The 576,716-nt window shown below is 43.4% G+C and overlaps 8 protein-coding genes and 3 long non-coding RNA genes across 17 annotated transcripts; 5 read left to right on the top strand and 6 right to left on the bottom strand.

Moving 5' to 3' along the window:
• Positions 1-43,148: 43,148 nt before the first annotated feature.
• Positions 43,149-88,804, bottom strand: AMPD1 (adenosine monophosphate deaminase 1). Its single transcript, XM_060231180.1, has 15 exons — positions 88,648-88,804; positions 81,670-81,844; positions 71,875-72,040; positions 70,564-70,729; positions 66,789-67,008; positions 66,196-66,325; positions 63,663-63,857; positions 59,504-59,635; positions 59,226-59,389; positions 58,720-58,846; positions 58,060-58,223; positions 53,269-53,389; positions 45,810-45,983; positions 45,580-45,690; positions 43,149-44,220 (listed from the first exon to the last, which is right to left on the bottom strand). Exons 1-15 carry the CDS (start codon positions 88,667-88,669, stop codon positions 44,062-44,064), a joined length of 2,226 nt encoding a protein of 741 aa, XP_060087163.1. The 5' UTR covers positions 88,670-88,804; the 3' UTR covers positions 43,149-44,061.
• Positions 88,805-119,773: 30,969 nt separating this feature from the next.
• CSDE1 (cold shock domain containing E1) lies at positions 119,774-154,251 on the bottom strand. Its single transcript, XM_060231179.1, has 22 exons — positions 154,118-154,251; positions 149,660-150,045; positions 148,881-149,040; positions 146,725-146,874; positions 144,860-145,058; positions 144,000-144,109; positions 143,557-143,649; positions 143,049-143,146; positions 142,543-142,624; positions 142,143-142,271; positions 141,890-142,015; positions 141,426-141,638; positions 139,304-139,444; positions 139,063-139,221; positions 137,099-137,206; positions 136,373-136,548; positions 134,452-134,564; positions 128,913-129,032; positions 128,542-128,720; positions 126,462-126,625; positions 123,679-123,811; positions 119,774-121,041 (listed from the first exon to the last, which is right to left on the bottom strand). The coding sequence occupies exons 3-22, from the start codon at positions 149,004-149,006 to the stop codon at positions 120,994-120,996; spliced, it is 2,667 nt and encodes an 888-aa protein (XP_060087162.1). The 5' UTR covers positions 149,007-149,040; positions 149,660-150,045; positions 154,118-154,251; the 3' UTR covers positions 119,774-120,993.
• Positions 154,252-163,629: 9,378 nt separating this feature from the next.
• Positions 163,630-173,865, bottom strand: SIKE1 (suppressor of IKBKE 1). Of its 2 annotated transcripts, none has more exons than XM_060231177.1 (6): positions 173,471-173,865; positions 172,929-173,097; positions 172,719-172,824; positions 169,556-169,698; positions 166,890-167,003; positions 163,630-165,936 (listed from the first exon to the last, which is right to left on the bottom strand). In XM_060231177.1, exons 1-6 carry the CDS (start codon positions 173,674-173,676, stop codon positions 165,817-165,819), a joined length of 858 nt encoding a protein of 285 aa, XP_060087160.1. In that variant the 5' UTR covers positions 173,677-173,865; the 3' UTR covers positions 163,630-165,816. The 2 variants fall into 2 exon arrangements, with proteins under 2 accessions (XP_060087160.1, XP_060087161.1); XM_060231178.1 differs by having other exon boundaries at positions 173,347-173,505.
• Positions 173,866-176,489: 2,624 nt separating this feature from the next.
• On the top strand, positions 176,490-189,516 carry LOC132566292 (uncharacterized). Its single transcript, XR_009555053.1, has 4 exons — positions 176,490-176,604; positions 186,748-186,799; positions 187,090-187,205; positions 189,239-189,516. It is a non-coding gene; the product is annotated as an uncharacterized LOC132566292 (long non-coding RNA).
• A 38,444-nt stretch (positions 189,517-227,960) lies between these two features.
• Positions 227,961-253,698, top strand: LOC132566291 (bile acid receptor-like). Of its 3 annotated transcripts, none has more exons than XM_060231176.1 (11): positions 227,961-228,240; positions 238,871-238,996; positions 242,157-242,519; positions 243,858-243,998; positions 244,548-244,675; positions 244,759-244,863; positions 245,466-245,565; positions 248,080-248,208; positions 248,465-248,572; positions 250,274-250,387; positions 251,931-253,698. In XM_060231176.1, exons 2-11 carry the CDS (start codon positions 238,906-238,908, stop codon positions 252,167-252,169), a joined length of 1,518 nt encoding a protein of 505 aa, XP_060087159.1. In that variant the 5' UTR covers positions 227,961-228,240; positions 238,871-238,905; the 3' UTR covers positions 252,170-253,698. The 3 variants fall into 3 exon arrangements, with proteins under 3 accessions (XP_060087159.1, XP_060087157.1, XP_060087158.1); XM_060231174.1 differs by lacking the exon at positions 227,961-228,240 and adding an exon at positions 230,424-230,482 and having other exon boundaries at positions 248,465-248,590; XM_060231175.1 differs by lacking the exon at positions 227,961-228,240 and adding an exon at positions 237,919-237,932 and having other exon boundaries at positions 248,465-248,590.
• Positions 253,699-255,065: 1,367 nt separating this feature from the next.
• On the top strand, positions 255,066-394,207 carry SYCP1 (synaptonemal complex protein 1). Its single transcript, XM_060232988.1, has 28 exons — positions 255,066-255,431; positions 281,881-282,004; positions 282,989-283,067; positions 283,464-283,510; positions 287,324-287,488; positions 287,749-287,816; positions 291,529-291,602; positions 298,970-299,028; positions 307,336-307,405; positions 308,586-308,659; positions 320,248-320,356; positions 320,742-320,836; positions 320,974-321,158; positions 334,925-334,992; positions 337,210-337,271; positions 340,926-341,042; positions 344,965-345,069; positions 345,668-345,771; positions 352,668-352,785; positions 353,094-353,164; positions 353,730-353,811; positions 354,532-354,594; positions 357,832-357,894; positions 371,974-372,090; positions 374,615-374,725; positions 383,166-383,258; positions 386,279-386,353; positions 393,866-394,207. Exons 2-28 carry the CDS (start codon positions 281,891-281,893, stop codon positions 394,205-394,207), a joined length of 2,730 nt encoding a protein of 909 aa, XP_060088971.1. The 5' UTR covers positions 255,066-255,431; positions 281,881-281,890.
• Positions 394,208-402,595: 8,388 nt separating this feature from the next.
• LOC132566290 (uncharacterized) lies at positions 402,596-408,580 on the top strand. Its single transcript, XR_009555052.1, has 3 exons — positions 402,596-402,766; positions 406,314-406,457; positions 408,376-408,580. It is a non-coding gene; the product is annotated as an uncharacterized LOC132566290 (long non-coding RNA).
• A 99-nt stretch (positions 408,581-408,679) lies between these two features.
• LOC132566289 (uncharacterized) lies at positions 408,680-420,219 on the bottom strand. Its single transcript, XR_009555051.1, has 2 exons — positions 420,030-420,219; positions 408,680-409,613 (listed from the first exon to the last, which is right to left on the bottom strand). It is a non-coding gene; the product is annotated as an uncharacterized LOC132566289 (long non-coding RNA).
• Positions 420,220-421,243: 1,024 nt separating this feature from the next.
• On the top strand, positions 421,244-470,111 carry TSHB (thyroid stimulating hormone subunit beta). Of its 3 annotated transcripts, none has more exons than XM_060231171.1 (3): positions 421,244-421,423; positions 468,181-468,349; positions 469,628-470,111. In XM_060231171.1, exons 1-3 carry the CDS (start codon positions 421,266-421,268, stop codon positions 469,868-469,870), a joined length of 570 nt encoding a protein of 189 aa, XP_060087154.1. In that variant the 5' UTR covers positions 421,244-421,265; the 3' UTR covers positions 469,871-470,111. The 3 variants fall into 3 exon arrangements, with proteins under 3 accessions (XP_060087154.1, XP_060087156.1, XP_060087155.1); XM_060231173.1 differs by lacking the exon at positions 421,244-421,423 and adding an exon at positions 462,119-462,176; XM_060231172.1 differs by lacking the exon at positions 421,244-421,423 and adding an exon at positions 465,989-466,242.
• Positions 470,112-472,521: 2,410 nt separating this feature from the next.
• On the bottom strand, positions 472,522-487,356 carry LOC132566286 (mitochondrial glutamate carrier 1-like). 2 transcript variants are annotated; one of them, XM_060231168.1, is made up of 10 exons: positions 487,276-487,356; positions 481,378-481,498; positions 480,525-480,650; positions 478,624-478,679; positions 477,650-477,740; positions 476,748-476,866; positions 476,018-476,219; positions 475,778-475,932; positions 475,430-475,505; positions 472,522-473,775 (listed from the first exon to the last, which is right to left on the bottom strand). In XM_060231168.1, the coding sequence occupies exons 2-10, from the start codon at positions 481,395-481,397 to the stop codon at positions 473,616-473,618; spliced, it is 1,005 nt and encodes a 334-aa protein (XP_060087151.1). In that variant the 5' UTR covers positions 481,398-481,498; positions 487,276-487,356; the 3' UTR covers positions 472,522-473,615. The 2 variants fall into 2 exon arrangements, with proteins under 2 accessions (XP_060087151.1, XP_060087150.1); XM_060231167.1 differs by lacking the exon at positions 487,276-487,356 and having other exon boundaries at positions 481,378-481,713.
• Positions 487,357-501,311: 13,955 nt separating this feature from the next.
• Positions 501,312-576,493, bottom strand: TSPAN2 (tetraspanin 2). Its single transcript, XM_060233251.1, has 8 exons — positions 576,342-576,493; positions 541,308-541,410; positions 516,885-516,982; positions 512,039-512,113; positions 508,986-509,084; positions 506,562-506,633; positions 504,780-504,863; positions 501,312-501,666 (listed from the first exon to the last, which is right to left on the bottom strand). The coding sequence occupies exons 1-8, from the start codon at positions 576,408-576,410 to the stop codon at positions 501,601-501,603; spliced, it is 666 nt and encodes a 221-aa protein (XP_060089234.1). The 5' UTR covers positions 576,411-576,493; the 3' UTR covers positions 501,312-501,600.
• Between the last annotated feature and the right edge of the window lie 223 nt (positions 576,494-576,716).

The raw sequence follows: 576,716 nt of genomic DNA, 5'->3' as shown, positions 1-576,716 counted from the left end.
GGCCTTTTCTTATACCTGTTTGTGCCTTTCCTAACTTGTGGTATATATTTTATCTGAGCTTTAGGATTGTAGTTTTAAATAGCCTCCAAGCTTCCCCAAGGGTTTTGACTATATTTACCTTTCCTTTCAGTTTCCTCTTCACATGCCTCCTCATCTCAGAGAATTTACCCACTGCACATCTCCCTCTATCCTTTCAGAGTTACTCAGCATCACCTTACACCACTAAAGATATAAAAATTGCTGGCTAGTTCACATACTCAGCAAAACCATGTGGTCTTCCTGGGAATGTACTGTTGCATAGCACACATATGGGATGTCATATGAATGAGTGCTCCCCTTCATAAACTGCACATCAAATACTAGTAGACCACAGATAGGACAGACCATATGAAATAATACAGCAAACAAAGAACTCTGTTATGCCTTTCGCTTTACAAACATAAGAAGAACATATAAAGAGCTCTGCTGGATCAGACCAGAGGTCTATTGAGTGCAATATCCCATTGCACTGGCCAATCAATTGCTCTGGAGGGCCCAAAACAGAGCACAGAGGCCATCGCCTTCCCCACATTACCTCCTGGTGCTTGTATTCATAGGTTTACTACTTCCAATTGTGCAGGTTCCCTTTAGTCACTATGGCAAATAGCCACTGATGGTCTTATCCTCTGTTAACCTGTCTAATCTGGGCAGGAAGGCAGCATGGTATAGTCCGATCTCATTAAATCTCAGAAGCTAAGCCTCTCTGACCAGTTTCCTTTTCAGAATATATTTTAAAAAATGCTTACTGGTGTTCTTGATGCTTTTAGCAATGTTCCTCAAATTCTCTTTTTGTTTGTATAATTATTAACTTTCATCTCTTTTGCTAGAGTTTGTACTCCCTTCTGTTCAGTTAACTGAGGCAGGTCTTTCACTTTTTAAAAAGAAAACACTTTGCCTTTTATGGCTTCCTCAATTTGGGTTATTAACCATGCAAGCATTCTTTTAGACTTGTCAGTACCTTTCCTAACTTGAGGGATGCATTCTATCTGGACTTCAACTAGTGTGGTTTTAAACAGCTTCCAAGCATCTTGAGTTTTCTTTTCAGCTTCCTTCTGACCAGTCACCTCATTTTTCTAAAGATCCCTGTTTAGAAATCAGATGTTACTCTTTTAGACTTAGGGGTAACTTTCCACTGAAATGCCTTCCATGTAGCCTCTTTGTCCCCGTCCCCTCATGTCCTCCTCTTCCACCTTCTCCTCTTCTATCCTTTCCCAATGGCACCTGCTTCCTGCTCCAGAGGGGAGAACTGTCTCCCAAGATGCCACAGTGGACAATCCCCACTACCTTTCTGCTATACTTGCATCATCACTGCCAGAGGCTGGACCCAGTGAGAAGACGTGAGGGCATATTCAAGACAAAAAAGAAACTGAAAGCAAGACCTACATATCCTAAAATAACCTACAATTGGGTCCTTTGCAGATATAAGCAAATGTATTTTCTGAAGCAGAATTAAAACACACAACATAGAATAAAGCTGGAAAATGAGAATGCAGTAGAGAACAATACAGTGACATCTCTTTGCACTCAATGCACGAGAACTTACACTAGCCTTAAAGGAGCAATGAGCAGTCTTTCCCATTCCAGCTGGTGCTGAGAAATCTTTGGGGCCCAGAACAAAAACAAATGGCAGCAGGATGAAATGAAAAGTCACAAGCAGGCAATCTCAAATACTGGAACTCTTTGGGTCCTGCTATGAGACAGCCAGACTTCACTGCTAAGGCAGTGAACTCTGCATCAGGAGAAGCATCCAGCCTGGCACCATTCCATGCTGACAACAGGAAAAGGCAGTACATGCACTCATAGACAGCAGTAGCACTGACAAAGAAAGCTTCCCCAACACACAGCTTCAAGTGGCTACTCCTGTGTGCAGAACAATGGCACCATTCATAGAGCACAGCAGTCTCAAGACCTTCTGCTGCCTGTCCCAATTAATATATCTCAACAGTGGACCAACTAGATCAAGCCCCTGAGACAAGCAACGGCTCTGCACGAAGCTAGTTCAGCTCCTACAGGTACTCACACATAACACTGTTAATGGCACCCAACAAGAGCAATCAGACGACAAACTATTTTTATAAAATGAAATGAGACACCCTTTACTACTATAGTATCAAAGCAAGGCCAGATGAGAACTCTGTGACTCATAAACAACAATTCTCTAACGCACGTCGCAATTTCAAGGCTGATACAACTTGAGATTCAAAGGAAATGGGCCCCAATCAAAAAAAAAATTATCATTCCATTTCTATCCTGTCTTGGAATTCTAAGTATTGCATGTACATTTCCAAGAGTCTTCAACCCAGACACTGACCAAACACAAACCAGTTTAGCTTCAGCAAGTTTGTCGTATTCAGGAATGCACAGTGTTGAGTTTGCAAGAAACGCAGCTGGAAAGGGGTTTCTTTACAACTGAATGACTCTCCTAGAACAAACTTGATCTTCTACCAAAATGTTTTCCTTTGATTGACAGATGAACAATGGGGTCAGTGATTTTGCCCCAAGCCAGCAAAAGCTAAAGATCATCAAAATTTACACACTTGGGAAATCACACACAGCACTGAAAAGACATGTAAGCCTCCCACAGCCACTGTCACCACCCAATGGCCACCTACTCACATCAATTTAAGTCTGACACCTGAAAACTATAATTTGTGCTCCAAATTCTTCATTAGGGTAAAGACAGATATAAAATATCTGTTGGGGAATAAGGCACCCAGCCTCTCCACAAACCAGCTGTGCACAGCTACAGCCAAACAAATTGAGGGGGAAATAGAACACCATCAGACACTCTCCTGAGTAAGGTATACAGCTTTATGAGTGCTCATTCATCAGCACTGTCATGCCCTGATTTCAATCCTTCTCCTAGTTCATAGCACACTGGGCATGGATAAGATAGGCAATCAACATGGGACTGCTTCCCAAACAGGGAGTAAAGTCTTTCACAAATGACTCAGCATCTTAATACTATACCTTCAGTTTCACAGATGACACATACAATAATTAATTTCTGTAAAAAAAGAGCCGCTAGGACTAATGCAGGCCTGGAAGTCCTATCATCTGCCCTGGAAACCCAGCTCCGTAGTGGTAATTTTGTAGAATCAAGAGTTCACGTTTCCTTCCCTCTGATTGCACACAGTCAGCCACTTCAAATATTCCTTTGAAAGGCAAGATACATATTATGCAGATAGGTGGATGGGTTACAATATGTAGGGAGACAGGCTGAGGGAAAGGAGCTCTCCACATGTCTACAAGCAGTTTTGTCATATCTTCCAGGACCCAGCTTTGACTAACTTTGTAGCATAAATTAGGTCCTAGATAAGCAGTTTTAGCATTTTGCCGTAGATCACCTATCACATCTTACTCTTGGAAGTCCCACTCCTCCCCACGCACAATCATCTTCTTCCCTTGGCACTTAGAAGAAGCAGAAGATGATGTGATATTGGATTTATATCCCGCCCTCCACTTAGAGGCTGCGATCACACATGCTAAATAATGCAGTTTCAATCCACTTTCAGTGCACTTTCCAACTGGATTTTATTGTGTGAACTGGCAAAAGCCAGTTTGAAAGTGCATTGAAAATGGATTGAAACTGCATTATTTAGCATGTGTGATTGAAGCCTGAATCTGAGTCTCAGATCAGCTCATAATCTCCTTTATCTTCCTTCACCACAACCCTGTGAGGTAAAGTGGGGCTGAGAGAGCTCTCACAGAAGCTGCACTTTCAAGGACAACTCTGCCAAAGCTATGGCTGATCCAAGGCCATCCCAGCAGCTGCAAGTGGAGTGGGAAATCAAACCCAGTTCTCTCCAGAGTCTGCACAGTTAACCACTACACCAAACTGGCTCTAGCAGTAATAGGGGGAAAGCTTCCAGCATATCTTCAGATATGAACATCACACATAGGCTTAATAGAGCTAACTCCACCCTAGAATAAACACTCTACGAAAACTGCACACAATACACATGACGAGCGCCACCTTGGACATTTTTTTTTGCACTTACTCTAGCAGCTTTTTAAAAGACAGCATCTTTGCATTTCACTGAAGCAAAAATCTGCTATGAGAAGGATGCTTCTGCTTGAAGCTGCCTTATGTCGATTCAGACCAATGACAATCCATCCAGATCAGTACTGAGACTGGCAGCAGCTCTTCAATGTCTCAGTCAGAGACCTTTTGTATCTCTCACTAAAGGATTCTTTTAACTGGAGATGACAGAGGGACAAACTGGAAATTACAGCCTCCACAGGTCAGACACTTAACACCATTTTTAGAGCTGAACACAGGCATTTAACAAGAGCCGCTGTGGCTGTTTCGCCCCTTGAAAAGGCATAGGGAGAGGAAACAAGATCAGACCCAACAAGTTAAGCTCTAAAATGGTGTCAGAGTACACAGGTTGGGACCATGGACACCCTAACATCTAATTTGGCCCAGAAACTGAGCCTGGGACCTTCTGCAAGCAAAGTAGATGTTCTGCCTCTGTGTCACAGCCCCTCCCTGATTCAACCAACCCCAAAAAGCTCCCTTGCTGCTTTCTCAGTCCAAACTTCTCCCCTGGTCTTTAGCATGTTATTCTTGAAACCTGATATTATTAAGACACTGTCAGATTCTCTTCTATCTCTTAAAAATAATCCAGTGAACTAGCTGGCTGTTCCTCTTGTTTGAGGAGGCACAACCCTACACTGGGTGTTTATTAAGCTTCCACACCCAATGGAAAGACTAGAACATGTTAGTGTTTTAACTTGCATGGGCTTGCAGACCAGGTGGCTGTGACTACTATCAAGACAACTGACATACCTCTGTCAAAATCTACTTTTCATTTCTGTTAAGGTCTTAGCAGAGAGTTGGCTCTAGGCTGTTGGCATAATCTTTATTTTTTAAGAAGTGCTGCTCTTATGACATGCGGTCACACACACTGACAGACAGCCTCTGCAAAAGAATGTAATTCAGGCTCTCCCAAAACACCATCTGAAATGTCCACAATAGGGCACACCAAACAACAACATTATGAAGGTTCTTTGGTGCTACTGAAAAGTCGGTTAGCTTCCAAAGACCACCAGTCAGAACAACAACTTTTATTCAGAAAGCAGCATGGCATATCCAGACTGAGCTGCAGCTGAATCAGAGTAGTAACTGTTTAGGCTCATGCAGCATTTAAGGTTAACGAAATGAGGAAGACAAGTGTCAGCATTCTGACTCTTTCCTAGCAAACACAGAGCTCTTCTCACCATACACTTCTTAGAGTTGCTTGAGGGGGGAGGGGGGAGCCCCAGCCATAATGACACAGTTCCTTCAACTAAGCTGAGAAACAACTCATCCAGTTTCAGAACAAGTGGGTGTGTAAAAAGGAGAGTGTCAATTATGACCTTCCAAGCGAAGATTGTGCTGGCAGCAAGCTCCGCTAATCCAGAATTGGCTTCTCCAGTCACAGAAAAAAAGAATGCAAATTAATCCAAGGTGTCCAAAAAAACACTCCACATCCACAATTTTATTCAGATGAATTTTTGCCAAGTATACCCCTCCCTTCATCCCATTGCTCGGTCAGATAGCAATGAGCATTCCAATTCTGTATAGTTAGCAATAAGTAGCTCTTGTTCAGATTTTCTTGTAGTCTTTGTTTTAGTCTCATGTGCATTTTTAAATATGCAATTTTCAATATATCTTGTCTCCTGGAAAACTACAAAAGAATTTCATCAGCCTGTCTTCCAGGTATTTTCATCTTTGGTGTTATAGCATTATCTCTAATCAAGAAAATTTTGCCATCAGAGAATACACCCATAATTTCAGAACACAGCAGCTATAGGGAATTCGCTGAATGAATAGGACAGTTTTGATTAGTCCTCCTCTTTTGGAAATTTGATCTGGCAGAGAAAGCACACCTACACATTCCTTTTTACCCACCCTTCCCAATCTATATTTATTTTTCATTCATTCCTGGTTAAGAACAGAAGAACATAAGAGAAGCCATGTTGGATCAGGCCAATGCCCCATCCAGTCCAACACTCTGTGTCACACAGAGGCCAAAAAATTTATACACACACTGTGGCTAATAGCCACTGATGTTCCTCTGTTCCATATTTTTATCTAACCCCCTCATGAAGCTGTCTATGCTTGTAGCTGCCACCACCTCCTGTGGCAGTGAATTCCACATGTTAATCACCCTTTGGGTGAAGAAGTACTTCCTTTTATCAGTTTTAACCTGACTGCTCAGCAATTTTATTGAATGTCCATGAGTTCTTGTATTGTGAGAAAGGGAAAAAAGTACTTCTTTCTCTACTTTCTCCATCCCATGGTTATATTCTCACCAATGTTCCCTCTAAGCTGCAGAGTCTTTTGAGCAAAAATTCTACTTTGTGAGCTACTGGCATGAAAGTTGTGCGCTACTGCATAAATTAGTGTGTTCTGGGCTCATCCTTCCTGAGCTAAGACAAAAATGTGTGAGCTGGAGGCTAAAAATCTGTGAGCTAGCTCACGCTAACTCAGCTTAGAGGGAACACTGATTTTCACCCAATTTTATGAATGCTTCCTGAAAGCAAGCAGGTCAACAATTTAGTCCACATTCACAAAGCTGAGACTGAGGCATTTGCCCAAGAACGTCCCTACACAGAAAGACTTACACTATGGTCAGGCAGCCTAAATTTCAGCCCACCCACACAATTATATGAATGGGGGTTGCTATGCTCAATACTCCCAAGACATACACAAGTAAACATTATTTATTTGATTGCATCTTGCCTCTCCAGCAGCAAAGCTAACAGAATCAACACTGCAGGAAGCCATTATAAGCCCAACTTTCTCTCAAGGCAGCTTAATTGCACTATTTTCTGATTTTGTAAAGTATAAAACATTGCATAAACAAAGCAAGAATTAGATTACACATATCAGAAGACAGTGCAGTTAAAAAAAGACATACAGTAAACGATGCAATAAACTACAATAATTTGCTCCTTGACTGAGGAGCCTGTTTTAGTGGCAATCCCACCTGAAGTTTTGGATGACCTTTCGGCCCCAGAGTTAGCCACTTCTTGGCCACCCAGGATCAGGCCCCAAGCTGACAAAAAAAAACCCCACCCAAGCTCCCCGTCTCAACATCCAAGATCACTGAAGGTGACAGGTCTGTGAGAAAGAGGCTCTGCATAAGAGCAGTGCCTCATGTGCAGCCTGTGTTCACGCCAAGGAGTAAGACTGCTGCCCCTGCAGGATTAGAGTCCAATGAATATTTTGCAAGATGAGACAACATATGGGAATGGTGGATGAGCTGCTTCTCTCTACAGCCATCTATTTAAGCCTTCCTCTTGGATGAGAATCTTTGCTGGTCCAAATGCTTTGACTAGGACCACAGGACTTATGAATTCCACTGCTTTCCACAGTCTCTGTTCATCTTCTGTATCATTATCCAAGTCTTTCTCAGGGGCCAGCCCTACTGTGGAGGACACAGTTCTCCTGTCATCCCAGATGCTGCCTGGTTCCTGGTCATAAGGAGCCTTTTTCTGCTTGCCCTAGCACAGAAAAGAAGCAGAACTGATAGCAAACGAGGGCTGCTTTGGGCCCTTTCTTCTGCTGCAAGCAGGTGGTGTTACTGGCAACAGCAGTCAGGAGCGGCAAACATGGAACATGTCAAATATAATTTTCTGGCGAGCTGCAAAAAACAGCACTTTTTCAGGGGGTGATTGCCTCCCATTGTTGGATTCTGAGCAGCAGTAACGACAAAGGTCTGCATCGACAAAGAAAAACATTCCCATTGGGCATATCTGGAGAGGGATCTGCAACACCCTTTCATCTCAGAAAGAGAGCACCTAACATTTTTGCTCAAGTCAGGGCAGCTGAGAAGGGGTTGTACCACATGACAGGCAGTTTTAACATATTTCCAGCACTGAGAGCCAGAACACATTTTAAGCATTTTCCATGAAAGATTCCCAACAGGGTTCAATTTCCTGAAGACATGAGTTCCAAAACAAGCATGCTGCCAGTATTACTGAATATTGCTGATCTCCCCCTTGTTGAGGTCGAGCCCACCCAATAAAAGGAATCCTGCATGTGCATTAACCTCCCTTGCCACTGTCCTGCTATCACAGTGGACTAGAAGAACAAAGGCACTCGCACACGTACACATAATCTCATATGACCAGCTGCAATTGCAGAAGCCAGCAGAACACACACAGATTAATTCCTTGTGACCACATCAGTTTTCCAAGTCCCCCTTTCCATTGGAATCTTGATTTGCTATTGCTCGACAGAGAGAAGTCTGCCTCCTCCCATCTGAGGGCTTCTTTACAGAAAACAGAATGAAAGAGGCTGTTCTGTGCCAAACAGTCCCCCCAACACACTTCAGAACTTCACATGGCTGTAAGCCCTCATTCTGCCCTGCCCGCCTTGAATGTTGCCTATCCCCACAATGTGTTTGCACCTGTTGTATTCTTCAGCATCACAAACAAGTGGTCTGAGGCCTCACTTTTGGGAAATCCTATTCTAGGGGAGACTAATAACATAACTTGTCTTAAAAAGGAGCACAACTGGATCAGGTCAGGGGCCATCTAGTTCAGTATCCTGCTCCATCCAGCAGCCAACCAGCTGCCCTGAAGGGCAAGCAGGGAACAGAGGCTGATACCCTCCTTCCTCAGCTGCTCCTGCTTCCCAACACAGGAATTCAAAGGTTTGCTGCCTCTGGCTACGGAGGCTCTCTTCAGTCAACATGGCTAGTAGCCACTGATGGATCTCTCCTCCATGACATACATCTAAAAGCTACCTATGCTCAGGGCCATCACCACCTCCCCTTGCAGTGAATTCCAGTGTAATTACTTATTGAGTAAATAAGTGTTTCCATGGAGTGTAGGGCCTGGATAGGTGCCTGCAACTTAAGACTGAAAGCCTCTTTTTGATGCCCAGTTATCTGGGAGGAAGGGGGGCTTTTACAGTTACAGAAGGATGGTTCCTTTAGAAGTGCATAGGGGGAAATGTGTGGATAAACGATTAGTTTCTTGGTTTCTCTCCTGCTGTGGTTAGGGATATGACAGGGTAGTCAGCTCTGAGTTGGGAAATTCCTGGAGATTTGAGGGTGGGGCAAGATTTGGGAAGGAACCTCTGCAGGGCATAATACCATAGAGTTCACACTTCAAAGCAGCCGTTTCCTCTAGCAGAATGAATCCCAGGGAGAGGCTTTCACATCACTAGCTTCTTTTAATTGGAGTGGCAGAGGACTGAATCTTGGACTTTCTGCATGCAAGCAGATGTTCTACTGCTGAGCCATGAGATGTTTAGAGGCGCAAGACAAACATTTTGGAAATGCTTCTTTCTCCCTCCTAAACCTCAACATTTTCTCCAAAGTGAAACAAAGAAAGGATAATGTAGGGCAGTGGCCCCCAACCTTTTTGGCACCAGGGACCGGTTTTGTGGAAGACTATTTTTCCACGGACTGGTGGAGGTGGGGGTGCTAGGTTTTTTGCTGCCCCCATGCCCACACCCCATCCCTGACCCCCACCAGGGGTCTTTAAATGAGGAGTAGGTGAAGGTCTCTGCCTCACTCCACGGTTCGGTCGCTAACAGGCCACGGACTGGTATTGGTCCACGGCCCAGGGGTTGGGGACCCCTGATGTAGGGTATACAAACAATATCAGATCAGAGTAGTTTTTTTCACTCTTCTCTATCAGACAAGAGACTTGCGTGTTCTAATTAGCCACAGGCAGAAATGCAATTAACTGCTAGCTTTCAAGTTCTCATAGGGATAGTGATTTTTTTCACTTCCATGATTTTTTGATATCTGTTTCTACCTACCAACACCTAATCTAATCTGCAACACATCTTGCATTACTGATTCACACATTCTTAAGAACACAGGTCCCCATTTTCTGTAACAGTCACAGGAACTGTGCATTCTCAATTCGTACTTGAGTGGTGCCCAACTTGGAATACAACTGTGGAGAAAAGAAGAAGAATTGCAGATTTATACCCCGCCCTTCTCCCTGAATTAGAGACTCAGAGCGGCTTACAATCTCCCATATCTTCTCCCCCCCCTGGGGTGGGGGGTGCAATTTGGCCCTGTAAGGAAACCTATGGGTATACTTGTGGGTTTCTCCAAAAGTGCAAAGAGTACCCACCCATGAATTGGCCCTAAAGCTCTGTGAAGTGCAAACTCCCCCATAATGCTTCTCAAACTTCTTCCCCCCCCCCCACTTTGCCAACTGGGGTGGGATTTAAACAAAGAATCCAGTCTGTTGAAGAGTTCTGGAGAACTCAAAAATTTTCTCACTGCTTGTGATGTTTCAGCAGCCCTGATTTTAAAAAGTGTTACAAAACTGTTGTTTTTCAAATCCCAGTGGATTAATGTTCACAAATATCCTTGAGGCCTTGGGTAGCCATTCCTACACAGTGAAAGCACAGGGACAAGGTGTGAAATGCTTCAACAACCTATCCTTCATAGCCAGGCCATTAGCCCTAGGACAGGCAGTTTCACATTAACATGCAGAATTTGCCAGCAAAACAGTGGGAGAGCGAATGCCCAAAATGTCTCCTGAAGATCAAAGTTTATCTTCACTTGAGAAGTATCTTGAGGAAATGGATATGCTTCAGATTTTCCTCACCAGATAAATTATGGTCCTTCACCACCACCATCCCCTTTATCTTTCTTCCCACAGGATTTTGCTCTCACATGGAAACAGTTAAGTGTTAGCTATGAACCAAGTTGAACTTAGATACAACTGGCAAGAATACCAAAAGTAGCCATAGATAGTCTCTACGATCACAACGATAGCTGTCTACAGGATTTGTCTACATACCACTCAGTTTACAGTTAGGTGTTTCCAATCAATTGTGTACCCAAGAATTGCTGACATGAAGGGAAAACATACCACAGTTCATGGTCACCACAGGTACCGTGCTGACTGTACATGTGCACCACTCTTTCACACAAAACATCATTCCCAATTATGATGCCTCCAAAGAAAGCAGAATGTTTGCATGAAGAGAAGTACATTCTGAGCTGGTTCCAGGCTCTATCATTCAAAGACAACAGACAGAAACGGAACTTTTACTTTTCCCACTTCACTTCCTGTCGCCAGCAACCTCAGCTAGCTCCTCAATTGTTTATGGTTGTTCAGAGAAGAGTATAGCAACCAGGAGGTGTTCACTAATAATTCTCTCATCACCACAGCTTGGTAAGCCTTCCAGGTTTCTTCCTTAAGAAATATCAGCCAAAAACATACAGGAAATGCAGATTCTAGATGTCAGAATCTTCCAAGACACTCTGCAAGTGGTGAGGAAGTAGAGTGAAAGAATAATGAGCTGTATTGTCCTCCCAAGTTCCAGAAGGCTCCACTCTCAGGAAACCCACTGATTCTTCCTAATGTTATTTGGCTATAAGTGTTTCCAAGTAAGGACTGGGGCTTTCTCAGGCCAAGAGCCAGATATCAACCTTGCCTGTATAAGTCCCAAACTTTGTTCAAGTTCCATACCGCCTGTCTGCTATTTTCTTACCTTCTCATTCCAGTCCCCATCTCTTGGCCTTCTCTTTTAAGACCCTGTCCTGAAACTGACTCTGCCACACTGAACTGACCCTTCAATTGATCTGTCCATTCCACCTCTTGTATCAGTATGCCCAGCTGTGACACCAGGAAATATCTCGTGCACTTTAAATCCAGGTATTCAGCAGTGAGTGAAAGGCACAAGTGCTAAATTTGACTATTTTACACAACACCAGAAAATATTTAGAGAGATTTTCTTGTGACATAAAACAGCCTAATTTGGAGTATGGCATGAAAGACAAGGAGGAACTGAAAGCTGCTGCTGCTGATACTGCACACCCTTGAATACTTGCATGCCAGCCCACAGCAGGGTAGAAGAGCGGATAGCAACAGGAGAGCACACTGATGGTTCTAGTGATGCCATCTTTCAGATCCCATTCTATTTTCTTTAAACAAATTAAGAAACAAAACTAATTAGAAGAGGCAGCTACAACATGGCCAATGTTTTCTGGCAAAATCACAGGCATGCTGGGGAACTCTGTCGGTCAAGACACACAGACACAATTGTTTGTTATCTGAGCTCTGAATGGAGAGAAAGGCCAGCTAATCTCCCCCTCTCCATGGCTGAGAGACCAACTGATAGGACCCTGACACTTCCCTTCAGACAGTAAGCTCTGCTATGTACTGCAAAATTCAGTTTTACCAGAATGACTCATATGTACAGGGACACTGCTCCCCTCCTCTGTCTGTCTGGCCAGAGATTTCAGAGTCCCACTCCAACAAAACACAGCAAGCAAAAATGTTTTGTCAGCAGTTAAAATTACAGTTCCAACTTCCTTCATCTCCTACATGAAACAGAAGGCATCTCCATTTGTGTGTATACGTGTAATCTTTTATTTTAACACCAACCTGCTTACTTAGGACTCACAATGATCTCCCTTACAGGCACTAATCAGGTCCACACCAGTTTACTTTCTGAAATGGGACAGTACTGGATAGTAGAATCACAGAGTTGAAAGGGGCCATCCAGGCCATGTAGTCCAACTCCCTGTTCAATGCAGGATCAGCCTACAGCATCCCTGACAAGTGTTCATCTAGTTGCCGCTTAAAAACTGCCAGTAAAGGGGAGCTCACCTCCGCCCTAGGTAGCTAATTCCACCATTGACCAACCAGCACTGTAAAAAAAGTTTTTCCTAATATCCAGCTGGTACCTTCTCACCCTTAATATAAACCCATTACTACAATTCCTCTCCTCTGCTGCCAACAAGAACAGTACCCTGCCCTCCTCTGACAGCCCTTCAAATACTTAAAGAGAGCAATCATGTGTCCCCTCAACCTCCTCTTCTCCATACTGAATATTCCCAAGTCCCTCAGCCTTTCCTCATAGGGCTTGGTTTCCAACACTCCTATGTCAGTCTCACAACACTGACTGGGCTATGGGAAGGTAACATGTAATATTCTCACACAGGAACTGTGACATGTGAAATCTTATTGGCCTTTAAGGTACTACAGGACTCAAATCTTGCTCTTCTACTGCAGACCAACCCAAACTATGGCTACCCACCGAAACTATGTAATATCCAAATCCCCACATTGATCTACAGTGCAATCCTAAACCGAGTTATACTCTTCTACACCCTTTGAAGTCAACGGGCTTAGAAGGATGTAACTCCACTTAAAAGTGCACTGCTACACAGGTAAATTAAATTGGATTCCTGCACATTATAGGCACCTGACAATCAATGTCAGGGGGAGGGGCCAGTGGTTCAGTGGCAGAGTATCTGCTTACCATGCAGAAGGTCCAGGTTCAATCCCTGGCATCTCCAGTTGAAAGGACAAGGTAGTAGGTGATGTGAAAGACCTCTGCCCAAGACCCTGGAGAGCTGCTGCCAGTATGAGTAGACAATATTGATTTTGATGGACCCAATGGTCTGATTCATTATAAGGCAGCTTCACATATTGACTGTATTCTCCAAAGACTCAGCAGTCCACTTTCCTTGCCTAAGTCAACCCTGGTTGCTTCTTCAAGGAACAAACATTCCACTTCTTCAGTATGAAAGCCTCATTCCAGCTGGGACAACTCAAAAAGCCCTGCTCAGCAGAATGTTTGCTGCTCATGCAGTCACACAAAAGGGTGAAATCAAATGCCAAAGATGACTGGCTGTGGATGAATCAGGGCGAAGAAACTCTATGTCGCAGTTGACTCCAGCAGTGCTTGCTCAACACTGTCAGTCCAGGCAAGGACATTGATATTGGATTCATATCCCGCCCTCCACTCCGAAGAGTCTCAGAGCGGCTCACAATCTCCTTTACCTTCCTCCCCCATGTCACGGCTGGGGCCGGGTCAGGCAAAGTCCAGAGGCAGTCCGAGGTCTGTAGCCAGTAAGCAGGAGGGTCCGAGGCGCCAAATCCGAATCACTGTAGAAGTATCGCAGGTCTGAGGTCCAGAAGCCGAGGTCAGGGAGTCCAGAAGTCCAAAGCCAAAGTCAGGGAGTCAGGAACCAAAGTCAAGCCGGAGTGGATGCTAGAATGTCAGGGAGATGACTAGTTGCTTCCACAAAGCTTCCTCCCAAAGCCCACAGCTATATAGCCCTCTGCTGGCTGTTGCCCGTTTGGGCTAATTGCTGGCTCAGGGAGGCAGCCAGGATCCTGTTACCACTCAAGCATCCTTGCTCTTAGAAGGGCCAGAATCCTCTCAGAACTCAGGGCTCAGGGAGCGTCTTGCTTGTGAGCGTGCCGCCCTCCTCCGATCCCTGAGGTCCTGCCGGAGGCGGTCACGCACACGAGCCACCCGAGAGGGCGAGGCAGGGGGGCTGGGATCTTCTCCAGCAGGAGGCAGGGGCACTGGTGCAGGTGGCAGGGGCACAGTTTCCTCATCAGACTCAACTTCCTCTGAAGGGTCCCCAGCACCCATGACACTATCCCCCCCCCCAGGGCCCCCCTCCGTCGAGGGACCTGGAAGGTCGGGGTGGTCGTTGTGGAACTGGTGCACCAAGTCCGGGGCATGAAGATTGTCCTCGGGCTCCCAAGACCGGTCTTCTGGGCCGTATCCCTCCCAGTCCACCAGGTACTGGAGGCCTCCACGATGGTACCGGGAGTCCAGGATCTGGCCATCTGTCTGTGGGTGGTAGGCCGAGGACAGGTGCACTCGAGTACCCAGGCTGGAATGGAGGGCTTGCCAGAACCGAGAGGAGAACTGAGGGCCCCGATCGGAGATCAGATGGGCTGGGAGTCCATGCAGACGAAAGATGTGTTGCAGGTAAAGCTGGGCCGTCTCCTGAGCTGTGGGGAGTTTCGGGCACGGAACAAAGTGGGCCATCTTGGTAAATAGGTCGACGACCACCCAGATACAAGTCTGACCCTTGGAGCGTGGAAGTTCCGTGATGAAGTCCATCGAGATGGTATCCCAGGGTCCTGAAGATGTGGGCAAGGGCTGCAGCAACCCTGAGGGTTTGGCTGGGATGTCTTTGGCCCGTCGGCAGACGTCACAGGAGCCGACATAGCGGGCAACATCAGCGCGAACTCGTGGCCACCAGAATTCCCTTGTCAGCAAGTGGGTGGTCTTATGCTGTCCAAAGTGCCCGGCGGGTAACGAGTCGTGGGTCAGGCGTAGCACTTCTGCCCGCAAGGGCCCGGGCGGCACATAGAGGCGTTCGCGGTGTAGCAAGAGGCCGCCTCGAGTCGTGAACTCCCCTGTTGGGTCATCTTGGAGAGCCTGGAGGTGTTGCTGGACCCAGGGATCATTGGCCTGGCTAGCCCGAATGTCCTCCACGAGTGCTGGTGAAGTGGAGGTGGCTGCAAATACTGAGGGCGGCAGGATTGGAGCAGCGGGCGCGGTCTCAGTTGAGGCAGGGGCGTATTCCGGTTTCCGGGAGAGCGCGTCTGCTTTCCGGTTCTGGGTATGGGGGATGTAGGAGATCCGGAAGTCGAAGCGAGAGAAGAATAGGGACCACCGGATCTGGCGCTGGTTGAGACGGCGGGTGGTCTGGAGGTGTTCCAAGTTCCGGTGATCGGTGAGCACTTGAACAGGGTGGCGAGCCCCTTCGAGGTAATGTCGCCAAACCTCAAACGCCACCTTGATCGTGAGCAACTCCCTCTCCCAGATGGTATAGTTCCTCTCTGCAGCAGTGAGCTGCCGCGAGTAATAGGCGCAGGGCTGTAGTGGCTGGGACGGCTCCTCGCGCTGGGACAGCACTGCTCCCAGGGCCACGTTGGAGGCATCAGCTTCCACCGTAAAGGGAAGCTGGGGGTCGGGGTATCTCAGGAGTGGCCCGGTGGCAAAGCGAGTCTTCAGGGTGGAGAAGGCGTTATTGGCCTCTGGGGACCAGTGGAAGGGTTCTTTGGGGCGGAGTAGTTGAGTCAGGGGTGTGGTCAGGGATGCGTAGGCCGGGATGAATTGCCGATAGTAGTTGGCAAAACCGAGGAACCGCTGCAGGTCTTTGCGATTCTGAGGAGCCTGCCAGGTCAGGACCGCTTCTACTTTTTTCGGGTCCATGAGGATCCCCTGCGGTGACACGATGTGCCCAAGGAACTCGACGGAGCGCAGGTCGAAGTCGCACTTCTCCAGCTTGGCGTAGAGACCATGGGCTCGTAGGCGCTGCAGGACCTGGCGGACGTGCTCGGCGTGCTGGGCAGGATTGCGGGAGTAAATTAGGATGTCATCCAGGTATATGATCGCGAAGCGGTCGAGCAGGTCCCGGAATATGTCATTCATGAACCTCTGGAAGACAGCGGGGGCATTGGTCAGTCCGAAGGGCATTACCAGGTGCTCGTACTGCCCGTATCGGGTCCCAAACGTGGTCTTCCATTCGTCTCCGGGCCGTATGCGCACCAAATTGTACGCTCCACGGAGGTCCAGCTTGGTGTAGATTTGGGCCCCCTTTAGGCGATCCAAGAGTTCAGGGATCAGTGGTAGAGGGTACCGGTCGCGGATGGTGATCTTGTTCAGGGCCCGGTAGTCATTGCACAGCCGGAGCTCCCCACTTTTCTTCTTCACGAAGAGCACTGGAGCAGATAGGGGAGAGGTTGAGGGTCGGATGAATCCGCGTTTCAGGTTCTTGTCCAGGAAGTCTCGCAGAGCTGCCAACTCCGGCTCCGACATTGGGTACAGACGCCCCACCGGGAGTGGTGCCCCAGGTACCAAATCAATGGCACAGTCGTAGGGCCGGTGAGGGGGAAGCTGATCAGCTCCTGTCTCTTCAAAGACATCAGCAAAGTCCACATACTTCTGAGGGAGCTGAGGACCACCACTCGGGATGCCAGCTGCTAGAGTGGTGGGAGGAGTCAGATGGGGGCATGGGTCTCGGAAGCGTAGTTCCTGCTGGGCCCAGTCCACGATGGGGTTGTGCAGCTTCAGCCAGGAAAGGCCTAGAATCAGCGGGAAGCGAGGCATGCGGGCGACATCAAACCGCAGCTGTTCTTGATGCTGCTGGACGTGGAAGGTGATGGGACAGGTCTCCTGGGTGACGGGGCCAGAACGGAGGAGGCGCCCGTCAATAGCCTCCACCAGCGACGGAATCCCTTTTGTCTGCACAGGGATCTGGTGCTGCTTCACAAAGGCGGCATCTATAAAACAGTGGGCCGCTCCCGAGTCCAGCATGGCATACACGAACAGCCAGCGTTCGTCAGGCAGACGGAGTTTGACTGGTAGCAGGAATGGCCCTGGGGTATCAGCCCGCTGTTCGGAGGACCCAGCTAGTCGCCCCAGGCTGGGGGGTCCACTTACGCCTGGGGCTGCCCTTTTGGCGGCGGTGGCAGCGAAGGTCCAGGTATCCGATGCTTAGCAGGGCAGCCAGAGGCATAGTGGCCTGCCGTGCCGCAGTAGAGGCACAGATTCTGCGTGCGGCGTCTGGTCTTTTCCTCTGGGGTCAGGCGGGGTCGAGCAGCTCCAAGCTGCATAGGCTCATCCTTGGTGCTGGTACTAGCTGGGGACGGGCGAGGAGCCAGGTAGCACGGCGCAGGGAGCTGGCGCCCTCTGGTCTTGGCTTGGCGGCGACTTTCCAGGCGGCCATCGATGCGGAGGCAGAGGGTGATAAGTTCTTGGAGCGTGGGTGGCTGCTCCACCCTGGCCAGTTCATCCAGGACCTCCTCTGCCAACCCCTCAGTAAACTGGTCCATCTGGGCAGCCTCATTCCACGCCAAGTCCTGGGTCAGGAGCTTGAATTCAGTGGCATATTGAGCCACCGAGGAGTTGCCTTGTTTCAGTGCCCTGATCTTCCGGTTGGCTGTGGCTGCTTGGACTGGGTTTGAGAAAGCAGCAGACAGGTGGGCCTCAAACCCCTGGTAATCAGTCAGTAGGGGAGAGGACGCGACCAGTAAGGGTGTGGCCCATTTGGCCGCCTGCCCCTTTAACAGACTGATGACGAAACACACCTTGGTTTTGTCATTGAGGAAGTCCCGTGCTCTCAGTTCAAAGTACAGCCGACACTGTGCTAGGAAGGCAGGAAATTCTTCCACGGCACCCCCAAATCTGTCAGGTGGGGGAACTGGGCACTTGGCTGGAGCACTGGCCGCAGGTTGTTGCTGCAAGTGCACTACTGCCTGTGTTAGCTGCTGTACCTGGGCTTGGAGCGCAGCCAGTAGTTCTGTGGTTTCACTTGCTTCAGCATCCATCCTGTGGAGTGGGTGTTTGTCGGTGGAAGCAATCTCCTTTCCCTTCCTCCCTACAACAGACACCCTGTGAGGTAGATTAAGATATTGGATTTATATCCCGCCCTCCACTCCAAAGTGTCTCAGAGCGGCTCACAATCTCCTTTCCCTTCCTCCCCCACAACAGACACCCTGTGAGGTGGGTGGGGCTGGAGAGGGCTCTCACAGCAGCTGCCCTTTCAAGGACAACCTCTTCCAGAGCTCTGGCTGACCCAAGGCCATGCTAGCAGGTGCAAGTGAAGGAGTGGGGAATCAAACCCGGTTCTCCCAGATAAAAGTCCACGCACTTAACCACTAGATGGCTAGATGGCCATCTGGCAGCAATGCTGATTGTCACGGCTGGGGCCGGGTCAGGCAAAGTCCAGAGGCAGTCCGAGGTCTGTAGCCAGTAAGCAGGAGGGTCCGAGGCGCCAAATCCGAATCACTGTAGAAGTATCGCAGGTCTGAGGTCCAGAAGCCGAGGTCAGGGAGTCCAGAAGTCCAAAGCCAAAGTCAGGGAGTCAGGAACCAAAGTCAAGCCGGAGTGGATGCTAGAATGTCAGGGAGATGACTAGTTGCTTCCACAAAGCTTCCTCCCAAAGCCCACAGCTATATAGCCCTCTGCTGGCTGTTGCCCGTTTGGGCTAATTGCTGGCTCAGGGAGGCAGCCAGGATCCTGTTACCACTCAAGCATCCTTGCTCTTAGAAGGGCCAGAATCCTCTCAGAACTCAGGGCTCAGGGAGCGTCTTGCTTGTGAGCGTGCCGCCCTCCTCCGATCCCTGAGGTCCTGCCGGAGGCGGTCACGCACACGAGCCACCCGAGAGGGCGAGGCAGGGGGGCTGGGATCTTCTCCAGCAGGAGGCAGGGGCACTGGTGCAGGTGGCAGGGGCACAGTTTCCTCATCAGACTCAACTTCCTCTGAAGGGTCCCCAGCACCCATGACACCCCACAACAGACACCCTGTGAGGTGGGTGGGGCTGGAGAGGGCTCTCACAGCAGCTGCCCTTTCAAGGACAACCTCTGCCAGAGCTATGGCTGACCCAAGGCCATGCTAGCCAGTGCAAGTGGAGGAGTGGGGAATCAAACCTGGTTCTTCCAGATAAGAGTCCGCACATTTAACCACTACACCAAACTGGCTCTCCTGAACCAAACAACATGAACCAAACAACAACACTTCCAAGCTGCAGGTAGCATAAATTGCTAAATGAATGAAGGACTTGCATCACAGTTGTAGTGAAATGATCATAGGGATCACTCACACTCAATTAGAGTACAGTAGCCCAGCCTGGAATGCAACAAATGGAGAAAGCACTACGAAGTCTCATCAGCCAGGAGGACTGGACTGGAGCAGCCAAAGGAACAGAACTATTTGGGTACTGATCAAGTTATCTCACAGCAGGTTCCCATCAGAAATGCAAGGAAGCATGTGCCCATCCTGACATTCATAAGAGTGAATGAAACCCACTGGCAAATTTCAGGCACAGACATTTAGAAAAGCCTTCTGATGTGTCAGTGCCCCATCTCAATGCTAATTACGTACACAAATAGCTCCCTGCCCATAATATATGTTTGTGGAGCTGGGCATGGTTTAAGAACTAGAACTCATAAAACTAAGACTCAGTTGGATCCCCACTATTTATATAGGAATCTTTTTTTTTTCCTCAGAGCAAGGAAAGTGAAATCTGACAATGCAGATGAGAGTCCAGCCAGGCTGCTGTTACCCTCAAGTTTCCACATGTGTTCAGCTGTTCAGAACTATGACATTCATCTTGCTTCTGCTCTCTTCTCTCAAAAAAAGGCAGGAACTTTTTTCTAATGAGAAATGAAATTTTGCATGAGGGGTATATGTACAAAATATTAAGCTATTTCAAGTTAAAGTTGGTGTAATCTCTGGGGTTGCTTCCATAGTGAACTTTCACTCTGTATTCCCGCCCCCCACCAAATGCAGTCATTTTAAAGTAGGCATCCGCACATCATCATGCAAGCACTCACTTTTTGGGTTTTCCCAGGCTCTACTCTGCAACTTGCTGTGGCATGACCTTCCCTGGAAGATTATACCCAAAGCAGATTTGACAAAAATGTGGACAGATCCCCACACCTCCCTGCTCCCAGTCTGTGCCTGCCATTTCACTCCTTCCATCACTGGTGGGCTTTTCACCAGTTTTTTTTTTTAACTCTGCCTTTCTCCCCAATGGGGACCCACGGCAGCTTACATCATTCTCCTTGCCTCCATGTTATCTTCATAGCAACCCTGCGAAGTAGATTAGACTATGAGGGTGTGACTGGCCTGAGATCAACCAGCAGGTCCATCACATGAATGGGGATTTGAACTTGGCCATAATAGCCCAGACTGATTTCATCAGAGTTTGGAAGCTAAACAGGGTAGGTACTTGGACAGGAGACTACCTCGTGTCTTGAAAACCCCATGAGTGGAACTTTGACGTCAACATGAGTCGATTGCAACTCACAGCACACTTTACTTTAGATAAATCACTGGAGTGTCCTAACACTATAGTGATGAGCCTTCCACCATTTATTTTAAAAAAGCAAAAAACCACTGGGAGCGGCGGGGCATGAGGGGAAAGCATGGAGGAAATCCCTGTAGAGAAACTCTGTTATATTAGCAACAGCAATGAAAGCAAAACACAGAATCACCCCTCATACAGGAGCAACCTAGGGTTCTCTATACTAAGGGAAGTATCTTCATTCAAGAATAATTTTGAAGGGCTTGAATCCCACAGATCTGTTTCACTAGCAGTGGTGCTCACTAGTGGCGATGCTCTTCTCCAGCACAAGCAGTTTTCTGCTGTTTTTTCCCCTTCCTTTGGTTATTAAAGTATCCAGACTGTGGTCTATACTGATGTGTACACCTTATTACTATTTATGTGATTCCTCTGTCTCTTAGTATGTAATGTAAATATTTATGCTATGTTTCAGTTATTTCTGGTAATTCCAGACTTCTGCAATCCCAATGCATTGATTAGTGAACAGCCCTTTTTGTTGACTGTACTGACTCATCATGTGTAAACCGCCTTGAGTCCCTGTGAGAAAGATGGACTATAAACAATGTTTTTTTAAAAAAAATAAGTATCTGCCTCTTATTTTTTATGCTAGATAAGTATTCACTAGGAGAGTACATGCTGTGTGTCTGTTCTCCTTCCTATTTAAACATCTCTGCTAGCAAATATTGGGATAAAGCTCCAAATGTGCACTGACTTCTGGTCTGCAAATACCTTACCTTCTCCTTTATTTTCAACAAATAAATTTGCTTCATTAAAACAAGTTCTGCCAATAATTAAATGGATATGCATAGTTACTGAACAATACCAACTACCAGACTGAAAAGCACATTATACCTGTTTTGCAACAACTGTCTAAACTGCCATTTGGTTGCAAGGTACAATTTAGAATAATCCAGAGCATTGTCCATTGCTTGGGACCACAGAGATTGCCTCTTTCCCTGTGCACATTCATAGGAATAAAGATCAACTAGCTCACTGTTCCATTTCAGAACTATCTTTAACCCTCCCCCACCCCAGAGTTATGTGCTTTCTCTTTATTATGCACACATTATACTAGAGAATGAACATATGAAGCTGCCTTATACTGAATCAGACCCTGGGTCCATCAAAGTCAGTATTGTCCACTCAGACTGGCAGCGGCTCTCCAGGGTCTCAAGCTGAGGTTTTTTATGCCTACTTGCCTGGACCCTTTTTAGTTGGAGATGCCGGGGATTAAACCTGGGACCTTCTGCTTACCAAGCAGATGCTCTACCACTGAGCCACCATCCCTCCCCAATCAAGAATGTATCTTGATTACAAAACCAAAACAGATATAGACATATTTACAGCATTGGAGTAAAACTCAATATCATATAGACTGTGTAACATCTACAGATTCTCAATGAAGATGTGATCTACTTGCCCCACTAGATACACCCATCGAAGATCTGGGATTTCCCCCACAAGTGGAGGCCATACCATACAGGAAAATTGTCTTCCTGCTCCTAGTGATTCCTTCAGCAGAATTGTCACTGTGGTGGATTCCTTCTTCTACTGACTGTCTTGAGTTGTTTCCTCTTTCGCAATGACAAAAAGCACAATAAGCAATGCAAAGCATCACTGTTAAGTTATAAACATCTCCAGGAGCTGCCCTTCCTGACCAACCCACCTTTTGCTTTAGGCTGTGAAATACAAGAGGGAGGGAGTTCTTCCATTGAAAGAACTCCCTTCATGACCCCAGACACAATGAATAACAAGAAAACCAGAGTCAAAATGGAAGTTACATGCACACATGTATAATGGTTTTAATTTTTTATTATTTTTGTTTTTAAAATGTATGTTATTTAAAAAATCAAGAGCAATCAAGAAAGTAGATGCCTTGGGAAGATGGGATGCTTAATCCTTGCCCCACCAACCACTTTTTACCCCACACTGCTGCAGCATTTCCTCCCATGCTATTCAAAAAATATATCTGTCCTGCTAAACATCTGTTGTTCATCTAAGAAAAAGCAATAATGTACCCAATGCTGCTTGATCACATAGTACTTTATCACTGGTACATCTCACTCAGCATAACCTGCTGATTGCTAATGTGCTGCTGTTTTTCTGACCTGAAATGGCCCCTGGGAGTCTCAGGGAAAACAGTAGGGGGAAAGGGTGGCTCAAGTACCTTCTCCAGACCCAATCCAAATCAGGCCCTCGCCCACCTGGGAACATCCTTCTAAGTCTGTTGACTTCAATTGACTTAGAACTGTGTGATTCCACTTAGAACTATGTTGCAAGTTTCCAACATGGAACTCCAAGCACACCTCTCACCCAGATTACTTGTGGGGGCCACGTACCTGCCACATGGGCTTTGTAATGTGTAAACCAGCCCTAAGGAGTGTCCAACTGGAGATGCCAGAGATTGAGTTTGGGACTTTCTGCATGTAAAGCACATGCTCTACCACTGTGTGCCTCACTCTCACACATTCCTTGTTTAAAGGAGTTCATTAGATAATGGAAGTGAAGTAGTAACAGCTTAGAATGCAGTAATACCTCTTCTCCTATTCAAACAAATACACAAGGTCAAAAACTGGACTTTCAGTGCTCTTCCAAGAGGAATTTAAAACAGGTTTTCAACCTTGTTGAACCTGAGGGCGCTTTGAGAAAATGGCTACCTTGGTAATCAGTCTAATCACAAAACACTGGAAGCCTCTATAAAATGTTTGGAAGTTCCAAACCAAGCATGCTCCTGTGATAGAGGCAGGTATTTCCAAATGAGTGCTGCCTCCATGAATACAAGTGATGCCCCATGGACTCTTCAGAAGCACCTTGGGCTCCTATGGAGGTGGGGGGAGGAGTCAGCACTGGCTTTTGGCTTTGGGAAAAAAGCAGGTGTGCACCAGGAAACACTTTGGCGCCACCATGGTGCCCATGGGCATCTCATTAGGGATCACTGATTTAAAGTAAGAGATTCTAATCCACAGTATTGATCCGCTTCCAGGTTAATTTGCCCAAAGCAAAAGATATTGCAAAAAAAAGGGGGAGGGTTAAAAACATCTGCCCATTTTGACTAGTTGTCAGCACTCTGTGTATGGGAAAGCAGGAGACTTGAAGAGTTCACTCATCTGTGTCAACCAGCCTTGAAAATGTATCCAAACAAAACAAATAAAATTTTCAATAACATTCCAACTTTTCATTATGTTAGAACCACCAAAAATGCCACAAGCTCAATGACTGCTCGTTTTCATACGTGGTTTTCCAGAGGGAATAAAAGTTTTAGCTTTATCTAAAAATATCATTCACTGTTGGTAAATAGTCATCCCTTAAGAAACACCCTGTTTCACTCATCCTCAGAAAAGGTGTGGGTGCAGGAAGAATGATTCATCAAGGGCATCGCATTGGACTGGAGCTGGTTTCGGCTCCAGTCCTGCTATTCCTTTCCCAGAAACCATCACCTGTTAGTTCCCCTTTCTGCAATTTGGTTTTAATTTTTGCTTGCGTAATGTAGCCAAAGATGCAATAGATTCAACATATAGAATGGTCCTGGTCATAATTATTATTGCTGAAAATACCAGTGAGTCTGATTTTTTTTTTTAAAGTAACGATGATGAAACCAGAATGTATATATCATGGTTACTTTTCCCTGATGTCCAGCCCTTTCCTTAGAACAAGCACAATGTGAAGCATTTGTCCCATGGAAATCAATGAAACATAAGCACTGAAACTGCGCACTTTCAATTTTATTGATTTCAAAAAGGCATAAGCATTTAACTCTCTAAGACTGCATCCAACACTGTTATTGCAGGAGTCCTGTTCTCTCTCTCTGGATAGTTAATTCCTCCACATTGTCAAACAACTGTCCTTTAGAAAATATTCTAAAATTCCCAGAGGTACTGCAAAAATCCCAAAGGTACTGCAAAAAATACACTTAATCTGTTCAATATACTCTGATGAAGAATTAGGCATGCCTGTGGCAGAAGGCAGAATACTTTGATGTTGAATTCTATCTGTCCCATACTGCTCTTTTCATTTCTTGCAACTGCTTAGAAATGGGAAAAGTCATTTATTACTATTTTGTAATCAAGACAAGAAAATGCAGCGAGGGTTGATACCTTTTTATTCCTGACAAAAAGCTCTATGATTTCTACAGCATCAAAACAGATTTGGATTACCAGTCTTGAGGTGAGGCCTGGAGTTGTCCAGGAACTGCAATTTATCTCCAGTGCAGAGATCAATTCCACCAGGGAAAATGGCAAGTTTGGAGGGTGGACTGTATGGCATCACATTCCCAATGGGCTGCCAGCTGTATGTTGAGAAATACCTGGAGATTTTGGGGGTGGAGCCTGAGGAAGGTGAGGTTTAGGGCATAATGCCATAGAGTCCAACTTCCAAAGTGGTCATCTTCTCCAGAAGAACTGATCTCTGTCACCTGCAAATCAGTTATAAAAGCAGGAGATCTCCAGCCACCACCTGGAGACTTGAGAGAACCGACAGTGCCATTCTGAGTAACTGACTAATGAGTGGTGTTGAAAATTACCAGAGCACTGGTCCAAGGTTTAATCTTTACCAGACCATGGCTAGCCAGCCGCATAAAGAGAACTGTTGCCTTGTGAGAAATGATATACACACATAATAAAGTGAATTGAGCTGTGGTTCCAGAAAAATTAGCTTTAGTCGGATGAAGAGACTCACCATCAAAACACATGTATTTTTACCGGAAACATGTTACATTTTGCATTTTCTGGATAAAAAACTCTGGCACCATTGTAATTAATTGTGTGCAAATTATTATTCTCGTGTCAGTGGACTTTGTATTTACATGTCTGTATGAAAGTTTGTACAGCTCGCCGAGCCGTTGTTTGTACGTTTGCAAAGAAGGAACTATATACAGATTTACTTCATGATTGTGAGTAATAATTATGTCATAAGGCCTATGATATTTCCAAAGAATAGTAATTAGCGGTATAACTTAATTCTTCAAACACGGTTTTCTCTTAGTCTTCTACCTTCTATATTTTCTTCCCCCTCTTTTTTACTACCACCTGGAGACTGGCATTCCTACCCTCCCACAAATCTCCAGGAATTCCCCAAGACATATTTGGCAACCTTAAAACAGACAAAAAATCCAGATATACAACTTTTCCCAATAGGAAAAGGCAGAACTGGGGAACAAAGCCAATGTAAAATTCTGCCAATTTGCAGAAATCTTGACATAAGTAAAGACAGCAGCCAGAAATAAATAGTCCACCCACTTTTCCAGTGGGTAGAGAGCAAGTGTTCATACAGAAAACTTTGCTGCCTCTAAGCACGGACCCACTTTCATCTCCCTCTTTCTCAAACCCTCCCCTCATGTGTCTCTTCACTCCATTCACTGCACCCACTGAATCTGGGTTAGAATACCATTGAAAGTAGAGCTCCTGCCATTTTTACTATTATGTAGAAAAAGGAATTTCAGCAGATACTTTTTGACATGTCCCCCGTTGGAGAAAAATGTTAAAGGTGCCACAAAAATAAAAACAGACAGGTACGGCACAGAAGGGGGCAGAGTTTAAGTTCCTTCACTCACACCCTTCATGTTTGTTGAAAAACATACAACTGCCCCACCCCCACTTTATACGTGCAAAATAATGTAACTGTCTACACAATGAGGGTGCATGTTCCTAACTGAACTCTGACATGCTGAAATCCCTTGGCTGATGCGTACACTGAAAGGTACATCCCCGGAAGTGCATTTCATATTAAAGCCAGTGGAAACATTAAACAAACTGAATAATTAAAACTAACAGTTTCAACAACAAATTTAACAAAACCGAATCAATTTTAAAGTTAACCAAAAATGACTCCAGAAATATTTTGGTGTATTCATGAGTTGCTACATTGCAAATAAGAGTGTCCTTGAGAGAGTTCTGATTTCCACTTCCTTCAGTCCTCACAGAGAAGTCCTGAGTTTCCCATCCCCAGTCATGACAGGAGTACAACATAAATCCTTAAGATGAGGGTTCCTGATCTTAAGTAGGATATCAGCAACTCTGAATTTTCTAGGAGGGAGTACTGCATGTCTGGCTTTCTTGGGAGTGGAAAACAGCTTTCCTGCTCTATAAAGTAGTTCGCTGGCTCAGAGGCAGAACTGCAAGCCTAACCTTTGCCTGACTGGAGCCACAGCTGGAAGGACACCTGCCCACAGCTGCCATGGAAAGAGTAAAAGAAACTTGTGTCCTCCACTGGCTCATGCATGGAATTCCAACATTTCCTCAGCCTGAGGACAAAGCCAGGCGCTCTGTGCTAAAATGCCACATGTCTCACAGGTAACCATGGAGCCACAATTGTGAGACCGTCAACACTGTTTCACAGCAGTGGAAGAGGCTAGACATTCCTAACATGCAGAGAGCTGACTTCCAACTGCTCCATAGTCTACCACAATAAGGAATTTGCAAACATGCCTAGTTTTTTGTTTTCCCCTTGCCAATAGGCCAAGGCAGAATGAGGTTAAGGCTCTGGCACAGAGCCTGGAGATTGACAGCCGATATCAAACAGCAGAAAGGAAGAGCATTGTTGAGGATATGTTGTGTATCTACATAGATATAGACTTCAAGGGCTGGGCTCCCCAGGAGAACACAAAAAGATGGCTTAAGATATTGGGAAACCATTTCACACAAGGCACACTGCTCGCTTTCTGAGCACCAGATATTACTACTACCTACGATCATCTTCTAAGCCTTTTTCACATATTCAGCGTGAAAAGAATGAAAGTATGAGGGGGATCATGGTGGCAAATTCCATTCATGTCACGTGTGCATTCATTGGAACATACATGTGCATTCATTGGAACATACATGTGCATTCATTGGAACACATAACTATCACTCACTCTACATGGTCTGGAATCCTGTTTTTCCCCCAGAGTTATCAATCATGCCATGAGATCCATACATGGATATATATGTGTGCATGTAGGCTTTATACATACATTCCAAGCGTGAAGGTCACAGGCAGAGCTTGCTGCTGTGATCCTACCCCTCCTTGTCACAGTCAGTCCACTCTCACTGGATGTCTGAAAAGATCTTGTTAGCCTAGCAGAGATGAGACCATCGCTCAGTGTACACACTTTATATGCAGATAGCCCCAGGCTCAATCCCTGGCATCAATAGTTAAACAGATTTCAGGTTATGTTGGGGGGGGAGTGGGGGAAGAGATCTCTACCTTAGATCCTGGAGGTCCACAGCCAAAGACAGCACTGGGCTAAATGGACAAATGGTCTGATAAAATAATTGTATAGGTTGAAGACAAGGTGCAAGAAAATGTTAAGACTGGCTGCAAAGAACCACACTTATTCAAATAACATTTTCCATTTTGTAATTCAGGTATTTTTTTGAACAAACATGTAGTCTTTTTTATTGCTATAACAATTGATACTACTTTGCAGCATGATCCAAATCTTTTTGCTATGAAGCTTATATGCCTTTTGCTCTACAGAATTATATTTCCTAAGAGATAACAATGATAGACAAGTGTAATGGATTTTTGTATACCTTTCACTGTGAACATGCAAGGACACTAAGCAAGATCCCTACTTGAGGGCATGCAATTCTATGCAGTTATTTGCGCACAAATCCCAATTAATTCAGTAGTACTTATTCACAGCCTGATCAAGCAATAAGGATCCATTTCCAGCAACAAGGGATAGCTGTTAGTGGGCAGAACAGCTATCTTTCCATGAGACAGAAAGTAAATGTACATGTTGTTTGGTGGACAAAGTATAAGTGGACTATCCTATTTTTAAATCTGAAAGATATCATGCACTGGTTCACCCTAAAAGCATCTGTGAATGCTCATATTAGAGTGAATGTGTCTCAAACAAGACGACAGCTGCATTAGCCAGAAAAGCAAAAGTGATCCTGTCCAGTTTTAGTCATTGATCAGCCTAACAGATGTGGTAGCATGCATCACCATGCAACCAGGAGCAAATTCCAAAAGAAATGCGATCTGCAAAACAGCGTTCTCAAGATCAAACTAGAAAGGAAAAATGGTTGAGAGGAGGAAGATCAACACAATCCAGCATAGTGGAATGTCGGACTAAACTCTGGGAGACTAGGTTCAAATCTCCACTTTGCCATGGAAGCTTGACCTTGGGCCAATGAGTGACAGTAACCTATCACACAGGCTGGTGTGAAAATAAAATGGAGAAAGGGAGAATGTTGTAAGCTGCATTTAGTCCCCACTGGGGAGAAAAATGGAATAATAAATGAAATAAATATTGGCTCTGTATTCAAAGGGTTTCTGAAGGATCCAATAGCAGGTATGTACATATTCTAATCCCACAAATGGGCAACAGGTTGGTATAGAAGGAGCCTACATTTCTAGGAAAGTCCTATGAGGAAAGGTTGAAGGAGCTGGGTATGTTTAGCCTAGAGAGGAGACAACTGAGAGGTGATATGATCAAGTACCTGAACGGGTGTCATATAGAAAATGGTGCAGTATTGTTTTCTTTTGCCCCAGAAAGTCAGACCAAAACCAATGGGCTGAAATTAAATCAGAAGAGTTTCTGGCTAAACATTAGGAAGAACTTTCTGACAGTTAAAGCAGTTCCACAGTGGAACAGGCTTCTTCATGAGGTGATGGGCTCTCCTTCTTTGGAGGTTTTTAAGCAGATCCGAGATGGCCATCTGACAGTAATGCTGAGTAATTGAAGTTGTGGGAAATAATGGGAAAGGGCTTAAGAGCTCAAGCCAGTGATGGAAAGGAGACCACATCTGCTGAAAAAGGATTTTATTTAGGTGCTCAGATTCACTCCCAGGTGCTGCAAACCTCTGCCTCCTTTGTTCATAACAAAAGGAGAAACTTCATCCACTCAACTGGAAAACACTACACAGACATGGAGGTGTAATCAGATGGCTGTTCACACACATTTTGGAGAGTAAACAGCCTTGCTGGCCCAGTGTCCTCCTCAGATGACAGAAATAAGCCCTCCTGTGGGAGAGACAAAACCTGCTACACAGGCATCACCCACAGCAGAAACACAATATTGCTAAAGCTGCTATCAAGCAGTGATGATGAAGAATGTTCCATGGGCTGTTTCACGAGCATGTACAGACAGGAAACCAATCTGGGGCTTTGGTAGAAGTGCTGGACCCAGGAGAATCACATAGAATCTTGACTCTTATACAGTCACTGCATAACCTTGCACAAATAGCACACCTTGCACAAGTCACATGTCAGCCCCTGTATATGGATATAACAACGATATTGACCCATCTCTCAATAGGAGATAAAAGTTGCAGCCTGAGCCCATGAACGTTTACCAGGAATTAAGTCCTGTTGCTCTTTGGGACTTACACTCAAGTAAACATACATGGGTCTAAATGGTAAATACAGCAGTCTAAATGGTAAATAAGCATACATGGGTCAAATGCTAACACAAATTATATCTGTGATATTTGTTATAATATTACCTCATCCACAGTAGAAGAGAGAGAATAGTCAACAGGTCAAGGGAATTGGGGTGGGAGGAAAAACATTTGACAATCCAAGTGAACAAAATGGGAGAGGCTCCAATTTTTTCAAATTTCTTAAAATTGCCAAATGGGTATATTGCCAGGTTCTTCACTAGAGAAAAGGGGAGGAGGGGTCTCACTTGACCATCAAAAATGCCATGCTTGAGTTTATGGAATGCATGGACAAAAGCCATGAAGGACAGAGGTTGTAATAAGGAAGGGAAATGGCAAGATAGAGTGAAAAAACTGGCTGGATCCAACCAATTATATCTGCAATGTTTTTAAAAGGTTTAACAACTTTTCTCACAAAAAAGGTACTAGTGACAGGGAAACCAGTAATGATACATAGGTTATTTGAGGATTTCTCAAAACACAGCAAACTTTTCTGTCCTCCGCATCCTCAAACTAAGAGGTACTATGGCTTTCACTGGTCTTTCCTTACCTTCCTTCATGAGATTTAAGACAGCAGTCCAGAGCACAGGGTCACAGCTATCCCCATCAGCTCACAGAAGAACTTGACAAGTCAATAAAAGTCTCATCCTTTTTTACCCCAGCCAGGCTTTTGTGGCATTGTAAAAATATCCTTATCCAACATTTTCCCTTTGTTTCTCTGTTAGGAAAAGTACCATTGTCATTCTCTCCTAAATATAATAAAAGGTCACAGGACACCCTTACTCCATTTCCTGGTTTTACTGTGAAACTGCTTCAAAACATAGAGGGGAGGAAAAATCTACAGTTTAGACACTTTGACTCTCCTCCAACCAAAATCTTTTCCAGACAGTAAAGTGTACACAGTGCTGTCCTCATATTTGCTCAAAAGGCTGCCACCCACACCCTTCTAGGGTGACATGTATTCCCCATGGATCACAAGCAATTGTGTAGTGAGAATATTTCGGAGAATCTGAGCATCACTAGATTCATGTCATCATTTGTTCATTAGATCCTACAGAAAGTTAACCTTGCTCAGTCTCCAATCTTAAAATGATGAGATGGTGGTATTATTATTTATAATAAAAGTAATAATGATAATAGATTGTATATTGCTTTCCAAAGTAGCTAGATCCCTCCTGAGTTGATCTGCGAATGTATGCAATTTTGGTTTCAGCAATCTCTGAAATCGGAACAGCATGAAGCAACAAAAAAGAAACCAGCAAATGGTGTGAATGATTACCCATTCACTTGACACTTTGTGAACAAACAGCTGCCTGCATTTCTGGTTTGGGATTACAGAATACAACCTGAAGTACCGGCAGTGGCCCTGAACTAATTAGATACCTTTTCCACCACAGACACTAAACTGAGCTGACAGCAAGCATCACTTGTCAAATGTGTTAATGGATGTAGGTCTAACATATTCCCCAACCATGTACAAACTTCAAGATTCAAATAAAAAACACAAATGGATACAATCTACAAAATCAGCAGATGACCACGGATGACAGCCATGACACACTACAGAAGAATATCATGTCTTCCTGCATAAAACAAAAGGACTTTCCCCACATGTTTGAATTATTTCTAATTTTCTTTGGAGTCAATCCACAAGCACTGGGATTGTTTGGGCAGGGTTCTTCTGCCTCTTGGAGGCCCAGCTGAGCAATATCTCCAATCTGAACTGTTCCAAGTGATGGGAATCATCAGTAGCAGTCTTGCTGTTTAAAAGCATGCACCAACGTTGCACGGATTATTTAGAAGCATGCAATTAAATTGGTTTATAAAGTACCTATCAAATGCCTGACAACAGATTATCTAGCCATACCAGCCCTGGAAGTCACATTCTTTGAGTCTGAAATATCGTGGTTAGGGATGGACACTCTGCACATGCCCAGGCACTCTTTGTATTATTATTCCACCTGCTCCACAGCTAACCTCTAGTATTTTAATAGGGAATAAACCCCGAATTCTGTGCAACTTTTGCCAAAAAATAGCAGACGCATAAACCCCTCCGTTCTTTGGCTGGACTACCAGAAGGCACAATTTATCCGCGGAAAGCGTATCTTCGCAGGCCTGGATGTCACCAGAGCCTGCGCAGCCCCTCGGCCCAAAACTGACCCTGAACTCGATCCGTTCTCCACCAGAAGATAACACGAGAGAGCCCCCCCCCCCCCAAGCAAACCCTGCCCGAATGAAGAACGAAGAAGTCCCGCCGCATCGCTCGCTCACCAGCTTCCGCGGCTGCGGTGCTCCCCCTCCGAAACCCCACTTCTGGCTCCGTCTGCTTGCTCACGACTTCAGAAGGTTTTCGTCAGGCAAGAACGGACCCGCTCTCCACAGTTGACACATTTTGAGCCCAGCCCCATTGGCTAGCGCCTCCGTCGCTCCTTCGCGAAGCCCCGCCCCCGCCTCGCCCACTCTTTCCCCCTGTGGTACACGTGGGCGCTGGTCCCAGTGAGCCAGCAAGCGGGAGGCGCCGATCCTTCCCGGGTTCCCTCTGGCGGCTCGGGCCACAGTGTCGCCCCGGTGCTTGGCCTGGCTTTGTGCTCCACCAGGCTATCCCCACCCTGGGAATCTCCGGCGGAGACAGATGGATCAAGAAGGCAGGCTGTCCCAGTCATAGAAGAGGCTCCAGGCTTCTTCCCACATGACTGTCCTAACTCGCTTTCACGCCGGCGGCTCTGCCCTCCCCCATCTCAATCGTACGGGCGATTTGGAAGTTAATGGCAGGCGTTTCCTGGAGCCTCCTCGCACAGTAATATAGGTATATGAAACGCCATTCCAACCGGCCACACACACACACCCGGTATAATAATATGATTCAGGGCAAGTATATACCAGGAGGAGGGAGTCTTCTAGAGGCGCACATGTTGAAGGATACAGGCCTTGTTCAGTCATGCAGGAATCGCATCTGGCTTCTCCACAGGGCTTACAGCCAAAATGCCTGAACTGACTCAGTTGAGAATCATTACATTAGAAAAGCAATATATAGCAGAAGTTCTGTTTGGTGTTTTATGTGTGAATGGGCTATCATATTCCAAGGAGACTGGACACACATAGTGAGGGCATAACTGCAGCAAGCAATCTCTTCGCTTAAGTCCTTTTCAGACATTATAACCACTTGTACTAGGAGCCCATCAGCAGGAGTACGCGCTACTAAAAGTGCTTCATATTCACTTGATAGTGTATAGGCAGCCAGTGGGGTAAAGTGGCTGGAGTGTCAGCATCTCAAGAGACCCAGGTTTGAATGCCTTCTTGGTTGTGGAAGCTCACTGGGTAACCTTGGGCCAGTCACACTCTCAACTTAAGCTATTTCATGGGGTTGTTGTGAGAATAAAAGGGAAGAGAGGAAAACCCTATAAGCTGCTGTGGGATCCCCCTTGGGAAGAAAGGCTGGGTATAAATCAAGTAAATAAATAAATACCATTTTGTCTGAATAGGGCAATACACAAATTTCCAGTGTGATACAGCTTCAACATACACACACTGTATCAAAGAGTGGGGGGTTGGGGTGCATTGAAGCTAGAGCATGCAAAATCTGTGTGGAAGCTTGCTGGCTAACCTTGGGCCAGTCACACACTTTCAGCTTAACTACCTCACAAGGTTGTTCTGAGAATAAAATTAAGAAGTGGCTCCTTTGGGTCCCCACAGGGGAGAAAGGTGGGATATAAATAAATAATAAAATTGAATAATAAAATTCAAGCAAAATGGCAACCACAGATTTCAGGAGCATCACTGATAGCACAGGCTCCCGTTCATATTTTCCCAGGACACATGGTTGTAGCATCTGGAAAGGAATTTACTACAGTCACATGAAGGTCCAGCACATGTGGAATGCAATCTTCCTGCAATCAGGAACCCTGCTTTTTCAAGGATCCTGATAGTGAACACATGCAAATCAGGAGTGGAGCTAAGTAGCACAATGTGTCTTCCATTTCTGGCACATGTTTTCAGTCTTCCCAGCTTGATGCCTGCAAAGGACTATGGTATAAGTCATCACCAGATGATGATGTGGTCATAATATGATAAAGTAAGTATAGCCCACTGGTGGGAATTTCCTATTATACTGTTCTCAGCATGTAACTAGTGCCAACATATCTATCCCTTTTATTGTAGTTTTCATAACTAGTCAATTTTCTGAAGGCCCAAAATCATTTGAATGGGTTCACATTTTACACACTTATTATAATATGAAAATATCGCTGCAGACAAAAACTCAAAATACCATCTCCCTTTTAAATTGCTTTTTAAAAAGTGTTAAGTGGTACATCCTGAGAAGAAGAGCTGAAATTTGCAGATACTGAGCCATGGCTCCTTATAGCATGATCCCATTCACAGTAAAAACGGCTGCAGTTCCTAGGACACATAGGAAAAGGTGGATTTTGCATTTGTTGCCAAAGCTGGGATTGTCTAAGTAACTGACAGGAACAGCCTGGAATCTCATTCCCCACACCCACAGGTGACGCACCCTGTAGGCTCACCCACTGCAAACTCATCCTCAGATGCTGAAATGGCACAGTTCCCATCTACAAATATCAGGCAATGATTTATGTACTAGGAATTGAATGCCCCACACTTGTGTTCAATAGAGGAGGACTTCACTGGAACTGGCAAAGATTTTCATGTTCATAGTCTTAACACTAAAGTGTTAAGAGTCCACCAGGGAACAGAGAAAGAGGGCATAATGTTAGCATTGTGGCTAAGTCAGCAAATGGTAAATCCAATTAGAAGCAAATGGCTCCAAGCCATTGTTATATGTAGAAGTTGTAAGAAGGGACTGGTTGTTTAGAGCAAGGGTGTGAGATGTCACAGTATGCCACAAAACATATGACTACCTAGTAAGACTACTAATTCTTGAGGATAACAGCTCTCAAAGTTGTTTTGTAAAACCACAATTTGCAAAGGCCTGCCTGTTGGCAACAACAGTCTTAGGGGAGGCTCACTGGTCCCAGCCTGTCTAAATCTGAAGAATAACTTTGGTGTGGTACATTTGAAATACACTATTTATTGAGCCGTTAGTTTCTATGAGCAGCACCTGCCATAATTTCCATAAGCACTACCAAAAGAGGAGAGGGGGAAATCACAAAATCCATCTGCTAACCAAAATCAGCCCAAGCCCTGATTAGTTTTTTAGACTTACTTAAAATAAAAGCCCAAGCCATAAAAGCCAGTCAAGTCTTTCAGGGTTCCACTACATTGGGTCATCTCTGGATCTGCTCTTTCTAAACCGGTTCTAGTTTGTTTTGAACTGATTATGACAGTGGTGTGCTTATTTGTCTACATGTAGATAGTACAACATGATTGAGAGTGTGCCAGGAATTTGGCATAATGATTTTCAGCACTTGTGCCAACAGGACAACCTGCATGTTTTGCTTTCTTGGATTACATCTTCCATGGATTTTAAAGCAGGAGGTATAACTTGTCACCTCTTAAGCTGAAAGCAACCCACCAGTCCTATGTGTTGACACACAAAGGTCTTGAAAAAACTCATGTTTTTTCTGCCTAGTGAGAACCAGTTTGGTGTAGTGGTTAAGAGCAGTAGACTCTAATCTGGAGAACCAGGTTTGATTTCCTACTTCTCCACATGCAGCCAGCTGGGTGACCTTAGAGTCAATCACCGTTCTCTCAAGAGCAATTTTTTCAGAGCTCTCTCAGCCCCACCTACCTCACAGGGTGTCTACTGTGAAGAGAGGAAGGGGACTGTAAACTTAACTGAGACTCCAAATGAAGGGTGGGGTATAAATCCAACTCTTCTTCTACTGCAAAAATAAGGCGATACTGAGCTCTGGGCATACCATATATTAGGCTAAGTGGGCCACCAGCTGTGCAGTCCTCTGTTAAAGTATGCTATGGGTCCATTGGACCCAATTCTGAACCCATTGTCTTTGATCTAATGAAACTGAGGTCGTTTTCGCACTTACCTTATTCCGGAGCGACGTCCCTCTTCACCGCGCAGTGTCTGCACGGATTTCGCACTACTTGCTCCGCAGAACCCGGAAGTCCCGCGGCTTTTGTGTCGCAAATGTAAACCGCCAAAAACCAGTTTATATTTGCGACACAAAAGCCGCGGGACTTCCGGGTTCTGCGGAGCAAGTAGTGCGAAATCCGCGCAGATGCTGCGCGGTGAAGAGGGACATCGCTCCGGAATAAGGTAAGTGCGAAAACGACCTGAACCTTCTTTTGGCTTGTAAACACATAGAGAAGCCTGAACAGGTTGATTTAATTACAATGTGAAGAAGAAAAGGTGCTGGATGAATTCACAGTGGATCTCCCAAAGAAGTATGAAGGAGGAGATCAGTCTTTTGTGTTGCTTACTGGAGAATGGAAACATGGTGCACCTATATTGAGAAGCTGCAGAAACAGCCGAGCAGCTGAGCATTCCTGTTTGCTTATTTGATCATATTTATATCCCATCCTCCCCAAATGGTAAATATGGTAGGTCTCATGTTAGCAGGATCTACTTATTTGAAAGATGAACTGAGTAAATCAGAAATGTTTGATCTGCAAATACCACATAAAATACAATGCCTTCCATGCCATGAAATCCCAGGAAGGAGATGAATTCCTGATGCTGTATCTGGTGAGGAAAAATAAGCATCAATCTATTGGTGAAAGGCCAGAGTGGATCCCAGAAAGACTGAAGGATGTTAACCTGTTAACACTTTTGTGATTACCAGCATGGCCCCAGATATGGACATGAATATTAAGTTCTTGAGACCCCATTTCAGCAGAGAACAGTTGATGGTTATGAGTGCATGTGTGGAGAAAGGGGAGGAGGAATGGTTATCACTCATGAAGGATAGGCCAAACACTCCTGAAGTTAAAAATAAATAATAATAGTAATAATAATAATAATAGATTTTATTTCTACCCCTCCCTCCCCGCCTAGGCGGCTCAGGGCGGCTCACAACAATTCATACATTAACATAAATGATAAAACATTAAATTTAACAATTAAAATTAAACATATAAAAACCAGTTAGTTAAGTTAAAATACATAATTTAGTTATATTATATAAATATCTGGCAGCAATAAAACTGTTCTGGTGCTGGTTCTGCCAGTTAAGGTAATATATAATAAGGTAATATATGAGGTAATAATAGAGAGGTGAAATGACCTATCATTCCAACCAGAGGGCAAGTGGGGGCAGGTGAAGTGTGTATCTGAGAAACCTAAAGATCTGTTTTTAGATAGCCCAGGGCAAAAAGAGCACACTAGTCACTATAGAGATATTATTGGTCAGCCCAATCTGGTTTATACCCCTCCCTATCAGGTAACAGGAATCCACCTAAACAAAAGACGAATTCCTAGAAAGTCACAATTGGCAATGAAGGAGTAGTAGTGCCTAGCCATGGTAGACCTTTATTAAACTAAAGCCATACCTAGTGGAGAGGAAATTCATCTTTCTTTCTTTCTCTTCTTTCTTTTGAAAATTTTCTAATTTTTATTGTCACAGCCATTGTGTTTTTCAGAGCCCCTCCCCACTCCAGCATTTGCTAGTGGCTTTCCAAACTGGTTGAAGTGTAAGCAAGCATAGAATCTCCTGCATAAATAATAGCAACAGCGTCAGTAGGTGGCAATATGTAACTGCAGTCATTGTGGCTGCTTCCTTCGCTCAGATTCTCATCAGGAAACAATAGGCATATATGCAATCTTTACAAGTGGCAATGTACACCTTTGGTGTAATATCTTTTCCTGGGAGAAAAGAATATAAATGTTTAAAAAAAATCTTCTCCAAACCAGTTTTCCTTTTAAACCAAGTTGTTTTTATCATGATTTCCAGTGATGATGCACTTATTTATTTACTTCAATTATACTCCACCTTTCTCCCCAATGGACAGGGCTGGATCTGGGGGGTTGGGGCAGAGGGGGGTGCTTGCCCTGAGTGCCACCGGAGGGGGAGGGGTGCCAAATTGGGTATGGAGTCCATTATATTCTATGGGCCCATAAGCTTTTTGATGATGTTTTCCTAGCTATGCATAGGGTCCTATTTCACATTGATCATGAATCCTCTTCCCCTTTGTTTACAAATATGGTGGAAGTATATGTCCATTATTTTGTTTGAGCTGATTAATGCTATTGCATTATGCCAAACAGAATACCTAATGGTAAAAACACAAATGGTACCAATTCTCAACAGCAGCGTGGTGCCAGTTTCAAAAACAGCAACCATGGAAAGCAGTTTGGAGGTTGATAATCAAAACTGTGCTTTCAACACACATATCATCATGAGCACATGGCACAATAGTAGCGCAAAGATCTCCCACACACCACAGGGCCTGTACATCTATTCTGTACAATGATAATAAATACATTTTCTATGGAGGCCACCACTTTCATGACTCTTGGTTTAAAATTTCCACTGAATTTCACTTTAAACTTCCTATTAGAAGAGATACTTCTTAGTTAAAAGACAAACTTCCTATTATGAGAACAGTGAATATAAGCACAGGCATCTGAGGCAACAGGTGATACTTGGCCTGCCTGTGGTGTTGACAGCTCAGAGGGAAAGCAGCAGCTGCCTGAACAATAAGATGACCTAATAGTCTAGCCAGAGCTGGGGCATGGGCCTTTCAACTGTGCAATACAAGCACATTTTCACTGCAGGTTACATGCTTCAAAATGGGATAGTCAGGGCTTTTTTTGAGCAGGAACATACAGGAATGCAGTTCCGGCTGGCTTGGTGTCAGGGGGTGTGGCCTAATAGGCAAATGAGTTCCTGCTGGCGTTTTTTCTACAAAACAAGCCCTGGGGATAGTAAATCCACAACTAAAGAGATATTGTATTAGAATCACCTTCTACTTCTGCAAGAAAAGATCTAGCTCTGTTGTGGAGATGGAACGTTTGTGTTATCTCTCTATAGTGTGACCACTGTGACTCTTCTAGTGAGTACAACATACAGGAAGAGGAAAAGAAAATTCAAAACTCACCTCTCAAATCAGGGGTTGTAGAACAAGAAGAGGAATGGAAAGGCTTTATATCAAATTAAATAAATCACCAAATGCTGCCATCTGTCCTGGGTCAGTGCCTAACTCCACTGGTCTGGTGGCTAACGGAGAATAAACTGACAGTGAATCCTGATAAGAGGAAGGCAGTACTGGTTGGCAAGGCACTGCAGGGAGTTTTACTCTCCACGTTGGATGGGAGTTCAGCTTTCTCTGACCAATATAGTAAAATGGATTTGTATCAGACCCAGACCAATTAGCAGAGAACAGTGAGTGGCATAAGGCCTGCAGCTTTTCCCCTCAACTTAGAGACTTATCTGACCCCACCAATCCATTTAACAGTAATCTAGAGGATTCACTATTATAACAGACTTTAGGTGGGGCTCTTTTTGGAGACTATTCAAACTAAAATTAGTACAAAATGCAACAGATCACTTGTCAGAGGCTGGCAAAAGTGATCAGATGATGGCTGTTTTTATAACCTGCATCCCACACACCTCAGGGACCACCTCTCCCTGTAGAAGCCTGTGAAGCAGCTGTACAGGCAGCACAGCAGTGCCAACTACTGGTTCCAACCCTTGTGAGCATAGGAACAATGAATGCCCTTCACAGGCTTTTTGGGTAGCAAAGTTGTGGAACAGTCTTCCAGAGGACATTATTAGAAGATGTACCATTTCGGGTAAGATGCAAGACTGAACTTTATAGAAAAGTTTTGGGCTTACAGAATGAGTGGGTTTTAACAATTTGGCTTTAAAAATTGTTATTACTCCTATAATGTATTGATTGTTCTTTGTCCCAGTTTCCTGGGAGAAAGGTAAGTTTATACATGGTTAAATCAATGAAAAGCTGGCCAGCATACACATTATCCACAAGAGGCAGTCACTGTGCAGTTCACAGGTTTTCCTGCAATATGTTTTGTGGCACATGCTTTAAAAAATCTTTTGACTTTCTTGAAACAGATACAATTTTTAACAAAGCTAAAAATTAGCAAGTATGCCAATATTCAGATCCCACCTCAACTCAAATGCAGCAATACACATGTTTCACTTTGTCAGTGACATGCAATAGACTATTATCAGACTCATTGTTTGAATCTGAAGGCATCATGTGATCTGTTTCATCAGCCTCTGACAACAAGTGGAAGAACTTCCTGACCATTAGAGCGGTTCCTCAGTGGAACAGGCTGCCTCAGGAGGTGATGGGCTCTCCTTCTTGGAGGTTTTTAAACAGAGGCAAGATGGCCATCTGACAGCAATGAAGATCCTGTTAATTTAGGGGGAGGTATTTGTGAGTTTCCTGCATTGTGCAGGGGGTTGGACTAGATGACCCTGGAGGTACCTTCCAACTCTATGATTCTATGCCCTCAATAAATCATCCTGAAACTCACAATTGTTTTAATATTTGATTTAAAATGTAGTTACCTGGATTTTGTGAGATGCAAGCAGAAGTGAGCACATTGTACCTCTAAACCACATGTAACTCCACTGATTATTTGTTTCTTTCCTGGCACAATTCAGGGTGGTGGTTCTGATCTTTGATACCAGAAATGGTTGAATTCCAAAGTGCCCAAAGGAACATAAACTCCCCCCCAATTGGATCTGCTGATGAGGTTTTGTCTTGGATTAGCCTCTATTAGGAGAAAAAAAAAAGCATATTCCATACTCCAGGGATGGGGACAAAGGGTGATGTTGGGCAAGCAGACCTCCCTGCGACACTCACTTATATGTGGAGTGCCACAGGGAGCTATTCTCTCGCCCATATTATTCAACATCTATATGTGTCCCCTTGCCCAGATTGCCCAAGGTTTTGGACTGGGTTGTCACCAGTATGCTGATGACACCCAGCTCTATCTGTTGATGGATGGCAGACCGTCTTCTGCCCCTGAACATCTGTCCAAGGCATTAGAGGCCATAGCGGGATGGTTGCAGCAGAGTCAACTGAAGTTAAATCCAACTAAGACAGAGGTCCTGTGCCTGAATCGAGGGGGGGCGGGGGTTGTGTACCCAGCTCCCAACCTTGGATGGCACTGTTTTAGTGCCAACCCAACAGGTGAAGAGTCCAGGAGTGATCCTGGATGCCTCACTTTCTATGGAAGCCCAGGTCACGCGGCTGCCGGGTCTGCCTTCTTTCATCTACAGCAGATCAGGCAGCACCATATCTTTTCCCCCAAGACCTGGCTTCGGTGACCCATGCAATGGTCACTTCCAGACTAGATTGCTGTAACTCGCTGTACACTGGCTTGCCCTTGAAGCTGATCCAGAAACTGCAGCGAGTGCAGAATGCTACTGTTTGCCTGCTGATTGCATCACCTGTATGGGTGAGCATGCGGCGAGAGTACCGGATTCGCTTCAAGGCATTAATTTTGACTTTCAGAGCCTTACATGGCCTGGGACCAACATACCTGCAGGACCGTCTCTTTCCATATATGTCCTGGAGGTCGCTTCATTCGGCCTCAAGATTTTCTGACCGTCCTTGGCCCTCTACCAGGGCCAAGTCTTTCTCAGTCTAAGTCTTACCTCTACCAGGGCCAGGTCTTTCTCAGTCCTGGCCCCAACCTGGTGGAATCAGCTCCCTATGGAGATCCAGGCCTTACCTTGCTTGCTAGCCTTTCATAGGGCCTGTAAAACGGAGCTGTTCTACCAGGTGTTTGGGTGAGGTGGCAGGCATCTGTTCACTAGATCGATTGGCCTACCCTACTGTACTATCTTTCTGCGCTGTTTGGCTGCATCGTATTGTTATGCCATCTGGTCCTGCTGAACTATTCTATTGGAGTGAATATTGTAATTGGCTTTTACTGTTATGCTGTTTTATTGTTATGTTGATTTTATTGCGATTTTATTATTCATGTTGTGCTCCACTCTGAGCCCCTATGGGGAACGGGTGGAATATAAACAGACGACAACAACAACAATGCATTTATGACAGCCCCTACCACCACCAATGCTACAGAACTTTCCCCGTTGCAGGGTTCAAAGGGTTCCCTCTATTGATTTTGACAGCAGGTCAAGACTGCACTTTTGACTTTTACAGCTTCAGGCTGGGTACGTTTGAACCCTTTGTTGCAAATGTGGCAGGGAGGGGGGGTTAGATGATTTGATGATGTTTTCATATTTATGATTTTAATTGCTTTAAACTATGATGAAAGCACTGCTTTATAGCAGTGCTATAAATTGCTGTAAATACAGAAATAAAGACAAAAGCATCAATACAGAAGGCAGATAAGAACTAGTGGAGTACACACATGTACAGTTGCCATTCAAAATAAGGCAGCAGACAGCAGTGCTATAAGTATAAAGTACAATTGTAAGTATAAAGGAGATTTTCCTTTGGGCACCATACCAAACATTTGGCTATGTTTGCCCTAAAAATTTATTAATTTTTGAGTGGCTCTTGATTGTGTTTTACAGCTATGTGCAGTCTATTGACGCACCAGAAAAGAATTCTGTGGCATTTTGCAGTCACCTGCCATTTGGAAACACATTTATATCTTTCTGTGCTTTTTGCCTTGTGAGTATATATCAAGGCGGTTTTGGCTATGATCATGTATTCCTGTCTGCATAGAATATTTTAGTTGTTGTTATTATTTTCTGCAGTGGTTGAGACATATTGGTATGGAGCACCCTTTGCTGGAAGAGGATTTGAAGTAGGAGTAACCAAGTTGACTTCCTGTTCATCGGGACTCTGTTGATGGAATTGTGAAACTTTTGGGAATTATTGTTTAGACTCCAATTGATTGTTTTTGTATGATTTTGTATTGTTTGTTCTAATACAGTCATAGTTACTTGGTTACTATAACTTTAGTTGTGCTGTATTTATCCTATTAGTGACCCCTCTCCTTTTACCATCTCCAGGTGGTGGCTAGACATCTCCTGGATATCCACCTGGCCTCCAGGTTATAGAGATCAGTTCCCCTGGAGAAAATCATTGCTTTGGAAGGTAGATTGTATGGCATTACACCTTACTGAGGTCCCTCCCCTCCTGAAACCCTACCCTCTCCAGGCTTCACCCCCAAAATCTCCAGGTATTTCCCAACCCAGAGCTGGTAACTCTGTCATGACTTGTTGGGTTTCCTACTACAATCCACATAATTCAGTCGTTTGTATGAGGTCTTTCTTTTATACCAAGTACAAAAGTTCTGTTATAGTTGCCCATTATGTGGTTTTATTTCAGAGGGTGGGGTGTTGTTACAAAACTGACTATAGCCATAGAATCCAAGATGTGGCTTTGAGGCAAATATTAAATTTTGGAGGCATTTTTAAACTTCTGCACTATTGAAATGACCCACATTTTGACATCCACTTAGTCAAATCATGTTACATTACACTGGAAACAGAACAATGCAGTAGTAAGAACAGCACTTAGGAGATGGGGCAAGGTTTATTCAACAAGTGACTTCTGCCAGTTGAAGGGATTTCTGACAGTGGAGGGCAACTTCCTTCCCTCCCCCTCCTGCTGCAGCCCAAAATGACTCCTGGCTTCTGCACCTGAGGAGGTAGGAGCCCCCGGGAACTGCAAGACAGTGGAGCCTGAGGTCTGCAGTAGAAGCAGTGAAAATCACCCTCCCTTCTAGTATTGGAAATCCTTGAGTCTAGTAGATCCAAGACTCGATCTTCCCGTTGAAGATGGTCTTGATAATGTGCTTCTGGGGACTTCTGTGGAACAACTGGGACAATGTGTTGCTATGAAGAGGCAATGTGAATTACTGTGACAAATATATTCTCCAATTTATAAAAGCCACAACACGCATTCACAGCAAGGCTGGGAAGACAAGAATAGAGCTCCCAGGCTGTTTTACATATGGACTTATCTGTTAGACTTGCAGCAAGATGTGTAGTGAGAACTGCTCCCCTCCCCAGGATGTTGGACACACTTCTGTTGGCACAATAGAAAAGCACAGGAGAGCCCAGTAAACACAGCACACAGTTTAGATTCCTTATCAGTGTAATCTGAAGCAGCAGCCCTGAGGTTAAGCCCCCACCCCTTAAACTGCCTGGTGTTTAATGGAGTCACTGACTTCTCTTCTTCAGGTCTGCTCTGTGGTGTGGCAAGGATCAGGCAGTACAGCAGACATAGCACTGAAAGGAAACTATTCCACCATTTTCAGCCCCTCAGCTATAAGGTCAAGCTCATAGCACCACGTCTCATAGCGGTAGGCCATACGGATCTGAGCCACATTGGTCTTGCGGATGTCATTTCCTTGAGGCCCCTCTTCCAAATAATTCTTCCCCAGGACATGGAGTTTTTCCTGTAAGAGTGAAGTAAAATGATAGCTACGGTAATCCTCTTAGACCCATTTGCAAAGATCTGGGCTCCAGTCATTTCTAGCCCATCTTCCCGCTGGAGATCCGGGCCCTGCAGGACTTATCTAATTTTCACATTGCCTGTAAGATGGAGCTCTTCCGCCAGGCTTTTAATTGATCCAGCAGGTGTCCCCTGAAGTCATCACTCCCCCCAGCACCTTACCATCTAGGTGCTTATGTTATGCTGAACACTACCAGCCTATATGTGCTTTATGACTTGTTGCCAATGATGTGGATCATGGTTTGTGTTAATTCTGTAATTATGATATTATTTAGTTTGGATGTAGTTTGTTTAATGTTTTTGTAAGGTTTTTTAATGTTGTAAGCCGCCCAGAGCCGGCTTGCTGGATAGGGCAGGGTATAAATTGAAAAATTTAATTAAATCTTCACAAGCCAGTCCTCCTATTCTCTACTTCCCTTTTATCAACCCCCCAGTTGTTTAATACAAGGAATATCCTATTGCTCTATTTCCTTCCCTTGCTCAGGGCCAAACTACATAATACTTTTTTTTGTGAGTGGAGTCCAGGGAACTCAGACCCATTAGGGTTGCCAATCCCCATTTGGGGGCAGGGGATCCCTCAGTTTGGAGGCCCTGCCTCCACTTCAGGGTTATCAGAAAGCTGGAGGGGGCAGGGAAATGTCTGCTGGGCACTCCATTATACCCTATGGAAGCCAATTCCCATAGGGTATAATGGAGAATTGATCCATGGGTCTCTGAGGTTCAGCAGGAGGTAGAAGCACCATATTTTCTGCATAGCATCTAGTGCCTCTCCTCAAAACACCCCTCCTCCAAGTTCCAAAAAGATTGGACCAGGGGATCCAATTTTATGAGTCCCAAAAGAAGGTGCTCCTATCCTTCATTATTTCCAAATGGAAGAAGGGCATTTAAAAGGCATGCAGTCCCTTTAAATGTGATGGCCAGAACTCCCTTTGGACTTCAGTTGTGCTTGTCACACCCTTGCTCCTGACTTCACCCCCAAAGTCCCCAGGTATTGCTTGAGTTAGAACTGGCAATCCTAGACCCCACTCATACAACAGGTGAAGGGAATGTCATTAAAAAAATCAGTGGCAGCACAATTCAGTTCTGAACTGTGGAGTGGGAGGAGGAGGCACTCCTGCCTTCTCCCAGCAGTATCATCCTGAGACGAAAGGCCCTGACCAGGAGACTGAATTATTTGCATAACTTTGGAACGTGGGCCCAACTCTCTGAAAAGTATCACTTCGTTTGGCCCTCAATCTTCCTTCAGCCACTGCACTAGGAAAAGAGTCAGTAGCTCTCTGAAATTTCCATATGAATTCTATACCTCATGAGACAGGCCACACTGCAGGACACTATTGCGTGCAATCTCACACATGTCACATGTGCTGAGCTTGAAGACTTGGGCAGCAATGGCATATTCTTCCATAAGAGGCTCCTGGGAAGCAGAGAGAGAGAGAAGGAAACATGTGCAATATACTGTAAAAGCTAAAAACCTCTCCCTTATGCCAGCTCTGAGAGCCATCACATACAGTAGTTGAGGACCCAGCTTCCCACCTTGGTGTAGTGGAACTGCATAGGGTCATCTGTAGACAAGGATACCATCAGACCTTTCTGGTGGAAATCAAGAAGTGGGTTCTTGGCATATTCTAGGAAGAGACTGTTGTTGCTGAGTGGAGACATGGCTATGGGGATCTGGGCTAGGAAGTAGAGATATTGAAGTACAGGACTCTGTGAAGAGAAACGCAAGAGCTTAGGGCAATGTAGACAAAATCTTTTTCATCCTGCTAGTGGGAGTAACAGTCTGTAGTCTATAGTGCAAGGGGAACAAAACAGTTTACGTAGCCCTCTTTTTAATTCCTTTCTTCTAGTGACCTTCACCACTAGCACCAAACAGATGTCTTTTTTTCTCCTCTGGTCTGCCTCCACCCAACAGTCTTTCCTACCAGGTAAGATGGCCTTTAGACATGGGGTGGAAAGCAAAGGTTCAGATACAAGCATACTTGTGCAACAAAGGCAAATTTTTACTGAAAAATCTAAAATGATTAATAACTTATGCTATCTTTAAAAAATAACAGCTAACACAAAAATACTAACAGCACTTGAGTTAACAACAATGGAAAACTCATTCTGCTAACTTAACCATTCTCCATCCTGTAGTAGGTTCTAGAACAAATTAATTTCTTTAGCTCAACCAGATTCCTTAGCCAGGTCAGCTTCTTCCTTCTTGCAGCAGCATCTAGACAACAGTGACCTGGTAGACCTTAAGTACTTGGAAAAGACTTTTGACAAGGTACCTCACCAAAGACTCCTGAGTAAATTTAGCAGTCATGGGATAAGAGGACAGGTTCTCTTATGGATTAAAAAGTGTTAAATGATGGGAAGCAAAGAGTATGAATCAATGGACAGTTCTCACTATGGAGAGAAGTCAGCAGTGGGGTCCCACTAGGATAGGTATTGGGGGGTACTATATAATTTATACATCAGTGATCTGGAACTAGGGTAGCGGCCAAGTTTGCAGATGACACGAAATTATTCAGGATAGTGAAAACCAAGGCTGACTGTGAAGAGCTCCAAGAGGTCCTCCACAAACTGGGTGAGTGGCAAATGTTCAGTGTTAGAAAGTATAAGGTAATGCGCACTGACACAATAAATCCCATCTTCAAATATAGACTAATGAGGTGTGAATTTGCTGAGACTGACAGGGGAAAAAAGATCTTTGGATCATAGTGGATAGCTCGATGAAAGTGTCAGACCAATGTGCTGCAGAGGTCAAAAAGGCAAACTGTATGTTAGGATTTGTTAGGAAAGGGACTGAGAATACAATGGCTGACATTGTAATGCCTCTGTATAGATCTGTGGTGCGGCCTCATTTGGAATACAATGTACAGTTCTGGTCATTGTATCTCAAAAAGGACATTGCAGAGCTGGAAAAAGCAAAGAGGGCAATCAAGACAATTAGGGGGCTGCAGAACCTTCCCTATGAGGAAAGGCTGAAGAGTCTGGGACTTTTGTTTAGAAAAGAGACGACTAAGGAGTACAAATAGAAGTTTATAAGATTATGCACCGGGTGGAAACAGTTGACAAAGATAACTTTTTCTCTCTTTCAAAATACTAGAACTTGAAGGCAGTAGGTTCAGGATGGAAAAAAGAAAATGCTGCTTTACACAAAGAGTGATTAAAATGTAGAATTCACTGCCAGATCACTGTAGTGATGGCCACAGGAATAAACAGCTTTAAAAGGGGATTAGATAGATTCATGGAGAATAAGTCTATCAGAGGCATGGTGACTGAAGGGAACTCCACCTTCAGAGGCACTAATCCTTTGAATCCCAGAGCCAGGAGGGAACATCAGGGGAAAGGCTGCGTCTCTATGTGCCCTGTTGTTGGCCATCCAGAGGAACTGATTGGCCACTGTGTGAGACAAGATGCTGGACTCGATGGACCATTAATTTGATCCAGCAAGCCTCTTCTTATGTTCCCTCCAAATTAGGCTTCCCAAACCCCCGCCCCGGGCGGGGGGCCCCCCGATTTGGAGCTTCCTCCCCTGCTCGCCAAAAATCCGGAAGCGGGGGGGAAATGGCAGCCCTTCCCTTCCCACCCAGCCCCGATGGCAGCAGCTTCAACTCACCCCTTCCCTTCCCACCCAGCCCCGATGGCAGCAGCTTCAACTCGCCCCTTCCCTTCCCTCCCAGCCCCGATAGCAGCAGCTTCAACTCGCCCTTCCCTTCCGTCCCAGCCCCCATGGCAGCAGCTTCAACTCGCCCTTCCCTTCCCACCCAGCCCCGATGGCAGCAACTTCAAATCGCCCCTTCCCTTCCGTCCCAGCCTCCATGGCAGCAGCTTCAACTCGCCCCTTCCCTTCCCACCCAGCCCCGATGGCAGCAGCTTCAACTCGCCCCTTCCCTTCCCACCCAGCCCCGATGGCAGCAGCTTCAACTCGCCCCTTCCCTTCCGTCCCAGCCCCCATGGCAGTAGCTTCAACTCGCCCCTTCCCTTCCCACCCAGCCCCGATGGCAGCAGCTTCAACTCGCCCCTTCCCACCCAGCCCCGATGGCAGCAGCTTCAACTTGCCACTTCCCTTCCAACCCAGCCCCCATGGCAGCAGCTTCAACTCACCCATTCCCTTCCCTTCCCACCCAGCCTCAATGGCAGCAGCTTCAACTCGCCCCTTCCCACCCAGACCCAATGGCAGCAGCTTCAATTCGCCCCTTCCCTTCCCACCCAGCCCCAATGGCAGCAGCTTCAACTCGCCCCTTCCCTTCCCACCCAGCCCCAATGGCAGCAGCTTCAATTCACCCCTTCCCTTCCCACCCAGCCCCAATGGCAGCAGCTTCAATTCGCCCCTTCCCTTCCATCCCAGCCCCCATGGCAGCAGCTTCAACTCACCCCTTCTCTTCCCACCCAGCCCCGATGGCAGCAGCTTCAACTCGCCCCTTCCCCTCCCACCCAGCCCCAATGGCAGCAGCTTCAATTCGCCCCTTCCCTTCCATCCCAGCCCCCATGGCAGCAGCTTCAACTCACCCCTTCTCTTCCCACCCAGCCCCGATGGCAGCAGCTTCAACTCGCCCCTTCCCCTCCCACCCAGCCCCAATGGCAGCAGCTTCAACTCGCCCCTTTCCTTCCATCCCAGCCCCCATGGCAGCAGCTTCAACTCGCCCCTTTCCTTTCCATCCCAGCCCCCATGGCAGCAGCTTCAATTTGCCCCTTCCCACCCAGCCCCCATGGCAGCAGCTTCAACTCACCCATTCTCTTCCCACCCAGCCCCGATGGCAGCAGCTTCAACTCGCCCCTTCCCCTCCCACCCAGCCCCAATGGCAGCAGCTTCAACTCGCCCCTTCCCTTCCATCCCAGCCCCCATGGCAGCAGCTTCAACTCGCCCCTTCCCTTCCCACCCAGCCCCCATGGCAGCAGCTTCAACTCGCCCCTTCCCCTCCCACCCAGCCCCAATGGCAGCAGCTTCAACTCGCCCCTTTCCTTCCATCCCAGCCCCCATGGCAGCAGCTTCAACTCGCCCCTTTCCTTTCCATCCCAGCCCCCATGGCAGCAGCTTCAATTTGCCCCTTCCCACCCAGCCCCGATGGCAGCAGCTTCAATTCGCTCCTTCCCTTCCCACCCAGACCCAATGGCAGCAGCTTCAACTCGCCCCTTCCCTTCCATCCCAGCCCCCATGGCAGCAGCTTCAACTCGCCCCTTCCCTTCCATCCCAGCCCCCATGGCAGCAGCTTCAACTCGCCCCTTCCCTTCCATCCCAGCCCCCATGGCAGCAGCTTCAACTCGCCCCTTCCCTTCCCACCCAGCCCCAATGGCAGCAGCTTCAGCTCGCCCCTTCCCTTCCCTTCCCACCCAGCCCCGATGGCAGCAGCTGCAACTCGCCCCTTCCCTTCCATCCCAGCCCCCATGGCAGCAGCTTCAACTCGCCCCTTCCCTTCCCACCCAGCCCGGATGGCAGCAGCTTCAGCTCGCCCCTTCCCTTCCCTTCCCACCCAGCCCCGATGGCAGCAGCTGCAACTCACCCCTTCCCTTCCATCCCAGCCCCAATGGCAGCAGCTTCAACTCGCCCCTTTCCCTCCCACCCAGACCCGATGGCAGCAAGTTCAACTCGCCCCTTCCCTTCTCACCCAGCCCCGATGGCAGCAGCTTCAACTCGCCCCTTCCCTTCCCACCCAGCCCCGATGGCAGCAGCTTCAGCTCGCCCCTTCCCTTCCCTTCCAACCCAGCCCCGATGGCAGCAGCTGCAACTCGCCCCTTCCCTTCCATCCCAGCCCCCATGGCAGCAGCTTCAACTCACCCCTTTGCTTCCCACCCAGCCCCAATGGCAGCAGCTTCAACTCGCCCCACTCGCCCCTTCCCTTCCCACCCAGCCCCAATGGCAGCAGCTGCAACTCGCCCCTTCCCTTCCATCCCAGCCCTCATGGCAGCAGCTTCAACTTGCCCCTTCGCTTCCCACCCAGCCCCAATGGCAGCAGCTTCAGCTCGCCCCTTCCCTTCCCTTCCCACCCAGCCCCGATGGCAGCAGCTGCAACTCGCCCCTTCCCTTCCATCCCAGCCCCCATGGCAGCAGCTTCAACTCGCCCCTTCCCTTCCCACCCAGCCCGGATGGCAGCAGCTTCAGCTCGCCCCTTCCCTTCCCTTCCCACCCAGCCCCGATGGCAGCAGCTGGAACTCACCCCTTCCCTTCCATCCCAGCCCCAATGGCAGCAGCTTCAACTCGCCCCTTTCCCTCCCACCCAGACCCGATGGCAGCAAGTTCAACTCGCCCCTTCCCTTCTCACCCAGCCCCGATGGCAGCAGTTTCAACTCGCCCCTTCCCTTCCGTCCCAGCCCCCATGGCAGCAGCTGCAACTCACCCCTTCCCTTCCCACCCAGCCCCGATGGCAGCAGCTTCAACTCGCCCCTTCCCTTCCGTCCCAGCCCCCATGGCAGCAGCTTCAGCTCACCCCTTCCCTTCCCACCCAGCCCCGATGGCAGCAGCTTCAACTCGCCCCTTCCCTTCCGTCCCAGCCCCCATGGCAGCAGCTTCAGCTCACCCCTTCCTTTCCCACCCAGCCCTGATGGCAGCAGCTTCAACTCGCCTCTTCTCTTCCCTTCCCACCCAGCCCGATGGCAGCAGCTTCTCCTCGCCCCTTTTTTTCGCCTCCCACTCTGCCCCATCGCAGCAGCTTCTCTTTGCCCCTTCCCTTCCCCTTAGGCTTCCCAATCCCCAGGTCCCAGCAGGGGATTCCTGGGCTTTACAGGCTTTCCCCAGCCAGCTGGCCGGCTAGATCTTGGGCAGGACCTGCAAACAGGTACAGTTTTAAAATGTGTGTGTGCCTTTAAATTGGAGCAGGAAGTGTTTCATAGGGAAGGGTTAGCAACAGCAGACCGCGTGAGAGTGCAGCCTCTCTGTTTGTTTTCTTTCCTTTCGACAAGTGAGTGCGTGTGTGTGTAAAAAGCAACGTAGCCCCTGTACTTTCCAAACCTGGTTGTGGAGGCACCAGAGACTCCTGCTTTGTTCTACTGCTTCAGACCAGCACGGCTGCACCAGAAACAGTTAAGCATGTGTGTGAGTGAGAGAGAGAAAATGGGGGGGAGGGGAGGAAACTCTATTATTTCCTATGGAGAGTTATTCTCATAGGAAATAATGGAAAATTGATCCACGGGTATCCGGGGCTCTGGGGAGGGGCTGTTTTTTGAGGTTAAGGCACCAGATTTGCAGCATAGCATCCAGTACCTCTCCCCAAAATACCCCCCAAGTTTCAAAAAGATTGGACCAGGGGGTCCAATTCTATGAGCCCGAAAAGAAGGTGCCCCTATCTTTCATTATTTCCTATGGAAGGAAGGGATTTAAAAGATGTATGGTCCCTTTAAATGTGATGGCCAGAACTCCCTTGTTCAATTACGCTTGTTACACCCTTGCTCCTGGCTCCGCCCCAATGTCTCCTGGCTCCACCCCAAAGTCCCCAGATATTTCTTGAATTGGACTTGGCAACCCTACTCCAAATACTGACTAATCATTAAAAGCAACTCTAAGTTTCAGTTTACAAAGAATGCACTGTTAGTTTCATTTCTTCGGACCTTAAGAAGACCCTTTTTAAAACTTTTTTTTTACTGGAAGTGACATCACCCCCCACTCCCCTTATTTCTACATTATAATTCTTTGCCTAAAACAGACCAAAATAATTCTTCTCCAACCCAAGGCAATCATTTTAAACATTAAATATAACAATAACAAAATGGAGAAAACTCTTACACTCCTCCACAGTGGTCTCCCACCTAGGCTTCCCAATTCCCAGGTCCCAGCGGGGGATCTCCTGTTTTTACAGGCTTCCCCCCACTGCCAGCCAGCTGGCCAGCAGGAGAAGCTCAGCCTCCACAGCCACCATGTACCTGTAGATGTCCAACAGGTTTAGAAACCTGCAAACATGTCCTGTTTCAAAATGTGTGCCTTTAAAATTTGAGCAGGAAGTACTTCATGGGGAAGGGCCAGCAGCAGAGCTTTGTCAAAGCACAGCCCCTCAGTTTGTTTTGCTTTCATTTCAGAGTGGGTGGGTGTGAGCGTGTGTGTGTGAAAGAGAGAGCAGCATAGCTCCTGTACTTTTCAGACCTCATTGTGGAAACACCAGAGCCAGTTGTGTGTGTGTGAGTGAGAGTGAGAGAGAGAGAGAAGTCTTTGTGGAGCCAGTAAGAGGGTGTATGTCTCTGTGCTTGTTTTGCATTGTTTTCAGAGTCTTTGTATAGGAATCTGTTTATGGGATAGAGGAAAACTCCCCCTCTCTCTCTTTTTATTTGCCAGTGTTAGCCTGAAGAACAGCAGTTCCTGTGAGTAAAGCCCCAGTGAAATGTGAGCTTGCAAATTCTGTGCATTTTGGCTGCTTTTTGTGTGTTTACACTTTCATTTACTAGAATTGCAGTGACTGGGAGATGAGGAAATGATGCCTATTCAGGTGAACTGCACTGCTGTATTTTTATGTATTTTGGGAATGGGAAAGTCTAGCTCCGACCCCAAAGTCTCCTGACTCCACCTCCAAAGTCCCCAGATATTTTCTGAATTAGACTTGGCAACCCTACTCCCACCTTCTTTCTAAATGGGAGTTGAATCTCTGTTGTCATGTTCAAGTCAGCTCCCATATTTGTTTGCAGTCTTCATTAGTTTATTTTTACTCAGCACCACCAGCAAGCATCAAGCTCTGGCTTTGTAGTAATGCCCCCCAAGCATGGCAAGATCTTAGTACCGATGGGTCTCTTCTGGAAAATGATGCATCCAGGTATGATGGGTCCCAAGGCTTTCTGCCATCTTTTGGAATATAAACAAATGTTCATAGAATGCACTGGCCGGATCAATGTTATAGAATTCCAGAGATGAGTCAGTGTGTGACTCTTCATTTCTTGAGGAGTCACTAAACATTTCCATATGAGGACCTGTGCCTGATATCACAGTGTGATATGAATAGAAACCATGCAAGGATAAGAGACAAGATCTTCATATCTCATAAAGAACCAGAGGGGAGTGTTTTCCCCTCCAGGCTCAACTCACCTTCTTCAAGTTCAGGCCATGGGAGATATTATCTGCAGTCATGAAGGCAGCCAGCAGGTGGGTGATAGCACCAGCTTCTCCACAATGAGGACGGAAGAGGAAGGTGTTCATGCCACGCTCCCTGAAGATAAAAAAAGGCAGCCTTTATGCAGATCACCAGTCACTGGATGCATTTATGTAATCTAGGGAAGGAGCAATCACGTGTTGCGGTTTCTTCTCTGGAAGAAGCCAAGAGACTAGTGTACATTCTGAGTACATTCACAAGGGATTAACAAACAGAAGGGAGCCCTTATGTCACTTTTCTGCTTTGTATTGGTAAAACCTTATTGAGACTGTGTTGTCTCCTGATTTTCCTGTGTTTTAAGAAAAAAGAAATATATATCAGGAATTCCAAAGTGCAGAAACCACAGAAACTGAGAAGTTAAATAAAATGTTTCCAGGAGATGCATGTCACTAAACCCCAACAGCCATTTTTACAATAACAACATTTGGGTAGATACAATTTAGAATGAGGAAGTGGGGGGAAGGCATGAAGTCACTGTTGCTTTTCCACCCCAAGGAGAGCCAGTAGAGCATCAGGAACAGTTAAGTACACTCTCCACCCACCAGTTCACCACTCTAAAGTGTGCCCTTCAAATGCTGCTTTTTATTTCCTTTTAGAAAGCAGCCCTCAGGTTACAGCTGCATCCACCAGGTAGAGGAAAGTGCCATCAAGTTGCTGCCAACTTATGGTGACCCCACAGGGTTTTCAAGGCAAGAAAGTAACAGAGGTGGTTTGTCATGGCCTGTCTCTGTGTAGCAACCTTGGCCCAACCTTGCTTGGCTTCTATGATCTAATGAGATTGGTCTAGCCATCCAGGTCAGGCCATCCATCTTCTTAAAAAAGAGGCACATGTATGATTTTATTATGGTGGGGGGAACCTGATTGTTCTTTTTAAGTATTTGAAGGGCTGTCACTTAGATGAGGGCAGGGGGCTGTTCCTGTTGGCAACGGAGGAGAGGACTCACAATAAAGGGTTTACATTAACGCTGAGAAGGTACTGGCTGGATACTAGGGAAAACTTTTTTACAGTGAGAGTTGCTCAATGGTGGAATCAGCTATCTAGGGAGATGATGAGCTCCCCCTCACTGGCAGTCTTTAAACAGCAGCTTAATGCTACTCAGATCAAAGATTTGCTCAATTTGTTAATTTTACTATTCTGTCATTGGATCTTATATTTGTACCATTTTACATTCTAAACCACTGCCTACCAGATAATTTTACTATTCTGTCACTGGATCTTAAATCTGTACCATTTTACATTCTGAGCCATTGCCTACCAGCTATGTGCGGCTCTGCTCACTGTGCCGGATTCCTCGTCTGATGAAGTGTGCTTAGAGCACACGAAAGCTTACATTCTGAATAAAACTAAGTTGGTCTTAAAGGTGCTATTGACTCCTATTTGGTTCTACTTTAGACCAACACGGACCTACTTGGATCTATCTCCTTAGAACTGGAGACTAAAATATGTAAATATCTGAGGGAGATAACCTCAGCAGGGCTTCTGTTCTAAGCCAGAGTAGTGCAGTGTTTAAAGCACTGAATTAGGATCTAGGAGACCCAGGTCTGAATATCTCCTTTACCATGGAAGCCTGTTGGATGACTTTCAGCAACTCTCTTGGCCCAATCTAACTCACAGGTCAAGATGGGTAGCCATAGCACCTTAAAGACTAACAAAATTTGTGGCAGGGCATAAGCCTTCATGAGTCACTCTTCACTTCTTCAGATACAGCTAGAATGTGAGTCCATCTGTCCTTATGTCCTTGGAGAGTGGAGTGAATTCAGATGCCAAATAATATTAGCAGGCACATTATCAGTTGCAAATCAGCAGTCTCTCTTTCTAATCTCCCTTAGAAATTCATTTGTAAAAGAACTGCTACTCTTGAGTCAATAACTGAATGTCCTGGATGGTTAAAATGTTCCCCCATTTGGTTTTTGAATGTTGCGGTTTCTGATGTCAGGCTTATGTCTATTAATTCTTTGTTGAATGTAGGGACTGGCCTGTTTGTCCAGTGCAAAGGGTAAAAGAGCATTGCTGACACATGATGGCATAAATTACATTAGAGGATGAGCGTGAGTAGGGACCTGAGATGGTATGGCTGATGCTGCTGAGTCCAGTGATGGCATTGCTAGGGTCTATATGAGAACAAAGGTGGCATTTTATTTGCTGCAGGTCTTGTTACCAGAGTCCAGTTACTGTTAAATAGTTATAATTGCATGTGAGAAATTGTTTTAGGTTGGCAGGCTATCTATAAGGAAGAAAAGGTCAGGTCCCAGTCCCTGTGTGAGGGAAGTGTCACTATTCAGAGTGAGTTGTTGTAGGTCATTAATAATGCATGAAGATAAAACAGAAGAGGAGAGGATGGTGTTGTAAACTGCTTTGGGACATGACTGGAGACAAAAATGGGCTATTACAGTATCTAAATAAATTATCATCTGAATTAATATACCAATTCTGTCTTATATTACAGCCTGGATTACAGACTAGATTCTGGGCACTTGGATCATCCAATTCAAAGTGATTTATGTATCTAGCAGGGCCTGGAATTGTGCTGATTACGGTGGGACTAATAAAGAGGAGGGACTCACTTCTGGGATCCGTCATCTTGGCTTCAGAGTTGTCTGCAGATGCTCTTTGCAGCAATTCTGAATCTGGTTGTTGGAGGGGTATCACCGAAGTGATACCCCAAAGGGGGGACTTGTAGAGCCTTCTCTTCAGCATGGGAATTCTAGGGGGGGAGGGGCCAAAGGCAACGGCTCCCGAGACCTGTCGTGCATCCTGAAGCTCCACAGCTATGAACGCTGATGTCAGCAATGAAAGAGGAATTCCCGATTGCTTCAGCTTTCTTTTTCTCCAGTATATCCTTTAAAGCAACATTTCTCCACATCTAAAGCGACAACTCTGCCTAACAAGTAGGTGTTTTTTTCTCTAACCCTATCCCCCCGATGGGCCACTTAACATACCATCAATAGACTAGCTCAAGGATTACTTCGAAAGGCCTTGGAACGTGATGAGCAGCCCTAATTATTCAAACTGGCTTGAATATAAACAATAAAATTGACCCGGACTTTAATTGGACATATATTACAAAGATCATCAAGGATCCGCAATATGATCTGAATACAAAAGGGAAATACAGAAAGTTCTGTCTCCTTTATCTGTCGGTAGCTGAAAGAATGTCTCTTAACAACTTTTGTTAAAGTTGCTGTGGAACAAGAATTAACAAGAGAGAAGCAAAAAATAATCTGATTTAAGAGACTGAGTTTATGCACAATCTGAGTTTTAAAATGGCATCATTTAATGAAATGGCACATGGAAAAGATATCAGTGCAAATTTCAGATCTCTAAAGGAGGATTTTATTTCACTCACACAGCTTCTTAAAGATTACTTCATGTTTACAGCTAACCACTTGAGTGAAGAGGATTTAACAGCTAATGAAAGGGCAAATCTACAGGAGCCCTGCATTAAAAAGAGTGAATCGGTGGCAGTGAAACAGAAGGAAAAACTGTGATTATGTGAAACAAACAAAGGGAAAAGAAAATGGCCCCATCTGACGCATTTTTAATTCTTCACTGGATGCTGACCATTAAAAATATCAACTGGAGAAGGGGAAATGGCGAAGAACTCTTTCCTTGGTGGTTGAGGAGGTGGGCCATGTCGAGAAGAGGAAAACTGCACTTCAGTAATCGAATCTGGATTTGGAAAGCCATCTGCAAAAAGGATTTTGGAGCTTTTTTCCTGCTTTGGTGAATGGCTGAACAAGGAACTCTGACTAAGAAATATAAGATGACACTAGAAGATAAGCTATGGACAAATGGGCTGCCTCGGATATAACTTGGATGTAGAAACTAAAGGAACTTAAAAGTTTTTAACTCTAGGGAAGCAGGACTTTGGAATTTGGGTCTTTTTAATGTTCTCTGTCTCTTTCTTCTCTCCCCGGTGAATAGGTAAATATTGTAAGTCTGCCTATTTAGAGAGATTGTTGTTAATGGGGTGAAAATAGGATTAATGGTGGAAAGCTAGATAACATAATGGCTGCAGAATTTGAACAACTTGGTAATTTGGTAGACTTGCTTTAACATGCCTGTAGGAGAAATGTTTTAGATAGAGACTGATAAAGTAATTGACTGCATTTGAGGTACTTTATGCAATCTGCTATGAATAAAGAAATACATGTGCTTTCTATGATAGGGTTTTGGCTAAATTAATAATCTAATTTGTGCTTGTTATAGCTGTAAGTTAATTTGGTAAAATTTGAGGATGAGACAGTCTGATTTGTGTTTAAGAATTGTTTAGTTGTACAATGCTTTACTAGTTTACTAAAAGAATTATTCTTTTTTTTCTTGTCCTAGTAAAAGAAGAAAGGCAGTTAACATTTAATGGAGATTTTTATATTTGTAGGTAGAAAGATTAGAGTATTATATTGAGAGGTGGAATTATAACTGATACATTTGTACTGGTTTCTGTTTTCTGTTTTTCCCATTCTGTATGTCCCTTTTTCTCTTTTTCCCCTTTCTTTTATGTATACTCTGCAATGCTTCTGTCTTGTAGTAGTTTAAATCAATAAAACTTTTTAAAAATCATAAAGAGGAGGGACTGATAGAGATTAGTTTTGGAAAAGCTGGGGTTAGTAAATAGCAGAACTAGCATCTAGAAAAATTCTTCCCACCACCAACCAAGGGGTAGTGTGAGACGAGTATCACAGTCTTTCTCCAAAAACAACCCCACTTTCCAAGACTTGGGACTCACCGTCGGAGATGATTGAGCACCAGAATGTTGGCATACATGTAGTATAGATAATATGTGTAGGATGGATTCTTCTCATAGTTCCATTCCTCTGGTTTGGGACTCTTGGTGGAGAACATGTGTCCACTGTGCTTGGATTCATCATCCACACTATCAAAGCCAGTAATCTGCAAATTATACAACTGGTTCTAAGGGACAGTCCAAAACAAATTCAAAATATATTCCTCTCCCTCCCTTAACACAACTATCTCCACTTACTTAAAAAACTATACCCACTCCCATTTCTCTGGAATATGCCTCTACACGATTATCAATAATCGTGTAGAGGCATATTCCAGAGAAATGGGAGCTGAGATGTCCACTTTTGTCTAAAGGATTTCCTTGTTGGGACAGAGGGTTAGAATCCAATATGATATTAGGTTTTTAAAATAGTTCTTGTGTACCATCTGGTACAAGGAAGTCTTAGTGACAGGGCATTAGATGAGATGGGGCATTTACCTCCTTTAATTGATGATATTGTGCCTGAGACTTACTTAGCATCTGACTGAGTTCCTGACACAACAGATGTGTTTCCTTCAATACAAACACTTGGCTATTTCTGACATGAGGGCTGGACCTAAGCTACCACTCTCCCTCTTTGGCAAAGGGACTGGCAGAACTCACATGGCGCAGAAACACATTCAGCTCCTTGTTGTTCTGTGGGTTAATTGTTGCCTCAAACACTGGCACAAAGATGTTCTCCAACATCTTCCCAAAGTGTGGCAAGAAGTTCTTAGACCTGAACACATCACTGGGGGAAAGACAGAAACATTCCAGAACAGTTAGACACAGGAAGAAAAAGTAAGCATGTTGCAACTCGAGATAGCAATGAATGAAGTCAAGCTTTGGTTTCTGCTCTGGACAGCCATTAATCCAGTCAATGGGCCAGAGGAAGTCGCATTTCAGATTGATATCCATTGCCCCAAAGAATGGAAAGTAGGCCATCGAGAGCCAAGGTTTCTGCATAGCTCTCTCCCTTGTTCTGCCCTGTTTTGTGATCACATTAGAGATACAATCTAGAAGTTGGTTTTTTAATATATGTGATCTACAGACTCCATCAATATTCAGCTAAGTTGGTATTTCTGAAGTGCTACTTTGAAGTGTCCCCATTCTTTCTCCACAGTACGTACTAGATTCTGGGCACCTGGATCATCCATTTCATATTGGGAGAATAGACACGGTGTTGATTGAACCAGTTGGCTAATTTGGGCCACTCTTCTGGTGAACGCCCATAGATGGAGAGTCGTGGCTCTGCATATTGGTACTTGGCATCCTCCAGGTCAGAGCCAACCTCCTGGGAAGCAGAGGGAAAAGGAATAACTTGCGCCTGATGTGCTTCCAGGAACTGGCCTTACCCTCAAATCACTGGCCATACAGACACAAATGCTCGCATACCATATTGGCTAACCTTGATGATTGTGGCAAAGTATTCACCATTGATGGCGTTTTCAGATTTGAGGTAGAGATCACGCAGCTCACTTGCACCCACTGGATTATACTTGGCATTGAACTTGTCAAAACGTTGGAAAGTCTGGCGACCCTGTAACATAAATGAGGTGCATATAACACATTCATTTATTATAATAATAATAATACTTTTTATTTATATCCCGCCCTCCCCGCCGAAGCAGGCTAAGGGCAGCTCACAACATATTAATTCAATATAATACAATAAAATTATATAATTCAATAAATACTACATTATAAATCAACATTCCAATTAAAATTAACATTTATGGTGCTAAATTTCAGGTTTTTAATAAATTGATGGTGGAATACAACAGCAGCGAATCTATCATTAACTCAGCATTCAGTGAAGGCCATTTTAAAAAGAGTAGTCTTGCAGGCCCTGCGGAATTGCTCAAGACTCTGCAGGGCCCGCACTTCATCCGAAAGTTGATTCCACAGGTGTGGAGCTGCGATAGAGAAGGCCCGTTCCCTTGTGTTCTTCAATTTGGCCTCCCTCGGCCCAAGGATGTTCAGCTGGTTCTTTCCCACTGACCTCAGTGCTCTCTGGGGTTCGTATGGGGAGAGACGGTCCCTCAGGTAGGCAGGCCCTCGACCATATAGGGCTTTAAAGGTAATAACCAGCACTTTGTACCGAACCCGGTATGCAACCAGAAGCCAGTGCAGCCCGCGCAGCCCCAGCTGTATGTGCTCCCACTTCGGGAGCCCTAACAATAGCCTAGCCGCTGCGTTCTGCACCAGCTGCAGCTTCCGGGTTCGGCACAAAGACATCCCCATGTAGAGGGCATTACAGTAATCCAGTCGCTCGAGGAAGGGGGCCAACTGCCTCGCCTGTCTAAGATGAAAAAACGCGGACTTGGCAGTGGCCACTATCTGGGCCTCCATTGACAATGAAGGCTCCAGTAGGACCCCCAAACTCTTGACCCAGTGCACTGCTTTCAGTGACACACTGTCAAAAACTGGGAGAGGCATTTCTCCTCCCAGAGTGCCACGACCCAAGCAAAGGACCTCCATCTTCATTGGATTCAGCTTCAACCCACTCAGCCTGAGCCAACCTGCCACAGCTTGCTGTGCCAGGTCCAGGTTTTTTGGGATGCAGTGAAGCCAGCCGTCCATTAGTAGATAGAGCTGGGTGTCATCCGCATATTGATGACACCCCAGCCCATACCTCCGGGCAATCTGGACAAGGGGGCGCATGTAGATGTTAAATAACATCAGAGAGAGAACTGCTCCCTGCGGCACCCCACAATCTAGAGAGTGCCTCTGGGACAGCTCTCCCCCAATTGCCACCCTTTGTCCCCGTCCATCAAGGAAGGAGGAAAGCCACTGTAAGGCCAACCCCCTAGCCGCAAAATAGTCCTTCTTTGTGGCTTTGACTGCCATCTCATAAGACCTCATAAACGTTCTTTAGGATGTTCTCGTTGCTTCATCATGAGTATGCCGCCACTGCCTTTCCAGTCGTCTGAGCCCTTGTTTCAGCTGCTGTAGCTCCACAGTATACCATGGAGACAGCCTCACACGAGGGCGCAGAGGATGTCAGGGTGCGATCTCGTTGATGGCCCTGAATAGCCGGCCATACCAAGCCTCAACCAGGTCATTAAGGGAATTGCCAGGGGGCCAGGGATCCCGCAGGGCCATTTGGAACTGCTCAGGGTCCATCAGACTCCGCGGGCGAGCCAAAATAGGCTCTCCGCCCATACAGGGTTGGGGCGGCGCCTTCACACTGGCCTTGAGGGCAAGGTGATCCGACCATGGCACCGCATCTGCGGCAATATCGTCCACCAAAATCCCAGATGCAAAGATCAAATCTAACATGTGACCAGCCTGGTGTGTGGGAGTTGTAACCAATTGGGAGAGTCCCAGTGTCGCCATGGAAGACACTAGGCCCATCGCCAGATTGGAGGCTGTGTCATCGGTGTGGACATTGAAATCACCCAGGACCATCACCCCTGGGTATTCCAACGCCCAGCCTGCCACGGCCTCCATCAGGGATGGTAAGGCACTGGCCGGTGCGTTAGGCGGATGGTACACCAGCCAGATCGCCAACCCCTCCACAACGTCCCACGCCAGTCCAGCACATTCAATACCATTGATCGTTGGGGCCGGGAGAGCCTGGAAGGAGTAATACTCCCATATGAATAGCACCATCCCCCCCCCACCGCCTGCTAGTCCGTGATTGGTGAAAGACTGAGTAACCCGGGGGAGTCATCTGGGAGAGAGCCACCGTCTCCCCATCTTGCACCCAGGTCTCGGTCATGCAAGCCAGGTCCATATCCTGCTTGAGCAGGAACTCCCTAAGTCAAGTCAAGTCAAGTTTATTTTTATATCCCGCCCTCCCCCGCCAAAGGCAGGCTCAGGGCGGCTCACAGACATGGAAACCATGATTTAAGTAAAATACAATGTAAACAAAATTTAAAAATACAATTCAATTACATAAATTAATTAAAATAGATAAAAACAGGTGATATAAGGTGCTATAGTCACAATCATACATAGGATGGCTAGATCCGCCTAAGGATCGAGGTCTTATTATTTATGGACCTGGCATTACATAACACCAATGGCGGAGGCGGGCTATTCCTCTTAGCCCCACTACCTGTCACCGTCGGGATGGGACACAGACTGGAAGGAGGCCGAGCACTGTTTCGTCTCCATCTCCTTCCTTTATAATTCTGTCTGCTCCCACCGTCATACCTTCCCCTCCCCAGGAGCACTGGAATCCCCAGGTCGGACATCCACACCTGCGTCCGGTGTGGCCGTCGCTAATACCAAGACGACCTCACCCCCCACCTATATTATCTTAAAACTTAAAACCCCCCACTGCCCACTTCAAAAGCCCCAATTGTCCGGCACACTCCTAATTTAATCAATAGTTAATTTAATTAAAAAGACCCGCCCTAAAACTCCCCTCTAATTGATTAGCCAAAAAATAGTTAATTTCTTCAATAACATATTAATAAATAACCCCCCTCAATTTCAATCCCCAACAATTAATATGCTAAATATATATATATATTATATTGCTGGCCACTAAATGGATTAGAATTGTTATTAGTTATTTATATATGCAGTTATATATGCAGTGCTAAGCGATTAAATAGTATCTAATTAAATAATTAATAACAATTCTAATCCATTTAGTGGCCAGCAATATAAAACAATTATCTCAGTGGAGAGTGGAGTGGAAGTCAAAGTTACCAGTAGGGAGGTAGATATTAAGTGCTCTTCTGAAAGTGCCAGTGCTCATAGGTGTTCATAAAGTTCATAAAGTGCAGGCACAGTTTATATAGATGTGGCTTTGTTATCTGGGGCCTGATGGACCTCAACAGCTCAGGTGATCGGGGGGGGGGGGAATGAGACATCCCCCGTGTCCCCCCTCCCAGATGATTTTCAAGACAGAAGACATCTAAGAGTTGGACCTGCTGCAGAAGTGGGCCACCTATAGATAAGATAAGGGCTTCTATGTACTATAGGTGGCCCAGATATGCAGGAAAATATACAGCTGGATCCAGTACAATATTTCCGCATGTGTAAGGTCTTCCCCCTGGCTGCAGAGGATAACTTTGTAATCTCCCTATCCTGTGGTAGCCCAAATTACCCCCCCACACACACACACAAATCCTGCTCCCGGGTGTCTCTTCTCACCCTTTTAAAAACAATCTAATGAGGCCTGAAAATGCTCCATAAGGAATATTTAGTTAAAGGGGAAAGGAAGGGGAGGGAAATTAGTCTTAAAAGCATCTGAGATTTAATGGAAAGTGTGAATGGGGCAGATTTTGGGAGATGAGGTAGGGTTTTCCAGTTGTTCCTCCTTCTTGCAAATCCTTGTAGGTTCCCTGTTCATAATATAAAATAGCAAAAGAATTAAAAACAGACACATAGAAACAAACACAAATCAACTTCAGTCAGAAGTATCATCAATGTGCAGTTGAGAGACAATCTTATGTGTCATAAAAAAATTCTGGATTCTTTTTTTTTAAATGTAAACATGATAGACACCAAGTGACTGGGTGCAGGGAAAGTGCAAAGAACACTTGCTGGACCAGCATTTGACAGAACCACACCCAGGGGCAAAGTGGATAAGGCAAAGCGGGACTCACTGCATGTACGTCAAGCGAGTCCACAGTCAGGTCATACGGGTGAAGATTCAACTGCTCAAAGATCTGCTTGAGTGTTAGCATCTTGTCCTTGGACTTGTACACCACCCTTTCAGAATCAATCCGATATGACTTCTTAATGAATCGTAGCAAGTGCTTCTGGTTCATGCAAGCTGCAGCATGGATGTGTGTGTCCACCTGTCAGAGAAGACAAATGTCAACCCAGAATCTGTCCAAATATTTCCATGTACTACATGCTCCAGAACTATCACAGCAATTACAAGAGACACTGATCAGAGAGGTCTCAGTAATCCCATTTAGTAAACTGTGTGATCAGACTATGCAATTGTACACAGTTACTACCATCTAAGCCAGGGGTGTCAAACATGCAGCCTGCAGGCCAAACCGGTTTCTGGAGGGCCTCAATCAGACCTGCGGGGCTCTCTTCTCCTCCCCCCTCCTGTCCTCTCCCTGAGAAGCTCCGCTGCTGCCAACGATGTTCCCAACTCCTTCTACCTTCTCTTTGTAGAGGCTAAAGCAGGAGCAAAGTGGCAAAGAAAAAGTGGAATGGATTTCCCACTATGGTCCATTGGCAGAGCAGACCAGAATGAGAAATCAACTCCACGTTTTCCTTGCAACTTTGTTTCAATAGAGAGATTTAACTTCCCAGCGTTCCTATGGTCAGCTGAAGCTTCCTGGAGTTGTGTGCTTGCAAATCAAGTGTCCATGCTCTGAGTCAGCTTTGTCTCTTCTCAGTGGAGAACTAGTGCCTAGTGAGTACTCTAACTTGGGAACCCACAGCCAAAGGGGGATATTACACAGGAGAGCCATTGCTAATCCAAGTAGACGGAGGCAGGGGGAGCTTGCAATGCCTTGCCATTTCATGTTTTCCCAGGCTGAGAGCATTTTTTTAGTTTTCTGCTGTGTAATCCTTGTGCTCTTCTTTGATGTTTTATTTTTAAAATTGCATTGTAATACTCATTATTCCCCTACCTTTCCATTTTAAACAAATTATTGCAAGAGTTTTAAGCATGTTTGTATTTTAAGTTAAAATAATATATTTAATTGTGTTTGCCTGTGTCCTTTATAAAGTCTATATTTCCTCTATCTGCCATTACATTTTAGGACATGCATGTCTCAGCCGCACAAAGTCCCATTTCTGTCAGATCCAGCCCTCTTAACAAATGATCTAAGCCTATTGAAATCAATGGACAATCTACAGTAACTCTGCATACAATTGCACTGCTACTTATTTTCACTAAGCGAATTTTATTTAGATGTACTTGACATATTCTGCTTTTTCTTTTAAAAGATCAAAAGTATCTGGAATTTTTTGAAGGATGGAAGAAGGCACAGTGTACAGCAGGCACTGAGAGAAACAACATAGATTTTTAAAAAGTAGGTTTCAGGAGGACTGGGTTATGATAGAGATGGTAGACACTGATATATCCCTGGATCAGTGACAGGAGTATATAAACATTCACAGGATGGTCTCAGATCGTTGTGGGCAGCTGACACTGAATGTCCAGTGTAGCTTCGGTAGGAAAATTAGCTCTCCTGCATGTGCAAAGTCCCAGATTTAATTCCAAGCTTCTCCAGTTTTAAAGACTCTACTCTGTTCTAATTGGCAGAAGCTCTCCAGAGTCTCTAGTAGGGTTGCCAATCCCCAGGTGGGGGCAGGGGATCCCCCAGTTTGGAGGCCCTCCCGCCGCTTCAGGGTCGTCATAAAGCAGGGGGAGGGGAGGGAAATGTCTGCTGGAAACTCTGTTATTCCCTATGGAGATTTATTCCCATAGAAAATCATGGAGAATTGATCCACGGGTATCTGGGGCTCTGGGGGGGGGCTGTTTTTTGGGGTAGAGGCACCAAATTTTCAGCATAGCAGCTAGTGCCTCTCTCCAAAATACCTCCCAAGTTTCAAAAAGATTGGACCAGGGGGTCCAATTCTATGAGCCCCAAAAGAAGGTGCCCCTATCCTTCATTATTTCCTATGGAAGGAAGGCATTGAAAAGGTGATGGCCCTTTCAATGTGATGTCCACAACTCCCTTTGGAGTTCAATGATGCTTGTCACAGCCTTGATCTCGGCTCCACCCGTAATGTCTCCTGGCTCCACCCCCAAAGTCCCCAGATATTTCTTAAATTGGACTTGGCAACCCTAGTCTCTAGAGGTCTTTCATATCAGTTGATTCTTTTAACTCTATCTCTGCCTCCATGTATCTCTTCTCTATTGTATTTCTCTAACTGACATTGCAAGCTTCTCAGTGCAGGGCATGTAGTATGTGAAATATCATGCACATTTATGATACTATTACAAAAGCAGTATTATATAGTCATAAAGTAAATTTTCTAAAAAGAAAGAAAGAAGACGACAGCTTTCTTATGGATGAGCCTCAAAACTCAGAAGGCCTATAATTTGAAGAAAGCTCTTGTTCTGATTCATACATTCTTCTCTCCTTTCACCATCAATATGCTGCATCATGGGGCATTATTATATCTTCTACCCTAACAAGACAACTCTTTACACAGATTCCCTACCTTACGACAGTTATAGAAGTCCCGATGAGGATTACTCTTCAGCTCCTTCAGCTCTTCCATCTCATTCAACATCTCATGCACTTTGAATTTGGAGGAGAGGAACTTGAGGCGACGGTGAGTGTAGGTTTTACTGTAAGAATAAAAGGAAACAGAAGAACCACATGCAGGTCTTCCACAAGATAAACTACAGAGGACAGGTTCACTGAGGCTCAGCAATACAAACAGTGTTTGCCAGAACCACCAACCCTCTTGTTTCCTGTGCCAGCTAGAGTTACCCCAGCTACTGAAGACCACATTCCAGGGTGACCAGAACAATCCACTGTGGCAGGGATCAGTATATTGCTCTTAGGACTGCTCAGTTCTTATTTCTTTTCTACTGATATACCACCAGCAGAATGTAGAGACCATCATGGGCAGCAGATCCTGGGTGTCACTAAAAGGTTGCAAATTGATAGCTATGCTATTTACATTTTTTTTCCATCATGGGCAGAATGCCTTGTAGAGTTCCTTCCTCAGGCACTATACTATCTTGGGCTGGTCCTGTTTTTGTGTGGAAAGGTGATACTATAGAAAGGTCTCTCAAGGACACTTACACAGGCCCCTGAGCTATCAGGGCCAGCAGAAAGTTCATATCATCAATGAAGACCTCCAGGTTAGGGTATGGCAGGTCCTTTGGCTCACCCCGGGCAGCCGCTGCTTTGTCAGCATAGACACACACCACACCGTCCTTCATCTGCACATGGTAGCCCAGATTTTCAAGGAGATTGTCAGACCGGAAAGGATCCTCACCATCCTTCACAGTTGGAGTAAACACTGAATCAAGAGAAGAGCATAATAATGATGGGCAGGGCTTTTTTTGTAGAAAAAGCCCAGCAGGAACTCATTTTCATATTAGGCCACACCCCTTGACATCACCATTGTTTAGCATAGGGCTTTTTAAAGAAACAGCCCAGCAGGAGCTTATGTGCATATTAAGCCACACCCCCTGATGCCAAGCCAGCCAGAACTGCATTCCTGTGCGTTCCTGCTCAAAAAAAGCCCTGGTGATGGGCAGGAAAGAGGTTTGTCAGGAAAGTTAAAATGGCCCTGGAATGGCCCCTGTAGCACTTCCAGCCAGTACTATAGGGACCATTGTCAACCATGGGTGTTGTTTTATCAGCTGCCTGCTCCTGCATCATACCCGTCATTGGCTATGTCTGAACCAAGCGGCACCTACAGACCTCATAGAACTCAACTCCCCTTGTTACATGCTGCTAGCAGACCGTCAGGGCAGTGGCCCACTGGGAATTAATACTGTAAGTGAAATGGCCAGTTCACCCCAGTGGGAAAAGAGATGGCTTATGTGCTATATCTACTTCACTGATATTCTGAATCAGTGAGAAAACCAGCTGACTACTGAGATTGGCTTAAATCCCCAAAGTTTAATGGCATTATTGTACCTTTCCTGCAACAAGGAATGTTTGTAAAGACTTTTGCCTTTGTTCCTGTCAATTTTGCTTTGCCTTATTCCCATCCCTTTTTAAATCTAACTTTCCTTTTTCCTTTTTCCCCTTTTATAATAAACTTTCTTTTAATGGAGATGTTTAAATTCATTTGTTTCATTACAGTATATTTATCTTAATCTCCTCCTCATGTACTAGACTGCATGGATGCGAAAAAGTTTTCTATAAGGTATTCTCCAGGGTTTACACCTTGTTGTTTCTATATTGGACTAGTACTGTGCTAGAAAGCATTCTTCTTAGCAGGTCAGTCTAGATGTTCTCTAGGGATCCCTGAGTGGTGGCAGCCGTTACCAAGTTCTTTCCAGGAACCTTTAGTCTAAGGGAGTTTCCCAGTAAGGAAAGGCACCTTTCCCCCCTTCCCTCTGTTACATTGACCAATATCTAATGTGGATATGCTTTACACAAATCATTTTTTACTTTTGTTTTGTGTATATGGTGAACTATTTCCTTACAAAATATTACAGAATATTTCTAGTTTGCACAGCAATTTGAAAATTCCATCTTGTTCACATACAATTTTCAAATCCACTATGCTATGGAAATCCAGAATATATAGAGGAAATTATTATTATTATTATTATTATTATTATTATTATTATTATTATTATTATTATTATTATTATTATTATTTCCTTCAATTATAAACTGCCTTTCTTGCTGAGACTCAGGGTAGATATTAAACAAAGATGTAAGGACTCTGCTGTAGCCCAAGAAGATGGATGCCTAGAGTTCTCATATGTTGTACCATATCCTCCTTTGATTTATAAGCCTCTTGTCAATCTGTATATAAATAGAACTGACAGCTGGTGGCAGTTGAGTTTGGAAGGTTATGGTCTGATTCAGATTATGGGCAAGATTGAATTTATGTGATAAAAGCATGACCACTCACATGTAGATCAAGTTGCACTCGTAACATATGGAAATTCAGGCATGTGAATTTAGCCTGAATTTCAGGACTGCTTGCCTCTCAAGTTCTGACTCCCTCCCTCCCACAAAGTACTGTATTTAACATCAAAAGATCAAATAAAGGCATCAGCAACGACAGAGTTGAACCTCTATGGCTCTATTTGGCAAGATCATTAGTGTAAGCCTGGTTCTCCAAGGAAGTTGTAGGAAGCTTCTCTCCCTATTGCAGACTTAAGTTTTATTCTGAGTATAAGCTTTTATGTGCATGCACACTTCTTCAGATACACTGAAAGAGAAATTACTAACCAACCCAGACAACGCATTCACTGGACCTAACAATAGCAACCATCTCAGGCTTATTCACATGCTCATATTCTAACATTGTATATGTCATTAAATGCCAACAATGCCCTTCCATTATCTACACAGGGCAAAAAGGGCAAACCCTACATCAAAGGATAAATGAAGAATCACAAAACTGAGAAGAACACTTCAGCAATCCATGATATTCAATGGGAGCCCCACAAAGTAACTGTTTTATTGCAAAAAACCCTCAGAAACAGACTAAAATAGGAGATTGCTGAGTTACAAGTTATTTCTACACTCAACAAACTCGATTTGGGGCTATATCAACAGAAGTATGGTGTCCAGATCATGCAAAATGATGTTATCGCCACCTTCTGCTCTGGTTAGACCTTACCTAGAGTATTGTGTTCCATTTTGGGCACCACAATGTAAGAAGAATATAGAAAAGCTGGAGCATGTCTAGAGGAGGGCAAGGAAGATGGTGATAGGTCTGGAGACCAAGTCCTATGAGGAAAGTTTGAAGGAGCTCAGTATGTTTAGCCTGGAGAAGAGACAACTGAGAGGTGATATGATCACCATCTTCAAGTACTTGAAGGACTGTCATATAGAAGATGGGGCAGAGTTATTTTCTGTTGCCCCAGAAGGTTGGACCAGAACCAACGGTTGAAATTAAATCAAAAGAGTTTTCAACTAAACAGTCAGAGTGGTTCCTCAGTGGGACAGGCTTCCTTGGAAAGTGGTGAGCTCTCCTCCTTTAGAGGTTTTTAAACAGAGGTTAGAAAACCAGACAGTGGTGCTGATTCTGTGAACTAAGATTAGGAGAGGGAGGGTAGGAAGGGTTGCATCAGTGTTTTGTTCTGGTGGGCCTTTCTTACATGCCCAAGGAAATGCTGATCACCACTTTGGGGTCAGGAAGCAATTTTCTCCAGACCAGTTTGGCCAAGGATCCTGGAGGTTTTTGTTTTGCCATCTGTGGGCATGGAACAAGATAACTGGGGGTGAGGGAGGACGTACTTGTGAATTCCCTACATTGTGCAGGGGGTTGGATTAGAAGACCATGGAGGTCCCTTTCAACTCTATGATTCAGGACAATGGAACCCCTAGAGCTTAACAGAGACATTGTTTTCTTAACTTTACTACACATGCTAACATATAGTTATCTCATCTGTTTGTAATCACTCTGTATGCTAATTTGCTGCTATTCACAGGTCTTACCAATGGCTTTCTTCCAGTCCTAGCAGTATATACTGTTCAGTTACTTATGCATCTTGATTCTAATTGGCCCTTCCTGGCAATATCCTCCTCACGCCCTATCTATATATAAAGGTTGGTGACTTCTGTTTCAATTTATCTGAAGAAGTGTGCATACACATTAAAGCTTATAACCAGAATACAACTTTGTTGTCTTAAAGGTGCCACTGGACTCAAACTTTGTTCTGCTGCTTCAGACCAATACAGCTACCCACCTGAATCTAGTGCAGACTCCACTGTTTTCTGTCTCCTCAGCACCCCATGCTTGTACAAAGAAGCCACTGAATGTCCAGATAGTGCATCCACTTTCCCAGACATTTGCAGGTTTCCTGCTCCGCAAGGTTACACACTCAGAAGCAGGATTGCTTAGCCACCAGGGCCATTTACAACTGCTTAGATTTACCTGGCCATAGATCATCATTGGGCTTCCACACTTCATTCTCAATATTGCGCATGAACTGGGAGGGAGTCCTGGGGAAACGCTGGAACGATTTCTGCATGTACTTCTCCCGGATACACAGGGCACGATACAAACCTCTGCAAACCAGCTCAAAGTCCTCCACTGTCACCTGAAAGATACATTCATTAAAATTGATAGGTCTATAGAGAATATAAAACAATTGAGCATGCAAAAACCATGTGTGATAAAAATGGCAGCAATTATGCTAGTCTAGCGTAACCTACACTTGCAATTTCACACTGAAGGGGGGGGGGGGGATAACAGCAGTGATGAAGTTGGAGCCCCAAGGAAGTAATATTGTTCCATAAGTGAGCAAATACCAACATATATTTTAACAGTCACCTCTCTCAAGAATTGTCTAAGGCTTGCAATGAAAAGTGATCAGGGGCTGTCTGTGGGCATGAAGCTATTTTAAGCACCAGGATGGGCTCCACTTCTATGTCATTGATATCCCTTGACCCAGCAAATCCATCTCAGGGTTTGATTTATTTCTCCTGAGTTCAGGTTAGGCCAATCAAAGAACAGTTAACCATCCCAGTTAAGAGTGCGAAGAACCATTGGGACTTTTTGAAAAAAAAACCCTCACACACACACACACATTCCATGGTTTGGCTGTATTCCTTGAGGCTAGAACTATAGGAGGATTTCAAGGGATGGCAATTCATCAAGGGCTTTTCTGTGTGACAATGTTTGTTGCACAGTAAATGCATCTTTCCTTCAATTTCATTACATGATGCGGGCAGCATACCTTCACTCAAGATAACACTTTTCCTGCAAAGAAGAAGGGATATAGCCCATGTTCAAGCTTTCTAACAACAGTATTTTATACCTGGGGCAAAACTACAGTATTCTTTCCTCAGGCAGTGCAGCTGTGTCAACATCTGTGGATGGCTGCATGAGTATCATAGGCATTTATTAGGGGGAAAAGTCTTGGGAACCTTAAAGACTAACAACATTTGTTCCAGCATAAGCTTTTGTGAGTCACATTTGTTCATCATGTTTCTTGCTCCCTTCAACAAATGCATCTCTTACATTTTAAGTGAGCTCCAACTGATGAATTTTTATGCCATGAATCTTGTTAGTCTTCAGGATGCCACTGGACACCCATTTTATGTTGGTGCTAAAGAGCAGCATGGCTGTCCATCTGGAATTACCATGAAGTAATTTAGTATCTGAGTGATCTAGTGAGGAGGAAGTTATGAGAGAATTTATTCAGTCCTGTCAGGAGATGGCTTGGATCCTCTAGCTACTGACCCCTGCTGCATAGTCCCCTGTGATCTGCACACGCTGGAATTTGGGCACAGCTTGATACTGAGCTGAGGTAGAGATGACTTCATCAATGGTGGACAGTTTGGTTGAAGACTTTCCTGCAATTGGAAGAACCAAGGCAATGGTCTTCAGCCGCAAGAGTCTCTTCTTCCTATTATGAATGAAGAACAAAAACGAAAGGAAAGCAACAGGCTTAGAATCAGTTTTGTGCTATTCAAGTTACTAGAAAAGGAGGACAGCAGTTATTGTCCCTATACATTCTTTGCTTTAACATTGCTTTAGATTTTGAAAATCTGTGCAGAGAGTATTGTTGCTATCTCCAGGATGGGAAATTCTTGATGATTTGGAGGTAGAATCTTGAAAGGGTGGAGTTTGGGAAGGGGAAGGACCTCAGTGGGGTAAAATTGCATAGAGTCCACTCTCAAAAGCTGCCATTTTCTCTAGGTAAACTGATCACTGTAGTCTGGAGATCCACTGTAATTCCTGGAGATCTCAACCCCCCACACCCCTCACCCCTGGTAGAGTGGCAAAGCTAGCTGAGATCTGATTTAAGATTTAAACTGGGTATTTGAATACTGGATTCCTTCATCTTTCTCTACTGGGATTAACCAATGCAAGAACAGACTGAAAGCTTCATGGTGGATTACCAAATCTAACTCAGATAATATCTGGGGACTTTGAGGGGTGGGACTGGGAAACTTTGGGGGTGGAGCCATGAGTCTTTCCCTAAAATAAATGAATTAAAACACAGCAGTGCAGTTCCCCTAAATACAGTCTTTATTTCCTCACTAGGGTTGCCAAGTCCAATTTAAGAAATATCTGGGGACTTTGGGGGTGGAGCCAAGATCAAGGCTGTGACAAGCATAATTGAACTCCAAAGGGAGTTCTGGCCATCACATTTAAAGGGACGGCGCACCTTTTCAATGCCTTCCTTCTATAGGAAATAATGAAGGATAGGGGCACCTTCTTTTGGGGCTCATAGAATTGTACCCCCTGGTCCAATCGTTTTGAAACTTGGGGGATATTTTGGGGAGAGGCAGTAGATGCTATACTGAAAATTTGGTGCTTCTACCTCAAAAAACAGCCCCCCCCCAGAGCCCTAGATACCCGCGGATCAATTCTCCACTATTTTCTATGGGAATAAATCTCCATAGGGAATAACAGAGTTCCCAGCAGACATTTCCCTCCCCTCCCCCCGCTTTCTGATGACCCTGAAGCAGGGGGAGGGTCTCCAAACCGGGGGATCCCCTGCCCCCACCTGGGGATTGGCAACCCTATTCCTCACCCAAGCAGCTACAAATAATCTCTCTCTCTCTCTCTCTCTCTCTCACACACACACACACACACACACAAAGAAGCAAAATGAAAACAGTTTATAATTCCACACTCATGTGGTATCCTGCATGTGGTCTCATTGGGGCAGTTTACTCACGATTTGCTGGTTTTCCAATAACACAGGGAAACCAAGTTTACCCTTTACTATGCAAACAACTTCTGAAAAGCTTGTACGGCAAAGGTCTGGGCTGCTTTCACAGCTACTGGAAGCAGTCATGTTGTTCTGCCTGCTAACCCCACTCCCATTCAGCCTTAAAGACACAGACACACCATCCAAAAAGAAAGCCTTTGCAGTTTTCTTCTAGCATTCTATCAATTCAAACAATTTTTATTGGTAACATTTGGCAATATATTCAATTTCTTATAACATTAATAATTACTTTTTCTCTATCCCATATATTACTTTCTACCTACCCCTCCCCCCATTACTTGACCCCCGCCGGTGTACTCTATTCAAACCATCATTATAAAAGGTACCCCTAATTAATAAGAACCCCAGTTCATATCCTCCTCCCACTTTTAATTAATTATCAAAAATTGTCCAATATCCCTTTATTTTCCATTCTTTTTCTACGTATCTTCTAAACTTCTTCCACTCCATCTTGAATACTTCTAAATCATAGTCTCTTAAAGGTCTTGTTAACTTATCCATTTCACTCCATGTTAACTTATCCATTTCACTTTAACAATCCAATCCCATTTCTCTGGTATTTTTCTTGCTTCCACAACTGTGTATACAATGTCCTAGCAGCTGAAAGCAAGTACCAGATTAAAGTTCTGTCTTCTTTTGGAAATTTTTCCATTTGTAATCCCAACAGAAAAGTCTCTGCAACTTTATTGAATTCATATCCCAAAGTCTTAGAGATCTCTTGCTGAATCATCTGCCAAAACATTTTAGCTCTTTCACAAGTCCACCACATATGGTAGAAAGAACCTTCATGTTTTTTACATTTCCAACATCTGTCTGGCATTTGCCAATTTTTTAGGAGTCATATACCATCTATACATCATCTTAAAACAGTTTTCTTTAATACTTTGACATGTTGAAAGTTTCATAGAGTTCTTCCACAAATATTCCCAAGTTTCCATCTGTATTTCTTTATTTACATTAATTGCCCATTTAATCATTTGAGATTTCACTACTTCATCTTCTGTAGACCATTGTAAAAGTAATTTATATACTTTTGAAATTAATTTATCATTGTCTCCAAGCAGAACTTTTCCCATTTCTGTTTGCTCTTTCCTTATTCCTTCAGTTTTAATATCATTCTCCACCAAGCTCTTTATTTGTTGCATTTGAAACCAATCATATTTATGATTCAACTCTTCAGCAGTTTTCAGTTCTATTTTGCCACTTTGTATTTTTAATAATTGACTATATGACAACCACTTTTCTTCACCTATCTCGGCTGTTATTTTTATTACTTCAGCTGGTATTATCCATAACAGTCTTCTCTCATCTCCATACTTCTTATATTTCATCCACGTATTCAGCAAATTATTTCTTATATAATGGTGAGAGAAAAAACCGTCCATCTTCTTTTTTCCATAGTACAAATACGCATGCCAGCCAAATTTATTTCCGTGACCTTCCAGCACTAAGAGCTTTTTGTTTAACAGCGTTATCCATTCTTTTATCCACACCAAACAAACTGTTTCCTGATATAATTTTAAATTCGGTAATTGAAATTGAAATCTTTTGCATCTGTCAAAATTTTCATTTTAATTCTTGGTTTCTTCCCAGCCCATACAAATTCCAAAATTTTCCTTCTCCATTTATCAAATTGTTTACTATCCTTCACAATAGGAATAGTTTGAAACAAATACATTATTCTTGGTAGAATATTCATTTTAATTGCAGCTATTCTACCCAACAATGACAAATTAAGCTTGTTCCATTTTAGCATGTCTTCATCCATTTAAGCCATAACTTCTCATAATTATTTTTAAACAGATCAATATTCTTCATTGTTATCTCCACCCCCAGATATTTTACCTTGGAGGTGACTTCACAACCCGTTAGTCTCTAAAGTTCTTGTTGCTTGTTTATTTCCATATTTTTACACAGAATTTTTTATTTTTCTCTATTAATACAAAGTCCCACCAACTCCCCATATTCTTGTATTTTAGCTAACAGCAAAGGAGTAATTTGTATGGGGTTTTAATTTATAAACATTATATCATCCGCAAAAGCTCTGTATTTGTAAGTAAATCCTTTTACTCTTCATCCTTCTATATCTTTTTCTTCTTGGACCTGCATCAATAATATTTCAAGAGTCATTATAAACAACAATGGTGAAAGTGGACAACCTTGTCTAGTACCTTTACTAATCTTTGTATCTTCTGTAAGATCTGCATTTATACATAACCTTGCACTTTGTTCAGAATATATTGCTTTTATCATTCTTATAAAATTTTCTCCCAGCTCCATGTTTTCCATTACTGCAAACATAAAGTCCCCGTTTAAATTGTCAAATGCTTTCTCTGCATCTGTAAAGAATAATGCTACTTTTTCTGGATGTCTTTCATAATATTCTACAATATTTACAACAGTTCTAATATTGTCTCTTATTTGCCTCTTGGGAAGAAACCCTGCTTGATCTTCCTTTATAAAATTTATCAAATACTGTTTAAGCCATTCTGCCAAGATTCTTGTATATATTTTGTAATCATTATTTAATAGCGAAATTGGTCTATAATTTTTTACATTTGTGACATCTCTATCTTCCTTAGGTATCAACGAAATAACAGCTTCCTTCCATGTATTTGGTATTTTCCCTTTTATTCTTATCATATTCATCAACTTCTGCAATTTTGGTGTTAACTCATCTTTAAAAGTTTTAAAATATATAGCTGTATATCCATTTTCTAGGTATGTCACTATTTCTTTATTCTGTAGCAAATCTTCATTTAATCTCCATCTTCTTAACTTCTTGGACAATTTTGTAATCCACATTATTGGGTTATGGTCAGCCCCAATTTTAGGTAAAATCTCTATTTTTCTTGTTATAAGACCTAAATATTTAGTTCCCCACAACATGTCAATTCTAGAAAAAGTTTTATGTCTTGCTGAAAAAAAAAGTATAATCCTGAACTTCAGGGTTAAATTTCCTCCATATATCTTCTAGATTTTCTTGTTTAACCAATTCAAAAAAAGACTTTGGCAGTTTTCCTTCTTTACTGTTGGTTTTTTTCCCCTCCAGATCTGTCCAACGAGTTCTTAACTGTTCCATTAAAATCTCCCATTATCAAAACTTGGTCACAGGTCAGTTCATCAAGCTGTTGTATAATGTCTTTTTAAAAAGCATCCTTTGTATCATTAGGCGCATACAGTCCCAATAACAATGTTTTCTTTCCATTTAATATTGTTTCTACTGCTACAAATCTCCCATCTTTATCTTTAAACACTAATTTTGGCTCCAATTCTTGTTTAATATAAAAAATCACTCCCCTTTTCTTCTGTTCAGCCAATGAAAAAAATTCTAGTCCCAACTGTTTATTCCATAAAAAATTATAATCCTTTTGTTTAATATGCACTTCTTGTAAACAAATTATATTACAGTTTTGTTTCTTAATCCAATGAAATGTTGCCCTTCTTTTTTGTGGTGAATTTAGTCCATTTACATTCCAAGACAATAATTTGTAATCCATCATGATGCAAATTCTTTATTTTCTTCATAAAATCTACACATTTCCTGTTCATTTGTAATTGTGATTCTTTTCCCCTGAAGTTCGAAGCTCAGACCTTCAGGTATCATCCATCTAAATCTTATTTCATTATCTCATAATTTTTCTGTCAATTTTTTATATGTTCTTCTATCATTTATCACTTGCCTTGGCAGCTCCTTCATGATTCTTACTCTACTGCCTCCCACTATCAATGTCTTTTCAAAGTTTTTATTCATGATCCTTCCCACCATTTCCTTTGTTATAAATCTTATAACAACATCTCTTGGTAGGTTATTTTTCTTTGCATAAAGTGAGTTCATTCTATACATATAGTCATACATGTTTTTAGTCTCTTCAGGATTTTCCTCTAAAAATTCTGCAATTATTTTTATTATATATTCTTTTAGATCACCATCTTCCTTTTCAGGTACTCCTCTCAGACGTATCTGAGTCTCCATCAATTTGCAGTCATGGATTGTCACTTTTACTTGCATTTTCAAAAAGGTGGAATCATATAGTTTCATTCTGCCTTCTATCTCCTGCACTTTCTTAGATGTTTCCTCTGTTTCCTTTCTGAGATCCTCCATATAGATGTTGTTTACCTTGACTTCCAGAAAGCTTTTGATAAAGTTCCTCATCAAAGGCTCCTTAGAAAGCTTGAGAGTCATGGAGTAAAAGGACAGGTCCTCTTGTGGATCAAAAACTGGCTGAGTAATAGGAAGCAGAGAGTGAGTATAAATGGGCAGTCTTCGCAGTGGAGGACGGTAAGCAGTGGGGTGCCGCAGGGCTCGGTACTGGGTCCCATCCTCTTTAACTTGTTCATAAATGATTTAGAGTTGGGAGTGAGCAGTGAAGTGGCCAAATTTGCGGATGACACTAAATTGTTCAGGGTGGTGAGAACCAGAGAGGATTGTGAGGAACTCCAAAGGGATCTGTTGAGGCTGGGTGAGTGGGCGTCAACGTGGCAGATGCGGTTCAATGTGGCCAAGTGCAAAGTAATGCACATTGGGGCCAAGAATCCCAGCTACAAATACAAGTTGATGGGGTGTGAACTGGCAGAGACAGACCAAGAGAGAGATCTTGGGGTCATGGTAGATAATTCACTGAAAATGTCAAGACAGTGTGCGTTTGCAATAAAAAAGGCCAACGCCATGCTGGGAATTATTAGGAAGGGAATTGAAAACAAATCAGCCAGTATCATAATGCCTCTGTATAAATCGATGGTGCGGTCTCATTTGGAGTACTGTGTGCAGTTCTGGTCGCCGCACCTCAAAAAGGATATTATAGCATTGGAGAAAGTTCAGAAAAGGGCAACTAAAATGATTAAAGGGCTGGAACACCTTCCCTATGAAGAAAGGTTGAAACGCTTAGGGCTCTTTAGCTTGGAGAAACGTCGACTGAGGGGTGACATGATAGAAGTTTACAAGATAATGCATGGGATGGAGAAAGTAGAGAAAGAAGTACTTTTCTCCCTTTCTCACAATACAAGAACTCGTGGGCATTCGATGAAATTGCTGAGCAGACAGGTTAAAACGGATAAAAGGAAGTACTTCTTCACCCAAAGGGTGATTAACATGTGGAATTCACTGCCACAGGAGGTGGTGGCGTCCAGAAGCATAGCCACCTTCAAGAAGGGGTTAGATAAAAATATGGAGCAGAGGTCCATCAGTGGCTATTAGCCACAGTGTGTGTGTGTGTGTGTGTGTGTGTGTGTATATATATATATATATATATATATATATATATATATATATATATATATATATATATATATATTTGGCCGCTGTGTGACACAGAATGTTGGACTGGATGGGCCATTGGCCTGATCTAACATGGCTTCTCTTATGTTCTTATGTTCTTATATCTTTTTTAATCTCTTCAATAATTTCTTTTTTCAACTCATTTTTCATCTCTTTCATACCTCTCATCATTCTGGCCTCCATTGCTTCTAATTGGTCCTGCATTTTTTCTAATGAAGTAACCCTTGTACGGGGTTGCTTGAGCTCTGACATTTTAAAAAATAGTGAAAATTTGGACCTCACCAATTTCAAATTCAACTATCAAATTCAAAAAAATAGGACTTGCCTTTTATAACAAGCCTAATATCGCCATCCTCCAAGTTCCCAAAGTCAAGATATTTATTTTTTTAAGTTTTTAAATGTTTCAAAATGGCAGTCGTGACTTTTTGCTGCTCCTTACAATTTTTTTCCCTTTTAAAAACTTCTAAGGTCCACACAAATAATATGTCCAATAGTACTTATCTTCTTGTCCTCTTCTCAGTTAATTCCAACAATTTTTAATGTCCCGAACACTTTACAAAACTTATTTTAATTTTGACCTCCAAGCAATGGCCGCCACAATTTCTCAATGGTACTGTATTCCTAGAGTAGGTTTTCCATCCATTACTTCCTGCTTTACTTGCCACAAAGTCTCATTCACACTGGTAAGGAGATCTCATGATCCTTGACGTACTTCCTGTATTGCTTAAATATGCTGCAGGTCTGTGACAATGGTGCTCTTTTTCAAAACCGCAAGTAGACCAAACAATAAATTCCTTTCCACTTTTTAGCACTGTCTTTTATATTTACAAAGTCCAAATTTCACCTCTTCCTCCCTTCTTCTTCCGAGCTTTCTAGATATTCATTTCCCACCTTTTAAGTTTACTCCATTAAACTGTAAATAGTCCCAGAGTGAAAGATAGTAATCTGTACCTTCTCTTCCAATTATCCAAGTTCCCACCGGTCTTGCGTAGCTTTAGAGGTTTAACAATGTCCAAGAAGGTTAGAATTCTGTCGAACTTATGTCAAATAAACGACTTTGAAAACTTCTGAAGATGATGAAAATGCAACTCTTCCCGGAGACCCCTCAAAGCCTCAAAGGAGCCCCCCCCCCCCGGGTCTCCCTTTTAGCCAAGGTAAATTTCCTCAAATTTTCCTGTGCATATCTTGGACAAATCTCTGACTGAGAAATGTAGGCAGTAGGCATTAATTTGCCTTCCATTAATTTGCCTTCCATTACCTGCTCCCGTTATGAGAAGCAGCTCAGCTCGACATTTTCCTCCCCCGGAAGTCAAGTTTTCTTCTAGCATTCTAAAAGGGAAAGGCACATAGTAGCTGTGAGGGCTGAGCTTCCCCCTGCCGGCCAGCTGTCTGGGAGCAGGAAGGAGCCTGGGAAAGTGGGAGAACCCCGCTGAGACCTGGGATTGGCAAACCTATGGCTTAATCATATTGCACATTTCTCCATATTGCTGCACTATAAGATACTGTGGATTGCTTGGTGGCCCGTCACTTCCACATTGTGAACCATCTTGATTCACCAGAAAGCACATCTGAAACACGACCAAGCAAGACAATCAGCCTGGGTTCTCTCTGACAGTGTGTTGTCTATTTTGTGAACATTCAAGTCAGAAAGGCTTTAGAGGAGTTCAGTGTAGATATAGGGCCCTCCTTCAAGCAGCAGACTTCAACATTAACTTAAACAAAGGTATGGATATGAGAATGGTCTGTGATGCAAGTAAAGCTTTCATTAGAGGTTATTTGATACAGCATAATTCTGAGCTGAAGAAGAAGAGACAAAAAAAATACAAAATATTCTATGGGAGATTAAAATAAAAGGATGAATCTTAAAATTATATGGGGAATTCAAATATCTCTCAAAAATAAGAATGTTACACAATATTTATCTGTGAAGACAGATCCAGGTGGGAAGCTGTGTTGGTCTGAAGCAACAGAATAAAGTTAGAGTCCAGTAGTACCTTTAAGCACTTTAAAGTAGCACTTTAAAAATGTTGTTGGTCTTAAAGATACTACTGGACTCTAACTTTAACAGTTATCTTAGCAATAAGAGAAATGGAAACAAAATTGAATTTCGTAAAACAAACAATTTTTTCATTTGTAAATAACCCAGGGAGATGCCTGGCTTAAAGTATAAAGAAAGAAAGAGAAAAGAAAATGATATTGAAATTAGAAGCAGATATTGTTTATATGGACAATATGGCTATTTAAAAAGCATTTCATAAATATTATTGATTTTTTTTTTGTAGAGAAAGCATTTGATAAATAGAACTGGACTTTTATGTTTTAGATTATATGCATTTTGGAGATAATTTTGTAAAATGGGTGAAGTCAATTTACACTACACAGTCAGCAAAAAAAATGTTAATAGAGGATTAACTAAACCATGAGAGATCCAGAGAGGAACAAAACAAGGCTGCCCATTTTCCTGTCTCCTGTCTATTTTAGTTCTTGAAATTTTGAACTGATTTATAAAAGAGGATAAGACTGGATGTGCAAAGATTTTAAAATGAGACTTATAAATTAAGGCTTTGTGGCTGACTTGGTGCTAGCTCTGGAAGATCTGTTAAAGGGAGTTGATTTTTTTGATGCTCAAATTAAAAGAATTGGGTGCATTAGCGGGTTTTTAAATTAATAAACAGAAAGCAACTATGTTAGTAAAATATGAAAGTACAAGTACAACTTGATGAATAAAACGGGCATTAAGGTTGAAAAGAAGGTAAAATACTTGGGAATCACATTAGCAAATATGAACTGTATCTTATTTTATAATCTTTATCATTCTTTTATGTTTCTTTTGTATTATTTTTTATTTTGTTTTATATTTTGCCCCAACAGACTTGACAAAATGCCTTCGGTTGCACCTCTGGTTTGGGTCTTGAGGTGAGTATTCTCTGGCTCTACATCTGGCTCTAATTGTGCCTGTCATGGTCCTGGTCATTCAGCCCCAATTTCCCATGCTTTCCTCCAACTTCATTTTTACCGTTTGTCAGAGTCACTTGTGGTATCCTGCATGATCAGATGCTCCTGCATCTCATGGTGAGAGATGGGGCAGACATCTTCCACATCAAAGGGCGAGATTTCATGTCGACCGCCTTCATCCTTCACCTCTGAAGCAAAGACTTTCTCAGCAAATGAGCGCATGGCATCATCAGTTTCTGTTGGGAGAAGTCATTAGACAGTTTGGTGCCATTATGGAAAAAGAATGGGATTGTTTCACACTATTCCTCTCCTCTTTGAGAGCATACAGGGGACCTTTTCAGGCATTTTCTGGTGCCATGACACGTGTATTTTCACCCTCAGGAGAGGAGTGGGTAGAATAGTGTTTAACTGACTGGTACACATGTACCAGTGGTGGGACACATTCTCTCTATCTCAATCACCATATCCACTCGCAAATGTGATGTGCAATCTCCTGCTGACCCTACCTGCCACAGATTATCCATCTGCCAATTTTTGGCATGCTTGGTGTTCCCCTTAATCCCCCAATTTCCCTGCCTACCAGCAAGTGTTTTTGAAGTGCAGCATCTTGCCAACCCTACCCAAGAGGTTATCCATTGAGTTTCTACAATTTTTTATGTCTTTAAAATGTAAATAATGGGTATAATAACAGAATGCCTATAAACATATAAATGTCTTTCTAAAAAAAGTGTGGGGTTTTTTTGTTTGTTTCTGTTATGGTGGAACCCAAGTGTTTTGATGATTGGTAACGTGTAAAATATGAGATTGAGAACCACTAGGCTCAGTGTATCTTTTGATCATACATGTGAACCCAGTGTAAGAAACTTAATGCCTAAAAATGGCTAGGGTTCTCATGTTCTTTGATACCACAGGGACCTGAAGAGCTTCCAAATGTGTGACAGTTGCCATGGAACAGGGCCGGATCTAGGCAGGGGCAAAGAAAGGCACCGCCAGAAAGGAGGCCTGAAATTGGCTATGGAGTCCATTCTATTCTATGGGCCCATAAGATAGAATGGGCCCACAAAGGGCCCATTTTTTAATTTTACCCCTCCTCAAAAAATATGTAGGTCCAGTCCTGCCATGGAAATGGAAATAATCCTGCACCACAGTTCTGGGTGTGACCTGAGGGTTACAGGAAGCCAGGTCACAGATATAGGGAGCTGTCTTTTCCCAAGTTGTTCCATCAATCAGTCTCCCTCAGTGAAATTTACCCTGATTAGCAGGTCTCCCCAAGATTTTAGGTAAGGCTTTTTTATCAACACTTTTACCCTAGATTTATTTAACTGGAGATCCCAGGGACTAAAACTAGGAAAACAAGGAGAGATTGGGAACAAATAACAAACAATGAATGCAGAGATTCAAGACAGGATGGAAAAGATCAACAAGCTTCTCTTTGTCTCCACTTGACTGTTCTAGATTCTGAATAGCTGGAGCTTGTCTTTCTCCACATCCAAACATATCTGTAACACTGAGCAGGATGACACGGCAAAGAGAGTACAAGCAGAAGCAAAATGAAGGCAGATGGGATTGGCTTTTCACACCCAAAGCATTCATGACATCATCAAAGTATAGGCTACCAAGAAGGCCTATTCTCTGGCCAAGCCATTGAAATGTCTGCTTGGGGAACCACAATGAGGAAGATACTGATGGAGCTTGGCAAACTCCTACCCATCAGAAGTATGGGAAGTGACAGACCTCATCTCGAGCTTACACCAGTGTTGCTGCAGGGACCTGTCTTGGGCCTGGACTGTGAAGGTTGTACCTTTTGGGGGTGTTCCTACCTACCAAGGACTATGAAATGGCAGTAAACAGTCAGCTTCATAACAGATGGGATTTCCAAGCTCATGAGAACCCATGTGATTAAGAAAGAAGAGTCTTACCTGTAAGGAGTTTCCTCAAGGACACTATGAACCCTTTCTCTAGAGGTCAGAGTCTGGGAGTAGCCTATTATCTTTATCCACAACAGAAAACCACCTCATTTATGATGGGAAAACTATACAGAAAAGTGCAAGGGTCACAACTGGTTTTGACCAGAGTCCTCAGCTGTGGGCAATCATAGAGCCAGACCTCCGAACAGCAGACTTCTGACCTTCTCAATGGACTGATGCTGCCACATGATGATTTCTTGTTGTAGTTAGCAATTATATAATGTGCACATACCCTTGTAGAGGTGGAAACACTTCACATAAAGACAACTATACAAGACTAAAGGTTACTCTAGTATGGACCCTTTAATTAATGGTATTTGTTAAAATTCAGCCAACTCAACTTGCACCAACACAACTGCCTGCAAAAGGTTCTTATGGATTTACAGCCCAATCATATTCATGCTTACGCCAAAGTAAATCACACTTAATTAAGTGGGATTTATTCTGAAGTAAGTAGGCATGGAATACAACTGCAATGTAATTGAAAAGGCTGTCAATAAAAAAGAGAGAAGCTTCTCTGTCTCTTTTATTGGCAGCATTTTCAACTGCATTGCAGCTGTATTCTATGCCTACTTACTTCAGTGACCAACCAGCCAAGCATTTGCTGTCTGGGAATAGCTGCTGTGTGCAAGTGCTGCTTTTATGGTAGATATGGAAAAAACAGAAATACAATACAGTTCAGCAGACAATATGCAAGTTGAATAAACAGGATGCACACAGGATGTCATGGCAACGGGATGGGAATGCTTAAGGCCATGCTAGTGACAGATGCATACAACACTACTTTCCAGACAGACAGTGCACATGGAAAGTAAACCAGGAATAGTAAGCTAGGAGATGGGAAATAAGGGGAAGGAATCTGGACATTCTGCTCTGAGTTCCTAGTGCCTGCTTAGAGATGCTATATCTGTGTTTTCCAAGCAGCCACTTGTTCAGCTCAGTTCCATCCTGGCAGCAAATTCTTCAAGGACAGAGGCTGCTAGGCAAAGAAGTCCATGCTCAGCCAGATAGCCCATAAAGACAGTCATTTCTCAGCAGTGCAACCTGCCAATTCCCAGTCCCCAAGCATAGTGATCCACCAAGAGCAGGATAAATAGACAAGACTAGAGTCAGGTTCACAGCCTCATGTCAGGGTGAGCACACCATCAGGAAACTTCAGCCATCGTTCACCCTTTTCTTCCTGTTTCCCAAGCGGGTAGGTGCTGGTTGGGTCCACCTTATAGGAACAGGTTTTTCCAGCTAGTTCTTGAGTAAAACAAGGGACAGAGGAAATTGGACTGCATTGTTTGCACAGAAGTATTGCACCTTAATAAAGGACATGGAAGTAACCAGTCCAGTTCTGAAAAGCTCAAAACATGCAATCAGAGGCCAGGAAGCAGTACAGGGCTCTGCATTATTGTTTGATTAAAGCTCTGATGGGTAAACTAGACAAGATTGATTGAGTGGCAGACGGAAATGATACCTACTGGTTGGAGTTATAAGGGAAAGTGAGAGATGGCAGGTATTTTGAAGGAATAAAGATGATGACCTAGTCCCATGCCCCTTCTGAGCAGGTAGAAAACTTCAAGAGCTTTACTGTTTTTGCTCAAAGGGTGATTTTAGGGTCATTTCATGTCACATTCTTGGATCAATCCTGTACATGAAAACTGGAGCAATTTGTGGACATCACTGAGCAAATATAAGCCACAATAGCTATTTGTTGGTTCTATGATGGTAGTAGTAAAAATATTAAAGGGTTCACATAGAGCTTCAATCTATTACTGTTTGGAATTTCACAAGAAGGTCTCTGAAAGATGGGTAAAACTTCTCTCAGTGGTGAACCAAAAATCACAAGGACCCCTTCCCTCTGCCATGCTCCATGCAAGCTCATCCCTGGATGAGTCTCTAGGTTTTGGCAATTACTGCTGAGAAATGGACAGTCCTTGAGTTGCCATGATCTGTCGGATGTTGCCATTGATCATCTGCTTGACAGGGCAGCAGAAGGCATAAAGAAGGCCTAATAATACTCACGTTTCTCCTCCACTGCTTGAGATTAAAATGAAATAAAAATGTGATCAGATCTCCATGTTTAATCACATGATAAAGGTTTTACCTGTTGTCCATATTTATTCAGCGAAAAGAACAGTTATATTTTCCAAGGGATTACGGAATTCTTGTCTACACACATTGTATACCACAACTTTTGTACATCTTTAGAACAAAAAATGCCACCAATTAAATAAACAGTTGAAGGAGCTTGCTCAAGTTTCCTCATTGCTGTGGTCAGTTCTTGGATTGCAGTCCTTCCAATCCTACTTGCAAGTTCTAGGGGCTTTAAAGCAGTACCTGTGATTTACATCATTTCAAACCCTTTTGGTAAATTCATTTGGGTTCACACCCTCAAACTCCATGCATTCAGAGATGCTATTTGTAGAGAATTTGGAATATGCATATGCTCCTATTTTCATGATTCAAGATCTTCCATTTTCCTAGATATCAGAATACATGTGTGCATTGGTTATATATCCATAAATGTGGACAGTGTGCAAATTGTAATTTTAAACACACGAGTTAGTGGTGAAGCCAGCAGGAGTGACCCCAGTCATCATCACCCCAATGAACATATAAAAGGGGCCAGGCATTGGGAACACACACTTGGAGATCAGATACAGCATCATCTCAGGTCAGCATCCTGAGGCAGCTACTGAGATTAGCATCTTGAGAGGACCAGCTGCTGCCTTTAAGGAGCAGGCTGAGTTCCAGCTTCCACTCTCTCTGAGTGGTGGTGAGGACTCACCCCTTCTCCTTGGTGCTATAACACCACTAGCATTAACCTTTGTCTTCCAGTTTGCCACTATCCACCACTCATTTGCCCAACCAAGCAAGGGGGAGAGGATTGATAGTGGCTAGGGCCAACATCCATTTTTCAGTTTTATTTCCCTCTGTGGAGCCAAAGTACCAATCACTGCCAGTTGACTCGTGGCAGAAAGACAGTAGCCACTGCAGCTATCATGTCCAGCAGAAAGCCTCATAATGAGGACTATTCAAAACCTGAAGGCTGTCATGATGTGTTTCCAGACAGACACAAACCCCAATATCTCAGTTTCTAGAAATTAAGCGCCAGTAAAGCATGCTTACTCAGTATGAGAATATGATGTTGAAGGGTGCTAAGCCCTAATCTCTGCCCATGGAGTGCTTGTTTAGGAGTGCAAATTTCTGGTGCAACTCATGAGCAGAAAGTCTCCTTACTCCTGAATATTGAACTGGGTGGCGTTTGATGTTTGCTTTCAAGATTTTCTAGGCAAGATTACCAAAACGGAAACTTCTCCTGGTTTAACAATGGAGCCCCTCTCTCCATGGGTGCTATATATTTTTCAAAAGAGATCTGGTTGGACTACATTAGCAAAGTGGCACAGTGCTATCCTTACAGTGACACTGGTCCGGATACACACTATAACATACCATGGCTTAGTGTGCCAGCCTCCAGGTGGGACTTGAAGCTCTCCCATAATTACATATTACAGAAATCAGTTCTGCTGGAAAAAATGACTGCTTGGAGAGTAGACCGTATGACATTATATCCTGCTGAGGTTCTTCCTCTCCTTTTTAAACAGATTCCTGGACCTCCAACTTTGAATGATTTAAAGGCTATTCCTAATTTTTGTCACACTGTGGGTGACCCAAAAGTTTTGTTTGTATGTTGCCTATTAATCACACAGACTATATGAACTTTTAAAGCTAAGTACTCCATGTTTGCTCATTATAACTGCAAGATTGAATCAGTACTTCTATAGCTACTAAACAAAGTTCCAATTGCGCTTTCAGTTCTGTGATGACAATGTTGTTGTGTATCTAATGCCAGGATTCAGCTGCTTTCTTGATGCAAGGAAGGAAAGCATGGTCTCAAGAAAGGCTTGCAGTGCCATCTTAAACTCATTGACTTCAATGGGCTTAGAAGGATGTAACTCTGGCTAGGAGGGCCCTGTCATGAGGCAACATTTCTATTCTACAGTTAGTAATTGTCCTGTTCAAAAGCATATACAAGTACAAATCATGACATAGCTGTATAACTATCTTGTTCCAAAGAAGTTATTGCATGCTTAGCATTTTCTCAGAAAAAAATCAGCAGTCTTTATTGGGAGATGGCAAAAATGTCATGTGGCATCATGATTACTATAGAAATTCTTGGCCACTAGTTGCAACTATTTTTTATTATTATATACAATTTACAGGTCTTTTGTATACAAATATTAGGGGGGACCTGGTTGAACCATTTCCTTATAATTTAACTAAGCACCTTTATTAAAATACTGTACAAAGAATATATATATATTTTTAGAACATAATGTTTTAATAGCATTGTCCTCTTCAGGAAATTTTATTGTATGAATGGGGGGAAAGTGATAATTACTGTGATTGTTAAACTGGGATCACTTTCATACAGGACATTTATATCTGTAATAGAATATTTATATCTGTAATAGAATATGTTATTCTACTGCAAAAAAAATCTAATTTTTTAATCATTCTGTTCCAGGCTCTTTTGGACTATATTGCCATTTCTGCACAAGATAATTCTGGAAAGCACACTAGTGAGGACACATGCTTGTGGATAAAAAGGGGCTATATTTAAGTCTCACTTTGGAATTATTTTTGAGCACGTCTGAACAACATACAGGCTCTTTGAATCAAGGGCCGATTCAAATGATATTCAGTCAAACCTTTTACAATCAATGGAAACCATATGTCTGAGCATGCCTGTGTTTTTATTATTACCACTGGTTTTGTGGCTGGACTCTGCAAAATTGGAATTGCAGTCTTGCCCAAATAACTTCATATCTGCAGTATACTGGCCACTCCCATGACATTTCAATCCAGATTACTCATTTTGCACAGCTAATGGCCATTCCAGACCTTTACTTGAGTTCCCACTCTTTCCATTTTCTTCTCAAACACATTTTTAAAAAAGGAGTTTCCTTCTGAATGAATTCTTTAAGTTGGGCAATTAGCAGCTGCCTCATTATACAGGAAGGCAGCAGTAGCTACCTGTGCTAATTGATCTACTTTCATTTCAGGATGGGAATTAGACCTACCTGGGACTTTCACCTGCGGCATTTTTCCTACCAGTTCAGTGGAGTCCTGAGGAACTGAGTGTAGGCAGGCAAATGGAAGAACAGAGCTGCACTACTAACCAACACTCATTTTACTGTTTATCACTCTGCTCTTGTAACCCAACTCTTCTTCTCTAAAAGGAGTGGAGAAAGAAGCAACAGACTATTTAAAGCCACAGCCAGGGAAAGTCTCAGTTGCAACAAGTGAAGCTGTATCTTGGGGTTAACTATTAGTTCTGGGATGCATGAACAGTAATAGAGAATCCTGGGGTGACACAGATGGTTGCATATTGCCAGGATCATTGCCAGAAAACAGGGATTTGAATTAGCATTAATTGGCAGAGTTTTTTAAGCCTTGGAGATCAGATTCACACAGGGTTCCCCCCCCCCCCACTGAATGGTTATCTAGAGTTGCACAGGAGTACCCTGGATCCATTCTACAGGTGTCTTGGCTGCATCTTTTCTAACTGAGTTCTTGTTATCTCAAACTGTGTTATGTCTCAGGTCAGTAGATACAATGCTCCCTGGCAGTAAGGCTGCACCTACAGGGCATTGGGTGTTCATTTACAACTGGATTCTCCCTGTGTTGATAAGAATGTCCAGGAAATTAATGATTGCTCCAGTGCAATATCCAAACCGGAAAAGTACTGTATAAGCGCTGGAAATTAATTTAGACAAAAGTCACTAATTCTATATACTATATATTTTAAAATATAGTTAACAGAAAATGATTCCACAATGCCTGAAAATATACAAATATAAATATTTGAAATTCATCAAAGTGCATTCAATCAATATCCAAGAAGCAATATTCAGAATTCAAATTCATCAAGTTCAGAAGTAATATCCAGAATTCCAATTCATATCCGAGAGATTACAGCAGCTCTGGAGGAGGGGCAGGGAGCTACCTTTAATTGCTTGGAGAGTGACTGGAAATTCTGAGTGCCTTCTGCACACCTCTGAACAGATTAAGCATATCAGTCCTGGGATTTGTGCCAAAATAAAATAATGCAGAGGGCAACTCAGCTGCTTCATGAAATGTCAGGATTGTTTGGAGTGTTTTGATATCCCCAGCCATGTTAATGTATATGTAAGTTTTGCTATCTGTTGTCTAGAAACCCCTCCCCCCCAATAATTATTGGGAGTGCTATGACTGCTTTCTGTGAAGACAATTTTTCATGAGAAGACAATGTTCATTGTATGATGTCCTGTATTTCAAACCAAGCTTGGAAATCAGTTGTAATAGTAATTGCATAGAACAAGATACAAAGGATCCCTGTTCCAAAGAGCCTACAGTGAAACCAGATCTTCAGAGCAAGACAAAACATAGCCCACCAGCCACATAGCATGGCCTGCAGTTGTTCAACGAATCCCTTGTTTTTACAGTCCCAAGACAAGTCCCAGCACATCTATAAATATCAGGTCTGCGGCATTGGGCTTGATAGGTCATAAATTATGCCAATCTAGACTTAGTGTAAATGCAAAGGGAGGAGGAGGAGGAGGAGTTTCTGATCCTTTAACCAAAACTTTGAGTCAGCCCTCTGTAGAGCTAGGAGCTTGGTGGTTTAGCTTGGAAAAATCCCTTTTTCAAAAGCTAGCAAGCAGAGACATTGCCTCATCTCTGCCTATAAAAATCGCCTTTGCTTCTAATCTTTCTATCCTGAATGCCAAGAGCATCAAATTTGCATCTGAAACCAAGAGTGACCTTCAGGCTGCACACACCATCTCAATTCTCTTTCAAGCTCCTGAGCCATTTAAAAAAAAATTAAAAGAACAAATTCACCACCTTAAGCTTCATGAGTATGATCAACAGGAAAGAATCTTGCACAAAGCATGTTGCTATGAGGTAATGAACACTTTTGCTGTGTTGGCTCTCTTCCAGTGATTGAAACCCATTTAAACCATATTTCCCCACTTTGGATGGAGTTACTTTCCATACATACACTTGTACACTTGTATTTGTTAAGATGTATATCTTCCTGCAGCCTCAGCACAAGAACATTTATTTATTTAAATTTATAGTCTGCCCTTTCTCAAATGGGCTCTGGGTGGGTAACAGCAGTCAACAATACAAGGTTAAAATCAGATACATATAATAAAACAATATAAATCTAAAAGCAATATAACAATCTAAAAACATCTCCAGTTGGTGGTATCAGTTGGCCGTGCTATGTGGCTGGTGGGCTGTGTTTTGGCTTCCTTTGAAGACCTGGTTTCACTGTAGGCTCTTTGAAACAGGGATCCCTTGTGTCTTTATGTCTTAACCCAACTGTTCATTTGCATAGGTCCTCTCAAGACACCATGAACTTTGACCTATGAAGAAATTAAGGCTGAAGCTGCTGGCAGCACATGGAGGCAAGACTTAGCCACCTCCACTTGGACCAGGGCTGTTCACACAATGTGCCCATTCTCTGGTGAAAACAAGAAGACAGCTGGGAACATCTTGAACTCCCAATGCTTCTAGTGTGAAGGACTTCCAAGTTGTAGTCTGAGAGCGCCAGCAAGGACCCTTCCAACTCTTTGATTCTGTTCTGTGATTCTTTACAGTGTACAGACAAAAGAATTTGCCAAGGATCAGCGTGTGCACACGAAGCCACATATTGAAATGGTTACACAACACTCCTTGCATAGCATCTTCATGAATACATTTTTACCCCCACCACAGTCAGAATGCATGAGAGAAGAATTTACCAATGTTATGGACATTAAGTTCACCAAATAAAAGGAGTTATTTCACAAAACTTCATCATATATCTTTCTATATAAACCTGAAAAATGTGAAACCTGAAAACAAAATACCCATAGGGAGTTAAAAAAAAACACAATAAAAGGAGTGCCCATTGTTTTAAGAAACTGAAGCCCTTTGTGGCCATTTCTAGGCAACTGCAGCATTCTAGCCTTGGTTTCTGTCAATAAAAGACTGGAGGCAGGGCCCTTTCTAGGGCTGTTTTGGCCTTTGAGGGAAGACTCATTGGGGTCAGGTCTGGCAGCAACTGCTGTGTGATTTAATACAACCTGACCTGCATCATGGCTCACCTAGGCCTGGGTGCTTGCTACTGTTCAATAGTTCCCACCCTATGGAAGTCAGTGTGGTGTAGAAATAGGGCTGCCAAGCCCCAGGTCCGGATTCTCCCGCCCGGGAGGTTCCCAACCCACTGGCCCACATTGGGTCGGTGGGGGGAACCTCCCTCAACATCGCTGGCATGATAATGTCACCCGGAAGTGACATCATTAAAATGGTGGTGCCCATGCGGGGCCGCTCTAGACATTTCCGGGAAAACTCTATGGTTTTCCTGGACGCTCTAGCCATGTGGGAGGTAAAAACCTCTATGGTACCTATGTACAAACAGGGCTGCGTTTCCACACAACATATTGCTGGGAACTTATTTCCCAAATATTCAGATCAGGAATATGGTGTAGGGGGGAAAGGGAATGAAACAGCCCCCACACATCTGCCATTTTCTTGACCTGAAACATCTCTCAAGATACTATTTGAGCACTCTTTGGGAGCTTAGAGTATACTGATGGAATTCAAATCAAGGTCCCACATGTTCAGAAATTGAGTTCTCAGCAGCATGATGTATGGCTATTGCTAAGAGAGTACAGTTGAAAGTAGGGTTGCCAATTTCCTGATGGGGCATGGAGATCTCCAGGAATTACAACAAATCACCGGACAACAGAGATTAGTTACCCTGGAGGAAACAGCAGTTTGGAGGATGGATTTTATGGTGTTATATCCCACTGATACCAATTAAGGTGCTTAAGGTATTTAGATTGTGCATGTTCCAAGCGCTCGGTCTGAGCGTCAAGGAACGCCACCCATTGATGACTGACTCTTTGTAAACTGTACTTGACCAGTGGAAAAACTGTAAACTGGTGTTTATTAAGGCATGCTGTTCTTAAAGGAGTGAGTGATATATGTAAATTGCTGTATACATTATGTTTTGTTATTATGATTTGCAGTTCATCAGTCTCTGTAGTACGCATGTGCCTGACGAAGCGTTTGAGAAACAGATACCTACCAGTGTACTTATGCGCTGGTACATCCAAAGCTGGACTCGGGATTTCTTGTGGAAACAACGTACACTTCACTTGGACAAGTTGATGGACTTTTGTACATCTTCATTGAGCTTTTGAAACATTGGAAGCTGAGGCTCCATATACGGTGCTCAATTGAAGGTGGTCAGTGAGTCGGTACATGTGAATAAATTTCAAGTTTTGTAATAATTACATCAAGTGTCAACAAGTGTTTGTAACATTGTGCAGCTCTTTTTGTGGGTTGTTTGCCTTAGGGTTTTTTTGGGGTACCATTTGTGTACAACATCCCTTTATTGTACCATTTGACATGTAATGAACAGCATTTAATATTAAATATTTGATAGATGACATGCAATAGTCATCTACCTGGTTGTCCAGATTTTTTCCTGATGCCCTTTGATCGGTATGAAATATTGTTTTGATAGATGGTATCTTATGACGTCTGCATATTTAAAGCCTGTCCAAATCAAAAGATACCAACAAAGCCCAGAACAGTGACATATGCAAAGACATGGGGGGCAGGCTCTTCCAAAAGCAGACAGATCTTAACCTATCAATTTTCAGGGAAAGGAAAAAAACAATATCAGGAATTTGAGAAACACTGGAATACCTCATCAATTCAAAGCAATATTAATACTTCCTTCCTGAAAATAGCCCCTGCTATGCAATTGTCACACATCCAAGGCATGCTCTGCTGCACCTCCTAGAAACAGCTGCCCTTGTCTAATTTACACTGGTGTATGGGCATATCAAATAACTCAAGAGATCAAATTTCTTCTGCATGACCTTCCAAGTTAACTAGCCAGTTAGAGCATTTAGAGAGAAATAAACACCACTGCTGGGTTCAGACCATGTACATAATAGACACACCTACAGAAGCTTTAATGGAAAGAGGTAGGACATTTGCCAGCACCCTCTGGGGCAACAATAAGACATTCGCATTCTAGAACATGAAGTGTATGCAATCTTTAGTATACTTCAGCAGGCAGGCAGTCCTTTGATGACATGTCCATCTTTATTGGCGATGACCAGCAGTCCAAGTACATGAAGCGCCATGCAACCAGAGTGGAAGAAGGCCTCTTCGCATACCCACATACAAAACAGGAGGAAGTCTGATGAGCTGTGGTGTTTTGCTTTTAGGGGGCTTGAAATTAACTTGCTACACAGCAAGCGCATAACACAATGGTGATAGGGGAGGGGGAAAAACAGGAGTGCTAGAGTAATACTGAGGTTAATTGCTGTTTTCCTAACTGAAGGAAACACATAGACTAGGATCCTGTAACTCTGGCATCCTCCTTTTTATTAGCTGCCACAGAATTATGTGCCATCACCATTGCAGCCTGACTGATTTGGAACCGAAACAGACCATTTTGCAATCTGTTTGTAAATGCAAGTTTTACTTTTTGACACCAGACAAAGTGGTTAGTTTCTGCATCATATGCATTCCAATAGATAACTCTAAAAAGACTAGCTGAAAAGACAATGGGCTTTTACACTCAAAAAAACAAACAAACAACATGTGCATAAAAATTACATTTAAATACCCCAGTCCTCACATTCTTTAGCCACTCCCAATCCATATGCTGAAGCTTTTCTTCACAAGCCATTCAACTTCATATGAAACCACTGAATTAGATCTGATGGAATACAAGTACCAGTAGTTTGCTTTACACTTGATAGTGTTTAACAAATGAGAGCACTATATTCTTGTCTTCTGGTCAGCTAAGCCTCTTGTAGCAGTGCAGACAATGTGTTAAGAGCAGTCAGTACATAAGGCACTTGCAACTATATTACTTGTACAGTCTTATAAGTAGTATCAATTCAGAAATCTCCCCAAATGAAGGTAAAGAGAAAAGATTCATTATCCAATCACAGCTTGAGTTACAGGTTGCAAGCCTTATTATACCCCATTATAAAAGGAAATAAAAAGTCAGCAGTTTCCCCATGCCTGGGGTTCCCAACATGGTGCCCATGGGCACCATGGCATCCACAGACAATCTTTCTGGTGACCTCCAGGTGGGGCTTTTACCCAGCAAACCTTCTGATTGGCTGTCTAGATTTTTAAAAAAAACTTGCTGCCCCCACAGCACAAAGATCTTCACTGTATGACTGAAGGTAAGCTGTGCATATGCAAGAAAGGCACGTGAGTTGATCCAGTTTATAGCATGTCACTTGCATATGTTCCTTATTATTGCTTATGCAAGAAAATATGTTTAAACGGCATCTTATTAGGAGCTTCCCCTTAAATACTGACAAGTTACTATTAGAGCTATGTAAAGCCTCACTCCCAACATTATGTGGTTGGCTCTGTCTTTTGGGGCAGCCATTCTGGGGTAGTGCCCACCACCTTGTGCCAAAATTCCAAAGGTGCCCAGAAGCTTGATAATGTTGGGGACACCTGCCCTAAGGGACTTCAACCCAGGAAATCTATAGAATTCGGCATTTTTTTTTTTTAGGGCTGCCTTCTGCATCAAGAACTAGTCCCAAAGACTAATGCCTGTGCCTTAGAATATTGCAGTACAAGGATCCTGAGAGAATACAGGGGTTACTGATGAATTATTTCCTAAGTACACAAGAGGCATCCTTTGGATATTATGCTCAGGCACATATTGCCCTGTGAGGTACAGCCATTCTAGCAACCACCACACCCAACTGAATGCCAGATTTCAATGGCAGGAAAAAATCTCTCACCATAAGATTTCTCCTCCTGTGTTCTGCGGACTGCACAAGGCCAAGCATGGATAGGCAAGTCCATAGCCAAGTCTTCTGAGATCATGTTTACTGTGCTGCAACATATAGGGTCTTTGAAGATTTGGTTTCATCCATACAAGAGCTATGAAAAGAAAGGTTTAACTCATGCTCAGAAGCATCTTCTGTTCAAGCCAGACACTGGCTGTGACACCGGCTAATATTTTCATATGGGCTTCTCAAATGCGTTAGCACTTGCTAACATGCAGAAACCACAGCCAAACATGACACTTAATCTTCATCTTCCTGAAGACACAACCTTTGAAAACAGCAAATGCTAGCTAGGGAAGATGCCTTATGACTGCAGGTGTTTTTTAAGTCCAGCATTTTAACGTGGTGCTACCAGAATTCCCCAGCGGCACTCATGCAGCCATTCAAGGCACAGGAGAACCTGAATATCATGCCTTTTCTCACCAATGCCTCTGCTGGGTTTGTCTGCCATGCAACTGTTTGAGACACAATATCCGCAAGGGCTGGAGGGAACAACAAAACACTATTGCCCCTTGTCACACAGTCTGGAAATAATACATAAGCAGGAGCTTTATCCAGTTCACACAATTTTATTGCTGAGAAACATCCACCTCTCAATAGCACCCCTTCCCACAAGTGCCTTAAGGCCTGGGCTTGAAGGGTAAGGGTTTAAGTCAGGGGTCCCTACCAAGGGTGTTTAGAAAGTGTGCAAGACCAGTAAGGCTTCTGATTGGCCATACACATTTTTTAAAATGTTGTTTCGGCACTAGCTGCCACCATAATGCAAGAATCTTTATAACATGATTGAATATAAGCTGGGGCAACCATTTTGTTGCTGGCTGCTCCTCCTACAGCAGTCATTTTATGGCAGACATTTTATGACTGCACCCACCATACTGTTTTAGAATTCCAAAGGCGCACTAAAAGGTTGGAGAACCCTGGTTTAAGCCATATGCAAGACATATGCACAAACTGCCATAAAACATTTCTTCATGTACCACAGTTTGGAAGCTGACTTTTAGGCACATATTTGTTAGAAATGATACATCACTGCCATATTGGGCAGCAGCAAAGCTATTTTTAGGAAACACTTGTCCAACAACATTTGAGGTTTATAATTACACAGTTGTTTGCTTCTAAGTCTTCAGCATGTGCAGTAAACTGACCATGTAACAGAATCATCAGGGAAACATTTAATATCTAGAACTTGCACTGCAATCAAACCCCTGACTTTGTGCATATCCATCCTGCGATCAGAGCAACCTGAAGCAACAATCTCCACAGGGAAGAGATGCAAGCTCAACAAAGCTTTAATGGTACCTCACATCATCACAACATAGCATTTTTGTTGAAAAAGCCCTCAGGAACTCATTTGCATATTTGGTCACACCCCATGATGTCACCAGAAGTGACATCACCCATTCAGTAGGTTACTTTCTGCATATTGACACAGAACAGCTGCATATTGACACAGAACATCAGCTGCATTTTATGGATATGTGTTCTCATACAACCCAATGCTTTGCCCCCCCCCAAACATAGCCAGAGAGAGAGACCCACATGTGGCAGAGCAGGCAGCAGCAAGCCCAGCTTCACCCGGGAGGGGGCTCATGGGTGGCTCCATGCTTCTCACTCTCTTCGCAAGCCCATTGGTGGCTGGAGGCGGCACAGAGAACAGAGCGCATGGACTGGGAGTGCAGGGCTGCCTTTCCTCTGCCTGAGACATTTTTTTAAGCCAGAGTCATGGCCAAGTCAGCCAGAACTGCAATCCTGTGCGTTCCTGCTCAAAAAAAGCCCTGCAACATAGTATTTTTAAACACTCCATTGCAAGTTGAATGATGAAAGAGTGGTATCCAGACATGATAAATTCATTCTCAGATCTTATATATTTCAGACAAATACTGATTATCTATTCAGTTCCCAATGCAGGAAAGGCTATAGTTCTTGTACACAGAATGTTGGCCTCGTGGTACATTGGCTAGTGAAACATCCAGCTCCTAGTTTTGAATGTGCAACAAATAGCAAGTTAATTTCTTGCTCCAAACAGCATTAAGGTGAGCATTGACCATTAAATAGATTTCTTCCTTATTCTGCCCAAGCTCTTTTGAGTTACTGCACAGCAGTGACCTGGAAATGGCTCTCAGAGGCCATTAGCATTATCCAAATGTTCCTTAACTACATTAACAAACAATTGTTAGAGAGGCCATTCTGGCTAAAGTGTCAACTAATGATGAAAAAACTAATTAGTGTGCACAAAGCTAAGACAACTCACTTCTCGATACATGGTCCACATACAGACATGACTGGCACTGGAGTAGGTTCTCTCTCATTTTTTTAGCTATATAAAAGCAAAGAATAGAAGGCCAGAGTAGGCACAATAAGTAGATGTGGTGTAGAAACCATTTTATGTAACTCAATGCTGGACATGTTATTTCTCTCTTTGAAAATGGTGCATAAGAAGAGAAGAGTTACATGCAGCATCACCAACAACATCGTGTTAAGTAATGGCTTTTCAGAACACAGTCTGATCACAAGTCTCTCTATGGAACAAAGGAAAACTGGAGTGAAAGAGAAAGATTACTTTTCATAGCTACCCAAGGGGAAAAAAGAGTGGGGGGGCTACTATCTTACAGAGAAGACTTTCTTTGCTCACTCAGCCGAGCAGAAGTATATGGTCGGAGACATTCTCTTCAGATGATGACAAAAAAATTAATACTGGGCAACAGGTACCAGTATACTGGCCAAACTTCATCACAGAATACAACATAGGGAAATTAAGGTTCAACCTTCAGAGCTGTGTTTTCACCAGGCAGCTGAAATAAAATGTGTATATTGTTAGCTTTGTTCTACATGATTATATCATCAGGAGGAAGAAATATTTCCTAATAACTCAACATAAGAAGGAAAACTAAACAAGTATGTATTATTTCATTCATACCCTGCCTTTTTCACCAATGGGGACCCAATGTGGTATCAACTGCCAGCCATAGAGAGTCAATGGACTGCTTCAACAGGCCAAACACATTTTGGTATCCCCATTAACCTGGACTAGCCCAATCTCATAAAATCTTGGAAGCTAAGCAGAGTCAGCCTTGATTAGTACATTGATGGAAGACCACCAAGGAAGTCCAAGGTTACTGTATAGATTCAGGCAATAACAAACCATCTCTGTTTGTCCCTTTGATATCCATCTCATGATCTTCAGTTAATCTGTAGCACTGCAAAATGTCACCCATCAAACACTATGGTGGGGGTCCTCGTAAACCATTGCCAAGCTCTTGCAAAGATTTACCTCTAACTTTGCAGGTGAACAGCCACAATCCCTCCTAACAAGGCATTCCCCATGCAAACATCATCTACTGAAGTCTCCTACCTTCCTTTTCTATACTGCAAAATCCTACCACTCTTATCTCAGCCAGATTCAGCATTTGCTTTAGTCTGCCTAGAGAATGGATGTCAAACTCATTTGTTAGAAGGGCCAGATCTGACATAAATGGGACTTTGTGGGGCTGAGTCATGCATGTCCTAAAATGTAATGCCAGAGAGAGGAGATGTACACTTTATAAAGGACACAGGCAAACACAATTAAATATATTATTTTTTAACTTAATATACAGGCATGCTTAAAACCCTTGAAAAATTTTGTTTAAAATGGAAAGGTAGGGGAATAGTGGCATTTTGCAAAGCAATTTTAAAAATAAAACATTAAGGAAAAGCACAAGGATCACACAGCAGAAAATTAAAAAAAAATAAAATGCTCTCTGTTTGGGAAAACATTATATGGCAAGGCAAGGCACTGCAAGCCCCCCCCCCCCCCAACTCAGATTAGCAATGGCTCTTCAGGTAATATCCCCCTTTGGCTGTGGGTTCCCAAGTTAGAATACTCACTAGGCACTAGTTCTCACTCCGTTCGAGAAGAGACAAAGCTAACTCAAAGCAGCTGAAGGAGAGCCCCTGAATAATTAATACCCCCAATAATAATAATATTTGTCATATTGAATAAAAATATGCTTTGTCTTCAAACAAAGGGGTCTGTTGTAAAACTGCCGTTAGAAACTGACTTTACCGCCCAATGGGTGTGAGCTCCAGCTATAAGATTAGATAAGAGAACAGCCTCCTACAGGCAACTTGCTGTATATAGATAAGTAAGGAAACTTCGTCATGGAAATTTGCTAGAAGGAGTTCTGTGAAGGCAGAACCTTTGAAATCAGATAAGCCTGTGTGCCAGCCTGCTTGTTTTCTGTGTGAATAAAACGGTCTGTATGTAGAATGATTTTAACTCAGTCATTTTGGGGGCCCATGCCCAACTGGATTCTGTTTATGGTACCATAAAATAAACCTCGCTTCAAACCAGTAAGTTGAACTTGGGGCACCGAGCACGTCTTCTAGTTCAATTCTGGATTCTTTCAGTCCACTCAGTCTGGAGGAAGTCGACAGGACCCTTGCAGCTGTACGCACTACGACCTGTAGGTTAGATCCGTGCCCGTCTTGGCTTATAAAGGCTAGCCAAACGTGGCTACGTGAACCACTACAGGACATCATCAATAGGTCCCTGATTGAAGGGATCTTTCCCACACCTCTTAAAGAGGCAGTGGTCCGTCCCCTCTTAAAAAAACCATCAGCAGACCCGGCCACATTGGCGAACTATCGGCCGGTGTCAAACCTTCCCTTCCTGGGTAAGGTCATAGAGCGGGCGGTGGCGACTCAGCTGCAGGGATTCCTGGAGGACACTTCCGCACTGGATCCATTCCAGTCCGGCTTTCGGCCAGGTCACGGGACGGAGACAGTTCTGGTCGCCCTCATGGATGATCTTATGCGACATCTGGATCAGGGCAGTTCTGCAGTGCTGCTGTTACTAGATCTGTCAGCCGCTTTTGACACGGTTGACCACCAGCTACTGACTGACCGCCTCACCGATGTGGGGATACAGGGATCTGCCTTGCAGTGGCTGACTTCCTTTCTCCAAGATCGGGGACAAAGGGTGGTGATAGGGGAGGAAGCATCCCAGAGGCACCCCCTTAGTTGCGGAGTGCCGCAGGGAGCGGTCCTATCCCCGATGTTATTTAATATCTATATGCGCCCCCTTGCCCAGATAGTCAGGAGGTATGGACTGGGTTGCCATCAATATGCGGATGACACCCAGCTCTACCTAATGATGGGTGGCCAGTCTGACTGTACCCCGGAAAATCTAGACCTGGCATTACAAGCCGTGGCCTCCTGGCTCAGACTGAGTCGGCTGAAATTGAATCCGACGAAGACGGAGGTTCTCTACCTGGGTCGGGGCGGTCCGGGGAGAGAGATCCAGCTGCCGGCCCTTGACGGGGTGCCACTAATACCGGTCCCCAAGGTCAAGAGCTTAGGCGTGCTCCTCGAGTCCTCCCTTACAATGGAGGCTCAGGTGGCAGCCACTGTTAGATCTGCCTTTTTCCATCTTCGGCAAGCACGGCAGCTGGCCCCTTACCTGGACCGCAGCGACCTAGCGACAGTAATCCATGCTACGGTCACCTCAAGAATAGATCAGTGTAATGCTGTCTACATGGGGCTACCCCTGACGCTAACCCGGAGACTACAACTAGTGCAGAACGCTGCGGCACGGCTGTTAATGGGGCTACCACGACGGGAGCACATTCGGCCAGTGCTGAGAGAGCTACACTGGTTGCCTGTTGTGTTCCGAGTTCGCTTCAAGGTGTTGGTACTAACCTTTAAAGCCCTTTATGGTCAGGGACCTGCCTATCTACGGGACCGCCTTTCCCCACATATCCCCCAGAGAGCACTGCGATCAGGGACAAAAAATCTGCTGTCTGCCCCTGGCCCAAAAGAAGCCAGGCTATCCGCAACAAGATCTAGGGCCTTCTCGGTGGCAGCACCAGAACTCTGGAACACCCTCCCAGAAGCTATAAGGGCCCTGCGGGATTTGTCGGCGTTCCGCAGGGCCTGTAAGGCCGAACTGTTTAGGCAGGCTTTTCTGGTTGACTGAAAATGGGCTGCCACTGGACATCCTACAGAAGCTGGCGGTCATAGTCAGACCCCAATACCACCAGACTAGACTGAGATAGCGTACTAGTTTTTAACTTGATAAATGTTTTATGGTTTTATATGTTTTATGGAACTGACTGTTTTTATGATACTGTAAGCCGCCCTGAGTCCGCTTGCGGAGAGGGCGGGATATAAATGTAAAGTAATAAATAAATAAATAAGTCTGTGCAGAGCTCATTATTTCTCTGCTTCATTTTGGTGCATTGGCCACAAAATGAACGGGGTTAGGATATTTCCTTCCCCTTGGCTGGTTGTATAGCTGTCCACCTTCCACCCTCATGGTGGGAAGAATGGACTAGGCACCACAGTCACATTTTTGATCGAGTCCAGCTCTCTCCACCCCAGTGGGAGAAGGTGTCCGATTTGCCAACCAAGACCTGGTTGAACCGATGTGTCCAGGGAATCAGAAGATCTTCAGGATTGTGAGTATGAAATGTCTGGGAATTCTGATTACCTCTCCTTAGGAGAGAAGGGTCTGATCACCCGTTAAGCTCTGTCTATAGGCTCCGCTTTGGAGCTGAAGCACAGAAGCGAGGATCTGGAAGGATTTCTGTAGTGTGTGTGAAGGAGAGGAGACAAAGTCTCTAAGCGAGAGAGATTTTCTCTTCTGCAGTTCCCAGTAGGGCGACCTTGCTGGGTCATGAGAAAGAGGGAGTGAAAACCCCCCAGGGCTCCCTGGCTGCCAGACCCCTTATTGGCAGCTCCTGTTTTCCCTAGAAGTGTCTTGTCTAAACGTCTGGTGCCATGGGGAACTTAAAAGCCAAAATTCTGGGGAATGTCAGAGAATGGTAGTTCCACATGGGCAGGCAAAGCTCCTTTGTCCCTAAACCTCCCCTATAAGAAAAATCTAACTTTTAAATTTGAACGTCTCTCAGAGTAGAAAAACCTGGCTTTGTAAGGAAACAAAGACCTCCCTCCCCTTAACAAAATAGAGAAACAGAAAAGAAATGATTTGGACTAAAATTAAATGAGGCCAGTTCTCAAGGGGGAGGCCTGGAGATCTCCTGGAATCACAGCACAAAGTTCCAAGCTGAAGACTCAGTTTTCTCTGCAGGGTAATGGAAGTTTGGTGTGAGTGAGAGCTCAGAGCCTGGTTCCCTTGGGATCTCATCTTTCTTTAGACTTCCATTCTAGATCTCTAGCAATCTGTCCTGCCTGGATATGGCAGCCCCATTCAGGAAATAAAACTAACTGCAGAGAATGTGGCCTTGCCCAAAAGATCAGGTCTCTGTTAGTGTGACAAAGTCTGCCACCTGTCTGGCTGAGTTGGGTCAGCTGACTTGCCAACTGATAGTCCAACACAGGTCCAAAGTCTGCTATTTCCCCCAGAAACACCAGGAAGGTGTTTGATCGAGTCTGGCTCTCTCCGCCCTGGTGAGAGAAGGTGCCCGGTTTGCCAACCAAGATCCCACGCCTGGTTGAACTGTGCCTGGTTGCCACCAGACTGGATAAATACTTTAGCACAGAGGCCCCAGTCAAGCCTCTGCCTATTAGGAATACTCTATAGAAAACCAAGCCACACCACTGCAGCAAGGGGTTCCCCAAGTCAGTTTTCACAAATTGGTAGTAGGCACTTCCAAAGGCTAGTGGGTAAGTTTAGCTCGGATTATGGTGGCCCTGAAAGCAAATAACCACAAAAATAAACTTAAAGAACGTTTATTTTACAAAATAGGCATGAAAGCATTGGTTTTAGTAAGTAATATTTTTTTTTGAGAATGCAGTGTCCTAAGACATTAAGAAGGAAAGAAAATTTTCACCTCAAGTCTCTCCTCTTAAAGCACAAGCAACCAGGTGTCTTTAGAGAAAGAGAGCAGTCTTCTTTTATAAATCAGATCTATAACTAGCCAGGGAAGAAGAAATTTGATCATTTGAAAATCTTAACTATGTGACTAAGTTGATGGAAAACTCCAAGTATCACCTTTTTCACATACAAATAAGGAAACACCCAGAGCTTGAATTCTCCTCACATTATCAGAAAGAAAATCTTGTCTCTGATCCAAAGCTAATCCAATCTCCTTAAGAGAAGTAAATTGCGAACATCTTTGCAAAGAGCTAAAGTTTTCTCTTTTGCAAGGAACTTCTGTCCTAGCATCTTTCACTGGATTTCGGCTAAGAAAACTTTTGCAGACCCTCTTTAGCTGTTTTAGGAAAGAAAAGACACTTAGCCAAATTTAGTCTTAATTGTAGAAATAAGTGTAAAATCTGAGCCCCCCACCAGGCAGATATCTCATCACCTTCCCCATCTTGTGTTTAAAAGTTGCTTAATCTGAAAAAAAAACCACCTGTATCCTGGAAAATTTATCAAGATCAGATAAGAGAATATTGGGATTAACTGCCCAGCAAGGTTTATTATCTTCTCTTTCTATCTTTTGTTAAACCAATTTTCTCTCTCCCAGCCTTAGAAAGAGAAGGATATTTTATATATATGCCCCATGGTTTCTACGAGGGGAAGGCACATCTGTACCCTTCCTTGGGTAAAACTATCCTCTCACTGTGCATTTTCTCTCTTAAGTCTTTGTTTTAAAATACTTTGTTTTACCAGTGACCCAGTTATTCTCAGTGTCGTGTTTCCCATAGAAATACCTTTTCTAGATTTGTTGGTAATTCACTAGGCAGAATTCCTGAAAAATCTTGGTCTTCATTAAAAATCTGGACTTTAATAATGTTCTGCATTCCTCAAATGTATATCTTCATTTGCTCTCTTAATGTCATTTATAGTTATGTTCCATCTATGAACTATGCATATCAATCTTCCTATTTAGCTATTTGGTGAACCTCTTACCTGTGGAAAGAGGCATCTATACGCTTACCTATCTTATTTTATGCCTCCATCTATAGTATCTTGTTAGAACTTGACCTTTTCTGAGTGTTTTGTTCAGAAAATCCTTTCTATGTTTCATGTTCTTACCATGGTAGGACTCCAATTCTGCTTGATTTTGTGTTTCAATCCAGTCTCCAGTCCTGGCCAGGCTTGCTACTGGATAATACATTTCCATTTGCTTGTTTTAAGTTTCTGCCTCTCCGTTATTTCAACCTTCTTTGTCAAGGTGTATTAACCAGAATTTGCTTTCCAGGATTGTTTTGTTATATATAAAGGAAATCTGGACCTGCAATTCAAGTTTAGTGCATGCTCATCATTATATAGTAGTTTTAAGAATTGCTGGTATGTCTGCTAAGAATTGTTTGTTTAAGGATTAACTATTATTTGCTTTTAGGATTTTGTTGTTAAAGTTTGTTGAAACCCACTCTCACACCTATGTGAGACCCATAGAACAAATTTTGGATGAGGTGGCACAGAGGAAAATGGGGTTCAGTGGGACTTGAACACCCCACTGATTTCCAATGGTTTAAATTTTCTGATCCAGTTCTCTAATTGTTTTGGGTCTGATCCCTTGCATACATGTATGTTAAAGCTGGCATTGTTCTATTGAGGCCTCCGTTTTGTTTTGTTTGTTTTTGAAGTTTTTCTTATTTTTGACAATTTCATATATTCCAAAGCTATAGCAAAAGTTTTTTGTGACCATTTTCATAATCCAGGGGTAACCACAACTCTGGTAATCTCTTCTTGGAGCTCCAATTTTGTGCACAATTTCATGTTTTCTTTTTTGAAGATTCATATCTGTTGCAACAAAGTAAAAAGCCTCTCATGAACCTCTAGGTATATGCTTTCTATATAGAAGTGTACTAGCCTGAATCATGAGAAGTGATGCATAGGTTTATATTGTGGATTTGTGTTCTTCATAATGTATGGTGTATGAAATCTGCCCTTTAACATTGGAAGGGTAGAGACCTTGTCAAACTGAATCTCCATGTGAAGAGGAGGAAGTCTCCAGTCCAAAGCAAGGGTGGTAATTCAGTAAATGTGTGCAACCCTATCTCAACAGGGTTGGATTTAAGTTATGGCAATCTGTGGACAGCCAAGGAAAGCTTTAAAGGGGAAAAGCACCTACTATTGTTGTTTTGTTTGTTTCTCCAAGTATGTTCTCCAGGCTCTTCCATATCTACCCAGAGGTCCTGAAATTTGCCTGGCCATGCCTCATTAGGCCTCCCTCAGAACCCCATCCAAACTGAGTTGTGGAGAAAACTCATTTCCAGGGAAATTCCTCTGCCTAGCAAAAGGCTAGTTGCCCCAGCTAATCACAACAGCAGCCCCATTGCCACTTCCAAGTTGTGTTTTCCAGAAAACGAATTCCTTTTGGCTGCAATAAAAAGAGATTTCCATGTGAAAATATTGTCATGCTTAGAGCACGCAAACCCTCCATGAACTCAAGAAAGAAGACCTTTTGTTAGATTTTGGGAGGAGGGGAACAAGGAAATGGTTTTTCTGTTGTAAATAATGTGGCCAAATGTGAACTGCCCGCAACTGGCAATGTTTCCAAGTATGTCTGAATGTGTGCATCTTATGTTTTCTTTTTTTCAGATTCATATCTGTTGCAACAAAGTAAAAAGCCTCTCATGAACCTCTAGGTGCATGCTACAGCAAGGTGTTTGCCATAAAGGCACAAGAGTTGATCCAGTTTATAGCATGTCACTTGCATATGTTCCTTATTATTGCTTATGCGTTTTAGAAACTGAGATGAGTTCTTGTATTCTTGCATCATAGTTAGCAATGTTTTATTGATAAAGAAATAAGTTCCCTAGGATCCTTCCAAGATATATGTTCACAAATTTAAACTGGACATATGTAATTATTCAATGCCTATACCATGAATGGATTTCCCTGTTCAAGTGACTAATTATCTCAAAAATGAAATGTCTCTCTAGCCTCCTCTTTCCTCTACCTCCTCCTCAAAATCGTTCCAAATTTCAGTGATAATTAGTCTTCAGTACCAAGACACATAGTCCCCTTTTTCCTGATTGGATTGAGTTTTTTAAAATTTTAACGCATGTATAGCCTATTTTTTGGTAGCTGACATTCCTAAGCCCTTCCCCTTTGTTCCAATTGTGTCTGAACCCTGGTTGTTTGAAGTCTGATCGGCAGCACATCATGAAATGCGGCACACACCCTCCAAGGGTTGGGTAGTGCCAAAGGGGGGGAATTGATACCAGAGTGCTGCCGAATAAAGCAAGTAGCCTTAAAAGACATGGGGGGCCCTCTTAAGCTAGCCTGTGTGCCCAGAAAGGCCCCATGATGGAGACCAGGAAAACTCCATATTGGAAGGCTGGGCTGCATAGTCAAGGCATGCCTCTGAGTGATCTCCCCCCACCGCACACACACAGATAGAAAAATACTGGGATGTGCCAGTGTGAATGGATAATCCCATCACTGTCTCTTCTCCTCCCGTGACCCATCACGTGAAATCAGATAAGCCTGTGTGCCGCCTTGCTTGTTTTCTATGTGAATAAAATGGTCTGTATGTAGAATGATTTTAACTCAGTCATTTTGGGGGCCCATGCCCAACTGGGTTCTGCTTATGGTCCCATAAAGTAAACCTTGCTTCAAACCAGTAAGTCTGTGCGGACCTCGTTATTTCTCTGCTTCACATCCACACTTGATTTGCAACAACTCAACTCCAGGAAGCTTCAGCTGGTCATAGGAATGCTGGGAAGTTAAACCTCTCAATTGAAACAAAGTTACAAGGAAAACGTGGAGTGGATTTCCCATTCCAGTCTGATCTGCCTATAGGCCTGATTGGTAATCCATTCCACATTTTCATTGCACCTTCACTTCTGCTTTAGCCTCTGCTGGGATCGTTGGAGCAAAGCAACTCCAAGCTTTGAAGGGTGAAGACAGGAGGGGGGAGAAAAGAGCCCAGCGGGCCTGATTGAAGCCTTCCAGGGGCCGGTTTGACCTGCGGGCCGCACTTTTGACATCCCTGGCATAGAGTTTCCAGACTATCCACAGCTTCTTATACCTATTTTGCAAGACTTGTAATCTTAGGAATGAAGCCCGAAGAAAATGCTCCTTTAAAAAAAAAAAGAGAAGAGATTTTAAACCGTACTAGACAAAAGTTAGCAATGAAATGAGTCTTATCCTACCTGATTACATCACAAGGCATGACAGCCCCATGCAGCCTTGACTCCCATCTTCCCTGTTGCTCAATCTTTTTATCTGATACTGGAATGTTTCCCTTACCAGTGTGTAAAAGGCACCTTCAACACCCTAGGTAAGAGAGATACTAAGGTCAGAGGCTCTCCTGGATTCTTCACACATCCTTCTTATCTAATATTATGAAATGCTTTACTTTTCCCCACTGATAACAAAAATAATCCCACACTGTGTATGAATTTATCAAATATAATAATTTATAAATTATTCAGAACATGATTTTTAAAATTGTGCAATCAATACAAGCTAAATATATGTGTCTATGAAGTCATTTACACCCTGTCCAAACAATAAACAATGTCCAAAATATGAAAAGCCATTTATTTATTTATTTTGATTTCGATCCTGTCCTCTCCACAAGTGGACTCTTATGATGGTGTTGTTCATTTAACACATCTGTAAGTGTGTCCTGCAAAGCTCAATATATCTTCTGCAATATGATTCTACAGCTGTTCTGCTATATGATTCTATAGCTGTTCTTTATTGGATAGAGTGGAAATGACTTGATACATTTAAATTTAGCTTGTATTGATTGCAACATTTTTGAATGTTTTGAACAATTTACAATTATATTATTTGATAAACTCACACACAGTGTGGAATTATTTTTGTTACCAGTTTGTGCTTTCCATCGTGATACCATTTTTTGTTGTGTTGTGGTATTAATTTCCCCCACCACACAGAAAATTGATTCATGAGAAATATAGACATGGAAGTACTCTCATCATAGTGAAAAAGACAACTCAGCAGCTGTGGCGAAAGCTTGACAACACTTTTGTCCTGTTGGCAAAATTTCCATAAAGCCACATAACAAAGTAAAAAAAGGGCTTACACCATTTTTATCAACAGCATATTTCCTCTCTTCAAAAACCAACCACTACAGTTTATCATTACTACAGCTAGGCACTGATACTTCCCTCTAGTACTATGGTATACTGCCCCATGCAAACATGTGAGAAATTTCAATATTACCTGGAGGAATCTCCAAGCAGAAAAACCTTCCCTTTTACCCTCCTTAATTTGAACCGGCTTCAAGTACAGAGGGGACTTCATCCTATGTAGAACATTAAACTTAACCTGCATAGCCTTGGCTAGCCTGGCCTTATCAGATCTCAGAAGCTAAGCAGGGATAGCCTTAGCCAATAACTAGATGGGAGACCATTAAGCAATATCATGGTGGCAGAGCCAAGGAAATGGAAAACCACCTTTGAATGTCTCTTGCCTTGAAAACCCTATGGGGTCCCCATATGGGGTCACCTCGAGACTAGACTACTGCAATGCCCTCTACATGGGGCTGCCCTTATACCGAACACGGAAACTCCAGGTAGTCCAGAACGCAGCAGCCAGGCTGCTAATGGGACTACCACAGTGGGAACATGCACGGCCTGGGCTGCGGGATCTGCATTGGCTACCTGTTGTGTACCGTGTTCACTATAAAGTGCTGGTTATCACCTTTAAAGCCCTATATGGCCGAGGACCTGCCTACCTAAGGGACCTGGCTAATCTGATGTGTAGCTATTTAGCCATCTTGTGGATATTACAACTTACAGTAGTTTTATAGCACCTATTTTTATCTATTTTATTCATTTTAAATTATTATGTAATTAACTATATCTAATAATTGTTATTTATATTGTTTTATCTAATTCATGGAATTTCCATGTCTGTGAGCCACCCTGAGCCCGCCTCTGGCGGGGGAGGGCGGGATATACAAATAAATTTATTATTATTATTATTATTATTATTATTATTAGTCAACTGTGACTTGAAGGCAAAAAGAAAAACTTTAAAATCAGCAACCCTCTCTGTCACCTGCAGCGATATAACCCTCAAATCCTTTGCTACATAAATGTATATGGTACATTTACATCTTAAATTTTAACAAATGTTTAAGGTGCAAGCCCCTGTAGCATTAGAAAAGTCAGATAAAAGGTTAAAAGATCCATTAATTTGCCAGTTTTTGGACCACTTCTTTAAAACTTGTTAGTAAAATCTAGTGCGGTACATTTATGGTACATTTACATCTTAAATTTTAACAAATGTTTAAGGTGTAAGTCCCTGTAGCATTAGAAAAGTCAGATAAAAGGTTAAAAGAGCCATTAATTTGCCAGTTTTTGGATCACTTCTTTAAAACTTGTTAGTAAAATCTAGTGTTACAGCAACTTAATTTCTAACATTTGTAGCACACTCTATCTACCTCTTGTGTGACAGAGACAAACAAACACAGAAAAATGGTTCACTGAGGAGGACAGTGTCTGCAGGTGCTCACCTCAATGGTTGGATCATATTCACCCACAAAATGATTTCAGATAAGTTGGATGGTCAGGGCACTTTGTTTAACACCACCAGCTCCCACCACCGCAAGTTTGTACTTGGCCACTGCCTTCCTCGGTGACCTGATATTAACACAGATTGGCAGAAACAACAGTCACAAGATTACCAGAGGAAGTACTCTCTAAATAATCTCTAAAGACAATACATAAAAGCCCTGTTCGCATATTACGGTGTACACATGTACATCCTGCCTGTATGTGCATATGTCTGCTTGTAAGAAAGAGCCAGCATGCCTTCACTTCACTAATGAAACCAGGGGCGAGTACCTGTATCACATGTTCAGTTGTACATATGTAGAATGTAACAAACAATTACTCCACACTTACACAAAGATCAAGCCTACACTGCGCATAAACAGCAATGTGTATTCATTGTAACTTGTGACCTTCGAGCTGTGATACTAAGAAGAGATGAAAACACCTCAATAGCTTCATCCTATGTGAATCTGCAAGCTATAAATTAAGCAAAGCAAAAATACATGCCACTGAGGAGGGCAGTGTCTGCAGGTGCTCACTTCAATGGGTGGATCATATTCATCCACAAAGTGATTTTGTGAACCAGCAAATTCATAGATGGTCCAGAATTTGGACTCCACCTCAGTACTTGCTTGACAGTGCAGACGAAGCTACTAAATGTTTGGCTTGAGGAAACTTAGGTTCAAATCTTTGCCATTATGCTTACCTTGGCAAGTCATTTCCCTTCATCTAAATTAACTCATAGGAATGTTGCGAGAATAATATGAGAGTTAAACTATCCAAATTTCTTATAAAGATAACAGACAAAGCAGCTCACAAGTTAACTTTGTTGATCTGAAAGGTGTCACTGGACTCAAACCTTGTCCAGTAGATCAGGGTTACTACAACATTTGTCTTCAAAATATTGATGTTACAAGAAGAACTAGAGGGACAGGTCTGAGAAAACAGTGCTTACCTACTGTGCTGTTTTACTAGGTAGACCCAGGCCTCGGATTCAGTGGGAGCTCACAGGAGCACAGCGCCTGAATTTTTCTGAGAGTTCCTCCTCCTCTTTCTGAGAATTCCACCTCCTTGTCCATTGAATAGTAAGTGCAGCTGCATAACTATCCCTGGATGAGCTCCACCACCTATTTTTCCACAAAACTACCCCTGGGTAGACCATAAAAAGTTAAAACATTCAAGGCATTTTAAAACAATTTCATAATCAAGATTCGAGGCAGGTAACAAAAACAAGCAAACAAGCGAGATAATGCCCTTAACGAGTTACACTCCCCCCCCCCCTTTTAAAGTTATAAAAAGGAAGCAAGCCTACATCGGATATTCCTGCCATCAAAGACACCTACCTTGGCACAAACGTCAGAATAAGCCCTCACGCCACCAACCTGAAAGAAAGAGATCTGCTTTGGATTGGCAGCAAGCGTGAAGAGCAGTGCCAGTCTGTCAGAGCTGCGAGGAGTCCACCGCGGGGGAGCAAATCCCGCCCAGGGCACAGCGGGCGGGGTTGGCGACCTAACGGCAGCTGCCCCAGTTACTGCGTCGCCGTCCATTGCCAGACGATGGAGAGACAAAAAAAGAGAAGCGCCGCGGCTTCAGTTGCCCAAGAAAAGAGCACCACATCCAGATTCCAGCCCTCTTAGCTTTCAGCACCCAGCACTAGGATCACTCTCTCATCTTCACGGCTCCGCCACTTGAACCCGGCTCCCGAAACCTGCCCTTCGAGCCCGCAGTACTTTAACATCAACTCACAGCGCCGGAAGTAGCTGAAAAGGCGCCGGGGGGGGGGGCGGAGTACGTAAAACCAGGGCTTGTGGAATTTCCCCCTCTGTTGATCTCCCAGAAAAATCTGTTTAAAAAAAAAATCTCCCGAATCCTTGATGCTTAACTTTGTAACTTTGTCGTGTGTAGGATCAATAGGCGCTCCTGTCACTTATTTTATGATAGGAGACAGATTTATTTCATAGGTCACTTGGTTCATCTTGCCCGCTATTGTCCAATCCACTCTAATCACCTGGCTCCAGTCGTCTTCCAGGCGATTGTTTTATTTTCGAAAATCTTACACAATTCCACCCCCAGCCCCGCGTAGCCCTGCTATTGAATATTATTGTTAAAACGGGAAACACTGAAGTATAGAAACAGTGATTTCTACCCCAGGCACGTGCTTTTACATCAATGAGCTGTGTCTCATATGTTGCACTTTGTTCAGAAATGGGTCAATTTATGATTGAGACGAAGGCGTGGATTATAACTTTCAGATTTTGTCTCAGAATTTACTTTAGAGCTGAACATGGTAGCCTACTTACTTATTTAAAGAGTGCTCCCTATAATACAGTATGGTCAATTGAAATTGTGCCTGAAATCAAACAGATAGGGATTCCAGTAGATGATTTATTTTTGTCAGATGAATTGCATTGTTTTAGATTTATCAAACAGACTTTTAGATCTAGAATACCACAAATTTTGTCCTGTCCAGTGTTATACATGCTCTCCTGATTCATTAGGTCTTGACATTTAGTCTAGAAATATGTCCCATTGTCTATATGACCTGGAGACTCTCTCAGCATAGGGCTTTTATGCTGGCTAAAATGAATGCATTCCCTTCCGTTTTCCATGGGAGATACCAACACATTCCTTTTCATGAGACTTTGTCCCTTCAGGGTGAACCTTCTTGAATCAATCCGGCATATAATTTTTGATTGTCAGTTCTATGAAAGCCTACATAGGAATCTGTTTGAAAATTTTTCCCATGAAATGTAACAAGGTAATTAACTATTGGTTCCTATTGAATGACTTGGTAGTGGAAATCACTAGAGAAGCTGCAAACTTTTAAGAGAATATTCTGAAGATTAAATCCAATTATGTTGTTATAAAATTGATAGTTTTTATTTTAATCACATGTATTTAACTTTCGTATATGATCCTAGTCTTATCTATCTTAAATGTTATTCTAAGTGTTGTTTTTTTTAAACTATGCCAATAAAGGTGCTGTCTGTCTGTGGAAACATTACAGCCATGTTCTTGTAAAGGCTGGAGGCAACCTTATTAGCCCAAGAGGGCAATTAAACACAAGTGGCATAATTTTTATGACAGATTACAATGGAATAAGAATGACCAAGCTCTCACTTCTGACAGTTTGGTTGGGTGATTTTTTTTTAAATTCCTTATAAGAACATAAGATCAGACCAGTGGTCCATCTAGTCCAGTGTACTGGCTCAGTAGCCAACCAGTTCCTTTGGAGATTCAACAACAGAGACAGAGGCCTTCCTGATGCTGTTTCTTGACACTAGATTGACTGCTAGAATGTGGAGGTTGCCTTCAGTTGGCATAGCTACTACTAGCCATTGCTAGACCTATCTTCCATGAACCTATCTAATCCCCTTTTAAAGCTGTCCATGCCTGTAGCCATCACAACATCCTCAGGCAACAAATTCTGTATTTTAATCACTCTGTGTAAAGTAGTATTTCCTTTTGTATATTCTGAATCTACAGCCCTTCAGCTTCATTGGATGCCATTGTGTTCTAATATTTTGGGAGGGGGAAAAGACTTATCTTTGCCAACTCTCTTCATCCCATGCATAATTTTATAAATCTCTATCATGTCCCCCTTTTGTTGTCTCTTTTCTAAGACTCTTCAGCCTTTCCTCATAGAGGTGTTCCAACCCTCTCATCATCTTGGTTGGCTGCTTCTGTACTTTTCCTAGCTCTGCAATGTTCAGTGACCAGAATTGTACAGTCATGACTTCACTCCATGTATGTAATGCTGCCACCAGGAATTTAATCCCAAACTTTAACATTTCCCACTGAATTGTGCTCAAGCTCTAAGACTTCTTTGTTGGACTATGTGGCCCTGAGGATGAGACTCATATTTTAAATCACAGGACTCCAGGTTAATATAAAACAAAACTTTATTTGTACAATAAATGTATTGGTTTTAAGATGTTTATAGCTTAATTCTTCAGTGAATAATTTCTGACTGAGGTGTCACTCTTCACATATTCCTCACAAACCCTTTCTCTTCCTAATTCAACTTTCTGACAGCGTCTGTCTCTCACATTCCTATAATATTCTTCAATATTAGATTTTGGCTTTCTTATCTAGCCCCTAATATGTCTTCTAAAGTGATGGTGTCGAACTCATTTGTTATGACAGCCAGATCTGACATTAGACTATGTGTGTCATAAAATGTAATACCAGGTACATATAAACTTTAAAATGGACACAAACACAATTAAGGATTTTTTTAAACTTAAAATATGCTTAAAAGATTTAGCACTCTTGCAATATTTTGTTTAACATTTCCTGATAATTGACACCTCTTGCTCTGAATTATTGCATCAAAATCTGGAAACAATTTCTGTGTTGTAGAAATCTTTAGTATGCTGTTCAGGTGTGTGTCTGTAAGCTGCAAACCTTCTTTTGATTTATTGATATTCATTACAGAAATCTCATGGTCAATGCTTTGAGCCTAAGACCCAGAGGAAAACATGAAATGGCTGGGCATTGTATATAAATTGCTTCATGTGCTGGTCAGTCAATGGAGATAATAGAGGCTTTGATCTGTAGCTCTTGTACGATTGAGCAAGCCTGACAAAGCAAGCTGTGATGCAGAAGGAAGCAAGAAAGAAGGAAGCAGATGACAGTGAGTTGTTTGGGGGCCTGATATAGCTCCCAGGGCCACATGTTTGACACCCCTGCTCTAAAGTATTCTACTTTTCTTCTCTAAAATCTTAATGCCTTTCATAGCACTAGTATGGTATTCTAATCAGAAGACTGCTTCTCAGACTTTATAGACTGCTGCCTGATCACAACTGACTGCTAACTGCTGTCACTCTGCTGAAAGTTAACTGCTGACTGACTTTTCTCTTCACACTTCTTAGCTCTGCCCACACTTTCAGTCACCAACCAATCACTTCACTCATATGACCGCCCTGCACCACTTAAGGCGACTTATGGCAACCCCAGCCCCTCCTGCCGACTTTATTTCTTCCTTCTGGTTTTACCTCACGACTATTGAGAAAAGGGGGTGGGTATAATAAGGATTTCTAGTCTCTTTGGGGTTCTCTTTTATTTTCAGATAGACGGATAAGTATGTATGTAGGGGACCACTGATGATTTGCTACTGATTCCAAATACTCAGGCACCAGAGAACTTAACAGTTAACCACAGATTTTTATTTACACACAGTCTTCATCTGGGGGGAACGGGATGTATTTACATAGGCTATTTTGTATCTTGGATGAATAACAGTTGCTAAAAAGTTCAGGCTTTACAATACAGAGGTTCACTGAGGTATCTCAAGGTCCACAGCTCTTATATCCTTCACTCTCCAAACTCTAATTAGGTTGGCCTCTTGGACTTTATGTGTCTGGTCTCTTGAGTCAACTGGTGTGTCTGCTCCCAGCCCTCCTGACTCCCTCAGACCCACATCTCTCCCTCAGCAACCTTGTTAGTTCCTAAGAGTAGTGTAAATATTTCTGTGACCACTCAGGTTTTTCACTGTGACACTTGATTGTCACTCTCAGCCACCTGGCTGTCTCCACAGAGCTAACAGCAAGCTTCACTTCACCAGAAGTCTCTTCGCAGCTCTCTGTATCAGCTCTCTCTTCAGCTCTCCTGCTGACCATATACTGCTCACTTCAACTGTCTTCCTCTGACAGTTGACTCTCCAGCCGTTATCTGTCACTCACTCATCCTGAGAGTTCCGAACACTCCGGGCCCCCACCCTCAGATCCCATAACTCAGACTCCCTGGGCGTTTTCGCACTGACCTTCAAGTGGTGCGACCACCCTCCTCACGCCGGCGGATCTGCAGGGATTTCGCACCAGAAGCGCCGGCGCACCCAAAAGAGCCGGCGACTTCCGTCGCGAAACCAGCTCAAACGGAAACCGCCAAGAAGCAGGAAAACGTTTGAGCTGGTTTCGCGACGGAAGTCGCCGGCTCTTTTGGGTGCGCCGGCGCTTCTGGTGCGAAATCCCTGCAGATCCGCCGGCGTGAGGAGGGTGGTCGCACCACTTGAAGGTCAGTGCGAAAATGCCCCCTGAGTCCTTAGCTTTTCTATTAACCCTTCCAATTCCGTCACAACTCACTCTCCCCTTTCTCTACTGCAACTTACCAATAATTAAAGGAACACACATATATAAATTCAAATCATTACATACAGAGTGTTCCAAATGATGGAGCACCATAGATCTGTATGTTGTTGTTGTTCAGTCGCACAGTCAAGTCCGACTCTTTGCGACCCCATGGACAAAGTCACGCCAGGCCCTCCCATCTTCCACCATCCTCTGAAGTCTGCTCAAATTCATTTGTTACATCAGTAACACTGTCCAGCCATATATAGGGACATTAAAATATCCATTTTATTCTCAATCCCTTTCCTAATAATCCCTAACACAGAATTTGCCTTTTGCACTGCTGCAGCACACTAATTTGGCACTTCCATTGTGTATCTGCTAGGACCCCAACATCATTTCTTCTTTTGATTTCAGCAAGTTCAGACCACATTAGCCTATACTTGAAGTTGGGATTTTTTGTCTCATCACTTTATGCCTACACTAAACTTTGGCACATTGTTGCCCACTCACCCATTTTGTGGAGATCTTCCTGGAGCTCTTGTCAGCCTTGGTTTTCACCATCCTGAATAATTTTGTGTCATCTGCAAACTTGGCCACTACACCCCTAGTTCCAAATCATTTCTAAACAAATAGTACCAACCCTAATACCAGTCCTCGTGGAACCCCACTGCTTACTTCCCTCACTGGCAAGAACCATCCATTTAAACCCACTCTTTAAATGACCTACTGTCTGTCATTTAAACAATTTTTCATCCATAAGAGAACTTGTCCTCTTATCCCTCTTATCTAGCGATATGACTGCTAAGTGTATTCAGTAGTCTTTGATGAGGTACCTTGTCAAAAGGCTTTTGAAAGTCCAAGTATATGTCTACTGGGTCACAGTTGTCTGTTCACTTTGTCAAAGAACTCCAAAGGTTGGCGAGGTAGGACTTCCCTTTTCAGAAGGCATGCTGGTTTTCCCCTCAACAGGCTTTGTTCCCCTACTTGCTTAACAATTCTTTATTAGTTTCTTGTAATTTGCTTGGGGCAGACAGTAGGCTGACTGGCCTGTAATTTCCTGTTTCTCCTTCTGGCTCTTTTAAAAATTGGTGTAACATTTGCTACTTTTCAGTGTTCTGGTACAGAGACTGAATTTAGTGACAGGCTACATGTACGGGTTAAATGATTTGGAGTTGGGAGTAAGCAGTGAAGTGGCCAAGTTTGCAGATGACACTAAATTGTTCAGGGTGGTGAGAACCAGAGAGGATTGTAAGGCACTCCAAAGCGATCTGTTGAGGCTGGGTGAGTGGGCGTCAACGTGGCAGATGAGGTTCAATGTGGCCAAGTGCAAAGTAATGCACATTGGGGCCAAGAATCCCAGCTACAAATACAAGTTGATGGGGTGTGAACAGGCAGACACTGATTGAGAGAGATCTTGGGGTCATGGTAGATAACTCACTGAAAATGTCAAGACAGTGTGCGATTGCAATAAAAAAGGCCAACACCATGCTGGGTATTATTAGGAAGGGAACTGAAAACAAATCAGCCAGTATCATAATGCCCCTGTATAAATCGATGGTGCGGTCTCATTTGGAATACTGTGTACAATTCTGGTCACCGCACCTCAAAAAAGGATATTATAGCATTGGAAAAGTCCAGAAAAGGGCAACTAGAATGATTAAAGGGTTGGAACACTTTCCCTATGAAGAAAGGTTAAAACATTTGGGGCTCTTTAGCTTGCAGAAACGTCGACTGCGGGGTGACATGATAGAGGTTTACAAGATTATGCATGGGATGGAGAGGGTAGAGAGAGAAGTACTTTTCTCCCTTTCTCACAATATAAGAATTCGTGAGCATTCAATGAAATTGCTGAGCAGTCAGGTTAAAACGGATAAAAGGAAGTACTTCTTCACCCAAAGGGTGATTAATAGGTGGAATTCACTGCCACAGGAGGTGGTGGCGGCTACAAGCATAGCCAGCTTCAAGAGGGGATTGGATAAAAATATGAAGCAGAGGTCCATCAGTGGCTATTAGCCACAGTGTGTGTGTGTGTATATAGGCCACTGTGTGACACAGTATTGGACTGGATGGGCCATTGGCCTGATCCAACATGGCTTCTCTTATGTTCTTAACTGTCTCACATTCGGGCTCCCTTTGAACTTTCAAGTGTATTCCATCAGGATCTGGAGACGTAACAGTTTTTCATTTCCCCAATGTATAGAATATATATTAAAAAGGTAGTCCCCTGTGCAAGCACCAGTTGTTTCCAACTCTGGGGTGACGTTTTCATGAGACTTTTTACGGGGTGATTTGCCATTGCCTTCCCCAGTCATCTACACTTTCCCCCTAGCAAGCTGGGTACTCATTTTACTGACCTCGGAAGGATGGAAGGCTGAGTCAACCTGGAGCCGGCTACCTGCACCCAGCTTCCGCTGGGATCGAACTCAGGTTGTGAGCAGAAGGCTCCGACTGCAGTACTGCAGGTTTACCACTCTGCACCACGGGGCTCTTAGAATTCATACATACACACACACACACACACATATAATGAATAGAGCACACAAAAGCTTATGCTCTAAATAAAACTAAGTTGGTCTTAAAGGTGCAATTGACTCCTATTTTGTTCTGCTACTTCAGACTAACATGGCTGCCTACTTGGATCTATTTCATTTCCCCAGTAAGTCTATAAATTCATCTCGTGCAACCTCAATTTGACTCCTTCAGACTCCCTTCCTGGAAACAGTGGATACATGCTCCATACTTTCTGCAGTGAACACAGAACCAGAAAAGTCACAAGCTTCTCTGCAATCTCCCCATCTTCTTTTAGCAATCCTTTTATTTATTCCTTGGTGATCCAAAGGTCCAACAGCTTCTCTTGTTGATTTTCTGCTCCAGATTTATTTTAAAAAGTTTATTGTCTATCTTGATGCTTTTAGCAACTTACTGCTCAAAATCTTTTTGCATGCACAATTACTGACTTAAATTTATTTTGCCAGTCTGTGGTCCCTTCAGTTCACTGGGCAAGCCTTCCACATTCTCCTGCTCTGTTCCTATCAAGAGCTACCTCTCTGTGTTATTTATGCCTAACTAGGTTAACAACAGTACAATCTAGAAAGCTATATATGCATGCAGAGGGGACAACTCCACATCCAGCAAGTGGCTTTGAAAGTTTCAAATGCTACTTGCACGGCTGGAAAATGGTTTGCTTTGATATGCAGGAAGCTTCAAAAACATTGTCAGGGTACATACAGTGGCCTGTATCGAACTATGCCATTCCAAAAACATAAGCGCACCTGTTCTGATATTTGCTGATTTTACTCCCTATGCAACTTTGATGGATCCCAGAGTGCAAAATTTCATGGGGCACAGCATATATCACTATGGCAAACCTTAATTAAAACAAGTGCACTTGTTTTCTAAACTGCACAGTTGCGATTGTAGTCCAAGTCTTTAAGGACAGTCAAATTAGCAACTCATGGATCTGATCAGACCCTCACATCTTACCAGCTCCCAAGGACTGAAGCAAATTTTAAATGAAAGTTTGGTATAAGTTTTGTTTGTAAGAAACGTCAATGAGTCTAATTGCATCCCTTTAAACATTGTCTCTTTCTTTCTTGGGAGCACCACTGCTATTCTACTTCTTGAGTTGAAGAAGGAAGAATGTTCCTCAGCACACACACCCAACTTTGAACTCCATACCATTTGTCATGTGCCCCCTTTTACTGCTGCCAATTACTTTTTGTTACATTTATTTGAGGGTGATCTTGACAGCATGGTGAAATCTGGCCCTAAGATCAGTGGCTGGGGAACAGACTGGTTTTTGAGAATAGTGAAAGTGGCTCATCGTCCTCAATGAAGATATTTGTAGAGTAGGAGTTGTTTAATAAAGAGTTACAAGATCAAGGCAATTTTTCAAAATCAGTAAAACTTTATTCTATTTCCATTCTTTGCCATTAACAGAAAAATTGGAGAAAGCAATGTTTGTTTTACAAAGATAATGCATCTCCCAGAGAAGAAAAACCCTAAATTGAGAATAGAGGTAACATGGGAAAAAAACACAGTACTGTCCTCTATTCAAAGAAAATAACTCCTGATCTTTTGGGTTAAAGTAATACTTAGACCAATCATTCAGTTTGCTTGCTTGATAAAGTGTGGCTGGGGGGAGGGGAGGGGGGAGAAAGGGCCTGGAGGGAGAAAAAAAGCACACAGACATCAACTATTTCACCTTGATGAAAGTCTCAATACAGCTATGGAAAGCCTAAGTATTCTTTTACAGTACACTGGGTGCTGGCTGCAAAAAAAAAAAGTATTCACTTCAGGCACAACTTTTTAAATTTTTTAATCAGTAAAATAAACTGGGTTCAGAAGCTGCAGTGTTCTAAGCAGCAGCAAATTTGTGCATTGTTTTAAATATTAAGTTACCACACTGATGGCACACCTCATCCTTATGAAATTCTGCACTACACATGCTAAATGCAGATAACAAAAACTATGTCTACTCTGGAAGATACTTTCAGTGAGATCTAGAAGAACTTTGCTTGCTATATGGACTCAAGTTTAAGTGAGACATAAAAAAACATTTTAACATTTGGCCATCAACTTAAGGAACTTGTTTGAGAGCTCATACAGGATTTTATATAAAGAGTTACTATATTCATCCTCATATGGTCCTCAAAACTGGAGAAGAATGAACAGGAAATTATCCTCCCCTATCTTGGAGAGAGTAAAGCAACTGAGACCTAAGGCATAAGACCTTGGCAGAAGTAAATTAAGGAAAAAATAATATTTCTTTCCAGTGCAGAATTTCATAAGGTCTACCAGAGTAGAACTTTCTATAATGTTTACTTAAAGAGGCAAAGTAGAGTTGCAGTTACCAGTTGCGTTAAATGCACCATTCAAAAAGCTTCTAAAATGTGATACTATAAGGCGCCACCTTAGGTTCTCCAGGATGCAACTGTGCATATTTTAAAACTGTTTCATAAATTTATTTTTAAACATAACATGAGGAAGGTGTTAAAACTGGTGTAATAGCTCCTTCCTATTTGGAAGGGATGAATACAGGGATATTCAATACCCTTCACCAAGACCCCACCACTTGCTCATATGAAGTTATTTGCTTTGTGACCAGTTAGTCGATAACACCAGCTTGACGAATCTTTCTCTCTGCAACAAATCCCTGTAAATTGAAAACAATTTTGTGAGTGTAAATTGGAACCAGCAATCACAAATGAGACTTCAAAGCTGAGATATGGATGCAGAACTACAATACTATTTTGCTGCTGGATATATGTTATGAGAAACCAAAAAAACCAAAGGCACTCCACCGTATCACTGAATGCTGCAACATGCAACCTGATTCTATTCCTTCCAAGCACAGACTCCCCTACTATCTATACCCTCCCTTTGGCTCCTTCCTTATTGTGCCTAAACAGCATCTCACCTATTCTACAAAAATCCCTTCCTTTACCAATTTTTAGCAAAAGTCTGGCAAGTTACTTTTCCGCCTTCAAACCTCCAAAAGCACAGACTTTTCTCCTATCATACTAATCATCTCTTTCAACTCCTTGATGTGGTCCAACAGTGCATTGTCCACCTTCATTTCACTGAAACTGCCCCAATAAAAATCACAGAATTGTGCTGCCAAATCTAAAATCTTATGGTTTCCACCCTGAGCTTCCTATTGGCCTTGAGACAGATAGTTGATTACCATCTCTAGCTCATCATCTATCTAATCCACCAGTACCCAATATACAGTTGGCAGAAAGCCACATTCACTATTACCATAAGTCCAAAAAAGTCATATTTATTTCTGTTGCCCCAGCATAAGACCTGCACTTCAGGATGCTTGCAGCTTATCTATTTCTACAGCACTAGCTGTTTCAAGGGGGGAACCAGTTGCCAACCACAAACCCCAGCAGGCAACTATCTTGCCCACTTTCCTGAAATGGCTTAATCCAGTCTTTTATTTCTGTCTTTAATTCTCATATTGATGCCTATGACTTTACTCCTTGCTCTACCAGTCAGCTGCCTCAAGGTTTCTTCCTCTCAAACATAATTCTGCCCAATCCCTTCAATTGGCCCCTATGTGTGAAGCTCCCTGCTTTAAACCCATATTATATGAATTATCCTTTACAATCCATCTCTGATTTAACTTGTTAATCCCCATTTTGGTCTATAACCAGGTTTGTTTCCCTACATTAGTTTACATTCATCTCCTCCTGTCTCACCCTTTTCTCTAATGTTTTTTTTATTAGGTGACATTTTTACCTTTTTTATTTCCTAAACGGGGGAGGGGGTCACCTTTCACTAAGGTACACAGATCCACTGGGATAAGAGGTGATTCACTCTGCATGAAGGGAGTGCTTTGGACAAAGTGTGTCAACTCCTGCACTAGCACAGAAGAGTGGCAATGAACATGATGCTGGGTGTGCAAGTGGACTCACTGTGAAGTTTTAGAAACCACAGCTCCTTGCCTGGCAAACAGTAAGAAGTGGTAGAACAATGGGGAATGATTTGCTCCTCTACTGACCCATGTCTCTAGCTCAGAATAGTACTCCACATCAGCTTCTTCCCCTGTGCTTCAGACCAGAGTTGCCTAGTGGATTAGCTCTTTTTTTCCCTCAGAAGAGATAAACTCAAACTGGTGGGTTACAGCAATTTAACACATTAGCTATGGCTGTTAAGAGTTTGTGACGTTTCAGTAGGGAAGTATACAGCTAGTAGTTACTTTTAAATGACCTACTGGATTGGAGATGCAGCATCTTCTATTGAAGTGTGACTTCCTAGCCTACAGGAAGCATTTTGAAACAGGGCAGTGGTGGGAGGGGGGGGACACGAGTGCATTCCGAAAGAGAGTTACACTCTTTTAAGCTCATATATTTAGAAGGGTGTTTAGTGCCATTTATGATTACACTGACAGATGATCATTTACCTGAGTCTGCCTAACAGCAACAGAGGGTGTGTGTATTAAAAAGCCACTCTCTTGCCTCCTTGTGAACAGTTAGTGCAACGAGGTACAAAAGTGAAAGGAATTATTTTCTTCTGTAGTCTATATTATAGAGATTATGTGTGTGTGTGCACGTGTACACGCCAGCCAAGTCACAGCTGCTTTATAACAACCGAAGAGGGTTTTCAAAACATTCAGAGATGTTTGCCATTGGCTGCTTACATGTCACAGCCCTAATATTCCTTGGAGTCTTCCATGCAAATATTAACCAGGGCTGACACAGCTTGGCTTCTGAGATCTGATGAGTTCAGGCTAGTCTGGGTTATCCAGGCCAGGGTATATTACAGGGATAACTATATAATTAAAAGCTTTCATGGTGCTACCTTTATTATGAGGAGGTAATTTTAAATTCAGTGTAATCTGCTTTTATGTGTAACCTTTTTAAGGCGGTCATCTTGCATTCAGGGTTGTCTCTTGAGCAAACATGATATTCATTTTAGATTTCAACTCCCTGGTTTATAGCAAAGCTCATAAAAATCCCGTATAGCAGATAATTGTGTTGTACAAATAACCAAGCCTTTCACCATGTTTCCAGTTTATCTTTTTGCCTATTTCATCTTTTAAAATCTATGCATATATTCACTTTTTTAAGAAGGCAAGTGCCTCTGAAGAAATACAAACTTGTACAGTATATGAAAATCTTTCTCTCAGATCCTGTTTTTGGTGGTCAGTTAGCTAAGTCTAAAAGATTTCTCAACAAGCAGAAGACTTCTGATTATGTGTGCCACACAATCTAAACTTGTGATGTTTTATAAAAATGTCACTCAAATGACATGTCACCAACTGGGCACAGCTCTTGTAACATACCTTTGAATTATCCGGTCCCCTTGGCTGACGAAGAACAGTTAGACGAGGAGCACTGGCATCATCCAAATTAATGCTCTTTAAACGATTAACAAGTCTATCAGGACGTGGAGCTGCTACAGCCTTAGCGCCTTCACTGTTAACAAAAACTTATCAGATTACTGGGAGAACCAGTAAACACATATAACTCAAATAACATTCAAACACAAAAGAATTTCCTATGAAAGAAGAATTTATCGTGGCACTTTAACACCATCCAACATGACACAAGTGAATAAATTTGAGTTTTAAGGTGCCATAGCACAGGATATATTTAAATCCTACTATGATAAGGGTACTAACAAGTCAAACAAGGACAGGATAGACTATGCAGATTACAAAGTTGCTATGCAGACGAGAAAGTGGTCTAATAACTCTTAATATCTAAAAGGTTTATTTCAGAGCACTGTTCATCCCCCATCCTTAAGTTTAGTGAGACGTTTACTAATACCCACATCAGATTTCAATTTAAATGCATTTCTGTCAGTAACCTTGCTGATTTCACAACAAGAGGAAACATAACAAGTGACAGCAACTGAAATTTAAGTCCTGTAAGCAAAGTTTAAACATTAATTCCAAAGAGAAGGGAATACTTAGCAATTTTTAATTTCTTTCCAAAATATAGTAAATACTCTCCATTAAGCAAGAGTATTCAGACAATTTGTTTCTCAAATATTTTGTAAAAATGGGACAGGAGAATAGAGCTGGGTATGGGGGCGATTCCCTGGTATGCAAGAAGTGCTGACTTTGAAATTTGAAAAGAGTTCAACATCTTTCCGTAACGCACAATAGGATGTGCAAATGGAGGTCAAGTATTCCAAGGAACACACAAAAGTAGCATGGCACTTCGCAAGGAGAAGGAATCTAGCTAGTAAGGAAAAGTTTGGTACGCTGAACAGAACACAAGCTATTTTCTGTGATACTTCAATGTATATATTCAAAATGAGTATTACGTTACTTGAAATTATTACAGAAGGTTAGAGAACAACTTGTATAGAATCTATGAGTTAAATGGGTGGGCCTGCAATAAGGCCCTTTTTAGAACATTTGGGGAAAGAGACACAATTTAAAAAGCAACAGCTGAAATGCAGCCGTTTGGGATATGTCAGCAGTATGCTACCTAAACATAAAGAGTTAAGCCTAGGGAATTAGTGAAAGCTTGTACTAGTGTTGGACAAGAGAAGGATACAAGTAATCTAAATGGTTCTAATGTGTGTATCATATTAGCCTCCAAATCAGTGCACTTACTCAGATTGCTACAACAGTTTAGAATACTCAAACCAGTATTGATATTAAAAAATTCAAACATTTTAGCCAATAGTGAAAAAGAAGCAAGATATATATTGAGCACAAGTCTTGATTTCTTATGCACAAAATGGAAGTAATGGGAAAGAAAAGGATGCAAGATTGTATACACACACAGAGTATAATGTGGTGAAAAGTTCCCCCTACTTTTTTAAAAAAAAGCAAAGTAATACAATGCAACCTATTTCATATTGAAAATGACTGAATTAGTATGGTGTGCTTGAAAATCTGTACATTGAAATATTTTTCACTATAGTCAGTGAACTTCAGAGTGTGCTTAGAGTACCTGTATAAAAATTTAACCACAAAAAAATGTTAAGGGGAAGTTAAAAAAATAAAAAAAAAGTTTTTGGGAGAAAGACCACAGACAATGGGATCCTTCATGCATGCAGAAACATTTCTACTTGCTAAATGTGGATGTCACCATCTCCCTGTGCCACTAGCTCCCTAATATAAGGTACAAAATCCTGTAACTAGGTGCAGAAAGTTATTCCATCTGGAAGTGTTCCCACTTACAAAACACTTTGAATCAGAGCCACTTTGCCAAGGCTGATGCTAGTCTGCAGAACTGATTTACACACAACATCCAACTACTTCGTCGTTAAAGAGGATGTTGCCTTCAACAATCTACGACACTGGATCTACTCTTCATCTTCAACCGCAACATTTGGAGAACAGGATATAAACGACTGTGGTGCTACCTTTATATCACAGCAGTATATACCCGTGTCAGTTTCAGGTATGGCATTAGAAGTCACATCCGTATACCAGTTAAAAGTGTGCAAATGGATACTGCCAAATGGTAAGATGTCCGGTATTTCTGGTTCAACAATATTTGATATTGTGAAATGTATTCCCAATATTTCCCAGTTCTGATATCTGACTCCAAATAAATATCAAAATATCTGGAATTGGCAGATGGGCCCTTTAAACTTTGAAGCACTGCTGTCTGAATGGATGATAGGAAACTTTAAAGGACACAGACTAGCTGGGGCGTACCCCTCTGCTCATGCTGCCTGCAAGCTCTTCAAAAAAATTTCTGATACATTTTTCTCTACGTACAACTTTCCAGTTCAGTATCAGTACTCCCTATATTTAGTGAAAACAGTAATCATGCCCTTCCCAGCATGAGATTATAGCAGTTTTTGAAGTCTACATTTCTATTACCAACACCCCTACAGATACACTACCCTCATCAGTGAGTGCCACAACTGGAGGGAGGGAGGAAGGACGCTAGCTCTGTGAAAGAGTTCCCATGCCCAGTACAAAAAGCAGTTTAGCCAAACTAATTGTGACAGTTTTTCACAACCATGGTTTCTGAGGCCTTGTGTCAGATTCCAGTTTAGGCTGCACAAAATTAGATTGCAAGTTGCTTCTGCAGTAGATTTACTTTTTATTCCCCCATGGGAAAGAACACAATGAAAGTAATAACAATTTCTTACCTAACACGCCACACATTACAGGCACTGCATTTTCCTGTGCGTTGATTGAGGATGACTGAAAACTCAACTTCATCACCAGCCTGCAGTTCCACACCATCCTGAACTTCTTTCACATGAAAAAAGAGCTTTTTGCTGTCACCTACTTCATAGTTTATGAAACCAAACTGGAAGAACAATGGGAAATGCTTTATCTAGTTAAGATGCATGTTTTAAGGCATTAAACCACCCTGAGCCTGCCTGGGAAAGGGCGGAATATAAATTAACCAAATAAATAAATAATAAATAAAAGGTTATCACAGATAAGGCTGAAAGGAACTGCTTAAGAGTACACAATTTAGAACTCTAAAATTTCTTATTGGTAGAATACAGTTTGTAGCCCTCACAATTCTGGAAACACATTAGTTATATGTTGTACAGGAACTCAAAAAAAATTAGAATAGGGATTCTAGGGGTAATAACAGAGAGGCAGTTTGGGGCAGTTGGGAGGTGTCCCGAACTGGGCCGGCTCAAAAAGATCATCCTGGAGCTTCCACATGTTCCTCAGCGGAGGCGCCTCAGAAGCCAGACAGCTCTTCTTCCCCCAACAAGTTAAGCGCTCCCAAGTTTTTAAGGGGCAATAAAGGCAGAATTGGCTTGGCACTTTCACACAATCAAATCACCTTGCATCTGCCCTGCTGCCTCCAGACACTGACAGGGCAACTGGCTGTCAACTCAGAAATTTGCTACCTCTTTGGAAATGGTAGCTTTTTGAGCCGGCCTGCAAAGGTTGGAAGACAGGGTGAGTTTGGGATGGGCAGCAGATGTTTGTGTGTGGATTTTTTGGGTTGATTTCAGAGCCACATTTTTCATCTCATGCTGCATATTTTTCTTTTCCTACTACCTTCAAGTTTCCTAGCATTACTGTATGTTTTCTAATGATAAAACCAAGTACTATAACCTCAGTTTAGTAATTTTAGCTTCTAGGGAGAATTTGGGTTGAATTTCATCTAGAATCCACTTATTTTTCTTTTTGGTGGTCTAAAGCATCCATGCCCTGACCTAGCTAGCCTAATCTCAGAAGCAAAGCAGGGTCAGCTCTGGTCAATATTTGGATGGGAGACCACCAAGAAATACCAGGCTTGCTACACAGGGGAAGGCAATGGCAAACCACCTCTGGACATCTCACCTTGAAAACCCTCTGGAGTTGCCATAAGTCAGCTGTGACTTAATGGCAAAAAAAAAAGTTTCTTCCCAACTTTTCTTCATTGTCCAACTTTTATATCCATACACAGTAATGGAGAATATCACAGTATGAATTATCCTGATCTTTCAGTGACACATCCTTAAACTTCAGGATCTTTGAACTTTCATGGCTGATCTTCCAAATCTCAATCTCCTGATTTTTTCATTGCAGTCTCTTTTGGCTAGTAACTGAGCCAAGGAACAGAAAATCTTTAACAATTTTCTCTGACAATTTTAAAGTTGCGTAATTCACCAGTAGTTACTACAATGCTACATAATGTTATATTCCATTTATGGAACTTACAGTTGCAAAACTTACACAGTGCCAGGGAGAAAAGCTGTTGCCAGCCAGAGTTGACAGTGCTAAGCTAGATGGAAACTAATTCTGACTATATCAGCTTCATATCTACACTGAATGCAGCCTTAAGGCAGAAACAGTGAGGTCTGTATTGAGAGGGGGACTCATGCATGTGACTCTAAGATAGTGGACTCGGTGAACAGACTAGAAGAGTCTCTAATAACACTTTCCAGAATTAAATGAAAAGCTTTTTTTCTACTGCCAGCTCCAATATACTCTGACTTGCAGACTACCTGGTCATTGAAAGAGACTGGTGGCAGTAAAAATCCTAAAACTAAACCTCCATCAATATTTGCTCTCCTTTCTTTTTTATTCTACATTCAGGAACACTGTCCTAGGGCCTAATCTTACCCTGGAAAAAATGCTTTCTCACACAACTCTGAACCTGTTCTTTTGAAAATTCTGTATTCTCTTTGAGTTCTTTCAGGAATGAAGTTTGAATTACACCAGCACAGCATTAACGCTGTAAATGTGACATGTCTTAAGAAGCTAAGTACTGACCTGATCTTTCACACATTCCACTGTAGCTCTGCGGAAAGGTGTGATGTTACAAGCCATTGTTTGTCCATTCTGACCAAGGACACAAAGCTGGAACTTTACAGTCTCTCCTTTTTGCAGACAGTCACTTTTGTTTGCCATACCAACAATTCCAAAGGGATAGACATCACCTTTCATTTCCCCTAGAGAAGGGAGAAATGTGTTGTAATTAAGAGTTCAAAATTAACAGCTTTTGTATAAATTTCGTACTTTCTGCCCCAAGAAGGCAGAAAAGCAAGATATAAATGCAAGGCTCATTTCAGTCAACATTTCTAGGTAGGAAAGTCAGTACAGTATGGACCAATATAGTACTGGAACAACTAAGCATCACTCACCTTCTTCCATGACTTCAATCATTCCCTGGTATTCAGTCTGAGTGGGATCTACACTCCTGAGAGGGCGAATTACTTTACCCATGTAAACAGTTGGATCAGCTTCATCTGTGATGCCATTCACTACAAAATCAAGTAACACACATTATAAACTTTCATGAGGATTATAATTACACTAACAGGTCAAATCCCAAAGAACCAGACAGATCAAGCAAGTGATCTACCCCCTCAGAACACATATTTCTACTGTCCATTCAAATGTTACTAAAATGGCTCGTTTACTGTACAGAAATAACATAATTCCTTCAACATGTTAAGAAATTGTGGTTAAGGTTTTGATAAAGTAATTATTCACTTTGGAAATCTATGTATTCCAACTGATTCCCAACTGCAAAACTACCTCAGATTCCCTAAAATGAAATGTAATGCTGGATCATTTATCTTTTACCATCTTTTAGTTGATTTAAATTGCATAGCTGTTTTAAGATGTTTACCTGTTTTTAATGTTTTAACTTTGCTGTTACCTGCACCCTGAACCCACTTACAGGGAGGGCGGGATAGAAATGAAAATAATTATAAATGTTGGAGAACTATCTGATCCAGCAATCTATACACATATATCCCATCAATGGAAATCAATGCCTAAAAATGTGAAATTTCTACCTATTAATAATAAAGATTTTAAATGGAAAAAGATACAAGGGCAGTATTAATGAGACCATAAAAAACAGACCAATGTGTAGTAAAGAAACTGGCTATCTGCCCACATAACATTTTTATTCTGCCAGGCAACAACTGTGTTGGATGCAACATTTGCACAGGATTCAGAAGTTATCATCCCACAGAAGGATTGTGAGGATCAGGCTGCTGCACATTGGATTTCACATACATACATCCTGTGAAATATCAAACGTATAGGTTGCCAGAGGTAAGACATGCAAGCCTGATGAGCAGGCATAGTTCTGCCACTGATATCCAGAAAGACACCCCTGTACTGATTCCCAAGCCATGCACCCCTGGAATGTGATATTGCAATGTAACCCTAGAATATTAATATGACACAGCAATGCCCATTTGAATTGGAATGTCTTTCTTGTGCATAAGGGAGAAAAATCCAGTTCCTTCTAGGCCCCAGGCAGGCTGGAATGATGTCAAGTCTGGTTCACAGGCTGGACAGACATGGTGGCCAATGCTGAAAGCTTAAGAAGCATCCATCTTTCTGCTCCTGGAAATGAAGAATTCCAGGCCCAGAGAGGGACTAGTGGGCAGAGCTGTAAAAGTTCCTTCACTTCCTTTGGCAACCTTTTAAGTCCTGTTATCAAACATAAAAAATAAGGGTTACCAGGAACCCTGCAACACAAATAAATGGCATATACACACACACACACACACACACACATGTATGTATGTATGTATGTATATATGTTCTGTTATTCTTCAGGGCAAGACAGCAGAAACGCAAAGGCTAAAGGTTAAGTGGCCAACTTGTTGTGAATGTGTGGTATACCTGTAAACTGGTCTCACATTTCTGACAGGGAACAAAGTTTCTATTTTTCTTTAATTACTGCTAAGGCTATCAAAGTCAACCAGTTTCCTGAACACTTGATGGATGCCTATCCATGTCTGACAATAAGGGAGAAATCTATCACTTTTGGGGAGCTTCAAAGGAATCAGTTTGGAAAAACAGGGCCATAAAACATCATTTGGGCAGTGTAATTAAAATTCCTCCATTGGGGTATGGATCTATGACACAATGATCTCTGATTGGATATTCCACATATGACTCTGATTTTCCACTGGTGTGACACTCTGCTTCCTCACTGGGTAACTGAATCACTTGATGTGACGTAATTTACCCTAGAAAACAGGCAATTCCACCTGTCAAGATTAGAGTGGGGGGGGGGAAGAGGGAATTCCTCCATCCTCTCCTCCCTCCATCCCTTCCTACCCTCAACCCCCCCCTTCTTCTCAAGAGAAAGCTCCCTCCAGAGGCCTTGTGTTTCCTCTGACTGAGCCTACCCTGCAAGATCTAGGTATTGTATAACCTCCTCACCCACCGTCCATACTTATTCAGCTAACCACTGTATTCCTCTTGTATGCTTGAAATTGTTTGATTGAGATGTAACTATATGAAAGCCTATACCTATAATAAAATCCATTATTAACCACAGGATTTTCAGTGGTCTATCTCCATAAACATAGACAGAGATCCCGGCTCACCTCACCTCTCGTAGACTCACCATTTTGAGCTAAGAAATATTAATATTCCCCAATGAAAAGTTAGTTGAGGTGTAACACCACCCCGATACACATAGATTCCACACAGCTATAGAGTCTGCCTAATACTACAGAATATTGTTCTAAACCAGGGATGTGGAACCTTTTTTCTGCCAAGGGCAATTTGGATATTTATAACATCATTCGCAGGCCATACAAAATTATCAACTTAAAAAACTGCTCCACTGAGGGAGAACAATTCAGGCTGGCAAAATGAATGCAAATAATTGTTTTTTCTATTTGAAATCATGTGGAGATAGCCTAATTTGGCACACGCACACACGGCCTGCTGCCCTAGGCCAATGCCCAGGTCCAGGGCTTTTTTGTAGAAAAAGCCCAGCAGGAACCCGAGGAGGCTGCTGCACAATGCAGCTGGGCTCCACAATCCTTGCCAGCCAGCCAGGCCCCAGAGAGGCTGCCACATGGCTCGGCTCAGCCCAGCAATCTCCGAGGGCCAGATGAAGTGATCTCGAAGACCGTAAATGGCCCCCGGGATGGACATTCCCCACCCCTGTTCTAAACAATGTGAAAGTCCACTGTCATAGTGGAGAAGAGTCTAATTTCCCAATAATTGTACTATAAGATAAATAATTTATATTCCACCCTCTGCCATAATGGGCTCAGGGCGGATTCCAACATGTCAAACAAAACCAACGGCTACACAACAACAATCAATAAATAGACAGTTAAACAATTGAACAATTAGGACATATTAAGTAGTCAAAACAGTTAAGCCGGTAGAGTAACTATCACTATGTCCAGATAAATATAAGTGCTTGCCTTTTTTGCAGTTGCTTGCATACCACCAAATGTTGAGAATTTAAGCATTAAGAAGAGTTCAAGTAAAACACACATTTTGACTGAAGAGCTACTTGCAAGCTGGGTCATATTTATTTCTTCTTTCTTAGGTCACCATACTAGCAATATACAGAACAATGGTCTGTACACTGGTAACTAAAAACTTTCAGAAGACTGAGATCTCAAAGTACAGGAGCTGAAAGCAGATTTTCTACATTTCCCTTCTTTTGACCCATGAAAACTCAGTGCTTAGCTGGGGAAACCATGCAGACTAATAAAGAAATCTATGCAGGACTGAGGGAAGAGGCAAATCCAGATGAAATTACTCCTTCCCAACTTAACCCCATCACCGTCCTTTCAAATGAAGTAGAAAGGATGATTTCATTCATCTCTCCCTCCTCACTGCAATCCATGACAATGTGTGGCTTTTTTTTTTTAACTGGGGTCCATACAACATCAATTCAGAGTGCCCAGACTGTCCAAGAACATTCTACTGAAGTTGGTCAGAGGCCTTATTCCTCAATAATGGGTAAAATTCCTGAATTAAAATTGCTGCAATATCTGGTAACATCTGTTCAGCACAGCTGCCAATATTTTAACAGTATCTTAAACTAAAGTCCCTAACCCAAAGATGCCATGACTTAGTGATATTACAGGTATGAAGTCAGATTTTGCTGATCCATTAACATGTTTAGTATTTGAGGTATTAAGCTGGGTCAGTGACAACCAACACAGCAGCTATCTTCACAACAGAACACAACAGAACTCAAATCCAGCACCATCATACACAATAACATCAGATTTGAGAATCCTGTCAGGATGACAGGAACAGCAGGGAAGGAGTTGTGCAGTTGTTTGTTGGTGCCCATGGTCCCTTCAAAATTTAACTGGCCTTTATTTTCCTGGGAAGATTTAGACACCCAAGTCAGGAGGGAAGGTCTACCCCTATAGAAGAGTAGCCCTATAAAATTTAAAGGGACTTAGACACCAATGCACAGTTTGAAAGATGAAGGGCCTTTCCTTTCTCTCATCCCCCTTTTCAGTTCTGTATGGGGTTTGGGAAAAGCACATAAATGTTTTTATTAAGCACTGAGTATTTTTTTGATATTTCTAGAATGTCTGTCAAGAACAACGATACTTCAGATTTTTAATGATAGAGAAGCATGCCCTTCAACATAACTAAAATGATAGTTTAAGCATATACCTGTAGATTTTAAAATTTAAAAAAGTTGCCTTACTGAGTTACACCACCACCTGTGACCTCAGTAGATGTCCTGAGGCAAGACACCATTGCTGAGCCTCCCAACAGCCTATTCAACAGGTTCATAGCAAACACAGAATGTGTATCATGCACTTTGAGCATACTGCTACCAAAGACTACAGAGAAGTATGATTCTGTGTCTTCAATTTAAACTGTTTGGTACCTTGAAATTCTTCCTATATAATAAATTTATCAGCAGTTTTCTGAATTTCATGTACTTTGGGCTAAAACCAAAGAACTGTAAGCCTAGCTCTGCTCACATAAAAGCAGGATCAACTGTGCAAGTATTGCTACAATCACATTTTTAAATATAGCGCTGCACACAGATAAATTATAGATGCATCTTTCTTAGCGCTCCCTCCTTTCTACAGCACCCTTCATTTGCCAAAAGCTGCTTAAAGATTAGTGGAACCTGCGGAATGGAACACTGAGACATTTGGAGAAAAGAAGGAATGAGAGTTACTTTTGTCCCTTGTTTAAAGGGTATGGATTTAATACATGATATTTTAAATTAAGATGTCACATTAAATACACATCTGTCTGCTATGGCAATGCTAACAGAATTTTACTCCCCTTCAGAAGCATTTTTCCTTGATGTAACATTAAATACTTTTCCTATTCAACCTGCTATTCATAATCCAAATAAATACATCTGTGTTATGTGTAAAAAGATCTGCATCTGTAACATTCTATTTAAGCTACCAAGAGTTACACCATCCTCTTTTGAAGCACACACTCACATACAAACCAAACATGTACTCTTTGGGGCAAAACCTATTCTTGTGCACCTTTTCTTCCCAGCTTACTAGGAACAAAAATGGCCAAACTGGCCATTCTTTTTCACAGTTGTCTAATCCTAAGTATGCACGTCTCATGCATAACAATTTTAGTACTGTAAAGGCAAAATCAAATATGCTGCCACAGCCACCACTTTTATTTATACTGCAACTAAAGCAACAGTATTCATACAATGTGCTGAAATATTTCATTTGAACCTATTTGGAGATGATCCTCTAACACTATCTCAAAAGGTACTTCTACTCTTTTCCTGGAAGTTATAATTTCCTTTCAGATGAATTATTTCGGATAAGGAATTATCACTTTAATAGTACATTATATAGTTTATGCCACAAGCAAGCATCCATTCAATTGTAATCATTACTACATTCCCTGAAGAACACTTCCTGGCTTAAAAAAAAGCTTTACCTGTATGTGTCTTGTTCACTTTCTCAGCACTGACTTTGTTTCCTTTGCCTTTTGATAAACTGTATTCAACCATATCTCCAAGTTCCAGGCTATCGATATCACCACAGAATTCACTGCACACAGATAACAAAAATCTTCAGGATACATGAATGTGACCAAGAATGATTCCTTTCAGCAACAGAGGAGCCATTAAAACATTTACACTTCAACAGGTGAATTGCCAATATAAATAGAATAATCTTGACAATCTTTTTTCAAGGCTTCACATTAGAATGGAGTGCAGAAGCCCACTGTAAGCAACCAGCTTCATTTCATGATTTACTAAACCAGTTTAATTATCATATGAAACAGCCCCAGATCCACAATGCCCTACAAATGTATTTTCTGCCTTCTCCTATGTTTAATGGCTTACAGGAACAGACCATTTGTATTAACTATTTGCACAAATTAACTCCAGTCAGTGCTGATGTTTAAAGAACTGCATGTTTGAAGAAAAATAGCTAGAAGTGCCATATTTAATTCACCAGAGATCTTTGTCTAGAAGATGTATTGTGCATTTGTCACTATTAAGGTGTACACTGCATCGATATTGTTGCATACAACATTGCTATGTCGACTACAAAGTGCTTTCACATGCAAATGCACCCAAAAGTAACTTCCACTATTAACATCAGAAGTCTGCACAATACCATTGTATCTAGTTCTGACCTGGGTCCTTGAATGCAGATTTAAAAATGTACACAATTGACCACAGACAGAGGAGATTTCTTTCTACCCTACTGGAGGGTAGCCCTAGCTTTACAGATTTTTTTTTTGAAATCTTAAAAAAAAAAACATAATAGATGCAGCAACTATAGCTTTAGGAGATGAATGCCCACTGAGATCTTGAAGACTCTGTTCTGAGGTCTCACTATTTTAGATCACAATATTGCCAAGCTTTCCAAGCCTAAGTTTCTGTCAGTCAAAATGGAAGGGTGGAGCCATGAATGAAAAAGGGAATTAAATTAGTGGGAAAAGCAGAAAAGGATTATGAAGGGGAAAGAAAATTGAAGACTTAAGTGGGTAGGACAAAGGAAAATTTGTTGGTGGATAGAAGAGAGAAAGAGGGAAGCAGGGAAAAGGGAAACCTATGGGAGTGTTGAAACAAAAGAGAAAATAGTGTGGGGAAGCAGACATGGAAAACAAGATGAGCTCCACCAACTCTAATTCTAAATAAATGTTTTATAAGAAAAGGCTCAAGTTCTGTCTTGTTAAGGCTTAATAGCAGCCTTATGTCAGAAAAGTCATATCAGACTGCATTGAGACAGAAACTTATTCTACTTATTTCCCATCCAATCAATCTGTTCCACAGCGGAAAACAGCAAGCAGCATTGCATGCAGATAAAGATGCTAGGACACTAACTCAACACTAATATTAGAAACAGGACCCCTCTAAAATGCACACAGAAAAATACCATTAGATTAGAACAAAGCAAGAGCTTTCTCTTTTATCAAGCTGTGATGATGGGCAGCTGGAGAATCTCCTACTCTCACAAATACCATGGGAATTCAATGAAGATTCTCTAATAGAGAGAAATAAACTAACAAGATAGGAAGGCTCTACTCTTCTCATACTATCTAATCCACCCCATGGAATTCTGTATCCTGGATATTCCACACAAGGGGGGAAGAGTCATGCCACACAGCTCTGAGTCCACATTTTAACCAGAGTACTGAGGCTCTGTGTGATGACTGCTTCACATCATACATAGAGCAGCTTGTCCATATAGATCTCCTTCCAATGTAAAGAAGATCTTCAAAATATTGCCAGCAGTCACTTGGATTCCAGTAACTAGCAATGTTAAGTAAGCGGAAGCTGTTTCAACTGACCTCTTTATTGGTGGTACAGTGTTCAGAGCAGCTATTAAATGCAGTCACTTGCCTGTAATGGAAGAAGATCTCCTTATCGTGATTGGCTGTTTCAATAAATCCAAAGTTATCCTTTAGGGTTGCCACATATCCCAAAAGCCTTTTTGAACTGTAGTTCCTACCAAGCATTCTGACAGAGGTGGCTGTCTGTAACCCAGTTCTCTTAACTTCACAGACAGTGAACTCAACCTGCATGGAAGAACACATTATAGAGACTGAACATGAAATCTTTTAGCAGTGTTAGATGCAGCTTCGGAAGTAGTTTAACTATATTCTTTACTCAATGAAGTTACCACAACTTTTGCCAGTACTGAACCACTTCTGAATGCCCCATTTTATTTGTCACCCTACTCCCAATATCTCCAAAACTTCTTATACTGTTAATGTTCTACCTATACGTTCTGCTGAAACACACAGAAGACAATAAGGTAGAGCAGGGGTGGCCAACAGTAGCTCTCCAGATGTTTTTTGCCTACAACTCTCATCAGCCCCAGCCAGTATGGCCAATGGCTGGGGCTGATGGGAGTTGTAGGGAAAAAACATCTGGAGAGCTACCGTTGGCCACCCCTGAAGTAGAGACATAGTGAGCCTGCTTGCAGGAAGGGTGAAATACAAAGCAAAATAAATGCTCATTAATTTAGTAGAGATCTCATTTTTCTATTAAGCAGGTCCAGTGCTTACTATGAGCACACTTCTAACAAGCTACAATATGCTAGATACTATGAACAGTTATATTTGCCTTATCTCCTATCTGCGGAGAAGTAGATCCTTCCACATCCTTGGCCTGATAGGGAATGGTCAACTTCACACCACAGTCATCATAAGCAATTATTCCCTCTTCAGCTTCCTAAAAGAAACACAAAAAGTGAAGCTAATCAACATCCAACTGATCTTGGTTTGGTGAATATAATTGTGGTGTAGTTAGGACTGCAAATATAGCTTATTAGAAATTAATCTAGCTTTGTCAGTTTGTGGATACCACCTGTTTACACATGATGTATCATATACCTTCAGAGTCCCTGCAAAAGTTGGACATATTGTACTTTTCCAGTTTTTGATAATACAGGAAGTATGAAGTTGAATCAACTCCTTGCAACTCATTTTCCATTTCTCAGTATAATTACCTAACATCCTAAAAACAGTGACATTGCTAGCATTATAACTTTTAATTAATCCTAATTAAAAGATTTCAAGAAAGCAGTTTTCTGCAATATGCATTTTCTTATTTCAAGTGTCTAACAAAAGTATCTTTGTAAAATACAACTGAAATAAAATGTTTCCACATTAATTTTTTTTAAAGAGAAACTTGCCTTACAAGTGTTCAGTTTTATAAGCCAGAAATCTACCCTGTATTAATACCCAAGAATCCACCAAGCCCTGTAACCCAGGGATGAAAACCCCCAAAGGCATTTTACATGCTTTGCTAGCTTTTGAAATTCCATTATCATGCAGGAAAAGAGTAGGAGACTCTTGACCAGTCTTTCCTTAATGCTTCAGGGCAACTTCTAAACAAGGGTTCCGCAGTAAGGGCTTTGCTAATTTTGTGTAAAAGCTATAAAGATACACCACCAACACTTGACATACTGCATAAGACATCTATTTGTGTAAATCCAGTATTTTCAGGTGCTCCCGTCTGAAGGAAATACTGACAAAGAATGTTCCTAGGCCTATCCCAGGAATTACAGCTTTTACACAGCCGCACTGTGCAACAGCCTCCCCAGGGCCAGCCAGGGATCGCAGGGCCCATAAGTAGACTCCTTTCAGTCTGATGAATGCATGCGGCCTGGCACTCTATTTAAGATACTTGGGCTTCACCCTTCTATCAATGTATTTCCATGACAGCTTCTCATGCAACCAGAAAGAGCATTCTTTAAAAGCTACCATGGACAAAGTCACTCAAGCCTCATTCACAGATGTTTCAGTTTATGTTCACACACGGGACATCTGAACTTTAGGGCTTTAAATTTAAACGGTGCATGATCATGCATCCAGCTGCCAAAGTATTGAAGAGAAAAAGCAAGGTACAGTAGTTAAGAGCAGTAACTTCTAATCTGGGAACTAGGTTTGATCCCCCACTCCTCCACATGAAGCCTGGTGGGTGACCTTAGGCCAGGCAATATTCTCTCAGAACTCTGTCCAATCTACCTTACAAGGTGCCAACTGTGGGGAGAGGAAGGGAAGGAGATTGTAAGCCACTTTGAGACTTCTTAAGGTAGAGAAAAGCAGGGTATAAAACCCTACTTTTCTTCTTCTTCAACAAACACCTGTGTGTGCTCTAGAAAACCTTGCCTGAGGTGGAACTATATGAATTAGCCATCAGGCACCACAGTTCTTTCTTGCTGAAAAGTATGAAAATACTGACACTATAGTTAAGATGCAACAGACTACCTACAATTTGCCTTTTGGGGAAATCTAACTATTCTAACCCTGGCAAGTCAATGCCTACAAAATGCAAATCCAAATACGTCATGTGCTGGACCTCTTCCTCAGACAAGCAACGTATTTAAAGCATTTATACATTGCCTTTCCTCCCAAAAGGAGTCCCCCCAAAGTGGCAAATAAGACATTAAAACATTAGCAGCATTTAAAATATTTACAAAGAATAAAAACTTCCAAACACAGACAACTAGAGTTGGTTGCCTGATGCTTCAAGAAAACTACTATTTACCCTATGGAGAGAAAAGGCCTCAATTCAGTTATTACCTTCTCTTTGCCTTTGTTTGGACTAGTGGATTTGGCAGAAGTGGCCTCCTTCTCTATAGTGCCCACAAAACGATGATCTGACTGGGTATGAAATGAAACAGTACCCTTCGGAAGTTTTTTAATTCTGATAGCATGATTTCTTTGAGCAGACAACATATCCTGGAAGAGAAAGGCCAAGAAAATGTTAACTGAAGCAACAAAAATGGTGTCCAAACTCTGGAAAAATGAAAGTTTTGCTTACAGGAACCACTGTGAACTCTACTTCATCTGAAATGTGGAGCTGATTGCCATCTAGAATTTCACTGAAGTGAAAGAACATGCGAGCATCTCTGTCAACACATTTAATGAAACCAAAGCCATCTCTCATTGCTGCAATCACACCCTGTAGACATAAAACATGGGTTATTTCAGCAAGTGAATTTAGAAAGTCTTCACATATACACAGAGTAATTACTGCTAGCTGCCATGAAAGTCTATTTCCATTCAAAAGCCAATTTTGTAGATTCTCAGAATTTATTCCTACAACATCCAAGGAACTAAGAGGCTTAGTCATCTCCTGGTACAGTGAATCAATGCCTCAACACAACAACATTCTCCAGATTAGGTTAAGTTACCATCCCCATATTCAACTGCAGGAAAAAGCAACTGGCTTTCCTAATCTTGAAGGACCAGTTCCTTAATAACAACAGAAAGGGAAACCAAGCTTCTTTAAAAAATAGAGGTGAGGAGAATTAGCAGAACCAGAAGCAGACCAAGGCAAAGTACAATGTTAGATTAGCTCATGCAAATAAAACTACAAAAAAAATCACAGACCCAGTCAATTTGAACTGTTTCTGAAATACAGGGAAAGTTCAAACAGTTTGATATATCTATTTTATTTAAAACATCAGCCCTCTTTCTTCTCTATGACGCTCAAGGCAGCTTACAACATAAATAAAAATATATAAAATCTTGTGTGGTAGATTTTTGAGGATTTCTCATCAGAAGAGATATTGTTCATGTAGAGCCAGGGTTGCCGAGTTTTTACCACGTATCTTGTTATATTGTAGCATTTACACTGAGTAGGAGTTCTAGAATTAGTTCCCTCAAATTTCAGGGTTATCCAAATGAGTGGTTGGTCTTATACCTTTTAACTGATTAGAATAATTACATTACCAATTAAGGTGCTAGGTATTTCCTAGCTGCTATGAGGATCCATGGACTGGTGGTAAATGATCAATGAATAATTTTATCTCTATTTTATTTCAATTTTTGATAATTTATCAGTGTGCTTTCTGATGTGTATATTTGTGCAGTATCTTAGACTATTTATTATATATAACAAATGCCTTATGAAAATTATGTGATGATTATAAAAACCACAGAAACCAACATTTTGTCACCACAATTCAGGACTGCTAGTAAACTTAACCCATGTGATCCTAAATAAAACCATCTTTAACTGCCTCCTAAAGATCAAAAGTGAAGGGACCAGGTCACCTCCATGGGGCTACCACTGAAAAGGCTCCCTCTCAAGCATCTTTGGTTGATGGGACATCAGGAGTGTCTCTCCCTGTGATCTTTATTCCTGGGCAGGAATATACTGGAGAAGACTGTCCTTCAGACACCCCAGTCCCAAGCCATATAGGGCTTTAAAGGCCAAAGACCTTGAATGGGTTGGGAACAGATCAGTAGCCAATGTAATTGTTGTAATAATACAACAGTTAAAAGGTGGAAGTCCTCAGAGAGAGTTCAAACAGCTTCTTCAGCTCAGTTAACATATATTTTATATGTCCTGGCTTCAGTTTTAAATATACAAAGATACAATTTGGATTTGGGGGAGATGTAACATATGTATCAGAATAGATATCCACAGATCTTTACAGATCAGATGCATCATACACTCCTCCTGTGTCACAATATCAGTACTGGAATTCTTCCCAGTGATAAAATCTCCATATATGGAGAAAGGACATGGAAACCATATTCTCTCTCAGTTACTAAGAATGCTACAAATTTCCAGAATGCTCTTACTAGAAATCATCTGCTAAGAAGTTGCCTTTAATAAATACAGTAATCTGGTACTTGAGATGTTCATCATGCAATTGCATTATACAAATAAGGCCAATTTCTTTAAGCATCAACTCACTACATCTCTTGCTGAAGATGCATCACTGCTTCATGTGAGTACAATTCTTTCCAACACCAAGGGAACTACAGTGTGCTGAACATTCAAAATAATTCCCTCTGCCTGTCACTACAGGAATCTGACACCCCAGGCTTAGCAGCAATCCAAGCAATGCAAAAACCATGTGACTATTTAATACCACACATAGAAGTCATATTCCACTCCCATCTCTCTACAGAGAATACTTAATGCTTACCATTTCTCTAGCCTCATTAGTAAACTGGAAAGTATTGGGAAGAACTTCAATATTAGTGGCTCGTTCCAACTTGTCACGCCGATCTGTTGAAATGTTGAATCTAACATGGTCACCTTCTAACAGTGTCACCTTTGATTTTGTATCTTTATCTCCAAAGGGAAGTTCTTTAGGAATCACAAAGTCAACTTTTATACGCCCAGGCAGTGGGTCATTCTGATCACATGATTAAAAAAAAAAGTTGAAATTAGAGTAGGAAGAGCACCGAAGAATTACACTGCTGCAGAGGATTGCCCCCATGATGGAAAAGGAGGCAGAGCAAATGGAAGCAGAGCTTAGAATTCAATCCATTATCTTTCTCATATGAATTGTTTCTCTGAATTCTTCCCTTTACTCAGTACCATAATGTTAACAGTCAAGCTACACTAGGTGTAAAAAGCTGAAAATTTAATGAGCTGTGCTATTACCTGATTTTTGTTGGGTACTTTTGGAATTACTTTGGTTACTGTGCCCTCAAAGTGTTCAATGCTGATATCTTCAAAAATAACAGTTCCTTGAGGCAAAAGTCTTACTTCAGTTGCAACTTCTTTACCCTGCAAGGAAAGTCAAATAGTCAGCTATAGAGAAACAGGGAGTCTCAGACAAAAATCTAGTAATTCATTTAAGGCTGCTTCCAAAGCTATTAACTTAGAATTTAGATCTTAAGGAATCTGGCCTTACATTTCTGTCTCTGATTGTGAACTCCACATCATCACCAGGCTGTAAGGCTTCTAGGTCACCTTTAAATTCGCTATAGTGAAAGAAAATTTCCTTTACAACATCTCCTCTTTCAATGAATCCAAAGGCTTCCTAAGAGGAGGACACAAATATTTAGTAAGACATTTTCTTGACAGCCCACCTAACAGATCCTAGCTAGCACAAAGAGTAAAACCTCAATATTTAAAGAAGTTCAACAGCTTAAATCATTATGACTGGTAGGTGGAACATTGTCACCCAGAATAAATACACACATACTCTTTTTACAGACTTTGTGCTCCTTTCCTTCTAAACCAATAAAAGGGTAATCATTAGGGGACCCTGTTACTTCAGACTTAAGTGAAAGTTGCAAAGTGTTAGTTACCTTCATGGCACAAACTACTCCTTGACACCGAGCTTGTTTCTTTTTCAAAAGCATAATGTTACGAGCACTTACAGCACCAGTACTGAAAGGGGGAGGAAAAAAAGACAAACTGACTCTACAAGAAACATTTCTCTCAATACCTTTTGCTACAGACAACATTTCTTAAAGGGTATGTATTTGATATATACAAATGTCCTCCCGTTAAGTGGGATATTAAATAACAGAAATGTCAGCATATATACAATGACAGTGTTAAGATTTTTTTTTTTAAATCCCAAGTAACGAACTAAAAGGAGATCACAAACATCCATTTTGAAGGAAAATACAAATGGGTAATGAACTTTAATAACAATTCCAAACTGCAGCACCTTTAGCAAGAGTACTATGATTGAGAGGACAGTAAATGCTGAATAGCCAGGTCCACTTTAAAGTAGCAACATTAGTTTCTGGAAAATTTTAGTACTTAAGACAACATTAAATTATTACATAATAAAGAATCAACTTACTGTTTATTTGTATCAATAATAAAGTTTATTTTATCTCCAGTTTCCAACTGAACATTTCCTTCAACATCTTCTGGGGTATAAGTTAAGTAGAACACTTCCTGTGAAATAAAATTTGGTTTAGGGTTAATCTTTTGACAGACCAAGGAAGAATATAGCTTATTTTAACTTATGGGGTTTAGAATTCAGGAAAGCAATGGGCATTTGTAGTATTGTGCACATTTTAAGAAACTAAAAAAAATCAGATCACACTAGTGAATGTTTACTTTTCTACTTCAATATTTTAATTAATTTAGCTCTAGTCTGAAGTTCTGAAAATATTTCAGAATTATATACTCAAGACACATCAGACTTCTAATGAGCTTCTGTTTAAGGAATACAAGATTAACAAAATTACATTTAAACTTTTCAACAATCAGTACAATTTTAGCTACCTACTCTAACAAGTATTTTAGTGCAAGTTACATTGGAGGATCAATCAAAAAGTTTTAAGTAAATACATAAGTTTTACCCCATTACGTTCGTAGCATACACTCCCTGTTGGACTCTGACCCGGGGCAGCTGGAGACTTACTCTCTAAGTTGTGAGGAACAGCACACACAACCTACCAGTCAAAAAAAAATCCATTGCTAATTATTTCCAGAGGCAGCATCACAGACTGTTAGATATCTTCTATTAGACACTCAGGGATGCATTTTACAGGTAACCCACAATAGTACGCCATGCTGCAAAGGTTACATCTTACAGAACTTATGTGAACTGTAAGAGTTATTCTTGGTTAAAATCCCAATTTTATGTACTGCCAAAACAAGAAAAAATTAAATTTGATTTGAGAAAAATGTGTATGTAACTAAGGAGAGGCATGCTACACTCAACTCTGCCCTTGTCTGTTTGACCACAGCAGATATAAATGTCATGCATGGAAGAAAAAAAATAAACAACACATCCACTAACTTGTCCATTTATTCGCTCTTCAGGTAATGTTTCTGTTTTTATCTTCACCAGTTTAATAGCAATGGGTTTTCCAGTTCGCCGATCAGAAGAGACTTCAAATTCAACATCATCTGGAAAACAATTGAAGTCACAATATGATTTTTACAGTTTTCAGTTACATATAAACAGAACAGACATTGACATACAAACACAGCTCTTTTCCTTTTCTTAAGCAGCACTCCTGATGACCAAGACAAGCAGCCAAGTTTCAAAAGTGCTTGTAAGGTGTCATGAAAACATGCATATAAGCATACTACAACCATTCTAAAAGGGTTCTTTGGATCTTAACTTTGATAATGCATCAAGACAAATAACTGCTTGAAATAAGCTCCCCTGTCTGTAAATTTAGGTCTGTAAATTTAGGGGATTTCATAGCTGCTTTGGCTTCTTCTATACAGCATTTATATCCTACCATTTCTACCAATAGGGGACTTTTTCCACACTGACCTCTGGTAAGGAACACACACATGTTGTAGGCATTAGAACACACCTGCAGGCTCCTGCAGCTGCACACTGTCTACCATTACCGATCTTCTGTTATAAAGCTGTCCACCATTAATGACCTTTCAAGGAAGCTTGTCTGCTATAATCTCATATCAAAGAGGAATCTCAACAAACACCCACGGAACATAGCTTGAAACTAATTTTCTAATATATCCAACACAATAGGGCAGCACCTCAGCAGCAGCATTATAACAAAACAACAGTTTATTGACTAAATGTGTATGTCTTTATAGCAGAAAGAGGTCTTATGCTTTGTGATGCAATTTATGATAGTTCACAGTTATGAACTCTGAGAATTCTACCAGTCACTTAATTACCTCCTACTTTAAGCTCCTGTAGGTTACCATTATACTGTGAACAGTGGAAGAACAGTCTTGCTTGCCGTTCTGAACACTGAATGAATCCATAGGAGGTCAGCAGTTTTTCAATTACCCCAGTTTCACGCAGTCCTGCAGAAGTACCATTGGGGTACCCGTTGTGTCCATTGTTATGGAGAAGGTTTGGATCAAAGCTCATCTGAAATAAAACAAAACTTGTTATCTCTTTCAAAAGCAATCCCAATTCCTTTGCTTAATATAATATAGGACAAGTTCTGAGTAAATGCCAATGTTTAAAGGCTATCAGACAAGAAAGACGGCTTCTAACCAGTCCTGAGACAGTTTATGAGACATCTGCCAATAGCTGCAGAACTCAGCTTTAACAAACTACACACAGGTAATTCAGCTTACTGTATACATGCTATGAAATTAATATTGCACTCAAAACCAGACTTTATACAGTCTGCCTTTGCCAACAAAAGTCATCAAAAAAGCAAAGCTAAAACATTATGAACAAACTTAATCTCAAAATATCTTCCATAATTGGTTTAGTTCCTACACTACACTCAAAAATTTGCAAAACACTGGAGCCACCAGCACTTGTCATACTCATTCAGCTTAAATGTTCCTTCAGTATCTGCAAAGAGATCTGTTAAACTCCACAAAATGGAGAGGAAACATTAGAGATTAAGGGCCATAATGTTAATCAGTATTCCATAGCTTCTCTTCACACAGGTAAAAGAAAGCAGTCTTCAAGTCTTTAATCATATGGGACTTCTACAACAACTTGGCTAAGAAATCAAATCCAGTATGGTTATTGTTAGGGCACCTCTTCTAATGTGTCTTCTAGAACACCATGCAAGTTCAAAACAAGGCAGTGCCAAAACCATGCATTCTGAGACTACATTATACACATGCCACAGTTTCCTGTGTATCTGTTTAAGAAAAACAATTTTTGGCAACTGTGAACAACCACAGGGGTACAAAATCCCAAACAATAAGATACTTTAAAAACAGGCAAGTTTTATGACTGAACAGATCATTTACTAAACTGCACTGAAATTTAATAATAAAAGCAATTTATGTCATCAGTCACAAAAAGTTTTTGACCTACCATACTAGAACATTGTTGCATATGAACTTCACAAGCAGATTTTGAAGACAAAAACTGCAATTTAAAACATCCTACCTTAGGAGTAAGTCCAAATGAACTTAACAAGATAAGTAAGCATGTATAAGTATGGACTAGCAAAGTCATTAGAAGCTTTTTATCAACTGCGACTCATACAAAGGTGATAATACTGCATTTAGAAAACTAGGAACCTTATCTCCTAGGAAAATCACTTCCCCCTGTCATAAAAACCCCTAAAAGTCACCCAAAATAAATATTTTACAAAAGTGGCAAAATTAGAGATGCAACAATCCCTCTGTAGAGGATGCCTACAAGTTTTAATATGGCTTGTCACAAATCATGTCATATTGTGAGTGCATCAAGTCAAGCTTTGCTCTTAGATCTGTGCAATCATTTTTTTCCAAATTAATTTATTTTTGCTTTTTTATACCTATAAGAAGTCAAAATAAATTCAACCTACATTTTATGAGGCATAACATGAAATTACAATCCCCACCCACAAGACACCACATACAAACACTGCGAGACATTAAGTTTCTGAAACAGATACAGGAATGCACAATCTGAGAATCCAGCAAAATTTCCAGCTGGTTCAGGTGGCATTTTATCAGTTTAACCTGTTGAGGAGATTTAATACCAGTGATATTAGAAGTCAGAACAAAAGCACAGAAGAGTTAACAGCTAAGATCACCATGCTGTGATGACATGTCTGTTAACTGTCAACCTGACTTACAGATCTTTGATAAAGGGGGGTCCTCTTCTGTTTTTTAGACCCAGATGAAGTAGAAGATGAAGAGAAAGGTAAAGGATGAGAAGGAAGGGGAGCTGCAGGAGGGGGGAGAGGATCTGATGACACAGTATAATGGTTCTCCATCTCATACAGCTGTGATAACATAGTACACAGTATAACTAGTCAATAGTTAGCACATCTTTAAAATACATCCAAGTAACTATCAAATTCCATGTCTCAACAGACTTAGCTGGAAGTCAAAGGTAGTCAATCCAAATCTCACATTTCATACGATTACAGCATCAATTATATGAGAATGCTCTTATTTCTAGGTCAGTAATTCCTCTCCAACCATGTTTTAGGTAGTTCACACTACCAGGACCCTGAACAGCTACACAAGAGTAAGTATAAAGGAGAGGTGTCACTGGAGATAAATACACACAGTAGACAAAGCCAATGGTTGTCGTGTTATTCACGTTCTTGCACTACAACAAGAACATGCCCAAATAAGACGGTACTATATTTCTCTCCTTTCCAACTTTAAAGGGAGAACAGGACCCTTAAGTCTTAATAAGAACCAGAAAAACTGCTTCTTGTTACACAGCTTGTTGTTTGCAGCTGAGGCTTTGAGTAAAGAGACTCAAGGATTTATGCCCATAGCATATTCATCAAACCCTCTAGAAAGCACATTCATATACTGAGGTTTTGTGAGCTGGATTTTAAGGTAACTAGCCTATCTTTCACAATACTTCAAGGCTTTGAAAGATTGCCAGTACTACTTTCTCCTTCCCATTACTTGGAGGAAACAACATACCACTTGAATTTAACGCATGATCAGTTCAAAATTTGGTCCTTAATTCAATTTAGCATAACTTCAGCAGCAGCAAAAGTTTAGCAAAGGCACCAGCTCTACCACAGCTTTATTAAATATATTATGCAAACACTATTGCACATAGTGGAACTCAACAGAAAAATGCTGCAGACTGACTATTTAAAGTGTAAGTTCTATTGAATGTACCATGTTACTGTTATATCCACAGTCAGTTGCTAGTTAACGGTTGTCCCATGCCAAATCCATATTGCAGGGGGCGAAATCCTGTTAATGGGTAATTTTCAGTTCTTTTAAGGCAACGAGAAGATTTTAAAGTCTTATACCCTGGGATGTTCCTTATTCTAAACACATGACACTGCCTTATACAGAGTCTATTAGTTCATTTACCAAGTGTTTATTTGCACTGGCAGTGGCTTTCGATGGGTTGAAGATAAAGTCTTGGCACCTAGCATCTTTAATTGGATAAACTGGGAACTAAACCTGGAAACCGATACATGTAGAGTACATGTTCTACAAGAAAAGATGGCTCCATCCCATACTCAACTATTTTCAAACACAATTTTGAGAAACTTGACTCAAGTTTCAGATAGTCATGGCCATTTGTTATTTATTCAGAAAGGGCTTCAGAAAACTTTCATCACCTACCCAAATATGAGAACAGATATACTATTAGAAATGACAAAATGATATCATTTTAGCCTATTAAAAATAGCTAATTGAATAGTTATTTCCTAAACTTACTATGTCATTTCTCCGCTAATTTAGCATAGTGGTGGTACAGTCTCAATTAACTATTTCCCAACTAAAGGCGGAGGTTACACGCGCACACATACAGGCTGCTGGCAGAGATGTGGCTTGCCTCTTTTAAAACAGGAGATTTTCTTAAATACTCTCAAAGGCAGACTACTCAAATTTTGAGAGTATGGACCCTCTAATGTTTTCCACAGAAGTGACAGAATTTCAAAATTCTGTATTTATTGGGTTTTATTTTTAAGAACAGCTGGAGAGGTAACCAATTGCCCTGGTATAAGAACTAGGCCTGGTACAATGACCAATGAAGAGAATGATTGGGAATGAGGGGAAAGAGTGTGAAATGACTTTCAAACTGAAACTATCAAAATTAGAGAGTTTTAGTCTGCTCACCGCACTCTGGTAAGGTTACAAGATGCCTCATTATGATAAGAGGCCCCCAAATGAGCAGATATTTCTGATAGAAGTTGGCAAACTGGCCACATATTTCTTGCTCAAAGGAGGTTGTTGCATCATACCATCTGAGCTAGCTTGGCTTTACCCTTAAGAATATTGCTAGTATGGCAAAAGAACTTACTGATTGGCCATAAGGTGATAAATTCAGTCCGACTGGAGATGCATTGCCCAGGTTGGCACTAACGTATGCAGTAGGGGGAGAAGACGGCATGGAAAATTCAACAAATTCTTTCCAGGTGCTTGCCATATTTTTACGCCTGTTTCAACTTAATTTTATAATGCTGCATATAACAAAATCAAACAAGACAACCTTGTCAATGTAAATCTGCCACTTATCCAGCGTCATAAAAAAGCTGCCATTCTGGCAGCCTCCTAACATTTTAGACAAGTAGGGATTGATGTGCTAGTTAAGGAAGCATTTATTAGCTTTATTTACTTCAGAGGGGTTCTAAAATTGGTAAAGAAGCTGGCTGCTAACTGAACCCATGGTTACTATCAATTCTGCAATCCTTGTGATAGCAGATAATTTGTATTTAACCTACCAGCTTATGAAATGGAGACTCACTGACGGATACCAGTAATTGAGAAAAGGATATGAAGAAAGTTTGAGACCAGATTTACAGCATCAGAGTAAACTGACTTTGAAAGCAAGAAACTGGAAAATAGTAGCAGAAAGTTTTGAAGAGCAGCTACAAGACTGCATTCTGTTAGCTCAACAAATATAACCAACAGTAATGCTGAAATACTGGAATAGTTTAAGAGGAGTACCATAGCCATATGTTAGATCTACTTTGACATTTTGGCCAACAGTAGTAGTACATATTTAACAAAATAATTTACTGTTGTATCAAACAGTACCACCAATGACTATTTGTTATTAAACAGAGTACATTCACCAACCTCGCAGTGATATTCTAATATTGCACTTTCAGTAGTATTCGCCGATTCTTCGTTTCAGCACACGTTTCAAAGTTTGAAGATTGCTATTGTTAAAAAAAGAGATAGCAAGAGAAAAGTGATCTATCAAGCTAATAAGGAATAACTGGTACTGGGCAGTTTCAGCACAGCACTGAAAAAAACAAAGACTACTAGCAGCGTTGGGACGTGCTCTTTTGAAGCTGTTGAGTAGGCACAAACTTCTTGTTTCAGATCAAGTGTTGTGTCTTCAGTGTAAAGTTTGCTCTTCTTTGGTCTTGTTTTGTTGTTACGATGTGGTATGTTCCTTTCCTGATCTGAACTTGAAGCAGCAGTTTCAGGTGGTAAATTCTGTTCTGTTACACTTCATACTGGAGAAAGAGACAAACAAGGTAAGTTTAATACGCCACAGGGTTAAAGATGTACTATGGATATTTGACAGAAGAGATCCTCATCCCAATTCTGAGCAGAAGGGCTCCCAATAGGCTCTATTAATGCTTCAAAATGTATTTCTAGCTGTTCAACTATTATACACCAGTTAGAAGAAGTATATTTCAGTCAGTGAATAAATATCAGTGCTTCATCTCAACGGCAGAAAATTTAGTTATTACACTAAGTATAAGATCTAGCTAATTTATCAAAACCAGCAGTGACAGTTAATGGCCAGGGCTTTACCTCCATATCAAATGGTTCATGAACATGCTCCAAGTATAATACTCAAAAGCATGTTTATTCTGTCTCAAAAGGAATTTCCTCTCAATGATGCTTTTCTGAAAAGCAGTTGACTTCAACATTTTGATACTGAGAAGTCATAATTCAGCTTGTCTAAAATGCAGCAGCCAGGGGCAGAATACAAGTACAGTGTCACCCCAGTACTGAAAGATCTGCACTGGTTGCCCATTTGTTTCCAGGAACAACTCAGTGCTTGTTCTTACCTTTAATGCCTTAAATGGCTTGTGGCCATGGTTCTTGAAGGACACCCTCCTCCCACATTGTTCAGCACACCAGTTAAGACCTGTCTCACAAACTCTGTTCTCTGTAGCCTCAACTTCAAAGCTGAGGCAGATGGCAACCAGAAACAGGGCTTTTTCCAGTAGTGGCACTTCACTTGGGGAATGCCCCTTCCTTTGAGGCTTGTCTGGTGCCCATGTTGCTTTCTTTTAAGCACCAGGTCAAAACATTTAATTAAGGGTTGATTTTTTAAGATTATTTTAGAGTGAGAACTGTTCTTGGGAGAGGCACAATAAAAATGTTCCAAAGAAATAAATAAATGACACTGCATAATACGAATAATCAGTATAATTATGCAGGATACACAAGGGAACAAACTAGTCACAATTGGCTTCTCCATACCAATCCCTACAATTTGCAGGCCAAAACCAAATATCACCACTCATATGTTTAAGAACTGAAACATACAAGTCTTTTTATTTTCATCCATTTTCCAACCTGAAACTGTAGGACAGAGCACAAGTGAAATTCATGATTTACATGTAATTTTTAATGTGATTTTTTCCTTAGATCCTATGCACTTCAAGACACTGTATATTCTAAAGTTAAAGGGGGATAGATTAGGGTTTTCAATAGCATCAAGCTTATCTCTTTTTTCACTTTCTCATTAAGGGTTGCATACACTTTTTTGATGCAAACAAGGTTGGAATGTAATAAAGTACAGAGAGGAGTTCTCTCAGCATCCAATCCTCAGTGGATATATAGTACAGTATGGATTGTGTTAAGCAACAGTCAAGTTATAAGGAAAGGAGGACACATTAGGGCTGTGATATGGAAGAAGGACTGATCAGGAGAGCAAGCTAGGGAAAAGGAATGAATGAGGTTTGAAGGACAACTGTTATACTACTGTACTCTCCCTAAACTCACACCTCTTCAGAAATCCTGTTTTGGGCTAGGTAAAAGAGGTCCTGTTTTGGGCTAAGGTAAAAGGGCACAGTGGAAAGAGTTTCTTTATATTACTGGCAAAAGAAACCTGCACAAAAAAGTAATTTAATAATACTCAAAAGATTTAGTTAAACCCCCCCTGAGACTACCCAACTTGACTTCTAGCCAATAAAATTTAGAGAAAATGACTATTCAAATATTTATGTAATATTTATATTTATGTTTATCCAGCAGCATGATAAAAGATTTGTGTTTTAAATACATTTATTCTGTGTTCATAAACACCTTTGCTTAAAATGAATATACCCGAACCATGTCATTTTTCAACAGAAAGTTCCTGCCCTAGTGAATCCAACAGGGGCTAACAGCCCAGTCCTATGCATGTTTACTTCTTTTGATTTACTTTATACCCCACCATTTTTCCTAATGGAGACCCCAAACAGCTTATATCATTCTCCTCTGTTTTATCCCCACAATAACCCTCTGAGGTTAGACTGGACATATGTGATTAGCCCAAGATCACCCAGTAAACTTCATGGCAAATTAGGGGTTCAAACGTGGGCTTCCCAGATCTTAGTCCAACACTCTAACCACTACATAGGCGGTGTAATAGTCAATGTTCAATATTCCTAAGAAAACATGTATAGGATTGCAGCCCTAAATCAGCTGAAAACTAAATGTTTTATATATCTGATTGTGGAAAGACACCACTAGCAGAAGTCCTAGCCTGAACTTCAATGAAATCAGTTTGAACGTCTGTGCTTTTAAAATTCCTTACTTTTCAGCTCAGCTGCTATAAATACTCCTCCCAATGGTAAACACCCAGTGCAGCTGCCAAACCTTTAATGCAGAAGTATCTGCTATAGCACATGAGTTCATAAAGGATTATCTCAAGTCAACAACAGTAAGGAGAAAGTTAACAGCTGTCTTATTTTTTCCTATTTTCTTCTCAACACATAAGTAATTTTCTTCTCTGTATGTCTAAACTGATTTAATATACAGAAGCCATATCATGGCACTGTAACTTGAGCAAGATTTTTGCCTACTGTTCCAGAGAGAACTCTACACAAAAATTTAAGGAATGCACTTCCACATCTGCTATTTGGTAACACATAAACAATACTCTGAATTATATGAATCTACATGCAACCCCAAAAACAATAGCCATAAATACCACACTATGGAAGTGAAAATGTTATCAAAATACTTAAAATTTGGTTCGAAAAATACAGTATCAGCATCCTTAAAATTGTTTGAAAAATATAGTATCAGCATCCTTAGAAAGCCAGTGAGTACAGAATCTTTTTTTAGTCAAAACAAGCCAGAACCAAATAAAACTTATAACAACACAGATAACAGAGCTTTATTTTTATAACTATTTGAGCTCTAGATTGTACCTAGACATCGTCATCTGTCATAGGGGAAAAGTGCTTTACTAAAACAGGCTGCTTAAATTGTCGAAACATGATTTTTAAACCACAGCATTGGCACTGCAATTTAAAGGTATGATTAAAATGTTAAACTTCCAGATCCCAGTAAATGATTATGACAGACAATGTAAAGTCAGCTATCAGAGTCGTGCCAGAGAATAAACTGTATTATCCTTTTCATAAGCACGTAAGAGAAAAGAAACATGGCTGGCTGTCCCACCCCATACCGCAACATCAGACTCAAGACAGCAGACACAGCACATGGTCCCTAAGCTGCAAGATGGTGGTTCTTGCTACTGAGGGGCTATAAGTCTAGGGGTCCGCATCTGTATAGCAAAGGATGCGGAAATCCAGCTCCAAGCCCTAAAGCTGACAGAAGCAAAGATTTCCAGCACTGGGCGTCCCCAACTGCCGGTTACGCCAACAGGGAGTTATCACCCTACGGCGCCTGAGGCGTGTCCACTACTTGCCCCCCTCCCCAGACTGAAACCGGGGGGGGGGGGGCGTAAGAGAAAAAGGAAAATGGCGGCTGCTCCCCCTCACACAAAGGAAGACTGACCTACTCTTCCCCTCCCCACACCCTCACACTGCATGCTGGGAGAGGTAGTTACATCACTGCTTTTGCTCCACGCCGTACGAGCCATCAAGACTCCATCCCCCAGAAGGCCCAGGGGCCCAACATCTTCTGGGCAGCACATTGGGAACTGTAGTGTTTTCCGTCTTCGCCACCATCAAAAGCACCGCACCCCTACACTCAATCCCCCGGCGGCCCCTGCGAAAATGCAATTTACCTAGTGCATATCGGGAAAGGTAGTGCTGTCGGGATTTAGGCCCACCAGCGTTCTCTCCACACTGACTAAGGCAACCGAGAGGAAAATAACGGGAAACCTGACATAACCTACAGGCCCCGGCAACGTTCTCTCTCTTTTTTATGCCCGTCCGTCAAAAGAGCGGAGACCAGGCGGGTGGGGGAGGGGTCCTACCCGCACAAGACCGTTGGCCACCAGGACACTGCCAGGAGACATCTCAAGCCACTACAGCCCCATTATCTATCGCACTCGGAGCTGCGCGGGGCTGACATGGGAGGCTCCGGTCTTCCCTCAGGGATCTCACTTACCCCAACAGCTCAGCGCCCCCGCTCCAGCGCCGCCATGAGCAGCACGGCACAGCACGTAGGAATAAATCCCGGCTTCTCGCGAGATTTGCGGGCAGAGGGGGGGGTGTGGTGGATTCACGCGTGCGCAGAGAAGTCACACCACGAGGCTGCATCTCGGGCAATAAGAACGTAAGGCGGTTCGGCTGGGTATGGGTGTTTCGCGCATGCGTGGCTTTCCTTGTTCTGCAAGGCGCCTCAGTCTTTTGAGTGTCGCCTCGTTTCTTGGATGTAAAACTCCCACATAATCTAGTCTAGTATGGCTATCTTTTTTTTTGCAAGGCTCATGTACCTTTTAATTAGCAGCACAACAAGCGGGAGGTTATTCAACAGGGAAACTATCCATATTTATATCTTCACCTGTTGAGTAGCTGCCACACATCCTGCACTTAAAGGACTGGAGCCTGTGGAAAGGAAACATCATCTCATCTAATTAATTTTCATCCTCCTGTTACCTCTTAAAGAGGTAAATATTAATTTAATTCCCTCTACATACAAAGACTTCTCTTGCAAGTACACCCCCCTATTTTCCCAGGCTGGGAACTCTTGATGGGGTGCAAAAAGCTGTACTGAAAGCCACTTGCTGTTGGCTGCTTAGAATTCATTCTCTTATGTTGATGTCTGATATGTGAATGACAATCAACCTCAGTCCACCTTTTATTTCAAAATACGGAGCATATGAGAATGGCTAAATATTTGGGGTGGGGGAGAATGGTATAACAAGTGTCTGTTTGGGTGTTGGAAAATCCTGGGGCTCAGGTCTCTTACCTAAGACCCCAGCCCCTTTACCAGGTTCAATTTGGCATGATGGAGGTTGGCCAGAGAGGAATCCCTTCAATGAGGGGGAAAGATAACAGACAAGTGCTCTCAGCTGGAGCTCTTTAGTGTGTCTTCAGAGCAGATATAAGAAACCTTAAGGCATATCAAGAAAACTACTCACTTAAGTAAAAGCTGTATACACATAAAATGGGAATATATTCTCATCTAGAGACAAAGACCTTAACATGGGGTTGCCGTGTAGCCCTGAATAAAAGCTAACATGGGCAATATATACCTTTTACACTATCAATCAAGAAAGTGATGAACTCGTCAAGACCCAAATCCACATGCATTGAATGAACTTTGTTCCAAGTTAGTTTATGACCTGTTAGATCAAGAAGCTCCAGACAGCTTTTCACCCAGCCTGGCAATCATCAGTACGTTTGAATGTGGGTCTCAGCAATCCTAGTCCAACAGCTACTCCACTATTTCCTTAGTAAGGAAATTATTTATCATCACTGCATTATAAAGGCAATAATGATGACTTAGCCTGCAGTATTCTTGTAAGAATTTCTGAAATAATGTAACTACACTTGTATTATCATTTCCCTCCTCTGCCCTTCAGACAGTACACCTGAAGTACCCATATCTCTTGGAAAGTAAGCTATGTTTCTAGGCAAAAGAGCACAGGCAAAGCAATGCCTATGAATAGCTAGGCTGCAAAGCCTTGTGGGAAGATGAACCAAAGAGAGAAATAAGAGGGCATTACAGAATGAACCAGAGACAACACAGCCCCAGTCTCAATTTCCATAAAATTCTCCCACACTGGGATAATTGAGCCCATAGTAATACTCATCACAATGGTGATGGTTCTCTACATCTGGCGAAGTAACAGGACCGTTTGGTGAGAGAATCAATACACAAAACCATGCTTGGGCCTTAGTTTTCATTGTGCTGCCAAAAGATGCTATCTCTTCCCCCTAGCTGTTAAAGTTGCCCCTTTGGAGCCAGCTTCTATTTCTTAAAGCAACTGCTACAAAATACATTGCATGGATATAATGCTGAGCTAATAGCCAGAAAGACTCTGCTTCAGATCTTACCTTAGCCATGAGTTCACTAGATAGGCAAAGGTAAGCCACTATTCTTTTATTTATTAGATGGATATGCTTGCTTTCTTCTGAGGAGCTCAGTACAGAAAATATGGTTACCTCCTCTGATTACTCCACAACTCTGTGAGGTGGGTTGGGTTGAGAGAGAGAGTAACTGGCCCAAAATCATCCAATGAGCATAACGGCTGAGGAAGAATTTGAATGTGGGTCTCAGCAGTCCTATTCCAACAGCTACTCCACTATTTCCTTACTCAGTAAGGAAATTATTATTTATTATTACTTCACTATAGAGACAATAATGATGACTTACCCAGCAGTATTCTCGTAAGAGTTTCTGAAATAATATAACTACACTTGTATTATCATTTCCCTCCTCTGCCCACAAACAGTAAAACTGAAGTAACAAAAGGACACAGAGGCCAGTTTACCCTGTTCAAGAAGTCCATCTGCATAGAGAACACATCTGGAGCAAACTTCATTCATGCATGCATGCCCTAGGCCCTAAAGGGCTATTGAGAATGTGTGCAATCACTGCATATTTAAAGAGCTCCACTAGCTACCCAACTATTTCAGAGCACAATTCAAAATGCCTTTAAAACATTATATGGCATGGAAACAGGAGAGCTGAAAACTGTTTGCCCTAGGGCTTCAAGAAGATACCTCAAAACTACAACTAATTTCTGGACTACAGAGATCCATTCCCCTGGAGAAAATGGGTGCTTTGGAAAGTTATCTCTATGATATTCTAACTCACTGAGGTTCTCCCTTCCCCAAAAAACTCCAGGAATTTCTAAGTCCAGAGTTGGCAACCCTAGTTTGCCCTCTAAAAACTGGCTATGGTCTTTGGAGGCCTTCTTGAGTATGCACTCCTTTGAAAGTGTCTATTTGGGATATGTGTTTCATCTGTGGGACGTCCCATGCCTTGTGCTTACTTTATTGTGGTTGTGTGCGTGTGAAGTTTTGTCAAGATGCAGCCAACATGGTAACCCTAGCAAGGGGCTTTCAAAGCAAGTGAAAAGCAGAAGTAGTTTGCCAGTGCCTTCCTCTGCAATCTTTCCTGGAGGTTTCCTATCCAAATATTAATCAGGGCTGACGCTACATAGCCTCCCAGAGCTCATGAGGTCAGGCTGTACCATGCCACCTGCCCTCCCTATGATTTAGTACCAGGTGAAAACTGGTTTATGCAGATTTTTGGTTGCACATAGGGTTGTTTTTCCCACTGATTTATGGGTTAGATCAGGGCACAAGTATTTCCATGGGCACAACTTTTTCTGCTTACAGAGTAGAATCCTGTTCCTGGATGTGAGGGGACTCAGGGAACAGCGTTTCAAGGGGGTATTTAGGACTTCAGGGCATTTAGGAGAGGTGGGAAAATAACACTCTATGAGGGGAAGTGCTTGTGCCCACAAAAATGCCAAATCTGGATCCAAGCCAATGTGTGATTTAGAGAAGTGTTTCTCACTCTGTGGCTCACGAAGAACCGCATTTATAAATACCTTAGAAGGGAGACCTTCTAAGTCAAACTTATGACAAAATGCAGTGTACAGGCTTTCAAGTTCAGCAGAACTCTTCTCTGTGTTAAAAGTTCCCTTTGAGTTGAACTTTAGTATTGCAGGAAACGGCAATGAGAACCTCTGTCCACAATTTGCAAGATTTTCTTTTGCAAGCTAGTATTCAGCAGTGATATACCCAGTTGCATTTGTTGATTCAGCCTCATGCACAGAATCTCTACATCTTCATTACCTTGATATAACCATCATAGACCAGTTGTGTCTGCTTTGAAAATAAAACTGTTTCATATTGATTATAAAATTGTCTCAATTTCTATAGAGCTCCCTTTACTTCCATTTCTAGAATGAATCTCACAGCTCAGGAAGGTTTGTAGCTTACTTGTTCTGTTCCTCAGGAGTTGTCTGTTTCAAAGTGGGAACCACATGCCAACCAGGTGCCACCAGGGAATAGCCTTGTTCACTCACCTGGAACATAGGGGAGGTGGCCCATTTTATTTTATTTTTATTTATTTACTTACCTTATATCCCACCCTCTCCGTGAGTAGACTCAGGGTGGCTAACAATCAAATAGCATCTAAAAACAATACAATTCTAAAATTACTAAAATGATTAAAATACAATCACAATGGTGCTACTTAGAAATAATGGCGAATTTCAACACATTTCTCAGCAGGCAATTCAATTTCAGAATTCTTTCAAATTAGATCTTTACAGTTTCATTGTCACCATCAGTGGTCCTTAAGATGTAACACAGTTTACAATAGGTGGTGTTACTCAGTTCTTGGAGGATGTGGCAGCTCATTCCCATCTCAAGATGCTGTAGGCCAATTGAAATAGTTCTGCCTTATAGGCCCTGTAGAATTGAGAGAGGTCCTTCAGGGCCCTTATAGCCTCTGGCAGGCTGCTCCATAGTGCCTGTGCTGCCACCGAGAAGGCCCTGGCGGAACTCAGCCTGGCCTCCCTTGGTCTGGGGATAGAGAAAAGATTTTGACCTATTGAATGCAGTGCTCTCTGGGGAACTTGTGGAGAAAGGCAGTCCCATAGACAGACAGTTCCACAACCATATAGGGCTTTAAAGGTCAACATCACCTTGAAATGGATTCAGAATGCAATAGGCAGCCAGTGCAGTGCTTTTAGCACAGGTTGAATGTGCTCCTGTCGAGGGAGCCTGATTAACAACCTTGCTGCAGCATTCTGCACCAGGTGCAGCTTCTGGATGTGAGTCAAGGGTAGCCCCACGTAGAAGGCATTACAGTAATCTATCAGCGAGGTGACTGTAGCATGGATCACCATTGCTAAGTTACCACGCTCCAGGTAAGAGACCAACTGTCGTATCCCGCTGAAGGTGAAAAAAGGCAGATTTGGCAGTGGCTGCTACCTGAGTCTCCATAGTTAGAGAGGATTCCAGAAGCACTCCCAGGCTCTTGACTTTTAGTGCTGGTATCCAGTGGCGTCCTGTCAAAAGCCAGCAAGGGGATCTCCCTTCCCGGGCTGCTGTGACTTAGAGAGAACCTCTATCTTCATCATATTCAACTTCAGTCAACTCAGCCTGTGCTTAGAACAGGCACAGGTAGCATGTCAAAGAGCAGGACTTTTTTTTGAGCAGGAATGCAGTTCCGGCTGGCTTGGTGCCAGGAGGTGTGGCCTAATATGCAAATAGGTTCCTGTGCAAAACAATGGTGACATCAGGGGTGTGTGGCCTAATATGCAAATGAGTTCCTGCCTAAGCCACTGAATGGGTATCACTGACCTAGGGCTTTAGGCTGGAAGCATTCTTTCCACTTTAATACCCACTTGATACTTTCCTATCAACTTCCGGGATCCATCATCTTGGCTTCAGAGTTGCCTGCAGATTTTCTCCCTGCGGCAACTCTGTGTCTGGTCGTTGGAGGGGTGTCACAGAAGTGATGCCCCCATAGGAAAGGCCTGGAGGGCTTTCTCTTCGGCATGGGAACTTCACGGGGGGGGGGGGAGGGGGTCAGCAGCAACTGCTCTCTGTGCTCGTCGTGTGTCCTGAAGCTCCGCGGCTATGAAAGCTGCTATATCAGCAAAAAAAAAGAACTCCCGATCACTTTTATGCTTTCACTTTCTCCAGTACATCTTTAAAGCAACATTTCTCCACTTCTAAAGCGACGACTCTACTTAACAAGTAGGTGTTTTTCCTAACTTTACCCCCCCCCCCCCCGATGGGTCATTCTACATATCAACAAAAGATTAGCTCAAGGATTACTTCAAAAGGCCTCGAAACGTCATGAGCAGTCTTAATTATTTAAACTGGATTGAATATAATTATTAAAATTGATCAAGACTTTAATTGGGTATATATTACAGAGATTACCAAGAATTTGCAATACAATCTGAACACAGAGGAGATATACAGAAAAGAGCTCTGTCTCTATTACCTGACTGTAACTGAAAGAATGCCTCTTAAAATTTCAGTTGAAGCTGTTGTAGAACGGGGACTAACAGGAGAGAAGCGAAAATACAATCTGATCTAAGAGACTGAGTTTTGAATGCACAATCTGAGTCTTAATATGGCACCCTTTAATGAAATGGCACATGGAAAAGATATTTGTGCAAATCTCAGATCTTTGAAGGAAGATTTTATCTCATTTACACAGCTTCTTAGAGATTATTTTATGCTCACAGCTAATGATTTGAGCGAAGAAGATCCAACAGCTAATGAAATGGTAAATCTACAGGGGTCCAGCATTAAAGAGAGTGAATTGGTGGCAGTGAAAGCAGAAGGGGAAACTGTAACTATGCGAAACAAACAAAGGGAAAATAAGATGGTCTCTTCTGACGCACTTTCAAAATTACACCAGAAGTTAAGCTGTAACAAAATCAAGTGGAGAAGGGAAAATGGCGGTAAATTCTTTCTTCTGTGGTTGAGGAGGCAGGCCATATTGAGAAGAGAAAAACTGCACTTCAATCAACAAATTTGGATTTGGAAGGCTATTCGAAAAAAGGATTTTGGATTTTTTGCTTCTGCTTTGGTGAATGGCTGAACAAGGAACTCTGACCAAGAAGTGTAAAGTGACACCAAAAGATAAACTGCGGACAAATGGGCTGCCTTGGATACAATTTGGATGCAGAAGCTAAAGGAACTTAAAAGTCTTCAATCTTTGGGAAGAACGACTCTGGAATCTGGGGGGTGGTGGTGGTTTCTCTCTCTTTTTTTTTCTTCTCCTGGTGAATAAGTAAACATGTAACTATTAATAATGAACAGATGTTAAACTTTAAAAGAAACAGAGATCTTGAAAAAGTGATATTAATGAGTCTAATTAACATAACTCTCTATATAGTACATGTACCGGCAGTTTGTCTATTTAGTGAGACTGCTTCTAATTATGTGAAAATAGGATCAAGGGTGAAAAGGTAGATAGCATAACTGCTGCAGAATTTGATAGACTTGATAACTTGTAAGACTTGCTTTTAATACGTTAGCAGGACAAATGGTTTAGACAGAGATAGACAAAGTACTCAGTTGTATTTGATGTATCTTATGTAATTTGCTATGAACAAGGAAAGGATTTTCATGTGCTTCTTTCAATAAGGATTTTGCTAAATTAACAACTTAATTTGTGCTTGCTATAGGTGTAAATTAAATTAGAAACTTGATGTTGAGACAGTCTTATAAGAATTTTTTTTTTTTTACTAACTGGCTATATTCAATTTGTGTTTAAGAAGAATTGTTTAGCTGTATATTGCTTTACTAGTTTATTAAAAGAATTATTTTTTTTATCCTGGTAAAAGAAAGGAAGGTAACATTTAAGGAGATTTTTATACTTGTAGGTAGAAAGATTTGAGTATTATATTGGGAGGTGGAGTTATAACTGATATATTTGTACTGGTTTCTGTTTCTGTTTTCCCCGCTCTGTAAACACCCCTTTTCCCTCTTTTTATGTATCCTCTGCAATGCTTCTTTTTTGTAGTTTAAATCAATAAAACTTTTTAAAAATCGATACTTTCCTACCATATGCCACTGCGAGTCACATATGCAAAGTGCTGAGAAGTCGCAGATGACTTAAAGCAACCCCATATGGGTTGCAAGGCAAGTGAGCAAGCAGAGGTGCTTTGCCACTGCCTCCTTCTGCAGTTTCCTTTCCAAATACCAACTATGCTTAGCTTCTGAGATTGGGCTATACCATTCCACATCCTTCAAGAGGGACCTACATATATATTAGGATGGAATAGTGTGGGAATATCTGTAAATACAGAAGGCATGGGTTCTTCACTTCCTCAAGTGGGCTTCAAGTAGCCACCCAGCACTTCAGGATACACAAGCTGTGATCGAGTTAATTATCGACAAAAAAGTCACAACATGACATAATGTAGAAGACTGTTTTTGGAGTCATGGTGAACAGCAGGATAAAAATCCCCAATATAAACAAGGCAAGTTAGACAGGTCTAGCTTGCTACATTGTATTTAGTTGCAACCTCATTGTAACAGCTTATTTCCATGTATCAAAGAAACAAATCTGTGTGAATATAAACGGTGGCTAACTTAATTGAATTTAATATTGCACATATACAATCCTTTGTGACAGTTTTGAATGATATTGCAATGCCTCACCCATTGTTCCTAATGCAAGCCCATTTCTGGTGCCAGTGGGAAATTTCTGAGCAGGCTGGGGTACCAGGGAAATGCTACTGATTGTGACAATAAGGGCTATGCTAACACACAGCGCTTTATCTGGATTGCATTCTTAGTGGTGCAGTGACTGGCAGACAGAGCACTTTTCTTCAATAAGCAATGGCTTCGATGCTGATCAGATTTCCCAGCTTTTGTCCCATGCCCCCCACACTGTAGCTCCTTGTACTGCCTTCAAAAGCCACTTGAAGCTCCACAAAATTTTAGGGTGTTTTTGTTGGAAGGAGGGACAGAAGAGCCAACACCATAAGAAGAAGAAGAAATTGGATTTATATCCCGCCCTCCACTCCGAAGAGTCTCAGAGTGGCTCACAATCTCCTTTACCTTCCTCCCCCACAACAAACACCCTGTGAGGTGGGTGGGGCTGGAGAGGGCTCTCACAGCAGCTGCCCTTTCAAGGACAACCTCTGCCAGAGCTATGGCTGACCCAAGGCCATGCTAGCAGGTGCAAGTGGAGGAGTGGGGAATCAAACCCGGTTCTCCCAGATAAGATTCCGCACACTTAACCACTACACCAAACTGGCTCTTCCAGAAAGATGTAGCAAAGTTGCCTTGAATGAGTAGAAGCAACTCTGCTCTACTTTGGATCCAATCCATTACAACTATAATTGTAAAGTAGTCCTGGGCAATTTTGTACTATTAACTGAATTACTGTTTTCTAAATTACAAGAGCTAGCTACACTATTCCAGGAGAGGCCTAATAATTACAACATATGGTTCAGCTACAGGCAGCACACTTCTGAAGAATGCAGACAAACTTGATGGATGGGAAAAAGGAAGCAACAGATTGTTTACAAGAGAAGTCCTCTGAGAAAAGAATGAAGAGAGAGAAACCATTTTGTATGTTAACTTTCTGAAAGAAACTTAAGAAATTTCCTTAGTGGCTCCCAGAAATAAATACTTTGGATCTGCCAAGATATTAGAAGGTTGCTATGAAAAGTTATGTCCATTTAGTTTCTCCAAGACAGTCTACCACCAAGTACTTGGAATGCTAGTCATGTTTGAAAATTAGAACATAAAGGTTAATTGTAGCACAGGAGAAAGATGTTCTACATTTGTTATGGCTGAAACCCATTTTCATGTCTGAGAAAGGTTCCAAAGTTTCCAGACATGCAACATGCTTTGCATTGACTAGAGTCTAAATTAAATTATGGACAGTGAAGCTGTGTAAATTACACCCTGTTTACTCTGCAGGGGATATTATATCTGCTTGATCTTTATATGGCAGAGAACAGGGCTCTCCCTGTGGGGGCTCACACTTTCTGAGACTCCTCTGCCTTGAGAAGTCTGCTTAGAAGCCTTGCTGTACAACTTCCACTGGTAGATGAAGGCATTTTCCTATCAAAAGGGAACAGTCTTTTTAAGCATTAGCTATACTATTTTCAAGATGGCTTTGCATGTATTATAACAGAAAAGCTAATAAATATAAACTAAAAGGCTTGCTTTTGTTTGTAGTAGTTTAATGCATGGCAAAAAAAAATCTCTTGAGCCTTTTTGGCAACAATGACCAGGTATAATAAAATGTAGTTTTACCAAATTAAACAAAGTCATAAATGGAATTATTAATGTCCAGATAACATTGTTTTACTGGCAGCCATTCACAGTGAACAACTTCTTCTATGGAAAGTACAGTATTTCTTTTAAGTTTGACTTCCAGATGAATCACAGGCAAATACACAGAACTACACCTGGTAGTATCAAAGTAGGTCATTAGTTATCTACTCAGAGCTGATGATGTGTCCAGAAATTATCCCTAGAATAGAAGGCCACAACTTGTGATATTGCCTCAAAACATTTATTTCAAGAAAATAATAAGTCTATATCCATATTTAGTAACCTGAGAGGTAACATTTCAAATGTATTGATCAGAGGGCAGGCAGGGCACACAGCACATCAACACTTCAACAAGTCACTTATCTGCATGATAATATCTTATTGGGATTTACAACATAACCCATTACATATTTGGAGGCTGAGCACACGCTGCTGCTCCTTACAAGAGCGTGCTTGATTCTCAAGGTGGCACTGATGGCATATATTTAAGGCTTAACACTGCAAAGGGATGGTCAGCAGCCAAGTCTGTCCTATGGAAGGGGCTACTTTTGCATAGAGTACAGAAGCAGTAGCTCGGTCAGTTTCATCCTTGGTAGCATATGCAAAAACTGAGTCTGAGAATTCTAAGACCTCAAATGATGAATGTGAAGAATGAGCTCAACTGTCCTTCACACCATATTCATGGGGAAAGAATATAACAAGGGGTGGGGGTGTGGCTATTTTATCTTTGTGCCTCAAGCTCAAATCAACATCGACAGCTGTAAGAGCCACAGACAACATGTGCAAAGCTCACAGATCTTAGTCTGAAACTTTACTGGCAGCGAAGCAGGGAATTAAAACATCCCTGTTCCTAGCAGGGATCTGGGAACAGAAGAGTGTTTCTTTATGCTTTACAACACAGTAGCAACAGGCAATATATTGTACAAGCTGAGAGTGTGCAAGGAGAGCACAGACAGATAAATGATCACACAGGCTAGACACTGTGAGATCTGGCTTTCTGTCTTTATGCTCTTAAGCTCAACAATGAGAACAATCATAAGATCTTCCAAGCACGAGGATGTGTGAATCTGCATGTGAGCAGCTGGAAGCAAAAAACAAAACCACTCCCAGTCCAAAAACAGTACCCACCATACTATGGGAAGCTACAAAAAAAGGCAGGACTTTGCTGGTTACCCTGCAATCAATTTGCAATTTGCTTAACATTTGCCATCAAATCTGTCTTGAGGAATGTCTTCCTTAAAATATTTATGATAAAAGACAGGGCATTACGCCCCATCAAGGGCGCACAGCTTGAAATTCCCATGCAGCACTCATCTGAATCCTCAAAACTCACAGGAAACAAAACCAGCTGTTTCACAATGTTGTTCAGAACGGTGGTAGTTTGGCATTAGTTTCTCACAAAGGATAACTTTTGAAACACTTAGTCTGGATTTCCCAAGGATACTGCTTTTAGCAGAATATTTATATTTCTAGTCATTTCACAAGTAATTTTAATAATATGTGGTTGTATATACATTGCACATGATCCTATCTCATGAGGCTGCCAGAAGGACTCTCATGTCCCATGGCAAACCTGTTCTGTGCCTGAAGGGGAAAGGCTTATTGCCGATGCATTTCAGAGAATATTTTTACAGAATTGTATGCTATTCTCTATATTGATCAATGTTGTCATGCAACTGCTTTAGGAAGGTGTATTTAAACTAAATTCATCATAAGCATCTTTACTTGGAAGGAACACTAGCTGAAATCAGTAAATCTGTCTCATGTTATAAGATTATTTTACTGCTATGTTGAAGTAAAACCATTTAATTCCATTTGCACAGGAAAAGCCAAAGTTGATCCAAATGCTTAGGTGAGTTTTCTAAAAACCACCAGGGAAGGGAATGTAGATGCTCACTTTGTAACTATGCTGGCCAAATCTTGGCCAGCAGAGGGCATGACTTCCAAATCAGTGCATGGAGGACACAAGTCTATAATATAACAACAGCTGGAATGATAGACAAGAGAAAATGATCAAGAAATAAAGGAGCACCTTGGAAAAACAGTACACACTTCCCTGCAAACCAGTTTCTGAGATCAAGTATTCAAATGCAGTTGTTTTGTGGGTTGAGATGCATCATCAGGCAGCTCTTCTCGCCTCACCTCAATAGATTCTCTACTGATTGACAACAACTCACGCAATTCCTTGTTTTCCAGCTGCAAAGCCAAAGAGAACAATTTAAGATACACTGATGAAGACAGTGGGAAAATGTCATGTGAGGAGCAGAAGTTAAAGCCTCTTCCCTCCCCCACACCATGGTCCAAATCAGTCTTTTGAATCATTCAAAATTTGGCTGCTTCAACAAATTGTGATAAGAATGACCCACATAGATTTTCAGACTGATGGGTGGAAAGTGGGGGAAACAACCTCCTGCTTTAGGAAGTCTTTGATTAAATCATCCATCTGTTGAAGCATTCAAAATTTGGCTGCTTTAACAAATTGGAGGGGAAAAAATCTAAATCCTTGGGATAGTCCTTCCTTCATTCTCTAATGCAAGCAAACTGATGCATGGCCACAGTGGCGTGACATTTGTAGACCAGATTTCACACCATCATATCTCTCGTTACAGACGCAGGGAAAGCAGTACCTCCCTAGGTAAGTCTTGTGTTGGGAAAATGGCATGTGAGGAGCAGAAGTTAAAGCCTCTTCCCTCCCTCACACCATGGTCCAAATCAGGACACAACACGCTTGGGAACTTAGTCCTGAGCAGCTGTGCCTGTGAGATGATAAGAGCTGGGTCAGGGAAAGCCAGACTCTGATTCATAGCAAACATCTTATCTAGTTTGGCCCCTAGTGTTCTGTGATTCTAGCTTCCTAACAACATTTTTTTTCTAATTTACTGTATTACTATGCCTATGATTTCAGCAGGAGAGTCCTAACTATGAAATGCTATAGAAATAGAGCAGCTTGACTATACTTAACGCACTACACTGCTGATTTGATACTGCAAGGGCCACAGCCATCTTTAATTGGGGGGGGGGAGGGATTCATCAGCTTTTAACAGAGCAGTGGTCACCCCAGAAGAATAAAGCTTCCACAGACTCTGACAAATACAAGCACACATTTCTTATTCTTCTGCACCACACTTTAAATCTTCCCAGTCTCTCACCTCCAACTGTGCCAGCTTTTCTTGTACAGTATAGTACTGGTCGTTATCTGCTTCTACAGCTTTCCTCATCACATCTCCCATTTCGTAGATTCTGTCTATATGAGTCACAATTTCCTGTGGGCAGTTTTTAGGACAAGTTATTTTTCCAACAGGCAGCATGAAAGAAGACAAAAACAAGGCATGCCAGATTTCTTTGCTAATCAAATTTCTGCTTTTCTCAACAAAGGAAACATAGCTAGGCATCAGAAAGACTTTTAACCTATTTTAATAATAATAATAATAAAATTTTATTTATACCCCGCCCTCCCCGCCAAGGCAGGCTCAGGGCGGCTTACAGGTATGTATTTTTAGGTTTTTATGTATTTTACTGTATAATTATTAACGTATTTAAATTGATCTCTGTTAGCTTTTTTTCTGTTGTAAGCTGCCCTGAGCCCACCTCGGTGGGGAGGGCGGGATATAAATCGAATAAAATAAATAAAATAAATAAAGCCATTGAACAATAAAACAGTTATACAATTCAATAAAATTACAATTTACCATTAAATTTTACATAATCTAAAACAATCTAAAAACAGTCTAAGATAATCTCTACACGCTGTTATCTCAGTTATTAGTATTAGTGATGGCGTGATGTTTATTTCAAGCTCCATCTTGAAAGGCTAGCCGGAAGAGGACGGTTTTACACCCCCTACGGAATTGGCTAAGGTCCCGTAGGGCCTGCACCTCTTCCGGCAGCTGGTTCCACCATTGGGGTGCTTTTATAGAGAAGGCCTGTTCTCTAGTTATTTTTAGTTTGGCCTCCTTTGGCCCAGGTACTTCCAGGAGATTTTATGAGCTGGATCATAGTGCTCTCTGGGGAACATATGGAGAGAGGCGGTCCCTAAGGTAAACAGGTCCATGGCCATATAGGGCTTTAAAGGTAATAACCAGCACCTTGTAACAAACTCGGTAAACAATTGGCAGCCAATGCAGCTCCCGCAGCCTCGCCTGCACACGTTCCCACCGGGGTAGGCCCAATAGCAGTCTGGCTGCTGCATTCTGCACTAGCTGCAGTTTCCGAGTTCGGAACAGGGGCAGCCCCATGTAGAGGGCATTACAGTAGTCTAGCCTTGAGGTGACCGTTGCATGGATCACTGTTGCCAGGTCACTGCGCTCCAGGAAGGGAGCCAACTGCCTCGCTCGCCTAAGATGAAAAAAGGCGGATTTGGCAGTGGCTGCTACCTGGGCCTCCATAGTCAAGGAAGACTCCAGTAGCACTCCCAAGCTCCTGACCCTGCGCACTGGTACCAGTGACGCACCGTCAAAAGTAGGAAGGGAGATCCCTCCCTCTGGAGCACCGCGCCCTAGGCAAAGGACCTCTGTCTTCGCTGGGTTCAATTTCAGCCCACTCGACCTGATTCAATCTGCCACGGCTTGCAGCGCCCGGTCCAGATTTATAGGAACATCGGCAGCCCAGCCGCCCATCAATAGATAGAGCTGGGTGTCATCAGCGTACTGGTGGCAACCCAGCCCATACCTTCGGGCAATCTGGGCAAGGGGGCGCATGTAGATGTTAAATAACATCGGGGAGAGAACTGCTCCCTGAGGCACCCCACAATTAAGTAGGTGCCTCCAGGACAGCTCCCCCCCAATTGCCACCCTTTGTCCCCGACCCTCCAGGAAAGAGGAAAGCGATTGCAAGGCTAACCCCTGAATCCCTGCGTCGGCGAGGCGGCAGGTCAGCAGCCGGTGGTCGACCATATCGAACGCAGCCGAAAGGTCTAACAACAGCAATACCGCCACACCGCCTCGGTCCAGGTGTCGCCAGAGATCATCCATGAGGGCGACCAGAGCCGTCTCCGTCCCATGGCCCGGGCGGAAGCCGGACTGGAATGGATCGAGAGTGGAACACTAAGAAAGCCTAAGAAATGAAGATTTCAGTCATAGTACAGCTATGTAAATGGTTAGCAAGGGGACAAAAATTGGCAAGTAGATATCTCTTTACAAAATGGAAAATTATTAGCCAAGCAGCAGTAGCTCCAAGATATGAGACACTGATTCATAAGAATTAAAACTAAGCATTCACCACTGGTGTGTGATATGCCATGATAGATAAAAATAAATCTTTTAAAACTACTAGCTTATGATCTCAAGACTTATCAGCCATGATAGCATATCCATCTAGTCTTGACTTTTAAAATATCATGTAGACTTACAGTCTCCAGGTTGCAATCTGACAGAACAAGTCAGAGTGCACTAAATGCCTTAAGGAGAAGGGAACAAATCACTTGGATCTTTATATGTGTTTTCATGAACAGTACAACAGTGAATTTATAGTAATTGTTGCATGTCTCAGGGAGTTTTATAAAGCTGAAGTCACCAATAACTACAACATGGCCCACAGGTGATAACCACTTCATTTGCCTAATGAAGAATTTTGGCTGAGTTGTAATGCTTTATTCTAGAAAGGGAAGACACTACAGAGCTAAGGGCAGTATTAGAAAGGTGTTTCAGAAAGGAGACTCTTTAGGGAAATATAAAAGAGGCAAGCAGCAGATTCACAGGAATTGAACAAAACAACCCAAACAGCTTATTTACGAATACTCTTTATTCCTATTCTCAAGAATACTCTTTATTCATATCCCCCCCCCAACTCCAGAGAAGATAATGTAATAATTCCTTACAGCAGACTGAGTTTGATGCACTTTCAAAACTGGTTGAGCATCGGTATCTTTTCTTTTCATCATCAGCTGTAGCATGTGTTTTCTATATTTGCTCATAATAAGTTCCAGAGCATCCTGGTGTTCTTCCAAGGAAACCCACAGTTCTAAAAAAAAAAAAAATTAAAAAAATGGCAAGCACAAATTCCATGGAGTAACTACAAAGACAGATATAAAAAAAATTTAGGTAAGAATAATTTACTTCATTATGAGAACTATAAGACTCTTGTTTGTTGCTGCTTTAAGACTAACATGGCTACTCTTCTGGAATTTGATATGTACATACATAAGTGCCATCAAGTCACAACCAACTTATGACAACCTTTGTTATCCTGCCTATATGCCCTGGTCATACACGTGCTTTGTGGAGGGCATAGCCAGGCTGCACTGCAGCATGAGCAACCCTCAATAACACTGGGCACTTGTGACACTGGTACATTCTGGAAACCCTGTGCCAGGCCGGGCACACAAAATGGAGTGTGGCAGCACTTTGGTCAACCTGCCTCAGATCCAACCACGCTGTGACCCCAAGGCTCAGCACATACAAACCTTTAGCAATGCATATAAATATGCCTCTCCTTTGTCTCTGGCTAAGGTATGGTCCTCAGGCTCAGGAGCAAGCAGTCACCTAGCTAATCTAATCATTTTTACAGCCTCCAGGAAATACATAGACTAAGGCTTCCTGCCTCTGAATATGGAGGTTCCCCTCAGTCACCATGACTAGTGACCACTGATAGACTTATCTTCTATGAATGTATATACCCCCCTTTTAAAGATGTTTATTCCTGTGGTCATCACTACATCCTCTGGCAGAAAATTCCATGTTTTAATCACTCTCTGTGTAAAGCAGTATTTCCTTCTGTCCATCCAGATCCTACTGCCAATCAGCTTCATTGGATGCCCTTGAGTTCTAGTGTTTTGAAAGAAGGAGACAAAGTTCCTTGCCAACTCTCTCCACCCCATGCATAGTTTTATAACCCTCTATCATGTACCCCCTTAGTCATATCTTTTCTAACTGAAAAGTCCCAGACTCTTCAGCCTTTTCTCATAGAGAAGGTGCTTCAATCCACTAATCATCTTGATTGCCCTCCTCTGTACGTTTTCCAGCTCTATAATGTCATTTTTGAGATACAGTGACCAGAATTGTGTACTGTATTCCAAATGAGGCCACACAATAGATCTATTTATTTATTTCCTTAAATTTCTATCCCGCCCTCTCCGCAAGTGAACTCAGGGTGGCTAACAGGCATTTATATTTACAATTTAAAATCAATAAAATACAGTTACAATTAAAACCATTCCGTGGTGCTTCAACATAGGCGGGTTCTTCTTTCCTGATGGTGATCATATGATATCGTAGCTCTATAATGACGTTGGGTGGCAGTCCTCTATACAGGGGCATTACAGTATCAGCCCTTTTCCTAACAAATCCTAACATAGAGTTTGCCTTTTTCACCACTGCAGCACACTGGGTTGACACTTTCATTGAGCTATCAACTGCAACCCCAAGATCTTTTCCCCTCCCAGTCTTAGCAAGTTCAGAACCCATCAGCCTACAATTAAAGTTGGGATTTTTTTCTGTCCCAGTGTGCATCACCTTGAACTTCATTTCCACATTGTCACTTACTCACCCAGTTTGGTTTTCACCATCCTGATTCATTTTGTGTCATCTGCAACCTTGGCCACTACACTACTCATTCCTCATCCCAGATCATTTCCGGATAAATTAAATCATACCAGCCCCAATATTGACCTTGTGAGACTCTACTGCTTACTTCCCTCCATTGTTAGAACAGTGTATTGATTCCTACTCTTTGCTTCCTGTCATTTAACTCATTTTTAACACAGAAGATAGCTTGTCCTGTTATCCCATGACTGCTAATTGTACTCAGAAGTCTTTGGTGAGATACCTTGTCAAAAGCCTTTTGAAAGTCAAAGTATATAATGTCTACCGATTCACTGTTGTCTACCTGCTTGTTCACTTTCTCAAAGAACTCCAAAAGACTGGTGAGGCAGGACTTCCCTTTGCTGAAGCCATGCTGATTTTCCTCAGCAGGCTTTGTTCCTCTATGTGTCTAAGAATTTTATATCTGAGTACCGTGTCTATTAATTTGCCTGGACAGATATTAAATATAAATTCAACAGGTTCTGATGTGTAAATATGGAACAATACAGTCTACACTGGAAATATAATTATTATCACACCAAAGTGTGTACAAACATACATTTAGTGACAAAGACTTAGCAATATTTAAGCATACAATAATACTCCCAGAATAGCAGCTGGTTACAAAATGCGATCACGGAAGCAGTCTAAGGGTGGAAAAAGTCCACACAAGAGCCAGTTTGTTGTAGTGGTTAAGTGTGTGGACTCTTATCAAGGAGAACCAGGTTTGATTCCCTACTCCTCCACTTGCAGCTGCTAGAATGGCCTTGGGTCAGCCATAGCTCTCGCAGGAGTTGTCCTTGAAAGGGCAGCTGCTGTGAGAGCTCTCTCAACCACATCTACCTCACAGGGTGTCTGTTGTGTGGGGGAGGGGAGGTAAAGGAGATTGTGACCGCTCTGAGACTCTGAGATTCAGAATATAGGGTGGGATATAAATCCAATATCATCTTATTCTTATGGGGCAAAGCCTGCTTCCTGTACACATCTCTATGCTGTCACCTTCCGTGCTGCTACCAAGGAATCCAAGAATTCCACTGGAGAAAGTCTTTGCAAAACTTCAACAAAGATCCTTGACTGTGGTACAATCCTCATATGTCATTATGCTGAACTGGCATGGAATGACTGAGCTAACAGATGTGGGCAACTTCCTCTCCTCTTCTGGGGTCCATTCCCAGCAAGTTGGGGTGACAGCTGAGAAAGTTCAAGGTGGGCTGGGACAAATCTCACATGGCCATATGAGACACCATAACTGGTATTAACAGGTAAGAAGGGTTCAAGAGGCATACAGGCGAAATAGTCCCGTAAAAGGAGCTGGACTTGCAAACCTCGGCAAAACTCACCAGGAAACATTTCTAGGGCTGGGCTGCATGCAAGTATTTCCTGTCTAGAGGGAGATACTCTCAGCTGTAACAAACAAGTCACCTGACAGCTCACAATTGTATTGTTAGCAAAATTCCTCACCTCTGTTTTCCTGTTGCAGGTCTCGGATCTGTGTGTTCTCCTGAGATAGCAGGATGTGAGGTTTGTATTTTGAAGTGTCCTTCAGCTCAGCTGCATCTTCTTGGTACTTGTAAAGCAAAGAACTCTTCATAATTCCAAAGAATTAGGGCATGCATAACTTCCCCCTCTACATATACAACCGATTTCTGCCAATGCCAGATCTGCACTTACCTTGTGAGAAAGAGCTGTACCAGCCTCTTTCATGGCTACCACTTGCTTGTGCAAAACAGTGGACTGGTCAATGAGAGACTCAGCAGCATTGTCATGGTCCTTCAACCTTTCTAGCAGTGTTCTTGCATCAGTCAGAATCTTCTCTATAGTACAGGCCATTATCAGAGAACTGAAATATGGGAGAAAAAAAATGGGTCAAAACTCCAGGGGTGCCAAGGGAGAAAGATGGAAAACTGAACCCATAAAATATGCTAGCTGGATATCATTAACAAGCTGGGCCAAAAATACGTTTAGCAAGGAAGCATTAAGAGAGAGGGTATGAACATACACAAGTTCCCCACTCGTGACCCCACTAGCCAGGCCCAAGCTTTGCTCAGAAGCCCTTCTTCGACTTGCTAAAAACGTGAAGTCCACTAACCCGACAGAGAGAAGGGCCTTGACCGGCCACAGGAGGGCAGCACCATCCCACCCCGGCGGGCACTCTATATAGAGGAGGTGGGGAAGAGGACAAACAAGTCCATTCCCAGCCCCACAGAGCTCACCTCCGCTGCTGTGCACCGGCCCTCGCCTCCGTCTTTCCTCCTTCTGAGTGCGGCGCCCAGAAGCTACACCGGGAGGCAGCAGGGGCACCCGTCGCAGCTTCCGCTGTGAGGTCTCCACGGAACTTCAGTAACGTTTCCGGTTCACGGTTGCCTTCGGTGTGTGGGGCGCGAGACGGTGGAAATGCTGCTGATAAAGGAGGATTCATGACAAAATCACCCGCCGCAACACGCAAAAGCTCCTTTTCATTGTAGAAATTCCACAGGCACCGCTTGTCATGGAGACGCAGCGGTGGATGAGGACGCCTCTTCTATATATTATACTGCAAAAAAGAGAAAAAAAAAGCTACGGCTCTTTCCCCTGTCAAATCGCTACACAACCTGACAATCGCACCCTCAGTTCTCCTGACGCGACGCAGCCTTAAAGCCTGATTTAAGGGGACCCGTCCACTGAGAGTATCTTCAACGGGATCTTTTTCATTTTCTGGCAAAATACTGTTTTTGCTCGTTCTTCTAAACTGCCTGTTGTTCAGCCTCTCTTTATCCCTGTTAATTACATGCCAGAACAATGCGTGAGATACACTCTGCCAGTTTGGTTAGGTCAGGGGACCAGGGTAGTCAAACTTTCTTTACATATGAGCCACATAGAATAAGTGTCAGATGTTTGAGAGCCACAAGACATGAACGTCAGATGTGTGAGAGCCAGAATGAAGGCAGGCAAATAGATGGGGAGGGAGAGGTGGAAGAAAGCAACTTGAAATGCATTCTTCAAGCCGCTGGCTGGCTTGGGAAAGTGATTTAAAGAGAGAAATGCCTTCTCCAAGCTGGCCGACAGGGCAGTGGGGGCTTCAAGGGCCACACAGTATGTGTGAAAGAACCATATGTGGCTCCCAAGCCACAGTTTGACCACTCCTGGGTAGGTCATGGAGGAGTGGAAAGAAGCAGACTGGAGCACAGAGTTTCCCCAACCTTTACTCAGCCTTTGAAGCACAATCAGACTGAATGCCACACTGCTAACTCAACTGCCTTTTTATTTTGAAAAACTTTCTAAAAAACTCAGCGACCAACAAGAAACATGCTTATGTTGCTAGTGAGCAAAAGAATCTACCATGCATTGTTGATTGTCATATGCTACCACACTTTTGCCTCAGGTATGAAGAATGTTACTGGGACCTGGAAGTAAAGTATCAGTGGAACTCTTACCTTTATATCTCTTTGCTAAGCATGGTACTGGAGACGCACAGTTCACATTGAGCATCCTTAACGGAGAATGAAGGCAGCTGCCTGCCCACCTGTTCTTGGTCAAGCGGCACTGGGAGTTGTGTTTACACCCACCCCACCCCCCTCTTTAAATCTGTTATGTGCGATTCTCAATAGACCACCAGATAGTTGCTCTGGGACCCTTTCATATTGGGAAAATGGTGCAGGCTAGAAGGGTAGGGAGACTCATGAAATCTCCTGAGGTGGATATGGTGCTGCTTGGTCAGACTATGCACAGTAATCATTCAGTGTATTTTGTATAAGAGAAAACTAGATTCAGTGTGGTGTCGTGATTGGAGAGAGAATCAGGTTCAGCTTCCTGCGTGGCTACGGCAGTGACCTTGGACTAGTTTAATAATCTACTTTACAGAGTTGTGAGGATAAAATGGAGGCTGGGAGTACTATATGTTACCTTGAGCACGTTAGAGAAAGAGGCATTTTAAAATCTGTTACAGCAACAATATATAAGCTATGTATGCTAGGAGCAATTCTAAACAATTCTACTCTAAAGTAAGTTCCATTATATGCAAGACGGGCAACCATGTCAACCTGTCTGTAGCAGCAGAAAAAGAGCAAGAATCCAGTAGTGCCTTAAAGACTAGCAAAATTCGTGGTAGGGTATGAGCTTTTGTGAGTCATTGCTCAGTGAAAGCTCATACCCTGCCACAAATCTTGTTAGTCTTTAAGGTGCTATTGGAATCTTGCTCTTTTGTACCATTTTATTCATTGGGGTGTACTCTGAAGAAAGTGTTGATCAAATTCTAACCTTTGTCCACAAAAATGCATGCTCTCACATGAAGTACAATGAGATGATAGGAGGGACTGTACTACCTCAGACCATTTCCATACATCCTGTCATTACTGAAGACAGAACGTTTTTCTCAAGGCTTGTTGGCAACCCTAATTATTTAACACAAATGGACCAGTTGGCGTGCATTCCTTTACGTCTGCTCTGTTCTTTCACCCTCGCTGGACAACTGTGACTTATAACCTGCTAAAAATTATGTAATATAGAACTGCCTTGGAATAAAGGGATAGCAGACCACATGTATATTTACTTGACTGCAAATCTCCCTGAGGACAATAGAGCTTTCTCTTCATTGTACCATAAAACCCATGGAAGTCTCTGGCTTGAGCTGAACTGAAGAAGAGATCATCTTCCACCAAACACTGTCAGAATAACACTATATATCTCCCATCCAATATGCTTCCTTATTTTGTGGATTTCTAAATACAGTCATCTGAGTGTGGCTCTTTCACGGGAGCGCCATGATGAGCGCAATGATGTAAGGAATGTTTCTTATAAACCATTATTATCCCAACAATAAACAAGAAATTATAAACGAATCTCACTCTGCACTAGTGCTGTCATCTTTTGCAGCAGCCTCTGAGGAAATTCTGTGGCAAATATCCTGCTGAAAGATAGCTCTGACAGTTTTCCAGTTCAGTGAGATTGTGTACAAATAGTTCATGTTTTGTGAATGACTTTCTGTGACCAAAAAATGCATTTTCTAAACAATTGGATGTTTCTCAGAAAACTTGGGAGAATCTATTTTTCCTGTACAAAGGTCAAAGAAATACATTGCAGACACTGTTGCTTTAATTTTATAAAGTGTCATTTTTCTGGTGGTCATTCTCACACTTTTTGTTTAAAGAAGTCCTGTTGGCTTGACCAGGCAGCATCCTGGCACAGCTCGGAACAGGGAATCCCACAGGTAGCCACTTAACAGTAGCACTTAAATTCCATATGCCACTTAACAGTAGCACAGGTGCAGGAGATAAGGCAAGAACAGTAAGTAGGGGCAATAATTAGGATTCTTCTGTACATAAAGGCTGGTGAGTTAAGCTGATTGCAAGTATGAAGGCAGAGTCTTACTGTGAGTTCAACCTTTATTTTATGTTTTTTTCTAAGATTTTCTTTTCTGCATCTCAAGTAGTTGTCATAGCTCTGCCCATGACAGGTATCATCCTATCATGGCTTATTAAAATGCAGGTCTGAACTGGATTTTAACAAACCACTTACATGCTGCCTTATATACCAGGCTGGCCCATCTAACATACTACTGAGTATTGTAATGAGTAGTGGCTTTCCAGGATTCATGGGAAGTGCCCAGAGTTGAGCCTGAGGCTTGCCACCAGTGTTCCCTCTAAGCTGAGTTAGTGTGAGTTAGCTCACAGTTTTTTAGCCTGTGGCTCATACATTTTTGTCTTAGCTCAGGGAAAATGGTCCCAGAGCAAACTAATTTACACTGAAGCTTACAACTTTAATGCCAGTAGCTCACAAAGTAAAATTTTTGCTCACAAGACTCCACAACTTGGAGTATTGCTTGCCACGTAGCCATTTATAAACAAAATAGCCCCTATATAAATTAGAATAGATTGGCATCATCACTGTTTGGTGATTTTTGTGTGTATATCCTAAGAAAGTCTTGAGTTGGAGCCCAGGAATTATTTAAAGGTTAGGTATCTTAGAAATAAATGACCCATGTCATCTTTCTTGTAGTCTTCAATGAGCACTGATGTCTGCCTCCTAGGACATATTTATGCAAGAAATGGGCCTTATCCAGGGATAGCTTAAAAGACACACAGGGGAAGAGGAATGAGAATAAAGTAAACAGTGGTGGCAGCTGCTACTGAAACAATGTTATTTAATTTTGCACAGCCAATCAGATCTCCAATAGCCACTCAGAAACCCTGTTAGGCAAGAGCCCCACCAGACCCCACTCACTTTCTAACTACTCTTTGTGGCCACCATGGTGCTCACAGACACTCCACTGGGGACTCCCAAGCAACAATGGTGTACTCTTCCGAACTATTATTTCCCTCCACCCCCCAAAAGATCAAATTTATTCCAATACTAATTCATGAAGTTAATAGGATTATGTCTGGTTTCCTATGCCTACTGCATTGTAAATGTCTGGACTGTTGAACTAGTGTATTTGCATGGCACATGTACTCCTATCCTTGACCTGACAGGCCCTGGTTATCTATTTAAACACCACCTTAAAAAGTGTTTAATGAATTCCAGGCTGAGATTCGTCAATATGTCATCTTATCTGTTTTTCTTATTTGTCCCTTTTCATAGTAAATACCCCCTACTCAAGTTTTTTTTTAAAAAAGCAGACATTCTGTTATGCTGACTGGATTCTTTGTTACTTATTTGCTAAGAGAAGGCCCTGTTAGTGATATTTGGTGTCCTTGATGTCTGATTTGACTTTGTTCAATGAGATTTTCAGTTTGGTCTAATTAGTGAAGCTCGTTGCCATTTAAAAATCATTCAGTCTCTGCCAAAAATCACCATTTGAGTTTTTGATCCCTCAACAGTTGTTTGTATTTATATTTTATTTGTAAAAGGAAATACAGAAAGTACAGACAATTTGGAATATGTTAATAAGTTAACAAAGACAGTGTATCTCCTGAAGTTTCACATCAATTTGACACATTTTCAAATACCAGAAACACTTACCTTTCACCGAGCAGTCAGTTGTCTCTCATTTGTTGTTAATGGTCAGTTCATAAGCATTATCTTTGTGACTATATATATTTGAAAATAAAGTTACTGATTTAAAATTTTTAACCATATGTATGCTATATTTGTCATAACCATCCCCACAAGTTCAACATATCTTACTCTTTCTTTGTCCATTAATAACTATTTAACTGCAGTTATAACAAAGTTTGAGTCCAATGGCACCTTTAAGACCAAAAAAGTTTAATTTTGGGGTCATACAAAAGCTTATACCTTGAATAAAATTTTGTTAGTCTTAAAGGTGCCACTGGATTCAAATTTTGTTCTTTTGCTTCAGTCCAGCACCCACTTATATCTGACTGCAGTTAAACACTTAAAGAAAACTTTTTATCTTGGGTGATGGTTCTAATGTTGATTTCCAGTAATGCTTAATCTTATCATAGATACATACATCTGGTATGCTCTTGGAAAAGTCACAGTGCCAACAATTATTGAACTACTTGTTCATATGCATAATCCTATTGACATACAACAACTTCTACAGCTTCATAAACATTCTTTCCAAGACTGACTGAAATAGAGCATTTAGATGACTGGTTATCATGTGTAACTGTCCCTATTTAACAGAGACAGTCCCAATTTTCTGATATCTTTCCCTGGCAAGCCACCTTCTCTATTTTGGAGTTTGGGAGATGGCTTCTTATAATTGTCCCACCTTCCTTTAAATGTGCAGGATGAACTAGAGGGAAGACATCTCCTGTCTGTTTCACTTGGCTAGTCCCATCTTCCATACTTTCACAATGACAGCCAAAGTGCTGGGGGAACAGGAAGAACCACTGGGGATGTGACCAGCCCTGATCTTGCTCCTCCTCTGTGTCCAGGACCTTGCTTGCAATGGAGATTCTACCTCCCCCCATGACCTTGATCCAAACCAAATCACATAACAAATAAATCACTTGACTTGCTGTTAACATTAATCCATAGTAATAAAATAATCATCAGCCTGTCTGTCCATCTGTTTGTTTGGTTTTTTTAAAAACCATTTATTTATTTATTTATTTATTTATTTATTTATTTATTTATTTATTTATTTATTTATTTATTATCTCATCTTTCTCCCTAGTGTGGATAGATTGCAAGCTCTGGGTTGAGAAATACCTGGAGATTTTGGGGGTGAAGCCTGGGGAGGGTGGGTTTTGAGGAGTAGAGGAACCTAAGCAGCATATAATGCCATAGAATCCACCCTCCAAATCAGCCATTTTCTCCAGGGGAAATAATTTTGGTTATCTGGAGATCAATTGTAAATAGGAGATCTCTAGGTGTTCTCTTATTACATGCTGAAAGGCCCTCCAGCTTTGCCCCCCCCCCCCAAATTTTACACACACACCCATTCCCTTCTGCCAGTGGCCCTGTGGGGAATATGATTTTAGTGTTGGCTTCATCTCCTCCCCACTCCCAATTTTCTGTCTGAGCAGAAGGTGCTGCTGGACTCTTAATTCACCTAGATGATGCAAAAATGCTTATGCATGAAAACAAAGACATCCTGCAGCAAACAGCCTTTCATTTTGTGTGCTGCAGGAACTGTTATATTTTAAACATACTGTAACATACTGTTGCACACCTACAGCTTTTTCATATATATGAGTTAAATCACAAGCCCTAATTGCTGCTGGTTTCCTTCAGTGTTCTATATATAAACACAGTCCTCTGAATTTATTTTATTTATTTATTTATATCTAGACTTATACCCCGCCCTTCCCACCGAAGTGGCTCAGGGCGGCTCACAACATTTCAATTCACACAATTCAACTTAAAACATTTACATAATAAGTTAAAACCATAATTATGAATGTTGAAGTTCCCCTCAGTCACCATGAATCTATTTAATTCCCCTTTAAAGCTGTTTATTCCTGTGACCATCACTACATCATCTGCATTTTAATCACTCTGTATTTCCTTTTGTCTGTCCTGAATCTACTGTCCATCAACTTCATTGGATGCTCTTAAGTTCTAGTATTTTGGGAGACGGAGGAAAAGTTCTCTTTGTTAACTCTCTCCACTCCATGCATAATTTCATAAGCTTCTATCATGTCCCCCCTTAGTCATCACTTTTAAACTGAAAAGTATGAGGCTCTTCAGCCTTTCCTCATAGAAAAAGTCCTCTAACCCCCCTAATTATCTTGGTTGCCCTCCTCTGCACTTTTCCCAACTCTGAGATAAGGATGATGAATTTGCCATGGAAAATCACAACAAACTGACATTTTATGAGTGTTTTAATAAAACATACCAAAAAGTGTGCTAACGATTACAATGCAGTTTTGAAATCCTGGCTGTTCAAATTGTGACACTTTCACTAGCTAAGGTGCCCATTGGTTATGGCAATTGGGTGATATTTGGCTATTGTGCAACTGCATTTCCAGGAGTTCTAGGGCAGCAGTTTTTCTGTTTAAAATGTAAGCTGTTTTGGAAAAGGACTTTGTTCTGTTGAACTCCTACACTAAAAAAAAAAAATTCAAGGAAGCCGCTTAAATGCTGCCAGTTTAAAAGTAGCTTAGAACAAAGAAAAATGCTATCAGACTGTTCAGAGTTAAACCACAGACCCATATCTCTGCTGGTTTCCTTCAGTGTTCTACCAAAAGGGTGTTGGCTACATTATTAGAATAGGCTATTATTAAACTCCAGGATCTCTGCAAAGAATTATTGTCCTGTTTGCACAAGTGATGCTGAAAACAGTTTTTGGTTGTTCATTTTCTTTCTCTATAAATTGAACATAAATGCTACCCAAACTACTATGAATATCTGTATTTTACATTTTAAAACAATATTCATATAACCCCCTCCAAATTTTTAAAAATAAACATTCTGACAGACTGATTATTTGCATGTTTTTTCAGGAGAAAATTCTAGCCAGTTCAAAAGGACTCAACTCCCAAATATAACCTTTACATAGTATTACATTGTTTGTTTGTTAGCTAGCTAGCTAGCTATTTATTTATTTATTTATTTATTTATTTATTTATTTATTTATTTATTTATTACTTTACATTTATATCCCGCCCTCTCCGCAAGCGGACTCAGGGCGGCTCACAACATCATAAAAACAATCAATTCAATAAAACATATAAAACCATAATTTACTTATCAATTTAAAACTATTAGCGCTGTCTCAGTCCAATCTAGGCGGTATTGACTTCTGCCTATGCTCGCCAGCATTCTGTGGGATGTCCGGTGGCAGCCCATTTTCAATCAACCACAAAAGCCTGTTTAAACAGTTCGGTCTTACAGGCCCTGCGGAACGCCGACAAATCCCGCAGGGCCCTTATAGCTTCTGGGAGGGTGTTCCAGAGTTCTGGTGCTGCCACCGAGAAAGCCCTAGATCTTGTTATGCATAGCTTGGCTTCTTTTGGGCCAGGGGCAGACAGCAGATTTTTTGTCCCTGATCGCAGTGCTCTCTGGGGGATATATGGGGAAAGGCGGTCCCGTAGATAGGCAGGTCCCTGACCATATAGGGCTTTAAAGGTTAATACCAACACCTTGAAGCGAACTCGGAACACAACAGGCAACCAGTGCAGCTCTCTCAGCACTGGCTGAATGTGCTCCTGTCATGGTAGCCCCATTAACAGCCGCGCCGCAGCGTTCTGCACTAGTTGTAGTCTCCGGGTTAGCGTCAGGGGTAGCCCATGTAGAGAGCATTACAGTGATCTATTCTTGAGGTGACCGTAGCATGGATTACCGTCGCTAAGTCGTTGCGCTCCAGGTAAGGGGCCAGCTGCCGCACTTGCCAAAGATGGAAAAAGGCAGCTCTAACAGTGGCTGCCATCTGAGCCTCCATTGTAAGGGAGGACTCAAGGAGCACGCCTAAGCTCTTGACCTTGGGGACCAGTATCAGTGGCACCCCGTCAAGGGCCGGCAGCTGGATCTCTCTCCCTGGACCGCCCCGACCCAGGTAAAGAACCTCCGCCTTCGTCGGATTCAACTTCAGCTGACTCAGTCTGAGCCAAGAGGCCACGGCTTGTAATGCCAGGTCTAGATTTTCCAGGGTACAGTCAGACTGGCCACCCATCAATAGGTAGAGCTGGGTGTCATCCGCATATTGATGGCAACCCAGTCCATACCTCCTGACAATCTGGGCAAGGGGGCGCATATAGATATTAAGTAGCATCGGGGATAGGACCGCTCCCTGCGGCACCCCACAACTAAGAGAGTGCCTCTGGGATGCTTCCTTCCCTATCACCACCCTTTGTCCCCGATCTTGGAGAAAGGAAATCAGCCACTGCAAGGCAGATCCCTGAATCCCCACTTCGGTAAGGTGGCTAGTCAGAAGCTGATGGTCAACCATATCAAAAGCGGCTGACAGGTCTAATAACAACAGCACTGCAGAGCCGCCCTGATCCAGATGTCGCATAAGATCGTCCATGAGAGCGACCAGAACTGTCTCCATCCCGTGACCTGGCCGGAAGCCGGAATGGAATGGATCCAGTGCGGAAGTGTCCTCCAGAAATCCCTGCAGCTGAGTCGCCACCGCCCGCTCTATGACCTTACCCAGAAAGGGAAGGTTTGACACTCATATGGCTTATGCCACTATTAAATCCCTGAGACTAAGCAAGTGGCAGATGTGTGTAGTGAAATCCTGATGCCTTTCCCCCTATCTTTTTATTTTGTTTTGGTGGTAGGAAGGATCTTCAGCCTATTCCTGAACCACTGTTTCTCCATTATTGGTTCCCCACCTAAGCATTTTTCCTCTGAAACTTGGACATGCATTTTAATCTTACAAGTTGAGGGTTTTTTTAAACTGCTGGAAGGGAATAATGACATGGAGTCCACCCTGCAAAGCAGCCATTTTATCTAGGGGAAGTTTTCTCTTGCCATCAGGAGAGCAGTTGTAATTCTGAGTAAACTCCAGCCTTCACCTGGAGATTGGCAACAATGATTCCCCAGGAGGAAATGGCTTGTTTGGAGAGTGGAGTCCATGACATTGTACCTGAGATCCCACCCATCCTCAAACATCACCCTTTCCAGTTTCCACACCCCAAATCTCCAGGAATTTTCCAACCTGGAGTTGGCAATCTTATCTCCTTCCCAGCCAACCATCAACCTTCTTTCATCTGCCCCCTGACTTCAGCTTTCCATCTCCTCCCCTCTCCCTGAAGCATCTATCTAGGAAAAGGACAGTTTTTCTCCACAGTGGGGATCAAAGCAGTTTACATCATTCTCCTCTCTCCTTTTGGTCTACTCAACAACCCTGTGAGCAGGGCTCACTTTGTAGCAGGAGCTCCTTTGCATATTAGGCCACACACCCTGATGTAGCCAATCCTTCAAAAGCTTACAGTAGGCCCTGTAAGAATAGCCATATGCAAAGGAGTTCCTGCTACAAAGTGAGCCCTGCCTGTGAGGTAGGTTAGACTGCAAGTCTGTGACTGGTTCAAAAATCACCCAATCAGTTTCCACAGCAAGAACCTGGGTCTGGTAGATCCTGCTCTGAAGCGTTAACTGCTATGCCACTCTTGCTGTTATTGGTGTGTGGGGGGGTGCTGCTGCTGCTGAATAGTAGCAAGCAGCCAGACCTAGTTAAGTCATACCAGTCAGGTGGCATCAATCCACCCAGGGTGTGCTGGCAGGACTAGGGTAGCCAACCTCCAGATGGAGGCTGAAGAACTGGGATTATAACTGAACTCCAGACAACAGATCTCTCTCCTCTTGCAGAAGGGTGGAGGGTGGACTCTGTTTAGCTGAGTCCTCTCCCCTCCCCAAACTCTGACTCTCTTAGACTCCACCACAAAATATCCAGGAATTTCTCACCAACCTAGAGCTGGCAACCCTAGCCAAGACTGGTCCAATGAGTTCTCCCTCAAAGGCCAAAATAGGCCTGGAAAGGGCCTCCCCATGCCTTTTACTGACAGAACCAAGCTTGGAATGCTATGGTTGCCTAGCAACAGCCACTGAGGGAAAATGGAGGACCTGGTGGGACAGGCTAATAGGACTTGAAGACAGCTTCCCCAGTGGTCCATTCCTTGTCTGTCCTGGGGCTGGAGGGTGGGGTTGCTGTCCATCGAGATTGGGTGACGCGCAGCTGCTGAGCTGGGAGGGTAGGTGAGTCATTGCCAATACAGCTTGCCATATGTGTGTGTGTACATAAACGTCTATAAATATAATTTCAGCGTTGAGAATTCAAACCATATTAGGATTCCAGAGAATTGCTTTGTTTTAGCTAAATTGCAGAGAATAAAACTTTCCAACCCTAATCTTGCAACCATTATAAGTGGTTGAATTCTAATAAGGACATCCTTGTATCAGGAACTGCTCCTTCAGCTTTTTAACTCCCAATCTATTGCACATGCATGCTGTTAGTTTTCTTTAAAAAGAAACCACATAGGGTTTGGAAAATGATGTAATAATAATAATAATAAATTTTTATTTATACCCTCCCCTCCCCGCCGAAGCAGGCTCAGAAGTAATAGTTCAGAGAATCAGTACTAGGAAAAAAAGAATGGCTAGTTTCTGAATGGTGATGCTTTCTCTACATCAGTAACCACTGTGGTAAGAAGTCAGATTTAACTTTAATATGTATCTCGATTACCTAATGTTGTTGTAATTGGTCATTGAGGGTATTTCTGGTCACAATATTTCTGGATGACATACTACAGTAAATTATTAATGATTCACATGTTAAAAAAAGTCATTGTTACTTTGTGGTGAATCTGTTTCTCCAAGATACTCGGAAAGCAGGATCTCCTGTGCATGCAAAAATTCACAGCATTTCAAGTTTAAAGGATCAGGTAGCGGGTGATATAAAAGACCTCTCTCTGAGAATCACTGCATGTCAGAGTAGACAATACTGAGTAGACAATACTGATTCAGTATAAGGCAATTTCATGTGTTCAGTTAATTGTAAAGCATCTGTTAGTTATATAGCATCATCATAAAACTGTAAAGCATTGTAAAGTTAATTGGCAAGCATCAGTTAGTTGGCAAGCATCTCAGGGCTTTTTTTTTTTTTAGCAGGAACGCAGGTTCCGTCTGGCTTGGTGTCAGGGAGTGTGACCTATTATGCAATTGAATTCCTGCTGGGCTTTTCCTGCAAAAAGTCCTGTGTGAAACAATGGTGATGTCAGGGGGTGTTGCCTAGTATGCAAATGTGTTCCTGCTGAGCTTTTTCCAGAAAAAAGTCCTGAGGAAGACATTCAGAAACCTTGCAGTCCCTTTGAGGATGGAGAAGGATACTTTCCAATCAATCACAATCATAGTCTCCTGGAATATTTGTTTTTCCTTGACAGAGTAAAATTGATGTTGATTTTATAATGAAAAAAGGAAATTATCTAGGTTAACTGTACTGTGTGGCCATGTGAGAGTGTCTGAGTACCACTTATTGCTTCCTAGACCTTGCTGCACAAGTTTTCTGGCCAAAATCATTAGTAATTCCTCTTGGCTTAAACCATGTAAAGGCTTAAATCTTTGTTAAGTATATTCAGTTCATTACCAGCCCACATCTTTCTACTCAACATGTAACAGTCCCCCCCTCCCACACTTTGGGGGAAGGCATTAGTTAGTTTGTTCCTATCTGTACTTCTCCTGCTGGGACAGCTCCATGCTTTATTTGACAAAATGCAGCCATGTGGCTAAAAGAGTTATTAAAAGCATTAAAGCATTAACCTCTCATAACCCCATTTTTCACTTTGTACACATCCATAAGTGTTTAATCGAACTAGAGTTAAACACAAAAAACTTGGAGAAGAAACTTTATACATTCCCTTCAGTTTATACAAAACCAGCATGATAAGAAGCCAAAAGAAGTAGAGGGAAGACAACGCCATGCAGAAAACACTCATCATTTCATTCACCTTCTATACAGCTATTATCATATTTAAAAGCCTGGTTTCTAGAGTAATTTCACATGGGTCAGGCTCCTTTCTGTAATAAATGATTCCCACCTCTCCTTCTTTGAAACTGCTAGAGAAAGCATGACTTAAATTAGAAAGAAGACCCTGGAGAATGAAAGAATGAATATTAGTGTCACACAAGGCAATCCTAATAAGAGTTACATTTAGAAGAATGTAAGTCAGTTAAGGATTGCCCTGTAATTGTCTTTTAAGGTGAAAGTTGCATGGTGGGATAAATACATGGTTGTTATTCAGTTATTTCAGGGGAACATACATTTGTTGTGCATTAGTTACATTTTGCTGGCATTTGGTTATTTAGAAATGTCAGTGTCCATCCCATACCATCACAAAGCACACATTTAGTAGTAGTAAAATACATTTACTATGGTTGCAAAGCAATTAAAGAATATTTAGTCTACAGTCTGTATTTAACCCACTAACAAATGAATTAAATTCAAATAATTATGCACAGTACCAGAACCTCACTTTTTTGAGTTTTAGTATAAGACAAATTAACAGAAAAATGAACAAAAGCCACCTCTGATGTAAGAAGGAAGACCAATAATACTTCATATTTGTATAATAATACTCTAAAATTTCAAAGCACTTCACAAGTATATACCTGAGAATACCCAAAACTTTTACTATAACTGTACTTTATTATCTTTTTTTAGAAAACAATGAAGAACAGAAGGTCAAGCAAACTGCTGAGGTGTCCAGGGTGAGGTAAGATTGCAATAGGACAAACTGTGTTCCTTTGAAACAGCAACCACAGTGACATTACATTTTCCAGCACTGCTAAAGGTTTCTCTCCAGCATGTTCCTGAAGAAGTTTATAAGTTTTCCAGGTGTGACCGCTGAAATTACATTGTGCAGGCTTGCTTGAAAAATCAAGACATTCTGTGGGGATATGGAAAAAGAAGGATTATTTAAATGTATGGAAACTAATTATCAAGTTTTGATGGTTTAAAAATTATCAAGTTTGGATGTCTTGCTAAATTGGTTTGTCTTTTTAGAACTCTCCCAATACAATTGATGCCCATCAATATTTGTTACATTTATATCCTACCTTCCTTCAAGAAGTTTTGAGGAGTGTTTATAATTCTCCCTTCTTTCATTACCACCCTGTCAGGTAGGCCATCTCAAAGTTGTGGCAAATCAGAATAGACCAGGGGTGGCCAAACTTGCTTAATGTAAGAGCCACATAGAATAAATGTAAGATATTTGGAAGGAAGGAAGGAAGGAAGGAAGGAAGGAAGGAAGGAAGGAAGGAAGGAAGGAAGGAAGGAAGGAAGGAAGGAAGGAAGGAAGGAAGATGGGGAGGGAGGGGAGGTGGAAAGCAAGCAACTTTAACTTTAAAAGCCTGACTTGGCTTGGAGAAGTGATTTAAAGAGAAAAATGCCTTCTCCAAACCAGCTGATGGGGCAGTGGACGGGGGGCTTCAAGAATCACACAATATGTATAAAAGAGTCACATGTGGCTCCCAAGCCAAGTTTGGCCACCCCTGGAATAGACAATACTGACTTTGATAGACCAATAGACCAATAGTCTGATTCTGCGTAAGATAGCTTCATGTTTTCATATGCATGTTGACTATACCACTCAATTTATTAAGATGCAAACTGTTATGCTATTTGGAATGCTAAAGCAGTGAAAGTAAAGTGAAGTGTTTTATAGGTTAACTGCCAGAATGTAAGTATTTCTATGCCTAATATTATTTTTATGCTTTGCATCTGTTTGCATTGATAGATTAGTTTCAAACTGCAGGAGGAGAAATCTGGAAACACTTGCCAGAAAGGTTTTTAAACTGAATAGCTAAAATAAGAAGACCTATACAGATTAAGAATGATGATTGTCCCCCCTGCAATATTAAAATCATGGGATAAAATACAGAATAAATTTGAGCATTCTGTTATCTCCAGTGACTTTTGTTCTGTGTCATTTTAATAATACCAAAGCAGTAAGCATTGAGAGAAACAAATAAAAAGGCCAGCAAGCCACCCGCCACCCAAAATCACATAAGAAGTGGAGAAAGGATGGCGTGGGCTTCTACAGGGATTAATGAGGGCTGCTGGGGGCATGGCAAAGCCCCTGGTGGCTGACTGGCTGCCCATGCCTAATCCAGGGATTGTTATGCAGCTACACCTACTATTCAATGGACAAGGTAGGTGGGAAGGAAGAGGGGGAGCTGTCAGAAAGGTTCAGGAGCTGTACTCCTGTGAGCTCCTGCTGAATCTGAGGCCTGGTTACTCTCTAGAGTATTAACTGCTGAGATCAAGGGGTGATTGAACAGGAAGCTGCTTGTCTAGTCCTGAAACTAGGGTTGCCAGGTCCAATTCAAGAAATAGCTGGGGACTTTGGGGGTGGAGCCAGGAGACATTGGGGGTGGAGCCAGGAGCAAGGTTGTGACAAGCATAATTGAACTCTGAAGGGAGTTCTGGCCATCACACTTAAAGGGACTGGACACCTTTTAAATGCCTTCCCTCCTTTGGAAATAATGAAGGAAAGGGGCACCTTCTTTTGGGGCTCATAGAATTGGGAGCCTCAGAAACAAAAATGTTTACGTGAGATTTATGTTCCAAAATGCGAGTGCAGACCGCACATCTTGTGCTTCCGCATTATATTTTTAAACAAGGACATAAATGTACACACAGAAAATTTTGTTTCTGAGGCTCCCCTTGTTGAACATTTTTGACAATTTACACATCACCCTAATGATTTGAGATTTTTTGTTCTAGAAAAGTTTCATGCTTGGTTTCATGGAAAAGTAGACATGAACAAATGGCTGTTAAAGCAGGAAATGTGTTGGGTTTTTAAATTCAATTCTTTGATGCCCAATGGGTTAAATAGTGACTGGGACTTTTCATGCTTTTTGTAAAATAATTTTCTAATTGTAATGTTATAGTATACTATGTATTAGGAGTGCCACTGTAGATTTTTTGTCTATCATTTTAAGAAAAGTTGTAATGGATAACACCTGTTGTTTATAAGTGCATTCTGGTCGATCACTTTATGCTGTTGTCTGTCTGTAGAATGTTGGAGTGTTGGTCTACCGTATGAATTATTTCAATTTGTTTTGAAGGTATGTATAATGATTATGGCTTGTATCATGAAATTTTGGTATTTATAATGTTGCTAGTGAGTTTTAACTTTCTATTCATGCAGCTCGTTGAAGCCTCATGTGAAACAGGGCATTATGCGCATCCCTGTTGCGATCTTGTGCCTTGCTGCTTCCAACCTCTACACTGGCTAAAAGAAGATTTGGAGCATTGGACTCTACTTTCACGGCTCACCTTACCACTTCCCGAGATCTCAGTTTTAAAGAATAGACTGTCAACTATAAGTATATGAATTGTTTGTTCAGATGTGGTTTACTTTTGCACTTTATATAACATTGTATTTTCTTACAAATGAATTGCAACATAAAATATTGAATTTCTTTATTGGAGGCTGGCTTGACGTGAATGCCTTTGGGCTTTTCCCCTGCCCCAATTGGGGATTGGCAACCCTAACATATAGTCATAATTCTAGCACAAATTGTTAGGTTCTAAATGTTGTTTCATGTTATCATCAAATATGAAAGAATGAAATCAAACATGGAACTATCACATATCAAACACAGAAATTAAATATCAAATATTCCCACCACATAATCAGCAAATATTTTAAAAATTGCAGAAGAAGCAGATTTTAAGATGGATTTGTGGAAACGATTTTGGAGCTCTACTTTGCTCCACATTGCTGCTTTTCTTTATTTATTTATCATTTAACGTCTGCCCTGTCCTACCCTGCAAGCAGGCCCAGGGCAGGTTACGACAAATAATGAACATATAATCCAGCTTCTAGTACATCAACCCAAGCAATAAACAACAATAAAACATCAATTAATACCAGTGATACAATTATAACAATTGACGACATCAACAGTTATAGAATATTGGATTGCTTCCATATAGGTTCCCCACATATGTGCGGGTGGATGACAATTAGTGCTGATGGACAGACAAGGGCAAAATAGATTGCACATAGAAAGCAAACAAGCTGTGCAGGGATAGGGAGGCCAAAACAATTTTATCTCCACTGCCTCAACCAAGCCTCAGTCTCCATTTTGGTGGAATATCTCCATTAAGCAAAAGTCCCAAAGGGACAGGATCTTAGGGGGAGTGTTCCACCAGGCCAGCACCAGAGCCTTTTTTGGTTGAGACTAGGCCGACATCCTTGGGGCTAAGGGCCACCAGCAGATCTTGGTCCGTTGACCACAATGCTCTTCTGGGGACATACCAGGAGAGACATCCTGAAGGTATGCTGGTCCCAGACCACAAAGGGCCTTAAATGTCAAAACCAAAAATCTTGAACTTGATCTGATATTCAACTGGAAGCCAGTGCAGCTGATGGAACACTGGATATATGTGTGCTTTTAATGGTGTTTCTGACAGAATACAAACTGCTGCATTCTGGACCATGTGAAGTTTCCAGATCAGACTCAAAGGTAATCCTGATTAGAGTGAGTTGCAGTAGTTCAGCCTGGAGGTGGTCATTGCATGGGTCACTGTAGCTCTGCTGGGAGGGAGAGATAGGGAGCCAGCTGCCTGATCTGATGAAAATGGAAGAATCCCAATCTGGCAACATATGTGACTTAGGCTCCCATAGATATCCTAAGGGGAGGGAGGGAAAGAGGTCTTTGAGCAGTGAAGGAAGCAAGCAAGCTACATGTTACACTCATCTTGGGCAGTGTGTGGATCCATCACAAGACTTTCAATCAGATGTGTGCTATAAATTTCCTACAAGGAATTAATGCATGGAGCAGGTGAAGACCACAGTGCATTGGAAGAAGGTACTTCCCACACTGTTTTCCTGACTTGGAACATTTACTCCATTGGGGGTTTCCATGTATACTAATGGGTTTCTTATACAGATCAAATAGTGACCTTGGACCATCTGAAGCCAGAAAATGGTGCAAGGGAGAGAGTTTAAGTCCCAATTTGAATCAGGCTCCTGTGTACCTGGGAACTGAGTTAAACATGCACATCTGATTGAAAATCCTGATGGCAGAGCTGGACCTGGTCATAACCCAATAACTGTATAAAATGTAGTTAGCCTCCAGTTGGACATGGATAGCAGTGTTCTGTTACTGTCATACAGAATTTCTAAGGAAGTTGGTTGCAGAATCTTGCCTCCTTCAAATTATGTCAGAAACTAATGGCTGACCAACATGGTGTCTTTTCCCCCTAGCCAATTACTCACTAGTGAAATGAAAAACCTCAAAAGAGGTGTATTCATCCACTGTAAGTGCTGGGTCCCTTCCTGCGGCTGCATACACAAGCTTTATTAATATGTTTAGAGGGACATGGGTTCATTGCTAATGGAAAATAAAAGGTAAATACTGTTTCTCATTAATCAGAAGCCATACCTTTGCTTATTTGTGAAGATTATGTTTTGTTGAGGTAGCAAACGTTACTCAGTGACCCTAAGAAGGCAGCTCCATTGTTCAAGTTAAGTAGCTACTTTTGATAAATCTGCCAGAACTTCTTATGACACCACACTGTTAGTCTAATATTCCTTGTACTGTTCAAACAAACTTCTACAAGATAGATTCCAGGCTGGACGGAAAGGGTAGGGGAAACATTATCTTTGATAGATGAGTTAATTAAATATCCAGCGTGTTAAGCCTACTGACAGCGCCACTCTTTTTCTGAAAAATGCTAACACACTATGCCACAATAACTATTTTGCAGCACTCAGTTTTTGAAAGTGAGTGTGAAACTGAAGATTCTTTTCAGCTACTTGAAGAAAAAAGGCCCCAGTTGGTGATTTAAAAAGCTTTATGATTTATAATTTAGCACTTGCTTTTCAAAAAATCCAGACATTGACTGTCCACAGATGGGCAAATACAGGGATAAATCCAGGTCTCTGATAATTATGCTCAAGAGGTTCAACGCACATTCTAGTTGCTGGTTGCAAACAAGGACTTTTTGTATTTAATCTGAATGTGTCCTTTTGCATAATTATATTGCTTTCTTGAATTATGAGCGAGATGGAGTTCCTTAAATAAAAGGACTCATATTAGTTTGCAAAGATAAAAGGCTCCATGTGTGACTTTGTTTCTGGATAGCGCACACTAACCAGATGAGCTCTGCTGCACTATGTACCCTGAACACTCTACTAACTAGATATTCCAATGGTTCCAACGTTAGGAGTCAAATCATTGTGACTGTTGTGCGATTTATTGTAACAAAGTTTGGTCATGACCATCTCATAAAGTATTAACAAGACTTTTTGTGAAAGCAGGAGATACACCATCTCTCTTCCTGATACCTCTGCAGTTAGTGGTCAAGTAACAGGCCGGCAATGAAAAATGAACCACAGATTTCCTGGTGAAATCTAATAGGTGTTGAGCCTGATGATGTGTTTATACCCATCACAGGATGGTGTGAATTGCTGTTGCTACTGACTTTCCTGAGCACAAGAGATGATATTAAGACAGGTTGAGACTAGGGATGGGCATGAACCTGGAAAATAGTGGTTCATGTTATTTTGTGGTTTCTTTGATTGCCCAAACTGATGGCTCATGTTGGTTCATGGTTCATTTGATTTCCTGAACTGGTTCATGTTCTGTTTGGTTTGTTTGGTTCAGGAGGTGATAGAACTCACAGGGAGTCTTCAGCAGGTTCTCCTCCACCAACTCTCCATGTTTGGCAAAGATTGGATTTGGGATGTCCGAGTTATAGCCCCCCAAAGCAGGTGCCCCCAGGAAAGCTCAGCTCTTCAGGTTTGGTCCCTGAAACCACAGCAAGGAACACCTTTCCAGCCAGGAGATGTGTTAAAAAAATTGTCCCACTGTGTGGGAAGGAAAAGGAGTCCCTCAAAGCCTCCCCTAAATCAGCCACACAGCAAACAACAACTGAACTAACTCTTCTTTCTTCATGCTGCAAAGTGAAAGCAGCTGAGTCAGGATGTAGTATTATACTGGTATATAATCTGCTGCCATAAAGCAGAATGGGAGCACCATGGTTGGTTTCCAGAACTGTCATTCAAGCTATGGGTGTTTCTCCACAAGTCCACTCCCAGTGAAGACTAGGAATCGATTGAATTGGTGTCAGGTTGTCTGGAGAACGAACAACAAAAACAAAACAAATGAACCACTATGGAAAAATATTATTAATTTTTTGGTTCAGGAATGATGTGACCAAATGAACCGATTCCAAATGAACCACAGACTGGACCAGTTCATGCTTGCAGCATGGTTCATTTCTCAGTTCATGCCCATCTCTAGTTGGGACTATAAAGCCTTCCTCCAAAGAGTTTTCCCCACTACTTCATTCAAACAAGGCATATGAAAATTGAATATGGATGTACGGTTATAAACCACTAGTTTATTTCTCTGTTCAGGCTGCTTGTCAGATTTCTCTGAAATAAAACAGAAGACTGTAGTTATGTAGTACATAGCCAGCTCTCTGAAGAAGATTGGTCAACCCTTTGAGTTAGCCAGGAACCTCTTGTTCTCTCTCATAGCTGTCTCCTTCCATTATATAACTGAGTAACAGTTTTCTCCCCCTGAAATCTGTGCAAATCCAATGGTGCTGTTCAATTTTCATGGTAGAGGCCCAATAACAAGACTTGAGTACTTAGAGATTACTTGGCAGTCAAATGGAAATAGATGTTTTATCAAGAAGCTAAAAAAACTAGTAGGCTATTGTGCTTAAAGATCAAGGATTAGGCATCACTGAAGTCAGTTTTTAAATATTGTTTGCAAAGTAACTAGAAGAAGGAAAGCCTTCAGAGAAATGACCGGACAATGTGAAAGGGAAAGTGTATACAACACAGCAGCAGCAGCAGTTTAAGTAAATTAATTCTGACTTTAATTTGAAATTGTTGTGATGCACTTTGCATGCATTATTAATATATTCCTCATTAAGTGATTATGGATGCAAGAAAGCCAATGCCAGTTAGAATTGAGAATCCCACCTCTGATAGACCAGTGGTCAGATTCAGTAAAAGACAGTTTCATGCCTTGAATATACTGAATATGTTTATCCCAGCATAACCATAACCAGCCATAACCAGCCCCTTCACAACTAGGACTGAAATTAGGGATACTGGGTTGGAGCACTAATGTCATCCAAATGCCATTCAAATTTGCCTACTTCAGAAGCTGAAGTATGTGCTCCTGTCAATATTCTATCACTCCCAGAACATATTTAGCTCTTATTAGGGCATAAGACTGTAAAGTAGGATGTAGAATGGTGCTGCAAATGCTTTGGGGAAGGATGGTCATTAATTAGTGCTTTAATGGCTAAAAAGCTGTTACCCACCCACCCCCACCCCCAAATAGACCTGCATTAAGCTTACTCTCCCCAGAATGTGGAGGGACCTTGCAACCAGTAAGGTAGTAAAACCAGGCCTCCCATCTCACAATGGTTTGTCAAAAGCAAGCTATCTGGAGCCAGCACAGACTCCATCATTGAACACAGATCCAGGGGAAGATGAACCAAAAGGAACTGCTAAGAGCAAACACGCACACAGGATCTCATAACTGCTGCAATCCACAGAGACAGCCAGCCTTGTTTTCCTACTAATCCATAACCCCATTTTCCCTGACTCTGGCAAAATGTACTGTCTTATTTGAAGTAATTTCAGAAGTCTAGTACCTCTCTCCATTCAGCAATGATCCACTGACACATAGAAACACAAACATTGGCAAATTTACGGACCTTGGAAGTTCCTGCCATGCATCCTACACATGCACAATTTTTAATCTGGCTACTCATTACACCTTGGGCTAGCCCACCCCTAGCCCTCCAATGCATATTTAAACTGGCACTCCGCACCCCAGCTTTGTACATCTCTTGAGGCGCCTAGAAAAGTGTACTCTCAGACGCTGTCTGAGCTTTTGACATGAACTACTGCTCAGCCATGTCTCCTCCCCTTCCTCCACATGGATTCCAGACTTCAGGAACAGGTGAATATTCCCCTAATTGCAAACCAACCCCTTTCTTGTCACTATAGATCATCCTTTATTTTTTAGTTTTGTAAGTCTGATTCTCTGAGATGAGATGAGGAGGCATGTGAGGAGGAAACTGAAAGGAAAGGTAAATGCGATCAAAACCCTTGGGGGAGCTTGGAGGCTATTTAAAACTACGATCATAGAAGGTCAGATAAAATATATACCACAAGTCAGGAAAAGTACAACTAGGTATAGAAAAAGACCTGCATGATTAACAAACAAAGTAATAGAAGCTATAAAAGGTAAGAAGGATTCCTTTAAGCAGTGGAAAGCTAGTCCAAGTGAGGTTAATAAAAGGGAACACAGGCTGTGGCAAATCAAATGCAAGACTGTGATCAGGCAGGCAAAAAGGGACTATGAGGAGCATATTGCAAAAAACATAAAGACCAACAATAAACATTTCTTCAAATACATTAGAAGCAGGAAACCAGTCAGGGAAGCAGTAAGGCCCTTGGATGACCAAGAGGTAAAAGGATTACTGAAGGACGATAGGGAAATGGCTGAGAAGCTGAATGCATTTTTTGCCTCCATCTTCACTGTGGAAGATGAGAAGTGTATGCCCACTCCAGAACTACTGATTTTGGGAGGAGTGTTGAAAGACCTGAATCAGATTGAGGTGCCAAGACAGGAGATCCTACAACTGATAGACAATTTAAAAACTGATAAGTCACCAGACCTGGATGGCATACATCCAAGAGTTCTGAAAGAACTCAAAGGTGAACTTGTGGATCTCCTGACAAAAATATGTAATCTTTCATTAAAATCTGCTTCCGTTCCCCCCATCTTTGAAAAGGGTTCCAGAGGAGATCTGGGAAATTACAGACCAGTCAGTCTGACTTCAATAGCAGAAAAGTTAGTGGAGACAGTTATTAAAGCGAGAATTAGTAGGCACACTGATGAACAAAATTTGTTGAGGAAGACTCAGCATGGATTCTGTAAGGGAAGATCTTGTCTCACTAACCTGTTAGAGTTCTTTGAGGGGGTGAACAAACATACGGACAAAGGGGACCTAATAGATGTTGTTTATCTTGACTTCCAGACAGGGCCAGTCCTAGACTATCTGGTGCCCTAGGCAAGGCTAACTTCTGGCACTCTTTCTGCACTGATAGCATCACCGAGAAACACAGGGAGTGCCCAGTTTGGCACCCCCAGAAGACTGGCACCCTAGGCAATTGCCTAGTTTGTCTAGTGGCAGGGCCGGCCCTGCTTGCAGAAAGCTTTTGATAAAGTTCCTCATCAAAGGCTCCTAAGTAAGTTCAAGAGTCATGCGGTAAAAGGACAAGCCCTCTTGTGGATCAAAAACTGGCTAATTAATAGGAAACAGTGAGTATAAATGGGCAATTTTCTCAGTGGACGGTGGTAAGCAGTGGGGTGCCACAGGGCTCAGTACTGGGTCCAATGCTTTTTAACTTGTTCATTAATGATTTGAAGTTGGGAGTAAGCAATGAAGTAGCTACGTTTGCGGATGACACTGAATTGTTCAGGGTGGTGAGAACCAGGGAGGATTGTGAGGCACTCCAAAGAGATCTGTTGAGGCTGGGTGAATGGGTGTCAACATGGCAAATGAAGTTCAATGTGGCAAAGTGCAAGGTAATGCACATTGGGGCCAAAAACCCTAAATATAAATACAAGTTGATGGGGTGTGAACTGGAGCAGATTGACCAAGAGAGAGATCTTGGGGTCGTGGTAGATAACTCACTGAAAATGTTGAGACAGTGTGCGACTGCAATAAGAAAGGCCAGAGCTGTGCTGGGAATTATTAGGAAGGGAACTGAAAACCAATCAGACGGTATCATAATGCCCCTGTATAAATTGATGGTGAGGCCTCATTTGGAGTACTGTGTACAGTTCTGGCCACCACACCTCAAAAAAGATATAGCATTGGAAAAAATGCAGAAAAGGGCAACTAGAATGATTAAAGGGTTGGAACATTTTCCTTATAAAGAAAGGTTAAAACGCTTGGGGCTCTTTAGCTTGGAGAAACGTTGACATGGTAGATGTTTACAAGATTATGCATGGGACAGAGAAAGTAGAGAAATAAGTACTTTTCTCTCTTTCTCACAATACAAGAACTCAAGTGGGAAGAGGCAACCCCAAAGTTGTATAAGTCTCACTTCAGTTTTTTGCCTAATGTTTTGCCTATCTGTCACTGAGGACAATAAAGAGGGAAGGAAGAAAGGAAGGGTCCTGTTTGATAAGATTATGGGAAAGCTGAATGAATTTGGTTAGGAAAGGGTTAACTGATTCAGTGCTGGCCATCTTGTGGTTTTCCTTTCCCTACTTATATACAGGCAAAAAACTGGTGGCATGTTTTCCATATATCTGGACAATGAAAAAGGTCTAGAGATGTTTTTAAAAATGCTGAGCATTTAGCTAGGGTCATGGCATATTTTTGAGGGGGCATTGTCCCCATATGCATTTTGTATTTATGAGCCTGTATAAGGGGGGGGGGGATCTAAAGTTTATTTTTTGTGTAGTCTTATTGGAGCGTGACGCTTTGGGGTACACCAAGATTTCTTACATTTCATAATTTACTACTAGACCACCAAGCGCAAGTTTGCAGCTCAAGAGCTTGCTTCAGAGTTGAACATATGAAGCTGCCTTATACTGAATTAGACCCTTGGTCCATCAAAGTCAGTATTGTCTTCCCAGACTGGCAGCGGCTCTCCAGGGTCTCAAGCTGAGGTTTTTCACACCTATTTGCCTGGACCCTTTTTTGGAGATGCCAGGGATTGAACCTGGGACCTTCTGTTTCCCAAGCAGATGCTCTACCACTGAGCCACCGTCCCTCCCCAACCTGCGCAGGGAAACCCTATTGGATTTCGAATCCAAATGTTCTAGAAGTTCTAGAAGTTTCCCCAATAAGCAGCCATATGCCATGTGTGATTAAAAAAAATTGTTGACAGCTAGATTACAACTGCGATCCTACTCATGCTTACTTGGGAGTAAGCTCCCATGCATTAGGTCTTACTTCAGAGAAAAAATGTGCAGGACTGGAGTGTAAAGCTGGCTGCTCTGCTTCCAAGGGATCTGTTGAGGCTGGGTGAGTGGGCGTCAACGTGGCAGATGCGGTTCAATGTGGCCAAGTGCAAAGTAATGCACATTGGGGCCAAGAATCCCAGCTACAAATACAAGTTGATGGGGTGTGAACTGGCAGAGACTGACCAAGAGAGAGATCTTGGGGTCGTGGTAGATAACTCACTGAAAATGTCAAGACAGTGTGCATCTGCAATAAAAAAGGCCAACGCCATGCTGGGAATTATTAGGAAGGGGATTGAAAACAAATCAGCCAGTATCATAATGCCCCTGTATAAATCGATGGTGCGGTCTCATTTGGAGTACTGTGTGCAGTTCTGGTCGCCGCACCTCAAAAAGGATATTATAGCAATGGAGAAAGTCCAGAGAAGGGCAACTAGAATGATTAAAGGGCTGGAGCACTTTCCCTATGAAGAAAGGTTGAAACGTTTGGGACTCTTTAGCTTGGAGAAACGTCGACTGCGGGGTGACATGATAGAGGTTTACAAGATAATGCATGGGATGGAGAAAGTAGAGAAAGAAGTACTTTTCTCCCTTTCTCACAATACAAGAACTCGTGGGCATTCGATGAAATTGCTGAGCAGAAAGGTTAAAACGGATAAAAGGAAGTACTTCTTCACCCAAAGGGTGATTAACATGTGGAATTCACTGCCACAGGAGGTGGTGGCGGCCACAAGTATAGCCACCTTCAAGAGGGGTTTAGATAAAAATATGGAGCACAGGTCCATCAGTGGCTATTAGCCACAGTGTATGTGTGTATATAAAATTTTTTGCCACTGTGTGACACAGAGTGTTGGACTTGATGGGCCGTTGGCCTGATCCAACATGGCTTCTCTTATGTTCTTATGTTCTTAAGTCTACAGAACTGTTGCTGCATTTTGTCCCTGGGCTTTCTCAGTGTCTTGGCACAGTGAGGTTTTGGTCTCAAGCTGGACTCAAGAGGCATTGTAAGCATGTATACTTGGAAGGAAATCTCTCTGAATTCAATGGATACTCCCTGTAAGCATACTCAGGAATGCAGCCTTAGTCACTGCACAACAGTTAGAATCAATACTGCATTGCCTCAACTTGTACTTCATACCACATCTATTAGATTAGGATGTTAAGAGGGAGTCTTCTAAGGAAATGTGCCTATTTGGGGTTTCATTCTTGCTTTCAGAAAGTGATTTATAGATGAGCTGAAATCTGGGTCTTTTGCATGGGGGGTAGTGGGAGAAAAGAGGACAGCCCAAGACTTCCTCTTCTAAATGACAGATCACAGATGGATTCTAGGAGGGCTAGCCAAGACCAACAGATTACTACATGATTTAAATTTTATCTTTAACAAAAAGCAACAACAACAAAAGTGACCACCAGCAATCAGAGTCCCAGTAGCTATGAAAGGGCTGAGATTTTGCCCTGGGTTTAAATGTTTGACAAGAGCATTATAAATAAGCAGGAGAGGTGGTTTATGTTGCATTAATGAGGCTGATAGTGGTTAATTACCAAAGTGGCGTAAACAATCCACTACCAGATCAGGCAGGCAGGGTCAGTTATGCAGAGAAGATCCAGCTGGAGGAAACAGGATTTTCATTAACTGTTTGAATACCGAATTTAGCAGACAAAGGCAGCAATCCGATACACAGTTGCCTGGAAGTAAATCCACTAAATAAAGTAGTCTTTACAGGTGACTACTACCTAGAATTACAGTGATGAAAGTCTCTTACCCATGAAAGAGTTTAGTGACTTTGGTCTTCTGTTTATTAATTATAAGACAGGAATTAAAGAACAGTCCCCCAGTCTAGTACATAATGTGTGATGAGTTCAGACTCCAGGGGAATGGGTTTTTTTCATGCAGATTATGTCCCCATCACCTCCAGTTAGTGGATCTCAGATAAAGGAGTCAAAGAAAGACCCTTTTTTTCCTGACTGAAGAGCTGCTGCCAATCAGAGAAGGCAGCACTTAGCTCAATGAACCATGTTGTTGTTTGCCTTTTCTTAAATGTTCTCTCTGCAGCAGTGCTCCCAAAGAACAGAGACAAAACAATAGAAGGAAAAGCTTCATATATAGAGGCCTATAATCTCTGAGGTCTACTGAAAATGAGTTAGATCCTATGGCTTCTTTCCACTAAGTCTTCTTCTGACAGAGAGAGGCTTCCTCCAGCTTCTTCTGATGGAGAAAGGCATCCTGTGCTGGAAAAAGTCTTTATTGAGGGAAGTCTCTCCCTATTAGGGGAAGACTTAGTGGAAAGAAGCCATAGGATCCAACTCATTTTCAGTAGGCCTCAGAGATTATAGGAGAAGGAGATTGGTTTTATACCCCACTCTTCACTTGGAGTCTCAGAGCGATTTACAATCTCCTTTCCCTTCACCTTCCCACAACAGGTAAGTGGGGTAGGTGGGGCTGAGAGAGCTCTCCAAGAGCTGCTGTTGAGCAGAACAGCTCTGAGAGAGTTATGATTGACCATTCTAGCAGCTGCATGTGGAAGAGCGGGGAATCAAACCTGGTTCTCCCAATAAGTCCATGCACTTAATCACCACACCAAACAGGGTTTCCACTGGATGAAGTCTTATATAGTCTTCTCCACTGGGAGGAAGACTTATCAGAAGAGAATCATAAGATCTAGCATAGTATATTTCACATGCTGTGTTGGTTTTTTTATTGACTTAAGGGATTTCCAGTAATTTTCTCAGTATATTTCATTATCTTCATTTTAAGTTGTACTTGTACAGAAGAAAGCAATGGCAAACCACCTCTGCTTGTCACTTGCCTTTAAACTCTATGGAGTCTCCAGGAAGCTGTAACTTGATTTTGCTTTACACAAACACACACACATCTGTCCATTCATCTATCCATCCAAGAGTTCAGAGTGATGTACACAGATCTCCCTCATGTATATTTTATTCATATTCTTATTCAATTCAGGGCTCTTTTTTTAGCAGGAGCTCCTCTGCATATTAGACCATGCCCCCCTGATGTAACCAATACTCCAAGATCTTAGAGGGCTCTTAGTACAGGGCCTACTGTAAGCTCCAGGAGGGTTGGCTACATCCGGGGGGCATGGTCTAATATGCAGAGGAGTTCCTGCTAGAAAAAGAGCTCTGTTTAAATTAATTATCAAAAGCAAATCTCAACAGCTAAATCTGGTCTTTCATACAAGAGTAGTGATAAAAGATGGCAAGAATAGGCAGGTACTGATTATGGAGTACTTTTAACTTTGTCACCAAGAAAATATTTCTACTTTTGCAGCAAGCTCCTGGGAAAATGTTAAAGAAATTTTAAAAATCATTTTCATTGTGGCACTGGAAAAATATGGACTTGAAATGCAAGGGTTTATAACTACAGCAGACATTTGCAGATTAGTGTGCAAAAAAGTCCAGGAAAGTACTGAAGATGTTGACTTCCCCACCCCGCAAGACTAGATTCACAAAGGCTCAGACTTCAGAATACTAGAGCAGTGTTTACAACCTGCAGTCATTTGAAGAAAAATAGGTGGTGGAGCTCATCCAGGGATTGTTATGCAGCTGCAATACTATTCAACGGACAAGGAGGTGGAACTCTCAGAAAGGTTCAGGAGCTGTGCTCCTGTGAGCTCCTACTGAATCTGAGGCCTGGTTACAACAGTGTCATTCTTAATAGACTGTGGGGTCATTTCGGATTATTTCAATAATAACAGGTTGCTAGCAATGATATCCTTTCCAGAACCAATTTAGAATTATCGCATACTATGGGATAACCTGCAGCATTAGCAGTTAGAATACTCGACTAGGATCTCGGAGTCTCAGCCCAGGTTCAGGCCTCCTTTCTGCCATGCAAGTTCACTGGGTGACATGGGCCAGTCACTTTTTCTCTGACTAACACACCTCATAGGGCTCTTGTTATGAGGAACAAATGGATGACAGGAATATAGTTTTGTATATTCATAGCTGGGGGAGCCTGGAAAGCAAGCTGGACAATCTGGTGAAGACCATGACTGGAGTAGAGGAAATGGCAGAACAGACAGCAGGAACAGCACCAGCAATCAGGGAATGGGGTAAAATTACCAGGAGTGGGTAGGGAAGAAACCAGAAATAAATTCAATATGCCTACATTACTCAGAAGTGATACGCACATCAAGGATGACACTCCGGTTTGTGGGCAAAACTTGTATGGTAGAATTAGCTTCTAACAATAGAGTTTTGCCCAAAAGCCAGAGCATCGCCCTCGAATGTCACCAATGTGCCAATGTCACTTCTAAGTGACACAGACATGTCATGTTTATTTCCAGCTTCTTGTCTCGGGGTGTGTGTGTGCGTGTGTAATTCCCTCTCAGTGGCCAACAACAGAGAGAAGTGCCTGAAACCAGAAGACCCCCACTCCCACCTGGCTGCTTTTCTGAATATGGGTGGCCACAATGGCCAGATTCTCCTCTGCACAGTGGGGCATAATTCTAATGCCCAGTTTAACAGACTCTGCCCAAGAACTCATTGATACCTTAACTGTCCCCAATGTGGCTGACCATGAGGAGGCAAAGATAGTCATCCTAAACTTGCTGAATATCACAAATGACATATACCAACAGCAGCTGAGAAAAGTTTTGGTGGGAGGAGTGTCACAAGGTGCAGGCAGGCAGGCATCCAAAGCCAGTCCAAGATCAAAGTCCAGGAAGTCAATCAGGAGCCAAGTCACCAATGCAGAATCACAAACCAGAATCAGAAGTCAATGTCCAAAAGCCAAAAGGTCAGGGTGCCAAGGAAATCAAGCAGGTCAGGATCAGGAAGACAGCGGGGGCGTTAGTCAGGCCGAAGGGCATCACGAGATTGTCAGTGGTTCATGTGCAGAGTGCAAAAACAGGGAACTGCCAACAGGCCGACGTGAGGAAAGAATTTGAGCCTCACACCAGCACCTAGTGTAAAATAGTGTTACAACTATATACAAACAACTTGGTGCGGTGAATAACATATACTATACTGAGAGACAAAGTGCTTCGCCAGGAACTCACTCTCACCAGAGAGAAATATTGTCTGGCACTGCAGTCCATATATACAATGGTCAGCCAATCATGGCAGTCCACACAAATGCTGACTCCAGCAGGTGCTTTCCCCAGATACTGTCCAGCTTCAACCGGCCTTCTTCCAAGGTTGCTCTGACCTGAGCTGTCAGAAGCTGTCACTGTAGATGCACCTGCTGCTCCATGCTGCATCCATGCTGTGGACTGAGGACTCATACACTAACAGAGATACTTGTACTGGCCATAGCAGGTCCCGAAAGCCGTCTTCCATTCGTCTCCTGTGTGGATCCGCACCAAGTTGTATGCGCCCCGGAGGTCCAACTTGGTATAGACCTGGGCCCCCTTAAGGCGATCCAGTAGTTCTGGGATCAGTGGCAAAGGGGAGTGGTCCCAGACGGTGATTTGTTCAGGGCCCAGTAGTCATTGCAGGGCCGGAGCTCGCTGCCTTTCTTCTTGACAAAGAGAACGGGGCAGACAGTGGGGACATGGATGGCCAGATGAAATACCGTTCCAGGTTTTTGGTGAGGAAGTCCCGCAGGGCTGCTAGCTCCGGTTCGGACATGGAGTAGAGTCTCCCCATAGGCAGGGGTGCTCCTGGTACCAAATTGATGGCACAGTGATAAGGCTGGTGCGAGGGGAGCTGGTCGTCCCCCTTTTCCTCAAAGACATTGGCAAAGTCTGTGTAGGCTGGGGGAAGTAGAGGACCAGCAGCTGGGGCAGCGGCAGCCAGGGTGGCCAACTGTGTCTGATGAGGACAAGGGTCCTTGAAGCTCAGCTTTTCCTGTGCCCAGTCCACGAGGGGGTTGTGCTTTACGAGCCAGGAGAGTCCCAGAATGAGGGGAAAGTGGGGCATGTGAGCAACATCGAAATTACTTGCTCGTGATGGTGTTGGATCTGGAGCGTGACCGGGTGGGTCTCCTGGGTCACCAGACCGGAGTGGAGGAGGCGCCCGTTGATGGCTTCGACCAGGGTCGAGGTGTCTTTGTCCTGCACCGAGATCTGGTGTTGCTTCACAAAGGCCACGTCGACGAAGCAGCGGGTGGCCCCGGAGTCGACCATAACATAGACGAACAACCAGCGCCCGTCCGGCAAGCCGAGTGTGACCGGTACAAGGAACAAGCCCTGGCCGGTAACAGGATTCATGGGACCCGGCTAGGTGCCCCAAGTCGGGGGGTCCACTCAGACTTGGGGCCGGTCTTTTACTGGCGGTGGCGGCATGGTACTGGGCTAGGTGCACTTGGTGGGGCAGCCGGAGGAGAAGTGCCCCGCCCCTCCACAGTACAGGCAGAGATTCTGTGAGTGGTGCCGTGCTTTTTTCTCGGGGGTGAGCCACGGCCCTGCAGCCCCGAGTTGCATGGGCTCGGGGTCATCAGTCCTGGGACTGGTGTGCATCGGGGTTGTCACCATTGCTAGGCAGCAGGGCAGCTGAGAGGGACGGGTGCTGCTTCACACTTGGCAGCGGTTTTCCAGGCGGCCATCGATGTGGAGGCACAGCATGATTAGGCCTGGCAGTGTGGCTGATCGGTCTACTTATGCCAGCTCATCAAGGACTTCGTCAGCCAGCCCCTCCGTATACTGGTCCAGGAGGGCAGTCTCATTCCAGGCTAGGTCTTGGGCCAGAAGCTTGAACTCGGTGGAATACTGGGAAACTGAGTCCCTACCCTGCTTCAAGGTCCGGATCTTCCAATTGGTGGTGGCTGCTTGCTGTGGGTTAGCAAAGGCTACTGCCATATGATCCAGAAAGCCCTAGCAGTCAGTCAGCAGGGGCGATGGGGCTAGAAGCAAGGGGATAGCCCATTTAGCTGCCTGCCCCTTTAAGAGGCTGACAATGAAGCATACCCTGGTCTTGTTGTTGGGGAAGTCTCTGGCATGTAATTCCATAAACAGTTTGCACTGTGCCAAAAATGCAGGAAACTCCTCCACCTTCCTAGTGAACTTCTCTGGGAGAAGCACCAGGCACTTGGGTGGGGCAGCGACAGTAGCTTGCTGCTGCTGTTGCAGGTGAGCCACCATTTCATTGAGGTGCTGTACCTGAGTGAGCAAGGCTGCTAGCTACCCAGAGCCTCCACTTGCCTTCTCATCCATCTTGTGGAGTGAGTGTGTGGTGGAAGCAATCTGTCACATTCTCAGGGTGCAGGCAGGCAGGAGTTCAAAGCCAGTCCAAGGTCAAAGTCCAGGAAGTCAAGTAGGAGCCAAGTCACCAATGCAGAATCACAAACTGAAATCAGAAGTCCATGTCCAAAAGCCAAAAGGTCAGGGTGCCAAGGAAATCAAGCAGGTCAGGATCAGGAAGGAGTGTGGATGCAAGCCAGAGAATAGACTTGTTGTTTCCACAAGGTTACCAGGTCCTGGGTGGGAGCTATATGGGAGTCTCAATCAGCCTGCTCCTCTAGAAGATATATGGAGGAAATTTAACCCTGAAGTTCGGGACTATACTCTTTTTCAGCAAGACATAATTTTTTTTCTAGATTTGACATGTGGGGAACTAAAGATTTAGGTCTTATAACAAGGAAAATAGATTTTACCTAAAATTAGGGCTGACCATAACCCAATAATGTGGATTACAAAATTGTCCAAGAAGTTGAGAAGATGATTAAATGAAGATTTGCTACAGAATAAAAAAACAGTGACATACCTAGAAAATGAAACTAAAGCTTTTTTCCAAATGAATGATAAAGAGGATATAGACTTTCAGATTGTCTGGGATGCTTATAAAGCAGTAAAGAGAGGAATGTTGATTACTTTGAATAATAAGGACAAGAGAGTAAAAGAGAAACAGTTGTTGGATATTCAAAATGAAATAAAGAAAAAAGAAGGGGAGCTGAGAAAAAGGCCAGGAAAAAAGAAAAGTATAAGGGAAATTACAATATTACAAACTCAAATGAGACATTTGTTAAATAAAGAAGTGGAATGGAGTTTGAAAAGATTGCAGCAGAAAACCTTTAAGGGAGCAAATAAACCGGGAAAGTATTTGGCTTGGCAATTGAAAAAAAAGAGGGAAAATAAAATTATTAATAAAATTGTGGTAGATGGAAGAGAAGTGGTTACCCAAGAGGGAATAAAAAGAGAATTTTTAAGCACTATGCCAAATTATTTAAAGGTGTTAAAATAAAGAAAGAGAAAATGGATGAATATCTACAAAAGATAAAAATAGAGCCCTTAAGTGAATATATGTGAAAAGTTTTGAATGATCCAATTGAAAAAAAGGAGTTGAAGCAGCAATTAATGCAATGAAAAATGGAAAAGCACCTGGGCCAGATGGATATACAGCTAAATATTTAAAAACTTTAAAGATGAGTTAACACCGAAATCGCAGAAGTTGATGAACATGATAAGAACAAAAGGGAAAATACCAAACACATGGAAGGAAGCTGTTGTTTCGTTGATACCTAAGGAAGATAGAGTTGTCAAGAATGTAAAAAAATATAAACCAATTTCGCTATTAAATAATGACTATAAAATATATACAAGAATCTTGGCAGAATGCTTAAACAACATTTGATAAATTTTATAAAGGAAGATCAAGCGGGGTTTCTTCCCAAAAGGCAAATAAGAGACAATATCAGAACTGTTGTAAATATTGTACTATTATGTTGTAATATTATGAAAGTCATCCAGAAAAGGAAGTAGCATTATTCTTTGCGGATGCAGAGAAAGCATTTGACAGTTTAAGTTGGGACTTTATGTTTGCAGTAATGAAGAAAATGGAGCTGGGAGAAAGCTTTATAAGAATGATAAAGCAATATACACTGAACAACATGCAAGGCTATGTATAAATGCAGATCTTACAGAAGATATGATTATCAGCAAAGGTACAAGACAAGGTTGTCCACTTTCCCCATTGTTGTTTATAATGACTCTTGAAATATTACTGATGCAGATTCAAGAAGAAAAAGAAATAGAAGGATTAAAAATAAAAGGATTTACTTACAAATACAGAGCATTTGCAGATGATATAATGTTTATAAATGAAAACCCCATACAAGTCACACCTTTGTTGTTAGACAAAATACAAGAATATGGGGAGTTGGCGGGACTTTGTATTAATAGAGAAAAATCAAAACTTCTATGCAAAAATATGCAAATAAATAAGCAACAAGAATTGCAGAGACTAACGGGCTGTGAAGTCACCTCCAAGGTAAAATATTTAGGTGTGGAGATAACAATGAAGAATATTGATTTGTTTAAAAATAATTATGAGAAGCTATGGCGTAAAATGGATGAAGATATGTTAAAATGGAATAAACTTAATTTGTCACTGCTGGATAGAATAGCTACAATTAAAATGAATATTCTACCAAGAATAATGTATTTGTTTCAAACTATTCCCATTGTGAAAGATAGTAAACAATCTGATAAATGGCGAAGGAAAATTTCAGAATTTGTGTGGGTTTGGGAAGAAACCAAGGATTAAAATGAAAATTTTGACAGATGCAAAAGAGAGAGGTGGATTTCAACTACCGAATTTAAAATTATATCAGGAAGCAGTTTGTTTAGTGTGGATAAAAGAATGGATAACACTGTTAAAAAACTCTTAGTGCTGGAAGGTCACAGAAATAAATTTGGCTGGCATGCGTATTTGTATTATGGGAAAAAGAAGATGGACGTTTTTTTCTCTCACCATTATATAAGATATAATTTGCTAAATACATGGATGAAATATAAGAAATATGGAGATGAGAGAAGACCGTTATAAAAAGTGCCAGCTGAAGTAATAAAAATAACAGCTGAGATAGGTGAAGAAAAGTGGTTGTCATATAATCAATTATTAAAAATACAAAGTGGCAAAATAGAATTGAAAACTGCTGAAGAGTTGAATAATAAATATGATGGGTTCCAAATGCAACAAATAAAGAGCTTGGTGGATAACGATATCAAAACTGAAGGAATAAGAAAAGAACAAACAGAAATGGAAAAAGTTCTGCTTGGAGATAATGAAAAATTAATTTCAAAAATATATAAATTACTTTTGAAATGGTCTATGGAGGATGAAGTAGTGAAATCTCAAATGATTAAATGGGCAATTAATGTAAATAAAGAAATACAGATGGAAACTTGGGAATACTTGTGGAAGAATTCTATGAAGCTCTCGACGTGTCATGGTATTTTAAAATGATGTATAGGTGTTATATGACTCCTAAAAAATTGGCAAAGATGAACAATAAGATGTCAGACAGATGTTGGAAATGTAAAAAACATGAAGGTTCTTTCTACCATATGTAGTGGACTTGTGAAAGAGCAAAAAAGTATTGGCGGATGATTCAGCAAGAAATTTCTAAGATCTTGGGATATGAATTTAAGAAAGCTGCAGAGACTTTTCTATTGGGATTACAAATGGAGAAATTTCCAAAAGAAGATAGAACTGTAATTTGGTACTTGCTTTCAGCTGCTAAGACATTATATGCGCAGTTGTGGAAGCAAGAAAAATTACAAGAGAAATGGGATTGGATTATAAAAGTTATGACATGGAGTGAAATGGACAAATTAACAAGAATATTAAGAGACTATGATTTAGAAGTTTTTAAGACAGAGTGGAAAAAGTTTAGAAGATATGTAAAAAAAGAGTGGAAAATAAAAGGACATTGGACAATTTTTGATAATGATTAAGTTTTAAAAAGAAGAGGAATATAATTTTTTGTAATAATAGTTAAGGGTACCTCTAAATATTTGCATTTTAAGTAAATAACACCGGCGGTGGTCAAGTAACGGGGGGAGGGGGGAGTAGAAAGTAATATATGGGGTAGATAAAAGAAGTTTTTTAAAGATGTAAGAAATAGATTTATTACCATATGTTACCAATAAAATTGTTTTAACCAGCAAGCAGGAGCAAGGTGGAGCTTAACTTTCAGTCCTGGGTGCTGAAAGTGCCCCGTTGTTTCTTCTTGCTGAGGGGTCAGAGATTTCTTCCAGCCCCTAAGCAAGCAGAAGCAACAGGGAGCTAAAGTTTCAGTCCTGGACTCCAAAAGTGCCCTGTTGTTTCTGCTTGCTGAGGGGTCAAAGAATTCTTCCGGCCCCTAAGCAAGCAGAAGCAATGGTGTATGACGACGGCAGAATGGAGAAGGATGTAGCAGAGGCACTGGAGGTTGGTTAGGGGCCCCAAGTCAGAGGGCCCTGCCTAGCAGTCAGGGGGCTGTGCCCCCACAGGCCCCCTCGTAGCTACAGGCCTGAGCCTGGGAAAGCGGGAGAACCCCCGCTGGGACCTGGGGATTGGCAAGCCTAGACCCAAAGGATCCCTCTACTATGACTTTGAACAACAAGGCCACATCCAGCATGAGTGCCCCCACAAGGACTCCCTCTTGCCAGAAGGACCCTACTCTGAGCAATAGTGGATGGGAAGGTAGTCCAGGCCCTGGTAGACATAGGGAGTAGCAAGGCAGTCCTGAGAGAACCCTAGTGCAAGGAGGTCATAGGAACAGTGCAGCTATGGTGTGCCTATGGGAATGTTAAAGCTTATTCCACCCAGTCAGCAAACATGGAAGTTTAGGGACAGCAATGGCAGAAAGAGGTACTGATGGTGTATCCTGAAGTATCCTTGGGAGTGGGGGAGAGATTGACTTGCCCTGCAGGCCCTGTTGCAGGAACTTTTGTCCTTGCTTCTGGCTATCAACCTGGCTGATACTAACAGGGAGTGTAGGGCTCCCCTGGGAGTTCAGGCGAGTTCAGGTAGAGGATGCCACACTGCTAGCATCCATGAACAAACAACACAAGGGACCAGACCCAATTAGCAGAAGCTCTATTACAAGAAGAAGACTAATCTGTTCTACCAGGTTATGCCTGAAGGGGAGGGAAGGGGAAGACAAGGACAAATGCTAGTCCCTGTGGTATATCAGCAAAAACTATCAGCTACCGGCCACTTGGCAGTGGAGAATGCATGGGAGTGGATCAGCCAACTCTTCTGTTGGCCTGGCATCTGTGTGCAGGTAATGTGACAATGCACTTCCTTCTCCAAGTGCTAGCAAGGAATAACGGAATGGCCTTGTTAAAGGCCAATTGCCAGCAACCTGAATGAAGTGGTGGGATGGATTGGAGATGAACCAATGCTTAGCAACAGCCTGGTGCATTTCCCACTGCTTCAGGTCGTCCAAAGCCTTCCACCCTACATATAAGTCTTCAATGGGGAGAAAAGTATGGTAGAAATAGTTAGAATAAATACATAGGCAGTAAAATAGAAGTAATGCCTGAAATTGGACATTAAAAACTACTGGAATAAAACCAAATGAGACCATACTTTAAAATAAGAACATAAGAACATAAGAGAAGCCATGTTAGATCAGGCCAATGGCCCATCCAGTCCAACACTCTGTGTCACACAGTGGCAAAAATTTTTATACACACACACACACACACACACACACACTGTGGCTAATAGCCACTGATGGACCTCTGCTCTATATTTTTATCTAAACCCCTTTTGAAACTGGCTATGCTTGTGGCCGCCACCACCTCCTGTGGCAGTGAATTCCACATGTTAATCACCCTTTGGGTGAAGAAGTACTTCCTTTTATCCGTTTTAACCTGTCTGCTCAGCAATTTCATCGAATGCCCACGAGTTCTTGTATTGTGAGAAAGGGAGAAAAGTACTTCTTTCTCTACTTTCTCCATTCCATGCATTATCTTGTAAACCTCTATCATGTCACCCCGCAGTCAATGTTTCTCCAAGCTAAAGAGTCCCAAGCGTTTCAACCTTTCTTCATAGGGAAAGTGTTCCAGCCCTTTAATCATTCTAGTTGCCCTTCTCTGGACTTTCTCCAATGCTATAATATCCTTTTTGAGGTGCGGCGACCAGAACTGCACACAGTACTCCAAATGAGACCGCACCATCGATTTATACAGGGGCATTATGATACTGGCTGATTTGTTTTCAATTCCCTTCCTAATAATACCCAGCATGGCGTTGGCCTTTTTTATTGCAAACGCACACTGTCTTGACATTTTCAGTGAGTTATCTACCACGACGCCAAGATCTCTCTCTCGGTCAGTCTCTGCCTGTTCACACCCCATCAACTTGTATTTGTAGCTGGGATTCTTGGCCCCAATGTGCATTACTTTGCACTTGGCCACATTGAACCGCATCTGCCACGTTGACGCCCACTCACCCAGCCTCAACAGATCCCTTTGGAGTTCTTCACAATCCTCTCTGGTTCTTACCACCCTGAACAATTTAGTGTCATCCACAAACTTGGCCACTTCACTGCTCACTCCCAACTCTAAATCATTTATGAACAAGTTAAAGAGCATGGGACCCAGTACCGAGCCCTGCGGCACCCCACTGCTTACCGTCCTCCACTGCGAAGACTGCCCATTTATACTCACTCTCTGCTTCCTATTACTCAGCCAGTTTTTGATCCACAAGAGGACCTGTCCTTTTACTCCATGACTCTCAAGCTTTCTAAGGAGTCATTGATGAGGAACTTTATCAAAAGCTTTCTGAAGTCAAGGTAAACAACATCTATCGGGTCTCCTTTGTCCACATGTTTGTTCACCCCCTCAAAGAAATGTAACAGGTTAGTGAGGCAAGATCTTCCCTTACAGAACCCATGCTGAGTCTTCCTCAATAACCCGTGTCCATCAATGTGCCTACTCATTCTGCCCTTGATAATGCTTTCCACCACCTTTCCCGGTATTGAAGTCAGACTGACTGGCCTGTAATTTCCCGGATCTCCTCTGGAACCCTTTTTAAAAATGGAGGTGACATTTGCTACCTTCCAGTCCTCAGGAACAAGGCAGATTTCAATGAAGGATTACAGATTTTTGTTAGAAGATCCACAAGTTCAACTTTGAGTTCTTTCAGAACTCTCAGATGTATGCCAACCGGACCCGGTGACTTATTAGTTTTTAATTCATCCATTAGTTGTAGGACCTCCTCTTTTGTCACCTCAATCTGACTCAGGTCTTTCAACACCCCTTCCAAAATTAGTGGTTCTAGGTGGGCAAAAAGTTCTCTTCTTCCACAGTGAAGACGGAGGCAAACCATTCATTCAGCTTCTCAGCCATTTCCCTATCCTCCTTCAGTAATCCTTTTACCCCATGGTCATCCAAGGGCCCCACTGCCTCTCTGGCTGGTTTTCTACTTCTAATATATTTGAAGAAATTTTTATTGTTGGTCTTTATGTTTTTTGCAATATGCTCCTCATAGTCCCTTTTTGCCTGCCTGATCACAGTCTTGCATTTGATTTGCCACAGCCTGTGTTCCCTTTTACTAATCTCACTTGGACTGGTTTTCCACCGCTTAAAGGAGTCCTTCTTACCTTTTACAGCTTCCATTACTTTGTTTGTTAACCGTGCAGGCCTTTTCTTATGCCTGTTTGTGCCTTTCCTAACTTGTGGTATGTATTTTATCTGAGCTTCTAGATTATAGGTTTAAATAGTCTCCAAGCTTCCCCAAGGATTTGACCGTATTTACCTTTCCATTCAGTTTCCTCCTCACATGCTTCCTCATCTCAGTGAATTTACCCCTTTTAAAGTTAAATGTGGTTGTGGCGGTCTTTTTGGGCAACTCCCTATTTATACAAACGGTGAAATCAATAACATTATGGTCACTGCTCCCAAGCGGCACAATCACTTTTACATCTCTCACCAAGTCTTGTGCATTACTTAGGACCAAATCCAGAATCGCCCCACCCCTGGTGGGTTCTGAGACCATCTGCTCCATAGCACAGTCATTGAGAGCATCAAGAAACTAAATCTCTTTCTCTTGACCAGAACACATATTGACCCAATCAATCTGCGGGTAGTTAAAATCACCTATTATGACACAGTTTTTACGTTTAGCCGCTATCTTTAAGCCTTCCATCATATTATAATCATCCTCTCTCTTTTGATTTGGTGGGCGATAACAAACTCCCATAGTTAAATTTCCTTTTGGGCCCTCTATTTCAACCCAAAGCATTTCTAAAAGGGAATCTAATTCTCTGATCTCAGTCTTACTGGACCGTATATCCTCTCTGACATACAGAGCCACCCCACCTCCAACCCTTCCCTCCCTATCCTTCCAATATAACTTATATCTAGGAGTCACCGTGTCCCACTGATTCTCCTCATTCCACCAAGTTTCTGAAATTCCCACAATGTCTATGTTTTCTCCCAACACTAAACATTCCAATTCACAAATTTTACTTCGAACACATCTAGCATTACCATACAAACATCTATAATTTCCCAGGCAAGCTAGGCCCGCCACCTTCCTCCTGCTGCCTCGAGACTCTGGCAGACAGTCCATACTGTTTGTCACCATCACAGTGGACAACTCTGATCCATTACCCAGTAGAAAAATAGCAGCCAATCCTTCATCTCTTTGAGACGAGTCCTCCCGAACCAGAGACATTTCATCTCCTGTCGGCTTTCCCCCAAGATTTAGTTTAAAAACTGCTCTGCCACCTTTTTGATTTTAAGCGCCAGCAGCCTGGTTCCATCCAGGGACAAGTGGAGACCGTCTCTTTTGTACAGCTCCCGCTTGTTCCAGAAAGCATCCCAGTGCCTTACAAACTTAAACCCTTCCTACTTACACCATCGCCTCATCCACACATTGAGACTTTTAATTTGTGCCTGTCTCTCCTGCCCTGCACATGGAACAGGTAGCAATTCTAAGAAGGCTACCTGGGAGGTCCTGGCCTTAAGTCTCCCACCTAGCAGCCTAAATTTTTCCTCCAGGACCTCACGACTGCATTTCCCCACATCATTGGTGCCAACATGCACCACGACCACAGGCTTTTCCGCAGCACTGTCTATCAGCCTATCTACTACACGCGTAATGTCCGCTACCTTCGTACCAGGCAGGCAAGTCACCATATGGTCAGTACGCGGTTTCACCACCCAGCTGTCTACTTGCCTAAGGATCGAATCACCAACTACCAAAATCCCCCCTCTCCCCCTGCCCAGGGATGGTTCCCTGGCGCGAAAGGATTTCCGCTCACCAGCTGTATAGTGGGAGTTACATAATCTTTTCACAGTATTATGAACCCTTAAAGTGACATATACTGTCACCAACCGAAGAAGAGATCCCTTCTGAGGGCACATTCCCCTTATCCTCAGCACAGTGCCCTGTTCCCTCTCGACCCTCACGCTCTCTGGTAGCAACAGGGCTGCTACGTTCAAAGCGGGGCTCATCTAATACGCCCCTGAGAGTCTTCCCCAAGTGCCTAACTGACCATCTCTGCTTCTCCAGGGCAGTCACCTCGGCCTCAAGGGTATGAACTCGTTCCCTGAGGACCAGGAGCTGCTTGCATCGAGCACACACCCAAGACTTCTGTCCTTTGGGCAGATAGTCATACATGTGACACTCAGTGCAAAACACTGAAAAGCCCCCAACCCCATGCTGGCATTCTATCTTCATTATATATATATATATATATATATATATAAAATATACAGTCCTTTTTAAATGCTGTTTGTTTATGTGGCTCCCCTTCTGGAGGGTCAACTTACCTTATTGGGAGAACAAGGAAATCAGGGATCTGGGTTCCTGGTCCTTAGGGAGCCCCTAGGCGAAGAGCCCTTTAGCTCTCGCCCTTTGGCTCCTTAGGCAAGGTGCCTTAGGCAAGGTGCAGCTTAAAATGGCGCCTTAGGCAAGGTGCAGCTTAAAATGCAAAGAGGGTGGAGCAGAGGCATTCCTAAGCAATCAGCAGCAATCACTCTCAATCTCTTTCACCTTTAGCCCACTCAACCAAACAAAGAGCAAACAAAGACCAAACAAAGAGCAGTTCCCCAGCTATCACAACTCAGAATTTTAGGCAGCCCCACAAACCTCAGAATGAAGTCTTTCAAAACTCAGAAATTCTCAGCAACTTCTCCAGCTGTCTCAGCTATCAGAGCTGCTCTGCTCTGTTCTGTTCTGCTCCTCTCAGACCTCTGTGAGATTGATGAACAATAGCTACAAATGCAGCTCTGTTTTGTTGCACTGTTCCAGAATCCCACTAATCTTCTGGTTCTTTTGTAGTTTAATTGAGCATCAACCTGAATTGAAGAGTAGATCAAAAATCTATTCCCCCCCCCCCAAACAAGCCATTTGTCTCCCTATATTTAGGAAAGTGGAATGAATCTGACCTGAGTGGGACTCTGGAACAGTGCAACAAAACAGAGCTGCATTTGTAGCTATTGTTCATCTATGTGTTCTGTGCAGACACACATTGGGACTGAGCCGGCACAGGCCAACCATGAACAGATTTTCTTCCAACTAAAAAGCTATCTGAGGGGCCACCCCTCCAGATCCAACACAAACAGCGTTTCCCACCCAAATAATCATGTTCCAGAGGCAGGCACCTCCTTTCTCTCAGGTCACCGCAAGCAAACACACTTCTAAACATATGTGAGAGCTCACAGTGGGGCAGGAATGAGGGAATGTGTGTCTGCACAGAAGACACCAATGAACAATAGTTATAGGTAAGCACAATTCTGTTTTCATCTTCCATCTTCAGTGCAGCCCCATATTGGGACATTAGCAAGCTACTCATCAAAGGAGGCAAGTGAAGCACTCACCGGAAAAGCGACTGGAGAACTCCTTTGCCCATGTCTCCATCCTTTTTAGCTTACAGGTTTAACACATAATGCTTGACAAATGCATCTTCTGCCAGTCATGTTGCAGCTTTGCAGATGTTCACCAGTGCAACGTTTCTATGGGAAGCAGTTGATGAACCTTGTGTCCCTGTGGAATGTGCCTTTATCTCTAACAAGTATGGTTATCCAGATGCCTCACAGGAGGAACAGAGAGAGCGACTGAGAAGAAGCAGCCTTCCTCTTCTTTGGGCCCTAGTAACAAATGAACAAGGCCTTATCCACCCGTAATGGTTTTGTTCTCTCAGTGCAGTACAATACAGCCCTTCTGACGTTCAGAGTATGGAGAGCTTTTTCCCTTTAGAAACTGTGGATGGAAAGAATACCAGCAACAGTATCTCCTGTGCCAGGTGAAATTTAAAAACCACCAAGAAATTCCAAACTGGGGCAAAGTACCACCTTTCATTGAAAACCTTCAGGAACGCTCAGATCTGCTAACTCACTCATTCTCCTGGCTGAGGTAACTGCTACCAGGAAAGCTACTTTTCTGGAAAGCAAGGTCAAGGGCAGAAAGCTAAAGGATCAAAGGAGGGCTTTATCAATTGAGCCAGTACCAGAGAGAAAGACCACTGTGGGACAATGTGAGGAGCAGGGGGAAACACATTAAGCAGAACCTTGTTCCACATACTGTTCTTGTTGATAAGTTGGTATAATGTGGTTTGGATCCTGTTACTGTTAGGTGGATCTGTAACTGGTTGACAGATTGCACTTAGAGTGCTTATTGGAGAGGAGCAATGAGTGCCTCAAGGAACAGTCCTGGGACCTGTTTTGTTCAATATCTTTATAAATTATTTGGATGAAGGAATAGAGCCCCTAGGGCTGCCAAGTTCCCAGGCTGGGTGGTCGTTCTCCCGCCCTGGAGGTTCCCAACTCACATTGGGTTAGTGTGGGGACCCTCCCCCAACATTGCCAGCATGATGACATCACTCGCAAGTGACGCCATTGTACTGGTGACATTGCATGCCGGCTGCTCTAGGAGCTTCTGGGAAACTCTATGGTTTTCCCGGATGCTCTAGCCATTTGGGAGGGAAAACTCTATGGTACCAATATGGGCTGGTGGGCTGGGAACTTCCCTGCCCAGACTGGGAACTTGGCAGCCCTAGGGGAGGGGCTCCAAAGTTACATATGTATATGCAAGATGAAAAATGAATGGCTATGAAGTTGGCAACCCTTAGATCTAATTCTCCAGAGGAGTAGATTTTATGCCCGAGGTGTTGCACTGATAGCCTTCTTTGTCAAAGGGGGGAGGAATCTGAGCCTGCTCTTTGCCTAGAGGGCAACACTTATGCTACCAAAGGGTTAGCTGGGGGGTGTTGAAAATGGAACTCACATTGTTCTTCTCTAACACTATTTAAGTTTTCCAACTTTTTTGCCGAGGCAGGGCCTGAAGTGGTTTGGCTCTTATATTATTAGCAATGTCCAATAGTCCCTAGAGCATGGGGAAAGCTATCAGACCTATGTTAGAGTTGTAAAGGAGTCTGAGTATTGGATTTGAGGGCTTTGGATTCAACTAGAGATAATCCAGCTCCAATGCCTTGACTGTCTTGATTAGCTATTCAGAGTACAATCTCAAGACCTCTATTGGTGATATGGGTTATTGACCACAAACAGCACCATCCAAGAATGGCATAAAAGACTATTCAGAATCTACATCAGAACCTTAAGCCAGACCTTCCTCCAAATCTGATGGAGGCTTTTTGCTCAGCACCATGGGCCTGAAGACATGCTTTGATTCTGATGGTGCAGGATGCTGCTCGGAGCTGATGATGATAGGCACAGGCATAAATGGATAACATGTCTGTTGATCCTACTGATCCCACAGAGACAGGTACATGGTGGGTAGGGGAACCAGGGGCCTTGGGCCAGACCCCAGGGAAAGCAGATGGCAGGCATAGCTCTTTGCTATGCTGAAAGAACTGGTGCGTTCTATGGGTGAGGCACCAATGAACATGGAAGAACGGGTACTTCAAAAACCTCATACTCTGTAGACTACAGGAATATCATGCTCTCAGTGATGGAGAAGGCATACAAGGTCAAACCTCTTGGTCAGAGACAAAGCTGCCAAGGAGAAGGCAACATTCAGTGCTGAGGGGTAGGTGAATGGTGTTGATAGAATGTGCTTCATTGTTTTCTTTGTCTTCTTAGACAGTGGTTCTGATGCTGCCCTTGGAGCTGAAGCTACCCTATGAGGTTCCTTAGTGGTTCTGATGTCTGAACAAAGGCACAGACAATACAGACAATGTATGGGTCCACTTTTCCAGCTGAACTGGGTGCTTTTTGGGCTGGTGTTCTGGAGCTCCTAGAGCTTTCACCAATGATGTGGCTTTCAGCTGAGCAGCCATTTCATGATGGGCCTTTGGGATAAATTGGTGGCAGAACTCACAAACTGCAATGTTGTGACCTTCCCCCAAACAACAACAACAACAACAATTTTTATTTGTATCCCGCCCTCCCCGCCGGAGCAGGCTCAGGGCGGCTAACAGCATAATTTCATACATTGGTCATACAATATTAAATAAAACTACATTGACAGTTTAATTAAAATTAAAATTCTGATTAAAATTCTAAAATTAATAAAATATGCTAGTGCTATGATTACGTTTACATTTACGATGGCGAGTTCTTTAACAGTTTCCCTCTTAATCAGTGAAGGCCAATCGGAAGAGGGTAGTCTTGCAGGCCCTGCGGAACTGTTCAAGGTCCCGCAGGGCCCGCGTTTCCTCTGGAAGTTGGTTCCATAGGCGTGGAGCCATAGTAGAGAAAGCTCGGTTGCGGGTGCTTTGCAACTTCACCTCTTTCGGCCCGGGAATGTTCAGCAGGTTTTTCCCGGCTGACCTCAGTGCTCTCTGGGGTTCATATGGGGCGAGACGGTCCCTAAGGTAGGCAGGTCCTCGGCCATATAGGGCTTTAAAGGTAGTAACCAGCACTTTGTAACGAATCCGGTATACAACTGGCAGCCAGTGCAGTTCGCACAGCCCAGGCTGTATGTGACCCCACATTGGGAGCCCCAACAGCAATCTAGCCGCCGCGTTCTGCACTAGTTGCAGCTTCCGGATTCAGTACAGAGGCAGCCCCATGTAGAGGGCATTACAGTAGTCTAGTCTCGAGGTGACCGTTGCATGAATCACCGTTGCCAGATCTTGGTGCTCTAGGAAGGGGGCCAGCTGCTTTGCCCGCCTCAGTGGGGCTCATCTCTGAGAATGATGAGTCTGCGTATAGGAGGGAAGTTCATCATCAGCTGTCCCTCTGAGTAAAGTAAATAATCTTATTTTTAATGTAAATAAGACGAAGGAAATTATAGTGGATTATAGGAAGAGTAGTCTGGACATTCAGCCGTTGTTTATTGATGGTGTTATGGTAGAACAGGTGACAGAATGGAAGTTTTTGGGAATTACTATGAAACAGGATCTAACATGGGGTGCAAATACTTTAGCTCTAGAGAAAAAGGCCCAGCAACGATTATACTATTTAAGACTCTTAAGATCACAACAACTGTCAGGGAGTCTGCTGGTTGCCTTTTATCGTAGTTCCATTGAGAGCATTTTATCTTATTGCCTCTGCGTGTGGTTTGGGAGCTGCACGGAAGCAGAGAGAAGGGTGCTCCATAGAGTGATGGTAAGAGCACAGAAGATTTGTGGATGTTCTCTCCCCTCATTGGTGGATCTGTATAATAGGGGATGTAAAAGGAAGATACAAAGGATCTTAAGGGACCCTTCACATCCGGGCCACTTGCTATTTGAGATCTTACCGTCAGGTAGGCGATATAGAGTGTTGAAGGCTAAGACAAACAGATTCAAGGGCAGCTTCTATCCAAGTGCCGTGGTTAGGCTAAATGCAGGGTTATGAATGGTTATTTGTTTTTAGATGCATTTAAATGGTCTATGTATATGTCCTTTTGGGGGGGGTGTTGATGTGTTGGTATGTTTGTGGAAGAGCACCTCATTTCGTTGCTCTCATTTTCTTTTTTGAGAACAATGACAATAAATTTATCTATCTATCTATCTATCTATCTATCTATCTATCTATCTATCTATCTATCTATCTATCTATCTATCTATCTATCTATCTATCTAAAAAGGCTGACTTGGCAGTGGCTGCAATCTGGGCCTCCATTGATAGTGAAGGCTCCAGTAAAACTCCCAGGCTCCTGACCCGGCACGCCGCTTTCAGCGGCGCCCCGTCGAAGACCGGGAGAGGTATTTCTCCTCCCCGGGTGCCCCGGTCTAGGCAAAGGACTTCTGTCTTCGCTGGATTCAGTTTCAGCCCACTCTGCCTTAACCAAGTTGCCATAGCCTGCAGAGCCTGGTCTAAGTTCTCTGGGACTCAGTCAGGCCGGCCGTCCATTAGTAGATAGAGCTGGGTGTCATCCGCATATTGGTGGCACCCAAGCCCATATCTCCTGGCAATCTGAGTAAGGGGGGGGCATGTAGATATTAAATAACACCGGTGAAAGAACTGCTCCCTGAGGCACTCCACAATCCAGTGTGCGTCTCTGGGACAGCTCACCTCCGATTGCCACCCTTTGTCCCCGATCTTCAAGGAAGGAGGAAAGCCATTGTAGGGCTGACCCCCTAACCCCCACATCGGCGAGGCGGCGGGTCAGTAGCGATGGTCGACCGTATCAAATGCAGCCAACAGGTCTAACAACATCAGCACCACCACACCACCCCGATCCAGATGCCGTTGGTGATCATCCACCAGGGCGACCAGTACTGTCTCCGTCCCATGGCCCGGGCGAAAGCCAGACTGGCAAGGGTCTAGGATGGAAGTGTCACCCAGAAAGCCCTGTAACTGCAACGCCACTGCCCTCTCTATAATTTTACCTAAGAACGGTAAATTAGAGACCGGTCGGTAATTTGCCAATTCGGCTGGGTCTGCTGTACTTTTTTTCAGGAGGGGGCGGACCAAGGCCTCTTTGAGAAGCGTTGGGAAATGCCCCTCCAAGAGGGATCTATTTATGATGTCCCGTAAAGGACATCTGAGCTCCCTCGGGCAAGATTTAATTAGCCAGGAGGGGCATGGGTCCAAATCACAAGTTGTAGGGTGCGCAGAAGAGAGGATTCCGTCAACTTCCTCCAGGCTGAGTGGGTCGAAATGATCCAGAATTAAACTGGAAGACAGGCACGGAGCCTCCAGTTCATGTACTGTATCCAACGTGATGGGCAGGTCCTGGCGGAGCAACGTGATTTTGTCTGCAAAAAATTTCGAAAAAGCCTTGCAGCCTATTTCTAATTCTCTAACATTTGGTCTGCCCTGAGGCAGTGTGGTTAAATGCCCAATTATTTTAAACAATTGTGCCGGGCGTGAATTTGCAGATGCAATCTTGGCCGCAAAGTAGTTTTTCTTCATGGCCTTGACTGCCATCTCATAAGACCTCATAAACGTTCTATAGGATGTTCTCGTCGCTTCGTCACGAGTGCGCCGCCACTACCTCTCTAGTCGTCAGAGTTCTTGTTTCAGTCGGCGTAGCTCCAAGGTATACCAAGGAGCCAGCCTCGAACAAGGGCGCAGAGGACATCGAGGTGCGATCTCGTTGATTACCCCGGATAGCCGATCTTGCCAGGCATCAACCAGGGAATCGCCAGGGGGCCAAGGATCCCGAAGAGCCATTTGGAACCGTTCCGGGTCCATCAGGCTCCGCGGGTGAGCCAAAATAGGCTCTCCGCCCTTACAGGGTTGTGGTAGCGTCTCCATACAAGCCTTGAGGGCTAAGTGATCTGATCATGGTATTGCCTCAGTTGCGATTTCGTTCACTTGAATCCCGGTCGCAAAGATCAGATCTAATGTGTGTCCCGCCTGGTGCGTGCGGGTCGTAACAAATTGAGAGAGTCCCAGTGTCGCCATGGAAGACACTAGATCCATCGCCCGAGTGGAAGCCGCGTCATCGGCATGGACATTGAAGTCTCCCAGGACCACAAGCCCTGGGTACTCCAACGCCCAGCCCGACACTGCCTCCATCAGGGATGGTAAGGCGCTGGCTGGTGCGTTAGGTGGATGGTACACCAGCCAGATCGCCAACCTCTCTCCGACATCCCACGCAAGGCCGACACACTCAATACCATCGATCGTTGGGGCCGGGAGAGCCCGGAAGGAGTAACCCTCCCGTATGAATAGCGCCACCCCTCCCCCCCGCCCGCTAATCCGCGATTGGTGAAAGACCGAGTAACCTGGGGGGGGGTCATCTGGGAGAGCGCCATCGTCTCCCCCTCTTGAACCCAGGTCTCGGTCAGGCAAGCCAGGTCAGCGTCCTGCCAGAGCAGGAAGTCCCTAATGGTCTCGATCTTATTATTTATAGACCTGGCGTTGCATAACACCAATGTCGGATGTGGGCAACTTCTCTTGGTCCCACTACTTGTCACCGTTGGGATGGGAAGTAGACTGGAAGGGGGCCGAGCACTGTTTTGTCTCGGCCTCCTTCCCTTACATCTCCGTCTATTCTCACCGTCATACCTTCCCCTCCCCAGGAGTACTGGAATCCCCTGGCCGGACATCCACACCTAGTCTCCAATAGTTGTAATAGGATGGCCATATTCACCTAACTAATTTATATAGGTACACAGCGTGGGTCCCTGGCCCACCCTCATCCTCGATTCCCGATTATCTAGTTCACCATAATTTAATCGATATCTTCCTATGCTTGATTAGTAGGTAATTTCTTACTTAGCATTGTAATAAAATCCAATTTCTATCTAAAGTTAAATTTAAGGTGCTAACGTAAATAGATAATTAATTAATTAGTTAATTCTATATGCATTTAAATACATAAATACATAGTGAAAAGATCCAATTACTAATCAATTTATAAGTTAATTCATTAATAACAATCAAACAGAACAGACAAGATATGTGCTTGTTGTTTTGAGTCATCTTAGTCCCACTCTCTCTATACTTTCTAAAGAGCCATAATCTCTCTGATGAAAATCCTAAAACACCCTTGAGATGGTAGTAAAGAAAGGACTAAGGGAAGAGTGCTCTCTCCACCTCTGCCACATGCCAGTTTACACAGGAAACACTGGTGCAAGATGGAGGTGAGGGGGGAGCACTTTAAATGTTCTATAAAGGTCTGCGTTTTTAATCTTTGTAGCTGACCTGTGCTTGTACCATATGGGACTGCTCAGAGGCCATGAAGATAAATAAAAATTACTAAGATTGTTTGTGTGTGTGTGTGTTAAGTTCTATCAAGGCCCTTCCAAACTTATGGTAGCCCTATGAATTAATGCCCTCCAAAACATCCAATCCATTTGGTGGATTGACTTAATCAAGGAAGCCAAAGACCTCAGTTTGCAAAATCTGAGTTTTGGATGTTTAATTTGATTTGATTTATATATATAAATCAAATTAAACATATAAATCGAATCGAATTAAACATCCAAAACTCAGGTTTTGCAAACTGAGGTCTCTGGCTTCCTTGATTAAGTCAATCCATCTCATGTTGGGTCTTTTTCTTTTCCTGCAGCCTTCAACTTTTCCTAGTGTTATTATCTTTTCCAGTGATTCTTGTCTTCCCATAATGTAGCCAAAATACTATAGCCCCCATTTAGCCATGTTAGGTTCTAGGGAGAGTTCAGGCTTGAATTGGTCTAGAAACCACTCATTTGTCTTTTTGATGGTCTGCGGTCTCTGTAAAACTGTTACTCAACACCACATTTCAAATGAATCAACTTTGTTCTAGTCAACTTTCTCCATTGCCCAACTTTCACACATACACAGTAATGGAGAATACTATGGCATGAATTAACTTGATCTTGGTTGCCAGTGACACATCTTTACACTTAAGAATCTTTTTTAGCTCCTTCATGACTGCCCTTCCCAGTTTCAGTCTTTTCTGATTTCTTGGTTGCCATCTCACTTTTAGTTGATAATGGAGCCAAGGAATAAGAAATTTTAACAATTTCAATTTCTTCATTGTCAATCTTGATTTAAACAACTTAGTCTGATGTTAGTCTATAATGACCAGTAGTCATTACTTTTGTCTTCTTGATGTTCAGCTGTAACCCTGCTTTGGCACTTTCTGCTTTAACTTAATCAGATGATGTTTCAGGTCTTCACTATTTTCTGCTAGTAATGTGGTGTCATCTGCATATCTCAAATTGTTAATGTTTTCACTTCACTTTCATCTTAATCTAATCCAGTTTTCCAGGTGGTATGTTCTGCATATAGATTAAAGAGATTTTTATTTATTTATTATTAGTTTTATATCCCACCCTCCCCACCAGGGCAGGCTCAGGGTGGCTCACAACCTATAAAATCACAATAACAATATAGCTAACAATTACATTTAAACAGGTTCAGGTCAGCCATTAATTAAAACAATCGTTAAAACAATTTGGTGCTAATATCAGGATATCCTTTCACTTCAGTTGGATGATGATACTGTATTAGCATGTTAGAATCAATTAAAGGCGAGCTGGAAAAGTATAGTCTTGCAGGCCCTGCATAATTGGGCAAGTTCTCGCAAGGCTCCGGCCTCCTCCAGCAGTAGATTCCACCAATGGCGGCGGCGACTGAAAAGGCTCTTTCTTTAGTAGATTTTAGTCTAGCCTACCTCGACTCAGGAATCGTTAATAGATTTTGCATACTGGATCTAAGTACCCTCTGGGGAACTTGCGAGAAGAGACAGTCCCTAAGGTAGACAGGTCCTTGGCCATATGGGGCTTTAAAGGTCATAGCCAGCACTTTGTAGTGAATCCGATATACTATTGGCAGCCAGTGCAGTTCCCACAGCCCCGGCTGAATGTGCTCCCACCTGGGAAGGCCAGGTAACAGCCTGGCTGCCGCGTTCTGCACCAGCTGTAGTTTCTGGATTCAAGACAAAGGCAGCCCCAAGTAGAGGGCATTACAGTAGTCCAGTTTCAAGGTGACCATAGTATGGATCACAGTTGCCAGGTTGTTGCGCTCCAGGAAGGGAATCAACTGCCTCACCTGCTTAAGGTGGGAGAAGGCAGATTTAGCAGTGGCTGCTATCTGGCCCTCCATTGTCAAGGAAGGCTCCAGTAGTACCCCCAAGCTTCTGACCCTGGGTGCTGTTGTCAGTGGTGTACCATCAAAAGCTGCTAAGGGAATTTCCCTACCTGGATTGCCACGGACCTCTGTCTTTGTCGGATTCAGTCAACTCAACCTAAGCCATCCTGCCACGGTTTGCAGAGCCTGATCCAGATGTTCTGGGGCGCAGCCAGACCGGCTGCTCACCAGTAGATAGAGCTGGGTGTCGTCAGTGTACTGATGGCAACCCAACCCATCAATCAATCAATCAACATTTTATTTATATCCCGCCCTCCCCGCCGAAGCAGGCTCAGGGCGGCTAACAACATCAAATACAGTAAATTATACAATAAATATTTAAAAACAGTAGCTAATTTTAAACAGTCTAATTTAAAATTTTCTAAAATTAACATTCTGGTGCTATTTCAGCATGATGGTGAAAATCGCTTAGGCGAGTCCCTCTGTCATTTTAATCGGTGAAGGCCATCCCAAAAAGGATGGTCTTGCAGGCCCTGCGAAACTGTTCAAAGTCCCGCAGGGCCCGCACTTCTTCCGGGAGCTGGTTCCATAGGTGTGGAACTACGATAGAGAAGGCCTGCATGCGAGTGCTCTGCAGTTTTGCCTCCTTCGGCCCGGGTATGGTCAGTTGGTTCTTCCCTGCTGACCTCAGTGCTCTCTGGGGTTCATATGGGGAAAGACGGTCCCTCAGGTAGGCAGGTCCTCGGCCATATAGGGCTTAAAAGGTAATAACCAGCACTTTGTAACGAATCCAGTATGTAACTGGCAACCAGTGCAGTCCGCGCAGCCCTGGCTGTATTTGCTCCCACTTCGGGAGCCCCAATAACAGCCTAGCCGCCGCGTTCTGCACCAACTGCAGCTTCCGGGTTCGGCACAGAGGCAGCCCCATGTAGAGGGCATTACAGTAATCCAATCTCAAGGTGACCGTTGCATGAATCACTGTTGCTAGGTTCTGACGCTCTAGGAAGGGGGCCAACTGCTTTGCCCGCCTTAGATGAAAGAAGGCTGACTTGGCAGTGGCTGCTATCTGGGCCTCCATTGATAGTGAAGGCTCCAGTAGAACTCCCAAGCTCCTGACCCGGTGCGCCGCTTTCAGCAGCACCCCGTCAAAAACCGGGAGAGGTATTTCCCTCCCCAAAGCGCCCTGACCCATGCAAAGGACCTCTGTCTTTGTCGGATTCAGCTTCAACCCACTCAGCCTTAGCCAAGTTGCCACAGCCTGCAGTGCCAGGTCCAAATTCCCTGGGACGCAGTCAGGCCGGCCATCCATTAGCAGATAGAGCTGGGTGTCATCTGCATATTGATGACACCCAAGCCCGTGCCTCCGGCCAATCTGGGCAAGGGGGCGCATATAGATATTAAATAGCATCGGGGAGAGAACTGCTCCCTGAGGCACTCCACAATCTAGTGTGCTCCTCTGGGACAGCTCACCCCCGATTGCCACCCTTTGTCCCCGACCCTTGAGGAAGGAGGAGAGCCATTGTAAAGCCGACCCCCTAACCCCTACGCCGGCGAGGTGGCAGGTCAGTAGCTGATGGTTGACCGTGTCGAACGCAGCCGACAGATCTAACAACATAAGCACCGCCACGCCACGTTGATCCAGATGCCGCTGGAGGTCATCTGCCAAGGCGACCAGTACTGTCTCCGTCCCGTGACCTGGACGAAAGCCGGATTGGCAAGGGTCTAGGATACCTCCGGGCCATCTGTGCAAGGAAGCGCATATAGATATTAAACAACATTGGGGAAAGCACAGCCCCTTGAGGCACACTGCAATTAAGCGAATGGGATGACTGTCCCCAAAACACCACCCTTTGTTCCCTACCATATAGGAAGGAAGAGAGCCATTGAAAGGCCAACCCCTGAATCCCTGTGTCAGCGAAGTGGTGGGTCAGTAACTGATTGCCGACTGTGTCAAACGCATGTCTAGTAACATCTGTACCACCGAACCACCTTGATCCAGATGTCATTGGAGGTCATCCACCAGGGCGACCAGTACTGTCTCCATCCCATGACCTGGGCAGAAGCCGGACTGATGGTGATCTAGGATGGAAGCATCCTCCAGAAAACTCTACAACTGTAGCGCTACTGCCCTCTCAATAATTTTACTCCAAAAGGGTAAGTTCGAAACCGGTCAGTAATGTGCCAATTCGGCCGGGTTCAGTGTTGATTTTTTCAAGAGAGGGCAGACCACTGCCTCTTTTTGAGGTGTTGGATAGGGAGATATTGACACTTTGTCAATTGGAAACCATTCTGTTTCTCTATATTCTGTCCTAATAGTAGCCTATTGTCTGGAGTATAGGTGGTGCATCAAAACAATCAGATGTCTCCATACACCAATTTCTTTTAAACCAACCATAGCTTTTCATGATCAACACAGCCAAAAACTTTGCTGTAATCTATGAAACACAAACTGATTTTCTTCTGAAATTACCATAGAGTTTTCCTCCCAAATTGTTAGGTCATCTGGGAAAACCATAGAGTTTTCCCGGAAGCTCCTAGAGCGGCCAGCGCATGACATCGCCAGCACGATGATGTCACTTGTGAGTGACATCATTGCACAGGCAACGTCGAGGGAGGATCCCCCCAGCAGCCCAATGCGGGCCAGCGGGTTGGGAACCTCCAGAGCAGGAGAACCCCCACCTGGCCTGGGAACCTGGCAGTCCTATCCTGGGGAGGGGCTCCAAAGTTACATATGTATATGCAAGATGAAAAATGAAAAACTCTTTCTTCTACAAAAAGGCCACAGTAGGAGCACCAGTGTAATACATATTATGACATTTGTTTTGACCAGTATATGCATATGCAACTTTGGAGCCCCTCCCCCAACACATAAAACTTATTCCTCTTGATGATTAAATGTTATAGTGTGTATTACACTGGTGCCCCTGCAGTGGCCTTTTTGTAGCAGAAGGAGTTTTTCATTTTTCATCTTGCATATACATATGTAACTTTGTAAAGTGTGGGGAGTCTCTGCTCTTTAAAGTATGGGGAGTCAAAAAGAACGCAAAGGAACTGATGAATGCAGAAAGGCTCACTTGATTTCAGATGAAATAACTGGGTGCACCCCTAAGAGGAATGGTTAAGATAACACAGATTTTGCCTACAGTTTCCAAAAATCTCATTACTATATTACATAATGTAGCATGTTATAAAATGTAAAATGCTATTAAAATTTTGTTTTTCATTTTAGTAGTATGGCTAATCTGTGCCATGTCCACAACTTTGTCAGTGTGAAGCAGTCAAAATGAGGAAATGCCAAACTCTAAATCAGGACAAAAAAAAGTTTGGAGGGGGTGGGTAGAGAGAGAGAGAGAAAGAGAGAGATTGCTGGGAAAATGTGACGGAGGATCCCAATAGCCTCTGTCCCTGATGATTCAGTTATTATTTGATTTATGTGGTCTTGCCGCTGCCCTTGCTCTGACCCTTGGGACGACTGTATGGGAAGTTTCTGTCTTAGATAGAGTGAAGCGCTGCTCTGTAAAGTGTGGAGAGTCAAAAAGAACGCAAAGGAACTGATGAATGCAGAAAGGCTCACTTGACTTCAGATGAAATAACTGGATGCACCCCTAAAAGGAACGGTAGGAGAGGAGATTAATGCTCTATGGAAAGTAAGTATTGTATTCTCTTTTAGACATGGGAGCTACCTTCACAGAATTTTGTACTTGAGATATGCCATGTTTTTCAACTGATTTTCAGAAAATGCAGTATGAATTATAAAGCATGTACCTGGTCATTAAAAAAAATCATTTCACATATGTAAAATGCCTAGTAGCTTAGTTAGTAGTCCTGCATAGCATTGCCAACCCTAGTTCTGTATGAGCATACCTTTCAATTATATTGGTTTAGTGGGGATAGTGCCTATTTTCTCTGATCCGGTAGGGTGATGCACACTGAATTTGTACTCCTCCTGATACTGGAAATGCCTGCTGTATCTATTGGGCTGACAAATACAAAATCAGTTTTACCTGAGAATTGCTGTTTAGCTAATGTGTTGTGCCTTTTAAAATTATGAACTGTTTAGTATTTAAGGATATTGATTTCTAAATATGGCATCTAAATATTGAAAGGCACTTCTTCAGTAGTAAGGGAATACAGAGTTTGAAATTAATATTTTTTGGAGGGAAATGCTTGTGCAGGGCATGCAGACAGGGCCCATACAAATAGTTTGTGGTGGCAAAGTTCTTACAGTTGCCATGCCTGTGTCGGAAAATACCTAGAGATTTTGGGGGTGGATCTGGGAGAGGGTAGGGTTTGGGGAGGGGAGGGACCTCAGCAAGGTACAATGCCATAGAGTCCACCCTTCAGAGTAGCCATTTTCTCTGGGGGAGCTGATCCCTGCCATGGAGTCCACCCTTCAAAGCAGCCATTTTCTCTAAGGGAACTGATCTCTGCCAGCTGGAGATCAGTTGTAAAAGCAGGAGATCTCCAGGCCCCATCTGGAAATTGGCAAGTTTTTGAATCTCCAGATTTTGCACTCTTAGCAAGATAAAATGGAATTGCAAGATTAACCCACCATAGGTAGAACTCATAAAACAAACCTTTGGACACACTGTTTTTAACTTATTAAAATGTGAGATACCCTTTGAAGGTTATTCTACCTAGAGAACTTTCCATCTAGGCAGAATGCAAAAATGGGAGAAAACCCCTTTTTGTTTTCTTTACTAATTTCTTTTAAATACAATATACTTCATAATATGAACCTCTGAGGGTGCTCCTAGACCAGGGGTGTTCAAACTATTGCATAGGAGCCACATGTGGCTCTTGCACACTTATTGTGTGGCTCTCAAAGCCCCTACTGCCCCTTCGGCCAGCTTGGAGAAGGCATTTGTCTCTTTAAATCTCTTCTCCAAGCCAAGCCAGCAGTTTGCAGCTTGGAGAAGGCAAAGTTGCATTCTTTCCACCTCTTCCTCCTCCCATCTATTTGTTTTCCTTCCTTCTTTTCTGCCTGCCTGCCTGCCTGCCCTCAAACATTTGATGTTCATGTTTTACAGCTCTCAAACATCTGACATTTATTCTATGCAGCTCTTACATTAAGCAAGTTTGGCCACCCTGTTCTAGACTGTTTAACAATTTCTAGACTGTTGGTATCAGTAGAGCTAAAGGGTCATGAGGGAATACCTTGCAAAAATGGTGCGCGCTAGCTCAGAAGCTTGGTGCAACCACTGCTGTTTACACTAGTTTCTGTGCCACTCATGATTATCCATATCATACTACAACACCCTGTGAATTGCACTCACTCCTAAACAGAGTTACATCCTTCTAAGCTCATTGATTTAGAAAGTCATCAATTTCCTTAGCATTGCACTGCTAATGAATCAGCAAACCTGTCACCTGGAAGTATCCTTAGATCACACAAAAGGGAACACCACTGTACTCAGTGTGCAAGAAGTAGAAATAGTTTTCAAACCATTGACAATATCAAGTGCACTAATCTCTTGCTGAAATGCATCTAAGAAAGTATTGTTCATGCAGATGATTGTGGTATATACCAGTGAGCAACTATATCCCTAAACTAATTTGCTTGGAAATAAGGTCCACTGAGGTCTATCTCAGTACTGACAAAATAGCACTAATAAAAATATAGGTTGTCATGGATTGTGATGATGGCACACAAATGTATTTTGATGTGAAAATGTCACATTGAGCATATGCAATGAGCACTGCATTTAATAGGTAGAGACCCCATTAAATAGAAGTGGATTTTTGTAATGGAAGACTGTAAGACAACTGTACAAAGCCTTCTGAAAATACCACCTTGCAAATAGATAAAAACAAGTGCAGCCCATACCAGAGCTTTCACTGTTGTGGCCCCCACCTTGAGGAGTAGTTCAGGATGGTGCTTTGATAAAGGTGTAGGATTGTATAACTGTTTATTGCATGCATTATTTTGCTTCAGCTGCCTTGTTGTCTAAATTTGTAATCAGTTTTCTGCATTGTTCATGGTATGCCATGTTTTATGTAAACTAGGTTTTCTTTGTCTGCATTGCCTTCTAAGATTGTAATCCCAGTCCTGCTCCGTTCTTTATTGGATATTTTATGCTTTGAGTCTTGGAGAGACATCCATCCATCCATACATACAATTTCCACTTCTATATACAGGTTTTTGTTGGTTTGTTTTTGGTATTCATATAAGATTGCACCAATTTTACAATTCCATGCTCAGGTGCTGGTACTCTGTACCTGTGAGTAACCACTAAAAAAAACAAAACACCTAGCTGTACACAAGAAATACATTTATTTAAGTTTATTATACACAATGATTAACACACTGATTTACATATAGGAATTTGTCTGAATGTATTGTGTGCTTCAATGGAGTTCATTTCCAAGTAGATATGCTTAAGACCGCAATCTGCATTTGATATTTATTTGCATATTTCTTTTCATATATTTATTTCAGGCATTTTAAAGCTGCATTTTCTGCCACAATGACACTTAAAAGAGTATAGAACAAAGCAATAAAACAAAATCAAACATTAATTAAAAAAGTCATAAAACATTTAAATATCCTCCACCCTTGATACTGCTGCTGTAGACAGGAAAGAAATAACATTCACTCTGATCTTATTAAAGGGCACACACAGTTTTATTTATGCCTTGATGCTCTGGTGATTGTGAAAGCTTTCTTTGAAGAATTAATGACTCAAATTGTAGCTGGATCTGCTGAGAATGACAATGTATGCTTTAAACATGATAATACCCCTTCTAAATCCATTGGAGTCAATGGATTTAAAAGGTATAATTCTGCTTAGGGTTGCACTGTAAGTTACTTTTCTCCCTCCTGTGCCTTTTTATCCTAACTTTCTTTCAAGGAGCTCAGGGCTGTGTATATGGAGCTCCTCTCCTTTAATCTAACAACAATCCCATGAGGTAGGTTAGGATGAGAAAGAATGACTGGCCCAAGATCATCCAATACAATTTGCAGCAGAGAAGGGATTTGTATCCAGGTTTCCATCATCTCATTCAAACACTCTGACCACTACATGATACTAAACTTTGGTCTATCCTTGATTTAATTGGAATTTCAGCAATCTGTATATTTAGAGATGAAGGCAAGGTTAGGACAGGATCAAAATCAAGACTCAAATCTACTGCTCAGATCTGATGGCGTTGCAACGTTGTTTTCTTTCCCAGGATATGAGCGCTCTACAGAAATGCAGGAAGACTTTCAGATTGAATTCCTAAAATTCTCTCTAGTTAAGAAATTTCCCTTTTGACACAACTGTCAAAATATTTACGATAGATGTTAATGTACTGTCAGTTCAAACATACTGAAGTACTCCCTGGAGGGTCTCCTGCAAGACCTTTGCTCTACATTGTGTAATAGTTAAAGCGAGCATAGCTTTTTCTGCCATTAATAACACATTAGCAGCTGACCAGCATCTTTGCTACTTATAAATAATTGCTGCCAAAGTGACTCTTTTGCTCACATGTCCAGATTTTTTCTTATAGTTGCAGAAAGCAGATATTTCATTTTACATAGTTTGCACTGTGGGTATGAGTCTGTTTTCAAAGGCAAAGTTGCCAAGTTCCCAGCACCCTAAATGAGAGCCTTGTTTAATTTAAGCAGAAAGTATGAACTATATATGGCCACCAACTAGTTCCTACTTTCTTCCATATACCCAAGTGTCAATAAGAGTAGAATATGGCTGGTACATAGGAACTCCTTGTAGAAGTACAGTTCCATTTTTGCATGATAGTTATTTTAAAATTCTATTCTGGTATCCTACAAGGGGGGAGGGAGACTTAAACTTGTCATTTAATTAAAAGTAAATCTAAAAGAACTTACTTTGTACTTCCTTCAGATACAACGGAGAAAAAGACAGTCACTAAAAGCTCTTTATGGAATCACCTAGCATCAATTACCTACAATTTAGATTTCCATAGGACTGGTCTTAAATGTAGCATTTTAGAAAATTACTGTAATAAGTACAGCTTGAATGTCAGATTATAGTTTATTAATTCTGGCTACTCAGAATATCCTGAAAATTTAACTTAGTGCTAGCAATTTTCAGTGCCTATTTATATTTTTTAAAAAATTACAGTATACAGCACACAGCATGCCCCTCCACTGGCATGCATATTTGATTGGAAATTTCTTTTTAAGGAATTCATATTTTATTGGAAAGTTATAAATTTTTGCGAGATTGTCTCTGAGAAGAAATTGTGCTCTTTTAAAATCACATCCTTCCTCCAAGGAACGCTGGCAACATACATGGCACCTCCCCATTTTATCCTCACACAGGTTTGGCAGATACATGACTGGCCCAGAGTTACCCAGTGAGCTCCATGGCTGAGTGGGGATTTGAAAGTAGGAACCCCCCACCCCCCAAATACCTAGTATGACACTTTAACCACATCACACTGACTCCCTCCAATAAAACAGTTTTGTGTTCTTTAGGAATGGGAATTTAATTTGCCCAAGACTAAACTTTTGGGAAACTATTTTTATGCTGGATTTCTACTACAACAGTTGGTAAGAGAAGCAATACTTTGCCTCTATGCATGCAATCAAAACTTATTTAATTGGTATTATTAACAGCAAGCAGCAGTTCAGAGAACTAAGGATAAAGCTTATGTAGAAATTGTAGTTAGATTCCTGGCAACTTTTACTGTCAAAAATGCACAATATATAAATTTTACATAGGAACATAAAGTGGAAGGCTGGAGCTTTATCAATTTAAAAGCAAAGGCAGTGGAAAAGATTGGATTATAATGTTGGTATTTGTTTTTGAAAACTTTACTGAGAATCTTCAAAGCTTAACACATAGAGAGCCTGGCTTATACCTGGTTTATATGTGCACTTTATAACTGCTACTCTCCCTCTTGAAACAGCAAGATACAAAATATAAGGTTGACTCAGCCTTCCATTCTTCTGAGGTTAGTAAAATGAGTACCCAGCTTGCTGGGGGAGGCAACGGCAAACCACCCAGTAAAAAGTCTGCCATGAAAACGTCGTGATCCAACGTCACCCCAGAGTCGGAAATGACTGGTGCTTGCACAGGGGACTATCTTTACCTTTTTGAACATATGAACATATGAAGCTGCCTTATACTGAATCAGACCTTTGGTCCATCAAAGTCAGTATTGTCTTCTCAGACTGACAGCGGCTCTCCAGGGTCTCAAGCTGAGGTTTTTCACACCTATTTGCCTGGACCCTTTTTTGGAGATGCCAGGGATTGAACCTGGGACCTTCTGCTTCCCAAGCAGATGCTCTACCACTGAGCCACCGTCCCTCCCCTTTTTAATGAACATTTAAATTCTGACATTACTTCAGTGGATCAAATGTCAAAAGTCACATGGCAACCAAACCAAAGTGCAACATGAACACAACTTGAGCTTGCTAACTGGCCCATTCTTCACCTCTGTTACCTATTTTGGAGGCTTAGATCTGGCTCTTACTTAACATATCCAACTTACATCAAATATATTTAATATATTAAGTTCTTCTGCTTCCCTCCAAAGTATGAGAGTAATATATAGGAATATTTTTTCTTGAAGAAGCAATCTTGCAGTTTTCTCACAAAATGTTACTTTGTGTCACCATCCTATCTACACATTTTGGACAAGAGGCAAAAATATGTACTAGTGAATTCATTAACCACAGGTAAAGTATTGATTTTTCAATATCAGTGGAATGTCAAGCATTTTAGAAGGGATATAGAAATGCTATTCCAGTGATTCTCCAGGCAATAAATTACTTTAATCATACTAAACAAATTTTCCCAATTATATTTCCCAATTGATAATCTATCAAATGGCATTTTTACATAGTGCACAGGAATGTTTATTCACCATTTTCTGTTCCAAGAAGTGGTCTTTATAGTTGGAAAATCCCTTGTAGGATGGGGATATTCAAGTTTATTAGTTAAATGATGGTCTACATTTCCTATAAAGCAACATTAAAAGTATTCTGAAATTCAGAAACATGATTGCCTTTTTAGTTAAAATGCATATTTGCTGATTTAAAAATGTAGACTTTGAATATGTTCAGCTGATCTCATCGATAAAGGATCCATGACACATCAAGGCGCTTCTGTTTTGAACAAATATTTACAAACAGACAACAGCAAGGGGCAGTATTCCAGCTATGCCATAGCTTTTGGCTCTAGGCTGGAAGAACAAATTGTGGACTTTTTAGGAATCTGTAAATCAGGGCTGCAGACAATGTAAGCTGTTTTTCAACGTCTCTGATTCGCTTTAGAAAACTGAGACATTCCAACTCTGCAGAAGCCACATTAAAAGAAAACGATCAGCTGTTTATTTCAAATTAGTATGAGAAATTCAATCCTCTACTGTTATTGTTGTTTCTGGCTATCATTTTAAGCTTGCCAGATCACATCGACAAGAGTGTTGTGGTTCTTCCATATTGCGGCATAAACACTCATGGGCCAGAAGCCTACTTCCTCAGATAAATGATGAAGTAGACAATGCATTAATGACAGTAAACACTAAAGTGGCAGAATTCTCATTCTATAGACCCAAAGCATTACTCTTGACAAGCCTTTTAAGCATTCTTGTTGTTAGCAGTTCCTTCTTCCATAGAAGGGCAGTTTAGTACTTAGAAAAAGATATAAATACCATACAATATCACCTCAAAAACCATAAATATAGGACACTGCCTGGCCCAAAATGACACAAAATGGATGCCATCTAGAGATAAGCCTGTGAAAATATTTTTGAAGGTAAATCAGAATGGCTGACTGACTAATGACCTTCTTCATGTCCTGGAAAGACACATAATATAGGACAATGGGTCTCCCAAGAAAACTACCTCCACCACCTTGGACTAACATCATCCACACCCAACTTCATTTCTCCTCACCCATTTAACTTAACACTACTCACAAAACCTGGTAGCTTTTCTTGTCCAGTACTTAGAGGTTCATCAAGCACCTTTAGCACCTATAGTTCACCTCAGATGAACCTATCAAGCTTTTCCCAAATCATTGTTCACCTCAAGTTATTGTTTTGGGGGCAAACACATCAGACTGCTCCAGGGAGCATTTTCCCCTTTAATTGTAGCACTCTGGTCCATAGCAATGTGTATGTGTTCTTGGAGTCTTACCACATACACCACCTCTTTCTTCAGGACTGGTAATTATAGCTTCCCTACAATTGCTTTCTCCCCTCTCCTCCCTAATTTCTTCTTAGATAGCCTTGTGTGCGTGTTTATGTGTGCTTGTGTGTGTGTGTTTTGCCCTTCTATTTCTTTTTAATAAAGACCTTTCTGATGGAATATCTGCCTGGTTTATTTTGAGAGTTCCCTTGAGAGAAAAATCCCTGTAAACATTGGTGGAGAATCCCTCTTGCTCTGTCTCCTAAAAGCTAATTCCCCCCAATTAAAGAGGAAACTGCCTCTTTATGTAACACTCTCTCCCCCCCCCCCATCCTGATGCTGTCAGTTTTTTTCTTCAGGACTCCTCTCTAATGGGTCTTTGTGTCTCAGTTCTCTTTCACTTGTCTTGCATCTTATGCCAACCACCTTTCCTGTAGGTTCCTCTTTCTTAATCCATTCCCTACTCTTCAGCTCTTTATTCCTGTATTTCCTATCATTTAACTTTCTTACATGTTGGGATCTCTACACAGTGCTCTGCACATTCCTGTGTGAAGTTATATTCCCCAACAATCTGATCTTACTTCCCTCACAGAATCTGGGCTGTGAACTGTATAGTTCCCTGTCCAACTGAACATCCTGTACCACCAAACTAGCACTGCCAGTGAGCAACCCCCCCCAAAGCACAATGTATCACAGAATACACACTGCAAAGATAGTAAATTAGATAAGCAGATAGTGTATTACAGCCTTAGTCAACAACATTAAGCTTTTACTAAATAAAAATACCATTGGAAAAATATATGGGTATCCCATTATTGGAATTCAGACTGCTATAAATATAATGGGGGGAGGGAATCTGTGAAGGGTGGGTAAAGTATTCAGAGCTGTTTTGACTTTTTGCCTGGAAAATTAGCATAGATTTTGCAATATGGGAAAACATTTTCCGCATCTGTTTCATTCTCCCACTAAGAAAAAAAGTTACTCTGAAATTAGTTTTCTTGACATCCTGTATAACCATGTTCCTGTCCACTTCCTTGGAGTTTTATTCATTGTTCTCATTACCTATCTAAGTAAGACTTAACTCTTCTCCAGAGTATAATGGATATCTTATGAATTGCTTCATGCCTGTTGCATACTAAGCACACATTGATGCAAGGCACATCTTTCTTTTATGACAAAGAAGGGGGAAATGTTAATTTAACAGATTTCCTCAAGTGAATAAGTAATAACCAAACATAGTATTTTAGCAAGTAGATACCCCAACAAAATATTTCCTTTTGCCAGCCTCACAAAACAACAATGTACAATTCATAAGACATCCCCATCTCTCTTATTCTCAGGTAGTTACCTTGTTTAATCTTATTTTGATTTATTTGATTTGATTTACAGCCTTATGGTGGAATCCTTAACCAATTACACCCTTCTAAATTCACTTAAACTCACAGGTTGAGAAGGTTGTAACCAGGGCCGGCTCGCCCACTAGGCAAACTAGGCAGTTGCCTAGGGCACCAGGAGGGAGGGGGTGCCGAATTGGGCTTCCCCCCTCCCTGTGCCTAAGACAACCTCCTAGTTTGCCTCCCTCCCCCTGCTGCCAGCTTCCTCCCATCTGCAGTGCTCCTGCCCACGCCCAGAAACTCGCTCTGCCACCATCGCCAGCTCCTTCCCTCCCACACCCATGCTCGCCCTGCCACTGCCAGCTCCCACCCGTCCCCCTCAAAGCTTGCCCTGCTGCCTCTGCCAGCTCCCTCCCACCCCCCAGCGCGCCCTGCTGCTGCCGCCGCCAGCTCCCGCCTGCCCCCTTGAAGCTTGCCCTGCCACTGCTGCTGCGAACTCCTTCCCTCCCCCCCCGCAAGCTCACCCTGCCACTTGTAACTCTGTTTAGGATCATGCTGTAAATGTTTCTGTTACACCTGAACAATATGTTAAACCTGTCTCTGTGTGGACAGTCTGATAAATTTTGGGCTTTTTAAATTAGGAGAAAAGACTAATAAATGGTAGCATGACAGAGGTTTAAACAACTACTATAGCATGGAAAAATTGGAGGGAAAAAACATTTTCTCCCTCTAGAACTCAGGGTTGCCAATCACCAAGTAGTGGCTGGAGATCTCCTGGTATTATAACTTATCTGCAGGTGACAAAGATAAGTTCACCTTAAGAAAATGGCTGCTTTGAAAGGTGGACTCGATGGACCTTCCCCTCGCCAAACCCTCTCTCCTCAGGCTCCACCCTCAAAATCTCCAGGTATTTCCCAAACTAGAGCTGGCAACCCTAACTCAAGGTCACTCAAAGAAGTCGGTTGGCACCGCAGTAGATTCAGATGGACAATACTAAATACTTTTTCCTGCAATGCATAATTGACTTTAAAGGGCACTCGAAAGTTCATTGTAAATAATCCAAGAGTTATTTGCCATGATGGCTAAATGAGCCTCCATGAACAACGGTAGCGTTCTTCTGAGAGCCAGTTGCTAAAGTTCTGCAGCAGGGGAAAATGACCTACTTGTGCAGTTCCTGGAGGCATCTAGCTAGTCACTATGGGAAATAGCTCTGTTCCTATCTTGCAATGAATGTATGTAGATCCAGATAGTGTTTGCCACCACAGCCCTGCTGACCCCTCTACTCACATTCATTTTATATACTGTGGACATGTGCTACTGCTGCCCCAGTCACACTGATTGTAAATATTGAGTTGTACTTGCCTGTGAGACATTTTTGTCTGCCTGACTATCCTTGGCAGTACAGGTCTTAAACTGTCTCCAGTTTAAGCATAACTCTACATATGGCAGTTCTCTCCCTTTGCCTGCTTAAGGATGGCAACATGGAATGGAAGGAAGGAAGGAAGGAAGGAAGGAAGGAAGGAAGGAAGGAAGGAAGGAAGGAAGGAAGGAAGGAAGGAAGGAAGGAAGGAAGGAAGGAAGGAAGGAAGGAAATCCCAGTATCCAGAACAACCCAAATCAACAGTGGGAAGGAATTATTGTAAGGGTCAGACTAATTACTGGAGAATGTTTGAGTAAAAAGGGAAAAGTTGTTTGTGGTATGTTGTAATCCCAGTGATTTTTATGTAGGGATATTGCTACTGCAACCTCCAGACTAATTCCTGTCTTTCCAGTTAGCTTATGGAAATCCTCTTCTTTTGTGATTCTTGAAGTAAAAAAATAAACAGCAGCTTTCCCTTTTCTCAGGTTTGCTTTTAAAAGCACAGAGCAGCCCAGACTGAATGAAGCAGTGGGAGCTGGAGCAGAGCATGGCAAACACCTATGTGACAGTCCCTGATGGGTACTGTCTTAGTGAGCCAATTCAGTATTATGGTGAGTAAAACAAAAGCAACTCATAGAGAAATGCTTATCCATATGTAAGCCGCTGTTAATTGTTTCATGTTGTTAAATATTTGGAAATATGCTGAAGAAGGATCCAGAAGTGACACTTCTTTTGGGGGGAGGGAAAGTAATTTATCCAATAGGGAGGACATACACATACATACAAGATCCACACAAGATTCAAAGACTTGCTTGTGAATAAATTCAAAATTATTCAAACAATGTATTTGAGGACACTGTGTGTCTTTACCAGGGCCAGGGCTGCCACTAGGCAAACTAGGCAGTTGCCTAGGGCACCAATTAGGTGCCCCACAACTCAGTGATGTTATCAGTGTGGGGGGTGTGTGTGTGTGCCAGAAGTTAGCCTTGTCTAGGGTGCTAGACAGTCTAGGGCCAGCCCTGGTCTTTACTAATATCCTTTAGGATAATGAAAGATATATATTATCCTGAGACATGTATAGCCTGAATTAATAATTAATTACTTAATGTATGGCATTGTGTGTCAAATAGCCATGAGATCCTAAGATTGTCTGCCAGTCAGAAGTGCTAGCTTTTTAGCATTATGCACCACTAGGTAGTGAGCTAAACTTGTTTTTAAGGCAAGAGAAAATTCAGGGGTGCTTTGTGATTGTCTGTGTCATGACCCTGGTATTCCTTGGAAGTTGCCCATCCAAATACTAGCCAGGGCCAACCCTGCTTAGCTTCAAAGATCTGATGAGACTGGGCTAGTCTGGACTATCCAGGTCAAGTCTCATAATCTGAAACACAGAGGGGAGGTGACTGACTTCTCTCAATGAGGCTCCTGAGCCTATTATGCAAGGTTCGTGTTTAAAGTATAATAAAATTATTCTGATTTTTTGGGGGAAAATCCATATTATGCATACTTTTTTACTATCAGAACCTTGTGCAAACCTTGTGCAAACACTGTGTAATGATATATATTATACTTTAGTTTGCTCAAAAAGTTTTATAATCAGTGAGTAAACATGAAGTACTGCAATATTTTCTAGTCATCCAGAGTCCATATAGTAAGTTCAAATCCAAAAGTCTATTGTATATATGCAGTTCCAAGTGCATCCAAGCTATTTTAAAATTGTGAATGCAGCAACGAAGGCTGTCTGAACTTGCAGATGGAAGCTGAAATGACTACATGCATCCTAGGTTTACTTGCATGTTTCAGTTGTAGTTTTCTTCAAGGTCAATATATGCTTTCACTGAAATCAATGCTCAAAAATATGTAATCTTTCATTGGCATCTGCCTCCGTTCCTGAGGACTGGAAGGTAGCAAATGTCACCCCCATCTTTAAAAAGGGTTCCAGAGGAGATCCGGGTAACTACAGGCCAGTCAGTCTGACTTCAATACCGGGAAAGTTGGTAGAAACCATTATCAAGGACAGAATGAGTAGGCACATTGATGAACACGAGTTATTGAGGAAGACTCAGCATGGGTTCTGAAAGGGAAGATCTTGCCTCACTAACCTGTTACATTTCTTTGGGGGGGGGTGAACAAACATGTGGACAAAGGAGACCCAATAGATATTGTTTACCTTGACTTCCAGAAAGCTTTTGATAAAGTTCCTCATCAAAGGTTCCTTAGTAAGCTCGAGAGTCATGGAGTAAAAGGACAGGTCCTCTTGTGGATCAAAAACTGGCTAATTAATAGGAAGCAGAGAATGAGTATAAATGGGCAGTCTTCACAGTGGAGGACGGTAAGCAGTGGAGTGCTGCAGGGCTCAGTACTGGGTCCCATGCTCTTTAACTTGTTCATAAATGATTTGGAGTTGAGAGTAAGCAGTGAAGTGGCCAAGTTTGTGGATGACACTAAATTGTTCAGGGTGGTAAGAACCAGAGAGGATTGTGAAGAACTCCAAAGGGATCTGTTGAGGCTGGGTGAGTGGGCGCCAACGTGGCAGATGAGGTTCAATGTGGCCAAGTGCAAAGTAATGCACATTGGGGCCAAGAATCCCAGCTGCAAATACAAGTTGATGGGTTGTGAACTGGCAGATACTGACCAAGAGAGAGATCTTGGGGTCGTGGTAGATAACTCACTGAAAATATCAAGACAGTGTGCGATTGCAATAAAAATGGCCAACGCCATGCTGGGTATTATTAGGAAGGGAATTGAAAACAAATCAGCCAGTATCATAATGCCCCTGTATAAATCGATGGTGCGGTCTCATTTGGAATACTGTGTGCAATTCTGGTCACCGCACCTCAAAAAGGATATTATAGCATTGGAAAAAGTCCAGAAAAGGGCAACTAGAATGATTACAGGTTTGGAACACTTTCCCTATGAAGAAAGGTTAAAACGCTTGGGGCTCTTTAGCTTGGAGAAACGTCGACTGCGGGGTGACATGATAGAGGTTTACAAGATTATGCATGGGATGGAGAAGGTAGAGAAAGAAATACTTTTCTCCCTTTCTCACAATACAAGAACTCGTGGGCATTCAATGAAATTGCTGAGCAGTCAGGTTAGAACAGATAAAATGAGGTACTTCTTCACCCAAAGGGTGATTAACATGTGGAATTCACTGCCACAGGAGGTGGTGGCGGCTACAAGCATAGCCAGCTTCAAGAGGGGGTTAGATAAAAATATGGAGCAGAGGTCCATCAGTGGCTATTAGCCACAGTGTGTGTGTGTGTGTATGTGTGTGTGTGTGTGTGTGTATATATATAATTTTTTTGCCACTGTGTGATACAGAGTGTTGGACTGGATGGGCCATTGGCCTGATCCAACATGGCTTTCTCTTATGTTCTTAAAGAATAATTTGAATTGTGGAACAAGCTGTCTGAAACTGGAATAAGCAAGAGATTATTTTTTATTCTGTCAATTTTCTTACAGGTAAGATGGTACTTTAAGTACCAAACAGTTATTCATTTACTGCATCTTGCAGACCCAATCCCTACGCTGCTTTTGAAAATTGGCACTAAATGTTAAATTTGTCTTAATGCTATCAATCTTTTTAAAAAAATCAAAAGCATAACACTCTGTCAAAACTAATATTGCCAGCAGAAACTTGTAGAAAGTCTATATAGATTGCCCTTCTGAAAACAATAATCTCGATATATCACAAATAAATAACCTAAAATTAAGAGATGTCAAATCCTAAATTACTCTACTGTTCGTGATTCCTCCCTCAAATTAATCTAGACGTTTTACCAGAACACATCAGTTATCCATTGCAAGACCTTGACTTCCAGACTGCTCCTTACTGCCAATATTCAACCGTTCAGTTTCCTCCAGTGCTACAAACACCATCTCCCCAGTCTCAGTACAGTGCATACAACTTGGACTCTCAATACAGTGATGGGCAATACATCATCAGCAACTGCGAACTCACCAAGCCCACCTGCATGGGCGGTCATAATGATGAGAGTGGATATCCTGGTCAGAAAAGACCCAGACTTAGTCACTCCTCCTTGAGAATAAAGGGACAGGAAGAACTCTGTGTCGTATGTGGAGACAAGGCTTCGGGATATCATTACAATGCACTCACCTGTGAAGGCTGCAAAGGTAATTGGAAAAGAGTTTTATGACTGGAAAGTAAATGCTCTACATTTTAAAAGCTGGGGCAGGGGGAATCCAGCATTGGCTTTATAAATCAGAAAGATGAACCAGCTGTTTGGGGACACAGAAGCTTGAGTCTGCAGGCTTTATCTGTTGATCTTGGTCACGCTAGAGCTCTGGTGTGTGCCTGCCCTCTAGAGGACCGGAATGGTCAAGATAGAAATTTGTAATTCAATATACAGTAAGAAAAAAAGAGTAATGATTTAATAAGCAGATGCCTCTAATCGCTTGCCCCAGCACTTGTGACAATTAGGTGTTTGTTTTTCCTGTGACACAGTTTGCTGTAAACACTTTTGGTACCATTGAAGCATTAATTGATCATTAGAATGTCTTCCAGGATAGAACTGAACTTGATTTTAAAAGTGCTGGCTTGAATTTAAAGAATACACTGTTAAGCATGGACTAGAACTGAGGGTTGTGGTTATTCTGAATTCTGAAAACTGAAAAGATTGGAGTGTTGATCCAATGCACAATTAATTAATATGCAGATCTCACTGAAATCCAGTGAGATTTAAGTACATTCCCCTGTGTACTCCATTACTTTGTTAAAAGTGCATTTAGAGTCTTTTCACTAGGACAGTTACCCATATATCAAATTGTGCAGATGTTGTTGGAGTCACATCCACCAGGTCAAGAGTCTGTGTATAGCTGACATTTCTTTGTACTCTTTTGTTTATGGGGGGTGGGGGAGATTTGCTTCAAGTGTGCATCCAAAGAGAGCAAGACTGTCATGCCTCCTGCATCTCTTTGCACACACTGAGAAGTACAGGTGAAGTCACTCAGTGGTGGAGGGGATTCTTTCTGTCACATGACTGTGATATCGCATTGCTTTTAGTTACATGCTTGTAATTCAGAGGGTCCCAAGCTCATATATGGGTGAGATAAATGAGAGTCCCAGGTCTGCAAACAATTAAGAAATTGCTTGATCTTGGACAGAATCTTCTGATTCTTGCTTTTTACATTAATTTTAAAAGAACATTTGCATGAGCTCATTTTTCCAAATGATGTCATTTTCTAAATATATTTCTCAGCTTAAATATGATAATATGTGTAACTCTATCAGAATTTTAGTAATATAGCACCATCTCGCTCTCTCCTCTTATTCTATGGAGAATGCTCATTCTCCCACACAAATTCCTAGTTCATACAACTTTGTTTTTGTATCATATTTGCTGATAAATATTGTAGCTATTGTGTACATATTCTGTCAGCTTAAACAAGACACTTTGCAGATACTGGGAAGTTTTTCCTTATTCTTACTATCCCAAATGCTTACTCTGGTAGGATTTTTTCGACGCAGCATCACCAAAAATGCAATCTACAGATGCAAGAATGGCGGTCACTGTGAAATGGATATGTATATGAGGAGGAAATGTCAAGAGTGTCGCCTCAAGAAGTGTAAAGCTGTGGGAATGCTTGCTGAATGTGAGTGCCTAACAGTGGAGCAGACTGGTATCTGCATTGCTTCCCAAACATGCTCAAAAGCAGCTAAGTGATATTCCCTGCAAAAGGAATTATAACATGAGTTCCCTAGTTTCCAGAAAATAGGTGGTATTCATCTCCATATGTACTGTGTATCAATATTTTGAAATAGGTTTATGACAAATTACATTATGTGGTTTTTTAAAAAACTACAGCACAAATGTATTCAGGGTTTTTTCGCACAGTTAAGTGTGCAGTGGTTATAGTCCTATTCACACTCCTATATAAGTGTAATTAAAGTCAGTGGGACTTATAATGGGGATAACATGCATATAACTGGGCATACCACGTTGTGCCAGAATCTATGAAACTGGAACCAGTCCTGTGATCTGCACCTGTGAATTTATACCAGTCCAATTTGGATCCAATCCAAATAGCAGGCTCAAGACTACTCTTTAGGATAAAAAGAATGCCAAGAGATCCAACCCAGGATTTCCAACATAATGTGTAGTTTGGTAGTAAGTATTTTCCTCTTCTACACATTACTTGCAGGTCTATTGACAGAAGTCCAGTGTAAATCAAAGCGACTCAGAAAGAAGAGCAGCTTCCTTTGTAACATCAAAGTGGAAGATGAGGGCGTGGACAACAAACATGTATCCTCTACAACTAAACCTTTAAAAGTAGAGACATTATTTTATATTTGAAATTATTATTTCATTAAAAATTTAATTCTGCCTCAGTTATGGACAATTGTCTTTTAAAGGTCCAGGAAAAGATGGAATTTACTTCTGGGGAACATCAGCTCATTGAACATATTGTTGCTGCTCATCAAAAATGCACCATTCCCCTGGAAGAAGCAAAGAAGTTTGTATGTGTTCAGAAAATACTAAACACCGTGTCACTATGTTGTAGGCTTCCCAATCCCCAGGTCCCAGCGGGGGATCTCCTGGTTTTACAGGCTTCCCCCCTCCCCCAGCCAGCTGGCCGGCAGGGGAAGCTCCACCCCCACAGCCATTATGCACCTCCAGGAACGATTCCCATAGGGAATGATGAGGAATTGATCCGCGGGTGTCAGGGGCTCTGGGGGGGCTGTTTTTTGAGGTAGATGTGCCAAATTTTCCATATAGCATCTGGTGCCTCTCCCCAAAATACCTCCCAAGTTTCAAAGGGATTGGACCAGGGGGTCCAATTCTATGAGCCCCAAAAGAAGGTGCCCCTATCTTTCATTATTTTCTATGGAAGGAAGGCATTCTAAAAGGTGTGCTGTCCCTTTAAATGTGATGGCCAGAACTCCCTTGGAGTTCAATTATGCTTGTCACACCCTTGCTCCTGGCTCCACCCCCAAAGTCTCCTGGCTCCACCCCCAAAGTCCCCAGATATTTCTTGAATTGGACTTGGCAACCCTACTATGTTGTTAAATTCTTACTTTCTAATTGTATATCTCACTACTCTCAAATGCTTTTAATTTAGTTACAGGAAACTACCAATCCTGAAGAGAACTTTTTACGACTTTCAGAATCAGCTGTGGTTCATGTGCAGGTATTAGTGGATTTTACAAAAAGACTCCCAGGTAACTTTTCCTATATGGACGATTCCAGAGAAGTTGTTATGCTAGTTTGTTGCGGGGGGAGGGGGATCAAAACACTGAATTTACTGTGTGGGTTTCTTCTTATCAGTGGATTTAAAGGTATCCCTTAAACATGAGTTACTTGCTCCACAAGGCAAGGCATATGCAAAGTTACAAGAGAAAGGGCCTTCTCGATTTCAACCCCCCACTGGTGGAACCAACTGCCAGAAGAGGTGTGGGCCTTGTGGAGCCTTACCCACTTCCATAAACTGCTCTTTTCCAACTGGCTTTCACTCAATAATTTCACAGCAATCAATTTTACTGTTGAAGGGGTACCGTCACCACAGAAAAACTGTATGATGCATAACATCAAGTTTTTAGCATCAATTTAATCTTAGAAGCTTTTAAATTACAAAATGATTAATTTTATAGTAGTATGATTTATAATATGTATGTACCTATAATATGTATTTTTAACTGTTGATGTGTCTATGTTGTGAGCTGCCCTGAGCCTGCTTCGGCGGGGAGGGCAGGATATAAATTAAAGATGATGATGAGGATGATAAGTGTGCTGAAAAACTTTGTTTCATGTAGACCAAATAATGGCTGGATCTTGCTAGAGTTCTTCTGATAGAAGGGCCACAGCTGTAAAGAAGATAGGGCATTGTTTTATATTCTATTTTTCCTCTGATGTGGAGCAAGGGAGCTATCTTACCTTAACAACAACCTTGTGAGGCATGTTAGATGCTAGAAAACTCCTGATGACATGCATACATATTGTCTTCTTCCACTAAACAGAGCACCTCTGTGAGGTACATACTGGCTCAAGATCACCCAGCAAGCTGCATGGCAGTGTGCTGATTTGAACCCAGGACTTCTGAATCATAATTTAATTTTCTAATAACTAACCACCTTGGTTATCCTTAATGTAAATATTTGGAATGTAAGAACAGAAGTAACCTTTCCCAAGAGGTGGGAAAAAGCCAGTGCTGGGCAAGGGGGGAGAAGAAAGTACTTGCAGACCAGCTAGTCTTACTTCTGCACTTTGAGACTGGTGACTAGAAAAAGCTCCCAGAGCACTTCCATGAGGATGACGATTAGGGTCTAGGGAATCAGTTCCTGATCCTCCAGAGCAGATATGGTGGGAGTGGCAACTCCTCCTTGACTTTTAAATAGCCTTGCCAACATCCAGATGGGGCCAGGAGTTCTAGAATTACAAGCACACATTCCGCCCCATCTTCCACAAGTCCTGACTGCAGTGGTATCCCTAGGAGGAAGGCATGGAGTGGTCGTGGTAGACTGTAGCACACAGTCCCTCATATTTTGAAACATGGAGCTGGATGGTATGGCCAGAACAGCTGAAGACAATGCTTGAGAAGGTAGAGCTCCAGAGGGCCTTGCTCTCCTCCAGAACGCCTATCTCCTCCGGGATGTGAAAGCCTTGAAGATTAATTCGCACATGCCCTGCCTTGTGAAGCAAGTGGGAGGTGTAACACAATGTTAAAGGAAAGCTTCCTCCACTGATGGAGAAAAACATTCTATTATTCTAGCTTATGTTTTTGTGAACTAGAGCCTGCTGTATTCTTTGCCACTTGATCTTCCATAAGAAATACTGTAAAAACAAACACATCCCGTTTATCCACCTTGAAGGCCCTTGTTTGGTTATTAGTTACTCTAAAGAGGTATCTTTATCAAATTGTATTAGCTTTATGCCAGTTTTCTCTTTCATGATTTTCCTCCAAAGAATCCCAGACATTATAGTTTGAAGGTACTGGGAATTCTCTGCTAAAGATCATAGCCAAAAGATAATTACAGATAAATTATTTTTGGCTGAGCTGAATACTTTCGGTTTAAATTTATTTTAAATAACAGATTCTGCATTCCTTTTCCTTTTTTTGTCAGAACAATAACTCCATTAAATATCTCAGTCAGCATATTTGGTTCACATCTCTTTGTTTTGAGTTGAATCACTGTTCCTATTTTCAAAAGTGATAGAGAAATATAATATAGAATTAATGCAACATCTGAACCAAAGTCTTTCATATGCTGGGTTTTATTAATAATGCTGTTGTGGAGATACACTCCAAGAAACAGTGAAACATTCAGATTAATTTAGGTGAATCTTTTAATGTTTTGCCCTTCCTTACAAATTGAATAAACTACATATTTGTTCATGGTAAATTCATATCTAAAGCTGCCAATAAAATACTTATGTATCATATCCTAGAAGAGTTTCCTGACAAAAGCTCTGGGCAAATGAAGTACTTGTATTTGAACCAAGTTAGACACAACATTCAGTGATCTTTTCCTTGCCTTTCAAAAACAGCATCAAAAACTGACATTTTTGAGCAAAGCTGCTTAATCCTTTCCCCTCTTACAATGTTCCAGTCCAAATTTCCTGACAGCATTTCTCCCTGAGGGAGACAGTATATGGACATTTTTCCTGTGGAGAGGTGTCAACTTGTAGATATATACTTATCATAACAATATTTATATTATTGCTTATTTTATCTGTAGGTTTTGAAAACTTAGCCAATGATGACCAGATTGCATTGCTGAAGGGCTCCACAATTGAAACAATGTTTTTACGTTCTGCCCAGATATACAATGAGCAAGCTATTGAATACCAGTCATCATTCAGTGAAAGTAAGTTATTTCAAGTAGTAATTTTTGTATTAATTAATTCACATGAATATGTTTGCCATTTCCTCCCCAATTCATTTTATTCCACTGTTGTCTACATGGCCATTCTCAACTATTATTTTCTTTCTCTCTCATTGCTTTACAGTATCACATCAAGAGATACAAGCGTGCCAAATATGATAAATCATGATATATATTGCCATCATGTTTTTAAAAAGGAATTCAGTAAAGTAACAGATTTTTCTTTCCATTATTCTAGGCCATGCAAAATTTTCTCACCATGCTGTGTGTGGTCAAGATAAAAATACTATTTACTCTATAGAAATGCCTCATATGGAAGAAAGTCCAACATCAACTACTACAACAGGTCTAGACCTTACACATAGTAGATATACTTTTAGTAAATTGTTATTCCATTTTAAAAATTGAAATAGTTTCAAAATTGAACTAAAATGCTTAGGATGCTTAACACAGTATCTATTAGTGTGGTATCTGTGCTTTTCAGTCAAATTACTGCTTGGTTTGAGAATTCTTATTTTCTGTTTTTCTCTTTCTGACCATGTTATAATTCTTTCTATTATTTGTTCTTCTGTCTCTGTTCCAGCTACTGAATATTTTCCCCATGATTCTCACTCCCTTGATCCTAAGGCTCTCTATTCTGCTTTCTTGTTTTTCCACTCTTAATTATCTGCATATGCTGCTACTATTTTCACACTCAGTCTCTCCGTTTTTGATTACCTTGTATGGGCTTCTTTATGCTTTCATTACTATTCTGCTTTACAACCATGGCTTCTATTAATTACAGTTCTGTACTTGTACCTGTAATTTTCAGTGCCACCCTAAACAGAATTACAGCCTTCTAAAGCACTGGCTTCAATAGACTTAGAAGGGTATATACATGCTTAGGATTGCACTATTTTGTTATTATATTCATTATGTTGTCTTCTGCGCAGGGACAAGGTTTGTGATTTCCCACTGCTGGTGTAGCAGGAGCAATGGGACCTCCACATGACAGGTTTCCTTGTAGTTTCCCTATCCTAATCCTCTTAAAGTGTCCCCCTTCCCCTGGGCCACCAGGGCTTTTGGAATTTTTTTTAAAAGCAACGCAAGAATATAGTTATATTGTTGTACCATTGTATGTTAAAAATAAATTTAAAAACCCCAGCTGACAGGATCAGGGAAAATGTCTGCCACATAGGCCCGAAAAATCCACATTTACCCACCCATGCATCTGCCATCCAGCCTTTATGACAATCTTTCTGAACACTTCAGGGCAAAATGCGTTAGAGAAAGATTGGAAAAATGCAAGGGAAACCTCTGGAGGCACACAAATACACCACAATGCTGCAGGGATTGGGAAGCAGGAAAAAAAAAAACATATTTCCCAGAAGCAATGAACGTGGGGCAGATAACCTGTGTGGAAGATCTAAATTTACTCTATGGCTTTTTCTTTTGTTCTTTCTTAATGATACTCAACATTTGGTCTTTTGTTTTTAGGGTTGCCAATCCCCAGGTGGGGGGAGGGGATCTCCCAGTTTGGAGGCCCTCCCCCTGCTTCAGAGTCATCAGAAAGCAGGGGAGGGAAATATCTGCTGGGCACTCCATTATTCCCTATGCAGACTGATTCCCATAAGGTATAATGGAGAATTGATCAGTGGGCATCTGGGGCTCTGGGGGGGGGGCTGTTGTTTTGAGGTAGAGGCACCAAATTTTCAGCATAGCATCTAGTGCCTCTCTTCAAAACACCCTTTAAGTTTAAAAAAGATTGGACTAGGGAGTCCAATTTTATGATCCCCAAAAGAAGGTGCCCCTATCCTTCATTATTTCCAATGGAGGGAAGGCATTTAAAAGGTGTGGAGTCCCTTTAAAAGTGATGCAGAACTCCTTCAGTTATGCTTGTCACAACCTCACAACCTTTCACCCCCAGTGTCTCCTAGCTCCACCCCCAAAGTCCCCAGATATTGCTTGAATTGGACCTAGCAACCCTATTTGTTTTATTGGTAAAGCACATAGTACTTTGAAATAAAGAAATATTATTTTTAGCTATGACTTTCTTCTCTTTTTTAAGGTATTACTGAAGAATTTATTACTGCACTATTTTACTTCTACAGAAGCATGGGAGAACTTAATGTGACTGAGACAGAATATGCTCTGCTTGTTGCAACTACTGTATTTTTTTCAGGTATTATTTTCATTACATTAAAACATAACATTTCAAATACAATCTTGTATATTTTAGTTGGTAATAAACATCTATATTTTTTATAATTTGATTTCTCTAAATAGTGTAAATAGTTTTGCATCTTTACTTCTCACTGGGAATTTAAAAAAAAAAGATGTTCCCTACTCTGCTCAAATTAATAGGAGTGTTCATGCCTCAAAATGAATGCTGTTCATGGTTACAACAGCCTTCTCAAAATTCTGCAATGATTACATGATTGTTTTTCATATGTAAAATATTTTAGTTAAGAAATAATAATATTTTTTTAATAAAGATTTTTTAAAAATCTATTTTTTTCCTAATAGCAACTGATAAAATCATGTTTTGCCAGGATCAGATCTACATGTCTTTTGAGGAGGTGGGGGGCAAAATTAAAAAATGATATAATCTTATGGGCCCATTCTATCTTATGAGCCTATAGAATAGAATGGACTCCATACCCAATTTGGCGCCCCCCCCCTCTGGCGGCGCTGGGCACAAGTACCCCCCTCTGTCCCTTCCTAGATCTGGCCCTGTGTTTTGCTATGTTCAGTGCTGTGTTATCAATATGAAAAACTACCACTACAAAATAAGGTCATTCTAAAAAACATATAGCACACTACATGGGGCTGCCTCTGTGCCGGAAACTTCAGCTAGTGCAGAACGCAGCAGCCAGGCTGCTGTTGGGGCTCCCTAAGTGGGAGCACATACAGCCGAGGCTGCGGGAACTGCACTGGCTGCCAATAGTGTACCGGATTCGTTACAAGGTGCTGGTTATCACCTTTAAAGCCCTATATGGTCGAGGACCTGCCTACCTTAGGGACCTTCTCTCCCCATACATTCCCCAGAGGGTACTGCGATCTGGCTCTCAAAATCTTTTGGCAGTCCCCGGGCCGAGGGAGGCCAAATTGAAAGTCACCAGGGAAAGGATCTTCTTGTTTATAGCTCCCCACTGGTGGAACCAGCTGCCGGAGGAGGTGCGGGCCTTGTGGAGCCTTACCCAGTTCCACAGGGCCTGCAAGACTACCCTCTTCCAGCTGACTTTTGCCTAATATGGAATTTACTGTAGAAGAAAGCTGTCACCACGGAACAACTGTAAGATGGGCAACACCGAGATTTTAGCACCAAACTAATCTGTTTGTTTTAATTAGTTGGTTTTAATGTAAGATAATAATATGTATTTATGATTTGTAAAATGTTTTGTATACATCTTATTTTAACTGTTGAAATGTAGCATATTATGTTATGCCATGTGAGCCACCCTGAGCCTGCTTCGGCGGGGAGGGCGGGATACAAATTAAAGATGATGATGATGATGATTATTATTATTATTATTATATAATTTAATGTTCTGAAAATTTGGAGTGCTATGAATTATTTCAAAAACATTTACAAATATGGCATCATGGGGAGCTGATATTATTCATCACTAGTGGATTTTGTGATCTCATGATGATCCAGAATTAAATTTTTAAAGGTGAGATTATGTCCAACATCATGGGACTTTATCATTCTTATTTTTCAGATCGTCCACTCCTAAAAAACAAACAACATGTGGAGAAACTCCAGGAACCATTTTTAGGAATTCTGTACAAGTATTCAAAAATTTATCACCCTGAAGAACCACAACATTTTGCACGTCTCATTGGACGACTCACTGAACTCAGAACCCTCAATCACAACCATTCAGAAGTGCTAGTAACTTGGAGAACAAGGGATCCTAAGCTAACCTCTTTACTTTGTGAAATTTGGGACTTGCATTAATCAATTTTTGAACTGCTTAATTGCTACGCCAAAAAACCCGTTCTCTTTCTCAACTGGTGTACTCATATTAAAAATCTCATTTATGCTAAATGAGTACAGATTCCTCTAAAATACTGTTCTGTAATAATTATTTAAAATGTATCTTTGAAAAATGTTACAGCTGAAAAATCTAACAACATATGCAATCCATGAAACTTTATTGCTGTGTCCGTAAAAGGAATATGGAAGCACATTTATAAAGTTAAGAGTCTACAATTCTGTCAGTTTTTTACATGCCACTATGCATACTCCATGCCCAAGAAGGCTGCCAACAGGAAATATGAAGAAGAGGCAGAAAACTCCTGCATACAAGGTTGAACACTAAAGAGAATGGGGAGGCAGCAATGTGTGTGGTGGAGACTGGGTTGGCTCCCAACTAAGTATGGTAGGTATCATATTAAAAATACAGTATATAAAACAATTTAAGCCTCCATGGTCTCTTAGTCCTCAAGAAACACATACAGGCTTAAATGGACATTGCATCTCATTTAAGCATCCTAAAAAAGATATTTATATCATCCCAGTGTCTGAGGTGGATGCTGGTTGATTCCATGGAGAGCCAGTGTGCTGTAGTGGTTAAGAGTGTAGACTCTCATCTGGGAGAACTGGTTTGATTCCCCACTTCTCCACATGCACCTGCTGGTGTGACCTTGACTTAGTTACAAGTTCTCAGAGGTGCTCTCTTGAAAGAACTCAGCCCCACCTACCTTACAGGGAGTCTGTTGTGGGGAGAGGACGGTAAAGGAGATTGTATGCCGCTCTGAGACTCCAAGTGAAGGGTGGGGTATAGATCCAATCTCCTCCTCCATCTCTTCTTCTTCTGCACACATAGCATACCAAAATTTGTTTCTCAAAGCCATGTAATTCCCATCATACCTACTCTTGTCAGACAAACTTGTATTTTAAATGTATTAAGATTATTTAATTCCCATGGAATAATTAGATAAAAATAAGTAGGTTTTATAATTCATTCCCCCACTGACACAACTTTTGAAAGGAAAAGTGCATTACATAAATTGAAATCAGTGAAAAATGAAGTGAGTTATGACTACCAGTAAAATCCTATTCAGAGCTACACTTTTCTAAGCCCATAATGTTCAATGGATTTAAAAGGTCTAACTGTTTAGGACTGCTTTGTTTACAATGGACATCAAAACGATATAGCAGGATGAATATTGTTTATTCAGCTTTGTATTCTTATTCATAAATAATATTTTGTTTAGCTAGCCCCTTCTTATTTCCCCACCACTCTCTATTATAAGAAATTTCTGATATTTGAACTATATTACTAATTGAACTACATCCTTATAAAATAAGATGTAAAATGATGTTGGTGTTTTTCATAGTGGTACTGTTAGCCTTGGATTTAATAATTATTCTTGATATCTGAAATATAGTGTACATAGCTAGTATTTTAATACACAAAATACATTTTATAGTGCTATATTTTAGATACATATTTAAGTTTAATAAATGCACTATTAATCTGGTCTTGTGCTGCAAGAAAATTGTTTTGGTATGTAAACACCAAACCAAAGATCTTTAATACTAAACTGTGGCTGCTAGCATCAAGTATGATGGTCCTGCCCTTTAAAGTCTTATCACCCTATGTGGAAATTTTGAAGAACAAGAAAAGACCCTCAAAATGAAATAGATTATTATACAGGGGTGGCCAACGGTAGTTCTCCAGATGTTTTTTGCCTACAACTCCCATCAGCCCCAGCCATTGGCCATGCTGGCTGGGGCTGATGGGAGTTGTAGGCAAAAAACGTCTGGAGAGCTACCGTTGGCCACCCCATAGAAGATAAAAATCAGACCACTACTTAAAATAATAGGCTCATCAAGTGTGTCTCTAATTTCAGAGATCCTGTGTTCTACTTCAGCTCTGCCGATTCTAGGTGCTACTTACATAGGGCAAAGAGAGGAAACCACCATGGAGGTCTGTTTTACATCGCTCTGCCATGAACAATGCAACTTGCAAGTGGCAGATCTTGGCTGCCCTGCAGCTCCGAAAGCTGCTGTTTTGGAGCCCTTAAAAAACACTCAAGTTCTGAAATGCCTTGAGCGGTAAGAACTCTTCACCGTGGGCTGTCATTATCATCCAGATAGATCCAAGTGGGCAGCCCTGTTGGTCTGAAGTAGTTGAACAAAGCAGGAGTCAAATTGTACCTTTAAGACCAACCAAGTTTTATTTAGAACGTAAGCTTTTGTGTGCTCTCTAAGCACACTTCATCAGACGAGGGGATCAGATATTGTGGGCTGAAATACAAGCAGTTTGTTGATTAAGTATGCACACTGATCACATGGTAAATCAGTGTGGCTTGGCCATTTGGTCTGGGTTGGCTATCCAGACCAAATGGCCAAGCCACACTGGTTTACCATGTGATCAGTCTGCATACTCAATCAGCAAACTGCTGATCCCCTCGTCTGATGAAGTGTGCTTAGAAAGCACACGAAACCTTGCGTTCTAAATAAAACTTGGTCTTAAAGGTATTATCACCCAGAGGTATCGGTCTCCTTTAAGTGTAATTCATCACACACCCATAGCTATGGGAGATGGATTAGCGCGCTGAAAGCTAAAGCGAACAACATGAAATCATTTCTTCTCACTCCGTTTTGCTTTCTTGTGGATGGGTCCGTGAAAGCAAGCTGAGTTTTAGGGCGCTCCTTTCTAAAATGACAACTCATGCCGTTGAAGAGACTCCCTCGTCTCAGTTCCTCGAGAAAACATCCTGCGCGCCAAGGCGGTTGAGTCTTGTTCGGTGCGCCCCCTGCGGCGTCTTTTAAATTTTCCCTCCTCAGACTATACAGCGCGAAATGAGAACGCCGACCAGTTGCAACCGGCGGGTGGGATGCCTGGCGTCGGAGCTCGCGCCGCTGTTTCCAGGCCACTGACTCACCAGTCCCTCGGTGCTCAGCCTCCCCCCACCCCCCACAGGTCAGGCTTGAATTCGCCTGAAACGGGTGAGGGAAATCCGTTAAACGGACGATCTACGAACTCGACCCTTTAATATACGGCTCGCTGTCCAGCTCTTTCGCGCCTTTTTCTTTCTCTCTCTGTTCCTCCCAACTTTGGGGTCATGAAAGTGGGTGTCCTTTCGAGGTAGCCGCTGAGTCGCACCTTCGCTGTCTCCATTTCCCTCGTTCAACCTCGAATTGTTGCAGCTCGTTCGCCGCGTCGTTCATTTCTCCAGGCGAACAAAGCTGGCCTTTCATGGCAGAGGTAAACAGCTTTCCGTGTCCATAAAACATTCGTGCTTAAAACAACCTTAATGATTGTTTTCAGGGAGGGATTTAACATGTTTTTACCAAATTATTTCTTGCCAGGCTTGGAATATAAAGCCAAAATATGAAGCTCTATAATCTGTCGTTTTAAAAGGGCTCATATTCTAGTACTATCCTTATAGAAAAGGTACTGGAATATAAATAAGAACTCCAGTTTTGTATGTATACAAAAGTGGAGACTTAAAGAAAAGAGTTTAATTTAACCTAAAACGTCTTATTTAGAGGCCCCACAGATTTAAGAAGAAGCTAATCAGGATGGGCACTGGCTAGTGTTTGGATGGGAGACCTCTAAGAAATACCAGAGTCATGACCTGGAAGCAGGCACAAGCCACCTTTGAACATCTCTTGCCTTGAAAATCATATGGGGTAGCCATTAGTCAGCTGTGACTTGATAAGCACTTTCCACAACCATATAGTGAGGCTTTGAACTCTAGTTTATCTAGTTTATTCCTAAATCTGGCTTTGGTCTCTTGTACTGCTTTTATACATGTGTTAATGTGTGCTAGAAAATGCAAGCAGACTGGTTCTTTAAAATATAAATTTCACCTATTTATAAAGATTGAACCACAGTTGTAAATCATGCTTCCTGCTTGGACATTCAGGGCTTTTTTTGTAGCAGGAACTCCTTTGCATATTAGGCCACACACCCCTGATGTAGCTAATCTTCCCAGAGCTCACAGGGCTCTTATTGCAGAGCCTACTGTAAGCTCTTGAAGGATTTGCTACATCAGCTACATCTGTGGCCTAATATGCAAAGGAGTTCCTGCTACAAAAAAAGCCCTGTGATGAATTCATTCACTCACTGAGACTCAAGTTGGATTTCATGGAGTAAATAAAAACAATCAACAGGATGGGACATCAAATAAACAATGCCATAAGATTTGGATTGTAGAAATCTGGAATCAATAGGAGCCAATTTACAGCAATAAACATTATGAAGTATACACAGTTGTATAAACAATTCCTGACTTTCAGAACTGTTTTGCTACAGTACGGCCCTATTATCTGTGTAGAAAAGCTCTCGAATAATTCTGTTTTGCAACCAAGAGAGTAGGAACCTTTATTTCGTCAGCAGGCCATTCCATAACTTGAAGGCCATAATGGAGAATGCACGTGGATGGGCAGTTGATTTTTCTAATTTATATGTTGGCACCTGCAGAAGGCACTAACCTGGCTAGCCTGATATCTTCAGATCTCAGAAGCTAAGTAGGGTCAACCTTGGCTAGTATGTGGATGGGAGATCTCCAAGAAGTACTAAGAAAGTGACGCAGAGGCAAGCAATGGCAAACCAACTCTGAACATCTCTTGCCCTGAAAACCCTATGGCAGGGAAATGATATTTTACCATGTTTTCAGGTTCATTTGAATGTATATTCCTATGACTTAGTTACCTTTGACTTTCTGACAGGGATCAAAAAAGAAGTCCAGCAGTTGCATTTTTTTGCTTCTTTGTCACCCTGCCCATAAAACATTTATGCTTAAAACAACCTTAATGATTGTTTTCAGGCAGGAATTTAACATGCTTTTTTAAAAATAATAAGTGATTAACAACAACTATCCACTGCTCAAGATCAGTCATAGAACTTTTATTGAATGCAAGGAAAAGAAAGGAAAAACCTATTTGTCACCAAAAGTCAGCTATGTCTTGAGGGTGAAAAAACCCCAAACACCAAAAACCTGCAGAAGGCTCTGCTCAGATGAAAGAAGCTTTCATGCTGCAACATGGCAGAGAAATAGTCCTGCAGGTATATGAACCCAAGGCCATAGAGGACTTTGTATGTGATAGCCCAGTAACTGATAGGTAGCCAATGGAGTGACAGGAGAATGAGAGTAATATGTATGCTTCATCTAACTCTCAACAACAGCTGAGCTGTGGTATTCTGTGCCAACTGAATTCTCTGAGTTGGTTTTAAGGGGAGATGTATGTAAAGTATATTACAGTAGTCGAGTACAAAACCCTTTATCCACAGAAATTTGCACTTGCACAGACTTGATTTGCAGCCAGACTAGACCTTACAGGTCTGACTTGTGGGTGCTGATGCCATTTTAGAACTGAAGCTGGTCATTTTAAAATGCTGTGATGGCCTGATCCTGAACAGTGTTTCACTGGCATGTAATTCCATGGGTAGGGAATGACATGATCACCTGGTCCTGCCATGCTGCAGGATCAGGCCCTCACCACATTTTAAAATGCTTGAGTTCAGCTGTAAAATGGTGTTGGTGTCTATGGGTCAGACATGTGGATGCCATAATGTGTAGTTTGGCCTTTAAACTGCTACACATGCTTAGTTGCATCCTAAAATTGTAGCTTAGTGGCACCCCAGCTGTGCATTTGCAGAATTGCATAGGTAAGTTATTTTGCCGTATGGGCATCACTTTTAAATCAGGCCTCAAACTGGGCTGCTATCTGTGAAGAGTAGTTATGCATGCTTAATTAGTACACCAATTACTTAGCACTCACTGATTCAGGCTGTAAACCTCTGATATGCTAACCAAGCATTGGTAGCTGCTCTGTAGTTTAAATAAAATGCTGTACATCCAACTGATAAATGTTTTTGACTTGGCCAGATTCACATTAAGTCAGACCCAAAGAAAATGCAGATGTCAGTGGGAGACTCAAGGGTATGAAGTCCTCAAAGCAAATGAACTGCATTAACAGACTCTAATGTTTGATACAGTGGATTGTGCCATCTTGTTTAGAAATTTTTAGGTACCAAAGTAGGTATCAGAGGATGTGTTTTGGATTGGTTTAAATCAAGCCTTATAGATCAGGCTCAAAGGACTATCACTGAGGACCAGTTGCCATCAGTGTAGGATTTGTCCTATGGAGTTCCACAGGATGCAGTCCTGTCCCCCATGCTATTCGATTTCTATGTAAAGTACTTGGGAGAAATCATTTGTTTTGGAATTGGATGTCATAAATATGCTGACAACACCAAGCTCTATAACTGTCAAAATATCTTGGTGATGGGTTATCTTCAACCACTGTTTTACTGCTGTGATTAAATGGCTAAGAGTGAACAAATTGAAACTGAATCCCAGTAAGACAGTGCTAATACTGGTTGTGAAGTCTTGAAGGACATTGCGCTTCCCACTTTCCATAGGGTTCATCTGGCCTTGTTGACTTGACTTGGGTTAGGGATTATACATTACTGCTGGAGTACTTTTTCCAACCCAGAACATGGCTTGACCTGGCAACCTGGATCCATGCCCCAGTAACTTCAGGACTAAACTATTGTAATGCAATCCAGCTGGGTCTGGCCTTGAAGACAATTTGAAGACTCCAGTTGGTACAAAATGCCAGAGCACTGTTATTTGGAGCTAGGTGGAACATGCACATTACATATGCAGTCAGCAGTCACTCCATTGGTTGCCCATCAGTTATTGGGTTCAGTTCAAAGTATTGACTATCACATATAAAACCCTTCATGGTTTATATATCTGCAGGACCAGGGGCGGATTAAGGCTGACTGGTGCCCTCAGCACTGATCAATCTTGGTGCCCCCCTCCTTTCCATGCTGACCCAGTCCATTTTAGTTGTTATTCTGTCTGACCAGATATACAATGCAGGTTACAGCAATACAAAAATTTATTCATATGATAACACAATATACTGTACAACCTAAGCCAAGCTTGGGGTACATAAAGTTCTACAAAAATGCAATACAACATCTATTTTAATATTTCACCAGTTAAATCTATCAAAGTTCCAATATTCATGACCTGAAAGGCATTTTTCTACATTTTCGCAAAATCACTGATAACATCCTTGAAATTAATACTTCTCAGAACGTTTGCTTCAATTGTTAATATACACAGTGAGTTGAGTCTTTCTTGAAACATAACTCATCTATTTGGGTTTTTTACACTTTTCAGTTGTGAGAAAGACCTCTTTGTAATGCAGTTGGTGACCATTAATGTTAAAAATATTCTTAAGGCAATTTCAACATTTGGAAAGGCACTCTCTAGTTTGTCTTCTGTAACTGTGTTGTAAAGTTCCATGTGAGCGAAAGATGTTTTCTTGGTTGTTTTAAACTTAAGAAGAACTTTTCAGAAGACATTTCAGAGAGTTCTGAGAGAGAGCAGAGAAGCTCTGAGAAAGAGCAGAGAATAACTGATATAAGGGTGAGCAGCTGGGGAAGTTGCTGAGAATTTCTGAGTTTGTGTGACTGCTGAAAATTCTGAATTTGTGGTTGCTGGGGAACTGCTGTTTGTTTGGTTGAGGGGGCTGAAGGTGAAGGTGATTGAAGGTGATTGTTGCAGATTGATTAGGAGTGGCTGTGTTTCCCACCCTCTTTGCATTGTTAAGCTGCGCCTTGCCAGAGAGCTAAAGGGCTCTTGGCCTGTGGCTCTTAGCCTGGGAGCTCTGTAAGGACCAGGAACCCAGGACCCTAATTTCCTTGTGCTCCCAATAAGGCAAGTTGACCTCCAGAAGGGGAGCCACATAAAAAAACAGGATTTAAAAGGGGACTGTATATATTTTTTAAAAAAAGGTATCATGAAGGTAGAATGCCAGCAGGGGGGTGGGGGCTTTCCAGTGTTTTGCATTGAGCGTCACGTGTATGACTATCTGCCCATAGGACAGAAGTCTTGTGTGTGTGATCGATGGTAGTTGGTGATTTGATTCTTAGGAAAGTAGACAGCTGGGTGGCAAAACCGCGTACTGACCATATGGTGACTTGCCTGCCTGGTGCGAAGGTAGCGGACATTACACGTGTCGTAGATAGACTGATAGACAGTGCTGGGGAGGAGCCAGTGGTTGTGGTGCATGTTGGCACCAATGATGTGGGGAAATGCAGTCATGAGGTCCTGGAGGAAAAATTTAGGCTGCTAGGCCAGGACCTCCAAGGTAGCCTTCTCAAAAGTGTTCCACGTGCAGGGCAGGAGAGACAGGCACAAATTAGAAGTCTCAATGTGTGGATGAGATGATGGTGTAGGGAGGGAGGGTTTAAGTTTGTTAGGCACTGGGATGCTTTCTGGAACAAGCGGAAGCTGTACAAAAGAGATGGTCTCCAGTTGTCCTTAGATGGAACCAGGCTGCTGGCACTTAAAATCAAAAAGGTGGCAGAGCAGTTTTTAAATCTTGGGGGAAAGCTGACAGGAGATGAAATGTCTCTGGTTCGGGAGGACTCATCTCAAAGAGATGAAGGGTTAGCTGTTACTTTTCTACTGGGTAATGGATCAGAGTTGTCCACTGAGATGGTGACAAACAGTATGGACGGTCTGCCAAAGTCTCGAGGCGGCAGGAGGAAGGTTGCGGGCCTAGCTTGCCGGGGAAATTATAGATGTTTGTATGCAAATGCTAGAAGTGTTCAAAGTAAAATTGGTGAGTTGGAATGTTTAGTGTTGGGAGAAAACAGACATTGTGGGAATTTCAGAAACTTGGTGGAATGAGGAGAATCAGTGGGACATGGTGATTCCTGGATATAAGTTATATTGGAAGGATAGGGAGGGAAGGGTTGGAAGTTGGGTGGCTCATTATGTCAGAGAGGGTATACGGTCCAGTGAGACTGTGGTCAGATAATTAGATTCCATTCTAGAAATGCTTTGGGTTGAAATAGAGGGCCCAAAAGGAAATTTAACCATTGGAGTTTGTTATCGCCCACCAAATCAAAAGATAGACGACAATTATAATATGATGGAAGGCTTAAAGATAGCGGCTAAACGTAAAAACTATGTCGTAATAGGTGATTTTATCTACCCGCAGATTGATTGGGTCAATATGTGTTCCGGTCGAGAGAAAGAGATTGAGTTTCTTGATGCTCTCAATGACTGTGCTATGGAGCAGATGGTCTCAGAACCTGGATTTGGTCCTAAGTAATGCCCAAGACTGGGTGAGAGATGTAAAAGTGACCGCACCGCTTGGGAGCAGTGACCATAACATTAGCAGTGACCATAACGTTATTGATTTCACCATTTGTATAAATAGAGAGTTGCCCCCAAAAACTGGCACAACCACGTTTGACTTTAAAAGGGGTAAATTCTGTGAGATGTGTGTGTGTGTCTCAGAACCTACCGGGGGGGGGGGGGGCGATCCTGGATTTGGTCCTAAGTAATGCCCAAGACTTGGTGAGAGATGTAAAAGTGATTGCGCCGCTTGGGAGCAGTGACCATAATGTTATTGATTTCACCGTTTGTATAAATAGGGAGTTGCCCCAAAAGACCGCCACAACCACGTTTAACTTTAAAAGGGGTAAATTCACTGAGATGAGAAGGCACGTGAGGAGGAAACTGAAAGGAAAGGTAAATACGGTCAAAACCCTTGGGGAAGCTTGGAGACTATTTAAAACTATAATCCTAGAAGCTCAGATAAAATACATACCACAAGTTAGGAAAGGCACAAACAGGCATAAGAAAAGGCCTGCACGGTTAACAAACAAAGTAATGGAAGCTGTAAAAGGTAAGAAGGACTCCTTTAAGCAGTGGAAAACCAGTCCAAGTGAGATTAGTAAAAGAGGCTGTGGCAAATCAAATGCAAGACTGTGATCAGGCAGGCAAAAAGGGACTATGAGGAGCATATTGCAAAAAACATAAAGACCAACAATGAAAAATTCTTCAACTATATTAGAAGCAGGAAATTAGCCAGGGAGGCAGTGGGGCCCTTGGATGACCAAGGGGTCAAAGGATTACTGAAGGATAGGGAAATGGCTGAGAAGCTGAATGCATTTTTTGCCTCCGTCTTCACCGTGGAAGACGAGAAGTGTTTGCCCGCTCCAGAACCACTAATTTTGGAAGGGGTATTGAAAGACCTGAGTCAGATTGAGGTGACAAGAGAGGAGGTCCTACAACTGATAGATGAATTAAAAACTTATAAGTCACCAGGTCCGAATGGCATACATCCAAGAGTTCTGAAAGAACTCTAAGTTGAACTTGTGGATCTTCTGACAAAAATGTGTAATCTTTCATTGAAATCTGCCTCCGTTCCTGAGGACTGGAAGGTAGCAAATGGAAGACTCAGCATGGGTTCTGTAAGGGAAGATCTTGCCTCACTAACCTGTTACATTTCTTTGAGGGGGTGAACAAACATGTGGACAAAGGAGACCCGATAGATATTGTTTACCTTGACTTCCAGAAAGCTTTTGATAAAGTTCCTCTTCAAAGGCTCCTTAGAAAGCTTGAGAGTCATGGAGTAAAAGGACAGGTCCTCTTGTGGATCAAAAACTGGCTGAGTAATAGGAAGCAGAGAGTGAGTATAAATGGGCAGTCTTCGCAGTGGAGGACGGTAAGCAGTGGGGTGCCGCAGGGCTCGGTACTGGGTCCCATGCTCTTTAACTTGTTCATAAATGATTTAGAGTTGGGAGTGAGCAGTGAAGTGGCCAAGTTTGCGGATGACACTAAATTGTTCAGGGTGGTGAGAACCAGAGAGGATTGTGAGGAACTCCAAAGGGATCTGTTGAGGCTGGGTGAGTGGGCGTCAACGTGGCAGATGCGGTTCAATGTGGCCAAGTGCAAAGTAATGCACATTGGGGCCAAGAATCCCAGCTACAAATACAAGTTGATGGGTTGTGAACTGGCAGAGACTGACCAAGAGAGAGATCTTGGGGTTGTGGTAGATAACTCACTGAAAATGTCAAGATAGTGTGCGTTTGCAATAAAAAAGGCCAACGCCATGCTGGGAATTCTTAGCAAGGGAATTGAAAACAAATCAGCCAGTATCATAATGCTCCTGTATAAATCGATGGCGCGGTCTCATTTGGAGTACTGTGTGCAGTTCTGGTCGCCGCACCTCAAAAAGGATATTATAGCATTGGAGAAAGTCCAGAAAAGGGCAACTAGAATGATTAAAGGGTTGGAACACTTTCCCTATGAAGAAACGTTGAAACGCTTGGGGCTCTTTAGCTTGGAGAAACGTCGCCTGTGGGGTGACATGATAGAGGTTTACAAGATAACGCATGGGATGGAGAAAGTAAAGAAAGAAGTCCTTTTCTCCCTTTCTCACAATACAAGAACTCATGGGCATTCGATGATTGCTGAGCAGTCAGGTTAAAACGGATAAAAGGAAGTACTTCTTCACCCAAAGGGTGATTAACATGTGGAATTCACTGCCACAGGAGGTGGTGGCAGCCACAAGCATAGCCACCTTCAAGAGGGGTTTAGATAAAAATATGGAGTAGAGGTCTATCAGTAGCTATTAGCCACAGTGTGTGTGTGTGTGTATGTGTATATATATATATATATATATATATAATTTTTTTTTGCCACTGTGTGACACAGAGTGTTGGACTGGATGGGCTATTGGTCTGATCTAACATGGCTTCTCTTATGTTCTTACAATGTCTGGCAGAGCAATCAATCCTTTTAAATCTGCCAAATAAAATAGCAGATGGTAATGCATTGCTTCTCGTTAACGAGAAAGCACGCCGTTGTTGTGGTACTTGCAGAGAGGAGAAATATGATGCTAATTTCCCTACAGAAAGAGGAAGTTCAAAATTCAGTGGGGAGGAAGTTTTGTTGGCCAGGCTATATAATGTTTGCATTTCAATATCCAAGATCTAAGCTTAAGTTTCAAGAATGCATCTTTTAGGGATAGCATAAAAAGTGAATCTATATCAATGCCCATAGACTTAATTTTCCTCTCAATAAATGCTAACCAATTTGACTTATTGGATTCTGAGAGCAGTTGATATAGAAGGCTCTCCGAATCAGAGTAGAAATGTAGCCGTAACCAATATTTAAATAACATTAGTCATGCTTGTTTAGAAACAGGGATGAATCTTGCTTTGTATTCTACATCAGGGAGCATGTTCTTTGCAAGTGATTCAAATCTCTCAAACTCATCTCTTGATGTGTGCAACTGGTCTGCTAATGATGAATACAAATCTGCACATGTTTGCAAGATCACATTTTCTCTTTGAAAAAGTTGACTTGTTCTATGACACTTTTCTAAAGTTTCATTCCAAAAATTCAGCATGAACACAAATTCCATTCTTGCATCTTGTTTGCAACATTCTTTGTCACCTTTTTGCAATTGGTCATCTGATAAATCTTCCAGAGCTTCCAGAATCTTGAAGAAAGAGTTGATAATTGCAGCAGTTGCCACAGCATGTGCTTCCCATCTTTTGTCTGAAAGTGATTTCAACACTTTTTCATTTCCAATGCAATCTTTGAGTATTCTCCACCGAGCAGTTGAGGCTGAAAAGAATGTGTAGAGCAGTTGTACAGTGGAAAAGAAACTTGACAGCAATCCACAGCACTTCGTCCAACTAAATTTAGTGAGTGAGCTGCAGGGTACTTAAATGGCAAACTGATTTGTATCCAAAAGTTTTTGCTGCATGCCATTATAACATCCAGACATGTTGGCAGCATGGTTGTATGACTGCCCTCTGCATTTAGCAAAATCCAATTTACAATCATCATATAAGTACTTCAACATCTGCTGTGCCATAGCTTCACCAATGTTGTTTTGTAATTCCAAAAATGTGATAAATCGTTCAACTGGCTGTCCATCTTGCAAGTATCTGAGCACCACGCTCAGTTGGTCAACATGCAAAAGATCAGGCGTTGAGTCCACAGACAGACTGAAGTACCCAGAAACATTAATTTTGTCAATGATGGTGGAGTGCATTTTCTTTGCCATTAACTCAATAAGTTCCTCACATATTGTTTTGGACAGGTACGAAGGGTTGCCTTTTCCAGCACTGCCATACTATGATATGTGAGCAGCCAAGAATGGGTCAAACCGATTTATCAATTCGAGTAGCCCCAAATAATTCCCATTACTGAGAGACCCAAATTTTTCCACTTTTCCTCAGAATGCCAACCCTTGTTCAGCCAATGTGCAAATGACTGCTACAACACGCCGAAGCACATTCTCCCTGTAATTGTAGTCCTCTTCCGTTTTTCCAGTGGCTGTGTCAAGCCTAAGCCTTGTTTCCAAGTTAAATATGATCTGGCATCTCGGTGAGTTGTACTTTTTTCATGGTTGTCAATTACAACAGTGTTTCGCCAGTCACTGAATTCCTCATTTCTAGCAAAATGCGTTGACCCTTTGGGTGCAAGTAGTTTACAAACAAAACAGTAAACTGATCCTTTTGAAGGAGAGTACAACAGCCATTCTCTCTTGTAGTGTTCACCATTGGCTTTTATTCCAAAAAATATCTTCTGTGAACAGTATCTCTTTGGTTTCCCACTGATGAAATTGCGACACGATTTGTCAAATGACTTATTGTGGTGCAGAAATTCACTGGATCCACAAGCAACCCAATAAGTCACATCATCAGCATAAAATTCATCCCACAACCCTGCGTCCTTAGCTTTGTTCATTTCATCCTTGGTCAGTTCTCTAAACTCCTTGGACAGTTCAAAAGCATTTACACATTTTGTTCTGGAAGTAGGTCCAGGTTGTGGCACTTCATCATGTGCAGTGTCATCATGAAAATCTGACCTTGCACCAACACTGCCTGTTTCTGATGAAGGAGATAGATTTGATTCACTTCCTGTCTCTGAAGAATGACACTGGTTTTGATCTGGATCATCTTTTTCTGCAGTTTGTAAGAAGAAATCTTTCCTGTCTTGGCTACAACAGACAGATTCTTTTGCTCACTATTTTGCACATTTTCTCTTTTGCTTTCCACTCAACTGAACACGCTTCATTTTTGACGTTTACATGGGGCTGAAATTAAAAAGAGGCAGAGAGGGTCATTGAGATGACTGTCATGACAACTGAATTTTGCTCCATCATGTTAACTTTTAAACACATGCAATTTACTTTTAAGCATAGCCTATGACACTGCACCTCGCCAACAAAAAATAGAAGATAACCCTAGGGTGTACCATGATCAGTTTGCACTAGTTTTATCATTTTTTTTTTTTACAAATTTTCATTTTTTTTCTTTTTGCCCTTTTCCCAACTTTGTGGTGCCCCCTTTGGCCCTGGTGCCCTAAGCACATGCTTAGTCTGCTTAATGGTTAATCCACCCCTGTGCAGGACTCTTTATATCTGCAGGACTCTTCTCCTAAGCTTGATCACAATAGCTTTGCTTATCTGAGCATGATGGATTGCCACCTTGCAAATTGGAAGGACCAACCACTGCCTTGTACACATGAGTTTTCTGTTGTGGCCCCTACACTATGGAATGGCCCACCTGAGGAGGTCAGGAAGGCTCCCACACTTCCGTCATTCATCAAAGTATGTAGAACAGATTGTTTATAATGGCATTTTAATAAAGGTAATAAGGCTGTATTATAACAGAATGGCTCAGAAAGGCATTTTTATAAAGGGAATGAAACTGTGGAGTATACTGTTGTGTATAATATGTAATGTATTTGCTGTATGTATTATATACTCTCACTGCATTATCTACTACTAATGTAAAACCATTTTCCACATTGTTTAACGTAATCTGTATATAGCAATGTCTGCTTCCCATCTATGGCTGTCTGAATTTGCAGATCAGGGCCACGCTGACACAAAACAAGATTTTTCTGCAAACTTGGGGAACACCCCAGGTTTGCAAAAAAAAAAAAAGTGAAATCTTAAAAAAAAAATTGGGGGAAGTTAAATCTCTCCCCTCAATAAAAAGTATTGTCTGTGCATGCTCAGACAATGCACTCACCTTGATTCTGCAAAACTGGTGGTGACATACAAAACCAGTAGCTGCTCTGGGCCTGGCTGTGGCAGTGGATGAAGCTGTTCTGGGATGGTGGATGCTGCTGTGGATGCTGGGAGCTATTCTGGCTTGGATCTGCTCCAATGCACCAGTGCTGCTGTGGCTAAACTCAAAGATGGGTGGTGGGCTCTGGAGTCATGTTAGGCTCAGCAATGGGAGAGGGAGGATGGGATTCTGGCCCATGAGTCTTTCCGCCCCCCAGTCTTGTATTCTGTTAGCCAAGATGGCCAAGTCTGAGGATGCTTGTGTCCGGTGATTGGAACTGTGAATGTGCAAGACAGATAGTTATAGTTTATTCAATTTATATCCTGCCCTCCCCACCAAAGCAGGCTCAGCGCAGCTCACAATTTTTAAAAATAAAAACAACATCAATATAAAAACATTAAGCTAAAAATAACGTATAGGTGCTAATGACAATACAATCGAATAAATAAATAGATGGATAAATAGGCGACATCCAAATAGTCTTAATAGACATCCTTCAAGCTAGTGTCTTTGGCGATGGTATAGCAGGTTTGGTGTTGCAATCATTTCAGCTAGTTCCAGTTAATAAACAGTCAAATGCAAGATGGAATAGTGTGGTCTTGCAGGCTTTGCAGAACTGGACAAGATCCTGCAAAGCTCTGACATCTTCTGGAAGTTGGTTCCACCAGAAAGGGGCGGCAACAGAGAAGGCTCTTTCACACATTGTTTTAAGTTTTACCTCCCTCAGCCTGGGGATTGATAACAAATTTTGAGTTCCTGACCAAAGTACCCTCTGGGGAATGTGTGGTAAGAGGCAGTCCCTAAGGTAGACAGATCCCAGGCCATATAGGGCTTTAAAGGTAATAACCAGCACTTGTAGTAAATCCAGTATGCCACAGGCAGCCAGTGCAGCACCTACAGCCTAGGCTGTATGTGCTCCCACATTGAGAGACCCAATAGCAGTCTGGCTGCTGCATTATGCACTAGCTGTAGCTTCCATATTTGGGACAAGGGCAGCCCCATGTAGAGGGCATTACAGTAGTCCAATCTTGAGGTGACTGTAGCATGGATCACACTTGCCAGGTCGCTGTGCTCAGGGAAGGGAACCAATTGCCTTACCGGCCTAAGATGATTAATATTATTATAAAAGGCAGATTTGACAGTAGCTGCTATCTGTCATGGGTACTGGGGACCCTGCAGAAGAAGCTGAGCCTGCAGAAGAAACTGTGCCCCTGCCACCTGCACCAGTGCCCCTGCCTCCTGCTGGAGAAGATCCAAGCCCCCCTGCCTCGCCCTCTCGGGTGGCTCGTGTGCGTGACCGCCTTCGTCAGGACCTCAGGGATCGGAGGAGGGCGGCATGCTCACGAGCAAGACGCTCCCCGAGCCCTGAGTTTTGAAAGGATTCTGGCCCTTCTAGGAGTGAGGATGCTTGAGTCTCAGCAGGATCCTGGCTGCCTCTCTGAGCCAGCAATTAGCCCAAATGGGCAACAGACAGCAGAGGGCTATATAGCTGTGGGCTTTGGGAGGAGGCTTTGTGGAAGCAACTAGTCACTTACCTGATGTTCTAGCATCCACTCTGGCTTTTGACTTTGGCTTCTGGACCCCCTGACTTTGGCTTTGACTCCTGGACCCCCTGACTTCGGCTTCTGAACCTCTGACCTGCGATACCTGGACTGTGATTTGGTTTTGGCGCCTTGGACCCTCTTTGCTCACTGGCTACAGACCTTGGACTGCCCCTGGACTTTGCCTGACCCGGCCCCAGCCCGTGACACTATCTGGGCCTCCATTGTCAAAGAAGGCTCCAGTAGCACCCCTAGGCTTCTAACCTTAGGCACCTTCACAAGTGGTGCTCCATCAAAAGCTGGTAGGGGAATCTTCCTGCCAGAACCACCACAATTCAGGCAAAGAACCTCTGTTTTCATCGGATTCAGTTTCAGTCAACTCAGCCTGAGCCATCTCACCACAGCTTGCAACGCCAGGTCCAGATTTTCCAGGACACAGACCAGTTCTCCATCAATAGACAGAGCTGGGTGTCATCTGCATACTGATGGCACCCCAGCCCACAACTCCAGGCAATCTGGACAAGGGGACGCATGTAGATATTAAACAACATCGGAGAGAGCACCACCCCCTGAGGCACACCACACACAAGTGGGTGTCTCCGGGATGATTGTCCCCCAGTTGCCACCGTTTGTCCCCAACCTTGAAGGAAAGAGGAAAGCTATTGCAAGGCCAACTCCTGAACCCCTGCATCAGCAAGGTGGTGGGTCAGTAACGGATGGTCAACTGTGTTGAATGCGGCTGACAGCACTGTCGAACCGCCTTAATCCAGATGCCGCTGGAAATCATCAATGAGGGTGACCTGACCAGTACTGTCTCCATCCCATGGTGTGGGCAGAAGCTGGACTGATGGGAATCTAACATGGAAGCATCCTCTAGGTAACTCTGCAACTGTAGCTCTACTGCCCTCTCAGTGATCTTATCCAAAAAGTCTAAGTTCGACATTGGCTGATAGTTCACCAATTTGGCTGGGTCCAGTGATGGTTTTTTAAAGAAAGGGTGGACCATTGCCTCCTTAGATGTTGGAAGGAGCCCTTCAGAGAGGGATCTATGACATTCCACATAGGATGCTGTAACTCCATTCTTGCCTTAATCAGCCAAGATGGGCAAAGGTCCAGATCACATGTTGTCAGGTGTACAGTAGAGAGAATCCTGTCAACTTCCTCCAGGCTGAGTGTAGTGAAGCAATCCAAAACTGGACTAGAAGACGGGCGTGGAGTATCAAGTTCACATACTGTTTCAAATGTGGCAGGAAAGTTGTGGCAGAGTGACAAGATCTTATCCGTGAAGAAAGTCACAAAAGCCTCACAGCCTATATTCAGTTCCCTGATGTTTGATCTGCCCTGTGGCAGGACTGTAAGAGACTGAATCGTACTAAACAATTGTGCCAGGAAATACTCCAAGTTTGCATTAAAATTTGAATTATTTTTTTTAAAACCCATTGGGGTGTTTTAAAACTCAAAAATGATAAAATGAACACCTGTAGCATTAAGAAATGGATTACCTCAGTGGCCTTTGCTACACAACCACAGCATTCCAGGCTTGGTTTTTGTGAGTAAAAGACAACAGAAAGGGCAGGGTCTTTTCCAAAGCTGGCACCACACAACTGGGCCATAGTTTTCCAAGGCAGAGGCTGCTGATGAGAAGAGGGAAAGCTGAAGACAGTCATGCAGTGGGGATGCAAAAAAAGGGGAGAGGCTATGAGGGCTTTCAGGAAACGGAAGATGGGAAGCATCTCACACTGTTGTCGTTTGACAGTCAATGAAGTTCAGTATAAAGCAGCAAATGGTCCAGATTTTCATCATTCTCAACACAAAGCTCCCGCAGTTGATCATTGTGACTGTGGGCTTTAAATTTATTCACTGCAGTAATGACAGTGTGTAGTGTCTTGTTCAGGCCATCACTGAGTTTTTTTGTAGCCAGATGTTGGCAATGAATGATAGTAAATGGTAAAGACATTTGGCACTGCTTTTTTTCAAGCAAGCAATACATCCCCATGGTAGCAACCCGTCACTGATGATGCTCCATCTGTTGCACAAGCAACCATGTTAGGGCTTTTTTTGTAGAAAAAGCCCAGCAGGAACTCGTTTCCATATTAGGCTACACCCCCTGACATCATCATTGTTTCACACAGGGCTTTTTTTTTTTAGAAAAAGCCCAGCAGGAACTCATTGACATATTAGGCCACACCCCCTGACACCAAGCCAGCTGGAACTGCATTCCTGTGAGTTTCTGTAAAAAAAAGCCCTGAATTGTTAGTAAACAAAATTTCCTTGTCTTCAAAGAGCTGCTTAGCATCACAAAATATTGCCTTTTCTTTAGTATCTGTTCTTAGTTGCTTTACAAATAACAATTTGACCCAAACTTTTGTCTCTTTAAAGCACAAATAAGCAAGAAACAAAGATTCATTGCCTGGAGGAGGTTGACTCATCCAGCTATAATGCAAATTCTGTTGTCCTTAGTATGCTGTACAATGTATCGTCCACATTTTCAGCCATTTCATCTGTGTCCTTGAGCTGAATTGTTGTGAGGAATCATCTCTCAGAATTTACCAGCAAACTCTTGAAAAATCATAAAAGACAAAGTTAAAATGAAAAATGATACACAGTGACAACTGTTTCTCAAAACACAGCATACTGCTCTGACTGGAGTTCTGGTGGCATACTTACTAAAAATGCCAATAGTTCCCACCTAATTCAGCACTATGCAGAAGCAGAAACTTGCAATCCAATTTGGCAGCATGATATATAGCCTGGTCAATCACAAATAAGTGAACAATGCAGTAAAAGGACCCTCACCCAGCCACCACCATCTTCCTCTTAGTATACCCCTAAGGTAATCCACCCCCCAGCAGTAGCACCCACTTTGGGAACCATTTCATTATAGGGGAGCTTCTGATTATAGGATATAGGGGAGCAGTCATCCCAGAGGCATCCTCTTGTATGTGGGGTTCCTCAGGGGGCAGTCCTCTCCCTGATGTTGTTTAACATCTACATGCGCCCCCTTGCCCAGATTGTCCAGAGATACAGGCTGGATTGTCACCAGTATGCGGATGACACCCAGCTCTATCTATTGTTGGGAGGCCAGTCCAGCTATGCCCTGGAAGATCTGGCATTGCAAGCTGTAGTGAAATGGCTCAGGCAGAGTCGATTGAAATTGAACCCAGTGAAGACAGAGGTCCTATGTCTGAGTCACAGCAACCTGGGTAGGGAAATCCCCTTGCCAGCCTTTGATGGGATGCTATTAGTGCCAGCGTCGAGGATCAAGAGCTTGGGGGTGCTCCTGGAGCCTTCACTGATAATGGAGGCCCAGGTAGCAGCCACTGCCAAATCCACATTCTACCATCTTAGGCGGATAAGGCAGTTGGTTCCATACCTAGAGTGAGATGACTTGGCAACAGTGATCCATGCAACGATCACCTCGAGAATAGACTACTGTAATGCCCTCTACATGGGGCTGTCCTTGACTCAACTTTGGGGGCTGCAACTGGTGCAAAATGCAGCAGCTAGGAGCTACCTGTACGGGAGCACATTCAACCTGTGCTGAAAGCGTTACACTGGTTGCCTGTGGTGTTCTGGATTTGCTTCAAGGTGCTGGTTATAACCTTTAAAGCCGTATATGGCCTGGGACCTGTCTACCTTCGGGACCGCCTTTCTCCATACGTACCCCAGAGAGCACTACGTTCAGGGTTTCAAAATCTCCTTAAGATCCCTGGACCAAAAGAAGCTCGACTGACCAGCACTAAAGCCAGAGCGTTCTTGGTAATAGTCCCCCACTTTGTGGAATGCCTTCCCCGAAAATATCAGGGCCCTGCGGGACCTGCCACAGTTCCGCCCAGCCTGTAAGACTGAACTATTCAAACTCGCCTTTAATGGTTAGGGGGAGGTGGCTATTACCTTCATCGACAATCTCACTGAACTAATATAATGGAAATCAGAAGCTTGCCATCTTGGATTTTTAATATGTATGGAAATGTTTTTATATATTTAATTTTAATATGTTTGTAAATTGCTAATGTTTTTAAACTGTTGTTAGCTGCCCTGAGCCTGTTGGGGGAGGGCGGAATATAAATCTGATAAGTAAATTAAACTGTAATCTGGAGTGAATCTCAGTGAAAAAAAGAGTATAAATAAAATTTTAAGTCATTTTTTCTCTTTCAGCATTCTAGTAGTTGTTTCACTGCTAGAGTTGTCAGAATTATTTGCAGTTTCTTATATGAAATTGTCTCAGACATCAGGTGGGAGGCAAGTCCCAGTAACCACAGGGTTTGACAGTAGGGGTTCTCAGGTCATAGTTCAAAAATCAAAGCCCAGGTCCAATAACACAATCAAAGACAAGTAAGTAAGTAGTAAGTAAGTAAGTTTATTTTTATATCCCGCCCTCCCCCGCCAAAGGCAGGCTCAGTCAGATGGCAGTCCAGGATCAGGTTACACATTCCAAAAGCCAAGTCAAAAGCAGTCCAAGGTTACATTAAGCAGGCCAGGCAACTGGTAAGGTAGTCAGTAAGACTGCAGACAACCCAACATTGGCTATAGACTACAGCTTTATACCTACAAGTTAGGCTCTTCACTGCAAGCTGATAGTTCCTCTTAGGGTTGCCAACCTTCAGGTGGCACCTAGAGATTTTCTATTGCAGTTGATCTCCAGACAGCCAAGATCTGTTCTCCTGGAGAAAATGGCTGCTTTGGAGAGTGGGCTGTATGTCATCCTGCTGAGGTTCCTCCCCTCTGCTCACCAAGCCCCAGCCTTTCCAGGCTCCACCCCAAAATCTCCAATATTTCCCAACCCAGAACTGGCAACCCTAGCTCCTCTACAAGAAGTCCTATATCATGACATCAGTCTATTTCAGCAATTCCATAGCAATCAGGAAGCTGCAGGCTGCCAGACATGCACTCCTCTGCCTGGTCCATGCTTCAGAGAGCCAGTGTGGTGTAATGGTTAAGAGTGGCTGACTCTAATCTGGGGAACCAGATTTGATCCTCTACATAAAGCCTACTGGGTGACCTTGGGATAGTCACAGTTCTCTCAGAACTCTTTCAGCCCCACCTGTCTCACAAGGTGCCTGCTATGAGGAAAGAATGGGAAAGGTGATCATAAGCTGTTCTGAAACTGCTTAGAGTAGAGAAAAGCAGGGTATAAATACCTACTCTTCTTCTCAGCCCTAGCCCTTTGCCTCCTCTATTTCTGTGGTGCTTTGTGTCAGACGAGGAACTTCAAACAAAGGCGGATCATAGTGTTGCAAAATTAATCCGTTTATTTGAGAACAATCAGTCTAGCAAAGAGGCAAGTTGAGTTTGATAACTTTCAAGGCCGTGCCTTGCCTTTTTGTACATTTCAAAGGAAGGAAACAATACAGCATTTTCACACTCTCAGAGACAGTCAGCGCTTCCCATACCATCTTGCTCCCAGGAAGCTACCCACTGGTTGCCTTGGGCATGCTAACTTCAAAGGCCCAGATGGTTCCTAGGCCGGGTGTGAAATTCCTCTCCTTCTGGTTTGGAATTGCTCTGGGGAAGACTACAGGTTGCTGTTCTCACAGTTAGTAGAAAAGCAGGGTCACAGCATACAATATGACGTTAGTCATGTCAAGCAGCACATTGCATATATCATGATACTACAACTAAGTTACACGTCTGACCATGGTGGGTCTGATTGGGGGCAAGACCATACTGAGGTCTCCAGGCTTGAGGACCCTGCTGGCTCAGGGTCCCTTCAGAAAGATTCTGAGACCCCGTCTCATGGGAAGAGTCTGTCAAGGCAGCCCCTGGGGATGAGTTGTTCTCTTCCTCTAGTCTAATGAGAACTCATCCTCTTTTACTAAGATGGGCTGTTTGTTACAGAAGTACTATGAATTGCTTGTGTATCAAAATACATTTTCAAGTACTATTTTAATGTGATGGGGATGGCATAGTTGTAACCCTTTACACTGTTTCTCAGTATACAGTCCTTAATGATAGAAATGAAATTGTAGGGAACTTCATATCCTAGCTCCTTCTATACCAGAAACTACGGGTGTGCAAAAAAAAAAAAAAAAAATCGGAATTAATCGGATTTGGAAATATATGGAACCAAAAAATTCGGAATACTGTATATTTCCGAATACGGGTACTTGGAATAGCCGCATATACGATAGATGCGTGGCTATTTCTGAATATATGGCCCCATTATACCCTATGGCCATTGAAATCAATGGCAAAATAGTGTATATTGGAAGCCGCCTGGAGGGGAGGGGGTTTGAGGGAGAGCCCCCAAATTTTCAGGTGACCTGCAGGGGACTCTCCCCTACAAACCCTCCAAGTCCCAAAAAGATTGGGCCGGGGGGTCCCATTCCAGGGGTACCCAAAGAGGGTGCCCTTATCCCACCATTATACCTTGTGGGCCATTGAAATCAATGGCAAATAGGGCATAATTAGAGGCTACTGGGGGGCAGGGGGTTTGAGGGAGAGCCCCCAAAACTGCAGGGAACCCGCAGGGGACTCTCCTCTACAAAACCCCCAAGTCCCAAAAAGATTGGGCCAGGGGGTCCAATTCCAGGGGTACCCAAAGAGGGTTCCCCTATCCCACCATTATACCCTATGGGCCATTGAAATCAATGGCAACATAGGGCATAATTAGAGGCTACTGGGGGGCAGGGGGTTTGAGGGAGAGCCCCCAAAACTGCAGGCAAGTTGCAGGGGACTCTCCCCAACAAAACCCCCAAGTCCCAAAAAGATTGGGCCAGGGGGTCCAATTCCTGGGGCACCCAAAGCCAAACCTAACTTCACACCAGAGACTCTCTATAAGACCCAAATAAGACTCTATAAGACTACATCCATCTATATGAACCCTGCTGGCCTGGAACCAATATAAACCCAGTTGCCAATGCCAACGTCACTGCCACACAAAACACAATCTGCTCAAGGTCTGCAGCAGACCTGGCTGCAGCAAACCCAGATGCCAGCTCTCCAGCCCTGCCCCCAAACAACATGGGGAGAGCTGGCCAAGCACAACAAGCATGCTGGTTCTGGGTCTCTCACCCAGGTGCCAGCTGCCCTGCCACAGAACACACAATCTACAGATGCCAGCTCTTCAGCCCTGCCCCAAACAACACAACTCTCAGGAGAAGCGGTGGACCATACCTAGCTCCACATTCTGTATCGGACACAAAGCAAGAAGCATTTAGACTTACCTTGAGTGATGGATGGTTGGCTGGTCCAGGCTCTTTTTCGTTACCCAGGGTGCACCACAAGGAGGCGAGCCAGAGTTGCACCCCAAATGAGGAAGATCACTGGGAGGGCCTCAGATTGTGTGAGAGGAAGGCAACCATTCCTTCTCTCTCAGCTCAGCAGCAACACACCAGCTATCACTCCCATTAGAGGGACCTCAGCTTTGGTATGGCTGCTGGCTGGCTGTCATCATCACTGGCATCTCCGTCTTTCTTCCTCCTGCCCCTAAAAAAACAACTGGGTTATCCTGGCTGGGCCTGTAGGTGCTGTCAGTTACAGTTGGGGGCTGCAGTGGCCCTTTCAGTATTGTTAGACATGTGTGGACGGGAACTGGGGAAATTTGGATTGCTTTGCAGATTTTAAACGAGCATTCACTTTCGGTTTGGGGATGGATGAGGGGTGGAGGGGGGTGCACTGCCAATCAATTTGTGAGGTTTTGGACTGTCTTTGGACTCTAGTCTATGTTTAGTGGGAGAGCATTTTACAACCACCTTCCAAGTGCAGGTCAAAAGAGGATGCAGGCACAAGTAGGTGCTCACTTCATTCACTCTCAAAGTCTACGTTCGGGGAGCTGAACAGAGGCAAGTTGACCTTCAGGAAGACCAACTGCTCAACTGTCCAAGGTTGCAGGCAATTGCGATGTGGGCAGTCAATGTCGCCCATATGTGAAAAGACGTGCTTGCTCTGCACACTTGTCGGTGAGCATGAGAGGAACGCCTTGGCCACGGAGGAGAGGGCCGGCCAGACCCCCTCCTTCATGACCCAATAGTCCAAAGAAGATGTTTCCTGCGACTTGTTGGGCTCCAAAAGATAGTCCCTCACCATCGCAGTACCCGTCTCCGCTCTCAAGGGCCTACCGTTCCCAGAGGGGCCAACGAGCCACCCGACGAGTGTCATCTCAGGACTCTTCATGGCGTGAGTCTGGTGGGAAACACTGCCTAGCTGGGGAGGCTGGGGATGAACAGCAGTGGAAGTGGCAGATGAGCTGCTTCCACCCCCCTCCTCCTCAGTTACCGGCACTGGGCCCAGTCTGACTCTGCAACGCTTGACGTTCTGGGAGAGCTCATCTTGCCAGCGATTGAGCTCGTTGGCCCGCTTGGCGACTGTTCCCTTAAGGCACAGGTCTAACATGGTCGCCAAAGTCTGAAAGCGGGCCTCAAGCCCTTCCTGCAGCCTAACAACCAGGGTGCGCACCACTGGAAGAACATCTGCACGGCCTTAAGCTGGCGCTAGAAACAAGGCCAGGTCCTCGGGCCATGTGGACCATGGGGACGACCAGTGCGATGCTTGCCGTGTCAGATGAGAGCATTTCTGTGTGGGTTTTGAAGGGCCCAAGAACCTCCACAGTCTGAGAAATGACCACCCAATCCTCTTGGGTGAGACAGTTCTCATCCCGAAAGACTCTCGTCTCAGAGACAAAGGCATCCAGGGCTGCTCTCTGCTCCACCATGCACTCCAGCATGGCACGGGTAGAGTTCCAGCGTGCGCTGATGTCACTGATCGGGCAGTGCCCTGGCACGCCTGTCAGTGTCTGTTTCTCACGTAGCAGATACCAGTCCGTATTACTGCGTGAGAAGTGACCTGTGATGTGCCGACACTTTTGGAGCAGAAGTCGGTACTCATGAGTCACGGCTAGATACCAACGATCCTGGCTTTTTGTCTGGCCCAATGTGTCCTTAACCATGAGGTGGAGAAGGTGGGCCACACAAGGAAGGCATTGTAGGCCTTGATACTGGACAGCCGCCTTGATGTTGGAGCCACCATCAGTCACCACGAAGCACATGGCGATGTCCCCGCTGCCTACCCAGCCCTCTAACTGCCGTGAGAGGATGGCTCTGAGAGTGTCCGCCGTGTGTGGCGCATCAACTGCTTCGGCCTGCAGCAAGGCCCAGCGATAGCCGGCCTGGCAGCCCTGACCCTGCCTACCGCTACTGCCACCCCCACCCTGCAGCTCTCTGGGTTGCCGCCAATGCGCAGTCAGGGAGAGATACACCTCGAACGCATGTTGGGAGCTCCAGATATCTGAGGTGAAATAAACAGTCCTCCCGGCAGCACGGGACAAATGCACCTTCATCACAGATCTAGTTGCCCTGAAAACAGCTGGCACAATGGTCCTGCTAATGGTGGTTGTAGCAGGAACTTTGTACCAGGGCGCCAGGTACTCGAGGAACCCTAGCACCCCAGGATTCTCGACCACTGAAAATGGAAGCCCATGGGCGATCAACCTGGCAAGGTTCCAGGCGATCACCCTCCTGCCATACCTGATTCCCCTTCTTGGCACACAGGTGCCATCCCCACCAAACATCTCAGGCAGAGATGGCTGGTGTCCCTGCACTACCATGGAACTCTCTTGGAGAGCTATGGAGGGAGTCGCGATAGGACAGACCTCCGGGCTGGATGGTGTTGGCCGCTTGGGCACCCCAGCACCAGCCTGCTTCTCCCCCTTAAGAAGCACCACTGGGTGGTGCTTCCGCAGGTGGTTCCGCATCCCCTCCGGAGTCAGGTGTGCAGGGTTTCGCCCACGACTGATCTGGACCCTGCACAGCTGGCACTGCGCATAGCATGGATTCTCCATAAGTTGGAAATGCTTCCAGACTTTGGAGGTGTACGGATGCCCAAGCTGACCAGCAGCTTGGGTGTCCGGAGCCACCTCCTGTGAGGTGCTCAGGGCAGACATATTGTGTCTCGGGGTGGCAGAAGGGGCTGGCTGCCGGAGGGAAGTGGGTGGAGATGGAGGCACCTCGTGTTTTTCCATCTCTTCCCCCTCCACCCCATGCGACCTCCCCTCCTGGCCATCCCCTGAAGGACTGCTAGTGCCTGAAAGAACCGAAGAAGGGGGCAGGTCCTCCTCAACCAGCTTCTCCTCCAGCTCCTGCACGACACTCTGCACCCTCCTTGGGGTGATCATTTTGGACAGAAAACTCTCCAAAGCTCATCTCCAAGGAGGGCTGCTCTTGCTGCCCCTCTTCCGGCTGCTGAGGCCGAGCGACGTCAGCTGGAGGAGAGACTGCCCAAGCAGCAGACCCCTCTAGTCTTCTCCTTGGCCTTGCCCCTAGGGCCCCTCTTCTGCTGCCTGCCACTCATGTCACCCTTGGCCAGTCTCACACAATCTGAACTGAGAGTGGGGCTTTTTACAAACCTAACTCACTGCACTGTACCCTGAACCGATAGGTGCCCTGACTTTTTAAAAACCCTCCCACCAAAACTTGTTTGTTTTTTTGGTCCCTAACCTGTCCTTCTCTGGGTTTAGGAGACTAGGTGATCCTGCCTCTACCTGGCTACAGTTTTTAAAAGACTATCTTGAGATGAAGGCATCCTTGTTATATCCTCCTAGTTAAACTTCTCCTAACGAGATCCTGGGACAAACCTGATTTCCTTTCAAACTAGAAATCAGGTGTCCCCTATAACTTGAGAGAAGCTGTGGTTTACCCTATGGAAATCTAAGGATGCATCAGCTTTCAGTGGCTGAAAGCAAGATGCACTGCAACCCTAGGCTCTTTTGTGAGAAACTTAAAATCTTGTTAGATCACCCCTATCTGGCCAAGTTGAATTTTGAAAGAAGATACAGCCCTAAACTGGATTAATTTTTTTTTAAATTTCAAAAAACACAATCCCTAAAAACACCCATATTAGTGGGGCAGCCTATTTAGTGGCCCTAGCCAAACAGAAAGCACCCTCAGACTCCAAAAATAACTGTATAAAAACATGAAAGTGACCCACCCCACACAGCCCACACACGAACCCCCACACCAACCAGAGGTAATTAAAAAAACCCAAAACGTGACAGAAAGAAACTTAACTTTTAACCCCCCCCCACAAAAACCAGAACCAGGAAAAGGGACAACAGGACAGGAGGATGCAAAACCAGCAGCAACAGAGAATAGATCCAAACAGATCACTGAGTAAAGGCCAACAAACGCAACTGTTAAAAAAGTGACGTTTTCAACAATGAAAATTAGGCCAAACAGCCCCCCCCTCCAAGAACCAGAACCAGAAGAGAAAAGGAACGACAGCAGCACAACACAGCATCAACAAATCAAACACCGAATCCTTTTAAAACAGTAAAAAACTTGACTTAACAATACAGGAATTTTACCAACCCCTCACCCCCCAAAAACCCTTCACCCTAACCCCAAGAAATCCAAGCCACCCAAATCAGGAAAAGTAAAAGGACACTGCACTTTTAAAAGTCCTCTCACTAAAGTAAGATATGGGCAAATTGGCAAACCCCCCACCCCAGGCCCCCACCCCCATCAGAACCCCCTAACCCCAAATAAGCTACCCAGTACTCACCCACCCAAATCTGGATAAGTAAAGGGACTCTGAGTCTTAAAAAGTCCTTTTACTAAATAAAATAAAAACAAGAATCCCAAGACTGTCTTACCTTAGACGTCTTCTCTTCTCCAGGCAGGTCAGGCAAGGCTGAGAGAGAGCAGCAGCAGCTGAGGCCAAGGGCCAGTGCAGCACAATCTCTCTCTCTCACACCAACACAGCAGCAATGAAATGGAGTCCAGCCAGGCAGACTCCTTAAAAAGGTTCTCTGGCCCTACACAAAGCAGTTTCAAAAAATACCACTGCTCTGTGATTGGCCAGAGAACATTGTTTACTTGGATACCCAAGTAAACAAAAGAACAACAATGTTGCTGATGGCTGGGGGATTAGCCCAGCCATCAGCTACACAACAGCCCTGCAAAGCATGCATTTGCAATGCATTTTGCAAATGCATGCTTTGGATTGACTGCTGGGACTCCTCTCCCCCTCCCTCCCTGATCCCAGGGAGGCTATGGGAGAGGCGGGAAAAGGCTTCCAAAGGCAGGAAAAGAGGCAAGCAGCTCCCCTGAGGCTGCAGAAGCTCCTTTCCCGCCTTTTCCAAGGACTTCCGTATACTTCCGAATATCTGTTTGGAAGTATATGGGGAGCCGTATACGGCTCCTGTGTTAATGGCTTCAAAATGGATTCGGAAGTATACGGTGCCGTATTCTTCCGAATCGGGTGATTCGACGGTTTCTTTGATTCAGCCAAACCGAATGCACACCTCTACCAGAAACCACTGACAACACAAATTTGGCTTAGATAAACATTACTAGCATATCTCTTCTCATTCTTTAGATGTACACTTGGTTATAACTGGTTAAAAATTGCAGATAGATATGTTCTATAGATATATAGAAAATATCCCATAATAGTAGGATAATACCTGCAATAGGACCAGCCAAAACATCACAGAATAGTGATACTCAAAAGCTTGCTTGCTGTTTGGTGATGCAAAATAACAAGATCCTCCTGTTATTTTTGGATCTTGTGCTTTTCATCTTGTGTCTTCATTGTTAAGTGATACATAAATTCAGACTAAAACACATGCTTATGATAACTTGTGAAAATACTTAAAATTTTCATTTTGCAGTGATCAGTTTTAATTCTGGACTAGTGATCTCAGAGATACTGAGGCAAATTCATTATTCAATTAAAAATCTGCATCAAATTTCAAGTAAGTTTATTCTTTCATTAAAAACATTAAAAAGAACACATTCCAGATTAAAATATATTCTTAACATTACATGGATGCATTTGAAGAGCAGTTCATTATTTTCTGCATAGCAACCATCTTCAAATATAGGTTAACGGAACTTGTCTGTCGCAACCACTGAGCAGAATCAAAAGCAGCCTCATCCAGAATATATTACTTATAAGTTGTTTGTGTTTTAAATAATGAAACTACAGTTATTTTGTATTTATTTTAGGCAACCCACAAGATGGAGATAACAGTACTGGCTATCGTAAAGTATGACAAGCTTTTAATGGTTGAAAATACTTATATAAATCCTTAGTATTGGTGGTGGTGGTGGAAAGGGCCATCTTATTATAGGAAAACAATTACTGGATTTATTTAGGATCATGGCATTACATTATGAATTTACAGTTTAAACTGGTCTATAAAACATCAAAAGGTGGAATAGGAAATGATGTACTATTTTAAATATATTTAATAAAAAAATTGCAGTTACTGGTGTTATTTTGATATTTAATTCATGGTTTGTTTGTTTTTCTAGTTTTGAGAAAATGGAACAGGAGAAATCTTTTACATTTAAATTGTTTGTCCCTCCAAGGATGAATAATGCCCAGGTATCTGCTGTTAAACCACAGAAAAGCACAGGAGGTGGGGAATTCTTTCAGGTAAATTACTACTGCTTAAAAAAACCAAAATGCAGTGGGTAGCTGTATTAGTCTGTTTCAGCAAAACCAAAAAGTCTTATTGCATCATAAAGGCGAACAGATTAATTACAGTATATGGTTTAGGTTTATTTTATTTATATCCCACCCTCCCTGCCAAAGCAGGCTCAGGGCACCTCACAATTTCATAATAATAAAACAACAGCAAAACATTTACATTAAAACATTAAATAAAAACAATTAGGTGCTTTAGAATATTTTGTCAGATGCTTTAAGTGAATTCTGAGCAAGGGAGTAAAGAGCAGAGAGATTAAAGAACAGTATGAACTAGGGTTGCCAAGTCTAATTCAAGAAATATCTGGGGACTTTGGGGGTGGAGCCAGGAGACTTTGGGGGTGGAGCCAGGAGGCATTAGGGGTGGAGCCAAGATCAAGGCTGTGACAAGCATAATTGAACTCCAAAGGGAGTTCTGGCCATCACATTTAAAGGGATGGCACACCTTTTCAATTTCTTCCTTCCATAGGAAATAATGAAGGATAGGGGCACCTTCTTTAGGGGCTCATAGAATTGGACCCCCTGGTTCAATCTTTTTGAAACTTGGGGGGTATTTTGGGGAGAGGCACTAGATGCTATACTGAAAATTTGGTGCCCCTACCCCAAAAAATAGCCCCCCCAGAGCCCCAAATACCCGCGGATCAATTCTCCATGATTTTCTATGGGAATAAATCTTTATAGGGAATAATAGAGTTCCCAGCAGATATTTCCCTCCCCTCTCCCCGCTTTCTGAGGACCCTGAAGCGGGGGGAGGGTCTCCAAACCGGGGGATCCCCTGCCCTCATCTGGGGATTAGCAACCCTAGTGTGAACAATAAATTAAAATGGACAATTTATGACATTTTTATTCAAAAGTACACAGATAGTTTTAAAAGTGAAAGTGAAATTATCATATGCTATTTTAATTTTTATAATAAAGTTTGCTTTTGTTCAGGATTTTAACAAGGGCATGGAAGATGATTATAACTTGCCTTTTGTGATGAAAACTACACCAAAACACTTGCGAGTCATGGGTAAGAATAAAAAATGCAAAAATAAGCATGAAAGGCAGATATTATAACAAGAAACAAACACTTGATTGGAGCAAGCTCTTCTGCAGGCATCAGTTGAAACATCTACAGTATTTAAATTTTTGTTTGTTTTAAAATGTCACTTTGTTACATATGTAATAGATTGCTTAACTGTTGAACTTTTTATAAGCCAGAATCAAATATATGATACCTTACTTGTAGTCTATGACACTTATTTGGGTGTACTATTACAAATAAACATGGCATGAGCATAATTATCATTGTCATCATCATCAACAACATTTGTAATCACTTACTAATTTCAGAAGTAGTATGTTATTTTTCATTATACCTATTCATACTAAGGAATAATCAAATTTAATATATTGTATTTTTCAGACCATGCATCTCAGAAAGTAACACTTGTACCTGAAATAGATCAGGAGGTTGGTTATACATTTTTTATAACGTGATAAAAATCACTGTGTTTTTGGAATGTTTTTGGATTTCACTAATTATGGTTCTAATTTTCTTTTCCATCTCCCTGCTAAATCCTGTGGTGTTTCTCAGCCTCAGGAATATTTATCCTGTAATTGGTATGTGGGAGCAGTTGATACAGTTATCCTGGATGATAAGTGTACACTGGATTGCTACATGAAGGAAAAAAGAAAATTGATGCTGGGGTCCACCTTCTAACTGGTGCATGATATTTCTGTGTGAGGTTATTGCAGGTCACTGGGTAGATTGATATTTGCTACCTGTCAGCTGTAAATGGCTATCCTCTAGATTCAAATATGGATATTCATTTGCTTCAAATTACTGCATATATAACTATTTTAAGATTGAATATTTTCAGCTGTGGCTGAAGAATGGCCAGCTAGCAGCCTGCAAGGTAGATGCAACCCTCAGAGCAAGTTTATCTCTTCTTTTGGCTGTATTTTATCAATTTGCAAGCTATAAGAAATAGAAATTCCACATTGTTATATGCCGGTTTGGTGTAGTGGCTACGTGTGCAGATTCTTGTCTGGGAGAACCGGGTTTGCTTCCCCACTCCTTCACATGCACCTGCTGATGTGACTGTGTCACAAGTTGCTATTCCTCTCAAGAGCAGCTTCTGTGAGAGCTTTCTGTCCCACCTACCCCACAGCGTGTCTGTTGTGGGGGAAGAAGATAAAGGAGATTGTAACGAAAATGTCACCCAGAGCAGGCCCATAGCTACAGGGGGCCTGGGGAGCCAGGCCCCATTATGTAAACCCCCCTTCCCACTGTAGGGCCCTTTAATTCCCAGGCTGTTTCTCTCCCCCCCCTTCCCACGCGAGTGTGCGAGAGGGAGCAGGAGAGTGAGGCAGGCTGAAGAGCTGTGGGCAGCGCTGAGCGCAGAGGAGAAGGGAGGTGGCAAGTGGCAGGTTTTTGTGGTGACCTGAAATAGAGGCAGCAGCAGGGGGAAGCGGTAGCAGGTCTCTGTGTCCGACCAACCTCCGTTGGAGCCACCAGACTCACTCAGCCATTGGGACAGGCCTCTCTTCATGGTGCCTGAGGACCTCTCCAAGCCACTTCCCCTGTCTGAGATTCACACTGCCCTCTTTGTGGGTTGCCGGCCTCCCCCCAACATGTCTACCCGCTCCAACCCCTCCAAGCTGCCAGTTTCCTCCACCAGCTCGAGGAGGCAGTGAAAGCGAAAGTTACAGAGAGAGAGCAGGGGAGAGAGAGCGACAGAGAGAGAGAGAGTGGGAGAGTGAGAAGAGGCAGTGACAGAGAGAGACAGCAGGGGAGAGAGAGCAACAGAGAGAGAGGGAAAGCAAGAGGAGGCAGCGACAGTGAAAGTGATAGAGAGAGAGAGAGCAGGGGAGAGAGAGCAACAGAGAGAGAGAAAGCAGGAAAGCACAAGAGATAGAGCTGGGGCCTAGTGGCTAGCCTAATATGCAAATGAGTTCCTGCTGGGTTTTTTCCCTACAAAAAACCCTGTGAGAAGCCATGGTGACACCAGGAGGTATGGTCTAATATGCAAATGAGTTCCTGCCAACTTTATTGAGAAACTGACCATATTTATGCCTTGAAAACTCTCTGGAGAATAGGGTTGCCAGGTCCAACTCAGGAAATATCTGGGGACTTTGGGGGCAGAGCCAGGAGACTTTGGGATGGAGTCAGGAGCAAGGTTATAACAAGCATGACTGAACTCCAAAGGGAGTTTGGGCTATCACATTGAAAGGGCTGCACTCCTTTTAAATCAGGGATGGGGAACCTTTTTTCTGCCAAGGGCCATAAGGATATTTATAATATCATTCGTGGGCCATAAAAATGATCAACTTAAAAAACAGTGCTCCGCCAAAGCAGAATGATTCAGGCCAGCAAAATTAATGCAAATAATTGTTTTTCTATTTGAAGTCATGTGGGGAGAGCCTAATCTGGCACACACAAAGGTCCAAGGCATTTTTGTAGAAAAAGCCCAGCAGGAACTCAGTAGCATATTAGACCACATCTCCTAATATTAGCATATTAGGTCACACACTCATTAGCATATTAGGCCACACCATTTGGGATAATCAAGTGCAAACTGAAATTGTGACAGTAACTTTTCCAGGCCCTGCAGCAATTCTGGCTCGCCAGCCAGGCCCCAGGGAGGCTGCCGCACAGTACATCTGGGCCCTGTGATCCCTGCTTGGCCCTGGGGAGGCTGTTGCACAGCACGGCTGGGCCCCACGATCCTTGCTGGCCAGCCAGGCCCCTCGGTTCAGCCCAGCAATCTCTGAGGGCCACATCTCAAGGGCCACATGCGGTCCTCAGGACAGAGGTTCCCCACCCCTGTTTTAAATGCTTTTCTTCCATTGAAAATAATGGAGGATGGGGGCACCTTTTTTGGGGGCCCATAGAATTGGACCCCCTGGTCAAATCTTTTTGAAACTTGGGGGGGGGGTTTGAGAAGAGGCACCGGATGCTACGCAAAAAACCCAGCCCCCCTGAGCCCCAGTTACCGATGGATCAATTCTTCATTATATCCCCTGGGGACCAGTTACCATAGGGTATAATGGAGTGGACATTCATCTCCCTCTCCCACTTTCTGATAACCCTGAAGTGAGGAGAGGGCCTCCAAACCAGGGGATCTCCTGCCCCCAACTGGGAATTGGCAACCTTATGTAGGGTTAGTTTCAGAGGGTAGCTGTGCTGGTCTGCAGTGAGATTGATTCGAGTCCAGTAGCATCTTAGAGACCAACAAGCATTTCAGGGTATAAGTTCTGCATAGTCAAAACTCCCTTTGTCAGATATGAGTAGAAATGGAGATCTCTGTATCCTTTTATTCTAGTCAGGAGGTGGGAGGGATGTTTTAAAGAATGCTTGTAAAAGATGCAGGGGTACCATACATATTCTAATCAGTGTTCCCGCTAAGCTGAGTTAGTGTGAGATAGCTCACAGTTTTTTAGCCTCTGGGTCACACATTTTTGTCTTAGCTCAGGAAAAATAGCCCCAGAGCAAACTAATTTTGCAGTAGCTCACAACTTTAATGCCAGTAGCTCACAAAGTAGAATTTTTGCTCACAAAACTCCACAGCTTAGAGGGGAAATATAACAGAGGGGAAATTGATTAAAACAGAAAGGAAATGCTTGGGGGAGAATGGAATGACCTCCTAGGATCCAACTTCGCAGAACATGCAAATATCTGTAATTGAGCATGGCCTGCTGTTTTTTAAAGGCCAAACACAATTTCATAACTTGGCAGGACATACATACTTCTGGGGCATGTATGAATTTGGGATGAACAGTGAGTAGTTATGGCATTCTATCTCCCAAAGCAAATTTTAGTTTTTTAAAAATGGCAGGCAGGATTTAGTTCCTGGAATTTCAGTGTAGTGAATAGTTTGGCTACTTAAAAGCATGGAGGTGCCCTCTGATCTGTGCCACTGAAGGTCATAAGCTTCTTATTCAGGAGTGATGCTGCTGCTGTTCAGATTTCTCATTGTTATCATAGATCAAACTATTACATAATTATAATAAATAAACCCAGTTTAAAGAAGGTGTAACCATGTAAAAATTGTGTTTCCTAAAATTAACTTTTTATGAAGATGCAAAATAAAGCTACTTTCAGTATCTCTCAGTTCCTATGTTTTCCAAAAGCAAGAAGAAAACCTGCTATTTTTAAACTTTGGTATACAAAAGAGAACTTTTAATGGTAGATAAGGGTATAGAGATTTAGGCAAAAATGAATTCATTAAAACCTTTTAATTAATTAATATTTGAGTAAATTAGTTCACCCTGCTTTTGTAGAACATGGAGACAATGGGCGAGCTTTACTCAAAGCTTTACAAAGAAGCTGAAAAGATCAAGAAATGGAAAGTAAGCATAGAATATGAACTAAAGGAAAAGGAAAGAAAATTGCATGAAAATAGAAAGATGATAGAAGCACTACGTAAAGCTATTCAAGAGTTGCAGGCAAGTGTTTTACAACATTTTGGAATATCTAAGTTTAAAATAAGAATAAAATCTTATAAAGTAATATTTACAAATGTTATTTTTTTTAAAAAAAATAATCCATGCAATTACTAGTTTGAAAATACAATGATCGCATTACTGAAGTCTATTTAATCTAATTGCTAAAATCTAATACATGAACCTGTTGAGAAACTGACAACACTTTTACATTTGAAATTTGTTCATCCATGTTTTTTGTATCTGTATATTTGGAAATTCAGTTTGAAAATGAAAGACTAAGCTTGAAACTGGAAGATGAAATGCAGGAGAATAAAGGTCTTCTAAAAGAGTAAGTAATGTTTATAGGATAATTATGTTTTGCTTATATCTTTAGGCAATGATTCCCCACTAGCCTTGTCCTGGTCTCAGAGTCCTCTTCTCTGCAGGGCTTCCTTCCAATTTTGCACAGGCTGCCCCGGGGCTGCAACTCACTCCACCTCTTTCATGCAGTAAATAAGATCCTCTAAAAACTGGTTTCAGCTTGCTGTGCCAAAGAGTCGGAGTGAGTTGCAGCCCCGGGACAGCTTGTGTGAAATCTGACAGAAGCCCTGCAGAGAAGAGGAGCATGAGACTGGGACAAGGCTAGTGGGGAATTGATTGTACTCATATATCACATCCTTCGAGAAACCCTATAAGATAGCTCACTATCTTTTTTTCCACAGATGAGGAACTAGTTAGTCAATACTACATACAGCAGTGTCTGTTGTGGGGAAAGGAAGGGAAGGAGATCATAAGCTGTTCTGAGACCCCAAGTGAAGGAGGGGTATAAATCCAATCTCCTCCTCCTCTTTTTCTTCTTCCTCTTCGTCTTGCACTACAGTCCCTGGCTATTGCTAAGCTTTTTGCCATATGTACCCTGGGAGGCAGGGATGAGCACTGTTTGGGCACAGTCTGTCACTCCCATGAAACACAGGGACAACTCCTCCTATTCCTCCTCCTGCAGGAAACCTGGCAAGGACTGGGACACCTCCAGTACCTTGGCCACAAGTGCCTGGAATAAGCCTGTGGCAAGGCAGAATGTTAGCAGCACCTTCTACAGAATGGAGATAATTTTGGAGGTGGCTCTGCAGTGCTAGGCTGAGCTCCTTCCAGAAGGCTTGGATGGCTGTCTTGTCTGGGTGAAAACCAGATGTCAGCTGCAAGGTGTTGGTGTGCTCACAGTAGTGTCTGACATGGTGCTTCCTGCAGTGTCACTATGCCAGCCAGACGCAAAGGTGGAGCAGCCAGATCCTTGGAATGGGTAGCAGAAGTCACCATCTGTTTGCAGGCCATTTGGTGGCTACAGGGAGGGGAACTAGTTAGGGGAATGGTTCATGTTGGAGGGCCTTCCTGCACTCCAGGGTCCATGCAGACCTAGCCCCACGCAGACCTAGCCCCACAACCTACTGCAGTCACTAGGAAGGGGGTGGCTGTGCCCCAGAGATGCCTTGCTCCTTTTTTGTGTTCATCCTGTAGGCACTGGGGGACAGGGATGCATTCTGAGGTCCAGTGGCTCCCATGGTATTTGGCCCCACACTCACATGACTGCACTGGGCGCTAAGGGTGGTGATGCCCCCTGCTAGCTCAGTTGGACCCAAGTGAAGAAGGTGCGGCTGTATGGGCTTTTGGTGGAGTATGCTAGTGTAGTTCTTGCCACTTCCAGGGGCAGCTTTGCTACCACTTGCTGCCATGCTTTGTGGTAGATACCATGTGTCATGATGGGTAGCTGTTGCACTGAGGTCCTGTGTACTGGGTGTTCAACATCATGGTTGTTTGCACCCCACCAACCAAACTGCAGCAGTGAGCCAAGAGAAAGTGGTCAGCAAAGCGGTGCCCACAACTACTACTACTATTGTTGCTGTTGTTGTTGTTAATTAATTGCCCCATCCTGGCTCACACTAGGCTCTGGGGTTACTGTCTATTACTATCTCTCTCTTTGGAGACAGACAGCAATAGAGATGGGGGAGACTTGTCTTAGCAGTAGTATGTGCAAAAAGGATCTAGGGGTCCTAGTGGATCATACGCTGAACAGTCAACAGTGTGATGTGGTGGCTAAAAAGGCAAGTGCAATTTTTGGCTGTATCAATAGAAGTATAGTGTCCAGATCACATAAAGTGATGGTATCACACTTTACTCTGCTCTGGTAAGACCTCACCTGGAGTATTGTGTTCAGTTTTGGGCACCACATTTTAAGAAGGATATTGTCAGAACTTGTAACTTTCATATATGCTGTGAGCCACACTGACTCCATATTGCAGGCCCCCACTAACACATGATGCTTTGCCTCTGTAACTAACACCAAATGCTTTGCATTTCAAACACCCTGTGATCCTTGGAGGGTGACAGATAACCTCTGGTCAACATCTGCAGATGGCCGTTTGAAGCCAGGCCGAACAGGCCTTCTCAGCGGGAATGCATCCTCCCTTCTGATAACGATCCCTGAGAATGAGACACTTGTCTGTACCCTGTGTGAAAGATGGTTTTATTGTTGCTGTCCTAACCACATAAAATGTAACTAGATGCCAGGCCTAGGCATCAGTGTTATCTTGTAGCTTCAGCACTGTAGTTCTCGAATAAACGCCTATACTTTGTAACAAGTTTGGACTCTGTTTGATGTTCTGCCAGTTCTGACAGATATAGACAAGCTGGAATGGGTCCAGAGGAGGGTGATGAAGATGGTGAGGGGTCTGGAGACCAAGTCCTATGAAGAAAGGTTGAAGGAGCTGGGCATGTTTAGCCTGGTGAGGAGGGGGCTGAGAGATGATATGATTACCATCTTCAAGTACTTGAAGGATTGTCATATAGAGGATGGTGTGGAATTGTTTTCTGTGGCCCCAGAAGGTAGGACCAGAACCAGTGGGTTGAAATTAAATCAAAAGAGTTTCCGCCTCAACATTAGGAAGAACTTCCTGACCGTTAGAGCGGTTCCTCAGTGAAACAGGCTTCCTCGGGAGGTGGTGGATTCTCCTTCCTTGGAGGTTTTTAAACAGAGACTAGATGGCCATCTGGCAGCAATGAAGATCCTGTGAATTTAGAGGGAGGTATTTGTGAGTTTCCTGTATTGTGCAGGGGGTTGGACTAGATGACCGTAGAAGTCCCTTCCAACTCTGTGATTCTATGACTGTGGGCATGGGGCATGTTCATGGATCTGCATGTGACATGGGCAGGGCCTGCTGATTGATATGTTGCTCTCTGTGCCCTCCCCCATCCCAAGTTTCTTCACCTTGATTTTCCCCACAGAGTATGGAGCATCTTGGCACTGTCTTTTGAGATAGGCTGTGGAAGGCAGATTGTTTGTCCTCTGGCCCTTAGGCATTGAGGACTCCCATGGCAAGAGGTTGTGAATGAGGTGTCACAGTGGGTGGACCTCAAGTTGAATGGGGGATGGTGGGACTGTGAGAGTTACAGTGCATCATGTCCCTCTTCTGGATGGTGTGGGGATTTAAAGCCACTGCCAGACCCATGGTTATGAGGCCCACATAACACATCCTTTCTGTCCGCTCATTCATATGGACCACCATCAAGAGGGAGCTGCTAGAGACCTGGTGCAAGGGGAACAATGGCATTTCCTGAGGCCAGCAGTGCTTGGATGGCCTTGTGGTGACTTAGAAGGTGGCTGCTGAATACCTTGAGAGACTGATGGCTGTTGCTGGGGCATGGAAAAGTGACAGGTGCACATCAAGGGCTGCTTATAGACCTGGGGAGTGGGTTATGTGGGCCACATGCGTTTCCATAAGCAGATTAAATTGGTGTTCATCATGTTATGCTATACTATTCTGACAGGTCAGAAAGTCACAGTAGTTGTTATAAGATACTTCGTAACTTCTACTTTGACTTTCAGTGCTGTCAGACCTGGAGGGAGGAAGACATGATACTAAATTTTGGACCTTTAGTTTTTATAGAGTTCAGTTAGTTTAAGTGCTTTTGTGGAATTTTCAATTTTGATTACTTATTGTATAAAATATAACATGTATCACAGCTCTAAAAATATAATTATGGATATAACGTCTTTCCCCCTTCAGAACCAATGCTACAAGACGTTGGTGCAACTTGCTTAAAGAAACATGTGCACAGTCACTGGAGAAGTCTAACAAATGTAAATATCACTTGTGCTTTGCATTTTTCAGTGCATTTGTATGCTTTTAAAAAATGTCATTCAAATACTGAGTAAAAAAGGAGGTCCTCATGTAATGGTTTGTCAGCTTTTTTTGTCATGCAGGACTGCCCAGATTGGAGGTCTAGGGGTACAAAATTTCCAGGGTAAGGTTACTCTGTGGGGCTAAGAAACCAAGCAATCTACCTGCCACATTTTACTTTCCTGTAGCATTTGCTATATTTTCCAGTTAAGCAAAGGGTTCCAGTGAGCAGTTATGAATTCATAGGAAGGCTTTCTCCTCTGTTTTTTTAGGGATTGCATAATTCCTCCCCTCTTCCTCTTCCTTCCTTCTTGTTTCTCCTTAAAACATGTATGTGGCGGGGGAGGGGGGAGAGGAATTCTTTTTCCAGACGCCCTTGTCATCTCACATATATGCAGTCAGTACCATCAGCTTTTATCCCCAATGTATAGGCTGTTCCCATCACGTGTAGGAAGGACACCATGCTCGAAAGAGCCTGCAGAATAGTAAGTTACTAAATGCCTGTAAGTGATGGACAATACCTCTGCATTCTTCTCCAGGTCCAGGAAAATGAATCGCTGAGATCTCAATATCCTTTGTGTATTTTTACTAGCTGAAGATTCACTACATTAAATTGGATACAATAGAATATTCTCAATTAAGAATTTCTAAAGACTTCTGGCCTTATCAATAATTAGCCTTTTTATGGGGAAAAATTTATTTAGCCAACAATGAATGAATTTTTTCTATATCACTGAAAATAGAATTGCTATCATGAGATCACTGGATATCTAATATTTGAAAAGGAATTTGTTCAGGAATAAGTCATATTAAAAATATTAGTAGCAGTAGCAACCCTTCTCTCTTTTCCTCTTTTCCCTGTCTTTTAGAGTTTGTCCTTAATTAAGAAGATTCCATGTAGTCCAGCATCCTGTTTCCTACAGTGAGATGCCCCAGAAAGCTGACTAGCATAGGATGGAGGCCAAAGCTCAGTTGTTCTACCCCTCCTGGCAACCAATATTAACAGTTGAAGCAGGCCTAATATACCTGTTCTTCATTAATTTGTCTCTTATGTTAAAACTATGTAAGCTAGTAGCTATCTCTACATTATTATAAGTGAATTTCATAACAGAATCATGTGTTTTCTCAGATGTTAATCTACTGCTGATCAGCTTCATTGGATGCCTTTGAGCTGTAGGGCTTTTTTTGTAGCAGAAACTCCTTTGCATATTAGGCTACACTCCTCTGATGTAGCCAGTCCTCCAAGAGCTTACAGTAGGCCCTGTAAGAAGAGCCCTGTAAGCTCTTGGAGGATTGGCTACATCAGGGTGTGTGTGTAGCCTAATATGCAAATGAATTCCTGCTACAAAAAAGCCCTGAAATTATAGGAGGAAGAAAAAGTTCTATACTATTTCTCAAGTGTGGGCCCCATCTGCAGATATCTAAATCTGTGGGTCAGGGCCACATTGTCTAAACAAAACAAAAAAAAACCACTTTGGGAGGTTTAAATTTCCCCTAAAATAAAATAGTATTCTGTGAAAGCACAGAGAATACCTTTTCCTTTGTACCTTCAGCATGATGGAGCACAGGAGCCATATTTAGCCTGGCGACAATGGCAGCAAAGCAGCCTGGGGGCCACAGCAGGCCCAGTAGAAGTGTCAATAACAGTGAAGCAGCCTAGGGGCTGTGCCAGGTCTGGCAGCAGCTGCAGAAGAGCCTAGGAGCCACACTGGGCCTGGCAGCAGTTGCAAAAGAAACTGGAAACCACACCTCACCCAGTGGTGGCTGTAGGAGATCCCCCAGGAATTGCCACTGCTGCAGGAGTGCCTGGGAGCCATGCTATGCCTAGCACCTGCTGCAGAATGACTCCATGGCTACACTGGCCTGGTGATAAAGTGCAAGGGGGGATGGGATCCCCCGCCGCCCCCCCCCCCCCCGCAAGTCTCACAGGCTCTCAGTTGTAATTTCTAATTCTCAACATGGTCCTAGATACTGGTAATTAAATCCACAAAAGGACCATTTACAGAGAAGGTGTTTTTCAATAAACCCAGCAAAATGCCCATATTTGCATAAAAGACTGTAGCAGGGCAAGAAAGGAGAGAGAGAGGGAAGGAGGGAGACCATGCTGGCAAGACAAAAAGAGATGAGGTGAGTAGGGGGAAGAAAACAGAGAGAGAGAGAGAGAGAGAAAGGGACCATCTGTGCTGGCAAGAGAGATGGAGGAAGGAGAGAGAGAGACACACACCATAGCTCCAAGAGTGAGGTAATAGAGAGAATTTTGGAGGAAAAAATCTCTCTGCCTCAACTGTGCTGCTGCCCTCCTCCTTCCCTCCATCTGCAAATCTCTTGCTGCACCCAGCTATTGTGGTGTCTGGGCCTGAGGTGCTAGTTCCATCAACTGACCAGCAGCAGTAGCAGAACGCAGTTTTCGCTCTGTGCTGTGATCTGTCCCAAACTTCTGGTCACTGAGAAAGCACAATCAAGGACAGAACAGAGGGCAAACAAAAAAGCAACAGTAGTAGGGTGTGAGTGAACAAGAAGAGAGCAAGTAAAGGTGAAGGGATGATATATCCCCTCTCTTGTGAGTTCTCAGGTCCCTGTCTTACCATATATAATTCTGTAACTTCTGTTAACTCCTTAATCATGAAGAGGCTCCAAACACATTAGCTCAGGGGTGTTGAACGAGGCTTCCCAACCCCCCCGCCCTGGCGGGGGACCCCTGGATTTGCAGCCTCCTCTCCCACTCTCCAAATATCCGGAAGCAGGGGGGAGGGGAACGGCGGTTCCCCCTCACAGCGCCCGGCCGCTGCCGCAGCAACACCAGCACCGCCACCACCACCAGCGCTGCTGGCACAGGCAGCAGCCGCCGCCATCACTGCCGCTGCGGCCCGAGCTACAGGCTGCCTGAGGAGAGCGGCAAAGGGTCTCCTCTCCCTCTGTCCCACCAGGCCCCGGTCACTCTGCAGTTCATCCTCTAGTATGAACTACAGACCCCAGCATGCTGCGCGACTTTGGGAGGATAAAAGGGAAATAGCCCTCCTCCTCTTCCTGGCCACCCTAAGAAAGGAAGGGAACGATCTGAACGTGTCAAATGAATAGAGGAGGAGGAAATATCTGGAAAGACACCCAAGCGTGCCCTTGCTCACCAAAACAGATCTGAAGACAGGTCTGTGCAAAATCTGTCCGACACCCGATGCAAACTCAATGACGCTGGAAGCGCACGCTTTTGCCAACCGGTGCATGTATTCAAGCGGCGCCAGTCAGGCTTTCACAAATGCAGTCGCAATGGAAGCAAGCTGCAGAACAATTCCGGGTCTGCGGCTAGGGTTGCCAATCCCCAGCTGGGGGCAGGGGATCTCCCGGTTTGGAGACCCTCCCCTCCGCTTCAGAAAGCGGGAGTGGGGAGGGAACTGACTGCTGGGCATTCATTATTCCCTATGGAAACCGATTCCCAAAGGGAATAATGGAGAATTGATCAGCGGGTATCTGGTACTCTGGGGAGGGCCTGTTTTTTGCGGTAGAGGCACCAAATTTTCAGCATAGCATCTGATGCCTCTCCTCAAAAGACCCTCCAAGTTTCAAAAAGATTGGACCGCGGATTCCAATTCTATGAGCCCCCAAATAAGGTGCCCCTATCTTTTATTAATTCCATGGAGGGAAGGCATTGAAAAGGTGTTTGGTCCTTTTCAATGTGATGGACAGAACTTCCTTTGGAGTTCAACTATGCTTTATTTATTTATTTGTTTAATTTATTTTATGATTTGTATCCCGCCCTTCCCACAAAAGTGGCTCAGGGCGGCTCACAACAGACAATAAAACAAAATTTAAATTAACATTTACATATATAAACAGTTAAAATAGTCAAAACATTTAAAACCTTAAAACATCAAGTCTTATAACAATATAAATAGCAAGAGTCTAGTAAGCTACATTAGTTTCCCATCTCAGTTAGCTGTAAGCTAGCCGGAAGAGGGTTGTCTTACAGGCCCTGCGGAACTGAATAAGGTCCCGCAGGGCCCTCACCTCTTCCGGCAGCTGGTTCCACCATGTAGGGGCCTTAACAGAAAAGGCCCTGTCTCTAGTTGATTTAAGGCGGACTTCTTTTGGCCCAGGGATAGCGAGAAGGTTTTGAGTTCCCGACCTCAGTACTCTCTGGGGAACATGTGGGGAGAGACGGTCCTTCAGGTAGGCAGGTCCCAGGCCATATAGGGCTTTAAAGGTAATAACCAGCACCTTGTACCGGACTCGGTATGTTATTGGGAGCCAGTGCAGAGCCCGAAGACCCGGCCGAATGTGCCCCCATCTTGGGAGGCCCAATAACAGCCGGGCCGCGGCGTTCTGCACCAGCTGCAATTTCTGAGTTCGGTACAGGGGCAGCCCCATGTAGAGGGTATTGCAGTAGTCCAACCTCGAGGTGACCGTAGCATGGATCACTGTTGCTAGGTCGTCGCAATCCAGGAAGGGAGCCAACTGCCTTGCCCGCCTAAGATGAAAAAACGCGGACTTGGCAGTGGCTGCTATCTGAGCCTCCATCTTTAGGGAAGGCTCCAATAGTACCCCCAGGCTCTTGACCCTATCCGCCGCCATCAGCGGCGCGCCGTCAAAAGCTGGCAAGGGGATTTCCCCTCCCGGTCCCCAACGACCCAAGCAAAGGACCTCTGTCTTCGCAGGATTTAATCTCAGTCCACTCAGTCTGAGCCACTCAGCCACGGCCTGTAGTGCCCGATCCAGATTTTCTGGGGCGCAGACCGGTCGGCCGTCCATAAGCAGATAAAGCTGGGTGCCATCAGCATACTGGTGACACCCCAGCCCATACCTTCGGGCAATCTGGGCAAGGGGTCGCATATAGATATTAAATAACATCGGGGAGAGAAGCGCTCCCTGGGGCACACCACAGTCGAGTGTGCGCCTCTGCGATAGCTCCCCCCCAATTGCGACCCTTTGTCCCCGACCTTCAAGGAAAGAGGAAAGCCACTGCAAGGCCAACCCCTGAATCCCCGCGTCGGCGAGGCGGCAAGTCAGTAGCCAATGGTCGACCGTATCGAACGCCGCCGATAGGTCCAACAACATCAGCACTGATGTTGTCACATCCTTGCTCCTGGCTCCACCCTAATGTCTTCTGGCTCCACTCCCAAAGTCTCCTGGCTCCACCCCCAAATTCCCAGATATTTCTTGAATTGGACTTGGCAACCCTATGTTGAACTCTTTTGTTATGAGGGCCGAATCTGACATAAATGAGACCTTGTTGGGCTGGGCCATGTTGGGCCGGGCCATGTGTGTACCTAATTAAGATTAAGTAGCAGAGATATAAACTTTATAAAGGACACAGACAAACATAATTAAAGTTGTTTTTTAAAAAATCCCCAAAAAACCCTTAAAATAAAACATGCTTAAAACATTAGCACTCATTGATCTTAAAGGTGCTTTCTTTGTATCTCTCCCATGGGATCCAGGGAACTGGGCAAAGGATGCTCTGACTCTTTCCTTCCTTCCCCAGGGGACCAGGATGGGGAGGAGTCTCAGCCAACAGAAGAGAGGCTTGGCTCAGTAGCTTTGCTGTGGAATTGAGAAAGCCTGGCAAAGCAAGCTCTGCCTCCCTCTCCCTTTCTCCCCAAGGAAAGAGCCTCAGCCAATAGAGAAACTAGAGGTTTTGCTCTGTAGCTCCTGTGCAATTGAGCAAGCATTGCAAAGCCAGCTGGTATGCAGAAGGAAGCAAGAGAGAGGGAGAAGGAAGCAGATGACAGCTGGTTGCTTGGGGGTCTGATAGGAGCCCTCCGGGGGCCTGATTTGGCAAGTTCGACACCCCTGCATTAGCTGTTCTCTTTGGTCATTTTGGTCTATTTATCTACCCCATTCCCAGCTTTTTGAGATCCTTTTTGAGAATTTTCTGTCCTTTGTTGTCAATGCCTGAAATTCTATCCTGAAGGCAAAAGGGTAAGAACATAAGAGAAGCCATGTTGGATCAGGCCAATGACCCATCCAGTCCAACACCCTGTGTCACACAGTGGCCAAAAAACCCAGGTGCCATCAGGAGGTCCATCAGTGGGGCCAGGACACTAGAAGTCCTCACACTGTTTTCCCTCCCAAGTACCAAGAATACATAGCATCACTTGCCCCAGACAGAGAGTTCCAACAGTACGCTGTGGCTAATAGCCACTGATAGACCTCTGCTTCATATGTTTATCCAATCCCCTCTTGAAACTGGCTATGCTTGTAGCCGCCACCATCTCCTGTGGCAGTGAATTCCACATGTTAATCACCCTTTGGGTGAAGAAGTACTTCCTTTTATCCATTCTAACCCGACTGCTCTGCAATTTCATTGAGTGTCCACGAGTTGTCGTATTGTGAGAAAGGGAGAATGTACTTCTTTCTTTACTTTCTCTATCCTGTGCATAATCTTGTAAACCTCTATCATGTCACCCCTGAGTCGACTTTTCTCCAAGCTAAAGAGCCCCAAGCATTTTAAGCTTTCTTCATAGGTACATTCTCTTGTTTCTAGTACATTTCCATTCCCTATTCCATCCTTTTAAGGTATGTCTCATTAGATGCTTTCAATTTGTGACTGTGTATTTTGAATATCCCTTGTTGAACTAATTTGAGTGTGATTGCTAGAGTGATGCTCTCCCAAAAAACTACAGCCTCACAATATATAGACAGGTTGCTTTTCAACTAATTTGTATTTCTACCTAACACATTCTACAATTTTCTTATTTGTTTACATATTTTCTAGATCTTAAGGCACGAAAAGACTCTTATTCAATATTGATACACCTAGGGTATTGCTGGTATTGCTTTCTATGATTTTGTGGATTTTGGAGCAGGCAGCTGATGAAAAATGAAGCAGTTCTTCTCATAGGATAGTTGAAGTTTCCAGATTATTAAAGCAACAACCTGACTTCTAGAAATTTAGATTTTCATGGCATCTAGATCAAAAACATATTTTCCATTGGTTGGGCTGCTATTAAAACTAAGGGCATGCCCAGTCAAAAAGTTATCAACTCTGTTGGTTGTGTGGAGTATGTCAGATTAATTTTTTAGTATTTCCATCAGATCTACCAGTATGGCATTCTAGGCAACAATCCAAGGTGCTGCTTTTATAGTATAAAATTCCAGTGTCCTTTGGCATTATTCAACTGATACCACAGAGAATTCTCTTAGAATTTGTACAGCAAGTTCATATGGTGAGGCTATGTAAAGAGGTATTCTGGGTTGGTGTTCTTCACTTAGTAAAGGTTCAAAAAGTTTGATTAATTATTTTGCAATAATGAGCAATCTTTGTTTCTGATATTAGTATTTTTCTCTGAGTTCTTTACATATTAAAAGAAACATTTTGTGTACCATGTTTTAGATGAACATGAACGAGAAGAAACCAGACAAATGTATGTGGAACTTAACAATAACATTGAGGTAATGAAGGCAACAGATTTTAGAATAACATAATAACATAACTGAATACTTTTGGATACTGAGGAATTATTGAAACATTTAAGATAAATAAACTAAATGTTAGACCCGGCCGAATTGGCGCATTATCGGCCGGTCTCGAATTTGGCAAACTTATTGAGATGGCTGTGGCGATGCAGCTACAGAGTTTCCTGGAGGATGCTTCCATTCTTGACCCCCATCAGTCCGGCTTTCGCCCGGGCCATGGGATGGTGCTGGTTGCCCTGGTAGATGATCTTCACTGGCATCTGGACCGAGGCGGTTCGGCGGTACTGATGTTGTTGGACCTATCGGCATCGTTCGATATGGTCGACCATTGGTTACTGACCTGCCACCTCGCTGACGTGGGGATTCAGGGGTTGGCCTTACAGTGGCTTTCCTCTTTCCTCGAGGGTCGGGGACAAAGGGTGGCGATCGGGGGTGAACTGTCCTGGAGACACACGCTTGACTGCGGAGTGCCTCAAGGGGCGGTACTCTCCCCGATGTTGTTTAACATCTACATGCGCCCCCTTGCCAGATTGCCCGAAGGTATGGGTTGGGTTATAATAATAATAATAATAATAAATTTTATTTCTATCCCGCCCTCCCCACCTTAGCGGGCTCAGGGCGGCTAACAGCATATTACAAAACATACAGTGATATTATAAAAACATTTAAATCCAACAATATAAAACATCAACAATAAAACTACTAACATTAAAAACCAGTTCAATGATATAATTATTCTGCGGTGTGAATCTTCAGACCGCATTGGCGGCTCCTTAATTCTTGATCTTCCTAACAGTCCGGATGTGCCAGTTTAAAAAGGACGGTCTTGCAGGCCCTGCGGAACTGCTCAAGGTTCCGCAGGGCCCGCACCTCCTCGGGGAGTCGGTTCCACAGAGTAGGAGCCGCACTCGAGAATGCCCGTACTCTGGTGCTCTGATGTTTAATCTCCTTCGGCCCGGGGATGGTCATCAGATTTTTCCCGACTGACCTCAGTGCTCTCTGGGGTTCGTATGGGGAAAGACGGTCCCTCAGGTAGGTGGGTCCTCGGCCATATAAGGCTTTAAAGGTAACGACCAACACTTTGTACTGGACTCGGTATATAATTGGCAGCCAGTGCAGTTCACGTAGCCCCGGCTGTATATGCTCCCGTTTTGGAAGTCCCAACAACAGCCTGGCCGCCGCGTTCTGCACTAGCTGCAGCTTCCGAGTCCGGCACAGAGGTAGCCCCAAGTAGAGGGCATTACAGTAGTCTAGTCTTGAGGTGACCGTTGCGTGGATCACCGTTGCGAGGTCCCGGCGCTCGAGGAAAGGGGCCAACTGCCTTGCCCGCTTCAGATGGAAGAATGCTGACTTGGCAGTGGCTGCTATCTGGGCCTCCATTGATAGTGAAGGCTCCAGTAAAACACCTAGGCTCTTTACCTGGCGCGCTGCTTTCAATAGCGCACCGTCGAAGGCCGGGAGAGCTATTTCCCTTCCCAGGGCGCCGCGGCCCACGCACAGGACCTCTGTCTTCGCTGGGTTCAGCTTCAGCCCGCTCAGCCTGAGCCATGTCGCGACAGCCTGTAAAGCCCGGTCGAGATTCCCTGGTGCGGAGTTGGGCCAGCCGTCCATTAGCAGATAGAGCTGGGTGTCGTCTGCATATTGATGGCAACCCAGCCCAAACCGCCGGGCAATCTGGGCGAGGGGGCGCATATAGATGTTGAACAACATCGGGGAGAGAACTGCTCCCTGAGGCACCCCACAATCCAGTGTGCGCCTCCGGGATCGTTCTCCCCCAATAGCCACCCTCTGTCCCCGACCTAGGAGAAAGGAGGAAAGCCATTGCAGGGCCGACCCCTCAACCCCAATGTCGGCGAGGCGGCGCGTCAGTAGCCGATGGTCGACTGTATCAAATGCAGCCGACAGATCTAACAGCATCAGCACTGCAACGCCGCCTCGATCCAGTTGCCGTTGGAGGTCATCCACTAAGGCGACCAGCACCGTCTCCGTCCCATGGCCCGGCCGGAAGCCTGACTGACATGGGTCCAGGACAGAAGCGTCATCCAGAAACCTCTGAAGCTGCTGCGCCACAGCCCTCTCAATAATTTTACCTAAAAACGGTAAATTAGACACCGGTCGATAGTTCGCCAATTCGGCCGGGTCTGCTGTAGCTTTTTTCAAGAGAGGGCGGACCAAGGCCTCTTTTAGGGGTGTTGGAAATTGCCCCTCTGAGAGGGACCTATTTATGATGTCCCGTAAAGGACATCTAAGCTCCCCCTGGCAGGATTTAATCAGCCAAGAGGGGCAGGGGTCCAGATCGCATGTTGTCGGGCGAGCAGCGGAGAGGATTCTGTCGACTTCCTCCAGGCAGAGCGGGTCGAAGTGGTCCAGCACTAAACCTGAAGACAGGCACGGAGCCTCAATTTCACTCACTGTATCCAAGGTGGTAGGCAGGTCTTGGCGGAGCAACGAGATTTTATCTGCAAAATATCTCGCAAATGCCTCACAGCCTATTTCCAATTCTCTAACATTTGGTTTGCCTTGAGGCAACGTTATAAGATCCCCAATTATTCTAAATAATTGTGCTGGGCGCGAGTTTGCAGATGCAATCTTGGTAGCAAAGTATTCTTTCTTTGCAGCCTTGACTGCCATCTCATAAGACTTCATAAACGTTCTATAGGATGTTCTCGTTGCTTCGTCCCGAGTATGCCTCCACTGCCTCTCTAGTCGTCTAAGCCCTTGTTTCAGCCGGCGCAACCCCAGGGTGTACCATGGAGCCAGCTTCGTGCGAGGGCGTAGAGGACGCCGGGGTGCAATTTCGTCGATAGCCCTGGATAGCTGGTCCTGCCAGATCTCCACCAGGTCATCGAGGGAATTGCCAGTGGGCCAAGGATCCCTCAGGGCCGTTTGGAACCGTTCCGGGTCCATCAGGCCCCGAGGGCGAGCCAAAATAGGCTCTCCGCCCATACAGGGTTGGGGTAGCATCCCCATACGGGCCTTAAGGGCTAGGTGATCCGACCATGGTACCGCTTCTACGGCGATATCGTTCACCAAAATCCCGGACGCAAAGATCAGGTCTAATGTGTGCCCGGCCTGATGCGTGGGAGTCGTGACAAGTTGAGAGAGTCCCAGTGTTGCCATGGACGACACTAGGTCCATCGCCTGAGTGGAGGCCGTGTCGTCGGCATGGACGTTGAAGTCACCCAGGACCATAAGCCTCGGGTACTCCAACGCCCAGCCCGCCACTGCCTCCAATAGTGATGGTAAGGCATTGGCCGGTGCGTTAGGCGGACGGTACACCAGCCAAATTGCCAACCCCTCTCCAACATCCCACGCCAGACCGGCGCATTCAATCCCATCAATCCTTGGGCCCGGGAGAGCCCGAAAGGAGTAATCCTCCCGTATGAGTAATGCTACGCCTCCCCCCCGCCCGCTACTCCGTGATTGGTGGAAGACCGAGTATCCCGGGGGGGACATCTGGGGGGGACATGCTGATGACACCCAGCTCTATCTGCTTATGGACAGCCGGTCTGCCTGTGCCCCAGAAAGCTTGGACCGGGCGTTACAGGCTATGGCTAGGTGGCTCAGGCTGAGCGGGCTGAAGCTAAATCCAGCGAAGACAAAGGTCCTTTGCTTGGGTCGTCGTTGTCCGGGAAGGGAAATCCCCCTACCAGTTTTTGACGGTGCGCAACTGACAGCGGCGGACAAGGTCAAGAGTTTGGGGGTACTATTGGAGCCTTCCCTAACAATGGAGGCTCAAATAGCAGCCACGGCGAAGTCTGCATTTTTTCATCTTAGGTGGGCGAGGCAGTTGGCCCCTTTCCTGGAGCATGACGATCTAGCAATGGTGATTCATGCAATGGTCGCCTCGAGATTGGACTACTGTAATGCCCGCTATAAGGGGCTGCCCCTGTGCCGAACACGGAAGTTGCAGTTAGTGCAGAACGTTGCTGCCCGGCTGTTATTAGGGCTCCCAAGATGGGAGCACATCCGGCCAGGGCTCCGAGATCTGCACTGGCTGCCAATAATATACCGAGTCCGGTACAAGGTGCTGGTTATTACCTTTAAAGCCCTATATGGCCTAGGACCTGTCTACCTTAGGGACCATCTCTCCCCACATGTTCCCCAGAGAGTACTGAGATCGGGCTCTCAAAATCTGCTTGTTATTCCCGGGCCAAAGGAGGCCTGTCTGAAATCTACCAGGGACAGGGCCTTTTCGGTAATGGCTCCTTACTGGTGGAACCAGCTGCCGGAAGAGGTGAGGGCCTTGCGGTACCTTGGCCAGTTCCGCAGGGCCTGTAAGACAGCCCTCTTCCAGCTGGCCTATATCTAACTGGCATTGGGAACTTTATAGAAGGTTGTAGTGTAGTGTTCTGACAGATTGCTGTTTTATTTGTTTTATTACTTTACTGTTTTAATTATTGTAAATCGATGTATTTTTTAAAACCAAAATGTTAGATCTTATGTTGTGAGCCGCCCTGAGCCGCTTCGGTGGGAAGGGCGGGATATAAATTGAAATAAACTGAAACTGAAACTAAACAAATTAAAAAAACATTTTAAAAGAAATGAGAAAACAAAGAAGTCTGACCTTTTTAGTTCCCAGAATGATTGTCAGACTGCCTTTAAAAGCCTTTTACCTTTAAGGAATCCGGGCCTATTGTTTGAGGTTTCAGAGCTAATGTGTGGTCTAGGGTCCCCTTCCATGAGATCACCTGGTCTCAGAAAGAAAGGGGGGCGGGGAATTAAGCTTTCTCTCTGTCTTCAGACCTCTTCACAGCTTGGAGAAGAGAGCCTGAGCCTGTCCTCCTCAACCTTGCACTGAACCTCCTTTAAAAGGAGTTACTGAAGTTCTGTTCATGCAGGAAAACCCAGAGAAATCTTGTGAAGAGATTTCAGGTGGAGGTGTAGAATTTCCTAGCTGTCTTTCTGGGCCTGCTGGCCATCTGGCAGATGGCCCAGCTGTTACATGTGAGTCCTTAAAAGGGCTGCATTGCTGAGCTGGTGCTTCCAGTATTTCTATTGGTGCCAGTCTCAGGCCAGTCACTTTCTTCCTGGGATGGGTCCGTGTTGTCAGAACTGCTGGGCTGCAGGTGCTTGTCTCCCCCAACTGATGAAGTTTGTAAGAGAGGGGGTGAGCACCTCAGCCCTGTGCAGCACGTCTAGACAGTACCCTCATATTCTTCCTATAACATATATTTATTTGCTATTGAACAAAGTAGGAGTCGAGTAGCACCTTTAGGACCAACAAAGTTTTATTCAGAATGTAAGCTTTCATTTGCATGCATACTTCTTCAGACAAGGAATGAGGTACACTTTGCCCTAAAGCCCCCATCTCTTCACCCTATCTACCATCTCTTGCCTTTTGGTCAATATTAAATGAGTTTAGCCAAACCCCTTGTGGCTTCCTCCACCATTTGATGAAGTTGTCAGCCAGACAGGTCAGAAACATGCATGACTGTGGATGCTGTAATGACCCACACCCCTTTCAGACTTAGAGCAGGGGCTGTTTTTAGATGGCCCCAAAACAATAAAAAATACTGGAGTGCAGAAATCACACCAGCCTGACAAGGTAGGACTGTCAGCAAACTTGTCTCACTCATCACTGGAAGCCCAAGTCAAACTTCCAGCTTATCGGATCTAGACTAGAATATCTTAACTACAGTACTTGCAGCCAAGAGTTCCCAAATTATAACAGATAGGGTAGCATTTCCTTTCAGAGGCAACTAGGTTCAATGGTCTACTGTGGAAAATAAAGGCAACCATAGTTAAATAATTACAATTTTATTTAATGGGGCAAACAATTTAGAGTTAGACTAATGAGCCAGAACACAGTGAAATAGTATAATATAACTAGCTACACATAATTACAGCAACAGAGGTTACTAATCAGGTTCGACCAGGGAACGCAAGGCCCCGGCTTACTTGCAAGACTGTGTCCTGAACTAGGGGGGGAGGAGTGTTATGTCTTGAAACATAAGCTGATGTGCCGCATGACGATCGCTACAGAGGCGACCCCACGGGTCCCTGGATGTAGTTCGCCAGACGCCCCGCCCATCAAGATCTGTGGCAGGAAGTTTGACTGGCCAGGATTGGACTGGTCAGGCTGGAGGGCAGTTCCGGGGAATGTATATAAGCGGGACCCGGCCCGCGTGTTCTCTCTCTTGTAATGTACCACTGAATAAAGCATGTTGCCTTCACCCCGTCTCGCAACATTACAGCTTTGTAATCCTTTGGCTTTCTCTTGTTTCTAACCCAGCTGACACCTTTCACTATGCAAAGCCTTGCTGCTTATTGAGAAAATGGAATGTAGAAATTTATTGGAGGGGGGGGAGGAAGGAGGCAGCTGGGCCTTCAGTTATAGCCCTCAAGAGGCAAGGTTTGCCTCCAGGTTCACAGCTTCCCCACTGTATGAGTTTTTGTAGGGTTAATCTTATTGCTTTTGTTATATAAACCATAAAGACTTCCTTAATGTACATTGCCTGCTTACAGTATTGCTTAAGAACTCCATTTTTTTAAAAAAAGAATGTAAACATACAGGAGTATTGTACAGAAATTGTACTAAGAAGGAAGACCTTACACATGAATTATGATTCTTCGTTCCATCCCGGTTAATTTAACTTATGGTCAGCTCTTCACTGATTCTGAGGTGGTCCTGGATGCCTCGCTCTCCATGGAGGCCCAGGTTACCATAGCTGCCGGATTGGGCTTTTACTATCTTCAGTTGGTCAGGCAACTGGTTCCTTATCTCTCCTCCCGGGACTTAGCTACAGTGATCCATGTAATGGTCACTTCCAGGCTGGATTACTGTAATGTGCTCTATGTAGGGCTGCCCTTGGATCTGATCCAGAAATTGCAGCTAGTGCAAATTTCATCGGCATGCCTGCTGACTACAACATCTATGCGGGCATACATTCAGCTGGTGCTGCACCAATTGCACTGGCCTATTGGGTACCGGATCCAGTTTAAGGTTATGGTATTCTTCAAAGCCCTATGTGGCCTGGGACCAACATATCTGCAGAATTTCCTGGTGTCTTATGTGCCCCGAATAGCTTTGCACTCTGCTGAGCAACACCTGTTGGTAGTCCCCAGCCTGTAGGATTTCTGCTTAGCCTCAGCCAGGGGCAGGGCTTTTTCCATCCTCACCCCAACCTGGTGGAACTTGCTCCCACTTGAGATCAGGGTCTTGTGGGATATAGTACAATTTTGCAGGGCCTGTAAGATGGAGCTGTTCCGCCAGGCCTTTGGTGAAGTGGTGGACACTTGAGGACCTTGGCCTCCCCTTCCTACACTGCCCTGGTGAACTATTCTCAAGAAGCATCCTGGCATCAATTGAATGACTTTGCTGTTAGTTGTTATATTCTGCACTAGTGGGAGACATTGGTGGGTGCCAGAGACGGTTGTGTGCTGTGTTTTTAAAATTTTAGTCTGTGATTGATTGTATTTATTGGGTTTTTTTTTTCATTTCTGGGACCTGCCCTGAACCTGCTTGTAGGGAGGGTGGGATATAAATCCAAAGATAAATAAAAATTCTCATTTAGTCTAAGAATTGATAGTTTCACAATTGACACTTGACACTGTGGATGTATCTACATTTCTTATAATGTTATATCCACAATTTGTTATTTATTCTTATAATAATAGGGGAGGGACAGTGGATCAGTGGTAGAACATCTGCTTGGGAAGCAGAAGGTCCCAGGTTCAATCCCCGGTATCTCCACTAAAAAGGGTCCAGGCAAGTAGGTGTGGAAAACCTCAGCTGGAGACCCCGGAGAGCCGCTGCCAAGTCTGAGTAGACAATACTGACTTTGATGGACCCAGGGTCTGATTCAGTATAAGGCAGCTTCATATGTTCATAATTGACACTTGGTATTATTATATACCAGGAGTGGCAAAACTGTGGCTCAGCTGTCATTAAGTTAGTGCTTAGCTTTTTAAATTTAAGTATGGAAGCTAATGAGTTTATCAGATATCTAAATGATGACGGGGGAAATCACAATTTGGAGTGAAAAGGTGAAAGCTAGAGTGGATGCATAATTCTTGCTTGCTTTCTATTTCTCCCCATGTAGTCCTCCCTCAGAAGATTTTTTTTCAGTGAAAGGTTCCCAGATAAAGTATTTACCATAAACAGGAGAAGAGCAAGGATTTAAGTAATGCTTTAAATTAATACTTTATTATAATTGTTAATATATTAAAGAATATATGTTGCAAAATATTGTTCAATATCTGTATTAATTTTAAATATTTGCAATAAATTATGGCACTTGGGAATTTAGTTATCAGTAAACTTTTCTTTGTATACTTTAGAGAATGATTCTAGCTTTTGAGGAACTTCGTGTACAAGCAGAAAACTCCAGGTTGGAAATGTATTTTAAATGTGAGAATCTAATTTATTTTTTTCTTGTATACTATACAGTAAGTACAGTTTGATCCTTTATTATGCTGTAGAAGAAGCCTATCTAAGGATGGTTAACAAAGTTAAGAAATTATACAGATGATTTCCTTTGCTGATTTTATATAATTGACATGTTTGTGACCACCCTTAGACACAGAGATGTTTTCAATTAATAAAAATTCTATTTTTGGTGTAAAATTTCAGATTTTAAGGGTTCCTGTCAGGTAGATGATCAGCTCATGCTTGACATTTTTAGACTGAGTCTCTTTCTATGCATTCCTGTTTTGGGCTGTTTATCTTGTCCTTTACCTTGCACCATTCCTTAGTTAACTTCTCTCCCACGTATACTAATTGCCATGAATCCGTTTTGCCATGAAGGGGAGGGACGGTAGCTCAGTGGTAGAGCATCTGCTTGGGAAGCAGAAGGTCCCAGGTTCAATCCCTGGCATCTCCAAAAAAGGGCCCAGGCAAATAGGTGTGAAAAACCTCCGCTTGAGACCCTGGAGAGCCACTGCCAGTCTGAGAAGACAATACTGACTTGATGGACCAAAGGTCTGATTCAGTATAAGGTAGCTTCATATGTTCTTCATATGTTCAATCCATCATAATCCTGCTCTGACCTCCCTCCTTGCTTTGGATCCAACTATATCACTAATGCCCCAGATTGTTCCCTGTCAGTCCTTTGTCTTCTAAGTGCATCTATGCAACTACTTTGTTGTAAATTAGTACCAAATGTGAATTTATCAAAACATTCCACTACAGTTTCATTACCACAAGAATTTCTGCATAATCTGAACAAAGGATATATTTGAAATTGGAGTTCTGTATTTTACTATAATTGATAGCATACTTAGCTTGAAAGTTAGTTAAACTGAAATCAGTAAGAAAGGAAGAGTTCATACATGTATGGTCATTATTTGATGACTGCAAGATCACTTGACTTAGACATGAGAGATTAAACTCTCCTGGCAAATAATTATTAAAAACTTACATTGTTTCAGACACCTTAGTAAGGCAGAGCATATGTTTACCTACTGGTCATCAACTGATGAATACATGAATTATACTTTCACCAAAAGTTAATGTTTTTAGTATAGGGATAAAAAGATGTTATAGTGTCATTCATTACTACTTGTTACTAAAACATTCATTTTTCCTGAAGTAAAAGAAGAAGCAGAAAAAACAGCACAACTTGAAAATGAATACAAAAGAGAAATTACTATAATGGAAAAGCAGGTTTGTTTTATTTCTATTTATTTATCAAATTATATTTTCCCTAACTAATATATAGCATGTAAGTCAATATTTTTAAACAAATAACTAAACCAGTGAACAAGGAACCAATGGTCTATTGTAGAGCTTCAAGACAGTGCTCAGTTGGAAGAAATAAAACAGGCTTTGTAGTAGATGGCCTCTATGAGACCATTAAAAATGCAGAGAGTGGATCTACTCAGAATTTAATGCGGCTTACTCTTTGGAAAGTGTTCTTAGAATTGTACCGGAGTGAGTAGATAATGCTGATTTGTTAGAAGTCAGAAAGGAAAAAATGGTTGTAAATTAGTACCAAATGTGAATTTATCAAAGCATTTGACTAGGAAAGTTGCTTTTATATGTGGGAAAGAGTCAACTCCAGTGTTCCCTCTAAGCTGAGCCAGCGTGAGCTAGCTCACAGATTTTTAGCCTCCAGCTCACACATTATTCTCTTAGCTCAGGAAGGATGACCCCAGAGCACAATAATTTATGCAGTAGCTTACAACTTTAATGCCAGTAGCGCACAACTTTAATACCAGTAGCTCACAAAGTAGAATTTTTGTTCACAAGACTCTGCAGCTTAGAGGAAACATTGGTTAAATCACATAGTTGTTTTCAGGTGAAGTAATATGAACAAGAGTTCATCTTTGTGGCTTCTGTGCAGTCCCACATTGGTACTGCACTGGCCAGCTGCAGAGATTACTTCCTTGCTTTTCTAGTGCTTTCAATAGCTAAAGGAGTGCTTACTCCTCCCCCCACCTGATGCCAGCTTTTCCTGCCAAAACTGACACATGACTCTTTACCTCTGTTTTCTGTTTGCCTCTGTGGAATTAGGATATCATCTTGCTTTTCCTAGTGTTGCCTTTTGAAGGTTTTTGTTTTTGTTGCCAGTTTGGTGTAGTGATTAAGAGTGGCACACTCAGGGCCGGCACATGGGAGTTGGCGAGGTATGTGGCTGCCTTGACGCCACCTTGCCACAGGGGCAAGGGCAGGCACCCCTCCCCATCACTGCTTGCATTGAGGGAGCTCGCTTCAGAGGGAGCTGGCTTCTTCCCGCGTTTGGAACGGGCGACCACTGCCCAGCCAGCTCCCTCTGAAGAGTCAGAGGGCTGGGTGAGGGACGGGCCGAGTGAGAACACTTGGCCTGCCCCTCGCCCAGCCCTCGACCCCCTTCAGAAGGAGCTGACTGGGCAATGGCTGCCTGCGCACTTCTTCCTGCGTTCCGATTCAGAACGCAGGAAAAAGCACGTGGGTGGCCAGTGCCCAGCCAGCTCTCTCTGAAAAGGCAGAGGGCTGGGCGAAGGGCGGGGCAGGCACCCCTCCCCGTCTCTGCTTGTGCTGAGGGAGCTCGCTTCAGAGGGAGCTGGCTTCTTCCCGTGTTTGGAATGTGCGACCGCTGCCCAGCCAGCTCCCTCTGAAGAGGCAGAGGACTGGGTGAAGGGTGGGCCAAGTGAGAACACTCTGCCTGCCCCTCGCCCAGCCCTCTCCCCCCCTTCAGAAGGAGCTGACTGGGCAATGGCTGCCTGTGCACTTCTTCCTGTGTTCCGATTCAGAACACAGGAAAAAGCACGCGGGTGGCCACTGCCCAGCCAGCTCTCTCTGAAGAAGCAAAGGGCGGGCCTAGTGATAACATGTTGGGAGCGCAGTGTCCTGCCTGGGGCGGCAGAACCTCTAGCACCGGGCCTGGGCACACTATAATCTGGAGAACTGGGTTTGATTCCTCACTCCTCTGCATACATCCAGGTGGGTTAGTTACAGTTCTCTCAGAGCTGTTCTCTTAAGAGAGTTCTCTCAGAGCTCTTTCAGCCTCATAGGGTGTCTGTTGTGGGAGAGGAAGGGAAGGAGACTGTAAGCTGCTCTGAAACTTCAAGTGAAGGGCAGGATATAAATCCAACTCTTCTTCTCTGAGGGGATTTTCTCTCGCAGATATTGAATCCTTCCTCTTAATCAGTTGAACTATGAAAGAAAAGAAAGAAAAGAGTGAAAGGAAAGTTTTCAGGGACTGTTTGTCTTCAGACTTTGGCTTAAAAGGCTGTATTAAAAAAACTAGCTGACTGTAACACTAAAATGGCTCATATAAATGAGCAAAAATTGTGTTTGCTATGCCTCAGTGAGGCTCATAATGCAGATGCTTGTCCTGTATGTTAACATTACACTTTAAATAGTAGGTGTTCATACTTAAAGATAGCTCTGGGAAAAGGCTTGCTGGTTTCAAGATGGTCTCTAGACTTTGAAAAATCATCCCGAACTAGCTGACTGTAACACTAAAATGGCTCAGATAAATGAGCAAAAATTGTGTTTGCTATGCCTCAGTGAGGCTCATAATGCAGAGGCTTGTCCTATATGTTAACATTACACTTTAAATAGTAGGTGTTCATACTTAAAGATAGCTCTGGGAAAAGGCTTGCTGGTTTCAAGATGGTCTCTAGACTTTGAAAAATCATCCCGAGCCCCATCTGTGTCTGGCTGCAGCTGGTTCAATGGAAGATATGTCCTTTAGGGCAGTTCTGAAAGAGCCCTTGGTGTTGAGGAGCACGTCAGAACAGTTGCTGAACAAATCACAGTCCAAACACTGTGACAAGCTACCAGTCGTTTTTTCTGCGAGGAGTCAGTCTGCCTCTTGAGAAGTATGTGAAATACCTTTTCTTCCTGCTGGGACACCCTTCTCGCACTTTGCCCAACCTTCTGGTTTGGCACTGTTGAAGAAAGAACTCAGCACCAACCGAACATCCGAATCCAGCAACCAAAAAGAATTCTGGTCCAACCTTGCCTGAGGGTGTGACTGAGCTGCTCTTTTTCTGGCACCCTCCTACAGCTAGGTATCCATATATGCTATATCCTGTTTTATCATATGGACCTGATGGGGGTTTTTAACTGCTTGGTTCTGTCCAGTTAATCACAGGCCTTGATTTTGGTCTCCTCCAAGAGGTTCTTAAAGGGCATGCTCAACTTTTATCTCCCTGCCACTGCTCCAGTTTCACAGTGGAGCCTGTCCTTAGTGTTCCCATCCCTGCTACTCAAACTATTTGAACTCATGGACCTGTCCCTGTCTTTGTTGTCATAAAAGATTGCCTTTTTAGTGGAAATACATAGGCACACAGGGTATGAAAGCTATCTGCTCTTAGGTATGGACTCCCCCCCCTCCCCCAAGTTTCATGCTAATAAAGTGTCCCTTATACGTAGTCTGTAGTTTGTTCCTAAGGTGTGTGGTTTTAATATGTCTCAGAATACTGTGCTGCAAGTCTTTTGCCCAACTACTCCTTGGAGTTATTGCTCTTTTATTTGGACAGAAGAAAGATCCTCATATTTTGTTTTGTGGGTATCACTTGTGGTTGGTAGAGTAGATCACAAAGAGTCTTCAGGTCTCATTCCTCTCATGTGGGGTGGTCTCTGCTATTAACCACTCCTATGAGTGTATAAGTTAAGAGCCCCGTGGTGCAGTGTGATAAAAATGCAGTACTGCAGTTCTAAGCTCTGCTCACGACCTGAGTTCTATCCCAGTGGAAGCTGGGTTCAGGTAGCTGGCTCGATGTTGACTCAGCCTTCCATCCTTCCGAGGTTGGTAAAATGAGTACCCAGCTTGCTGTGGGGAAAGTGTAGATGACTGAGAAAGGCAATGGCAAACCACCCTGTAAAAAGCCTGTCGTGAAAACGTTGTGAAAGCAACGTCACCCCAGAGTTGGAAATGGCTGGTGCTTGCACAGGAGACTACCTTTACCTTTTTATGACTGTATAAATGTTCTTTACCTCTTTCTAGTCTCTGCTCATTCCACCAGAGCTCAAGTATCCTTGGCTTCTCCAGTGATTCCAGTAGTGGGTCAGTCCTAACCTACGGGAATGTAGCTCCTCCTTTCCATAGGCAGGGCCAGCAAAACAAGTTCCTTCTAGGAGGGGGTGCTATTCCCCTTAACTTTCAGTTTTGCTTGGCCCTGCCTCCAGAGCAGAATGTGCCAGCTGAGCTTCGGCTCAACTATGCAAAAAAAAGAGAGAGACCACAACAGAAGCGTCAAGGAAAGGGACGGAGCAGCTTACTCTCCCCCTCTCCCTTGGCACCTGAAGCTTCCTGGAGTCCGCCAGAAGCCAGGAGACCCAGGAACGTGGCTGCAGTTTCCCCATGCCTCCCTGAGCGCGGTGGCAAAGCCACGCTGGCTCTAGTCCGTTTCCTGACGGCACAGCTGAGCTGCGGGTAAACGAAGCACTCGGGAGCAAAGAACGCGGAGGCGAGCAGCGGAGACTGCAGATGACTGGGGCGGAGACAGCAGCACACGCGTCGGCAGCCCCACGAACATCCAGAGCCTTTGTCCGGACCCGGCAGCACACACAGGGCGGACAGGACGGCGACAGACTCCTTCTTCCTCCTGAGGAACAGGTAGGGTCCCAGAGGCCCACGGATGGGTGTATTGGTGGAGGAGGAAGTTCAGCAATGGGGGAAAGTAGGGCAGCCTGTGCAAGGTTGCCTGGGGGAGGACTTAATAAACGCTGGTCGCCCCCCCAATCCTTCCTCTCGCCGGCATAACTGAGCCTCAGGGGCCCCTAGAGCCAGGTTTTTTCCAGATGGCACAACAGCACTAGTCCAGAGGCTGATTACTTCCATAAAGGAAAACCAGGCGGAGAGGAGGTCCAGAAAACGAAAGGGAATCCCACAGCCCAGTAGCAAGGCATGAACAGGGCCTACAGAGTGTGGAAGGGGAAGGAAAATTTAGGCAGGAAGATCGACCATTTTGTGTCTCCTCTTTTTACAGTATCCTGGACACTTCAAAATGGCTACCCCATCTGAATTCCCCAAGGCCAAGGATACAGCTATATGTGATTTGGACTTGTCTGACTCCCCCTCTCAAGAGGACCAGACGGAAAGCCCAATAGTGGATTTATCTGGAACAGAGGCCAAGGCAAATCTCTTTGCCTGGATCCAACAGATAGTAAAACAGGAAGTACGGTCTAGCAAAGAGGATCCTAGTCAGACCCCCAAGCTGAAGTCTAAAAAATGCACAAAAAAGATTAAGCATCTGGTGGAGGAGGAAGTTGAGACTGCCGCTTCACAGAGAAAGAAGAGACGCATAGATTTGGAAAGTTTTCAAGCGTCTGAGCTAGGGGAAGTCTCTGAGGACTCAGAACTATCTTCCTCAAAGGAAGAAGGGGAGCTTTCTGAGGAAGAGCTGGAGATAATTCAATCATCTCAGAATAGGTTGCTTCCCCCTGACATTTATTCACAGCTCTTCCCAAAAATTGTCAGAACCTTGGAACTGAATTATGACCCTAAACTTAAAGAGGAAGAGGAAACAGATTTCCCAATGGGGTCAGAGAAAACTATTCCTGAGACCAGATCCAAGCCACAACTGGTACCACTGCCAGCAGGGTTTTTCTCCATCATGAAGGCAGAATGGGAACACCCAGCCAAACCAAAGGCGACCCATTCTTTTTTCCCCAAGTTTTACACTCTTATTCCAGAGGCTATGAAATGGCTCAAGCTGCCCAGAGTGGACGACCCAGTTAACAGCCTCGCCTCCTCTTCCATTCTACCATTGGATGCCGATGGCACACCAAAGGACCCCATGGATAAAAGGATTGAACAAGCCCTACGAAGGAATTTTGAAGCTTCAGCCACCTCTTTGCAGGTGTCAGTGTCGGCTTCTTTGACTGTCAGAGCCGTTTATTTGTGGGCTTCAGAATTGGCCAAGGTGGAACAAGACTTGCCCAAGGAAGTTAAAGATGAGCTAAAGAAGATTGCCTTGTCTGCGGCCTTTGCAGCAGACGCTACTCTGGATGCTGTGCAACAATCTGCGAGAGCCATAGCCTTGAGTGTGACGGCCCGACGGAACACTTGGCTGCGAAACTGGGACGCAGATCCGTCTGCAAGAGCCAAAGTAGCAGTGGTCCCTTTTAAAGGTGATTTACTCTTCGGCCGAGGCCTAGAGCGCTACCTGGTGGAGGACAAGGATAAGAAGAAGGTTCTTCCATCCAAAAAGCGAGACAGAGATAAGAGACATTTCCAGCCCTTTCGGAATCAAAGGAGGGACTCCAAGTCGAATTACTCCAAATCCTATAGGGGAAGATGGCAACAGAAGCCCCGTGGTTCCAGATCTTCATCTTTCAATTTCCTCCAAAGGCCCGAGGAAAGGCAATGCCACCTGCTCAGAACAGTCCCCCAGGGGCTATAGGGGGCCATCTCCAACACTGTGTTGAAGTGTGGAGACAGACAGTAACAGACAGATGGGTGGTGAAGACAGTGTCTAAGTAACAGACAGATGGGTGGTGGAGACAGTGTCCAAGGGCTACAGTATAGAATTGAAGACAGTTCCACGAGACAGATTCCTGGAAGTTCTCAAGAACAAGTCTCCTCAAAAACATCAGCTTCTTCTATCAGCTATCCTCCATCTCCTCGATACAGGGGCTATACAACCGGTCCCGGAGGAGGAGAGGACTCAGGTTGTCTACTCGATCTTCATTGTCCCAAAAAAGAATGGGGATGTGAGAGCAATCTTAGACCTGAAATGGCTCAACAGAAAGGTGGAGATGAAGACGTTTTGGATGGAAACCTTGCATTCGATCCTCCTAGCCCTACAAAAAGGGGTCTTTCTGGCATTGATAGATCTATCTGAGGCCTATTTACACATTTCGGCAGGGGCACCACCGTTTTCTGAGATTCTCTTACGACGGCAGCCACTACCAATACAAGGCATTGCCATTTGGCTTAAAGTCCTCACCCAGAGTCTTCACAAAGATACTGGTGACTCTAGTGGCAGCCTTGTGTCTCAAGGGAGTGTCATTGTTTCCATACCTGGACGGCATCCTAGTAAAGGCACCATCGTTTGTGTAGACGAAGGCAGCCCTGAAGGAGACAATGGATGTTCTTGTTAGTATATGAAGTCTGCTGTGAAAGCATGGTTAGATTATGAGCTGTCAGAATGACAGGTGTCACATGACAGGAGTCACAGGACTGCTGTGGCTGATGCAACCAGAACTGGTAACAGCTGGATTTTCTAAGGGAGTCACAGTGAGTCAGCAGAATTAGCTGATTGGTGGACTGAACTCTATAACAGTTGAGTAGCCAGCATGCTTATTTCTCTCGATGTGGATGAAGGACTGGCGAAGCATTCTGTTACTCAGGACTGTGTTTGTATATATCTTCACTTCTGTAAATACTTTGTATAATACACCGTTTGTTCTGGAAGAAACTGGTGTGTTGGCTCTTCTTGCTGGCATTCCTACCAATAGGAGACTTTACGGTGTGGTCTGGAAGCACTCTGCACACACTCCAGCCGACAGTTCTATCCTCCCATGGGTTTGTCATAAATCAGGAGAAGAGTTCCCTCACGCCAGCTCAATCCATCCTTCACCTGGGGGTACAGATTGATACCAGGGAAGACAGAGTCTTCCTCACCCAGGAAAGACAAGCGAAACTGACAGAACTGATCCATTCAGTGTTATAGGCCAAAACCACGCAAGTGATGATGCTAGCAAAATTGGTGGGACTCTTAGTCTCGTGCCATGACCTTGTGCAGTGGGCACATTCCCATACATGACCCATCCAGTCCTTCCTACATCCCTTCCAGACAGCCATTGCTCAGAGGAAGCAGCTCCGGGTAGGAGTGCCAGAACGGGTGAAAGTGGCCTTGTAATGGAGGTTGTTGCCATGGCGGTTCCAAGCCGGACAGGCTCTGCGAGAACCAATTCAAACAGTTGTGACGATGGATGCCAGCTTGTTTGGCTGCGGGGCACATGCGAAAGGACAGATGGTTCAAGGGCGCTGGTCCGGTCAGGAGACCTCCAACAGTATAAATGTCCTGGAACTGAGGGTGATCAGACTAGCTCTGCTCCACCTTCTGGACATAGTGAAAGGCCAACATGTTCTCGTCCAAACGGACAATATGATGGTGAAAGCCTTTGTGAACAAGCAAGGGGGGACACGATTGAAACTCTTGCAGCGAGAGGCAACTCTGCTGATGGACTGGGCGGAGACAAATCTTCTGTCCCTAAAGGCAACACACGTTGCGGGGAAGGACAACGTGTTAGCGGACTGGCTCAGCCATTAGACCCTGGATCCAGCAGAGTGGTCGCTGAACAAGATGGTCTTCCGTCAAGTTTACCAGAGGTTCGGGTTTCCAAAGGTGGACTTGTTCGCATCAGAACTAAACCATCAAGTTCTAAACTTCCTGTCAAGAACAAAAACTCAAAAGGCCATGGGCACAGATGCGTTGCACGCAGAGTGGCCCAGGACTCTTCTTTATGCCTTTCCCCCAGTGCAGGTGTTTCAGAGGTTCTTGCTCAGGATACAGGACTTGGGGGCAGAGGTAATATAGCACCTTTTTGACCAAGAAGGGTCTGGCTCCAGGAGTTGATGCGTCTCAGGGTAGCTGAACCCTGAATACTTCCACTAAGGAAGGATCTCCTGCTACAAGGAGAGGCGCTGTATCCACGACTGGAGATGCTAAGACTCACAGCGTGGAAGTTGAACAGAGGCAACTGACTGAGTTGGGGTACAAAAAAGGGGTCGTAGATACCATGCTGGCCTCTAGATGAATGTCTACTAATAGAGTGTACAATGCCACTTGGCAAACCTTTGTGTCCTGGTGTCAGGAGAACAGTGCAGACCCAATGTCTGCTAAGATAGCAGATATGCTAGCCTTTCTTCAGGCGGGTTTGGAGAAGGGACTTAGTACCAATACCCTCCAAAAGCAGGTAGTGGCCATTTCAGTGGTGAGAGGTGAGAGGAAGGGCAAGCTGCTGTCCAAATATTCACATATCAAACGCTTTTTGAGAGGGGTGTCTCTCCTTAATCCACCACAGACACACAGGTTCCCTTCTTGGAATTTGAATGTAGTGCTTGAGGCCTTAAGTCACAAGCCTTTTGAGCCTATGGCTTCATGCAGTTTAAAGAAGCTTACTTTTAAAACTATTTTCCTGGTGGGGATTACTTCGGCACGCAGGGTATCTGAGATTAAGGCATTGTCTATCCACAAAGATCTTTGCGTTTTCCACCGAGATAAGGTGGTCTTGAGACCTGTCCCGGCCTTTGTCCCAAAAGTTAATTCACTGTTTCATAGATCGGAAGAGCTTATTCTTCCTTCCTTTGTCCTAATCCGCAGCATGAAAAGGAGAGGCTATGGCACTGTCTAGATGTTCGCAGAGCCTTAAGCTTTTACCTGGACAGAACTAAGCCTCTACGGTCTTCTGATTCCTTCTTTGTTTCTTTTAGTGCTAGAGTCATGGGTAAAGCCATTTCTAAATCTACAATTAGTAGATGGTTGTGAGGCTGCTGCATCAAGGCGTATAAGGCCAGGGGATTGGAGCCTCCATCAGGCATCACAGCTCACTCCTTAAGAGGATCAGCCACTTCTGCAGCTTACAGAGCTTTCCCCTCTATGGAGGTGGTGTGCAGAGGGGCCACTTGGCGCTCCGTTTATTCCTTTACGAAGTACTACCGTATTGATAAGTTCGCTTCAACTGAGGCAGCATTCGGTAGGAGGGTGTTGCAGGCTGCTATTTGATCCAAAGGACTGAGTGGGCCTGCCCTTGGGAACTGCTGTTATAAGTCCCATAGGTCAGGACTGACCCATTACTGGGACCACTGGAGAACGGAAGATTCTGTTCACTTACCAGAGTGGGTCAGTCCTCCCCACCCGGTTTGGGATTGCCTCAGTCTTTGCATCAATACACTGGGAGGCCTGGGAGTTCGGGCATTTGTCTTTTTGCTGAGTTTGCTGTGGACCATGTAATTGCACATGGGGAGTTATTAGTTAAAGGCATTCTGGTCTGGTTGCACCAAACTGTCCAGTTTCACCATTATGAATAAAGGAAGTTGGATGATTCTGTGTATGCTTCCTTGATTCTAGGTCAGGGAAGGGAAGACAGGTATTACTGTGGTGTTTCTTCCCTCGGTGGCAGTTTGTTTTTTAGTTTCTAGTTGGGAGTTGACTGGCTTGAAGACGAACTGAAAGTTAAGGGTAATAGCACCCCCTCCTGGAAGGAACTTGTTTTGCTGGCCCTGCCTACGGAGAGGAGGAGCTACATTCCCATAGGTCAGGACTGACCCACTCTGGGACCACCGAGAAGGAAGACTTCACGGTAAGTGAACAGAATCTTCCATTCTCTGCACAAAGGAGTGTCAATTTATGATATCTGTAAAGCTGCTATGTGATCAACACCAGCTACCTTCATGAAACATTACTTAGTATAGGTTAATTCCCAATTGGATGCAGTTGTGAGAAAAGCATTGTTACATAGCCTGTTGGATTGAGATCCCACACTTTTCTCCTGGTGAATAACCTTACCAGTCTCCCAGTGAGGGACCACATAGAATCCATGGTGACTGTTGTTCATTGAGTGGGCTTCTGTGCATGCTCTCATCCTTCATACTTTCCCCTCTGGACTCTATTGAGTTTAGCTCTCTGTGGTGGCAAAGAGTGGAGGTAAGGAGCACGCCCCTTCTCTGGTCACACGTCGATTTTGGCAAGAAATATCTTTTAGCTACTGAAAGTGCTAGAAAGCTATGAAGTCCTCTCTGCAGATGGTAGGAAAGCAATGTGAACTCTTTTTAGATGAGGAATAACAACAAGCCAGTGAGGTGGATTAGGCTGAGAGTGTATGTCTGGACCAAGTTCACCCAGCACATTTCCTTTGCAGAATGGGGATACTGAATTTAGACTTCACAGATTGCAGGTTGATACTGACCTACATGGCTGTCTCTCTGTTCTTGCACTGCTACGTAGGAGTTGTAGTTATTTCTCTGGAGATGACTACAGTATTGCATACAAACACATAGCTCTTAGACTGTGTCATGGTGCCTTCATATGTTCTTGACCAGAACATGAAACAACTTACTTAATGCCCAGCGATTTCATGTTTTCCTTTGGGTCTTAGGCTCATAGCACTGAGCATGAGATTTCTGCAATGAATGTCAATAAATCAAAAGTAGGTTTATGGCTAATGTTTTAAGTGTGTTTTATTTTAAGTTTTTAAAAACTCTTTAATTGTGTTTGTGTTTGTCTTTTATAAAGTTTATATCTATGCTACCTGGCATTACATTTAATGACACACATGGTCCGGCCCAAAAAGGTCTCATTTATGTCAGATCTGGCCATCATGAGTTTGACTCCCCTGATCTAGATAATAACAATCCTTTGTGGGACCATTTGTATCATATATACTAGAATTGATATGGTATAATTAAGTACTGTGCTGTATGCTTCCTTGGATTATTGTTTCTGAAAACAAACTCATATGGTATATTTGAATGCTGATACATTTTGGGTTTGGGGTAACTAAATGCCCCAATAACAAAATAGATTTATGAAGTTTTATACTCCGAGTGCTTTTTTTTGTTTACAGAAAGAAAAGTATAAGTGGCTGTTGTTTGGGGACATTGTTTACTAACATGTAGGTGACATTGTTTTAAGAGGGAAAAGAACTAGACCATTTTTTATATGCATTCTGCCCCCCCCCCCCCCACAGCTGGGATAGAAATTCATCCCCAGTGAAATTAGCAGGATGTAAACATGTGAAACTGAAATGGCACATATAGCATTTCCTATACTTTATTACAGATATACTTTACATCTGCTTTGTTTTACTAGGTGTCAGCACTGACCATGCAAAGTGATGAAAAAGATAATAAAGTGAAAGATACAAGTATTCAGTTACAGAACTCAAGAAAGCTAATTACTGAGTTAGAAGAAATAAGAAGTAAGATTTTTTAAACATTCTACTACAAATTGCATTGATTAAATATAACAGCATTATACGTAATGTGCTAGAGTTTACTTGCTGTCCCTCAGTTCTTCAATAACTATCCCTGGTATGTACACCTGCTCTTTGAACAGCAAAGGTGGATGGCAACTGGGTGCAATTTGAGGGGGGTAAATGGCATGGTGACTGTTTTTTTTAAATGTTCTGTTTATATGCAACCTACAGCTTAGGCTAAAGTCAGTGAGGGCATACTTGAGCACAGCTTATAGGCAGGTTGTTTACTGAAATGGTTGTTGGTTTTGTTTAGTCAGCAGTATACAACGTCTTTTGTTCCCATGTTTTTTCAGAAATGTCTATTTTTAATCTTTAATACATAATTTAGCACAACAACAGGAAATGCTTAAGAAGGCACAAAGCAAAGAGCAAGGCTTGTTGACAGAAGTAGAAGAAACAAAAAGTTCCTTGCAAAAGTCAGAGGTATGCTCTTGTAATATTGTACATACAGTAATATATAAAAATAATGTAGAAACCATTGTTAGTAATTCAATATGATCCTTAATTATAATAACAAGTTCCATATTGAATAAATTTATTGTTACCATTTATTTTCTTAGAATGCTTGCAAACATTTAGAAACTGAATTGCAAACTGCAGTGGCAACAATAATTCAACTCACTGAACAAAAAGAAAGGACAGCAGAAGAACTTAAAGAAACCAGAGTAATGAATGCATCACTTTCTGATGAATTTCAGGCTACTGTTTCTAATTTGAAGGATCTGCTGGAGAAAGAAGAAAATAGGTATATTACTCTAACACATATTTGTACTTTACTTATATCCTGGTTTTCTTCCTTTACAGAGCTCAGGATGGTACATTGTGTCCCCATGCCGTTTCCTGACCAAGCACTGACCACATACTTATTTGGCAGTGCAACCGTGAGCAATGGGAGCATGCAAACGAGAAAGGGGAAGCTAACTCAACCTAAAATGTACTGAGAATGCTTCAGGTTATGGTCATATTTGCTGTAGCTTGACCCTTGAAGCATTCTCAGTGGGAGCATGCACCACCCACGATACTCCTGATATGTGTGGTCACACCCTTTTTGTGTGCATAGCGGGATTTAAATATTTTTGCAGTTTTCGTATAGACGAATGGACCAAGCCCTTCTCTCTGGGTGGCAACCAGAGACAGGTCTACTACTGTGCATGTATTAAAGGTGTGTATTCATTTCATAACTAATTAAGCCCCTCCCCCAGAAAAGCTCCATTATTCATTTAAAAATAAAAATGAATGGAAATTAAACATTTATTTCATTTCATTCGTTTTCCTAATATCTAGTTGCTTCAGAGAAAATTTACAGAAAATTCAGATTCAGAAGAGGAAGTAAGGAATTAGAAGTTATAAAAACTAACATGAAAACTTTCCAATAATCGTGAAACAGATCTTCTAACAGAAGAGAACAGTGTTTATTCAGCTTTCTTTCCACAGTGTTTCCAGTTGCTTGATGAGAACTCTCTTGATGCTGTAAAAGCATTCCCCTCCCAAGTTCTTTCTTTGCCTTTGTTAGTTCTGTTCTCTTAGGGCCTAACTGCACAGGTTTTTAAAATTTATTTGATTTCTGTCCTGCTCCATTTCCTGCAAGCAGGACTCTAGGCATCATTTCAGAGAGTTCTGAGAGAGGGCAGAGAAGCTCTGAGATAAGCTGAGACAGCTGGGGAAGTTGCTGAGAATTACTGAGATCTTCTTCGTGGTCTCTGTGCTTCACACTCTTGGGATAGAGTACCTGCGCCGATCCCCGAATCGGTACCTAAAAAGCCAGGGATTTTTTTGCGCTGAGCGCCAACAGGCATGAGCAGGCGTCCCAATGCGCATGCTCGCCAGCGCCAGAGCGAGGATCCCGCCAGTTCCTTTCTGACCGCTGAGCTGAGAGGATCTCCTTTTGTGTCCCCGGTCAGTAAAGTAATTTTTTGATTACTTCTGCCTATTGTATATAGCCCGTTTGTTGTTTTCTTAGTGTAGTTAGTTAGTTAGTAGTTTAGATAGGGGGAGGGGGGGGCTCCCTCTTGGGTATCCTCTTGGGTATCCTGCCCCCCCAGGGAAAGTGTATGCGTAATACATAGCCTCTCCTTCCCGGTGTAGTGAACGCCGCGTAGTCACTGTCCGGCTATGCCTGGCAGATGGTCACTGCAATGGCCTCTCCTGCATTACTGCATCCGTGGCAACACCTTCCCGCTGGTCCCCCCCGTTTCTCACAGAGTTTGCCACGTCATGGTGCGACCGAATGTCCGGCGGTATAACCGGATGGGCAGGCTGGGCTCACCAAACTCGCCAGCCAAGAGAAGGAAAACTCTACCATCAAACCCGGGCAGATAGAGCTCATTAATGTAACACCTACCACCTGGAGGACTCGCTGCCGGCGTCCCGGCTTACTGGGCCATGGCAGATGACCCCAAGGTGAAAGGGTGGAGCCAGTACTGCGCACACTGTGCTTCACCTAAAAATTCCTCTACGCAGGGCTGAAGGGCATATCCACATCCACAACCCACAACACACCAAGTCCTGCAGCGATAGGCAAGGGGCGAAACGGCAGGTGGAAGATGCCACTGGAAGCCGCAGTCCCGATCCTGCATGTAGGCGGTTCAGGGTATTGGTCGCCTGATGCTGACCCGGAGACGAAAGCATCTTTCGGCAGCACCCTGAACGACCAAGCAGCCTTATCTAGGGACAGCACTGCTTGCTCCACACGGAGAGGGGCCTAGAAAAGGTGGCCTAAACAAAGCTCGTCTCCCCCACCCCAGTTGGCTAGCCGCGGTCAACGGGCATCCTTACTTGCGGTCAAAAAATAACAACAAAGAAAAGGCATGCACCTGCCTCACAAAGTGTGCAAAGACTTAAGCTTGCGTGTTGGAACATCAGAACCATGCTTGACACAGTAGGCAGTGGTCGCCCTGAACGACGCTCTGCTCTAGTTGCCCACGAACTTCTCAGGTTGAATATTGACATAGCAGCTCTCAGTGAGGTCCGTTTCCCTGAGGAAGGTAGTCTTCAAGAACATGGTGCTGGCTATACCCTCTACTGGTCGGGTAAGTCAAAGGCTGAGAGCCGCCTTTCTGGCGTTGGCTTCATGGTCAGGAACTCCATTGCCTCCAAACTCGAAAACCTGCCAACAGGTCACTCAGATCGCATCATGTCCATGCGCCTCCCACTTCAAAACAAGCAGCATGCAACACTCTTCAGTGTGTATGCCCCAACCCTTCAAGCAGATCCTGCAGAAAAGAACAAGTTCTATGCTGATCTATGCAACCTCGTATGGAAGACCCCTACAGAGGACAAGGTGATCATCCTTGGCGACTTCAATGCCAGAGTAGGTAAAGACTCGGAAGCCTGGAAAGGAGTACTTGGCAAACACGGCATTGGCAACGGGCGCCTCCTGCTAGAATTCTGCACGGAGCACCAGCTCACCATCACCAACACTATCTTTCAGCAGAAGAACTGCCTGAAGACAACCTGGATGCACCCACGGTCCAAGCACTGGCACCTTATCGACTACATTCTGGTGCGCCAGAGAGACCTTCGAGATGTCTTACACACCCGAGTAATGCCCAGTGCGGAATGTCATACGGATCATCGTCTTGTACGCTGCAATCTCCGTCTTCACTTTAAACCCACACCGAGGAGAGGAGGTATCCCTCGGAGGAAGCTTCAGGTTGGCAGCCTTCAGTCAGCTGAAGTTAAAGCTGCCTTCCAGGCAAAACTCCAGTCAAGAATTGAGGACCCCAGTTGCCCCACAGACCCTTCTCCAGAAGCACTCTGGGAACACCTAAAAACTACCATCCTGTTGATCTCTGAAGAAGTCCTCGGGTTCTCCACAAGGAAAAACAAGGACGGGTTTGACGAGAGCAATCAAGAGATCCAAGAATTACTAGTGAAAAAGAGATCTGCCTACCAAGCACATCTTGCTCAGCCCTCCTGTCCCGGGAAAAAAGCAATCTTTCGCGCTGCATGTAGCATCCTCCAGCGCAAGCTTCGAGACATTCAGAACGAGTGGTGGACCAAGCTTGCAGAGAGAACCCAGCTGTATGCAGACACTGGTGATTTAAGAGGGTTCTACGAAGCCCTGAAGGCAGTATATGGCCCATCATATCAGGCTCAGAGTCCATTGCGTAGTGCAGACGGCCAAGTGCTCCTCACAGACAAGGCATCCATACTGAACCGGTGGTCGGAGTATTTTCAGGTTCTCTTCAGTGCCAACCGCGTAGTTCAAGATTCAGCAATCCACCTCACCCCACTTCAACCAGTGAAAACAGAGTTGGATGAGATCCCCACCCTAGAAGAGACTGTTAAAGCTGTCAAGCAACTGAAAAGTGGCAAGGCAGCGGGAGTTGAGGGAATCCCACCAGAGATCTGGAAGCATGGGGGCACAGTACTACATAGCACACTTCACAAAATACTTGTCACCTGCTGGGAACAAGGCAAACTACCACAGGACTTTCGCGATGCAATCATCATCACTCTACACAAGAACAAAGGAGAAAACTCAGACTGCTCCAACTACCGGGGGATAACCCTGCTCTCCATCGCAGGCAAAATCCTTGCCAGAATACTCCTGAACAGACTGGTGCCCACCATTGCAGAAGAACTCCTCCCAGAGAGCCAGTGCGGCTTCAGAGCTAACAGGAGCACCACCGACATGGTATTTGTTCTCAGGCAGCTCCAAGAGAAATGCAGGGAACAGAACAAGGGTCTATATGTGACTTTTGTCAACCTTACCAAAGCTTTCGATACCGTTAGCAGGAAAGGCCTGTGGCAAATCTTGGAACGTTTAGGATGTCCCCCAAGGTTCCTCAGCATGATCATCCAGCTACATGAAGACCAGCGAGGCCAAGTCAGACACTGCAACGACCTCTCGGAGCCCTTCCCAATAGGCACAGGTGTAAAGCAAGGCTGCGTTCTCGCACCAACTCTCTTTACGATCTTCTTTAGCATGATGCTTCAAAGAGCCGCAGTAGATCTAGATGATGACGATGGTGTCTACATCCGTTATCGCACTGATGGCAGCCTGTTCAACCTGAGGCGACTAAAGGCTCACTCCAAGACAATGGAAAAACTCATCCGAGAGCTACTGTTTGCTGATGATGCTGCACTCATCTCCCACTCGGTATCAGCTCTGCAGCATATGACGTCCTGCTTTGCAGAGGCTGCCAAGCTATTCGGCCTAGAAGTTAGTCTGAAGAAGACAGAAGTTCTCCACCAGCCTGCACCCCAGGAAGATTATCACCCTCCCTGTATCACTGTGGGTGAATCAGTTCTGAAGACAGTCCAGCAGTTCAGCTACCTAGGGTGCATCATCTCCTCAGATGCCAAGATCGACAAGGAGATTGACAACAGGCTGGCAAAGGGAAATCGTGCATTTGGCCGACTGCACAAAAGAGTGTGGAGCAACAAGCATCTGAAAAAAGGCAAAAAGATCAATGTTTATAAAGCGGTTGTGATGACAACCCTCATCTACGGCTCCGAATCGTGGGTTTTATACCGTCAGCACCTGCGACTCCTTGAGCGCTTTCATCAGCGCTGCCTTCACACCATCCTCAACATCCACTGGAGTGACTTTGTGACCAACACTGAAGTCCTCAAGAGGGCGGAGGTTACAAGCATCGAGGCACTGCTGTTGAAGACGCAGCTGTGCTGGGCAGGGCATATTTCTAGGATGGAAAACCATCGTCTTCCCAAGATTGCTCTGTATGGCGAACTTTCCACCGGCCATCGAAATAGAGGGGCACCAAAGAAGAGGTACAAAGACTCCTTGAAGAAATCCCTTGGCACCTGTCGCATCAACCATCACCAGTGGTCTGACCTAGCCTCAGATCGCAAAGCATGGAGGCACACCATCCACCAGGCTGTCTCTTCCTTTGAGAACGCACACATAGCTGGTCTTGAAGACAAAAGGAGATTGAGGAAGAATCGCACTGCTACAGCACCAACCCCAAATCAGACTTTTCCCTGCAGCCACTGTGGCTGGATCTGCCTGTCCCGCATTGGTCTCGTCAGCCACCAGCGAGCCTGCAGCAGACGTGGACTACTGCACCCTTCTTAAATTTTCGTTCGCGAAGTCAAGCCGAGAGAGAGAGAGTTTAGATAGTGTTGCTTTAAAAAAAAAGTTTATTGGACTGCCCTTCGGGCTTAGTTTCCCCCCCTATTTTTTCCCTCAGAGGCTTTCCTGGGTGGGTTTTTTCCTGGGCGTCTATGGAAAGACGCTGGTTTTTTTTTAAAGAGGTGCCGCTTCTGTGGGAAGAAGATTGCCCCCCCCCCGACGGCCATTCCCTCTGTCTTCTCTGTCTGGCGAGGGACACCGCGTGGATTCTTGCACCCACTGCCTGAGTTTCTCGAAACAAACTCAGAAGAATCGAGCGGCGAGGCTTTCGGCGGCGCTAGTCGAGTCGGCACTTCGCCCTCAGAAAATGGCATCGGCCCCGTCGGTACCGATGGGAGAGGCCATGGCTCCGACGGTCATATTGGCTGAGGCTTCGCCGATCATGACCGAGATGCCGGTTGAGTGTGGGCGTTCCACTAAACAGCCTTCTGAAGGGTCTGTGGACACCCCGGCTAAGAGGCATCGGGGTGATTTGGGGACCCGATCATCCATGCCGAAGAAGGCTAAATCAAAGGAGAACCGGAAGAAGAGACCATCCCGCACTCCTTCGCCTTTGCACGATGCTTCGGCATCGACAGCTCCACCGAAGAAGATCTTGGCGTCCCCGCGTCATAGCCCTTCGGTGTCGAGAGGCAGTGCTTTGCAGCTATGCCTATTGGCATCGGAGAATGAGATCGGCCTGACCCAGCGCTCCCACTCTTCAGTGTCCAGGTGGCGCAGTGAGAGTGATTCGGTCTCGGAGGTGGAGATGTCGGTGCCGATGGAGCCTTCGGCACCGATGGATCTTGCGAGAAGTCGGAGGGAGCTAGAACCGACTGCGATAGCTCATAGCTTCCCACCACTTCCACCATGGGAACAGCGTCAATGGCCTCCGTATGCCTATCCCTATCCACTGTACCAATGGTACCCTCCACGGGAGTATGCAGACTGGGACCAGCAGTCGGCATCTCACATGTCCCGACTCTCAGCAGCCCAGAAGGTGTCCGTTGGCAAGGATTTCCGTCCCACCCGACAGAGTGGTGGTGTAGTTCACCTCAATCTTTGGGGTCGATTCGGTTGCCTGTGCTCTTGGAACACTCCCTGCGCAGAGAGTCTTCATCATCGGACTCTGAGGGCAGTACCGATGAGCCAGATCGGGCTTTGGAGCCTTCGCCTGTGTCTCATACGGCTGAGGATCTTCCTATCTCGCCTTCGGAGGATCTGAAGTCGTATGGGGACTTGGTGAAGAGAATGGCACTCTCCATTTCGCTGCTGGTGACCCAACCACAACCCATTGTAGACGACACCGTGTTTGACATTATGCAACAGGACACGTCTACAGCAGTTGCCCTACCGGTAATGAAGGTCATTCTTCAAGCCGTGAAGGAGCCTTGGGCAAAGCCAGCGTCGACACCGGTGTCATCAAGGAGGCTGGACCATATGTATCGGGTCCAAGAGTCGGGAGCGGAGTTTCTCTTCACTCATCCGAAGCCTAATTCGGTGGTCGTTTCCTCCTCATCGAAGGCCAGAAAAACACACTCTTCTCCACCAGATAAAAAGGGAAAGACGCTTGATATTGTGGGGAGAAAATTCTACTTGGCTGGGGCCCTAGGAGTAAAGGTATCTAACTATGCGGCATGCATGGCTAGATACCAGTACTCGGTATGGGAACAACTTACCCCTCTTCTGTCTTCCCTGAGTGATGAGAAAAGATCGGCTGCGAAGAAGTTGCAGAAGGAGGGCTTTGCTGTAGCTAAACAACAATTAACTGCAGCAAAGCATATGGTCGATGTCTCCACGAAGACCATCACCTCTGCTGTTTGCCTCTGCCATCACTCTTGGCTTTGATCCACGGCTCTACAGCAAGATACCAGGGCCTTTGTGGAAGATCTGCCCTTTGAGGGAGAAGGCTTGTTCAGTTCCACCACTGATAATACGCTCCAGGAAATGGACAAGAGCATAAAAACATCCAGGAACCTGGGAGTGTAGGTGTCATCTAGAGCTGCAAAGCAGAAGCAGTGGCACAAGCCTTGGTCAAAGAAACAGTACCAGAAGTTCTCCCCTGATCAACAATGGAGACATCGCTCTAATCAACCTGAGAGTAGGTCCCCATAGAGGAGGAACAACAGAAATTGTTTCGCTTCGGCTCAAAACACCGGCAAGTCCAAGGGCACACGCCCTCAGAAGCAGGGCCTTTGACTTTCTCATAGTACGCATCATCGTCCCTACTTCTCTCTCTACCCGCCTCCGCCCCTTCCTGTTGGCCTGGGAGTCCATCACTACCAATAGGTGGGCACTTTCCATCGTAGCGGAAGGCTACAAAATAGATTTTGTTCAGATTCTGAACCAATCCGTGTGATTACCACTCCCCCTTCCCCACCTCTGCTGGCGGAGGTAAACAACCTCCTACAGAAACAAGCGATAGAGAAGGTTCCTATGGAGGCCAGGATGGGAGGTTTCTACTCTCGTTACTTCCTGGTTCCCAAGCGGGACGGGGGTTTAAGACCAATCATGGATCTTCGGAATCTAAACAAATTTATTCTGTACCAGAAGTTCAGAATGTCCACTCTGCAAACGATCCTGCCCCTCATCAACCAAGGGGACTGGATGGCAACTCTGGACCTCAAGGATGCATACTTCCACATCAGCATCTATCCTGCGTTCAGACGTTTCCTTCAGTTTGCAGTAGGCTCTCAACACTTCCAGTTCAAAGCCCTTCCGTTTGGCCTGTCCACTGCACCTCGGGTGTTCACGAAGATGATGAGCGTTGTGGCTGCCCATCTCCGGCTTCAAGGGATAGTTGTCTTTCCATACATCGACGACTGGCTCCTTGTGGCGGAGTCGGAAGAGACTCCATCATCCCACATTGCTGTCACTCTTTGTCTTCTCGACACCTTGGGTCTGCAGGTCAATTTGGAGAAATCATACCTTACTCCATTGAGGACAGTTCAGTTCATAGGGGCTTTGCTGGATACGAGCCTGCATTGTGCGTTTCTACCTCAGCAGAGAGCGGTGGACATTATCAACCTTGTGCAACTTCTGCAAAGTCGAAAGTGGGGCACAGTGCAGCAGCTGCAGCGGATGCTGGGGCTGATGGCGGCGACAAGCGTGCTACTCTTTGCGAAGCTGAGGATGAGAGACCTACAACTCTGGTTTCTCCGTCAGTTTCGACCATTGAGAGAGTCGCCTCGGAAGAGGTTTGTCATTCCATCTGTGACTCTTCAAACTCTGCAATGGTGGAAGTCAAAGAGCAACATTTGTCAGGGAGCTCCATTTCATCTCCCTGCATCTTCTGTGACTATCACAACAGATGCATCTTTGTGGGGTTGGGGGGCCCACATGTGCGTGGTGGGCCCTTGGCCTCTGAAATTGACTCACTGCCACATAAATTATTTAGAACTGCTGGCAGTTCATTTTGCTCTCCGCTCTTTCCGCCCCTTGGTGGCGGGGAAGATTGTTGCTCTGCTAACAGACAATACCACTGCCCTGTGCTACATCAACAGGCAGGGGGGGCAGTCTCTCGACAGCTCTGTGCATTGGCACTGGACCTATGGTCAGAGTGCCTGGACTATGACATCTTCGTGAAGGCTGAACATCTCCCTGGGGTCCTCAACTTGCAGGCAGACTCCCTCAGCAGGGGCGTGGCTTCCCCGCACGAGTGGGAACTGCAGTGGCGCTTCCTCCAACCTGTCTTTCAGCTTTGGGGGTATCCTCAGGTGGATGTCTTTGCCACAGCTGAGAACAGGAAGTGTCCTCTGTTTTGTTCCAGAGGGGGTGCGGATCCAGAGTCGTTGGAAGACTGTCTGCTGTTTCCGTGGGAAGGGCAGTTCCTTTATCTGTTGACAAAGGTGGTCAACAAAATTGCAAGAGAGAGACCATGCTGCATCCTGGTGACTCCTTGATGGCCTCGCCAGAACTGGTTCCCAATCCTGCTCCAGCTGGCGAGGGGGGTCTTCTACCAGTTCCTGGCGGAAGCGGACCTTCTGTCAGCTCAGGGAGGTCATGTACTCCATCACAATGTGCCCCACCTGAAGCTGACAACGTGGCTTATCGACCCTGTGGGTTCTCTAGCAGAGTCAGCATATATTCCTGAATAGCAGGAAACTTTCCACCCGCACTTCTTATGATAGGAAGTGGCGGAAGTTCCTTCAGTTCATAGTTGACCCTTCAGTTTCTCCCCAAGGGTGGGATTGTCGGTAATTTTTGAGTTTTTGTTATCCCTTGTGGATGCTGGCTTTGTTTTTTCCTCCATCAAGGTTTATTTGGCAGCAATATCTGCGTTCCGTGAACCAGTGGAGGGACATTTTGTTTTTGCACACCCTCATTCTAAGGTTTTTGAAGGGTCTGCTTAGGCTTCATCCCCCATCCAGATTGCTCCCACAGTTGTGGGATTTGACTTTGGTGCTGGACAGACTGACTCATCGTCCATTTGAGCCGATGGCCACGTGTTCGTTACAGCTTCTCTCATGGAAGGCTGCGTTTTTCGTAGCCATCACATCAGCACATCGTGCAGGGGAGCTCATGGCGATGCGTTGTGACTACCCGTATCTTGTTTTTCAGGAGGCTGGGGTTTTGTTAGCTCCTGATATTTCTTTTCTCCTCAAGGTGGTTTCTCAGTCCCACCTCAACCTAGAAGTTTGGTTACCCACCTTTCATTCTACGCCTTCCTCAGATGAGGAACGTAGGTTGCATGCTTTAGATGTAAAGCGTGCTTTATTGTTTTATTTAAGTCATTCCAAGAGTTAGGCAGCTTTTTGTTTCATACGCTGCCCCTAAGTTAGGTTCCAGGATTTCGTCTCAGAGGCTTTCAAAATGGCTCACTGAGACTATTAAACTGTGTTATTTGTTGGCTAAGAAGCCGTTACCTGGGCCTATTCGCGGCCATTCTACAAGGGCGATGGCGACGTCAGTGGTGTTCCTGAAAGGCGTGTCCCTATTGGATGTTTGCAAGGCTGCCACCTTGTCCTCTCCACATGCCTTTATGAAGCACTACGTGCTTGACGTGCATGCTCAATAGAGGACTCGTTTGGGAACTGTGGTGCTGCAAGCTGTTTCTTCCGGTTGAACGTCTTCCCACCTCCAGGTATGTCTTGCTTGCTAATCTCCCATGAGTGTGAAGCACAGAGACCACGAAGAAGATAGACAGGTTGCTTACCTGTAACTGTGGATCTTCGAGTGGTCATCTGTGCATTCACACTACCCGCCCTCCTTCCCCACTGCTGACGGTCTCCCTCCAGTAGGGGCTTCCAGTGGTCAGGAAGGAACTGGCAGGATCCTTGCGCTGGCGAGCATGCACACTGGGACGCCTGCGCATGACCGTTGGTGCCGAGCGCGGAAAAATCCCGGGCTTTTTAGGTACCGATTCGGGGATCGGCACAGGCGCTCTATCCCATGAGTGTGAATGCACAGATACCATAGCTTTGACTATATGGACTTTTGTTGGAAGGGTGATGTCTCTACTTTGAGGTAGAGGCACCAAATTACCTGTATAGCATCTGGTGCTTCTCCTCACCCCCCACCCCCAATTTCAAAAAGATTGGACCAGGGGGTCTAATTCCACGAACCCCAAAAGAAGGTGCCCCCATCCTCCATGATTTCCAATGAAGGGAAGGCATTTATCTTTAATAAATGTGATGACAGAACTCCCTTTAGAGTTCAGTCGTGCTTGTTACAGCCTTGCTCCTGGCCCCACCCCCAAATGCCCAGATATTTCCTGAGTTGGACCTGGCAACCCTAGATTGCCAGGTTCAACTCACAGAACCACTTTCATGTAGTGGTTAAGTTCACAGACCCTAATCTGGGAGAACCGGGTTTGATTCCCCATTCCTCCACATGCACTTGGTGAGTGACCTTGGGTCAGTCACAATTCTTGAAAGAGCTGCTCTCTCAAGAGCAGTTCTGAAAAGGGCTCTCTTAGCTTGACCCACCTCACAGGGTGTTTGTTGTGGGGAGGAGAATGGAGATTGTAAGCCACTCTGAGACTCCAAGTGAAAGGTGGGATATAAATCCAATCTCCTCCTCCTTTTCCTCTTCTTCTTCTGTGATTTTACAACTCCAAGATTTCCAGGATCAAGCAAATTGCTTAGACTCCTTTCAGTCTTGATTTATACCTGGCTATGGGATTGAAAGAGCTTTGGTCAACCTAATGGATTATTTGTGCCAGGAAATGGACAGAAGGTGTGCAACTGGATTTTCCTGGACAGTGACTTTTGATACATTGATAATGGTATCCTTCTGAACCACCTATCTAGAGAGTGGTATTGGGAGGCACCATTATGTGGTTGTTCTGGTCCTGTGTTTCAGAAGGTGGTGTTGAGGGACTGCAGTTCAGCCACTTGGCCTTTGGATTGTGGGGTCCCACAGGGTTGCATCTTGTCCCCTATGTTCTTTGGGATCTACATAAAACTGCTGGGTGAAGTCATCTCAAAATTTGGTCTGGGTTGTCACATAATAATATGATAATGCTCAGATTTCACACTTCCAGCTGATCCCAGGGAAGCTGTAGAAATCTTGACCCAGTGCCTGGAAGAAAGTTTGGAGTGGATGTGGGCTAAAAAACTGAAGCTGAATCCTGACTACTGGTGGGCAGGTCTTGAAGAAACAGGTCCGTAGTTTAGGGGTGCTCTTGAACCCAGGCCTACAGTTGGAGAAGCAGATGGCAGCTGTGGCCAAGAGTGCCTTTTAACAGCTTTGATTATTTAGTCAGATACAACCATTCCAAGCAAAAAAGATCTGACTACTGTGGTGCATGCCTGGTTGCATCTGGATTAGATTATTGCAATGCATTCTATGGAGGGCTACCTTTGAAATGTATTTAGAAACTCCAGTTGGTACAGAATGCTGCAGCTAGGATGTTGACTGGAGTGGGTCGTAGGAACCAAATCACTCCAGTCTTGCCCAATCTGCACTGGCTTCCAGATTGTTTCTGGGCACAATTCAAGGTGCTTGTCTTGACTTTCAAAGCCATATATTTTTTGGTACCAACATACCTGAATAACTGCCTAATCCCTTATGAACCCACCCAACTGCTATGATTACCTTTGGAGGTTCTACTGACCTTCTAAGATTAAGCAGGTGGCACCCTGGGAGAGGGCCTTCTCAGTCATGGCACCAAAGCTTTGGAACTCTCTCCTAAAGATGTGAAGGCCCGGAAAAAAAATGGAAAAATTTGGGGAAAAAATGAGTTTTTTTCCTGAAGCCTTTTTTTATTTTCCTAAAAATTGGAAAAATTGAAAAACGAAAAGAAAAGACATTGATTATGGAACATTTTATTTTAACATGATGAATAAAAATATTTTAAGACAAGGTGTTCAAATATTTTCCAAATCATTTCTAAAAAATATGTATGGTATCAGATTGTTATAATTTCTGTACCCATTCATTGAAATTTAGTCCCACACTCCCTTCTATACACTTTCCCCCTCTTCAATTCTTTTTATGAGAATGGGTTTTTTAATTTTTATTTAATACTGTGGAGAGGAAATATGAATAATTGTTACTTCTAAATTGTTTTGTGGAGGTTTTTTTGTCTGTTCCACATAAACTAGTAAACAGTTCAGGAGATTGTTGCTCCATTTGTTACAATTATAAATAAATATTATTTTAAAAGTAAATTCTGTTTGTAATAATTGTTAGGATACACAGTATTTTTAATGTGCTAGTTGTGATAATTTCATGCCAAGTAAAATTGTCCATAGTCATATTTTATGTTCTTAAAGTAACAGAATGACTTTCAATCTGGAAAAGAAAAAAGGAGTGCTAATGTAGCTTTTTTTTCAATTTTTCCAAAAATTTCCATTTTTTCGATGAAAAAAATGTTTTTTTTCCCAAGCTTCAAAATTTCTGGAAATTTTACATCTCTACTCTCTCCCCAGGGAGATTTGTGGTGGGTCCCCTTCTGCTGCTATCTTCTACCAGTCAATGAAGACTTTTGTGGGGTGGGGTTTGGCATTCCCTCAATAAACCCTTCTTCTTAACCAGTGTTTTTGTGCACTGTATGTATTTTAACTGTTTAATATGTGTTTTAAGTCTGTTTTTTACTTTTAAAAAATTGTTTTAGTGATGTATGCATGGGGGTGATTTTAATGGTTTTATAATATAATTTTATCATAAATGTTTTAAATTGTTAGTCGACTTGGTGGCCCTTGTAAGGACAGAAAGGTGGGGTATAAATGTTGTAAATAAGTAAATAGCATAGTTTTCTCCAATAATGAAGACTTTTAATTTGTTCTTACATTCACTGGTGAAGGGAAAACTTATCCACTCATTAATACTTTCTCATCATGTTCCCATATACATTTGTATGATTTAATGGGCATTTCAGTAGCAAATATATCTCTTCATAGGTATTTCCTTCTAAATGCCAAAGTATTTGCTGCTTTATGGAATGTTATATTTATTCTTAAATATATTGAACATTTTAAATATTTCAACAGAAAGAAGGAACTCAGAGATGAGTCAGCTAAACTGATGTTGGAACTTCAAAATAAATCAACAGAACTGGGTATGTTGGGCAGAAAGACCTTAAGGAACTATCTTCTAAAAAGTAATTTTAATTTACAATTACAAATAGCACTCTGAGCTCTTTTAATATTTACAAACTTATTTGAGGTCACTGCAGTCCCACACATGGTTTCACACCTGTGCAGGACCCAACTTTGAAGAGATACCAGAGCTAGCTTTCAACAGTTGTTTAGCACATTTTCCCCTCAATCTGGGGAGCAGGCATCCTTTATGTATGCCTGGAGCTGAGGAAAAAGCGGCCTCCCACTCAGTTTTTCTTTGACTGCTGCCTGCCCTGCACTGAGAACTGGTGAATAGTTAATCCCACATGGTCTAAAAAGAAGACAGGTGGTTGGGGAGCTTGCGTTGGAGCTACCGATTTACACTGGTAACCTCTATCCCTGGGCCACATCCTGTAAAGAAATACACCATCAGCCAGCAGCATTGATATCCAGTTTGGTGTAGTGGTTAAGTACGTGGACTCTTATCTGGGAGAACCGGGTTTGATTCCCCACTCCTCCACCTGCACCTGCTGGAATGGCCTTGAGTTAGCCATAGCTCTGGCAGAGGTTGTCCTTGAAAGGGCAGCTGCTGTGAGAGCCCTCTTAGCTCCACCCACCTCACAGGGTGTCTGTTGTGGGGGGAGAAGATATAGGAGATTGTAAGCCGCTCTGAGTCTCTGATTCAGAGAGAAGGGCGGGGTATAAATCTGCAGTCTTCTTCTTCATCAACACCATACACCCAGGGCCCAATGCCAGACGTCAGAGGGACTAGACCCACCGCCCTATGGCTGTTGAAGTTGCTCCAGTGCCAAAGAGTGGGTACTGTAATCCCCCCCACTAGCCATTCAGGCCATCCGCAGCTGAACAACTTGGCCTCCCATTGTTAAAAGTAGGTGTCCTCAACCGATTTAGCTAATGCCCTGATGAACTCTGGGTAAAGGACTACTTGGTGCCAGGTGCAAATGGTGCTTCCTCAACCCAACCTTCCATCCTGTGCCCTGACCTGAAATCCCTTGTGTGCTCCCCCAACCTCTGCTCTCAGCTGAAATGCTGTCACTTCCAGGTACCCTTTAATGTCCTGACCCCGAGCTCCTTCTCTTCAGGGCCACCCTTGTCACAGGGGGATGTGGGGTGCATGCCCTCACATATGCTGCAAGTGTGTTTGAACTTGCCTGGTTTCCTCAAGCATTTCCCTAAAGCATTGAAGCCCCAGCAGATGATGAAGAAGAAGATGAAGAAGATATTGGATTTATATCCCGCCCTCCATTCTGAAGAGTCTCAGAGTGGCTCACAATCTCCTTTACCTTCCTCCCCCACAACAAACACCCTGTGAGGTGGGTGGGGATGAGAGGGCTCTCACAGCAGCTGCCCTTTCAAGGACAATCTCTGCCAGAGCTATGGCTAACCCAAGGCCATTCCAGCAGGTGCAAGTGGAGAAATGGGGAATCATACCCGGTTCTCCCAGATAAGAGTCCGCACACTTAACCACTACACCAAACTGACTCTGGGTTGATCCCCCTGCTTATTGCCAGCTCTTCACCTGGCTCCAACATGCAAACACATTACCAGGTGCCCTCTGTCCACATACCTGCCTGAAATGGCTACTGTGGCTCCCATGCACTGAGACCAGAACTGTTGGTATTCCTGGCCCCAAGGCAATGAGGGGTCCAAGGCTGCCTGTTAGTGAAATACGTTATCGTAATACAGCCAAGCGTCCCCTGGGTATTCCTTGTATGCCCTGTGTGTGAGGTCCTGATACATTACCAGTACTGGCCCACAGCCCAGATAGACCTGCATCACCACAACCATGAAAATAGTGTAAACTAACAACCAGCTATCAATGTTCTTTTCAATCCGCATTCACTTAATTTTCTTGAGCTTCCTGGGGTCATCCTTTGTGCTTGCCTTCACCTCCACATCCTGAAAGAGGATGGTGAACATAATCCACATACTTGCCTCTCTAAATCTTAGTCTTAGTGGCTGAGAGTAATTGATCCCTTAGGGGGACAGACCTCTCCATATAAGCATGAAGGAGGTCTGTGGCCAGGTTATGCAGTGTTCCACTCCACCAAGGGGCCCGCCTGTTGGTCCCCAAGGGCACCCTTAAAGGTGACACTGGACTCAAACGTTCTGTCACTTCAGACCAAAACAGCTAGCCACCTGAATCTATATAACAATATATTATTTTGTCTTATTTGTATTTATATTTGCTTTAGAAGTGGTAACCAAATTGAAAAATGAGAAAGAAAAACAAGTTGAAGAAATGGTAAAAACCTTGGTAAGTCGTCTCTTTTTGGTAAGATCTTATAAGATCATTAAATATTGTCATCCACTTCATTGGACTAAACTGCTTCCTGTAGCAGTTTGTTTTTTCTCTATTACTAAAAAGTTTCAACGCCATAATCCAGTCCAGTGGAGAAAATACTTATGAATATATATACACATACACACTATTAGCCATGTGTGCTTGCAAACTGCGGATGGCTAAATCTGCATATTGGGGCCACATGGAGGCTGAAGAGATTTTTATGCAAAATTGGGGGACTCCCCAGGTATGCAAAAAAAGCTGACTTTTTAAATAAGCTATCATATGAAAGCCATTGTGGTATAGCAGTTAGAACTTCAGAGAAGGGTCCGAGAGATCTAGGTTCAAATCCCCATCTCACTATGGAAGCTCATTGTGTGATTTTTGACCGGTCTATCCTACCTCACACTGTTGTAGTCTTTTTAGCAACATAAGAATAATGTAAGCTGCTTAGGTCCCTACTATGGAGAAAGGTGGGGTATAAATGAAGTAAATTATAGTTGAAGATGGGAGACAGATCAAATAAACAAATAAAGATAAAACAAACAACGTTGGTGAATGGCTGAGAAGGAGGGGATGAGGCAAGTAAAGGGCAAAGGATGTAGAGGTTGCCTGGAGGAGGGAAAGAGGAAACAGTGTGGAGAGGGGAAAGAAGAAGAGAAGAGATTGGATTTATTTCCCACCCTTCATTTCCTGAAGGAGTCTCAGAGGGGCTTACAATCTCCTTTCCCTTCCCTTCCCCACAACAGACACCCTGTGAAGTAGGTGGAGCTGAGAGAGCTATTTTCAGAAACTGCTCTTGAGAGGAACAGCTCTGTGAGAACTTGTGACTGATTCAAGGTCACATCAGCAGCTGCATATGGAGGATTGGGGAAACAAACCTGGTTCTTCCAGATAAGAGTCCTTGCACTTAACCACTACACCAACCTGGCTCTGACAGTGAAGTGCAAACCCACAAGGCCTTGAGTGTTCCCTGCCCTGCATGTGGGCCCAACCCAGTGGCCAGAACCACAGAACTGGGCAACAGTTTTCCTAGGTAGAGGCTGTTGAGGGGTGGAGAAGGAAAGTTGAAGACAGAGGGGCAGATAAAGGTAGACTGGCTGTTGGGTGGGAAGGAGGTAGGGTTGCCAACTCAGGGTTGATAGTCTCTGTTTCTTCTATAATTTTTTCTCCATGGCCCTTTTTACATTTGCAAGATACTCCCATGTTGAGTCCTGTACCCAAAACTCCCATGTCCACCCCCGATTCTCTCCATTTTTAAACAAGGCTTGTGCTGTGACAGAGTGCTCAGTTTCCGCTGGTCTCTAATTTACATTGCAAGAGAATATCCTGCATTTCAAACTATCTCTGTAGCATTCTTCTCAAGCAATGTGTGGTGGCACTGTGAGCCACCGTTTTGCTAGTCTGGTCTCCATTCTGTGAGTGGCTGCAGCCGTGGCCCCACCTACAAACTCTTCCACCACCTACAAACTCTTCCACCGGTGGGGAGAACAAAAACTCCATCGTGTTGTGTCCCACTGTTTTACTTCCACTGATTGTCTGCAGCTGATTTGACCACCTCTATAATCTTCCTGCCATGGGGAAAACAAAAGCTCCAGTCCACCCATCAACAATATCCCCACTAACTACCTTCACCTGCCCTGCATAAGTTGCCCCCCCCTAACAACAGACACCTCTCATAGTCAATGATGAGGGGGCTGACAAGAACGTGGAGCATTGCATTTACTCAGAATTAAGTCAAACTTGTGTGTTTTCCAAGGTTTTTTTAGCAGGAACGCACAGGAACACAGTTCTGGCTGGTTTGGTGTCAGTGGGTATGGCCTAATATGCAAATGAGTCCCTGCTGAGCTTTTTTTTACAAAACCCTTTGTGAGACAATGGTAATGTCAGGGGGTGTGGCCTAATATGCAAATGAGTTTCTGCTGGGCTTTCCCTACGAAAATAGCCCTGGTGTTTACTCAGAAGAAAGACATGTGATAAGCTGCTTATGGGTAGCTTAACTTGGAAGTAACTCTGCACAAAATGAACCTTTTCCAAATCCAGTGATCTGTGTACTGGGAAGAGCCCACTAGCTTTATTTACTCCATAGTAGCTCAATCTTGTGTGTGCTTCCACAGAAGAAAGCCCTGGGATGATTAGGGAGCTTGCTTGAGAGTAAGCCTTACTTAGTTTAATAGAACTTACTTTTAAGAAGGTCTACCCATGCAACTGAGCAGCACACCCTGCTTTTCCTTAGGAGTCACTTGCCAGTCAGCAGCAGTTGGCAGAGCTCCTTATAAAGAGCCCTGTCTGGGAGTTAGGATGGAGCTCCCAGGCCCCCCTGCCACCGCCCCCCGCTTGGTCTTGGGCTCCCTAGTTTACAACATTGGACTCGGGAGAAGCAGGAGGAGAGGTTCTGCCTCCTCCTCCCATGGCATCCTGCAGGCAATATGCCAGCTGCCCAGGCAATTCCCCCCCCCCTTAAGCCAGCCACTGCTGGGCCTCTCAGGCTGGAGAAGATGACCAGGCAGATGGTGGGGGGAGGGCAGGAGAGCGGGTCTCCTTGTGAGGTGTAATGTACTGGGTTCGGACACTCTTAGCAGTAAACATTTTTTATTAGAGAGTACATCACAAAGACAACATGACGGGTCCGGGTCCCCTGTTATATACATTACCCGGAACAACCCCCTTCCTGGTCAGGTCCAATCCTGACCAGTTAAACTTCCTGCCACAGATCTTCATAGGCGGATTATATTTGTCCCTTAGAGTCAGGTGACTCGTGGTTTCCTGCTGGTCACCTTAGCGCGTGTAGTTGCGCTGTGTTGGAATTTCAGGGACCAAAATGTAAGACACAACATGAGGAAAGGGAGTTAGCCAGGCGGGGGTCATTGGCACCGCCCTTGCTACTCCCCACCAGCCCTGAAGGGTCCTCCAAAGTCTTGTTTCCATGGGGAAGTGTTTACATCCAGGTCCTTTCATTGCCACTGTGCCTCCTTGTGAGTAAATCTCACTGACTTTTCTTACAGTACAATTCTACACACTTGGGAGAGGGAAGAGGCTCCCCCCATATTTGCTGCCTGCTGCAATTCTCCCCTCTCCTCCCAAAATTAAGCACACAGATTTCCCCCTTACTGTTTCAATCCCTCCACCCCAGGGGATGCCCTCTCCATGAGGCATGCTTCCCTGGGGGGGGGGGGTTGGGAGGGGACTAGGGGGCTGTCTCTCCTCCCCCCCCCCCCCCGTGGCCAAGTCTGCTCTGGGGAAACCACTACCTCACCGGGATCAACAGTCCTTGCACTGCATTGCCTTGTGGGCAAAACCAGGAATTCTGGCTACTAAGGCTCCCCACCCCAAGAGTTTGGCCTGAGAGGTAGCAGCAGGGTGACTCCTCCTTCTCCTCCTCTTGTTCTACTTCTTCTTCTCCTCCTCTCAGAGGCCGCCCTGGGATAAAGACAGGGGCAAATACAAACTCAGTAAAAAAATCAAATTCCAGGAACAGGACTGAAACGGAAATATCCAGCCAGTGTAAAATGGACCCATATTTATTACCTGTGTAATATGATATATTCTTTATAAATTGTTTTAAACATAATCCCTGCTTTAAATATAGTTTTACAAGGTTTATATGTATATTTCTATTCAATTTAGGAAAATTTGGTAAAAATTCAAAAAGATGTGGAGCATCAATTAGAATGTGAACGATCAGAAAAAAATGTATTATTAAAAGAAGAAGAAGCTAGACATTTCAATGACTCTGCTATTCAGGTTAAATGGTTCAGTTTTCTTATAATTTAAAAACCTATGTAACTTATAATGTAGTTAAGGGTTGCTACTAAAGAATCCTTTTTCTGCATTCAGTTAAATGCAGAATTGAAATAGAGGTTCCTCGCAGTATTTAATACAGTGCTATAAGAACATAAGAGGAGTCCTGCTGTATCAAACCTGCAGTCCATCTTGTTTAGCATCCTGTTTTACACAGTGGCCAACCAGATACCCTGCAGGGCTATGAACAGAGCATAGAGAAGGTTTTCCACAAATGTTGTCTTTTAGAACTGGTATTCAGAATTACTGTCCCTGAATGCTGAAGTTCCTTTTGGTCACTGTAGTTGGTAGTCATTGATTGACCTGTCTTCCATTTTAAAGTCATCGATGTTTCTGGCCATCACTGTCCACTGGCAATAAATTTCACGATTTAATAATTCATTTAGTAATCCCTTTTGTCCATCAACTTCTTTGGGTCATCCCTCTACTTTCCTCACCCCATACATAACATGAATTTTATTAACTTTTATTCCATTTTATAAAAACATAAGAGAAGCCATGTTGGATCAGGCCAATGGCCCATCCATTCCAACACTCTGTGTCACACAGTGGCAATATATATATATATATATATATATATATATATATACATACACACACACACACACACACACACACATATATATATTATATATATATATATATATACACACACACACACACACACACACACACACACACATATATATATATATATATATATATATATATACACACACACACACACATATATATATATATACACACACACACACATATACACACACTGTGGCTAATAGCCATTGATGGACCGCTGCTCCATATTTTTATCCAATCCCCTCTTGAAGCTGGCAATGCTTGCAGCCGCCACCACCTCCTGAGGCAGTGAATTCCACATGTTAATCACCCTTTGGGTGAAGAAGTACTTCCTTTTATCCGTTTTAACCTGACTGCTCAGCAATCATCGAATGCCCATGAGTTCTTGTATTGTGAGAAAGGGAGAAAAGGACTTCTTTCTTTACTTTCTCCATCCCATGCGTTATCTTGTAAACCTCTATCATGTCACCCCGCAGGCGATGTTTCTCCAAGCTAAAGAGCCCCAAGCGTTTCAACCTTTCTTCATAGAGAAAGTGTTCCAACCCTTTAATCATTCTAGTTGCCCTTTTCTGGACTTTCTCTAATGCTATAATATCCTTTTTGAGGTGCGGCGACCAGAACTGCACACAGTACTCCAAATGAGACCGCGCCATCGATTTATACAGGAGCATTATGATACTGGCTGATTTCTTATCAATTCCCTTCCTAATTCCCAGCATGGCATTGGCCTTTTTTATTGCAATCGTACACTGTCTTAACATTTTCAGTGAGTTATCTACCTCGACCCCAAGATCACTTTCTTGGTCAGTCTCTGCCAGTTCACCACCCCATCAACTTGTATTTGTAGCTGGGATTCTTGGCCCCAATGTGCATTACTTTGCACTTGGCCACATTGAACCTCATCTGCCACGTTGACGCCCACTCACCCAGCCTCAACAGATCCCTTTGGAGTTCCTCACAATCTTCTCTGGTTTTCACCACCCTGAACAATTTAGTGTCATCCGCAAATTTGGCCACTTCACTGCTCACTCCCAACTCCAAATAATTTACGAACAAGTTAAAGAGCATGGGACCCAGTACCGAGCCCTGCGGCACCCCATTGCTTACCGTCCTCCACTGCGAAGACTGCCCATTTATACTCACTCTCTGCTTCTTATTAATCAGCCAGTTTTGGATCCACAAGGGGACCTGTCCTTTTACTCCATGACTCTCGACAGTGTCTCTTGTGTTCGGTGAGGCAGGTGTTGATACTGCATTGGGTAGTGCCAATATAGACTGCACCACAGGAGCAGGATATTTTGTGGCACTACCCAATTGGCACTACCCAACGCAGTATCAGCACCTGCCTCACCGAACACAAGAGACACTGTCGCTTGTTTCAGCCAGAAAAATCAGCTGTAGCTGAACATGCACTTCAAGAAGGAGACCACGTCATTCACTTTGAAAGAACTGAAGTCCTTTCTATGGTCTCACATTATCATACCCGCCTGAACAGAGAAGCTATTGAGATTTACAAACACCAGCACAATTTTAACAGAAAGGAAAAAGACATTTTCATCCACCAATCTTGGTACCCAGCTCTGCAAAACACCCTACAGACTATAAATTGCAGAAAGTCACAGAACAACCAGCATATTCCACAGAACAATCAGCACAGTCAGCAACCATCTTCCTTATCTTCACACCCCTTCCAACCCTTCCAGCAATTAACACAGAACAATGGTCACATTCAACAGCCAGTTTCCTTATCACTACCCTTCCAGAAAGCCCCACCAAACAATGGACACATCCACAAACCAATTGCCCTTTCACCACACCCCCTCCAGCCTAGAAATAGCAGCTCTCCAGCAGCCCTGGCCCCACTCAATGCACAGCAGCCAAGAAGGTCAGAGCGCCTGCTCCGGCTGCAACGCCACTGAGGATATTCTCCGCAGCTGAGAATGAAACATCTGGAAGAAAAACTTTCTCCAGTAGAACACGGCACTTGAGCCCGAAAGATTCTACAAACCCTAATGATGTTACCAGCTGTGAAAACCTGAAATCTTTGATAATGAATAAATAAATAGCCAAGAAATAGCTATTTGCATGACTTTTATTTATTTATTTTAGTATGCTTACATATTTCCCTACCCTGCAAGCAGGCTTACGGTGACTTACAACAGGATCAACAATAAAATATTTTAAAAAGTAAAATAATGTGAATTTAAAACACCATAATTTAAGATAGCAGAATAAATCCATAAAATTTACAAGAGCTATTGCATGCATGCCCAATGGATAGGGTTGCCAGGCCTTACTTTTGGGGGGAATCCTCTCTGAGGAGCAGGCATCCTTTGCATACTCCTGCAGCTGAGGGAAAATTGCTAGAGTGTCCTCCGCTTGACATGCCTGGCATGATGACATCACCTGGAAGTGATATCATTATGCTGGGCACATCAAGCACGATGGAGCTCTTTGGGTCAAGGATCCCCCCACCAGTGAGCTGAGTGCTGATGGGCTGGGGATCCACAGTGGGAGACTGAGAAGCCTACCAATGGAACAGGCATTTGCGAACTGATGAGAAACACCATTTGTAAGATGGAATGTGGAGGATGCAGTGAAGCAGGGGAGGCCATACCCAGGCACATGCTGCCTCAACAGAACTCTGTTTTATAGGCCCTGCAGTACTGTAATAAGTCCCACAGGGTCCTGGTCTTACTTGGTAGAGAGTTCTACCAGGCTGAGAAGGCCCTGGCCCTGGCCTAGGCTTTGTGGATGTTTTGGACCCCAGGACAACCAGAATTTGTTATTCAGAAGAGAGCAAGACTTGCTGGGGAACATACAAGGAGATGTTGGTCCTGCAGATATGATGATCCCAGACCAGGGCTTTGAAGATTAATACCAGAACCTTTGAAGATTAATACCAAAACCTTGAACCTTATCCAGTATTGAACTGCCAACCAATGCAGCTGGCAAAGTACACAGATGACTCAGTTATCTGATGCTCCTCTGCATTTTATACTGGTATTATTATTCCATAAGTTCTTAGGTTAGGGTTAGGTTCAGTCACTTGTGTGGAAACACTTGAAATGAGATTCCAAGTAGAGAGATGCACCTCCCAATTATGTGCAGTTAGCACTAGAGGAGGTTAAAATCCAAAGTCTGCTGTTACTGTGCTGTTTTCCTTTTGTCAAATCATATTTGATACTCATATTTTTAATTATAACTGTAGTAAATGTTTCCAACTCTCAATCTATTCTATTATGTTTGAGTCTTAATTTTGAGCCAGTACTATTGCAATTTCAAATAGGTGCAAATCCAAGAACTTTTGAATGGAAAACAATTTTTAGAGAAGACCATTGAGAAATTACAAGAAAGAGAAAAACAACTGAATGATACTACTCAGATCAGGGAGGTGTGTTTTAAACTTTATTGATTCTTGTGTATCATCATATAAACTTGCCAAAGGAATGGTATGAAACATGTACATATTTTAAAATAGCCATGCTCTGCTATGCCATGGGACTCTGCTTGTGATGAACAATGGATGAAGGAGAAAGACATATATGTGCCCAATATAGCAGTGCTCTGTATATTCATGGTAGAAAAGTATCCATGATCAGGCAGATGTGTTTTGAACAAAAGCTTATTTATTATAATCCTTGGGAGTTCTGTATTATCTAATACAGGGTTGCCAGGTTCTCCCTAGCCACTGGCAGGGAATGTTTGTGTGTAGGGTTATGAGATCCAGGTTGGAAAATTCCTGGAGATCTGGGGGTGGAGCATGGGGAGGACAGGGACCCCAGTGGAGTACAATGCCATGGGAGCCCACCTTCCAAAATGTCTGTTTTCTTCAAGGGAATTGATCTTTGTAGTCTTGAGATGAGCTGTAATTCTAGGGGATCCCCAGGCCCCACCTGGAGGATGGCATCTCTACAATACCAATGTAATTGTTTTATTCACAGTTGTTAGAAAATATATATATTAAATATGTTCATTCTTTTTATCTGCAGAAAGAAATACATGATTTGGAAATGCAGTTAGCTGATGAATCTGAAAATAAACAAAGTTGTTTACAGCAGCTTACAGCAGTGAAAGCAGAGTTTGAAAAAGAACGGTATGCATTTATATTTATATACAACTGTGCTTTCTTGATTTAATATTTTTATTAAGATTTTCAAATATTTATAATATATATTCAAAGATATATATATACATACATACACACACACATGCACACACACACATATACATACAGAGCTGGCGTGTGGGAGTAGGTGTGGTAGGTGGCTGCCTAGGGTGGTACACTGCCTGGGGGTGCCGCTGGATCCCCCTCTCTCCCCTGATGAGCCGGGCCTGGGGCTTGCATACTGCGCTCCTTGCAGGAGTCCACTATGCCAGCCTCACCTCTTCCTGCCCTCGATCAGGCTTCCTGCAAGCAAGAAGCCTGAGTGGGGGGAGGCTTGCATACCGCGCTCTTTGCAGGGGGAGCGCAATACACAAGCCTCAGCTCTCCCCGCCCCCCGATCAGGCTTCCTGCAAGCAAGAAGCCTGAGTGGAGGGGGTGCCTTGCACACCATGCTCCTTGCAAGAGGACTGCGATACACAAGCCTTGGCTCTCCCTGTCCCTGGCCTGCTTGATGATGTCACTTTTTATGTCATTGTGCAGCATGTGCTTTGTGCGTGTGCAAACTTTCATTTTCCTGAGGGTGCTGAGGGCAGCATTGCACAGGGGGCTGCCTTGAGCGGCAGAACCCCTAGTGCTAGCCCTGTATACACACACACACACACACACACACAAACATACATGAAAAATTGAGAAGAATATATAAACAAAAATAGAAAAAAGAAAAGAAAATAGAGCAGAGAAGCATATCTTACCTGTTTAACGAAACCCAAGAAATATCGCAAGACTTTCCAGGGTCCACAAAGTTGTGCCATAGCAAGGGTGTGTGGCAAGATCCTCCAGATTCACAGTTCCCGTAACCATTGGTGATGTGTGATAAACCATGCAGGCTACATGATGTCAGCTTTGCAGCTATCTTCAAATAAAGACACTCTCCATGTATCTAGGAGAAGTGTTTATTTTGAATAATAGGTGACAGACACTTCTGGGGAAAGTGTCTAAACTGAGGAAGGGTAGGGGTTATCCAGGTTATATACCTTAGGTCCTCAAGAAAAGCTAATCTCTAAACTATATGTATACCTATTACAGATGAAGATGCACGATGAGGTAGTAAAAGATTGTATGGTCCAATGAGTGAAAAACTTGAGTCATACTATCATGTTAGAAGAATGGGAGAGGTTGTGGAAATTCAACATTAAATTAACTTAGTAGCCTTTAAAGAAAATCTGTATAAGATGTTTTATAGATGGTACGTGACTCCACAGAAATTGTGTAAGATATATATTAATATGTCTAACAAATGCTGGAAATCTGCTAAACAGGTGGGTTCTTTTTATCATATGTGGTAGACATGTGAGATGGTGAAGGACTATTGGAAAATGGTTCATGAACTATTACAGAAAATTATGAAGACACAGATTCAATTCCGACCAGAACTATTTTTATTGAATATATTTCCTGAGGATTATTCCAAAGAGATGAGACACTTGTTGGTGCATATTTGCACAGCAGCCAGGATTCTTCTGGCACAGAGATGGAAACTTCAGGAGATTTCCATGAGAATGGACTTGGTGGGAAAAATTCTGGAAACAGCGGAGTTGGACTACTTATCCCAGCTGTTGGCTGGGAAATCTAAGGAGGAAGCAAGAAAATATTGGTTGAAATTCTATATTTGGCTAGATACGCAAGACTCTTGAGATTCCAAGAGAAGCCATGTTGGATCAGACCAATGGCCCATCCAGTTCAACACTCTGTGTCACACAGTGGCCAATATATGTGTGTGTGTATACACACACACATACACACACACACATATATACTGTGGCTAATAGCCACTGATGGACCTCTGCTCCATATTTTTATCCAATTCCCTCTTAAAGCTGGCTATGCTTGTAGCTGCCACCACCTCCTGTGGCAGTGGATTCTGACAGAGTGTGCTGGAAGACGTTCCTCAGGGCCACTCTGGTCAGCCCAGCCTCAGCTAAAGTTCTAATGAATACAGACTCACAGACAGCCAGTTCAACAGTTGTATTAGGGTTTAGGCAACAGCAAAGTCAAGTACAGTCCAGTAGTCAGTCCACTTACAGTTAGTCCAGTCAGTTCAAAGGTACAGTAATCACAGTCCAAAAGAATAGTCAGTAATACAGTCCATCAATCCGTATATCTAATAATCAACAATCCAACAGTATACCACTCCGCTCCTTCCGTTCTTTCCACTCCACTCCACTCCACACTAGGTAGCAGTGTGGCTACTGCTGTTATACCCCCACCAGCCAATCACATCACTTATTGATTAATGGGTTGCACATGCTTCTCACATGCTTCCACTTATCGCCTGTGTAGCAAGTGTTATATAATCTTACTACAGGCCATGAAGCCTTAAAGCGATTGGTCCTGTCAAATTCCACATGTTAATCACCTTTTTGGTGAAGAAGTACTTCCTTTTATCCGTTTTAACCTGACTGCTCAGCAATTTCATCGAATGCCCACGAGTTCTTGTATTGTGAGAAAGGAAGAAAAGTACTTTCTCTACTTTTCTCCATCCCATCCATAAGCCTTTAATCATTCTAGTTGCCCTTTTCTGGACTTTTTCCAATGCTATAATATCCTTTTTGAGGTGCGGTGACCAGAATTGTCCACAGTATTCCAAATGAGATCGCACCATCGATTTATACAGCGGAATTATGATACTGGTTGATTTGTTTTCAGTTCCCTTCCTAATAATTCCCAGCATGGCATTGCCCTTTTTTATTGCAATTGCACACTGTCTTGACATTTTCAGTGAGTTATCTACCATGACCGCAAGAGTTCACAACCCATCAACTTGTATTTGTAGCTGAGATTCTTGGCCCCAATGTGCATTACTCTGCCACAGTTCTTCACAAGGTATTACACATCAGAAGCAGAGGTGACGGATGCACTAATCTCTCCATGGCTCCCGGGTCCGCTATCCACCTTCCCTCCAATCACTCTCATTCCCAGGACCATCAAGCGGATTCGAGAACAGAAGGCAGAGGTGGTAATAGTGACTCCTCACCGGGCCCATCACCCATGGTTCTCCATTCTATAGGACAGTGATGGCTAACCTTTTCAGCTTGGTGTGTCGAAAATCGGGAAAAAGTGTAGTCTTCCTCGGGTCGCGTGTCACTTCACCGTGTCACTTCAAGAAATATCAATAATTTGATGATATTTGCAGCCCCAATAAAGAAAGAGGGTTGCCAAGTCCAATTCAAGAAATATCTGGGGACTTTGGGGGTGGAGCCAGGAGACATTGGGGTGGAGCCAGGAACAAGGGTGTGACAAGCATAATTGAACTCCAAGGGAGTTCTGGCCATCACATTTAAAGGGACAGCACACCTTTTAAAATGCCTTTCTTCCATAGGAAATAATGAAGGATAGGGGCACCATCTTTTGGGGCTCATAGAATTGGACCCCCTGGTCCAATCCTTTTGAAACTTGGGGGGGTATTTTGGGGAGAGGGGGATCCCCTGCCCCCACCTGGGGATTGTAACCCTGCGGGAAAGGGTATATCTTTTTTTCTTCCCGCCTTTTCTCCTCCAGCGCTTGCCAAGGGGGGGCGACCCAATGCTCCCCTCCCCTTGCTCTTTTGCAACCCACACACAGCCCCCATCGCCCACCCCCTTCCTCCTCTTTCAAGCTGAAAAGGGCAGCTTGTCCTTTAAATCTGAAACCCCACCTCCGGCAGGCGGCCATGAGAAAGAGCGAGATGCAAAGTGAGAAAGATCATGTTGGTTGCAAAAAAAAAAACCAGGACCGGGTGGAGGAGAAGGATGGGGGGGGCAGCCCCACAACAGGCCCAAGAGCGACGCCCCCTCGGGCATTGCACCCCACACACACTGCTGCAATGCCATCTCTGCCTCCCCCCCCAGCCGCTCCGTGCAAACAAACGGAAAAAAACACGCCTGCCTTGCTCCTGCATTTGCAAAGCCCTGGCATTGCAAAGGCGCGACCTGCCGAGGAGGGCACTTCTTTCCCCCCTCTGCCTCTTTTTTTGCAATGCTCTTTTTTTCTTTCTTGCTGTACCCACCTATTTCCTCAGGCCCCGGGGAGGGCGGGAAAAGGGGGTTGCAAAGCTCGGCCCTGTTGCGAGGAGGAGGAGGCGCGTTTGGCTGCCTCTGCTTTGGGTGGGGGACGGGTTGCGCCAGGAGGCTGTCTCCTCCCACCCCCAGGTCAAGGCGAGGCGCTGGCAGCGTCGGCCAACCTTCCCTCCCACCCCCACCCCCGGCCTGGAGCCGGGGAAAGAGGCGGCGGCTGCGGCCCGCTGCGCTGCTGCTGCCTCTTCTCGCCTTCATCTTAGCAGCTGCTGCTCCTCCGAGACGGGCTCAGCAGCCTCCGAAGGACTCGCGGCTCGCCACGCTCTTTGGTTTCCGGTGTGTCAGCCAAATTGCCTCGCGTGTCACCAGTGACACGCGTGTCATAGGTTCGCCATCATGGCTATAGGAGATGGCAATCCTTCCTCCTCTGCCTCTCCCGATCTCTCCAGACATGCTCCAGCAGGGGCCTGTTTGGCATCCGCATCCGGAATGGCTGTTTTTGACCACCTGGAGATTGAGCAGCAGTGTCATGAGCCCTGACGAGGAGGAGCTGGAAGGGTAACACACCTGGAAGAGTTGCCAGCCAGTTCCTCAGCTGAACAAACAGCAGCTGGCCCATCAATCACTCTTCAGGCACCAGTGTCAGCTGTTGACGATCAATCTCCTCCAAGCTCTCCTCCTCCCATCTCAAGAGTTCAAAGCAGGCTCTGGAAAGAACTTTCAGAGTGAAGACATGAGGCACGCCGATGCTTCAGATCTCTCAGCCCTGAGTTTTAGCAGAGTCACTGCCACCCAGGAAGCAGGCTGATTGAGACTCCCATATAGCTCCCACCCAGGACCTGGTAACCTTGTGGAAGCAACAAGTCTATTTTCTGGCTTGCATCCACGCTCCTTTCTGATTCCTGATCCTGACCTGCTTGATATCCTTGGCACCCTGATCTTTTGGCTTTTGGACATTGACTTCTGATTCCAGTTTGTGATTCTGCATTGGTGACTTGGCTCCTCCTTGAATTCCTGGACTTTGACCTTGGACTGGCTTTAGACTCCTGCCTGCCTGCACCCTGAGGACGTGACAGGCAACTCCTAGCCCAACTAGGTTACTAGACTGAGGTCCTGGATACCATTCTAGCTTCTAGACAGCAGTCTGCTATCCATATCTATAACACCACATGGAAAGCCTTCCTTCGATGGTGCAGAAGGAAAAAAGCAGACTCCTTGTCTCCTTCCCTGGCCACAATTCTCTCCTTCCTGCAGGATGGTTTGCATTCAGGTTTGAAGTCGGCTACCCTCCACACACAGTCAGCAGCCTTAGCTACAGTGATTCCATTCATAGGCGGCTACAAACCTATGAAGCATCCTCACATCCTGGCTGTGCTGTCTAACTTTCTCCTTCCTTTCCCATTATGTTGCAAGGTTGCAGTTCCTTTCTGTTTTACTGTTGTTTAGACTTTTTCAGAGTTAGTTCACTTGATGTTAATTACTACTTGTGGAGTCCCAGAGCTGAAAGGGTGGGCAATTCCACAGGAGCCAACAGCAGGACCGGATCTACATGTTTTTTTGAGGGGGGGGCAAAATTAAAAAATGATGCCCCTTTATGGGCCCATTCTATCTCATGGGTCCATAGAGAGAATGGATTCCATACCCAATTTGGCACCCCCCCCCCCCGCCGGCACCTGGGGCAAGCACCCCCTTCTGCCCCCCCCCCCCGCCAGATCCAGCCCTGGCCAACAGGAAGTGGAAAAGATTTTCCTGCCTCCCTGGTGGAGCAAGGGAATAACCCATGGATATGTCTTCCTGACCAAGAAGTAGAAGGACCCCTCACAGTAAGAACCAATGATCGTTTACCTTGCATTACAGAAACTAGGCTGATCTTTGTGGTCCCTGTGCAGTTCGACACATGGGTTTGGGCCCTTGCTTGAAGCCAGCCTCGGAGAACTCCAATAGCAGTGTAGTGTGTTTTTGGCAGGCTCCTTCCCCGCTCTGGAGAGCAGGCACACAGTGTGCCTAGAGTGGCACACAGTACCTAGAGTGGAGGAGGAGCTCCGTCTCCCACTCAGTTTCTTGCTCATCTAGAGTTTTCGCCATATCTATTGCACTCCGACATCATGCTTCGCTTTGGGCGACATCTCTTCAGCATGACAAAACTAAGGTGGCAAGGAAATTTCAGGGAGATGTGCTGACTGTACATCACCTGGCTATTTCCATGTAAGACTGACACAACAGCATCTTCAGTATGTTGCCCTATTTGTGAGTGTGGATGGAGTTGCTGTAGGTTCCAATGCCATTGTTCTGTGAGGAGCATCTTAGAGTTGGATCATTTTGCCATTTCTTTTATTTGCTGAGTAAGCATACATACTGACTAGCCATGTTGGTAGTACATTGGCATCAGTTTAGGATTATACTGTAAATCTCTTTATCACTGAAACCAATAGGACTTTAAAGTGTTTGGTTAGATTGTACTCTGTAATTTTCATTCTTTTAAAATTTTATGTTTAAGAAAGAAACATTTTAATCAGACATGAACATTGCAAAATCCAATTAATTTTTAGGAGAGTTAATATGCATAAATATTTTTAACTGAAATTAATATACCTTTAAAAAATAAAGATCGTTGCCTGTGCAAGCACCAATTATTTTCAACTCTGGGGTGACATTGCTTTCACAACGTTACCTTATAACTGTTTAATTTTGGCTAGATTATACCCATACTTACATGGTTGGTAAACTGTATTAGTTTTATTTAGTGGAACAATGCAGCTTGTTTTGGAACAGTTTGAAGAAAATTTGAGAAACATAGTCATTATTTCTAAGAATTCTTCATTGTTTTAATAGATTAAGGAATGAGCAACTTAGTATGGATTGGGACAAGCTTTTAATGGATAAAGAACGTCTTGAAACAGAAAAAAGCCATTTGCTCCAGGAACTGCAAAAGCTTCAAGAGGAGCTTAAGGCAAGTTAACAAGTAATCTTTCTATGTTAACAAAGAAATTCTGTGTTACATTGTTATTCTATTTTTCTCTAATAAATGTAGCTTAACAATTTTAAAAATATCCTTTGTAAAGGATTAGCCTAAATCAATATTAGCTATCATTTAAATCTTACACTATAATTCTATATTTTGCATTTTACAGTAGAAAAAAGCAAGAATCCAGTAGCAGCTTTAAAGACTAACAAAAATTGTGGTAGAGTATGAGCTTCCATGAGTTACTGCTTACTCTCTGCATATTCTTTGTAACTGATTGCTTGTATTTTGTTCAGGATTACAGAAAAATAGCAGACAAAGCTGAAATACAAATAGAAAATCTGGAAGAAACAAACATCCAGTTAAGGCAAGTTTGATTCTGTAATGTGTTTTCCCCATACTGTGTTTTTTCAGGCAATATACTAATTTCAAATTATGTATATATTTTACTAGTTTTTGCTCATTGCAAGCTAGCATAGATCACTTCAAAAGTTATCTAGCATTATTCGCTTTCAGTTTTTAAAAGTTACAAAATATCTTTTAGTTATGAAGTCATAACTAACTCTCAGATTTTAAGAGCTAAATGCTAAAATGAACTAAGAATAATTATTAATTTTTAATTAATTTAAACGTAATTTTTAGTGTAGCGATAAAACTAATTCAGCTTGCTTTTCATGTGTGCCCTTGGGATGCCCAGCTGACCAATGCAGTTGTGTACTCACTGTTGGATCAGTGGCAGGGAACTGTTACATTGAGGATAACAATTCTAGAACGTGGGGAGACAGTGGATGAATGGGTTTATCTGTAAACAGCACAGTTTACAAAAAAAACCCCTGTTTTGTTGTTGTATCCCTATATTTAAATTATTTGTTATTATTAATGGTGCTTTCAGCTGCAAAAAAGCAGTAGTAACTGTTTATCTTGGCACATAGGAATGAACTGCAGTCTCTGAATGAGAAGATGAAAATGACAGATGAAGAGGCAAAAAACAAACTGGATGCATGTGAAGAAAATGTATATTCATTTTCATGAAAATATTGCAATAATAATTGACTCAGAAATGCATTTTTTATTATAAAAGTTAGGATTTTGCCTCATAATCTTAATGGGCAACAGGCTCTGCATAGAGATTCAGGGCTTAAACCTGACTCTTGCTTCGGTGAGGTTCGTAATACTAATGTGTAAATGCTACATTGTCTAGCACATCTGCCTTATGAATGTCCCTCCTGTTTCTCTTGAACAAAATAATGCCAGATCTGCTTAAAGTTTCATTTGTGACAGACCCTTAGAAACTGAGTTCAGATTCAAAAACCTGAACTCCTTAAGAATTCTGTGAACTTTTTTTTTTTTAGGTAAAATGTTTGAGAATGTTGTGTAAAGCCACATTCAAACATCAAAACACCACTTTTTGTTTCTGGAATGAATGCAATTTGTGATTTCTGGCTTCATTACACAATTATAATAGCTATGGCTCTTTGGTAAGAGTAAGGATGATTAGGCATATTGAAGCTGGTTATGTGGATAATTCCTCTGTGTTTTCCCACTAGTTCTTTTTATGAGATATAAATTACTTTGGTGCAGGAAAGTTAATTGTACATTTTTTAAAAAATGATATTCGTCCCTTATAATGAGTCTGTAAATGGAGACCTTCCATAAATGCTACAGAAACAAAAATATTTAAAATTATGAGACTACCAAAGATTTTTTAAGTCATAGTTTACAATATATTTTCAGGTTAAAAACACTGAAAAAGAAAGGTTAAAAAAGGAAAAACAACTGAAGACATTAGAAAATAAGGTATGGAAAGTAAGAATTTGTTGGGACAAGTGTCACAGGGAAGAGGGGGAGGGACTCCAGGGATTACTGATAGCTATTTAAGCTCCCTCAGTCAAAGGCCAGAAAGTTTCATTGTCGTCTCATCTCCTCTGTCTGAGACCACAACCAAGAGACTTACTGGTGAAAGATGAGCAAAGCAATGGGAAGAAGGGGGAACACACTTCAGCACTTTATTGCTGGGCATGGGATAGGAAATCACATATAGGAAATCAAATAGTTTACATGTTTTTTCCCCATAAGATAAAATCAATGTGCACCAAAATGCAAATGGTTATGTATCACAAAACTTTTCTTCAACTTTATTCCCTTGCTAATCCATTGTTTTAGTATTTTCAAACCTATTGGTAGCAAAGTAGGAAAATTATTACTTGCTTCCAAATTGCCGTAAAATATTTGTGCACATATCAGTTCCATTTAATTTAGTCTTGGCACAACTACAATAGGCCATTATCATGCATATATATTATACCTAGATTCAAATCCAGTAGCCCCTTAGAGGCAAACAATACCTTCAGGCCATAATACCTTCAGTGGTGTCAGTCCCTATTGAATAGCTGAGATCACAACTGGAGACATCAGCCCAATGGCTTAGAGTAGCATCCCAGCTGACAGTTCAAAAGGCAAAAAAAAAAAAAATCTAAGATCTTGACTAACGCTCATCTACCATGTCTACTTCAAAGTCCTGTCAAAATTTTAATTAATTGCTTAAAGTCTGAAATCTTCTGTGAGAGATACAGGTGTTGGGGACCCCACACCTGTATCTCCCACAGAAGATTTCAGACTTTAAGCAATTCATTAAAATGGTGAAAGCACTGCATATTGAATATATCCCTCCTAAGCCAACAGAGGATATCCCATTAGGAATATTTTATATTCCACAGACTTGGGACCAGTAGCCATATCCCTAGTGATGGGGATCTGTAATATTACAAAAAATGTTTGGGCCAAACCAGCCTTAGTTCAGCCTTCCACCCAAAAAGGTGAAAAAACTATACAAGGAGGATGATTATGACTTCATCTACCATAATATTCTGTCCAAATCTATAGTTACAGAGGTTCTTCCCTCCAGATAGTTAGGACAAGATACGTTCCTCCCCCCTCAATAAGGAGGGATGCAAACTGGCTATATAAGATCACTAGTTTTATATATCTGGAGCACTATGTCTTCATATTGCCAATTTTAAAGCAATTATGGCCTTTGGGAGGAAATGACACAGTATGTTGAAGTCCTGCCAGATGATAAGAAAGATCAGAATAAAATCATTCAAACAGAGGGGATAAAACTGTCTAAGCAAGAATTTAACGCATATAGTGGATTCAGTTAGCCAGTCTGAAGCATCAACTATAGTATTCAGAAGGCATTCCTGGCTTACAGTATCAGCTCTTCCCCCAGATTCAAGAGGCTGGGTAGAAAATCTCCCCTTTGAGGGGAAAACCCTATTCAGTGAGCAAACAGATGAAGTCCTGGAAAAAACTGGCAAAAATAGATTCACCATGAAATCTTTGGGCATAATATCCCAACAACCAATGGCCTTCAAAGTCCAGGTACTTCCCCCTCCATCACTAATAACTTTTGCAAATGGGTATAACTTCCAACCCGCCCACAACCAACAATACCATACTCAGTATGGTTCTCAGTTCCAACCCAGAAGGCAGTCTGGGCAAAGAGGGCATCAGGGTTGGTTGCCCAAGGATCCCTCTTCAAAGGCCAGAGCTCAGCAGTGACTAGCTGCATCTCAGCTCAATGCTAAACTTGCCTAATTTGAACAGCATTGATTTTCTATCACTAATGATGTTTGAGTTCTAAAAATAATAAAGTTTGGTTATGTTTTGGAGTTTAAATCTATTCCCACTGGTACTAGTTACAGAGCCATTTCAGCCACACATAATGTAGTTCTACAACAAGATCAGCACCTTCTACATAAGAGTAAAGAATCCCCAGCATGTAGGAACTCGATGGTTACTATTGAAATTACTGACTGGTAAAAAAAGAAAGCGGAAAGCGTGGCGCCCATTTTAGACCTCAGGCACCTTAATAAACTCCTTTACATTTTAAGTTTTCTATGTTATCCCCCATGGACATCTTTCATAAACAAAGAATGCTGGCTTGCAGTCCTTGATTTGAAGGTTGCATATTTGCATATTTCCATTTATGAGGACTGTAAAAAATTTCTGCATTTCAGACTACCTTGTGGCGGTAGTCATGGGATGATAACCTCTTAAAAGCTGTACCATTGTCTCCTCTTGACCTTTTTGTTTCTTTTACTGAACCAAACAAGGGAAGAGTAATCTCTGCACACACCCTTTCTAGGTGGGTGACAGCTGTGACTAAAATTTCTTATGAAGCAGCTTGATTGGGATGCCTGTTTCCCCTTAAGGTGCACTTGACCAGAGCTCAAGCCTCTTCTGCAGTCTTCCGAGCTGCATTTGACATCACAGAGATCTGCAAAGCTGCTCCATCAGTGTTTAAGTGCTATTCCATCATTGTTGACTCCAAGAGGGATGCCATTGTCGGAAAAGCAGTTCTGCAGTCACTATTCTTTTAATTGACCCACACCTATCTCTGTGGTAAATCAGTTTGCTAATCTCCTATGTGGGACTGCACAGAAAACACAAAGATGAAAACATGGTTGCCCTTACCTGTAACTGATATTCATCCAGTGTCTTCTGTCCAGGCACACATCCCTCCCTTCCTCCCCTTTGTGAGCCTTACTCCTAATCTTCTCTGTAGGCTTGCTTAGTCATAGTCCCATGTGTGCCTGCACAGAAGACACTCAATAAGCATCAGTTATAGACAGGCGTTGTTTTGTAGAAAAATAGTTGGTGGCGCTCATCCAGGGATTGTTATGCAGCTGCACCTACTATTCAGTGGACAAGGTGGGAAGGAGGAGGTTGAACTCTCAGAAAGGTTCAGGAGCTGCGCTCATGTGAGCTCCTGATGAATCCAAGGCATGGTTATAGGTAAGGGCAATCATGTCTTCTATTGAAGACCAACCTGACTACCCTTCTTATACTATCCTTATATATGTCATAGACTTTAGTGAATATTTTAAAATTTAAGATATTAATATACTGCTTTTCCACAGTTTTTCTATTCTCTGCAGAAATTCAGGATTAACAAATTGTTGAATAAAATTAAGAAAATAGCGGCCATTCTTAAAAATACCAATGATGATTGTTATAACTAATTTTTTTAAGATTAACAGTTTAAAGAAACAGCTTGAAAATAAAACAAAACACATGGAAGAACTGCAGCAAGAAGTAAGAAAAGTTTTAGAGTTATAGAAATATAAATGTTTTATATAGAGTTCAAAATAAGAGTAGATTCTATAAAGGTATCCCAATATAGTTTCGGGGTATCACTACATCCACAGGCAGTGAATTCCACAGTAAATTCTTTCCTTAAAGAAGTTCTTCCTTTTGTATATTCTACTTTTTTGGCTGTCAATTTAATTGGATGCTCCAGAGTTCTGATATTTCCCTACACTATGCATAATTTTATAAACCTACCATCAGGGCTGGCTCTTCCACTAGGCAAACTAGGCACTTGCCTAGGGCACTGACCCTGAAGGGTGCCAACTTAGGTGCCCCTACCTTTTGTTTAAAAAAATTCCTCCCCCCCTCCCCGAATCACTGCTGTATTCCCCCCGTTGCCACTGCTTCTCCCCGCCTCCTTCCCCTTCCTCCCTGCCCCAATCGCTGCTGTATTCCCCCCTCTTGCCGCCGCTTCTCCCCACCTCCCTCCCTGCCTCGATCGCTGCTTCTTCCCTCTGTTGCCGCTGCTTCTCCCCGCCTCCCTCCCCACCTCGATCACGGTTTCTTCCCCCTGTTGCCGCTGCTTCTCCCCGCCTCCCTCCCCACCCCAATTGCTGCTTCTTCCCCCCCGTTGCCACCACTTCTCCCTGCCTCTTTTCCATCTCCAATCGCTGCTGTCTTCTCCCCACTGCCTTGCCGCCACTTCTCCCCACCTCCTTCCCCAACCTGATCACTGCTATCTTCCTCTTTGGCCCTGTTTCTCCCTGCTGCTGAGCTGTGAAGGGGCAGCAGGGAGAGTGGGAATGGGAGGGGGGGGCGACAGGCGGCAAAGCTGCCTGGGGCACTGTGGGCCCTAGGGTCGGCCCTGCCTACCATTTGTGTTCCTCTTATAGTTGTCCTAAACTGGAAAACCCCAGACTCCTTAGCCCTTTCTCATTGTTGGTTGCTTTTTCCCCACTTTTTCCGGCACTGCAGTACCTTTTAAACAATTTATTTAATTAAACTATTTAATTGAAATTTTGACTGTATTTTCCAAAAGTTGGGCTCAGGGCAGTTTTGAGATGTGGTAAGCAGGGGTCCCCAACTTTTTCAAATGGGCACCTTTGAAATTCTGAACCAGGCTGGTGAGGGCAATTACAAAAATGGCTGCCATGGGAGGCAGGGCCAACCGTGAAAAATGACTGCTGCAGGAGGCAGTAACAACTACAATATATTAGGGAGTGAGGTTATGCATAACTAAATAACTCTTTACCATTTCCAGCAGAAGCTCTGTTTAGCAGAATGGCTTTCAAAAAGAAAGACGCTTATTCACTGGAGCAGGCCCTGTTTGATTATTCCATCTGTCATGAAGATCTTCCTTTTCATAGTAGTGCGACTGTTTTCCTTTTACATTTGCATAAGGGAAGCTTCTAGAATATACCCATAGCCTTGGATTGAATTTATCCAGATTTTGACCACCCAAGGCCTGTCAAGACCACAGCCCAGTATGTCTAAGACTTCAAGGAATGGATGCCTTCTGTAGCTGCTTCTTCTTTGTCTTTGCCTGAAATGACCATTAGATTGCAGCCATCACATTATGATGTATTGAATCATTTCTCTACCTATCATTATTTTACAATTATAAAACTGGAACAACAGCTTGAGAAAAATTTCAGGGGAAAAGAGACTGTCAGAGGGAAGCTTAACTACTCCCTTCCCACTTGTCTCTTTCCTATATAAATCCTGAAGGCAATTTGCAAAGAAGGGATCTCTGGACCTTTAATTAATTGAGGTTGCAGTGTAACGCGCATTTTGCCCCTTGTGAGAAAGCAAATTCGTAACTGAGTGTTCATCCTGGCCCAATTGATTTTCATAGTTGCAGAAACATCACAATATAGGAGCATATTAATTAAATATCTAAATATAAAATGAAACAACACTTAGATATACACTATCTAGAAGTAGTATTCAAGAGACTTGTTTTCTGAGAGTGGAGAGGCAAAGGTTGCTTAACACCCTTGTCCTGTTAAATTCTAGTGGCTCAAAGCTTGCCTGCAGAAGTCCAGTTGAGTTACTCCACTTTGGGCATGGGGTGACTTTAGGGAAGGACGGTGGCTCAGCGGTAGAGCATCTGCTTGGTAAGCAGAAGGTCCCAGGTTCAATCCCCGGCATCTCCAAAAAAGGGTCCAGGCCAATCGGTGTGAAAAACCTCAGCTTGAGACCCTGGAGAGCCGCTGCCAGTCTGAGTACACAATACTGACTTTGATGGACCAAGGGTCTGATTCAGTATAAGGCAGATTCATATGTCCATATGTCCCTAGAACTTATTGCTGCCATCAGCAGTAGGAGTATCTGGCAAGCAATTGTTTGGAGTGAGGTTTCTATCCTTTGTCTTCCAGTACTGTGACTGGTTCAAGCAAAGAAGCCCCTTTAGACTAGCTTCAACTTGGTAGGTGCTTTTCAGGAATCTTTCCCCCCAAACTTGACCACTGTCCCACCTAGAACTTCTTTGTAATTGTTCAAGAGAATATTTGAGAGCTAAATGAGGAACTGGGATGTCAGTTGGAGATCACACTAGTAGAATTGTTTGTTATTCTCAATACATTGGATTTGGGATAATTGCATTGTGATTTTCAAGTTTTTTAGACACTTTTGAGTACTGTAATGTTGACAGATATATTTTAAATAAATATTTAACTAATATAAACATTTTAAATGTTAACAGAATAAGGCTTTACGAAAGAAAGTTGTGACAGAAAGCAAGCAATGTAGTATAACTGAAGACAAGGTAGGGAAAATTTTTGATCATCATGATATTTAAATCATTGTCAAGGAACCGAAACCAGAATCCCTTAGGAGGGGACAGAGCAAGCAAGACAAAAGACCTAAGGGACTGAAGTGTGATTACTCACCCTAGGGTAGACTTGTCACCAGTCCTTTTCGACTAGACAGCCAGAGACCAAGTAACGAAGTCTCAGGCTGTCCTGGAACTACCTTGCAGGGTAGGATGCTTACAAGCTGAGTTTCACAAGACAATTACTCTGGTAGCTGTAGCCAGTGAATGCTAAAGTACTGGATTCAGCTTGAAACCTTCTGAGTTCAAGAACTCCACAAAAAATATAAGTAAACTGAATTATTTTTAAATTGTGCAGAAATAATAACAGAGCTGTGAACAGTGAGGAAAAAAATAACAAAGATAAGAGTTTAACTGAACACTTTTACTCACAATAGTTCAAGATCCAGATATTACCAAAAGCAGACTGAGTCCATTAAGGTTCCAAACTCCAAAGTACAAGACAAGGTATTTGGTCAGTAAGACTTACATTAAAAAGTTCCAAAGTCAAATATAATTCAAGCAAAGGGCAAAACTGGAATGTAAAACCTTTACTTTATGCCTTCATGGGCCTGATGCTAATAAACCAATCAAATTTATAGCAAATGACGTAACATGACCATCAGGTCTGTTGCTAAGCAGGTGATCTGACCAAACTGAGGGATCTGCCAATTAAACTGGACACTCTGCAGCTGCATTGCATTCAACTACTACCACCTTTCTCACACCCAGGTGTTAATGAGATGGAATGATTCTCAAGTTCTTGAAGCTACCAGACCTAATGGTGTGACCAGCAGTTGGGTTACCTTCATATTAGGGATGTGCATTTGGTTCGGCCGAACCGTATTTACAGCCGAATCACCACTGATTCGGCTGTATACGGAATAGGCTGCAGCCGATCCCCATAGGCGCCCATTATACGGCAGCCGAATACGGCTTGCCGTATACTTACGAATGGCTATTCGGAAGTATACGGCTGTCAATTCAAGAGACGGGAAAGTAGCTTCTGCAGCCTCAAAGGAGCTGCTTGCCTACTTTCCTGCCTTTAGTTGCCTTTTCCCACCTCTCCCATAGCCTCCCTGGGATCAGGGAGGGGGGGAGGGGGAAGAGGAGCCCCAGCAGCCAATCTAAGCATGCATTTGCAAAATGCATTGCAAATGCATGCTTTGCAGGGCTTTTTAAGGAGCCTTCCTTCCTGGCTGGACTCCTCCATTGCTGCTGTGTGTGAGAGATTGTGCTGCTGCTGGCTGGCCCTTGGCTTCAGCTGCTGCCTGCTGCTCTCTCACTCAGCCTTACCAGACTTCCCTGGACTAGAGAAGACAAGATAAGACAGTCTTGGGGTTTGTCGTGCCTGCCCCAGTCCCCGCCCTTGCTAACTCAGAGCAGGAGCCACCTGAAACTGATCAGGCCACACCGGGCCCCAGCTCAGCCCCCGCCCTTGCTAACTCCGAGCAGGAGCCACCTGAGACTGATCAGGCCACGCCCGGCCCTAGTGCATCCCCTCCTGAATCACCACCTCCTGTAAGCCGGTTACGTGAGAGGAGGCGACAGGAATTCAGAAACAGACGGAGAGATGCACGCATGCGTGGGAGGAGAGATCTCAGCCCAGAGTACTAACAAGTTAACAAGCCAGCACAGTATATCTGTAGCCCTGACCCCAAGGCAAACTGTGCTGGCAACGAACGACCTACCTGGGACGTGACTACGCTCTGCACCCTCTTGCTTGCTGCAAGAACCCGTGTGACTCCTGACCCGGCCTGAACCTTGGACTTGGACTTCTGGACTCTGACTTAGCTTTGTGGACTGACCTAGGTAATTGGCGTTGTTTTCCCTGGCTTCCGACCCCCTGCATTCCTGCGACCAAGCTTTCTGTCTTCTCCTTCGGCCGGACTGATTTACGGTGTTGAATTAATTGGACTGTTTAACGACCACCCCTGCGCTCCTCCCCAGCCGGCTGACAGAGTCCTGGCCAGCTGCCAGACGTCGGCCGCCGTCGTTCCTTATCTGCACACCCGGGCCGTGACAGCTTGCCAGCACCCATATAACTCACCCGGCTCCCCCATGACTGACCAAGCGGCAGGAGGCGTGGACCCCCTGTCGGGGCTTCTCGACCAAGTGCAACAGCTGACGCAGGCTGTAATTACACTCCAGCAACAGACTGCTTCCAATGCCACAGCCCTAGCGGCTGCAGCCACGCCTCGTTCCCGTTGCCCGGTGAGTGCCCCTGATAAGTTTGAAGGAAGCCTGGAAGCGTTCCCTGCCTTCCTTGCCCAATGTGAACTGTACATGGAGATAAGGCAGAGCGACTTCCCTACAGACAAAACCAAGGTCTGTTTTGTTTTGAGCCTGCTTAAAGGGCAAGCGGCCAAATGGGCCACTCCCCTACTGCTAGAATCCTCGCCGTTGTTAGCAGATTACCCCCGCTTCAAGGCTCATTTCACGGCTGCCTATGCCAACCCCGTGCGAGCTGAGACGGCCAACCGCAAGATACGGACTTTGCAACAAGGCCAAAACTCAGTCTCCCACTACACCACTGAATTCCAGTTGTTGGCTCAGGACCTGGCCTGGAATGAAGCTGCCCTGGTGGACCAGTATACGGAGGGGCTCTCTGACGCCATCCTGGACGAACTGGCCCGCAGCGACCGACCCGCCGCCCTACAAGACCTGATCCGGTTGTGCCTGCGCATTGATGGGCGGCTACAGAGCCGCCGCCAGAAGCAGAAAGGAGGCCACGCCCCAGCGAGAGCCCCCACAGCTGCTCCACCGCCAGGCTCTCCAGCTCTTCCCCCCGCTGCGGAACCCATGCAGCTGGGCGTCGCCCGCCCTCGCCTGACTCCCGAGGAGAAGACCCGTCGGCGTGCCCACAACCTGTGCCTGTATTGTGGCGGAGCTGGACACTTTGCAAGTACCTGTCCAGCCAAAGCACAGTGCCCTGCAAGCTCCGCTGGCCCGGTAAAAGGCCAGCCCCAGGTCTAGTTGGAGCCCCTGACCTGGGGCATTTCTTGAGGGCCTCCAGCTCCGTCGACCCCCCACCTACCCCGTTCCTGGTCCCGATTCGTCTGCAGCTCCCTGATGGCCGGTGGATCTTCGTGCATGCCATGTTGGACTCAGGGGCCGCCTGCTGCTACATGGACCACCTCTTCGCCAAGAAACATGGCATCCCCATCCGGGAAAAGAAGACCCCTACCCTGGTCGAGGTCGTGGACGGCCGCCTGCTGCGCTCGGGGCCCGTCCGCCACGAGACCCAACCACTCGTCCTATGGGTCCAGCAACACCAAGGGGAACAAACCTTTGACCTTTCCCGCATGCCACGTTTCCCCGTCATCCTGGGCCTGTCCTGGCTCCAGGCCCACAACCCCCACGTGGACTGGGTGCAACGAGAACTGCAATTTACCGGTGCCCCTGCGCCGTGCTCCACGCTACAACCAGACCCGGCTCTAGTGTCTCCTGATGCTTGACCCAGCTCCCTGCTCCCCACCAGCCTCCTGGGGGCCGCCACCACACTCCCAGCTCCCTACCAGGAGTTTGCAGACGTCTTCGATGAGAAGGAAGCAGACCAGCTTCCCCCACATCGGCCCTATGATTGCGCCATTGACCTAATGCCCGGCGCCCCGCTACCAGCTGGCCGCCTCTACCCCATGGCGGACCCGGAGCTGGCTGCCCAAGGGGGTATTTGGAGAAGAACTTGGCCCGAGGGTTCATCCGACCCTCCACCTCACCCTTGTCCTCACCCGTCCTGTTCGTAAAGAAGAAAACCGGGGACTTGAGGCTCTGCAATGATTACCGGGCACTCAACAAAATTACCATCCGGAACCGTTACCCGCTTCCACTGATTCCGGAGCTCCTCGACCGTGTGAAAGGGGCCACCATCTACACCAAGCTCGACCTTCGAGGGGCCTACAACTTGGTTCGCATCAAAGCCGGAGACGAGTGGAAGACCGCTTTTGGCACCAGGTATGGTCAGTACGAACACCTGGTCATGCCATTTGGACTCACCAATGCCCCCGCCGTGTTCCAACGGTTCATGAACGACGTGTTCCGCGACCTGCTGGACCGGTTCCTGATCATTTACCTGGATGACATTCTGGTCTACTCCACCTCTGAGCAGGAGCACGTCCAACATGTCTGACAGGTGCTACAGCGGCTCAGAGCTCACCGCCTGTACGCAAAACTAGAGAAGTGCGCCTTCCACCTCCCGTCGGTCGAGTTCTTGGGGCACATCATCTCCCCCCAAGGAACTCAGATGGACCCAACGAAGGTTGACGCCATCCTCCAGTGGCAGGCCCCTCGCAATCGGAAGGACGTCCAGCGCCTCCTGGGCTTCGCCAATTACTACCGGCAGTTCATCGCTGGCTACGCCGATCTAACCAAGCCCTTGACTCGGCTCCTCCGCCCCAAGGAACCCTTCCAGTGGACCCCGGAAGCTGACCAGGCTTTTCACGACCTCAAGCGCAGCTTCTCCTCCAGTCCCCTCTTGCGGTACCCTGATCCCCGCTTGCCTTTCATGGTGGAAGCAGACGCCTCCAACGTGGCCATCGGAGCCGTGCTCTCCCAGCGGGACGACCCCAGTCAGCCCTGGCAGCCCTGCGCTTACTATTCCCGGCAGCTCTCCGCCGCCGAACGCAACTACACCATATGGGAGAGGGAACTCTTGGCAATCAAGGTGGCGTTTGAGGTGTGGCGGCACCACCTTGAAGGAGCAAGGCACCCGGTCCAAGTCTTCACAGACCACCGGAACTTGGAACACTTACAGACCACTCGCCGGCTGAACCAGCGACAGATCCGGTGGTCCCTGTTCTTTTCACGTTTTAACTTCACCATCTCCTATATCCCGCACACCCAAAACCAGAAAGCCGACGCTCTGTCCCGCCGGCCAGACTATGACACCCCTGGTGCTACCGAAGCCCCCAAGGCTAGCATCCTGCCACCCACGGTCTTTGCCGCCGCCCTGACTGCACCCGCCTTGGTGGCCGAAATACAGGCCAGCCAGGCCACCGACCCCTGGGCCCAGAAGCACCTGCGAGACCCGCAGCAAGACCCGGCCGGGGAACTGACCATCCGGGATGGGCTGCTCTACCATCGGGAGCAGTTGTACGTCCCCCCAGGACCTCTCCGATCCCGCATCCTCCGCCTCACCCACGATGCACCGCCGGCCGGCCACTTCGGGCAACACAAAACCACCCATCTGCTGACCCGCGACTTTTGGTGGCCTCGCGTCCGAGCAGACGTCAGTCGGTACGTGGCGTCATGTGAGGTCTGCCGCCGCGCTAAAAACGTACCCGCCAAGTCCTCCGGTCTCCTGCAGCCACTTCCCACTCCCGCCGGTCCCTGGGACGCGGTATCCATGGACTTCATTGTCGACCTACCTCGATCCCAGGGCCACACCTGTATTTTCGTTGTGGTGGACCTGTTCACCAAAATGGCCCACTTCGTCCCCTGCACCAAGTTGCCGTCCGGGCCGGAAACCGCCCAGCTCTACCTGAACCACGTCTTCCGCCTGCACGGGCTACCCAAGCGGATTATCTCGGACCGGGGCCCGCAGTTCACCTCGCGCTTTTGGCAGGCGTTCCAGCAAGGCTTGGGGACGGAGCTTCACTTATCGTCCGCCTACCACCCCCAGACCGACGGCCAGACTGAGCGCACTAACGCTACCCTGGAGCAGTACTTGCGCTGCTATACCAGTTATCAGCAGGATAACTGGGCCTCCCTGTTACCCCTGGCCGAGTTCGCGTACAACAACGCGGCCCACAGTTCCACGCAGACCACACCGTTTGCGGCCAACTACGGACTGCACCCCCGGTTCTTCCCTCCGCTCGGCCCGTCCGCCGATGTTCCCGCAGCGGACAACCGGATCGAAGAGCTCCACGCGCTCCACGACCTCCTGCGCGCCCAGCTCCAGCGCGCCAAGGACGCCTATAAACTGGCCGCAGATCGGCATCGCCAGGAGGGAGCCCCCCTCAAGGTCGGGGATTCCGTCTGGCTCTCTACCCGATATCTCCGGACCCCTGGCCGGTCCTCCAAGTTGACCGCTCGCTTCGTCGGCCCATTCCCCATCGAGGCGCAAATCAACCCGGTGGCGTTCCGCCTGCGCCTCCCCGCCCACCTCCGAATCCACCCGGTTTTCCATCGCTCCCTCCTCCAACCCGCAGCCGCGCCAGACCCGAACAGGGACGTCCCACCGCCGCCTCCGCCACCAGTTTTAGTGGACGATGAGGAGGAGTATGAGGTCCATCAGATCCTGGACTCCCGGCTGCACCGAGGTCAGCTCCAGTACCTAGTGGACTGGGAGGGCTACCCCCCCGAAGATCGTTCCTGGGAACCAGCTACCCACCTGCACGCCCCTGACCTGCTCCGGCAATTCCATACGGCCTACCCGGATAAGCCAGGCGGCTTGGATGAGGGGGGGCCTGAGGGGGGGGATAGTGTCGTGCCTGCCCCAGACCCCGCCCTTGCTAACTCCGAGCAGGAGCCACCTGAGACTGATCAGGCCACGCCCGGCCCTAGTGCATCCCCTCCTGAATCACCACCTCCTGTAAGCCGGTTACGTGAGAGGAGGCGACAGGAATTCAGAAACAGACGGAGAGATGCACGCATGCGTGGGAGGAGAGATCTCAGCCCAGAGTACTAACAAGTTAACAAGCCAGCACAGTATATCTGTAGCCCTGACCCCAAGGCAAACTGTGCTGGCAACGAACGACCTACCTGGGACGTGACTACGCTCTGCACCCTCTTGCTTGCTGCAAGAACCCGTGTGACTCCTGACCCGGCCTGAACCTTGGACTTGGACTTCTGGACTCTGACTTAGCTTTGTGGACTGACCTAGGTAATTGGCGTTGTTTTCCCTGGCTTCCGACCCCCTGCATTCCTGCGACCAAGCTTTCTGTCTTCTCCTTCGGCCGGACTGATTTACGGTGTTGAATTAATTGGACTGTTTAACGACCACCCCTGCGCTCCTCCCCAGCCGGCTGACAGAGTCCTGGCCAGCTGCCAGACGTCGGCCGCCGTCGTTCCTTATCTGCACACCCGGGCCGTGGCAGGGTTCTTGTTTTTATTTATTGTTGGTAAGAGGACTTTTTAAGACTTAGAGTCCCTTTACTTATCCAGATTTGGTTGGTGGTGGTGGGGGGGGTAGCTTATTTGGGGTTAGGGGTTTCTGCTTGAGGAGGGGGCCTGGGGTGGGGGGGGTTTGCCAATTTGCCCATATCTTAATTTAGTGAGAGGACTTTTAAAAGTGCAGTGTCCTTTAACTTCTCCTGATTTGGGTGGCTTGGCTTTCTTGGGGTTAGGGTGAAGGGGTTTTTTGGGGGGGAGGGGTTGGCAAAGTTCCTGTATTGTTAAAAGTTAATTTTTTTACTGTTTTAAAAGTATTCAGTGTTTGATTTGTTGCTGCTGTGTTGTGCTGCTGCTGTTACTCTTCTCTTCGGGTTCTTGGGGGGGGTGCTGTTTGGCCTAATTTCCACTGTTTAAAAGGCCACTTTTGTCCCCCTTTTCCTGGTTCTGGTTTTAGGGGGGGGGTGTTGTTGACTGATTTGGCCTGAGCTTTCTTATTGGTGAAAAGGCCATTTTTTAACACTTGAGTTGCTTGGCCTTTTCTCCTGTTGTCCCTTTTCTTGGTTTGGGGGTGTTGTTGACTTATTTGGCCTGAGCTTTCTTCTTGGTGAAAAGGCTACTTTTTTAACACTTGGCCTTTTGTGATTCTGCTGGTTTTGTTTTGGTTTTTTTAAATTACCTCTGGTTGGTGTGGGGGTTGGCGAGGGTGTGTGTGGGCTGGGTCACTTTCTTGTTTTTATAGAGTAGATTATGTGTTCTGTGGCAGGGAAGCTGGCACCTGGGTGAGAGACCCAGAACCAGCAGGCTTGTTGTGGTTAGCCAGCTCTCTCCGTGTTGTTTGGGGCAGGGCTGGAGAGCTGGCATCTGTAGATTGTGTGTTCTGTGGCAGGGAAGCTGGCACCTGGGTGAGAGACCCAGAACCAGCAGGCTTGTTGTGGTTGGCCAGCTCTCCCTGTGTTGTTTGGGGCAGGGCTGGAGAGCTGGCATCTGGGTTTGCTGCAGCCAGGTCTGCAGAGCAGACCTTGAGCAGATTGTGTTTTGTGTGGCAGTGACATTGGCAACTGGGTTTATATTGCTTCCAGGCCTGCAGGGTTCATAGAGTAGATAGAGGGATGTAGTGCATTTGGATCCTATAGAGATTCTCTGATGTGGTTAGGTTTGGCTTTGGGTGCCCCAGGAATTGGACCCCCGGTCCAATTTTTTTTGGCCTTGTGGGTTTTGTGTGGGACAGTGCCCTGAAGCTGCACAGCAGTTTGGGGGGCTCTCCTCAAAACCCCCTGCTCCCCAGAGCCACTTTTCCCACGACAATTACAGTGAGGAAGTGGCTAATTGGGCTTTCCCCATCATTGTTGGCAATGGGCCTTTTGGGGAGCCCAAAGACAGGGACCCCCTGGCCCAATCTTTTTGGGACTTGGGGGGGTTGGAGGGGAGAGTCCCCTGCAGGTCCCCTGCAAATTTGGGGGCTCTCCCTCAAACCCCCTCCCCTCCATGCGGCTTCAAATATACCCTATTTGCCATTGATTTCAATGGCCCATAGGGTATAATAGGGCCGTATATTCGGTAATAGCCGTGCATCTACCGTATATGCGGCTATTCCGAATGCGGTATTCAGGAGTATGCGGGGATTCCGAATTCCCCCCCCCCCCGTATACTTCCGAATCCGTGTAAAACCGAATTTTTTTTTTGCACATCCCTACTTCATATCCTTTATCTGAGTCTTTGAAGCTTCAAACAGCTTGCTTAATTTCAGAGAAAGAATCTTTCTAGACCTTAGCCTGAACCATTGTTTGAAATTTGAACAAGGAACTGTGTAGACCATTGACAGTCATTACTGCAGAAGTAACAGAGCCAAACTACACATAACAGTTCTGTGACTGGAACTACTGACATATTGATTATATCTAAAAAAGAAAGCTATGGAGGACCTCATATGGCTCAGGACTGCAACACTATAAAAGGATGAGTTGACCTTTACCCCACACTGCTGTTTTCCCAACAAAAAATTTCAAGGTGCAGTACGGTTCCTCTTAATTTTTTTTTTTTACCAGAACTTAAAGCACCTTTGAGTAATATATGTTTCTGTGTTGCGGGGGGGGGGGGGGCAGAGGAACAAGTGGTGAAAGAGTGTCACCCTTTACCAAGTGCCATGGTCCCAGTTCATATCTGATTTTCCCCTTTCCCATGCCTTTATTTTAGGGTCAAATAATATGTTATTACTTTATTTACAAAATTTGTATCCCACCTTTCTGCCCACACAAGGGCTACCACACTAACATACATGATAAACATACATGATAAAATACATTATAAATTAAAATAAATCCTTCTCTTGATCATATCTCATTAAAACAACTTTTAAAAGAGTTTAAAAAGTTAAAATACATATAAAACAGTAACATACATACAAATGTATCCAGCTCAAATTTTCCATTAATAGAGGGAAGGTTCCACACACACACACACACCCTGATTCTTGCATCTTGCTACAGGCCTCCAACTCTGCACTCATGCTGTTCCTGAGAACATCGTGTGTCCCCTTGCAACACCATTTCAGGGACCATTTTGGGCTCTTATGACAAGGGGAAGATGAGAAAATTATTTTCCACTGAAGGAAATGCCTTTTGTCATTGGAGATCTTTCATGTGACTAGAACATTTAAATGGCCATAGCACTGAACTACTTAGTAAAGCAACAAGATCCTCCATCAAATTTGCCCTAATGAGACCATAATGGAGAAGCTGGATTTGAGGTAGTTCTAATTGAGCTGAGTGAGTGACACCTATGGCAAATAGGCAATACCTGGAATTCATTAAGAAATTATATGCATTACTGTCTTTCACAAATGACGCACCAGTCACAGCACTGCAGTCCTTCAGACTATTGTCAGAAGATGGACACAGTAACATCAGAGACAGTCTAGATAAGAGAGCTGAATTTGCCTTGAGGAAGGCCAATAAAGCCATGTCTATGGCAATCAGAGCATCAGTAGCAGCCTTATTAGTTTTCAAGGCAGCCAAAGTCTGAACAAAAAAAAAATCATACAGTTTCTTCCAGATTAACAACCGTTGCTCGATGGAAGGGGCCAACAGAATCCTTAAACCTCATCCTTTACAGCAGATGCCACTCCAGATTCCCTGATCTTCCCTTTGAGAGCCATATCCTTAATAGCAACAGCCAGGAGAACATATGGTTTAGGGCATGGCAAGACGATTACCAATCTAAAGTTATAGTTACAGCTTATCCTTTCCAGGGGGATAGGCTGTTTGGTGATTTGCTTGATAAGATCCTGATGGAAATCAGACATAAGAAAAAGCCACACCCTAAAACTCTGTGGTGCAACAATAAGAGAACCATTGGAAGTTCTTCCTTTTACTCACAACACATTGCCTAGATTTTGACAAGGTAACAGGAGAGCATCTGGGGCACTTCAAGACAGTCATTCAGATGAGGAAATTTAAATCCCAGATTCAGCAAGTAAACTGGCATCAGATCTAACAGTGGGGTTAGAGAAAGAAAACCCTCAAAAGCATGACTCTGTCAATTCTCGTAGGAGGACGTCTGCTACAATTTGAAACAACTCACATGCAGACACATGGACAAAAGAACATGTTTCCAGTGGATACATTATAGAGTTTGACAACCCCTCTGGAGCATTTCATCATATCACCTCTGAGATGGCTGTCAGTTGTGCTGGGTTTGGTGTAGTGGTTAAGATGGCAGACTCTAATCTGAAGAACTGGGAGGTCCCACCAAGATGTCCTCCGTCTCAAAGGGAGAATGGACCATTAGATACTTATCATGAAGGGTCCTTCTCCTCTAAGGAAAGGAGGACATCTTGTCTCTCCCAAATTTGTCATTACTGTAGATCTTTCTCAGTGGGATCATGTTCTGTATTAATAGTTTTTTTCGTATACTTACCTGTTACTCATTTCTTCTCCTTGTTACCATTCAAGTAGGTTGTCTATTTCCTAGTGTTAAGGTGTGACTCAACTGCTTTCGGGGTTACTGGAAGTGAAGAGGAGGGTGACTCCCACATTAGATACAGAAAGTGAGAAGAATTTGTTCTTGGCTTCCTGAATGGATGGTGGGAATCAAGATATGGGCGTGTGTATGTCACAATTACTTGAAAGACATTAGATGTTTGGGGGAACGGAAGGATTTATGGTCAAATTGCACAACTGAGTAAGAAATACTACTGAATTAAAAATGTTTATTGTTTAAAGGTGACTAAATTACAGCTAGAATTGGAAAATATAAGTAAACTGCATAAAGAAACAGTTGACAACTACAGAAATGAAATTGAGGTAGCAAAGGCAGCTGAAAAAAAGCTTCTCAAAGAGGTGAGAGTAGATTTTTAATAATTTGTAAAAGTATATGAAGCTGAAATTAAAGCTATTTTATTCATATGTATTTTTCTAAATATCAGTAAAATCACATAAATGCTTAATGAATTTCTAAATTTAGAAAGGCATGTACATTCTTAATACAAGCAAATATCTACCAAGTCAAAACTTTTTCAGTCAGAGGAGAGCATCCTGATTGTTGGGTGATTCCTCTAATCTCATCTGGAGGCAAGGCCAACTTCATGCCTCTACCACTGGGAGGTGTGGTGGCCTGGACTTTGTCCTCAGGTTGGGAGTGAACTTACCTGTGAAACCCATATGAAGCAAGAGGGGGGAGAGAAAAGGGGAATTTTTAAAATACAGCTATTATATTTACTTGAAGACAATGCTGAACATAAGACATCACCTCACTCCCAATATTATACACCCCAAAATTACTACTATATAACTGTAACTTGTAGGTGAATGTAAGATGATTCTCTCTTTTTTTCATGGCATATCTGAAAATAGGGTTACCAGATCCCCCTGCCTACTGACAGGTTGTGTGGGACTTACCTGTGGCAAAGGGAAGGTCCAGGCCAGCAATGCAATGACATCATTTCTGGGTACACAGGAGTGACATCAGCATGTCAGGATGCTGCTGGCATCCCCTGTCAGTTTGGTGTAGTGGTTAAGTATGTGGACTTTTACCTGGGAGAACCAGGTTTAATTCCCCACTCCTCCACTTGCAGCTGCTGGAATGGCCTTGGGTTAGCCATAGTTCTCACAGAAGTTGTCCTTGAAAGGGCAGATTCTGGGAGAGCTCGCTCAGCCGCACCCACCTCACAGGATGTCTGTTGTTGGGGGAGAAGGTGTAGGATATTGTAAGCTGCTCTGAGTCTCTGATTCAGAGAGAAGGGTGGCGGTATAAATCTGCAGTCTTCTTCTCTCACAAACTCTACCACCTACACAGCATTGTGTAGCATGCTAAAACATCAGGTCAAGCTGAATTAGCAGCTGATGTCTGACTAAAAGTTCCTGTGGTGGACTCCGCTTTTTTGTAGCAAAAGCCCAGCAGGAATTCATTTGCATATTAGGCCACACCCCTGACACCAAACCAGCCGTAACTGCATTCCTGTGTGTTCCTGCTTAAAAAAAGCCCTGAGTGGACTTCTGTAAAATGTTACTGCCAGCTTGACCTTGGTACTCAGAGAACAGAAACCAGTGTTTGAACAAGAGATTGTGACAGGCCTAATGTCTTGACATACACCCCCACCACATTTTCTACCATTTCTCCCTCTGCTGACCAGCTGATCAGTGGCAGCTGTGGTGGGGGATTCCCCATTGTTGGCAGCCCTACTTGGAGGGGGGTGGAGGTGGAAATCCTCATCTTGCATATAAGTCTCAGCTGATGTCTGCTGGTTCCTGCAGGACCTGTGGTTATATGAAAGGCTATCTCCTATGCACTTCTTGGGTAGCTGGTTGATTATTATGTGGGCATGTACAGAGTTCAAGAAGAAAACATAGCAACATCTAGTCCAGTAAAATAAAAATAGAAAGTTTATTTAGATTTTGCAAAAGAGAGGAAGGGCATAAAGGAATAAGTACAGATCAAACTGGGCAAACCAACATTCATTTCAGATCATTAAATGCAAGTTAGACAAACTGCTTACCAGAGTAGGGTGGAGTCCTGGGGTTCAGTCATCCTTGTTTCCTGAGCAATCTTAGAGCCAGAACAAAGATCAATGGTTTAGGGATCTCTTTATACAGAATAACTGAAAACTGATGTTATCACCCTACTGGCTTAATTTTTAGTGAGAAATTGTAACTTGTCCCCCTGTTCTCTTATCATGTGATTCTTAGTCCAGTTAGAAAGTATGGGAAGAACTTTTCACAGCTTGTGCCAAATCGTCCAGCTTTTCGAATTTTTAGATTGCTGTGTGCTTCTTCCCCCTGTAAGCCTTCATGCCGTCCCTGTTCAATTACATAGACAAGTCAGTTCATCACAGTTGCAAACAGAAAAGGGGAATATAAGGAGGAGGTGCTGGGTTTGGCAGCACAGAAGATCATCCTTATCACAATTTATTTCTCTTTCCAAAGGCAGCTCCAGAGGTGCAGAGATAGGAGTGATATATTTCTTATACATTTCCCTCCTCCTCACCAAATAACTAGATTCAGGAATGGCTTAGGAATCGGTCCAATTCCAGTGGAGAATGACAAATTGGAGGCATGTGTGTGTTGGAGTTGTATGGAATGGGGAGAATTAGGGAGTATTGAATGCAAGAGGGCAGGCAGAGGAGTAGTAATTGGAATGTTTTCTGGTCTTCCCCCTCACTGCTCTGCATGTGGAAATTCAAAGACATATATTTAAGACCTGGACTTCAGGTACTTTAAAAACTGTGAATCAAGGATAAGGGAAAAAGCGGTTATGTCACTATCACGTAGCTAAATGTCTGTACTTTTGTAACAAACATATAATTGTGAAATTATACAGTCATTGAACTCTTTGTCTCATTCACATTTATTGTTCTGTTAATAATAGATAGAAGAAATACAATCTGTAGCTGATGAAGCAACAGCAGTGCAGAAAGTACTAGACATTCAATGTCAGCACAAGATAACTGAAATGGTAGCGCTTATGGAAAAACATAAGGTAAATGCCTCTTATTTGTAAGCACTTTAAGAATTCTGAGAATATTGGGTGGGCACCACCACAAAATAGCTGTCATATGCACACACACCTTATTGTCAACGTGATTGCCCCTGCCAATTGAGCAGGTTCGAAACAGTCAACCATGTGTTATTGTATTGACTCCGTATAGGGAAATTCAGTCCCTATCCAATCTTAACAAATTTTCCAGGCAGACAATGATTTGTATATGTCTCTTTTCCTTTCAGATTGTTTTAATAGGACTGCTAAGGCTTTTTTTTTTTCCTTTGGCATTCCCTCAATGATTCCTTCTTCCTGACCAATGTTTTAGTTGCTGTATTTATGTTTTATATGCATTTTAATTCTTTGTAAAATCTTTTTGTGTGCTTTTAGAGAGGGGTGCTTTTAATGATTTTAAAGTGTGATTTTTATCATGTATAATTAGCTGCATGGGTAGCCCTTGTAAGGGCAGAAAAGTGGGATGCAAATTTTGTAAATAAATACATAAAATAAAAAGGCCACATTTTGTGCTTTGGTGTGTTTAACAAAGAAGCAGCTCATTAAGTATTTTGTAATATTGAAATCAACCTGTTACGTGGCTTTGAAATTTTATTGTATGTAGCTGTACTGATGATTCTGTTAATCTTGTCTGATCTGATTGTAACAAACTTAGAAAAATAGCTGTCATGGAGGATGCAGGAAACACAAAATGGTTATCACACAGTTGGGGCATTACTTTGGAAAGTACTAAGGGCAAGGTCCACTCTAGAATAAAGGGTGTGACATCTATCTAAAACATAGCTAGGTGTAATTTTATAGATCTGGTAGCCAAATCTCTATCTTTAAGCTATAGAAGGTATTTACTTACTGCTTTCAGTGTAGCAATTCTCATTGTATAGCTACATACAAAGCAGCAATACTGCAAGGTGTAATTTCCAAGCCCAACATTCTCCTACTATGGATGTAGCTGTTTCCAAATGAGTGTTCCCTGTACACATAAATGTGATGTTGCCTCCTGGGCTTTTGTGAAGCGCTTCTTGCTTCAATGATGTGGAAAAGCATGTGGGCACCAGAAGACCGGCTGGAAGGTGCCACTGTGTTTACAAAAGCCACACTGGGTGCCATTGTCATAGAGGACATGTTTTACCCATGTCCACCAAGGGAACTTCTATTTAGGTGTCAATTGTGAGTTCCTTACTGGGAATTTAGTGCTCAGGGCTCCAATTTGTATTGAGTGCACAGTACATGAGGGGAAGGGTCACCCTCCCTCCCATGCCATTTTCCTGACACAAAACAACACAGGTTGGTGGCAGTTGGTACCCAGTTGGTGGAAGCAAGTGTAGCTCATCAGTACATGTGCAGCCTCCAGTGGGGTGAAAAGTACCCCCTCAGGCAGATTTGGATGGGGAAATGGTATGTATGCCATGCATGGCTGGTGCATGGGAGTAGGCCAAGTAGGCGGCCGCCTAGGGGGTGACACCAGGTGTTCCCTCTCCCCACATGCAGCATGTCTGTTCCTTGGAGCCTGCCTTCCCCAATGAAAAACAAGCCCCATGGAATGCAGACCCTGCCCGGCTGGTTTAGCTGATCCCAGCTAAAAGGATGAAGTAGTATTCTCACAGTTTTTATTGCTTAATCTCATATTTTTTTTAAAAAATTAAAATGTTAAATAAATACTGTAAATTAAAAATGTAAATAGTTTCAGGTTTCTTCATTTCTCCTACAATTCTCTGTTTTTTAAATTTTGAGGAGGGGCGCTAGTGGGCAGCTTGCCTAGGACACCGGAAACCTTAGCACCAGCTCTGGTGCCATGGTCCCAACCCAAATCGGAAGCCCGTACATTTGAGAAATGAGTTCTGAATAAAGAATTAGCAGCTGATGTCTGACTAAAAGTTCCTGTGGTGGACATATGTAAAATGTTACAAGCAGTTAAGCTCTTAGTTGCAATTACATCAGCACACAGAGTAAGCCAATTTAGAACTCTGAGCTGTAACCCTTCTTTTTTCAAAGATCACAAGGACTAATTAGTTCTTCAGCTTAGTCTGCATTTTTGTTAAAGGTAGTCACACAGTTTCATGTTAATGAGGACACTGTATTTACTGTCCGCCCCCCACCTTGTGGATTGAAAACAGGATGTATTATTCAGATGTTAAAAGAATATTCTATTTGAAAAATAATAAAAGAATTTAGAATAGATCTCTGTTGATGTAGACTTCAAAAAAGATATAAGAGCTGCTCAATCTATTTTGTATTGTTTTCTTTTAAGAACATGCTATGAACTAGCCAAAGTGAACTGCCCCTACAAATTCAAACCCATTCAACAAGAGATGATGCATCTTTGGCAGCATTCTTAAAGTGAATCATTGTGGAGGATATTTGTAAAACTGCAACATGGTTCTTATTTCGCTTGCACATGCTAAATCACTTTGCTCTTGCTTACCCAGAATTAAACTTTATTGGTCTTAATAGTGCCACTAGACTCGGACTTAGTTCTCACATCTGTTGTTAATTCTTTGATCTGTATTCTAATTTGGTGATATCCACAGGTCTTACAAACTGCTTTAATCCAATCTTATCACTCAGCTACTAGGGGTGTGCAAAAAACAACAACCCACAATCCTGGTATTTTTTTTCAGTGGAGGAAAAAAGGCATTTAAAGAGACAATAATCCCTTTAAATGCCATTTGTTTATCTGTTCAGTGGTCCCCAAAATCCCAAATATTTGGAAAATATTCAGGATTTTCAGGGCTTGGACATTTTTTGATAGGTGAACAATACCTTAAATACTATATGAACATAAGAACATAAGGGAAGCCATGTTGGATCAGGCCAATGGCCCACCCAGTCCAACACTCTGTGTCACACAGTGGCCATCAAGAGGTCCACCAGTGGGGCTAGAAGTCCTTCCACTGTGCCCCCCCCCAAGCACAAGAATACAGAGCATCACTGCCCCAGACAGAGAGTTCCAACAATAAGCTGTTGCTAATAGCCACTGATGAACCTCTGCTCCATATACTTATACATTCCCCTTTTGAAACTGTCTATGCTTGTAGCCACCACCACCTCCTGTGGCAGTGAATTCCACATGTTAACCACTCTTTGGGTGAAGAAGTATTTCCTTTTATCCGTTCTAACCCGACTGCTCAGCAGTTCCATTGAATGCCCACAAGTTCTTGTATTGTGAGAAAGGGAGAAAAGTACTTCTTTCTCTACCTTCTCTATCTCATGCATAATCTTGTAAACCTCTATCATGTCACCCTGCAGTTGACATTTCTCCAAGCTATAGAGCCCCAAGCGTTTTAACCTTTCTTCATAGGGAAAGTATTCCAACCCTTTAATCATTCTAGTTGCCCTTTTCTTCACTTTTTCCAATGCTATAATATCTTTTTTGAGGTGCGGTGACCAGAGTTGTACACAGTACTCCAAATGAGGCTGCACCATCGATTTATACAGGGGCATTATGATACTGGCTGATTTGTTTTCAATTCCCTTCCTAATAATTCCCAGCAAGGTGTTGGCCTTTTTTATTGCAATCATCCACTGTCTTGACATTTTCAGTGAGTTATCTACCACGACCCCAAGATCTCTCTCTTGGTCAGTCTCTGCCAGTTCACACCCCATCAACTTGTATTTATAGCTAAGATTTGCTATAAATACATTACTTTGCACTTGGCCACATTGAACCTCATCTGCCATGTATGGCTGAATCAGTACCCCCAAAAAACTAAGGTATTTTCCAGGTATTTTTTTGACTTGGATTTAGCCGAACACATACCTCCCTCCCTCCCCCCCCCTCATTTTGATTTTTATTCCACTCCATGATCATGGGGCTCAGAGTGGATTACAACATATAGTAAACAGTTTAAATCTATTATACAGTTAAAGTCTATTATATACAAGTTCAGAAATTAATCAAATGGAGTATAAACTATAAGACTGTTCCCAGGGGAAAAGGGAGAAGAAGAAGAAGAAAGAGGCAAAGTAGTGGCAGTCCTGGTCTCACCCATAAGCTTGGTGATGCAGTTCCATTTTGCAAGGCCTGTGGAATTGAACCAGGTCCTGCAGGGCCCAGATCTTACTCAGAAGTATGTTCCATAAGTTGTGGCTACCGTTGAGAAGATTCTAGTTCTAGTTGAGGCCAGCTGAATATTTCTAGGACCTGGGACCATCAGTTTGTTGTTCTTTGAGAAGCATAATATTCTTCAGGGAATATGCCAGGAGAGGCAGTCCCAAAGATAGGTTGGTTCCAGACTATAAGGGGCTTTAAAGGTTAAAACCTACAGATATGTTGGTAGAAGACAGGATATGGGATGATGTTGACAGGCTGGAAAACTGGGCTCAAACATATGAAATGAATTTTAATTGGGGTAAATGTAAAGTTCTGCATTTAGTTAGGAAAAATCAATGCATAATTATAGGATGCGAGAGACTTGTCTTGTCAGTAGTAAGTATGAAAAGGATCTAGGGGTCTTAGTAGACCATACACTGAACATGAGTCAGCAGTGTGATGCCGTAGTTAAAAAGGCAAATACGATTTTGGGATGTATCAACAGAAGTATAGTGTCCAGATCCTGTGAAGTGATGGTATTGCTCTGCTCTGGTTATACCTCACCTAAAGTTAGCCCTCCCCTAGAGTATTGTGTTCAGTTTTGGGCACCATAATTTAAGAAGGATATAGACAAGTTGGAACATGTCCAGAGGAGGGCAACAAAGATGGTGAGAGGTCTGGAGGCCAAATCCTATGAGGAAAGATTGAAGGAGCTTGTTATGAGGAGACAACTGAGAAATGATATAACCATCTTCAAGTACTTGAAGGACTGTGATATAGAGGATGGTGCAGAGATGTTTTCTGTTGCTGCAGAAAGTCAGAGCAGAACCAATGAGCTGAAATTAAATCAAAGAGTTTTTGGCTAAACATTAGGAAAAACTTTCTGACAGAACAGTTTCTTGGTGGAACAGACTTCCATGGAAGATGGTGGGCTCTTCGTTTTTGGAGGTTTTCAAACAGAGGCTAGATGGCCATCTGACAGCAATGCTGATTCTGTGAACTTATGCAGATCATGAGAGGGACGGCAGGAAGGCTTGAATCAGTGCTTTGGGGTCACGAAGCAATTTTCTCTAGACCAGTTTGTCCAGGGATCCTGGAGGTTTTGTTTTGCCATCTTCTGGGGATGAAGCAGGGGTCACTGGGGGTGGGGGGGGAGGCATTTGTGAATTTCCTGATTGTGCAAGGGGTTGGGCTAGATTACACTGGAGGCCCTACCAACTCCATGATTCTACTTTGGATTTGATCTGAAAATCAATCTGGAGCCAGTGCAGCAGGCAGAGCATTAGCTGAATATATGTTCTGAAAGGGGTTCCTATAAGGACCCTCACTGCTGCATTCTGAATCAGTTGAAGTTTCTGGGTCAGTCTTAGAGGTAGCCCTACAAAGAGCGAGTTACAGCAATCTTGTCTGAAGGTGACTATTGCATGAACCACAGTAGCTAAATCTGAGCAAGATAGGAAGGGAGCTAGCTGCCCAACTTGGTGTAGATAGAAAAACGCCACATTCGTAATCTGGGCCTCCATTGACAAAGAGGTATCCAGAATCACACTCAGGCTTTTCACCATTGGTGCCAGTGTGTTGTCCAAAGGGGGGCATTGTCCAAAGTTGGGAAGTGGATACCCAACCCAAGTCTCCCTTCCCTAGCGACAGGATGTCCATCTTTGATGGATTTAGCTTCAGTCTGTTTTGTTTCAACTATCCAGCCATGGCCTCCAGTCACTTTGCTTGATTTTTTGGTGGCATCCAGTTGGCCATCCAACAACTTGATTCTAACTAGACAGAACTGAAGCAAGAATATTATATAATAGGAGCCTATTTACAGCAAGACAGTATGAATTATATGCAGCAGCATAGACCACAGTCCCTAACTTTTTACCCAAGTATCTTTTTGAACCATTTTGTTACCATACAGCCCATTTTGTTAACACACAGCTTTTTTACTTGTGATAAAAGCCCTTTTGAATAATTCAGTTTTGCAAAATTTGTGGAAAGCATTTCTCAAACATTACTCCCTGGATATTAATGCCAGGAAAGAAGATAATGTTGGGAAAGCAGACCTACATTGCTTATTAATTTGAGAGCCTTATATCTACCATCTAGGGATAAGCAACTTTCTAGTACAATCCCCCCCAGAAGGTTACACAGTGGAAACAGGGCTGCATGACCTAAGGGTCATCTGTGCAGTCACACATCCCTTCCTCCAACCCCACTGTGATGGTTTCACAATACTTGACTAAGTTTTCATGGTGACTTGGAAAACTGAGGAATGAAGCACCCCCTGACTCACACAATGCCATGGGAGGGGGTGATAAATGGGAGGGGAACTACCTGGTACTGAAATGAATTCGAGAATCTTCTTGCACAGTTCACATGTGTGACTTCACAATGACCAACTGACAACAGAGGTAAATGCAACCCTGTTATGTATATAACAATGGGCGTTTTCGCACTCACCTTAATCAGCAGCGACACCCCTCTTCACCGCGCAGGATCTGCGTGGATTTCGCACTAATTGCCATGGAGCACTCGGAAGAGCTGGAAAGTCCCTGCGCTTTTGCGGCGCAAACGGAAACTGTTTTTTTGCGGTTTCCGTTTGCGCCGCAAAAGCGCAGGGACTTTCCGGCTCTTCCGGGTGCTCTGCGGCAATTAGTGCGAAATCCGCGCAGATCCTGCGCGGTGAAGAGGGGCGTCGCTGCTGATTAAGGTGAGTGCGAAAACGCCCAATGTGTTGCCAAAATATGTTTTAAAATAAAACAAAGTTGGAGTCCAATAGCACCTTTAAGATCAACAAAGTTTTATTCAGGATATGAGCTTTCATGTGCATCCACACTTTGTCAAACAGGATAGAATCAGAGTATCAGACTTGCCTGTCTATATATATATAAGCAGAGCTTTTTTTGTAGCAGGAACTCCTTTACATATTAGGCAACACACTCCTGATGTAGCCACTCCTCCTGCAGCGTACAGTAGGCACTGTACTAAGAGCCCTGTAAGCTCTTGGAGGATTGGCTACATCAGGGAGGTGTGGCCTAATATGCAAAGGAGTTCCTGCTACAAAAAAAGCCCTGTATATAAGGCAGAGGTTCAACAACAAATCAGCACACAAGTGTACAATATACTGAAACATTTTAACATATGCAAACAGAAACAACAAACTAAGTTCATAAGATCATTATAGCTTAGATTCAATTCTGGAAGAAAACAGTCAAATAAATGCCTCTGTTAAGAGTGATTATATGGCCTTGTTGTCACATCTCTCAAGTGTGGAGGTAATGGATAATATTTTTCATAGCTGTATCTCCTTTGTTGCTAGACTAGAGGCGTGCATTCCAAAATAACATTCTGATTCATTGCATTACAAATAAAATCACTGTTCTTCTATTCCAAGTAAAAAATACACTAAAATAAAAGGGATATGTATCCCTTCTTGGTGAGAATACCGATGCAAGGACTGAATAAGTTTAGCATATGTAGTGCAATAAAAAAAATTATCCCTGTGGAGTCCTGGAAAGGTGTTTGTTCTAAGATAGCCAGTTTACTGTAATGGTTAAGTGCATGGACTCTTATCTGGGAGAACCAGGTTTGATTTCCCACTCCTCCGCTTGCAGCTGCTGAAATGGCCCTGGGTGAGCCATAGCTCTCACAGAGCTGTCCTCGTGGAGTGTTTGTTGTGGGGGAGGAAGGTAATGGAGATTGTGAGCCACTCTGAGATTCAGAGTGAAGGGTAGGATATAAATCCAATATCATCATCATCTTCTTCTTTGAAGTCACCCATTGAATGTCCTGGAAGGTTGTTTGCCTACAGGTTTCTCAGTTTTGTGATTCCTAATGTCAGATTTGTGTCCATTTATCTTTTGGCATAGGATTTGATCTGTTTGTCCTATGTAGAGAACTGAAGGGCATTGTTAGCACTTATGGCATATACAATATTAGAAGATGAGCAAGTGAATGAGCCTGAGATGTTGTAGTCGATGCTGTTAGGTCCACTGGAGAACATTCACCATCCCTCCAACCCACTAATGAATAGACACTCACCACAACTTATCAGCAAAACAACACCTGGATCTATGTTTTAAAATGTTTATGACATTAAAAAATATTGCATGGTGTTCAATAGCACAGTTTTAGTACTATCATTTACAGTTGTTGATATGTAGAGAACACTGAAAGAAATTCCCCTTACACAATAGTGTTTTCTCTGCACCCCTTGTGCTACAGCTCCTTGTACCTGCTGGAAGATTACTTAGTGTCTGCAATAAAGCATAGGGGCTGCAGTTGGAGTAGAACCAGTATTAAGAGGAGACATTTGTCCCATGAGCAGGCAGGAGTGCTTGCTGCCATTGCCAGGGTCTCTGTTATTCGTGTTAATAACATATGATTGTCTTTTTCACTCAGCATCAATATGATAAAACAATTGAAGAAAAGGATTCAGAACTAGAATACTATAAGACAAAAGAGCAGCAGCTAACATCATCAGTAAGATCTTTGGTAAGAACTATATTGACTACCTTTTGAGCAATTTTCAGTTTATACACCTGGTCTGGCTAAGTCTATCAAAATCAGAACTATTGCTATCTATCTATCTATCTATCTATCTATCTATCTATCTATCTATCTATCTATCTATCATCTATTTATTTATTTATTTAATCAAATTTATATCCTGCCCTCCACTAACGGTCTCAGGATGGATAACAGCAGTTAAGAACCACATAGAATATTAAAAACAATATACAATAAAATCAATGTTAATATTTGGTTATGTAATAAAAGAGTTAGATGTAGCCAGAACAAAGCTTCATTATTTATATCTCACTTTTCAGACAATTGTGTCCCCAAACAGCCCTAACAAATGCTTTGCCTACAAGCTTACACTCTTAAAAAGACAAGGCACAGTGGAAGTGGAAGTGAAGGGAAATGGTGATTTAAATATATATTCTATTGGGGTAGACTGATCTTTCCTGACTAGAGTTCTTACTTGGATGTGAGTGGTACAAGTACCTGAGTAGTAGGGTTGTCAGTCCCCAGGTGGGGACCGGGGATCCCCTGTTTTGGAGACCCCCCCCCCACACTTTAAGATTATCAGAAGGCAAGAGGAGGGAGGGAAATGTCTGCTGGGTACTCTATTATTCCCTTTGGAGATCGATTCCCACATAATATAATGGAGAATTGATCCATGGGTAACTGGGGCTACAGAGGGGCTGTTTTTTGAAATAGAGGCACCAAATTTTCAGCATAGCATCCAGTGCCTCTCTTCAAAACACTTCCCAAGTTTCAAAAAGAATGGACCAAGGGGTCCAATTCTATGAGACCCAAAAAAGGTGCCCATACCCTCCATTATTTCCTATGGAAGGAAAGTATTTAAAAGGAGCACAATCCCTTTAAATGTGATTGCCAGTTGTGCTTGTCAGACCCTTGCTCCTGGCTCCACCCCTAAAGTCCCCAGATATTTCTCAAGTCAGACTTGGCAACCCTACTGAGTAGTCTGGCCAATCACAGAGGTTAAATAGGAAATCTGTGGTATACTAATATCCAGATATTTGATTGAGGATAGTGTCCATTCATATTCACAAGACTGTTGGAGCCCTTCCCTTTCAGTTTGTGACAATTTATGGGCATAATCACTGATTTGTGATGATTTATTTGCAAACCTGAGACTTGTGCAAAATTTTTAAGAAGTATCTGTAGGGCTTGTAACGAAGTTTCTGGCTTTGTCAGAAAAAGAAGCATATCGTCTGCAAAAATAATGATTTTATAAGTACATTGTCCTATCTGTACTCCTTTAATATCTATGACCTCCCTAATGGCTATCGCTAGCCGTTTCAATAGCCAACACGAACAATGCCAGTGATAAGGGGCAACCCTGTCATGAACTCCGATTGATTTGCAGAGAGTCCGATAAGTTGGTATTAATTTTAATTTGTACCTGAGGAGTATCATATAAAGCCAGCACAGCTCGTAAAAAACATGGCTCAAAGTTCATATTTTCTAACACTGAGCTCAGAAAAGAGGGTTCCAAACAGTCAAATGCCTTATGAATATCCAAGGAAAGTAACAACATCAAAGATTTCAGGTTTTCACGGCTGGTAACATCATTAGGGTTTGTAGAATCTTTCGGGATCAAGTGCCGTGTTCTACTGGAGAAAGTTTTCCTTCCAGACGTTTCGTTCTCAGCTGCGGAGAACATCCTCAGTGGCGTTGCAGCCGGAGCAGGCGCTCAGACCTTCTTGGCTGCTGTGCATTGAGTGATCAATACACAGCAGCCAAGAAGGTCTTAATACCCTCCAACTTCCTTAATTGAACCTAATCCCTCACCAACAAACATCCTTCATTGGAACTATACTAGATTCTGTTGTGGCTAGAGGTGTTTACCAGAGAGTCCCAAATTTCCAACCATGAAGGATGTCCCTGTGCAGATATTCCTGCTAGGCAACTTGATATTTCAGTGGCTGATGGCTATCTGAATGGTTTAGCTAGTAAGCCTTTTGTCGATACAGATGAAGTTGATAGGATTCAATTCCAGGTGAGAACCAGGGTTGATGAGTGAAGGTTGCAAAAGGAGAAATACGAGGAGCAAAAATCAGTTTGTTGTGGTCCCAAAACTAGCATAGTCCATAGAACAGTGGCTCCCAACCTTTTTGGCAGCAGGGACCAGTTTCTTGGAAGACAATTTTTCCACTGACTGTTGGGGGGATGGGGGTGCTGGGTTTTTTTTATGGGGGGGGGGGTAGGCGAAGGTCACTGCAGAACAGCCTCTTTCATCTGCCCAGGTCCCGGGTAGACAGAAGGGGTGACGGGGTTGCTCTGCCTCACTCTGAGGCTGCCTCCCCAGGTGGGTGGAAGGGGAGGTGCAGTGCCTCTGCCTTGCTCCGCGGCCCCGTTGCTAACAGACCAGTACTAGTCCACGGTCCAGGGTTTGGGAACCCCCGCCATAGAAAGAGATTATTGAGAAAAGTCTGCAGCCTAGATGAGGCAGAAATCCAGAATGTTTCTTTCAGATGAAAAGGAGTGGTGAAAGATTGCTCTATTAACATCCAATCCACGAGGGAGTCTGTGTACAGGATGTGAATAATGTTAGCAATAATGGAGGTGTGATGATAAGAATTTAAAAGCTAAAAAATATTTTGATGGCTGCCCTGTGCACTTGTGCAATACCCATGTGTGCCTGGCTGCACAGTGACAACTCAATGAACAAGAGTTATAGGTAAGTACAACACTGTTATATCCATTCTGTGGCCTTTTCCTGTTCATAGTTCATAGTACCCAACCCATGAAGCATACAAACTCTAAAAGTAAAACCAATACATTTAAGTTAAAGAAGAAAGACAGCTTTAAAATGTAATCTTTTAAATCTAGCAATATGGCCTGTTTGAAATGGAGCAGCAATTCTTCCTATTCTGTCAAATTGTTATTTTTGTTTCCTAAAGTTAAGGACCATATAAATGTGAGTTTCAGATAGTCCAGTGAAACAAGAATGTCTCTAATTTTCACCTAATTATGATTTTTAGGAAAATGAACTTGCTTGTAAGAAAAATAAACTTTCTTTCTTTCAAGAGCAACTTACAAGAGAAATAGAAGAGAAGGTATTTCTCAACCATACACTTTATTTTATAAATAATTCTACGAATATAATGATTTGGGTTGATTCATGTCTCATAGGTACCTAAGAACTTCAAAATACTGTTCTAAATTAGTATTGTTGCAGGAATAATTAGTTCTGAGTTAATTTACTTTACGAATCTATTGCATTCTATTCCACTGTTCTTCCAAGGAGCTCAGGGTGACGTGCGTGGTTTTCCCCTGCACCATTTTATGCTCACAGTAACTCTGTGAAGTCCCAAGGTCATCCAGTGAGCATTATGGCAAAACAAGAATTTGAACCAGCTTTTGTCCAACACTTTAATCACTATACTACACTGGCTTGTTTCAGTACTATTTGCAAAGGTTCAGTCGGACATCAAATCAGAGAATCAAAACACAATTATGATATAGAAACAGCTTTACTTGCACTAGTGGGTGATCTCTGCAAATGATGCAGCAGCAAAAAAGACTAATGCAGTCCAAATGGGTTGTATAGTCTCCTCTAGCTCTGTGATTCTATGTCAAAGGGCCTTTATCACTGTTAATTCTTGATCTTTCTGCAGCATTTAATTCAGAAGATTACACCAATGAGAGCCAGTTTGGTATAGTTGTTAAGTGTGCAGACTCTTATCTGGGAGAACCGGGTTTGATTCCCCACTCCTCCACTTGCACCTGCTGAAATGGCCTTGGGTCAGTCATAGTTATCACAGAGCTTGTCCTTGAAAGGGCAGCTTCTGGGAGAGCTCTCTCAGCCCCACCCACCTCACAGAGTGTTTGTTGTGGAGGAGAAAGATAAAGGAGATCGTGAACTGCTCTGAGACTCTTGAGTGGAGGATGGAATATAAATCCAATGTCTTCAATATAAATCCAATTTTGTTACAGTGGATTGACATGGATAAGGGGTGTCTGGGATTGTTTGGTGATTTCAGGGGTTTTGTTTTGATTGTACAAATGAGTTTTGTTTCCCCTAAGTGTTTAAATGAATTGAACAATTTCTGCCCATGGAGAGTGACTTTTTCACCTCCCCTATCCTGCTACTGTCCCAAATGTTCCTCTTCCTATGTTGTTCCTGGATGAGAAGCAGTATTTCACAGGGCATTTTGGTTGCAGCAGTAGAAGAGGGGTGAGAAATTTGTACTCTGTGAAGAAACTGTTCTGACCATGGTGTTAAGGAGTTCCAGCCCTATGTCCCCAGGGCAGTTGTACACTGGAGACCAGACCATTGTTTGATTATAAAAAAGGTTTATAAAATTTATTTCAATTTCTATCAATATAACAGTTTATTCTATAGCCGACATGTTACTCTAAAATCATGTAGCAAGAAAACAAGAAACTAGTTTAACCACCTAATGCTCTTTAAAACTTGTGTTAGATGTCATAGTCCTTGAATTCAGGAGTCAAGAGCCAAAGCTCAGGCATTCTCTACATTGGTAGTAATCGCAATTCACGCAGGTCATAATTCAGGCCTTTAGTTCAGTCAAAATTCCAGCTAGTCTCTCTTCTTCAGGGCCTTAGCTCAATTATAGTTTTTTTGGGCTCAGAAACATCCAGAACATGTTTTCAGGAGAAGTCTCTAGAAGGGTACCTCATTACTCCCGGTTCTCCTCCCTCCCATCGCAGGTTCTCCTGAGAAGCTAATCACCACACTTCCATCTCCGGCCTGGAAGATAAGAGCTGTGCAGGCCAAGAGACCAAGTTTTAATACTCACAGGATGGACAATACCCACTGCTGTTCTCATTAACCCTTGAAGGATGGCCAAGGGTGCTTTGCCTCACACATGGCAATGCCACAGAATTTCTATCAAGTATGCTATAAGTTGGTTTGGGACCTGAATGTTGGTGTCCTTTGAGATTCCAGTTTTTCTCCTGAAAATATACATATCAGGTGTATTTTGATTTGGGTTTCATCAGTTGGCTGATGGCTCCCAGGTCTATATTTCTTTTTAACTAAGCCTATAGATCTGCTCAGGGGCATAGGCAGGATTTTAAAAGTTGGGGTGTGTGAGGGACAATCAGGGTCAGCTCGGAGAAAGTGACCACTGTGAATTTTCCTGTCACCTTCACCCAGTACTTCAGACATACAGAATAAAATCCTGACAGAAAATAACTAAGCACCAGAAATTTTTAAATTCAAAACCAAAAAGTATGTTTATTAATTTACAGAAGGTAAGGAAGGGAGTGAAATAATCAGGTCTCAGACTCAGTGGAAGGTCACAGGAGCACAGCTCCTGAACCTTTCTGAGAGTTCCATCTCCTTCTGAAAGTTCCACCTCCTTGTCCATTGAATAGAATGTGCAGCTGCATAACAATCCCTGGATGAGCTCCACCACCTATTTTTCTACAAAATAACCCCTGGAAATAATAGTTATTGGTTTATTCTTAATCAAATTAGTTGGCAGGTTCAACTAAACAAACAAGCTCTAATCATGAGAGATGTTGGCAGGCTGAAGTATTAATATGAAATCAACCGGCAGGCTGAAGATATATAAAACAAATAAGCAGACAGTGTTTTCCCTAACTCCAGAAAACACGCTGTTCAGAGAAAGATTATAAAACCTATGCTCAGGCTTGCTAAATATATTGCAATATATAGCGATATATTTTATATTGCTAAATATAAAATAACAAAGGACAGAGGTCTATCTGACTTGTGCCAGAAATATCCCCACACAGAACTCTCACTAGCATAAGAACATAAGCCGCCCTGAGCCACTTGTGGGAAGGGCGGGATATAAATTCTAAATAAATAAAATAAAATAAATAAACATAAGAGAAGCCATGTTAGAGCAGGCCAATGACCCATCCAGTCCAACACTCTGTGTCACTCGAAGCCAAACGAACAAACAAACCCAGGTGCCATCAGGAGGTCCATCAGTGGGGCCAGGAGACTAGAAGCCCTCACACTGTTGCCCTGCCCAAGCACCAAGAATACAGAGCATCACTTGCCCCAAACAGAGAGTTCCAACAATACACTGTGGCTAATAGCCACTGATGGACCACTGTTCCATATGTTTATCCAGTCCTCTCTTGAAGCTAGCTATGCTTGTAGACACCACCACCTCCTGTGGCAATGAATTCCATGTGTTAATCACCCTTTGGGTAAAGAAGTACTTCCTTTTTTCCGTTCTAACCTGACTACTCAAAAATTTCATTGAGTGCCCACGAGCTCTGGTATTATGAGAAAGGGAGAAATGTACTTCTTTCTCTGCCTTCCCTATCCCATGCATAATCTTGTCAACCTCTATCATGTCACCCCACAGTCAACGTTTCTCCAAGCTACAGAGCTCCAGGCATTTTAGCCTTTCTTCATAGGGAAAGTGCTCCAACTCTTTAATTATTCTAGTTGCCCTTTTCTGGACTTTTCCCAATGCTATGATATCCTTTTTGAGGTGCGGTGATCAGAATGGAAGAATCGAGTACTTTAGCACCCCACAGCATCAATATCTATCCCGACCCTAGACAGAAACATGGTGCTTAATAACATCTAATGACACTACAGCAAACGGTGCTAACCAAGAATTAACAACGCCATCTAGGGGCTAAAATTGTATATGTTAAGTTGTTTTAATGATTTTTATGATTTTACTGTAAAAATTTTACTCTTGTGTGTTTTAACTGTTGTTAGCTGCCCTGAGCTCGATAAGGGAGGGTGGGATATAAATATAATAAATAAATAAATAAATAAATAAATAAATAAATAAATAAATAAATTTTATACAGTCCTCCAAATGAGGCTTCACCATCAATTTATACAGGGGCATTATTATACTGGCTGATTGGTTTTCAATTCCCTTCCTAATTATTCCTAGCATAGTGTTGCCCTTTTTTATTGCAGTCACACACTGTCTCGACATTTTCAGTGAGTTATCTACCACGACCCCAAGATCTTTCAGTCTGCTCCAGTTCACACCCCATCAACTTGTATTTATAGTTAGGATTTTTAGCCCCAAGGTGTATTAACCTGCACTTGGCCACATTGAACCCTATTAGCCATGTTGACTACGCATCCAATCTCAACAGGTCCCTTTGGAGTGCCTCACAATCCTCCCTGGTTCTCACCACCCTGAACAATTTAGTGTCAGCCACAAACTTAGCCACTTCACTGCTTGTTCCCAACTCCAAATCATTAATGAACAAGTTAAAAAGCATTGGACCCAGTACTGAGCCATGTGGCACCCCACTGCTTACCACCTTCCACTGAGAAAATTGCCCATTTATACTCACTCTTTTTCCTATTAATTAGCCAGTTTTTGATCCACAAAAGGTTTTGTCCTTTTACCCCATGACTCTTGAGCCTTTGATGAGGAACTTTATCAAAAGCTTTCTGGAAGTTAAGGTAAACAACATCTATTGGATCCCATTTGTCCACATGTTTGTTCACCCCCTCAAAGAACTCTAACAGGTTAGTGAGACAAGATCTTCCCTTACAGAACCCATGCTGGGTCTTCCTCAACCATTTTTGTTCATCAATGTGCCTACTAATTCTCTCTTTAATAACGGTTTCCACTAACTTTCCTTGTATTGAAGTCAGACTGACTGGCCTGTAATTTCCCGAATCTCCTTTGGAACTCTTTTTAAAGATGAGGGTGACATTAGCTACCTTCCAGTCCTCAGGAACAGAGGCAGATTTTAATGAAATATTACATATTTTTGTCAGGAGATCCACAGTTTCACCTTTGAGTTCTTTCAGAACTCTTAGATGTATGCCATCCAGGCCCGATGACTTATCAGTTTTTAAATAGTCTATCAATTGTGAGACCTCCTCTCTTGGCACCTCAATCTGACTCAGGTCTTTCAACACCCCTCCTGAAATCAGCTGTTCTGGAATGGGCAAACACTTCTCATCTTCCATAGTGAAGACAGATGCAAAAAATGCATTCAGCTCAGCCATTTTCCTATCGTCCTTCAGTAATCCCTTTACCCCTTGGTCATCCAAGGGCCCCACTGCCTCCCTGGCTGGTTTTCTGCTTCTAATGTATTTGAAGAAATTTTTATTGTTGGTCTTTATGTTTTTTGCAATATACTCCTCATAGTCCCTTTTTGCCTGCCTGATCACTTGCATTTTATTTGCCACAGCCTGTGTTCCCTTTTATTAACCTCACTTGAACTAGCTTTCCACTGCTTAAAGGAATCCTTCTTACCTTTTACAGCTTCCATTACTTTGTTTGTTAACCATGTAAGTCTTTTTCTATGCCTAATTGTGCCTTTCCTGATTTGCAGTATATATATTTTTCTGACCTTCTAGGATCGTAGTTTTAAATAGCCTCCAAGCTTCCCCAAGGGGTTTGACCCTATTTACATACAGGTACACCCCAGATGTTAGAGTAATACCTCAGGACTCACACCCTTTAGTGCTATCACACAGGGCCCTCAATCCCGTGTGTTCTCAGTCCCACACAGGTAGTGTCCCTTTCTGTCTCCTGGGATTTCTTCAAAGCCACAAGAACCTAGTCTCTCTCCCAGTGTGTTTGTGTGTTCTTATTTGAACTAGGAGTCTGCCCTGAAGCACTGACATCTCCTCAGAAGAACCTTCAGTTTTCCTCTGCTCTAGAATGACACAGTGTGCCACCACTCAAAAAGTTTCCTCATAGAAAGAGCCTGGTTTTGCCCCTTCTTCCAAATAAAAACTCTCTCTCTCAGACAGAAACCCTAAATCAGTTCTGTCACAAGGAACTCAGCCAACAGGCTGTTCTCAGCTCCTTCTCAGTCAGTATCCACAACTGAACTCCTCCAGAACTTCCAAAGAACTAAGGAAAGGAAAGGAAAGGAAAGGAAAGGAAAGGAAAGGTCCTCTGTACAAGCACCAGTCGTTTCTGACTCTGGGGTGACGTTGCTTTCACGTTTTCATGGCAGGCTTTTTACAGGGTGGTTTGCCATTGCCTTCCCCAGTCACCTACACTTTCCCCCCAGCAAGCTGGGTACTCATTTTACCGACCTCGGAAGAATGGAAGGCTGAGTCAACCTCCAACTGGCTACCTGAAAACCCAGCTTCCACCGGGATCGAACTCAGGTCATGAGCAGAGCTTAGGACTGCAGTACTGCAGCTTTAACACTCTGCGGCACGGGGCTCTTCTAAACTAAACTGTGAGGCAAGTTCCCCCACTGCTAGCCTCCTTCCAATCAATACATTCTGTAGCCATGGATGCGGCTCAGCCAATCAGAGTGAGCTGTTTCCTGCTCACCCAGGCTTACTGCTTTAGTCTGTTACAGGGGACTTTTTTAAAAGTTGGGGGGCAGCCTTTCCCATCCACTGCAGGGCTTGCCACATCTCAGAAGCTGTCATGATCTGAGGCCTAGTGCGGCCAAGAGGGCAGGGAGAAGCCTCTCTAAGAGTAGATACAGTGTCCTACATCTTCCAGGATCCCTGCTGTCCCTCTGATTGGGTGAAGAAGTTTTGGAGAGAAAACTAACACAAGAGGGGTGGGACCTGGGAGGAAAGCATAATTAGGTCTGCTGGATAGGAGGTTTGTTCTTTCTCTCTGGGAAAGGCTGCAGGAGAGAAGGCAGCAGGAGAGATCCATTACCCAAGGGTAATTTTTGGCATTAATGAAGGAACGTTTAGCAAGTAACATTTTCTTTTTGTTTTGCACCAACCTTTATTGTTTATAAATTTAACTATTGCTTTAAAAGTTTTTATTACCCACTTATTGTTTGAGCACTGTAAATAAACTGTTGTTCATCTTCGTGGCCTCTGTGCTAGCACACATGGGATTGCACTTGTGCAGGCCTGCCACTGGGAGGAGCTAGCGTGCTGAAAAGAATTTTCTAGCAACCCAAGAGTGTTGGCTGCCTCCTCACATCAGCGTGAGCTTCCCGCCCTAGGTCACGTGATGTGGGAGGAGCCAACACGCTTCCCTCAGTTCTTCTTTAGCTGCCACGCTGAGAGGACGAAAAACTAGTGAGCTGCAGCAAGTACGAGAAGTTTACCTCATAGACAAAAAAGATGCCACTTTTTAAAACTTGCAGTGAATGTGGAGCTAAAATGGCCAAAATGGACGACCATTCATCCTGTTTACTCTGTTTGGGAGAGAGTGTCAAGTGTCGATATTTCTCAATAATCTTTTGTTTTAAATCAAAGCTGCTTTATTGTTAGAAACTCAGAAGCTGTACCAAGGACACAAGCCTTGGGAGTAATGACGTATACAGAGTTACACAGTTGCTACATAGGATATCTTCAAAGGTTACATTACAGATGCATACTTGAGTCACGGGTTCAAAGGTTGCTAAACACTATTTCTTTTATTACTAAGGAATTTGGGCTATTAAAAACATCTCCCATTCTCACACTTCTCTAGCAGAAGAAAAGAGTTGTCTGTGTGAACCTGTGAGAGAGGAGACTTGAAAGTGGTACCAGCCAGGCTGTAGCATAAACATCCCTGAGCCAGATGAATTTATTACTTGCCCAATGGTTGTAAATAAGGGAAGCAGTAAAGAGCCTGCTCTTTGTCTAAGGAACCACCATGTCACAGAAATAAGCGAGCTTGACAGAGGGCCATAAACCTGCCTTCTGTCAGGCATGTAACCACCTCACTCTGAGGGCCAGGGATGACAGGGCCATGCGCTTAAAAGCCGCCCTATGGGAAAAGTCGTTAATGGCCACTGACAGAGCAACTGCGAGGCCATCTACGTCAGTCGATAATCAAGCTGACCGGTCCCAACTGCCCTCTATGAGCTCTGCCCTGCCGGTTGGACAAGCACCAAAAACAATGGGCACAACGAAGCCTCAGGCGGAAAAAAGAGAGGACGCACCAGCATCAGCGGCATTCGCTGCCATCCCCACACCGAGCAGCACTGGCAGAATCAGCAGCACCGGCAGCTGCTTGGCACCGAGAGTCGATTTTGCCACGGCGCCATGACGCATTGCCAAGACGTCACCGTGATTCTAGAGGCAGATCTCTGCAACGGAACCGATCTCCATCGGTGCCATCTATTTTGCGAGGGTCATCCAGCCAGTTCCGCCATTCAGCCTCCCGTCGTTTCAGGACACCCTCATCTTCTGATGTTGAGATCCTGGATTCGCATATCGATAGCCCGCAAGATCACACACCACACCGCTGGCGTTCTCCATCTTGCCGTTCGCACAATAGCGCTTTAAGTGATGATCATATGCATAGATTTCCATCAACTCCAAGCTGCCATCCCTGTTCCAGGGGGCATCACAGAACCGGCCATCACGGTTCTGACAGCAATTCCAATGTAGCATCGGTGTCATCACCAGACAATGCCACCATCGGATGAACATCCGCATCGCCCTTGGAAGAGTTAACTTCGTTTGTGGATCTATTAATTCGTATGGCTTAAGCTCTTGACCTCCAGTATACAGCATCTGGTCCAAAGACCAAGGATCCACTAATGCAACCACTGTTTGACCCTGACTCAGGTCCAGTAGCATTACCCATGTTACAAGGGATAGAGGAGGTCATGTTATCTGCATGGTTGAAACCAGCATCAGCAGCGCCATCGGGAAGATGTCTAGAGACTTTATATATACTCACTGATTCTGAATGTGCCTTTTGGTTTAGCCATCCGAAGCCTAATTCATTTATTTCAGAGATCATTCTGGCCAAGGGTCAATATGGTTCCAGCAATGCCCCAACCAATAAGGAGGGCAGGAAATTAGATTCCCTTTGGGAGGAAGATGTATTCCTCTGGGGCAATGGGCATTAAGGTCACTAATTTCGAAGCAGTCATGGGGCTATAGAATAGGATCCTGTGGCAAAAGATTATACCATTGGTGCCAGACTTACCTGTAGATAAACAACCATTACTACAGGCATTGATAGAAGAAGGCATATGCCTTGGTAAGCGACAAGTAAGTGCTGATCACCATGACGCTGATTGTCACAGTAGGGACATGGGATCAGCATTGGTACTCCGACAACATTCCTGGCTCCGCAGCTCTGCTTTACCATCTGACACCAGAGCTAAGCTTGAGGATCTGCCATTTGAAGGCCACGGGCTTTTCAGCGATCAAACAGATGACGTCTTGGAGTGAATCCACAAATATAAGCTCTAAGCCAAATCTTTTGGCATAACATCTGCGACATCATCACAGAGCAAACCTAGGTATTGGTCCCGCCCATATCAAAGGTTGAATTACCCTTAAGCAAAGCCATTTCATTATTCAGAGTCAAAGTACCACGGCCAAGGGAATAATAGACCCAATTACCAGTCCAACAATGGATGCCGTAATTTGAATAGGCTACAAGGGTCAGGCAATAAGCCTAACCGAGACAATAATAATCAAGGGTCAGACCTCTTTTGACTAACTACAACTGTTGCTATATTTGGAAACCAATTGTCTCAGTTTGTGCATTCATGGGCTAGCATTACTTCTGATAAATGGATTTTGTCCATAATAAAGCAAGGTTACTACTTTGAGTTTGACATGGTGCCCCGGTGTCGATTACATGCTATCCCTAGGCAACCCTCAGAAGTCATATCTTCAGAGACACTAGAACTATTGAAAAAGGGAGCCATTAAAGAGATACTAGAACCGGAGGCATCTCCAGGTTTCTACTCACCATACTTTATTATTGACAAAAAGGATGGTGGGACACGACCTATTTAGACCTCCGAGAGCTCAACAAGCATCTCACAACTCTAAGATACCGTATGCTATCCCTTCTGGAATTATTGGTACTGCTGGAAGTAAATTGCTGGTTTGCCAGTATAGACCTTAAGGATGCTTATTTCCACATAGCAGTCCATCGCAGCTGTCAGAAATTTCTTAGATTCATCCACGCAGTTTGTATTTTCCAATACACTGTATTACCATTTGGGCTAGCATCCACCCCGAGGTTGTTCTCAAAATGCATGTCCATAATAGTCTCGCACCTATGACTACAGGGTTGTATCTTGTATGCATATTTAGATGACTGGTTATTGGTTGCAAGAGACCCAAAGACCTTGTGGAATAATATACATCTCACACTGGCAATTCTGCATTCCTTGGGACTCTTGGTTAACGTGAAGAAATCTTATCTCTGTCCTACGCAGACCATTGAGTCCATTGGAGCTCAGTTAAGACTCCCAGCAGGGCAAAACTTATTTACCACTCAACAGAGCATTAAAGATTGACAGTTTAGTGAAGGCCTTGCGTGCATGCCAATACAGACAGGCCCAATATTTTCAAAAATTATTAGGACACATGGCTTCCACAACAGCTGTCACTCCACATGCCAGACTACACATGAGGCCATTGCAGAATTGGTTCCCCATGGTTTTTCATGCTCACAAACATTCAATATATAAGTACCTTACAGTACCACAGAGCGTAATTTCGAGTCTGTGTTGGTGGACTGACTTAGTTCACCTTAGAGCAGGGGTGCATTTTAGAGATGGACCACACCAAGTATAGGTATTCATTGATGCTTCCTTGCTAGGCTGGGGAGCTCATTGCAATGGAGAGTCTGCACAAGGCCATTGATCCCAGGTAGAATCTAACATGCACATTAACCTGTTATAACTCCGGGCAGAAAGAAGAGTTTTTTCTTCGTTTACAGAACTCCTATGAGGCCACACGGTGCTACTCAGCACAGACAGCATGACGATCAAGTACTACATAAACCGACAAGGAGGCACAGGCTCTCTCTGTCTTTGCAGAGAAGCGACATCACTTTGGAATTGGGCGATTGCCAACGACGTTCACATTATAGCAATATTCATAGCGGGGAAGTTGAATATTCAGGCTGATGCCTTGAGCAGGAATTTTCAACCAGTACACGAGTGGTCTCTATCAGATCGCTGTCTTCGGGTAGTTTTCGAACAGTGGGGCTATCCTGAAATAGACCTTTTTGCAACGCACCAGAACACGAAGTGTTACCAATTCTGCTCCAGGGAAGGGATGGGACCCAACTCCCTGGGGATGCATTCCAGCAGAGGTGGACTGGAGGCCTGTTTTACGCGGTTTTACCTCAGCCGCGGCATTCATCACACCTTCCCAGAAAGGTCAGATTTGTTCCTTCCCCCAACACGCCCACACTTGAGCATCAGAACTCTCCGTCTCACAGCTTGTTACATTCGCCCAATTCACCACAGTCAATAATAGTTCCGCAGATTATAGATGCGGCACACAAACCATCAACCAGGCAATCCTATAGGGCGAAATGGGGACGTTTTTGCGATTGGGCAGCATTCCATCAAGTTGATTCACAGAATTGTAATATAGGTGAAATATTAAAATTCTTAATGTCACAGAAGAATGAGGGTTTAGCAAATTCTTCTGTGAAAGTTTATCTAGCAGCAATTTCGGTGTTTCACAACCCCATTCAAGGTTACTCAGTGTTTGCGCAAACACAGGCCAAGTAATTTCTGAAAGGTCTTAATAATTTATATCCTCCAGTAAGTTTACCTTTACCTCAGTGGAGTTTATCCCTGGTGTTGGCACAACTTGTGCATAAACCATTTGAACCATTAGAGTTGTCCTTTTTATCCTACAAAGTCGCCTTCCTGGTAGCAATTACATCTGCCAGAAGAGTAGGGGAATTAACAGCATTATCTATTGAACCACCTTTCCTTAAGTTGCACAGAGATCGAGTGGTTCTTCGACCCAGGCTGGGGTTCCTTCCCAAGATAGTATCCAGGTTCCATCTGAATCAGGACATCATACCGCCTGTATTTTTTCCTGCACCAACCTCTCCAGCAGAAAGGTCACTACATACTTTTGACCTCAGGAGAGCAATTCTGTTCTATTTAGATAGGACCAAGCAATTCAGGAGGGACACAGCCCTGTTTGTATGCTTCCATGGACCCAATAAGGGGAAGGGAGTGTCAGCACAAACACTATCCCGATGGATCTGCAATGCCATACGACTGACATACTCCTTGGCAAACACTCAGTGTCCACTGGAGGTGTCTGCACACTCCACAAGGGCGCAGGCTTCATCCGCAGCATTTCAGGCTGGCCTTCCACTCCTCGACATCTGCCGAGCAGCAACTTAATCTACACCATCAACGTTCATGGATGGTGTAGATTAAGATCATGGACGCTGATGCTCAACAAGATGCAGCAGTGAGAAAAGCGGTGCTGCAAGCCATGTTCCACTAAGACATCCCACGCCCACCTCCAAGGTAGGTGAACTCGCTACAATCCCATGTGGGACTGCACAGAGGCCGCAAAGATGAAAAACAGGGGTAGCACTTAACTGTAACCTTTGTTCATCGAGTGGCCTTCTGTGCAGGCACACATCCCTTCCTCCATCCCCACCAGGGCTGTCTTAGACTGGCTAGGCAGCAATTGGAGAATTGAGAGAAGGGTGTTGGCTCCTCCCACATCACGTGACCTAGGGCGGGAAGCTCACGCTGATGTGAGGAGGCAGCCAACACTCTTGGGTTGCTAGAAAATTCTTTTGAGCACGCTAGCTCCTCCCAGTGGCAGGCCTGCACAAGCGCAGTCCCATGTGTGCCTGCACAGAAGGCCACTTGATGAACAAAGGTTACAGATAAGTGCAACCCCTGTTTTTATTGTTACACTGCCTGGGTCCTCATGTCTCTTCAGTCACAGTTCAAAGGTTTTGCTAAAAAGGAAGATACTGGGATGGCTGTGTACTCTAGGCCCTCCCATACTTCCAGAGTGCTGGCAGCAGTAGAAGGCCTTTTCTGGTCCCCTGCTGTGTGACAGAAGCTTTCTGGGGTAGGGGCAAAACCTGGACATTCTGAAAGTGGCCAAGTTGAGGCAGCCAACCCTACAACTGCGGAGTCAAGAAGGGGCTGCACCTTGTACCATAGAATTTTCCTCCCAAATTGCTAGAGTGTCTGGGGAAACCATAGAGTTTTCCTGGAAGCTTCTAGAGTGGCCAACGCAATACGTCGCCAGCATGATGACTTCACTCCTGAGTGACATCATTGCACTAGCGACGTCGGGCAAGGATTCCCCCACCAACCCAGTGTGGGCCAGCAGGTTGGAAACCTCCAGGATGGAAGAAAATCCACCTGGTCCGCGAACTTGGCAGCCCTACAGGCTGCACTAGGGTTGCCAAGTCCAATTCAAGAAATATCTGGGGACTTTGGGGGTGGAGCCAGGAGACATTGGGGGTGGGGCCATAAGCAAAGTTGTAACAAGCACAATTGAACTCCAAAGGAAGTTCTGGCTACCACATTTAAGGAGACCGCATGCCTTTTTAATGCCTTCCCTACATTAGAAATAATGAAGGATAGGGGCACCTTCTTTTGGGGCTCATAGAATTGGACCCCCTGGCCCAATCTTTTTGAAACTTGGAGAGCATTTTGAGGATAGTCATCAGATGCTACGCTGAACATTTGGTACCTCTACCTCAAAAAACCGCCCCTCCAAAGCCCCAGATACCCTGGGATTAATTCTCCATTATACCCTATGGTCCAGCAGACATTTCCCTCCCCTCCCCCCCAGTTTCTGATGACCCTGAAGCTCCGGAGGACCTCCAAACCGGGGCTCCCCTGCCCCCACCTAGGGATTGGCACCTCTACTCACGAGTTGCTGAACTTTCAAGTTTTTCACAGTAACACAGGGCAACCAAAGGTTCAAGTTTACCTTCACACTATGCAAACGACCTCTGCAAGGATTGTGCAATGAACGGAGGGTCTGGGCTCCTTTCACAGCCATGTTGTTCTGCGTCCTCCTTGCCGCCCCCGCCCCCTGCTCCTCTTCAGCATTAAAGATGCAGACACACCATCCAAAGAGGAAAGCTTTCTCAAGTAGATACTGAAGCCTCCGGAGGGGGAAAGGCACATGATGGTTGTGTGGGCAGGGCTTCCCCCCATCGGTCAGCTGACTGGGGGTGGAAAGGAGCCTGGTAAAGTGGGAGAACCCCTACTGGGACCTGGGGATTGGCAAGCCTAGGCTGCACCCCAGAGAACCCACCCTGGAAGTTGGGGAGGGGCACAGGCCCCACAGGCTACGCATCTGGATCAACTACTTGGATGCTGTGGTCAGATTGATAAGGGAGAGCAAGATAAAACTGAATCCAAGCAAAACTAAAGTAATACTAGGCAGGAAGACTGAAATACTTGAGGGTTTTAATTCTGGATGGAATAAGAATATCTGTGGCCAATCACATGAAGTAGTGCTCTTGAATTCAGCTTTGCTTTGGAAAATCAGATTGAAACAGTTGCCAAGAGTGTCATTTCATTTACATCTTGAGAGAAAATTTTGCTTCATTCTTGACTCAGCTACCCTGGCCGTGCTGATCCATGCTGCTGTAGTCTGGAGGCTGAACTACTGTAACAATTGTTACACAGGGCTTCCCTTGAAGATAACTCACAAGTTAGAAATGGTGCAGAATGAAGTAGAACACCTGTTTAGAGGAACAAGGGCTTTTTTTATCCTTTCCCATTTTGAGGATTTTCTTTCACAGATCATCTCACCCCCTGCCCTCAGGGGTAAATATGGGTATCGTTGGCCCAGAATAATGTAGATAAATGTATGATTTTTCAAATGCTTTCTGATCTTAAACTTGTATATCACCATAAGTCTTTACATTCAAGCACATTCTTGTATTAAGCAAAGAAAGATCTTTTATACTTGTGCTATTTTTTTCCAAAGGAAAACCTGGTAAAAGAAGTAAAAAGGAATGATGTTTCTAAAAGAGAGAAACAGCACAAGGTAACTATTTCTGTTTCTCAAACATTTATATAGATTATTGTAATGCTGTTATCATGAAATAGCAAAGCACTTGGATGGGGAAGGGATGCAATGGCAGCCCAACTTTCTGGGCACCAGACAAATCTGCCCCTCCCTCTTTCTCACCCTCTCTTCCACCTGCCCCAATTAACTCTTGAAGTAGATCAGGAAGTTGGTGTCACTACCTGGCTTTCTGAGTTTCCTGTAACTTGGGGTGGGCCCAGGTTACCCCCCTCCCCTTCTAATTCCCTGGGCAGCTTTGCACAAGGCAGTGCTGCCTCGATGTGCAACTCCTGCCTAGGGTTGCCAGGTCAGACTCACTGGGGCAAAGTAAAGTACATTACTCAACCAACTTCTTCAAACTAACACAAGAAAATGAAAGTAAGATAGAAAGAGGTATAGGGGTGGACTTTCCCCCCACATCCCATAATCAGGTTCTAGTTAACTCTTTATTTTCCATTTTACTATACAAATATGGTTGCCAGGTCTGTGTTGGAAAATATCTGCAGAGTTTGGGGGTAGGTCTGGAAAAACATGGAGTTTGGGGAGTGGAGGGGTCTCAGCATGATACAATGACATAAAGTCCACCCTTCAAAGCAGCCATTTTCACCAGGGTAGATGATCTCTGCCAGCTGGAGATCAATTGTAAAAGCAGGATATCTCCAGGCTGCACCTGGACCCTGGCAACCCTACAAATGACTTCTGAAAGGAATGCAAAACAAGCAGAGGGACTGTGCTCTCTTTCTCTCTCACACACTCTCTGGGAAGAGCCATGTGGCTTTGCTTGCTCATCCCCCCTGCAGCTTTTACATCCTGCTGAGATTTAAAGGCAAACACACATTCCAAAACACAAAGGGTGTTTTCGCACTTACCTTTTACTGGCGCGACGACCCTCCTCACGCCGGCGGATCTGCAGTGATTTCGCACTAGAAGCGCCGGCGCAGCCCATTGCGCCGGCTACTTCCGTCGCTAAGCCAGCGCAAACGGAAACCGCCAAGAAGCTGGAAAACATTTGCACTGGCTTAGCGACGGAAGTAGCCGGCTCTTTGGGCTGCGCCGGCGCTTCTAGTGCGAAATCACTGCAGATCCGCCAGCGTGAGGAGGGTCGTCGCGCCAGTAAAACGTAAGTGCGAAAACACCCAAAGTGTTTGCAAGCATCTTCTAAACCTAAAGGCTGTTGGGATGAGGCTTCTCCCTGTTGGCCAGCTGGCTGGGAGCAGGGTGGAGCCTGCAAAACTGGGGAATCTTCCACCTGGACATGGGGTTTGACAAGCCTACTCCTGCCCCTCTCCTCAGGATTGGTTACAGCTTTCCCTCCTGATTTCCTTTTGTGGCTGTGAGCAGTAAGAGAAGGACTAGTCACTGGTCCTATAGGAAGAAATTCTCAGTTGTGTACAATGGCCCTCATTAGGAAGCAAAATGCAAAAGAACTTGCCTGAGGGTCTGGAAAGAGCACAGGAGCTAGAAACCCTGGAAAAACAGGGAAGGGAAATAAGTACCAGTGGGCCTCAGACTCACAGTTCTCAGTGGTATAATTTGAATTTAATTGTATGTTTAAAGTTAATTATAAGCATTTGGCCATTTTCTAGTAACATTTGTTAAGATAACTGCTATGGCTCTTGTCATTCTTATTCAGTGTTTGTATACTTTATGTAATTAATTGTAGAAAATACAAACATCTTTCTTGGAAACACCTAAAACTTGTAGCTTAGATTCTTTATCAGTTAATTCCAAACAGAACACATCCCAAAATTTTACTCCTGTTAATGTGAACAAGTTGGAATGCGCAGAGAAGTCTTGTTGGACACCTGCAAAGGTTTGTTGCTTAATATGATTTTTCTATCTCTTGACTTACATAACATTTCAGAACATGTTTGAGGCTCTCATCTTGGTATACATTTTAATGTTATTTGAAAAAAATATTAAAATATTATCTATTATTTAGAAATTTTTTAGTTAATGAGCTTTGGCATCAAGATTCTATTGTTCTTTTCCAAATTATAACATAACATAATGCCCCTGTAAAGCCAGTATCATAATGCCTCTGTATAAATCGATGGTGCGGTCTCATTTGGAATACTGTGTACAATTCTGGTCACCGCACCTCAAAAAGGACATTATAGCATTGGGAAAAGTCCAGAAAAGGGCAACTAGAATGATTAAAGGTTTGGAACACTTTTCCTATGAAGAAAGGTTAAAACGCTTGGGGCTCTCTGCTGCTCGCCCAACAACATGCGATCTGGACCCTTGCCCCTCTTGGCTGATTAAATCTTGCCAGAGGGAGCTTAGATGTCCTTTACGGGACATCATAAATAGATCCCTCTTAGAGGGGCGTTTTCCAACACCTTTAAAAGAGGCCTTGGTCCGCCCCCTCCTGAAAAAATCTACAGCAGACCCGGCCGAATTGGCAAATTATCGACCGGTGTCTAATTTACCATTCTTGGGTAAAATTATTGAGAGGGCAGTGGCGTTGCAGCTACAGAGATTTCTAGATGACGCTTCTATCCTAGACCCGTGCCAGTCTGGTTTCCGGCCAGGCCACGGGACGGAGACGGTCCTGGTCGCCTTAGCGGATGACCTCCAGCGGCAACTGGATCAAGGCGGTGTAGCGGTACTGATGTTACTAGATCTGTCAGATGCATTTGATACAGTCAACCATCAGTTGCTGATCCACCGCCTCGCCGACATAGGGGTTAGGGGGTTGGCCCTACAATGGCCCTCCTCCTTCCTCATGGGTCGGGGACAAAGGGTGGCGATTGGGGGTGAACGATCCCAGAGGCGCACACTAGATTGTGGGGTGCCTCAGGGAGCAGTTCTCTCCCCAATGTTATTTAACATCTATATGCGCCCCCTTGCCCAGATCGCCCGGAGGTTTGGGTTGGGTTGTCATCAATATGCAGATGACACCCAGCTCTATCTGCTAATGGACGGCCGGCCCGCCTCTGCCCCGGAGAACCTGGACCGGGCTTTATAGGCTGTTGCAACGTGGCTTAGACTGAGTGGGCTGAAGTTGAACCCAGTGAAGACAGAGGTTCTCTGTGTGGGTTGTGGTGCCCTGGGGAGGGAAATATCTCTCCCGACCTTTGACGGTGCGCCGCTAAAGGCGGCGCAGCGGGTAAAGAGTTTGGGTATTCTACTGGAGCCTTCACTATCAATGGAGGCCCAGATAACAGCCACTGCCAAGTCAGCATTTTTCCATCTGAGGCGGGTGAGGCAGCTGGCCCCTTTCCTAGAGCGCCGGGACCTAGCAACGGTGATCCATGCGACGGTCACCTCAAGATTGGACTACTGTAACGCCCTCTACATGGGGCTGCCTTTGTGCCGGACCCGGAAGCTACAGCTAGTGCAGAATGCGGCGGCCAGGCTGTTGCTTGGTCTCCCAAGATGGGAACATATACGGCCGGGACTACGCGAACTGCACTGGCTACTGATTGTATACCGGATCCAGTACAAAGTGCTGGTTATTACCTTTAAAGCCCTATATGGCCGAGGACCGACCTACCTGAGGGACCGTCTTTCCCCGTACGAGCCCCAGAGAGCACTGAGGTCGATAGGAAAAAACAGATTGACTACCCCTGGGCCAAAAGAAATTAAACTCCAGAATACCCGCACACGGGCCTTTTCTTCCGCGGCCCCATATCTTTGGAACCAGCTCCCAGAGGAGGTGCGGGCCCTGCGGAACCTTGATCAGTTCCGCAGGGCCTGCAAGACCGCCCTCTTTAAACTGGCGTTCATGAACAGCTGAACTACACGTGCATAACAAAGAAACATCCGCCGCCAATATCAACTGTTAGATTTAACTTAATGTTATCAGATTAGTAATTGTTTAATTAATGTATTAAGTGGTTTTAAGGTTAATTTAACGCCTATTAATGTAATGTTTTATTAATGTATTGTTATTTCTCTTGTTGTTAGCCGCCCTGAGCCTGCTTTGGTGGGGGAGGGCGGGATACAAATAAAATTTTACTTACTTACTTTACTTACTTACTCTTTAGCTTGGAGAAACATCGACTGCAGGGTGACATGATAGAGGTTTACAAGATTATGCATGAGATGGAGAAAGTAGAGAAAGAAGTACTTTTCTTCCTTTCTCACAATACAAGAACTCGTGGGCATTCAATGAAATTGCTGAGCAGTCGGGTTAGAACAGATAAAAGGAAGTACTTCTTCACCCAAAGGGTGATTAACATGTGGAATTCACTGCCACAGGAGGTGGTGGCGGCTACAAGCATAGACAGCTTCAAGAGGGGATTGGATAAACATATGGAGCAGAGGTCCATCAGTGGCTTTTAGCCACCGCGTATTGTTGGAACTCTGTGTCTGGGGCAGTGATGCTCTGTATTCCTGGTGCTTTGGTGCTCTGTATTCTAGCCCCACTTGTGAACCTCCTGATGGCACTTGGGTTTTTTGTTTGTTTGTTTGTTTATTTTTGGCCACTGTGTGACACAGAGTGTTGGACTGGATGGGCCATTGGCCTGATCCAACATGGCTTCTCTTATGTTCTTAACGTGACCAAAAAAATACTTTTCTTTATTTTACAGTGGTAGTTTCAAATTATAACAGTGTAATTACTCACCCAGAATTAATTATTGAATGTAGCAAGAATTGTTTGTGATATGTACAATTTCACATTTGAGACTGTACATGCACAAATCACAGGTCAAATACTCTCATGATCCTGGCCTCTTATCAGTTAAGCTTTTTTCCTTGACATTTTATAAAATATATACTGAACTTGATCTATTACCTTCCTGTTTATTTTTTCTTAACTACTTTAAAGAGCAACAGTAGATAATCCAGTGTTGTGCTGTGCTGTGTGTTGTTTTTATTTTATTTACTTCATGTGTACCAGTGGAAACCCAAGTGGAAACCCATTCTCCTCTTTTCCATTTTATTCTCACAAAAATCCTGTGAGGTAGGTTAGGTGGAAAATTGTGACTGTCCAACGATTACGCAGGGAGCCTCAATGGTAGAGTAGGGATTTGAACCAAGGTCTCTAAGATCCTGGTTTGACATTCTAGCTACTATATCACAATGTCTCTCAGTAGTTTATTTTTACCATTATATCTGACCATTCATGAAATTCTCAGAAGAAGCCTCCTATCTTGCTATATTAAGTATCTTCAAAAACCTGATTTGAAGATATGAACACCTGCCAGAGACAAATTTGGGCCAGAGGTTCTTTGAATTGCTGCAGGTGTGCTTGCATACAGAAGTTTTGCATACAGCAGCTTCTGTGCAATATATGCATCTTGTACACAGTGTAATGCCATACACAAAGAAGTTTGAGCCAGAGGTTCTACATAAACTATCATGTAAAATTATAAGTTTTTTTAAAAAATTACTGTGTTTGTTTCACATAGACATATACTGTGAAAACACCTCCTAAATCAAAACTGTTACAAGAAAGCTCCAATCTACTTTCAGAAGAAGGAACACAGAAAAGGAGAAAAGTTTTCCTAGAACTGGATAGTCGATCAGACACCTCTGAGAGCAATGATCTCTTGGTAGTAATGTGAAAATAAGAATTATGTGACTCTTTATAATTTATGAACTTTTATTTATTATTTATAGATGGAATTATATAGGGCTGAACAAGAAACCTTATGACAAAAAATTTGAGAAGTAAACATGCATAGATAGAAGAAATAGATGTTTGTGTCTGTAGTACTCACGTCCTGTGTTGGGGACATCTTTATTCTCTCTGGACACAAAATTTAAGATTTAAAGAATCACAGAGATAACTCTAGATGGCACAGAGATAATTCTAGATGGCAGAGCAGGATTGCTTTTTGTCTGTGATTTAAGGAACATATGAACATATGAAGCTGCCTTATACCCTCAATCCATCAAAGTCAGTATTGTCTACTCAGACTGGCAGCAGCTCTCCAGGGTCTCAAGCTGAGGTTTTTCATGCCTATTTACCTGGACCCTTTTTAGTTGGAGATGCCGGGGATTGAACCTGGGACCTTCTGCTTACCAAGCAGATGCTTTGCCACTGAGCCACCATCCCTTCTGAAGTCATTTCTGTCTGTAGGGTTTTTTTGTTATTTAATTGTATGTAATGTAATATTGTTAATCAAGTTACATAATATTGTAACATCACAAAGTTTAGTTTCCTTTGGATGGAAAATTTACACCTTTATAATTTTTATTTTTTAAAAAAATTTACAAATATACAACCAGAGATTATAGGATACAAGCAGGTACCTAAAAGCATAGTTGTTAACATTGCATCAGACGCCCAGAGAGCAATGTGTTCAGCATCCTTCCCTCTTCCTGGCTTCTCTGTAGTTATTTAACCTCTATGCCCTATTGCTGGACCTCCAGAGAAACGGCAGCCACTGTGTGGGACAGGAGGCTGGACTGGATGAACTACTGGCTCTTATGTTCTTATTTATATTTATTAAACTATTTATAATTTGCCCTTCTTCCTTGGGACCAAAGGCTGATAATTCCAGTTAAGACTTCTCCTTTGTTGACTTTTTGTCTCCCAAGTCAAAACTGCTTTGAAGTTCAACTGATTTATCTCTCCCAGTATCTGTCAGCTCCCAGCACTGATGGATATTACCGTACATTCCAAACCTCAGACCATAGATTTCCAGCTATCAAGAGACTTCTCATATCATTAGTTCCCATTGATGAAACATTAGCAAAATATTTCTGTTCATTAGAAAGTAATCAACTTAACATATTTATTTGCTTGATATATGCCCCCCTTACCCCCTTTCTTCCCTTCTCCATATTATCCTCACAGCATCCTTATGCGATAGGTAACGCTGTGAGTATGTGGCTGGCCCAAGGTCACCCAGCGACCTTCCATGGCAGAGTAGGGATTAACAAATATTGATCAGTCAGCATTTGTAACAATATGCTACATAATTAATAATAATGTTTAGTGTTATTATTTGGTTGTAAAATATATAGTCTATATTAAACTCAAAGCAGCTTACAAAATCAGTAAAACTAATGCTCAACAATCATAAATACTAAGAACAAATGTCAAGCAAAAAAGAAAATATAGAAAACCCACGTCAACTACTTTATAACATTTGAGCACTGATCAAGTGTTATTTTCAATGGGCTGGATCCAAATGTGGCACTTTGCCAATGCACAGTTTTTGCCAATCCTGCCTCCTGTTGCAGTCTACTGAGGTCCCGAAAATTTTGCTTTTGGAGGACAGAAGCTCATCAGGATCAATCTGTGTGGGATATGGGAGGTCTGGAGTGCAGTTGGAGGGGGAAACCATGAACATCACTCCTTCTATAGAAATTACTTATACTGGTGGAAAAGAATTTCTGGAATCATCACTATGCTTGCTAGAAGTAATTAAATAATAAATAATTATCTGTGGTGTCATATAATTAAAAATTATGGAAGCACTCTATAAATGCTACTATTTACTTAAAACTTTCCCCCCCAAGAGTATCACATCAGATCAAGAAAGGGTTAAAAAACTGTACAAAGATTATCCACAAGCTTCTCGCCTATGTGCCATGACACCAAAAAAGGTATCTTTTTAGTATGACTTTAAAACAGAATAAATGTTACAACGTGCTTCTTACAAAAATAAATTGATATTTTAATATTTTTTAAAGGTCCACACTCTATCCTGTCAGAAAACTGGATCTTCTGTGAAATTTTTATCTATGAAAAAGATACGAGATGCTGGATGGACTGCAGTCTCTAAGATGGACAGGAGGAAAAAAATGAAAGAAGCTGGAAAACTTTTTGCATAGATACAAAATTTATTGCTTGTGTAACTGCTGAATTTATTATCATACTTGAATGCAGTTCTGCTTTTGTTACATTTTGTTACAGTATTTATTTTTAAGTTGCATGTTCTTATTGTGTTGAAAAGCTTTAATTCAAAATAATTCAAAAAGTTTAATTCAAGATGTTGTTTCCCCCTGAATAATACAGCACGATCCCCCCTCATGCTGGTGCAGTTGTGGTCTGTGGGAGCAGATTAGGACAGCACTTGATAAAGCCCTTTTTCTTCCCTGCTGTATCCAGTGGGGAAGGACTGTTGGGTGCATTTAGTTCTGCTCAGAGGGAGGGGAAAGGAGAGAAGAGAGCTCAGCTGAGCCATATGCCAGTTTTCTCCAATATACTGAGCTGCACGTATAGTTGAACATCAAAGACAACTAGGTGTTTTCTAGGTTAGTGAATTTTCATTCAAGAATGGACTGGAACAGGAGATTTGACTAATTGCCAGTAACACAACTTCAAAGCGAATATTGTGTACCATCAAGTAGCAGAGAATTTTTAATCACTTGAGAGCTATGTTTGAATAGCTGTTTTGTTTTAATGATTCTGTGTATTTAATTTCATTTTCTCATTTGAATCAAGCTTGATTGGTCTTTCTTTCAATAAATAAAATAGTTGCAATATTAACTTAAGTTCCTTTTTAAAAAATCTCTCTACAACCATTATAAGTTTCCTGGTAGCACCTGAAGTGTTTCAGAAGTCAAGGAAATGTCCTTTCCTTTTTCACCAAAAAATTCCAGTCTGAATTGTCCAGGTTGAGCACTAAATGGTAAATGATTTGTTTGAAGTTCTTCATCTTCATATGTTGTCATGCTGGAGTTATAAATTCTTGGTGCATCATATAGACCTCCTGATATTACAAGTGTATCATCTGGGGTAGCATATCTGTCCACTGTAAAAAAAAGGAAAAATTAAATACTATTGATGAAAGACTATATACATTCAGGCTTAGGACTGTATCTTTTCACTGTATCTGTAGGAATCTCCCACTGTCCAAGATGGAAGAAAGCCCTGCCACAAGTATAATAAATGGTGTTATTATGTAGAGAAATATTTTGCCTATTATTCAAAGTACCACATACAGTCTTTCATGTCTACATGGGTTCTTTTCAGTTCCCTCCTTATGTTAGGGATCCTCCTTATGTTAGTTAGCATGTGGTTGTGGAGGAATTTGTACACTAGGCCTAAGCCAGCATTAATGTGGCTCACTTTACAGTTCCCCCCAGATTCACACTTGAATAACCTGAATGTAAGTAAGAAACATTATGAAGGGCAGCTGGGTAACTGAATTGTGCTCAGCAATAAACCAGTGAGTTTTCAGATGTCACATCAGATCTCTGATTGATTGTGTTCAGCACCAGCTGAGCTTCTTGTGCTTACATGCTTCGTTCCCTCTTATTTCCTTCACTTGTGCAAGAGCTTAACAGAAATCTTCCTGGATTCAGAAGCCTTGAATCAAATTAATTTTGTCAAATTAATTTTTGCCATGCCATTTAAATTCAGATACTTTGGCCATTTCCAAGCAGGTTATTTGCCCTAGGTTCAGAGCTGTTATCAAGTGGGGGTTCCCCTCCCTTGCTTTTCCACATAATTGAGGTACATTTGTGCACTTCTTAGGATTTCCTCAGTTTTTCTCCAAGCTTTCCCAGACCTGCTTTACTCTGAAGTTTTGGGAAAAATTGGAACAAAGCCTGGATGGCTGTCATGTGGCCCAAAATTTTCAAATCTTTCCATTGCAGCTAATAGCACAAGCATAGCCACAATAGCACAAGCATAGCCACCTTCAAGAGGAGGTTAGATAAAAATATGGAGCAGAGGTCCATCAGTGGCTATTAGCCACAGTGTGTGTGTGTGTATTTGGCCGCTGTGTGACACAGAATGTTGGACTGGATGGGCCATTGGCCTGATCTAACATGGCTTCTCTTATGTTCTTAATTTGGAAACCATTTTCTTTAAAGTGGTCATTTTTTCCACCTGCTAACAGCCTCCCCTTTTAAAATGGCAACTATCAATATAATGTTAGAACAACACATGCAATCCCCTGCTTTTTAGAGCAACTGTCTGCAATGAAACAGGATAGAGACTCGCTGGATTTTTTTTTTTAATGAAAGCTGGGAATTTCATTGGCAGCTGCAACAGCAACAGAGAAACTATACATGCCTGTCCCCATGTGGAAAACATCTTGGTCAAATTGTAATTGGTTTCTTCCTAACAAATTGAAATTCTAAATCATGGTTGATTTAGAATCCTAGTTTAAAAGGAGGGAATAAACATGCTTTCCAAGTACCTACATTTGGACATCTTAACAAATTGGAGTTTGATACAAGACTTCTAAAATGAAGAAGAACCTTTCAATTCTGTTCTGCATGTAATTGAGGAGAACATGGTGGGGAATCATGCTAAAAGGCTGCTTAGAGTTGCCAGGTCCCCCCTAGCCACTGGCAGGGGATGGGGGGTAGGGCTGCCAGATCCAGGTTGAGTGTCATGGGCGATGGCAATGACCATGCGGGGCCCCCACCCAAGTTGACAGCAGAGCCTGTAGCCAGGCCCTCTTGTGCTCCTGAAGCTGACAGCTTGCCGCTGCCTGAGTCAGCATTCCCCACACCTGCCCCAGCAGCAGTGGAAGAGGCACAGCTGCAAGCAGGAAGCCCACCAGACTTGCCCCTGCGGGTAGCTCAACTGAGGGAGTGACTCTGCCAAGACTTAGAGACCCATTGGAGGGATGCACACCTGAGAGGAAGGCGGTCACTGAGTCCTGAGTTTTAACAGACGCTTCACCATGCACTAATGGGAACCTCGCTAAAGGCCCATTTACCAATTTTAAAGAGTTTTATTGGTTTCAGAAAGAGTAAGGGTAGGGGATGGGGGGAATAGAGAGCACAATACATTTTAACCTTATTCTGCATAAAGATACTTTCAAAGAATACAAGCTTACATCTACAATACTTTCTTTACATAAATTGTCCCATATTATTATCTGTACAATAAACATCATCAACAGTTTAAAATTTTATACTATAAATCTTTCGGTTAAGTTATCTATTAGTCTTGACAATTTCAGTAAAAGCAATTTTGTAATATAAAAAATAGGGGAAAAGGGAGAAATAAGTTCACACCAGAGAAGCTTAAGAGTCTTGAATGTCTAACCAGGCATAAAATTTCATCCAGTATTTTCTTGCTTCTTCCTTAGATCTCCCAGCCAACAGTTGGGATAGAAAGTCCAGCTTTGCTGTTTCCAGAATTTTTCCCACCAAGTCCATTTTTGTGGGAATTTCCTGAGATTTCCATCTCTGCGCCTAGAGAATCCTGGCTGCTGTGTTGAAATGTGCCATCAAATGTCTCATTTCTTTGGAATAGTCCTCAGGAAATATATTCAATAAAAATATTTCTGGTTTGAATTGGATATGTCTTCATAATCTCCTGTAGTATTTCGTGTACCATTTTCCAATAACCCTTCACCATCTCACATGTCCACCACATATGGTAAAAAGAACCAACCTGTTTAGTGCATTTCCAACATTTGTTAGACATATTAGTATAAATCTTACACAATTTCTGTGGAGTCAAGTACCATCTATAAAACATCTTGTACAAATTTTCTTTAAAAATTGCTGACCTAGTTAATTTAACAATGAGCTTCCACAGTCTCTCCCATTCTTCTAATGTAATATGACCAAAAATTTTTGCCCGTTGAACCATACAATCTTTTACAACTTCGTCTTGTGTCTTCATCTGAAGTAGATATGCATATAATTTGAAAATTAGCTTTTCCTGTGGACCCAAAAATATTTTGTCAAATGAGTATTGTTCTGTATTGAAACCTGTCATCTTGTCTTTGGCATACCTAGATTCAACTTGCATTCTCAACCACCAGTTCATTTTGATGTCCATATTTTCCAACTCTTCTCTGGTTTTCAATTGATTATCTTTCCCCAACAGGTTATCGTACCTATAATTCTGTTTTGGTTTTAGAAGATTTGGATGAGTAAATGCTTCTACTGGGAGACCCATCTTGAAATTTTTTATAAATTCTGGTCTTTAGCCATGACCACGTGTGGTACAAGGATTTTCGAAACCAATGATTCTTAAAATAGGAATGGCCTTCAAGTCTTTCATACCATGGATACGCATGCCACCCCATAGTGAGATCATGTCCCTCTAACAACAATTGTCTCTTATCATTCAGTAGTATCCAGTCTCTTACCCACAAAAGCACAGAAGCTTTGTAATACAATTGCCAGTCTGGAAGGCCCATACCTGCTCTTAATTTAAAGTCTTACAATGTCTTTAGTTTGATTCTAGGTTTTTTGCCTTGCCAAACATATTTAGAGACCATCTTGCTTAGTTCTTGAAAAAATCCACTATTTAAAAATACTGGAATAGTTTGAAACAGGAATAGTAGCCTTGGAAGGATATTCATCTTTATTAAGGCTATTCTTCCCATTAAGGATAGATTCAAGTCATGCCATTTTTCCAAATCTTTTAAAATTTCTTTAAGTAGTTTATCATAATTGTCTGTTTTTAAATTGCTACACATTTGAAATAAAAACACCTAGATATTTGATTCTTTTCTCATACAAAACCCCTGATTTTTGCTGGAAAGATTGAATTTGTTCCATCATCATATTCTTTGTCAAAAAATTTGTTTTGTAGTAATTAATCTTCAATCCTGCCCAGTAGCCAAATTGTTTAATCTTGTTTATGAGGCAGTCTATTGAATCTATTGGTTGCTCTAGTATAAAGACTAGGTCATCTGCAAAGGCTCTGAGTTTATATTGTTCATCTTTTATCACAGCTCCCTTTATACTTTTATCTTCTCTTATTTGGTTATTCAGTACCTCTAGAGATAAGATAAAAAGTAGAGGTGACAATGGACAGCCTTGCCTTATACCTTTTTGAATATTAATTGCATCCGTTAGTTCGCCGTTCACTGTCACCCTTGCACTTTGAAAAGAATATATTGCTTCTGCTGCTCTCAAGACGTTTTCACCACATTCCATGCCTTTCAGTTGCTGTAGCATAAATTGCCAACAAACATTATCAAAGGCCTTCTCAGCATCTAAACAAATTAGAGCCAGTTGTTTCTGGATGAGTTTCATAATATTCCAAAATATTATAAACTGTTCTGACATTATCTTTCAAATATCTTCTAGGAAGGAACCCTGATTGGTCATAATGTATTATAGACTGTAAAACTTTCTTCAAACGTTGTGCCAATATTGCAGTGAAAATTTTATAATCAACATTTAAAAGGGAGATTGGACGATAGTTTTTAATATCTTTCAAATCATCTTCTTTTGGAATCAAAGATATTGTAGCTTCTTGCCATGAAACTGGTATTTGGCCTTCCTCTTGAATCTTTTCAATAAGATGCTTAAATGGTAATAGTAAAGACTCTTCATTAGCTTTGTAGAATTCTGCAGGTAATCCATCTGGACCCGGAGTTTTGCCATTCTTTTGAGATGCCATTGCATCTCCAAGTTCCCTAATTGTTATATGATATGGATGTAACCCTTTAACCTTGTTTTTATTTTTTATTTTCCTTCCCTTTATCTGTCGCTGGAATATTTTTGACATGATTTAAATATTTTTGGTTTTGGATTTTTTTTTTAATTTACCCTTCCTTTTTTGGCTTTGGATTCTTTTTTTTTATTTACCCTTCCTTTTTTTTTGCATTACCAAGTATGGGAACTTTTACCTACTTTCTATTATATTTTGCTTTTCTTTTTGGGAATGCCTGGTTTCCTTTTCTTTCTTTTTTTGGATTGTTGGCTTAATTTTTAATTCTTGATTTTACTCTTGGATTACAAATAGGGCATTCAGCCCTGGATTACAACTGTATACCTTGAAGTTCCTGAAATTTGAAGTTATTGAAAGACGTTGTAGTGACTTGGATTTCAACTGAATCAGCATTGCTAGAGGACTTGTAAGTTGCTGTGAACTGAATTGTTTTGCCTATTGACTATTAAGTGTGGCTGACTAGAAAGTTTTGTTTACTATTATTCTTACCATTGTTTTGGCTACCACAAATTGTTGATAGAAGCTAGAAGGCTTTTTTTCTTTTTAAAACTATTTCATAATAAAGGCATTGCTTGGTGGAGATTAGCTTATCTGTTATAAACAGGAACATAGAGTTTCAAAACAAACTCTTAAGAGGCATTATTGAACTTGTGGCTGTGAGTGTGCTTATTCTAATAAGAATGGAAAATAAAGCTGGGATTGGTTTCAAAGAAACAGTAAAAAGAAAAAGAAAACAGAAAGGAAAGCCACCAATTCCTTCACCTAATGCTCCACCTGGGCCAGGGAAATTTACGACCATAGGGAGACATGAAAGAAATGCAAAACATATTAATGACTGCTATAGCACAGCTGACTAGTAAAGTAGACAATATTGGTGAACAGATGGCAGAGATTAAACAAGAGTTTTTGGAGAACAACAGACAGCTGAGACTAACAAAGCCTTAAAAGTATTAGATGGTCAGGTGACAGAATATCCAAAAGGTGGAACATTTGGAAAAAAATAGAATATACATGATTCTAGACTTCTGCAGTTGGAAGTAGACAGAGCTGCCTATATGTTGAGGTTTCAAAATATACCAGAAGTGAAAACTGAAGATTTACAGAAAATTTTAAGTGAAGCCTTGGCTGAAATTTTACAGGTGACTCCTCAGAGAATGGAAGAAGAGTTTGATCAAGTCAGATGGGTGCCATCAAGTTATACAAGACGAAACAAATTACCTAGTGAAGTTCATTTGAAGCTCACAAGAAAGAGGACTAAAGATGACATTTTGAAGCAAATGAGAGACAGACCCATGATGATAGCCGAAAACATGGTGAAAATTCTAAGAGAGGTACCTTGGCCAGTGAGACAAAAGAGGAGAGAATATCAAGCGTTAACAGACTCTTTGAGAGGAAGAGAAATACCCTATATGTGGCTAATGCCAGAAGGCCTTCTTTTTACCTACCAAGAGAACACATATAGGATAAATTCCATTTTCAAAGCTCAGAATCTGGATAGAGTGAAGGAAAAAGAAGGCAAGGAAAAGAATGATGATGAGGAGGAGGAAGAAAGTTCTGGTGAAGAGAATCCAAATGAACCACGGAGATACCACACAAGACAGAAATCCAAAAAAGATAAGATAATGATAAGCAAAACCCATAATGGCCTCAATAGTTTCAATTAATGTGAATGGACTTAACTCTCCTATCAAAAGGAGGAAGACTTTTACATATTTGATAAAAATGGAAATGGACATAATTTGCTTACAAGAAACTCATATTTTAACTAAAGATCAACATCTTTTGAGAAATAAAAAACTTGGTAATATATCTACAGCAACAGACATGAATAAAAAGAAAAGGGGAGTGGCAATATGTATTAAAGACAAATTTAACCCACAATTGCAGTATGTTTCTGAAGATGGAAGAATTCTATTAGTGGAAATTACAGTGGATAAAAAAAAATTACTTGCAAATATCTATGCCTCAAATGATCAATAAGAGAAATTTTTTCAGTATTTGCGTCTTAAATTATCATAAGAACATAACATAAGAGAAGCCATGTTAGATCAGGCCAATGGCCCATCCAGTCCAACATTCTGTGTCACACAGCGGCCAAATATATACATATACACACACACACACTGTGGCTAATAGCCACTGATGGACCTCTGCTCCATATTTTTATCTAACCCCCTCTTCAAGGTGGCCATGCTTGTGGCTGCCACCACCTCCTGTGGCAGTGAATTCCACATGTTAAGAAGTACTTCCTTTTATCCGTTTTAACCTGTCTGCTCAGCAATTTCATCGAATGCCCACGAGTTCTTGTATTGTGAGAAAGGGAGAAAAGTACTTCTTTCTCTACTTTCTCCATCCCATGCATTATCTTGTAAACCTCTATCATGTCACCCCTCAGTCGATGTTTCTCCAAGCTAAAGAGCCCTAAGCGTTTCAACCTTTCTTCATAGGGAAGGTGTTCCAGCCCTTTAATCATTCTAGTTGCCCTTTTCTGAACTTTCTCCAATGCTATAATATTCTTTTTGAGGTGCGGCGACCAGAACTGCACACAGTACTCCAAATGAGACCGCACCATCGATTTATACAGGGGCATTATGATACTGGCTGATTTGTTTACAATTCCCTTTCTAATAATTCCCAGCATGGCGTTGGCCATTTTTATTGCAAACGCACACTGTCTTGACATTTTCAGTGAATTATCTACCACGACCCCAAGATCTCTCTCATGGTCAGTCTCTGCCAGTTCACACCCCATCAACTTGTATTTGTAGCTGGGATTCTTGGCCCCAATGCGCATTACTTTGCACTTGGCCACATTGAACCGCATCTGCCACGTTGACGCCCACTCACCCAGCCTCAACAGATCCCTTTGGAGTTCCTCACAATCTTCTCTGGTTTTCACCACCCTGAACAATTTAGTGTCATCCGCAAATTTGGCCACTTCACTGCTCACTCCCAACTCTAAATCATTTATGAACAAGTTAAAGAGCATGGGACCCAGTACCGAGCCCTGCGGCACTCCACTGCTTACCGTCCTCCACTGCGAAGACTGCCCATTTATACTCACTCTCTGCTTCCTATTACTTAGCCAGTTTTTGATCCACAAGAGGATCTGTCCTTTTACTCCATGACTCTCAAGCTTTCTAAGGAGCCTTTGATGAGGAACTTTATCAAAAGCTTTCTGGAAGTCAAGGTAAACCACATCTATCGGGTCTCCTTTGTCCACATGTTTGTTCACCCCCTCAAAGAAATGTAACAGGTTAGTGAGGCAAGATCTTCCCCTAAAGAACCCATGCTGAGTCTTCCTCAATAACCTGTGTTCATCAATGTGCCTACTCATTCTGTCCTTGATAATGGTTTCTACCAACTTTCCCGGTATTGAAGTCAGACTGACTGGCCTGTAATTTCCCGGATCTCTTCTGGAACCCTTTTTAAAGATGGGGGTGACATTTGCTACCTTCCAGTCCTCAGGAAGAGAGGCAGATTTCAATGAAAGATTACAGATTTTTGTTAGAAGACCCACAAGTTCATCTTTGAGTTCTTTCAGAACTCTCGAATGTATGCCATCTGGACCCAGTGACTTATTAGTTTTTAATTTGTCTATTAGTTGTAGGACCTCCTCTTTTGTCACCTCAATCTGACTCAGGTCTTTCAACACCCCTTCCAATATTAGTGGTTCTGGGGCGGGCAAACTCTTCTCATCTTCCACGGTGAGGACAGAGGCAAAAAATGCATTCAGCTTCTCAGCCATTTCCCCATCCTCCTTCAGTAATCCTTTTACCCCATGGTCATCCAAGGGCCCCACTGCTTCCCTGGCTGGTTTCCTACTTCTAATATATTTGAAGAAATTTTTATTGTTGGTCTTTATGTTTTTTGCAATATGCTCCTCATAGTCCCTTTTTGCCTGCCTGATCACAGTCTTGCATTTGATTTGCCACTGCCTGTGTTCCCTTTTACTAATCTCACTTGGACTGGTTTTCCACCGCTTAAAGGAGTCCTTCTTACCTTTTACAGCTTCCATTACTTTGTTTGTTAACCATGCAAATTGTTATCAAATTTGGAGTATGTAGAATATTGTCTAATAGGAGATTTCAATGCAGTCTCTGAGAGACAACTGGATAAAAAACTGCTAAAGGCCCATTTAACCCCCCTGCTTGGGGCTGGGCTCCTCGTGGAAGCAACAAGTCGCCTTTTTGTTGACTTACATTCACCCTGGCTGTTGCGCTCCTGATCGAACTTTCCAGCTTCCTGACTCTCAGCTCTGGCTGACTTTGCTTTCCGTCCCCCAACTTGGCTACCTGACTCGGCTTCGGTTAGAACTCCCTGGCTCAACCCCGGACTGGACTTGGACTTTGCTCCCGACCGCACCCAGCCCGTGACATTGGGAAACTCCTGGAAATTCAGTAATGAAGTCTGGGAAGGACAGGGACATCAGTTGGAGGTACAATGCTACAAAGTCTACCCTCCAAAGCATCCATTTTCTCTGAGGGAACTGATCTCTGTAGTCTGGAGATGAGCTGTAATTCCAGGGGATCCCCAGATCATACCTGGAGGCTGGCATCCCTAGGTTGGATTTATGGCCATCATGAACAAACAGGTTTATTGTGTTCTCTGAATGTAGCTGATGGAATTGATCAGACTGGAACTCTTGCTTCATACAATTTCAGTTGCCATGATCAAATGTTAGGGAGGTTCAGATAATGCGATGGTGTCCCTGGTAGAGTCGTTAGGTTTCCTGCTAGCAATCCTCATTGCCCACTACTGCTCCAAGTGGTAGGAGCAGATATTTGTCACTTCCAGGTTTCCCTGTAGCTCTAGGACTCACCAGAAACTCTGTATTTTTACCAGTTTCCAAAGATTCTTACAGTGATGTGAAATCACTTCTGATTTTCCCAGACCCATAGACACCACTGCCATTTTAAAGCCTAATGAAGCAATATAAAAATGCTGTGAGGTCCTGACTGTCCTGTTCTGATCCACAGTATGACTCTTGTCCCCTCCCTAGGATGCCCTTTCCAGTGCCCAAATGGCTGCACCCTCCACAGCTGTTTCAGCACTTGCAAAAGCAGGGGAGGGAGAAGTATGTCATCCAGCTGTGCTGCCCTCAGCATTTTAAAATCATCTAATTAGGATTTTAAATGGCAGCATCTGTGGGTGGGCCAGACCCAGGGAAGCCATCATGTCTGGGTTTCATGGCCCTGGATTTCCAATACATGTGGACTTCATCCTGAGCATATGGGCTTGGTAATAAATGCTGAATTAGTGTTGTTACATCTCCATCCAGTTTATTTTGTGAGGGGGGGGGGGGATCTGTAAGGTCTTCATCCTGACATCTGCAGTTCTGCAATGTACCTTTTAAAAAGAATATGACTGGAATCTGCAAGATGCAGCAGTTGTACCTGGTGAAGTAAGCTATAGTCCACAAAAGGTCATGCTACAATACATTTATTGGTCTTTACAACCACATAATTTGTTGCCTTTAAAGTTCACCACATCAAACAAACCACACAATCACAGCTCCTTTCCAGGTTTATTGACAAAACGTTTATCAGTACCTGAGCTGCCAGATGCTTCCATGTGAGCAAGATAAAGAACACCTCTTTTTAAAAATGCAGGATGAAAATAAACTGCAATCAAGCTGCAATTTTCAACATGCTTAATTAGATATTAATAATGCATACATCATTGGGGGAAATTTCCAGGTAAACTTGGTTCTTATTGGGAACACAGCACTAAAAACCACATAAGAGTAGTAAAATATAGTTTTCAAAATGTTTGATTTAAAAAATACCTGTATCAAAAGAGGTGTCATCGAGTTGGTGGTGGGAATACTGAGCTCTTTGTATCCTGTATTTATTGAGAATGTAAACAAGAAGCCCTAGAACTGTCAGTGTGAGAATGAGGGCAAACACAACAGTTAGGATGAACTCTGAATTCTTCATACGAGGTCCGGCAACTGCAATGGAATAATTTAGAGATCTTACTATGCATACCAGAAAAGTTCAATGTTCACACTCAAACTTTACTAGTCTTCTAGTTCATGTTCAAACTCAAATGTCACTAGTCTTCCAGTTCATGGAGTTTCTGCCAAATATATGATTCCATTGGATCAGATTTTTTTTAACAAACATGCTTTATCTCCTGTATACTCAATATCATACCAGAAGAGCTCTTGGCACATAGTATTGTGGTTAAATAACAGAAACAGAAGCAGCAGATATTTTTTTTAAAAAAAATCTGGTACTCCAGGCAATCCCACAGGTACTGTTGTTTCCAATTTGCAATGTTACTCACTCAGTCTGACATAGGTCCATTCTGATTTTGACTGAAGTTGAGCCGTTTGGGGTTTACTTCTAATGCTGTGCCTGCATTCTACATCTCTCTCTCCAATTTGTATTGAGAATTGCAGTGTATATATTCTACATACCAATGAGAAAACCTGGGTAGTGTTCTGGAATTGCTTTCTCCTGATTGGTTAGTTTCACACTGGGCATGCCTTTTGAAATAGGAGATTCTTCCAGCTGAATTTACTGTGTGGTCGCTATTAGTGTCCCCCTCCCCATTATCAGTAGTCAAGGAGTTTGCTGGAGGAAAAAAACCCACTGCCAGGCACTGCTTTAAGCATTTAGTGAGAGTCAATGCTGACTACTTGGCTGGAGAGAGGGGAGGTGGAAATGTCAGTGCCTTGCAGTCTGAATCCCCACCGCCCCCGGCCCATTGTTATTTAGAAATTACAAAAAGAGGAAGAAGATGGATCAGAGTTTTTTATAAAAAGGCTGCTGCTGTCACAAAGTAGGTTACAGCATTCTTACATTTGAAATATTTGTGGTCAGAGTCAATTTAAAAGGAAGCCTTTTTTTCCAAATACAAAATAGCCCAGCATCTTAACCAACCAAGCTAATTTACTTTCCTAATCTATTTCAAAAGACATGCGAAACAATCTATTTCAAAAGACATAGTGTGAAACTGACCAATAAAAACAGACCAGTTAGCCTGCTAGGGAAAGGGAGGGGAAAAATCAGAGGAAATGTTTCTGCTTTTAAAGGCCTGGAAGCGAATTAAAAGGGGGAGGGAGGATACTGCTCTAAAAAACCACTCATGGAAATTATGGAGATACAGAGGAGTAACAGCAGAATGCTGGAAAAAGGATGTGGAAGGAATTTCAAAATCTGATGAGAGAGTGAGGTAAGTGCATAAGTGAATATGGAAGCAGGTTTTAAAGCGACTGAGGTGGGAGAGCCATAGTAAACACAAAAGCAGAAAGGGACATGATTCAGGGAGGTGAGGAGAATGGAGGAAAGAACATTAACTAGCAGCATTCTGGTGCAGCAGTGATGAAATGGTGAACTGGGGCTGAGCTTGACTGTCTTGAACCCTTTGTGCAGTTTTGGAAATCTGTTTTTAATTTGCAGATTGATCATTTATTTCTCTGTTTAAATTATGTAAATTTTGATTTATATTCATTATTGTAATTTTTTTAAAAAAGAAATATAGAGTTGTTCAGTTACAATATCACAGCAATTTTGAAAAGCAGTCAATGTTTACTCAACCAAAAGCATTATCAGTTATAATGTGTAGGTATCTCCTCACCAAACATACCTGGCAATTGGCTGGCTGAAACATGTGACACCTTGCTGCTGGACAGTGATGAAGCTGCAGAAGGCAGAGCTGTTTCCGTTTGTGTGATAGCTGAAGTTGTGACTTTGGGATCTTTAACAGGGTTATATGTAGAACGAGTAACAAAAGACTCCGTAGAAAAATTTGTCACCTTTGCTGTGGTTTCAGTTGTGATCTCTGATGGATGGCTAGTTTCTGTATGAGAAGAGTGAATGATTTGTGCAAATGTAGAGAGCAGGGAAGGTAAATTGGTTGTGTTCCCAATTGCAGGTACACTGGTACTTGCATTGAACAGTGTGGTTTTGTTCTCTGCTTCTTGACTAAACCCAGTGGGCATTGCAGTGCTGTTAGATATGGTGGTATTTCTTGCTTCATGAGGAGTCACTGTGCTTGATATGCCTGCATTCTTTAGTGACAGGACAACAGTAGCCTGAAGAACTACTGGATGGACTATGAAAGAGACTGCAAGAAACTGGAGACTAGTTTGATATGTTTGTTTGATCATGATAGTGGTTTGCTCTTCCTTCACACTTAGACTTTTTCTGCAGAAATAATAAAAACAAAGTGATGGAAATAACACTGTTTCAGCTGGTATCTTTGGAAGAGTGGAATCCTCCCTTATCTCCCCAATCAGCAGTTGTCACATGCAGGTCATGCTCCTCTGTAGGCACTAAGAACATTTACTCACTCATCATTGAATATTTTACTGTCTTTGTACCATAACACTGGTCCTTACTCCATAATTCACAGAAAACCACATTCACATTTACCATCAACCCGAAGAGCTACATGATTAGTGAAAGACCATCTATTCGCTTATGAACCTGCCCAACCACTGCAATCGTCTTTGGAGGCCTGCTTCAGGTGCCTGACTGACTGAGACATCCCTCTTCCAGATTGCCAAGGTTAGGTGAATGGCAACCTAGAAGAGGGATGTCTCAGTCATGGAACCAAAGCTCTGGAACTCCCTCCCCAGGGAAATTCATCTGTCCCCTTCTGTTGCCATCTTCCACTATCCTCCTTCATTGGTCCCTTCTTCCTGATCAATGCTTAAATTGCTTTTCTAGTGTCTTTGTATGTATTTTAACTATTTTTAATAGTCCATCCAGTATTACTGGTTTTAAAATGTGATTTTATCATGTATGTTAAATTGTTAATCCTCTTGGTAGACTTTATGAAGGCAGAAAGTTGGGATATAAATAATACATAAGACTGTGACAGTATCCCAGTTGAGCTATTCAAAGTCCTAAAAAGAGGATGCTGTTAAAGTGATGCACATGTTATGTCAACAAATTTGGAAAATGCAACAGTGGCCACAGGATTGGAAAAGGTCAGTTTATATTCTATAATGTACTGAGTTGCGAGATGGGTTGAAGGCAACATCCTTTATTCAGTAGTCCATTACAAGAGAGAGAACACGTGGGCTGGGTCCCGCTTATATACATTACCCGGAACTGCCCCCCACTCTGACCAGTCCAATCCTGGTCAGTCAAACTTCCCGCCACAGATCTTGATGGGCGGGGCGTCTGGCAAGCTACATCCGGGGACCCGTGGGGTCGCCTCTGTAACGATCGCCATGCGGTACATCAGCTTATGTTTCAAGACATAACACTCCTCCCCCTCTAGTTCAGGACACATAGTCTTGCAAGTAAGCGGGGGCCTTGCATTCCCTGGTCAACCTCCTTGGGGTTACTTGTGGAGTAGGAGTGGTCACCGGGGCTGCCGGGGCCATGGCTGCTGCGGCAGACAGGGCGGCGGTTTCCCTGCTAGGGAATACCGCCGGCCTATGGTTGTCTGCGCCCTGCTGCTCTGCTGGTGTCCCTACTCTTGGGGTTTTGCCCCCGCTCCATTGTGGCCCTTCTGCCCGCTCGGTCGGAGCGGTCGGCAGGGGCGGGGTAGCTCTCCATAGCGGGGCAGCTACAGGTTCCTCCTCGTTCCGTACTGCAGCCGGCTCTTCCAGCAAAGTGCGGCGGCGCATCTGATCTATATGCCTCCGCAGAATTTGGCCCCCCTCTGTTGAGACGTCGTAGTGGCAGGACCCCATCATGCGCAGCACCCGACCCGCTACCCACTCGGGGCCGCTAGCGTAGTTCCTGGCGTATACCGGATCCCCCGGAAAGAACCCTCTAGCCACTTCCCTGATTTCGGGAGAGCTGCAGAGATTGGTGGCCCGGTCAGGATGCAACCGGTCCAGCCTTGTGATCAGCTTCCTCCCCATTAACAACTCTGCTGGGCTCACCTCTGTGACTGGGTTGGGGATGATTCTATTGTCAAATAGGAAGGCGGCCAGGCGGTGGTCCCAGTCGCCCTGTACTATGCGTCCCAGGGCCTCTTTAGTGGTGCATACCATCCGCTCTGCTTGGCTGTTGGTGGCCGGATGGAAGGGGGTGGACAGTATGTGTTTTATTAGGTATCTCTGCAAGAACTCCCAGAATTTCCAGGAGGTGAACGTGGTCCCATTATCCAAGACGATGGTGTCAGGAATCCCGTGTGTGCAAAGGACCCTGCGCAACGCTCGGACCGCCGCCACCATTGAGGTGGAGGCTACCAGGATAACTTCCAACCACTTGGCGTAAGCGTCCACCAGAATGAAGAATGGTTGGCCCTGAAAAGGCCCCGCGAAGTCAATATGTAACCTAGACCACGGCCTCCTATTGGCTTCCCAGCTGTGGACCGGGGCATGGAGTGGTTCGGGCTGGGACTCCTGGCAGGCTTGGCACCTTCAAACCCACCCCTCGATCTCTTCATCCATTCCCGGCCACCATACATAACTGCGCTCTAGGGCCTTCATCCGTACAATCCCGGGATGCGTCTTGTGTAGGGCCTCCAGTACTTGCTTCTGCAATGGGGGGGGGGGAACTATCACCCTGCTTCCCCAGAGAAGACACCCCTTGTGCGAGGAGAGTTCTTCCCTGCGAGATGTGAAGGCCCTGAATTCTTCAGCCTGTTTTCCCTCGGGCCATCCCCTCCCCACCCAGTTGAGAACGCGCACAAGTATTTTGTTCCGCCCCGTGGCCTTCGCTACCTTGGCGGCATGTTGGGGTCTCTCTGGTAGTGTTTCAATGAGCATCACATGGTGGGCTGGGGCCGGGGCCGGATCCATGGAGGGCAGCGAAAGGCGACTGAGGGCATCCGCGTGACCCATCGCCTTGCCTGAGCAATGGACCAGGGCATATGAGTAGGAGTTCAGGAACTGATTCCACCGCAGGACGCGCTGTGACAGAATCTGTGGCGTCTGGCGGTCTGGGGCCAGGAGTCCCAGGAGCGGCATGTGATCCGTGGCGATCGTAAAATGTCTACCGTACAGGTAGTCATTAAATTTATGCACCCCCGCCACGATTGCCAAGGCCTCCTTATCGATCTGGGCATAGTTGCGCTCTGCGGGGGTCAGGGTTCTGGAGTAATATGCTATTGGGACCTCCCTCCCGTCCGAGAGTTGGTGACCCAGGACAGCGCCCACCCCATATGGTGACGCATCGCACGCTAAAACCACCGGCAGGGCTTCATCAAAATGGTGGAGCACGTTATTGGATACTAGGAGCTCCTTGACCGCTTGAAAGGCGGCTGCCTGCTTCTTTCCCCAGACCCACGGGGCGTTTTTATCTAAGAGCCTATGTAGGGGTTCTGCTAAGGCCACTTTGTGGGGCAAGAACAAATGATAAAAATTTAATAACCCCAAGAAACTTTGTAGCTCTGCCCTACATGTGGGGGCCGGGGCCTCCACAATGGCCTTGGTTTTGTCCGCTATCGGGTGGATCCCTGTCGCGTCCACCGCAAACCCCAAGAACTGCACCCTCGGCACCCCGAGGGAACCTTTTTCCCGTTTAACTTTCAGTCCGGCCGCCTGGAATCTGCAGAGGACCTCTCGCAGCCGGTTGCTGAACTCCTCCACGTCTGGTGCGGCTATCAGAACGTCATCGAAAAACGGTTGCACCCTAGGGATCCCTTTGAGGAGAGAGTCCATCAGGCTCTGAAAGACCCCCAGAGCCACACTCACCCCAAATTGTAACCATCACACTCTGAAAGCCCCCCTGTGGGTCACTATGGTCTGGGCTTCCACCATCTCGGCGTCCACTGGGAGCTGCTGGTACGCTTGGGCCAAGTGCAGCTTCCCAAAAATATTTGACCCCTCCAGGACTGCCAAAACGTGACTGACTCCTGGGATGGAGTAGGGGTTATCTTGTAGTGCCTTGTTTATGGTGCACTTGTAGTCGGCGCATAAGCGCACGTCCCCATTAGGCTTCACCGGGGTTACTATCGGGGTTTCCCATGTGGCGTATGAAACCGGTTCTAGCACTCCCTGGGCTGTGAGGCGGTCCAGCTCTGCTTCGATTTTGGGCTTCAGAGCTAACGGAACCCGCCTGGCCTTTAGTCGTATCGGCCACACGTGGGGGTCGAGGGGTAAGGATATGGGAGGACCCTTGTAGCACCCTAGGGCCCCATCAAACACCTCCAGAAATTCCCTGCACACATGCTCAAACCCTTGCATCCCCAACTGCTGCACCCCCACAATCTGAATCCCCAATGGACGAAACCAGGCCACACCCAGCAGTGTGGTGAGCTGGCGTTTGACCACCAGTATATCCAGGTTCCCCCTAAAGCTTTTAAACTCCACCCTCACCGTGGCCCATCCCAGGATCTGTACGAGGTTCTTTTGGAAGTCCCGTAGTATGAAACCAGCAGGTCGCAACATAGGCCGGCCACGTGGGCACAGTTTTCTTAGGGACTCCTCCGAAATTATGTAGATGGAGGAGCCTGAGTCCAGTTCCATCAGGCAGGGGTTTCCCTCAATCCTGATCAATACCTTGACCTTGTCGGGGGTATTGCTGGGCAAGTTCATTACCTGCAGGCTGGTCGAGTAGTCCTCGGTCGAGTCTTGGTTGGTGGACTGGCATCTGCGGCCGGCCTTGGCCTGGCAAGCCCATGCAATGTGGCCCATTTTTGCGCAGTTCCTGCAGTCCACGTTGCGATAGGGACAGTCCCAATGCTCGTGCGGATCCCCGCAGCTCGCGCACTTGGTGCTGGTTGGCTTCTCCGTCGCTCGTGGCCGTTGTGTTGCTCTTGGTCCTGCCCCGGGTGGGCAGCGTAGCTGGTGCATCTCCTCCTCTTCCGGGTGGCTCTGCACTGTCTCCTCCTGGTGAACGGCTTCTGCCTTCGGGCTGTTGAAAGCTTTGGTGGCTCTCTCAAATGCTGTGGCCTCTTTGAAGGCGCCCTGGAGGGTGAGCTCTTCCCTTGCGAAGAGCTTCTGCTGTAGTCTTTCGTCCCTCAGGCCCCAGGCGAAACAGCCCCTCAGGGCCTCCTCTAGCTTGTCGAAGCTACAGATCTTCGAGTGGTCTCTGTGCTTCACACCCATGGGATAGTGTGCCTGCGCGATCCCCGAATCAGTACCGGAAAAGCCCGGGATTTTTCCGCGCTCGGCGCCAGTGAGCATGCACAGGCGTCCCAGTACACATGCTCACCGGCGCGGGGATCCCACCAGTTCCTTTCTGACCACTGCGCTGAGAGGTTTACCTTTCGTGTTCCCCGGTCGGTGAGAATCTTTGGCTTTGCCCTTTTCTCTTCTGTTTAGCCCGTTTATTATTTTCTTAGTGTAGATAGATAGATAGTTAGTTAATTAGTGAGTTAGTTGTTTAAAAAAAAAGTTTTTCTGTGTGTGTTTGTCGGATTGCCCTTCGGGGTGTTCCGCCCCTTTTCCCCCAGTTTTTCCCCTCAGAGGACTCTGAGTGGGTTTTTTAGCGGCTATCATCTATGGACAGTCTCTGGGGGTTTTTCAAGCGCTGCCGTGCTTGTGGGAAAAAGATTGCCCCCCCAGACGGCCATTCCTTGTGCTTGCTGTGTTTTGGTGAAGCGCATCGCATGGAGGCCTGCCCGCACTGCCTTCGCTTTTCCAACAAACGAGGAAGAACCGAGCAGCCCGTCTATCGGCAGCTTTGACGGAATCGGCGCTTCGCCCGTAGAGATCTATGGCGACCTCATCGGCACCGAAGTCGGCGGACACTCCGGCACAGGAGTGCGCATCGGCCAATGCGGCTCTGACTTTGACTCTGACCGAGTTGCCGGAAGAGCGCAGCTCCACAAAGCGTTCCCGTGAGGGTTCGGTGGACACGCCCGCTAAAAAGCGCCGAGACGACTCAGGGACCTGAGTTCCTAAGAAGGCAAAATCGAAGGAAAAGCGGAAGCGACCCCGCACTCCTTCGCCTTCGGTCGACGCTTCGGCCCCGGTGACCTCAGCACCACCGAGGAAGATCCTGGCTTCCCCGCGCCGCAGCCCGCTGACTCAGCCACGTCAGTCGACCTCGGAGCATTAGCGTGAGATCGACTTGACTCAGCGATCTTCCTCGTCGGGCTCGCGTCGACGCAGTGCGAGCGAATCGGAGGTGGAGGTTTCGGCACCGATCATCCAGCCTGTACCGATGGGGCCCCGAGAGAGATGAGAGGTGGAACCCTTTCAAGCACCTCGCCGCTTCCTGATACCACCGTGGGAACAGCGTAGGTGGCAACCTCCGTACTCTTATTATCCGCCGTACCAGTGGTACCCAGAAGAGTTCCCGGAGTGGGAACGAGAGTCGGAGTTTTCCTCCATGTCTCGAGTGTCGCACCGATCCCAAAAGGCGTCTGCATCGGTATTGATTCCCCCGGAACGATGCATGGTCCCGCTCGAAGCTCATCGATGACCATCGCCGCTGATCCGGTCTCCTCCGAGGGAATTGACGCCAATGTTATCGGAGCACTCCGCTCACCAGGATTCCTCGTCATCGGAATCGGATAGCGAAGCCCAGGACATGGAGCCTTCACCGGTCTCCCAGACGGCTGAGGAGCTTCCGATTTCGCCGTCGGAGGATCTGAAGTCATACGGGGACCTTGTGCGGAGAACTGCAGCCACTCTCAACCTGCCTGTGACTCAGCCAGAACCAATTGTGGACGACAATGTGTTCGATATAATGCAGAGGAACACATCCACCGCTGTTGCCTTGCCAGTCACCAAGGTGATCCTCCAGGCAGTTAAAGAGCCTTGGAAGAGACCATCGTCTACGCCGGTCTCCTCCAAATGTCTGGACCACATGTATAGGGTCCAGGAGGCAGGAGCTGAGTTCCTCTTTACCCACCCGAGGCCAAACTCAGTGGTCGTCTCCTCCTCCTCGAAGGCACGTAAAGTTCATCCCTCCCCACCAGATAAGGAAGGGAAGAAAATCGATGGTATGGGCCGCAAGGTCTATTCAGCAGGGGCACTCAGAGTGAAGGTATCTAATTATGCAGCTTGCATGGCTAGATACCAGTACTCCGTGTGGGAACAACTCTCCCCTCTTCTCTCTTCCTTGAGTGAGGATAAGAAGGCTGCCGCCAGGAAGATGCAAAAAGAGGGCCTTGCTGTTGCCAGACAACAACTGGCTGCAGCAAAGCACATGGTGGAGGCTTCGGCCAAAGCCATCACTTCCGCTATCTGCATCCGGCGCCACTCCTGGCTCAGATCCACTGCCTTACACCAAGACACTAAGACCTTTGTGGAGGACTTACCGTTTGAGGGTGACGGAGTCTTCAGCACCACTACTGACACGGTGCTGCAAGAGTTTGATAAGAGCGTCAAGACCTCGAGGAATCTGGGCGTGCAGGCCACCCCTAGAACTTCCAGGTCCAAGCAGTGGCATAAGCCTTGGGCCAAGAAGCCCTTCCAGAAATTTTCGCCTGAGCAGCAATGGCGTCCTTGTCCCTCGCAATCTGAAAGACCCTCCTACTCTGGCAACAACAGGAGCCGTTACGGGTCTCAACCAACAGGCAAGCCCAAGAGTGCTCGGCCCCAGAAGCAGGGGCTTTGACTTTCCTCCAGCACGCGTTATCGCTCCCACTGGTGTTACATCCATCCGCCTATGCCCTTTCCTACCTGCCTGGGAGTTGATCTCCACAGACAGGTGGGCTCTGTCCATCGTAAAAGAGGGCTACAAAATAGAGTTTGTTCAGACCCCGAACCAGTCCGTGGTAGTTACCACTCCCCCTTCCCCACCTCTGCTGGTGGAGGTGAGCAACCTCCTACAGAAACAAGCCATAGAGGAAGTTCCGTTGGAAGCCAGGACGGGAGGTTTTTACTCTCGCTACTTCCTAGTCCCCAAAAGGGACGGGGGCTTGAGGCCTATCATGGACCTTTGGAATCTGAACAAATTTATTCTGTACCAGAAGTTCAGAATGGCCACGCTGCAAACAATCCTGCCTCTCATCAATCAAGGGGACTGGATGGCGACCCTGGACCTCAAGGATGCCTACTTCCACGTCAGCATCCATCCGGCGTTCAGGCGTTTCCTAAGTTTTGCAGTGGGTGCTTGGCACTTCCAGTTCAGGGCCCTTCCATTCGGCCTGTCCACTGCTCCTCGGGTGTTTACAAAACTGATGAGCATTGTGGCTGCCCATCTTCGTCTTCAGGGAGTTGTTGTCTTCCCGTACATCGACGACTGGCTTCTTGTGGCGAAGTCAAGGGAGAGTCTATCATCGCACATTGTCATCACTCTGCATCTTCTCGTCACCCTGGGGTTGCAAGTCAACCTGGAGAAATCCCATCTTACTCCATCAAGGGCAGTGCAGTTCATAGGGGCTCTGCTGGATACAAACCAACACCGGGCATTTTTGCCTTCGCAGAGGGCAAAAGACATTATCAGTTTGGTGCAGCTGCTCCAAAGGCGGCAGTGGGGCGCGGCTCAACAACTTCAGCGGATGCTGGGGTTGATGGCGGCGATGACAAGTGTGCTGCGTTTTGCAAGGCTACGAATGAGAGGTCTTCAACTATGGTTCCTGCGCCATTTTCGCCCTCTCAGGGACTCACCTCGAAAGAGGTTCACTATCCCACTTGCAGCTTTTCGATCACTGCAATGGTGGGGGTCGGAGAGCAACATCTGTCAGGGAGCTCCCTTCCATCTTCCGACCCCTACTATGACTATCACTACCGATGCTTCCCTGTGGGGATGGGGGGCCCGCCTGAAAGATCTCTGTGTGGGTGGTCAGTGGCCACCGAGACTGGCTCGGTGCCATATAAATTATTTAGAACTGCTGGCGGTTCATTTTGCCCTTCGCTCCTTTCGCCCGCTGGTAGCGGGAAAGACGGTGGCACTCCTTACAGACAATACCACTGCCCTGTGCTATATCAACAGGCGGGGGGGGGGCAGTGTCTCGTCGACTCTGTGTGTTGGCGATGGACCTCTGGATGGAGTACCTCCAGTTCGGCATCTTTGTGAAGGCGACACATCTGCCGTGGGTCCTCAACATACAGGCGGACTCCCTCAGCAGGGGTGGGGCCTCTCCACACGAATGGGAACTGCAGTGGCATTTCCTAGAACCTGTGTTCCAGCTTTGGGAGTACCCGCAGCTGGATGTCTTCGCCACAGCTGAGAACAAGAAATGCCCTTTGTTCTGTGCCAGGGGGGGAGCGGATCCAGCCTCGTTGGGAGATGGACTCCTACTTCCTTGGGGGGGCCGGTTCCTTTACATGTTCCCGCCTCTGCCTCTGCTGATGAGGGTGGTCCACAAGTTAGCTCAGGAGAGGCCACGCTGCATTCTAGTAACTCCCTGGTGGCCCCGCCAGAGCTGGTTCTCGATCCTGCTCCAGCTGTCGAGGGGGGTCTTCTACCAGTTTCCGGCGGAACCGGACCTGTTGTCGGCTCAGGGCGGGCACGTGTTTTACCACCTCTCACAGAACTGTTGAAAACCAAGGGGAAGGGGTCTCAAGCCACTAAGGGTAGCTCTAGCCTCCTGTGGAGGGGGAGTGCCAAAAGGCGTTTGGTGAACTTAAGGCCCGGTTCACCTTCGAGCCTTGCCTAATACACCCCAATGAAAACAAAAGGTTTGTGGTCCAATGTGATGCGAGCAACATCGCTGTGTTACTCCAGAGGGGCCAGATGGCCAGTTGCACCCCTGCGCATATTTGCCTGGCGGAACGTAACTCGTCAGTGTGGGACAAGGAAGCCTCTGCCATCAAACTGGCCCTAGAAAAGTGGAGACACTACCATTTGAACTCTGGACAGATCATAAAAACTTGGCCGCCCTCATTGCCACCTGCAACCTCAGCAATAAGCAAGTAAGGTGGGCGGGACTATTTCAGCGGTTCAATTTCAAACTGGGGCACATTCCCGGAAAACTGAACTTTTTGGTGGATGCGTTGTCCTGCCTCCCACAACATGATAGCAAGAGGAAGGAAGTTATTGACTCATTGTTCACGCCCTCCCAACTAAGCGCATTGGTAACCACGCATGCACAGAGCCGGAGGGAAAGGGAGCCCCCTGACCGAACTGAAACAAGCTTTCCTCAATAGTCCCCCAGAGGAAGATTTACAATTAACAAAAGTGGAGGATGGGTTTTGGCGCCGAGGGGAGAAACTCTACGTGCCCCCCTCTTTACATAAGCGAGTGATCCAGAGGGCGCACGACTCCAAACTGGGGAGGCATTCTGAGTTTGTAAAGACAGTGCATTTGATTCAGCGACAATTCTGGTGGCCAGGTTCACATAAGGATGCGGGAGAATATACAACAAGGTGCCCCACCTGTATCATGGCAAAAAAGAGGGAAGGGTTGCTGCCAGGGCACTTGCAACCTCTTCCCCCCGCCTTGCGCCCCTGTGAATGTATATCCATGGACTTCATAACTGACTTACCTCCCTCAATGAGGAAGACAGTGATCTGGGTGGTAGTGGACACTTTTTCTAAGCAGGCTCACTTCATGCTGTGTAAGCAACTCCCCACGGCCAAGCAGGTGGCTCTGTTGTTTCTCCAGCACATCTTTCAGCTATACGCCTTCCCCACTTCCTTCTCCGACTGTGGCCCACAATTCGTTGCCAAATTTTGGTGGCACCTCTGTGAACTAGCAGGAATGGAGCCAGGGCTCAGCTCTGCCTACCACCCACAGATGGACGGACAGATGGAATGCACCAACGCGGTGCTGGAACAGTTCTTACGTTGCTATACGTCCTTCCAACAGGACAATTGGGTGACTCTGCTACCCTTTGCAGAGTATGCTTACAACAACAGCATGCATAGCACCACTAAAGTGAGCCCCTTCCAAGCAATGTATGGATATGAAAGCGAACCGTTCCCTGAACTTGCCCCTCCCTCGTCAGCCCCTGCAGACTTTACCGAATGGTGGCAAGGGATAGCCGGAGGTTGGGAGATTATTAGTAAGCAACTACAGAAGGCACAAGAAGTCTACAAAACCCAATATGATAAAAAACACTCTGAATTTTGGGACTTAGCAGTGGGAGGCAAGGTGTACATTTCGACCAAACACTTGCCTAATGCACAAAACTGTAAAAAAAAAGGATTATAAATAAGGTAACTGTTGAACTGGAACTGCCAAAAAACCTTAAACATATCCACCCTCGTTTCCACTCCAGCTACTTGAAGAAGGACCCTGGACCCTTGCTTTGGCACCCCAAGACTAAACCACCACCCCCGACTCTAGTTGGTGGTCAGATTCATCATGAAGCGCAGGAAATCCTTGATGCCAAGATCAAACGTGGTGAACTGTTTTATCTCATCAAATGGACTCACTTTCCATTAAGTCAGGCCGAATGGGTCAGTTCCAAAGATACCAACTGTAAAGCTTTGATTAAAGACTTTTACAACAAACATCCTAATAAGGCCGGGGGGAGGGGGTCTTAGGGGGGGCAGAATGTCAAGAGTCACTCCATCTTGTTCCTCTTGTCATGTGTATTCAGTTGTACAATGCTATGCTGTGCTTCAATGCTATGCTGAGCTTGCTATGCCTTTGATATAGCTGTAGCTTGTTGCTTATCTGGAGGGAGGATGGCATGTCTGGGAATTGGCTAGTTGCTAGGTAACCAAGGTCAAAGAGCTGGAGGAGATACGAACCATGAATAGATAATGGGCACCTGTGGTGATGAGGGCTTAGCAAAAACCCCGCACAAAACCCCCGCTTTTGCTTGGTGTGCTGTGGCTTGAATTATAACGGTCAGGGCAAAGGCTTATAAGTTGGGGGAACTGACAGAGAGATCAGTTCTGACAACGCCCATGAAGCTGGAATAAAGATCTTGAACTTCAACTGTCTTTTCCTTGACTCTGGGTCTGACACTGGGCAGTACAATAAAAAGTAGAGACATCAGCCTGCCAACAAAAGTCTGTATAGTCAAAGCAATGGTATTGCCAGTAGTAATGTATGGCTGTAAGAGCTAGACCATAAGGAAGGCCGAGCGCAGAAGAATAGATGCTTTTGAGCTGTGGTGCTGGAGAAGTATCTTGAGAGTCCCTTGGACTGCAAGAAGATCAAATCAGTGAGTCCCAAGGGAAATCAACCCAGACTGTTCCCTGGAAGGTCAGATGCTGAAGGTCAAATACTTGGCCACCAAATTAGAAGGGAGCACTCACTGGAAAAGATTCTGATGCTGGGATAGACAGAAGGCAAAAGAAGAAGAGGACCGCAAAAGATGAGATGGCTGGACAGCGTTACTGATGTAACTAACACGAATTTGAGCAGACTTTGGAGGATGGCGGAAGACAGGAGGGCCTGGTGTGACTTTGTCCATGGCGTCGCAAAGAGTTGGACTTGACTGTGCGACTGAACAACAAAAATGCTGTGTGTGCTAGTTCACCAAATATTTACATACAATAATATAAGGTATGCCCTTACCTGGTTAACCCAGGCAAGCCTGATTTCATAACAGGGTTGCCAGGTCTGACTTGAGAAATATCTGGGGATTTGGGACGTGGAGCCAGGAGCAAGGGTGTGACAATCACAACTGAACTCCGAGGGGAGTTCTGGAGGCTGAGTAAGTAGCAAGTCTCCCTGAGTTGTGGCCAGGGATGGATATAAAGGGCTCACCCTTTCCCAAAAACGTCACCCTTCTCCACAACCTCCACCCTTTCATCCTAGCACCTAGACAGCTGTTGGGATGAGACAAAGCTGGCTATACAGAAAATACAATAAAACCACCACTGTAGCAGCCATCCATGGAAAGAGCAAGCTGGCCTTGGTAGGGTAGTGGCATTTTTACTTGCTTCTCCACAGCACTTTGGTGATCTCGCTAACCTGAGTTACTGTGCCTCATACTGAAGAGAGAGTGAGAAAGGAGAGAGGGAAGTACTTTCTCTTACTCCCGGTACCAAGGGCTGGCTAAAGTTCAACAGTGGTGCAGGAGAAAACCCTACATTCTCACAGGTATTCTGATAATTTAAAAGGTTATAGCCATGTATGTAATATTAATAATTATACCTTATATTTGTGTAGGGGGGTTGTATTGTTCTGTGTGCATGTGCATGCATGGCAGGAAGTCATGGCAATCCCTACTGAGGCATGGAGGACATTCAGAGAAGTGGTTTGATACAGCTTGCTTCTGCCTCCCACTCCTGGTATTCCAAGAGGTCTCCCATCCAAGTACTTGCCAGAGTCAACTCTGCTTAGCTTCTGAGATCTGACAAGATCAGGCTTGCCTGAACTACAAAAAGGGTTTTTTCTCTCTCTGTTTCTCTTACCAGAGCAGACATGGCACAATCAATCTTCTGGCTGGGCTGGACAAATTGGGGAGAGGTCATTGCCTGGTAAAAGCCTTCTCATAACTATGGGCCTGATACAAACTACAGGCCTGATGCTTTTCATTATCAGGCTCCTTTAAAAAAAAAAAAATACGTAGGATATGTTAACTTCTGGGCTGGGCAGCATACAGAGAGATCTCTATGGCAACGGAGGACTATAAAAGAGTTCTGAGATTAGTCATATAGAACAATAACTGGCTGGGTTGGGTTCACCTGTAATTTGAATACAGCTGGCAAGCTTAATTGGAAATGTATCTGTATCATGGGGCAGCATTTCTGTGCAAGATGACTTGACAGCTGTATCAATGAAACAAGTTTTGCTACTTCACTAACAAATTTTAACTCTCCTGTTATAGCTAGATGAACAATTTAAAAGGACAAAATACATATTTCCTTATCAGACATGACAAGAGTTACGTTCATACTGCTCTTGATCATAGTAACATTACCCAGAAGAATGAAATTAGATATGTGCATAGAAACAGAACAAAAGCAAGGGACAGAATGCACAAAAGACATACCAACTAAAACAGATCACAGATTAGTAATGCTAAATACATTTGCTTTCAATTTCCGCCTCCCCACCTCCCGTAACAGCTATAGAAGTCTAGAATGCCTATTTGATCACAGTTAGTAGCAGAACAAAATCAATGTATATTATTGTACCACTTCCAAAACTTTAGTTTATGTGATTTATATCCCACCCCCCCCTGCCAAAGCAGGCTCAGGGCAGCTCACAATTCATATAATAAAACAACAACAGTATAAAAAACATTAGACTAAAATAACAGGTGCTGTTTCAATACAAATAAATAGGTGGCATTCAAGTAATCTTAACAGGGACCAGCCACATCTAGTGGTCTTGGTGATGACATAGCAGTTTTGGGGGAAATTACCTACTAAAGATAATATTTAATGCTTCTAAGTAGAAATGGGCTTTAAAGTACCTCAAGAAATGATAGTTTGTACTGCAACAAGCTATTGCATTTTGATCTCATCCTTTTTCCAGGTGACTCCGAGTAACATACATGGCTCTGCCCCTTTCCATTTATTATCATCACAGTAACTCTATGAAAACTTGGGAGACAGACTGGCCTAAGTCACCCGTGACCCAGTCAGCTTCATGCGGGTCTCTAAAGTCCTAGTTTAATCTTCTATTGCTCACTATATCACTTTGGCTATACCATACCAACACTGACACACCACTGTAATTTATGAACAGTATCTATTAGGAGAAAACTGGAGGAACTAATATGATTTACCAGAAATGAGTAAAAACTCTCCAAATGATGCCCAGTTTTGTCACTGCCATTTCAGCCAGCATGGGAAAATCAAACTAACAAAAAGAATAAATGAGGAAGCGAAGGTGAAGTAATCATGGCATAGAGATAGAACACTTACCTTGGACTAGAAACTCTGTAATTCCAGTCAAATGTGAAAATCCCTCACATAGGATAGGAGCCACTGCCTCAGTTCTGCTCATATTTTCTAGTGTCAACTCCATAGAGAAGCCATGGACTTAACCACAAGCATCTCCTCCCAGCTTCTCGGAACAATGGTTCACCTTAACTATAAATAGGCAGCAAATGTGTTCAAATCATTAACTTGTCCTGTAAATACTATCTGACAAGTCATGTAGCAAGCAAATCATTAACTTGTACTCTGTGCTACTGCTGGCCTTCTTTCCCATACGGAAGTTCACAGAGAAAATCACTTGATATCAATTCTAAGATGCTCAAATTTCAATCAGAGTTTTAGAAAAGCTGATGCCAAGCACTGAAATCAAATGCACATATACAGCAGGAAAAGCTTCAGGCCTCACCACAAAAGAAGAACAGGATTCATGGGCCCACAATCAAGGGCCCCTAAAAATGTGCTTTTAATATAGTAAATATATGGTTCTTAGGGAGAAACTTCAGCACACTATGACAGATATCCCAGAATGCTTCCTTTAACATTAAAAAGTAACCCAATGGCAGTGGGGCTTATTTCAGTTGAGCCTATGGGCATTGGGAAAAGGTTATTTTTTTTCCTTTTTAATTGTTTCCATCTTGATAAATTCCTCTCCATAAATGTTCTTATTTTAAAATCTGTATTGTGTCCTTCTCACCTTAGAAGATTCAAGGTGGGTGAGGTTGTTAGCAGCAGAGAGTAAGACAGAGAAAAGTATGCAGTTGGAGGAAAGGACTCAAAGTCAAGTGTGTTGTGTGTAGGGGGAGTGTGTATGTGGGGGGGGGGGCACCAATCCAAGGGCCAAACTGGATCCAACAGCATCCACCTGTGGCCATTGCTGCCATTTTAAGGCCTAATGAGCCAGGTTAAAATGCTGGGATGAAGTGCTGTTATCCCACCTCTGTGGCTATTTTAGCAGTTGAAAAGGTGCACCAACCCCTCATCCCAGCATGTTCCAGACACAACATTTTTAATTAACGTTGTTGGGCTTTAAAATGGGGGTAGTTGTCACATCTAGCTTGGCCCCACATTTAAACACTTGTTAATATTTTGGCATTTGATAGATTCCACAGTTTGTTTTTGTGTGCATTTAATGTCATTTTTTTAATGGCTAAGGGCCTCAAAAGCTGGAAGACTCTTTGAACCTCAGCCTTATCCCAGGATGGTTGCCTGAGAAAGAGGTATGGAAGCCTCACAGGGTTGTTGTTCAGATCTAAGAGGAGAGAGAAATAAAGATGCCAGCTGCTTTGGTCCCCTCCCCCCACACTGTGAAGAAAGACTATCCTTTTCCTTCGAAGCTGCGGGGTTGCCAACTCCAGGTTAGGAAATTCCAGATGGCAGAGATCAACTTCCCTTGAGCTGTGTGTGTGGGGGAATTAATGCCTTCACTTTGGTGGGTGGGAAGACAGCAAGGCCGGGGGGCCCCTCGCCCAAAGGCCTTTAATGGTACCTTTTCAGGTTGGTGGGAAATTCCTAAGGTATCACTACAGGCCTCTGAGGGAGGAGGCCTTTCCTCCTGGGGAACCACTGTTGCCAACCTCCAGGAGAGGGTTGGAGAGCACTCAGAATTATAACTGCTATCCAATTCTTGCTGTGGGAGCTGACTGGGTGATTTTGGAGCAGGTACACACTTCCAGCCTAACCTATCTCACAGGGCTGTTGTTCAGATCACACAAGGGGAGAGGAGAATGATGCATGCTTTGGTTTCCCCCCACCCACTGTGAAGAAAGATTGTCATTTTCCTATGTAGAGGCTGCAGGGAGGGGGAAGGTGATGGAAACTTGAAGTCAGAAGTGCAGGTAGAGGGGAGACAAATTTGAGAAAATGGCAAAGGCAATTTATTCAAATCAAAAGGCTAAGATAATCATAAATGGTACAGCAACAGAAAACATTGATCTTTCAAAAGGTACCAGACAGGGCTGTCCTCTATCCCCTTTATTTTTTATTTGGAAGTATTAAACATAGCAATACAGAATAACGAGAATATTTTAGGTCTAAGAATAAGGTGGGAGGAATATTAGTTGCAATCCTTTGCAGACGATCAAGTATTCATATTAGAAGATCCTATTAAATCAATTGTTACCTTAAAAGAGGAACTGGAGAAGTTTGGTAGGCTTGCTGGGTTGAAAGTCAATTTCAAAAAGACGAAGATATTAGTTAAAAACATCCCAAAGAGTGAGTCTATAGACTTGGAACGAATATCTAATTTCCAGGTGGTTAAAAGATATTTAAAGGGCCTCAAAAGCTATTTTATTGGGGATATACCTTACAAATAGATGCAGCACAATATTTGAGGACAATTACTCTGTTAGTTAAAGAAATAGAGCAAGAGTTGAACAGATGGAGTAAGCTTCAACTATCTTTTATGGGTAGAATTTCGGCGTTGAAAATGGCCATTCTTCCAAAAATAATTTTTTTATTTCAAGTTATCCCAATTCAGTTAAATAAGACCTTCTTCCACTCTCTTAATAAAATAACAGGTGATTTTATTTGGCAAGGAAAGAAGGCAAGGATTAAATGTAAGCTATTGCAGGATACCAGAGAGAGAGAGCGTTAAGCACTACCCAACTGGGAATTATATTATAAAGCAAACATACTTATTGTCATGGGTGCTGGGGGCCCTGCAGAAGAAGCCGAGCCTGCAGAAGAAACTGTGCCCCTGCCACCTGCACCAGTGCCCCTGCCTCCTGCTGGAGAAGATCCAAGCCCCCCTGCCTCGCCCTCTCGGGTGGCTCGTGTGCGTGACCACCTTCGTCAGGACCTCAGGGATCGGAGGAGGGTGGCACGCTCACAAGCAAGACGCTCCCTGAGCCCTGAGTTTTGAAAGGATTCTGGCCCTTCTAGGAGTGAGGGTGCTTGAGTCCCAGCAGGATCCTGGCTGCCCTCTGAGTCAGCAATTAGCCCAAATGGGCAACAGACAGCAGAGGGCTATATAGCTGTAGGCTTTGTGGAAGCAACTAGTCATCTACCTGACGTCCTAGCATCCACTTTGGTTTTTGACTTTGGACCTCCTGACCTTGGCTTGACTTCTGGACCCCCTGACTACGGCTTCTGAACCTCTGACCTACGATACCTGGACGACGATTTGGCTTTGGCACCTTGGACACTCTTGCTCACCGGTAACAGACCTTGGACTGCCCCTGGACTTCGCCTGGCCTGGCCCCAGCTCGTGACACTTATTTGGATAAAAGAATGGGTTAAATTAGATAACAAGAGGATATTAATGATTGAAGGTCATGATTTAAGAACTGGGTGGCATGCATTTTTATGGTATAAAATTGAAGGCCACAAATATTTAAAAAATCACCAAATAAGAAAGTCTTTAATCATAATGTGGGAGAAAATAAGGGGAAGTTTATATAAGAAGGTTCCCAATTGGGTGACTCCGTTAGAGGCTTTTACACAGCCTTATTTGTCAATACATGAAACTCCGTTAAGACATAAAGATTTGTTGGACAAGGATGGGTCAATGAAGCTTAATAATGAGTGGTTGGATCAGAATACTAATTTAGACTGGTGGAGAATGGCACAATTAAAATCAAGGTATAATAAAGATAAAGAAAAAGGTTTTTATCTGGAAGATTGTATATTTGATAGGTTCTTTTTAAAGAATGGAGCCCTATGGTGCAGAGTATTAAAGCTGCAGTACTGCAGTCCTAAGCTCTGCTCATGACCTGAGTTCGATCCCCGGTGGAAACTGGGTTTTCAGGTAGCCGGCTCGAGGTTGACTCAGCCTTCCATTCTTCCAAGGTCGGTAAAATGAGTACCCAGCTTGCTGGAGGGAAAGTGTAGATGACTGGGGAAGGCAATGGCAAACCACCCCATAAAAAGTCTGCCATGAAAACGTTGTGAAAGCAATGTCACCCCAGAGTCGGAAACGACTGGTGCTTGCACAGGGGACCTTTCCTTTCCTTTTAAAGAATGATGTAAAACTGATTAGCAAGATCTATAACTATCTCCTTCAGACAGAATTACAGGAAGAGGTTGTCAAGGAGGTAGTGATCAAGTGGGCCAGGAACGTCGGACATAATATTCAATTGCAGCAGTGGTCCCAGATCTGGAAAACAAATATAAAGATCACCAAGTCAACCTCCTTTAAAGAGAATATTTACAAAATGATATATCGGTGGCATATGACACCAGCCAAACTCGCTAAAATGTGTTCAGGTCTCTCAAACAACTGTGTGAGAACAATCTAGGAACATTCTTCCATGTATGGTGGTCCTGTAAAAGAGTAAAGGAATTTTGGGCAAAAGTTTATGAAATATTAGGGTTTGTAGAATCTTTCGGGATCAAGTGCCATGTTCTACTGGAGAAAGTTTTCCTTCCAGACGTTTCGTTCTCAGCTGCGGAGAACATCCTCAGTGGCATTGCAGTCGGAGCAGGTGCTCAGACCTTCTTGGCTGCTGTGCATTGAGTGGGGCCAGGGCTGCTGGAGAGCTGCTATTTCTAGGCTGGAGGGGGTGTGATGAAAGGGCAATTGGTTTGTGGATGTGCCCATTGTTTGGTGGGGCTTCCTGGAAGGGTAGTGATAAGGAAACTGGCTGTTGAATGTGACCATTGTTCTATGTTAATTGCTGGGAAGGTTGGAAGGGGTTTGAAGATAAGGAAGTCTCAGAACAACCAGCAAATTCCACAGAACAATCAGCACAGTCAACAACCATCTTCCTGTGAGAGGGCTCTCACAGCAGCTGCCCTTTCAAGGACAACCTCTGCCAGAGCTATGGCTGATCCAAGGCCATGCTAGCAGGTGCAAGTGGAGGAGTGGGGAATCAAACCCGGTTCTCCCAGTTAAGAGTCCGCACACTTAACCACTACACCAAACCGGCTCTAGACCTAAGAAATATATAGACAAAAACTGGATTTTATTTTATGAGTGGTTAATGAAGTGTTGAAAGATTATAAATGGTATGGGTGAAGGAGATCTTTTTCAAAAAATAGTAGGGGTAGAAGAGATGGTTGCCAATTAATATGTAATTTTCATTTCTCTTTTCGCATATAATTATTTTGGGTTGTGTAAAATATATTCAATATGAGTTGTTACCGTTTTCTCTATCTCCATTTATGTTTGTAGATGGTGTTGTGATGTGTTCTTTGTGATGAATAAATAAAAGGTAAAGACTGGGGGGGAAGGGCAGGTAGAGGTAAGGAGATAGGGTTGATAACTCCAGGTTAGGAAATTCCTGGAGATTTAAAGGGGGGGGGGCCTGGAGAGGGTGGGGTTTGAGAAGGAATAGGTCCTTAGACAGATACAATGCCAATTCCTCCCGGGAACCACTGGAGATCACTCAGATTTACAATTGCTCTCTAGATGTGTGAGATGACTGAGCTGGGGATACTGGTGCTCCTGGGAGGGGAAAGTATAGTGGTGGGAACAGGCATTTATAAATTATGAACTTTTAAATATACTAACTGGTTTTTATATACTTTCAACCTAAATTATGAACTTTTAAATATACTAACTGGTTTTTATATAATGTTTAAAGTTTTTATTGGTAAATTTAAAGTTTTTATTTATTATTGTATATGTATAAATGTTGTCAGCCGCCCTGAGCCTGCCTAGGCGAGGAGGGCGGGATACAAATAAAATTTATTATTATTATTATATAAGGGAAGGAGACCGAGATGCCAGAATGCTCGACCTCCTTCCAGCCTGTGTCCCATCCCAACGGTTGCAAGCAGTGGGGCCAAGCTGAAACATCTGCCTCCGACATTGGTGTTGTGCAATGCTAGGTCCATTAATAATAAGACCGCTGTCTTGCAGGATTTCCTGCTAGAGCAGAATATGGACCTGGCTTGCATGATTGAGACCTGGGTGCAAACTGGGGAGACAGTTGCTCTCTCCTAAGTAGCTCCTCCTGGGTTCTAGGTCCTTCACCAATCACGGACTAGCGGACGAGGGGAGGACTAGTGATGTTCATCCGGGAGGCTTACTTCTTCCAGGCACTCCCGGCTCCCAGGATCACTGGTGTTGAATGTACCAGTTGATGGTTGAGGCGCAAGAGAGTTTGGCGATTTGGCTGCTGTACCGACTGCCCTCTGCACTGCCCAATGCTTTGCCGGCCCTTGTGGAGACCATAGCAGGCTGGGTGTTGGAGTACCCTAGACTTCTGGTCTTGGGTGACTTCAATGTTCATGCCAATGACGTGGGCTCCACATTGGCATCAGACCTGGTGTCATCCATGGCAGCACTGGGACTCTCTCAATATGTAACAACTACCACCCATCAGGCTGGACACATTCTGGATTTGATCTTTGTAGCAGAAATGACAGTGGACCGTATTACTGCTGACCACTGTGAACTACTATGCTCTGAAGGCCCACTTGAATATCCTGCTCCAACCCTGTTTGGGCAGTGGGTGTATTTTAGCCTGCCCACGGAGCCAAATGGACCCTATGCGGTTCCAGATGGCTCTTTGGGATCCTTGGCTCCCTGGCGATTCTCTAGATGAGCTTGTGGAGACCTGGCATAGCAGGCTTGCCACAGCCATCGATGAAATCACTCCTGGGCGCTCTCTGTGTCCCTGTACAAAGCTGGCACCCTGGTATACGCCGGGGCTATGGCAGATGAAACAGAGGCTCAGACGGCTAGAGAGGCAGTGGCGTTGAGCCCGCAATGAGATGTCAAGAACAGCTTATAGGTCGTATATGAGAACCTATGAGGTGGCAGTCAAGGCCACTAAGAAAATATATCTTATGACCATGATTGCTTCTGTGAACTTGTGCCCAGCACAATTATTTAGGGCAATTTGATCTTTAACTACCCTACCACAGGGTATACCAAATGCTAGGGAATTGGACATTGGCTGTGAGGCATTTGCAAGTTTTTTCACAGATAAAGTCCTTTCACTCCGCCATGACCTCCCTGCCACCTTGGAAACAGTATATGAACTCGAGGCCCCGAGCACATCTTCTAGTCAAGTTTTTGGATTCTTTCACTCCACTCAGCCTAGAGGAAGTTGACAGAGTACTCTTTACGGTGCACCCAACCACCTGTAGGCTGGACCCATGCCCATCTTGGCTAACAAAAGCTGGCCGAGAGGAGCTACGGGTTCCCCTAAGGGAAATTGTCAACAGGTCCCTTCTTGAAGGAACCTTCCTCCAGCCTCTAAAAGAGGCAGTGGTTCTCCCTCTTTAAAAAAACCCATCTTTGGACTGGACTGGGCTGAATTGGCTAATTACCGGCTGGTGTCTAACTTAACATTCTTAGGCAAGATTATTGAAAGGGCTGTGGCAGTGCAGCTTCAGAGTTTTCTGGATGATGCTTCCGTGCTTAACCCACATCAATCTGGTTTTCATCCAGGTCACGGGACGGCATCTGGACAGAGGTGGCTTGGCAGTGCTGATATTGTTAGACCTGTCGGCAGCATTCGACAGGGTCGACCGTCAACTACTGACCTGACACCTCGCCAATGCTGGAATTCAGGGGTTGGCCTTGAACTGGCTTCCTTCCTTCCTCCAGGGTTGGGAACAGATGATGGCGCTAGGAAACGAACTATCCCGGTGACACCCACTTATATGTGGTGTGCCGCAGGGAGCGGTTCATTCTCCAATGTTATTCAACGTCTACATGCTCCCCCTCGCCCAGGTTGCCCAGAGGTATGGGTTGGGTTGTCACCAGTATGCAGACGACACCCAGCTCTATCTGCTGATGGGCGGCCAGTCCGGCTCCACCCCAGAAGATCTGTCCGCAGCATTGCAAGCTGTGGCGGGGTGGCTCAGGCTGAGTAGACTGAAATTAAATCCGACGAAGACAGAGGTCCTGTATTTGAGTCACTGCTGTCTGGGACTGGAGGTTCATTTACTAACGCTGGTGTCTGTTAAAAGCTTTGGGGTGCTCTTGAATCCCTCTTTAACAATGGAGGCCCAAGTAGCTGCCACTGCCAAGTCAGCCTTTTACCATCTGCGGGTGGCAAAGCAGTCGGTCCCCTTTCTCGAACACAACAACTTGGCAACAGTGATCCATGCAACGGTCACCTCGAGACTGGATTACTGTAATGCTCTCTACATGGGGCTGCCCTTGTCCCAAATCCGGCGACTTCAACTAGTGCAGAACGCTGTAGCCAGGCTGTTAATGGGAGTTCCTTTACGGGAACACATCCAGCCTGTGCTGAAAGCGCTGGCTACCAATAGTGTACCAGATACGCTTCAAGGTGCTGGTCATTACCTTTAAAGCCCTATATGGCCAGGGTCCTGCATACCTTAGGGACCGCCTTTCCCTGCACATGCCTCAGCGAGCACTTTGGTCCAGGTCTCAAAACCTGTTGACAGTTCCCAGCATCAAAGAGAGCCAGGGCCTTTTCCGTTGCTTCCCCAAGCTGGTGGAATGAGTTGCCGGAGAAGGTTAGGGCCCTGCAAGAGCTCTTACACTTCCTCAGGGTCTGCAAAACGGCACTCTTCTACCAGGCATTTACATGAATGGTAACATCTGCAGTAATGGGACTGGCCCATAAGAACACCACCAATGGCCTACTTCACTACGCTATGGCGATCCTGAGACCTCTGAGTATAGCTAACCACCAGAATTTAAATCGCTACCTGAAATTATGATAGTAGCACATGCAAATGTTTTAAATTGTTTTTATGTTTTTATTGTTGCTTATTGTATCGGTCACACTCATGTGTTTGTGTCGACCCTTGGTTTGTGAGCCGCCCTGAGCCTGCCTTTGGTGGGGAGGGTGGGATATAAATTAAATAAATAAATAGATGGCAGATATCAGCTCCCCTTGAGATGGGGAGGGGAGTCAATGCCTTCACTTCGGTGGGTGGGAAGACAGCAAGAATAGCAAGCACTCTCCCAGAGCCTCTTTCTAGAGCTTGTTGTATTTTTCTTCACAATGGATCTTACTCCTAGTCATGGAATAAAACATGTTACACTATCACCTAGAATCATAGAGTTGGAATGGACCTCCAGGGTCATCAATCCAAACCCCTGCACAATGCAGGAAACTCACAAATGCCTCCCCCCACACCCCCAGTGACACTTGCTTCATGCATCTTCCCACACTGCCATTGGTAGAACTCGTGGGCATTCGATGAAATTGCTGAGCAGACAGGTTAAGACGGATAAAAGGAAGTACTTCTTCACCCAAAGGGTGATTAACATGTGGAATTCACTGCCACAGGAGGTGGTGGCGGCCACAAGTATAGCCACCTTCAAGAGGGGTTTAGATAAAAATATGGAGCACAGGTCCATCAGTGGCTATTAGCCACAGTGTATGGAGCACAGGTCCATCAGTGGCTATTAGCCACAGTGTATGTGTGTATATAACATTTTTTGCCACTGTGTGACACAGAGTGTTGGACTTGATGGGCCGTTGGCCTGATCCAACATGGCTTCTCTTATGTTCTTAAAGCAAACCAAGTCCCAGCAGTATGCCATGTCTTCCTAATTATTCTGCCCAGGTGTCTGCTTGGGTGGAAAACCTACCTTGATTTTAGATCTTCCTTTTTATTTATTTACATCCTTTTTCCCATGAATTTCTACTCAATGGAGACTTAAGGTGGTTCACATCAGTCTCTTCTTCATTTTATCCTCACAACAAAGGTGACTAACCTGAGGTCACCCAGCAAGTTTCCATGGCAGAAGAAGTATTTGAGCCTTAGTCTTCTAGAACCGATACCCACTGTCTGTCTTTGAGACTACAGACAAAAGCATGCTTCCATTGTCCTATGCCTTCTTTCTCAGACTAAAGAAATGTTTCCTCTTTGGGTTCTACGTAGGCTTGTCAAGTACTTATCTTGGCTGGGCAATCTTCTGGGAAAGGACCCCAACTTTGCATCTCAAGCAGGCATGAGAAACAGTGGGGGGTGGAAATGATGTCGTGCTACGTGCCAAGATTCCTAATACTAGAGCATCAATTGGTTAAATGACATCACATCTGAGTTTTTGCCTGGATATGATGTCAGTATGTAGCCTGATGTCATTTCTGCCCCACCCCCAAAACTCTCAGGGATGCTGGACCACCACTCAGCATCCCTAATCCTGCATCCATAGCTTTACAATGAAGCAACACAATATATTAAAACTTCGCTGCAGAAATGCACACTATCTTTGCCCAGTATAGGGTTTGTGGGTGGATGGGGGAGCTATATGTTATCTGTTTGGTATTAAATCACTGCTAGTGAAGATGTAATTATAACAAAAACAATATTTTTCAAAGAAAAATATCTCAAACCAATTGAAAAGTTGAGGTGTATGAACATTTTCATGTAATGGTTTCAACTAGTCCATCACTTACAGCAAATGGGGTATCTTAGTTATGACTCAGTATTGATCCATTTATTCCCTAGTCATTATGTAGATTTCAAGCAAGTGTTACCTGCTGTGGGGGATCATGGCCCATGAAATTACTATTATGGTACACAACGATGGTTAACACCATTGGGATTTGCTTAGGAGACTTTCTCCTCTGAGGAAGACAGCAACCCACCACATCTGCAAAGCTTCCAGACCAGAATCTACTAATGTCCAGTAACCCTTTGTTCAAGTTAGAAAGCAATTTTTCTCCAACTAGAAGTTCGAAAATATTGTTAATTTCTAGCTTGGGGAGGATTTTAGCAACAGCCTTAGAGCATTATGCATTTCCCCCCAGTACCAGTGGTATATCTGGTCCTACTTATTTGCTGCTCTGCAGTGCTAAAAGTTATTTTGATCCTCCCTAGTCATCTATTTATATCTGTACATTTCATGTATAAGTATTAACTTTTTAAGATAATGCATATAAATTTTCAACATCTCCAGTAACAGTTTGGAAGCACACAATGTTTTGTATAAAGCATAATGATGAAGAAATATAATTTGTACTTTGGGTTTATAAATAAAGTCATAAACCTTTGCATCTGCTTTGCTTTGGAAAAAAAAGTAAGCAAAGCGTTTGGTACGATAATGTTGCAGCTTAAATCCGGAAGCAGAGGATGGTTTCAATTATAACTGATCAAACTGAAACATAGATGTTGTACTAGAGCTCTCATGGGCCAAGAAGATTTGAACATTCATCAGTGACAGTTTCAGCAAACACTTTTGGTCTCATATCTGCATGATGTGCCACGCTTGTCAAAATTCCCTCTAGTACACAAGTATTAAAGATACAGGACCCTTATCCCTCTTTCCATATGGTCATTCTAGCTATTCTGAAAAAGGATGCTGGATGAGATTCAGTTTCCTGTCAACTTTCTAGATCTACATCTCTGGACATATGATAACTGAACTTTTCAACAACACCTGGAACATCACCATAAATTGTTATCTTTTGCATTTCCTATCATTAAGGCACATCCACTGCCCTGATATCTGAGTTTCTAGGATTACTCCTGTGACAGCAGCACAGTCATGATGGCTTCCATTTCATGAAAGTGTAAATCACTGATGTCACTGAGCAGGTTGTTTTGTTTAAGGGAAAGGTTAGAGATGAATTTTTCATGCTTAATTTGACTGCTGCTGAATACAGCTCCCAAAGTTCAGTGTCACTTGGACAAGTAATAACCAATTAACTATGAAGTTAAAGTTCTGGACAGGTCAGAACCTCAATAAAATTACCATGGAAGAACCTAGCCAGGCCTCATATAGAAAGGAATCATGGAATAGTCTGAAAGAAGGCAGAGGGGCATAGTCAGTAAATGTTTGGTCTGCAAAAGGCCTGGCCAGAGAGGATGTTGCTATATATTGGAGTTTTGCCTATTTTGTTTTAGAATACTACTTTTCGTATTTATTCTTATTTATTTATTTATTTTTCGTATTTATATCCCGCCCTCCCCGCCAAATATTTAAAAATATTTAAATATTTAAAATATTTCTATGCTGCATTCCCACAAAAGGCAGGGTCCCTAATGTAGCAAAAGTTAAACACTAAAAAGCATTTAAAATACAAATATATATTTTAAACAAATAAAATATATAAAACATTTTAAAAACACAAAACACACAAACAGGGAGGAAGGCTAAGAAGAGTTAATGAGGGAATGCTGACCATAACAATAAAGTCTTCACTCAGTGGTGGAAGATGATAACAGAGGAAGACAGACGCATCTCCTCAGGGAGGCAGTTCAAAAGTTTTAATACTATGACCAAGAAGGCCCCTTCTTGGGTTGCCACTAGTGTAGCCTTGCCATTATCTGCAGTGTAGAAGCCTAAAAATCTTAACTTGAGGAGGTCTCAATGTATCTTTGTCTTTAGACACCTAATGATTTTAGTTACTACTTAAATTAAAAATGAATTTCTAATTCTAATGATTTTTAAGATACATTCAGCAAGTAAGCATTGTCTATAAAAGGCTGTAGCCTTTGGGGAGGAATAGACTGCAACACATCTGGGCATCTGTCAGACATCCCACCCTATCAATATACTTCTAATGCCCCTGTTTACATACTGATCTGTAGATAGCATCACACAACAGGCTAAGCTACTTGAACAACCAGGGCTTTTTTCCTGAGGTAACATGGTGGAATGGAGTTCTGGAACCTCTTTGTGGAAACAAAATTCTCAAAAAATGTTTAAATTTTCATGAGGGGCAGCCATGTGTTTCTCCTTCATTTCTCTCTTGAGAGTGGTGGAACAGAGTTGCAAAATCTCTTTGTGGAAACAAAATTCTCAAAAAATGTTTAAATCTTCATGAGGGGCACCCCATGTGTTTCTCCCTTATTTCTCTCTTGAAAGTTCCAGCACCACTTTTTCCAGAACAACAACTCAAAATGATGCACTTAAGTAATAATTTAATGTGTCCGCTACAATTTATGTATATAGTTACTATTGTGAGTGAGAATATTAAATTGTAGATTATGAAGCAATGATGTAAAACAACAAACTGGACTACTAGGGCTCAGTGGAACTCGGAAAAGGTGAGATCCTGTACTAAGAGCCCTGTAAGCTCTTCGAGGATTGGCTACATCAGGGTGTGTGTGGCCTAATATGCAAAGTAGTTCCTGCTACAAAAAAAGCCTTGACAGTGACACACAACAACACATCTACTGAGTACAAGATTAACAGACTGTCTTACATTTAGGACTGCCAAGCTCCCGCTGGGGGCGGGGGATGCCCTGCCCTGGAAGGCCCCAACCCCCTGGCAGGTAGCAAGCTGCTGGGGGGGATCCCTGTCCCCGAAGAGCCCCGTCAGTGTGCACCATCCTCAGCACAATGACATCACCCAGAAGTGACATCATCACACCAGGGACATCACACCAGAGATGCTCTAGGACTTGTGCTAAAAACTCTGTGGTACCATAGAGTTTTACCATGAATTCTAGAGCATTTCTGGTGTTACACTTTAGGAATTGCGTTAAAACTCTATGGTTTTTATCGTGAGTCCTAGAGTGTCCCTAGCGTGACGTCACCAGCATGATGACATCACTTCTGGGTGACATCATTGCACCCCGTGCACTTTGCACACACAAGAAGCAAGTCCCACACTGCAGTGGCAGAGGGACTTGGCAACCCTACTTATACTAATAATGCTAAGAAGAAAAGAGCATTGGGAAAATCCTCATAGATAGTAGCATTCTCTCATAAAAAACAAAAAATAGCTAATCAGTCACACTCTGTCATGCCAGTCAGCTCCATGTTAGTGCAGTGACTATACAATTTTCAGAATACCAGAAAGAACCTGAAAATGCTGGAGGCATGGGTCATTGGTAGAGTCTCTGCTTTGCATGCAGAAGGTCTCAGGTTCAATCCTAGGTATCTACATTTAAGGATCAGGTAGGAGGTGATGTGAAAGACCTCTGTCTAAAACACTGGAGAGCAATTGCCAGTGTTATTGTGTACTGAGTCATGAAGATAACCAAAGCAGGTAAGTCATTGTGTCTGCCACAGGGACTTTTGATCATATGGGCACTGGAAGTTTCTTGTTGGGAGCTTAAGATATGTGCAGTCCTGATTTAGACTGGTACCTCAATATTCAGATAACAGGGGCTTAACTATCCTCACCTACTCCATTTTCATACATGAAGTGGCCCTGGGGAGCCATCATTTGCTAGACTAGATAAACTTAGGTGGAGCCATCAGGACAATTAAGTTTTCTCAGTGAGCAAATAGTGGCTCCCTTTATTTTAGGAAGATGGCCTGATAGGGAAGCTTTTCCATATGCACCATGGTCAATGCCCCTTCTAAGCTGTGCAGTCTTGTGAGCAATAATTCTGTAAATTAAAAATGTAAATAGTTTCAAATTTCTTAATTTCTCCTACAATTCTCTGTTTTTTAAATTTCATTGGGGGGGCATTAGTGGGTAGCTTGCCTAGGGCACCAAAACCCCTAGTACCAGCCCTGATTAAAGCTGTGAGCTACTGCATAAATTAGTTTTCTCTGGACCATTTTTCCTGAGCTAAGATTTAAAAAAAAGTATGAGCTGGAGCCGTCATTGGTGTTATGCAACGCCAGGTCCATCAATAACAAAACCTCAATTCTTCGAGAGTTTATGCTCGAACAGAATATGGACCTGGCTTGCGTGACTGAGACCTGGATTCGGGAGGGAGACACAGTGGCCCTCTCGCAAACAGCTCCCCCAGGTTACTCAGTCTTCCACCAATCGCGGACTAGCGGGCGGGGGGGAGGAGTGGCATTATTTGCACGGGAGGCTTACTCCTTCAGGACGCTCCCGGCCCCAAAGATTGAGGGTATTGAATGTGCCAGTCTGGCGTGGGAGGCTGGAGAGGGGTTGGCGATTTGGCTGGTGTACCGTACGCCTAACTCACCGGCCAACGCCTTACCGTCCCTGCTCGAGGCGGCGACAGGCTGGGCGCTGGAGCACCCAAGATTGATAATCCTGGGTGACTTCAACGTCCATGCTGATGACCCGTCCTCCAGTCAGGCGACGGACCTAGTGTCTTCCATGGCAACACTGGGACTCTCTCAATTTGTTGTAACCCCCACCCACCAGGCCGGACACATGTTAGACCTGATCTTTGCGGCTGGGGTTACAGTGAGCGATATAACCGCAGAGGCGGTGCCATGGTCGGATCACTTCGCCCTCAAGGCTCGTGTAGATATGCCCCCCCAAACCTGTTTAGGCGAGGAGCCGATTATGGCTCGCCCGCGGAGCCAAATGGACCCGGAACGGTTCCAGATGGCTCTTCGGGACCCCTGGCCCGCTGGCGATTCCCTCGATGGCCTGATTGAGACCTGGAATAGCCGGCTCTCTAAGGCCATTGAGGAGATCGCACCTCGGCGCCCTCTGCGACCTCGGACTAAGCTGGCTCCGTGGTATACCCCGGAATTACGCCAGCTGAAACAAGGCCTTAGACGGCTAGAGAGGCAATGGCGGCGTTCTCGTGACAAAGCGACTAGAACATCTTATAGGAAGTTTATGAAGTCCTATGAGATGGCAATCAAGACCGCAAAGAAAATATACTTTGCAGCCAAGATTGCATCTGCAAATTCGCGCCCCGCCCAATTATTTAGAATAATTCGGAATCTTACTACGTCGCCACAGGGCGACTCAAAAGCTAAGGAATTGGAGATTGGCTGTGAGGCTTTTGCGAAATTTTTTGCGGATAAGGTCCAATCGCTCCGCCACGACTGCCCTGCCAACTTAGATGCAGTAAGTGAACTCGAGGCCCAATGCCTGTCTTCCGATTCAACCCTGGACTGCTTCAACCCGCTCAGCTTGGAGGAGGTCGACAGAATTCTTGGCACTGCACGATCCACAACTTGTGATCTGGACCCATGCCCCTCCTGGCTAATTAAGGCCTGCCAGGAGGAATTACGATATCCTATACGGGATATTATAAACCGATCCCTTTCAGAGGGCGCCTTTCCAACACCCCTGAAAGAGGCATTGGTCCGCCCTCTCCTGAAAAAAGCTTCATCAGACCCGGCCGAATTCGCACACTATCGACCGGTCTCAAATTTGCCCTTTTTGGGCAAAATTATTGAGAGGGCTGTGGCGTTGCAGTTACAGGATTTTCTGGAGGACGCCTCCACCCTAGATCCATGCCAGTCCGGCTTCCGCCCGGGCCATGGGACGGAGACAGTCTTGGTCGCCCTCATGGATGACCTCCGACGACAACTGGATCGAGGCGGCTCGGCAGTATTGCTGCTGCTAGACCTGTCGGCTGCGTTCGATACGGTCGACCATCGGCTGCTGACCCGCCGCCTCGCCGACGCAGGAATTCGGGGGCTAGCCCTACAATGGCTCTCCTCCTTCCTGGAAGGTCGGGGACAAAGGGTGGCAATTGGGGGGGAGCTGTCTCAGAGACACCCACTTCATTGTGGGGTGCCTCAGGGAGCAGTTCTCTCCCCTATGTTGTTTAACATCTTTATGCGCCCCCTTGCCCAGATTGTGCGGAGGTATGGGCTGGGTTGCCATCAGTATGCAGATGACACCCAGCTCTATCTATTGATGGACGGCCGGGCTGGCAATGTCCCAATAAACCTGGACCGGGCGCTGCAAGCCGTGGCTGACTGGCTCAGGCTGAGCGGGCTGAAGTTGAATCCAGCGAAGACTGAGGTCCTTTGCGTGGGCCGCGGCGGACTGGGAGGGGAGATTACACTGCCGGCTTTTGACGGTGCGCCACTGATACCAGTGCGCAAAGTCAAAAGCCTGGGAGTGCTACTGGAATCCTCCTTGTCAATGGAGGCCCAGATAGCTGCCACTGCTAGATCCGCCTTCTTTCACCTCAAGAGGGCGAGGCAGTTGGCTCCCTTCTTGGAGCGCGGCGACCTAGCAACTGTGATCCACGCAACGGTCACCTCGAGACTAGACTACTGCAATGCCCTCTACATGGGGCTGCCCTTATACCGAACACGGAAACTTCAGGTAGTCCAGAACGCGGCGGCCAGGCTGCTATTGGGACTACCACGGTGGGAACATGTGCGGCATGGGCTGCGGGATCTGCATTGGTTGCCGGTTGTGTACCGTGTTCGCTATAAAGTGCTGGTCATTACCTTTAAAGCCCTATATGGCCGAGGACCTGCCTACCTAAGGGACCGCCTCTCCCCATATGTTCCCCAGAGAGCACTGAGATCTAGCTCACAAAATCTCTTAATAATCCCTGGGCCAAGAGAGGCTCGATTGAAGGCAACCAGGGAGCAAGCCTTCTCCGCAATGGCCCCTCGATGGTGGAATCATCTACCAGAGATGGTACGAGCCCTGCGGGACTTGAATCAATTCCGCAGGGCTTGTAAAACATTTCTTTTCCAGCTGGCTTTTGAAACAGAACCTGGCTAAACTGATGAGATTGATGTGTAGCCATCCAGCCATCTTGTGGATATTACAACCCATAGTAATGTAGCACCTTTTATCTATTTTAATTAACTTATTTATTATGTTATTGATTATTTAAAATTGCTGTTGTATTGTATTGTTTTATTGAACCATGGAATTCCATGCTTGTGAGCCGCCCTGAGCCCGCCTTTGGCGGGGGAGGGCGGGATATAAGAATAAATTTATTATTATTTATTATTATTATTATTAAAGCCTCTCAGTTTAGAGGCCCCAATTCAAATCTGGGAATTAAATTCCAAGTGGAGAATTCCTCACACATGCCTGTCAAAAGTCCATGTGGGAGATATGAAGACTTTGTAACATACGGATTGACCATCAAACAAAGAGATGCTGGCTAAGGAGATGTTGCTAATGTAGAATCAAGAATCCTGTCCCCGAGCCACTAATAACTGGTAGAAACATTGGAAAGAAAAACCAGTTGTTTGACTATGATAACTTGATACATCTCTTATCAGTTGTCCTGAGCAGGCCTTGTTTTGGGCAGGAGCTCACAGGAGTGGAGCTCTGTTACCCCTAAATTTTATTGTGCTCCCCCCCCCAAAAAAAAAATTCTTACTTCTGGGCTTCGTTGTTCAAACCCCCTGTGAGAATTTTGCTGAACTCTACGATTTGACAGACTTTCTAATATTTTTCCCCACACACACACACAAAAAACAAAATGGAAAAATAGCCAAAACGTATAAAGCAGAGAGATGGAAATCTTCACCACGCCACTGTGGCCACATAGAAAAAACTAATCTAAAAAGTATGATGGGTGTAAGCAGGGGTTGTTTTGTAGAAAAATAGGTGGTGGAGCTCATCCAGGGATTGTTATGCAGCTGTACCTATTTTTCAATGGACAAGGTAGGTAGGTGGGGAGAAGGAGGGGGAACCCTCAGAAAGGTTCAGGAGCTGTGCTCCTGTGAGCTCCTGCTGAATTCAATGCCTGGGAGTAAGGTTTTATTATGACAATTATAATTCAAGAAGCACTTTAAGGTAGTTGCTGAACTAATATAATTTAGTACACCTTCTGGTGATGTCAGGGGTGGGTATCATATGCAAATGAGTTATGCAAATAAGTTGTGCTAATGAGCTCCGGCACCTCTTTTCTACAAAATGACCCCTGGTCCTGACTGATTCCCCACTCCACAACTTTGAGTATGCACTATGCTTGAACTCTCCAGCCAGGCAGCTGGGTGGTAGAGTAACAGATGTGAACAAATGCAATTAGTTTACAATTTGCATTTATTATAATAATGAAAAGACTAAATGGGGTCTTTAGTTTTTTATTAGTCAAATAAAAACACATTTCCCTAGAGAAAACTAGCTCAATTAGTTATTAATCTTATGTGAGGCAGACTTGATTGATTGATTTCCCACCTTTCTCCTCAATGGGAACCCAAGGCAGCTTTCATAATTCTCTCCTCCTCCATTTTATCCTCACAACCACCCTGAGAGGTAGGTTAGGCTGAGGGAGTATGACTGGTCCAGTGAGCTTCCATTACATGAGTGGGAATTCAAACCGGGTCTTCCAGATACTAGTCTAACACTCTTAACCACTACCCCACAACAGCCCTCAAAAGAGATCCAGATTGCTAAATGTGAAAAACACTTATAGTTTGGAATAGGCCTAATATCTCAAATATCTTAGGGTAAACAGGACTCATTTTTTTTTCATAATTCTTTGGTTATGTCAATAATTCCCTTGATTTACCCAGTGCACCCAAGTTCTATATGAATCACTAGACATCTGCTTTAATGTTAAGTGAGGAAACAATCCCATCAATATCCAATAGGGTAACACCCAATGTTTTTCAGTGCCCTAGGCAAATACCTCCCCAACACACACTGCAAGGAAGCTACCCTCATTCAGGCTGCTTGTGCTGGGGTTGTGATTTACTGCTTTTTCTGTTTGATCTAATGGGAGATTCTACTGATGACATAGTTAAAATTAGGTAGGCTATTATGCCATAGGTGTAAGAATACTCTCCCAGGTGTTCTATTGAACTGCATAGCACATCTGACCAATATTTTCTGAATATGTATACCTACTTGCTTCCTGACAGTCCACAACTGGGCTGTAGCCAGGATTTGGAAGATCAGGGGGGGGGCATTTACATTTGGGGGGGCACTGATGCCCCCCAGTGCCCCACACGACCTTCCCTCTAGTTGTTCTCTCTCTCTGACACCCTCCCCTCCCCCCCCAAGGAAGGGAGGGTGGCGATGAGAGTGACAGGCAGGAGAATGGACAACGATTGGGGCTGGGAGAGAGGGGAAGGAGGTGAGAAGGTGGCGATCAGGGTTGAGAGGGAGGAGAATAGGCCAGGAGAAGCTGGATTGAGACTGGGGCTGGGACTGGGAGGGAGGGGAAGGAGGCGGGGAGAAGGCGGCGATCAGGGCTGGGAAGGGAGATCAGGGCTGGGGCTGGGAGGGAGGGGAAGGAGGCGGGGTGAAGGTGGCGATTGGGGCTTGGAAGGGAGATTAGGGCTGGGACTGGGAGGGAGGGGAAGGAGGCGGGGAGAAGGCAGGGCTTGGGGCTTAGAAGGGAGATCGAAGCTGGGACTGGGAGGGACGGGAAGGAGGTGGGGAGAAGGCAGCAATTGGGGCTTGGAAGGGAGGGAGGGAAACTGGGAAAGAGGCCAGGAGAAGCTGGCGATCCGGGCAAAAGCAGCCCGCCACCTCCCCGCTAGTTAAAGGGCCCGATGATCAGCTGTTTCGTGGGCCCTTTAACTAGCACGGGGGCTGGCACTGCTTCTGCCTCCAGTCCTGCAGTGCTATTTTAGTGGTGGGGAAGGGAGGGTGGTGGCGAGGGGCAGGTAAGGAAGAGTTTCCCTTCCCTCCTCTCCTCTCTCTGCTGCTTTCTTCGCCACCACCCTCCCTTCCTTCCCCACCATTAAAATAGTGCGCAGGGCTGGAGGCAGAAGCAGCCCCAGCCCCTGTGCTAGTTAAAGGGCCCATGAAACAACTGATCGGGGGCCCTTTAACTCCAGCGGGAGGCTGGAACTGTTTCTGCCGTCGTCTGCCAAATGCTCACGGGGCCAGCAGCAGCCCCCAGAACCATGGCAGAGGCCCCGGGGGCTGGTTGGGGCCTCCAGTCAGGGGGCCTCACCCAGAGGTCGGGGGGCTGAGCCCCCATAGGCCCCCTTATAACTACGGGCCTGGTCCACAATTACTTTCTTTGTCAGGGTCTGCTTCCATTGTCGACTCAGAGTGACCTAGAAGCTTATGTAATCTTGCAACAATATAACAACAAAATCTTCATAGCTTATTTTTGCTATGAAGTCCGTGTGGAAAGATACTGTAGAATATCAAATTAATTATTGTTGCATACAGATACTCCTCTTCTCCTATTATATAAATCTGTCATAGACACTCTGAAAGAGACACATAACAACAGCAACCCATGGACCAATAAACAGCCTGCCCTGAAACCAAATATGACTAACAAGGAAGCTGACTTATGTGTGTACAAAAAAGCCCCCCCACACAATATATTATCTTCACAGCAATAGAACCCCCCAGGACAGTGTTTTGCTTTCCCTCACAGGGGTTGTGGCAGAATAGGCCTGCTCTGGCTAGGGTTGCCAGGTCTGACTCAAGAAATATCTGGGGTGGAGCCATGAGCAAGGGTATGACAAGAACAATTGAACTCAGAGTGGAGTTCTGGCCATCACATTAAAAGGAACTGTGTTCCTTTTTAATGCCTTTTTGGGGGGCTCATAGAATTGGACCCCCTAATCCAATCTTTTTTAAACTTGGAGGGTGTTTTGAGGAGAGGCACTGGATGCTATGCTGAAAATTTGGTACCCCTTAGAGCCCCAGATACTCACAGATCAATTCTCCATTATACCCTATGGGAATTAGGCTTGCCAATCCCCAGGTCCCAGCGGGGTTTTTCTGCTTTCCCAGGATCCTTCCCACTCCCAGTCAGCTGGCTGGCGGGGGGAAGCCTGGCTCCCACAGCCCCCATGTGCCTTTCCACCTCCGGAGGCTTCAGATTCCACTGGAAAGGCTTCCTCTTGGGATGGTGCGTCTGCGTCTTTAAGGCTGAAGGGGGGGGCAGGGGAGCAGGCAGAAAAACATGGCTGTGAAAGCAGTCCAGATCCTCCATTTGTTGCACAATCTTTGCAGAGGTCGTTTGCAGCCCAGATCCTTCCTTGGTCGCGTAATCTTTTCAGAGGTCGGTTGCTCTGTGTTACTTTGAAGAAGTTGGAGGTTCAGCAACTTGTGAGTAGAGATGCCAATCCCCAGGTGGGTAATATAAAGCTGCAAAAAACTGGAAAAATAACAAAAAATACTGAAAATTCTTTCAAAATATATGTGATTAGTCAACTGCCTCTTAAACAATATAATCATTATAAATTCCAAAAAACAAGGTAAATGTGCAAGAGAACAAGTTTACATCGTCCTTTCAATTCATCATGTCAGTTTCAGACTTCAAGCGCTCAATGACTATTCACCCAGCTCCGCAGGAAGAATAAAGTGCCAGTGTCGACCAGACTTCAAGTGCCAGATGATTTTAGTTTTTCAAAGTGCTGACCAGATTTCAAGTCCAGATGATTTTGCAGGTGTTCTATTAAAACTTCCATCTTTTAAAAGCAATTTTAAATTCAGTGGGTGAGAGCTACATGTTCTTGAGAAAAAAAGGTACAAGGTTGCAACTACATGTTTCATCCTTGACAGAATACTGCAAGAATAGTAGGATACCCCGTGGTCTACGCATCAATAAACCCCCAGCAATGTTTGGGGATGATGATGCTTTTAAATCAAGATGGGCAGCAATTCTCAATAAATGCATACTAGACCTCATGCGTCTCAATATTGAACGCTCTAGAGAGGAGTGTATTAAGATTAAGGAGGAGGTAGAAGGGGTTGAAAAATCCTTAAAGGAAGCCTGCTCTGAGACAGTTTTTGACAAAAAAATTAAAGAACTAGAGGCTGAATTAAAGGAATTTGAAAAGAGTGTAAAGGAAGTTAAGGTGAAGAAATATAATAGGGACCTTAGAGATTACTCCCAAGGGAGAGTGTATGCCTGGTGGTCTTCCTCTAATTTAAATAGCAAGAAAAGGGTCACTTGGCAAGATCAGTCTACAGTCTCAGATTTGGATTCAGATGGTGATTCATCAGGTGCAGCATGAGGAGAAGAATATGGTGATAATAGGAATCATCAGAGAGTCACCAGAGATAGAGGTAGAGGAAGAGGAGGAATTAACAATGCTAGAGGGGGTGCAAATAATGAGGTTTTTTTAGGCAGAGGCATGGGCAGGAAGAATTATTGCAAGACTTAGTGATTAATCTCTCTTCACGTCTACTTTCTAAAACAGAACGTGAAGTCTTGAGGTTGGGGTTGGGATTTGTTCCCACTCCAAATTACAATGTGTTTAGAACTAGAGTGGATGTTTTTAAAACGATAAGGCAGATTAAACTGAAAAAGTTGTTTGAGGGTGAAGGAGACAGGCAGCATGAACCTTTTTGCCTTAAGTCTACTTTTGTACCTAATGTTTTTGACCCCTGTATTGCAACCTTTGAGAAAATGGTGCTGAGGGATTTGAAATTGACTGAAACTTTCTTTAAATTGGGATGGAGAAATCTCAATATGCAGGAAAGAATGGATTTGGAGAACTTGCAGAATGACTCTAATATTGCAATTAAGTCAGCAGATAAAGCTAGAGTGGTGGTTGTACAGGATAAACAGCAGTATGTTAATGAGATCAGGAGACAACTAGCTGATGATGCAATGTATACCCCTTTAAATTCCGATCCAACGAAGCATGTACAGAATATTATTAGGGTGGTATTAATGGAAGCAGAACTATTAGGTGTCATTGATAACAAGGCTGCCAAATTTTTGTTTAATTACTTGCCAAGAACTCCAGTCATTTATACCCTTCCAAAAATTCATAAGGGAATTTTATCACCACCAGGGAAACCTATTATTTCGGGATCCAACTCGGTACTGGAACATTTGGCTAAGTTTGTTGATTACTACCTTAAACCTTTTGTGTTTCAAATCCCATCATATATCAAAGACAGCAAAGATTTTATATCTAAAATGGAAGCTTTGAATGTTCCACAAGATGCGTGCATAGTCACCATGGATGTCACGACCCTTTACACATCCATCCCTTTAGGTGAGGCAAGAGTAATAGTGGAAGAGCACTTGTTGGCCAGACAGGATCAAACCCCTGCAACATACTTCCTAATGGAACTGGTAGACATAATATTTGAAAAGAACTTTTTTAGGTTCTGTGAGAATTTTTATTTACAAGTTCAAGGAGTAGTCATGGGAAGCAGCCTGACTCCCTTAGTTGCCAATTTGTTCATGGCTTGCCTTTAGAAACAACACATTTGTAATTCCAGCAATCCTTTTTTTGACAGCATATTAATATATTTTCGATTCATTGATGATTTATTTTTAATTGTGAGTAATCAACAAGTGGTGGCTCCACTATTAGCGTGGATGAATGAGCTGCACACTACAATTAAGTTTACAGGCAAGAGTGATATTTCTGAATTGCCCTTTTTGGATGTTACTGTATATAAAACGCCTAAAAACCAATTGGCTGTACGACTTTACAGGAAACCTTCTGATAGAAGTTCCTTTATTCTTTATCGTTCCTTTCATCCTTTACATTTATGAAGAAGTATTCCTTACAGCCAGATGTTGAGAATTAAACGCAACTCAACAGAATCAGGAGATTATAGAAAGGATAGTAGAGATCGAGCTCAGGATTTCATAAAATGGATTTTTCCAGCCCTAGTAGTAAAAGACTATAAATTGCAGAAAGTCTCAGAACAACCAGCAAATTCCACAGAACAATCAGCATAGTCAACAACCATCTTCCTTATCTTCAAACCCCTTCCAACCCTCCCAGCAATTAACACAGAACAATGGTCACATTCAACAGCCAGTTTCCTTATCACTACCCTTCCAGGAAGCCCCACCAAACAATGGGCGCATCCACAAACCAATTGCCCTTTCATCACACCCCCTCCAGCCTAGAAATAGCAGCTCTCCAGCAGCCCTGGCCCCACTCAATGCACAGCAGCCAAGAAGGTCTGAGCGCCTGCTCTGGCTGCAACGCCACTGAGGATGTTCTCCGCAGCTGAGAACGAAACGTCTGGAAGGAAAACTTTCTCCAGTAGAACACGGCACTTGATCCCGAAAGACTCTACAAACCCTAATGACGTTACCAGCCGTGAAAACCTGAAATCTTTAGTGAAAGAAGCCATTGATAAGGCGGACTCTATTGACAGAGCATGTCTCTTTCAAAACCATGAGATCAAACGGGGAGAACAATTAACATTTGCTTTTGATCACACTCCCCTTTCTAATAAGATTCAGTCTATCATTAATAAACACTGGCATCTGTTAAGGGATGTGCCAGGGTGTAGGAATAGACCTTATATGGGACTTCGAAGAACTTATAGTATAAAGGACCTGGTTATACATTCTGACATGAGAACTGAAGATTTAACAAAAACAGAACCAGTTCTTGGAAATTTTCCTTGTGGCAGGTGCAAAGTCTGCCCCCTAGTGATACAGACTAAAGAGTTTGTGCATCCTATTAATGATATTAAGATTAAAATTAGGCATTTCAGCTCGTATTTGTCAAAAAATGTGGTGGAAGCAGTCCTGTCCAGCTGTCCCAGGATCTACATAGGCAACACAACTAGACAAGTAAGGGTCCAGATCCTGGAGCACCAATCTCACTTTCGTCATAAAAACATGGAGGCTCCTCCTTCGGAACACTATGTGTCTAAAAATCATACAGAGAAGGACATGAGGTTTTGTGTTTTGTATAAATATCAAGGGACTAACAAAACTCAAAGTGAAATTCAAAAAATACTGCTTAGGGAGGAGACTGCTCTTATTTTTAAAATGGATGCGTTAGAACCCATGGGTTTAAATTCAGCACTAGATTTGTCATGCTTTCTATAATGTTATGCAATTTTGCTTTTGAAATGGTACAGGGCTTCCAGCTCTTTTTCCTATTTCCATTTGGTTAAATGTTACTTTAAATGTCACTTAAAATTTTTACCAGCTGTTTTTAATTGTGACAATGTAAGCTAGAATGTGCGGGGGGGGGGGGGGGGACCCTTTGAGAGTTTTTTCCAGAACTAGTGCTAGGAGAGGTGCTTTCTTTGTGTATTGGTAAGTTGTTATCTGACTTGGCTACATTGTATTAATTATTGGTAACATATGTTGGACTGATGTATGTCTTTGATTGCAGATGAGTGGGAAACGTCTCTTAGATGAAGGAAAGTAAAACAGTATTACAGGCAGCTTTACTGTTAGGGGCTGTGAAAACCCACTGAATTTAAAATTGCTTTAAAAAGATGGAAGTTTTAATAGAACACCTGCAACAGAAGAAACGTCTTTGAAAAACGAGAATCATCTGCACTTGAAATCTGGTCAGGACTGGCACTTTATTCTTCCTGCAGAGCCGGGTCATTGAGTAGTTATTGAAGTCTGACACTGACATGATGAACTGAAAGGATGGTGTAAACTTGTTCTCTTGTATATTTACCTTGTTTTTTGGAATTTATAGTGATATTAATGACTATATTGTTTAAGAGGCAGTTGACTAATCACATATATTTTTGAAATAATTTTCAGTATTTTTTGTTATTTTTCCGTTTTTTTGCAGCTTTATATTATGTTTCTGTTCTGTGGGACTCTAGGTTTCACAATCCCCAGGTGGGAGCAGGCCCTCCCCTGCTTCAGAGTCGTCATAAACGGAGGGGGGGGGGGGAGAGAAATGTCTGCTGGGCACTTCATTATTCCCTATGGAGATCGATTCCTATAGGGAATAATGGAGAATTGATCTCGGGGTATCTGGGGCTCTGGAGGGGCTGTTTTTTGAGGTAGAGGCACCAAATTTTCAGCATAGTGTCTAATGACTCTCCTCAAAATCCACTCCAGGTTTCAAATAGATTGGACCAGGAGGTCCAATTCTATGAGCCCCCCCCCCAATGCCCCTATCCTTCATTATTTCTAATGTAGGGAAGACATTCAAAAGGTGTGCAGTTCCTTTAAATGTGATGGCCAGAACTCCCTTTGGAGTTCAGTTGTGCTTGTCACAGTTTTGCTTATGGCTCCAGCTCCAATGTCTCCTGGTCCCACCCCCAAAGTCTCCTGGCTCCACCCCCAAAGTCCCCAGATATTCCTTGAATTGGACTTGGCAACCCTAATGGGAATTGGTCTCCACAGGGCATAATGGAGTGCCCAGCAGACATTCCCTGCTTTCTGATAACTTTAAAGCAGGGGGAGGGTCTCCAAACCAGGGGATTCTCTGCTCCCACCTTGGGATTGGCAACCCTAGCGCTGGCCTGCAGGCTCTGTTCCACCCTGCCCTCCAAAGTTTTCCCAACAGGTGGAGAGGCTTTTCTTTCTCTCTTGGGTAACCACTGCCACCACCTGACTTTTGTAAGGAATTGCCCCTGGGAGGGTCAGGACTCCCAGCTTCCCTGTCAAGTCCTGAGGCCTTGTCTCTGTGTCTCCTGCTGCCCAGCACCTGGTCACCACGGGGACAGTTTACTGTTTTGTACATCCCCTGGGGGAATAGCCACTTGCCAACTGCCTGCCTTCCCCCATCACTCCTTTTAAAAATAGCTTGTCCAAGATGGTGGAGGTCCATGTGGTACAGAGAACCACTACCAGCACCAAACATTATAAAGTATTTATTAAAAAGAAAATGTTCATCAGTATACTTTCAACACAACACCAGACTGAGCAAGAGAGACGAAAGAAATGGGGAAAATACAATTTCTCTGTCCCTCTCTCTATACATGCCCTATCAGTTGTTAAAATATAGGACATAAGAGAAGCCATGTTGGATCAGGCCAATGGCCCATCCAGTCCAACACTCTGTGTCACACAGTGGGCAAAAATGTGTGTGTGTGTGTGTGTGTGTGTGTGTATATATATATATATATATATATACATACATACATACATACACATACATATACGCACGCTGTGGCTAATAGTCACTGATGGACCTCTGCTCCATATTTTTATCTAACCCTCTCTTGAAGCTGGCTATGCTTGTAGCTGCTACCACCTCCTGTGGCAGTGAATTCCATGTGTTAATCACCCTTTGGGTGAAGAAGTACTTCCTTTTATCCGTTCTAACCTGACTGCTCAGCAATTTCATCGAATGCCCACGAGTTCTTGTATTGTGAGAAAGGGAGAAAAGTACTTCTTTCTCTACTTTCTCCATCCCATGCAGGATATATGAAGTTACAGATCTCTACAGAATTTCCCTTAAGCCACCCTGAGCCTGCTTTGGCGGGGAGGGCAGGATATAAATTAAAATTTATTATTATTATTATTATTACTTTAAATCTTCCTCCAGCTCTCTGAAGAGCCCCGTGAAGCAGAGTGTTAAAGTTGCAGTACTGCAGTCCTAAGCTCTGCTCACGACCTGAGTTCAATCCCTGGTGGAAGCTGGGTTTTCAGGTAGCTGGCTCAAGGTTGACTCAGCCTTCCATCCTTCCAAGGTCAGTAAAACTGAGTACCCAGCTTGATGGGGGGGAAAGTGTAGATGACTGGGGAAGGCAACGGCAAACCACCCCATAGAAAGTCTGCCATGAAAACGTTGTTAAAGCAACATCACCCCAGAGTCGGAAACAACTGGTGCTTGCACAGGGGACCTTTCCTTTCCTTTCCAACTCTCCAGGCCAGCACCTGGTTGATCATGGCTGCCTCCTCAGTTAAGAGTTCTATCTGCAACAATGGACTTGCAAAAAAAGAGAGCTTCCTCCTTGCTCCCCGGAGTTTTATCACCTCCCGCAGGCCAAGTCAGAGAAGCTTTTTCTGAGGTCTCCATAATTTCCTTTCTGAAGTCTCTTTAGTATTCAACACCTCCAAATCTGTTCCTTGCTTGAAGGTGGGGGCGGGGGGGGGGGGAGCTTGACCATCCCATTGTCTTGTATGAGGGTGGGTTAAAGTAGGTCTGGAAAGCAATAGAACTGACTTCCCTCTTCCTGCCTGGTCTCTGCTCAGAGAGAGAAAAAACTTTTAGAACTCAGAAAGTTTTGCTCATTTCAAACCTCCAAAGGGGAAAAAAATGTGTTTCTTCAAAGAGGTGAATGGCAATAATTTAGTTCTATGGCAGATGGATAGGAGTGTACGCTTACATTGCCACAACTGGAGGAAGAGCTAAATATGACACCATTGCTGATAACAGATGGGCATTTTGGGGTGGATTGGAGGCAACCCAAATCGGGCCAGCCCCAAAAGAACTGCCCCGAACCCTCCACACACTCCCCCACAAGCTGTCCCCATTCTGTCTGCAAGGCAACTTGGCGCAGTCAGACAGCTGTAATGCACCATTTCCTTGCCGTGGTTTGGTTTTCTTTTTTTCCATACAGTTTTTGTGCTCATGCGCACATGCACTCTGGGCAGTTTGTTAAAAAAAAAGCCAGAAGCAGCTTGGGGTGGCTTGACAGGTTCACACCACTGAGGCACGTCACTTGTGTACTTCCACGTCCAGATGCCAAAGAGGTGACTGGTGTGTTGCTCTAACATTTGCAATCACTTTGGAAGTGGTTGCTTTTTGAGCTGCTCTGAGGATGCCAGAGGACAGGGTGAGTACGAGATGGGGATGGGAGGCAGATGTTAGCGTCTGGAAGGGTTTTTCAAGTCAGTGTCTGAACTGCATCTGAGTTACCCCAACTGCCCATCTGTGCCCATTTCTCAGGTTTTGCTGATACTTTGGAAAATCATGGCTCTGCTTGATATAGTGCAGGTTTAAAAACAGGCCTTCCTTCTCTGTCATACACTTTACTTGGGGAAGAAAGGGCAGACTGAACTTGTTTCTGTTTTGTGACCTTTCTTTTCTTATGAATGAGGAAGCTTCCTTAAACTGGCACATGGGAACTTGCTAACTGACATGGAAAACAAAGAGTTAATGTTAAAGTAATTAGTTTTATGGTCCAGCTGATAGGTGGATATGTTGCAATCACATTTCCCTCTTACTAAAATATGAATCTTCAGTGGATAATATTGAAATAGAAGCAGCAATTAATGCAATTATATAAACAGGAAGATCAGCCAGGAATTAACTTGGAGAGTATAAAATGCATTCAGAGTTGGTGCTGGGGTCATTGTCTCTGCAGCTCTTCAATTCAGAATCAGATTTCTGCGTGAAGGGAAAAGCTGGCTGCCAAGAGCCTGGTCAGATCCAGATTTGGCATCGTTGCAAATCTAATAGGTATGTCACTGGCTCAGGGTTTTCAAGGGAAGGAGATCTGGACAGGAGTGACTATATTGCTGTAAATCCTGTAATCTTTGCCTTAAGCAGGAACAATATTAATTTTTCTTAGGAAGCAATGAACATGTCTCTTTGCTAGCATTTATTTTCTCACTGCTCTCCGTTTTGTCATTCTTAGGAGGATCAACATGTGCTCTTTTCCCTAAGCAATAAGTTTTCTGGACCTTGAGTTCCTAAGCATTATGTGCGGTAGGTTAGGCTGAGAGATTGTTACAGGCTTGGCAAGCTTTTATTTATTTTATTTTATTTATATCCCGCCCTCCCTGCCAAGGCAGGCTCAGAATGGCTCACAGGTTAGGGTCAAAAAAGCTTCCATGTAGGGCTGCCAGCTCTCGGTTGGGAAATACCTGGAGATTTTGGGGGTGGAGCCTGAGGAGGGTGGGTTTTTAAGGAGGGGAGAGAGCACAGTGGGGTTTACTGCCACTGAGTTTACCTTCCATAGCAGCAAGCTTCTCCAGATGAGCTGATCTCAATTGTAATCCTAGGAGATCTCCAGCCACTATCTGGAGTTGGCAATCCTACTTTCATGGCAGAGCAGGGACTTTAAACCAGTTTTCTCAGAGTCTATTCTGGCACTCTAACCACTACACAGTGCTGCTATTTGTAACATAACTAGCCTGTAACTCCTTCCAAATGGAGGTTGTGTTCTTTCTTTTTGTTGTTGTCAAGTTACAGCCAACTTAAGGTGACCTCATGAGGTTTTCAAGGCAAGAGACATTCAGAGGTGGTTTGTCATTGCTTGGCTCCATGTCATGACTCTGGTGTCCCTTCCAAATACTGACCAGGGCCAACTCTGTTTAGTTTCTGAGATCTAACAAGATCAGGCTAACTTGGGCTATCCAAGTTAGGTAGAGAGGAATTTTTTGGAGCATGCAAACTTGTGGAAGAGTCTCTGCTTTGCATGCAGAAGGTCCCAAAATTCAATCCCTGGCATCTCCAGTTAAAAGGACGAAGCAGTAGGTGATATGAAAGAATTCTGCCTTAGACCCTGGAGAGCTGTGGCTAGTACTGAGTAGTGATACTGACTTCGATTGACCAATGGTTTGATTCAGTCAAAAACAGCTACATGTATACTATAACTATTTTACATTTTGGGTTCAATTTTTGATGGTTTTAGTGCTTAAAAAGTTCTTCATATCTACAGGACCTCCACTTCTACTAAATTCCATTGTAGTCCTGTTCACAAGTTACAGTGAAAGCATGTACTGTCTGTGTTGAATGTATACATAGTTTTTCTTTCTACATGTGTTGAGTAATTCTTATGAACAGCTGAATGGATGATTTAAACCTCGTATTTATCCAGGTACTGGTCCCCAGTTTCATAAAATGAGTGCACATTGCCTCTTTCTTACAGGTGGGTATATGCATGTACATGCAGTCTGCACATGCATTCAATGCAATGTGTAAACAGGGCAAGCATTAGCTCTGTTCATGTGAGCAGGGTCTCTTGAAGATCCCCTCCTGCAAATATGTGTGATCTACTATAGTTAATGCATGGGCCTTCTCTACTGTAGCTCCTGCTTGGTAGAACCACTTGACAGAAGAAATTAAGAAAGCTCTCACACTTCTGCAGACTATGCAAGAGCCAAATTACATGTTTGCCAAATTATGGCAAATACAGGTCCAACTTGTGGCTGCCAGCACCATTTCAGAGGGAAAATTAGCCATTTAAAAATGGTGCGGCAGCCAAAAGCAATCTTCTTTTTTGCCTCTGCACTTTTAGTACAGCTGGAACAGTCTCATGTTTGATAGAGGTTTTACTAACATTTTTTAGTTTAAAGATTATTATTTAATGGTCTTAAGTCTACTTCAATAAATACTGACTAGAAATATTGTACATAGAAAATGCAACTTGCTTTGCTTTGCCTTTACACCTAGCATGAATCCAGATCTTTTCATCGCTCGTCTCCTAGTCTTTGCCCTTACTGTGGGGCAGAGCATGACTCTCTGTATCCCTGTTGAACACGTAATCCATGTGGAGAAGAGAGAATGTGCCTACTGTTTGGCTATCAACACTACCATCTGTGAAGGATTCTGCATGACATGGGTACCTTTCTTACAAGATGCTATTAAGTTTCTTCTTACCACACTTGGCTAGCAATTGAATGAAAATGGTTCCTTCTCTTTAATTAAAATACACAGCAGAGTCACAAAAATATCACTGAGGGAGAACTGTTTGAAGTCACATTAAGTAGGCTGCTCACTCACTGCAAGGCTGGTCTTTTGCCTTGCCTTGTTTATCAAGAGCTTAAAGACTAAATATTGTACAAACACACTTACAATATACATTGTCAGTGCCAACAGCCTTGCTTGCAAACTATAACAGACAAGCGAATCATGAGGAGCAGTGGGAGAAGGAAACTGACAACAGGAAGTGAAGCACCAACTCAGGAGAAGTCATAAGTGAAGCAGAAGAGCAATACTGTGATTCTTGGAGGAAAGGGAATCCCAATAACGAGGCGCTGCAACAGCAAGTGGATGGGTACAAGAAAGGATTTTAATAAGTAATCTAGAAACCATGGAATGAAGGGGAGGAATATACAGAAGGAAAAGAGAAAAGCAAGCAGAGATTTTTAAAAAGCTGATATTTAGCATAGAGACAAGCGAGGGGAAGAAAACCAGTTTTGCCTGGGCTTGAGATATGACAATTAGACTTCAAGGAGAATGTTAAGAGATCAGGGATACAGTTTTAGAGTAAAAAGTCCATGCAAGATCATTGGACAGCCCTGGTGGATAAGAAATAGTATAAAAACAGGGTTAAGGGCAGAGCTTTGGGAACACCAAAAAAAAGGAAGGGTAGAATGTGGCATGGGATGGGGGGGGGGGATGGCCATTAATTGAAAGTGGGTGGATATCTAAAGAAGTAGGAAGTTGCTTGCTTTGCCTTGCAGTGAAAGGTTTGCTTGGGACAGAGTAGTTCTAAGCACTTCCCGGAGGGTGATTGCTATCATCCTGCCTTCTGGGTACAACAAATGAGTTCATAAACAGGGAGATTTTGAGTTGGATCCAAGTAATGTGCATTCACTTGTCACCTTGACCTTTAATGGACTTTCTACAATCCACAATCATAGGCTGTAAATTTAGGAATTTGATCAGGGTTGATCTCAGCACCACAAATTTGGCATTACAACGAGCCCATACGTGTGCTTGACTTTGTTGGAGATTTCTCACACAAATGACTTTTTGTTTCAGCAACAAAAACGTAGGCACCACAATAGCCAGGCTGGATGTGTGTGAATAGATTATTAGAGCACAACACAAATTACCTGAATGCATTTAGCAATATTCTTAATGAAGATGATTAACTATTGACATTCCTTTACAGGATAGCAACGGTAAGAAGCTGCTGCCCCGGAGCGCCCTGTCCCAGGAAGTATGCACATACAAGGACATGGTGTACAGGACAGTGCTGATCCCTGGCTGCCAGCAGCATGCTGCCTCCTACTATTCCTATCCTGCTGCAGTGAGCTGCAAGTGTGGGAAATGCAATACCGACTACAGTGACTGTGTGCAGGAGGCCAGCAGGATGGGCTATTGTGCTATACTCCAGAAACGCAATAGCCCATGAAGTTCTGGCTAGGTGCAATATGCTCATGCAAACAAGTTCCTGTTGCCACATGGCAAATTACCGGCAGCCCAGAATAAATAGAATAGGTAGCATATTCAACACTTGTTCTATCAAATTATTCTTTGACAGAAAAATAAAACAGAATCAGCTATTTATTGTCATTTGACCTAGAACTCAGAAACTGCAATGCCTGTGAAATAAACCATATTGCAGCATCCACAAGTAAATGTACAAGGATGAACTTTCAGAGCATTTTTGTCTGAGTAGAGAGAGAATGGAGACTCTCAGTTGTTCTGCATTGTCCCTTCCTTGAAAACAGTGAAAGGAGTTATATTGAGTGCTTTCACACATGCTAAATAATGCAGTTTCCATTCACTTCAGTGACTGTTTGCAATAGGATTTTGTCATTTCACATAGTAAAATCCTAGGGTTGCCAATCCCCAGGTGGGGGCAGGGGATCCCCCGGTTTGGAGGCCCTCCCCCCGCTTCAGGGTCGTCAGAAAGCGGGGGGAGGGGAGGGAAATGTCTGCTGGGAACTCTGTTATTCCCCATGGAGATTTATTCCCATAGAAAATCATGAATTGATCCATGGGTATCTGGGGCTTGGGGGGGGCTGTTGTTTGGGGTAGAGACACCAAATTTTCACTATAGCATCTAGTGCCTCTCCCCAAAATATTCCCCAAGTTTCAAAAAGATTGGACTAGGGGGTCCAATTCTATGAGCCCCAAAAGAAGGCACCCCTATCCTTCATTATGTCCTATGGAAGGAAGGAATTGAAAAGGTGTGCCGTCCCTTTAAATGTGATGGCCAGAACTCCCTTTGGAGTTCAATTATGCTTGTCACAGCCTTGATATTTGCTGCACCCCTAATGTCTCCTGGCTCCACCCCCAGAGTCCCCAGATATTTCTTGAATTGGACTTGGCAACCCTGTAAAATCCTCTTGCAAAGTGCATTGAAAATGTGTTATTTAGTGTGTGAGAGAAAGTGCTGCCATTGTTTCTTTCTAGGGATCTGAAGGTTATTGCCTTTGAAGTTATTGGGAATGACTAATACAATCATAGAGAGAACAAATTATAGGCTTTTAGGATGCAAATGAAGGGACAATGTTGTATTCCTGTTAATAGGAATATATTTTCCTATGAGACATTGCTGATTATGCTTTTGCTTCTGGAGAAGACCTATGGCTTTCTGAATTACAGCCTTGCACCCTATTAAGAAACAATTTTTACACATTTTGTGGTGAGTAAGCTTGTTGAAAAGATTCTACTAGCCACACTTTCCCAGAAGCACAAATTTATACTGTTCCTCCATTCCTGCTTACTCAATTTAGGCAGTTTGCAGTGTCTTACAGGCTCAGCATTGCTGCTCATGGGCTAGTGAATGTAAGGGCCTTGTGGGAGCCACATTTTTCATGTTTTCTGAATTGCATATGTGCACAAAAAAGTAACTGGGCAGTGAAAATACACTTAAGCAGATTCTCTTATCAGTGATAAGAGAGGCATTGACTGGATATTAGGAAAAACTTTTTTACAGTGAGAGTTGTTCAACAGTGGAATCAGCTACTGAGGGAGGTGGTGAGCTCCCCCTTACTGGCAGTCTTTAAGCAGCGGCTGGACAAACATTTGCTAGGGATGCTGTAGGTTGATCCTGCGTTGAGCAGGGGATTGGACTAGATGGCCCATATGGCCCCTTCCAACTCTATGATTCTATATGATTTTTTGTTGTGGTAGGCAGAGAAAAGTGGCACAGATCATCCTATTAATCTAGATAAGTCATTTGAGTCCTTTGGAAAATTGGGAGGGCAAATTTCTAATTAAGCAAGCAAGTTAGCAATGTTCATAGAACCAGGGCTTTTTTTGAGCAGAAACACACAGGAATACAGTTCCATCTGGCTTGTGTGGTCTAATATGCAAATGAGTTCCTGCTGGGCTTTTTCTACAAAAAAAGCTTTGCATAGAACATACCCAATGTATTCATTTGAACAGAAGGTAACAGAAGAACTGAACAGAGAGAAATCAACACATCCCTATGAAGAAAGGTTAAAACGCTTGGGGCTCTTTAGCTTGGAGAAATGTTGACTGAGAGGTGACATGATAGAGGTTTACAATATTATGTATGAGATAGAGAAGGTAGAGAAAGAAGTACTTTTCTCCCTTTCTCACAATGCAAGAACTCATGGGCATTCAATGAAATTGCTGAGCAGTCAAGTTAGAACGGATAAAAGGAAGTACTTCTTCACCCAAAGGATGATTAACGTGTGGAATTCACTGCAAGAGGAGGTGGTGGCAGCTACAAGCATAGACAACTTCACGAGCAGATTGGATAAGCATATGGAGCAGAGGTCCATCAGTGACTATTAGCCACAGCTTATTGTTGGAACTCTCTGTCTGGGGCAGTGATGCTCTGTATTCTTGTGCTTGGGGGGGCACAGTGGAAGGGCTTCTAGCCCCACTGGTGGACCTCTTGATGGCACTTGGGTTTTTTGGCCACTGTGTGACACCGAGTGTTGGACTGGATAGGCCATTGGCCTGATCCAACATGGCTTCTCTTATGTTCTTATCCCAACCATGTCCAGTCCAAGCCTTTAATAACAAGTATAGATCACAAAGGACACCCAGCAAGGGCTTAACAAATACAAGCACACACATGAATTGTCATTACTCAAGTCTGAATCTTTTTTATTGTGCCAGGGTAAAGTGTATCACTCTTGCATGTCTACACGGAGTATGTGGTATTTCTAGAGACCAACTTATAGTTCCTCAGTAAAGAACAGATACACCTTCCCCTTTCCACCTTGATGAAAACCTCTCAGGTGAGCCCAGTGATCTGAACAGTAAACTTAACATACAACTTCATAAAACACAGACAAACTGCTTAGCAGTCTGGTTGCAAAACATACCATTAACAAGCAGGCATATTCCTCAGTTTCTAGTAAAGCCATAGTAGGTTCTGGAGAGCACGCCTGTGAATGTGTGGCTTGACAGACATTTATGAATGTCTTTACATGAGAAACCTAGAGTGGTTATCTAAGTGCCTGCTACCCTTACATTGTCTACAGTCACTTTGACAGAGAACAGTTGCCACAGGAATCAAATTCATTACTTTAAGGTTTGGTTGTAAATTATAAACACACATGTATGTATCTATATATATTTTTTAAAAAATCTCACACTTGTTCCCCAGTTTACTTTTGTTGAGATAACAACAAAGGTAATTTTGTTGAATCACATGTTGTTGCGGCTGGAAAGACTGCAGTTGGGGCTGGTCAATAACAGGTACACAATTCATAGTGCAATTGCCTTGTTTAGTTCTCCCAAAATAGATTTGGCCCCACAAATGTTATTTAAAAGATTTTTTTTTGCATTATGTATAAAAAAACAAAACAGTTTCCTGATAGATTCTCCTGTGGCCTGGCTCACTAAAACAAGCCTAAGTCATTCCACTCTCAGAGGCTCCAATCTCTCAAGCCCCAGAGTTAGAAGACATGCCTCCACTTGACACATACAGATGTCTGACCTCGGTATCAGAACTCTGACCTTTAAAGTCACAAGAAACCCCATAGTACTTAGGCACATAGGCGCTAGAATTCTGGTAACAGTGTACCAGGCCATGGCTTTGATTCCAGGTTCCCACAAAGGAGAAACATCAGCAAGTCAATCTGAGCTGCCATTGCTTTCTTGTGAGTTGTTTGCTGGTGGTCCTTGTGGATGCCATTCTAGTAGGTCCAAAGAATGAGAAGGCAGGTCTAGGGGGAAAGGCCTTGATACTGGCACAGATCAATGAGAAATTCTCCAACACCGATAAAATAAATACACTGGGCTATACCAAAGAGAGGTGCAATAACCAGTGCTCTGCAGCCAGCTCCCTTGAAGAAGGCTAAGGGACCCTCATTCATCCAAATCTTCCTGAGAACAGAGAACAAAAAATAGCACATTTGAGTACACGACTCTAAAACACCTTAATTTAAAAATTATTTCAACTTGGCTGTGTTAACATCTCGTGTATTCACCCAGAAGCTTCTATACATGCCCCTCCTGAGAATCTGAACACTTGACTTCTTCCCTAAATCATAATTCATCTCAACTTTATTAAATTATAATTCATACAGGCCTTAAACATAAGGGATAGAAACATACAAAAAAAACTACCAGCAAGCTTAGGAGCAATTTAAATGCTATGGAAGCTGTTAAAAATCATTAATTCTTGACCATGTTCCATACTGTTATGGAGTTACTCCCACTCATACTTAGGCACATGGAAACCAAAAGTCTTTTTTTACTATTATTATAAAGTAACGCATTAACCACTAAACCACGAGGCTGTGTGAACAATTATCAGTCTCTCCAATTGTCATTCAGTGCAGGTACCCTTCTTCTGACTATAAAGTGTTCTGTAATTTGTTTATTCCAGGTCTTGGTGAAAACCTTGTATCTTAGCCAATACTCAATATCGTCATCTAAATTTTGTGTCAGATCACTTCAGCTATTCTTGAATAGGTGAAATAAACTAGAATCACAATTATACACAAAATACTAGCACATGTAAATAATAAAAAATGCAGATCCCTTCTTCTACCCAGCCTACACTGAAAGATAAAATTTAATTTCTAAAACTCTTACCAAGCATTTTCAAAAAAAGATATAATAATCTAATTGCAACCCAGATGTGAGAGATTCAGGGGTTTGAGGTTGTGGCTATTTTATACCAACACAATTGCATGACCCTCGCAAGACATTCTTAAACCAACTATTTTCTCTAAAGGAATGATATTAGAAAATTGTTGCAGACTTTGTTCCATTTGTTTTGGGGTTTATTTGGGACATAAAGTCATGGATTCGTAATTTATATTTCTCAAGGCTGGAACAGTGAAAAAAATGCATGTTTGCAGAGTTACACAAGAACCTAAAAGAAAACTCTCTGGCCTACTGCACCAAGACATCCTAAACAATGATTTAAAGTTCACTGGTGTATTATAAATAAATAAATAGACAGTGGTTTAAAGTCAAAATCCAAAACAATACAGTTACTATGATATTTGAAAGCTGTTTTGAATATGGTCTGACCTAGTAACGCGGAGACTCTTCAAGGCAGCTGTTGGGAAGTGCATTCTCTATAAGTGGCTTAATCACATGGAAACTCTCTTTCAGACATTACAACTGTGTGCTTAGCGCTTAGCACTGGTCAGTTTTTTGCACCTTTAAACATTCACAATTACTTCCATTTGACTGCACAGATACTCTGGCCAAATTTGTAGGATTGTAAACAGGCTTGGAGAAAAATGTCCTGTGTCTTTAATAAAGACAATGGGATGTCATTTACAAGCCATTATTATTTACCTTCATGGCATCAAAAGCTTCAATTGTCTATTTCTACTCATTAAGCCTCTATCAAAGAAGCAAGACATTCTTTTCCAGGTCAGGAGGCAACTGTACTTTGGCCTGTCTGAGAATCAGCTAAAAAGGTACAGCATGGGCAAGTCTTCTTGAACATTTAACCCATTCCTTATATTCTTGCAGAACAGTCTAGTCCACAGGCCTTTATATGTTTTCCATTTCTTACCTTGCACAATCTCTGATTCCATTATAGCTCTCCTCATTTCTTCCCTTACCCATTGACTGAAGACGGGTTTTTATTACTGAAAAACAAAGTATTAATTGGCAGGTTAGAGGACTAATGCAGGCAAGAATGAGAATGTGCCTCTGTAGCATTTTGCCTTTCCCTTTGTTTTAAAATTTATCCTGGATGCAGCAACCTTCCCTGCCCAAAAAATCCAAAACAGATGAAGCCTAGCTTTCAAAAATAAATAAGAAATATAATTTTCTCAGTAATTTCCTATGCCTATCAGACTGATTGGCACCCAACAATAAATCACAAAAGCAGGGAAGAGATAGTCAAAATTTCTCTTACCATCACAAGGATTGACTGATACAGCTGCCACTGAGCCAGCCATGCAACCAGCCAGAAAAGAACGAAAGAAAGGGGCCCTTTCCTCCAAGGAATCCTGTTTTGCTTTGTTCAGATGGGCAAACAGTGGAAAGTAGATGATGGAAAATGGAACATCCCTAGAAAAGAAGAGTAATTCATTTACATAAAACCATACAGAGAACAGATGTGGGAATGAGAAAAGCAAGAATGCACCTTTCTAACCTCAGCAAGGTGGCTCCAAGACCTTTGTAGAGTCCTTTAATGCCCTGTGCATGCAGAAGCTCGACTGCTATCTGTGTTGCAGATATTCTCCTTGGAAGGACAGCAGGTCCCACGTTGTAAGCTCTGGTCAGAACAGGGCTCACAGCTACAAGCTTGCATCCAGGAGCTGAACAGTGAACTCTGCTCACAAGCTGCTGCGATGCTGAAACAAAAGTAGATAATATATATTAAGTTCATTGGTCTCCTTAAGATTCTTATTTAGATCTCTCTCACTATCAAGATAAATTGATCAAGGACCTCATTTTCACTTTGTCCCACAGGCCTCCTCACTGAAACTGCCTTTGGCTGAGGCAGCAGAGGTCAAACAACTTCAACCGACCCTGCCTCAAGCCTTAAGCCTACTTGATTCATGCACTTGGCAGAACATCTCTGCCTTACAGGCCCTGCAAAACTGTAAAAGATCCCGCAGGGCCCTGCTGTCATCTGGCAGAGCATTCCACCAAGTCTGGGCCAGGACTGAAAAAGTCCTTGCCTTCATTGAGGACAGCCAGACCTCTTTTGGGTCAGGGGTCACCAGCAGAGTTGAAGAGTAAAAGTGAGCGTCTCAGGTATGTACACTTGCTAAGGTTTATGAATGATCTGTAACAGAAGAACTCAACCTAGATGAAAAGTTAGAACTGATTCTTAGAGATGCACTGGACATATTGAGAAAAGAAGCATGTGCAGTTACCTATTCTCCCTGCGTCTTGCAGCTGGATTTTCAGCATCTCCATAGGAGTTGTGATGATAACTTGGCAGGTTCCAGCACCACAGCCTGCCATCATCTCCTTAGCTAAAGACAGGGTCATTCTGTAACCAGGAAAATAGAACAGTTAAGGCAGAGCAAACTCAGTTGCTGATCAAAATTCATGCAGGATTGCCATGCTCTCTCACTTCACCAAATATATTATTAATAAGCTAGCTATATGGGAGAGACACTATATAATCTCTAAGGCCTCTAGAATCTTATAGTCTCTATAAGGCCAGGCCCTCAAAAGCCTTTTTCATGCTTTCATGCTTTTTCAGGGCTTTTTTTTTTGTAGCAGGAACTCCTTTGCATATTACAGTAGGCCTTGTACTAAGAGCATTGTAAGCTCCAGGAGGATTGGCTACATCAGGGGTAAGTGCAAAGGAGTTCCTGCCACAAAAAAAGCCCTGGATCTATTGCTAATATTGACATAAAAGAAGTATCATGAATTGTCATCATCTACTCCCCAGTTCTCCTGCAAACCCTATACACTTCATTAGAGGTTCAAGCATTAGTTTGGGCTAAATCACCCTCTCTTTCACCACTGAGTCTTCCCCACCTCTCTTCCAGCATACTGGTGCCACTGCTTTCATTTAACCATTCACTTGATTGATTTCATTTTAAAAACATGGCTGCTTCTCAATAATATTTTTCTGTTTCCTACCTTACTTTCATAAAGTCTGCCACAGTGCGCAAAACATGCAATTCTTTCCTGCAAGGTGATGTGATTATAAAACTCTGAACTATTGCATTAACTACTGATTGCATTCACAGAAGAAAGTCTTCAAACACAAAAATGAACATAGAATGTAAATGAGAGAGTTGTAACATCTCAGATAACATACCCATCCTTGGCCAAGAGATGCCTAAAATAATCATTAGCTGCCAGTTTGATTGCCTTCTCGGGTGTTACAAGGGTCAAATTTACAGCGGCACCTAAAAATAAGAACACTTATGCTTAATTGCAACCAAGTGGTGTTCTTTGTTTTAAAAATGTAATAAAGTAATAAATCAAATTCTGTTGCAGTCCAATATGAGTTTCTCAGATTCCAGTTTGTAGAAGATAGATTCAGTCATAACTGATTGCTGTTTCATGAAATTTACTGTGACAGACATACATGCTACAGTTTTCAGCAATGCAGGCAGTCCAATACACTTACTATGAAGAAAACAGCCACAGGACTGCAGCTTTATTTATTTTTAAAAGCATTTTTAAATTTATGACATTGTTAAAACTGCAGTTTTAGAAGCTGTAGTGTTCCACAGTTGCCAAAAGTCCAAAGACTGTGCCTGAATAATCCGGGGATAGCAGGACTGATCACATTGGTCTTTCCCATGGAACCAGCACTCTCAGTGGGTTTATGATTTTATGGGGAAAGACCTATGCAAACCATCTCACTTGGCTGGATCATTTAGGGTATTTCTAAAGGCTGTCTCATTCCCTAGCAAGTTATGTGGAGGATTGCTGCCCGTCTCTATTTCCTTTCCCTCGTCAGTCTCCTCCTGGTAAGTATCTTGTTGCAAATTAGAAAGGGATGACTGCCAGTATTAGAACTGGAAGCTCATTCTGCTCTTCTGGAGTACAGCACTGAGCCACTACTAAAATGTTAGCAAATATGAAAAATGAAACCATATCTCACTCTGCATGTTTTTGTTCTAAATGTCTAAGCTTTGAACTCTTTAATCCAAATGCTTAAAAATGAGGGGAAATCTATTAAAAATTGTGATCACCTTTTAACATTCCAGGAAAAAATGAATATAACAAAAGTGGTTTCCTGCATTAATTAAAACCAGCTATAAACACATGGAAAAGGCTCACCTCTGTACATTCCAAAATACCCTTCTGAATGCAGTGTTTTAATTAGACAATCCAACCTGAAGAAGATATAATGAACAAAACAGTCAGACAACCTCTGCTTCCAAGACATGGCTTGTAAATTGCTGGACAGACTCTTTCAAATGTTCTAGTTATTGTTGTAATATCTACTTCTCTTTGATTACTTGCAAAAAGAGATGATTCTCTATTCTGTTCTTATTTGCCACAAAGAATGCAGAGACATCTGCAGCAGCATCACAGCTTTGACACAAAAATATTTTCCATGTTTTACCCTTGTACTTGTGACCACTTTCCCATAACTGGTCATTTTTTAAAATGCTTTTTAAAAAATGGTAGGAGGTATAACTCTATACTGTTAAGACATTATCTGCAGAAGGAAATTGCACCAAATGTAGGTGGAGTACCCTTCCATCCACACAGATCCTACACCTGCTTTAAATATAACCAAGTTTGGGAAGAAATAAAACAAAGTTGGGAAAAACCCAGAAGATGGATGACTAAACTGACAATGTTAGGCAGAAGCCCCCCTCACCCCGATCTGTTGTGGTTTAGAAGAGAATGCAAAGCAAAGCCTCTGTGTGTGGAAGCCAGTCTTCCCAATAATTAGATCTTTTAAAAAATTAGCTTTATCAACAAGAGTTAAATAAAACATAAGCTTATTATAGCAGGATCCAGGAAGTTAGCCATGTTGGTATGAAGCAGCAGAACAAAGTTTGAGTTCAGTGGCACTTTTAAGACCCACAAAGCTTTATGCAAAGTATAAGCTTTTGTGTGCACACACACTTCTTCAGATACAATGAAATGGAAATTACCAGTCCATACATATGGGTAGATGGTGAGCAGTAAATTAACATAGAGCATAATAGAGATTTTTAACAAATTCAAGGATCAAAGAGGAATAACAAGCTTAATTTATATGGTCATCATTTGTTTGGGTTTAACTCCAGGGGGGGGGGGGGGACACAGTGAAGGAAATAAATATGTCAAAAATGGAGATCAATGGGCAGAAGTATCCTTAATTGTGGAATGCTGAGAGTAATTAACTGAGACCCTGCCATTATGCTCCATCTGTCTCCTCTCAAGCATGGAGGCGACCTTACAGCATCTTCTTCTTTGAATTGAGGAGATTGGTTGCATAGAGTTATCTTCCCTGTCCCCAGACTACAATTCCAGATTACATTACATTTTACTATTTGTTACGTTACATTACAATCTACTATTCTGATCTATTTTTTTCAAATAAGAAATAAAATAAAATAGAGAGGATGTATAGCCTTTCTGAGAGACTGGTGAGAATACATATAAATTAAGCTTGTTATTCCTCTTTGGTCCTTGAATTTGTTAAACAACTTCATTATGCTGTATGCTAATTTACTGCTCATCCTCTACCTATATATATAGACTGGTAATTTCCATTGCATTGATTCTGAAAAAGTGTGTATGCACACAAAAGCTTATACCTTGGATAAAATTTTGTTGGTCTTAAAGATAACACATGACAATATGAAATCATTTTGTGAGTCAGGACATTTAAAAACTGATTTCAAAACAAACTGCTTCCCTCAAATTTATATGTAATAGGTTAATTTAACCAGCTAACACTCCATACTTTATACTATCAATCCATTATTGATAGTGGATTTGTTTTATATGTATCTGCAAACAGTGAAAAAGGACTATTCCAATACATAGGTAACTAACATACAATAAGCACAGAATGCTCCACAACTATAGAAAGTTTTCTCTTAAATGAAATCATAAGTTGGAAAGAAGCCAAACTCAAATGCAAAGGTGCTTTGGGAATATACTTTCTATTTCAGAAGATGTATTAAAGAAACAAATTTATGGGATCATATCAATCAAGTTATCAAAAGATAATTTACATGCTTTTGTAGATTTGCTGCCCGGTTCTCTGATTCTGTAGCCTGGTTTTAATCAGGTCAATTGGAAATACACAAGTAACTCCAATGATTCCAGCAGTCCCTCCATTAATGAGCTTCGCAGGCAAACTGAACAAGAGAAAATACAACTCAGTTGAATGCAAATAGATTAAGAATAAAGTTTTTCTGAGCTAAGCAAAAGCTGTATTATCCCAATGTTACAGTGAAATGCCTCAAATTCCCATTTCTTTAATTATTAGCTCCTTGCTGCTTTCTGCACACACACACATCCAAATGTTTAAGACCAGATGTATCCCCATGTCATACATGCTAAAAACACAAATGCACAATATTTACAAACATGTATTTTACATACAATTGGCTGCAACTACATACAGTGTGATGCCATATTAATATTCTTAGATCTTACATTTTCTCTGCAATAATGTGCTCTCTTCTCTTATTCTCCCCTCCCCCATGAAATCATTAGCCGTTAGCTTCTTTCACTGCATTCCTGCCTAGGCACACATTTCATCTAAAAAGGTGGGCCTAGCCACTCTATCAAATGTTTAAACCAAATGTGATTATTCAAGAGTACTACAAAAATTACCTGAAATGTAGTAGTGTTCTGCACTCCTGTCTTACATATTTCTAAGATCAAATCCTTGAATCTATTATGAATCTCCCCAGATCTTTCCCTACTAGTTACTTCTCTACATATGGTTTATACCAGAACAACTGTTATGCATCCACTTTTTAACACACTTGTTCTGCTCATTCTTTAAGTCTGTCATAGGTAGATGTTCATGCTGATGCTTGATGATCTTTTTTTTAAAAATCTGGAAAAGACACATACCTGATCTGCTTCTCTGCCATTTTCTTTGGGACCAGTGTTTCAAGCTCTTTTTTGGTCAGTAAGTAACACCAGCTGCCAAAGGCAAGGTTGGTTCCTTCTAAGAGACAATTCTGTCTAATCTCTGTGGAGTGAATTGAAGCTTTAAAATCCATCTGTTCTATAAATAGTCCAAAGTTCTTTCATTGGCTGTTCAAGAATACAGGCATTTCAAACAGCTCACACCATCTCAAATTCAGTATGACAAATCAGAATATGCTCTCATGACTGCTGTTACCAAGTGTCATCATCTATTATTAATACCTGGACCGCTAATTTGTGCCATAATGAAAATGCAACAGATATGTAGGAATGTTAGTGAAGTTGTAGGTTGAGATGACACTATTTGATGGGGAGGGGGAAAGGTGAATATCTGATACAATTTTAAAGTATGATTTTCTATCAGCACAAATGATGACTTGGGCCATGTAGACAGAGAGTGACGATAACGACCTAGCCCAAGATTTTTCCTCCATTTTTCTCTCCCTTTCTGACTCATTTATCAATTTTCTTCTCTTCTGAAGATCAGTGGCTGTCCTGCCCTATCATAGGACAAACTTTTGCTGCTAGTTCAGCCCAGGAACCTGAGGGGAGGGAAGAGATCTCCCTTTAACTTAAACTACTGAAACTTAACCTAACTTAAACTCAGGCTTTTGAAAGTTCATAAATAACAAAATATTTTATTCAACATAGAAGGGAAAGGTCACGTGAAATCAGGAGTAAAATTTCTGAAATAAATCAATATAGGCACAGACTACATTTCATATGTTTCAAGCAACTGAGAATTTCTTAAGATTTTCACAGTGACTTAGAACTTTAAAATGAGAGGCTTTTGTTTCAATGTTTCCCAAACACTCCAGTACACTTTCTCGAGTGTCTTTGGTTCTTTTGGTTTACAGACGGGATGGATACTCTGCCTAGTATCCAAATTCCTTCACTAAACACACCAGTACTCTTCTTGAATTTTTACTGACTCGCTCAAGATTTAAAAGGCAGTTTCTAAATACATCAGACCAGGAATCACCCCACTCCTCAGAGCTATCTCCCTTTTCCAACTGATTAGGGAAATTCTTCTATCACTATAAAATCTATCCCCTTTTCTGGCCTGAATGGGAGTCTTCACCTATCTACCCACTCCTCCTGCCAGTCATCCCAGCCATCTATGTTAAACTGCTCTCATCAGAACTAAAAACAAAACATGTCTGCACTATTCCCATCTCTGTCAGGTCTAGACTAAACTTGTCAGTACTAGACTCTTCTCAGTCAGGGCTGAATTTGGACTCAGTCAGCACACAACTCTTCTCTGTCAGGGCTAGACTCAGATTGAATTCTCCTCAGTATTCAGTTCTGGATACCCTGCTCAACTGATGTTAACCAATCATATCTCTTGAAGCAGCCTGTCACTCAAGGTTCTCTGGCTCTGTGAGGAATTAAGCCTTGACAGTCTTTTACATGTTTACACAGCATTTATGATCTTTTAAAGGGCTGTCTGTCAAAGTGACAAATCCAGGTAAGTACATTTCTTAAGTCTGTTTTAGCAAACAGAAACAGAGATTCTGTGATATCTTAAAGCAGTGATTCTCAAACTTTCTGAAGTGGAAGACATTACCAAACTTAGCCTTTTGGGACCAACCAGCAAAGTGACTCCACACTACCTTTCTACTCCCTAACATAAAAATGTAGGAATCTTACACTAGCTAAGAAGAGTAAGAAGATTAGGTTTTTATACCCTGCTTTTTTCTACCTTAAGGAGTCTCAAAGCAGCTTACAGTTGCCTTCCTTTCCTCCCCCCACAACAGGCACCGTGTGAGATAGGGGGTACTGAGAGAGTTCTGAGAGAACTGTGAGTGGCCTAAGGTCACCCAGCAGGCTTCATGTGGAGGAGTGGGGAATCAAACTTGGTTCTCCAAATTAGAGTCTGCTATTCTTTAACCACTACACTATGCTGTCTAACATTTAATCAATTTATATTCTATTTTTCATGTTTAATATTTATAAGTACATAGCATTACAGAGATAAAAGGTATATTTCATGGCCATTTCTACACTTCATGCAGATGAAACCCAAATTTGCCCTCAAACCTCTTAGAACCTTCCCTCCCAGTTCACTAGCTCCTACTGCGGCCTTGCAACACAGTTTGGGGGCCCTGACCCACAGTTTGAGGATTTAATCCATTTATTGTGCCACAGGTTTTCCTGGTGACAATAAATAGTCTTCAAAAGAAGTCATGTGCCACTTTAGTTTACAGTGAATACATAACATGTACTTTTGTGTAAAATATATTTAGGTTGCATTGCATGACTTCTCACCTTCCTTGTACCAAACGGGCAGGTGGATGGTTACATTAACCTGTCAGACTGCCACCTCTAAGGGGGAAAGAACATTCACATAAATACTTATTTAATCCTATTAACTGATACTGAGCCATGATTTCTTATGTTCTGGTCACAATTTCTATACTTTCCCTATTGGAAAATATGTCACACTGTGGACAGGATTGCTTCTTCCCAAGACTGCTGAAGTGTCATCAGCCTACACAAGGAACAGCAACATTAATATGATGAAATGTGTTTGAGCAATGTCAATGTCACATGTGGACTGTCAGTTAAATCACTGGGAATTCCCTGTGCCAGTGATGAGCTAAACACCTGTTGCAGTCCATTCAGTAAAAGCCACCCTTGGGAATAAAGTTTCCAGTACTAATATCAGAGAAGTGTGCTTTGCACAAACAATGGTCTATTATTAGCTTGCACTGATAGGCAGGTAATGGCCTATATAACCCACAAGGAAATTCCAGCTGCAGTATGAAAGGCTCTCACATTTCCAAAAGGCGCCTTAATTCTGCACAATTGCTAAGCAGTAGAATTACACTGCCACGATTTATTGTTCAGTGAGATTACCAAAGGCAAGAATAAATCACCATTATAATTCTTGCCTGTGGAAAATTAGGGATCTTTATTTATTTTGATTAAATTCTTTACAGAAAAATAACAATATGCACTTCAGAAAAATGAAACCCTAGGTATTGGAAGCAAAAGGAATGTCCAAAATTAGAGGAAGTGGTAGATAAGGTCCTTCAAGCCGCCGCAATGGATATTTTATCAAATATGTTAAGAGGGATATCAAAACCCGAAACAACCAAGAAATGGGATAAATTTTATAAATGGTTAAAAAAAGAATGATATATATAAGCAAGCTAAATGTATGGCTGTTTGTTGTGTTGTAAAGAAGGAAGAATGCTTTCTCAGAGGATTGTGGCTTTTTCCTCTTTTTGTTTTATACTACATTTAACTCCCAACATAGGAGAATTGAAAGTTTGAGATTTTATAGTACTGTTAATTCAGTTATATTATCCTTGTTTTGTGAAGTTATTTAATTTAGAAAATGTTTAATTTGTATATCTGTTTACATCACTGGGTTATGAAATAAAATAAAATATATATATAAAAAGAAAAAAGAAAAAGAAAAATGAAACCCTAATACATTTACCCCAAATGAATTAAAAAGACACAGCCAAGGCACATAAATATTCCACTTTTATGGGGAAAAAACACTAATACATTTACCCCAAATTCTCAGTTGTCCTCTTTCTCATTATTATATATAAAATACTTATAATAAAAAAACTAAAAGTCACTTAACCACTTTCCCTTGCTTTTGATGTTTTTCTTCAACATGGGATACAAACTATTCATTTACACTTGCGCAGTGGATGGCCCAACTCAGGAGTAAAAAGTACAGAAAGGAGTCTGTGTTCACATTTACTGAGGGAACGGTAACATTAGAGAATTTACAACAGAATATAGCATCTGCAACCACAAACAGGAGACTGTACCCAGAGGGCACCAAACTTTGTTGGGTTAGCAAATGCGCTGCAAATGTAGTATGGAAGTAACTGGGCTTAAAAGTTATTTTCTTCATTAGCACCAGGGCCGTAGCCAGGATTTCATGTTTGATGGGGCCCACAGCAGGATTTGCAGGGTTTTTTTGGGGGGGCGGGGGGTTGGTGGCAGGGGGCTACCCGGTTTGGTGGCTCTGGGCTCTCAGTACTGTAAGCTGCCTTGAGTTCCACAAGCTAGCCCTCCCTTCACTGGACAGTCACTGCAGCTCTGCTCCCCCCACCAATTTCTTATATGCCCCTCTCTCAGAGAGACAGAGACCTCTTGACTCCCTGCCCCCCCTTTGCTCTGCAGACTGTATTAGGAAAAGGGAGAAAAAAAAGCAAAAAGACCAGCAGCAATGCTACTACTTGTTCAAAGTGGCAGTGAGCGAAGGGGACAGATTGGGGGTCCTCCAATGGAAGGACCATTGGAAGCGGAGTTTGAAAGAATGGGCCTGCCTTCCCCCTTTGGGCCCCCTAAAGCTACAGGGCTGATTAGCACCCCTATATGGGAAACAAGTAGAAGTATTGGTCAAATAACTGCTTATCATGAAAGAGAGAAAAGATGCAGCAGTCTCCGTTATGCTTTGAATCCATCAGTTGCCAGATCAGAAAGGAATAATATTAGCAGCATACTTACAAGCTGCGCTTCTTTGAAATGTTATGCATAAGAAGTGTATGCCAAGACTTTGTTCTGGATCACCATAATCGCTCTTCTAAAATGTAAATATTATGAACAGTTCAATTATACATGAAATTTCAGTCTTCCCACTGGGAAGTACAGGGACTCAGAGCAGTGAAGAATCAGTTGGGAGCTTCCAGCCAAGGTTTTTTTCTCTGCAGTGTTCTGTCAGTTGACTTCTTGCAATAACAGTAACATAAAAGGCTTTAGACCAGGGGTTCCCAAACTTGCTTAACATAAGAGCCACATAGAATAAATGTCAGCTGTTCGAGAGCTACAAGACATGATTGTCAGAGTTTGAGAGCTGCAAGGAAGGAAAGGAAGGAAAAATAGATGGGGAGGAAGAGGTGAGAAGAAACTTTAACTGCATTCTCCAAGCTGCCAGTTGGGTTGGCAAAGTGATTTAAAGAGACAAATGCCTTTTCCAGCCGGCTGATAGAGTGGTGGGGGCTTAAAGAACCACATAATATCTGTGAAAGAGCCACATGTGATTCCTGAGCCACAGTTTGGCCACCCCTGCTTTAGACAGAACTGCATGCAAATGCCACTACTGCCAGCTGCTACTAGCAGCTGGAGCCTGATGCAGTCCATCCTGTTGCAGGCTCTTTTGGTTTTAGTCAGAAGGTGAGGGAAAGAGAATGAAGCCTCTCCACCCTTCCATCATCCTTCCTAACCCAAATGTCACTTTCTTCTCAAATTCCATTAGTGATCACCTTGCAGAAGGAAAGGGAGGCTCTACTGGACCTAACATTTTATAACAGCACAAGCTTTTGTAGACTAGAGGCCACTTCTTCAGATGTTCTAGTACTCTGGTGATTGACTGGACTCCAGTGGCCAGCTGAGCTAAAATTCAATATGTGCAGCTCCCCCAGCCTAGAACTGCAGGGCTTGGAAGAGCTTCTCCAGCTAGGGTTGCCAGTTTCAGGGTGGAAAACTGTAGGCGATTTGGGAGTACAGCCTGGGAGGACGGGTTATGGGAAGGGACCTCAGTGGGATATAATGCCATATATTCTACACACCAAAGCAACTATTTTCTCCATGTGATCTGATCTAATTCTGGGAGATCTCCAGGCTCCACTTGGAGATTGGTAACCCTATCTCCAATAGAACCTTTGCTCATCACACAACCACCTTCAGGGAGGGGGAATACCCTCTTGCCCACCCCTGAGCGCCAGACACTTCGGGTCCACGAACTGCCAAAAACTAGAAATGGGAGCGGCAGGCAGCCAAATGACGAGCAGCGGCGCTTCGCTTCAATTCTGCGCCCTTCCTTAACCTCCCCACTTCCCCGTCACTCACCCAACTCCTGTCAAAGCAGCGCCTCTATTAACATTCAGCATTGCAATCATCATTCCGCGGCCAGATGAGTCTTTCCCGCCAGTACGCGAAGCGCACCGTGATTGGTCACAACAGGTGAGCCGGCCCAATGACAGAAGGGGCTTGATTCTCCTCCTCCACCACCTTCCCCGCCCCCCACAGAAGTGCACAACGGAAACTGTTAAAATGCTTGCAGGGGAAAAATGCATGAAGTGCCTTATTGGGTCAACCAAATTAGTACAAAACACTCTGCAAGCTTCCCCACTCATCAGACTGTTCGTCAGGCCGGGTTTATAGAATCTCTAGGCGCGGTCTAAAGGTTTGAACTTTCTGGCTTAAAATACGTGCAGCACAGGAATGCCTTTGTGTTGAATTTTAAACTCCTCGCCTTTGTTTGTCGTTCCCCACTAAGCACTTTCTACCTTGTCCACTTCCCCTTAGTGTTCGCTGGCCTCTCTGCATCTTTTTTCTGCTTCCTCACCTACATTTTCTTTCTCTGCTCTAATTTCGGTTCCTTCTTACTGAGCCTGGAAGCAACACATAAGGCTGCAGCTGACCAGCCAGCCGGATGCTGCTAAAAGGCATTTCTTGAAACCGTGATGGCACCTGAGTTTTGGCCTGATCCAACATGCCTTCTCTTATGTTCTTAACACTCTCCGTGTAAAAGGGCCAGCGGGTACCGTGACTAGGAGGCTGTAATGTGCATATTTGTGCCGGTATACTCTGACTCCCATTGCCTCAAGTTCCATTGCAAGTAGAATAAAGAAGGAACTGCAGAAAGGGTTAGTGCAACTAGCAGAATTGTTCGAAAGGGAGGGAAAGAAAAAATTAAATTGTAAAATGTATTTTATGAAATCTCATTACTGCAAGAGTCTGCCAGGGCTTGATTTTCATTTAATTCTTCAGCCTAAAACTCGTTTTTAGTCACAGATTCCATCCTTAGAACACGTGAATCCCCATTACAATTTAGGGTTTTTGGTGTACAGGCCAATGTTCCCTCTAAGCTGCAGAGTCTTGTGAGCAAAAATTCTACTTTGTGAGCTACTGGCAGTAAAGTTGTGAGCTACTGCATAAATTAGTGTGCTCTGGGGTCATCCTTCCTGAGCTAAGACAAAAATGTCTGAGCTGGAGACTAGAAATCTGTGAACCAGCTCATGCTGAGCTTTGAGGGAACACTGGTACAGGCATATGCTGCAACTCCTCCCCACCTCTCTGAGGAAATGGTTAGCACTTCCAGGGAGGACTGAGCCACGCTTCCTCTTACTTGACCTATTTTAGCAGAACTCTGGAGCGAGAGCAAGAGCTTGTAGTAATCTGAAACTCGGTTTGTAAGGCAGGCATTTACACTCTAGGTTATGCTGCTTATCTCAGCACAAGGTCTAGATGTCTCTGAACAGCCCTGCCTAGTTTCAGCGTTATTGGATACTACAAGAACAAAGCAGGAACCCAACTTTCACATAATATTCTGTTCTTCATATCGTTACTGCATTCCTCTTCTTTCCTTTCACTCCAGCTTGTGTGTGTGTGTTTACAACTGTGTAAATGGCAGAACTTCCAGTGGTATGTTTTCAATCACTATTGAAATAAATCTATTTCAGGAAAAGCTCTAGAGGGAATGAGGAAGAGGACATGAATTCAAACGTCTTTCCAATGAAATATTTAATTTACACTTTCTTCTGTTCTAGAAATGTCACTGGTAGATGCCTGCCTATATTTTTCTTTTAACTAACTCAGATTTTTTGGCATTAGGAGTAGGATGTTTACTCCCGCTGCTGATGTATTCTTATCAGATGCCATCTTCTGCATAAACCCTTCTGGACAATGGGATTAAATCATGCATAATTACGCCTTTATTTTGTACTTTCATTCATACCATAACGAGTGTTAGGATCAACTTAGAGTCAAACCACACCTTATTCAGAAAAATATAAAGCCTAAAACTAAAGATGATGGTGGTGAGCTAACTCTTCCACTCCATTGTACAAACAAGTCTGCATAAGCACAGATGCTACAATTTTTTTTAAAAGCCAACCAAGGTCTTACCAAGACTAGGTAGTAGGATCTTAGAAGCCATTCTTGGGTTGCTAGCCAATCCAAAGTGAAACTTTCATGTACTTAAAACCTCTCAAATATACCCAAATCTGTGCAGTAAGATTTGTATAATGTGCTTTACAGTTCTTAAATCATCCTAGTAGGTTCCATGGTAACACTTTTACTATGTATCCACATTGTGAGGTTTTGCCAAGTAACACTCAGATAAATTTCAGCTATGAAAGCATAGGTGAAGCTTTATTGATATGTTACTGGTTCAGACCTTCCCCTTGTGGGGCTTTGCCAGAAGTGAAAGCAAAAATCAGACAGCATTAACTCAGGAAAGCACAGGCTTCCCCTCCCCCCAATCTTCTAACACGTAACTGTGCAAATGAAACAGTTCAAAAGGAGCCCATCTCCTTATCTTCATGTAAAATGAAGGCTATTCCCAGCTTCCGACTCCAGATGGTGGAGAGGAAGAGAGGGGAGCCCCTGCATTCTCAGGAGCCACCAACATCACTGTGAAAGACAAAATAACCAATAATAAATATCATATGAAGGCCTATATTACCCAAGCGCTATTAATTTTTATTCATTACTTGCTTTTGTGACAATTTCTTATAAAGCACTACAAATATTGACTTCTGAGATATTCTTCATTTGGTTTCAAGGCTGAAGAGCAGGTGTGGATCTTTTGCACAGAACAACAGTTGGCAGGTTTCATTGTGCTGGTTTTACTTTAAAGTTAAGGAATGGGCATGGGCTAATTAATTGAAGTTTAATCTTGACAAGATGGAGGAACTACTGGTGAGTGGAATATCTGACCAGGGATTTAAGGTGCCACTAATTCTGGGTGGGGTTGTACTCCCCTTGAAAGAATAGGTACATAGTCTGAGGTGCTCTTGGACCCTGGCCTACTGCCAGATAAGTGCTTTTACCAGCTTGTACTAGTTTGTCTGCTGTAGCCATACCTGGGCAGAAAAGTTCTGGCCACCACAATAAATCTAGGATTATATTACTTCAATGTACTCTGTGTTGGGCTGCCCTTGAAATGTGCTCGGAAATTTCAGTTGGCACAGAAAGCTGCCACCAGGATATTGATTGGAGCGGATTGTGGGGACTGTATCATTGCAGTCTTGGTCAATTTACACTGGCTCCCAATCTTTTTCGAGGCACAACTGATCTTTTAAGCCCTATATGGTTTGGGACCAAAGTAGCTGCAGGACTGTCTACTCCCTTATGAACATACCCAACCACTGTAGTCATTTTCCAAGGCCCTGCTGTTGGTGCCCTCTCTTTAGGAGATTAGGCAGGTGACAACCCAGGAAAGGGCCTTCTTGGTCATTGCACCAAAACTTGGAACTGTCCCTTGGGGAGACTTATCTGTACTCTTCTGTTGCCATTTTTCCACCACTAGGTAAATATTTTTTGTTTGGTTTGATGTTACCTCTTTTCTACCCAATGTTTTGTTGTTTTGCTTTTGTATGTGTATTTTAGCTCTGGTTTTAATTATGTGTTTTTGTTGGTTTTAATGATTTTTTAAATGTGATTTTATTATGTATGTTTTTTCATTTATTAGCCACCTTGGTGGTTGTTACAAGGGCAGAAATGCAGAGCATAAATTTAGTAAAATAAAAAATACAATTTAAAATACAGCATTTATTCATCAGCAATTGAAAGCAAGCAAACCTTGATTCTGATTAAAAGGACTTTGATTAATAGGATGATAACAGGGGTTAAATTTTCCCTTATTGATTCTGCTACTGTTGCTCCCTCCCCCATCCAAGCATCCTTTTTTTAGTTTAAAAGCTGCTAGAAGTTGGTCTTTTATGTCAGACATTATATGTGCAGGATGAATGTGTGGCTTATTAACATAGAGCTGCCTCTGCAGATATGATGGGGGAAAGGAGATAGTATAACAGGGCCAGCATGGGACATCCATGATTTCTTTCCAGGACGATACTTTTTCAGTACGTCTAAAGAACAGAGTAGATGAGGAAAGAGATGAGCAGGTGCTGGGAACAAAGCCAAATGGGCTGGACTGACATAGTGAGCCTCTGCTGAATGGAGCAACAGCTTCAGAAACCTGAAAGTTATTAATCAGACTCCACAGATCACGGCACAGATATGTGTGATTTTGGAATCACGTTATGTAAATATCAAACACTGCACTGAGTTTTTTTATCCAAGCCTTTTAGCGCCACCTTTTAAAATTATAACAGGGCATACATTATTGATATAATATGTACAATTTCCAAGATAAAATTTCTGGTATGAGTAATGCTGACATGGTTTGCACATGGTTGGGTAAAACTGTAACTGCTTAATAGGGTTGCCAATCCCCAATTGGGGGCAGGGAATCCCTCAGTTTGGAAGCCGTCTGGTATTTCTTGAGTTGGACCTGACAACCCTAGCTGTAGGTAGATGCTTTCCATTAAGTTCGCAGTACTGCACTGTGCATTCACAAAATGGAGGCTTTGAATAAAACTAGGGAAGGATTAAATGCTATCAGATGAATAAGTAAGCCCATGAAGGTGGACTGAACTATTGAAACTCAGTTCCAGTGAGTGCTGCAATGGTTATTCAATAGGACACAGGTACAATGCCCAAAGGCTTTCTACCCATGGCCACAGGAATTTCAATCAGTCTTCTTTATCTTTTCCTAGTTATTCCAGTATCCCTTCCATTGTATGTGCCATCTAGAATATACTGCTTAACTGAAATAGAGCCCTACAAACAACAAGAGGCAACCAGTTTGGCGTCACAAATAAATAGTTCTTGATATGAATTTTAGGAAATCTTGCCAAATGTTTACTTAGAAAATGGGTAGGCCGCAAAGCAAAACTACAGAGTCATTTAAGACTGCTGAATAAAGATAAAAGTAGCAAAACCTCTCACCAGACTGAGTGCCAAAACATCGTGAGGAAGAACCACTGTTCTTATTTTGGATTTGCAGAACAATGTGAAAAAAACAGCAAAATGGAGTGAAAGGAGCAATATGCATAGGATCAAAATGTATTGCATGCATGTCTCTGTGGCCCCTAACACATTACCAGCACATACTACAGCACTCCTCAAATGTACTATCAGCAGAAGTGATTCCCAGTCACTCTGTTGCCCTACCTACATAGTGGTTAGGATATATCTTGGAAATGTAATGTGCAGTACGGTCCTAGAAAAAAACACATCCCACAACTTTTTTGTTCAGGTTATTTTTTTTTTATTAGACTTCTGCATCAACTTCAGTAGAGAAAGGGTGATAAAAAAATGCACACAGAGAGCAGACTAAACTAGAACATATCTTGGTATCAGAACAATTGCTAACAACATTTACAGTAGGGAAAACCATTAGACAATAAACGTGCTTGCTTTCTTAGGACCCAAGATAACTCCTTAGTGCACTCATGCAGTCTGATATCAGATACAATGGGAAGAAAGAAGGACTGAGAGTATGTGTGTAGTGGAGTAGAGGAACATTTTCATTTACATTTGAAAGAAAAATGAAGTTGCATGAAAAATTCTAAAATGTAGACTTTGCAAAATGGAAATAAGTTTTTCCACATTCATTTGAACAGAGACAGAACACATTTTTTCATATAAAATAACTGTGTTATGTTTCTAGTAGGATATCTGCAAAGGAGGCACCAACCATTATAGAATGGCTATTTCGTTGTACTGTTTCCATCAGGTCTTGCCTTCTCCCTGTAGGTTGCCAGGAATTGTCAGCAGATATTGTGACACACCACTCACTGAAGGCAGCGGAAGTTCTAAAAATCCACATAAATAATCATTCCCGAGGATAACAAAGATGCCTGTGATTACATTAGGCAGGACAGAGCATCTATTAGATGCATAATGTACTCATGGATCCAAAAAGGGCAAAAGTTAGTAGAAGCTTCCCCTCTAGGTAAGGCCTTATTTAATGCATTACAAAGAATGTCCAACTTGCATATTTGCATCCACAACAGTGCCGTACCATATGCCAAATTTTCATAGTGCTGATCAAGACCACTTAGGCTGTGCTTGGTAGCCTGGGGAATACTTGCACTGCATGGATATCCTGAAGATGCTTAGGAGAATTTGGCCATGAGAAGAGGCTGTGTCTCAGTGGTAAAGCATCTGCTTTGCATGCAGAAGGTCCCAGGTTAAATTCCTGGCATCTCCTTTAAATGGATGGGGTAGGTGATGTGAAAGACCTTTATCTGAGACCCTGGCAAGATGCTGCCAGTCAGAGTAGACAATACCGACCTTGGTAGATCAATAGTGTTACTCAGTAGTCCTATACACATTACTATGAACATGTGTACAACTCACAGATTCTTTTTCTTTGTATGCATGTGTTTTTATTACTTTACATTCAGTGTGTGCACAGTTGCATGTGTGATTTAAACCCCATATTAATCCAGGTACTGGCCTCCAATTTTATTTTGAAACTGAATGCACATTGGTTATTTCTTACATACATATATAAGCATGTGCATGTAGAATATCTGTGTTTACCACTGTGTGTGTATAAGGCAGCTTCATGAGTTCACAATCACCTCCGTCATTTCTTCAGCCTTCTATGTCATGCTCCTCCTTTCCTACAGTGGCTATGTCTCACATTAGTCCCTTCTAGGAAGGACATTGCACTGTCTAGAAGAATTTGCAAATGAAGGGAGGGGGTCAGGTTTCAGCCAAAGAAATGGCTGCACAATGAAGGTGCGTATTCCCTGCAGGAGCCCAAGGCACTTGCGTACCCTAATGGTGACTACTGATATGCACAGCTTTCACTAATTTTCAGGACAATTTCTGGTTTTATAAAATCAAGAGAGAAATGTATGGCTAGCATTCATGTCTATTTGGACAAGCAGTGAACCATTCTTACTGAAGACTGGGTAGGCCATTTGAGCATGCCAATTTGCACTGAACAAGGTTTGAAGCCAATGGAAATTTGTATCCTAAAACAGGCTGCATGACAATGTGCTCACTTATTGCATACTCTTCGTAAAATGCAATAGAAAAGTGCAAGGTTTAAGAAAGAGCTAAATTACCTGCCAGCAGTTGCTGGTATTAGGATAACATATCTTTAAATTTATGCAGAGTAGAAGGACTCCCCACATGTGGCTTTACAAATAATTGTTGACATGAAGGGGAAGAAAGGCTACAGATGATGAGTGTTTAAAGGCACTGATACAGATTTTAAATATCTGTTGCTTTTCAGAAAATATGCATTTGATGCCATTACACTGCCTGTAATTCAAATATATCTTTTTATTGTTTCTGGAAGGCAGATGAGCCGGAACGAGAACAACAGAACATGCAGGGTAAATGAAAATTAAATAGAAAGTAACAATGGAGTAATATAGCTCTAGTCCGATTTTTAAAGTCTGATTTTTAAAAAAATCTTACTTTTGCATAACTGGCACTCAGCTCTGTCTCCAAAAAGGCACTTATAGAAATAAATAAGCAACCACGCAATAAGCAGTGGCATTTAAGGATTCTCAAGGCTTGCCAACTTTGATGGTGTCAATAATGAAAAAGGCAGAAGCCAACATGTTGTGATACTGTGATGCCAAACAACAACGACCAAGAACTTGAAATAATGGGACATGTATGTTATGTGCATATTCTTGCTGCTCCAGTTTCACTTATGATGGGTGTGTGTATGGCCCAATCTCTCTTTGAGGATATCAAAACCCCACCCTTGGGATGCAACACACAGCTTAGTTATCAGCACTCTTCAGCAGTGGGGGTGAAGTCTGCACAGGACAGTCCTGCTTATCTGAAGTGTCAACAATTAATATATGGTGCGCTTGAAGCCATTTTTTGACCCTGTTTCTGTGGCTTTGCTAGGGTATTTACATTTTCTAATTAGCAGGGAATACACTCATCCTTCTAGTGAGAAATATATCTGTCAGAACAGAGTGGACTTTTCCTTTTAACTATGTGCAGGCAACAGATCACTTTTCTCAACTATTTCTCCAAGCAAGGATGAGTAAATAACAGAAAAGAGACTTTGGGATGCATGTAAGGACTTAAGTGCTCATCCAAATGGTGCTTCCTGCTCTTGTATCTGTCTTGTAGCATAAAACTGGGAGCATGGGAACCTTTCCAGGAGAAACAGCCAAGCTGGTGTACCAAAATAGCAGGAAAGCACCCTGAAAAGCTGGATTATGGGGTCTGCAAACATTGAAATAACATTCCCAGTGCATAAAACTGGAGTTTACATGTAATGGCCAAAGGAAGACCAGGTTGGAAAATGGAGGAAATTGGATCAGAAGAGTTTGGTGGTGACAAGATTGAGTAATTGGGGGAAAAGTCCAGATGTTCCAGATTTTGTTTTTATCTGGCACTTTTCATATTAAAATAACCTCGACTTCATTTGAGAACTGCTGGACATCTTGCTGGTGGACATTGTCCACCTCGAAGGAAATTCTAAATTTCCCTGGAAACATCTGCCATGTGGCGGGAGCCAGGATGAACAACTGCATACTCTGTGCCAAATCATCTTCTGTGTGCGTGGGGTGCATTGCACAAACCGTATGATCACTCCTGAGGCCTGGCCCATGGTCTCTCAACATGAATTAGATTACTACAGCCAAGAGTTTGAACTGGACTTGAATTGGGGCAATGTACAAAGACAAATCATGTGATATAACTGACATTGCTTTGGAAGATGGTGTGCATATATGTTTTTGAAGGGTGAGGAAAACTTAACACAACTTGGGGCTTCTCTCCCTCTCTTGATATACATACGCACGCACACAGACCCACATACACAGACACTTGGGTGCACACTGCTGTTAAAACAAAGGCCTTCCCTGAGGACTCATATTTTTAAATACACATCAAAATATTAGCAATGGCTCTTGCTGACATATTCTTGTAGATGGCCTGTTCATTTTTACAACAAAACATAACAGAATCAGAAAAAGACAGAAGAACAGAGGTTCTAAATCCTAAAACTACAGCTTGCCTGAAATGGGTCAGACATATAAAAATGCTGAGGATGTATGTCCATTAAAGTCAATGGTATGATCCAATTGATTGTTAATCCACTGAGATTGCAGCACTGTTTTTCCCTGGCTAGCTGGATTACGTCCACTGGTTTATTTTTTCAAGGAATTAGAAATGAATTTTAAAAAACAATAAAATGCATAAATGCAAACTGTAAACTTACTCCTGAGGTATGTTAGTGATATAATTTTTTACAATTTTCCCCATGATGAACCTGTGGTAATAATATCATTTCTGGTAACTGTATGCCCTAGTTAAAATGCCCTAACAGTAACCCTTGCTCTGATTCTCTGTTAGAACCTGAACAAATGGAGGATATTAAAAACTGACTTCCAAAATCCAGATTCATGCTCTGTGAACCAGAAGCCTATGGATAGGACCCTCACAAAGTTCACTGCATTTTGCTCAGCAGATCCTGCAGTGACTTTTGCTAACATGGTCCCCCTGGATATTTCTCTAGCATGTGCAGCCACTATTCAAGTACAGTATCTGTGGTGACTTTTCCAAGAACAGAAATAAGGCAAAGATAGGCAGTTTTAACATTAAATATAAATAGGACTATTAATGTTTGTTTGGCAGATGCATCTTGTGAGTAAAGTGCCATCAAATCACAGCTGATTTATGGTGACCCCAGAAGGTTTTCAAGGCAAGAGACTAACAGAGGTGGTATGCCCTTGCCTTCCTCCTGATATCTTAATACAACACAAACAAATAAGAAAGGCTACAGAATATTTTTCTAAAACCAAAACCAGAATTGCTTCTTCCCTGACTGCCTGCTCTCCATATCCTCATCTCTATGCTCCATTCCAAGCAATCAGTCTTAGCACAGTAGCAGTGCAGTCCCTGCAGAGTACACTTTCCCCTTCTAAGGCCATTGACATCAGTGTCACTCTGCTTAGGACTGCAGTATAAATGTGCAAATTTTATTGATCTGTTGTGCACAATACAAACCTCTTCTCAGAAGGCTATTATTACTTCTGTATGGAATGGGATTGTGCAAATGTCGCACTGCTGGTGTCATCCATAGTGACAAGTTACTTGACTCCATTATGCCCTTTTCATCATGTCTGAGCATACTGGGAATGTTTATTTATTGGGTGTATTTGGTATATTTATTTTTGCAGTGAACTAAAAAAACCCTAAACTTTTTTTTAAAAGGGGTTATGAACATAAGAACATAAGAGAAGCCATGTTAGATCAGGCCAATGGCCCATCTAGTCCAACACTCTGTGTCACACAGTGGCCAAAAAAAATTATAAGTACTTCCTTTTATCCGTTTTAACCTGTCTGCTCAGCAATTTCATCAAATGCCCACGAGTTCTTGTATTGTGAGAAAGGGAGAAAAGTACTTCTTTCTCTGCTTTCTCCATCCCATGCATTATATTGTAAACCTCTATCATGTCACCCCACAGACGACGATTCTCCAAGCTGAAGAGTCCCAAGCGTTTCAACCTTTCTTCATAGGGAAAGTGTTCCAGCTTTAATCATTCTAGTTGCCCTTTGCTGGACTTTCTCCAATGCTATAATATCCTTTTTGAGGTGCGGCGACCAGAACTGCACACAGTACTCCAAATGAGACCGCACCATCGATTTATACAGGGGCATTATGATACTGGCTGATTTGTTTACAATTCCCTTCCTAATAATTCCCAGCATGGTGTTGGCCTTTTTTATTGCAAAGGCACACTGTCTTGACATTTTCAGTGAGTTATCTACCACGACCCCAAGATCTCTCTCTTGGTCAGTCTCTGCCAGTTCACACCCCATCAACTTGTATTTGTAGCTGGGATTCTTGGCCCCCATGTGCATTACTTTGCACTTGGCCACAATGAACTGCATCTGCCACGTTGACGCCCACTCACCCAGCCTCAACAGATCCCTTTGGAGTTCCTCACAATCCTCTCTGGCTCTCACCACACTGAACAATTTAGTGTCATCCGCAAACTTGGCCACTTCACTGCTCACTCCCAACTCTAAATTATTTATGAACAAGTTAAAGAGCATGGGACCCAGTACTGAGCCCTGCGGCACCTCACTGCTTACCATCCTCCATTGCGAAGACTGCCCAGTTATACTCACTCTCTGCTTCCTATTACTCAGCCAGTTTTTGATCCACAAAAGGACCTGTCCTTTTACTCCATGACTCTCAAGCTTTCTAAGGAGCCTTTGATGAGGAACTTTATCAAAAGCTTTCTGGAAGTCAAGGTAAACAACATCTATCGGGTCTCCTTTGTCCACATGTTTGTTCACCCCCCCAAAGAAATGTAACAGGTTAGTGAGGCAAGATCTTCCCTTACAGAACCCATGCTGAGTCTTCCTCAATAACCCGTGTTCATCAATGTGCCTACTCATTCTGTCCTTGATAATGCTTTCTACCAACTTTCCTGGTATTGAAGTCAGACTGACTGGCCTGTAATTTCCCGGATCTCCTCTGGAACCCTTTTTAAAGATGGAGGTGACATTTGCTACCTTCCAGTCCTCAGGAACGGAGGCAGATTTTAATGAAAGATTACAGATTTTTGTTAGAAGATCCACAAGTTCAACTTGGAGTTCTTTCAGAAATCTCGGATGTATGCCATCTGGGCCCGGTGACTTATTAGTTTTTAATTTGTCTATCAGTTGTAGGACCTCAACTTTTGTCACCTCAATCTGACTCAGGTCTTTCAACACCCCTTCCAAAATTAGTGGTTCTGGGGCGGGCAAAAAGTTCTCATCTTCCACGGTGAAGACGGAGGCAAAAAATGCATTCAGCTTCTCAGCCATTTCCCTATCCTCCTTCAGTAATCCTTTTACCCCATGGTCATCCAAGGGCCCCACTGCCTACCTGGCTGGTTTCCTACTTCTAATATATTTGAAGAAATTTTTATTTTTGGTCTTTATGTTTTTTGCAATATGCTCCTCATAGTCCCTTTTTGCCTGCCTGATCACAGTCTTGCATTTGATTTGCCACAGCCTGTGTTCCCTTTTACTAATCTCACTTGGACTGGTTTTCCACCGCTTAAAGGAGTCCTTCTTACCTTTTACAGCTTCCATTACTTTGTTTGTTAACCATGCAGGTCTTTTCTTATGCCTGTTTGTGCCTTTCCTAATTTGTGGTATGTATTTTATCTGAGCTTCTAGGATTATAGTTTTAAATAGTCTCCAAGCTTCTCCAAGGGTTTTGACCATATTTATCTTTCCTTTCAGTTTCCTCCTCACATGCCTCCTCATCTCAGAGAATTTGCCCCTTTTAAAGTTAAACGTGGTTGTGGCGGTCTTTTTGGGCAACTCCCTATTTATACAAACGGTGAAATCAATAACATTATGGTCACTGCTCCCAAGTGGCGCAATCACTTTTACATCTCTTACCAAGTCTTGGCATTACTTAGGACCAAATCCAGGATCGCCCCACCCCTGGTAGGTTCTGAGGTTATGGTCTAGCTACAGTTAAGCAAGGCTACAACCCTCATTAATTAAAACTACAACAGGGCTGATTACAGACTGGCACTTTGGGCCGACTCAGAGACGTCTCTGAAGTCGGCCCAAATAATCCCTCCACACTCAAACATCTGCCGGGTGTCCCCAGCCCGTACTCACCCCGTCCTTCCGGCTGCTCCACCCGGCTCAAAAAGCTACCACTGTGAAAGCGGTAGCAAAGTTTTGAGCCAGCCGTCAGTCGCCTCCCTGCCGTCTGGAAGGGGAAGGGTGCAAGTGAGGCAGCTTGGTGGTGTGGAGCAGCCCCAAACTGTTTCCGGGTTTTTTTTTTAAAGGACCCAATCAGAGCGCTGGAGCACTCGTGTGCATCAGTGCTCCCCGCCCCCCGGGGAAAATAGAGGAATCCGGCTTCCAGGTTGCCTTCCTGTGCAGAGGCATCTGGCAGCCGTGCGGACCGGAGGCAAGAGGCATGCGGGGAGGCTCCGGGGCAGCTCGTTTTGGGCTATCCCGATTTGGGATGCCTCCAAGCCACCCCGGAATGCCCATCTGTTATCAGCCCAGGATACCTTGCTACTGGTGCTCAACCAAAACTTGGAATACTGCAACAAATAAAAAATGTAGTTTTTTTCTTGAGTGCACAGAAAAAGCTTTCCTTTTTGTAGTAATCAACAGGGCTGCCATCTCTGAGTTTAGAAATACCTAGAGGAAGGGTGGGATTTAAAGAGGGCAGGAACCCCAGCAGGGTATAATGTCATACAGACCATGTTCCAAAGCAGCCATTTGCTCCCAAGAAACTGATCTCTGTTGGCTGGAGACCAGTTGTAATTCTGGGAGGTCTCCAGCCACAATCTGGAGGTTGGCAACCTAACAAAACAAAAGACAATAGGTGCAACAGAGGAGGGAAAACAACAACAGAAGACTCAGTGCATCAAGAAAAAATTCATCATGAAAATACTGTTCATGAATCCCCCTGGCTGTGTATCACCTATAAGAGGCTTCTTGTTCATTCCCCCAGTAAACTCCATTTTGTATCTACTGCCTAAATTGCTATCCATTTCTCTTTGTTGTTGTTCTGCCATCTTTTGTATAGGTCAGGGATTCCTAGTGAAGCTTCCAGCAAAATAATGGCCCTAGTCTGTAATCAAGTGTGCACACGGCACAATGGAGATCCTTAAAGGAAGAAACTTGCCTAGGAACAGACTTGGTAGCTTATCAAAGATTTTCTCAATTTGAATTATTACATCTTTTTCTTTTGAGTACTGTGGAAACTGGCTGAAGATTAGATGGAAGCTTTTTTTTTCTTTTCAAAGTTATTTCTTCCTGTACAGCTTATCAGCAAATAGGAGTCTGCTTGGAATGGGCATTAGCCTGGGTATGCATCCAAGTGTGTGTGTGTGTATACACCCCCCCATCCCCCGCAGCAATATGCATGCAAATACAGACATCCACAAAACATACATACAATCATATGGAGTACCATATATACAGATATCTGCGCAGCTGCACCACATGCATCTGTGTGCCAACACACTTGTACTTGAATATGGAGATAACAGGCACTGTTCACCCACACGTATGTGCAAATTTCATATTTAAAATAAATTTAGTTTTAGATGCTGCCATTGCCTTTTTGTAAGGAAAAGGCTTTGTTACAGATTTTTCTCAGATTTTGACTTGAAATTTGAAACACAAATGATGCAAACTCAGGCTCACCAAACTTCCCCTTTCCTCTGTCAGTTGGTTAACACCACTAATTAAAATGGATTACAGTTGTTAAGCTGAACAGGGCAAGTGCTTCTTGCAGAGTTCTGTCTGGAAGCCCTCCACTCCCTGGTGTGAAAGTAATGTTATGCAGCGAGAGTCCTAGAGCATGTCTCTTGTATTTCGGATTGCACAGCATAGCACCATGCTGAAGATCATGCCGAAGATCTGGAAGATAAAGACCATACGTTAGGAATGAACAGCAAAGTCCCGCCTCCATCTCTACTGTTGTAACCACACAAGAAACACATCACTTGGATCAAGATCATTCAGGCAGCTTTGCATCTGAGAGACAAACCACAAGCAGCCACAGGTCCATCCTGTGGCCACCGACCATTTTGTGATTCTTTAAAAATTATCACAAGGCCCAATGCTGGATTGGGTGCATGGCAGCCCCAAGAGCTCTTGTTCCCCCCCTCGTCTTTTCAGGTGCAGAAACAGCCCCATGGCTGTTTCAGCACTTGAAAAGGCATGTGTGGGGAGGAATTAGAGCTCCTCAGCCACTGGGCTGCGTGCCTGAGCCAAATCAGGGCCTTGCAGCAATTTTAAAGAACTACAATTGCTTAAAATGATATTGACGGCTACAGGACAGACCTGCGGCCACTGTCACTTGTAGTTTGGCCCTGAGGGTCAAAACAGTTGAGAAGCCCCCCAATTATTAAAATACAACTGCAGCTGCACAGGGCCTACATTCCAACTTGTGTCATGGCTTGGACTAAGATAGAATTTAACCCTCCACCAGCTGCATAGTTTAGCTACCCAACTTGTCTTTCCCCCTGTCACAGTTATTAACAGCTCAGGAATATGGCCTGCTTTGATTAAGACTGAACATTCGGACCTCTCTCCATATGGCTCTGATCCATACTTGGGGCTATATGGCTGCAGTCTTCAGGTTCAAAACACTGAGAATAATCACTCATAGGTCTTCCAGCCAGGGCAGTCTCATCCATGAGGTGAGGCAGTTCGTCCCTGCCCATTCTCTTACCTTGTCTTTTTCTTGATGCTGCCCAGATATCTGTTCCTGCCCAGATAGGGTTGCCAAGTCCAATTCAAGAAATATCTGGGGACTTTGGGGGTGGAGCCAGGAGACATTAGGGGTGGAGCCAAGATCAAGGCTGTGACAAGCATAATTGAACTCCAAAGGGAGTTCTGGCCATACATTTAAAGGGACGGCACACCTTTTCAATTCCTTCCATAAGAAATAATGAAGGATAGGGGCACCTTCTTTTGGGGCTCATAGAATTGGACCCCCTGGTCCAGTCTTTTTGAAACTTGGGGGGTATTTTGGGGAGAGGCACTAGATGCTATACTGAAAATTTGGTGCCTCTACCTCAAAAAACAGTCCCACCAGAGCCCCAGATACCCGCAGATCAATTCTCCATTATTTTCTATGGGAATAAATCTCCCTAGGGAATAAAAGTGTTTCCAGCAGACATTTCCCTCCCCTCCCCCCGCTTTCTGACAACCCTGAAGCTGGGGGAGGCCTCCAAACCGGAGGATCCCCTGCCCCCACCTGGGGATTGGCAACCCTATGCCCAGAAGCTGGAACACCTAATACTCCTTGCCTCCTTGTGTCTTGACTTTGAAGGCTTTCAGCAAGGTGAGCACTCCCTACAGGGCTCCCCTCACAGGATTTCTTCCTTTCACGAGATTAGCCATTCTTTCAGTTGCTCTTGGGTATGCCCTGTTGGAGTCTGGTACTATACACAATATGAGTTCTGCCTCTCAGTGCCTGACGCTGCATTTGGCTTTTCTAAGACTTTAGTCCTTTGTTTAGAAAGTCTCCAGGGATTCTGCCTGAGGTAGCTTACAAAATAAATTTTAAAAAAAACCCCTATAAAAAGTTGCTAATTAAATTTCAGTGTTAAAATGCCAGCCAGGACATAAAATATCTTAAAATGGCAACTCTAACTATAAAATAGCTTAAAATGGCAACCCTAATTATACGATTAGGGTAGCCAGCAACTGGCTGGCAACTGATTGAAGTTTGGAGTAGGGGGTGGGGACTAGGGAGGGGTGCCATTGAAGAAATGGTGTTATTTCACAAGAAAAACCTGGACATGATGTCATGCCATTCTAGAAATCACCAGATATTTTCTGGGGTTTCCCTGGAAGTGAAATAACTGAGATGTTATGTTTTTCTCCTGATGGCCACCAGAGTGGAGGACAGCAATGGCAACTTGTGGCACAAGAAGATGTGAGGAAGCTACACTGGGAGGCTGCACAGTAGTGGAAAAAATAGTCCTTAAAGCTGCATAGGGTTGCCGGCTTCCAGGCGGGGCCTGGAGATTTCCTGGAACTACCACTGATTTCCAGAATATAGAGATCACTTCCCTTGGTGAAAATGGCTGTTTTGGAGGCTGAGCTCTATAGTATTATACCCTGCTAAAGGCCGTCCCCTCCACAAACACTGGCCTCCAAACTCTATCCCCCAATCTTTGGGCATTTCCCAACCCGGAACTGGGAAGCCTGCCATTGCTTTTTGATGGCTGAGTCAGAAGCAAAGTCCTGTGCTCTACTTGCTCACACTCTTGGGTACAATCTGTTAATGTGGTGATTGATCTTTGAACTTGCTGGGAGATGCAATGTCCTCTTAAACGTTCAGCTATTGGACTGACTTCAGCTTTACCCCCCAAAGCCTTTTTGAGTGTGAACAGTATATTTAGGCCGTTACCAAACAATTTCGACTCCATCAGTATTCCTTATCATTTAAGCTACATCTGGATGGCCCTTAGAAGGTAGAATAATCATTAGTACAAAGCAGGACACAAACAGATGCAGGCCGGACAATTCTTATCCAAGTCTACACAAGTAAGTTGTGTCAGAGGATCACTTTCTAAAGCTGGATTTGTGTACAATGGCGACACCTAGAGACTTACATGACTAACTACCAGGACCCCAAGTGAGATAAATGTTTCTCTGTGAACAGATCTCCCTATCATATTTAAAAGGAGAAAAGCAGCTGCACCAAGCATCTATTTGGTCTTTGTATTACAATAAAATCTACAGATATAGTTGGTCTTTGTGAGCATTTCTAAAGCAGGAAAAGCAAGAGATCTATGCAAACATTCACTTCCCCCCAACCAGAGTTCAGCACCTTTTATAATCAAATCAAACTGAACCGAAGGACTTCCTCCACCTTTATGGTCATGATCAGGTGTACCACAGATGTCTTGCAGTGATTTTGCTGACATGGAACAATGTGGGGAATTTGATATATAACAGTGATAACAATGACAATAATTAATAATACTAATTAAAAAAATCAGACAACTACTTACTGTGATTCCCGCAATTGCGATTCCAACAATGCCAACTAAATGAAGCTTTGAATCAATGAGAATCTGGATTTCATCTAGGCAGTTCTGTATGAGACATTAAGGAAGACACATTTCACTTCAAAACACTGAGAAGCCATCCTGATCTTTATTAAGTTCATGCACTCATTTTGCCTGTGACCCATTAGGAAACATCCCATCTGCCTCCCTTCTTCCAGCCACTGAATTCACTCTCCCCCTGTCTCTGCCTTTGGGTGCCACCTCTGCTGCCTCAGCTGTCCTGCAAAAAAGTGCCCAGCTGTCTGCAGCCTTTAGCTATACCCCACTTGTGGAGGTGAAAGTAATTTACATTACTTACTGATACTGTTTCTCAGCTGGGTGGTGAGGATGGTGGTGAACACAGAAAATGAGATACTACTTCAGTGACTTTCATTCTGTCTCTTCACACTGGCCTGTAACAGCTTACTTACACAACCCAGCTTATCTGATTTGGCTTTCTGTGCCATTGAAGCATTTGCTTAGACTTCTATGGCTACTTGATGTTTTGGTATTTATGCATGTTAGGTACATCTGTGTTCAACCAGACCTTTCCACCTTAGCATGCCCAAGCTCTGATATAGTTTTTCTGTCCCTGTAGACCTTGGTGCATTTTAAAACCTTTAACCTGTTTTATTACAGTCTTCTCCTCAGAGGCATAAGAAAACCTGCACATCTATATTTACCATCAGGAGGTGACGTAACTGCCACTCACTTTCCCCACCTGTAGTTAATTGATTAGAGCATGAGATTCGGAATGGAGGGTGTGATATAAATCCAATATCTTCTTCTTCTAATTCTTCTCTATGTTTGTAACACTCACAAACATTTCCAGGAGCTCATCTTAGACCTGGAAGTGTTGGAAAGGCATGTACCAAGTTCACTATCTCAAAGGCACCACTATGTCCAAATGAATCTCCGTCTACCATGGAAGACACCTATGATGTCCTACTGCCCCTTAGCATGGTCACATACCAATTACAGGTATCTGCATGTTTATTCACCAGTAGGACAAATAACAGTTCCACAGAGCTATTTCAGCTTTAGAAAATGGCACAGAGAAAACGCTTAACCTTCCCTCCCTTGCCCAGCACCATGGTCTTGATCTGAATCAGGCTCACACATATTTTTATTTATGTTATTTATAATCCACCTTTTCTCACAGGGACACAAGGTGGATAACGCATAGTACAATCAACAAAGTGGGATATTCAGTAATAGCGCATTAGGATCTCAGAAGTCTGGAGCCACCAGAGGGAAGTGAAGCATAGCATAAGTATTAACACGACACACTAAGTGGTACAGAAATTACTAAATAGGATCCTACTTACAATAAGCTATATGCAGCATTATAGAACACAGTCCAAAACATTTATCCAACTAAGTTTGTAAACTCTTTTCTACAGAGCAACCTGATTACCTGCCCAAGACTCCTAGTGTCTTGTGTGGTTTGGCCCTCAAATATCCTGGAAGGATGCAGACAAATTTCAAGGGGAGAAGAGACATTCTGAGGATGTTAAGCTGCCAGTGTCAGCCGTTTAAAATTCAGCATTTCTCAATGGCACATCAAGAGACTAATGAAACCAGAAACTACTCTGCCCCCTGTCTAGATAGCTCAACTGTCTCTGCTTGACTCCCCCACCTCCAGGTTCTCAGTCCCAGTTTCCTTTACTGTTGCCATTTTCCATTCCGAGGTTATTTTTACTACACTACAGTATCAGAATGATCTTTCTGCCAGAAGAAACTTACTTTGTGTTCTTGAATGTCTTTCGGACAGGTGGCTTTCACTGGAAGATCAGTTTCTTTCCCACAACACTGAAGCTACAGAGAGAGAGAGGGTAGAAAATGATTTAAAACCTCCAAATCAGATGAAGTCATTTTTCAAAATGCCAGAGAAGCCACTTTCAAATTTATCTTAAAATCTTCTCCCAGAGGATAATCTGTTTTCTGACTGCTATACTTCTCAGCAAAAGACAGGAAAGCTTTGCTTACTTTAATAGCTCCAGTTTTGAACATTTTCTCATTACTAACTTTTTCAGCAAAAAGGTTTTAAAATAACTAGTATTACGTTTCAACATTTTTACCACACATTATTACACATATCTCTGTGTTTATCACCACTGGAACAAATAGCAGGTTAACACAAGTGACAGAATTACCACATAAAATCCTGTACAAATATGTATCTCCTTTTAAAAAAACACCTTCCTTCTCCATTTTAGCATTGCTACTAATGGTATGCTGCTACTATCAGGGTGTATCATAATACTGTAGACAGATGATAGCTTATAAGATAATTGAAAGCAAAATTCCTGTGATATACATGCTCATTTTATTTGGCCAGTGGTCATCTCTCCTAAGACATGCTTTAAAAACAATGTAACTCATTCACTGGAAATGAGCACATGCAGAATGAAAGCTTGAAGAGAGATGAATATCCTGTGGGACTGCAGTGCAATACAATAGTTTATTTTTTCTCATTTTTGAAACAAAACTGAACATTTTCTTTCATGCGATGGTATGCATGATGGGATTGTCTGTGTATGTTACAAACTTGTACTGAGCTCACAGAAATAAAGCTTAAATAATAAGCAAACCATGAGTAATTGCCTCTCTTGTCTGCCTTTCAACACCTTTTTTAAAAAATGCCTGTCTTCAACCTGAATTACCAGCTAGAAACTGTAAAAGTCCATCAACCCTGACCTGGATGACTCAGATCAGCAGGAACTTGCCAGACCTGGGAAGCTAAACAAGGTCAGTCTTGGACAGTATTTGGATGGGAGAAGGAATTCCAGGGTCACTATGCAGAGGAAGGCAGTGGCAAATCACCTCTGTTAATCTCTTGCCTTGAAAACCCCAAGGAGTTGCTGTAAGTCAGCTATGACTGGAGGGTACTTGTGTGTGTGTCAAGAGACAGATAGATATAATACACACACATATTCACTGAATGTGAAGAATTTACTGAGTTTGCTCACCTGTGAACTGGAATTTATGTTCCACTTGAGTTTCAGTTTGCAGAGAAGCAGGTTATTTCAAAGACTGGTTGCAGTTCTCTGACTAGGGATAGGCACAAATTGAACCACAAAGCAAAATTTGTCATGAATTTTGCCCTATTCATGACTTGCAAACCGAAAGTTTATGGCCATTCATGGATAGAGCAGAAAGCAGGGGTTTAAAGGGATTCTGATTCCCTTTAAACCCCTGTTTTCTGTTCCCTGCAAAAGCTGCAAAACCAGCTTTAAAGGAACAGCACAAAAAAGTGAAACAGCTGAGCGGCATGGACTGCCTCCCCACTGCTCAGCTATTTTTCTGGTTTTCTCTGTCTCAGGGACTCTCATGAGTTCCATCAAGCCGTAGTAATGTCAGCTAATGGCGATATGAGGCAGGTCCAAGACAACATTGTATTCTAGAATTTTCTGTCAGTTCTAAGTTTTTATATATCTAGCTTGTCATCTCTTTTATTGCCATTTTTGTCAACGATTTCACTACTGATTGGGGTAGATATTTATGCTAGAGATTTTTACTTATAAATTTACATTTTTAGATCAACTTTTAAACAATCTTTAATCTGCTATTCCTTACCAAGTACACAACATTATCATCAAATGCTGCCCTGAAGAAGCAAGTGAAAAATTAAGATACAAAAAGAGCACTGTATACAAGGCATACAGGTATGATTTATGATACATGCAAATCATTTCCAGATCTCAGGAATACATTAAATGAGAGCCTTGTGCCTGAGGGTCACCAGATTTCTTTTTGCTGGGGGTGAGCAGTACAAAACAACCCTCATCCTCTGGCTGGCCAAAGGCACTGCAAGTGGGAAAAAAGGGCCATCAAAAATCCTAAATGCTGCACAATTGCCTTCAAAAATTCTGATTGCTCCACAAAATGTATAGTTCATCCTTCATGGGCCCTATATTGTCCTAATTAAGAACCGCTAGCTTAACTCTTTTTATTGTTTTTAATTAAATAAACAGCTGCCTTAAAAGTATTTTAATTGAAAGTATGCAGAACTGATATCTTAAATTTTTTAAAATAAAACTTTTATGCTTCGAATGCTGTTTCAGCATTCTGATTTTTAGGAGCAGGGCAAGGGGGGCACCATCTTTTTGAAGCCTCTTGGGGGAAACTTTGATGAGCAAAACATTAGAGATCACACACATTACTCACCGCATCGTGGAACTGGATCAGTGTTTTGTTGCCTTTCTCTGCATCTTTTAAATAGTCTTCATAAGCTTCATTATAAATAGCTTGGACTTCATCAACAGCCTGCAGGAAATTAAAAATTGGACTTACTATAGATGTTCATTTTACTTGAGAATAAAGGAAGATACTCTGGAACATGGAAAAACCAGTGGAGTTTCTAGGATCTTCTTGATTTTTCCTTTTGTCTGCTACCTACTGGTGGAATTTCAGGAGAATGAGGGGAACAAAGAGGCTACAGGTGAACAAATAGATAGAAGAATGCTGCAGCTCTTTGCAAAAATGCAGGGTTTTTTTTTTAAACCTAGATGTCTAACCTTGAACTTGTAATATCCCATATCTTCATAGTTTTGTCTCTCTTAAGCCATTCTAAGATGATTTTAACACAAGAATATAATAATGATTGCCAGTATTAGGAGATGACACCCCACCTTTTTGTTCTAAATGCTATGACACAGTTTTATTTTTAGTCCTTTTTGTCCTCATATAAATTTCTCAAATATTCTATGAAATGCCATCAAATTTTGTTATGTAACCATTAGTGGGATGGCAGAAAAGACAAAAAATGGAATATTTTTTGAGTACCACAATCATATCTAGCTATGAAATATTTAACCTGGACATCATTTTAGTCTGTCTTCTGCTTTTTTTAATAAACCAATGTCAGGTTATGGTCTAATAATTAATCAACAGGGCTTTTTTTGGTAGAAAAAGCCCAGTAGGGACTCATTTGCATATTAGACCACATACCCCAATGTCATCATTGTTACCACACAGAGCTTTTCTGTAGAAAAAGCCCAGCAGGTACTTATTTGCATATTAGGCCACACCCCCTGATGCCAAACCAGCTGAAACTGCATTCCTGGGCATTCCTGCTCAAAAAAAGCCCTATCTATTCTATTTAAACCTAGCTATCTAACATCTTTAGTTACCCACGGTGATCCTGTGATAGATCCAGCTTAAACTGCGTGCCAATATTAGTGCCCATCAATAGAAATACAACCTATTTTTTTTGTAGAAGTACAACTTTTTGTAGAAATACAGCTTTAAAATGATGGATGCCTGGTGGGAGGGAGGAGTAGGGCAGCAGGGCTGGAAGAACGTCACTAAATGTGTGAAGCCCCAAAGCCTTCAAAACACTTTTCCTTCTAATGCTATAAATGTACAAGCAACACCATACCACTAAAGACTTTTTTGTGTATTAGACAGCAGCAGTCTTGCCTGATATCAGTGCTGCTAGGGCTTGTACACATCTATGAGAACTTCTGAAACCAGCTGCTGACCTTTGGCCTACTGAGACCCATGGTCTGAGCACAGGCTGAGTTCAGTCCTTACTAGATATCTCCTCCTTCCCATTCATTATCTCACACACAAATACATGCACATGGCTGCCCCTTTCAGGTTCTAGTGCAGGTGTAAGGGAAGGAGAGAGTATTAGATGCCTGGGATTTGGTGGCAGCAACAGGCAAACTCAGCTGTTCTGTACCTCAATGATGCAGCAGATGCCAGCCTCAGCCCACCCAGAGATCTTAAAGAACCTCTGCTGTATTTTTATCTGCTGGTCTTTGACCTGCCTCATCCCCTCCACAATGATGCATCACATAGCTACCGCTAAACATGAACACCAGAAAGAAAAGCAAATGGAATCTGGTGTGACGCTGTAGGTTTGGCCTCAGAAGAACCAAACATTTAATATATGTTGTGAAAGAGGTGTGTGCAGAAACCATTCTGTTGTCACCCCTCACATCTCAAGAGGCCCAATGAAGATGTTTTGCCCAAGGACCTCCCAAAATGTGAAGATGGAACTGGCAGTAAATCTGGGCTTGCCACTTACTTTATGACCGATTTCGCACTCAGCTTACCCTGTGGTCACGTTCCTCTTCTCTGCGCAGCATCTGTCGGATTTCCCACTATCTGTGCCGGAGTTATAGGAAGTGTCGCAGCTTTCACGCAGCAAACGGAAACCACTAAAAACCAGTTTCCGTTTGCTGTGAGAAAGCCGCGACACTTCCTGTAACTCTGGCACAGTTCCGACGGACGCTGCGCAGAGAAGAGGAACGTGACTACAGAGTAAGCTGAGTGTGAAATCGGTTTATATATAAAAATATTTTAACAGACAAAGCTAATCCTCAATGATGTATGTAACGAAAATCACACTTTACATTTTAATGCATCTATCAAAAATGTAGAGTCAGGAGGGTAGCTATGTCAGTTTGAAGTGACAGAACAAAGTCTGAGTCCAGTAGCATCCTTAAGACCAACGAAATTTTATTCTAGGTATAAACTCTTATTTGCATGCACACTCCTCCAAAGGATAAATAGACACAAATCTGACATGAAGAATAAAAAACCTGAAAAACCTGTAGGACAATACTTCAACCTTCCAGGACATTCAATGGGGAATCTCAAAGTAGCTGTTTATTACAAAGGAACTTCAGAAACAGATTAGAATTGGAGATTGCTGAGTTACAAGTTATTACAACACTCAGGACAATAGAACTCCCAGGGCTTAACAGAGATATTAGTTTCTTATCTTGCTACACATGCTCACGCCATTCAGTTATCACATCTGTTAAAACTCCTTTATTTATTTCATTATATTTCTATCCTGCCCGCCCCTCCAAGCAGTCTGTATGCTAATTTGCTGCTTTAGAATTTAGCAATCACCTTCATCCGGTCTTAGCTACATTTACTGCTCAGTTACGTATGCATCTTGACTGTAATTGGTCCTTCCTGGCAGCATCCTCCTCACCTTCTACCTAGGTAATGGTTGATGACTTCTATTTCAATGTAGCTGAAGATGCGTGCATGCACATGAAAGCTTATAACCAGAATAAAATATTGTTGGGCTTAAAGGTGCCACTGGACTCAGGCTTTGCTTTATCAAAACATAATGTGTGAAGAAGTCCCTTCACCCAAGCTTTTGGAATTGTATGCCTAGATAAATCCTAAGGCAGCTCCTTATATTCTGCTTTGGTTTGTGGCTCCTCCACAGAACATAGAAGATAAGGTTCACTCACCGCTTTCTTGCCAATAAAAGCGAAAACTCCAGCAGTGACTTCAGCAGCAAAAATCACCAGCAAGCAAGTAAAGAACTAAAACAGGACAAAGACAGAAAGATCGGTTTAATTTGCATGGTATCTTGGATACAACAGGCTGGATTCAGATGGCTTTTCAATCTTGCTCCTAAAGCCCCTGTCCCTCTTCTGCCCCATGATCCCTGGCATAGCCTTTTTTGTCCCATGATGACTAGAACAGCTTTTTGGGTGGTCAAAGGGGACTCTCTTTTCCCTTGCTTACTAGTGGAAAACACTTTCCCCAAGTTTTGGTAGTTAACATTTAATTAATTAATTATTCAATTTGTTGGCCACCCTTCCCTGCAATCAGGGCTCAGGGTGGCTTATATTAGGAGAAAAATACAATAAATAATCAAAATAAAACAACATTAAAATATAAAGCATCAATTATAAAACAATATGAAATCCAAGATGGTGATAAAACTTTCATAACCCACTTGCCTCTTGGGGTAGAAGGAATGTGGTAAGGTGAAAGGGGGGAGGGAGGAATGTGAGAGGGCCAGACCATTGCTGTCATGCAGACCTGTTACAAAGTCAGTCACACTTCTCTTGGGTCAGTCACACTTCTCTCAGAGCTCTCTCAATTCTACCTACCTCACTTTCTGCTGTGGGGAGAGGAAGGAAAAGTGATTGTAATCCACTCTGTAGTAGTGAAGCTGGTTGGGTAGTGAAGGGTAGGGTATAAAAACCAACTTATTCACCAAACTTAGTAGCTTTTCCCAGGGCTTTTTTTTTTGCAGAAAAAGCCCAGCAGGAACTTATTTGCATATTAGGCCACACCCCCTGATGTCACCATTATTTCACACAGGGCTTTTTTGTAGAAAAAGCTCAGCAGGAATTCATTTGTATATTAGGCCACACTCCCTGGCGCCAAGCCAGCTAGAACTGCATTCCTGTGTGTTTCTGCTCAAAAAAAGCCCTGGCTTTTTCCATCTGGCACTTAAAGGGTTATCAAGTCCCATTTACACCTAGTAGTCCACCTCAGAAAATCCCATCAAGCTTTCCCCAAATATTACTTCTGAAAAACCCATAAAATTGTTTGAAGGAGGCAAATATGTCAGATTGCCCCAGGGAGCATTTTGCCCTATATCAAGAGCTGCTAGTCACCAGTGCAGTGTTTGTGTGTCCCTAGTATCAACAGTATGCAAATGCTTGGACCCCCTTCCACCTATGTCCCATCCTGAGGCATGTTGGTTGTGGGGCTAGGACAAATTACCCATCTCCTTCATTGGTGTTAATGCCAGGTCCATTAATAATAAGACCGCCATGTTATGGATTTTATTACGAAATAGCAAGTGGACCTGGCCTGTATGACAGAGACCTGGGTGCGGGATGGTGAAACTGTCGCCTTGAACCAGTGTAACCCACCTGGGTTTGCCATCTTTCACCGGTCATGGACAAATGGGTGGGAGGAGGGCGCAGTTGCTGTGCTCATCCAAGACTCTTTTACTTTCAGGGCACTCCCTGACCCAAACATTGCTGGCATAGAGTGCACTGGTCTGGTGTGGGAAACTGAGGAGAGTGTGGTGATCTGGGTGGTGTACCAACCACCTAATGCACCACCAGAGAGCCTACCTGCCCTGTTGGATGCAGTGTCCACTTGGGCATTGGACTTCCCCAGACTTTTAGTCCTGGGGGATTTCAATGCCCATGTTGATGATGCGGCATCCTCGCAGGCGCAGGACCTGATGTCATCCATGGAGACACTGGGACTCAACCAATTTATATCAGTTCTTACACACCGGGCTGGACACATGCTAGACCTGATCTTCGGGGATATCAGTGGATCTGATGGCAGCAAATGCTATCCCAGACCACTATGCCTTGAAAGTCTGGCTGGACCTGCAGCTTCCACCCTGTTTAGGCAGCGAGTGGATTCACACTCGCCGCGGAGCCAAATGGACCCAGAGCAGTTTCAAGAGGCCCTGTGGGATCCAATGCCCCCTGGTGGGTCATTAGATGAGCTTGTGGAGGACTGGCATTCCCGACTCTCCACTACCATCAATGACATCGCCCCCGGCGCCCTCTTCACTGACGTGCCAAAGCAGCTCCCTGGTATTCCTTGGACTTGCTAAGGATGAAACGACAGCTTTGACAGTTAGAGGGAGTGTGGCGGCATACTCGTGATGAAGAGTCCAGAACCTCTTATAGAACGCTTATGAAAGTCTATGAGAAGGCTATGAAGTCCGCTAAGAAAAACTTCTATGCGGCCTCCATAGAGTCTGCAAAGTCGCACCCAACCCAATTATTTAGAGTGATTCGGTCTCTGACAACTTTGCCATTGAGCAATCAAAAAGACAGGGAATTGGATACTGGCTTTGAGGCTTTTGCAACGCATTTTGCAGATAAAATCTTGACTATTCACCAGGATCTCCCAGCTATGGTCGATACAGTATGTGAACTGGAAGCCCCTTGGCCATCAGATGGTCCGGTATTGGACCACTTCAGTCAACTCACATTGGAGGATGTAGACAGGATCCTGGCTGCAGTGAAGCCTACCACCTGCCCCCTGGCCTTCTGTCCATCCTGGCTTTTGAAGACTTGCCAGGATGACATCAGGGATTCTCTGGATGATATTGTTAACCTGTCCCTGACAAGTGGGACATTCCCAGAGATGTTAAAGGAGGCTGTAATTTGGCTGCTTCTGAAAAAACCTTCGCTAGACCCTAGAGTACTAGCTAACTACTGCCCAGTTTCGAATTTGGCGTTCCTGGGAAAGGTAGTTGAGAAAGTGGTAGTGGAGCAGTTGCAGGTTTTCCTGGATGAAACATCCACCCTGGACCCATTCCAATTCAGTTTCCGCCCGGGCCATGGGACAGAGATGGTATTAGTTGCCCTCACAGATGACCTTCTTGATCTATCAGCAGCATTTGACATGGTCAGTTATGACCTATTGACCCACTGCCTCGCCGGTGCTGTGGTGCAGGGGGTAGCCTTGCAATGGTTTTCCTCCTTCATCTGGGGATGGGGACAAAGGGTGATGCTTGGAGAGCAGACCTCCCTGTGACACCCACTTATATGTGGAGTGTCGCAGGGAGCTATCCTCTCACCCATATTATTTAACATCTATATGCGCCCCCTTACCCAGATTGCCTGAAGTTTTGGACTGGGTTGTCACCAGTATATTGATGACACCCAGCTCTATCTGTTGATGGACAGCAGACTGTCTTCTGCCCCTGAACAACCGTCTGAGGCGGTAGGAGCTGTGGCTGGATGGTTACAGCAGAGCTGACTGAAGTTAAATCCAACTAAGACGGAGGTCCTGTACCTGAGTCAAGGGGGGTGGGTGGGCTCGTGCATCCAGCTCCCAGCCTTGGGCGGCACCATTCTGGTGCTGGCCCAATAGGTGAAGAGTCTGAGGGTGATTCTGGATGCCTCCCTCTCCATGGAGGCCCAGATCACTGTAACTCGCTCTACACTGGCCTGAAACTGATCCAGAAACTGCAGCGGGTGCAGAATGCGGAAGTTCTCTTGCTGACTGCATCACCTATATGGGTGAGTGTTTTGGTGTTCTGCAACGTGCACTGGCTGCCTATAGAATACCGGATCCGTTTCAAGGTGTTAGTCTTGACTTTCAAGGCCTTGCGTGGCCTGGGACCAACATACCTATTGGACCATCTCCTCCCATATACGCCCTGGAGGTTGCTTCATTCGGCCTCCCAAGATCTTCTGATAGTCCCTGGTGCAAGAGATGCCCATCTTGCCTCCACCAGGGCCAGAACTTTTTCAGTCCTGGCCCCGACCTGGTGGAATCAGCTCCCTATGGAGATCCGGGCCCTACCTGGCCTATTGGCCTTTCATAGGGCCTGCAAAATGGAGCTGTTCCGCCAGGTCTTTGGATGAGGCAGCGGGCATCTATTTATCGATCAGTTGGCCTCCCCCCTACTGCTTTGCTGCTTTGCTGCACTACTGTACTGTGGTGCTGTATTGTGGTACTACTTTGTGCTATATCACCTTGTGGTGATGTCATCTTGCTGAGTCATTTTGCTGCACTTTGATGAATGTTGTAATTAGTCTTATGATTTTATTTCTATTTGATGTACTCTGCTCTCAGCCCCCAATGGGGGAATGGGTGGAATATAAATAAATATTTTGTGAGTTTTCCTCTCTTCTCCCTGTGAAATCCTGGCTGTTTTGCTGCTGCTTCCATGGACCTCTACAAGATCTGGTAATTATAGACCTTTCCCCCTCAACTATTCCTGCTCCTCGCTATTTTTCTCTTAGCTAGTTTGCATGTTTTGAGTGTATTTGTGTGTGTGTTGTCCTTTTATTTATCTTTTAATAAAAAGTCTTTCTGGTTGAACATCTGCCTGGTTTATTTGAGAGTTCTCGTAAAAAAGAAAAATCCTTGAATACATTGTGAGAGATTCCAGTTACCTGCCTCTCGCTCTGTCTCCTTAAGCTAATTCCCCCCAATTAAATAGGAGACTAGTATTTTGGGTAACAACAGGGAGGCAGAAATTTGGCTTTGGCAGCTCAGCAGGCACACTTGAATCCTCTTCAGCCATGCCTGTCCCAGGTGGTTGCCAGGGCAATGACTAGGAAGCAGGTCTTCTTCCCCTCCAGAGGGCTCCTCAGGTGTGTTAGTTGAGAGCAGTGGTCCTCCTCCAGCCAATCCAGTGTGTCCCTTACTTTTGGCCGCAACAGGCCTTCCATCAGAGGAGCATTTTAGCTTCCATGTCCACCTCTGCATTACTGAATTTCCACAAGACAATCTGCTTATTCCCATCCCATCTGAGAATTCTGGAAAGATTATGCCACCCTAGATGCAAAAAAATTCATTACTTACTGCTCCAAGGAGGCACTGAGATTCACGGGCAGCTCCACAACATCCAAAGAATCCCACTGTCATCATAAGTATACCTGCTCCCACAAGCACATAGAGTCCTATGGAGGAATCCAGAGATGGGAGGAAAGAAAGGAGAAAGATAGGAGAGGAGAAGAGGGAAGAGAATTAGTGAGAAGCTTCTACCTATGAGTTAGGATGTTTCTCATCTGCTTTCTATCCCTTCAAGTGCAGAACTGGTCAATACAACACCCTTTTGTCACGAAATAGGCCAATAATGCACTCAGCATCCAGATTCTAGGATGCTGTGTATACCTAATAATCCTTTGGAGAGGACAGTTCATTTCACGATTATGCTGAACTGCATCATAACCAAAGTTGCACACTGTCTTGCTGTTCAGCACACAGAATAGAAATACAGATGCAAGAGTGCAAACACAGCCTTGGAGTCCAACAGCTGAGAGACATGTGATGGCAAAAGAAAGAAGCTCTAACCTACAGCAGACAAGATTTATGTATTATTAAAATAAAATGAAAAGCCAAAGCTGCTCCACTAGAGGGAGGAATATGCCCTTCAGATAAGACATACTTTTGCAAACATTTTTATACCTTAGTGGTTTGCCCTTTTCTTTAACCATAAGATTTACTTTTCATACTTCCATCTTAAGTCTGATGGAGACTCCTGATGGGTTTGAAAGCTTGCACAATGCATTTTGCATATCCATATTTATTTATATCCTGCTCACACATGCTATATTTATCTGCTTAATTTTTACCCTGCCCTTCTCCTCAGTGGATACCCAAATCAGTTTACATCATTCTCCTCTCCTCTATTTTATACCAATACGAGCCCTTTGAAGTAGGTTAGGCTGAGTGTATGTGACTCGCTCAAGATTGTATCTATGATGGGGTGGTGGTGGCGGCTGCTTGGCTTTTATGGACAAAAGTCCTTTGTGTGAATCTGCCCTTTCACTTTCCAGTTGTATAGCTCTGTAAAAACTAAGTGGCTGAAGTCCCACATCTGGATGGCAAGCGCAATCCATGCTGCTCTGAGATTTCTGAGGGAAGAAAAGGCTATCTGTATGACAAAATCCAAATGTGGACCAGATAACTTTGGGGAAACAGTAGCAAAAGAACAGGGCTGTGGTTATCACCTGACAAGTGACACAGAGTTGCCCTCTTGTTGACTACCAAAGCTAATACTTTCTAAAGCAGGGGTGTCAAACTCATTTGTTATGAGGGCTGGATCTGACATAAATGAGACCTTGTTGGGCCGGGTCATGTTGGGCCGGGCCATGTGTGTACCTATTTAAGATTAGGAAACAGAGATATAAATTTTATAATGAACACAAACACAATTATATATATATATATATATTTAAAATTAAAACATGCTTGGTCTTAAAGATGCTTTCTTTGTATCTTTCCCATGGGATCCAGGGAACTGGGCAAAGGAAGTTCTGGCTCTTTCCTTCCTTCCCCAGGGGGGGAAGGAGCCTCAGCCAATGGAGAAAACAGAGGGTTTACTCTGGGGCTCCTGTGCAATTGAGCAAGCCTTGCAAAGCAAGCTGTTATGCAGAAGGAAGCAAGATATAGGGAGAAGGAAACAGGTGACAGTGAGTTGCTTGGGGGCCTGTTAGGGGTCCTCTGGGGACCTGATTTGGCCCCCAAACTGCATGTTTAACACCCCCATTCTAAAGGAAGTTTGTAACTATAGCAAAGAATGCACTTCAGACATCCTCAGTCATATCCTGTCTATGGGCCCGTTACTAATTCACTATGCTGTCTCTTGCATGTCTTCTTGGCTTTGTACTTCCCTATATTCCTGGCTGCCTTCCTTATCTCAAAAGCAAAGCTGCAATCCCTTGAGGCATGACGCCCAGATATGGCCACTCCAAAGGGACCTAATTGCCAGGCAATTTGCCCTTGCTTCAGTAGCTTTTAGCATTTCACTTGTATGACTCACTAAGCTGAACTGTCATCTCAAAGCAAAGCTTCCCTTTTAAGGCATCTGAGGAAAAAGCTTCTCTAACCTCACTCATTGTGGATGAAATTCCTTGTGGAAGAGAAAGTGCTGTGTACCCTGTAGAGAGCTGCTCTTGACTAAGGGGAAAAGCTACCTCTTAACTTTCCCTTTTAAAAGCGTCTGCCCTGCCCTGCAGAGACTGAGGCTGAGCAGTGTCTGGTACTACCCTTCCCCAGTGCTGACTTCAGCTGGAAAATATGAATGACAGAGATTTAAAGGCTCCTATTGACACACATATCCACCCAACATTACTCAAGCGAGATAAGGTCATTTTGGTTCAGGACTGTTGATGTAATTCCTAGTATTTACAGAGATGGCCAGCTTCTGTACTCTCAAGGGCCATGCTTATTTCTGGACAGTGTCCCGGGGGCTGGAAGTGGCATTTGTGACATGAACTTTTCATACTTCGGGGAGGAACAGTGACTCAGTAGTAGAGTATCTGTTTGGTAGGGAGACGGTCCCAGGTTCAATCCCCGGCATCTCCAACTAAAAAAGGGTCCAGGCAAGTAGGCGTGAAAAACAGCTTGAGACTCTGGAGAGCCGCTGCCAGTCTGAGTAGACAATACTGACTTTGATGGATCGAGGGTCTGATTCAGTATATGGCAGCTTCATATGTTCATATGAACTGACCTTTTCACAAGTGGTCAGGTTCCCTAATAATTATGAAGTCAGCAAATCTACTTTTTACATTTTTACCTCTCCCTTCTTCCAAGGAGCTTAGGGTAGTATATTTGGTTCTCCTCATCTCCACTGTATCCTCACAACAACCCTGTGACTGGCCCAAGATCAACCAGTAAGCTTCATGGCTGAGTGGTGATTTGAACCCAGATCCCTGAGACCCTATGGCACTCTTAATGCTACCCCGTAATGAGAACATTACAATTATGGAGCATATGTCCTCAAGGGCATACAAGATGTGACAGTGTCCTGTCACCACCCAGAGAATGCCATTGTCATTTAAAGTCATTTAAAAATGCCACAAGGCCCAATCCTAATTGGACCCTCAGCATGGCACTCTTGTTCCATTACCTTTTCAAATGCTGAAACAGCTGTGTGTGTGCATGTCTGGATGTTTTGGCAACTGTTAAGTCAAAGGAAGGAGGGATTACTAATGCCTCAGCCTGCTACGCTGCCCTCACCTTACTGCTTACATCAAGGTGCCCCTGCTTACATCAGATTTTCAGACTGCTAGATATTGGGCCTACAACTATGACATCTATGACACTTACATCTATATCTTAATCTATAAAATGCGCTGTACCATCCATGCTGCATATTTTGATTATTTGTTGATTGTTTTATGGTTTTATTGTTGCATTTTTACTGTTTTATTGTGCTTGTGATCCGCCCTGAGCCCATTATGGGGAAGGGCAGACTATAAATCTACTAAATAAATAAATGACTTTTAAATGGTGGCAGTGTTCTCATAGTAGCCACAAGGATGCTGTCTCAACTCGTTTGGCCCTAAGACTGGAATATTACATGCAAAAACTGAAGTGTGAGGTAACACAAAGGTGTGGTTTCCTTAACCACATGATAAACATTTGGCAGGACTTTCAGGGCCAGGTAAAATTGTTTTGGGTATGCTAGCTGGCCATCTCTGATTTAGACAAGGTTCCTCTACCTTTCTTTCCTTTCCCTCCTGTTTTAGGAATGTCTAATTTGAGGCTGGGAAAGGAAGCAACAACCTCATAACATGAATTTGCACCTAATATCAAAAAGCATTTTGTGTAATAGCTAAGGATAAACAGGGCTTTTGCCTTTAGTGATGAATGCAAAATTCCATCACTCTGCACAGTTAATGGAGTGACCGGAGAGGACTTCACAGCTGCAAAGTGGGTGGAGTATTGTGTGTGCCTAAGTTGGAAGCTGACAGTGTTCCAGGCAGGCAAACTGTATGTTGCTCCTTCCCTGTTTCAGAGCCCTGTCTCAAAGGTGACATGCAAACCTTCAGCCAGTGTTTTTGCACATAATTAACCTCAGAGGAAGTTTACTTGTTTATGCAGCCAGCACTAATGTGCTAGAAACCCCACAGCACCACTCACATTCGGGCTAATGATGTAACTCCTTCCCAGCACTGTCAGTGACTGCTACCATTGTAAAGGAGTCCAACTTGGGGAACAGACAATACTTTGTTAGACTGGGGTGGGGGGAGTTCAGGCATCCAGTATCTGCTGTATTATCTTTATGCACATATCCAGAATCATCCCACTAAATATCTATAGACTTCTGAAGCTTGGATTCCACCTACAAACTGGAACAAGTCACATGCCAGGAAGCTTCCTAAGTTGTAAAAATGGTGATTTTTTTTTTTGTTATCCATTCTATCTCACAATTCACCATGGAATTCAAAGTGACATTTTGGCCTTATCGTAAGTCTGAGAGGTAAGTTATGCTCAACCAGGGCTGCTGAAGATACCCAGTAGGCTTCAGAGATGAGAATGGGAAGTGCTAAGATTTGGAAAAGCAGGTAGAGAAAGGCAAATTGGGCCCAAATTCAACTGATTCATAATGGGCTTCCCCCAGCAGCAGCCCTCTGCCATCATCAACTACTTCCCTACTCAAATTGGTGACACAGCAACAACAGGGCAAAAGCGATGAATCAGTGTTTGTTGAAGCAAGGATTTGAATGACGGTCTACAAAAGGAATCCCACAGCACTGGATAGTGATCTTTCACTCTGTTACAAAAGTAATATGGAGCTGGACTATCCTGTGTAAGCAAGCTACTCCATTTGTGAACAACTGATATAGCACAGTGACAGCACAATATCCAACACTGGGGGAATGCAGCCCTGCTAGTTTCACAAACTAACTACAGTTAAAATAAACTATGGTTTTGTGTTATGTGTGAAGCAAGCCATTGATCCTCTTGGGTTGCCAGGTTGTTAGAGTTGCCAATCCCCGGGTGGGGGCAGGTGATCCCCCAGTTTGGAGGCCTTCCCCCCACTTCAGGGTCATCAGAAAGCGGGGGGGGGGCGGGAAATGTCTGCCGGGCACTCCCTATTTCCTATGGTGTTTTGAGGAGAGACATTGGATGCTACACTGCAAATTAATAATGGAGAATTTATCAGTGGGTATCTGGGGCTCAGGGGGGCTGCTTTTTGAGGTAGAGGCACCAAATTTGCAGTGTAGCATCCAATGTCTCCCCTCAAAACACCCTCCACGTTTCAAGAAGATTGAACCAGGGGGTCTAATTCTATCAGCCCCCAAAGAAGGTGCCCCTTTATCATTATTTCCAAATGGAGGGAAGGCATTTAAAAGGTGTGCAGTCCCTTTAAATGTGATGGCCAGAACTCCCTTTGGAGTTCAATTATGCTTGTCACAACCTTGCTTCTGGTTCCACCCCCAAAGTCTCCTGGATCCACCCCCAGAGTCCCCAGTTATTTCTTAAATTGGACTTGGCAAACCTACAGGTTGTCAAGCTGAGGTTTGTTAGAAGCTGGCAACACAGGGCAAGGTGTAACCAGTAAAACCATTCCCTCAATAAAAATTACCCTTTCGTCTCCTCAATGAATAGCATTCCAAGTGTAATAATCAAGAATACCATTTTAGTAGTATGAAAGCTCATAAATGAGATTCCCATGGGCATAAATGGGCCTAGAGTTTCATTCTACTTAACCAGCTATTAAAAGGAAATTAAGTTCTCTCCAGTTTGAATGAAAATCCAGAGAGTTAATGGCTCAAGATAATTAGAAAATCCTGCATTTCAATTTTCCTTCCATCCTGTCCCATAGCTCTTCTGTAATGAAATTGAATCTTTTCCTTTCTCATGTTTTACTGCAGTAAAACATTTGGAAACCTTTCATGTAATCAGATTATAATTGTGATTAAGTACTGCACAAATACTGTACTAAATGTTCATTCTTTCCTCCTGCATGTTTACCAAAACAAATTATTTAGGATTCAGAATGCAATGCTTCCCAACTTAAAATAATAGGACCTGTGTACTCACAGTAGGCAGCATGCTTTACTCTATGTTAAACTGAAGAAAAAACAGGGATAAAATTGTGTTTAGATTTTATTCTCTGTTGATCTCTATACTTCCATTCTCTTTTAGGTATAGTTTACATATTGCAGCTACTACATGAATTTTGCGTTAAAGTCACTCAGTGAGAAGGCAATGTATACATCTTCAGCTTCAGTATGTGCAACTGGACCCCCTTCCCTTTTAAGGGTTTTTGATCACATGTATTGAAGTGGGGACAAAATGTGTTGCCTTCTTCACATGATGACCATGGCAATCAAGTGGATTGCACATAGTGCACTCTCCCAGTACATGAAGTGCTCAGATCCTAAGGATTGAAAAGGGCTCGTGTTCTGAGGCTGGTCAAAGATCACACTCTGCAAAAATGATGGAGAAAAATTAAGGGTTTTCAGTGACTTATCCAAAGTTATATCAAATGCTTGTTTATATTGCACATTTGCAGAGGCTTAGTGCTCTGTTAAAATCCAGCTGCTTGACCTAAAATGTGTATGTTCTGAAAACATTTGGAATTGATGTAGGCACTCTTGGTAGAATTGTTTACACAGGCCAAGTGGGAATTTTTTAAAGAGCAAATGGGGGAAATGGTAACTTTAAGCTTTGTCAGGAGTTCAGTTCAGTTCTGCAATTTCTTATATTCATCTGCCCTGCTAAGGCCACACTGAATAAAACTTTAAAACTGTTTCTGAATTTGGGATTTTTCAATGATGGAAAAAAGAGAAAATAATGTTAAATTGTATAAAATAAAAAACAAAGATCCAGTAAAATTTGAATTTTGTAGACTCATATCCTCACTGATTATAAAATATTAACAGCAATTTTACCCAATTTTAACTGGAGTTCTAAGAAAACATTCATATATATCAAGTCCATCTGTTCTTAGAAACTGCTAAGGTCAATACTGGATATTTGCTTAACCTTTTGGTGGCATTGAATGTAATGTAAAGTAGCAGACTGAAATTATGTATACTAATCCAATAGATCAAATAAGGGGAAACATCGGAGGATGGTCACCATTCTCTTTATCACATGGAATTAATTTTTAAAGTAATTATAGATCAGATAAACCCATGATAAGACCATGCTCTACATAGTCTGCATATACATGTATGAGACAAGATTTTTCGAACTCATAATTCTTTAGTAAGACTTTTGTACGAGGTTTGCAATTTTTAAGGGTTTTAATAACATTGAAAGATAATCTCAGAAGGTGACAAAGTCCTGATAATGAACTGAGAAAGATAACACTAAAACAAATGAGAATACTAATGACCATTAAAATAAAATAATAAACAAAAAGGACTCCAAGAAAATTTGGCATAAAACACAAGACAAGGTGGGGCCTGAAGATCTCCCTGGATAATTACAACTGATCTTCAGCTTACAGAATTTAGTTCCCCTGGAGAAAATGGCTACTTTGGGAGGTAGACTGTATTGTCAGGGAAGGGTTGTGACTCAGTAGCAGAGCATCTGCTTCACATGCATAAGGTCCCAGGTTCAGTCCCCGGCATCTCCAGTTAAAAGGATCAGGCAGTAGCTGATGTGAAAGACCCCCACCTGGGACCATGGAGAGTCGCTGCAAGCCTGAGTAGACAATACTGACCATGAGGGACCAACGGTCTGATAAATTCAGTATAAGGCAACTTTGGGTGTGTTCATGGCATTATACCCCATTGGGGTCTCTCTCCTCCTCAAAGCCTACCCTTTCAGGCTCTATTCCCAAATTCTCAAGAAGTTCCCAAACTATAGTTGGCACAGGAAAATAAAAAAGAGCAACCCTAAGCAGGTCTTCTCATAAGTAAATCCAATTTTATTCAGTGGTGCTTACTCCTAGTAAAGGTAGCCCCCTGTGCGAGCACCAGTCATTTCCAACTCTGGGGTGACATGATGTGACGTTTTCATAGCAGACTTTTTACGGAGTAGCTTGTCTTTGCCTTCCCCAGTCATCTACACTTTACCCCCAGCAAGCTAGGTACTCATTTTACTGTCCTTGGAAGGATGGAAGGCTAAATCAGCCTTAAGCCAGCTATCTGAACCCAGCTTCTGCTGGGATCAAACTCAGGTTGTGAGCAGAACTTGGACTGCAGCTTACCACTCTGCACCACGGGGCTCCTTGCTTACTCCCAGCCAAGGCTTTTTTGTAGAAAAAGCTTAGCAGGAACTTATTTGTATATTAGGCCACAGCCCCTGACACCAAGCCAGCTGGAATTGTGTTCCTGCTCAAAAAAAGCCCTGCTTCTAGCTTAGTGTTCTTAAGATTGTAACAAAAGTCAATTATAGCCTTCTGAATAAACCCCTCAAAGGCCTGAGCACTGATTGCCTGCAGTGCAGTCAACTCCATGAACTGAACTCAGATCTTCACGTCCTATCTGATGTCTCCCTCCACTCCTTTCAATATATTTCTTCATTACAAGCAGCTGGTTTTAATTATTTGAAATCTTGTCTGCTGGAGCCATGAAATCCCCACAGAGATTGGAGGCAGCTGGTACTTACAGCAAAACAACAAAGTGTTTGGTCCCTCAGCACTGTTTGCTTGTAAATTCAGTGGGGGATTCCTGCAAGCAGGTGCAAAACAGCTAATGGCTAGTGAAGCTTAGGTACAGAAGCATATTTTACTCTGGTTTATATATGCACATAATCCATTATCACAACTACAGATCACACTTCTCAGTGGCAAAGCTATTAACACAGGAAAAGAGACAGATTGAGAACAAAGGGATGCGCACTACATACAAGATCCTTGACCCCAATCTGTCTTAATACTGATCATTGTTCATTAGAGGTCGTATTTTAAAGTTTGGAGCAGGCTTATCTTGCTCGTTCTCACAACAGCCCTGTGAGATGTCAGAATTATTCAAGTCTGACAAATAAGAGAAACAGAGGGAGCTCTTTCTCATACTCAAGTCCACTCTAACCACTTGACACACCACACTGGTTTCTCTTATTAATATAATGAATTCAGTCATGCCTGAAGCAGAAACAAGATCATTATGGGTACAATAATCTAGATATTCAAGGTATATTCTAGACAATCACAGCAGGTAATAGTCATGGACTAGAGTACAACTAGTGTTGCCAACCCCCAGGTGGCACCTGGACATCTCCTGGCTGCTATTACAGTGGATCTCCAGACTGTCAAGAAACTGGTTTTCATAAACCATTTCTTGTTCAAATTTCAACACTGGTTCATGCTCTTGGCCTAGTAAAGAGGCCTAGCAAAATACTTTTTCTCCTGAAACAGTAAGCTGTTAGACGCTTAAAAGGATAAGACAGAGGAGAGGTAACCCAACTGCCAGTCATCCCATTAAGCCAGTAGCTGCAAGGACATGAGGTAAGGGAGGATGCATTCCATCTCATTAAGACTTGAGATCATAGGAGGGAGAAAGGTTGAACCTGACACAGCTGCAGAACATCTGGTTGACTGACAAGTTCCTCTGATTGGTCAGATCACCACCTTAGCAACAGGTCAGGTGGTCAGGTTATATCATTTGCCCTGTATTTGATTAGCTAATTAGAATCAGGCCAACAGTGACCTTGGGCATAAGGTTTTCATTCCAGCCCATTGATACAAGTCAAAAGCACGTTAGGTTACAATTAATGTTGGATTCTAAGCATGATACAGGCCTCTGCAGTTAACTACTGTGTTCATGACCAGTGTGCTGGGCATTTGCTATTGACTAGCCCTGTGCTTGGATTAGCCTGGGTGTTATCTTGTTTGGTGGGTCTTACTGACCAGAAACCTTGTCTTGGTCTTCGAAGCTTGGAACCTTGAAGACTTCAGTCTGCTGTTGGGTAATATCTGAAATCTTGAGCCATTGTTTGTAAAAGTGCTTATTTTAACTTTTAGCTTTGTTATTTTATCCTTACTGTCAATTGCTCAGCTTTGGTTATTTCTACACAATTTTTAAATAAATAACTTTTAAGTATATTCTTGTGGAGTTCTTGAATTCAAGAGGCTTTAATCTGAATCCAGTACTTTAGCTCTCACTGGCTACAGACAGAGTAATTGTCTGTGAAACTCACCTTGAAGGTGTCCTATTTTGCAAAGGTGTCTTTCTTGACTTTAGTTCTAGGAGGGCCTGAGACTGTTTCCTTTGGTCTCTGGCTGTCTGGATAGTAGAAGGGGACTGATGGCAGAACTGCCCTGAGGCATTTGGTTTTTAAGTTTTTTAATAAGATGACCAAGATCAGCTGTCCTATGGAAAAAAAGCTGTTTTGGAGGCTGGACTCTATAGCATTATGCTCTGCTGAAATTCTTCCCCTCCTCTTATGCCCCCCCCCCAAAAAAAAATCTCCTGGTTTTTCTCAACCTGGAGCTGGCAGCCCTAGTATAGATAAACAAAGAGACCCACAGTAAAGGAGGCAGTTGAGACACCTCTAGGAGTCCTTTTGAGTCAGTGCTAGATTAAACCCTGTGGAGTCCCCTAGGGAGATGAAACCTCACAAATTATCTCAGAGTTTGAGTGCCCACCTCACTGCCCACTGCCCCTGCTGCAGGCACCTTCTTAAAAAGCCCCTTTTACTAAACTGCAGGGCAGAGGCAGAGAGAGGCAAACTTGGTGACAATGCCAGCAGCAGCCGCACCAGGCAAGTTGGGCAAAGAACAGCTCAGTTGCTGGCTGCTTGTACAGGCTGGGAGGGCTGCAAGCAGGGGGGAAACAGTGGGGAAGCCAGCCTGGGGCCTCTAAAGACATGGGGACCCATAGGCCAGTGCTTACTTGGCCTAATTGTTAATATGGCTGTGCTTTGAGTCAGCACTTGTGATACAGTCTTGCCTTCTGGCTCAGACCCTGAACCCTCCACCCCAGAAACTACTGCTGCACCAGAGATCTCCCCTTCAAACTACCTCAGCCTGCATCACAATAGTTATAGCCAGGGCTTTTTTTGGTAGAAAAAGCCAGCAGGAATTCATTTGCATATTAGGCCACACCCCTGATGTCACCATTGCTTAACTCAGGACTTTTTGTAGAAAAAGCCCTGCAGAATCTCATTTGCATATTAGGCCACACCTCCTGACACCAAACAAGCCGGAACTGCGTTCCTGTGCATTCCTGCTCAAAAAAAGCCCTGGTTATAGCTGTAACTGGGTGCGGCAATTTTTAAGTACTAGTAGCTTGCTCCTGGAAGGGAGAGACCTGTACCTCCGCCTCTTTGCAAAACTATTTAAGCCTTCAGTTCACCTTACGTCTTAAGTGGAATAACATCCATGCTATTGATTTAAGCTGCTTGCTGAGACTCCCGGACCACAACTGTGAGCAGGGCAGTAATCACTTTTTGAGTATGATTGGGCACTTTTGGAAGATAGTTGTTGTCAACAGCCAAGCATAATTTCTTTGGACCCAATACTAATTTTAATACAGTCCTACCTCCAGATCTCAATTCCATTCAGTACATACAACCTCAAGCCATCAAAAAATAATAACACCCCACACCATTTCTGAAATGTCATAATTATGGTAATTGGCTAGCAGCTCGGGTTGGGTTCCTGTAGACTCCCATCTCCAACTACTACCATGCTTGGGGCCTGATGGAAAAGGATAAATTATCTCTCAAGCTACCTTTGGTTTTATTTTAAAATTTACTTTTATCAACTGTCATTTCTGAGGAACCCGTTCCAAAGCTAATACTACATTAAAGAGCAAAAAATGCAGGTTAAGGTTTCAAAGAATATCAAATTTACATCCTGAAAAGTTTCAGTTGCTATTATTTACATACATGTCATAGTTTCTCAGTCATCCTTCTGGAAAATAATATTTACAACTGAAGTGATCCCCCCCCCCCCACCATATGCCAGCTGATATTACAGAACTTGAGTTTCATATCGGGGGTAGCAGGACTTTCATGCATTTTTGGCTTGCGATTAATTGTGGGCTGCCTGACACAAGAGTCCATTCCAGTTTCCTTTCTGCTTTGGGCATCATATTTGTTTTAGCTTTTGTTGCTTCAAAAGACAAAGAGAAGAATCTGGTACTACTGAACCACAGTGTTTAACTTTTAAAACTGATGACGAGGCAAGGCAATGACAGCAAGACTGGCCACAAGACAGCAAAAGGCAACTTGCTCTTGTTATGCTGAACTGCTCGTGTCTGCGTGGGCACCCATCTCTAAGGAGAAAATCTGCTAATATCCTTCTAGGGGAGACATGACTTCATCCTAAAGCATGAGCTCTCTCTCTGAAATAAAAACAGCAACACTGCTGCCTCCGACAAGGAAGGGCCTCCTTAGTGAGCGTCCAACTGCAAAGAATGTAGCTCCCACAAATGATAAGAATGTCTAGGATGATGTTTGGGGGGGCGGGCAGTGTTCTTATAACATCAACAGCAAACTACGTGAAGAGGAAAGAAAGTAGTGTTAAATAGTCAAAAAGGAAAATCCATTTACATTCTAGTATATTATCTCTCTTTAAATTATATTTCAGTTGCTGTAAAAAGTATAGCGTTTATCTGATGGTTTCCCAAAGCTCTGCAGAACACATTTTCTCTCTGGTTTGATGCCAAAGACTTTCCCTTTTAGCCCTCATTAAGGGTCTAATGTCACCAGGACAGAAGCCCCTATGGAAAATTATGAAAACTGAGGGCTGAAGATCCTTAACTTATGAGGGTAGCCATTACAATGTCTCCTACATAGCAACAGTATAGATAAGGCTGCACAACCCCTTGGCCTGTGACCCAGCCTGGATCATCATCTGCCCTGTGCAGTTCTTAGCTCAATGACTTCCACAGTTCCCAGCATAGTAGCAACTATTCCTCATGACAGTATCCTTATAGGCTCAACAGAGGGGTTTTACCATGTGAAAATGCCTGAAAGACCTTTTTTGCTTGTGCAAAAGGCAACAGTAGTTTCTAAATGTCACTCCTGTGATAGATTTTCAGGTGCTGCTGTTAGTTCGTGAGTGGCTGATGGGTGACAGGAACATCCTGCAAATGGCAAAAATTAAATCTAGCTGGTAGTGGGGAAACATATACACACTCCATTTATGAGCACCCAAAACACAAGGGAACAGTAAGTGGCAATCCAGGAGATGCTAAAATAAGTAGGGAATGCTTAGCTTCCTGTAATGAAAATAGCATTCCTGGTATTCCTGTATAATCCAAAATCATTCCACTTCCAACGCATTAACCCAAGGAATGCAAGGAAGAACACATCCAAGCAAGATTCTTCTTCCTATAGAGACCTAGTACCAAGAAGGAGTGTCAGATTTAATGGGAAAGGTTACTTGTATCTTCAATAGCTACATAGCAGGAAAAGTTTCAGTTTGTCCAGCTTCTCACATGCTATCAGAACTAAAAAAACAGTAATGACCCCTTCTGTGTTACAATGGCATAGATGCTCTGTCACAGATCATACCCAGTGGTAGCCTGGATTAGAGTGAATCCCTAGAAAAGGCAAAATAGTGGGCCATGACCAGGAAAAATATAGTGAAGATGTTTTAACAGGAATAACAAGCTAAGTTTATATGGTCACCATTTGTTTAAATTCAATTTTGGGGAGGGGGCAGTGAGGCAAACAAATGTAATGCCATTTAGAATGCTATATTGAAATGCATTTCTCTGGTCTGGCAACAGAGGAGACATAACACTGCACTACAAATCACACCACCTCAAAGAAAAGGATAGTATTAGTTACCTCCATGCCTGATAGGACATGGATGGAGCATGACAAGAGGATCTCAGTTAAATACTTTTTTTTTTTTTACATATTTGTTTCACTGCTTTTCCTCCTGGAATACAATCCAAACAAATGGTGACCATATAAACTTAGCTAGTTATTCGTCTTTGCATCTGCTAAAACATCTTTATTATGTTGTAAGCTGGTTATGACCTTTAAAGCCCTTTATGGTCTGGGACCTGCCTACCTTAGGGACCGTCTCTCCCCACATGTCCCCCAGAGAGTGCTGAGGTTGGGGTCTCAGAACCTCCTTACAATCCCTGGGCCAAAGGAGGCCCGTCTGAAAGCGACCAGGGACAGGGCCTTCTCGATTGCAGCTCCCTGTTGGTGGAATCAGCTCCCGGAGGAGGTGAGGGCCCTGCGGAACCTTGAACAGTTCCGCAGGGCCTGTAAAACAACCCTCTTCCGGTTGGCATATAATTAACTGTGAGCAGAATGCCTGAATATTAAATCTTAAACATCAGATTACTGAATATTGGAAATTTGAAGGACTGATTTAAGGAATAGTAGCATAGTGTATATCGATGTGAGTTTTATGTATTTTTAGGTTTTTATGTATTTTATTGTATAATTTTAATCGTATTTAAATCGACCTCTGTTAGCTTTTATTGTTGTAAGCCGCCCTGAGCCCACCTCGGTGGGGTAGGGCGGGATATAAATCGAATAAAGTAAAGTAAGTAAGTAAAGCTAATTTGCTGTTCAAAAAAAGGTAAAGGTAGTTCCCTGTGCAAGCACCAGTCATTTCTGACTCTGGGGTGACGTTGCTTTCACAACGTTTTCACGACAGACTTTTTTATGGGGTGGTTTGCCATTGCCTTCCCTAGTCATCTACACTTTCCACCCAGCAAGCTGGGCACTCATTTTACCAACCTTGGAAGGATGGAAGGCTGAGTCAACCTGAGCCGGCTACCTGAAACCAGCTTCTGCTGGGATCGAACTCAGGTCGTGAGCAGAGAGTTCAGACTTCAGTACTGCAGCTTAACCACCCTGCACCACAGAGCTCTTAATTTGCTGTTCAACATCTACCTATATGTATGGACTGATAACTTCCATTTCAGCATATCTGGGGAAGCATGTGTGCACATGGAAGCTCATACCTTGAATAAAACTTTGTTGGTCTTAAAGGTACTAATGGACTCAAACTTTGTTAAATAGTATTGTAGTTAATGTATAAATGGAAATGCAGTTGTGGACTGAAAAGGCTGCTGACTGAAAGCAGGGCTGCTGGCTACTGACTGAAAGCAGGGACTTAGAGAGGGGGTAATGGCCAAAGGAGGGCAGAGGCTAGCCTGGAGGAGTCACTCATATCTGCAGTTTCCACCCTCTGACATGGAAGGAGAACTGAAAGTTCATTCAGAGATTGCAAGTCTGCAACAACTACACCAGCAGCTCTCAAGTACTTGGCTAGGATATAAGGTCAGGATAAATAAACTGACCGAAGGCACATGTATGGGGAACAAGAAGCAGAATCACTTAGGAATAAAGTTTAAAGGGTGTGTGTGAAATGGGGATTTTGGAAAAATACTAGTCTATTGGGGGAGGGGGGACCCACATTCAGTGAAACAAGGGAAGAACAGTAGGCATATAGAGAATGCATATATGCAATAGAGAATGCTTTCTATGTTATTATTGATGCATGCTGTTTCCATTCACTTGTCACTGGATATTCTATGATTTAGTGTGCTCATTTTCCCCATACACAGTTATTTCCTGCATACATTCTTCTCTGCTACTACATATTCTGTTATGTAAGTACCATAGTTACCTTCAGGCTGCCAATATTTCCTGTATAGATTTGAAGCCAGAAATTCTTGCCACAGCAGGCACTCTTACTCAGGGCCAAGGCTTAATTTAGACAATCAAAGTGGTCCAGTGGTTAAAGGCTTTGACTGGGATCTGGGGAACCCCAGTTCAAAGCCTCTCTCTGCCACTGACCTTGGGTGAGTCATTCTCTCTCAGCCTTGTCTGCCTCACAGGGCTGTGTTATGAGGATAAGAATACAGGAGGGAAGAACAATATTCTTATCCTCATAACATTCAGTGTCTATTAGGGAGAAAAGGTGAGGTATAAATAAATACATTTCTGTCAAGATCTGTTTTCAGCACCAGTGCTCAATAATGGTACATATAACATAATTCAAAAGAAAAAAATTACTTTTAGGCATATATATTTTCCATATTTTAGGCATATATACTTTTCTTGCCTCAAAGTAAACTACAGCTGGGAATAATAGGAAGTATTGTCATGACAGAGGCCTAACTACGAGAGGTTGGGACAGAGACATCATTTGGAACCAGTTGCTAGCTGCCGCCTGTGGCAACAGTAAAAACCATGTATGGTGGGGCATGCCAGCTCAACCATGTTTCTCAACAGTCCTTTCAGCAAGCTGCAGTCCCATTTTAAAACCTAGATCTGTCACCTGGCAAATTATGTCTGTCCAGCCATTCATTGAACCAATCATGTGAAATGAATATGATATCAAGGGGCTAATCCCAGTTGAGTTGGGATATGTAGTAACAGCATTTAATTGTGGGAATGCATAAGCAAATTTAATTCTATTTGGACTTAAATGACCTAGGCATGGGGATGATTCTCCTTACTGTGCTGATTGCTACTGAGAGCACAAAGCCATTCACAGCAGCAAAGGCGTTCTGCATGAAGACTACCTCCATGCTTTGTCACCCGTACCACCAGCAGGCTTCTTGGTTCTTTTCTTTTTTTTCATTATCTACTGGTTTTCTTTAAAGGCAGAAAGCTTGCTCTGGGGAAGTGTGTGGGATGGGTGGAGGCCAGAGGATGAAATGGAGAGCAAGGGAGAAACAGTCTGGATGTGGCCATGGATGGGAGGGCGAAGTGTGGAGATCTGTACCTTCCCTTCCACTTTCCAAAACCTATGATGGGTGGGTATGATCTTTCGGGGGAAAGTTTGGGGGAAATTGCAGCAGAGCCACGGATAAACTGATGTGATGGGATGGGGGCATTTGGAGTAAAGGCTCCATGTGGAAGCAACCTTAAGCAGGACTGTAGGTTTAATTTCCACTAAAGTTATTAAATTAGCATTTGTTTGTTTATTTTTGTTAATTTCTAGTCCGCCCTGTCTTGTGAGTAGGCTGAGAATGGATTACAACAAATCTAAACAATAACAATGAGCAATACAAATTAGAAATACATTTATACAGTTAAAACAATAAAATTACTCCATTTCAGGTGGAAGTAACTACTCCATTTCAGGTGGAAGCATAGCACCCTTCAAAAGACATTATTATCAGGAAATAATGCTGTGGTGAATGAATCTCTGCTCTTAGCTTACATGTGTTTGGTGTACATAGGGCTTCTACATTTCTGGCTTTTTGTCTTCACTATGTACTTCACTGTATACTATACTTATTTCCCACCCTCACTCCCCTGAACCTTGGTTTGTGTACATATCTGCCAGCTGAGGATAATAGTCTAGGTATCTGAGGAAGTCCCAGAAATAAATTTATTTTGTCTTTAATGTGCAACAAACTCTTTTTAAAAAAGAAATATGAACAGTCTGCAACAATGATAGATAAATGGTATTTTCCTTATTAGAATAGACCCAAAATGAAGGTTACGATTCTGGCACCTCAGTATGCAGCTATGAAAACATTGGGGCCTTAGCACCACAGTCAGCTTGACTCTAAAATGGTCACTGCTGCTGTTTGTATTTGTTTACACGCCCAAGGATCCTGACTCACTACAGATGGCAGGTGGATCAATTCTGTAGAGGTCAAACAGTTTGGTTTCTATGGTACTGGATTTCCTGCTGGCCTGGCTCCTGTGTACTGTATATTTAACACAAACCAATCAGGAATTGCAACGCATCCAGCAGGGCCCTATACCTGCACCAAAGCTCACATCTGAGCTGTTAGCACAGCTGCCTGCCTGTTGCCAAGGGGATGGATTCAGCAAATGGAAAAGATGAGCAGAGGGCTGGCTTGGACAACAAGAGGGCAGAAAAGGCTTGTTTGTGGGCAGAGACGGGACTCCACACAACAGTCAGCTCAATGGAAAGTGCAGGACTGTAATTACCAATGACTGTAAAGTCAAAAAATACTGCTGGACCAGAAAAATCCCCCCCACAAATAAGCCGGATATGAAAAGCAGAGAATGCCAGACATCCAGCCAGCACTTCCAACCAGCCAGATGAGAATTGGCAAGGCTAACCTGAGTAGCAACAACTGACAGTTAATGTTTGAGTCCCGCATGCCTGGTTCTTGTCTCATCTTACAACACCTTCCTCCCCTTGTCTGATCTATAAGGAATGCCTTATTTCCGACGCCAGCTGATAGATAAAAATAGATACAACTGCTTACATGAAACAAACAGTGGGTAGTTCATGCTAATAGTGAATAAGCCATTTCCTGAGTCTAGTAATATACACTGACTTCGAAGGAAACAATATCCTGAAAGTTTTTCATAGTTCATCTCAAAACACTGTGTAAACTTGCAAGCAAATCAGGAAATAATGTGCCAGCTGCAAATGGCACTGTTGGCAAAAAACCCTCTATTGGCTTGCAAATTCAGCATATACCGATCTCTCTGAAGATGAGACAAATAAACACAATCTGAGAGTATGTGGCTTCAGATTGTGCAGTGAGCCCTTGCTCCATTGATCAAATGAGAAGTCAGAACAACCACATGATAAATTCTTAAGTGTTAGAGATATCATTACAACCACTTACAGAAACAGGAGACTCATTTCCTTGCTGAAGGATGCCTACTTTTTAATATAAAAGGGACAGAACTAGGAACCTATTTGTTGCATGACCCCCCTTTCCCTTTCATTCCAAAAGGTAGCCACAACTGAGTACACATCTCAACCTGGTTCTTGATTTCATTTCTGGGTTTGTTCTGGGAAATTCAGACAAAACAACTGGTTATATCCTCAAAAAGAAAGGGAAGGTATTTGCACCTGGAGATCATGTGATCAGTTGTGCTGCAGCACATCATCTGTCCACACACCATGCCCAACAGGGCATCCTTGGACTGATCCTCAATGCAGACTTCTGGCTGTGCAGAGCTGGAGGAAATCTGTATGGCTGCCAATGTAAACAGGCTGGAAGAAGGATATTTAATGAAACTGAACAGATTTACATTTCCTTGTCACATTGATTATCTGATTCCTTTTCCTCCACCAAGCTCCTGAGCAGCTGCCCCAGCAAAATGAACAAATAAAAACTATACAAGACTGCAAAACTGCAGCAGTCAGCTTTTCTGGACCAAAGGATGTAATACAGAACTCCTGTGGATGCCCTTTTGAAGTCATTTGAGAAAGTACTGATCCCAGGATGTTTTCTCTGAATGCAAGCTGGTGGAGGAAAACAAAATCTGAACAGGGACGTGTGCTGTAGCCAACTGAACTTTCATTCTCCTTGCAGGGTCAACCAGTGAGCCACTGTTTCTCTCCCCATGAGACTTGCTGCAGACCCAGGAATGTCCCACTGAGCTTGACAGATTTGGCAGCATTTCAACTCTTGTTCAAAATTACATGGATAATAAGTATAAGTGCTTTTTCTGTTAAAAAAAATGCCCAACAGGAGCTCATTTGCATATTAGGCCACACTGTCTGGCTTGGGAGCATGCAGCTGCCGCATGGTGGATCAGGCTAGCCGGAACCCTGGCTAGCCCAGGCGGAGTTCTGCTCCTCTGGGTTCTGGCAGAAAAAAAGCCCTGAGTATACAGCAGTGATTCTGTAAAAATTTCATTCATTCTGTTTTCACATTTTCTTGTTAGCATAAACATACAAATTCATGAAGAACTCTGCTGGATAAGACCAAAGGTCTGTCTAGTTCAGCATCCTGTCTTCCATATTAGCCAACAAGATGCTTTTTGCAAGCTTGTAAGCAGGGCATGAAGGCTATCTCAAATTATGGCCCCCACCAGCTTTTGTAGGAAAAGCTCAGCAGGAACTCATTTGCATATTAGGCCACACCCCTGACATCACCATTGCTTTGCACAGAACTTTTTTTGTAGAAAAAGCCCAGCAGGAACTCATTTGCATAGTAGGTCACACCCCCTGACACTAAGTCAGCTGGAACTGCGTTCCTGCTCAAAAAAAGCCCTGGCCCCCACTCTCAACAACTGACATCCAGTGCTTTGGAGACTGAAGGTTTTCTTTAGCTATTGTGGCAAACTTCCATATTACTCTGTAATCCACCTTAAGCCTTAGTGAGAAAGATATGCTATACATAAAGTAACTAAATAAATAGACTTATCCTCCTCAAATTTGTATCCTTATCTTTAAAAGCCAGCAGCACATTTTGGGGCAGCAATCCTGTAAGTAAAATCTCATAAATAAAATTCCAATTTGGAACATGGGAACATTAAGAAACAGGTTTAATGACCAGTACACTATACTCACTCTACTTCAAGGCAAATTGACAGTTTCTGACTAGTTACTCTTGAATTATATGTCTAGGGGTTTTGAAATATTATACTACACATCCAAGATTGAACTACAGGATAGTAAAGCTGCATTAACATTGCTTTTCATGAAGAAAAGGCCTAACTTCTTGTGATGGAAGTTTTTTGTTGAATGTCCACTACTTAATTGAATGTATTTGAATAACTGAGCCCTGCCAGGATATTTAAATGGACCCTTGACAATAGAACCTTGTAATACAATTTTGCAGGGAGGAAAGTATGATATTTTCTGTTCTGAAGTTTTCACTTGAGTGTTCCTTTTAATAGAAAAGCAAAATATAAATCTTACAAATACATTTTCTGCCCTATTATTATATTTAAATTCTGTGAGTGCTTAGAAAGTTCCGCAGATGCATAAATTGTAAAAGGAAGCCTAGTACTATAGACACATTCTGAAGAAAGTACTGTATAGAATTTGAATTTTATAATCATACACTCCAGGATTAGTTCCAGTGTCACACTGCAGACTACCAATACATCACTGAGCTTCTGTCTGCAACTAAAGGTGCAACTGTCTACTGTTAAAGCATGAGTACATTTTACAAGGGTATGGGTTGGTTCTCATTGGGATTGGCAGAGTTAAAGGCAGTTTTGATATGAACCCAAGCCCCGCATGTTTTGTGGGCTGGGGAGTCGTAGAGCACCTGCTGTTTGCCAGGGAGATACCTTTCTAGCTACACAGTGATTTCAGAGTGCCTGTATCTGGTCCTTCTTTGAGTTAGTTGGGATAAAGCAATATATTTATAAGGTCAAGCTGCAAAACAAAACTCTAACCAATTGTACACATTAAATGTCCCAATGGACATGCGACAGAGAGACCTGTCAGTGTATCTAAAGTGATCATTTGAATTAAATCATTTTGGCTCAGATTCTCAGAGCAGTTGTAACTGGATATGTGGTTCTTTTCGTATGAACATCAGGCTCATCTCATCAGGCTCATGACGTGACAGACAAATTAGGAAACAGGACCAGAATATTAAGGTCTGTAGACCAAAAGCATGGCCTCTGTACATGAAGAATGATGGGAACCCTGAGTGTGGGGAATGATGGAGACTTTGAAGATGTTTGACTGTATGCAGAACCCTCAGTGTATTTGTACAAGAAACACAACACCCCCTCATGTATATTCCAGCATGATAGATTGCTTCCAGAAAAATAATATTTGTACTAGGAACTATTTACTAAAGAATAATCTAATTTTGCCCTATGAACCAAAATCAGATGAAGGAAAACTAGCCTGAAGGGATGCTACAGAGGTGCCAATTACTCTGCAGTCTGAGTAATGTACTTCCCTGGTTCTAACAGCTGAGCCTTCTGGAAATCTTGCCCTTTGTGTCCCATCAAACAGACTGGGCTCTGAGCCAATTCCTCACTCTACAAGAGACACTTAGAGCTATCTGGAGAGCAGTCAGCCCTTCAGAGGAATAACAGAATCTCTGGGATACAATCTCTCACTCTTGGCACTTAGTTCAGTCCCCCTTTCCCAAGTAATTCTCTGACTGTCAGCCTGCCTAGAGTTCAGTGGCTGATGTTGTCCTTGCAGGTAAGCTAGTTTGGACCTTGTCTCCTTCGCATTTGGCAATGGATAAAAGATGTAACAAGCATGATGATCAAATTCTGTCACAATTCCCAATATCCAAAAGAAAAAGAAAAAATAACAGGAATCTAATGCCTCTTTGGCACAACTTCATGAATTGTTATCAAGCTTTCTGGAAATTGGGCATGTAAGGAATAAGTTTGACAGATGTTCCGGTGTCAGACACTGTATTTGACACCTGTCAAACTTATTTCTAACATGCCCCCCATTTCTCTGACAAAATTTCCAGGAAAGTTTAAAAAGATTTCAAGTTCTTTGGGTGTGAGGTAGCACTGCAGACTTTTGGTGTTTGGGATGTTTATTTCATTTATGAACAGTTTAACGAAGCACAAGGGGTTAAGAAAAGGCACTCCTGCAAGGCAGCAGATCCTCCATGCCTTATGAGGTGCAGAAGGCAAAGAAGAAAGGGTGCACTTAGATGGCTTTGCTCTGTCGAGGACAACTTGATAGTGAGGAAGTCAGACAGATACAGTGCACAATCAGGTTGGACATGAAGTTCACCCAGATAAAGACCACACAAGTTCAAGGCGCTTCATCCTCCAACAGCTCTTATCTCACTCTTTCCTCAGGCCCAAACTGGTAGGAGATCTGTGATTTGATCACTCCTGTTTTTAACTAAAAAGTCAAAGCTGTTGCTAAGGGCCCAGTTCAGGTTTGGATTGCAATGTCGTGGGAAGGGCACTTCCCCCTCCTCTTCCACCGTTTTTAAAAATTTAAATAATTGCCGTGATTTGTCCTGTGATGGAAAACAGTCAAGTACCCAACACTCTGTAAGAAAGCACTTGTAACAAAATATTCCTGAGCACCAGTTGCATTCCTTGGATGCCTCCTCTTTGCTTGCTATCAGCTGTGCTCCTCCTCAGCTTTAGGCAAGAGCTTTTTCACTTGTGAGGCCATTTTTAGGGAATGGCTTGCCTGAGGAGGTGTGAAGGACACTATCACCTCTGATTTTCCATAGTCCATGTACTTCTGAGACCCTTTTTTGAGGCTGATGAAGTACTTGATTTTGCAGTGGGTGGACGGCTGCAATGCAGTATATCTGCAGTATATATTTTGCAGTGGGTGGACGGCTGCAATGCAGTATATCTTTAGGTTGTTTTTGAGGTATTATAATATTGATAGAATTTTATGTTTTTGATCATATTGTAATTGTACAGTGCCTTTAGGAAAAGGTTGGGTATAATGTTTTTTAAGCGGAGTCTATCTCTAGCACCTCCATGCACAAAGAAGAGCATTCTTGTATTTCATAATGTAATCCATTAAGAGGATCAATCCATCCAGATTTCCATTAAGTCAGCTTGCAGTATATTTAAGGCTTTTGTGCAGTTGTACCCAGAGTAGTCAAACATCAGTGTTCAGTGTATATCTAAAGTATATTGGCAGAGGCAAGAAAAATGGGAGACAGAAACTGAATATATGTTGCAACATCACAGAATTAAATGAACAATAAGCAACATATGTGCTTTATGCAGTTGCTGAAGTGAGAAGGCATTTATGTCAGGAAGTTATAATGGATGTAAGAACAAATGTTGCAAAATGAGACTTTCAAAACACCCATCTACAAATTGGGGTGAGATTAAATATCAAAGAACACAATACAGACTAGTTTTCCCCCAAATAGTTTTATAAAGAATTTAGGTGGGTGAAGTGGTTGATTTTGCATGCACTCTTGGAAATGACTTTGCATGCACTCTTGAGTATACTGGATGGAGTTTTGTTAAATTTATACATGTAAGTAAAAACAGGCAAATAATTCTCAATAAACTGGATTAGGCTAGTCATAGAACCACACATGGAAGTTACACCTCTCTATCTATTATACCTTATCCCATTTTTCCTCCAACGTGCACAGTGCAGTGTACACAACTTTCTCCTTCATTTTGGTTTAGATCATGCTGATCATTTCCTCTGACAGAAGGGGGGGGGGCACAATTTCTGTGGATTCCCCATTCCCATGGCAGACTCTTCCCATAGTGTTCTTGGGTTCTCCCATCCCTGAGGAACATTATTCTGGGAGGGGAGCATTTAGGGTTGCAGTGGGAGGGAAGAGGCAGAGCAGTTCCACATTGCTGATGAAAGTCCTTCTATCAGCAAGGAGTTTGGGTGGGAATTTATCCTCCTCAAAATTATGCCAGGTAGGCTAGGCTGAGAGAACTGAACCAGATCACTGGTAGGCTTTACGGAATGCAATTTGAACAAATGTTTCCCAGTCCTAGATTTGATACTCTAGCTGATACACAACACAGTCTTGCTTGTCTGAGATCAAGTAAGCCATTTCTATTTCACAGAAACTAGAGAAATAGCAAAGTGCCCCTCTGACAGCCTGAGAACGGTCCAAACCCCAACTCTGAAATTCCATGGATACCTCTGCAATTAGTATTATATAGTCTAGAAATTAAGCAAACATAAAATTTGTCCTATTTGCATTATTTAAGGTTGTACAGTTTTTGTTTCTAGCTATGTGATACATTTATAGATAGAATCCTTGATACTCAGAATCTCTTGACCCAAGGGCCAATACCTTCCTCTTTTGTTCCTACTGTTGCTCAGTGAGAGTGGGCTGTAAAATTCTAAATGAATATAGTAAGTAGAGAGTTGTCACTAGAATGCAGTGAAAATTTAACTGCTCAGGTGTCTGTCCTAATCAATTTTTGTTTTTGCAAGCTGTAGAATCATCACACAATCAGTCTTTATACAGAACTTACCCATGTAAAAGTATTCTGGAGACTTCTCCTCAGTCGTTAAATCTCTTACTACCTCTCCAAACCGTAGCCATAGGCCGAATGCGACAACTGCAGAGCCTGCCAACTGGAAGAAAAGCAAAACAAAATCCAAAAGGTAGTTAAAAGGAGGACTGGTGAGTACTGAAAATCTGCAAACAAACAACCTCTTGTTTAGGGTTGCCAAGTCCAATTCAAGAAATATCTGGGAACTTTGGGGGTGGAGCCAGGAGACTTTGGGGGTGGAGCCAGGAGACTTTGGGGCGGAGCCAGGAACAAGAGTGTGACAAGCATAATTGAACTCCAAGAGAGTTCTGGCCATCACATTTAAAGGGACAGCACACCTTTTTAAATGTCTTCCTTCCATAGGAAATAATGAAGGATAAGGGCACCTTCTTTTGGGGCTCATAAAATTGGACCCCCTGGTCCAATCGTTTTGAAATTTGGGGGATACTTTGGGGAGAGGCACTAGATACTATATTGAAAATTTGGTGCCTCTACCTCAAAAAACAGCTCCCCCAGAGCCCCTGAAACCTCCAGATCAATTCCCCATTATACCCTATGAGAAGACGTTTCCCTCTCCACCCCCCTCCACCCCGCCCCCCCCCCTTTCTGGGAAATCTGATGCAGGAGACAGAACTCACTCACCTCCGGAGGTGCAAAGGCACATGGTCCTTTGGGGGCGTGGCTGGGCTCCCCTCCCTTCACCGGCCAGCTGACTGGGGGCGGGAAGCAGCCTGAGAAAACGGAAGAGCTCTGGCTGCTGCCATCGGGGCTGGGTGGGAAGGACTGCCGTTCTCTCCCTCCCCCCCCCCCCCGCTTTCCCTTTTATGGCCAGCGGGAGGAGGAGGCTCCAAATCGGGGGTCTCCAGGCCTAGCGGGGGATTTGGGACCCCTACTCTTGTTCTTCCTGGAAACTCCCAGGCAGATGACTATGAGGCCCTATCCACACGCTAGTATAAAGACTGTAGTAGTGTTAACAAACTTTTCTTCACATGAGCAAAACTGAAAACATTGCTGGTCTAACAAGGAGGCATACAGATGCACATCATTTGAGCAGTCAACCCACTGTGAGGAACACTTACCACAAGTTGTTTCTTTTCTCATGGGCTGAACTCAGAATAAACCAGCTGTTGTATGTTTACAACAGTATAGCACTGACTGGCTGGAAACCAGTAGTATCACTTACCCTATATACCTGAATAAAGTTAGAGTCCAGTAGCACTTTTAAGACTAAGAAAGTTTTATTGAAGGTATAAGTTTTTGTGTGTATACACACACTTCTTCAGATACAATGAAATGGGAGAAAAGCATTCAAACTTATAGACAGGGTTGAGAAAGAAGAAGAATCTGCAGATTTATACCCTGCCCGCCCTTCTCTCTGAATCAGAGACTTAGAGTGGCTTACAATCTCCTATATCTTCTCCTCTCACAACAGACACCCTGTGAAGTGGATGAGGCTGAGAGGACTCTCACAGCAGCTGCCTTTTCAAGGACAACTCCTGAGATAGCTATGGCTGACTCAAGGCCATTCTAGCAGGTGCAAGTGGAGGAGAGGGAATCAAACTTGGTTCTCCCAGATAAGAGTCCACACATTTAACCACTACACCAAACACATAGCTAGAAAAAAAAACACAAATTAGTATATAACATGATGTAGACATTTTGAGACAAAGCAGGGACAACAAGCAAAGTGCACAATGTAACAGCTGTAGGAGGGGAGGCAGATGGGCATAATAAAGTTAATTCTTCCACAATTAGAAAAGATTACCTTACACACTTATCTCCTATTTTGACATATTTATTGTTTCAAATGCTGGTTCCCCTTAATTGGATCCATATATCCATATTGTACCATAGAATTTTCCCCTCCCAAATGGCTAAAGCATCCGGTAAAACCATAGAGTTTTCCCGGAAATGCCTAGAGGGGCCGCTGTGTGATGTCATCAGTGTGATGACGTAACTTCCGTGTGATGTCATCGCAGCGGCGACATCAGAGAAGGTTGCCCCCACTGGCCCAATGTGGGCTGGCGGGTTGGGAACCTCCTGGGTGGGGGCAGGTAGACACACAGGTTAGTTAAGAACCTGCACCTTCGACTGTGTCTCAGCTGACAGCCAATGAAAATGTTTTAAAATTAACAGAATATGCCCCATTTAGGCTGATTCTGCACTAACCTTGCTCTGTGCCAGGCTTTCGTTTCTCTCTGGAGCAAGCTAGTGATTTCGCACCAGTTGCTCCCCGCCACCATTTTGCATGGAGAAAACCCGTGATTTGCAGAACTGCAGCATAAACCTGTTTTTCAGGTTTACACTGCAGCGTGGCAAATTGTGGGTTTTCCCCACGCAAAATGGCGGAGCGGAGCAGCTGGTGCAAAAACGCTAGAGTCCAGTAGCACCTTAGGGCCTATCTGACAAACAGAATTTTGACTCTCAAAAACTTATATCCCAGAAATCTAGTTGATCTCTAAGGTGCTACTAGACCCTAATCTAGCTGTTCAACTGCAGACCAACATGGCTTCCCTCTGAAACAGTTAACCACCTAGTTGCTGCATTCTGCACTCGCTGAAGTTTCCAGATAGCTTGAAAAGACAGCTCCATATAAATAACCTAGATGTTATCAGTGCAGCAGTAATCATCCAGATCTCTCTTCTCAAGGCAAAGATGTAGATGGCACACCAAACAGAGTTCAGCAAAGGTACCATGTAACATAGGGGAGATCTGCTACTCCATTTGTAGACATGGATATAAAAGTACCCCAAACTACAATCACATAAGAGAACTGAAGTCCCTTATGTGTTGACCCTGTGCACTTTGCTTGTTGTCCCTGCTTTGTCTCAAAATGTCTACGTGTTATATACTAATTTGTTTTTTTTTCTAGCTATGTGTTTGGTGCAGTGGTTAAGTGTGTAGATTCTGAGAGAACTGGGTTTGATTCCCCACTCCTCCACTTGCACCTGCTGGAATGGCTTTGGGTCAGCCATAGCTCTGGCAGAGGCTGTCCTTGAAAGGGCAGCTGCTGTAAGAATCCTCTCAGCCCCACCCACTTCACAGAGTGTCTGTTGTGGGGGAAGAAGATATAGGCAATTGTAAGCCACTCTGAGTCTCTGATTCAGGGAGAAGGACGGGGTATAAATCTGCAATTCTTCTTCTAGAACTTGATGACTCCTCAGACCTTGACTGGCTACATTAATGATCATCAATGCCTCACTCTTGTCTGAATTAAACTTGTTTATTGACTTGCATTCAGCCTGTTACTCCCTCCAATCATTCATTCAGGCCATCCCTCGATTAAGCTAATAATGATGAGAAGTGTTGTGTGTCATCAGCATACTAACAACATTTTACTCTGGGTTTCCAGATAACTTTGCCTAACAGTTTCATCTTGATAGTAATCAGCATAAGAATCAAGACTGAGGGACTCCAGAGCAAAGATGCCATAAAGTCAAGTTTCTGTCCCTAGAATGATCTTCTGGAAATGATCAATAAAACAGGATCAATAAAAAAGAAGCCTAACACTCCCAAATACCTGATCAGTCCAGAAGGATACCACGACCTAAAGTACTTGAAGTTGTTGAATGGTGGAGTTAACATGGTCTGCCTCTCCTGTTTCCTTTTAGCAAAGGTTATCTATACCAGGGGTGGCCAATGGTAGCTCTCCAGATGTTTTTTGCCTACAACTCCCATCAGCCCCAGCCATTGGCCATGCTGGCAGGGGCTGATGAGAGTTGTAGGCAAAAAGCATCTGGAGAGCTACCGTTGGCCACCCCTGATCTATAAGGTTAACCAAGGCACTTTCAATCACATCATCAGTTGGAAGCTGAATTGAAATAAGTCTAGATAACGCAGGTTTGAAGAGTGCTGGAATTGCACTTTGTTGAGGTGGGCAAAAGAACCAAGAGTTCCCACTGCTTCGTCTTGTACTAACAGATGATCAAACTCTTAACTACTCAAGGCCATTTTTCATAAGACAAACTTATAATTACTATCTCTAGAGGCAGGTAACTAGCTTAGAACTAGCTTAGATGACTCTTAGTTTGTTTCCACTTTTTTCTATGTGGTGTTAAATCAATCTGTTACAGTCAGGACAGTATATATAAGTCTCTCCCCTCCATTTTATCATTGCAACAGACTTGTGGGGTAGGTTATGTTAAGAAAGAGAGTGGCTGTACCAAGTTCACCCTGTGCGCTCAATGTTTGAGTGGGAATTTGAACCCAAGTCTGACACTAACCAGTACACCACGATCTGGAGGTTTGATGTTAGCTAGAAAGTTGATTAGCAAGTCTCTAGGAAGTACATGGCAAAAGTCAGGCTTGGTTTGTTTTGGTGTGAATGAAGAGAAATTACTTCCTTTGGAAAGCTCAGGTCCCGTGTACTAACCACAAAGGCTTGATATAGACAACATGCCTTCACCAATCATTTTGAAGGAAGAAGGGAGGGCAAGGATGCGCACTCATCTTCTCTCACAGCACCAGAGTGACTGAACAAGAGACAATAGCCAGTGCTTTTGCAAGGCCACACAACACACAGCTTTGTGTGGCTGTGGTTGGCTTTCCAGCTGGAGCCGAATGACACCAGTCTCACAACTCTGTACACATTAGCACCGTAGTAGAATTGTACCTCATCCTTATGAGGGCAGAAAGTGCCACTCTCTAGTGGCCTCATTTTCTTTTTCAATAGATGCATACACCATGGCTCTTCATTTGTAAGAAGTGCACTCTTGGAATGGCAGTTATTCATGTCCACAACAAAGGTTTCTTAAAAACACACAAAATGGAAGCCTCCCTTCCCAAGTCTTAAGCATGGGGGGTGGGGGTGGGGGGTGGGAAGGAAATGGGTACACTTTACCCAAAGGTCCCAGCTGGATGCAGGCACACTGCTATGATATCATCTTTTTATGACAACTCAATGGGAAAACATCAGAAAATTTCAATAGGAAAAAAAGAACATTTTCTTTCATGATACATAGAATTGTATGTATAGGACCAAGGAATTAGCTCCATGTTACAAGTTTGTATCAGGACCAGATAAATGATGCCTTCTTTGAATGGAAAACTTTTACCCAGTAGGATATTATTCTGACTAAGCTTACACATTCCTGAGGCAAATCTGCACATGTTAGAGTCCTTACAACCAGAATTGCCTCTTCACACATTACACCAGGGGTGTTGAAGTCATTTGTTATGTGGGACAGATCTGACATAAATGAGACCTTGTTGGGCCGGGCCATGTGTGTCATAAAATGTAATGCCAGGTAGCAGAGATATAAACTTTATAAAGCACACAAACACAATTAAATTTTTTTTTAAAAAAACTTAAAATAAAACATGCTTAAAACATTAGCACTCAGTCTTAAAGGTGCTTTCTTTGTATCTCTCCTGTGCAATCCAGGGAACTGGGCAAAGGAAGCTCTGGCTCTTTCCTTTCTACCCCAAGGGACCAGGAGGGGGAGGATCCTCAGCCAACAGACGGAGAGGCTTGGCTCAGTAGCTCTGCTGTGTGATTGAGAGTCTGGCAAAGCAAGCTTTCCCTCCCCCCCCCTTCCTCCCCAAGGGAGGATCCTCCATCAAAGGAGAAAATAGAGGCTTTGCTCTGTAGCTCTTGTGCAATTGAGCAAGCTTGGCAAAGCAAGGAAGAAAGAGGGAGAAGAAAGCAGAAGACAGTGAGTTTCTTGGGGGCCTGATAGAAGGCCTTCGGGCATTCCACCTCCAGGCCACATGTTTGACACCCCTGCATTACAAAGTACACAAGTTGAGGCTGGATCCTACCCTGTGTCACATGTAACAATAAACACTCAGATTGCTACATGTGTGGTGCCCAATTATGGTCAGGAACATATTGTATCTGATGAACTTCAGTCTCCCTCTACTCTGCACCATTTTTTCAGCCTGAAACACTCCAAGGATGGGACAAAGATTAGATGTGAAGGTAATTCCTGCGTATGGAAGCCCATACCCAACCCGCATACTTTGTGCACCAGAAAACCCTTAAAACAGTGTTTTTAGCTATTCTATAATGATTCTATATAGATTACTTAGCTCGGTGACCCAGTTCCTATACCTGAAACCCTAATACAATCATTTTGTTTGCAGGAATAGCCTCAGTAGCAAGGAATCCAAATATAACTGGGTTCCACAGCAACAAAGCTGTTCCAAGTTCTTGCAGTCCAGAGTCACCTCACTCCTTCTTAGTAATATTTGCCTCTCTGCTACAGTCCTTTCTAATAATGGAATGTCCCAACAGCGGTCACTTTATTGGCAAGTCACTACAATATCTCAACTTTTCACTATTCAGCCACTGACATTTGATTTTTAAGCCAAACTGGACGGTATTCTGCCACAGAAAGCTGCAAATGGCTACAGGTGTGTGTTTTACAGAAGCTACCTTTGACATGTTACTGAAAAGATCCTCAGACTGGAGAGGGGAATGAGTTGCTTATTCAGGGAGAGAGCTGCTCTTCACTTAAGTACCTCAGCAAGTAAAGCCCTCACAGGCATTTTCATTAGGCATCTACCAAGGCAAACACAAGAAGTCCTTTTAAGGAGGACTGGCTGTCAAAACACATCTCTAATATGCAGCTCCATCAGTCACAACTGATTCCCTTTTCCCTTTTCAGCAAGGTCATTTCATTACAAGAGCCCAAGCAGAGTCGAACTGAAGATTGAGGTCAGTATGATTGATTTAGAATACTTAGAAAAGGAAGATGACATCTCCTTCTCCTATGAATGCCCACATTACACCTGTACTATTTACCAGGCCATTCCTTTTTTTCTGGGTCCTGATAAAACTGTCTCTATTTCATCTTTAAAGGTAAAGAATCTTTACTAGTACCTTCATGGCTGCACTCTCAGGTTTCAATCTCCTGATTTTTTGGTGGCAGTCTCCCCTTTGGTTGATGATGGAGCCAAGAATAGAAAATCTTGAAGAATTTCAATTTCTTCATCCTCAAACTTTAAATTGTGTAATTCCCCAGTAGTCATTATTTTTGTCTTCTTGATATTCACCTGCAATCATGTTTTGGCACTTTCTGCTTTAACCTTCGTAAGCAGTCATTTAAAGTTATCAAAGATTTCAGGTTTTCATGGCTGGTAACATCATTAGGGTTTGTAGAATCTTTCGGGATCAAGTGCTGTGTTCTACTGGAGAAAGTTTTCCTTCCAGACGTTTCGTTCTCAGCTGCGGAGAACATCCTCAGTGGCGTTGCAGCCGGAGCAGGCGCTCAGACCTTCTTGGCTGCTGTGCATTGAGTGGGGCCAGGGCTGCTGGAGAGCTGCTATTTGTAGGCTGGAGGGGGTGTGATGAAAGGGCAATTGGTTTGTGGATGTGCAATTGGTTTGTGGATGTTTGGTGGGGCTTCCTGGAAGGGTAGTGATAAGTAAACTGGCTGTTGAATGTGACCATTTAAAATGTTCACTGTTTTTTGCCTGTAATGTGGTGTCATCTGCATATCTCAAAATGTTAATGTTCCTTCCGCCATTCATCAATCCATCTTCATCTAAATCTAATCCAGTTTTTCTTATGATATTTTCTGCACACAGATTGAAGAGACAGGGATATAAAAGGCATCCTTGTCTGACACCATCACCAATTGGAAACCATAATGTTTCTCCATATTCTGTCCTAACAGCAGCTTCTTGTCTGGAGTACAGGTTGTGCATCAAAATAATCAGATGCTGTGGCACAGCCATATCTTTTAAAACCAAGGCACATGCATGCACACAAAATAACTACAAGTTTTTCTATAAATATAGGCATATCCACAGTGAGATAAAACACCATATGTTTAAACAGGAAACTGTTACAATCAGTTTCTAACACATCTTGCTTCAGAAGCAGGTCCAGAATGGGCAACTGTAGTTAAATAAATACAAGGTAAGCAGGCAGAGAGAACAGTATGTACGTGTGTTGTGTGCACGTATGTTCAGGTGAAAGAACAAACATGCATTACGCACACATAAGTATTTTCATCTATGGAAAGTCAGAGGGTATGAGACTGTGAATGCATGATTTGGATTGATTAGGACTGCACTGTGTATGCATTGTTTGCATCATGTCCTACCTACAAGAGGTTTGACTAAGACCTCCTTGAAAGAAGCAGGGTCTCTCCTTCATCTGCCTTTCTGGCCTGATTCATGAGTTCTTGGAAACTGCTGTAGTAGATGGCCCATGTGACAGGCTGAGTGAGGCAAGTCCTGGTGTTTAGCTCCATTCATTCAACAGAAAGACTGGAATATATGTTGTGTTGACCTGAAGTTCTGTGAAGAATTGGAAAGACAATGGAATAATTTTTCAAGATATAGTGCCCTTTAGCAGTCATAGGAAGACCCCTGATAGATCAGGCCAAAGGTATGTTTAGGCCAGTATTCCATATCCAACTGAAGCAAGTACATGTTTCTGAGAACCATATAAGCAGAACACAAAGGCTATAGCTCTTTCTTGTTTGTTTTTCTGTATCAGGAATTCAGAGGTACACTGCCTCTTAATATGGAAGTTCTAGTCCACAAAAGTGTGTCTCTTGTGTAATGCTCCCTTCACTGCAAACATTCAAGAACTAGAAGAATGAAGAACAGAATGACCCTTAGTTTCAAGGGTAGCCTAGGGAATAGGTATCCAATAGCAAAGATTATAGAGCTGGTTCAAGCAATTTTGCCACACTTAACAGTATGGTTCCATTACCTTCTCCCGTGTAGCTGGTTGCAAGACAAGCTCCAATGGGGCTGGAAAAGCTGTCAGGACATAGCTGAGACCTGGCCAGCAGCAGCATAGGTCCAGGAAGTTGCCTCTTCCCCAGGCCCGGTGCTAGGCTTTCCTGCGCCCGAGGCTGAACTGCACTCCACCGCCCCCACCCCCGTATCAAATTTGCACGCACACCCCGATGACGTCAATAATGACTGACACACTGACACACACCCCACTTCGCCAAGGCTTCCCGAAGGTCAGGAGGCCTTGGTGAAGTCCAGAAGGCTATGGGTGCACTCAGAGCCCAGCTCTAAGCACGCCCGCTGCCATCTTGACTTTGCCTGGGCTTCCCAAGCCTTGGGAAGCCTGGGTGAAGTCAGGACAGGATGGCAGTGGGTGCTCATGGCCATGCCTTCCCACTTCGCCCAGGCTTCCCAAGTCTTGGGAAGCCTGAGCAAAGTCAGGACGGGACACCAGCGGGTGCTTGTGGCCACGACCACCCCCACTTCACTTCCCGAGCTTCGGGAAGCCTGAGCGAAGTCAGAATGGCACAGTGGCAGGTGCTCACGGCCATGTCCCCCCACTTCTCTCAGGCTTCCTGAGCCTAGGGAGGCCTTAGCAAAGTCAGGATGGGACAGCAACGGGCACTCGTAGCCATGCCCCCCCCCCCACTTTGCTCAGGGCGAAGTCAGGATGGGCACGGGCATGTGGAGAGGGGGTGCATCGTGGCGCCCCTAGGCCAGGTTGCACCCGAGGCCACCGGCTAGTTGGCCTACTTCCACACACCGGCCCTCCTCTTCCCAATGAGTCCTAGTAGTATTGGCAATGTCACAGTTGTTTGGCTCTCGATGACCAGTGGGGGCACAGTATGGATTAAGCAAGTGACCTCAAATGCTACCACAGGCTGTGAACAAACTGTGCCCTGAAGCATGTAGGTTCCCTTCTGGTTAGCTCCCCTCCCATAGCCACTTGCCTAGTGTGGACAAAGGACAACCCCTGAATGCCTACCAGAATTTCAACAACTCAAAAACAATTTGAGTACTGTAAGATTGACTTTTTCATTCTGCTTCTTGCTGTGACCATATCCCAGGGGTGAAGGGAAAGGCACACAGAGAGCTGGATTTGGCCCTGCAGCCTCCATCTGTTAATCCCACTTTTATATATTTAAAACATTTCCTTCTACCCAATAAAGGGTCCCCAAATTGGCAAACATGTTAACATTAAAACATGTAAAATAATGCATATATACAATAATGCTATTTTTAAAAACCAGAAATGACTGGAGTGTTTATATTAGTTCATATGGAAGAAGGTGTGCTGGCCTCAAGCCATTAAAGGGCTTTCCAGGTGAATACCAGCATGCTGAACTGGGCCCAGAAACAAGAAATAATACAGGAATACTAAGGTCCCTATGATTCACTCCATTCAACATTCCGGCTGCAGCATTCTGTATCAACTGTAGCTTCCCGGAAGTTTTCAAGGGCAGCCCAATAAAGAGCACACTGGAATAATCTGTTACCAGGGCACACCCCACATGCACCACAGTGGCAAGATCTTTCTGCCCCAAGATGGACTGCTGCCAACTCTCCCGCTGAAGCTGATAAAAAAGCACCCCTGGCTGCCACTGCCACCTGTTTGTCGAAGGACAACACCATCCAGAACAGGAGATAACCAATTTCCTAGGTCAGATCTTGCCCCCACCAGCAGCGCTGTCATTTCATTGGGACTAAGTTTATATGGTTCAACTGCTTCTTTCCCTACTCTCGTTTGATGGGATGACTCTAAGGGATGAGGTGGAACAATTTTTACAACACAGCAGAATTTTTTTAAAAGTGTGCTAGTCTCTTACCTCTCTATACCTAATATCACATTTTTGGCACCAGTGGGTTCCTATTCAGGAAGATAAATACAGCAAAGCCATTACTAGAAAGAAAGAGAACCAGCACACAGCACTTCGGCCCTCTGTGTGGGATAGGCTGAGAGTGTATACTCTCCTAGCCTCGTGGCTTATCTGTATAATAGATATAACACAATAAGTAACATGGTTCCAGGAAACAATTCACTTAGAGCAGGCAATAATTGCCAATGGCAAAGAATCTCTTTACATCATCACAGACCCAAGTGAAAATAAACATCCCCCCCTGACAGTCTCACCTAGCCATGCACTCCCAGAGAGCCTGGGCACTGGGCAGAGAGCCAAGCTCCTCATTCTGTTGCCAAGAACAATTTCAGGGACCCTGCTAGGCTATTCTGCAATTCTACAAACTTGTGTCCAAGGCACAACTGTGGGGCTGCTGGGAGCTGTTAAAACACAAAGACACTTAAAAGGAATACGCTCCCTTTCCATAAGGTCACAAAAGTGGGAAATGTGAGCTTTTGTGTGTGTTTCCAGGTACTACAAAAGTTGACTCCAGGTCTTTATAACTACAATGTGGATTATGAAGGAGTTTTAAGAAGAAAAGTGAATGCAATTTATCCTAATAGTGCCTACCCTGGTGCAACTGCATACTTATGCTAACTGAAAAATAGCACCCAACTTTTCCATCTTTTTTGGCCCCATATGTCATTGCCCTGATTTCTGCATGCATTTTTTTTAACTTATATGTTTCTCTTTGGTTTTTATTTGTTTTTTTTTTTTCCCACTGGGTTTTCCCCTCAATTCTTTTGAGACCACCTTTACCCAGATATTTTCCTGGAAGCTCATTCTGAGTTGGCTTTTTCCTTGCATGTAATGTTCCTGTCAGTTTTCTTTGTCCTGTCCACTCCCATGTAGCTTCAGCTCACTTTTTGATAATTGGACTGTTGTCATCATCAAGCTACACACTCTCCTCTCCCCTGCCCTGAAGATGAGGGGTTTCATTTTTTAAAATGAAAAACTGATATATCGATGTACTACTGAAATGATAGGTTAAACAGCTTCTCTGAATTCCCAGCTTTTTAAAAAAAAGTAAGTCTCTATCCCATATCCTTGCCGAGATATTAGAAAAAGTCATATATCCACAAGGAAAGCAGATAGAGACTTACTTAAAAAAAAAAAGAAAGCTGGGAATTCAAAGAACCTACTTGACCAATCATTACAGCAGTATACTAATATATCAACTATGCAATGTAATATCGAGATATCAATATAAGCATGCACAAAAAATAATAAGGAGGGGGGTGCTGTGATGCCACCTATGACAACAGCACCCTCCCTTGAAAATCCTGATTACACACATGCAAAAGAAAATACACTGACACCACAATATAAAAATGCAAAGGGAGGGCAGATGTGCAGAAAAACTGTGCCAAAACTGATTCCAGTGCTTGGGGACCAACTTCCAGGAAAAGCCAGAGTAAGTCAAGCGTGCACAAAAGCCTGTAGGATGATGGGCAGAGCCAAAGGGGCATACCAGGACAAAGACAGCAAAACCAAAAACTGTAAATACCCCATCACCTTAGGTTTGTCTCAGCTGAGCGAGAAACAATATTAAATCAAGAGGATGCACATATAACTAAACACACTGTGGAACGTATCCTAATGCTATTCATAATTAGAACAACAATCCTTAGTACTGATATAACTGTTTAGGGCATTCATGGCATCATAATCTTAAAACAAACTAGTGAGGGATGCTGGTATTGTTATCCTTATATTGCAGATAAGCACTAAGTTTAAGATGGAGATACATAACACTACTGACAGTGCAGTCCTAAACAGAGTTACATTCTTTTAAGTCTATTAACTTAAGCGGACTTTGAAAAGTATAACTTTGCTCAAGATTGCATTGCTAATGAGGTTTTGGCACTGGGAAGGTTTGAACCAAAATCTTCCCTTTAAAGCCTTCAAGATAAGATAAGATAAATTTATTCTTATATCCTGCCCTCCCCCACCAAAGGCGGGCTCAGGGCGGCTCACAGACATGGAAGACCATGATATAAATAAAATACAATATAAAACAAAAAATTTTAAAATACTATTCAGTTGCGATGCGATTACATAGTTAATTAAATAGATAAAACAGGTGCTATAAAGTGCTATTGATCACAATCATGCACAAGATGGCTGGATGGCTACAGATCCATTTAGCCAGGTTCTGTCCCAAAAGCAAGCTGAAACAGAGAGGTTTTGCAAGCCCTGTGGAACTGGCTCAGGTCCTGCAGGGCTCGCACCGTCTCTGGAAGTTGATTCCACCATCGAGGGGCCATTGCTGAAAAGGCTTGCTCTCTGGTTGTCTTCAGTCTAGCCTCTCTTGGCCCAGGGATTTTTAAAAGGTTTTGAGAGCTAGATCTCAGTGCTCTCTGGGGGACATATGGGGAGAGGCGGTCCCTAAGGTAGGCAGGTCCTCGGCCATATAGGGCTTTAAAGGTAATAACCAGCACCTTATAGTGAACACGGTATACAACCGGCAGCCAGTGCAGGTCCCGCAGCCCAGGCCGCACGTGTTCCCACCGAGGTAGTCCCACTAGCAGCCTGGCCAGTATTCCAGTTGACATATGAAGGGGGGAGGGAAGGAAAAGAAGAGGGCCAGCATACAACAAATAATTGTAGCAATGTTCACATAGCTGACAATATTAAATTACAACAAAAGCTAGGAAGTAATTCATGTATCTGCACAATATTTGTAGGCACAAGCTAGTCAGTGCATTTGTTCTTCACTCACGTCAGACTTAGCACTCCATGAGGCTTGTTCAAAGTCTCTAGTGTTTAGTATTTATCTCCCTCCATGCATAAAAACATTGATGCAAAGCACTTACCAGTATCATGTGCTATGAGATGTTGCGAAAATGATGTGGTGAAATTTGTAGCTCTGATTGGCTGAGCTGGCATAACATACTGGTCACAGTGTCAGACTAGGGCCTGGGACAACTGGATTTGAATCCCTGCTCTGCCTTGAAATCATATTGGATGACCTCAGGTCTGTTACGATCTCTCAGTCTACACTACGTCACAAGGTTATTGTTGTGAAGATAAGGTGCAGGAAGCGAAAACAATATAATAAGCTATTTTGGGGGCCAAATTGGAAGAAAAGCAGACTATAAATTAAAATATAAGCATAATTTTCTCCTCCGTCAAATCATAAGGTACCTTCACCAAGACTATGAAGAAGTGGCCTAGAAATCGTTGAAAATAAACACATAAATAAATAAAGCTACTGTGATGTCATCGAAAGTTAACACAGACTCTAGTTGGTCAGGATAAATATATCTGTAAAATATAAAAACCTTTCGACACACAAACTTGCATACTTCAAAAGAGCCATAACTCCTTCTCACAACCAACCGTAAGCACCAAATCTTTAGCTGCAGTTTACCTGAGGCATCACACACACAGAGCCTCCTATGCATTGTGGTTTCCTGTTTTGGCAACAGGAATTCTATCAAAACGGCATCTGAATTAGACCAGAGTTTCCCTTACCCATGCATATCACTCACCTCTCTCTCTTTTTTAAAACTAATCTTCTCAGTCACCCAGACTGAGAGTTCACCATTATCTATATCCTCTCCTGCTGCTCTTGTGCTTTGGGACTACCACCTCAGCACATTCACAGGCTACCAAAAACCTACAGGAGGAAAAGCCATCCATGTGCAGGCTGACATTGCTTAAAATTAAGTCTGTGTTGTTTAATCATGCTGCACTTCAATTACTATTTATTGTTCAAAATGGATGGTTGGGGAAAGTTAAGCGAAAACCAGAGTAACAAGTAAGAAAAAGCAATAGAAAAGAGAAGGTTTCAGGACATGTGACTCTCCCTACATCTATAGAGAACAAGAACAAGTGCACTCTGGGTAGGAAAGGCTGTATGCAGAGTGAGGTTAGGCAGAAGCACCAGTGTGTCACAGGTGCTCCCCACTGCTGCTGTGCAGTTTTGGGCCTCTTCGTAGTATAGGTAGAGGAGATATCCCCCACAACTCCTCCAACTGTCTCTTTCAGACCAGGCAGCTCTGTCTTTCACTCTCAAGTCTGTAATATACTTTGCTTTATTTTTCTTTTTTGCAGACCTTACACTTGATTGTTGCAACTAAAGCTGCCTCCTCAGGCTGAATATAAAGCCCAGAATTTTGAAATATTTAGTTATGGGTAAAAATTAAAAGTGTTGATTCCATAACTATATACATTCTCATTGAGACAGGAAATGGGCATAACATTCACTGGATATTCTTGATGTTGGATACTTTCACTACTGTACTGGGAAGTTTCTTTCTCAACCCACTGACAATTCAGCCTGGAACTGCCCTGGATAGAAGATGGGACTTTGAGTAAAGAGTTCTTATTACACCCCCCCTTTAATTTATTGATAAAAGCATCGAGGTGAATATTATAATTTGAAAAGTATGCTCTTTCACTATCTGGTAAAGTATTTTTAAAACATTACCAGGAAAGGTAGGGGGAGAGGAAACAGAAAGTAGGTATTTTTGTATAAAGGTTTGAGGTTACAACAGCCTTATACTTGACATCCCTGTCTCAACAGAGTTAGACAATTTGCTCCTTAATTTAAATTGTGTAAAGCAGAAGGTTGTGGTTAATCATCACTGATGAGGCAGAAGCACCCTGCACATTCTCAAAGAAACTTTCTTTCATGTATTCATTTGACCGAGAATAGACTCCTTCAAGCTAAGCTTTGGTGAAGTCTTGATGGAAAATACTTCTGGAGAAAGGGGGGCCAGAAAAGGACAGCTTGCATATAAGCGGGGGAAGGGAAATCCTATATGAAAAAATAACCTTTTAAAAAATTAGCTGAAGATGGGGGAGAAGAGTGGGTTATGGTTAACGAGGAACTAAATGTATTCCCTGGTTCTAGTGTGGTCATTAACTGAGAGAGAGAGAGAGGTGCTGAGGCTTTAAACAGTGAAGGAAATATGTCATTAATATTACACGATTTTTACATTACTAAGTAAAACCCACTTCCTAATTTTAAGTTGTGGAGGCTACGCTTGTTTTGTGGCGAAGGGAAAGTACTCTGATTATATGATCAGTGACCTTTCCTTTATTGCTTCTTACTCCTGTTTTAAGACTTGTGTGCCATATATATTGACTGATTTCGGGCTAGCCTATGGTTGCCAAGTCCAATTCAAGAAATATCTGGGGACTTTGGGGATGGAGCCATTAGACTTTGGGGGTGGAGACTGGAGACATTGGGGGTGGAGCCAGGAGCAAGGGTGTGACAAGCACAGTTGAACACGGAAGGGAGTTCTGGCCATTACAAATAAATAAAAATGGGCTGCCACCGGACATCCTACAGAAGCCGGCGATCATAGTCAGAAGCCAATACTGCCAGACTGGACTGAGACAGCGCAAATAGTTTTTAAATTGATAAGTAAATTATGGTTTTATATGTTTTACTGAATTGATTGTTTTTATGATGTTGTAAGCCGCCCTGAGTCCGCTTGCAATAATAAATAAAGTAAAGTAATAAATAAATAAATAAATGATAATAAATAAATAATAATACATTTAAAGGGACTGGCCTATTGGTACTTACCGTGAAGGGTCCTTCTCCTCAGAGGACAGGAGAACATATGATTGGGTTATTCCACTGTAAATCTAGGGAGAGAGGAAACACTTTTTTCTCCTTCCTTTTGGCGCCTTGGGATAACCCTCCCCTTTCAGTTTCGGAACTCCAAATAGTAGTAACTTAGTAAACTCTGAACTAGCTGAAACATAAAACTTGTCAGAAGCAACCAAAAACATAGCAACTATATACACTGATTACCTTCCAGAAGATATTAGTGTAGATAATGAAGGAAGAAATAAGAACAGTCATATATAGATACATAGAAATAGATATAGAAGATGATGCAGGGAGCAGCAATATGTCCTCCTGTCCTGAGGAGAAGGACCTTTCACGGTAAGTACCAATGGACCGTTCTCCCTCAGAGGCGGAGGACATATGATTGGAACCTTCTAATGCAGTGTCCCTAGTTGGGAGGGTTGTCATCATCTTCTGCTGAGGTAACGATTTGTTGAAGGACTTTACTCCCAAAGGCTGCTTCAGTAGCTGTGATGGTATGGATTTTGTAATGTCTGATGAATGTAGAAACGGATGACCATGTTGCGGCTCTGCAAACCTCATCTACTGAAGCGTGATTAAGAAAAGCTGCATTGGTTGATGCACTGCACAGAGAGTGTGCCGTTATTCCTGTGGGGATCGGCAAACTTGACTTGTATGCTTCCCTGATACATGCTTTTAGAACGGAGCTGATGGAACTTCAAGACATTCTAATTCCTGTTCTCGGAGGGGAAATGTTGATGAAAATACCCTCTGTGTGACGTATGTCCTGCATTCTTGTGATGTAAATCTTTAATGCTCTTCGTACATTCAGTGTATGCCATATAAACTCCTTAGGGTGTTTTGGATTTGGACAGAATGTAGGTAGCACGATTTCTTGAGAGCGATGGAATCTTGAGGCTGCCTTAGGGATGAAGGTAGAATCCGTCCTGAGTACTACTTTATCCCTATGGAAAATGCAAAGGTCAGTTTTAATAGACAGAGCACTGAGCTCTGATACCCTACGAGTCGAGGTAATGGCAACCAGAAAGAGAACTTTCATTCTTAACCACTTTAAGTCCACCTGTCTTACAGGCTCAAATGGAGGTTTCGTGAGTGCTGTTAATACTGGATTGAGTCTCCAGGTGGGGAAACGGTGTATCTGAGGGGATGCCTTTGCTGTTGCACCCTTTAGGAAGAGTTGGATATGTGGATGTCTTGCCAGCTTGTATCCTCCAGGAGGAGGTAGTACCGTGGTTAATGCCGCTACTTGTCGTCGCAGAGTGGATGCCTTGAGACCTAATTGGAGCCCTTTCTGGAGGAAAGCCAGTACAGCTGTGCTAGTTGGAGTCATGGGATTGATTTTCTTTCATCGACACCATCTCACGAATGTCTTCCATGTGGTATTGTAGATGCATACTGTCAATTGTTTCCTGGCGGCTAGGATGGTATCAGACACCTCTGTGGAGTATCTGAGCTTCTATAGGGTATTCTGCTCAACCGCCACGTGGTCAAGCATAGCCATCCTGGATTCGGGTGCCACACTGAAACCTGGAGAAGCATCTCCGGGTCTGTTGGTAGAGGAAGTGGCTCTTGAATTGTTAGCTCCTGGATCACTGAGAACCATGGGCGACGAGGCCAACACAGAGCCACTAGAATGATTTTCGCCTGGGCTTCCTTCACTCTCTGAAGCGTCCTGGGCAGAAGAGGAATTGGAGGGAAGGCGTAAAGAAGCCCCAGGGGGCCACAGTGATGTTAAGGCATCTGTCCATTCTGCCTCCTGATGCAGATATCTGGAAAAGAAGCGAGGTAGTTGACAATTCGCTGGAGATGCAAATAGGTCCATCATCGGAGGCTGGTTTTGACTATGAGTGGAACGGTGAGATACAGCTGTCTCCGTTCCATTATCGCTAACTGATAGGGTCATAAGAACCTTTGCAAGTCTCTGGAATGGAAGCGGGCCCACTGGATCAAGTTGATGCAGGAGATCAAGAGGCCCATCAATTTGGCCAATCCTAAAAGCATCGATGAATGATTTTGGATTATCGATGACACCGTCTCTCTGATCTTCTGAGCCTTGGCGACAGGAAGTGACAGAGAGTTGTTGGATGAGTTGATTATTGCTCCCAGATGTTCGATGCATTGAGTCGGTAGCAGGGTGCTCTTGCAGAAGTTGACGATGAAACCGTGGTTCTGGAGACACTGTATGGTGATCTCCGTGTCTTCTAGACACTTGGCTCTGCTGTTGGAGCGGATCAAAAGATCGTTCAGGTAGGGGTGAACATGTATCCCCTGGCATCTCAGGTGCACCACTGGGTTGATGAGAAGTTTTGAAAATACCCTGGGAGCTGTGGAGACGCCGAATGGCATGGTTTTGTACTGAAAATGCTGTCCTTCTATCGTGAAGTGTAGGAACCGCCTGTGTGCTGGGTGTATCGGTACATGCAGGTAGGCCTCCTTCAGGTCTATGGACATGAGGAATTCTCTGGGTTGAATGGAGTCCATTATGAATCTCAAAGTTTCCATCCGGAAACGCCTGAGTTTGACAAACTTATTCAGAAATTTGAGATCCAGAATGGCCCTCCAGTCCCCTGTCCTCTTCGGTACAATGAACAGGATAGAATAGACCCCCTGTCCCCTTTCCTGGACTGGAACGTGTTCTATGGAGATGAAGTAGTGCCTGGGATACAATTGCTCTCTTGGCAGATCTCCTTGCTGGAGGCGATCGGATGAATCTGTTGGGGGGAATAGAATTGAACTCGATTGAATATCCCTGGGATATGATTTCTAAAGCCCAAGAGTCAGCTTGAGAGGCTTGCCAAGCTGGAAGAAAGTGTAGGAGTTGAGCCCCCATCGGAAGGTGTGAATAGTCATGCCTGCTTGGGTTCACGTTCATTTCTGTCTGATTTGTTGAAGGCTCCTTTGTTGTATCTTGAAGTGAAGGAACCTCTCTTGAATGATGTTCTGTAAGCTTCCCAAGAGGGCTTTTTGTTGTCGGGTCGAAATCTGGCCAGGGTACAATGAGATGGAAAGGACTGGGTGCCTCGTCTGTCCATTCATCGAAAGGATCTGGGCATTGCTTTTTTCTCCTCTTTGGTTTCTATCAGAATATTTTCTGGTGATTCACCTAAGAGTTTCTCGCCATAAAAAGGATAAGCTGACACCATGGTCTTGGATGCGAAGTCCGCTTGCCAAGCTCTCAGCCAGAGGAGACGCCTGGCCACTGTATTGGCTGCCATCGTCTTGGATGCGAAGGATATAATATCCAAAGTAGCATCAGCCAAGAAGGATGCCGCCTTTAGAGTTCTGGTGACACCCTCTAGAAGCCTTCTGTTGTCCTCTGGAAGAAGTAGAAGCAATTTCCTGAGCCAGACTACGGATGCTCTAGATACTAAAGAGGCTGTAGAAGCCACCCTTACGATTATGGCTGCCGATTCATGCACTTTTTTGAGAGCCACTTCCACTTTTTTGTCCAGGGCATCTCGGATGTTGCCTTGGCCATCCTGAGTAGTAGTAGTCCTGAGGTTTGCAATGCTGCCACAGGGCCATCCACGGCTGGCACCTGCAATAACTCAGAGGTATAGTTAGGTAAGGTATACAATTTTTGTACTGTGCTGGAGAATTGCCTGGTAGAGGCAGGCTTTTCCCAGTCTGATCTTAACTGTTTTTCAAAATACTGGGGAAATGGAAAAACCTTCTCTGAGGGGTCTCCCTTAGGAAGGAACTCAATATTCCCACTGGCTGTGGATTTAGGTTTTTTTTGATTGCTTTGATTTTTCCTCTGTGGGAGTATAACAAATCTCCAAGGTTTTTAGAGTCTTGGCTAAAAGATATTGATAGTCCTCTGATCTACAAAAGCGGCTAGCTTGTTCAGGGACCTGGGTTTTCTCTCCCTCCTCCTCCCCTGATAAGAATTCCCCTTCCTCTCTATCGTCTCCTTCTGATCCTGAGGCCTCTGAATCAGCAGGGGACTCTTGTGGAACTGAAGGTCTTGGGGTAGCCTTAGGAGCTGCCTTGGTGAGGAGGTGCTGAGGGGTTGAGGTCACGGAGAGAAAGGTCATGCTGATGCCTACTCGCGAGTAGAACCTGGCCATTTCCTCCTGCATCTTTGTCTGAGGATATGCATTGACTCTGGGTTAAGCGCACCAAAGCTCGCGGGTACGTTACCCATTTGTGGGATCTAAGTCATCAGGAAACTGCTGGAAACATCTGATGTCAGCCCCACACTGCCCACTGTTCCGTAGGCCTGTACTGGGAACTGGCAGGAAACGCATCCCAAAGCCCCCAAATGGCCGTCCCACTGCCGCTGGGCTCTTGAAGGTGGCAGCGCTTCATTCTCCCGCCGGCAGTGTCTTCCATGACGTCACGGTGGTTGGCATGATTGAGCCGCAAAGGCTCGTCGGCCCCATGATTCGTGCTGGCGGTTGCACTGAATTGCACCGCAGACTCTTCCTCTGAAAGGAAACCATCAGATTGCTCTTCAGACGCCATGGAAGCTGGGCATTCGGTTAATGATTTTTCTTCTCTGCTTCGCCAGAAGGAAGAGGACGAAAGCTCAGAGGACAGAGGAAGTATGAAAGTCAGATGGAAGGAAAGGGCTGAAGATTAGATAAAAAAGGAAGGAATTAGACTAAATTTGGAAAAAGGAGGCAAAGCCTAAACTTTTCTTGCTGCTAATCCCTAAGAGGCAGGAAAGAAAACTGAAAGGGGAGGGTTAGCCCAAGGCGCCAAAAGGAAGGAGAAAAAAGTGTTTCCTGCCTCCCTAGAGGTACAGTGGAATAACCCAATTACATGTTCTCCACCTCTGAGGGAGAATGCACACCTTTTTAAATGCCTTCCTTCCATAGGAAATAATGAAGGATAGGGGAACCTTCTTTTGGGGCTCATAGAATTGGACCCCCTGGTTCAACCTTTTTGAAACTTGGGGGGTATTTTGGGAAGAGGCACTGAATGCTATGTTGCAAATGTGGGGCCTCTACCTCAAAAAACAGCCCCCCCAGAGCCCCAGATACCCGCAAATCAATTCTCCATTATTTCCTATGGGAATAAGTCCCATAGGGAACAATGGAGTGCCCAGCAGACATTCCCCCCCACTTTCTGATGACCCTGAAGCGGGGGAAGCGTCTTCAAACCAGGGGATCCCCTGCCCCCACCAGGGGATTGGCAACCCTAGGCTAGCCATTTATAGTGTACCTCAGTGACTGTTTCCACACAGTATGGCCCTCTTTTATTGCAGTTTCCACTCTTTCCCAGCACAGCTTGTACAGCATCTGGGGCTTTCCCTTTTAAGCTCAAGGAAAGGAAAAGACCATCTTTCACTCTAATTAAAAGGGAAAACAATATCCTGGCCACAGGCTGTTATACTAGAGGCTGTTGTATTGTGTTTGCAACTTGTTGATGCTTTGTTAGTTGCCTTGAAACTAAGGAAATAGGTGGGGTACCAATATTTTAAAATACATGAATGCAACTGGAAACCATAAAACCATGAGTGATGTGAACAAAGGCCTCCGAGAGTATTAGGACTCCAGAGTCAGAACTGACTGAGAGTAAGGGACATAAACAACCAAATATTAAAAGATCAAGAGGCCTGATCACATATAAATTGTTGTTTGGCTTCCAGAATTGCTCTTAAACCTTTCCTCATTGCTAATTACATTCTGAATGACACTTAAAGGGCAGAGTTGGAGCTGGTTGTTAAATTGACTTTCAGCGTCTACTGTATCTCCCTCTTGTTTCATAATACTTGTTGCTAGGGCTTTTCATAGAAGGGATTTTTCTGTCTTGCTCACATTCCCAGCATGTACACATCAGAAACAGGGCCATATGCTTGCTTCAGAAAATCCAAAGACAGTCAGTCAGGGTGAGGAAAGGCTAAGTTGCAGCTTCCCTCTCCCCAAGAGGCACAGGACAGGAAGCTTCTTGGAACACCCACATGGCAGTTCAGGGTGTGCATATTGGATATGCATTCCACTGTACATCAATATCCACAGTCCAGTTGTGTGGAAGCTTCAGCCCACACTAGTACCCCACCCATTAGCATAGCACAGTAAGTGCATTACAAGAGTTGCTGTGGGCTGTACAGTCTGCTGGATTCTCAATGTCAGGGTGGAGGCGTCCCAAGAAGCAAAATCTGCCTTTTCCAGAAATGTTTTCTGTGTTCCCACATTCAGAGTTGAAAAATGGAATAAACTTATGGAGACACTGGCATGTGGATATTGAGTTTCACTACTTTTTTCATGCATAAGATTCTGGATCTGCACCCTTGGTGGAGAGGAAAGCAAGGGTAAGATGTGCCATAATAATACAGGAAGAGGAGGGGTAGGAACAGGAGGGGGCACACATTGTTTTGATTGTTGGCAAATGCACCCTATGGTGCAGCTGACTTCAGAACGGAGTGGACCTTGCAGAGATTATGGCATATCCACAAAGGAGACTTGCAGAATACCATACATACTGGTTTGCACCATAAGACCTCACAGGCCACAATGCATATGCTTTCAGATATTCAAATTCCAAACACAAAACTCTGTGCACTCAGAACAGGACAGCTGCAAAGACAGTGCCTGCTTTGAATATCATTCAATGGCAAGTGGCTTTTATAACCAGCTTTGCTTCTTCATTAAAGTTTCACCTAAACAACAAACTAAGATGACATGTCATTGAGAAGAATCAGCAGGGGGCTTGACGGGCTATGAGGCTGAAATTCAGACACTGCAATCTCCTTAAGGAAATTTGAAGTGTTTCCTCATTCTGCAGAACAAAAGGTGGCACCTCTTCATTCAGCCACAGTGCGGCTACAGTCACACATCCATTCATTACTGCATTCACTTTCTGATGAGTGCTGACATTTCTAATGTGCATTAGATTTTGTCTCTAAATGCTTAATTATATGCAGGTGTGTCAGAAAGAAGATTTCCCCACAAAATTCACATCACTGCCTTCTTTTCCTTGAACTCAGTCACCTGCCATATCCTGACACACATCTTTCCAGAATTTTGGGAGCAGGAAAGGATGTATCTTACAAGCTGCTTAAAAACTGTCACTGGAGTACTGCTGGACAAAAACATGCTGCGTTTTTCAGCACTACCACCCTCAACAAGAGAATAAAAACCATAGTTTCATCACAGAACCCACTTTCTGCACCCTCAAGGTAAGAAGATTCACCCTTTTTATTTATTTCCATAGATTTATAGGCCTCCCTTTCCCATAGTGGGCTCAGTGTCAAGCATGAAATTTCAAAATAACCAGTCCTTGGGTTTTGAAACAAAGTTTGGTTTATTGATAATCCATGTGGCTCAGTTGAGCTAGGTATTGGAACTGATACTTAGTAACAACAGAATACAAGCTTTAAAATGGCACATCAAAGGTTCTATAAACAATTCTACATTCACGTGTGAAATTCACACTCTAACTTCCTTATCTCTATTGCGTTGGCGCATCCTGGGTCCAGGCCTCGCTGGGCCTGGGAATGGGTCCCAGGAAGTCTTATCTTCAAAGAGGACATTCATGCATTTGTTAGTAAAAGCGAAAGAAGCAATGGAGGGGTTTGCTACTTTGATGTGCCTGAATATAATTCATGGTTAGTAACAATTCTATGATCTGACAATTATAACAAATAGAAAATTCATAATGCTTGACACTCAGGGCGGCTTCCAACACAATAAAACAATCAAACCAATTTAAAACAGTTTAAACAGTTTAAAATTAAGACAGTTAAGCCACAGTTCACATTAGGTGAGGCGGCACAGATGGTATAAACAGATCGATTAGGCTTACTTGTCCCAACTTTTAGAACAAAATTAAAAGAGTTTAAGAACTGGAGACTTCAAATAAAGCAACATCCTGACATACCACAATGATGAACACACTCTCTTAATAAAAAGTGGTCACCCACCAGGTTCTACCCTGACCTCAGTATTGAAAAGAACAGTGACAGCATGGAAGGCCTTGGAGTTACCGACACTTGGTACATAACCAGATGACTGACTCAGCATAATACACTGTCAAAAATAATAAATTTCTTCCCAAATACAACACGAGTGAGCTCAACATATGCCACAGAAATTGGGCAACTGCATTAACATGAGCTGATGAAGCATCAGTTACAGATGAGGCACCTGAAAATGCTGATTTATGGTGGTACAAGTTCTTCTGGGCAACTGCCAAGTCCAATACATGCGGGAAGTGGAATGAGATGGTACATGTTCCCTCTAAGCTGCAGAGTCTTGTGAGCAAAAATTCTACTTTGTGAGTTGCTGGCATTAAAGTTGTGAGCTACTGGCATTAAAGTTGTGAGCTACTGCATAAATTAGTGTGCTCTGGGGCCATTTTTCCTGAGCTGAGACAAAAATATGTGAGCTGAAGGCTAAAAATCTGTGAGCTAGCTGACACTAACTCAGCTTAGAGGGAACACTGCTAGGAATACATGAGCATGCTTGACATCTTTTTTTCTGCCCCCAATACAGAGGCATCTGAAATTATTCCTCCATTGTACTTGACCTCGGTCACCACTTTTTCTGGTACTTGTGTCTTTAACAGAGCCAGCATAGTGCAGTAGTTAGAGTGCTGGGCTAGAATATGGGAGACCCAGGTTTGAACGCCCACTTTGCCTTGGAAGCCTGCTTGGTTGACCTTGGACTAGTCACACACTCTCAGCCCAACCTACTTCAAAGAGATTGCTGTTAGGATGAAATGGAGGTGAGGAGAATGTTGTAAGTTGTCTGGATCCCATTCAGGAGAAAGGTGATGTACAAATGAAGTAACAAACAATTACAAGAGAAAAAGAAATTCAACAAACAATTACAAGAGAAAAAGTAACAAACAATTACAAGAGAAAAAGAAATTCAACAGGACCAATGCCTTTTCATCAGTCATGCTGGAAAAGGCACCACTTGTAGAATTGCTGCCTGTCATCACAAAACTATTAATGGCACAGGGATGCTTCCAGGAAAAGAAAATAAATGAACTGTAGTTAAAAGTATTTAAAAGCAGGCTGGATAAACAAGCTATATTTTTAAATGTATAGGAAATAAAATTAAATGGAGCCGAGCAGGGGAATCAAGTACTGTCATGGAAGGAAAAGGCCATGAAGCCACACGGGGAGCATCTGTGGCAGTGGCTGCAGCATGTGCTGGATACAGACAAGCAGCATGCACAGCCCCAGTTGCAAAGGAAGTGGGTGGATTGGAAATGTCCTTTAATTTGTAAATTACATTGATTTTTGTTGGGAACCATCACCCTATTCTTGCCTGTCACACAGATCAGAAAAATCTTCCTTTTATGGGAGGCAGTGCCATTGTTAAATGGACAATACAAATCTTGTATTCTTGGAACCCATGCCTACCCTGCATCACAAGGAAATTAATATAGAAAAAGGAAACTCCTAAACTGCCATGATTAAAAATGAGATTATAATTGCACAAATAGAGAAGAAAATGCAATCCACGAGGCAAAAATCTCTGTTCTGCAGCCATGAGTGATGTTGCTTTGACCAATCCTTTCAACTAAAATCTATTTTACACTCAGGCACAGCTGCACACATGTGGGTCAGACTTTTTTCTGAGGGCTCGCTCTGGAACTACTTTCTTTGCATTCAGTCCAAATGTACTTTCCTTTCTGGCTCTACAGTATTTGTGCTATGGGGGTGTAGCCATTAAATTACTATAGATTTTAAGCGAGTGGCAAGCTTGCCTTTGATTTTATTGACTATACAGCTTTTGCTTTGAAATAACAAGTCATTATGAACGTGTGAAGGAGACCATAGGTGAATGTTCAGTTTGTTAAATAGATCCCATGGTTTGCACTGCCCCAGTGCAGCAGCCAGTGTGGCCACTTTAACAGCCTCCCCTCGCATTTAGTTGATAATCTGTGCTGCTTCATCCAATGTATATTAGAGTTATACAGATAGTATTGTGCAGCTATTAGTTTTAATGCCACCAAGCAGAGTTCATGCCTTAAGTAAATTTCTAATTCAATTTAATCTGTATAGAAACATTAAGGTTTCTTGTACTCAGCTGTAGAGGCTGCATGGAAATGTCTTTCTTAGCTGAGATTAAGTAAAAAACCCCCCATGAAAGTGGCATTTTGCTGGGATCATGCTCATGCCTTGCACTTCCCTTCTCACATGCAAAACTGCACTTGAACACAAACGCCAGTTCCCTTGGTGTATGAATACAGGCATGTACTTTGAGAAGTAAAATTTCACCACTACTAACTGAAATCCTAAACCAGAGTATATTCCAGGTTTAGACTCTTGCTTAGTGGGAGGAGGAAACTAACTCCAATAAGCCTGGGGACCTGCATTTATACATCAAGGGTAACTGAAGCTAGTTTTTAACCACAGGTCTCTGTGTAAGAAGTGAAGGGGAGGAGCCTCCTGGCAAGGAGCCAGCACCATGCACATTTTACTTAACTGCAATTCAGAGATGTCCAAATGTACCTTGTTTACATTAAGTGATAAAATCTTTAAAAGATGGTGGTGTTTGTAAGCAGATGTTATTGGCAAGAAACTAATCATTACTCTGTGAAGATGATTGTTTGTGATATGAAACATCTGCCCCAGTCATAGCACATATGTATGACACATAAGGCCACAATTACCTTTTCTAGGGCTATTATATTCCCAGGTGGGGTTTCAAAGAAAACCACTGGAAAAACCAGTGGTTTCATGATCAACAGAAACTTACATCTCTTACAAGCTCCAGTGTACATGCATTTTGATTTAAATGGGTATGAATTACTAGTTTAAGTTTTTACCTCTAACAAACCCCTTCTTTAAATAGATAATATCTTCTACAGATTCTTTTTTAACATGCTCACAGTCAGGGTTGCTGAATGGAGACTATCCCTCTGGAATCACTTCAGCAAGCATCATAAGGGAAGTCTTGAAAGGCAAAGCTATGCAGCTCAGACCAGGGAAGTTTGGAGCACTCCTATGCTTAAGGTTCACCAACTGCCATTGATTTGTATTCAAAAAACATTATTTGAACAGAAACTGTGATGCCATCAGCCAGTTGATTTTTTTTAAACCTCATTGGCATGGAAGAAGCAGTGCTTTAGGTGAGGTAGGACACCCACTGGTACCAGTTTGGGTACTGGCAGAATATACACACAAGTGAACATAAGAAGAGTCCTGCTGGATCAGACCAGTGGTCCATCTAGTCCAGCATCCTGTCTCACACAGTTCCTCTGGAGATCCAACAACAGGGCATAGAGGCCTTCAATCAGGTATAAATCATCAATTAGATATAAATCATCATCTCCTAGCAGGTATAAATCATGCACTTAGTTTTAAAGGGTTTTGCCTATTATTTATTACTAGGAATAAGGTCCGTAGTAAGGAAAAATACAGCGGGCTCTAGAAGAGGCTCTAGGTGACTGCCCCCCCCAACCTTGCTGCCTTCCCACCCACCTGAGTGAAGACGTTCACTCCCCCCACCCCACCCCCAGGGGAGCTGATCTCTGCCATCTGGAAAGCGTAGTGATTCTGAGTGATCTCCAGTCCTCACCTGGAGATTGGCATTGTAGTCTATGGCATTGTACCTGTCTGAAGTCCCACCCCACCTCAAACCCACCCTTTCCAGGCTCCAGCTCTCAGATCTCCAGGAATTTTCCAACCTGGAGCAGACAAGTGCTAAGTCACACAGGCTGTCTTAGTGGGGCTGCTGCTGAACAGAAGCAAGCAGCCAGGCCTAGTTAAGTCATGCCAGTCTTCAAAAATATTGAGTATTAGGACACAATACTATAAGATGATATCACAGTGGTATTTACGCCTTTCAAAAATTAATAAAATTACAGAATCATATAGTCCTAATTGTTGGAGAGGTTGCAAATCTAAGGGTACTCGATATCACATGTGGTGGAGCTGCCCACCAATTCAAAATTTTGGAAATAAATATATGAAACAACAGTATCTATTTTTAGATTTTCAATTCCTTTTAACTTGAATTTAATACTATTTGATATATATGAACCTCAATAAGGAAAGAACAGAAAACCATATTGTCAATTATGTTTGCAGCTGCATGTTTGACGACTGCAAAATGTTGGAAGTCTCCTCAGTCACCAACTTTAACATCTTGGTATAATAAACTTTGGGAACTGTATGAGATGGGAAGAATAATGAATAATCCTTTTTTTAAGGATAATACCAGGAATATTTACAACAATGGATATGATGATGATGAAAAAGACTGCAGATTTATACCATGTCCTTCCCTCTAAAACAGAGACTTCGAGCGGCTTACAATCTCCTAGACCTTCTCCCCCCACAACAGACACCCTGTGAGGTGGGTGGGGCTGAGAGGGCTCTTACAGCAGCTGCCCTTTCAAGGACAACTCCTGCGATTGCTATTGCTAACCCAAGGCCATTCCAGCAGATGTAAGTGGAGGAGTGGAGAATCAAACCCAGTTCTCCCAGATAAGAATCCACACACTTAGCCACTACACCAAACTATAATAAACAGAAAAGAATATAATGTTATGTTGAATTTATAATTATACTCCTTTAACTGAGAATAATAACTGTAAAGAGCTTATTTTTGGAAAGGTGTGGTTTTGTGATATAAGTATTATACAGTGAAGATATATATATAGTAGATATATTATTGTTTGAATTGCATTGGTATATCATTATTTAAATTTTGACCTTTTTATATCTCATACTGTATGTAAGTCCTTTTGATAATCAATAAAGTTTAGTTGAGTTAAAAAAAAGTCATGTCAGGTGGCATCAAGTCCTAGGCCTAGGGTGGAGCCTGAAGATCTCCTGGGATCACAACTGAACTCCAGATAACGGATCTCTTTTCCCCTGGAGAAAATAACTGCTTTGGAGTTTTTTCAGAGAATCACAGGACTCTATGACATTATATACAGCTGAGGCCTCTCCCTTTACTGACTATCTTGATTGCCTAGCAACAGCCCCTAGTTAGCAGCTTCTCCAGTGGGCCAATCCTTGTGTGACCTGGAGAGAGGCTGAGGGAGGGAGGGAGGGAGAGAAAGAAAAGTGGTGGTTGCCATGGCTTCTGAGGAAATGCCCCCAGTGGGGCCAGGCCTTGCTGCCTAGTCACATTACCACCTTCATTCCCTGTCTCTTCACCATTTCCCCACTGCTTCTGCCTGCTTTCTCTTCCAAATGCCACAAAGACTGAGTAGGCAACAGCTGGCAGGAGAGAAAAGTGGGCCCAGCCAATGGCATGCATATTCTCTTAAGTAGCAGTTGATGGGCCAATCACTGATGAAGTGTACACCACAGCCAATGGGAACACTGGATTTGTCTGATTCCATTAGGAAATTATTATCTATGATAATTTAATACATTTTCATCTGACCTTTCCTCCATAGAGCTTAAGTCAATGTACACTGGTCTCCATTTTACCCTTACAACTACCCTGCGAGGAAAGTTTGGGTAAAAGTGTAATTGGCCCAAGATTATCCAGCAAGCTTCTTGGCTGAATGGAGATTTGAATTTGGGCCCTGCAGATCCTAGATCAACACTTTAACCATTACACCAAAGTGTTGTTTTCAAGCATATTTGGGCTTCTGCCTTCAAGCAGCTACAGCCTTCCTCGTCCACAAGAATTCAGGATTATGCTTTTAGCTGCATCTGTTGCGATGCACGCAATGAAGTCAAGACAGGTTGTGCTTTTCCTTTGCATGCTTGTCTGTGTCTAGAAAATGAACTCTGACTTCATATCATCACAACACAGTAACGTAAATTTGAATACTTCTTGTCAGCATGCCACATCAGCACTGCTAGAGCTGCTCAATCAGGACTCTTTAAAAAGCAGATGCAAGAGTTGTACATGAGTGAAAGTACTTACATATATACATACAAATATACAGATACAGATTACTGTGCACCACCTACCATCCAAGCTGCATACCCTAAAGTCAAAATATTGCCCCACTGGACACACAGCCTCCATCCACAGTGCACCTTAAGTCTGCAAAGGAAACTTCAGTGATGATGGAGAGGCATTCAAAAAAACAGCAGTGGCTTGAAAAGGTCACTTTTTGGCAGCACATGAACTGTTTGGATGCTTGGGGTTAAAATAAAGCCAGAAGTATAAGTCAACCACTTCCTGAAACAGAAACCATTGAATGAAGCAATCAGAGAGCATGAGGAAGGAGGTGTCCTTACAGAACCATTACCACGGCACTGGGAGATCAGAAGACAGTGTCTCAAGTGCAGCTTCCTTAAGTAGGAAAGGCCTTTTTCTAATAGAAAAAAAATACTGTGGGTAGGTATGAATTGTATAATTGCCTAAATTTTGTATTGGACAAAGGACTTAAGCATGCTGAGAATATCAGCTTATAATAATATATATATTTAAAAACAACAACAAAACCCCCAGCAAAGTCAGCAAGGCTCCCACTCTCCTGGCTTTCCACAAGCTAGCAAAACTAAATTATTCAGGAGGGTTTTTCTACCCAGGCAATAGGGCAGTACTGTAACAAATTAGTTCAGAAAGGTATCTGAGTAAAGAGATAGCACCTGGTCTATACAGCTCTCCTACAAACATCATACTATGTAATTTTTGCATCATTTAATGTGTCATGCTTTGCTTTAGTTCTATTTTCAAATTTCTTGCTGGTTCCAGGTTTCTACTATACACATTGTATTGCACTTTTTTTGGATGTCTCATCCTGTTGATTGTATTGATTTACTCTCTGCAAGCCGCCTATATACCACATTTCTAGCCTTCATTGCTATACAGATAAGCTTGAAGATATGTGGGTAATACACGGTAAGGCCTCAGAAGTCTGAAGAACAGCGCTGTGTGGGATTTTCACTGGTAAGAAGGCAGATATTTTGTGCCCTCACCCCACCCCAGGTCTAGAAGTAGGGGAAAAATGCAAATATATGTGCACAAACTCTTGTAATTTGCAAAAATGGCCAAGCAAAGCAAGACCTTTGGTTTTACTCGCATGCCTTTCAGTTCATAACAAGATAATTCTGTTCTCATTTTCAAGAAACTATTCAATTGTGAATACCAGCTGAGGAAAATCCAACGTATGTTAGACACAATCTTTCCCCTGAAAACTAACTATGCAGAGTTCAATGGACTTAGAAGGGTATAATTCTGCTTACTGAGAGGTATCAAAATGAAGGCTGGGATGCATATCCAGGACTCAAGATGCAACTTGTACTGCAACATGACATCCCTGAAACGTTCTCCTTTGCTGGTTTACAGTTCACAAAATTCAGTTTTTCGGCGATACATTCATTAGTTGTTTTTAGCATGAAGTACACAGAACCTTGGAACCCAAGATACCAGATATTTAATTTAGATGCTCTGATTGTTTGCCATATTAAAAAAGGGTATGGTACCAAGCAAGCTCCCAAAAGTCTAAGCAAAGCTGCAGAAGAGCCACAAGGGGAAGTGTCTAGTCACATAGGCAATTTTTATGTATCTGTGGAAGTGTGCCCACATTTATGAGCTCCACAGTGTTCTTTAAGATTCAAGTCCTTTTTGCTTCTCTTTAGATCAGCAGTCAGCAGCACAGCCCAGGCACAGAGAATCACAGGGCCCTGAGAAAGTGTTGACAGCAAAACCATGTCAAGGATAAACAAATGTGCCCCATTGTGGCTGTTTATTTCCTTTGCTGTTTCTATGGTTTCACTTGCTATTTTCTTCTAATAGCAGACTGATGTTGGTAGTTAGATCTGAGAGACGTGTTATAGAAGTTGTAAACTTGGAGGACTAGCAATTAAAGTGATGTTTATGATTTTGGAATTAGGCTGTAAGCATCTGTACTAACAGAAAGATTCTTGTTATTCTTGTTGATGCACAGCAAAAACAAACAAAAAGGATTATTGTGTGCTCAGTAGCAGAATTTATGCTTAATCCAAACAGTTATCAAGAGCAAAAGAGACAGAGAGAGAGTGCAAAATGTGTACTCGTTATGTACCCCAAAATGCACTTAACATCAGCATTATGGTCTTTACCATGTGACTAGAGGTTCTGAAATTAAAAGCTTTTTCTGAGAAAGGGGATTACAGTTCTACAGGCAGAATATTAGGCAACAGAAAGGACATGTTTACAGAGATTGCTGGTATATTCAAAAGCCAATTATTAGTCAGTGAATTAACTAGCTTGAGTCCTGATTAAGTGACTGTCACTACACTTTCTAGACACAACCAGTCCATGGCCTTTTGTTATAGAGGGAAAACCCTCACAACTGTTCAGATCATCTTCTGCTGACAAGTCTCACTCCAGCCCTCTGGCACTATAGTGTCTGGAGCTGACTGTCTTCTCTGTTAACCCCTTTTCCTCTTGCCTGTCCCCAGCAACTATCCTGTTTAGTAAGGGAGTTAACATGGCCTGCCCAGTCAGTGATGGAGAGGACTGGTGCCAGCAGTGGCACTTTGAAAGGGAGTACGATGTTTCTGCCCACTGAAGTTCTGCTGTGTCAACAGTCAGGAATGAGCCAATCTGGAAGCATCTGCCATCTTCACCAAGGACTTTTTAAACCTGTTAGAAATATGTTGCAGAGTAATGTAGAGTAAACTACAATAATAGCCAGGCATGGACAAAGGAGAAGAAAATCATCAAGGGGGCAGCTCTCTCCTACCAGAACAGTTTCAAAAACTTTCCCCCCAGTTACTTCAATAAGCACTTCAGATACTATAGTTTCCCCTTTCCTCTGTGCTAGAGCACTGGTCTCCCACAACGTGGAAAAAAATCACTGGCAACAACGAACAAACAGGCTATCAATTTCCCTATGCCCCACCCCACAGCAACACTGCAGCGTCTGCCCTAATGTGGATATGAGGCATACTGCTTCTTCTACCAGACACAGCTTGCCTCAGTAAAAGGGCACAGTGAGGGAGGTTTGCCTGAAAAGTCAGATCCTCTTGGTTGGGTTTCTCTATGTCTCATCTCTGAGGGCCAACTAAAGAAGGTACATTGGGATATCGGAGAATGATTCGTCAGAATTTATTGTAAACACATTACACTTCACATCACTTACTCCATATCTGCTCACTTCTAGCAGCTGCTTATTCTACACAAGAACTCTACCTCTCTTGCTTGTTATGATATTCTGTACTCTAAGGTTTTGTGCATTTTTTAAAAATGGTTTTTCACCTTTCATTTGAAATAGGAGGAATGTATTGCAATTGAATGACAGCTCCATGATATTTAAATTTAGGAAAAAATAACAACTCTTATGAGTAAGATTTCCTCCAACCTGTAGTCACACATATCATTCCACTGTCCATAGCATGACATCATTGGTAAAAAAAAAAACCCCATCCTGATGTGTGGATATATACTGGATATTGGATTTATACCCCGCCCTTACTCTGAATCTCAGAGTGGCTTACAATCTCATTTACCTTCCTCCCCCACAACAGACATCCTGTGAGGTGGGTGGGGCTGAGAGAATCTGACAAAAGCTGCCCTTTCAAGGACCCAAGGCCATTCCAGCAGCTGCAAGTGGAGGAGTGGAGAATCAAACTTGGTTCTCCCAGATATGAGTACACACACTTAACCACTACACCAAACTGGCTGTACATCCCAAACAGAAATGCACAGATATGAAATCCACTAATAGCTTGCACAAAGGACCACTTGTGCTATAATAACAGGGCGCCTGTGTGTGCACCAAAATGTACTTTTTTCTTTAACCATGCATACGGCCATAGCATACTCCTTTCAATAAGAAACCTCCAAAAAGCTTCAGAGACACAAATATAAACAGCTTTTGGTACAGTAGCCTAACATCACAGGAGTTCTATTTAAGGCTTTAAAAACTCCAGGGCAGTTTCTTGACTGCTATTGCATTCAACAAAATGGGGCAGTAAAGCATTTGTTCACTCTTTTTGTTTTGATGGGCACAATCCTGTCTTGCTTGAGGCACAAGCATATGCACCAGCCTTTGTTTATATCAAGTATTGGATAGTTATTAAAGGCATTATCACAAGAGCGATGCATGCACAAACCACTCCTGGCTTGATGAAGTCACTAACCCAAAAGATGACAGATAAAGAAATCTCATCCACCAAATACATTTAGCTAGCATAGAACCAAGAATGCTAGATGTTCCTTATATGAAAGACATGCCCCTTTTTTTCAGTATATTGCAGAACAGTCATTATTTATATATTTACTATGCTGTTTCTCCAGAGAACCTGCTCAAGGCAACTTATAAAACAAAACAAAATCAGAAAAGTTGTTAATACACCAGTGTGCTGCTGACTTCAGAAAAGGCTAACTTCAAGTCTCACTGTATATAGCGGACTCCTTAGCATCCTTTTCCTAGCAAAAGTTCATGACTGAGTCTTCCCATTCATCATCTAAAATTTCTAAATATTAAATAGCTTGCATTTGTGTAGCAGAGATGGCAGATGAAACATGAGCAAAGGAATCAGACCCAAAGAGAAGGGGTTTCTTTAACATTACAGCAAAGCAGATGCTTTTGCCATGGAAGCATGTCATCCATGCATCACCTAGGATCCCAGCAGAGGTTTGTGCACCAGATCTTCTGTTTTGCAATTACAATCTAGCAATCTAAAGAGACCATCAAGTGGGACAATTAGGGATTGCACAGAAAAGGATGTTCCGGAGGGAGGGAGAGATCTTGGTGGGGTTGAGGAGCATCTGTTTAGCAAGCAGGTAAATGTTTTGGGGAAATAATCTCAGCTATTGGCAAGGGACTCACCTCCTCCCCAAGAGGTAGGGAGTGGAAACACCCCCCCCCTCCAAAAAAACCCCCTCACTCCCAGCTCCACTGCTTTCCAGAATTTGCCATCCCCCGTCCCTCCCTCCCACCCGCCCATGCACCTTGAATCATCCCAGCTCTCCCTCTGCTCTGACCACTGATCTCCTCTGCCTCAGCCCCACAGCCCCGTGCTCGGCCCGCACTGACCCAGAAGATGAAGTTGAAAATAAAGAGCAGGAACTTGACACAGCGCATCCCTCCTTGTACTCGCCCCATGGCAGCGCTTTGCTTCAGCAGTTGCACCAGCAGCTCCTGACACAGAACTCACTGGCAGGCTGGCGGCGCCTTCGCCGGCTGCCGCTTCCCCGCCAGGGAGGGCTCGAGGGCGGAGCCTGCACGGGGGAGGCAGGTGCCAGGCGGGGCAGGAGGCGTGGACGGCGCCCGCTGGTCGCCTTTGCTGGCGCGCGGGAAGCGCCGGGACCCAACTTTGAGAGGGGATCGAGTAAGGAAGCCTTACTCGGGACTGTACTGGAGGGAGGGGAACCGACGAAGGAAGCGCTTTGCATATCGTCAGGAGCATTT

The sequence above is a fragment of the Heteronotia binoei genome, chromosome 2 (assembly GCF_032191835.1).
Source record: "Heteronotia binoei isolate CCM8104 ecotype False Entrance Well chromosome 2, APGP_CSIRO_Hbin_v1, whole genome shotgun sequence".
Classification (NCBI taxonomy): Eukaryota; Metazoa; Chordata; class Lepidosauria; order Squamata; family Gekkonidae; genus Heteronotia; species Heteronotia binoei.
The sequence above is the reverse complement of the archived record's forward strand: the minus strand, read 5'-3'. Positions and strand labels throughout refer to the sequence as shown.

Bases quoted from the DNA above. Each gene is read 5' to 3' on its own strand.
- TSPAN2 (XM_060233251.1), bottom strand. From the start codon at position 576,410: ATGGGGCGAGTACAAGGAGGGATGCGCTGTGTCAAGTTCCTGCTCTTT. The intron at 516,983-541,307 runs GTAAGTTCTGTA...ATTCCTCCATAG, and splicing joins TCCAGAATACTTTTACATGG to GACTCTATGTGCTTGTGGGA. The intron at 504,864-506,561 runs GTAAGTTTCTTC...TGTCTCATACAG, and splicing joins AAGACATTCAAGAACACAAA to AACTGCCTAGATGAAATCCA.
- SYCP1 (XM_060232988.1), top strand. From the start codon at position 281,891: ATGGAACAGGAGAAATCTTTTACATTTAAATTGTTTGTCCCTCCAAGG. The intron at 283,511-287,323 runs GTTGGTTATACA...CTGCTTTTGTAG, and splicing joins TACCTGAAATAGATCAGGAG to AACATGGAGACAATGGGCGA. The intron at 321,159-334,924 runs GTATATTACTCT...ATATTTCAACAG, and splicing joins CTGGAGAAAGAAGAAAATAG to AAAGAAGGAACTCAGAGATG.
- AMPD1 (XM_060231180.1), bottom strand. From the start codon at position 88,669: ATGCCGCAGGTGAAAGTCCCAG. The intron at 72,041-81,669 runs GTAAAAATGAAG...CATTCATAATAG, and splicing joins ACAAGTGACTCTGACAAACG to GAAGAAGAGACTCTTGCGGC. The intron at 58,224-58,719 runs GTGAGTTCTGCC...TATAATTTGCAG, and splicing joins TGAATGTGTTTCTGCGCCAT to ATTACTGGCTTTGATAGTGT.
- SIKE1 (XM_060231177.1), bottom strand. From the start codon at position 173,676: ATGAATCCTCCTTTATCAGCAGCATTTCCACCGTCTCGCGCCCCACAC. The intron at 172,825-172,928 runs GTAAGTGCAGAT...TTGCTTTACAAG, and splicing joins GTACAGCTCTTTCTCACAAG to TACCAAGAAGATGCAGCTGA. The intron at 165,937-166,889 runs GTGAGAGACTGG...TTGGCTTTGCAG, and splicing joins AAAAGCTGGCACAGTTGGAG to CTGGAAAACAAGGAATTGCG.
- LOC132566286 (XM_060231167.1), bottom strand. From the start codon at position 481,529: ATGGATTTTAAAGCTTCAATTCACTCCACAGAGATTAGACAGAATTGT. The intron at 476,867-477,649 runs GTATGTTATCTG...TCCTGGTTACAG, and splicing joins CATCTCTTGGCCAAGGATGG to AATGACCCTGTCTTTAGCTA. The intron at 476,220-476,747 runs GTAACTGCACAT...CTTTTGTTTCAG, and splicing joins GCAAGACGCAGGGAGAATAG to CATCGCAGCAGCTTGTGAGC.
- TSHB (XM_060231171.1), top strand. From the start codon at position 421,266: ATGTTTCTGCTTTTAAAGGCCTGGAAGCGAATTAAAAGGGGGAGGGAG. The intron at 421,424-468,180 runs GTAAGTGCATAA...CTTTACACCTAG, and splicing joins AAATCTGATGAGAGAGTGAG to CATGAATCCAGATCTTTTCA. The intron at 468,350-469,627 runs GTACCTTTCTTA...ATTCCTTTACAG, and splicing joins AAGGATTCTGCATGACATGG to GATAGCAACGGTAAGAAGCT.
- LOC132566291 (XM_060231174.1), top strand. From the start codon at position 238,906: ATGAAGCAGTGGGAGCTGGAGCAGAGCATGGCAAACACCTATGTGACA. The intron at 242,520-243,857 runs GTAATTGGAAAA...TTACTCTGGTAG, and splicing joins CACCTGTGAAGGCTGCAAAG to GATTTTTTCGACGCAGCATC. The intron at 248,591-250,273 runs GTAGATATACTT...CTCTTTTTTAAG, and splicing joins AGGTCTAGACCTTACACATA to GTATTACTGAAGAATTTATT.
- CSDE1 (XM_060231179.1), bottom strand. From the start codon at position 149,006: ATGGCAAGCACCTGGAAAGAATTTGTTGAATTTTCCATGCCGTCTTCT. The intron at 142,625-143,048 runs GTAAGTTGATTC...TCCCCCTTTCAG, and splicing joins ATTATTGATACAAATAAACA to TACTGGTGCTGTAAGTGCTC. The intron at 139,445-141,425 runs GTAAGCATTAAG...TTATGTCTACAG, and splicing joins CTAATGAGGCTAGAGAAATG to GGTGTGATTGCAGCAATGAG.